Source organism: Coccinella septempunctata, chromosome 1 (assembly GCF_907165205.1).
Source record: "Coccinella septempunctata chromosome 1, icCocSept1.1, whole genome shotgun sequence".
Lineage (NCBI taxonomy): Eukaryota > Metazoa > Arthropoda > Insecta > Coleoptera > Coccinellidae > Coccinella > Coccinella septempunctata.
In genome coordinates, this window is record NC_058189.1 from 9,261,165 (window position 1) to 9,820,862 (window position 559,698).

The 559,698-nt window shown below is 34.6% G+C and overlaps 13 protein-coding genes and 2 long non-coding RNA genes across 18 annotated transcripts; 8 read left to right on the forward strand and 7 right to left on the reverse strand.

Moving 5' to 3' along the window:
* The first annotated feature begins 14,450 nt into the window (after nt 1-14,450).
* On the forward strand, nt 14,451-21,374 carry LOC123314041. Its single transcript, XM_044899157.1, has 3 exons — nt 14,451-14,596; nt 19,113-19,445; nt 21,054-21,374. The coding sequence occupies exons 1-3, from the start codon at nt 14,518-14,520 to the stop codon at nt 21,344-21,346; spliced, it is 705 nt and encodes a 234-aa protein (XP_044755092.1). The 5' UTR covers nt 14,451-14,517; the 3' UTR covers nt 21,347-21,374.
* A 12,128-nt stretch (nt 21,375-33,502) lies between these two features.
* Nucleotides 33,503-34,197, forward strand: LOC123320582. Its single transcript, XR_006538779.1, has 2 exons — nt 33,503-33,866; nt 33,974-34,197. It is a non-coding gene; the product is annotated as an uncharacterized LOC123320582 (long non-coding RNA).
* A 7,581-nt stretch (nt 34,198-41,778) lies between these two features.
* Nucleotides 41,779-42,749, reverse strand: LOC123322627. Its single transcript, XM_044910584.1, has one exon. It carries the CDS (start codon nt 42,747-42,749, stop codon nt 41,919-41,921), a length of 831 nt encoding a protein of 276 aa, XP_044766519.1. The 3' UTR covers nt 41,779-41,918.
* Nucleotides 42,750-62,540: 19,791 nt separating this feature from the next.
* LOC123320016 lies at nt 62,541-63,907 on the forward strand. Its single transcript, XM_044907156.1, has 2 exons — nt 62,541-63,133; nt 63,263-63,907. Exons 1-2 carry the CDS (start codon nt 62,861-62,863, stop codon nt 63,680-63,682), a joined length of 693 nt encoding a protein of 230 aa, XP_044763091.1. The 5' UTR covers nt 62,541-62,860; the 3' UTR covers nt 63,683-63,907.
* Nucleotides 63,908-142,491: 78,584 nt separating this feature from the next.
* Nucleotides 142,492-256,861, reverse strand: LOC123312735 (ribosomal protein S6 kinase alpha-5-like). The gene is made up of 11 exons (XM_044897199.1): nt 256,259-256,861; nt 216,486-216,554; nt 206,772-206,990; nt 184,183-184,298; nt 171,161-171,349; nt 147,942-148,080; nt 147,708-147,885; nt 146,983-147,275; nt 146,166-146,804; nt 143,650-143,932; nt 142,492-143,552 (listed from the first exon to the last, which is right to left on the reverse strand). The coding sequence occupies exons 1-11, from the start codon at nt 256,410-256,412 to the stop codon at nt 143,147-143,149; spliced, it is 2,685 nt and encodes an 894-aa protein (XP_044753134.1). The 5' UTR covers nt 256,413-256,861; the 3' UTR covers nt 142,492-143,146.
* A 13,894-nt stretch (nt 256,862-270,755) lies between these two features.
* LOC123311308 (neural cell adhesion molecule 1-like) lies at nt 270,756-462,160 on the reverse strand. 2 transcript variants are annotated; one of them, XM_044895202.1, is made up of 9 exons: nt 461,873-462,160; nt 281,150-281,401; nt 278,962-279,212; nt 277,250-277,487; nt 274,226-274,620; nt 273,517-273,685; nt 273,371-273,424; nt 272,473-272,541; nt 270,756-272,163 (listed from the first exon to the last, which is right to left on the reverse strand). In XM_044895202.1, exons 1-9 carry the CDS (start codon nt 461,919-461,921, stop codon nt 272,072-272,074), a joined length of 1,569 nt encoding a protein of 522 aa, XP_044751137.1. In that variant the 5' UTR covers nt 461,922-462,160; the 3' UTR covers nt 270,756-272,071. The 2 variants fall into 2 exon arrangements, with proteins under 2 accessions (XP_044751137.1, XP_044751145.1); XM_044895210.1 differs by lacking the exon at nt 273,371-273,424.
* On the reverse strand, nt 401,236-402,326 carry LOC123311323 (thymidylate synthase-like). The gene has a single exon (XM_044895223.1). It carries the CDS (start codon nt 402,252-402,254, stop codon nt 401,280-401,282), a length of 975 nt encoding a protein of 324 aa, XP_044751158.1. The 5' UTR covers nt 402,255-402,326; the 3' UTR covers nt 401,236-401,279.
* A 12,548-nt stretch (nt 462,161-474,708) lies between the features above and the next one.
* Nucleotides 474,709-496,038, forward strand: LOC123309670 (E3 ubiquitin-protein ligase LRSAM1-like). Of its 2 annotated transcripts, XM_044892886.1 has the most exons (13): nt 474,710-475,012; nt 475,063-475,305; nt 479,828-480,125; nt 480,182-480,282; nt 489,094-489,123; nt 489,261-489,362; nt 490,837-490,945; nt 491,004-491,247; nt 492,594-492,837; nt 493,057-493,226; nt 493,282-493,400; nt 493,451-493,698; nt 495,624-496,038. In XM_044892886.1, the coding sequence occupies exons 1-13, from the start codon at nt 474,950-474,952 to the stop codon at nt 495,741-495,743; spliced, it is 2,091 nt and encodes a 696-aa protein (XP_044748821.1). In that variant the 5' UTR covers nt 474,710-474,949; the 3' UTR covers nt 495,744-496,038. The 2 variants fall into 2 exon arrangements, with proteins under 2 accessions (XP_044748828.1, XP_044748821.1); XM_044892893.1 differs by lacking the exon at nt 489,094-489,123 and having other exon boundaries at nt 474,709-475,012.
* On the forward strand, nt 482,581-484,397 carry LOC123309680 (V-type proton ATPase subunit S1). Its single transcript, XM_044892904.1, has one exon. It carries the CDS (start codon nt 482,697-482,699, stop codon nt 483,942-483,944), a length of 1,248 nt encoding a protein of 415 aa, XP_044748839.1. The 5' UTR covers nt 482,581-482,696; the 3' UTR covers nt 483,945-484,397.
* A 1,678-nt stretch (nt 496,039-497,716) lies between the features above and the next one.
* LOC123314412 lies at nt 497,717-498,621 on the forward strand. The gene is made up of 2 exons (XR_006537816.1): nt 497,717-498,007; nt 498,263-498,621. It is a non-coding gene; the product is annotated as an uncharacterized LOC123314412 (long non-coding RNA).
* Nucleotides 498,622-498,977: 356 nt separating this feature from the next.
* On the forward strand, nt 498,978-501,214 carry LOC123314403 (protein sneaky). The gene has a single exon (XM_044899692.1). It carries the CDS (start codon nt 499,014-499,016, stop codon nt 501,099-501,101), a length of 2,088 nt encoding a protein of 695 aa, XP_044755627.1. The 5' UTR covers nt 498,978-499,013; the 3' UTR covers nt 501,102-501,214.
* A 3,563-nt stretch (nt 501,215-504,777) lies between these two features.
* On the forward strand, nt 504,778-512,113 carry LOC123321380 (peroxisome biogenesis protein 6-like). Of its 2 annotated transcripts, XM_044908940.1 has the most exons (9): nt 504,778-505,875; nt 508,439-508,659; nt 508,760-509,147; nt 509,203-509,370; nt 509,487-509,633; nt 509,688-509,861; nt 510,543-510,672; nt 510,728-510,867; nt 511,941-512,113. In XM_044908940.1, the coding sequence occupies exons 1-9, from the start codon at nt 504,927-504,929 to the stop codon at nt 512,090-512,092; spliced, it is 2,469 nt and encodes an 822-aa protein (XP_044764875.1). In that variant the 5' UTR covers nt 504,778-504,926; the 3' UTR covers nt 512,093-512,113. The 2 variants fall into 2 exon arrangements, with proteins under 2 accessions (XP_044764875.1, XP_044764883.1); XM_044908948.1 differs by lacking the exon at nt 504,778-505,875 and having other exon boundaries at nt 508,520-508,692.
* A 3,679-nt stretch (nt 512,114-515,792) lies between these two features.
* Nucleotides 515,793-524,598, reverse strand: LOC123322758. The gene is made up of 3 exons (XM_044910771.1): nt 524,453-524,598; nt 520,410-520,520; nt 515,793-516,446 (listed from the first exon to the last, which is right to left on the reverse strand). The coding sequence occupies exons 1-3, from the start codon at nt 524,468-524,470 to the stop codon at nt 516,306-516,308; spliced, it is 270 nt and encodes an 89-aa protein (XP_044766706.1). The 5' UTR covers nt 524,471-524,598; the 3' UTR covers nt 515,793-516,305.
* Nucleotides 524,599-526,765: 2,167 nt separating this feature from the next.
* On the reverse strand, nt 526,766-530,418 carry LOC123317621 (transcription factor Adf-1-like). Its single transcript, XM_044904228.1, has 2 exons — nt 530,110-530,418; nt 526,766-527,512 (listed from the first exon to the last, which is right to left on the reverse strand). Exons 1-2 carry the CDS (start codon nt 530,252-530,254, stop codon nt 526,893-526,895), a joined length of 765 nt encoding a protein of 254 aa, XP_044760163.1. The 5' UTR covers nt 530,255-530,418; the 3' UTR covers nt 526,766-526,892.
* Nucleotides 530,419-555,228: 24,810 nt separating this feature from the next.
* Nucleotides 555,229-559,431, reverse strand: LOC123322597 (thioredoxin-related transmembrane protein 1-like). The gene is made up of 6 exons (XM_044910546.1): nt 559,039-559,431; nt 558,664-558,825; nt 558,186-558,360; nt 558,020-558,121; nt 556,847-556,951; nt 555,229-556,192 (listed from the first exon to the last, which is right to left on the reverse strand). The coding sequence occupies exons 1-6, from the start codon at nt 559,182-559,184 to the stop codon at nt 556,049-556,051; spliced, it is 834 nt and encodes a 277-aa protein (XP_044766481.1). The 5' UTR covers nt 559,185-559,431; the 3' UTR covers nt 555,229-556,048.
* Nucleotides 559,432-559,698: the final 267 nt, after the last annotated feature.

Below are 559,698 nucleotides of genomic sequence, written 5' to 3' on the forward strand. Positions count from 1 at the left end.
CATTTGAACAACTTTGGATTATCTCTGCTTTTAGTTGAGCAATGTCTCTCTGAGTCTATAGATGTTGTTAATATTTTTTTTTTTATGTATTAGCTTCATGCAGATGACTTAATCATTTCATGATTGTGAACGATATACAATAAATGTTTTTACAATACCATATCCAACTCAATTATCTGGTAATACCGACCACTACTCTTTTTTCGCAAAATCATAACACCCCCGATTTAAACACTATACAGCGAAGGCTAACGATGAGTAACCGAACTCTGCTTTGCATCGTTTGGGCAACAGTTTTGAGCGAGCAAGTGCCACTTTCCGTACTTGTTAAGAAAATAACATAGTTTGAAAAGCGTAGTTTTTAGAACAAACGAATAAAGGTGCGGTCAACATTTTCATAGCTATATTATGGATATAAATTATAATTGGTACAATTCAGGAAATTTCTGAGCTACAATAAGGATCCGTTCAGGCGGAATAATTACTCTACTCATATGCATATAAAATTTCTCTACCGACTAACCATCATCCTAATCCATCTAATGTTCTCTACAAGATTTGATATAATATCCGAAATGTGGAGCTGTCAGTGTAAACTGCTTCTTATGCAAATAGATTGTTTCGCAAGAGGGGTATCAATTGCTAGTATTCTCCAGAGTGCCTTACATTCGTCAAATGCGGAATTTGGATACAGAGAAACTAGGTGCATATAACGTACACACCTACTAATAGCGTACTATAGTGGGATCTTCGAGATATTTATAAATATAATAATTGGACAGATGCCTGGCACCATGCCATTCCTGAGCCATTGCTAAAAGAAATAGAATAAAACGAATAAGATATTTAACGGATCCTTGATGGGAAAATTCTAATTTCTGCAACGATGTCGTTAAATAGTCTACCCGAAAGGAAAGAAATAGTTATATTAGAAATAATCAGGTTAGGTTTAGGGTCCGAATATGCCGACTATGAGCAAAGTCTGCTTGTTGGTTTAGGAGTTATAGGCATTTTAGTCCAAGATCCCAGAGCGACCAGACATAACTTATTTTCACACAGATGAAACTTTAGGATCTCAGTAGATTCTCATGTGCTTTGAATACCTGCGAACTTGTGTAGCTTGCGTAGTGACACCTGGGCAGATACCAGGTGGCAAAGGTGACTAAAAATAAGTGCTACTTTACTTATTTTCACATGGCTGATTTTTATATATGTTTTAAAGAATATCATTCTGAAGTTATATTATAAGTGCCAGACACTTCCCATGGGCCAAAACTCTTGCCAGACACTTTGAAGATGTACAAAAAATATATGAACTTTACTTATTTTCACATGGCTGATTTTTATATATGTTTTAAAGAATATTATCCTGAAGTTATATTATAAGTGCCAGACACTTCCCATGGGCCAAAACTCTTGCCAGACGCTTTGAAGATGCACAAAAAATAAATGAACTTTACTTATTTCCACATGTATGATGTTATAAAATATGCCATTGAAGTATAGGTGAATCCCTCCACTCCATCCACTTCAACTGCTGAGCTTTTCTTTGTTAAACAATCTTCAAGTGGTAATAGTAGAAGTGAATAAAATGAGAGTTGTAGTACAATTATTTTTGTGTCAAAATTCTTAGTGTACTGAATTGATCCTACTCCTCGTCCTCCTACCTCGGCTGAAATGTATGTTGAACACAAATTTCGCAAAATTTTCAATGTCCATCGAGAATATAATACTTGATTATTGTAGGCCTTCAGGGAAAACGAACATGTATTTTATAAAATTTTAATGAAACCAATTTTATATAGGGAATAGTTTGATTTCGGATTCTCTAAACGTCTCTTCTTCCCTATAAAATCTGCCAAAAATCAAATAATCGAAAGAAAATTCTTTCAATCCGAATATTACAACCCAACTATGGAGCTATACTTCAATGGCATATTTTATAACATCATACATGTGAAAATAAGTAAAGTTCATCTACACCATGGAAAGTGTCTGGCACTTATAATATAACTTCAGAACAATATTCTTTAAAACATATAAAAATCAGCCATGTGAAAATAAGTAAAGTTCATATATTTTTTGTGCATCTTCAAAGTGTCCGGCAAGAGTTTTGGCCCATGGGAAGTGTCTGGCACTTATAATATAACTTCAGAATGATATTCTTTAAAACATATATAAAAATCAGCCATGTGAAAATAAGTAAAGTAACACTTATTTTTAGTCACCTTTGCCACCTGGTATCTGCCCAGGTATCACTAGGCAAGTTACACAAGTTCGCAGGTATTCAAAGCACATGAGAATCTACTGAGATCCTAAAGTTTCATTTGTGTGAAAATAAGTTATGTCTGGTCGCTCTGGGATCTTACTCTATTTGAAAACTTTATTTGACATTAGAGAAATACGGATTCAATAAAATTAAGATTAGGTTACTAATTGTGATGTACCGATGCAGAATCTTTTGCAGAATTTCATGGGGATCGCAATACTAACAAATAACGAAAACACGAGCTTTGAAATATTTTTCTACAGTTACCGGAAATACTGGAAAATAATTTTTTTTTGAGATTCAAGAGAGTTCATTTCCTGGATCGAGAACGATTTGGTTATGAATTTGAACAAGCGAGAAAAAACCCTTGATTCAGCGAGACATTTTATGTCTTCGAATTCACTTCCTATCAGTTATTATTTCTCTGAGATCATCGTTCATGAAAATAGAACGAAACTGGATCTGAAAATGCCGCCTTTCGTATTTCAGAAACGGGTTATATATTACAATATGCGATAAAAACTTCGGGTAGTTAGGGACATTTTGTATCCACGAAAGTCCTGCGCAAAAACAACACTCAGGGCAGTGAAATGGTACGAATGAATCATTCCTTAATTAAACTTTCGTTACATGTTGAACTTATGCAAATCAGGAAAGCGTTCAGAAGAAAATTCCATTTAAGTTTTTATAATTGAAAGAGAAGTCGTAATTTCAACCTTCGGAAGCAATCTAAAGGGATAATTCCAGATGGTATAAGTTAGACGCGTGACGTGGAAATGCGGTTGCAGAAGGGGGAGCTATGCAGCGTTAATTGAAAAAACTCTATAAAATGTATGGGCTATTTGAGAGAAATATTGTTTTTCTTAAACTTCCTTCGATGACAAAAACATTTAAATAAGCAAGACCAAAAAACACGTAATATTCTGTATCTGTAGTTCAGGAATGCTTAGCAATTATTGCTTCTAATGACGATGGCAATTCTTCTCCAACCACATTGAACACTGTTCCTCAGAAACTGTCAGAAATTGAAACCTTCTGCAGAGTTTCATAGGTAGATAGCTGAATTTCATGACTAAAATTATTTTGTTTGCATTCGTCAATATAGAATTAAAGTGAATAATTTACACATTATAGTCAATATAAACCGAAGTCAAAACATATTGTGAATACACAAGAACAAAATTCTAGAATTTTTCAATAGAGTACACATGCATGGATAGTAGTTTATCCTCAAATCTATATTTATTATGATTATTTTCACTTAACTTATGGTGGTATTCTGCTTTCATCTGTATGCCAATCTGTAACTTTTCATAAGCTCACAGGAAAATTGCAATTCTGGACGTTTTTTGTGATCTGTATCTTACAGGAATCCGTAACTATTTACGATAAGTAGTTCATACGTAACACTGTAAAGAAGATAGTTATACCCCATTCACTTTTATATAAGCACTCGGTTGGCCATGAAAATTTGACACTTTTCACTCTGTATGAGTAGTACAAAAATGTGGGGTTATGACGCTTCACAAAAAATTTTTGGGATTTAAATCAGCGCTATGTTGACCGATCTACGATGTTGAATCAATTCGGAAAATATGAAGTCGAAAATATCAGCTATAGATAGATTTCAAAAAAATCAAACCGAAGATGAAATGCTTATGATGCAGTAGTAATGAATGGGTATCTCTCGAAGGAATTAACAGATAATTACAAGAATGTTAAATTCTTCATCAAAAAAGCATCTTGCATCAATGGAAGTTGAAATGATTGAAGGAAGTTTCAAGGCAAGAGGAACTTCACCTTTAAACAAAAATTTTACATGAATAAACAATCAACAGGACAACTGGCTCGTATTTATGGCTGTTTATTTTTAATACTCTGATATCTAATATATAAAATTCTCGTGTCATAGTTTTCGTTACCATACTCCTCCGAAACGGCTTGACCGATTTTGATGAAATTTTTTGTGCTTATCCGGTATCTATGAGAATCGGCCAACATCTATTTTTCATCCCCCTAAATGTAAGGGGTAGTCCACCCCTAAATTTTGTTTTGTATTTTTTAGACAAAATTTTTAATTTCTATTTTTTTATGATACAACATACAAAAATACATACAATCCTCAATTTTCACCCTTCTACGATCAACCCTTATTTTTTAATAGCCATTTTAGTGATTTAATCATTAGGAAATTATTTATATGGCAAAACAACGTTTGCCGGGTCAGCTATCTATGAGAATCGGCCAACATCTATTTTTCATCCCCCTAAATGTTAGGGGTAGTCCACCCCTAAATTTTTTTTTTATTTTTTAGACAAAATTTTTAATTTCTATTTTTTTATGATACAACATGGAAATTATTTATATGGCAAAACAACGTTTGCCGGGTCAGCTAGAAATAATAATAATTATGTATTTATTGATTCCTTGAGATACTTACAATGTATAGGACAAGTCAAATGAGAAATAGAAAAATTAGTTTTTTCGAACTCATTCTACGATGAAATTCATCGAAAATACTGTAGTAACTTTTCGCATTCGTTCAATCTAAAATAAGATTCTTAAATTCCACCAATTTTTTGGTTCTCCCAATAGAAGATAATTCTTTGTCATCCTGTTCATTCACATTCTGTTCATTCAGCTTACATATAAGTCGCTTAGATTCAGATGAAACATTATATGAATTATATTTGAATGAGCGGACCTGAATTCTAAGTAGCATTTCCAGAAACCCTGTCTTCTCTCTTTTTCAATCAATTTTGGCAATTTTGTAATATTAATAATAGTTGTGGTAACGGCGTTAAAACATTAACGACATTTCATGATTTCAACCTTTCTTTGTTCTATAGTTAGCAAATCTTGGGAAAATTATTTCATGGCCAACCGTGTGCTAAAATAAAACTGAATGGAGTATACACGAACATTTCCAGAATTGCATTATTTACGAATCTGTCAATCGGACACTGACAGATCAAACCTTCGCTACAGGTTTGTAACTCACACATGAAAAGCAGAATACAACCATTAGTTTGTATAATGTTCGGATTACCAATATATTTTCGCACAAACTAGTGGCTGGAACTCCTTATTTCTTCATTATTATTAAGGAGAACATTATTCAACTATATCTTTAGGGGATCCAGATGACCGATTTATATTTTCGATTTATTCTCATTAATACAATATTTGGGATCATCAATTCTTGTACGCAAAGCACCCAAATATTGCATAATAATAGTAATCTTAATTACAAACATTCATCTTGCAATAACCTCTTATATCTCGAAATAATAACAACTAAATACCACCCAGAGGAACACTTAAAATGACAAATACCTATTTATACAGAAGTAATCGCTACTAGCACAAAATGAAATTTCTTGCCCCTTTTGTGATTAAAGAATGACTGACCCACACATTCGGCCTTATCTTTTGATTTATACAAGTAAGTTGGTCATTTATTCTCACTCGAGGTGAGGATAGATGAGCGATAAGATCGCTCGGTGATTTAATGACGAAGTAATTTCGGACCTGCTGTAATACAACGTGAGAAGTTTGGGAATGTCGGCACCTCTACGCCACTAATGGGTCTTCACTTAGAAAGCATACGATTCATAGCATGCGCCTTGTTATAGATTTAGAAAGATTATTGGAATAATATTGCTCCAATTGCCAACCTATGTGGATTTTAGCTAATTTTCTACTACTCTGGTTGGATAGAACAGCTGCAGCTTCTGCCAGCCAGATCAGTTCAGCTCCCCAACAATACAGGGTGAGTCGTTCTCCTATGATCGCCAATGCCTCTATTAGCTAAAACATGAACTACCTATTGGTACAGGGTGTCCGAGTTTCAAAGTGTCCCTATACCTTATTGTGGAAACTGAAGGAGCTAGAAGAAAAAGTTGAATACAAAACTTGTCTGTTATCGATTGAACTTCTACTTTTTATCACCCACCTTAATACAGGGTGCTCCGTTTTTTCCTTGTCGGTATCAACTTTTTTAGGGTGACCAGACGTCCGTCATTGTGACGGACAGTCCGTCAATCGTCCAAGAAGTCCGTCACTGGAAAATGTCCGTCAAAATCTTGAATTTAATTCAGTATTTTTCTCAAGAAAATTTGAAATGGATAATAAAAAAAGAAAGTGCAAATTTACGGAAGATCTTTCAAGAGAATTTCCATTCCATAAAAAAACAAAACTTGATTTTTCAATGTACGAAGGGTCAATTCAGCATTTTATTTGGCGAAAGAAGGTATATTATACGGCATGTTTCAAGTAACAAACATAAAAAATAGTTAATGCAGCAGCGTCTTCTTCTCTTTTTCTCTGACCAAATATTTCAGACATTCAAAAAAGGAAACACTTTTTTCCCCTACCAATTTTTCCAAATCGGCTCGGTTTAAAAGATAGAGGTTGCTGAAAAACATAAATAAATGTTATTTTCAGTTCTCCCAAACGGTTTTATCGAATGAAATGAATTTCGGAATACAGTTTTCGAGTAAGTTGGCGTTCATAAATAAAAATATCTATGAAATTTGAAAAATTGGTTACTTTGATCGCATGTGATTCTTTTAAAATCTATATCTTTTTATCTTTATCTTTTTTTCTTTTGACCTCAATAATTTACTGTAAAATATTTTTACGAAGCAAAGACTCGCCCTGTATATAAATATATACACATTCACCAGGTCCGTCCGTCATTGAACTGGGGATAGTCTGGTCAGCCTAAACTTTCTTATTTTAAATGTAACACCCTATATATTATTGCATTTTGAATTCCTTGACAAATTTAAAGGTATGACAACCATATATAGCATATAGCACCGATTATGATATATTCGATTTTTTTCTGAAATTTTGACATCTGTAGGTGCTCACTAAAATAGCTGATTTTGTTTTGTAATGAATGTATCAACACCAAATTTTGCCCAACTCTTGTCAACATATTAGGTCATAGGTTAACTCTCTATATTTAAAAATCTGATATACAGGGTCTTCAAGAATTGAAGTTAAATATTCAAATAGAAGTTCAATCAAAATTTAATTTTTTCAAAGAGCAACCTACAATTTTTCTCGTTCATCATGTAGAGCAGGTAGAAATGAGCAAAAAATTTATTTGAATTTTCCTGTAAAGTGAACAGTTTCAGAAATAGGAGAGAAAAAGTCATTTTCCCGTAAGAACCAACGATAATGAATTAATTAAGCTGATAGAATATGGTAACTATGGAAACTAGCACTTATCTAATTGTGTTTTTTGGAGTTTTCTTTTGTGTTGTCTGTTGTCAGACAACTACTTGATTATTTCGAGAAAAATGTATCTGTTAGTTAAGTCTCCCTTCAAAATTGAAATAATTAATTTTATTGGGTGCGAGTACTAATTATGAGTAAAAGAGTCTTTTTGTTTTTCATAAGTCAATCTAGTTGATTAAATTCATCAAAAAAATCAAAGCTAACTATATAGCAGCAACACTAATTAATAATTATTGTTGGTTCTCACGTTAGAATGCACTTTTCCGTCCATATTTCTGAAACTATTCACTATTCGCTGAAAAAGTTTAATGAATACTTTTTTTGCTCATTTCAACTAGCTTCACACGATGAACAAGAAAAGAATATAGGTTGATATCTGAAAATAATTAATTTTTGATTGAACATCCAATTGAATTTTGAACTTCAATTTTTGAAGACCCTATATATGACATTGCTAAGAATAGAGATGCAACTTATGATCCTATGTTGAAAAGAGCTTGGCAAAATTTGGTTTCGATACATTAATAAGAAAACTAGTATCAGCTATTCTAGTGAGCACCTACAGCTGTCAAAATTTTAGAAAAAAGTCGAATATCTCAGAATCGGTGCCATATAGGACCATGGTTGTGATACCAAAGTTACCTTAAAATTTGACAAAGAATTTAAAAATGCAATAGTATACAGGGTGTTTCATTTAAAATAAGAAAGTTGATACCAACAGGGAAAAAACGGAGCACCCTGTATTAATGTGGGTTATAAAAATAAAAGTTCAATCGACTACTGACAAGTTTTGAATTCAACTCTTTCTTCTAGCTCCTTTAGTTTCCACAATTAGGTATAGGGGCACTTTAACTAGGAAACCCTGTACATATTTTAGGAGCCAAATAATCTGTGGTCTGCAAGCACCGATCATTCTCCTTCTCTCTACTCTCCATAGTCTAATTTTACTCAATACTTTTTTACAGCTGGCTATTTTCTATAAGAAATATATGAAATATCAAAAGCTGTGAAATTTTCACTAGAAAACCTCTTATAACATTTTGATTTGCAGAAAAAAAATCCATATTTTATACGAAACTCTATAATTCTTCCAAAATTATGGAAATAGTAACTGTGCCCGCTTGCTTTGAGGGACGAATTTTTTTTGCCCAATTTAACTTATTTCATTTCAATTTATTCAGTTTTATTTGCTTCGAGTGATGGTAGTTCGTTAGTTCGATTTAAATCGATTCAATTATGGGCTGGTATTCACCTGCTTCTCCCTTGAAGGCGTTAACAATTCATGATTCATTTACTTTATTTCACTCCACTTTTCTACTGTAGTCGTTTGGTTTTATTCTTTTTGACTCCACTCCACTCCATTAAAAAAAATCAATAATCCCGCCCAGGTTTCATGGGACACCCTGTGTAAATGAAAAAAGGTTTTATTGAATATTCGTTTCGACTCATGAAACTATTCACGAAACTTTTTTCTACACAGTGGAACAAAAAGGAAAGGGGGCCGTAACATAAGGTCCCTGCTAAGTGGTTTAATTCTACTTTGGTATTGTTTTAGAAGCAGTAGGTGTATTACGCACCAAAGTAATTGACAAAGAAGGCGAGATACTCAGAATAGCATAATGCTGAATAAAGCAGCGAAAAATATGAAAGACCGTTTTGAAATCTACTTCTGTAATCACAAAATCTAGAACTAATTTTCAGAAGAATACAACCTTTCCCGGATTAGAAAAACATGAATTCCTCATGTTATATGATTAAAAAATGATCTTCTTCGCGAAATATCAAACTTTGCTTATTTTTAATTATCATTTCGATAAGCTGTCGTGTGAAGATTAGTAAACATAATTATATAAATAGTTCTAGAGTCCTGGGTGCAATTTACGAGATGAAAGAGTTGACATGATGAATATGACGAAGAGTCCATTCAGTCTGCCGATCTATTTCCCTCAGGTATTGATATTTTTGGTAAGGGAATTTCATAAAAGCGTTTACAAAGTGATGCGAGTAATTAACTGCGAACTTGTGTATTGATCATTCACGGAATGATTTATTGGAACTAATTCTCCGTAAACTAGGCTTTATAAATCAAGATAGACATGCTGGTGGTGCTTGTGAATTTCTGTACTCGTAGAAGTGAAAGCAATTTCACTCGATTGTGTTAGTATAATGGATCCATCAATAAATCAAGCCATTATATATTTGCTTTATTCATTATTCAGGTTATCCATTTTGGAGTATACGAAATTACGGAATATTTTAACACTCATAGGAGTCACAAATGAAATTCTCAATATTTTGACATTATGAGGGGACAAATTTATCAAGTAGCTACCGAAATATTTGAACAATCCCATTTGGCAAGACAAGGGCCTAGATTCGAAGGACCGAGAAAGGAAATAATGAAAATAATAGAAAAGTCAACGGTTGATGGAGTGATGATTTCTACCTACCTGAAGCTCCACACGAATCTGACTTGGTTTGAATCTCTTATGGGTGTCAACAATCAGTCGCAAGAAAGTTCTTTCCAAGATAAAAAGCAAAAGGTGAAAAGGCGACAACTATGCAACTATAATACCCATGCAAAAGACTGCTCTTCCCGACAGACGTCAAACTCTTCAGCATGTGTTCTCGCTACAAAAAATTGAGATAAACATGCTACTTAAATTAACTGATTTCCTTCAAATAAAGGAATTCGGATTCTAATACAAGAATGAAATGATACTAGAGCTCCAGTAATCAAAATAGATTGTTGAAAATTGGGCGAACCCCCATCCAACCTTGCTCTTGTCAACGCTACTGAGGTGCAACTCTATGGTGCCTCAAACAACGTTCCTTGACAGTTGATCAACGCAACCCCCTCTCTAGAAGATGTCAAATATTCCCGTTTTCTCTTTGTTCACTTCTTTAAATTAACTTCTCATTGTGTTAATCAAGATTATTGTAAAACTTTTCTTACTGTTCATATCATCAAGCAATTCTGGTGCTAAATTGTTTTACGTCCACGTGCAAGAATATTGCAAAATCTCCAAACAGATTTATAATCTTTACTAACACTGCTCAATTGATATGTTCACACGAGTCAACATAATTAAATGCCAACTCCTGAATATATTTTTTATGATATTTTATAAATTAGATAGATTTTCAGGACTCTTAAGATTTTTTCACATGGCAATGGGTATGTAGCAACAGAATTGAACTTTCTCATGTCTTTCTCATTGATAATGAATGCTGACTTATTGTTTCCTCATGATCATCTCTATTTGAATCATTTTATTTTATTTCTCAAGTCAACTCTGTTGTTAACCTCTTACTCACATATAACTAATTACTGTTGTCGAGTTTCAGATTAATCCTCACACTCTACAGGGTGGACACTCGAATTAGTTGTTTTTCTTCAGAACACAATGTGAACTCCTCAAATATGTTTTGTATGAAACTTTTTAGGGTTTTCACTCCCAATCTCTGGAACAAAATCAATTAAAAAATTGAAATAAACGATTTGCTCCTGCGTAAATTCTTGCACTAATTTGTCAGGAGTAAATCGAGTAGAAAAAATTATTCAATGAATTGAAAATAAGAACTTTGAAATTATAATTATATATAAAATTTACGCAGGAGCAAATGGTTTATTTCAATTTTTTAATTGATTTTGTTCCAGAGATTGAGAGTGACAACCCTCAAAAATTTCAGAAAATGCAGAATCCTCCCAGATTGAATTTCACTGGATTTCTCAAATATGGTTCAACGGTCAGTGCTAAGCTATGATAGTGGTTGACAGTCTCTCGTTCTGTTTCCACCCTGGAAAGTCTGCTCTGGTAATCGTGTTGACAACAATACTTGAACGTTATTATTATTATTATTTGAACACGGCTCGATTAGCTTTTCAGGAACTACGACCTTGTAGATCTTTTGTTCTCTACCCTGCTCATTCATAGGAATCCAAGGAGGTCGTCAATGGTGTTGATAAAGTCGACAACATCCTTAGGGGCCTTGGCTGTTACCTCGTGAGTATCCAGGACCGGTTTCCCCATATAAATGGATCTTAGGCGAGCCAGCTCTGGACACTTGCATACCATGTGTTTAGCTGTTTCTGCTTCTGATCCACAGAGCCTACAAATTTCATCTGCTGAGTTCCCATACGGTATAAATGATATTTGTTCCGACAGTGCCCTGTCAGCAGACCCACCATCGTTAAATACGATACCCAGATCATCGCCATCATGAAATTCAGACGAATAAGTCGAACTTGAACGAGACAATCGGATCTCAAAAGTCATAACAACGCAACTACCTACTCCATTAATTTCCGTTTGGTAGAGAAACTCCGCTGTTATTCCTAAACATGCCATTTTCCAATAATCGATTCTAGAGTTAAATGAAATTTAAGGACTGGGGCGTAGGACATAAAAGTTTTTAGGGTTAATGGAAACAATTAAATGACCCCGACTAACCGGCCTGTTCCATTGCCAACTTCAGTGGCAGCAGTTCCCAATATAAATTAACCCGAATTTATCCCAGCATTTCGTACCAAACAGAGGTTTATGATCTATAAGTTATACTGGAACCGATTTTATTAGAAAACTGCGGAATGGCGAGGAAAACCTCTCCACTGTTTTTTTTTTGAGCTTTAGCCTTTCAGCATCACACTTTCGGTCATTTTGATCCGTTGAATTCAATTCCTTTTCCGAATAAATTTATGACAGTTCGTATTCCGCTGGTTTATCATTTGCTTCCCTATGGATCCATTACACTCTATAGGTATAGTATATTTTCAGCAGGAAAATTGTATTTGTGTACAGATTTTCGGGAAATCTCAAAAATTTGCAATTGCAACACTTCGTTTTTAATTTTCAGCTTATATTTTCAATTTCTCTTCTCAGTGACCTGGTTCAGTTAATTTCATCCGAAAATATCGATAAAGTCATACTTTAAAAAGTCTAATGTATAGATTTGGATATATAACTTTAAAAAATCATCGAACACGCTTTGTGTTGAAGTTAGGCAATAGGTACGATGAGATAATAATAATGTTATTTTAATATACCTTTTAATTTTACTTTACTATTTTTTTCTAAGAACTTCATCAGGAAGAGAGAAATAGCCGAGAAAACTAAGATGATGGTGTACAAGACATTTATTAGACCAGTGCTAACATATGGATGCGAACCCTGAGAGAGAAGAGTCGATTACAGGCTATGGAGATGAAAATTTTGAGGGGAATAAAGGGGGTGACCAGGAGAGACAGGTGGAGGAATGAAGAAGTCAGAAGTCAGTTGAGGGTGGAATCACTGAATGATTATATCGGGGAGAGACAGTTGGGTTGGTGGGGGCATTTACAACGAATGGGAATAAATAGACAAGTAAGACGCATTTGGGAGGCAAAAGTGGAGACGAAACCTAGAAGAGGAAGACCACATCTAACATGGATGGATAGCGTTAAAAAAGAGGTGAACCGGAGAAGAAAAAGTGTGGAAGAGGCCAAAGTGCTAACAGTAGACAGAAAACAATGGAAGGAATTCATTAAAAGTGTTTATTCAATTAATAATTGAAAAATTGAATTACATATACCGATTGTGAAATTGTAATGCAAGGATAACCCATACACCGAAAGGTAATTTGGGTTAATGATTATATATATATATATATTTTTTTTTTTCTACCAACATCTTCGAATCCTGATACTTTTATAGGTACGGTATTTGTGTTTTTAACCATAGACAATGTTTTAACATTCCTCACTCTTTACTCACAAAAAGTCTATTTTATTTCCAAACTGTGACTTTAGCGCGACTGAATAAAATGTCCTTTCTAGTCCCAACGTCCAACTATCTCATTGAGGAGAAAGAAGGAGAGTTCTGTTCTAGTTAAACGCTAGATTATTCATTAACATTATGCGCAAAACTTTTTGACACGACTTGAAGTTTCTTTCTCTTACATAATTGAATTTGCTAATTTTTTGTAAACCGTTAGATATAAGAATTTCGAATGAATATTCATAATTGAATGACATTTTAATTTGAGAACTACATTTCCTCATATTGGGCACATGTTCAAGTCCGTTGAATCACATATTTCATTTCTAGCAGAATGCGAAAATATGAGGTGCATCCTAGTGGAATATTCCATGTCATATATGTATGAATGTACGATTGAACTGAAACCGTGGTGACATGATTTCATTTGATCTATTCATTATTCATGAATTTTATATTCGAATACGGAGTCAAATGGGCATGATAATTTATCAGCGAAAAATATCAATATTTGTCCCCAATATGTCCGTTTTTTCATTTCATCATTTTCATTCAACCATTTATAGTTGAATTCCGAAACCCCCCCATTTGGAAGTAACAAATGGGGATGAAAATGTACTTACCTTTGAAATTGGAGATATTTTTGTTAGCGTATCATTGCGATGATTCAAAATTTTGCTTTCGTCTTCCGAAGAATCATTCCTGAAATTGTATTATCCTCACTCGCAAAAAGAATTTTCCAATTTGAAAGTTCACCTTTCACGATTTTCTATGATTTTTTAAAATTCGATATCGAATTTTTATTATGTTATTATCATAATTCCATTCATATTTATGGAATTCTTCCACCACGAAAGCAGAACTATAATTGAAATTCCGTAGATAAATTGATGGAACGAGAAAGAAATTCTTTTTTCAATAAAAGTCGATTTACAAATCATATGCCAAATTATATATGTTTTTCTGCTCGAGGATTTGAAAAATGAATATAAGCTACTTTGATCATAAGTCATTTTCGAAGGTCCAGTTTATGTCATTATCCACTTCAGTTACATATATGGAGAATGAAAAATTAACATCGAGTAGATTGATTGATTTGGCCACTTAAGCACAGTGACGGTTGATAACGATAATGGAAAATTTGATTCCTTTCTAACCTATCTTCGTAGGGAGGACATTGAAAGTATAAATATCGGTTGCAAAAAAATCCACCATAGCAGTTCACTACCTGGAATCATCAAAATGTATGTGCTCACTTGGCTTTCAATCTTTGTCGCCATCTTCAGTTTCGGTAACACTCTTCTTGGAATTGGAGGAGGGGGTGAGTTACGATAATTTTGAGAGTAAGTTATTCTCATTTATGCAATAATCTTTTGCAATGAGGATTGAGGATCTCCATATTCACAATATTGTCTAGTATACGGGGTGACTGGTGATGCAAGGGACAACGGCCGAGTCTAAATGAGGAATGGGGAATTAAATGTACCTTAAGGAAATTAGTTTCAGAAGCATATAGGGTGATTTTTGAAGAAATGATAAAATTATGAACTCATCTTCATTAATTTTGCCAATTTCTCGTTGATATTTCACAGGATTGTTACTGTAAGCATTCTCCATAAGCTCACAAAAGAATTCAAACAAATGGCAGACCTCGTATTCCAAAATTTCCATTAACGTGTCAGGTGAAATATATCACTCGGTATATAATATGAAAAACATTCGAACAAGAATTGAGGGGAGATTTTGTTTGAACGGTTAAAATTTTGTATGGTTTTCATGATATGTTGAATGCGAAAGATTATAAAATTTTCATATCCACTTGGTGAAATGATATTCTTTAGAGAACGATAATATTGAATTCGAAATAACTCTGACTCATTTGAATGACCCTTCCATTGTACTCGAAATCGAATATTCTGTGTATATACGACACTATTTACACTTTGAAGTTCTTTCACTTGAACTTTAAATTATCTGATCTACAGAAAGTTCGTCTTGAGAAGGTTGTAAAAAATTATTTTATCTTTTGTATTCCATGATACTTTGTTGTTCTGGTAAAGGCAACAATTTATTTTATTCTCATCATGATGTCTCTTCCAATATACACTGCGCAAAAAAATTAACGCCACATTATGGAAATCTAAAATTTATTCTACAACTGAAGGTGTTCTCAATGATAATTATTTTTATCAGAATTATGCATGCATATGTTATCCACTTTCAACGGTTTTCTTCAATACAGATGTTTTTTCCTAGCAGGAATAAAAAAAAGATGGTATTATCAGATTTTGAATGTATTGGCTTCATTCTAAAATCAGTTGTTCTCGATCAATTCTAGTGATCAATAGTTTTTCTTTCGTTTGATTTTCTACACTCGATCGCTATGCAACGCGAAACACGCAATTTGACCCAAGAGGAATGTGCCCAAGCGGTAGTTTTGCGAGAAGAAGGGTGGACATACACAAGAATTGCAGAAAGGTTTGGAGTTTCCCATACAAGTGTGTCCAGAATGTTGCAGCGATTCAGGGAGACAGGTATGAATGTCCGAAGACCAGGACAAGGTAGACCACGGGTAACAACAGCCATTCAAGAACGTTGAGAGTTTCTTCGTTGAGACAACGGTTTGCAACCGCTCGCCTCCCTCAAATTCAGCGTGAGCAAACTCATGATGTGCAAATTAGCACTCAGACAATAAGAAATCGCCTCAGAGAATATGATTTAAGGCCTCGTGTACCGGCAAGAGGCCCAGCTCTTACCCCAGCCCATCGAAGGGCGCGTTTGGATTTTGCGAGAGAGCATATCCATTGGGAAGAGGCCGATTGGGAAAGAGTTCTCTTCACAGATGAGTCTAGATTCTGTCTCTACCAATATGATCGACGTTCCCTTGTATACAGACGTCCACATGAAAGATATGCTCAGTGCAATTTCCTGAATACTACTGGTTTCGGGGGAGGATCGATTATGGTATGGGGGAGGATCGATTATGGTATGGGGTGAATTATCTTCTGCTCGCACAGACCTAGTGGTCGTTGATAATGGAGCTATGAATGCTGATAAGTATATAAGGAACATTCTTGAAGAGCATGTAGTGCCATTTGCCCCATACATTGGTGAAAATTTCATTTTTATGGACGATAATGCCAGACCCCAGACCTTGAAGAGGTTGAAGACTCTCGAATGGAATGGCCAGCAAGAAGTCCAGATCTCAATCCGATTGAGCAGGTTTGGGACAACCTCAATAGAAGGCTGAGAAGTTCCATCTACTCTTAATGACTTAGGAATCCAACTCGGAGAAATCTGGGAAGGATTAGATCAGAACATTTTAAGATCACTCATTTTGAGTATGAACCGTCGTTACCGAGCTGTAATTAACGCAAGGGGTGGAAATACCAAATATTAAATCACTTATCAGCATTTCAGTATTTTGAAAATTGTTCATTTCTCTTCTTTCTTATAAGATTCGGTGAAATCCTGAATTTTTCTTCCATTTAATGTGTCTTGTTTCGTTCAAAACCTTCCCGAGAGAACATAAAAAATAAGTTATAAAGTCAATGTAGAGTTAACTTTCATTAAAATTGAGATTTTCAGAATGTGCATTAATTTTTTTGCGCAGTGCATTTCAATTCAGTAACTTAGCAGAACAATATTGGAAAATATTTTTTCTTATTTTGACATGATAAGTGACACATTTCAAAACACATTGACGTTTTGAAACGATTTACTTTTCGCAACCAGTTACACAAAGTAAAATATTTCGCAACTGATGATGATACGATACTTGTTTTCATGGCAACGAAGTGAAAAATTGAATAATTTCTGTCACTAGACGATTTTAAATGAATATCCGAGAGAAGGTTTTAAAGACGTTTATGGTACTTTTAATTCGAATTCATAGCAACATCCTACTCAAAATTAGAAAAATGTTGTGTGAAACACGTTGGGAAACACTATTTTTCGTATTTCACGCTCATTACTAAAAATAATGCTTTTCCCAACTGGTTACACAAATAACTATTGCAATATTGTTCTCTCGCAAGCTACCGATCCATTATTTCTGAAACTTTGTGTTGTGCTCTTGGTAAATGTTTATTTTGTTGGAAATAATTATATGAATCGAGTTGAAACAGCCTCTGTTTTTGCCTTTTGTGGAAAAAGTTTGATCACATCAATTCAGATATTCTGAATGTAATTTTCAATTCAGTTGGAATAGTTAAATGGGAATATCAAACAATTGGGAACATACGAGTATTAGGCAGGAGTGTTCATCATTTAGATCGCTGTTGTGATATATGCACCTTTTGTGAGAATATTCGAAATCTTTCTATTTACTATTTATGACTTTAGCCTTGCGGCTTTCACACTCCTCTCCAGAGGAACATTCACTTATCCCAGATATCTTCAGCTTCCACTGTCGGAATCACCTGGTCCTGGATGGCGAAGATGAAGCCCTCTGTCTCGGGAAACAACCTTCCGGAAGTCAACCAGTAGTTAGACGCAGATATTTTGGGGCCTTCCATGCAAAGGTTTGCCAATCAGTTTCTGCATTTTGCTTTCTGCAGAGTGTTCGACGGTTTCCAAGTGGTCCTGCTGTAGCTTTAACAGAGTAGAACTATCAGCAGCACAAACTACTCGATGGAGTTCTAACGAAGCAGCTTTGTTTAGGTCCTTCAATTTCCTGGTACATGCGGTTGGACAAGTCAACAATTCCTCTACCCCCGAGGTGTCGTGGAAGCTCTATCCGTTCTATTGAACTTTTGGGGTGATGTTAATTATGTTTTGTCGGCATCGTCCTTATTTTTCTGCTTAGGGCTGCTAAGCCCGTGGTGGTCCAATAGATGATACCGAATGAGTAGCTCGGTGCTGAGCAAGCGTAGGTATAAATCGCTTTTATCATATTCTGGCTGTTGAGACCAGTTCTCATTATCCAACTCAATCTTCGGGTGAACTCCTCCGTTAAATCTTTCTTCATATGGCTCTGATTGATTTTTCTTACCTATTTTATGCCGAGATACTTGTATTTGTCTCCTTCCTTTAATGCTTGAATTTCTGCACCATCCTTGAGTTTGAACGTACCATCTTCTATTTTCCCTCTCGCTATGTTCAGCAGTCGACATTTTTCTAGTCCAAACTTCATTTTGATGTCTTCCGAGAATCCTTCCACCATTTTCAGCATCTGTTGCATTTATTATTTATTTATTATTATTATATTCTTGTAATAAAACCATCAGTTGCCAAAAAAATGAGAATCAGTGAAAATCAAGACGGTGTCGTGGTAATATTTTATCTAATTAATACAACATGCTACAGTTGCTTCATTGCTCAATATTATTTTTACGTTTTTTTTTAGCCTGAAGGAGAGGAGAATTGTCCCTCGGAACTGTAGCATGTTGTATTAATTAGATAATGAAAATATTGTCACGACATCGACTTGATTTTCACTGAATATTATTTTATCTTGATTCTCCGTAGGTAGTGAGGTACAGCTCAGCTCAGTGAGATTGTACGATTTCGGAGAACCAGTTGTGTTCTGTGTAGGCTTTGTTACTGATAATAAACAAGAATTATCTCTGATGATAGACAATGCATCAGAAGATATAAGAATTTATCCCAAATTTGAATTCGCGGAGTTGAAATAATCCATTCTAAGAATTTATTGTCTACCATTTACATTATAATTAGGGAAAGCTTCTGCTCTTCTTCGATGGAGCGTACTCCATTTAGTGGCCCTGACGATGGCAAATTGGCTAGTTCAATTCAGATCGTGAAGCTTGTTGATATTCATATCAGCGGGTGATATGCATCTAAATTAATTCTTATTATTATTCTTCTTCAAATAGGAGCTGCACTGAAGGGTGGTATGAAAGCAGGAGGCCGTATTGGTCTCGGAGGCATCGGAAATCTAGGAGCAGCAGCCGGAGGTCTGATAGGCGGAGCTGAAGGAACGTTAGGGGGCGCAGGTGCTAAACTTGGTGGTTTGTTTCATGGAAAGAAAGATAAGAAAATTGATCTATTCGGTTCCTCAGAAGATTCGTCATCATCATCTTCTAGTAGTGAAGAAGATGTAAAACGTGGGAAGAACAGTAAACGAAGGAAAACTGGACGAGGAATTGATAAACATTCAGGTATTGGATCTCGAGATGGAATAGCCACTCCCATTCTAAACTTACTAGGTGAGTAGATACTAAATAGTATCAAATATTAGGCGAACTATGTTGTAAGGATATATTCCATTTTGTTTGGTGCGTTTTGTCAAATTTGGATGCGCCAGTACCAAGTCACAGAATTTGTTGCAATTTGGTACAAAATCGCCTTGTTTGTGGTCGTAGAAACGACGATGCTTTGGAACAGCTTCAACACAAACTTTGGATACATATATGCGAATTTACAGATAGAAGGGACAGAAGGTTAATTAGTATGATCTCTTTCGGAAAAATTAGAAATCTTATGCCGTTTTTAAGGTTGAATTTCTCCCTCCCCCCCAAAATGATCACATGATATATCGAACGATATGGATATCGAACATAGTGCCATTATTATTGACATCTCTAAAACCCATCTTACTGAACTGTATAATTCGAAACAGTGTTCTCAAAACTTCAATTTAAAGGCTCAACAAATTTATTCACAAGACATGTCTCGGCAAAAATGCCATCATCAGGTTGTGTACTGTAAAATTGTGAAAGTAAAGTTGTTAACTTAAGTTAAGTTGAGTTGCTGACTTCCTCTTCGACGAATGTTTTCCCACCCCTGTTCAACCTCATCACTGCGGTCCGTTGATACTTTGACTTTTCCTCCATTTTGTTGTTGTTTTGGTGGATTATTTTGTATGTGCATATTTCTTGGCTGGCTTTCTTTCTTTGATTCGTTTTTTTCGTGATTTCGTAGATTCTCATGTTTTCCATGTTTATTGTTCATTCTACTTGTTTTTACTCCGTATTCTGTGTTCTCGATGTAGGTTATCTTGACAGCCTTGACATTCTCATCGTTTTTATCTGGGTGACAGACCAATTTTTGGCGCCCAGGCAGGGAGTCTTTTATATGGATCATCTTTGGTGAGTTCCATGGGGTATTGTCATTTCATAAGGATGAAATCTGTATGATTTAAGAATTCTCCTCACTGAAGACTGGCTTATTTCGAGTTCCGCGACTATCTCCTTGTATGAAGACTTGAAGATTTTCGTGAACAGAGAGGAGTTCATTCATATTGACATTTTTAGTGAGGACACTCTGACGATACGGTACTTTGTGAGATGGGCGCTAAATCAGAATACTTCTCTGTGAATGAAAAAAAAACTTCAGTTTGTGTTCTTGTCCAGCTCCGTAGTCAATCATTAAATTTTTTGTTTGACGAAAAATGACAAACAGAGTGAAATCAGATTCCTTTATTTTCGAATTACTTGATGCTTAAATATCTCGTAAAGACAAGGATGGCATTATGTACACATGTGTGAATTGATATAGAGGAAATGCGGACAAAATGACATACAGTTTTGGTTTTCAATTATTGCAAAAACGATCATATTACGGTATTCAAAAACATTACATGAGGTTCAGTTTGGTATTTGTTTCTTCCTCTTGAATTGGACGCAGTATCTTCAGCTTGGTTTCTTCGAACTTTGAAATTTATGTTATTCTTCAACTTCGATCTTTTCGCTTTCTTATGCCTTGTCTTTGTGGGAGGAAACATATTATCATTATGAGAAGATTTTACTATGAATATTAAAGTCTACATTCTTGTGGAAAATTATTTACTATTATTTTCTTATCTTCTTTTCCAGGATTGACTAAGACTGTTTGTCGCGTTAGCTATGCAGGAGAGGCTGTCATCGAGAAGTTAGGCGATTTCGCAATTGGAATGAATCACGAAGTTAGGAAAATAGACCATGCAATTGCTAACTATGTAACTGATAATATAATACTTAAGGCTGTTGATGCGATCAGGAGAGGTCATAATGATGTGGTAAAATTCATTGTTGCTACCCAAGTTGGTTTCACTAAATTTGCAACGAACACAATAATAGAAGTATATAGAACCACCAAAGCTCCAATAAGGGAGTTACTTGCATGTTAGGTTAGAAAAATAAATCAAATGAATTGTGGTCGATTTTTTTCTACTCATTCCCATAAACCAAGTTTGAAAAAATTTCAAGGAGTGGGTAATGAACATTCGAATGTCCCAAAAAATGAAGGAAAAAGAGGAAAACAATAACAAATGAACAAATATATTGGTAGTTCAGCAAGCATTGCGACAAATGCGCACTCATGCCAAAAATTTCATTCATTCACTGAAAGTTTCAAAGTTATTCTACAAGACAATGTTTGAATCTGGAAACCTTGTTTTTCATTTTGACACTTGAATATATATGAAAAGTATCTTCAGGGATTAGAGTAAGTGCACACTAATCGTATATTTTCGTGAATAACATTTCAGATATGCTTTTTAACATTTTCTGGGGATTATATAGTAGTTTATGGATTCTTTCTCAAAGAGGATCAAAATAATTGGCCCTTTTCGAATGTTAGTGATATTTTGTTCCTATTGTCGAACATTTGTTCTCGATAACACTGAAACCTTACGAAATAGAGGCACCAATTCAAAGAGCCGAAAAATGAAGAAGCTAGTTGATCAAGACCGAGAGATCAACTAAGAACGCAAATCTGAAATATTAATTCAGTCTCACCAAACCAAAGAGGAGAAAGATATAGGGAGCACACAATTATCTCACATGGGGTGAGAGTCCAGAAACCAGAAACCAAAGAGTCCACTGGTTTATAGGCAAAATGCCCGGTACTTATGAAGAAACAGTTAAAGGTTTTTAGTGGGAGTCGTCATAGAGTCATAGAGTAAGCCTTGTGAGCAACCCTATGTACCGGAAGATAGCCATCATCCCTTTGTGGAATTCTTACTGAGCATAGATCCCCTTCGGACTTTGAAGAATAATTAAACTACGTTCAATAATTCTGAAGACGAAAAATATTTAGAAGTAAATAATTATCTGATAAATACACCAAGGAAGGAATTATTTGTGGATCGTAACATAAATGATGATTTGTCTCTGTTTTATAATATTCTAAGTGGTGGCCTTATCAACACTCTTGTACCTAAATTTGAAAAAAGTAATCTAGGCTTTCCTAGTTATTTTTCAAAGCTCAAAAAGAAAAGAACAGATATCATTTGAAATGGAAAATCTATAAGCACGTTGACGATTATACGATGTTTCAATCCTTACGGTCTAAATCTAAGCGACAGAAAAAATCTGATTTCAAAAAAATTTTATGTTCCGTACAGTCTGAGATAGCAGATAGTCCATGTTGATCATATTGAAATCAAAAATAAGGACCTAAATATCCCTAATTCTCTCTCATATTATAACGACAGCTGTGTAACCCCAGGTGAGGATTTATGTAATATGTTTGCTGATTACTTTGGGGATGTTTACATGAAGCCTGACTCCAGGAATCGTACTCAATATAATGGCTCTCTCCCTCATAACTGTTTGAGTGGAATTCATATACATATCTGTTTAAAGTGTTCGTGATCGATCGTGAGGCGCTTTCTAAGATAAATATAGAAAAAAGCTGATTCTATCCCCGCCAGAGCTTGCTGCATCTCGCTTGATCTTCCCCTGATTTTCAATAAATCTGTGGGTGATTTTAGTAAAGCCTTCGATAAGGTCAATATAGAACTCCTGACTTTTGAGCTTACCATGTTGGATGTAAGCTGCACGTTGCTGAAATGGTTTGAATCCTATATCATAGATCGAGAACAATATGTCTCCATTGAGGGGTTTTTGTCATGAATGATTTGTTCTTTGTCTGGGATTCCCCAAGACCCCCATCTTGGTTTTTTCCTATTTCTCGCTTACCTCAATAAATTTTCATATTTTCTCTTCACTGATGAGCTCAAGTTCTTACAGATCTGTTGTATTCAGGATTGCATTCTTCTCCAGCAGCAAGTACTGAGATTTGCTGATTTTTGTGCTGCAAATGATCTATTCCTCAATCTCTAAGAATGCCATGCAATATCTTTCACACGCGATAGGAATGGTTCCTTCCACCCATATGCGATTGATTCATTTCACTCTTATCAGAACTAGTAGTATAAAAAAGATTCGTGGTATTTTTTTAACTCATTTTACCACCTATATTAAGAGAATGGAGAAGGTACAGAAGAGATTTCTCAGAATCCTGGGTTTCAAAACAGAATTTCATTTGACATCCCGAAATCCATGCAACTATATGCTCCGATTGTGTCACTTCAATCTACTGACTCTCGGAGTTGGTAGGAAGATGGCGACATTATGTTCAACTATAAACTCATGAAGGGTCTCTCAGAGGCTCCAGATATCATTTGGCGAATAAATTCCCATATACCTTCACGACAACATAGACATGTTGAGAGATTTTATCTGCACTTAAGGCGTACCATCAGTGCTAAATATTCCCCTTTGGGAAGAATGCTCCACTCGTGCACTGGTCTTGATAATACAGTAGAGTTGCCTTGGACTCAGAAGAAAGTTGGGGGTGATTTTTAGAGTGCCTGTTCCCTGATCTCAAAAACGAAAAAAAAGGAAGAAACAGGTGAAAAAAAACGGAAATAAAAGAAAAGAGCGTTTTCTTTGTTTTGTTAAGATAATATGAATGAAGCGATGATAATATTATAATATTGATGAGATACTGTGTACTTTGACATCCTTATTGAACGGTGTTCATCTGGTATTTGTTGTGAACTCTTTTATTTTTCATTTACTTTTCTGGGTACATAATTTTTTTATTTGTAGTGAATACTGCAGTGAGCGTTAGACTGTTTCTTTTCTAATTATTAAATAAATGAAAATAAACACAAAAATTTAAATATTTCGCAACGGATAATCAAAAGATACTTGCTTCCATAGCAACGGAGTGAGAAATTAAAAAAATTTCGTCAGATGACTTAAAAGGAATTTGCAAGGGACGCTTTTATGCAGGGTGTTTTCAAAGGTGAGGCTTTTTTTGACAGATGTTGGAACTCATCAAAATAAGTCTTTCAACCACAAATTGTCTATATACAATATCCAAGATGGCTGAGATACAACCCCTAGAATTTCGACAAAATTTCATTGAATTTCAAGTACGGGACTGTACAAGGTGACTCCGGCATAGCAAAAACGAAACAAAACATTAACATATGGCTGGATAATGAATGGTTCAGTACCAAGTTCATCGGATTAGATGCCCCAGGTCACTTTTCAGAGAATCGTAATTTTTGTTTAGTGCAGGGTGAAAAAAAAGTAGAAAATCGAGGCAGTTTCTTGAAAGTAATTAGGTTAGTTATGTTGAAAAAGTGCAATGGTATTTCCTCATTTCATCCCATTTTTACGACGATTGTTGGAATGTTCGAACAAGAAGATTGTGATGCCCATTGTGAAAAAATTCGTGAATTTAGAATAATTTTATTGGTCAGATTTTTAAGTATTATTCTATTTTTTACACTTGTGTCCTAAGTCTCTTCTGGAAGTTGGTATCGAAATGAGCCTTTTCATAAAATCGTGTTAGTTACTAAAAAATAATGAGAACAACTCGGCAATCCTAAGTTTCCATTTTCATTACCACGTAAATATCAAACGAACCAATATCCTACACGAAACCACATGGTCGAATCAGGTGATAAGTTTCTTCCCATTGATTTGCTATAATTCAGTTAACAAACGGTCTAGGGTCGTATAAGGATCAATTTACATTAATCATTTTAAATTTTTTTCTTAACTTTGTCATTTTGAAAGTTTTGTATAAGTAATTTTTGGTGAAACGCTTAATTTTGACTAGTTCCAAATTCTGTTGAAAAAAGCCTCACCTTCAAATACATCCTGTATACTATTTTGGTACTTCTAATTTGAATTCATAGCCACATTCTAATCAAAATTAGAAAAAAATTTTGTGCGAAACACATTGAGAAACATTATTTCTCGTATTTCGCGTTTTTTTAAATGCGCTCATTACGAAAAATTCTGCTTTTTCCCAACTGGTTTCATAAAGAAATTATTTTTCTTCATAAATACACGTTAAATGAAGAAAGAGAATGATTGTGGAATCTTATCCTGCGAATTCCTGGCGCTGTAGCCATTATAATCCATACTCAACCACAATTTGGACGCAGTTCATTTATAATTCACACTTGCCTTTCAGGAAATTAGGGGCTTATTTATTCTGAAAAGTGTTCCGATAGGTATCAGCTATTCGCGGAACTTGCCGCTTTGGGTCTATATGTATAGCATGCACAAATAACCAGATCTTGGGAAGCCGTCAATTATTTCTTATATCAAAAATGGAATTCTGAGCAGCACAATATTCTTGATATGACAATGATAACTTTTCAAATAATAGTTATTAGGGTGTTAAAGTAGTTTTAATAAGATACACAAGCACGGCATCATGCGAGCTGTTTATGGGGGTAGTCCATGCAATCCGCGCCCTTTTCACTCTAACATGAAAATCTTGGAGTTGTTGAACATTCAAATTAGCCAACACAGAGATCGCAGAATTATTCACAGTTAACATACGAGTATACATAGTTTTTCATCGATTCATTTAATATCATCAGTGATGTCCTAAAAAATTTTTCAATTTTTTTTTAAATCTTGGGTTATTACTTTTTCATTCTATATGTAATTGTGACTAAGTGAAAGAATTTTCTAAATTTTGTATTTTTTTTTGCTTTATGTATGTATATTCATGTTAGTTTACTTCCAATGAAATCGTTTTGGGACTATCATTGCCATTTTTTCAAGTAGAGTGATTCGGGGTAACTGAGCGGAGAGTAAGTGTGCGGAGTCCGTATATTTCGACTATGAAATATATTGAAGAGGGGTTCATTTTTGGATTAATCAAAGACGCAGAATCACCATATTAGTTTTTTCCTAGGACTGCACCGTGCGACGATTCGTTAACTTTTTATTTGCAATCAATAAAATTTACTATTGAACAACACCTGAAAATTTTGGAGGTAACGCCCCTGGAACTATCGTTAAAATTATCATTAAATCAACAAAGGCTACGATATAAATCGGACTAACAAACTTCCATCACTCAAATTATGAACACTCATGTTGCTCTGATGAGGTCAAATGAGACCTAAACCATGGTCAGCATCTACTATTTGTCGACGAAATTGAATTCCTGTTGATATTCTGAGTGATGGTAGTTTGCTAGTTCGATTTGGATCGTAGCATTTGTTGATTTAATTATCGGAGGATATTATGCATCTGAAATAATTCCGTTTATTATTCATCTGTCTTACTTTTGAAGGCGTGATCCATTTATGATTTATATGTCCGGGGCAATTACGTTACTGCCATGAATTCGAACCGTTGCGTTGTGTTAATTGGACACAAAAGAATCTACTTTTCAAGAGACTGTCAATTCGGACGTGACGCAAGGTCACAGCGAAACTTTGAATATCCAAAAAAATCATTACTTGTACATATTCGAGTCAAATTTGATACAGATCGTTGATCTCGGTGTTGCAGATGTGTTGACATATTAATCGGACATTAATCATGGGGGGGGTTCTAATCTAAAGATGATAAAAATGAATTTTTTCCAAATATCTCTCTTCCTGTACCTCAAATCGTTTCTGTATTCATTATGAAAGTTGTAGATAACAAAATTTAATACAACTTTTGTCTGAAGCAATTTTTCATACACCGTTTTCGAGATAGACGGGGATAGGGGCGAGGAGCTTAGCCACACATGCGAAAGGGCAAGGTCAATGTAGAAATCCAGTCCAATGTACATGTATCTCCATATATCTCAAAAACTTTCAAACGTAGAAAAAATTGCTTCGGACAAAATTTGTAGAAAATGTTATGCCATACAATTTTCATAATGAATGCGAAAACAATTTGAAGCCAAAGAGAGCAGATAATTCAAAAAAACTGATTCTTCTGACTGCTGAAAGTGTCAGATTATATTTTTTCCGTTATTCCTGAATCATTAGCTACAAATAAGGAGAAAAGGCCATCACGCTCGAGAATGTACACGTGACGTTTTTTTTTTGCAAGTTTGGCGGCCTCCCACACATTTTCGTCTCGCTCAAATTGTAAGATTAAGAGAATATACTTTTCAACATGTATTTAACCACATATATCTTAATCTGATACGCTCGAGTATGTACATTGATCGTTTTTTTTCACTATTCTGACAGGCTGTCCTAAATAATTTCCCCTATATACAGGTCCAATTTTTTGTAGAGGTACTGTGACGAGGCAGATTTTCGCTCCGCCACAAAAGGAAATTTCTTCATCGATACTTTCATAATAGGACATAACAATCGAATTATTTTGGAGGAAAACCGTTGTATTGTCATAGGGAGGATTTACCGATTGATATTTTGACATTGTTTTCCACCGACCAGGCCCATGTTTGTAGCGGAAACCATTTATATCTTTTGTTTTCAGAATACATATATTTTATAATTCTGATTCGGTTGATTGACCGAACAATTTGAGTATATCCAATGGTGAAATTAGTTAGTCATAGTGGGGACAGTTTTCCGCGGAGACTGCGAAGGGGGTACTTCTTCGAGGCCCGGCGCTGAAGGTCAAGAGTTGAGATCGAGGTGCCGAGAAAAGTGTGTAAGAAATTTACCGTGCGGTACAGTTAGAAATACGACAAGTTTGAAAGTTCAGGGCAAGTAACTTGTAACATTTTATTCCTTCCGTAGTGCACCTTGGGGAATATCTTCACTATTTTCTGCTTTCTTTAGTCCGTTGGACTAGCTGAAAATACCTATCTATCGTTTTAACTTGATCTAGTCATTGTAGGCTGTGTATGTAGATTGCCGGCTTCCGCGACCGTTCGACCGCCGCTGGGTCCCAAGAGGACTTGGGGTTCCTACCGTATTTTTTGGTGTGTTAATATTTTGCCGACTTCCGACCGATCAAGTTACAGGTTGACAGCTTCTTCCGACCTGCTGTCTGACTGGCAGCCATTTTGAGGGTCACAGAAAGAGAGAGAGAGAGAGACTGGGTGCACTGCAATTGGACTGGGACCAGCCACCGTACCGATTTACGCCGACAGAGGGAGTGACTTGCCAGGGTTTCAAAATTTAATCGTATTTACCGTCTATTTCCACTGTAATCCTCTGGAGTGACCGTACAAAATTTAACCGTATTTACCGTCTATTTCCACCGTACTCCTCTGGAGTGACCGTACAAAATTTAATAGTATTTACTGTCTATTTCAACCATATTTTCCTGGAGAGACCGTATTTCATCAACCGCCCCACACCGAACAGGCCGCCGATTGACCTGCTGATTTGTCATTACTTGTACATTTCAATATATAATTTGATCCAGTAGGAATAAAGAACTGAACGTTTATTTTGTTGTCACTAATTTTTGACACTGAGAGTCCCTAAATCAGTTAGAGCTATATTTTCGTGAGAAGAGGTAGGTACTCTTTTTGAACGATTAAAAACCGTCAGAAGGCACAGACCAAGAAGACGCTACCACCCTAGTTTTCACTGCTACCCTTCTCCACTGATCATTTAAGTCTACCCGGGCTCTCTAAGTCTTTGGAGATTCTGTGAGAGACGTGGGTTTTCACTGATTGCCCCACTGGCGCCCGAGCAAAGGTAAGGAGCGGCCAGTGTGAGAAAAAAAGCCCATCACAGTACTCTACAGGGTCCAAATTATCATTCCTTATATTAATCTGACACGCTCGAGTAAATACTGAATTTCCCTCTTGGGCTCCCCAACTACAACCCAGATGTAGTCATTTCATAGGCAGATTCATCTGATCATGACATGTTGAACACAATCTCGAACAAAATTATAATTATTTAATACAAATTATGAATGAATAGAAACCGACTCATGAAAATGCGGAAAAACGTTAATTTCACTCCATTCCTCCAGGATTAATGAGAAAAATCTGAAAGAAAACCCGAAGAAATTTAAGAGCGAAAACAAGCTCTACTTCCATAATGGAATGCAAACATCCCTACAAATTGGCTATTTCTCAGTCGATTCACTGCTTAACTTTTCATTGTATTTGTTGATACAAATGGAGTGTCCTGAATTCAAACATCCTGCGGCGCAACAACTATCATCTTCATTTCAGCGCCTGTTGAAACTCGGAAAACAGAGCCGGCTTTCGGAAACTCTATGGAAATTTTAATTTCGCAATGTTTATTCATTGCTTCGGACAGTTCGATGTAATCCAAACCATTGGAGTTGAAACAGGGTCGATCGAAAAATGAAAAAATTTGTAGTTATTTTATGCTTTGAAGCACGTTGAGTATTCAATGCCTATAGCTTTACTTTCATATACTTCACCTCCTTGAAGATGCTAATGCCAAACACGTGTAGTGGTTAAGTAACTTCCTCCTGCGAAAATTGTGTACATAATTCGACTGTTATAAAAAACAATTGTATATTCCAGACAGTCAAAACCAACTATTCAGATCACGTTGGCAGAAAGTAGAAATTCTGGATAAGGTGCTGATAAAATACCTCGCCATTACTGGCCGACGTAAAGTGCTTCGGACGATAAACTTGTAGAAGTGAGGAAGTCAATCTCCTTGAAGCCATCTCAAATACTGGAGCTCATTACAAACTCTAGAACTGGAGGTCTAATCTAGCTGCAAAAGTAGTGCATCCCTTTCATCATCTACAATCTGTAGGATTTATTTGAATTTCTAATTGTAACATTGGGTTTAGTGAACGATCTTCATCAGTATGGATTATTCTCCCCAAAATTATGAAAAAAGCCCTACTATACATTTTCTTTCATCTGTTATAGTATGTCTTCATGATATTGAATGGATCTTCACGAAACTTTATTTCACCTATCGAAGTTAAAAACTAGGAATAATATCCTTCATAAACTAGATGGTATTTCATGGGGTGCTGATTTAGCTACTGTTCGGTTTTTTCGGCTGCTGAATATTGTTACCCCGTTTGGGTTAATAGTGCTCATGTTCAAAAAACATGATGCACAGCTTAATCTTTCTATGAGAACTATTAGATCTTCACCCATTCAATATGATTACCAGTTCTTTCAAACATTGTATCGCCTCATATTCGTAGGCAGACTGCGGTTATGAATTTCTGGAATAAATTCCAATCCTATCCCGAATCGTTTCCAATTCTATCCTACATTCCAGAAAATACGATTCCAAGACGTAAACCTTTATGGCCCAACTCTTTTCTTAATTCGAATATAGGGGACCAAGACCTTTCGCAGTCTGAATGGAATACGTGCACTATTTTCAACAAAAAATTAGTTAGGAATTCAGTTGAAAGCCCCAGATGTGAGTGAGGGTAACCAGAAGAAACCATAAATAATCTGGTTAATCATTGTCCAATTTATAAATTCAGTATGGTTTTAGGGCTATACATGCAGTTTCGTAATATTTTTTGAATTGGGTTGTCAATTTTCGGTCAACCTGTCATATTGAATCTAATTTTATTATTTTACTTTTTTCTGCTTTTGTTTCCTCTCTATTTCAGATAAAATTTTCTGGTATCTTGGAGAAGACTTTCTGGATTTTTCTTTTTGTTGAAGAAAGGATTAATTTTTGCAGTGCGAGATGCCCTTCAATATAAAATATTTCAGCTTATTTCGAGAACAATTTCTTCTTACAATCCACTTCAGTCACGGGGAGAAAGGGTTTTTTACCGAGTTTTTCCCTAAGCTCTTGTATACACCAAATTGTATGGTACCACGTTTACGCTAACCTCTGATTAAACTGTATGTCATACACATGCTATAATTATTGTGGAAGAACTGTCGTTCCGTTTATGCGTGCTAGTTATGAATCAGCGAAGGAATTCCTAGAGGAGCTGAAATATATATACACAAACTGTAGACCGATTTCGGGATTATTGTCCCTCATCAGTACAGTGCAGTGTAACACATCTTACCCAAAGGATGGTGTCTTTGAGGGAGAAAGGAGGCCCGCCAGGTCTTGATTTCCTGACCGAATGCGGTCTGAGTGCGATCTCTTATACCCTCCTGCAGTCTCTCGACGAATAGTTGTAATTTCGTTGACTCTATACATATATTATACATGTTTCAGAAAGAGGTTCCGTGAATTCGGGATCGATTCCTCAGAGACCTCAGATGATTTTATGATGCGAAGATTCTATGACCTATTGGTTTCTAAAGCATTGTTCTTGAGATATAGTCTTTTCGAAAATATTTTTGAAACCGCACCGGTTTTTTAGTTTTGTTAGGTTATGAGTACTCAATGAATCACATTTTATTTTCACCAGTAGCGGCCGTACATTTTTCGGTCCGAATAAATTTGGTAAAAAAATGGTACGCCCATGCTTTTTTCAAATTTCAAATTTGAGAGATACGAAATTCTAAGTTTTCTTCATATTTGACGTTTACTTATACAATTACTTCGTTTACTACGGCATTGAGTTAACAGCTGATGATACAAAATATATTTTTTTAAAATTTTAACACCCTGTATCTCAGAAACAATATTTCAGAGACCCATAATCCATAGAATCTTTGTATCATAAAATTATCTGAGGAATAAAATCCGGAATTTACTGAACCTTATTCTGAAACACCCCGTATAAAATTATTTTTCTTTCTCACCCTTTGCGAAAGGCAGCATCAAGAAGCGCGATGGATTCTAAACGAGTATTCTCGACCAGATGAAGAACGCTTTCTCCCCTGTTTTTCATTATTTCCAGATGAATAGTCGTCCGAGCATTTCTCAAAGCGGTTTTGGTGCTTGTCGTGTTTCGATAATTTCATTTGTATAGAACCAAGTTGTCGAGAAAGAAAATTTCTGCGTTTCTGTGTTCCGCTTTTAATTAGCAGAAAAACACGCTTCAAAACGATGAGATTAAATTTTTTCTCATGTTGTTTGTCCTCAGATGTATTTCATTCCTTTCATTCTTCGTGTTTCAGAAGAAATTTCCATTCTATCCTGTCACCGCAGGGATTAATATTCGAGATTTGTCATTCCGCAGAGGCTTGTTTTGAGATGAAGCCTTTCATGAATGTTATCATTCAGCAAGTATAGTAATCTTCTGGTAAGGGGGTTGACATACGACATGTTTGGAGAAATGCTTCAAATTCAGGTCACCTGTTACCTGTTAGTCCTTTTATTCTGACATAAATATTACCTACATGCCTCATGTACATGTGTGGATGTACACATCCACTAGATAGAGGGTCACAATTAACGTATACAATCTATTTGGTTGCCAGTGGACAAAAAAATATATAGTGTTGAAATTGATTGGAATTTGCCTCATATTGAACGATTTGTATTAACAAATCGTTGTCTATTAAGGCCACACCAACCTTCTAACCTCACAAAAATTGTGGAGGACAAACAAACGTGTGTACATGTAGGGAAGGGAAAAATGATCAAACTATGATAAAATGCTGCTATGAGGATTGTGGAATACATTGGTTCTGTATAGAACATGTTGTGCTGACCATTGTTCCTGACCTTTCGTTCTGCAGCTTTTGTACGAGTAATTAAGATGGAGTTTAGAGATGGAACGAATATTTTTCCAAAATGTTTTATTAAATATTGTCGAAAAAGTACACTATTTTATTCAAAAGGTGTATTTACAGTATAAAAATATCTTTGGTACAAAATATAACACGTGAGAAAACAAACAGCATAAATAAAATGAGTATAAAAATATTACCAGTATAAGCAGCTCTCCTAATAATAGCATACAAACATTTTTGTCGTCTCCTTGACAAGTCTTTTATATGTGAAGCCAGAGTTGTCTCTTTCTCTCTGTTCTCTGTGTGAAGCTCCTTATGCTAAAATACAGAAAATCCTTCAGAAATACGAAAAATTCTAACACTGTCTCTGTTTCCTCGGCCTCCACATTCAACAACATAACAAGAGAATGGCATAATTACACACTTCCTGCTAAAATACTGTGTGATTCGCCCAAGTTATGGAATACTAGCGACCCAATGCTGATACTGAATATTATACTTCATCTCTTGATGAACATGCTCTTCTGGCATTCACTGAACTACTACCATAGACAACTTATAGATGGGAAACTCTCCTACTAAACGTTTGGAGGTGATTTTAATTTCATCAACACCCACCAGACAGCGCTCGCATCGTGGTTTTCGGTCTTTCGTTACGATTTCCATCATAAAGTAAGTCAAGTGGGTGTGTTCTGTGATTTCCATTTCCTCTGTCTCCAAAGATTATAGAGTTAGGTTTTCTTTGCTCTGTCTCATAGACAACTTAAGTTGTCTATGCTCTGTCTTTCACTGTTGAACTGTCACAGGGGTAACATTGAGTTTTTGGTTAGCCGGGTGAGCGAATATTGGAATATTCTAAATTTCAACATGGAAAGAAATATGAGGTTGAAACCTAAGTGTTGTGTTCCAAATTGTGAGGATAGGACATGCAAGCGTCATCGGTTTCTGAATCCAGAAAAATATCCTACTCTCTTCAAACTTTGGGTGGAAAAAGTGAATAATTCTATCCTAAAAAATAAAACACCACAACAGATACGGAAAACATATCTTGTTTGTGATAGACATTTTCCAGAAAATCAAAAAACAGAGGGCCGAAAAGGACCCGTCCTGGTTTCTTCCTGGTGAGTTGAATGAATTGATATGACATGGATTTGTGGTAACCGAATTGGTTATTACATAACTGTTTCGTTAACTATTTATTTCAAGTAATAAATTAATAAATTTTCAGATGAAAGTGATGATGTTCTGGAAATGCAAGAATGTACGAATGTTCCAGAGATCCATGAAGGCAACAATGATCTGATGATAGGGGAACCTGCTGGCTGTTCAAATTCCATCCACTTATTGAGACGAGGAGCAGTCAAGAAAAGGGTGATGATGAACATTCACGAAAAAATTTTACTGAAAAGACTGACTTATCAGAATAGAAAATATAATGTTTGGTTTTTTCAATTTTCGTTTTTCTTAGTGCCTTTACATGTCCAACCACTCATACTCACTATTATGATAATATATCATTCGAAAAAAATTCGATAAGATCATATTATCATATTTAGATTTAGAATTCAAAATAGGAAATAAATTGAAAGAATCAGAAAGGTGAGGCTATTTTAAATTTTCGCGCCAATTAGTACCATTTATCACCGCCAGTTGGCAGCATTTTTACAAATAACTCTTTCAAGACCCACCAGGGGGCGTATTAAACCCAAACATTAGAGGGAGAGTTTCCCATCTATAAGTTGTCTATGACTACTACCAATGTTGGTATATTAACTAAAAGTAAAATTATATTCTAAATTATGGGTCATGTTTGGGTACACAATACCACAAAAAAATGTGGAGGACAAACAGAAATAAAAATTTGACGTCTATCTGACAGCGGGTTGGAGTGGCCTATTGATAATATATCTGTAATATTTGTTTTGCTATTATGGCTTGCCTTCCTACAAAAAATATAGCAATTCTTATAGATTAACTACTTGGAATAACTTTATTAAGGAGTGATAAAACAATAATCTAGGATTAATATGATTTAAATTAGCTATCTTTTTTCAGAAACTGGCCCTGTGATCGAAAAAAATAGTTCAAAAATCTTCAACTTTAGGTATTTTCATAAAATTCTTCTTATTTTGGAAACGGTACATTTTCGCTGAACTAATATTTGTGTCATTCAATAGTATTTGTTCTACTCCATCGTGGTGTGACGTTTGATTCACTAGTTTTGGGATACCCTGTATGTTGTTAGTTACATGTTGAAAAATGTATATTTTCTTAATCTGACAATTTAAGCGTAACGAAAATGTGTAGGAGGGCGCCAAACTTGCAAAAAAACGTGACGTGTACAGGATGGGCAAAATCCGTTGTCTGCTGAGGGGATCTAGAGAACTATAGCAGCTAGAAGAAAACGGATGACACTTTCTCAAGCTCCTTTTTCATGACTAATCCAAATCTAAAAACAGAATCGGCCTATTATTTTTAGATTTCGAGTTATAAGCAAAAATTGAGATTTTCACGATTCCGAAAAATTCTCATAACTTTTTGGTCTTTGAAGTTACAGATCTGAAACTTAAACCTTTTTAGGCACTTTCATACGTAGAATCTACTGACAATTTTTTTTTCCAATTCAAAAATAACAAATTCGATAACAGTTTGCATTCAAAAAAATGAAAGTTCACCTAATGATTTTGAGCTCATCAGCGTGAAAAAGTGCCTGTAGAAGGTTCAAGTTTCAGATTTGTAACTTCAAAGAAAAAAAGTTATGAGAGCTTTAGGAAATTGTCAAACTCAAAACTCAAAAACGAAGTATCGTAGGAGACTGTGGTTTTCACCATTCTTTGTTTCTCCGAAAATGAGCTCGGAAATGTGTCATCCGTTTTCTTCTAGCTGCTATAGTTTTCGAGATCCTCTCAGTAGACAACGAATTTTGCCCAACTTGTACATTCTCACCGGTGTTTTTTTTCTTACGGGATAAAATGAAATCTGACAGTTTCAGTAAGCCGAAACAATAAAAATTGGACAACAAGACACAAGAATCAGTTTTTTTTTAATAATCTCTTTGGCTTCAAATTGTTTTCGCATTCATTATAAAAGTTGTAGAGCAGAACGTTATTCAGAAATTTTGTCTGAATCAATTTTTTCTACGTTTGAACGTTTTTAAGATGTATGGCGATGAATGTACATTAGACTGGGTTCCTACATTGACCTTGGCCTTTCGCATGTGTGGCTAAGCTCCTCGCCTTTATCGCCCTCTAACAAGAAGACGGTTAAGAGTATGTAAAATTGAAAAATGATTAGAGATACCGAGAGGCAGATATTCTGTGTAAATGCCTTGTAATAATCTTCAAACGTCAGATTAAGACAACCCCCCCTGATTATTGTCAGATTGATGGGTCAACACGTCTGCAACGCCATTAACTATCTGTACGAAAATCTGACACGCTCGAGTATGTACAGGTAAAGATTTTTTTGCATTTTCTGAGGACCGCTGTGACCTTGCCTCAGACCAAATTGTCAATCTCTTGAAAAGTAGCTTTCTTGGGGTCCAATTAACACATCCTCTAAAATTCTGACACGCTCGAAAAAATTTTTTTTTTACATTTTCAACTCTTCATTTTTTTTTACATCTTTGAAAACCTGCAGATGCTTTCCCTTCCGCTGAAAGTGCATACATTATAGAACCTTTTTTCTTTCTACCATCTAATCTTCAAAATCCACTATCGTCGACTCCCCAACTATTATAAAATATGGTATTTCACTATCGTTCGAACTTTGTGTCAAATGTTTGCTTATTTGCCACATAATGAAGGTTATAGGCGCAGCATGTTGATTTTTTAAGAACTCATCAGGCTAAATAGAACCGTTCTGTTTCAGTCACCACTCGCTAATGGAGTAAATAATTTTATCTACAATCAGTAAGTAAAAGTCCGGATAGATCTAGTTGGAATTAAAGCTAAATTCGGATGGGAATTACGCTCAGGGGTTTAGTGCAGAACCATGATCACGCTCCCACAACCACACGCTGATTCATTAGACATTGGTCATCAATTACGTATCTGCGGTCTTACTGTCAGCTTAACCGGACTGACCGCCAAAAGTGAAAAGTCACTTGAAACGATTAATGACAAGTTTAATTGAAGCTTGTGGTCACTGCGCCGTAATCAGCTCGGATTAATTCGGAAGTTAACGACTTTGTCAAGAATTATATTTTCGGGTACCGAAAGGCAATGGTTTATTCGAAGTAGAACATCATTTAAAAAACGAATGAAAACTTTTTTCGTCGACCTGAATAAAAAATGACATTTTACTTAATAATTTTCAAATGAAAAGTCGACTATTTTTGAAGGCGAGTACTTTTCGTACTGATTTACTATTAGTCCGGCTTTCGTCACTGAGCAATATATTAGATCCCAGGGCAATGGACGAGTTCAGTAACGTTTGCCAACCTTGTAAAGAATAGAAAAAACTCTTTTAATGGAAATGTATTTTTTTAAATTATATTTGTGCCTTTCGGTTGCTTTCATCATTTTACGATCCTTGGAATGTCCCCGGCTCTCAAATCCCAGTGATATGAAAGAAAATTTATATTGAATTTGGTTTCATCCATAGACTGAATAATGTCAAAACTCACCTTGAAAATTCAATACAAATTTTTTTTTATATCACTTGGATTTGAGAGCCGGGGACATTCCAAGGATAGTAAAATGATGAAAGCAACCGAAAGGAACAAATATAATTTTTTTAAAATACGTTTCCATTGAAAAAGATTTTTCTAGTATTTAAAAGGCTGGCAAACGTTCCTGAACTCGTCCATTGAATCAATTTTGTGAATACAGAATTTGATGAAAACATAAGTGCTTGTGACAATAACTGTCATTTGATGTTGTCAAATTAATTCTTCACGAAATCGGCTAGATTTCACCAGTGAATTAGGTACGTGGTCTGAATGTTAGTGTTCAGTATAATCAAGAATGGATAGTGATAGCGATATGGATAACAGTAACACTTCACCAGAGCTCAGGGAATTGACCATTATGGACACCTAGATGAGACCATAACTTCTTACTTTCATAAAGGTATGTGAGGTCGACGAAAAAATGTAATATGCGCCTCGGTAAAAACTGTTTATATTGCCTCTGTTGTCTATCCTTGCCTTTACAGGCAACAGACTCCAGACTGGAGTCGTTAGCAGAACATTGCGAAGGGAGAAGAGAAATGTACGCAGATATCTACCTTTGAGTAGCCATGTAGGAGAAAGCTTAGATCGCTCAACGCCAGGTGTCGCATCGATTTATTTAATACTTCGATGCCGCTGCTGGCTTTCAACAAAAGGTCCTCTGCTTCATTCAGTCGGCATCGTTTGGTTGAGTTATGTGGTACTGACTAGCTCAAACAAGAGCGAAACCGGTCTTTTGCTACTTACCATCGTTGTTCGCAAGTTCTCCGTGGTATACTGAAAGTGTAGATTTTTGCCTGTCCGAGTTATGAAAATAAATAAATATATTAGAGCTTGAGAAAACCACTCTATAGGATAGAACAATTATCCAAAATAATCAAAAAATTCATTATACGCATTGCTTGGTGGAGACTGGAATTTTCGGGGTTGATATATCACCCCAGAATTTTCGATTGTGTTATGGGCACGATAAGTATTCACAATTTCACGAATCATCAAAAGTGACCTTCAATATTTTATTCGAAACGAATGAATCATCAATTCATTTTCAACATTAAATATCATTATTAACAACTGAAATTCATCATTAGTTTCGAAAATCAATTTTTTTCTCAGCGAATATTTGTGTTCCATGTGGTAGATAACTAATAGAAAATAGTTTCCATAAATAATTTTCAATTCAATTTTGCAGTTTTAGGAGAACTGCGGCAAGATGTGCGAAAATTCTAATCTTTACATAAATTTTTCAGTTCCATTTCAAATTTGTATGATGTCAGTACCTATCAAAGCTCGTTCGCTCAAGCCGTTTGGTTTGTGCAAGCAACTTGAACGTATGGTCGCAGAGTTTCTGTCGTTCAAACGTCCATTCCAAAAAACCAACCCTATTTTCTACCCGGGCAGACTTCATCTTGAGCGTGTAAACGGGCCTTAATCTATAAAATATGAAAAAGCGTGGCATTTGAAATCGAATATTAAAAATCGTTAAATTGAATAGGTATGAAAGTAAGCCCCGGTTTTAATAGCTACAAACATGCAATAAAAAAAAACAATGATGGCATATCTTCGGTCCTTCAAAAATTTTTTGTTTACAGCTTTCAGAAAGAAGCGACTTTTAAAATGGCTTCGAATAAATTTATGAAAAGAAACAGTCCGTATTTCTGCAAAACCAATTTTGTCAAAGTTTTGTAAAAAGTAAAGAACGTAGAAATGTCCAATACGTGTACCGAAGGCCCATTCTACTACTCGTCCTTTAGAAACTATAGCAAAACGAATCCAATATATCAATGTGCCTTGTCCCCTTGTGATGAAAATATTTATTTCTGCAGCTTTTCATAGTTTCATAAAAAAATATTGTGTATCGAAATAAATGAAAGTGTTTTTCCTATCATATTCTTATTATGCAAAAATTGGTATTTCATGCTTCATATAATAAGTATTTGTTTCCGTGGTTCAAATATGTGGGGGTCAATTCCATTTGTCGCCTACTGATATGTAGCTCTGCTCAGTGACGGCTCGTGCCCATAAGGTGTGGGTCGGCCAGACCCAGGATATACAGGGGAATATCCTGAAATAAAATTAATATCTATTTTTTCAACCAATAACTGAAAATGAAAACGCGGAATCCCACCATAATCTCTGTTTTTCTAAAATTAGATATTGATATATTTTTTGTCGATTAAGTTTCTGAAGATAAGTTGGATAGGGTTGCGGCTAAGGGATGGAAAAAAATATTCAATTTTATTTCCCAAAAATAAATGCAATCAGTAATGACACGTTTTTCAGCATCTTGATGTTAAGTTATTGGTTGAGAAACTACTCATTGATAGAAGAAGAAGGTAATTGAAAAGCAATTGGTGGGTTTCAGTGTCTTCATTTTGAGTGGTTGATTAATATTGAAGAAATATTAATTTTATTCCAAACTTATGCCCCATCCTGTAGATATGGTCTGATTTATTTTTATACAACAGTGTATAAAAGTTTCGTTTTCAATGCGATATAAAGGCTTGTTTTTGGAGAAAGAATGTACTATACTTCTTTGTTTTTGCCCAGCTTTTGAATAATAGTTTTATTCTTCTTCGGTGTCTCTCTGTAAATACCGATAACAAATTTATTACAACACAAAACGTCAATACGAATCAAAATTTTAAGTTCACTGAAACACATCTACAATTTTGATTTTAAGTGAAAATGTACTAATTTTTCCTTTCTTTATTTCACCATTCTTCCTTCTACTGTCACATGATCTTGTGACAGGATGCAAAGTTTGTTTCGATTTGCTACTACTCCAATTATTCAACAATTAAAGAAATTTAGAATCCACTCGAAGAAAACTGATAAACACGTGCACCCCTTTCTCTTATTCTACGACACTGACCTAATTCAATTCATAACATGGGAACAGCGATGCGGATGCGATTCTTATATCCCCACTCCGAGGCTCGGCCGGCCGGCCTACGCGTATTCAAGAAGCTTCGAAATCACCGTGCCCTTATAAATTCACTAGGAATTACGAATTTTTATGGTCAAAAAATCACTAAACTACTCTTATAAGGTCGGAATACCCTTTTTCAAAAATTAACTATTCATTTAATAATAAAAAAATCTAACTATAATTAGGGATATATTATATTTTCATTGACTAAAACTACTCTTAAAAGGTGCGAATACGCTCTTTTCTAAAATAGACATAATATTTAATGATTAACTATTCATTTGATAATATAATATCTTAGAATAGACAATGAGGAAATCTAGAAATATGACAACTAAACGACCAAACCATAGCAAGGTAGGCCCAACTCGTGCTGGCCGACCGTGTATGTATCTAGCAGCGACGTAATACGATGTTCAACTTGGTGATAACTGCGTGCGACGTAGGTGCTGTATAGTACAATAACTTGAAGCGTTTCGCTAGGCTACTGCCGGCTGGCCGACCTAGCGTGTAGCGTGTTTATCGTAAGGTAAGGAAAGAGAACTTCGAAATAAACTAACTCAGGGCGACAGGGGCGTCACGTTGATCGAAATAAGTTGTCGTACGTATTACTAGGGAATTAATCGAGAATTTAATATCGAAATTAATCATTTGGAATAAGTTTTGAAGAATAAAATAATTATAATTATTTTCCATTTCTCGATTATTTTTGGGTCGGCCCGGCCGACCCTGCATACCCGGACGAGCCGTCATTGGCTCTGCTTATATGTAGGTATTTGACGAGGCATCATACAATTATTACCTCACCCTCTCAAATGGCGCCCAACCTGCATATCTGTCTGTCCAGTCACTTCAGATCTCAACATTAACCAGCCAGATCAATTAGATTAATCCACGAATCTCATGAACACCGATGTGCAATTATGGTATTCCATGGGAATAATGAGGTGAACAGACCACATATTTTTATAATTTCTAGGAACTGAGGTTGTAATTATGCATTGTGTTTCCTAACAGGCGAAGATACTATTTTTGCCGATTCGGCTCTGATAAAAGATAAACCCATTTTAAGTTTTCATAATGCGCTGTGCCACCCCTGGAGAAACAAAATTACCTGCAGACTAACAAGTTAAATCTATGACACTACACATCAGTGGATCTTTTAGACAGAGTTGTATTGAGCCAAACTACCCAATTTTTCAAATTTCACAAATATATCAAATAACTCTAAAACGGCGCATTATGCGAGAAAATATAAAGAATACTTTTATTTTACGAAACGTTGAAATATTCATCAGGTAGCGTTCAACTTTGTTCCAAGAGTTGATGGGTTCTTTGAATTCTTGGTATTTTTATGGTACCTACTACGTAATGATCATAATACGAAAACTGGAAGACGTGGATGATATCTTGAGTTCGAAAAAGATTAATCAAATAAATTTTTATTGGATTGAACAATTCACCCAAGTATCATGCTAATCAACATTAAATCTATGTTGTCAGAACGTTCAACATATTTACAGCCTCTTCAAATTTTGCAACACATAACTCGTAACTCATTCACTCAATTTAATTTTGCCTAGCACAATCGGTGAAAATATAATTAGTTCTCACAGCTTTTTTAAACCCCAACTTCTCGAAAAAGCGTATGGAAGGTATATTATCAACGAGAACTGAGCCGATCGGTACACACCCACTTTCTGCAATATGTCTGCTTATGATCTGTAGCATTACTTTACCATAACCTTTGCCACGATGCTCCTCCGCTGTCTGTAGTAGATTGATATGCCCCAGATGGCCTTGAATTGCCCAAGCAAGCAATTCATCATTGTCTTTATTGAAAAGTCCATATCCCCCATTCTGTTCGATGTAAACTGTAATGAATTCATCAGAGTTCTCAAAATTATGCGGCCACAATTCATTAATTTTTTTCGAGTGTTCTCTGGTTAATCCATTCACGTAAGTATTGCCTGGAACAGATACCTCGTGTGATTTCGCTTCCAAAATACTCATCACATACAGAATACTATCCAACTTGAAAAGGATTGTTCTTGGTAGACTGGTAATTGCATCTAAAATCACTTCTTTATAACTCTCACAAATGTTTAAAAAGTAATACTGCTCCGAATGGGAGATCCTTTGTGTCTTCAACAATGCTTCATGTATCTTTTTGTAACTCTTATCTAATGAAAATGGAACTATTGCTTTTGAACGATAGTCTAGGAACACTACAATCGAACCGTCTTCTTTCTTGGAATCTTTTGGCGAAGTAACCGTTATATTTATTCGACTCTGCTTGTTCCACCATCTCAATACCAAATCAATAAGAGTATAAGCGTGGAAGGCTTCCCAAACTTTACTGTACATAATTTTTAGCTCCTCTATCTCTTCCTTAGTCATATCAATTAAAATATCATCACAAATCACTGACATACTGTCGTAAAAAAAACACTGTATTCTACTGTTACGTTTCAACTGTTTTGGAGGTGACTACATTTATGGAAATTACATTGAATGCACGATGAACTCCGATAGATAAAGCCGATTTCATCACACAAATATATCCAATTCAAACTGAGAATCTCCTTAATCGACCGACTGATAATGAAATTCCATAACATATTTTATGGATACTCATGTAATCAAGTGCGACGCTTATAAAAAATCTTACCTGATGAATAAAACTACTATCAGGAATGATTTTATATCATGCATTCTCGGTGTGGGCTACAGGGTAGCACGTACTATTTGCTCAATAAATTACTGGTACACCTACTACTACAATAGAGTATAAATTCCAGTGATAAATGACCATAATCTAGTGAAGTTAATTCAGATTTCAAAGAGTCCTAAATATTTTGAGGAATTAATATAATTTTGTTATCAAGCATCTTCAATTCTTCCTCAAATGAAAACAGTTTCAACATATTTGTATTGAAAGAAAAAAAAATATATACAATATAAGTATTAATTTAGGCAATGTAGAATGCATCATACAATCTTCTGTAAAACTTGAGCAAGTTCTATTAACTCTCTTCACAAACCTTTTAGGGCTTTCACTCCCAATCTCTGAAACAAAATCAATTAAAAATGAAATCAACGATTTGCTCCTGCGTGAATTCTTGCACTAATTTGTCAGGAGCAAATTAACTAGAAAAAATTGTTGCCTGACAATGAACTCAAAATAAATAACGTTGAAACTATAATTCTTCGTAACGTTTCGGAGTCTATATCAGACTCCTTCATCAGACGAAAAAATCTACTTTTGAAAATCTTCTGGAATTGTCGCTTTTTGTCTGACATTAATTGTCAACACACAGAAACAGAGACTGCACAGAAACGTTGATTCATTTAATTTTGAAATTACCGGATGACAGTTCCTTCTTTAATAAATTGATCCAAATATGATCTATTCCTACCGAACAATTTGCAAGAATTCACGCAGGAGCAAATCGTTGATTTCATTTTTAATTGATTTTGTTTCAGAGATTGGGAGTGAAAGCCCTAAAAGGTTTGTGAAGAGATGCAAAATCCTCCCAAAATAAATTTCAATCGATATCTGAAGTTCTATTAAACAAACAAAACAAAATTCGGAATATCTGACTTTCCATTTTCACAACATTCTGTGATGACAATAATTCTTGAAGCGAATATACAGTGTTTACAGTATAGAATAAATTCATTTTCTCGCACTGAGATTGAAAAAAAAATGCTGGAACACGTCGACCTACTTTTTAAGAGGGGCACATCTTAGGTATATTACCTTGCGTCTAGCTTCACCCCCTGAGTGGGGGTGAGTGAAACCCCTAGTTTTTGTAATGGGAAGGGGGGTCAAAATTCCCAATTTTATTAGTACTCACCACCGCTCAGGGGGTGAAGCTAGAGGCAATATAATATGTCTGAAATGTGCCTTTCTTAAAAAGTACATCGACATGTTTGAGCATTTTTTTTTTAATCCCAGTACGAGAAAATGAATTTATTCCATACTTTATGTACATACCTTAGGTTGAAACTAGTGTTTTACTCATTATTATCATATATTATTACAATTATTCTCAAAGAATCAATTAAGATCTCACAATGCAGCAGTCATGTTACAGTTTAACAAACGAGCAGAACAATCGATCAGGAAACATTTCGAAAATCCTTAACAAATGTCGTCAAAAAAAATAAAACAATAGGGTATTTTCCTAATTTTCAAAATAGGTCCTTTCGTTTGCATAAAAAGTGTAGCACTTCTCTACACTCGATTTTAGTATTCGTTTGCTGATTGAATTCACAAGAGTGTAGAGGAGGTGTGGTTTAGTACATCTCCTTTTGACTATGTGTAGATACACTACACTGGTGTAAATCAAATCGAGTGTAGAGAAGTGCTACACTTTTTATGCAAACGAAAGGACCTATTATATGTATGTCATTAAATTCCTTATAACTCAAATATATCGAAATATATTTTTTTCGAATTTTAACATATTGCGTTTTGTCTTTATTTACTTACGAAAATGCTGATTACAAAAGTGCTCTCTTCTTATGAACATTCTACGTCATTTTCACAATCCGGCAAGGCCCAGCGAATCAATTAGTGGTCACGAAAGTTTTCTGATCACCATCCATCATCAAGTCCATGCAGCCTAGTTTTGTGATAAACGACAAAGTTGTTCATCACCAATCAATTCAAAAGTGACTTCCTTAGATTTTAAAAGTTTAGAATGTAAGCATATGCTTACAATAAACAACTTCTAAGTCGTTCATCTCAAAACTAGGCTGCAGGGACTTGGTTCACTTCAGCTCTGAACCCCTCAAATATCAAGTTTGGTGATCACATTTGACAAGGAAAACAAACAATGCAAAATGTCAAAAAATTACACAAAATGTCATCGTTTTTAAGAAGGTATTCGCGAATCCAATTACCGTTGAGGGCGCTGCGAAATGAAAACAAACTTCGACGTTTGTCAGTACTCTTTTCGAGATTTGTACGGCCTAACAGAGTTTTTCTAGTAAATCAAGATTTTTATCGGAAATATTGGAAGTGAATTGATTGATTTAGTTTCGTAAAGAAAGATTAACATTCTATGGAAATACCTACTTTCAAATGAAAGGAATGAAGGCAGAGGGCGTCTAGATTTTTGGATTCGCCAATAGACGCAGATTACAGAAAGAAAATTTTGTAATCTGTGGACATTGAATTCTATATCTTTTTGATCAGTTCCATTGTTGACGAATTAACAAAAATTACTAGACATTAGTAAACATTCTACTTCACAAGCTTTTACATATTCAAATATTTATTAAGTTGCGAAGGATATATTCCTGAAATTTCTGAATTTTGAAGCGAATGCTTTACGTGTTTGATAACTAATGGAAAAGGGTTTCCATAAATAATCTTAAATTAGATTTTAGAGTTTCAGGAAAATTGCCAATTGTGAGCACAAACAAAGTAGACGTCAAAATCTGATCGACAGGAACATACAAATCAAAAATACGCAGGCGGACACACACACGATCAGAAAACAGGAAAACATGACAAAGTCAAAGTCGGAAAATATGAGACCAGTGGCGGCGCGGCAGAGAGTAACATAATTACTCTCAAAAAAACCATCCATGTTGTCAACCACATTTTAACTAAGTTATTTCCCCCTCCTCTGTTGTTTCCATAGACTTATAATACATGGACTCACTGTCACGTAGATCGAGAGGTTGGGTGCATTAAAGAGAGAAGAGCTTATGCGTTCTAATCGAATAAGAAAGAGATGAACTGATTCCGTGTGGGCAATGTCAAAATCATATGATGGATATAAACAAATATGTGACGCAGACGTTGCCAACAAGTTGTTCATACGTTGATTATTATTCACATTATATTTATTCTTGAATGAAACTCACATAATTTTTGTATTTTCCATTTTGAAGGAATGTTAAGGAATTCCTGTTTGCCTTCTCGGAAGCTTGTTGAACATTTATTATGGAAAATTTTCACAATTTTCGCAGACTTTGCCCACAAGGTGTTGATACCTTGATTATTATTCTCATTACATCTATTCTTGAATAAAACTCACATATTTTTGGACATAATTCATTTCGAAGGAATGCTATGGAATTCCTGTGTGTCTTCTCGAAAGCTTGTTGAAAATTTATTAAAGAAAATTTTCGCATAAACTTGTGTTCTCTAACCTTTTGACAGCTTGCCCACAAACTCTCCATCTTATTCAACCTACCGACCTCTCTTTCACAGGTGGAGTCCATGTTATTATAAGTCTATGGTTGTTTCCAACAACAAATCAAAAAGTCTCGGAAAATGGTGGGTCCGGAGTTACACGGCCTACTGGAATGTCAATAATTCTTGAAGGACTGTATCTGAGGAAATGGAACCAATTTTATCTTCACATTGGACAATTATGACATCGCCAACGTTTTGTCCTTTGTTCCTTGAAAAAGCAACAAATTTTTTCTGAAATGTTGTCTTATTTGAAAATAAAATCTGTATAATTCCCTGAGATATTTTATTTTATTTTGTCAACATGAACACGAACACTGATGAATCTGTTGAGTCCCTCTTCATAAAAACAAAAAGGAATTTTTTATGCAGCTGAAGTCACACAATCTCATGGTTTGCTGAAGCACACTGATAGTTCAATACTAACTGCAGGAGCGGTTGCAGTATAATCTATTATTTACTCAAAATTAAATGCGAGTACACTCTGACGATGACGTCGAAGGTACAACGACACATTGATTGAAATTGATCACTCATTTACGTATACAAGATAAACCAGAAATCGAATACAACAAAAATATACTTGTCATGCCTATTCAAGACTGCCGCACTTCGAAATTAAAATACCGAGAACTTGAAGCACTGAAAAAAACAACAGCGATCCTAACGCATTAAACCCGCTTTCTGCATCCTTGAATCGAAGCATACAGAGTTGTTAGCACTACGTGTGTAATATTATCAGAGGAAATTATAATGTAGAACTGCAAGCGGAATCCCGATGAGCAAATTATATCAGATAATTATGTGGAAGAAATAGTATCATTTGGTTAATTCTGATGAATTGAGCCACTTTGGTAGTGTTTCATTGAAAAAAGACCAATAGGACACTGAAAAATCGCCACTTTATGAACCGACGGTTTTAAGGTCCCATAAATCAAAAAAGATATGGTGGTAACCTTCATCAGAATTCTCAGCTCAACTGTGTTATTTGTTACTCAATGAAAATACTGGCAACCGATACATCAGTATCCGGACGAAATATGTTTCCGGCGACTGATTATGTAGTGCAGAAATGAATACCAGCATGATAGTACAAATGACGGGAAGAGGTATTTAATTTACCCGCATTTATTCACTTTCATTTCGGATCCAGGTGATCAGTTATTGTTATTTTATGTTTAATATTTCAACGGAAGTCCAACATTTCCCGAAGTGAGTGTAATTTGATTAGGACTCATTAGAACGTTTTTCTGAAGAAACATATACCTACATCCTGTACATCGCTATTGAATAGCGATATTTGAGGCAGTAAACAAATATTATACAGGGTGTATTTAAAGGTGAGGCTTTTTTTCAACAGAAGGTAAAACTGGTCAAAATGAAGCGTTTCCCCAAAAATCACCTATACAGAACTTTCAAAATGACACAGTTAAAAAAAAATTGAAAATGATTACTGAAATAGATCCTAATACGCCCCTAGACCATTTGTTAGCTGAATTATGGCACAGCAGTGGGAAAAAACTTATCTCCTGATTCGACCATGTGGTTTCGTTTAGGATATTGGCTCGTTAGATATTTACTCGGATATTTACGTGATAATGAAAATGTAAACTTAGGATTGCCGAATTGTTTTTCAGTAACTCACACGATTTTATGAAATGGCTCATTTCTATACCAACTGACAGAAGAGACATAGGATACAAGAGTAAAAATTAGAATAATACTTCAATCTCACCAATAAAATTTGTCTGAATCATTCACGACTTTTTCACAATGGGCATCACAATCTTCTTGTTCGAACATTCCAACAATCGTCCTAAAAATGGGATGAAATGGGGAAACTTCATAGCAATTTTTCAACATAACTAACATAAGCACATTCCAGAAACTGCCTCGATCTTCTAAATTTTTTTTCACCCTCAATTTCACGATACAACAACTATAATTCTCTCAAAAGTGACCTGATGCATCTAATCCGATGAACTTGGTACTGAACCATTCATTGTCCAGCCATATGTTTATGTTTTGTTTCGTTTTTGCGATGGCGGAGTCACCTTCCAGAGTCCCGTACTTGAAATTTAACGAAATTTTGTCGAACTTCTAGGGGTTGTATCTAGCCATCTTGGATATTTTATACAGACAATTTTTGGTTGAACGACTTATTAGTTCTTCCTCCTGTCAAAAAAAGCCTCACCTTTGAAAACACCCTATATAAACCGTGTGGTTCAAAGTAAGAAGGCATAGAAGGAAAAAATATTTTTTTTACATCTCAACTTTCCTGTACCTACACCACTACATCCCGTGATTTAATTTGGGATCCCAAGATCCTTTATACCTAACATATAAAGAGTGAGTCTTTGTCTCATACAAATATTTCAACAGTAGATTCCTTAGGTCAAATGAAACACTTTTTTTCCTAACCATTTTTTCCGAATCAAACGGTTTTATCCGATTTTATGGAATGAAATGAATTTCGGAATATTGTTTTTTTATTTATTTTTGTTTCACGCATAGATGGACTTTTTGTTGCTGAGGATGATTTGGTCATTGATAGTTTTTTATATCGATCCATTTTTATCATAGGGTGAAATGGTTCAACTTATTTAATACCTACGAATTGTTATCGACAACATGTCTCCGTTAGAGAATAAATTGATGAAAAAAGATAGAACGTACCAATAACATGATTTATTTTTGTATTTGTGATTTTTATTTCAGATATTTGATCAATTACAACCATACGAAAAAGGCATGTTTTCGATATCACTTCGGAAACATCAATCACTCCTGATGTGTATGTCATTAACCTCAGAATAAATTCAATAATTTGACCACCAAAAGATTGTTGAAAAACTTCATCAATGACCAAATCTTTCTCAGCAACAAAGGGTTCATCCATTTCTGGCTGAAGCTAGGGTTGCAATGCATTTTTCCACATAGAAGTGAAAAGTAAATAGCTTATATATGGATCTGTTGTGTTACTATTTACTCTCTCCGTCTATCTTTGAAGGACAATAATAAATAATAATTAAAACTTGAAACTAGACAACAAGAGTTCGATGACTTATTCATATCGAGTCCTAACCAGGCACTCATTAAATATTCACAGCTTATGCAATGACTCTGAAATACTCTTGGAGGATGATTAGGAAAAATAAATGTTTACAGCTGAATTTCCCTACAGGTTTTTATTAGTAGCCAATCCAATCAAAACTGAACACATTTCAGCTTGAATCCCGATTCCATCTAGTCAAATAACGAACCCACGATGTGCATCGAAATACGAAATTAGTGTGCAAAGCATGGATCCATTAATTAGCCGATGTCCAAGCGATGGGTGTAAAGGGATAACATTCAGCACTTATCACATATGATGTTTATTGGCTGGTGAATATTGCCCAGAACTAGCTGAGACAAAGTTCGTCCTACAACTTTGCATACAGATGACTGCTTGTTGGAATTGCATATTCGTTGTATTATGTACTTCTGTTACTTGAGCTTTGTTTCACTGAGCATTACAACAAAGTTATTTGCTTCGATAGATTTCATATACTTATTTTTTGAGCAGCCTTGCAAAGACATATCTCATTAAAGATAGCACCTGAAAATCAATATATTAATTTTTTTTCAGAGAAATCAGTAACCTGACAGAAATTGACTTCAACAGATATTCTATGGGAGCAAGAAGGCAATCATAAAAAATTTGGTGGTACTCCCCGATCATTGCAAAGGTTATTGAAAACTACCCCTGAAGTTTTTTCCGCCAGAAACTTTTTTCCTTATTCGTATTATAATATTAAAATTGATTGTTGATAGCTTGATTAATTTTGAATTAATTAGGTTTCTTGTAATTGCTTGCTGAAGGTAACGGTTTTTACGAAAAAATAAGTTATGAATAGGTACTGTTTTCTCCTTTTCAATTAATTTTTTCGTTGTGAATATAAATTTAATAAAAGAACCGAATCCACTCCTTGCTTCCCTCCTGGTTTTCACCAATTTTTTCTCCTTTTCTGCTCCTTAAGTATATCACATTCGTAGTCATTTTAAAATTTTCAATTCATTTATTTCAAATTATTTTAAAACAATGAATCACTTATCTGTCTAAAAAAATTCGAAATGATTGATATTTCAATGCCCCACGTTATTATGGTTCGTTTTCTAAAATTCAAAGAAGATTTTTGCTCTTAAAAAGTTGTGAATTTGTTTCTTTCATCTAATTTACAATAAAAAAAATTGATTCAAATGAAGAAAACTGACTATAACAGTAGGTTGGTAGTGTAATTTGTTTAGGTTGGAATGTTCGTTGAATTTAATTTTACCTAGTAGGCCGATATCATGTCGACGTTATTAATAACGTCGTAATATTTTTTTGATTGCGTGTTCGCCCCCATAGAGTGTCTGCTCGATTTCAATTGTATCAGTTTTCTAGTTTCTGAAAACCGACAACCTTTGATTGAAAATATTTAGAATTACTTTTCAGAGGTGCCATCTAATCAGGAGCTACCCGAAAAAAAATGTATTTTTAAGACTCACACCATTTATAACGCCTTGAATTTTTTCGCAATTAAGTATTCATTCACACCCTGTATGGCCCGTATAATAATCTAGGAATTTTTCTTCTACCTACCTTATCCATTTTCAGAATCAGGTCATAGGAGAAGTTGATTTTTTATTCATTCATTGCTGAATCTCGTTACCGAGAATAAATCTACAAAAAGACTCAAAAACCAGACTATCGGTGCGATCCAACTTATAATTTCTCAGGGCTACTTGCGACTGTGTGCTCTCCTGTGACTCAAGAGACCCAACCGTGACCTACAGATCCTACCACACTCCGGGCATGGATAGTCACCAACCAGATCTGGCCGCCGCTGTATTCTTCTTGAGTCTCCATTATATAGCAGAGGACCAGAGACCTCCACTGTGATCTGTCTAACGCTAGTTTTTTCCAGTTATGATTGGCATTAACTGATTTTAGGGATTGATGCAGTATACCCTTGAACCGCTTATACAGGCCTCCTGATTTCCGAGCTGCCTCTGTGAATTCGCCATACAGGGTCTTGTATCTTGCATCCTCAGAATTTGGCCGCTCCATCTGAGTCGGGCACGCGCAACTTGAGTCTCAATTGTTATACAACTCGCGCGCTGCAAGACTTCAATATTTGAAACTTTGTGAAACCATCTGATATGCATTATTTGTCTTAGATGACTTGCTGCGTTTGTTCAAGTTGTTTAATATGTCGTCTGTAGGGCGTCCAGCTTTCGCTTCCGTAAAGAAGCGTTGGGAGGACCACTGCTTTGTAAACAGCTGTCTTGGACTTCAGATAGAGGTCGTGATTTTGAAACACTCTGACCTTTAGCTTCCAGAATGCCCGTGATGCCGAACTGATACGGTTGTGTATTTCCGTGTCTAGGTTAGCCGTAGTATTTATGAAGTTTCCCAAGTATTCGAACTGCTCGACCTGTTCTAGGGTTTCATTCTCCAGGCTGATATCTATTTGAAGGCTTTCTGACGGACTTACCAGGATTTTGGTTTTGTCGATATTGAGTCTAAGGCCTGAAGATTCGTATTTATGTTTATAGGTGTCCAACATTATCTGTAGATCCTCTGAGCTGCTAGCGATAAGTGCGCAGTCGTTTGCATATTGAAGTTCCGTGATAAACTTTGTACGGGTTTCCGATTTTTTATTCACAGCAATATCGATAAAACCTTTTGAATGACGTTTCATTGAAGAATCTTAAAATGAAGATAATAAGATAAGATACAATGGCATCCATTTCCGAAAAAAATACATCCACTCTAAGGCCACATCTTCATAAAATATGAGGGACAGTGTGAATAACTGAACGGCGAAATTCTACGAATTGCGGTCATGCTAACAGTTTTTTTTAATTACTCAATTCAAGATAAGTAGCTTAAATTCTCAGCAGAGCCTGAAATTTTCAGAACGCCTTTCCGAGCCGCTATGGTTCCTGCATCTTTTAAAATTCATTGGACCGCGAGCACACTCATATTTAATATTTGCGAACTGGAACAATAAGAGAGAGAAAAGATTCCAAATTGGAAAACTTTATAATTCGTACTATGCAAACATTTGTTTCGCGAACCCTCGACCTTTTATCCGAGTAGAAAGGGCTAGCAAATTGAAAACATGTCGTGATAAAACTTTCGGAAATGGATGTTGTTGGAGATCTTCATAATAGGGATTTCGTGGAAAATTATTCCGAATTCGGGACGTGTAAGCTTTTCTGTGCGGTTTTTGCACCTTGTTTCCAGACACTCATTATTCCGTCTGGAGTCAGGGTCATTCTAATTGAATTTTGACTGTAAATTAAGGAATTCCGATTAATACTTTGCATTCTCCGAGTTTGTTCCCCCTTCAGGAAAATAATAACAGCAAAAGGTTTCCCATCAGTTCCATTTTGAGTTTCACGACATTTCTGATCTGATTAAGCGCCTATCTTGATTCCTTGACATTGTACATTAAGCATAACGGATGATAAGACCAGCATTCTGGTTCACAACACACGTAGATTATTTGAATCTGGTATAATCCGAAAAAAATGTGAAGAATGGAATGTGGATTCATGATTTTAGGTTGTTATACATTACATGGCCTTCAGAGGAAAATCAGAAATTGAATGGTTTTAAACAAATTATTTCATATTTGCAGCCGTACAATTGTGAATATTTGTTCTGAATCAGCAAAAACAGGCATCTGTTTGAAAGAGTTGATTAGTTGAACCATCAACATATCTGAAATCAAAAAAACAATAAAACAGAAAGAATAATTAAAATATTGCTGCACATTCAAGTTATCCTAAGAAATAACATATAAAGATTGTTTTACGCGAGTAAACGGAAAACCGAAATATGTGAATAGAGGCCAAAGCACTCAGGAGCTTTTTGCATTATCTTTAAACATTGTTAACCAACTCTGTTTTGATTTAGTGGCCCACTGTCATTTAACGCTACTTGCTTCCCTGAAGGGCATAATTTTTTTCAAGGAATCTCGACTCTGGATACATGTTGAATTCAAAAAGTCAAAGGACTTATTTGATTGTCCATAGACTTCAGCTTCCAAAACCTGGCAGTATGGAACTTTGTATACTCCATTCACTGTTATTTCAGCACTCGGTTCGCCATGAAATAATTTTCTCCAGTTTTTGTAACTAGAACAGAGTAAGGTTGGTACTCATGAAATGTCGTTAATGTCATAACGCCGTTGCCACAACTAATATCAATTTTTATTACGAAAATGCCGAAAGTGATTGAAAAAGAGGAAAGACAGGGTTTCAGGAAGTGCTGAATTCAGGTCCTCTCATTCAAATAGTAAGTACCCCTGATATTTTAATATCTATTATTTATCAGATATCAGACAGTCGGTAGCGAACATATTCAATGTAAGTCAATGTACATATAATATAAGGTTTCATCTGAATCTAAACGAATTATTATATTATTTTATAGCTGCATGTTTCCACAGTGAGAAAGATTGTGAATGAAGAGGATGACAAAGAATTTCCTTCTATTGGGAGACCCAAAAAGTTGTGGCATTTGAAAATTTTATTTTCGGGTGAACGAATGCGAAAAGTTACTACAGGATTTTCGATTAATATCATATTTTCCATTTCACTTGGCCTATACATTGTAAATGTCTTATGGGGTTAATAACTATATAATTGTAATTATTATATTGAAAATGAACAGCCATAAATACGAGCGAGTTGTCCTGTTAATTGTTAATTCATGTTAAATATTTGTTTAGGTGCCTTGAAACTTCCTTATGAAGCTGCTCCACAAGAGTTAGGATTATCGTATTCAATCGTTTTTAAAAGTATGTAGTCTTTGAGAAAATAGCTGTTAAATCATTTAAAACTCAATAACAACTTGAATCGATCCAATAAAAATCAGTATGAGACATTTCGTCAATCTGGTCGCCTTTTTTCTGAAGTTTGGTTCTTTGCATATGCTTCATGAATGTTCTTATTTTGAAATGAAGTCAGTTTATCAACAGCTTCGATTTGAAACGAGCCAAGACGTAAATTAACAAACGCTGAGGCTAATAGGGCATCGGAATGCTACAGGGTGGCCTAACTGAGGTTGTTGTAGCGGAAAGGCTCCAAGTCAGCCAAAGTGTGATATTTCGACTTTGGAATAGGTTCAGGGAGACAGGTTCCGTGTTGGAAAGACCAAGGCTTGGTGGGCGACGAAAAACAACACCTGTTCAAGATCGTTTCATCATCGTTTCGGCGAGAAGAATCCCTACATCTACGTGTAGAATGCTACGGAATACTCTTTAAAATGCAGATGGGGTCCAAGTTTCCATCGAAACCATCAGACGACGTTTGAGAGAGGTGAATCTAGGTTGTAGACGTCCATTAAGAGGAGTGCCATTAACACGTGACCATAAGCGTCAAAGACTGAAATGGGCAAGGCAACATATCAATTGGAACGATCAATGGCGTAGTGTCCTTTTCACTGATGAATCCAAATATGGACTATTTTCAGATTCTCGAAGAATAAGGGTATGGACAATCCCACGCATACCCCGTAATCGTCGCTCTGTCCAAGAAGTCCATCCATTCCGAAGGGGTAGTGTTATGATATGGGCCGGGATATGTTTCAACGGGCACACAGATCTACACATTTGTCCTGGGAATATGACCGCCTTACACTATAGGGAGCATGTCATTGAAAATGTTATGCCAAATTTTCACGCTGCTCTTGGTGAAAATTTTCATTTTCTAGACGATAACGCTAGACCGCTCCGTGCAGCCATAGTTGAGAATGCGTGCGAGGAGCTTGGTATTCCACATTTACCAATACCTCCGACTTGACTTGCATAGAACATGCATGGGATATGCTCCAAAGAAGATTAGATAATCATTAACCTACCCCAGAATCCTTAAATGATCTGAGAGAGCTTCTGCCCCGTTTATGGAACCAAATTCCTCAAGAAATGTTCAACAACCTCGTGTGTACTATGCAAAGAAGATGTCAAGCTCTTATTGATGCCCGTGGAGGCCATACATTGTATTGATAGTCTTAAAATGCTTGAATTCTCTTCGAATAAAGTTTCGTTATTTTACTCGATTTTTCTTAACTACCCTGTATACGCTGCAGACCTACAGGCTAAAATGAATTTGCAACTTGAAATGATATTAATATGAATTTTCATCACAAAAATCTCATTTTAACTATATTGTTTTGCAATTTAAGTCAATATCCTAAACTCATGTGGAGCAGTTTATTTTGTCGAACTTTAGCCGGTCCTCGAATATAAAACTAAGTCTAGCCGTCTAATCTTGAGTTTATTCTCACACCTATGTTAAGCCGTGACAATTACACGATGCACAGTCCGTACTCGAATCCAGTAGCTTGGTCAAACCACACACCGCGACTTCTTTGATGCGCGACTAAAAACCGGACGACGACGATAACGGCTCAGCTCACCCTACGTCTTCTCGAGGGTGAGCCTCCTCATGGAAAGGAGCATGTTTTTACTTTATCATTGTGAGTGATCGGAAGCGCTGCTGATGCGCGAGTTTTTGCACTTCGTCTAAACCCGGCTTAAGAGCTCAGTATGTGTTGAAAAATAATTTTGAAATTAGTGAAATGAGACCAAGGGAATCATTTGTCTATTCGATTATGTTGCATCAATACAATTTCGAGCGTAACCAGCGAAAAGTAACAGGTACAAAGTTGATTGAAAGTAATTAACAAAGTATAATGAACTGCCTGTATACTCCCGGATTATGACATGTTTGAATAGAATTCATTCGGAAGCAGCGTATAATCAATTTTACCCAACTGTGATCGTTTTCTATCAATCAATCAAACTACTCAACTTCTCTCAAAACAATCAGTCTAGCGGTTTTCTCCAGCATGGAAATCCATTAAAAATTAACGACGAAGCACATCAATAGAATAATTAAATGTCGGGTTAAAAGCGTTCATAAAATTTCTAGCATAGAGAGGAAGTGTCTGATGTTTTAATCAACTTTTTAATTGAGTTCAGAGCGAAACAAATTTATTAATATTCAACTAGGTTTCGCTTCATCAGACGAAATATTCGACTGGCATGATGCTAGTCTACCACGTGGATTGATTATGTCATGAATTTACACATATTCATGCACACTTTTCATGGAAGTAAAACAAATTGTGTATACATATTCAAGTTGAACTCGAACAAAATGAAGTATAATTGTTTTCAGGATGAAACTCAATTTTTTATGTATTTATGAGAGCCGAGTAAAAGTAAGCAAAACCCCTTTCATTACCCATACCCGTGCCTTTGAAAATGCAGTTGAAGGGAAGTTTGGCTCTTTTTAGATTCCCTTTACACAATACCATGACGGAAAATAATTGAACTGGTTGATATATTGCCAGAACGTGCAAATTTTCACTGATTGAAGAGGTTTACTACACGCAATACGCAAAAAGATAAAAGAGAATTTCAATTTCGATGATTCGTTCTGCTGGTTTTACTGGTCACTTTTATTTGATTATTCTTGGTGAAAATGTTTGAAATAGATGGGGTATCCGTGCAAAGCCTAATTCAGTTCTGTCTCTGAGAAAATTGAAGAATTATAATTTTCTTTCAGTAATTGATAACTTCTCGGTTTAAGGAACTGGATGAAAACTTTTTGGACTCTTAGAGCGACGTTTCGGCGTTATATTTCGCCTTCCTCAGGCTACAATTATAAAAGAAATCAAAAAAACATCAATACATGGACGACTATGTGGCTAGAACAAACTTATATCGATATCTACATAAACAGATTACAGGAACTATTACAAATTTTTTAAAATTTAGGTTGTTTAATCAACTTTACAAAAAATTCAATGTTTGGAGACTGACTAGATTGTATTGAAATCAAAAACATCATCGCCCATAATCTCTTACCTAAGAAATCCTTTATTCTTCAAGGAAGAACCAGTCAATGGAAAAGTCATAAAAAATAAAACATAATAGCAATAAATGCTTAGAGGGCTCGGTAAATACTTGAGATTTTCTTGGTAATCTATTCATAGTAAATCCAACAATCAACTAAACAGAGAGACCGGCGGGCGAGTTATCACATTGAACATATGAAATTCTTACTACCAAAACACAAATAGGAAACACTACACAGGGGTATTCATCGACTATCTAACGAGGTTTATATATATATTATTAAGGGTGGAAGTATCAGATTGAACATTGACGTTGTCTGTTGTTTTCTTGATGAAGATCATCTCTTTGAAAATTCTCTTGTCCAAATTATTTTCTCTAGATAGAATCTCAGGTTCCTCAAAATCGAAAATATGACCTGTATCTCTATGATGAAATGACAAACCCGTACTAAAATTGCCACTCTTGCAATCGTTTTCATGTTGCTTCATTCTATTTTTGAGATATTGTTTAGTTTGACCCACATATGAAGACTGACAACGTTTGCAGTTAACTTTATAAATTAAATTAGATTGTAACATTTTAGGGGTGAGGTCTTTTAACTTAGAAAAAAAGTTCTTAATTGTTTTCCTGTAATAGCAAACAATACGGACACCGCTGCTAGACAGTGCATGGATAAGTTGCTTCGTCAATATCGGGATAAAAATAAGTTTAAATGTTTTTTTAGATGGTGTAGCTTCATTGTTTTCTGGAGCGTTGACTGGATTATTGACGGATGAGGCGTGAAAAATATTATTGATTAAAGATTTGGGGTAACCGTTCTCACGTAACATTTTTGAGAAAAAATTAAAATTCTTCATGTGGAAACTGGGATGGCTGAGATTCAAGATTTTTTGCCTGATGTTTTTTATTATTGATATTTTATGCTTAAATTCATGAAACGACTTGTAGTGAAGTATTCTTCCAGAAGCTGTTGGTTTTTGATAAATGTCAAAAATAACTTTGTTGATTTCTTTAATAAGTATTAAATCCAAAAAGGGTATGGTACCGTTGTTCTCTACTTCGTATGTAAATCTTAAATCTTGATGAAATGAATTGAACAATTCTAACATTACTTGAATCTTATCACCAGGTATGGCCATGATAATGTCATCTACGTAAATGTATAGAAACGGGATAAGGAAATCTACCTGAGAACAGACATACAAAAGAAGTGCGTTCATGATTATCTCAGCAAAAATCGGCGAGGCAGGGTTACCCATAGCAGATCCTTTATTTTGTGCAAAGAATTGTCCACCGTATTGGAAATAACTGTTGTCGAATATGAAATCAACAATATCAGTTAGCTGATTCCTTGATAACACTGTAAATGTGCTTAATTCACTCCAACTGTTCTCTATGATCTCAAGGAGTTTTTCCCTTGGAAAACTCGTGAATAGGGAAACTACATCAAAGCTTACCAGTATGTACCCACTAGGTATTGTGACGTCTTTCAATTTCGAAACTAAATCTGAAGAGTTTTGTATTATGAACTTAAATGATGGTCGTAGTTTTGCTAAAATATCTGCCACAAACCTACAGATTTTTAGTGTGGGTGAATTAATGCATGAAACTATGGGTCTCAGAGGTCTGCAGTCTTTATGTATCTTGACGAGACCATAAAATTTTGGAGCAACTGAATTGTAAGTGTGAAGGGCTTTAGATTGTACCTCTGTGATAAAGGAGTTGGATTTCATCTTTTTGACGATGTTATTGCATTTCGTCTGTATTGAACTGGTAGGATCATGTCGTAATTTAGTGTAAGTGGATGAATCTGACAACAACTCTTCCATTTTAGTTTTGTACTCGTCTTTATTAATTATTACCACCTTGTTTCCTTTATCTGAATTAGTAACCAACATCCTATCTCTATAAGTGTTAAGGAAATGTTTGGTGTAAGAACTTAACTTTAGAAAATATTTGGTAAAATAATTTATGTTTGTTGTGTGTTGGAGTTTGTTAAGAAAATTGTGGATAATGTTACATGTTCTTGCTCTTAGGCCGTTTTTTTGATCGTTGTTGAGGTGGGATTGAGACTTTATAATATATTCTTGCATAGACCATCTTGATGAACAGACGTGTTTACGGTTGCTCCTGTTATACTTTATTGCTTTAGTGTTTTGGTTTGCATTTTCTCTGTAAAGAGTAGTGTGGCAGAAACGGCAAGTAGAGGAAACTTTTATTTTTGATATTATCCTTATTTTTTACTTGGGTTATTATTTTTACTGGGTTAATTTTGGTTATTTTGATCGAGTTCGCGGGAGGTGATATACGTGGATTATCGGTACACGTGCTGCGTTTCCACATGCGATATCGTTATCGGAGAAGCAGATTTGATTTCTAGGTGTACGGGGTGTATTAGTTTTGAGTTCTGACTAACCCGATTGCTACTTGTTGTTGTACTGGTGAAATCCTATCCAACACTTTTATTTTTGTTTTCCGCGGCCCTCTGTTTGTCTGTTAGTCACCGGCTATAGGCCCGGCCGTTGTGAAAAGTATCCCTGTTTATCATCCTTTATCACCAGTACACGAGCAACCACTTCGGAATACATTCATTGCATCATGTCTTGCATCAGATGCAACACTGCAGTTAACGAAAGTTCTGATAAGTTAATCCGTTGTGATGGTTGCAACAGGTTCGTGCATGTGGCTTGCTCAGACTTGACAGGCGCAGAACTTAAATGTTTTGAACTGCGTCCCAACAGTAAGCGTAGAATTAAATATATATGTATTGAGTGTGAGCAGGGACTTCATCAGATCCCAAAAATTTTGAAGCTGATAAACGATTTGAGAGATGAAATACGCGAACTAAAACAGGCTCGAACCAATGACATCGGTGTTTCTATGTCTGTTGATCCTCCGCCCCAACAGATAATGACTAATGAAGAAGTAATTTGTGAGATGTTCGAAAGGACCAAACGTTCTCAGAATATAATCATTTATGGAAGTGTAGAGGAGGGTGAGAGCAGGCTGGAGCAGGTGAGACAGGACACGTCCTTGGTGAAGGCTGTGCTGGCGGAATGTGAGATTTCGGATGAGGACGTGAGGCCTCTTAGACTCGGGAAGTTTGATCCGACGAAGAACGTACGTTCTCGACCCATACGGATGCGTTTGTCCACCGCCGAGTATGTTCCACTTATTATGCGTAAGTTCAAAAGGATCAAAATCAAGGAAGAATTCGCACATTTGTCGGTTTCCCCCGATAGAACACGTCAGCAGATATCAGTTTTTAAAACTGTTAAATCGGAACTAGATCGCCGCCGGTCCGAGGGCGAGTCGAACTTGAGAATAAAATATGTGGGTGGCGTACCAACAATCGTTGGCTCGGCATCGGAAAACTGAAGCTTACCAACAGGTCTGCCCCAGCTGATCTTGCCTCTGGTCGTGCTCAAGATCAATCTCAGTTTATATCTTTGTATTATCAAAATACTAGGGGACTCAATACCAAAATACCACTGTTCTTCAAATCATTGTGTGAGTGTTCATATGAAGTAGTTTGTGTTAGTGAAACATGGCTTGGTGAGTCTGTCCTTGATGGAGAGGTTTGTCCACCGGGCTACAGCATTGTTCGTGGTGATAGACAATTTTTAAAAGTTAATAGATCTCGTGGTGGTGGTGTCCTGCTTGCATTTGCAGACAGTGTAAAGTTTGAAGAACTCGATAGTAAGTTTCTGAGGGATCTCGTGCCACTTATAGATGTTGTGCTGTGCCGGTGTTCTGTTTCGTCTCCCTTCATTATTTGTGCGGTCTATGTACCACCTGACGTATCGGCTTTTCAGCTCGAAACTTTCACATCAGCTCTGGAACTACGGTTTCTGAGTGAGACTCTTCTAATCGTGGGTGATTTTAACGTTCCAAATTTTAGACAGGGTGGCTGCGGCTGTCCCAAAGATATGATTTTGTGTCATTTCTGTGACATTCTGAGGCTAAGACAAGTAAATGAGGTGCGGAACGGAGATGGCAGGCTGCTGGACTTGGTGCTGGCTTCGGATACTCTCAATGTGTTTGTCGACCGCTGCGATGCTCCCTTTGTCCCTGAGGATCCATATCACCCTGCATTGAATGTTTTATTGAAGCATCCTACTCAGCAGAGTCAAATTAATTTTCAGAAGGAAGATCACATTTCTTATGACTTCAAAAAAGCTAATTTTGAGGGATTGTTATCGTCAATTGGTCAATTTGACTGGAGAGTGTTAGATGAGTTCGATCAGGTCGACAGTGCTTTGGATTGTTTCTATAACCAATTGTACCAATTTTTTGATGAATATGTGCCTCGTAGGAGGGTCACTTCTGGTGGCCGTCGTTATCCTGTGTGGTTTTCTTCGGAAATTAAACGTCATATTCAACTAAAGAGCTTTTATCGTTCGAAATGGCTGTCAACTCGAGACTCGAGATACCGGGATGAGTTCGGACGTCTACGATCATTAGTGAAAACGGAAATATCCTCAGCGTACAATCAATACCTAACCAACATACAGGCTAATCTTAGGTCCAGTCCATCTGACCTCTGGAAGTTCATTAACCAGAAACAGGGAACCACCAGGATTCCAGGAATAATGTATGATAACGGAACCTCCCACGAGCGTCCACAGAATATTGTTAATCTATTTGCAGAACATTTTTCCGGCATGGTACCTACGGCGCCTGTTGAGGAGGAGAGTGAACTTGACGAATTCACTCAGTTACCACCAGTTCCGAAGCCTTTAATTTCTGAGGAAGATATCTACAATGCCATGTCCAAGTTTCCCCACAAGTCAACGGCCGGAGATGATGCTATACCGTCATTTGTAGTGAAGGTTTGTAGTGAGGTGTTGGCCGTACCATTGCATCGTATAATAAACCTGAGTTTGAGGACCTCCACATTTCCTAACCGATGGAAGAGAGCTCGTGTGGTACCTATATTCAAGAAGGGAGACAAATCCCAAGTTAATAATTACAGACCAATTTCCATTTTGTCTAATTTCGCCAAGGTGTACGAGGAGTTACTTCACGGGCATATTTATTTCAATGACAGCTCATATATATCCACTCGACAGCATGGATTTGTAAAGGGAAGATCTACTGTGACCAATTTGGCTACGATTTCTCAATATATCGCGGAATGTTTGGATGTTGGGGGTCAGGTTGATGTGGTATATACTGATTTGTCACGAGCTTTCGATTCGGTTGATCATGGTATTCTCCTGAAGAAGCTGTCATCTTTTGGTCTGAGTCCTGGATATGTGAGACTTCTGAGGTCATATTTGAAGGGAAGAGTCAATTATGTGTTTTACAACGGTTTTAAATCATTTGAGTATATTCTCTCTTGTGGCGTACCGCAGGGATCCAACTTGGGACCACTGTTGTTCATAATCTATATGAATGATCTTCTAACTTCCCTGAAGTGTCCAGTGTTAGCGTTCGCAGATGACTTCAAACTCTACCTAAGAATACTTAATGCTTTGGATCAATTACTCCTTCAATCAAGCCTGGAATATATGCACGAGTGGTGTTTGCGTAACAAGTTGATACTAAATATGGAAAAATGTTTCAGCATCACATTCACGAGGAAATCGCAACCACTTACTTTCGGCTATCATATGGCAGGACAGCTGATAAATGTAAAGGATCAGATTCATGATCTTGGAGTCTTATTCGACTCTACGCTCAGTTTCATTCCCCATATCGAAGAAATATGTACTAGGGCTAGCAGAACATTGGGATTTGTGCTCAGATCAACTGCAGAATTTGAAGATCTATCGATTCTCAGAAGCTTGTACTTTACATACGTGATCAGTAAACTAGAATATGCCAGTTTGATCTGGTTTCCCATCTACAATTGTCACCTTGTACCACTGGAGCGCATACATAGAAAGTTTTTCAAATATGTAACATTTAGGAGTACTGGAAGGTTTCCTGAGCGTGGGGCGGATTTGTCAATTATTATGAGTGAAATGAGGATATCATCCCTTCTTGCGAGGCGTGAGGAGCAATGTGCCAGGTTTGCTCAAAGACTTTTAAATTACAGAATAGACTGCCCATATTTGCTCTCCAAAATGAGTTTGAACGTTCCAAGATTGGTAACGAGATCTAGAGAGGTGTTTTATCTACCTACGGCTCGTACAAATATATTCGAACGGTGCCCTGTTTATAGTATATGTCGAAGTGCTGACAGACTGGAGTTGAATATGTTTAGTTAGTTTGAGGACTTGAGTTTGTGTTGAGTGGAATGTTGGAATTTCATATCGCGTGTATCGGTTTCGGGTCTTTTCCGAGCAAAGGCTGCATATGTTTATATATATTATAATTATAATTCCTTTCTTATATTTTTATGGTGTAAATTTTTGAACTGTAACACGTAACATATATTTCTTTGCCCTATAATTGGGATTTTCCTGTTGGGTAAAATAAAGCTTTATTATTATTATTATTATTATATTCTGTATCGGTAAGAATTTCAACTACTGGAAGGTCTCTTGAACTATATGGAAGGGAAAACTTTGGACCTAGCGATAAGAACCGCTGTATATCATCAGGAATAGTTACATCAGAACAATTGACCAACCAAGATGGTTGTGTTGTTATGTTGAATCCCCTCTGAGTGTTACACATTCTATTGAATTTATTAACATTGTTGTGTTTAATCTGAGTCAATCTCCGCTCATAGAACTGTCTCTGAAAACCTTCAAACTGTAATACATAGTTTTCCGGAACTTTCTCTAATAACTTGCTCTTAATATAATGAATATCTCTTTTAGTTTTATCTATTTGCCAATTAACTATTTTTATCTCTAAATTAAGTATATCCTTTCTCAGTTTGTTAACAATAACCTGAACTCTGTACTGATAGGGATGATCACAATTAAAAACAGAATACAAACATCTAAGTTGATTGACAATATGGTTGGGAAAAATGGAACTCCTTCTACATCTTAATAAGAATATCCTTCGGTTGGTCAAACCTGCTAGACGATTGACATCTCTGGCCCACCGTTTGAATAGTGAGACTATGTTCACACCAAACAAAATCATCACAGTACTGAAGAAACCCATGTTAGCACTAACCTCAGTTTTTAATGTTTGTGGATAGTTCTCGTTCCTTCCAGAATTCAGTAATTGATAACTTCTCGGTTTAAGGAACTGGATGAAAACACTTTGGACTCTTAGAGCGACGTTTCGGCGTTATATTTCGCCTTCCTCAGGCTACAATTATAAAAGAAATCAAAAAAACATCAATACATGGACGACTATGTGGCTAGAACAAACTACATAGTCGTCCATGTATTGATGTTTTTTTGATTTCTTTTATAATTGTAGCCTGAGGAAGGCGAAATATAACGCCGAAACGTCGCTCTAAGAGTCCAAAGTGTTTTCATCCAGTTCCTTAAACCGAGAAGTTATCAATTACTGAATTCTGGAAGGAACGAGAACTATCCACAAACATTAAAAACTGAGGTTAGTGCTAACATGGGTTTCTTCAGTACTGTGATGATTTTGTTTGGTGTGAACATAGTCTCACTATTCAAACGGTGGGCCAGAGATGTCAATCGTCTAGCAGGTTTGACCAACCGAAGGATATTCTTATTAAGATGTAGAAGGAGTTCCATTTTTCCCAACCATATTGTCAATCAACTTAGATGTTTGTATTCTGTTTTTAATTGTGATCATCCCTATCAGTACAGAGTTCAGGTTATTGTTAACAAACTGAGAAAGGATATACTTAATTTAGAGATAAAAATAGTTAATTGGCAAATAGATAAAACTAAAAGAGATATTCATTATATTAAGAGCAAGTTATTAGAGAAAGTTCCGGAAAACTATGTATTACAGTTTGAAGGTTTTCAGAGACAGTTCTATGAGCGGAGATTGACTCAGATTAAACACAACAATGTTAATAAATTCAATAGAATGTGTAACACTCAGAGGGGATTCAACATAACAACACAACCATCTTGGTTGGTCAATTGTTCTGATGTAACTATTCCTGATGATATACAGCGGTTCTTATCGCTAGGTCCAAAGTTTTCCCTTCCATATAGTTCAAGAGACCTTCCAGTAGTTGAAATTCTTACCGATACAGAATATATTATAAAGTCTCAATCCCACCTCAACAACGATCAAAAAAACGGCCTAAGAGCAAGAACATGTAACATTATCCACAATTTTCTTAACAAACTCCAACACACAACAAACATAAATTATTTTACCAAATATTTTCTAAAGTTAAGTTCTTACACCAAACATTTCCTTAACACTTATAGAGATAGGATGTTGGTTACTAATTCAGATAAAGGAAACAAGGTGGTAATAATTAATAAAGACGAGTACAAAACTAAAATGGAAGAGTTGTTGTCAGATTCATCCACTTACACTAAATTACGACATGATCCTACCAGTTCAATACAGACGAAATGCAATAACATCGTCAAAAAGATGAAATCCAACTCCTTTATCACAGAGGTACAATCTAAAGCCCTTCACACTTACAATTCAGTTGCTCCAAAATTTTATGGTCTCGTCAAGATACATAAAGACTGCAGACCTCTGAGACCCATAGTTTCATGCATTAATTCACCCACACTAAAAATCTGTAGGTTTGTGGCAGATATTTTAGCAAAACTACGACCATCATTTAAGTTCATAATACAAAACTCTTCAGATTTAGTTTCGAAATTGAAAGACGTCACAATACCTAGTGGGTACATACTGGTAAGCTTTGATGTAGTTTCCCTATTCACGAGTTTTCCAAGGGAAAAACTCCTTGAGATCATAGAGAACAGTTGGAGTGAATTAAGCACATTTACAGTGTTATCAAGGAATCAGCTAACTGATATTGTTGATTTCATATTCGACAACAGTTATTTCCAATACGGTGGACAATTCTTTGCACAAAATAAAGGATCTGCTATGGGTAACCCTGCCTCGCCGATTTTTGCTGAGATAATCATGAACGCACTTCTTTTGTATGTCTGTTCTCAGGTAGATTTCCTTATCCCGTTTCTATACATTTACGTAGATGACATTATCATGGCCATACCTGGTGATAAGATTCAAGTAATGTTAGAATTGTTCAATTCATTTCATCAAGATTTAAGATTTACATACGAAGTAGAGAACAACGGTACCATACCCTTTTTGGATTTAATACTTATTAAAGAAATCAACAAAGTTATTTTTGACATTTATCAAAAACCAACAGCTTCTGGAAGAATACTTCACTACAAGTCGTTTCATGAATTTAAGCATAAAATATCAATAATAAAAAACATCAGGCAAAAAATCTTGAATCTCAGCCATCCCAGTTTCCACATGAAGAATTTTAATTTTTTCTCAAAAATGTTACGTGAGAACGGTTACCCCAAATCTTTAATCAATAATATTTTTCACGCCTCATCCGTCAATAATCCAGTCAACGCTCCAGAAAACAATGAAGCTACACCATCTAAAAAAACATTTAAACTTATTTTTATCCCGATATTGACGAAGCAACTTATCCATGCACTGTCTAGCAGCGGTGTCCGTATTGTTTGCTATTACAGGAAAACAATTAAGAACTTTTTTTCTAAGTTAAAAGACCTCACCCCTAAAATGTTACAATCTAATTTAATTTATAAAGTTAACTGCAAACGTTGTCAGTCTTCATATGTGGGTCAAACTAAACAATATCTCAAAAATAGAATGAAGCAACATGAAAACGATTGCAAGAGTGGCAATTTTAGTACGGGTTTGTCATTTCATCATAGAGATACAGGTCATATTTTCGATTTTGAGGAACCTGAGATTCTATCTAGAGAAAATAATTTGGACAAGAGAATTTTCAAAGAGATGATCTTCATCAAGAAAACAACAGACAACGTCAATGTTCAATCTGATACTTCCACCCTTAATAATATATATATAAACCTCGTTAGATAGTCGATGAATACCCCTGTGTAGTGTTTCCTATTTGTGTTTTGGTAGTAAGAATTTCATATGTTCAATGTGATAACTCGCCCGCCGGTCTCTCTGTTTAGTTGATTGTTGGATTTACTATGAATAGATTACCAAGAAAATCTCAAGTATTTACCGAGCCCTCTAAGCATTTATTGCTATTATGTTTTATTTTTTATGACTTTTCCATTGACTGGTTCTTCCTTGAAGAATAAAGGATTTCTTAGGTAAGAGATTATGGGCGATGATGTTTTTGATTTCAATACAATCTAGTCAGTCTCCAAACATTGAATTTTTTGTAAAGTTGATTAAACAACCTAAATTTTAAAAAATTTGTAATAGTTCCTGTAATCTGTTTATGTAGATATCGATATAAGTTTCTTCTAGCCACATAGTCGTCCATGTATTGATTTTTTTTTTATTTCTTTTATAATTGTAGCCTGAGGAAGGCGAAATATAACGCCGAAACGTCGCTCTAAGAGTCCAAAGTGTTTTCATCCAGTTCCTTAAACCGAGAAGTTATCAATTACTGAATTCTGGAAGGAACGAGAACTATCCACAAACATTATAATTTTCTTTTTCGGTTCCGAATGTAATATTATTGGCTTTGCCCAATAAACTACATTTTTTATTAAATATCCTTGAAAACCACATATCAATAGGAAGCCTGTAGTGAAAGAAAACATTTTCTGCTTCGTCGAATACGTTGATTGAATGCTATACATTTAAAGTTTACTTATACTATGAGCACATCTTTAAACAGCAACAACAGAAATAAATCAGTATTCGTTACTCATGATTTCTGGTGTAATTTGTCGGCATTCATTGATGATCCGAGTTCGCAAATCATCCAGTGGCTCAGGCTCGGTAGCGTAAATCTTGGATTTCAGGTGACCCCACAGAACAAAGTCCAGTGGAGCCAGATCAGGTGAACTGGGTGGCCACTCAATATGTCCCCTTCTTTCAATCCAGGCGTGAGGTAAATTTTTATCTGAGAACTTACTGACCGGTTGAACGAAATGACGTGGTGCGCCATCTTGTGGGAAAATGATCGTTTGATGGTCTTCTGCATTCTCCAATACTTGCACAAGGGCTGGAAAAAAGCGTTCTCCGATAGATCTGAATAAATTTGGCCGGGTTAATTTTTGGGGAAGCTGAAGCTGAAATAATCTAGGTTTTTAAATGAACACTCGTCCGAAAACAGATATCAAACATATAGTTTTGATTACCGTTATTCATTTCACTGACCACTTCACTCTGAAGTTAGTGATCGGAATCATAATCACTAATTACTTGAACCAATCGTATCTTATAACGATGAAAGGAATTTATATTGTTTAAGGATTCTTATGATTGTTGTACGTGAAACACCAGATGTTTCTTACAATTTCTCAGTACTAAAGGATAGATCCATTGCTACATGACCTAATACAGCCACGTGAAGTTTGAAGTCAAAAAAGTAAACCAGAGGTACGCAATAAATTGATAGAAAGAAGATGTCCGCCGAAATTGAGAGAGAGGTAAATTTTCCATTGAAAATAATGACCGATCGGGAAGGCAAGTTTCTGTGTCAGTCCGCGAAAATATCGATGCAGTTCATGGTTCATGACATGATTTTATCAGACCGTCGAATTGGGCTAAAACGGGTATCTGAAGCACTGAATATTTCATACGAACGCGTTCATCATATAGTTTACGTCAATTAGGACATGAGAAAAATTGCTGCAAAATGGATAGACAAAGGTTTGAATGTTTACCAAAAGCATGCACGGGTAGAAGCATCGCGTTCGATCTGTGCTCGATTTGAAAACGATGTAGGCTTCTTAAACCGAATTGTTACTATGGATGAGACTTGAGTACATTTCTACGATCCAGAAACAAAGCAACAATCGATGGAATGGCGACACTCTGGTTCTCCAAGACCTAAAAATTTCGTGTCAAAAAAACTGCTGGAAAAGTTCTTGCTTCAGTTTTTTGGGATTGCCATGGAGTAATCATGATTGATTTTTTGTATAAGGGTAAAACAATAACCGGAGATTACTATTCGACATTACTGACCACTCTACGGGAAAAAATAAAAGAGAAAAGACTCGGAAAGCTATTCAAAGGTGTTTTGTTCTTGCAGGACAACGCCCCTGCACACAAATCTCATGTTGCTATGTAAAAAATTCGTTATTTCGGGTTTGAATTACTAGAACACCCCCCTTTTTCACCAGATTTGGCTCCATCCGACTATCATCTCTTTCCTCAACTGAAAAAAAGTTTAAAAGGTCGTAAATTTTCTTCCAACGAGGAGGTAATAAAAGCTGTGAAGGTCTGGTTTGCAGAGCAAGAAGAAAAAATTTTTTTGAAAGGTCTAGAGACGTTGCAGGTTCGCTGTAATAAATGTATACAATTAAGAAAATAATACATTGAGTAATAAAATATTTTGACATTGAAATTTTGTTTGGTTCTATAATAGGATAAGAATTTTTCAATATATCCTAGTACTTTCTTCGCTTTTAAAGGATAAAGCGTTGAGGGAAGCCCGATTTCAAGCATCCGCAGCGTGCTCCACAACCATCCTTGCAATTGCAAAGTACATAGTATAGTGTTGAGTGGTTGATCTTTATCCAAAGCGCAGATCCATTTGTCATTCATCCTGATCCTCATTCTCTCTTTCATACATCATTCTAGGTCTTTCTACTCAAAACTAATATATGCACATATGAAATAAGAATTTATTAATACTCTTCTTCATACTCCCAGGTGTTCATGCCGACGCAAGCTAGCGGCTTAATCTAGTGAGACATTTGGTCCTTAGGTATTTACTTGAATGCAAGAGTAGCGATTTTAATTGGAGTGGCTTCCTGCGGTCACATTTTTATTTCGGAATCTCTAGATCATCCTCAGAAGAGAACACGAGCTCTCATACCTAATTATAAATTAATGAATCCCTTATTGAATTCATACGTTGCGTGAGTTGCGCAATGTACTGCTATTTCCTTTATGGATTAGAGTAGGTTGAATATATGTTTTGGAATTCTACATAAATTCCTGCACTTCTCATTGCCTGGAATGTATTAAGATTGTTTTCGTTTAATTATCACAACAACGACGAGTAGGTTCAACAATGCAAATGACGTATTAGGCGCAGCGGCAAATCGGATCCGTTTTTTTCTGAATGACTAAATTAAGTATGATCTGTCAAAAACTCTGTCAAATAACCATCGAAAACTAAAAACAAACCTTATAGCAAACAAATTCAAATCATTCCTAATTCCCAAGAATTAATTTCAAACGTGTTTCACTGCGACCAATCATAAAGTTCAGTTTATTTTCATTCATGCATGATGATTTATGGATCTTCCACAGGTTTAATTCAAAACTAAATAAGGCATCCTCAAATGAACATGAACCAAAGAAGTGAATTCAATTAAAGGAAACATTCAAAGACGCTTTTCGTTCTTTTTATACTTCGTCACTTTCTCATACTATGCAGTGGAACAGGAATAAGTTTATATTTATAATAAAAAATAATGATTAGTGAACGTTAGATAAGGCAACATCACAGAAAAACTTTTGAGAAAAGCTTTAATAGAATGAATGTTGTGATTCAATCAAAGTGTGTCGCATTTTTTCATCAGCATATTATGCAGACAAATTCACAGGATGATTCACTTACCTTGGTAACCCCAATTTTTCGATCAAATATTTTTTCATTCTGTGAACGGCGTTGTGTCAATGTTGTCTTGATGCGAGTAAAAACTATAAACGTAAAGAAGCCAGTCGATCATTTCATTCTAAATTTTTTTAATAACCATTTTTTTTTCATTTCAAATCGTAAGCAATCTGCAACGTGTTGCATGTTAATTCTATTTCATTTATTTTTTCTGTATTGTGACAGTATGGTTTCCTTTGGCACGGATATGATTATAGTTTCAAGAGGAGTTTATACCACGGGACTTTCTCGCCATCCGTAGAAGGGGAAAGACTACCAGAATGTGGGGTGTTGCCGGAACAGTTGAACGAAAAGTAAAAGTTACGTATATTACAATAGATTTCACTTTCGTCGGAAAGATGGCAGCACTTAACGAACGTCTTCTTTCAATTTTTCCGGGATACGAATTGTAGCCAATGGTGAGACTTTTCGAGAAATTTTTCCAGGTAGAAATTCATAGAAAAGATAATTGCACCTCGGAAAGTTAATAACATAAATAAATATTTGTTCTTCAATAAAAAAAAATTATTTTTCTTTCCGTTTGACGAATACAAAAATTTCTGACTTTCCGAACTGATTGAATTGAATCATAATGAAAACCCCTTATTAGTTAGTGGTTTCTGACGTAGGATATTAATTTTCTCTTTTTGAACTGAACACTAAAACTGTGTAGACCCCTCTTAAATTCAAGGAGACTTTGTAACAAACTATTTTTTGGGAGTGACATTTTCGTGTTGTGAGCTTTATAAAACTTTCTTGGTCATCATATAAGAAAACGCATTGAAAAGCATTAAAAAGAAAACTCTTTAATTCATGTAGAAGCCTTCGAAAACGCTGTAGCTCCAAGCCGAATTTACGCAATAAGGGATCCTGAGCGAAACGTCCCAGACTGAGAAAAATTTGCGAAACAACAAAGAAGCATTAGAGCAAAAAAGTAAGTGAGTTGCCACTACGGACAAAGCCTCCTTAATTTTAAGAAACAAAATCATTTCTATATCTCCAAACCAAGGCATACTGTCACAAAATATGAAAAAATAAATGGAATAGAAAAAACATGAAACACGCTGCAGATTGCTTACGGCTCGAAATGGAAAAAGATGATATTCAAAAAAAAAGTTTAGAATGAGATCACTTTTCGTATGACATAATAAGTATGTTCCTGGGAAAAAAAATTTGAGGCTCCTACCGTCTTCATTTTTTTCTCAGATTTTTACGCGTATCTTAAGTAATCATTAAATCTGTTATCAAAGTTCAGAAAAAATTCATCCCTTTTCGAGAAAATTGAGGTTACCATGATAAGTGAATCACTCTGTACCTACCAACCTACTATGTAATGAATTGCTCCTATTCTTTTCCTCTTTCTGTACTCCAGTCTACACTTTTCAAGGAGAATTCTGTTTTAAGTTATTTTGGAAAAATATCAATAATAACATTTAAATAGAATTGTCTCAAAATAAAATCAGTTCACCTGAATAAAATTCCTCTCACAACGTTGTCGATATTCAAATGCTTGTATGTTTTGGTGTAGGAATCTATGGGCACTGGATTAACTTATGCTATTCTTTCTTCAACTTTGCGAAGAGCTATATAGAAACTTCTGATTTTAATACATATATGAAATTTAATTGAGGATATTCTCGGTAAGGATTACGCGCCTGCAATTAGCTGAAGAAATATGGATCCATTTCAGAAAGTTCTCACTGTTTATGAGCAGAACTACAGGAAAAAAAAAACAATAATGCGCCTCCATATCACAACAATATTTCAAAAATGCTATTAAATGCACATGGTTCGCCATTTAAGTACCTCTGGAAATCTATCGTGTTCCATTTAGTGGAAAAGTGCTAATAATTATATTTCATTGTAATTAGAACTGTAGCAAACCCTACCTACATGGAACAGATGACACAAATTGATATCATTCAAGTTCTGTAGAAAGGGACGTCGCAATGGCTGTACATGGGAAAAGTATGAATTGTAGGTCGACAGTTTATGAAGCTGTAAACAAGTGTGAACTTATAAGAGTTACTAACCTACGAAACAGACATTTTCTTCATAACTCTTTAAAAACATCAATCACTACTAAAGTCTTGGAACATTGCAGTGCTAGAATGCTTTTCTTGTCGTCCACACAATCGATACTTCTCTTTTTAGCGAGACACTATGGCAGTGAAGTTACATGAATAAATTTATATATTTTCCTATCTTTTCGCATTGTAAATTGATGTGACAGCAATGTCTTAGTCAACTGTCCCAATTTTGATTGGCGACACTTACCAACTATATCACTCCAGTCTTTGGACAACAACAAATGTTTATTTTACGTTCGAAGACTAAAGAGTATGTATGTCATTGACCTCGAAATAAATTTAAAAAATGAGAATTCGAATTCTATACGTTTAACGTTTAACCCTAATTGATTCGCAAACCCTTTGCGGCCAATTCCAAATGATTATTATTGTGGATATTGAGCGACTGAACAGGTGACAATGCCATTACTTACTCTAACAGGCTAAAGAAGACCCCTAAGCTAATCTGCACTGGTCTGGTACCAGAAAAGGGGTTTCAAATTGAAACAGGGCTATCACCTAGCTGATAGAGAAGATGCACTTCACTCACAGTTACTCAATATCCGGTTAACTATATACGTAATTTCACAATAGTATAGAAGACAAATGGTGCAATAGCTGCGACGATATATTAGAGGATTTCTCTTGAAAACCTTTCGGAGCTTTCGGCGATGAAATTATTATCATTATGATGATTCACAATCGAAGAGTTTATTTCTTGTCCGCATGGCGTCGCTAGCAACTGGGACAATCACATCAATGAACGAAACATCATTAGCATCAGCAGAAGGTTTATCCATTTCTGAAAAGAAATTAGGCTTGTCATTTAAAAACTAAACTACATGCCAGCCCTTGTAGTGAGTGCATGAAAATTTGAGTAATTTAAAATAAATATGTGCCAGTTCGATTATTTCTCTACAAAATAATAAATTTTATATGAATTACTCACTTCTCATTACTCAAAATTCTCCCATAATAATATTGATAACTGTCATTAGGAATCGCATAATATCAGGCAGTTTTCCAAAAGTAGAGAAAGAACTGGTAACCACTCATGTAGAATATACCATGTCACCAATATATTCAACTACAAATACATCTTTTCCAGCTTAAACCAAAAACCATTTTTTATTCTCCTAATTTCTGGATCCCAATCCTTATTGGAAAACGAGGGAGCATGTCCGTGTTTGGGAGAAATTTATTATCATCAATGACTAAGATTGATACTTGTATGCGTAATCTACATTGGGTCACATTTGAAGAAAGATATGAAAATGAGAAAACTGCTCATTTAGAAAAGAAGCATAACTTCATTTTAAACAAATGTAAAGTCGCTACAACAAATCTACATTTCAAAATTTAAGGTTGAATATCTCATCCCTTCTATAGCTAGAATAAGAGCATTATCATTTCTCAATTCTTTTGATGTATTCTTGATTATAAAAATAAAATGAAGCATTGTAAACATACTGTTTGATGTAATTATAAACCTGAAGTTTATTATTTACTAAATTAATCGTATGGATGGCTCATCAGAGGAATCAGAAAATGATCATACTCTTGCTGAAAAAATAATTATAGGTGGATAAAAACAAATCTAGTTTTTCGATTTTTTTTTTATCCTTTGAAATGTAGATTTCTTTTAACGTTATTTTCGTTTAAAATGAATATTTTTCTCATTTTCCATTTTTTTTTGGTATAGTGCAATGAAAAATCGTCTGATAATTTTTTTACGCATACAGGGCGTTTGCGAATCAGGAATTGATAATAATAATTTGTCTCAATAACGGACATGTCCTCTAGTTTGAGTTCCAGTAATTAGGAGAATAAGAAAAGCAGATGATTTCATGGAATAACATTATTTTAGGTGTAGAGAAGGTGGAGAGAAAATAAAATAAAAAAAGTTTTAGGATCATCGTTCAACGAAAATACGAAGTTTGGAGGTGTTATTCTTTCATTGCTTAAAATGGTTAACTATAGAAATTTTAGGGTAAATATGATTTGTTTCCTCTTCCAAGAATGCATTCATATACACACTTATTGTTACCACCCCAAACAATGCTTCTGCATGCGAAATGATTCCATAGTTGTCAACGAGACGAGAAGGCATCAATTAAAATATTGAATACCAGTGATTTTATCTGTCCCTTCATTGACTAGTCTGGTTCAAACGAAATTTCCCTTGGTTTGGATTCTCTTACAGTTTCTCATTTTGGACAATGTTTTCAAATGTGGATCAAATAAACGCAGGAATTTTTCAGTGCGAAGAATGAGAGTGACCTGTAATTATCGAAGTGATTTATATTTCAATTATTCCGCGCATTGTGCTCCTTTGAAATTATACAGTTCAAGAATCAGATAATCTAAATAACGATCGATTCGGCTGATTTGTACCTATCTTTCTTCGTAGTCGATCCGATAGATTATAATTAAAATGTTGCTGCTGGTAAGTCGAATTGAATTTCTTATCTAGCTGGTAGAAGATTCGCATTTAGATTCTATTTTTATCTCAATAATTTGTTTATCTCATAATCATTTCGCTTGCCGGCATATTTAGAATCTACAATCCTCATATTTTACCGAGTATTATAGTTTTCAAGGTTGATCTTATTGGAAAGTTGTTATGTAGGTATAAATAATTATCATTTCGTCAACCCCAACTTTCCTATTTCCAAATTTTGAGTTGTAACTTGAAATACTTCTAGCTGAATGTAGTTTAGTATTTCTGCTGTAATTTAGTTTGATTATGTTCATTTGAATATTTTTCACTTTCAAAATCTGCCTGTGCTTACTCATCAAATTAACGGAAAAATAATCAACACACACAGAACCTGCCATAAAATATGTTTATTTCATTCAGTTTAGAGTATTAGTACTTAGTAGTATGGCCAAAATGGTCCTGGATGATTCTTCTCGACAAGCAACATGGATTTCGGAAAATAAAGATAATAATAGTATCTATTTATTTTAAAAATATTACATGGGTGGTCAAGAAAACTGATATACGTGTATTCAAAACAATATCTATTTATTTGTTTATTTATGCATCGCATAATTTATTAACGGTACAACCCATTTGATACAACATAAAAAAAGTAAAATAAACTTCATACAACAAAATTAAAACTCTACAACAAACTCAAAACTAACCCTTTAAACAACGATAATGATACACCAAAAAACTGAAGAGTAGGTGGCATACTGTTACAGCGTGTTAAACATCTATTAATATAAAATGCTTGTGGTAGTACGTACAGGATAAAAATGCAAGATTACAAGAGACGTCCTCGAAGGTGCACTGAAACTGATCACGCTCAGCAGCTCAGAGCAATCTATATAGCCATCCAAAAGCCTGTAAAGGAAAACAAGATCGAGAAGAGTCCTTCTGTTGCTGAGAGATCGCAGACTTATCAATTCAATTAGCAACTGAAAGTGAACAAGTATCGACTGTATTATTTTATGCAATCCTTTCTTCGAAAAGAAACCTTCATACTCACGATAATATACAGGGTGTCTGTAAACAAATGCGAAGGACTTAGGGAGATGATTCCTCGATGAAAATAACAAGGGGTAGTTTCTATAAATTTTTTTCGAAATCGACCACCCTTCCAAGATACAGCCTTTGGAAGGCGATGACGTGTTGACAGTTTTTAATTTTTTTTACGGGTTCTAAAAAACACTGAGACATAAAGCTATACATAATATGAAGCACTAAATAGATGTTACTCACACAATTCCTTTAGACCTCATAACTTTATTATTAGGAGTTGAAAATAACAACCCCTTATGATTTTTCTTCAGAAATTGTTTTCATGGAATAGATTTTCGAAAAATACAATTCTGGAGAAAAAAGTCTCTTGCAAAATTTCGATACAGTCGATACTATCCTCGGAATAAATAAAAACTTACAAACAATTCTGATCACTGTTCGTTCCATTTCATCGTATAAGTGTTCCATAGAATGACTACATCCCGCTAAAATACATGCATCAACTCTCTGTCTCATGGACCTTCCTATACTGAGGGTAAGTTTTTATTTATTCCGTGAAAAGTATCGACTGTATCGAAATTTTGCAAGAGACTTTTTTTCTCCAGAATTGAATGGAAAACCATAAGAGAATTTTATTTTTCGAAAATCTATCCCACGAAAACAATTTTTGAAGGAAAATCATAATGATTATGTTATGAAATCTAAAAAAATTGTGTGAGTATCATCTACTTAGTGCTTCATATTTTATATAGTTTCATGACTTAGTGTTTTTCAGGAGCCTTAAAAAAAATTAAAAACTGTTAACTCGTCATCGCCTTCCATAGGCTGTATCTTGGAAGGGAGGTCGATTACGAAAAAAATGTATAGGAACTACCCCTGCTTATTTTCATCGAGGAATCATCTCCCTAAGTCCTTCGCATTCGTTTACAGACACCCTGTATAATAGATAATATTGACTATAAGAAGAAAGCATCGAATTGCAAAATATAAAAATGATTGAAGGATGATCTCGGAAGTGCTCGCATTTTTTATGAAAATTCTTATAGGCTTTCTCTCCCAATATATGAAGAAATTGTTTGTAGAGAATGCTTCTGGATCAAAAGCTACACAAGACGTTCTTGAATAACTGACGTAACGAAAAATTATAGATTTCTCGAAAACAAATTCTAATTTGGTCGGTAAAGTGATAAAGAATGTTCTAATTTTCTTCGTGTTAAAATTCTATCTCTTGCTAACTTTCCTTGAAATTGCTTATTGTTATTTCCATTTTCTTGAATTTGGCAAGATTTTCAAAATGTTCAACAGACATTATCTTGACGCATTGTCTCGAAAACACTTGACTTTAGACTCTTTAGAGCAATCAAAAAACATATTTGGAAGGAATCTTTTCTTTTCGTTTGTAACTTCAATTCAGGAACACCCCGTATAAGGCTAAAATAGAGCCTTATGCAGGTTTGTAAATTTTCGGGAATAGTCAATAATCGAAACGGTGAAAGGAAAGAAATATGGCGTCAACGCACTCATTCGTTCATCTACAATATGAAAACGAGGAATAATGTCGTGAGTCTGCTCTGATCCAGTTGCAGTTGCAGTGTCTGGGGACTCTTAACTAACCTACTATACAAAATCAAAATCTCTCCGTCAAGTTATCCGTTAAGTGGACTAATAGCGATAATGCAGCTTCAAAGAATATGAACACTTTGTCATCTCATTTCCATGGGAACCATTTCGATTTAGAACGAGGCAGTCATTCATTCCAAGCATTTTTCCACATGCATTCTCGAATTGTCTTCAAACTCTGTTCAACCGCACTAACCGAAGTCCTATACAAAATACATCCTACCATGAATACGACTTCCCCGGTAATGACAAAACGAAGCTTGGATCTTCCCCAACATCCTGTTCGGAGAGGTAGGTATATCCATGGAAGATCTGTTGGCGGCTCACTCAGAGTAAAGTAATTGAAATGTTTTGTTATGTCGACAATTTCTCAAAATCAGTGGTGCATTGTGAGGGGGACAATTCTCTTGCTGAAATTACGTTGGCGCATGGGAACGGGAAACGCGGTTGGCGACTCCATTCAGGATTGCGACCGATTATTCAGTCTTACTTTCTGCTGTCGCAAGCTATTTTCGGTGCGCTTCTACTCGACAGCCGCAATGGTGCTTTATAATTTTCCTGTTCTGGATTGTTTCATCGCGGACACGGTTCGTTCCTGGATGAAGACGTGTGAATATGTAAATGATCTCGTATCTCTACAGAATGAAGAGCGACAAAGAAGAGCGAACACCCAGTATACGGGTGTCTCAAATGAAAGATTCCACCGTTTAATAGAAAAAAAAGTTCCCTAAATTTTGAAACTAATGGTGTTGAAATTTCTTTTCCAATACTTTTATTATTTTCGATAACCACAGGAATATGTCTGTTTATAAGTGATACAAGATGGTGAGACTTACAAGGATATATTGAAAAATTCTTAGCCTACTATATAACCAAATAAAATTTCAATGTCAAAATATTTTATTTCTCAACATATTCTCCTCTTAAATGGATTCATTTATTTCAGCGAACCTGCATCGTTCGTGTGTCTCTTTAATTTTTTCCCGTAGAGTGGTCAGTAATGCCGAATAGTAATCTTCGGTTATTGTTTTACACTTATCTAAAAAATCAATCAGTATTACTCCATGGCAATCCCAAAAAACTGAAACTTCTTTGGTTTAGATTGTTGCTTTGTTTCTGGATCGTAGAAATGTACCCAAGTCTCATCCATAGTAACAATTCGGTTTAAGAAGTCTACATCGTATTCAAATCGAGCACAGATCGAAAGCGATGCTCTATCCTTGCAAGGTTTTGGTCAGCATTCTAACATTTGGGGATCCATTTTGCAGCAATTTTTCTCATGTCCAAATTGACCTGAACTATATGATGAAGGCGTTCGTATGAAACATTCAGTGCTTCAGATATCCGTTTTAGCCCAATTCGACGGTCTGATAAAATCATGTCATGAACTGCATCGATATTTTCGTGGACTGACACAGAAACTGGCCTTCCCGATCGGTCATCATCTTCAATGGAAAATTTACCTCTTTTGAAGTTGCAGTCGCGGTCGTATACGAAGGACATTGATCACCAAGGGTATTAAGCCTATCTTCGTAAATCTACCCTTTTAAATACAGGTAGTTGATGATGCCTCGATACTCCAAATTTTCGATTTTCACAATTTTGGGTGGACATCTTCTTTCTTTTAATTTATTGCTTAACTTTGGTTTACTTTTTGACCTTAAACTTGACACTGACACTTCTAGTGAGTTATTGTTCGTTGCTATGGTAACGCAATATTTTTTTATGCATGGAACTGGTCTGGGCTAACCAGATATCAACACATCCCCGTATTAGGACGAAAAATAAAGCAACAAAAAAATTGGTTGATATTAAATACTCCCCAAAATGTTCATTCACGAGCCATGTAAAACATCTGAGCTGTACGAAAGCGTAAAAGGAATTTAATCAGAAGATCATGAAATCATAACAATCTCACACTTGTTCATCAGGTAATACACAGAGATTTGGCCTAGAGAAAATTCTCAGGTTACTTACGGAAAGTATGGGGAGTCCGGCAGAGTTGAACCCCTTTTCACTCTGAAGCCACTTAAGTTGTATCTGTAAATGGTACCCACTCATTTTTTTGCTTATTAGCATGAAGCTAATACAGTCCTAAAAACAAATATTAACAATATCCATAGACTCATAGATAATCTAGAGTGAGTCAAATGAGAAGTCACTTGAGGTCAGACTTGGACTTTGAGAAAGTTCGATAAATTCGAAATGATCACAACGTTTACAGCGACAAGGCAATATCAACAATAATTGATTGCGAGAAACTTTTTATCCCATCAAAAAAATAAAAGGTTAGAATTATGAATTATAATGAGAAGGCTGAGTTGTAATAATGAGAAAGGCAAGAGGCGAAAACTAATTTGTCTAAGTCTGGCCATCAATGAGAGATCAATACGTTAAATGTGAGTCGAGCAATAATTATAATTTAAAAGTAAGCAGACCAAGAATATTATTATCAATATAAGAAAAGCAAGAATAATATAATAAATATGAGAAGAACAAGAATAGTATAATGAATATAAATAAGGTTAATCTTGAAGAGTGCAAACATTAATCAATGAATACAAAATTTACAGAGACGGACTGCTTACAAGTAAGCACGATAGAAGAAAAATTGATAAATTATGAGAGGGAATGATGGAAACCACTAATCGTTGGTTTCGAGAGGAGCAGAAGGCTGGAGAACTAACATGTATATCGAGCAAGATGAATGAATATGAGAATATATCAATGAGTGTAAAAAGTATAATGAGTAGATCATACCAACTGACAGATTACACGATTACAGACCTTCCAGGGTGTAACCAGGACGAAAGACTATCAACCAGTGTCATCGCATACCACTTACCATTGAACCATGAACCATTTTTGAAGAGTTCACATCGTGTTCTGAAGGAAAACAATTAATTCCAGGGTCCACCATGGAGAACATGAGGATTCATTCATCTGAAACTAGACAATAGTAAGTAGTTATATGTAAATGAGAGGTTACCATCACAGCTGACTGAGAAATGAAATGAACTGATTCAAACAAAGGGCTGACCATCAGAAAACAATAAGTTGGTTTTCATTATCAATGAGAAAGACATGAGAAGATTCAATTCTGATCCTATATACTCATTTCCATGTGAGAAAATCTGCAGAGTTCTGAAAATCTATGTAAATTGTGAAAATATAATAAAATATTTATTTCTGAGCAGAAAAATGAATGACTCGATTTAATATAGTATTAATTGAGCAGTTCTATTGAGGATTACAAAAGTCTGTTACAAAATTCAATATAATTCACACGTGGGCACATTTCATACATATTGAAAAGGACATGAAAATGGTTAAATTAACAATTTTGAGAAGACTTGAATTCTTTAGAACTTGGATTTGAAAGCCGGCGACATTCCTATCATAATAAATTGATGAAAGCAACCGAAGGGAGCAAATATAATAAAAAAATACGTTTCCTTTGTAATTTCTAAGTCGAATATTAACAATGTTGGCAAACTTTTCTGGACTCGTCCATTGGTAAAATGATTATTATATAATACGTAAAATATAAAACATCCCAGTTCCTTCCGATCATTGTACGAAATGGTAATATGCGCTCTTTGGGTATGTTTCTTATTCGTTCCAGGTATATAAATGCTCTGTTTTGTCTCATATATCGATGTGTTTCATAAGCCACTGCTCCAACTCAAATATTTATGAAATTCTTGGGTGGTCAAATTATTAATCAGTGGGGCAGTGGGGTAAAATTAAGACAGTTCCATGTTCCAGCTGGTTCTTCTAACCGTACAAGGTCTTTGAAGAGCTAATACATAATACATAATAGTTTTTTTCTATAATAATAATATAATGAAAACATCAATTAATTAATGTTTCAAATGTTCCCATTTCAAACAATAATCCATTTTGCAATAATTTTCACACCAAATTCTTCTTCATCGTGAATTTGCGCATTAATATAATTCACCAATTCACCATTTATATTCCACAAAGGTTGAAATAGCTAGGGTATAATTCCATTTCGGTGAATTGTCGGACTATTCGTAAGTACTGGAATTCATTGCATTATGAGAAGATTAAGTAGGATCCAGCCCTCGTTTTGACTTCATATAAAACGTCTGCGAGGCTCAGATAAAAACTACTGCTGAATCGTGAAAACGTTTTGAATCATCATCCTACAGTTAATGTTTAACTCCATCTACGTTTCAGTTCAAAACAGTAGCGAGGATTCAACAATGCGATAACACTTAATTAGGCTCATGTAGTCACAAGAAGTAAGAAGGATTAGAGGCTAGATTCATTTTCGTTGAATTCAGTTAGAATTATTTGGATAGTGCTTAAAATTCATTTGAACGTATGATAAATATGGAAATTCTTTTTATTTTCCTTCCACATGTGATATTCATTCACAGCGTTCTGGGAAGGGTAAATAATACTCAAGTGAACGATTCTACCAGAAAAAATTAAGGGGGGTCAAGAGTAGGTACCAGAACTTTTAATTAACCAAATTCAGTGGTGGTTTTCTCAACGTGCCTTTATATATATATATATAACAGTTCTTTATTGTCTTTAAACAAATGGCCATCGACCTAGGGTCCTTCAGCCTTTTAAATTTACAGTTTTATTTGTCATTTTTTTATATAAAATACAATAAAATATCGTACAAAATATTATTTAGTTGGTATTCAACATTTTCAGAAGAGTCTGTGTGGGATGTTTTCTTTTAGTCCTATTCGTTCCATCGTCGTGGTATTGTATAATTACATCATGCTGTTCTATCAGTTTAGAATGAATCTTCATATTGAGTCTCTTGATTCTTTCATTTATTGGTTCAATTCCTGTCTTTTCGTATAAGAGTTGATTCGGTGGATTATGGAGAACATTGTTTGGGTGTCGCATTCGTGTTATCTTTCTTAGGGCTGTTGTCTCTGCTACTTGCAGATTTTTTATTGCTCTGGGTTTGCAGTTTGCGTATATTGGGTGTGCATATTCAATCAATGGCCTACAAATGGTCTTATATATTTTTGCTGCATTGTAGATGTTGATTCCTTGTTTCTTATATGTCAATTTAGCAAAATATGTGGCTCTGGAGATAGTCTTTTTCTTTATCATCTTTGTGTGGGCATTAAAATTATATCTATTTGAACACCCAAATATTTTATAGTCGGCGAAGGTCTTATGTTAACTCCATTGATATTAATAGATGGTGAATTTGGATTGATTATGTGATCAAATATGATAAACTGAGACTTAGTTGGATTTGGTTTCAACCTCCATTTGTGGAACCATAGTGTGACGGTATTTACTTGTTCTTGCAGGCTTTGTATGCAACTTGGCAATGATTTTTCATGTACTATTAGTGTTGCGTCGTCAGCAAATTGTAGTACATATTGTTTCCTAGATGGGTTGATCGACATATCATAACAGTAAAATTTATATATTGATGTTGATAGTGGAAATCCTTGAGCCGTGCCTTGCTCTGGACTGAAGTGATTAGAAACAGCATTATTTACTTTAACTGTTAGTTTTCTGTTTTCTAGAAATTGCTGACATAGCTCAATTAGGTAGTATGGGCAATTAGTTTCATTCAGCTTATATAAAAGTCCTCTGTGCCACATACTGTCAAAAGCTTTTTTGATATCCAAGCATAACGCAGCAGACTTATCTTTTCCCAACGTTGCATTCTGAACATTAGATATAAGAATTGACAGTGGGTGGTTTGTTGAGTTTTTTTCCGTGAATCCGAACTGAAAATTTGGTATGTATTTGTTTATATGTAGATCAAGCAATTTCTTTATTAATTTTTCATAAAATTTCCCTAGAACTGGAAGCAGGGTGATAGGTCGGTAATTTTCGACTCTTCTACTATCTGTATTTGGTTTATGTATGTTTATTATGGTACCTATTTTCCAAATTTTTGGGAATATGCTGTTATTTATACAATACTCGTATATTTCTATCAGTTTCTTGTGGAAGCTCTCATTCAGGACTTTGACAATGGACCATGGGATGTTGTCTGCTCCAGGTGTGGTGTTTTTAGATTTATGAAGAATTTCATAGTAATCTTCCTCATTAATTACAATTATCTCATTATTTGTGTTTCTAGTCTTGTTGAAATGATTATCATACCATGCATTCACCCTGTCAAAATGATTCTTATCAAAGTTGGCATCTTCATTCAGTTTGAAAGTACTTTGATAATGACTTGCAAATAATTCACATTTTTCCTTATCGGTCTGATATTCTTTCACATTATCTTCTAGTGTGGGAATTTGGCGTGACTGTTTGTATCTGGACAGTTTGTTAACTTCTTGGAAAAATATTTTACCTTTGGAATCATTGATCTCATTACAAACAGTTATCCAGTTATGTTCCTTATATTGTTGTATCATTTTGTGTATGTTTCTGTTGTATTCATTCAGATTTTTTTTGAAAATAGGGTCTCCACTTTTTCGATATTCCCTGTACATTTTTCTTTTATATTTGATCATTCTAATGATATATGGAGGAAGTTCGTGAATGAATGGATGTCTCGAGATCATGGGTGTGTGTTTTTTTATACTTTCAGATAAAGCATTATTGAATTTTTCTATATATTCTTCATTTATAAGATCATTTTTGTTCACTTCGATGAAAGCTTCCATTTCCTTATTTACTTTTTCTGTATTGCATTTGCTGTAATTAGGTATAATCTTCTTCTGTTCTTCAGTTGGTTTCACAGTCAGGTCTACTTCCACAACCATTGCCAGATGATTTGAGCCCAAATCGGGGGTTAATTCAATTTGTTTAATATTCTGTTTTATAGTGTTTGTATAGAATATTAAATCAGGAGTGATATCTTCGTTCTCGTTGCTCAAAAATGTTGGTGGAGTTTCCGCTTTGGTGAACTGTTTGCTTCTCAAAAAGTTGTTGATCTGTCGGTTCTTGACTTTGTTTACGTTGAAGTCTCCTATTATGATAGCATATTTGCAGAGAGACGCTCTTATGAAAATACTTTCTTCTATCTTTGATGCAGGGTGAATGTATACAAGGAAAATATGTAATTTTTCATTTTTGAATGGGACAGAGAAATGGGTTACTTCATTCAAGGGGTTGTTGACTGCTGGTGAATTGGCTTTTCCACATTGTATGCCTGGATGACACTGTACAAGGCTGCCACCTCTCGTGTTCTGTATTTGGTGTCCAAACTTTTGTAGTTGTGTCCAATTTCGGTATTGCGTGTTGTCTGAACTTTTTATTTTCGCCTCAACAAACATTGTACATGATATATTGTTATGTTCTATGAAATGATTGATCAAGTGTTTTTTTGGGATGTAACTGTTTAAATCCATTTTTTGCTCATTTTAATGCTCCACATGATGAACAAGAAAAGAATATAGGTTGCCATTTGAAAAAATTAATTTTTGATTGAACTTCTATATGAATTTTTAATTTTAATTTTTGAAAACTCTGTATATCACATTGCTAAAAATAGAGATTTAACGTATGATCCAATATGTTGACAAGGGCTGGGCAAAATTTAGTTTCGATACATTCATTAGAAAACTAGTATCAGCTATTTTAGTGAGCACCAACGGCTGTCAAAATTTTAGGAAAAAGTCGAATATCTCAGAATCGGTGCTATATAGGACCATGGTTGTCATACCAAAGTTACCCCAAAATTTCACAAGAAATTCAAAAATTCAATATACAGGGTGTTCCATTTAAAATAAGAAAGTTGCTACCATAAGGGAAAAAACGGGGCACCCTGTATTAAGATGGGTTATAAATAATAAAAGTTCTATCGAATACAGACAAGTTTCGTATTCAACTTTTTCTTCTAGCTCCTTCAGTTTGCACAATTAGGTATGGGGACACTTTAACTCGGACACCCTATACCTTCAAATGTTGATTCCATAATTCAGTTTTTTGTGGTAACTCAACCGATTCCGGTGATTTTAGTATTTGAGTCAATAGAACAGCTTTTTTCTTAATTTTTCATAGAAAAAATGCGCCGTTTTCGTGTCACCAGAATTTTTATGATTGAAAACTAAACTTTCAAAATAAAAATAGGGGTCAGGGCAAGCCTGCACATAGCATATGGCACACTTCAATTTCCTGAATGATAATATTCAACTGCCTTCTAGAAGTATTATCGGCGGTTCGGATTTTCAATAACTTGAAATGAAGTTTTTATTATCTCATTCGTTTTCAGCCATATCGTAAATATTAAATGTTATAGGCGAAAATATTATTGCGTTGAAATCCATCATTTTTTTACGATCATAATATTGAACCGTTCCGGATATAATAACAGTCATTGCCTGTTTTTTCACGTCAATTACTGAGCGCAATGAAATACAATATCATATATACCTATTATAATTATTAGTTAAACTATAAAGCAAGCATTCCTATCGAGTGGCCCACACAATACTATACAGCGGAATATTTCCGTAAGTGTGATTTTTTCTAGATAATGATTGACTATACCTACAAGTCAGTTTTTATTTGGTGGGCCAAATATTATGATTGCAACTTCGTGGATGTACGATGTAACGCCTTGGTGTCAGGTCCTCAAGAATGTTTGGTGGAAATAGGGGACGAGTGTTTGTAATCGTATACAGGGTGTCACACGTTAGTCAGAGAGATAACAATAATTTCAATATTCTGGGGCCGGATTCATCAATCCTCATTTGAAATGTTTTAAATTAATATTTTGAAGCGAAATTTTAGGGTCAGATAGTACTCGATGAGATACATGAGGTATCGCAACAGCCCTCATCCCTATTCACCTATTCACAATCGAGGGGTTCTGCTACACCCCGGTAGGGGTTGAAGCTACGAGGATGAAAAAAGTGAAAAAGTTGTTCCCTTCGAATCTGAAATTGACGGGTCCTATGTTCCACATTTTGATTTTAGGTCACAAAATCGAGATGTTAAATTTTCATTGGACCACTATGTATTTAACCATTACGTCTCTGAAGAAAATCCTTCATTCCAGTTTTAAAGAATACAATACACATAGATACATAATATACATACAAATGCTGCTATTGACAAAATGATCAAAAATACAGGGGTTTTTCAGAGGTGAGGCTTTTTTTTTTGACAGAGGGTAGAACTCATCAAAATCAGTCGTTCAACCAAAAATTTTCTATAGAAAATATCCAAGATGGCTGAGATACAAGCCCTAGAAGTTCGACAAAATTTCATGGAATTTCAAGTACGAGACTGTGGAAGGTGACTCCGGCATCGCAAAAACCAAACAAAGCATAAACATATGGCTATACAATGAATGGTACCAAGTTCATCGGATTAGATGCATCAGGTCACTTTTGAAAGAATCATAATTGTTATATCGTGCAATTTAGAGTGAAAAAAATTTAGAAAATTGAGGCAGTTTCTTGAAAGTGCTTATTTTTGTTATGTTGAAAAAGTTCTATGATGTTTTTCCATTTCATCCCAGTTTTACAACGATTGTTGGAATGTTCGAACAAGAAGATTGTGATGCCCATTGTGAAAAAATTCGTGAATAATTCAGACGAATTTTATTGGTGGGATTTTGAAGTATTATTCTATTTTTTACACTTGTGTCCTAAGTATCTTCTGTCAGTTGGTATCAAAAGAGCCAATTCATAAAATTGTGTAAGTTACTAAAAAATAATTCAGAAATCCTAAGTTTTCATTTTCATCATCACGTAAATATCGAACGAGCCAATATCCTAAACGAAACACACATGGTCAAATCAGGAGATGAGTTTTTTCCCACTGCTTTGCGATAATTCAGCTAACAAACACTCTAAGGTCGTATAAGGATCTAGTTTTGTCTGTTTGCAACACCAATTCATTATAGATAAGCTTTATCAGGTTGGAGTCCGCGGGTTATTTCTTGAGTGGATATTGAGTTACCTATCGGATCGTAATATGTTTGTCGATCATAACAGCTGTAATTCAAGAGAATATCGCAACAAGCTTGGTGTCCTTCAGGGCTCAGTTCTAGGTACGTTACTGTTTTTATTATTTATTAACGACTTACCAGACCACCTTAAGGCAGTTATCATTATTTTATTTCCTGATGATACTTCTATAGCTGCACGATCAAGGAACCTAGAAGAACTGAGAAAAATCTGTGAGGAGCTTGTTCAACAGTTCATTACATGGTGTAGACGTAATTCTCTCATGATCAATTGAAATAAGGCCCAAATTATTCGGTTCCAATATCGGGAGACAATTCAATCTCCTCCACTGGTTTTATCCGTTGCTGATCAACAAATCAAATCAGTTGAATATGTTAGGTTTCTGGGACTAAATGTTGATAGGTTCAATAGGCTCGCATATTGAACATTTTTACAAAACATTGAGCATATCGTACTATGCTATACATCAGCTGAAGCGATCACTCCCAAAAGATGCACTTCTGAATGTTTATTACTTTTTAGTTTACAGCCATCCCAACTAAAACATTATTCTTTGGGGTGCTTCGCCCGAAATAAGTAGAGTATTTATGTTACAGAAAAGAATTATACGAATGATATTTAATGTACCACCCAGAAACTCCTGCAGAGAAATTTTCAAAAATTCTAAAATTCTCACTATCATGCGTGTATATTCTAAACTGCCTCCTCTATGTGCAATCGCATTTGCATAACCACTTACCAGATAGATTCAAGAATATGAAATTACAAGAATTCAAGAATAATATAAAAGCACTGTTATACGCTAAAAGTTTCTATAACACAGTTGAATATTTTTCAGATAAGCTTCTTTAAGGGATTATTATATGTAATATTATTTACCTTTTGTGTGATGACATACCCTATGTATCTTTTTGATATCTTTAAGGACGAATAAACATTTATTAAACATTTAGTTAGTAATGATTTTCAACTTTGTCATTTTGAAAGTTTTGTATAGGTAATTTTTAGTGAAACGCTTCATTTTGAGCTGTTCTACCTTCTGTTGAAAAAAAGCCTTACCTTCAAATACACTCGATATAATATGTCCAAATAAAATATTTTTTTTTTAACAGAAATTGTATGCTTCATAATAGAACTCTTCCGTGTTCTAGACGCAAATGCTACTTCTGGAGGTTTGTGTTTAGTCAATTTGAAATATTTTTTTTTAATGACCCCTCGAATTCTTCGGATACTTCTACACTCGTATTCACGGTTCCACAGTGTTTCCTGTTTAAATCAAATACTAGACATATAAGTGTTCAGACTATTCCATAATGCCCTGGTAATTACCAAAATTCACCGTGACTGAAGTATATTTATAGTTGTACCATGAATAAATTACGGAAAAGTTGATCGGAAGCCACCCAAGGAAGCATACATTAAAGAAGAAGAAGCTGTCCTAACACTGAATGCGGGGATTGCTAGTTCACCGCCGACAATCGATCGTCAGTAGGCATAAATGTCCAGCAAGAAGATATTCATTAAAAAAACATGAAATGGATAAATCCTCATTAGTTTTAGTCCATTTCGTAAATTGGTACCCGAACGATTCTCAAAGGTAGAGCGATGAAAAGGTCCTCAGCATAATAATTGATTTTTTGTGATCGAAACTCAAGATTAAGCCAGAGAACCTTCCAATTAATACCAAAAATTGTATAGTAAAATGCATGGTTCTTCGGTAACTACAGAAAACTTAATGAATAGTTCTCAGGTGCGGACTTAATAGAGTCATCTCGATTTACTGCTGGATTTTCACTCAACCATTTTAGATAACATGATTCAATAAAGATTATACACATCATTAAGATAAAGAATTGAGGATACGAGAAAAGTCAATTTTGTCTTTGGACATCTTGATTCCTAACTACTGAATTACTGAGGGATTAGGAAGATTATAAAGATGAACTTTATACTAATGGAACAAGTCCCATAAGTGAGAACAAATTTGAGCCTTTCTCTTCCTTCTATGTGCGTATATCTACAGTAGATGTTTTGGGATGTATTCAATTGAACTATCTAATAACTGATGATACTTGCTACTTATTCTAGCATTTGTAGATTCATCTGCAGCCTATGACACAGTGTGGAAGGATGATTTGATTTTAAAACTTTATAGACATCTGAGGTGTGGAAAGATGGTTCGCTTACTAGAAAACTTGCTGTCAGTTAGAAGGTTTCGTGTTTTTGTTGATGATAACAGTAGTAATTTCAAATCTTTGAATAACGGTCTTCCACAAGAATCAGTTTTAGCACCTCTTCTTTTCAATTTATATCTGTGTGATATCACTACGTCTTCTTCTGAGAAATTTATTTACGCTGATGATATTGCCCTCGCATTCCGTCATTCTGATTTCAGATGCATAGAGAATAATCTATCTCATCAATCAAAAATAAAGAAAATTGAGAGTAGTTTTCGGTAAATCTTTTTTGGAACATAACTTCAATCCTAAATATCTGGGAGTTGAGCTGGATTCCTCGCTGAATTTCAAAGCCCGTTTGGAATATTTGCGTCTGAAGTTGAAAACTAGGAATAATATCTTTCATAAACTAGCTGGTACTTCATGGGGTGTTGATGCAGCTACTCTTCGAACGGCAGCCCTAGCTTTATTGTTTTTTTCGGCTGCTGAATATCGTTGCCTCATTTGGGTTAATAGTGCTTATGTGCAAAAAATTTATGCACAGCTGAATCTTTCCAGGAGAGATATAACTGGAACTATAAGATCTTCACCTATTCAATGGTTACCAGTTCTTTCAAACATTGTACCGCCTCATATTCGTAGACAGACTGCGGTTATGAATTCCTGGAATAAATTCCAATCTCATCCCGACTCGTTTCCTACATTCCAGAAAATACGATTCCAAGACTGAAGTCGCGTAAACCTTTATGGTTCAACTCTTTTCTTAATTCGAATATGAGGGACAAAGACCTTTGGCAGTCTGAATGGAATACGTGGACTATTCCCAACAAAGAATTAGTTAATAATCCCTCGAATTGAGTTCCTGGTTTTGATCTTCCCAGGAAAATATGGTGTATTCTGAATCGTATAAGAACAGGTCACTGACGTTGCAATAGTATGCTTTTCAGGTGGAATTCAGTTGGGAATGCGGGGAACCAGAAGAAACCATAAATCATCTGGTTAATCATTGTCCGATTCATAAATTTCAGGAGTGTTTTAGGGCTATAGATGTATACTTCATTCAATTTTATTTTAGCAGTCGGTTGGCCATGGAAATTTGACACATTTCACTCTGTATAGTAAGAAAATGTAGGGTTATGAAGCTTGTCAAAACATTTTTGGGTTTTAAATCAACGCTATGTTGCCCGTTCGACGTAAAAGTTTCTGTTATTAGGTATTTTATCACAATGTTGAATCTCTTCGGAAAATATGTGACGAACATAATTGAAGTTTATACAAAATGTTTGAAGGCATACCAAATCCAGTTATTTGCATGGAAAATACAAGAGATCAGTATAATATCATAATATGCACTAGCTTGAGGAGAGTTAATGTCCTTATCTTCTTTGGCTTACATCATTTGAAGATTTCAAAAATATTAACCCGAAGATGAAATGCATATGATGCAGTGGTTGGGAATGGGTATCTCCCGAAGGAATTAACAGATAATTACAAGAATTTTAAATTCTTCAACAAAAAGCATCTTGCACCAATGTAAGAAAAAGGAATTGAAGGAAGTTTCAAGTTAAGATGCAACGCCACCGTTGAACAAAAATTTCACATGAATAAACAAGTAACAGGGCAACTTGCGCGTATTTGTGGCTATTCATCTTAATACATTGATGTAATAATAATAATAATTAGGTGTTTATTAGTACCTTAAGACATTTACATTGTATAGGACAAGTCAAAAGAAAAATAGAAAAATCCATTTTTTAGGGAACTTATTCTCCGATGACATTTATCGAAAATCCTGTAGTAAACTTTTCGCATTAATTCACTCAAACATAAAATTCTCAAATGGCACCACTTTTTTGGGTCTCCCAATAGAAGGAAATTCTTTGTCGTCCACTTCATTTACAATCTTCCTGATTGTGGAAATATTCAGCTGAAATATAAGTCTTTTAGATTCAGATGAAACATTATATAAATTCTCTTACATTGGATATGTTCGCTACCGTCTGACGTATTGTGGATTTTAGAATATCAGGGTATAACTATTTGAATGAGCGGACCTGAATTCTGAATAGCACTTCCTGAAACCCTGTCTCTTTTTTCAATCACTTTCGGCATTTTCGAATTTTCGTAATAAAAATTGATATTAGTTGTGGCAACGGCGTTATGACATTAACGACATTTCATGAGTGCCTTACTTCGTTCTAGTTCCAAAAACTTGAGAAAATTATTTCATGGCCAACCGACTGCTAAAATAAATTTGAATGAAGTATAGTTTCCGAATCGTTTTTGAATTGGGTTGTCAATTTTAGGTCAATCTGACATATTGAATCTAATTTTATTATTTTACCTTTTTCTGCTCTTGTTTTCTCTCTATTTCAGATAAAAGTTATCTTGGTATCTTGGAGAAGACGTACTAGATTTTCCTTTTTGTCCAAGAAAGGATCAATTTTTGCAGTGCGAAATGCCCTTCAATATAAAATATTTCAGCTTATTTCGTGAACAATTTCATTTCTTACAATCCAACACACTCACTGGGAGAAGGAGAACAAGTTCAATTATGGATTTTCATCAAACATCGGCCATATCAATTCATGATCTATTCCTACTGAACAATTGACCAAATTATTATTTTGATCCAACCAAATACACGTGGATTCTTTAATTTTTCGCTTATAATGATGATTTGGTTGTGTTATTAAAATTATTGTTTTATTCCAATCCATCATGTGGTCTTCTGTATTTGAACACGTTATTTATATGTTCGCGCTCTCTTATTTTCTAGAGGTCTAGACGTTTCACCTGTGTAAGTTTCACCTCAAATATAGGGAATGTTGTGAACACAATTTTTTTATTCTTGTTTTTTATTCAATTGTTTTGTATTTCTTAGTGTAGATCTTGAATATATGTGTTTTGTTCTTATGTTGAATTGGAACCGATTCTTCTCATTCTTTCTGACTGACCATTGACATAAGGAATGACCTTCAATAAATTTAGTTGATCTGCACAGTTTCTTGGTTGTTCCTGATTATCATTATGATTCAAGTTAGACAGTTTTTTTTTAAATTTAGTATTGTTTTCTCTATAAAATAATGTATTGATTATCCTTAATAAATTCAATTAAGGCAATTTCATTATTTCTGACACATGAGCTCTATCATAAAGTGTTTTAATGATACCTACCTTTTTTGACACTTACTTGGTGATTCGAATAAAAATTCAAATATCTATTAGTGTGTCTTTTTTCGGAATACGCTTGTTTCACAATAATTTGAAAACTTTTTTATTGAAACATTCAAAAATGTAAGTTGATTATTCTGCTTTAATTTTGATTGAATTTTATCGTAGGTTCTTTTTGCCAAAATCACAAAAATGTCATCTACATATCGCCACCAAGTCTTTGGTTTCAGTAAATATTTCATTTTTTTCGAATTGATTCTGTTTCAGAGACTGGGAGTGAATACCCTAAAGAATTTCATTATGTTTTATTTGTGGAAAATTCAGTATAAGGCCGAAAGTTGATAAATGTTAATTTCATATTATGTAACCTTTAAAAGCAAGATATTCAACTACGCTTACTCATGCTCGAAATTTCAATTTTTTTGTCCTACCCTGTGCATCCAGTTCAGAATATCGACAATTTGAATGCACCATGCACCAAGTCACATCAAAAGTGTGATAGTTTAAGCTTCTTGAAACACCTGTGAATATTTAAAAAAAAAATTCTATTATCGTAGATTGTCTCATTAATTAAAATAATTTCAGAACAAGAGCCAGTTAATGTCACATCTTATTTTTCAGGATCCATATATCTTGTGGGATAATTCTCAAACCGCTACCATTTTTCATGATTCGTGGAGTAAGTACACACATAAAAGAGTTCGGACTTCAAAGGCTTAAAATATAGCCGTTCTTCCGTTCGCGCAAGATACAGACAAGGCTGGAGAATAGAAATTAAATAGGCGGTAGTTATCCCACAGATCCAGTTGGCAGGTGTAACCGGACAGGCCAGACTGGAGGTACAAGTACCGAGGTTCAGGATTGAATCCAGTGTGGTATCGAACAATTTCATTAGCACTATTTTGATTATAACAGGATTTGCATAAACACCACTTTTAAGCATTCTTTCAGTAAAGGTATTGTTTTCAACTTTTTTTTATTTTCACTGGATCTGACCTCAGCTAATGCTTGCATTGAGTCTTATTCATAGCAGTATGGAGTAAAAGTTTGTGAATAATATTGAAGAATCATACTATACAGGTTTAGTCTTTGACTCGTACAAATATTTTAACAGTAGATTCTTGAGGTCAAAAGAAGCACATTTTTCTATAACATTTTTTTCGATTCGGCCCTAATGTAAGTACCTAAGTATTGCTTACTTTTACAAATATACTTCGTATTGCAGCGAAAACATGCAAAAATTACCACAAATATCAACACAACAAATATTAACAAGTAAATCAATGAACATCGTCACACATCTCGGATGACCGAAACTCGCCCACACTATAGAATGCCATACGTAAAAGGTAAGACTTAAATAAAACCCCCAGAAGTCTTCACATGTGCATCCCTGAGGGAAAGAGGAGCTTTGTTCCTGAAAGCACAGGAAATTTGTACTAATTTGAAATTTTTGTAGTCTCTTATTTACGGGTCTCAAATCTTCTCTTTTCCTTGTATTGTAGTCATGGAAATCGCTGTTTTTCATAAAGTTTTTTTGATTACCATGAGCAAACATAAGGCACTCGTACACAAAAAACAGGGAAAGGTGAGTATTCTAAGCTTGATATTCCTTACTCCTATGTAATGAAATATATAGCCACTTTAGTTTTCATAATGAGATGTGCCATCCCTGGTAAAACAAAATTACCTTCAGAATGACTAAACCAGTGACAATACACATCTATGGATCTTTTGAACAACAGAGTTGTATTCAGCCAAATTACACAATTTTTCAAATTTCACATACTTTTTAATTTTTGAATCTAAAATTACTCAAAAAAAGGCGCATTATACCAGAAAATACAAATTTTACCAACGATCAAATAATAATTAGATAGAGTCCAACTTAGTTTCATGAATTGGGTTCTTTGAATTTTTGGTATTTTTATGGTACGTAATGGTCATAATGGGAAAACTGGAAGACATGGGCGATTTCTTGTATTTGAAAAAGATTCATTAAATAAATTTAAAACTATATTCCGAAATTCATTGCATTCGATTAAACCATTTTTTTATGGTTTGACACGTATGAATATTTTTGAAGTAGATTTTTTAGGTAAAAAAAACACTTTTTTCCTTCACCATTTTTTTCGAATAAGCTTGGTTTAACAGATACAATCTCTCGAAAAACCATAAAAAAAAAGTTATCTCACAAACGGTTTTTTCGAATGAAATTAATTTCAGAATACAATTTTTTATTTATTGGATGAATCGATGAATCTTTTTCGAACACAAGATATCACCAACGTCCTTCAATTTTCTCATTATGACCATTACGTATTATAAAAATATCGTTCAAAGAACCCAACTGTTGAAACTAAGTTCTATCCAATGAATATTTGAACGTTTTTTAAGAGAAAACTTTACTATATAAAGAGTTGAAAGTAGTGAAAAAAAATTCAAGCGTGTCAGATTTTTAGAGGATATGTTAATTGGACCCAAAGGAAGCTACTTTTCGAGACACTGACAATTCGAACACTAAGCAAGGTCACAGCGGTCCTTTGAAAATGCAAAAAAATCGTTACTTTTACATACTCGTGCGTGTCAGATTTATATACAGATGATTAATTTCGATGCTGCAGAAGTATTGACACATTAATCTGACAATAATCTGATCTGACAGTTTGCAGATGATAACAAGGCATTTTTTTTAATATCTCCCCTCCTGTACCTCTAATAGTTTCTGTATTCATTATGAAAGTTGTAGATAATAAAACCAATTTTGTCTGAAGCAATTTTTCGTACCCTCAACCCTTTTCGAGCTAGAGGGTTATAAGGGCGAGGAGCTTAGCAACAAATGCTAGAGGCCAAGATCAATGTAGAAACCCAGTTTGATGTACATTCATACTTGAATCAAATTTGTAGAAAATTTTATGCTCTATAACTTTTATGATGAATGCAAAAACAATTTGTAGCCCAGAAGAGAAGATAATTTATGGTCAATTTTCATTGTTTCGGCTTGCAAAAACTATCAGATTATATTTTTTCCGTTATTCTCGAATCATTAGCTTCAAACTAAGAAAAGAAGCAACCGCGCTCGAGAATGTACATGTGACTTTTTTCGCAAGTTTAGCACCCTCCCACACATTTTCGTCACGCTTATAAATTGTCAAATTAAGAGAATATATACTTTTCCACATGTAATTAACCTTATATATCTTAATCTGACACGCTCGAGTATGTACAATGATCGTTTTTCTTTACTATTCTGACGGGCTGTCCTAGACAATTCCCCCTATATACAGGTTCAATTTTTGGTACACAACAGGGCCCAAGGTGTCTCCTTTTATATTAATCTGACGCGCTCGAGTAAATCTCGAATTTCCCTCTTGGGCTCCCCAACTACAATTAATTCAATTTTACAATCCCATATCAATTTTCCCATTTTCAGAACATTGGTGTTTCAATCAGAAACAAAGTATTGATTACAACATGGGAAATATGAATACATTTCGCTAGTTGTAATAATAGCTATATTATCTTTCGAAACGAATGCATATAAGGACAAAATAATTGTAGTGGACTTTCATATTAATATTTTGTTGTAGTGAGTTTTCCTGAATCTCTGTATCAATCTCCAACGAAGTCGATTCAACAATACTGAGAGAATACCAACTTGATGGTAATTTGAAATGGGGATCATCCCTCCTGTACGATAAGGGATTTGTATTAGAAATGAACACTGAACTATCTCAAAATGATTCGAAGGTTCAAACGTGAAACCCAACAAAATAGACCAGCAGCATGTGGAACTTGAATTTCTCACGTAAATCCTTTACACGGGTAGAACAGATTAAACGACAAGCACAGTTCTGGAATCCCAAAACTGCTATTAATATTAGGTTTCCCTAGACAAGCAAAACAAGAAAATATTCGTTGTACGTGACCCAATCCACTCCTGGCCTGACACACGTATGTACACGCGTAAACTGCTCTCTTTTCTTGACCTGAAGCGAGCAGGGCAGACGAGGTAAACTGCTGGAGGCATTTCCGGCTCCTCCGCTTCTACGAGTGCAGCAATCTCGATGCATTTTGACGCCATCGGAGCCTCCTGAGATTCACAAGGTATATTGATCAATTCACCATATCTGAAGGTGAGCTAACTAACCCGTTCTCAGCTGGATTAACTCTTTGCAGTTTTTTCATTTACACACTGGTGGAATGTTATCGGGACTACAATAAATCAATTGAAGTAATAAAATCATTGAAGTTTATTTGTTATTATTAGCTTTGTCCACACTCTGAAGTGCTTCTAATATCAGTGGGGGTTATAAATTGTGTAGTCATAATTTTTTCTGAATCTATAGTCTGATTGCCTGTACAGGATGGGCAAAATTGGTGATACCTGAACTACAACTTTTTAACCCAACGAGATAGAGAAAAATGAATGTTCCATTCATGACGTCTTTTTTCGAGAAACTAATAATGCCATCAACTGCATTCCTCTATCTTCTTTTTTTTTGAGTTATAGGCCAAAATTTAAATTTGCGCGATTTCAACTTTGGTCATTATCTCTGTTTCTGTTTGTGCTAGGATGTTGAAATGAAAACATCAAACAGACACTTTTTTGATACCAATCGAGTGGCATACTATGATTTTTTCCAACAGGTATATTTACTGAGCTATAACATAAAGTTGTGTTTTTTCTTATGAAAACAGTAGTTTAAAATTACTTAGAAAAAATCGCCATTTTTTTACCGTTCCAGAAATATATTATACATCACCCTCAGTCTTTCTAAGTCATTTTAAACTACTGTTTCCATAAGAAAAAAGTACATCTTTATGTTATAGCTCAGCAAATATACCTGTTGGAAAAAATCATAGTATGCCACTGGATTGCTATCAAAAAAGTGTCTGTATAAAGTTTTCATTTCAACATCCTAGCTCTAACAGAAACGGAGATAATGACCAAACTTGAAATTTTAATTTTGACCTATAACTCGAAAACAAAAGAAGATAGAGTAATGCTGTTGATTGCATTATTAGGTAAATGTAATGTGCCATGCATTTTCCTCTATCTCCTTGGGTTGAAAAAGTTGTAATTCAGGTATCACCAATTTTGCCCACCCTGTACAGGGTGATACCTGTACTGTAACTTTTTAACCCAACAAGATAGAGAAAAATGAATGTACCATTCATGTCGTCTTTTTTCGAGAAACTAATATTAGGTACCATCAACTGCATTCCTCTATCTTCTTTTGTTTTTGAGTTATAGGCCAAAATTAAATTTGGGTGATTTCAACTTTGGTCATTATCTCCGTTTCTGTTTCTGCTAGGATGTTGAAATGAAAACATTATAAACACTTTTTTGATAGCAATCCAGTGGCATACTATGATTTTTTTCAACAGGTATATTTGCTGAGCTATAACATAAAGATTTGTTTTTTTCTTATGAAAACAGTAGGTACTTTAAAATGACTTAGAAAGACTGAGGGCGATGTATGATATATTTCTGAAACGTTAAAAAAAATGGCGATTCTTTCTGAGTCATTTCAAACTACTGTTTTCATAAGAAGAAACACAATTTTATGTTATGGCTCAGCGAATAAACCTGTAGGAAAAAATCGTAGTACGCCACTGGATTGCTATGAAAAAAGAGTCTGAAAAATGTCTTCATTTCAAACATCCTATAGCACAAACAGAAACGGAGATAATGACCAATGTTGAAATAACCCAAAATTAAATATTGGCATATAACTCAAAAACAAAAGACGATAGAGGAATGCAATTGATGGCATTATCAGTTTCTCGGAGAAAGACGACATGAATGGCACATTAAAAAGTTGTAGTTCAGTTATCACCAATTTTGCCCACCCTGTACATATTAGTTTAATCACATACCTATACTTCGTACTGCATTCGTTGATTTTTGCCAGTTTTCATTACTTAAATGTCTATGATTATTAATTATTGTTTTTTGTTTATTCATTTGTATTTATTGTCTTCATCGGGTGGATATTTGTATAATGTAACAAATTCCCGAAAAGATATCGATTGAAATTCATTCTGGGAGGATTCTGCATTTCCTGAAACTTTTTAGGGTTTTCAGTCCCAACCTCTGAAATAAAATCAATTAAAAAATTGAAATAAACCATTTGCTCCTGAGTAAATTCTTGTACTAATTTGTCAGGAGCAAATCAACTAGAAAAAATTGTTGCTTGACAATGAACTGAAAATAAAGAACTTTGAAATTATAATTTTATATTGTAACGTTTCGGAGTCTATATCAGACTCCTTCATCAGACTAAATTCAATTTTCGAAAATATCCTGAATTGTATCTTTTGTTTGACATTAATTGTTAATACATAGAAACAGAGACTGCATAGAAACGTTGATCCATTTAATTTTTAAATTACCGGATGACAGTTCCTTCTTCAGTAAATTGATCCAAATTTGTTGAAACAATTTTTTCGGTAGAAATAGATCATATTTTAATCAATTTACTGCAGAGGGAAGTGTTACACGGTAATTTCAAAATTAAATGAATCAACGTTTCTATGCAGTCTCTGTTTCTATGTATTAACAATTAATGTCAAACAAAAGATACAATTCAGAAGATTTTCGAAAATTGATTTTCTTCTGATGAAGGAGCCTGATGTAGAATCCGAAACGTTACAATATAAAATTATAATTTCAAAGCTCTTTATTTTCAACAATTCTTTCTAGTTGATTTGCTCCTGTCAAATTAGTGCAAGAATTTACGCAGGAGCAAATCGTTCATTTCAATTTTTTCAATTTATTTATTTCAGAGGTTATGAGTGGAAACCCTTAAAAGTTTCAGGAAATTCCCAAATGATTTTGCTATAGCTATGTACTTTTGATCACAAATTCCAGAACTAGTGAACATATTTACTATATAGGATGAGTCTCGTGACTCGTATAATCAAAATATCTGAGCAGTAGATTCTTGAGGTCAAGAGAAACACTTTTTCACCATACAATTTTTTCCGATTCGGCTTGGTTTAAAAGATAAAGGCTGTTGAAAAACCATAAAGAAATGTCAGTTCTCACAAACGATTTCATCGAATGAAATGAATTTCCGAATATAGTTTTTCATTTATTTGATGAATCTTTTTCGAACACAAGGTACCACCCACTTCTTCCACTTTTCTCATTATGACCATCATGTACCATAAAAATATCAAAAATTCAAAGAACCCAACTCACGAATCCGAGTTGGACGCTATCTAATGATTTTATTTGAACGATTTGTAATATAAAAGTACTCTTCGTATTTTCCCGTATAATGCGCCGTTTTCGAGTAATTTGTTCAAAAATTAAAAAGTATCTGTGAAATTTGAAAATTTGTGATCTTGGCTGAATACAACTCTGTTTAAAAGATCCACAGAGGTGTAGTGTCACAGATTTAGCTAGTTATTCTGATGACAATTTTGTTTTTCCAGGGGTGGGCTCATTATTAAAACTCAAAATGTCCATATCTTTTTATCGGGGCCGAATCAGAATAAATGTTATAGAAAAAAGTGTTTCTTTGGACCCCAAGAATCTAGTGTTAAAATATTTGTACGAGTCAAGGACTCACCCTGATGATCATATGATCATCTGCAACTTCGATACTATCTCACGAAACAAGACAATTTATTTGAAAGTTGATTCAACAAACAACATCTCATTTTACAGTGAACCTCCTGAAAAGATCAAGAAGGTTGTGTTATCGTTGTGTCTTATCGGCACTTAAGAGTGAAAGATGAGATGGCTTATTAAATTCCCGATAAAATAATCACTGCATACGTATAGATACATCTACACACTAATTCACGTCCAACGAATGTATTTTCGTTTGTCCCCTATTATGTTTCACGAAGAGCAATGCTCGGCGTATATGTGATCATTATATTCATCCTGTAGCTAGCAAATCGCAAATTTCCTAGTTGCACAAATTGAATGATGCTATTCCGCATGAATAAATTAGTAATGGCTGCATTAGCATAATTAGCTGAATCACAATTGCAGAATATTACTATAATAAGCAAACGACGCCACCACAATATGAAATATGCGCTGCTATCAGATTCTGTACGGTTGTGATTGGAGTGTTGCTATTATCCAGAATCAACGCCAGTGATTCAATTCGTGGTTTTAAAATTTTTTATTATTTTCGCCCCTTTATAGGTGCAAACGGAAAAAATGAATAAGACTGAATAATTGTTTTTCTTTAATTTTGAAAATTAGTTCAGGTAAGCATGGCAGTTATGTAGTCATATGAAAAAATTTCCTTGGAGCTCAACCCAAATATGAAATTCTTTTTCCTCTATCAGTTCACCTTTTTTTGAATACATCGATATGGGTGTATTTCAAGGTGAGGCTTTTTTCAACAGAAGGTAGAACTGGTCAAAATGAAGCGTTTCACCAAAAATCACCTATACAAATCTTTCAAAATGACAATGTTGAAAAAAAATTGAAAATGATTACTGAAATAGATCCTAATACGATCCTAGACCGTTTGTTAGCTGAATTATAGCAAAGCAATGGGAAAAAACTTATCTCCTGATTCGATCATGTGGTTTCGTTTAGGATATGGGCTCGTTCGTTATTTACGTGGTAATGAATATGAAAATTTAGGTTTGCCGAATTGTTCTCATTATTTTTCAGTAACTTACACGATTTCATAAATTGGCTCATTTTGATACCAACTGACAGAAAAGACTTAGGAGACAAGTGTAAAAAGTAGAATAATACTTCAAAATCTCACCAATGTTCGAACATTCCAACAATCGTCGTAAAAATGGGATGAAATGGGGAAACATCATAGCACTTGTTCAACATAACTAACATAAGCACTTTCAAGAAACTGCCTCGATTTTCTACATTTTTTTCTTCACCCTACATTGCACGATATAACAAAAGATTCTCTCAAAAGTGACCTGATGCATCTAATCCCATGAACTTGGTACTGAACCATTCCTTGTGCAGCCACATGCTTATGTTTTGTTTAATTTTTTCGAAGCCAGAATCACCTTCCACAGTCCCGTACTTGAAATTCAATGAAATATTTTAGACAATTGCTGGTTAAACGGCTTATTTTTATGAGTTCTACTTTCAGTCAAAAAAAAGCCTCACCTTTGAAAACACCCTATATTTATGAATACTATCTCTACGAAGAATGAAGATTAAGGCATTTTAAAATTATTATATAGAGGGTGATTCTTTGACTAGTACAAATATTTCAGCAGTAGATTCTTGAGGTCAAAAAAACACTCTTTTCTTTTATCATTTTTTTTCCGAAATAATGTTATTTTCAGTTCTATCTCACAAACGGTTTTATCGAATGAAATGAATTTAGGCATATAGTTTTTCATTTATCTGATGAATCTTCTTCGAACACAAGATATCACCCACGTCTTCCAGTTTTATCATTATGCTTATAACGTACCATAAAAATACCAAAAATTCAAAGAACCAAATTCTACAACTAAGTTGGAAGTATCTAATGAATATTTGAACGTTTTGTAAAATGAAAATATTCCTTATATTTTCTCGTATGATGCGCTGTTTTTGTAATCTGTTATTCAAAAAGTATCTGATAAATTTCAAATATTGGGCACCTACTTTGGCTGAGCACAACTCTGTTTAAACATCCACAAATGTGCAGTGTGACAGATTTAGCTAGTTATTCTAATGGTAATTCCTTTTTCTTAGGGGTGGCACAGCGAATTATGGAAACTCAAAATGTCTATATCTTTTTATCAGGGCCGAATCAGAAAAAATATTATAGGAAAAAGGTGTTTCGTTTTAAACCAAGAATCTATTGTTAAAATATTTGTACGAGTCAAATACTCACCCTGTATAGTATAATCAAAGCATATTGTTGACTTTGAGGCTGCAGTAAAACCCTAATTATTCTTTTAGCCATCAAATGCCCCAAATGAAACCAAGCTGAATTTTTTGAAAATGAAAGAGATGTCGGGAGTTGTTTAGTTTGAAAGATATTCATGTGCTGTACACATCTGAGACTATCCTTCTGAAAGTGTGGAACTATTCTTAGGGATCTTCTATTGCCAATTCTTTCAATAGACAATTGGTACCTCCTAGTTGATCCTTTCTATTTATCCATTTTCTCAACCATAGCCTCTTATTATTTAACACGTAAATTTCTTCCTCAACTGCCTCTAAAAAAGCCGCCCAAATGAGCTTGAATAGTTTCCTCATTTATTGCAAGTTATTCATTCTGCAGAATACGTTTCGTCGTCGTTTATTTCACACTGAACTCACCATTCGACATTGTTTCAGAATCTTGGGTATACTTGGGTCCTTTTTCTGAATAAACAATCAACAAATGGATGGAGGATAGTACATATTTCCTAAGGTCAAAAAATTTTGATCTATTAGTTTTTGAATAGTGAATAGCTGCAGGATTCCAAAGACTTCTACTTTCCCATTTCTCCTGTTAAGTCTACATGAGTCATTTAATCATCTTCAAAGACAAAAGTGAGGCGAAGTTACCTCATAACAATCATCAACTTTAGGGTTAACGTAGTGACGAAGTTTTGGTGAGGAATTTCAGCTGAACCTTTATTTCCATTACTGCCATGCAAGGTGGTTTTACCTCTTAACACGACAGGGTAAATTTGGGAGCTGTTAGGTCAGGTTTTACGTAATGAGTTTTGATATGGGTTACAATCTGAAGGGATCGAATAGGGTTGTCACACGGGGTTTATTGGATGGGCATAGCCTAATATTCATGGAGTTTAAACTTTCGAACGCTGCAGGTCGATCAGGGAGCAGTGTTTATGCAAATTCAATATAGGATGCATAGCGAACTCTATGGAATAGCGTTGGACATAATTGTCCGATTTTGGCTCCACAATTTCGGGACGATTTAGATTGAAATGCACCTTTCATTTAACATTTGATGGAAGAATCGATTTTTAGTATGTCTCAGAATTAATGAGAATATATTTGGATTCAGTTTCGCAACCTCAAAATGAGACGAAAAGTTCTCATGGAGACATGTTCAGAAACGTTTTGTTCAAAAGTAACGTTGCTTCAAAGATGACTGTTTGAACTAAAATTCTATAGCATCCCATTTTCCAAATGAAATCGTCTTTTCGATGCACATTTTTAATTATAGGTAATATTCAAAACTTGAATGAAAATTTATGCTCTAAAATATAAGATGGTAGTCGATTTCAGTTCTCTGTAGCTATAGGGGATGAGTAAAAAATTGAGTTCTAGGTGCATCTGTATGTGAAAAATACATCGTGATAAAAATATTTTGATGTATTTTTAAAAGCATTATTGTAATTGAATAACTATTGGAGGGTCTTTTTTGGGGCAAGTACCGTTATAACATTCCAAAAACCTCAGTGCTGCGTCATCGATATGCTCTCGTCATAGACATAGAGACATGGACTGAGCAATGTCAGCATGAAATTTTCTTTTTCATAGAAAGAGAGAAATGATCGTCTGGCATTTACCTGTCTCTCTTTTTGTTCGCATAGAGATGAGTGTGGACCAATCAAAATTCTGGAAAAAGACAACTGCAAGCCCGACGTGCGTTTCTCTCTGTCACTTTTTTTGACCTTATTTCATGCATAGATAGAAAGGGAAGGCACAGTCCATATCTCTATGGCTCTCGTTATGTAGGAGTGTACGAGGATATATTGAAAAATTCTTAACCTACTATAGAATCAAACAAAATTTCAATGTCAAAATATTTTATTACTCAACATATTCTCCTCTTAATTTCATACATTTATCACAGCGAACCTGAAACGTCTCTAGACCTTTCAAAAAAAATGTTTATCCTTGCTCTGCAAACCAGACCTCCACAGCATTTCTTACCTCCTCGTTGGAAGAAAATTTACGACCTTTAAAACTTTTTTTCAGTTGAGGTAAGAGACGATAGTCGGATGGAGCCAAATCTGGTGAATAAGGGGGGTATTCTAGTAATTCAAACCCTAAATCGCGAATTTTTTGCATGGCAACATGAGATTCGTGTGCAGGGGCGTTGTCCTGCAAAAACAAAACACTTTTGGATAGTTTTCCGCTTCTTTTATCTTTAATTTTTTTCCGTAGAATGGTCACTGATGTCGAATAGTAATCTCCGGTTATTGTTCTACACTTATCCAAAAAATCAATCATGATTACTTCATGGCAATCCCAAAAAACTGAAGCAAGAACTTTTCCAACAGATTTTTGGACACAAAACTTCTTAGGTCTTGGAGAACCAGGGTGTCGCCATTCAATCGATTGTTGATTTGTTTCTGGATCGTAGAAATGTACCCAAGTATCATCCATAGTGACTATTCGGTTTAAGAAGTCTTCATCGTTTTCAAATCTAGCACAGATCGAACGCGATGCTTCTACCCTTGCACACTTTTGGTCAACATTCAAACATTTGGGGATCCATTTTGCAGCAATTTTTCTCATGTCCAAATTGACGTGAACTATATGATGAACGCGTTCCTATGAAATATTCAGTGCTTCAGATATCCTTTTTAGCCCAATACGACGGTCTGATAGAATCATGTCAGGAACTGCATCGATATTTTCGGGGACTGACACAGAAACTGGCCTTCCTGATCGGTCATCATCTTCAATGGAAAAATCACCTCTTTTGAAGCTTTCAGTCCAATTTTTCACGGTCACATACGAAGAGAATTGATCACCAAGGGTATTAAGCATATCTTCGTAAATCTGCTTACCTCTTAACCCTTTTAAATACAGGTACTTGATAATGGCTCGATACTAAAATTTTTCGATTTTCACTATTTCGGTGGACATCTTCTTTCAATTTATTCATTGCGTAACTCTGGTTTACTTTTTTGATCTCAAACTTCACACTGACACTTCTAATAAGTTGCTATGGTAACGCAATATTTTTTTATGCATGGAACTGGTCTAGGCTAACTAAATATCAATACATCCTCTATGGCCAGTTCTTGCTGTGAAATATTGAATAATTCCATATGTCCAAGCTTGGCTAGGTGATTTTCAATATTTCATTTATTGGCGAATCCAAAAATCTAAACGCCGCCTAGCGGCCAAATCACTAACCTAGAAAGTGAGTAATAACTTGAGTTTAACTTCTTTGGGTCAGATATTTTCATTACATATTCGGTTACCAGTGAACTATATTCACAAAATTTTTTGGATGTCTGACTAGAAAAATAGGTATTAAAATAATTTAGCGAGTATTTATATCAGTGTCATTCAGTTGAGAAACTATTTACCAATTTTCACTATAATTTTAGGTTAGGAGATATCTTTGTTCTAGATGAATTTTCTAGTGTTGGACGATTAAGAAAGGCAATGCGAATTTTCATTTCCATGATTTCAATAGTGCCGAGAAACCTGAGCATAAGAAAGTATATGAGATTAAATTTCTGACATAACTGAAGTTGTACATGCATTACTGGACTTGCAATCTTCAAGAGATGATATGTTGGGAACATTTCAAATGAAAAGTAGTGATTTGACTTGGAATTTTGCAAGCAGTTGAAAGTGATCAATAATTAAACCGTTCGACAAGAATTTCAAATTTCGTTAATGAAATTACAACTGTAGAATCAATTTTCAGGCGGTCTTGTTGAGTTGGTTGTAATTGCTGGAAAATAATTTCTGTGTTGGCATTTTGAACTGCATAATATGTTTTCATCCAAATAAATTATCTCAAATATTTACATTCATTTATTTCCACAAATTACATAATTCATGTGAGTGTGATGATAGAATGAAATCTTCTGGATATAAGTTCTTGTAAAATCTTCATCAAACGACACCAACATGTTCAGGAAAGTTCTGGAGGAACCCGAGCACAATCAATAATCCCATAATTATTCACTGCCTTTACAAATATCAATATAATCGAATAAAATCTACGATAACATTGCTTTCACAATAGAGTTTTCACGATGATTACTCATTTTCCGCCATGTTTGTTGACAAGTCGCAGCGCCCTCATCGGTAGTTGGATTCGCCAATAGTAGGTGGTTCTACTATCACAAACTCCGAACCTGAGGACCAAAACATGGAGAACACGACAGTGGATTTGCTAGTGTAAGTATCGTCTGTCAGATATAATCAGCCTGTTTCCATGATCTGACTAATATGCAAGCGAATTTCCTGCTGATGATAATGGATTTCTCGAATAATCCATTATATCGCACCGACAGATAATTATTTGTAAGGCACGCTGAATGGAAGATTTTTCAGGTGACTTAACAATGATTGATTAATATTGGTTGACGTGTTCCAGTCTTTCGAATTTCTGCTTTCCGTGAAAAAATATGTTAAGGGTGAATTCTTTCATTATACGAATTGGAATATATTTATTCTAGGAGGACTACCTTCGAATTTTCGATAAGCCATCTACAAATGTAGAAGATGCATTCGATCGTTCTCCACAGAAACATACGGTTATATACAGGGTGTTTTCATAGGTAAGGCTTTTTTTGACAGAAGGTATAAGTTATCAAATTAAGTCAACTTACCAAAAATTTTCTATGCGAAATATTCAAGATGGCTGAGCTACAACCCCTAGAAGTTCGACAAAATTTCATCAAATTTCAAGTACGGGACAGTGGAAGGTGACTCCGGCATTGGAAAAACGAAACAAAACATGAACATATGGCTGGACAACTTTTTAGTTGCATAAGGTCACTTGAAAGAATTGTTGTATCGTGCAATTTAGGGTGAAAAAAATGTAGAAAATTGAGACAGTTTATTGATGCTAACAAGGTGCTATTATTGTTACCCTATTCTATCCTATTTTCACGACGATTGTTGAAGTGTTCGAACGAGAAGAATATTGTGATGGCAATTGTGAAAAAATTTGTGTATTATTCAGACGAATTTCATTGGTGAGATTTTGAACTACGTAATATTCTATTTTTTTATCTACTCCTATTCATTTATATATTCATTATTCAAATGCTTTTGAGCAATTAATAGTATTTGTAAACAAACAACGTGAGTTATAATAACTCACTACTATAACTCACTATAATAAATCAGAAAAGATTTACGAACCGGCTCTGTGCTTTTTCTACAAGCCGGTTGGCCGAAAGGGAACAGTCCATTATTGATATTGAGGGGAGGAATGTCACTTGAATAATTTTGACGTTTTCAAATTAAGTTGATAACTAATTATTGTGAATATTTTGCTCGAAAGAATTAATTCAGATAATGAAGATGAAGTATTATGTACACCTCCAGAAGTAAGACGAGCTGCTAATATTACCATACAGAATTTATCGCCCGAAAATTTAAACTAAAATTTTTATAGTACTATTGTAGGTCACTATTGAGACTTGTCAATAAAGTTCTTTCTCTGTACTTGTATCTTAGTATTTATTGTTAAAGTCGTAGATAAAGTATAGTATTCAACTTGCGGTAATGGTCATAACTCACTTGATGAATTACAGCACTCGCCTACGGCTCGCGCTGCAAACTTCATCTGCGTGAGTTATGACTTACATTACCGCTCGTTAAATAATATACTATTATACTTGTATCCTGAGTCTGTTTCTGTCAATTGGTACCGTAATAAACCATTTCATAAAATCGTGTAAGTTACTAAATATGCGGAAAATTCGGCAATCCGAAGTTTCTATTTCCATTCCCACGTAAAAATCGAACAGTTCATTATCCTAACTAAACGAAACCATATAGTTGAGTGAGACATCAGGAGATAAGTTTTTTCGATTCTTTTGCAATACTTCAGATAACAAATATCTAGGGTCGTATTAGGATGTACTATTTCAGTAATCATTAGGCCTGTTTTGGTTCGCTTTTAGGATGGTTCCAGAACGGTTCAAAACAGTCGCACATTTATTTATTCAGCGTAGGCTCGCGCCTAGCATGCGTGTAGCTTCCCACACCATTGCTGCTCCACTACTTTGAACCGATTCGGAACCGCCTCAAGTGCGAACCAAAACAAAGCTATTTTCAATTTTTTTTCAACTTTGTCATTTTGTATATGTAATATTTTGACCAGTTCTACCTTGTGTATCGCATAATTCAACCAAGCGATTCCGAAAGAAAGAAGCAGAAGACCTTTTGTTGAGGACCAACGGCGGCAACGAAGTAGTAACTAAATCGATGCGACACCTGGCGTTCAGCAACCTAAGCTTTCACATACATGGCTACTCAAAAGCAGGTATCTGCGTACATTTCTTTTCGTCCTTCGAAGTGTTCCTCAAACGACTTCAGTCTAGAGTTCGTGTTGAGGAGGTTGAAATACGTCCGATTCAAGCCGAGCCCTTATCATTATTTCATACAGCAGATCTATCGACTTACTTTGCCGAACAACTAATTTCCATAAGAAGCGTTATCAGGGATGATTTGAGTGCAACAACCTCTGTATTGTATGTAATAGAAAACGAATTCGGATTCTTATAAATCTGAAAACAGGATGTATGTCAGATTTGTGCAAATCGGAGAAGATTTTTGAAAAATTGGTTGCGAGTAAATATGCCTCTAGAAAAAAACATTTCTAAAATTTATAATCAATTCTATAAGTAAAAGAAGTTGAATTCAAATCAGAATATTCTATCGGCTTTCAAAAAAATTTTAATTTTCCTCCGCTTTTCTCAAGGAAATGTTTTTTGCGAGTTCCAAGGTGCGTAACCTTAGAACTTCTATGCCTTTGAAAAGGGCTTCGCAAATCTGCCATCCGGAGTATTATTGCAATGAATAAGGCCGTCGCTGAGTGCGAAGTTTTTCTTGAAGAGATTATTATTATTTCTCTTGCGTAATATGTCACGTTCAAAATTGTTTACCTTTTCTTCAAGAAAGAAAATGTCTTCAAGAGGAAATATCCAAGTGGTTTAGAAAAACGAAAAAAATGACAACAAAACGAGCAGCATGAAATCTTGAAGAAAACACACAACCTGTTCCAACTCGGATTTAGTAGGCAATCAACGGAGAATCAACCCTCTCCATGTACGGCTAACAGCCAAACTATGGCAGCAGAGTCAGTAGAAATCCTTTGCAGGCATTTTGAAAAATGTCAATTATGTCTACAGGGAATATCCCAAAAAATATTTCGTCAAATATTTCCATCAGTGAAAACTTAAAACTAAATGTGAGAATAATTGTGAATAAATATGTATTCAAAATAATTGACAATTACAGTTTTATAACGCTACAATGTTAAGGTCATCTTGCCTCCCCTTCCTTCGTATTGCCCAGCTCTGAACACAGGAATTTATTATAGCTTTTAAAGGGAGTATCCAAATAACATCTTGGTAGACTCACACTCCTGAATTTGCATTCAAAAGGTTTTCTCCCTCTAACGCACAAAAAAATATTATATTTGATTGGATTCCCGTAGCAGTCTATTAAGTAGTCTATTAATAGTAGTTGGGGAGCCCAAGAGGGAAATTCGGGATTTACTCGGGGGTTTCAGATTAATATAAGGAGAGATACCTTGGATTGGGTTAGTTACATGTTGAAAAGTATATATTCTCTTAATATGACAATTTAAGCGCGACGAAAATGTGTGGGAGGGCAAAAAAATGACATGTGTACATACATTCTCGAGCGCGGTGGATTTTTTTCTTATTTTGAAGCTAATGATTCAAGAATAATGGAAAAATATAATCTGACGGTTTCAGCAAGCCGAATCAATAACAATTGGCCATAAAGGTCACTAAAATCAGTTTTTTTGAATTATAGTATCTATTTCTCTCCTGGACTGGAATTGTTTTCGCATTCATTATAGAAGTTGTAGGGCTAGGGCATAACATTCTCTGAAAATTTTGTCCGAAGTAATTTTTTCAACGTTTGAACGTTTTTGGGATATATGGCGATGAATGGGTTCTACATTGACCTTGGCCTTTCGCATGTGTGGCTAAGCTCCTTGCCCTTATCGCCCGCTAACTCGAAAACGGTTAAGGGTATGTGAAATTGCTTCAGACAAAAGTTGTATAGGGTTTTATTATCTACAACTTTCATAATGAATATAGAAACGATTAGAGGTACAGGAAGGGAAATATTAAAAAAAATGCTTTGTCATTAAACTGTCAGAATAAGAAAACCCCCTTGATTAGTGTCAGGTTAATGGGTCAACACGTCTTCAACAGCGAGATTAACCATCTGTATGAAAATTTTACACGATCGAGTACAAGTAACGATTTTTTTCTGCATTTTCAAAGGTCCGCTGTTACCTTGCGTCACTTCCGAATTGTCAGTCCCTTGAAAAGTACCTTCTTTTGGGTCCAATTAACATATCCTCTCAAAATATGACACGCTCGAAATTTTTTTTCACCATTTTCAACTCTTCTGTAGGGTTGGTACTGTCAGATTAAAATTAATTTGTTATTGAGCCACGTAAGGCATACACAGTATCTTAATCCGATACACTCTAGTATGTACACCTGACGTACATCTTTGAGAACCTGCAGGCACTTCCCCCACCATCTAATTTAGCATCGTCGGCTCCCCAACTAATAGGGATGGGAGACTCTGAGACCTGATTTTCAGCAATGTAACGAAATAATCGTAATGTCCAGCTCTAAATCTCTAATTACTCCCTAAACCCGTGTTGACAAAAAAAAACAATGAAATAACTGATATCCATTACTTAAATCATTTCAAATATATTCAGATGTAATTCAAACATCCTCGATCGAGAAATATAACGGTAAATTCGAATGCAGGTAGGCGTAATAAAATCAACATAAATTTCTCTTTGACGAACACATCGATGTACAATTGGCAATTTTTCAATGAAACTGCCTGACCATTGTACTTCAGAGGCCTGCGAATATGTTAATTGAAATAATTACTATCATTCGGTTACCAATTATGCATCTGTCTGTTGTTCCATCAATTTCTACATGATTAATTGAATTTCGGATTTCAATTTGTTGGTGCAACCACACAGTGAATCCACAAATTTAAACTTCATTATATCAATACATTTCACGTTGGCTCTGTAAAATTCAAATGAATAAAATTCCATAAAAATGGTCTAGTCCAAATTCCTGGTATATGCTTAATAAAATTAAATTTTTTTATTGGTACCTCTATTATGGATGTTATGAGATCAAATGGTAAGTCAACAATCCCATTTGCTAATAACAGTGAGCCACCGTTTATCTCAATATGTAAATACCTACTAACATTTTGGTAAAAAGATGAAAATCGATTTTTATTCGAAAAAATACTCGAGTAGAGCAATCGAACATCAAAAAGCTTTCCAAATTACCAGAATTGTTGAAAATGGCCGCCTCCAGCTAGGATGCTTTTCTGTGAATGGAAGTTTTTGTTAGCATTCTTCTGTTATTGGTTTTCCGGTTGTTTTGTTATTCATGATGATAGAAAAGCAGCTCGAAACAATTATATTTATCTGGAAATTTCCATAGTTTACTTTCTGTATGCAAATTGAATGTTAACCGCCCAATTACATATGATTAATTTCCGTTGTGAGTTTCAGATGAATGAATCCTCATGTTCTCCAGGGTGGAACCTGGATTTAGTATGTAGTTTTCCTTCAGAACACAATGTGAACTTCTCAACTATGGTCCAACGATCAATGGTAAACCATGATACAGGTTGATACACTCTCGTCCTTGGCCCCACCCTGGAAGGCCTGCTCTGGTGATTGTGCACACTCAATTGGTATGATCTACCCATTGTAACTTGTATTCTCCTTATACATTCTCACTTCCATTCATCTGGCTCGATATACATGTTAGTTCTCAGCCTTCTGCACTTCTCGAAACCAACGATTAGTAGTTTCCCTCATTAGTACTCTCGATTTGTACCTCTCATAATTTATCATTTGTATCTTCTGTTTATCTGATGGACGTTCTAATCGTGCTTACTTGTAAGCAGTCCGTCTCTGTAAATGTTTTATTGATTGATGAATTTTGGCACTCTTCAAGACCAACGTGATGTATATTGATTATACTATTCTTGCTCTTCTCAGATTAATTATGATTGTATTGTACATTTAATGTATTTATCTCTACTTGATGATCAGACAATGTAGTTTCACCTCTTGGCCAATTTCACTGCTACAACTCGGTCTACTCATTAAAATTCATTATTCTAACCTTCTGTTTTTCTGATGGAATAAAGAGGCTCTCGCAATTAATTTTCATTGTTTGCTCTGTCACTGTAAACACTATGTTTATTTTGAATTTATTAAACTTTTCAAGGTCTATGTCTGACCTCAAGTGACTTCTCATTTGAACTGCTCTCGATTATCTCTGCTTTCAGTTGAATAATATCTCTCTGAGTCTATAGTTGTTAATATTTGATTTTTTATTACTGTGTTAGCTTTATGCACGTGACTTGTTCATTTTATGATTGTGAACGATGTACAATAAATGTTTTCATACCATCTCCAACTCAATTATCTTGTTATACAGTCCACCACTCTTCTTTTACAAAATAATAACGCCCCGATCGTCATCAACTCTGTTTTTCTGAGATTTTTGTTTAGGTGTTTTTTTGTGAAACGTTTTATTTTTTATTATTATTATATTACAGTTAAGAGTTTAGGCATAGCCTATAAACTCATACAATCAAAAACAACAATCATGAATGAAGTTATCAGGAAATAAAGAAAAAACAACAAATGTAGAAAATAGAACATAGTCACGAGCGACACTATTCCACGCAACGACGCCAGCCGTCGTAACCGCACTTAAAAGCGTTCACCGATACCGAGTTCACAATAGATGAAGGCAAGCTATTCCAAACTCCAAACACGCGATTTGTCAAAAAGTTCTGTCTCTGTGATGTTTTGAAGTTCTCCTTCGCCAGCTTGAAGGCATGACCCCGGAGTCGGCAGTCGGAGTTCAGGCGGAAAAGGCATCCAAGATCGACCCCAAACAAATTGTGGAGGGCTCGATAGGTGATGATGAGATCACCGCGAATCCTTCTGTCTTCAAATGTGGACATACCCATGAGGGAAAGCCTTTCCACATAGTTAGGTCGCGTAATACCATACGGAAGCCTGGTTGCACGACGTTGGATGTTCTCAAGCATTTCAGAATCTCTGCTCAACACTGGACACCACACAGGGCCAGCGAATTCCAAGATGGGGCGGATGTATGTCTTGTACAGGGCTGCGCATGTAGATGGATCACATCTTCCGAAAGCTTTCTGAACTAGAAAAAGAGATCGCTTGGCCTTGTTAACGACATGGAGAATATGTTCGGACCAGCTCAGATTTTCAGTAACAACCACACCAATTTGGGCCAGTTCTGTTAAAAAAAGCCCCACCTTTAAATGCACCCTGTATTTCCTATTAACGATTGTCCTAAAATTTATTCTTTCTGAGATTCAAGAAGTTGAAAGAACGAAAGAATAAAATGTTTTGGACGAAATTCTCACTTTTGCTATAATGAAACCCATATTTGGTTACAGAATGGAGAACCCGAGGATTACACCTTCCAAAACCAACGTACTTGATGAAACTTTCTCAGTGCTTATTCTGTTGTCGAATAATCCGATCTGGTTTTCGGAGTTCGATACCATTCACGAATCGGTTATTGCATCATAGAAGCTAATTCAAAGATATATACTCATAATGCGGATTGAAATTTTATTAGAAAATAATTCTCACCAATGATGAGATGTTCGGGAGTCTGCTAGAGTGCTAGAGCGCATAGAACAGGGTCTAGATAATTGGTCGTTGAATGTTGAGATCAAAAGGGGCAATGTTAAATCGCCTTTACTGAAATTTTCACTGGTCATCCTACTAGAAAACTCTTCTGATGAAAAGCAGTTGTTAATTTTTTGTCCTAAAAAGTAGACGGAAAATGTAAAATCGTGTCTATCGTGAATTTTTAAGAACGTTACAAATGTGTCAAAACGATTGTAAATTTGTAGTGCAACTAAAATGGTGTATTCCGTAGGGGAAATGGTGGAAATGATAAAATCGTTATAAGAAATAAGGACTTTGCACGAACAACAGCGGCTTCATTTAACGAACGACGTCTTGGGCAAAATGTATCCGCTGCTTACGTTATGCAACTGGTTGCCAAATTTGACGCTACTGGTTAAACAAATAGACGGTGAAAGAGAAGAAGCGAGGGACGTAGCTGTTTTAGGTCATGTAGCTATGGATCCGACTGTACTAAGAAATTGTCCGATGTATCTGATGTTTCACGCACAACAATTATGAAAATCCTTAAACAACATATATTCAATCCTTATAAGGGTAGAGGGGTTGTCAGGTGAGGGTTAAGAGGGTAAGGGGTGAAGGGTGAGTGGTGAGATTTTGAGGCGGTGGGAGGAGGGGTGACGTGGCACTTTTCCAAATTCTTTGATGGGATTCAAACCTGAGTCTTTTGTATTATGATTCCACTACCTTAAGCGCTAAGCTATTCGAGGTCTCGGGTAGAGAGAAAGTTACCCTCTCACCTCGAACCTCAGAATTACTTATGGAAATTGACATATAAAGTCTACCCTTATTGCGTCAGGGAATGTTCTCCATGTTTACTTAGGTTCTACAGCTGAAGTCATAAAATACTGCCTTGGATATCATTTAAAATATCCATAGTACAACTTATGTTAGCTGAATCTATATTAATTATAAGTTGAGTGAGATTATACTTATTCAGAGCAACTGTTTACACTATGGCAAACTTCTGCGCACTTTGATACTGGTACAAACCAGATTAGATCGGCTGCAGTATTGCAATTTGAGGCATTTCACTGTTACTGTACCAAAGGTGACATGGAGATAGAAACTTTGATAAGTTTTCAAACAGTCAACTGATGTGAAAGGAGCTATATTGGCGTCATTATTTCATTTCAGTTATTAAACAGCTGAGCCTGTATGTATTTCAAATAAAAATGGTTAAAATACTGATATAATCGATAATAGGTATGTGACTGAATTTACTGCTAGTTTTGACTGAGGTGATAGCCAAAATGGCAACTTATAAGTCAAGTTTGAAGATAAACTAATTCCGGGGTCCTTCTACTCCTTTGTAAATTCCTCTTCGTTTGGAATAATGATTATACAGGGTGTCTGTAAACAAATGCGAAGGGGAGATAAGTCCCCGATAAAAATAACAAGGGGTAGTTTCTATAAATCGAAATCGACCTCCCTTCCAAGATACACCTTTGGAAGGCGATGACAGTTTTCAATTTTATTTACGGGTTCTAAAAACTGAGTCATAAAATTATACATAAAATGAAGCACTAAGTAGATGTTACTCACACAATTTCTTTAGATCTCATAACTTTATTATTAGGATAATAAGGATAAATTCAGATGCATACCACCCGACGATAAGAATATCGACAAGATATACGATCTAAATTGAACTAGCCAATTTGCCATCGTCAAGGCCCCAAATGGAGTACGCTCCACAGAAGAAAAGCAGATGCTGACCATGGTTTCGGCCTCATTTGGCCTCATCAGAGCAACATAGCATTTTTCCACGGTGGAGAACGTTTGGATTTGGAATTGATGGAACTTTATTCAATATTGTCGTGTTCTACTGGGTACTATACATTTACCCAGAGCGCTACCCATATGAAACGGTGTCCGATTCAATCCCCTCCAGATAGAAACCAAGACGAAGACAATAGCATATGTCCCATATTTTCCCTAATTCATATCATCGGGTGGTATGCATCTGAATTTATCCTTATTATTGTATTCATTGCCTCCCCGTTTAGGCGTGATCATTCTTCTTTATTATTAGGGGTTGAAAATAACAACTCCTTATAATTTTCCTTCAAAAATTGTGTTCGTGTGGATAGATTTTCGACAAATAGAATTCTCTTATGGTATCCCATTCAATTCTGGAGAAAAAAAGTCTGTTTCAAAATTTCGATACAGTCAATACTTTTCTCGGAATAAATATGAACTTACAAGCAGTTTTGATCACTGTTCATTCCATTTCATCGTACCTATAAATGTTCCATAGAATTACTACATCCCGCTAAAATACATGCATCAACTCTCTGCCTCATAGACCTTCGTATACTGCTTGTCAGTTTATATTTATTCCGAGAAAAGTATCGACTGTATCGACATTTTGCAGGAGGCTTTTTTTTCTCCAGAATTGAATGGGAAACCATGAGATAATTTTATTTTTCGAAAATCTATCCCACGAAAACAATTTTTGAAGGAAAATTATAAAGGGTTGTTATTTTCAACCCATAATAATAAAGTTATGAAATCTAAAAAAATTGTGTGAGTAACATCTACTTAGTGCTTCGTATTATGTATAGTTTTAGGATTTAGTGTTCTTTAGAACCAGTAGGAAAAATTAAAAACTGTCAACTCGTCATCGCCTTCCAAAAGCTGTATCTTGGAATGGAGGTCGATATCGAAAAAAATTTATTGGAACTACCCCAGCTTATTTTCATCAAGGAATCATCTTCCTAAGTCTTTCGCATTTGTTTACAGACACCCTGTATATTGATCATTCTATCTGTTAATTATGGTTCACAAGAAGATTGATTCTTATATTAATACCAAAGATGAAGTAGATCTCGAATGCGTTCATAAAATCTCGCAAAGGAGCAGGTGCATGAAAAGGATATTGAAAAATGCTCTACGATCTCCACGGTTCAGCGGAAGACATTACTCTTTGAAGTCTTTGTACGGCTGCATTGTTGACCAGATTCAAAATTTTCTCAGAGCTGCGCTTCGAGAAATATTTTCATATGGGGCTTTTCCTCTGCTTTTGTTACATCCTTCCAGCTTCCAGCCTGAGAGGAAAAGAATATTTCAATGTATATACATTCCAAGCTGCAGAAGAGCAGATTCGAATATTGTGTACAGTTTTCTGAAGATATAGATGGCTGAGATTATTCCTCGATCTATTCGTTCGAACTATTGAAATGATTTTTCGGTATGGACTGATGTCCATACAATGGGAATTCATTTGTTATTGAAGGAAGGCTGCGATAAGTGAATGACATTAGGATCAAAATTATTATTCCCTGAATTGCTATAAGTGAATGTGGAATTTCTAGATTCAACCAAGTTTTAGATACGCATTACTAGTATTACCACAATATCATAATCATTGAATGAGACAGTATTCTTGAAATCTGGGAAATGCGGTACAAAAGACCTCACATTTTGAAATGAAATTCGAATCGACACCCTACCATTGTAGGATGTGGTTCATTAACCACGACCGAGTTATACAGTACATAAAGATAAAGTATGGAATAAATCATTTTCTCGCACAGGGATTGAAAAAAAAGGCTGTGACTAGAGTCCCGACTCGGGATCTGAGTCCAGACCCGACTGACGAAATCAAATGACCAAACAAGTCTCTTGAACTTACTCGGGATGCTTGTCCAGTCCCGACATTGTAAAAGGATTTTGAGGTTATGTTCGCGAATCGTTTAATATTATTTATGAATAGTTGCGACGGAATTCAAGGAGTGATTCCTTATCAAAAAATAGTATGGGCTTCTTCTAAATCGAGGTAGAAAAGATAGGAGAAAATACTATCTTGGAATTTGAGAATGAAAGGAGCAGCAAAGTATGCAATTCTAACTGGTGAGAAAGTTGAGAATTGCTTAGTGTAAATTGATCCAGAGGAACTTGCAGACGTAATTTTTGATTCAGAAGTGAACCTCTTAACTACAGCCATTCTTGACTAAAAAGGCGATAAGGGCGAGGAGCTTGGCCACACATGCGAAAGGGCAAGGTCAATGTAGAATCCCAGTCTAATCTACATTCATCCAATTGTCAAGATGACAAGGTATTTCTATGATGACAATTTCGAAATCAGTCTCTGACTGAACCAACCAGTGAATTTTCGCTTCAGCATGTATCGCCATATATCTCAAAAACGATTGAACGTAGAAAAAATTTGATTCAGAAGTGAACCTCTTCCCTACAGTCATTCTGGACTAAAAAAATGTGATCGAGAAAGGAAGCTGCCAAATATATTTGTAAAATGTGTGATATTTTATACGAAATAATGACACAATGCTGCGGCACCTCAATAAAATGTATTTTTATTTGTGTATGAAAATTTTGCTCAAAAGGTAAAGGTAGTGTTAGTGTTTACAATGTTCACCTTAGATGTTTCATTTCAAGATTGCTCTTTTTTCTCTTTATAAATGTGATGATTTGAAAATAACATATACTTTAACAACATATGCATCTTTAACAACTCATATCTACATTCACGATTGAAATATGAATCATTGTTTCTATTTGACTATGTATAGGCTTATGATTTGTACTGAAAATTTGGTTTTTTGCCACTCCTTTCACTGCTTAATAATTTGAAACCATCATTGCAGTGCGTCATTGAATTCGGGACCGAATATCAGTCCCGAATTTAATGACATCACTCGGGATTCTAGTCACAGCCAAAAAAACTGCTGGAATACGTCGATCTACTTTTTAAGAGGGGCGCATTCAAGGCATATTGCCTTTAGCTTCACCTCCTGAGCGGTGGTGAGTGCCACCCCTAGTTTTTGTAATGGGACGGGGGGTCGAGTGATACCTCATTTTGAAGGTCTCTCGCTCCAGATTATAGTAATAGAGTTTGAAGCTGCTAGTGATATCTTTGTCAACATGACAGTTTGTCTAAATTCCGTATTTTTTCTCAAACTGTCATATTAACAGAAATTGAAAAATGTTTGTAAAACAAAACCTGAACGTCACTCCCTCTCACCATCTAACTCCCACCCTTTTCACCATAGAATTGCTTATGGGAATATACATGTAAACATTACCCTCATTGCGCCAAAAACTGTTCTTCATATCTACTGAGGTTCTACGGCTGAAGTCATAATGTCTTGGACAGTTAAAATTTCCCTGTACCACAAAATATAACTCCATAGTGCAACTTATGAGAACTAAATCTAAATTAATTAACGGACGATACGTCATTTCTTGTGTCAGCACAAAATATCTCAGAACTTAGGAGAATTTGCGAAATCCTTGTTGGTTCTCTCCTGGAGTGGTGCCACCAAAATTCAATAATATTGAATGTCAACAAGACCGATTTGATCTTTTTTCAAAATAGGAGCTCGGTGTGTGAATTTGAACTAACTCTTCCTACTGGTAACATCAAAGCATCAGATCACGTGAGGTTTTTGGGCATTTTAATCGATAAACAATTGAATTGGCAGAAACAAGCAAATTCTGTCTGTAAGAAACTAAGCAGCGCATTTTATGCACTAAAAAAACTGAAAAATATTCTACCTAGACAATCACTGTTAGTTGTTTATTATTCACTGGCGTATTCCCATATGAGCTATAATTCAGTTTTATGGGGAAGTTCATCATTAGCGGAAGATGTTTTCATTGCGCAGAAGAAACTGATACGCCTTATATTTGATTTGGACCCCCGGGAGTCCTGTAGACCCAAGTTCATACAATACAAAATATTGAGTTTTCCCTGTATCTTTATGTTGAATATTCTATTATTTGTTAAGAAGAACTCTGACAATCTAAAAAAATGCTGTGAGTTCCATAAACATGACACAAGACACAAGAACACTCTTGAATATCCAATTCACAGGACTTCAAAATTCCAAAAATCGCCACTGTATAACGGCATTAAACTTTTTAATCACTTGCCTGACAGATTCAAGACCTTACCTTATAATGTTTTCAAAAAGGAAGTTAAGAAGTTTCTGTTGATCAACTGCTTTTATAGTCTTACGGAATTTTTCGATTGTAAACGTAATCAATTTTCTAATTTTACATAAGGTCAAATTGCTATTCTAATTTTATATGTCTATATTGTTATTGTAAAACTGTATGACCTGTCCCATACAATGGTTGTTTGTCTGAGGGGATGTAATAAACTTATTCTTATTCTTATTCTTATTTGATAAGTTGATTGAGATTATACTTATTCAGAACAACTGTTGACACTATGGCAAACGTCTCCCTACTTTGATGTCTGTTTTGAGACTGTTGAAATGAACCAATATCGGTGAATTTTTGGAATTTTTAGTTGATCCAATCATGCTACAGAATACTGGTATTATCCGTGTTATTTCATGTTTCTGTTAAAATATATCAATAACCTGTTTTTTCAGCCATATTTCCCCCATAATTTTGATCATTCTGTTCCATAAATTATTCGGAGTTGATTCTGATTTTATTCATTCCGCTGCTCTTATTCGTCTATTTTCAATTTGTGATGCTCGTTTTGCTTCCTCAAAAGATCAATTTCGGAATCCAAATAATTTAGGGAGACTTGCTCAGGTAAGAAACTCGAACCACCTCGAATATTTCCAGTCAAATTTCGCGTTACCGGTTCGTAAATAGCTTGCGACATACTCGTAACAAAGCACAACTAGTGGGTGCTCCATTTTGGCCGCCATCATAACAGTTCGGCAGTGAGAGGGTTGAACGTGATTTTGTTGTTAGGAAGTAAGAAATTGAATAATTTTTGTTTGTTACACTGTCTGAAAAGTAAATAGGTGCGTGGTGTTATTTAGTTTTAATTGCTTTCATTGATTAATATTGTTCTACAAACAATGGGCCTTTTTAATACTAGTTGTGAAAGTTTCAAGAAAACATCTGTTAAATAGACTAAAAGGGAGTGCGGGAGACTTGACCCATGCTATGGTCTGAAGACATAATCAGTGGTCTAAGCTAATAGTTTGCTTCAAAAAACAATAATTGAATAACAGAAATAAATATAAAAAAATATACAAAGGTTCAAGAACGCAGAAAAGATATCGGAAATAAGTGGGAGTCAATCTGAAATAGAAAATATGTATTTCATACGCTGATATATCTGATGATGAAGACCTTGACAAAAAAAATCGTTGGTCATTAGAAATTATTTTCTTTCATTGTTTTTCCTGATAAACAAACTTATAGTGAAGTCTCTCAGCCCCCTATTCAACTCTCCCTGGGTAAGGAAGACATATGAGACAATTTTCGATTCCTAAAAAAAGAATTGCTGTACTCAGAATGTTCATTTCACCATCACTCTATTATTATCGATCTTTCATATTTAGGCATGACATCTCACGCAAAAAAAAAAATGAGTTGCTACTATTTACAGATACAACTTAAGTAAGTGGCTTCAGAGTGAAAAGGGTTCAACTCTCCCGGAATCCCTATATAGCTTTGTTGTCAGCTGTTCAAATTTTACATTTATTCCATATAATATCTTATTCACACTTATATCAATTAACATATATTCATAAACATCTCATCTACTGATAGTTGGGGAGCCGAAGAGGGAAATTCGGGATTTACTCGAGCGTGTCAGATTATTATAAGGTGACATACCTTGGACACTGTAGTACCTCTACCAAAAATTAGACCTGTATATAGAAGGAATTGTCTAGGACAGCCTGTCAGAATGTAAAAAAAAAACGATCATTGTACATACTCGAGCGTGTCAGATTAAGATATATGTGGTTAATTAATTAAATGTTGAAAAGTATATATTCTCTTAATCTGACAATTTAGGCGTGTAGAAAATGTGTGGGAGGGCGCCAAAGTTGCAATAAAAAAAGTCACGTGTATATTCTCGAGCTCAGTGGCATTTTTGCTTATTTTGATGCTAATGATTCAAGAATGAGAGAAAAAATATAATATATATGGCGATCAATGGGAGGTGTTTAGCGATACATGCTGAAGCGAAATTTCACTCGTTGAAAAATAGTACATTCTAGAAGGTTAGTTAGAAACTAATTTCGAAATTGTCATCATAGAAATACCTTGTCATTTTGACAATTGGATGAATGAAGATTAGACTGGGATTCTACATTGACCTTGCCCTTTCGCATGTGTGGCTAAGCTCCTCGCTCTTATCGCCCTCTAACTCGAAAACGGTTAGAAGTATGTAAAATTGTTTCAGACAAAAGTTGTGTAGAATTTTATTATCTACATTTTTCATAATGTAGATATTAGATTAGAGGTACAGGCAGAGGAATATTCGAAAAAAAAAGAATTTTTATCATCTTCAAATTGTCAGATTAAGAAAACCCCCCTGATTAGTGTCAGATTAATGGTTCAACACGTCAACAACACCGAGATTAACCATCTGTATGAAAATCTGACACGCTCGATTATGTACAAGGAATTTTTTTTTACATTTTCAAAGGACCGCTGTGACCTTGCGTCACGTCCAAATTGTCAGTCCCTTGAAAAGTAGCTTCCTTTGAGTCCAATTAACATATCCTCCAAAAATCTGACACGCTGGAAAAAATGTTTTTTACCATTTTCAACTCTTCCGTACGGCCAGTCCCACTGCGCAAACTGTTAGATAAACAAACAAAACAGATGCTTGGGAATTATCTTCGGAATGAGACAACATGAAACATGCAAAAATGTATTCAGGAATTACAAAATTATGACATTGTACAGTCTGTATATCTACGAGTCAGTGATGTTCATTATAAACAACTATCAAGAGTTCAAAGATCTAAAACTTCAACATCATTATGATACAAGAGGGAAAAATTATCTACAAGAGGATAAACTAAACTACAGCTATTTACAGAAAAATGTAACTTACAGCTTACTAACTGTGTGGAATAAGTTGCCAAAAAATTCTAAATCAATTCGTAGTAGATTACAAAAACATAAACTCAAACATTTTCATATAAATAAAAGTTTTTATGAAATAGGTGAATTCCTTCAGGAAAATGATTTTGAAGGATTAATTTGAGATATGTTAATTTTATAGATCTCTTATTGTGACTGGATCAACACCTGTATGGTTTTTTGATTTAATAAATACATTACTTACTTACTTACATGAATTTATTATCAGAGACACGTAGGGCATATACAGTATCTTAATCTGACACGCTCGAGTATGTACACCTGACGATTTTTTTTTACATCTTTGAGACCCTGCAGACGGTTTCCCCACCGCTGAAAGTGCATACATAATATAATCTCTTTTTATTTCTACCATATAATATTCAAAATCCACTAGGTCTCCACGACGCTCGAGTAAATCCCAATTTAGCATCGTCGGCTCCCCAACTATAATGCGTTTTTCACGATATCCCAGGTAATTTCATTTGCCTTGAGCTCTGTCTTTTGTCTTTCAGTGAATACGGAATAGTAGAATATTTGAAACAAATATTCCCTGATAATGAAAAGGAAACGAAAATATCTGCTATATAACGTTACCAAAGGAAATGAAAAGCAGTATAATCCGATCGAATAAGATCAGCGAATAATTTATATAATTGTGAAAATGAAAAGGGTCCGACCTAGGAGCTTGAGCAGATTGCAGGTAACCTCCAATTATTTTGAGGAAACTTTGTTGAATACATATTCAACGGAATTATGAAAGATCTGTTCGTTCATTAACAGTATTAATTATTTCAACAATGGCGAGTATCCTTTCGCATCGTTATCAGAACTATTAATATGTATCAAATAACGAGGTCGTTTCTATGCAAACGAAGAATTTCTAATTCGGGAAATTGATTGCTGCGAACGGACTTTATTATGGAAAATCCAGGACTTAGTGTACGACCGATTTATGTAAAATGGAATCTGCAATTTAGCATTTTATTCAAAACGTATAATTTCCTGACTTTTAGAACAGGGTAGGAGAAGGTAAATATTTATTGTGCCTTCCTCCTTACGGAGGTTCATTCTCAATTTGAAATGCTGGGGAGTATTCTCTCCGACGGAAACACATCAACTGGAACCAATTCATTTTGTCATCTTAATATACAGGGTGGGCAAAATTCGTTGTCTACTGAGGGTATATCGAGAACTATAGCAGCTAGAAGAAAACATGATGACATACTTCCGAGCTCTTTTTCAGTGAAACAAAGAATGGTGGTCCTACGATTCTTCGTTTTTGAGTTATTAGCAGAAAATTAGATTTTGGCGATTTCGAAAAGATTTCATAACTTTTTTGTATTTGAAGTAACAAATCTGAAACTTGAACCTTTCACGGGCATTTTTTTGCGTAGAATCGACTGACGAGCTCGAAATATTTTTTTTACTTCGAATCATTACGCAAACTTTTTTGAAATGCAAAATTTTATGGAATTTGTAATTTTTGAATTGGAAATGAATGAGAATCAGTAGATTCTATGTATAAAAGTGCCTAAAAGGGTTCAAGTTTCAGATCTGTAACTTCAAAGACAAGAAAATTATGAGAATCTTTCGAAATCGTCAAAATCCCAATTTTATTCAAAACTGGAAATCTAGAAATGATAGGCCTAGGCCTGTTCTGTTTTCAGAATGTATCATCCGATTTCTTCTAGCTACTATATTTCTCGAGACGCACTCAGTAGACAACGATTGGTGATACCTGAACTACAACTTTTTTCCCCAACGAGATAGAGGAAAACGAATGTGTTTTTCGTGTCGTCTTTTTTCGAACTAATGATGTCATCAACTGTATTCCTCTATCTTCTTTTGTTTTTGAGATATAGGACAAAATTGAAATTTGGGCGATTTCAACATTGGTCATTTTCTCCATTTCTATTTGAGCTAGACTGTTGAAATGAAAACATTATAGAGACAATTTTTCAATAGCAGTCCAGTTGCGTACTATGATTTTTTCCTACAGGTTTATTTGCTGAGCTATAACATAAAGTTGTGTTTTTTCTTATGAAAACAGTAGTTTAAAATGACTTAGAAAGAATCCCCATTGTTTTACCGTTTCAGAAATATATTATACATCACCCTCAGTCTTTCTAAGTCATTTTAAAGTACCTACTGTTTTCATAAGAAAAAAACAAATCTTTATGTTATAGCTCAGCAAATATACCTGTTGAAAAAAATCATAGTATGCCACTGGATTGCTATCAAAAAAGTGTCTGTATAAAGTTTTCATTTCAACATCCTAGCTCTAACAGAAACGGAGATAATGACCAAACTTGAAATTTAAACTCGAAAACAAAAGAAGATAGAGTAATGCTGTTGATTGCATTATTAGTTTCTCGAAAAAGGACGACCGTAATGTGCCATGCATTTTCCTCTATCTCCTTGGGTTGAAAAAGTTGTAATTCAGGTATCACCAATTTTGCCCACCCTGTACAGGGTGATACCTGTACTATAACATTTTAACCCAACAAGATAGAGAAAAATGAATGTACCATTCATGTCGTCTTTTTTCGAGAAACTAATAATGCCATCAACTGCATTCCTCTATCTTCTTTTGTTTTCGAGTTATAGGCTAAAATTTAAATTTGGGCGATTTCAACTTTGGTCATTATCTCCGTTTCTGTTCGTGCAGGGATGTTGAAATGAAGACATTATACAGACACTTTTTTGATAGCAATCCAGTGGCGTACTATGATTTTTTCCTACAGGTTTATTTGCTGAGCTATAACATAAAGTTGTGTTTTTTCTTATGAAAACAGTAGTTCAAAATGACTTAAAAAGAATCGCCATTTCTTAACCGTTTCAGAAATATATCATACATCGCCCTCAGTCTTTCTAAGTCATTTTAAACTACTGTTTTGATAAGACAAAACACATCTATATGTTATAGCTCAGCAAATGTACCTGTTGAAAAAAATCATAGTACGCAACTGGACTGCTATTAAAAAATTGTCTCTATAATGTTTTCATTTCAACATCCTAGCTTCAACAGAAACGGAGATGATGACCAAAGTTGAAATTTTAATTTTGACCTATAACTCGAAAACAAAAGAAGATAGAGGAATGCAGTTGATGCCATTATCAGTTTCTCGAAAAAAGACGACCGTAATGTCCCATGCATTTTCCTCTATCTCGTTGGGTTGAAAAAGTTGTAGTTCAAGTTGTAATGAATCCCAGTTTTCTGAGGAAAAATTGGAGTTCATTTTAGTCCATTCCTTTCATTTCATATTTCCGCCTTTGAAAATATTTAATTCTCAAATATTCAGTACATTCATTCCGATAGGCAGAGTAAATGTAAAAAACCCTTTATCTGTGTTTAACGTTGTTTTTCTTGCACGCCGTTGAAGATTTTGACGTTTTTCATTCTTGTCGCATTCTGGAATTTTCAGATTTTTAACGTGTGGGGGGATTTGCCTATAAAAGCAGATTTTCCCCCGCGACGGTCTCTTTTACTTTTTGATTTCTGCTCTTTTACTTCAGTCTCTTTAGTTAGTTACGCTCCGTACTTTTCTGCGATTCGACTTTAATTATGTGCACGACAAGCCGTTCAACAAATTTATAAATGGTTTCGTGTTGCAAGTATTAGTGCTCTTAGGAATTATTTTTTTAGTTTTCGTTTGTTTTCCGCGAGTGCCTGAAATAAAGGAGGTAGGTCCCCGTCTTTACCGTTCAGTTTCTTAATTAGACCTACACCGGTTACTTCTTTGACACTGCTGTACTGTATCGCTTTCTGTTATATTTTATCATACTTTACCCTGTTTCGCGAGTCTGGCTTTTCCCTTCGCTATAAGTCATGGCGCGTAAGCCCTTGGGTACTGAAGGATAAGTCCCGTCAACCCCCCTGTCCGCGTTCCGCGTCATAAGTGTTGAATCCGAAATCTCTTCTTTTCTATCAGTCATGGCGCGTAAGCCCTTGGAGTAGAGAATAAGAGATACCGCTCGTCGTCAATGAAATCCCGTAGTTGCGCTAAAAATAGACCTTGGGGTAGCGAGTAAAAGTCTCGAGTAGATCCGCCCTGGTTGTGTTTCTTTCATTTATGGAGAAATACAATTAATTACATCCCGATACCGTATATCAAGTCATTTCACCTCGCGAGGTCATCCTTAGTATCCATTTCGTCAGTTCTGGTTGGCGCATTTTGTTGAACAACCTTTGAATTTTCACTATACCCGGTATAAACTTTATAAAGTGCTCGTGACCGGATAGCATTTCTCGAATGTATGTTTGCTGATAGATTCGCTCATATTTCATACCTACACATATCTCCGTTGTACATATAATCAGTTTCCGAAGGTGTGAATAAACTAGTACATAATTTGATTTTGACTACTTCGTTATCTCTACCACCCTAGATAACAGCGAACTCTGTCTCCGACTAGCAGCTACTCTGGTAGGTTTGCTATTCTTCCTAGTGAAAAGAATAGCTGGCGATCGAGATAAGTTTTCTCCGAGGTTACAAAGTATCACCAATTTTGCCCAACCTGTACAGTGCGTGGTCCAACCAAAACTTGACAGCTCGACTTTCCGGCTTAGAAATGAAAATCTGCTTGTAAATCGCTTGATTTTGAAACGGATGAGTGGTGTTGCGATACTTCATGTTGAAGATCTTTTCGTTTACTATCTGAACCTAAAATTTCGTTTCGAAATTCCATTGATATTCACTTCCAGACAGTAATATAAGTTTTGCTGAAAACGTTCACGTACATAACTCAAGATTTCTGGTGTACCTAATTTGACGGCATTCATTAATGATCCGAGTTAGCAAAACATCCAGTGACTCAGGCTGGGTAGCGTAAAATCTTGGAATTCAGGTGATCCCATAGAAAACAGGCCAGTGGTGCCAGATCAGGTGATCTGGGTGGCCACTCAATATGTCCCCCTCTAAAAACTGGCGCACCGGTTGAACGAAATAAGTTGGTGCGCCACCTGTTGTTGGAAAATGATCGTTTGATGGTCTTCTTCATTCTCCAATACTTGCACGAGGTCTGGATAACTAACGTTCTGGATTCTTGTTCTCTTGACGTTGCTAGCTCTCGTACTATGAAGAGAGCTACTTGAAGAGCTTACCTTCAAGAAGATATGGAGTACCAACCTCTCTCTCACATAGATTGGAGTGAGATAATGATATACGAAGGTTTCATTTTGTTTTTTGTATGGAAAATTGCTTCTTCTCAGAATCACAACGTTTCCCCTCAGACTGCTCATAAATTCCTAATTCCCTGCGTTTACATGATTGGTCTTACCTGGATCTCAACTTGGGAGGTTAGAAAAAATATATTATATCAATTACTCTCAATGTGCATTGTTCCTGATTATTAGGCGAAGCAATAAAATTAATTATCTCTTTACTTTATCGATAATATCTTGTCCACTTATCTCGGCGCTTCATCTGCGACCGTTTCTCAGCCTCGCCCCGTTTATTGCAGCATAATCGAGTTCTACGAAAATGAACAAATAAAATAAACTATGGGCGGATTAATTCGCTCATTCATCATCAAACGCGCTTTCATCTGGGACTTGGAGAGCACAACGTGAACATATACACACCGCCCCCCTGGCAGTAGCTCCGGAGTCTGCCTACTCATTTATGGCTTGTAATCTGGTTTCTGGGATGTAATTGTATCACAAACGAATCCCAGGTGCCTTGCGAATGCAGAATGCATGGCCGCTACTACCGGCAAAAACGTTGACAGAACGGTCCGTGGTCCGTCCAGCGAACTAAATACTTATTAGATTTCTCAAAGCAGAAGTAGCCATGTTTCGTTGCTAGCTTGGGCAATCATGAAGATTAGGCATGGCTTATAGCTCGTTTGGACTTTTTTATTGAAACAACGTAATTGGAATTAGTTCAGCGGAGACTCCAGCTAATGAGTAATATAAACAAAATAGTCAACTACATTTCGGTTTATGTGTACTCTTAGAAAACACCTGCTGAACGATTTGTTTTTTGATTTGTTCATACCTTGAGGCGAATGATTTCGAAATTGAAAACATGTAACCCGAGTTTTCTCCAAGGATTTTATTCTCTACCACTAGCCATTCTTTTAAGAATAGCAAACTCACCCAATAGTTCTACTGGACGGAATAGGGAATACTCCTTCTGACGAAAATGATGTATTTTTTATGAAAGATCTTTGAAACGTCATATTTTGAAATAACCATTTCAACCGTTTCCCAAAAAAAAATTATTTTAAGCACTTAAAAATGAAAATAAAAATGTTTTAAAGTTTACAGTGTTTTGTGAGAATTCCACAAGCTGGCAACATCGACTGAAATATGCCTTGATAATAAAGGACAACAAATGCATTATCTTGATGAGATAGACAAAGATGGCTGTCTATGAGGTCTGCGACGAACAAGGAAGGTCGTAAAATTTTACGGGATTTTTATGGCCGGTTGCAGTTGAAGCTCGCCAGTAAGTACGCGCCTGTAGATCAACAGCTGTTATTTTATAAACAAGCTGATCGGACATTGTTCTTTTCATTTTGTATGCGCCGTTGCCAAATCGTAAACTCCGCACAAAACGATTTAAATTTTAAAACCCCATATTTGAAGGATGATTTTGAATAGTTTCCGCGGTGAATTTGAAAAAAATCATGAATGAAACTCATAATTATTCAGTTTAAACTTGCATATGCAGTGATAACCCAAATTGAGGAGAATTCCCCATTCGAGATTAGTAGGGAAACAAGTCATAAAAGCAGAGTGTTCATCAATTCAATCACAAGAAAATCAAACAACATACAGGAGCCGACTGTTTAAATTTCCAAGAAAACAATACAGTTAATGCAGTAAGTTAATCAATAACAACATATCTCAGCCGCTTAACTCTCAAGAAAATAGTACTTCAGCATTATAGTAAATGCAATAAAATTAATCAGACTTGAACGTTGGCAATTCGGTGCACTAGCCAACCAGAAACGACAAGATCAATAAGGGAGTTTATCTTCGGGGAAAAATAATGCAGATAAACACGGACCAAAATTGTGGGTCGGTTTTATCAGGAATATATTGGTATTGTTTCCTCTCCTTGCTAGCCGAGGGTTTACTCTGAGCTTCCTAGTAATATTGAGTACCTATTAAATGGTAATAATACTTTCTTAGACGAATAAATCAATGTGAACAACGCAACGATCCAAATACACAGTTCATATGTATGAACAACTAAGAGATTTTCGGCAAATAAACACTAATCTTCAGAAATGTTAAAAAGCGAAATTTAGCTATTTACAGAATATTTCGAATTAGATCTAGACGGTTTTTTATCCAAACAAAACACTTTAAAACTTGGAACATAGATATGAAAAAAAAATGAAAAATAAACATTTGTTGTTGTCCAACGACTGGAGTGACATAGTTGCTTAGTGTCGCCAATAACAATTGAGATAGTTGAATTTGACATCATTGTCACGTCAATTTTCCGTAAAAAAAGGTAGAAGCTATACTTCATTCACTTTTATTTTAGCACTCGGTTGGCCATGGAAATTTGACACATTTCACTCTCTATAGTTCGAAATTGTGGGCTTGTCAAAACATTTTTGGATTTTAAATCAACGCTGTGTTGCCCGTTCTATGTAAAAGTTTCTGTTATTACGTATTTTATCACAATGTCGAATCTCTTCGGAAAATATGTGACGAACATAATTGAAGTTTATACAAACTGATTGAAGGCATACCGTATCCAGTTATTTGCATGGGAAATACAAGAAGATCAGTATAATATCATAATATGCACTAGCTTGAGGAGAGTTAATGTTCGTTATCTTCTTTGGCTAAAGTTTGAATACGTTACATCGGTTGTAGATTTCAAAAATATTAACCCGAAGATGAAATGCATATGCTGCAGTGGTTGGGAATAGGTACCTCCCGAACGAATTAACAGATAATTACAAAAATGTTAAATTCTTTAACTAAAATTATCTTGCATCAATATAAATAAAAGGAATTAAAGGAAGTTTCGAGTCAAGATGAACTTCACCTTTGAACAAAAAATTCACATGAATGAACAATTAACAGGACAACTGGCGCGTATTTGTGGCTATATATTGATATAATAATAATAATTAGGTTTTTATTGGTACCCTAAGACATTTACAATGTATAGGACAAGTCAAATGAAAAATAGAAAAATCAATTTTCGGGAACTTATTCTATGATGACATTCATCGAAAATAATATTCAATATGTTCACAATATAAAAAACATATTTCTACTGGATGAATATTCATATATTTTGATTTTGTTTTGTATTCTAGCGAATAATGATAAAGATAAATTGACTTATTTTTGTTCATAGCATCCTAAAAACAATAATAACAATAATTTTAGAATAAAGAATGAACGATGTATCACAAGCTCGTTCATTTCACATTTTGGTGAAAATGGGGTTATAACTGTCACTCGAATTTTCTATAAATATGTATCTACAAACTCTACAGTAATCGGTAGAAACTAATGAATTTGGCTTTTCGACACATAAATTCAAAAAATATGTCCCCTTTTATGACAGCAACGAAGACATTTTTATCGGTTTGTAAACATAATTTCGAAAGGGGCTGGCATGTTGTTTTTTATCACTAAGAACGAAAATCCATTTTTTTTCGTGTGTGCCTACCGAACTACTCAATAAAACAATAACTTCCTTGTAGCATTCCTTAAATTGCTTATGAAAATAAAATATTTATTACTATTATGAATATTACATCATTATATAAAATCATTATGCGTTTTGTCAGCTCAATGCTTGAATCCACCATTTCCCAGAAATACAAGTTTCCATTATTCTTCGACTGATAGAAATCGGTAAAACCATGCAATAAGGAAATGAAAATGCTAGATTGGACACGTGATGCCAAATTGAAGCCGGATCTTTTGATTGAATGTGATCATGATAACTGAAATTGAAGAGATGAAATCTAAGGGATGTTAATGTTTTTGTTTCATGTCTTGTCATTCTTGAGTTAATGCTGTGCTCGACAAGCAAATTTATAAATCACTTTCTAATTATTGATAATATATATATGGAGGAACCTTAATTCAGCTAATCAGGTGTGACCAATTCCTTCGACACTCTATGAGAACTTGGTAATTCTTCCACTTCGGCATGTCCTTCCGCAATCTATAACAAATGATGAATTTTCACCACAGAAGTTTCAGACTGACAAGTCAATTTCTAAAACAATTCCTATCAATATAACTAGTTGACACCAATGATGTGGAAAAAAGACGGTTATCTGGTTTACAGATGACATAATTTTTCGCTATCAACAGCAATATGATAAATATGAAAACACCTCACAGTCAACAAAGTTGAGATAAAACTGTAGTACCGCTATGAGTACAAAAGTATATATAGGGCAAGATTATAGAGGAGAAAGATAGGAAACGCCCTCATATCTCTAATATATGGAGGGTAGAGAGAATTGGAATAAACTTCGAGGCTTTTTGGACCTAAAACTAAAACAGAAAAATAGAATATTTATTAAACATCAATTTAGTGGAAAATGTCCACAATTTTGGTGAGACTGCATATGGTATTTCAATTTCATTCAATTGTACTCTACGTACAACCTTTGAGTATTCAACTTAATTACTACCTAGACATGGGTTCGACATAAATTCAGAAAATATTAAATACCTAACTCAGGAATTATTCATTTTAGGAGCATTAACATGTAAGAACACTATCATTTTTTTTTATTCGTAGAATTCAACGCAATCATAAAATGATACGGTTCTCATTTGAAAAACGAAAGTTATGGGCAAATATTGATCCCAATTTTTGACAAGTTTTTCAAAATTCACGAAATGTATAGGGTGGGCAAAATTCGTTGTCTACTATGGGCATCTCGAGAACTATATAAGAGCTAGAAGAAAACGGATGACATATTTCCGAGCTTTTTTTTTAGAGAAACAAAGAATGGTGAAAACCGTATTTTGAGTTAGTCAGTGGATTCTACGTAAGAAAGTGCCTGTAGAAGCTTCAAGTTTCAGATCTATAACTAACTGCAAGAGGAGGCCCGTGAACAGCAATCAAGGATCTATACAGCCTATATCGAATTAAGTAAGGCCTTCGACTCGGTGAATCGGAAAGCGCTGTGGAAAATCATGGGACGCCTTGGAGTACACGAAAGATTCAGTATTTTTGCCATAGCCGTCTCGATAATTGCTGACATGAGTATGCCTGTAAGAGGTGTTGGATTAAGATTCAGATTTGATGGAGGCCTGTTTAACCCGAAGCGCCTCACAGCAAAAACCCGTTCAAAGTTTATTACGGAACTTCAATATGCAGACGACTGCGCACTTATCGCTAGCAGCCCACAGGATCTACAGATAATGCTGGACACCTATAAACATACAGGGTGGCCATTTGAAAACGAAACAGACGATATTACAGACGAAATAAATTTTTTCGATAGAAATGCTCGGACAGGTCGATTTCTGTTTCGAGGGGGACAACTTAAGATGTAGGTTACGGACGCATAGCGCTTCAACCCTTGCTACTACAACCCTCACCCCCAATTTTTGAATAGGGAAGATGGGGTGAGTGATACCTCATTTGAAAGGTATTTTTATATTGATTTCAGCACAGTAATTGTTTTTTCATTTTATGCATTAGTTCTCGAAATATTCTTAACTAAGTATTTGAAAATGAAGTGGTGTTTTCATGGCACTTATAGTGTTTTTTTGTGAAAAATCGACATTTTGAGCTTCAAAACAACCATGACTGTGGCTTCCTTCCTCCAATCCACTGACATAGTAGTAATGGGCATTACTACCTTAACTACCTTAAGAGTCATAGTTACTTTCAGGGCGTATATCTACGTCAGAATGTTATAGTTGAAAGAATTAAAAGTAACTATGACTCTTAAGGTACTTAAGGTAGTAATGCCCATTACTACTATGTCAGTGGATTGGAGGAAGGAAGCCACAGTCATGGTTGTTTTGAAGCTCAAAATGTCGATTTTTCACAAAAAAACACTACAAGTGCCATGAAAACCCCACTTCATGTTCAAATACTAAGTTAAGAATATTTCGAGAACTAATGCATAAAATGAAAAAACAATTACTGTGCTGAAATCAGTATAAAAATACCTTTCAAATGAGGTATCACTCACCCCATCTTCCCTATTCAAAAATTGGGGGTGAGGGTTGTAGTAGCAAGTGTTGAACCGCTATGCGTCCGTAACCTACATCTTAAGTTCCATAGTTATAATGGAGACTCGAGAAGAATACAGCGGCGGCCAGATCTGATTGGTGACTATCCATGCTCGGAGTGTGGAAGGATCTGTAGATGGCGGCTGGGTCTCTTCAGTCACAGGAGGGCACACAGTCGCAAGTAGCCCTAGAAAATTAGGGTTTGAAAGCACCGGTTTTTTTCAATCTTTTTGTAGGTTTATTCTCGGTAACGGGATAGAGCAATGAATGAATGAATGCTATTTCAGGCAGGTTAACCGGCAACCCTATGTAGATACCTAACTCAATGTATCAGTACATATAAAAAAAAATTATTTCCCTTCATGCTTACATGAGGTATACATATATAAGCAAATTATCCCCTTCAAATGTATCACTTTATGATGAACCACGTCTGAAAGCACTCTTAGGCAATATTCCAGCACCCCTTGTATGAAATATTATGTTTTTGGAATAGTTTTTAGGCATGACGCCTAAAAAACAAAGCTGAGGCAGCTATTCCCCCTAAATTGTTGAAATTTAAAAGACCATTATCTTGAAAATAGGTAGTAACTTTTTTAGATAAAATTATAAGCGGTCATGTCCTGATCCATCACCCCTTAAAATTTTTTCCACACGCCCTCCATATAAGGGTCAGTTCAATTCATGTAATTTGATAACAATCGAACTATCGATTCTGTCTATCAAGTTCCAATCAATGATATTTCAATCCTTTCAACTCTTGAGTTTACAGTCGATTTGATTCCGCTGATTGCAAAGCCTGAAATAATTTCGTTGCCGGCATCGAATTGGAATTCCAATCGACAAGAATATTTTCCACCTCAAATGAATGCTCGTGTTATTTTCCGCTACAAAGAATGCGAAATCAATGTGGCGTTAAAATAAAATGATAGAAACGAGAAAATTCAAGGAACGATAATGACTTATCGAATCGAACCCAAACACGGCTATTAAATTGTGGGAATGGGACAATTCCGAATTAATTTTTATTCGACATTATCGTCAAATCTATCGGAGCTTCCGAATTCGTTGAATTCTATTATAATAAAATGGAAATGGGATTTCGAAATTACTGCCATTTCATTCGATACACATCTAATGCCACTGACCAAAGTTGCAGTTTCATTCTGGTAAATAGAACACGATTGGGAAATAAAATACAGTCCCTCACGGTTTCTCGACATGAATTTGTTATTGCTTCATTTGATGGAGATTGCTGGAAATTATATCACGTCAACGTCCACATTTGTCCACCTTTTCGTGAATATTGGGGGCGTATACCAAGTTTTAGTTAAAAAAATATGACGATGAAAATACAGTGTCCTTACAGATGATTTAAACATGGCAGAGAACGTCGAAACATTCTCGAGAAAATTAAAATGAAATTGAGAATTGAGTTTGCCATTTGACCCCAACCTGTTCATAATATAGGGTGTCTGTAAACAAATGCGAAGGACTTAGGGAGATGATTCCTCGATGAAAATAAGCAGGGGTAGTTTTTTTTTCGAAATCGACCTCCTATCGCCTTTGGATGGCGATGACGAGTTGACAGTTTTCAATTTGTTTTACGGGTTCTAGAAAACACTGTGTCCCATTACAAAACATAATATGAGGCACAAATTCGATGTTAGTCACACAATTTTTTTTTAATTTCATAACTTAAATTAGAGATTGAAAATGACAACCCCTTATGATTTTCCTCCAGAAATTATTTTCGTGGGATAGATTTTCAAAAAATGAAATTCTCTTATGGTTTCCCATTCATTTCTGGAAAAAAAATCTCTTGCCAAATTTCGATAAAGTCCATACTTTTCTCGGAATAAATTAAAACTTAAAAGCAGTATACGAAAATTTATGAGGCAGAAAGTTGATGCATATATTTTAGCGGGAGGTAGTCATTCTATGGAACTTATACGATGAAATGGAATGAACATGAAATGGAATGAACAGTGATCAGAACTGCTAGTAAGTTTTCATTTTTTCCGAGAAAAGTATCGACTGTATCGAAATTTTGCAAGATACCTTTTTTCTCCATGGGAAACCATAACAATTTTTGAAAGAATCATAAGAGGTTGTTATTTTCAACTCCTAAGTTATGAGATCTGAAAAAATTGTGTGAGTAACATCTACTTAGTGCTTCATATTATGTATAGTTTTATGACTAAGTGGTTTTTAGAACCCGTAAAAAAAAATTAAAAACTGTCAACTCGTCATCGCCTTCCAAAGGCTGTATCTTGGAAGGGAGGTCGATTTCGAAAAAAATTTATAGGAACTACCCCTGCTTATTTCCATCGAGAAATCATCTCCCTAAGTTCATCGCATTTGTTTACAGACACCCTGTATAATCTCTACTGATTCTTCAACTGAGTTCAAACTTTCTCTGTAAACAAACTCTATCGAAGTAAAACCCAAATATTGAATTCGATAGGTGTCAGTTCTAATCTGATCGAGACTTTTAACCAGGTCAGATCTACCGATCCACCTCTCTGGAAATGGTCATCCACGGAGACCCGTCTGCTCTATTGATAAAATAAATACTGCCTTGTTTCTGGTAAAATATCATGTACAATTCTCTTCAAATTTTCCTTTCAATATTTCTGCCTTCGGGTTTCAAAGTGTAGGAAAAATGAAACCTATCGAGAACTCAAGGTCAGCAGTTTCATCCACTCTACTGTTTGACAACGTGAGTAAGTCGGCGAGAAACTAATTTCGAGTAAAAGGGGGTAGGGTTGTAGGGTAGGAAGTCGATCAGTACTGAGATTATAGACAGAACAATTAAGGTATACAAGAAAGGAAACTTCTAGTCATTATACGCCTATACGGAATCATCGTATGATGTACAGGGTTATTCACTTATCTTGATAACCTCAATTTTCTCGAAAAGGGATGAATATTTTTTCATTCTGTTAACGGTGTTTTGTATAAGTCAATGTCGACTTGAGATGCGCGTAAAAATCTGAGAAAAAATTAAGACGGCAGGCGTTCCTTCATGTTAGTGCTGTCAATTCATATAATAATTTGCACTACTAATCGAAAGTTATTATGTGAATGGTTATCATATACAGGTTGTTTTATTGGGAAACGGAAATACTTAACAGGCGGATACGTGGCACCAAGCTATTTCTGGAGATACCACATTTAGTGGCTCTAACTGATGTCTTCGTAGCCGAGATACAGGATGTTTAATGGCTTTTGCTCGTTTTCTTCCTGAGGCCCTATCAGACGAACCACCCGGTATATCTTCTTCAGATTTGGCAAACGTGTTTCTTAATCAAAGATTAAATATGTATCATGCATTAACCGCAAGGAGAATCCAGGTCCGGGTTAACAAAAAAAAAGAATCGTCTGAATCTTCGAAACATCTTCTAAAATTTGAAAATGCGTTTCAATATTTGAAAAGACAACAAAAAACTACTGAGACGTGTGGTTTAAATTTTCGCACAGACAGTTTAACTGCACAAATTTTTAAGGTAAAATTGAAGTTTTTAAGAACTTGGATTCTTGGAAGTGGTTTGAAGTGACTTTCAATGATAAATTATCAAAACTATTGAATCCATAATCATTTTAATATTACTTAGTAATTACTTATGACCGTGGTTTTGAATTTAATAGCTGCAGACCATTTCAATTTTCATTTTCGAGTAACTCTGTCGTCATTTCCAGAAGAAAATTAACTCCTTGTAAGTGGCAGTGGCAACATGTGTTCCAAGCAGCCATAAGAATAATATGACAAGACGGCGTTCCAACGGAGATATTCAATAAAGCCCTGGATGAAGACATTGTCAATAGTCTCCTAACACTAGTCAGCAAGATCTGGGAACAAAGAGATGTGCCACAAGACTTCAGAGACGCTTTAGTTATCAACCTCTATAAGAACAAAAGCGATGCGTCAAATAACAACAATTACAGAGGCATATCGTTGCTTAGTGTGGCCGGTAAAATTCTCTCGAAGATTATGGCTTATCGTCTGATTCCACTCTTAGAAGAGCTATTTCCTGAATCCTAGTGCGGCTTTCGACCCAATCGAGGTACGGTGGAACTAATTTTTACGCTACGAGCTGCAAGATAAGGCCCGTGAACAACAATCAAGGATCCATACAACCTACATCGATTTAAGTAAGGCCTTCGCCTCGGTGAATCGAAGAGCGCTTTGCAAAATCATGGGACGCCTTGGAGTACCCGGAAAATTCTTAGCAGTGTGTAAAAGCCTCCATACCAACAACACCGCTAGAATACAACATAATGGCTTTACAACCAATTCTGGTTGCCTTTATTACTGTTCAATATTTTCGCCATAGCTGTCTACATAATTGCTGACATGAGAATGCCTGTAAGAAGTGTTGGATTAAGATTCATATTTGATGGAGGCCTGTTTAAAATGAAGCGCCTCAGAGCAAAAACCCGTACAAAGTTTATCAAGGAACTTCAATATGCAGACGACTGCGGACTGCGCACTTATCGCTAGCAGCTCAGAGGATCTGCAGATAATGTTGGACAGCTATAAATATATATTCGAAGCTTTAGACCTTAGACTCCATATCGACAAAACCAAAAAGGTATCCAAACAGATATCAGCCTGAAGGATGAAACTCTAGAACAGGTCGAGCAGTTCAAATACTTAGGAAGCTTCATAAAACACAACTGTATCAATTCAGCATCACGGGCATTCTGGAAGCTAAAGGACAGACTGTTTCAAAATCACGATCTCAATTGAAGACCAAGACAGCTGTTTACAAAGCAGTCGTCCTCCCAAAGCTTCTTTACGGAAGCGAAAGCTGGACGCCTTACAAGCGACATATTAAACAGCTTGAACAAACGCAACAACGTCATCTAAGACAAATAATGCACATCAGATGGTTCCACAAAGTTTCAAATGCAGAAGTCTTGCAACGCGCGAGTTGTAAGTAACGAGGGCCCGACTCAGATGGAGCGGCCACATTCTGAGGATGCAAGACACAAGACTTCCCAAAATAGCTCTGTATGGCGAATTGACAGACGGAGCCCGGAAACCAGGAGTCCAGTATAAGCGGTTTAAGGATACACTACATCAATCCCTAAAATCAGTTAATGCCAATCATAACTGGGAACAGATCACAGTGGAGGTCTTTGGTCCAGAGCTATAATGGAGACTCGAGAAGAATATAGCGGCGGTCAGATCTAGTTGGTGACTATCCATGCCCGGGTGTAGAAGGATCTGTAGGTCACGGTGGGGTATCTTCAGTCACAGGAGGGCAAGTAGCCCTAAGAAATTTTAAGTTTGATCGCATCGATAGTTTTGTTTTTGAGTCTTTTTGTAGATTTATTCTCGGTAACGGGATACAGCAATGAAGGAATGAATGAATGATGACAACAGCGGAATTATGAATTTGAACTGATAAGTTTTCAATTTGAAGGGGAGAATGTGAAAACAATACACTCAAAGAAAATTAATTATTCATTTAATACTAACATAAGGCATATTACAATGTTTTGTTTGCCCTACAAGTACGACAGCCTTTATTGTTCACACCCAAAGGCACTGTCAACACTTGGTCTTTCGAAGTACTACTCATACTTAATTTTTCTTAGGCATACAAATATATTAAAGAAACTCTGATTCTATAAATAAGAAGTAAATACAAAAAATACCAGTTAAGATAAAGGTAATTATGCAAAATGTACCTGAGTGCACAAAAATTAAATACAATAAAAAAATATGAGACTGCACAAAATTGACTAACAAAAATTATTTTGGTATATAAAATAAGAAAGGAATTGGAAATTGATTTCATATTATTCAAGATTGGATTTCTTTCAGCGTTGGCCTTGTTGAGACTGAGTGTCTCAGGATGGGAACCAAGGTAACTATAATTTTGTATTTGGATATTCATCCAACATAGGGAATTTGAACAAATTTATCTACAATATCAATAAAAATGTTAAACATTCTTAAAATTACCAAAAATGACAACTACTTCAAAATTCTGAGAATCCCAACCAATTTGCTAAAACATGATAACACTTAAGAAACATAATCGAACCATTTAACTATTCAATAACATCATTATTTTTCTTGATGCATATATCAAGGTACGCATCATATTGTGTTTCCTTGCATAAGAAAATCGCTCCTTTTGATATATGTTCAATATACAAATATGAAATATATAAATATTTACAGTATTTGGTATTTTTTATTTCAGTTTTTCCTTTCATTTCATTCTATGAAGTGCACTTAACGATAACAATAATAGGGATAATAAATCCCCGAAGAAAATCAATTGACAAGAATACACCAAAAGTAACAAACATGCAGAATATGAAAACCAATTTTCACATGTCGAAATTAGTCAAAGTCTTGTAGCATTTTTTAGATTTTGTGAAACAAATTACATTATCCAAGTGAAGAAGAGACTAGATTGACTAGAACAGTTTTCATTTTTGAATTTATTACTTTTGGTTATCAAATATTGAGAACAGGAGACTTCCATGTAGGAATATAAACTTTCGATAAGCTTTGTGGTTGTAGAATAAATTATTGAAAAATTACTGCTCAACTTAACGATTCGAACTAAAATATGGGTCTTGTTTGAATAGGATTAATTAACAATTAAAATTAGTTTGAAAATTTTGAAAAATTAATTTAGAAGCAATGCTTTCAAATATTGCCAGCTGAAAAAGAAATATGAATAAAAATTTTACACTTACATGACCCAATTGTTGATTCATCCTGTACAATAGCCTATCCCAAGGAATATATGTGTGAAATTGGCACTTTTTGATTTTCGATTTTTTTTTGTGATAGATTTGTGTTCTAATTCCTGCCATTGGAAGAAAAAGTTGGCTGTTTAAATACAACTATGCCAACTACTCCAAAAATTTTCGACAAGGAAAAACGAATATGACGGGGTAACTTTTTTCAGAAAGCTTTATTTTTCGGAAAATTAGCCGGACTTTTGACCTAGTTTACACATTTTGTGAAAGGAAAATTTAAACAGCGCAAATGATCACAATCCTAGCACAATTCAGCACAATTTTTTTTTTCGAAAATCGAAAATTGCTGGGCCAACACACACATCAATCATATCTCATCTTGCAATTTCTCCTTGCAAGTTCGAATAATTCCATTTAATCCCTGAATTAAACCGTAAGATAGGGAACAATGTTAACACAGTCCAATTCCAGTACTGAACCACAAAATATTCAAGACAATGTTAAAACATTCCAATCCCAGGAGTCTGGTCCCTTTTTGATTTACAGAACCATAAGTAAGGAACAGGAAAACATTCAACTCATAAATATTTAGCTATAAAATGTCTTGTTTGATAGTAATTCTCAATAGTCAACTCTCACTTGATCACTATCACAATTCATTTATGGACAATCACATTCTTTTGTACAAATATTATTTAAGTGAAGGGGAAGCAAGTTCTGATTGATCAATGGTGAATTTCAATATCAATATCAGTCAAAAATGTCTGGAAGTAGTTAAGAGTGGAATAAGTTAAATGTTCTTAAAATTCATGAAGACATGGTGCTATTGCCATTCAAATTTTTTTCTGATTGAATGAAAAAAAAAAAACAACTCAACTTGCATAAATAGTAGAAGGTAATGATTTCGAAATGAAATACTTCAACAGTTTTCAAGTCATGAATACTGAAATAAAAGGTAACATTTTACCTTTTTAGGTAGGTACTTCCTGTAAATTCATTTGTAGTAAAGGCAGTTGCAAAATATGGTATATTGATATATAGATATAATCATATAATCTATAAAGACACCTCTTCATAACACCATCAATTTAGAAAAACTTAAAAAAATAAGAGAGAGGTCCACTATACCCTTTAACACTCACAGACCGATGCACAACTTGAGGTATCTGATTTGGGAAGTTTACATTTCATTTATTATCGACCTACTTTCTTATTAGTTTTTCTTTTAGCTACTGCAACAGTCCTGGTTTTCTTAACACTTGGTGAACCAAAATCAAAGTCATCTGATTGATCACCCAACTTTCTTTTTCTTTTTATTGGAGCAAATTCGAGATCTATCTCCATTCGTTGAGCCCTCATACGATTCCTAATTCTTTCACTACGTCTGGTAGGTTCAGGGATGACCTTTGGTCGTCTTTTCCTAGCCGGAGGTGTGGGATTATCTAAGGAACTTTTGGCTGATACAACAATTCCACTGGAAGCTGTCGAATCTCTTGCTAATTCTTCAGCATTTCTGGAGGAAATTTCTTGATCAATGATGTCATCAGTCTTTCTCTCAAGTGAAGCTTGGTTACTTCTAGGCGAGCCCTCACTATTGAAGCTGGAACAAAATTTTAATTATTATTTCAGAGCCCCACAGTTTAGGTTATTATCTCCCTATATAATAATTAAAAATTATAAAATGGTTTAACACCCACCTTCTAGATGAAGATGCACTATCCTTGTCAGAGGAACTCTTCTTTTGTCTACGTCTTTGTGCCAGCTTAGCACTGAGAACATCTTGCAGTCTAAAACCTTCTCTTTGAGCCTTGTGGAAAGCATTGAAGGTATCGGTTACTTTTCTTTCGGCTGAATCACCAGTAGCCAGGAGTTCTGGTGTCATCAGTGGTGTTTGTGGTATGCGTTGTGTTCCTTGTATCCAGGCGTTTCGTTGAAGATCAGACATTTGCAAACGTTGGCTTGAGTCTACTGTCAGTAAACCTACATGAAAATAAAAATATATTTTTAAACGACCTATTTCTGAATGTTATGATTAAAATAATTGATAAAACAAAAATAACCATCAAGTAGGATAAGATGAGCCGATCATTTGAAGAACCTTTTGAAAGAACTGAAAGATACGATGCCTCAGAATATTCTAATAATTTCTATACATAAAAACAAAAAATGTGGTTGGTTCTAATTGCGCCGAAACAGTTTCATTGGCTTTATGTCAGGTAAGTTATGGCAGCTTTGCCTGGTGCCTATACAGAATGTTAACAACCCCAAAACAAACTCGCAAAACTCCAAAGTACAGCATGCCTCATTATATCGAGGGCATTCCTATTTGGGGCATGGAGATGCTATAAGACCCCGTTCCCCTCCATATATAACTCCATTCACTATTATTTTAGCACTCAGTTGGCCATGGGAATTTGACACATTCCACTCTGTATAGTACGAAAATATGGGGTTATGACGCTTGTCAAAATATTTTTTTGTTTTAAATCAGCGCTATGTTGTCCGTTCTACGTGAAAGTCTCACTAATTACTTAGTTTATCACAATGTCTAATCACTTCGTAAAATATGAAGTCGAAAATATGTGGCGAACATAATTTGACGTTTATACAAACTAATTGAAGGCATACCTAATCTAGTTATTTGCAAGGAAAATACAAGAGATCAGTTTTTAAATATATTAATTTTTGCTATGGACGAAAATTGAATTATTGATACATAATATGCACTAGCTTGAGGAGAGTTAATGTTGGTTATCTTTTTTGGCTCAAGGTTTAATAAGTTACATCGGTTGAAGATTTCAAAAAAATCAACCTGAAGATGAAATGCATATGGTGCAGTGGTTGGAAATGGGTATCTCTCAAAGGAATTAACAGATAATTACAAGAATGTTAAATTTTCAAACAAAAATCGTCTTGCATGAATGGAAGTCAAGTTTGAAGGCAAGAGATACTTCACCTTTAATCAAAAATTTGACATGAATTAACAATTAACAGGACAACTGGCTCGTATTTATGGCTGTTTATTTTTAATACTTTGATATTATGATAATAACTATATATTTATGAAAATGAAATGAAAATTCTCGAATGCCACAACTTTTTTGGGACTCCCAATAGAATACTCTTCATTCACAATCTTTCTGATTGTGGAAACATTCAGCTGAAATATAAGTCGTTTAGATTCAGATGAAACATTATATAAATTCACTTACATTGAATATATTTGCTACCGTCTGGTATACTGTAGATATTAGAATGTCAGGGTTACCTACTATTTGAATGAGCGGACCTGAATTCTAAATAGCACTTCCTGAAACCCTGTCTTCTTTCTTTTTCAATCACTTTTGGCATTTTTGTGATATTAGTTGTGGCAACGGCGGTTTGACATTCGACATCTCATGAGTACCAACCTTACTCTGTTTTAATAACAAAAACTTGAGAATATTATTTCATGGCCAACCGCGTGCTGAACTAAAAGTGAGTGGAGTATACTTGTGTGGGGAGATCTTAGACTAGCAACTCTAGTTCTAAACGAACCAGAGAGACTAGTTTTAATGCCTAACGAGCTCATGGTGAGTTTCTGGGCAAGCGGACTGATCTGGTTATAACAAAGAACAAACCGAACTTATAACTTCATAAGCTTCCTTCTTATAAGCAGAGATTACTGAATCTGCTACAAAAATCTCTATCTTTCGGAGAACCTGCTGATTTACGGAGGGCTCCAGAACTAAACAGGGCTAGCGACTGACAGAGCTTGGTGTTAGCAGGTTGATTAAGTGTGTGTCAGACAACTTCCTTACTAGTCCTGCCTGATAGTCAAGTTGCCATAAGATCTTTTGCAGCGGAAAAATGCAATTTTGGACAAGGTATGCTGCAAGGTATACCTTGCAGTATACCTTGTACCCGTACAAAATAAGTCGATAACACTCAACCTCAATTTTGCACAAGTATTTCAGTGCAGTTCTACCCTCTCTCAATTAGGAGGGTGAAACATTTCCAATTCGTTTGGGTACCTGGACTTTCAGGCTTCAGAGGTAACGAAATATCGGACGTACTGAAAAAGATGGGACTTGAGGGACAATTACTGCCCAATGAACTTCCTTTTGTACCATATACCATATACCCCAGGGGTCGCAGTGGCTGGTCATATGCCACCCCAAAACGCCTTATAATATATAACCGGTAATATATTTATCCTATATTTCGAACTTACCTTTTACCACCACTTTAGCTTCTGTTGATACATTGCTCCACGCAGGATGCGAAAAAGAGAAATCTCCCGCTTTGATCCTATCTTCGATAACCTTATTGGTTTCATCATTCGACTTCTTGTGGAATGGATCTCTGCCACAAAGCATCATATACAGGATGACACCTAAACTCCACAGATCACAATTTTCATCATAGCCATCTGAATCGCCTTGAAGAACTTCTGGTGCTGCGTACTGGAGGGTGTAGCAAGGAGTATGAAGTGACTCCTTTTCCTCCTTCAATCTAGCAAATCCAAAATCGACAATTTTGATTTCGGCATCTTCATCGAGTGAGGTGAAGACTAAATTTTCCGGTTTCAGGTCCCTGTGTACTACGCCTCTAGAATGTATGAAACTGACAGCATCTACTAATTTTTTCATGATCATGGCAGCTTCTCCCTCCGTGAATTGTTTTCTTTGTCTAATCCTTTCAAAGAGTTCTCCACCCTTAAGATATTCCATTATGAGGTAGTTGTAGCGTTGATCTTGATGGAAATCATTTAAAGTAACAATATTTTGGTGACCTTGGCAGGCTCGTAACATATTCAGTTCTCGAGTACAATCGTGCCTTTTGTCAACTATCTTCACAGCAAATTCTCGTCCTGGAATGAATTCATATTTAGAAAGGAATTTTTCCATTAATTTACCATCAAAACTTTATCTATCTTGCCCTCAATTAGAGCTCGAAGAAGTTGGACATAAAATAAAATAGTTGATTCAGGCTAGACCTTCGCATCGAAGTTGTAAATTACGAGAAAAAATACATGCATTCAAACTTACCAGTCATTTTGTGGATGCACTTTCTGCATACAGAGAAAGAACCATCGCCAAGCATTTCGTTATCCAAGATGTAGTTTTGGAAGAAAGAAGATTTTTCGGCTTTGCTTTTTTCGATGCCGCTAGGATCGAAGGAATAGGGATATGGCTGTGGCGACTTGTTGTTCGATTTAGGGGGAGCAACAAATGAATATCCTTTGAATAGGTCCTCTTCGCATTCGGGAGCAACACAAGGTGAGTCGGTGGGTATCATTGTTGTAAATTCTTCCGCGAAATTTGAGACATCAAGTTCATCCCTGAATTATTAAAAAATGGATCGTTAGCTCGTCGAATATAAGCTCAATTTAATGGAAGATATATCACATGAAATAAAAATATTTTTAGCTGCTACAGTACTCGAGATCCCCTAAGCAGATGATGAATTTTGCCCACCCTCTACATAATATTATCTATATTATTGATGAAATTGAAATAAAACATTGGACAGCTGTTTCTTCACATAATTTCAGCATGTGCAATCAATGTGGGAAAACCCAAATAATTAGAAGCGAAAAGAAAGCTATTTTTCAGATAACAATGTAATAACTGAGCTTCAACTGATACTACGTATCATGGAAGAATTTGATCTAAATTCACAATTTTTCTGTAGGATGCAAACTGTTAATTTTGATATTATGGTACTGAAATCTTCATATAGAATGTTGAATAAGAATAAGACGATCACAAACCTTATGACTGGTCGAAAAGGTGCAGGGATTTCTTTTCTGTAAAGTTTGTCCCAGTCTAACGTTTTGAAGAAAGGATGCCGTTTCAGTTCTCTGGCATCATCTTTGCCACCACCCAGTCTCTTACGAGGGTCCCTCTCAAGCAGCCCAGAAAGGAAACTTGCAACATCTTTCCCGAGATCTATAAGAAGTGATCGTTAATATACATCACCATCACACATACGCTTGTGCACTTACAATCTGGAATTGGCGGGGTTGTTTTCAGGATTCGCCTGGTTATTTCTTGTTGGCTGTTTCTCTCTCCTTCGACGGTGAACGGGGAAGAGCCTGTGAGAAGTTCGTAGGCTAAAACTCCTATACTCCACCAATCCACAGCCTGAAACGAACAAAAAACTACTTAAAATAATTGAAAAGATTGAAAAACCACATACTGTCACATTTATCTTTTTTCACCTTCACTCAATTCGAATGAGAAGTTACTACCTAGAGGTATAGTATAGTATAGTATAGTATAGTATAATTTATTGATCCTTCCAGACATAACAATTTTATGTATAGGACACGTCATAGATGAAATAATCAATTTTACAATGAATTTTCTAAACTATCATACATGTACTCATTTATCGTGTAATACCCTTTTTTTAATAACAATGTCTTGACAACTTTCTTATATTTACTAAGAGTTAAGGTTTGTACACTAAGTGGAAGATGATTGAAGAGCTTAATACTTTGATACATCGGGGACGTCTCAAACTTAGAAGTTTTGTGTTTCGGATAGGATATTATTTCCTTGTTTCTAGTGTTATGAGAGTGAAAACTAGAAAGTTTGTTATACAACTCTCATTCTCCTTTATGTATATGAGACATTTCAAAATGAAAATGGAGGCCAAGGTGAGGATACCCTTCTCAACAAAAAGAAGTCTACAAGAGGACCGCGGAGCAGCACCGAACATCATTCGTAGTATTCTCTTCTGAATTATGAAGGCCCTGTTAACTTCCGAGGAATTTCCCCATAACATTATATTATAGCACAAATGACTGTACACCAAGCTATAATAGGCACTTATAAGGTGTCTCACAGGAAGCGTATCCTTAATTCTTGCTATTGCATAGTAGGAGCTATTAATTTTTTTGCACACTGCATCAACATGTGTGTTCCATTTCAGATGTTGATCAATATGAACACCGAGGAACTTGATGCTATCGTTCGAAGGAATACTGGTGTCTACAACACGTATTACAAATTTTTTAGAACCAACATTTGTCAGTGAGAAATGAACCAATTCAGTCTTGCTGACATTCAGCATAATAGCATTCAATTGGCACCATTCCACAAAGCTCTGGACCAGAAGTTCACACAAACGCTGTAACTCCTCCAATGTGTTCGCAGAAACAGCTATAGATGCATCGTCAGCGAACAAAATTATTCTTATCATCCTCAGCAAAGCCCGGTTTCCACGAGAATGTCTTAAAATTCTCCTTCTTAGATAAGTTGGTAGGTCATTGATAAATAACAGAAAGAGGAGTGGTCCCAGGACCGATCCCTGTGGTACACCCAACGCTAGTCCTTATAAAAGTAGTTAATTAATAATTTGAATCATAGACGCTTGAAATTTTTAAATTCCAAAATTTCGTGTTTTATCTGCAACAATACAATTTCTCGTAAATTACAATTATAAATTAGATTCCTGAATAGCGACCTAGACAAACTGGTTTTTTACTTCACAATACAGAAAATTCGCGCTCAAGGGTAAGACCCGATAATAACACAATCAAGCTGCTAAATCTTCCTGTTTAACTCTATTGCACGACAACTTCATATCAATGTCAACATTTATATGGATATCCGGAAAGGATATCATACATGACAGTATACAAATAGAAATTCGCAACAAATTGGGAAAAATCCTAGTTCCGACCTTCAATCCGAAGTAGGTCGAAGACGAAACTTCATAGTGTTTTATTCACATTCTTGTAAAACATAATTATACCTAGTTATATAGTTTGTTTTCCCTTGAATTTATTTAAAAAATTCAATGTCCTTCCAATTCGAACAACGATTTCGCCTAGTAACACTGACGACTGGTTTAATACAATTTTATGTTGCTTTCAACAGTTTCATTTGTCAAATTTGCCTAGTTTTTTTTAGATACACATCGATTATATAATATAAGATAATTGAGAATCAAAAAATTGGTGTTTATCGATCATAATGTGACATAATAAAGAATGATTTTACATTTTACATTCTTTGCATTCCGATATTCCTTCAAACCGAGGTTCAAAGCAACACTTAGGTACTAGAAAAAATTTACATGCATTTCACGCAATTAAAAAAATAGGTATTATATTCAACTTTCAACAGAATAGGTTGCAGAAGATCAAATTTTTGAAGAAAATTATAGAGTTGGGTTTCTACATGGATAATTTTATTTTGGTTATAATGTGTCGAGTGTTTAATTTTCTACCAGTAAACTTTTTATTATTATTTATTGTTTTATTTAATTAATTATATTTTTGATTGAAATAATATTTCTTCAATCATGTTTCAAAGTTAGTATCCGAGATATTCATAGTTTGATCAAATTGAAATGAATGAAAGATGAATAGAGGTTAACGAGCATTGAATTAGAAAAAAAAATTAAAGCTGTCGAAGAAAATCTTCAACATATCTGAACGGTTATTTTTAAGGTTATCAGTATATTAGACACATTATGCCAATTTCTGTTATTATCAATCGATTAATTTTTACAGACTTTGCCAGCCTCAACATATACTATATCTGGGAAAAGTTTCAATTTATACAACATATGTAAATTATATTTGCGAATTACTGAATTCAAGGAGCAATAAAATAATTGATGTTTTATCCCGTCTATAAGGAAGCTTCAATGATGGGTATAAATAGTAGAATAAAAACAACACAGGTTTTTCTGTTTTCATATAGGGCATTCCCGATGTACTAAAGAGGACGAAACTTCCTGTTCAAGGCATTGTTTTCTATGTTAATAAATTCGATGGAGCTAAGAGCCAGTAAATTTCCTGATAACAAAGTTCTATTTCCAGATATTCCCACGAGTCATGAATACTCTCTTGTATTCATGTAGTTCAGTATGCCAACAACTATTCAACAGTTCTCAAGAAAAATGCGAAGAATTGTGACATGAAAATAATTCTATAACGAGAGGAAAATTTTCAAGGAAACAAAATTTCAAACTTAGTACAACTATTTCGTTTTAATGAGTGTGTACACGAAAAATTCATCCGCATATAGCATACTATTCAACACAGAAACCTCCTGACAATGTCGATTATTATATATGTTACCGTAACTTACGGAAAAGTAGCGATACAGATATCGATAAGGAAATGTAACGGCGATATCGATATTGATGCGGGCAATGGATAAAAAAACGACTTGAACAAAAAGTTAATTGGTAAGCCATATTTTATGACTAAAAACCGAATTACACTAATTTCACTAGGATAAGGGATTTAACAACTAGGTACACGTGTTTCGTTATCACAAAAGCATCTTCAGGTGGGTAAAGGTATACATAAAGATCAAGGTATATATCTCAATAAGATGGGTCGGAGGAATCTCTGGCAATTGAATGAATCAAAGAAAATTTTGATGCAGAATCAGGTGTTTCAGCCATGATAGTCTATATGCATCTTGTACCGTTTTCGAGCTAGAGAGTGAGGAGCTTATCCATACACGCGAAAGAGCAAGGTCAGTGTAGAATCCCAGTCTGAAGTACATTCGTCGCCATATATCTCAAAAACGTGTGAACGTAGAAAAAATTGCTGCAGACCAAATTTGTAGAGAATGTTATGCTCTACAACTTTTACAATGAACGCGAAAACGATTTGAAGCTCAGGAGGGGAGATAATTAAAAAAATATATTTTTGTGACTTTTATGGCCAATTTTTATTTTTTTGGTTTGCTGAATCTGTCAGATTATATTGTTTTTCGTTATTCTTGAATCCTTAGCTTCAAAATAAGAAAAAAAGCCACCACGCTCGCGAATGCAGACGTGACGTTTTTTTTTTCAAATTTGGCGCCCTCCCACACATTTTCGTCAGCCTTAAATTGTCAGATTAAGAGGATGTATAGTTTACAACATGTAATTAACCAAATATATATTATTCTGACAGGCTCGAGTATGTACAATAATCGTTTTTTTTTTCACTATTCTGACAGGATGTCCTAGACAATCCCCCCCTATATGCAGGTAAAAGGTGTCTTCCCTTATATTAATCTGACACGCTGGAGTAAATCCAGAATTTCCCTCTTGGGCTCCCCTATTAGCAGAAAATGCAGGCAATGTTATGCAAGTAAAAAATTAAGGAACAGGCTTCCAGCTGAGTTGCTTTCGTTGGACTATGAACACCAGCAGTTTAAAAGAAGAGTAAACAGGCTGTCACTTATCGTTCAGGGCACTAACAAAGGTGACATAGGTTTTTAGGTTCATCTTCTTCCGAAAGAACCACCCTAAAAAATATCAATGCGTGTCTGTGACTATGCTTGGAAGATCATCAAACACTTATTGAGTTCTCCTAATGGAAAAAAAATTACTTTATCTTGTCAGAGTGTATATTGACTGCTAGACTGTTAGCTAATTGAGCAATTTCAGGAATTTCATCGTCGATAACAAGAGGTTGGTTACAACAGAAATCCACGTGCAATATCATTAGCTCGCTCCTCCCTATCTGGGTCACAGAAGTGTGTCACGAATTGATCGAGACCCGCGTGCCGCCTCGTCTTGTTCAATACGCAATATGGCACAACAACGTGTGCCCGATTTCTGTATGAAAAGAGCAAATACAAAGTTATTGTTTCAATTATTATCGGGAAAAATGAGCCGATTGCGAGGGAGGTCAGAGAGAACCGTTAGTGCGATTCATTAGTCATAGAAATGAGTAAACGGTTCATTGCGCATAAGTCCCAAAGCAACTTCGTCAGAAAAAAGGCGAAATACAATGGTTAAACTGAACCAATAATTCTGCAACAAGATTTGAAGGACAAAACAACCCAGTTAATTTTTTGAAGCTCATTGCATATCTTTCTCCTGTAGGTTTTGAAACGCAAAAAGTCTACCACACGCATGTGTCTATCTATGCTTAAGGAAATAGATGGAAATGAACAAAAATTTATAATAAGGCCCTTGTTTCTAGTGTTATGGTCATGAGTGTCTGACTGAAGAATATATGAATGCCTATTACTATGGGCATAGGTAAAAGATTCGAGGATGAACAATGCTGGAACCTTAGGACTCTCAATTCCACAATCTTGTCTCTACAACGTTCCCTATACCCTAGGCCCGCAATGAACCGAATTGCTTTTCTCTGAATTCTGAAGATACTTTCTCTCAAAGAGCAATGGGCAAGTTTCCTAAAACTCCAAAACCGAATTTGAGATTATTTATGGAAAGCCTTTTCTACTAGTTATTCAACACGTAAAAGATTCGCTTCAAAATTCAGACATTTCAGAAATACACCTTCGAAACTTCGACTATGTGAAAGCTTGTGACGTAGAATGCCTTTATTAAAGTATAGTAATTTTTGTTAATTCGACAACACTGGAACCGATCAAGAAGATATCCACAGATTACAAAAAATTGTTTCTGTAATCTGTGTCTTTACCTTCTTAAAACCGATGACACTTTGTGTCATTGTGTGTTTTTCTTGTCAAATGTGAATAATGTGATCATCAAACTTGATATTTATTACATCTATGGTGATCAGAAAACTTTCATGACCATTACTGACCAAAGATATTATTATTAGTGTAATATCTTTGTTACTGACACAAATGGGCGTTGCCGGATTGTAAAAATGACGTAGAATGTTCACAAGAGCACTTCTGAAATCAGAATTTTCGTAATCGGATACAGACAAAATGCAATATGTTAAAATTCGAAAAAAATATATTTTGAGATATTTGAGTTATAAGGATTTTTATGACATATATTTTGAAATTTAGGAAAATACCCCATTACCCCAGAAAATGACGCAGTATCTCAAGTGGGACTCGACCAAGGCAAAGTAAACCATCCGCAAAGCTTCAACAGACAAAGTCGATGACAGAGCTCGAAGGGCAAAGGCATTTTTGCTGACAGCCCGAGAGACGACAGTGGTCTGAGCAGTCCATGTTAGCCTATCATCTAACAGAACACCCAGAAATCTAACGCACCCCAGCTTCCGCTCCGGCACAGATCTCGAACTGCAAACCAAACTCTGCGATTTGGACTCATTTATGGACAATATGTTCGCAGAAAACCATTCAAAAGCCCTCAACTCTGCTTCCCCCGATGCCCGAATCAGACTTGCCAACTCCGAAGACTTAACGAGGACAGTGGTATCATCAGCAAAGAGAGTGGCCAGAGCAACCGTTACATACTCTGGGAAGTCATTTATAAATATCAAAAATAATTTGGTCCCAAAACTGAACCTTGCGAGACTCCAATGACCAAGGATCTTAAACCAGAGCACGACTCGCCCACAGAAACCATCTGCCAACGATCGGTCAAAAAAGAACGGATCAGTTGTATGACCCAGTCGTCGAGCCCATAATTCTTGAGCTTACCCAGAAGTGTCTCGTGGGAGACACAGTCAAAAGCTCTCGAAAGGCCAAGAAACAATGGCATTGAGTGCAAACCAAGCTCAAAGCCCTCCAGTATTGACCCAACCAAATCTAGAACAGCTGCACCAGTATTGTGATCTCTCCTGAAACCAAATTGCAGATCAACCTCTCCAGAATCTTCGTTAAGACTGGCACCAGGGATATAGGTCGGTAGTTATCCATATCGTGATATTATAATATGATACACCTACGAATGAAAATAAGAAAAAACTTGTAAATGACATGGTTCTTTACTCCTTTCATTTCAAAGACACTGTGGTCTTAATGAACCTCTACTTAAACCAGCTTTCTGTCTCAACTTCCTAGACTTTTCAATGAAAATTCTAGCAGAATGTAATGTCAAGAGCTTTCCAATGTATCTTGTGAGAAGTTTAAGAGGGAATACTATTGGATTCAATGAACCAAAATATTCATAGCCCCTAATTTCCAAACAAAAGTGTTAAAAATGTTGGTATCATCAAATCGTGCGTTTATACAACTTTTTTAGAAATTCGAGTTTCGTTTTTTACAAACTAAAGAAATTGTAGTTTAATTTCAATATGTTTTATTTAGAATTTTATCATTTACACCTTTTTTTCCTGTCATAATGAAGTACCGATTCAAGCAGATTATGAATGTTTTCAATGATTTTCTGCCAAATATTCAAGATCACTCTCGTTCGTAAAACAGCAATTAATATCGGTAACATTCCACACAAAGTATAGATATTCGTCCAAACATGCAGCGAGGAAGTTGAACTCAAGCAAATAATGAGCAATGGAATTTCTCAATGGCAGGAGGAAATCTGAACACAGATTGTTATAACTTATTACTGTTCGGAAGTGGGTCACAGTACAGTGCACTCACAATCCGGAGTGCATAATTACTTCAGAGAAAACGATAGCATTGGGAAGACGCGCAGATTTGAAAAAATCAAGAGGCGAATACATGAACCATTTCTAGCTCAGTACTAATGATTTGAAGAAAAAACTAATGTTTTGGCAGACTGACCGTGGGTTTCATAAAACTTTTATTGTCCGATCAACGACGTAACAGTCACTCGATTTCAAAAACGAAATCACTGAGACCTCTGTATTTCTGAATATTTTGAAGGAGAATCAATTGAGTATCATTGAATACACGTATGTAGATCATAATTTGATGCGAAAATGATATTCTGAATATTCATGATTGAATAATCTATTGAAAACAAATTGACGTTTATTCGTCAATCAAGCGTTGATTCCCCGATCAAGCTTTATGAAACCGGGGGTGAGGAACTATGTTTTTGATTTACCTTAGTCTATCGTGAATTTTTAAGAATGTTACAAGTGTGTCAAAGCCATTGTAAACTTGTAGTATTATTAAAATAGAAGAAAGGATGGGTATGATGAAAAATGACTCTGGTCGAACCACAGCGGATTTATTTGAGCGACATCCCAGAAAAAATGTATCCGTTGCTTACGTTGTGCCAAATTTGACCAGAGGGTGCATGTAAGGGACGAAGCGAGAGACGTGGCTGTCTAAGGTCAAGTAGCAATGGATCTGACCTTTAGTACCAGGAAATTGTCCGAAAAATCGAGGTGTTTTCTTTGGACCACACTGTATATCCTGTAATTTTCCAGTTACTAGATATCGATCGAAAGCATTCCAGAATGTCGTTAATGACTGAAGCGACGACGCATACAAATCCATTTAAACTACTGTTACTTCAAGAAACAGTTACCAAATCCGCAATCCCCGAGAAGTGGGTCGACTTACAATAGCTGAACGAACAAATAGGACAGCGTGGCTCGTGGCCAACAAGAGAAAGAGTGAATGATTTTACATAACGTAACGATATGGCGACTTTCAGTGAAAGTTTACGACATCACTTAAAGAACGATATGTTATTAGCGCTTGATTACAATGAAGACTCGTTTTTTATTACGCATAGAATTGATAGTTACCGTCAACAATTTGAACGCACTAAATGATTGAATGTAATGTAATATAATTTCACATCTGGTGTATCAAAAGACTTTGCAGAACTTCTCAGATATATGTATTTGTTTTCAATGACGAAAAATATAGTGATAATTTTCAGTTTACTTTCGAAACGGACATACCATACCATACTATACTATACCATGCTTACATTATTATGACAAAATGATTGTTGAAGTTGTGGATTCACTCAAACAAAAAAATCAATCCCACTCTACAGCTGATTTTTAGGTATGGATAAATCACTTTAAAAGCTTTGTAGTGACCATTTTAGATATAGGTAGTTTCTAACGCCACATTCGGAAATTTTTTGCTAATCTATTCAAATTTAAGTTTGGGGTAACCTAAAATCCTCTGGCTCTAGAAGTAATTTGAAATTGATGAGTAGGATTTTTGCCTGGAAAATTGCCAATGAAAAGTCTAAATTCGACCTTGGCGAACAACTATTTCGGCATTCAATTCAAAGATATGGAAAATGCAAGCAAACCAGAGATTATGAAACAGCCCAACTAATTATATAACAAATACTCATTCTTCATCTTCATTAAGAAAGAAATTAAAAATTCGACCTCTCTCAGTATCCTTCTCTTTTAAATATCCTTATGAAGTTATATACAGGGTGTCCCACGGTGGATGGCCTATTAGACGTTTATGAATCACAATTTTGTGATGAAAATTTGCATGTTGTATTTTCTTATTTCAAAGGGCACACCCAGTATATCTTTGCATTGTTGGAATGCAATTTCAACTGTATGCCAAGACTGGGTAAAATGTCTAGGTATGGAATATTTATTGGGATTCTTATGAACAAAATGGAGACAACAGGAGGTCACACTTTTTTGAATATTTCTGCTGGGGAGGTCTTTTTCGAAAAAATAATAAATAACTTATGAATTCCAAATTAAAACGTAGATTTTTTATAAGTATGTAGCTGATGCGAATCTATTAAGTTTATGATGAGTTTGAAGGCTTGAAGGGTTAAAGAAAACCAAAATTTATTAAATTGGTTTTCTTTAACCCTTCAAGACTTTTAAACCCATCATCAACTTTGATATATTTTTCATAATTTCAATCCCTTTTACGTAAAAAAAAAGAGGGTGGGTTTACTAAATAAATCCTATAAGTACTAAAATTGAAAACGTTCAGAGTTAACAAGGAAAAACTTGAAATAAGAGAAAACTATAATTTCGGAACCGATTGATTCTCCTGTGACTTCCTCAGAAGGTTACTGAAATTCTCCCAGTTATTATATCACCGCCAGCTGATATAGATTAGAAAGTACCGCTATATTCAACAGTAAATTCACCAAAATTCTTACCGAATTTTTGAACGAATATCAGTCATGCTCTGACGAGCGAAACATAAAAGCTTGAAGTCAATCTTGAATTAACAATACTTAACTGTACGATTCAAGCGCAGCGAGGAACATTTTTTTTCGGTGTTTGTATGCTAATAAATCCGAAAATTGTACGCTGCATAGTATGGAGAAAGTACCGCAAAGCAATGATTATCTCCGGAAAAAATGTCAAATTGATTTGTTTCGCGGTGCTCCGTGAATAGGATGGGAGTGAACAGCAACATATTCGTAATTAAATTCAACTTGTTATTCCTATTTTATAATATTCTCCTAGCAACTGAAATCCGGTATTAAAATTACATGAAACGAATATTTCTACCATACGCACCACGCATGCGTACCAAATGTCAAATTCTTATTCCTTGTCATTAAAAAGATATTCAGCAAACATCAACTAATTCGAAAATGAAGGAACCTGATTAATTTAAACAGATAATTCTAGCGAAAATAGCTAAATTTACTTTTTTGCTTGGGAAACATGATGAGCAAATACCTCTTGACTTTGTTTTTTTTTAAGCTGCCTGAATTATTTTATTGAGTTGAATAAGATTTGACAATTTTCGAATTAGTTTATGTTTGTTAAATATCTTTTTCATAACACGGAATAAGGATTTGATAATTGATACACATTGATATATAAAGGGTGACTCGTACAAATATTTTAACAGAAGATTCTTGAAGTCAAAAGAAACACTTCACTCATACCATTTTTACCGATTCGATCCTGATAAAAAGATACAGCCATTTCTAGTTTTTATAATAAGTCTGTTCGATTTTTTTTTTTTCTTCTTCTTCTTTTTGTAGATTCATTCCCGGTAACGGGATACAGCAATGAATGAATGAATTATAGTGAGCTGTGTCACCTCAGGAAAAACACAATTACCTCAGAATAACTAACTAAATCTGTGACACTACACATCTGTGGATCTTTTGAAAATAGTTGCATTCGGTCAAAGTACCCAATTTTTCGAATTTCACAAATATTTTTTGTTTTTGAACAAGGAGAGAGAATAAGAAGAATACTTTTATTTTACAAAATGTTCAAATATTCATTAGAAAATCCAACTTAGTTTCAAGAGTTGGGTTCTCTGAATTTTTGGTATTTTATGGTACGTAATGGTCATAATGAGAAAACTGGAAGACGTGATATCTTGTGTTCGAAAAAGATTCAGCAAGATACATGAAAAACTATATTCCGAAATTCATTTAATTCGATAAAACCCTTTTTGAGATAAAACAGCCTGTATCTTTTAAACCGGACCGATTCGAAAAAATGGTATAGGAAAAAAGTGTTTTTTTTTGAATCTACTATTAAAATATTTGTACGAGTCATCGACTCACCTTGTAAAGCCTATAGTTGTTTTTTTTCAATTGCATATTTGATGTTTGAAAATAAATTATTAAATTAATTAATTAACGGATAAATCCCAAGATATTTGGATAGTTTGGAGGGTATACATAATATTACCTATTGAATACTTAGGGAGTGCGCCCACCAAAGTAGCGTAACACTGACATGTGACATGGCAAATACATGACAAAGACGATGCAAAAGAATAATTGAAACTCCAATCAGATGTGCGATATCTGAAAATTATGCATCGCCTTTGTCATGTATGTGCCATGTCAGGGCTACGCTACTTTGGTGAGCGCTCCCACTTACAGGGATAATCACCCTCAATAATTTTTGGGGGATTTATTATGTTTACTTTCAGTTATTATGTTCAATTCAGTTCATATTGCTAGAAATGAGTAAGTTTTTTCAAACTGACGAGGTCATTTTTCAAGTAAACAATTCAATTGACAATGATACTAGTCTTGAAACTGATTTAATCGATAAGATTATCCTGTCAGTGTTATAGTATATATGTATATAAAAACATGTTGATACTGATTCGGCGCAGTGGTCTTGTTTTCACAAGAGAATAAGTATGAATGATAAAAATGGCGCACATCTACTGAATTAGCTAATTGCAACAACAAAAACAAATTACAATGAAAGGTTTTGAGGCATACATGAATAATTAAATATCATTTCGTTTCAAACGAATACTGAATGATCAGAACTGATGACATTTAGAATAGTCGCGGCAATCAATAATCGATTTACAAACTTTGAGATTAATATCACGTAAACAAACGTACTGAAACTTCCGAGATTCTTGATTAGAAAGTTCTCCGATAAATTGCCAAATTCAGTTATGCTTTTCACGCCTCAGTCGGATACCGATTTCGGCAATATTATTAATCATGTTCTCGCCTTGACACCTTTTAATATATGTCAAAGTCATATAAACATTCGAAAACAATTGTTTGTGTGCGAATTGTTACTTGTGTTGATATTATTGATCTCCTAATATTACTCAATGATGATCACATATAATATCATCAATGGATACTACTACACTAGTCTCGATGATTTTAATTATCGTTGTCTGGCTTTCGCCATAATTTCAGGTGCTTTTCTATAAAGGTGGATATGGCAGTATCACTAATAGATAGCATTTGTCGAGTATATCCGTTGCAATTATCCAATGAAAGAGTGATAAGTGTGGTAATCAAAGGAATAAATGGAATAAGGTGAATGTTCTTGAAAGAGTCATCACCACATAAGGGACTTTTCCAGAATTTACAATTTTCAAATTTTTCTTCGTCAAACTACGTGAAGTTCTCTTTGAAATTCAAAATCCACGAGTGTGAAATGGAGATAACAAAATGTGATCAAAACATAAGATTTTGGGGTAATATCAAAGCAAGTTCGAGATTGAAATGTTTGTTATTACTCCACTGATAAAGACCTAGTTTCTATCTTGAACCTGAACGAGCAGATACCGAATTATCTTCTCACTGAAAAACAAACATTATAGTTATCGACGAAAGACGATTTCTATGCGGCAAGAATAAAAGAACAAGTTAACTTTCGATTTCGGACAACACTTTAGGTATATTAGTAACTATTTACAATATACAGGTTGATCTATGACCTAGAGGTAAAAATTTACCGTATGATTCATACCACTGATCTAAACACATTCAGACTAAGTGTTCGAAGTGACCTCCTTCAGCTGACAGATGACAAAGATAGACGAGTGATGCTTTGATTCGAGCCAGGTTATCTCGTATATTATCCTTTGCGGCGTCAGGATGTGTTCCAGGAACTACCCCGGATTATTATTGACACCCTGTACACAAGTTGCTTCACATTTCCCCACAAATAAAAATCTTGCTGGTTCAAATCTAGACACCTGGGTTTCCTTCGTGAACAATCAGTCCGAACTATCACTCTGCTCTAAGGACGCCTAGGCCACCAGATTTAACACCTATGAACTATTTCTTATAGGATTACTTGAAAAACAAAGTATTCAAAAACAAAAAGAGCAGTTACGAGAACGAATAACACAGGAATGGGAAATTCCAAAACGGGTTTCAGTTTAGTATAATATATTTTTAGTTAGTTCAATGGAAAAACATTCTTAGCATTTACTGAAGATGATATTTGAGTCGATATGTTCATGTGTATGTTTCTGCCTTAAGTGGTATGAATCAGTCGGCCAAGTTTCACCCTGTATAGTTAGAGAGCGAGGAAGGAGGTAGCAGAAAGAGCCATACAACATCCCAACAAGTCGCCTGATAGTTTCATCTGTAATTCAGATAAAAAAATGAAGCCAGGAACCGTTTTTTCATATATGAGAAAACACTTTGCTCAAAATCTCCTCCAATACTCCCCAACTTGAGTTTTTCGTTCAGTTTGGCAGGTTAATTATCCTTCCTAATACACCGAATTTCGAGAAAACACGATAAACTACCGAGTTGCAGTAATTCACTGAGAACTAATCATTCAACCTTGACTGAACGTTCAATAACGCTCCAACCTCAAAACCTTATTAAATAAATAGGAACACCTTGGAACAATCGTAGTAGTGATTGATGTGATGAAATTGCGAATGATTTCGAACAAAGTTCGTTCATTTCCTGGTTCAACGAAATATACCAGTAGTCCTACATAAGAAGAAATTATTGTTGTTAATTTTCGTCTTATTGCTTGAATGAGGATAATCTAGAAGTCTGATAATTTTCAGTTAAAACCTCGGTTGAAACTCTAACCCTTGTTGTTAAGAATATTAAATAGTTTCTTCAGTATCTTTCGCAAAAAATGTAAAACCGACAAAAAATAAGAAAAATCAAGTAATCATTGATCTGTAAGTAATTGAATTTGCTGGCAATGGTTAATTTTAAGGAAGAAAATCATTTCGATCGGTTTTAATTCGGAGAATGGAAACACCAAATCGATGCTGTAATTCTGTTAAAACATGTTCCGGCAGATTGAACAAACCAATGACGTCTCGATTATAACACAATGTGATATTAAAATTTTATAGCTAATAAATCACACGGTAACGAATGATACGATCGTGTACTCTGCATCGGTCCTAAAAAAAAAACTATGAAAATTGTGCAAGATATAGATTTAAATGATATTCAATTAAATTCGCTCTTTGAACTCTCGATCAAATGTCAGCTGTTGCTCCGATATGATATAATTTTAAACTGAAAAACATTGGAAAAATTGGAATGTGCACACTGGGAAAACCTACACCGGATTTTAGTGCAGAAAATTTGTGAGAAAAAATATATCAACTAAGTTTTGACCAGAGGATATTTCAAATATGGAAATAAAGAATAACACGATAGCTATAAAAAATTAACCACTGCTTCAAATCACAGTGAAAAAAATATCAACCACGAACTTAATGGCAAACTACCACTGTTGGCTCAAATACTCAATGTATTCCTCTGCGTTCAAATCCCATTCCTTCTTGAGCCTTGGTCGCTGCCAATTGAGTTTTCTGTGTATGTAACCATAGACGTCTTTATGTATGTGGTTATGACTATGAAGTTTGACCAGTGAATAAGGGTTCAGTAATAACAAGTGATTAATGAATATTCAACAGAACAACAGTGATTTATGATGCCATTAAACTCAAGGAAACAGATAGATAGACAGTTAAAAGGGGTAACTACACCGTGACCTAAAGGTCTACTGTGCCCCCCTCGCATCAGAGGAATACAACAGATAGAATATTATCACTTAATTCAATGGTTGTGGAGAAGAAGGGTGTTTTATTCAATGAGATGAACCAAGTGTTGTAATATGTGTAAAAATCAGAAACTAGTTCTATAAATATAGCCTTTAGTTGGGAAGCCCAAGAGGGAAATTCGGGATTGCTCGAGCTTGTCAGATTAATATAAGATGAGATACCTTGAACCCTGTAAAGTACCTCTACCAAAAATTAGACCTGTATATTGATGGAATTGTTTAGTACAGCCTGTCAGAATAGTGAAAAAAAAAACGATCATTGTACATACTCGAGCGTGTCAGATTAAAATATATGTGGTTACTTACATGTTGAAAAGTATACATTCTCTTAATCTGACAATTAAGCGTGACGAAAATGTGTGGGAGGGCACCAAAGTTGCAGAAAAAAAAACGTCACGTGTAAATTCTCGAGCGCGGTGGCTTTTTTCCTTATTTTGAAGCTAATGATTCAAGAGTAACGGAAAATATATAATCTGATAGTTTCAGCAAGCCGAAACAATAAAAATTAGCCATAAAGGTAACAAAAATCAGTTTCTTTCAATTATCTCCTCTCCTGGGCTTCAAATTGTTTTCGCATTCATTATAAAAGTTGTAGAGCATAACATTTTCTACAAATTTTGTCCGAAGCAATTTTTTCTACGTTTCAAAGTTTTTGAGATATATGGCGATGAATGTACAGTAGACTGGGTTTCTACATTGACCTTGGCTTCTCGCATGTGTGGCTAAGCTCCTCGCCCTTATCGCCCTTTAACTATAAAACGGTCAAGAGTATGTAAAATTGCTTCAGGCAAAATTTGTATAGAATTTTATTATCTACAACTTTCATAATGAATGCAGAAATGATTAGAGGTACAGGAAAGGAGATATTATGATAAAGTAATTCCTATAAGAAGCTATTCATTTGAACTACTCTCTGAAATCAGCGAGAATACTCATTTACTTGGAGAACTTCTCGGATGAATGAATCAAGTACTATAATGCAGTACCATGTTCAAACTCCACAGTTACACAACATTCTTCATGGCAGAACGGATAGGATTCCACCTTGGTAAACTCATAACCAAAATACGAATCTCCACATCCGGCTACGGGGATCATTAATCCTTCGACCTTTGAACAGAAACCTGCTCCGAGGCGTGGTACTAACGAGACTTCAGACTATGGCCAAAAAGTGTTACGACAGTTATCTGGCGCACCGAATGAGTGCCGCTAGTGCAGATTCATTTGCGTGTGCTCCTCGAACCTCGTGCAACAGGTACACACACACACACACCGCCAACGAATCGGCGACCAGGAAGTACCACCGTGTAACGGTGTACCAGTCCACGAATGGCGCTGCCGCTGGACCGGGGGATCGCTTCTGAGCAACCCATAACCACATTTCGTTGAAAACGAAACGGTACCACAAGATCACGGCACCGGGACGACTGGCACTAGTGACGGCCTTGTGGTCATCAGCTTCGGACGATAATTCCTTGCATATTGGAGGAGAAGCGAAGTAATCGACATTGTTTTTCTTTGCATAAGGTCTTCCAACATGTGGTACTGACATCTCAGATTCGATATGACGAGATTAATATTTAAACTAGAAGGATTATAGCATACACCTCTTGTAGAGCCTCTGACTGGTATCACCTTGGTATCTGGTAGAGTGAGGATAATAATGCATTATATATATTACAGCAACCCCAGAAACAATAGGGAATACTCCTTCTGACGGAAATGATGTATTTTTTATGAAATATCTTTGAAACGTCACATTTTGAAATAACCATTTCAACCGTTTCCCAAAAAAATTATTTTAAGCACTTGAAAATGAAAAATAAAAATGGGCATTTAAAATTTAAAGCGTTTCATTTCAATTGCACAAATTGGCAACATCGACTGAAATATGCCTTGATAATAAAGGACAACAAATACATTATCTTGCTGAGATAGACAAAGATGGCTGTCTATGAAGTCTGCGACGAACGTATTCCTGCAAAAGTTAAATGCCCTAAAAACGTAGGCAGGTAGACGGATCAAGATTTTACCAATAAGAAAAGACTCACGAATTTAAAAGGAGAAACTCTATCGCAGTTAATATTACCGCGATTTTGACGCAAACGAACCAAACAATTATTTCCGGTCCTTCATTAGCAGTAAATGAACGTCTAGACATCCATAATCGAAATGATAAGCATGAAAAAAAGGAACATTCGTTTTTTCGTTGAATATATAATGGAAAATTGTGAAGGTTGAATGTTCATTATTGGAGAGGGCATCAAGTAGTACATTCGATCGTTATAATAATTATTGATAATGTATAAGAGAAATTTCTTCATATATAGGAATGACATAATGAAGTGAATGAAGCTAAAAGTATGTGTATGTTGTATCTTTGTTTTGCTATATTAATACCAGTCGTTCTTGAGTAATTCTATTGAAGTTGCAAGTTACAACCTTGATGGGAAAAAATTTTGGATTGTGGAGATTTTGCAATTCACTATTCACTGAATCCTTAAGAATCGTTAAAATATAGGGTTGGGTATTAGTCTAAAATGAAATATTAGTGACTTTGGGGTTATCAAAAGAAACACATAAGTGTCCTAAGAAAAAATCAAATTCATACTTGATCAAAAAAACAACACTATTCAGGGATTCCATTTACCGTGAGCTTTCCAACACATGGTATATATATGTTTCCATTTAAAAAAACTCAATTTGGATGAGTTTGCTGCCAAGAGGTTGGAGAAAAATATTAAATTTTATTTCCAAATATAATTACAATCGGAACTTAATTAACGTGTTAATTTCGAATTACTGGTTGAGTAACTATCAATTTTATTTTTTTATCAGATTTTTGTGTTTCTTCTGATAACCACGAAATTTAAGCAAATTAGGTAATTAAAAGCCAATTGGGTTCCAATGTTTCATTTCATTTATGCTAAATTTCGTGTAATACGTTCACGACAACCTGTTTCTATTTGGGGGAACAATATCTAACGCATTCAAAACGAAAAATAGATTAGTTACTCAAATTTCAGTCATTGAGTATGTGAAAATCACGAGAAATTTGGACCATTAGAAGCAACGATAAATCTTCCAGTCATCGTTTAAATGAAGGAAATTTCAAAAGTTATTTTTCGGCTTCTCTTATAACTTCTATTATATTTTTTATCTTTATGTTTTACTTTAGTCTTGTTGATGTTGCTTCCGCATTTGAATTTAATATGTTATTATATCTTGTGTTATTTTAATTATTAGCAGGCTTCTGACTTTTTTGTATTCCTTTTGTTTTCACAGTGAATTTTATGGACTTTATAGAGAACTATTTAGTCCGAAACGTTGGCAAGATCTTGGTTTGCTATTTGAACTTACCGGATAATTTCGTTCTATTATAAATTCATTCCATACGGAGGACAAAGACAACTACTGACATGCAGAACTTCAAAGTTCAACCTCAAGGGATGATGATTTCCTCATTTTGAAAGTTTAATACGAGGACATATTGAAAAATTCTTAGCCTACTATAGAACCAAACAAAATTTCAAGGTCAATATATTTTATTACTCAACATATTATCCTCTTAATTGGATACATTTATTACACCGAACCGGCAACGTCTTTTAGACCTTTCAAAAAAAAAATTTCTTCCTGCTTTGCAAACCAGACCTCCACAGCTTTTATTACCTCCTCGTTGGAAGAAAATTTAAGACCTTTTAAACTTTTTTCAGTTGAGAAAAGAGATGATAGTCAGATGGAGCCAAATTTGGTGAATAAGGAGGGTGTTCTAGTAATTCAAACCCCAAATCGCGAATTTTTTGCACGGCAATATGAGATTTGTGTGCAGGGGCGTTGTCCTGCAAAAACAAAACATCTTTGTATAGCTTTCCGCGTCTTTTCTCTTTAAATTTTTTCTGTAGAGTGGTCAGTAATGTCGAATAGTAATCTCTGGTTATTGTTCTACCCTTATCTAAGAAATCAATCATGTACTCCATGGCAATCCCAAAAAACTGAAGCAAGAACTTTTCCAGCAGATTTTTGGACACGAAACTTCTTAGGTCTTGGAGAAGCAGAATGTCGCCATTCCATCAATTGTTGCTTTGTTTCTGGATCGTAGAAATGTACCCAAGTCTCATCCATAGTAACAATTCGGTTTAAGAAGTCTACATCGCTTTCAAATCGAGCACAGATCGAAAGCGATGCTTCTACCCTTGCACGCTTTTGGTCGACATTCAAACATTTGGGGATCTATTTTGCAGCAATTTTTTTCATGTCCAAATTGACGTGAACTATTTGATGAACGCGTTCGTATGAAATATTCAGTGCTTCAGATATCCGTTTCAGCCCAATTCGACGGTCTGATATCATGTCATGAACTGCATCGATATTTTCGGGGACTGACACAGTCCTTCAATGGAAAATTTACCTCTTCTGAAGCTTGCAGTCCAATTTTTCACGGTCGCATACGAAGGACATTGATCTCCAAGGCTATTAAGCATATCTTCGTAAATCTGCTTACCTCTCAACCCTTTTAAATATAGGTACTTGATGATGGCTCGATACTCCAATTTTTCGATTTTCACAATGTCGGTGGACATCTACTTTCTTTTAATTTATTACGTAACTCTGGTTTACTTCTTTGACCTCAAACTTCACACTGACACTTCTAATGAGTTGTTGTTCGTTGATTTTTTTTTTATGCATGGAACTGGTCAAGGCTAACTAGATATCAATACATCCTCGTATAAGCAATTTATGGGGAAATTGTTTAATTTTGATGGGTTGTACCTACTGTCCGATAACACCCTTTATATCACCCAAACTTCATCGTTGAAATTTCTGAGATATATCAAAGCGCTTGACCTTCACTTCTCCCTTCCAGAAGAAATACACATGATTGTATCAGAATCTCTACTGCATACATCTCGTTCTACCGTTGGGGATAGGCTGTAACAATTTTGCAGACCGATGTGTCGATTCCGGCAAGTCCCCCTCGCGAAATCCACCACGTGCATCCTCTATCCCTAACCTAGGTCAATACCATGTGCCGTTACGAGGCCCTCGCTGACAGCAAACCGATTACGCAACGCCAAATGCCGAAGATGAAAGAGGAAGAAGACGCACGTGGAGGACGGCCACCACCTGCGGCGCAGGAGCGGCGGGTGGTTAACCTCGATACGAAAACTAACGCGAGACGTCGACTTGGAGGTCTCGTGGACGTCGCAGAGAAGTAGGTTAGCGAAAAGTGGGCCGGGGTTCTCTCGCCGGCCAGAGAGTTTGTTTTGCACGGGTAAAAGGAGCGCGATAACAGCTGTATTCGGGTTCGGCTTTTGGACGGTCCGAGGATGGTTCTAGAACTGCGCAGAGGATTTAATACTAGGGCGCAAGAGTTTTGCGCAGTCCTAGAACAATTCTCGGACTGTCAGAAAGCCGAACCCGAATACGACTTAGGATAAAACACTTTCACCTTCGCACGAACGAAGTTACGCGCGCTTCGCATTCGTGGATCGTATCTCTCTCACTATACAGGGTTCTGATCTAGTTTCGGCCGGAATTCGATCGTTGCGTCTGGTATTAATTGAGAATTGTTATGCCGAAGAGGATGGGAATTTTTCGAACATACTTAGAAGATACGTTCAATTACTTGAACGGGGATTTTAGGCAGGGAGATCCACGATGGACAAGTTATTCAGCCTAGGAAAAGCGAACTCAACGAAACAGAGATACATATAGCTTTTATGCACCTAAAAAAAGCGTTATACGGTCAAGAAAACTGAACGAAGAGGTCTTTCATTGAAACTTAGTAAATGTGAACATTAAACAGTAGCCAGCCATGACACTATGGTTATAGTTTGGTAAGGGGGTTACATTCCGTAGCGACTTTAAGGTCCATTGTGCTCCCCATCAGAGCTGTTCTCACAACAGTGACATCTAGCTTCTCGTCCAAGACATTATTTGCGCAGGCTTGCAATGGCGAGGCATTCTATTACCAGGTGAATAGGAGTTACCTCCTCCTGCCAACATAATCTACACTCGTCAGTTTCTGATAAGCCCATTCTCATTACATGCTTCCTAAGGCGAAAATATCCAGTATTGAAGCCAGTGAGGAGGCGTTAGTTATTATTACTGAGATCTAAATACTTCTTGGATGATCTTACAGTTTCAAAAGCCCGAAGGAACTTTTTGAAATCAACTCTTTCTTATAGGTGCATTTTTCTATACCACAAAAAGGTTCTGGGCCAGTAACTGACGTTTGTACTACCTTTCTGCCGAGTGTCTGGGTGCACAAACACCACCTACTGGCCCAGAATCTTTCTGTAGTATTATAGCAAAATGACAGTGACAACACGACTCTGGAAGATGGAAAGATGAAAAAAGTCAACATGGGGAGTACCAGGGAGTCATCTTCAATAAAGAAGAAAAAAGTAGAGACGAAATTGAGAAAGAATAACGAAAGGAAAAAAGATATTAGGGAACTAAATGCTGTTAAAATTGTTAAAATTGACCAAAATGTTCATCAAATAAATCGTTTGTTCGTTTGATAAGGACTAGTAAAAAAAACATACAAACATATGAACATTTTGAAGGAGCTGTATAAGATCAATATTAGAAAGGATAAAGGTATGGTTTCGGTTGTCACTTTACATGGTTCGGACACGTCATGAGAATGGAGGAAACGAGATTGCCAAGAAGAGTGTAAGAGTGGACCTCCACAGCAAAAGAAACAGAGACAAGAGATGACGACGAAGACGCCATGAAAACATGAAATTCAGATATTATATGTTTTGACAAACGGAATTGGAAAATTTGAATTGAGAGTCGGCGAAAATAGTAGACAATCCAGAGAGGAAGAAAAAAATGAAAATATAGTTATAAATAATGTTTTGATCAAGCCAAGATCAAGGGTGGGCAAAATTGGTGGCACCTGAACTACAACTTTTTAACCCAACGAGATAGAGGAAAATGAATACAACATTACGGCCGTATTTTTTTGAGAAACTAATAATGCCATTAACTGCATTCCTCTATCTTCTTTTGTTTTTGAGTTATAGGCCAAAAATTAAATTTGGCCGATTTCAACTTCGGTCATTATCTTCGTTTCTGTTTGTGCTAGGATGTTGAAATGAAAACATTATACAGACACAGTTTTTATACAATCCAGTGGCGTACTATGATATTTTTCCACGGGTTTATTTGCTGAGCTGTAACATAAATTTCTATTTTTTCTTATGAAAACAGTAGTTTAAAATGACTTAGAAAGAATCGCCATTTTTTCCCGTTTCAGAAATATATCATACACGCCCTCAGTCTTTCTAAGTCTTTCTCTAATTTTAAACTACTGTTTTCATAAGAAAAAACACAGCTTTAGGTGTTTATATCTCAGCAAATAATCGGAGAAAATCATAGTAAACCACTGGATTGCTATAAAAAAGTGTATGTATAATGTTTTATTTCAACATCCTAGCACAAACAGAAACGGAGATAATGGCCAAAGTTGAAATTTTAATTTTGACCTAATACATACTCGAAAACAAAAGAAGATAGAGGAATGCAGTTGATGGCATTATTATTTTCTCGAAAAATGAGGACCGTAATGTGCTATTCATTTTCCTCTATATCGTTGGGTTGAAAAAGTTGTAATTCAGGTATCACCAATTTTGCCCACCCTGTACAGTTGCAGAAACTGCAGAAGTAGACGCAACCTTCTCCCAAAATAAAGCAGAACATAATCCATAGAAAATTTGACTGCCTGATCAACCATCTGACAGTAACTCGGTTTTCAGAATGAAGTCACTGAAACTTTTCCATTCCTGAATATATCGGAAAAATAGCAATATTGAGAGCATAATTGGATGCAAGAATGCTATTAAGAAAGCTCATAACTGAATAATCGATTGAAAACAAATGGAAAAAAAATCGATATATTATGTACATATATGTAAATCAAACTTGTAGAACCGGGCATAAGACATGGAAAAGAATGAGGATTTTCAGGAACATTTTCATTTGCGTAAAGCTTCCACTTGAATCTATATGGGAGTATTCAATTTCGTCTATGCAGTTTGTGATATTCACTTCGATGCTATAACATTATTTATTCGTCGTAGTATGAAAGTGTTCTTAACAAAGCTCCACAAATGTTTAGGTATTCAATTTGGACGTTGCTCGTCCATCTTCAGCGAGTTGAGAATTAACGACAATATCGTAAATGTTTATGAAGCATGATTCAGATATGTATATTCGGGATTTTGCCAGAGCAGGACTTCCGGATTTTTTTTGAAGCAGCCAAAACTATCTAGGTTCAAAAATTTCGAAGTTCGTCATTGATTTAGGTACTATTTTAGTCTTCATAAATTAAGTAGGTAATTCTTATTGAACAATTCATTATTTGAAATACTCACGATATCGTGCCCCTCCTCGCTTCCTCGAATTACTTCCGGTGCCATATATTCGATGGTGCCACAGAAGGAATACGACTTTTCCTCGTCCCTAGGTAGCTCCTTGCTGAGTCCAAAATCGGTCAAAACTATATGACCTTGAGCGTCTATCAGTATGTTCTCCAATTTGATATCTCTATAAATAATACCCAACTGAAAAGAAAACAAATTCCATTAGAACATAGGTAACTCACTATCTCTAATTATTATACTTGATATATTTACGTTTAGTGTCTAATAATTCGGTTCGATAGACAAATATTCGACGAGATAATATCTGTTACGAGAATAAATTTAATTCTACTGTATTAAAAAATGATAATAATCTCACTTTATAAAGAGAAAACATCACAAGAAAACGGGGTAAAAGAAATTGACAAGCAATTGCATTAGATACATGAAGTTAAAATTTCGATCTAACCCAACTAATAATAATACATTAATAATAATTTATTGATGAATATACATACACAATTAAACTCACGTACATCATAAATATTCACCTTCAATAAATTCCACGGTTTGTCAACAAGAAATACCTAATTATAAAAAAATTTTAGACAGATAGACAAATATTTTGTTGTTTGTTGATAGTGTTCTGCAGTAACATTTCTTTAACTTTCATGTTGAAGTTTTGTTCACTTGACATTTTGATAGTGTCAACCAGTATACTATATAATTTTAGACAAATAAAATTTGAATAAAAGGCCGAGCTTCAAACACCAATTGGTATTATTAGAAAATATATGAAAAAATCTAAATTCTGTTCAAGGCGGTCTCTTGCTATACATAAATATTCTTCATTTCCAATAGACATAAAGAAGACATCTTAAGCTGAATATACACTATGCATCATTTGCATGGGCGTGAACGCGCAGATTGGCTGATTAACACATTCACCCTAATCGGCGCTAAAACCTAGGCCCCTAGTATAGGGTAAAACGGTACAAAACCCCTCTTTCAGCCAAAACGCCCCACTACAGGGGTTATGTTAACTGACGGTCGGTTACACTAATAAGCTTTATATTCGGCAGACGACAACATGACTATAAAAACTGTAGGAAGAATTGGGAGCTTTCGAACTCTTGAAAATGGTCCAATGCCTTTTAGTTCGTGCATGGGTGCACCCTTATATTTTTTTCGTTCAGAACGACTGTGACAAAGCCAAACAATGATCTACGCATAGACTAAAACTGACCTAGAGGGGTAGTTATTAGTTAGCCATCCAGCAACTGAATTTGGGAACTCTGTCATAATCTTATGACCACAATAAAAGAATATCAATACAATGAAATAAAAACAATGAGTGAAACAACTAAATATGAACAAAACCAGGCGCGAAATAAAGAAACAAATATTTCTCTTCAACGAATTGCAACAAATCACGTGACTGAATATGAAACGTTCTCTCCTTCATGAGTGCAAGTGTAACTGCACTCTTTAATTTTAATTCTCTCTTTTCCCCTCGTGGGATATGTTCTATCCCTAGACCATCTTTTACCCTAGACTTATTTCCAGACCTATTTCTAGAATTTCATCAACATTCTGATTTTGTGCGTGATTTTTCGCATTTTTTAATAACTTATTTCATACATGGGCTATAACATAGACGATTATCTCACCATGTGCCGAAATTCTTGAAACAATTTTTTTTAATTTACATAGTGATATACTCCACAAGAAATTCGGCACTAGTCTTCGCAGCGGTAAATATTAAGAGACATTTGGGCAGTTTCCATCACGATTTATTTGAGTGCGTTTCTCCTAACGTTTCGGCACGTCTTCGAAGAGCCCTCTTCAGGGTATGCATCGTTATTTCTGCGTACCTGAAGTTTCTAAAATTATGTAGTGAAAAATTCTTGACGACGAAGATTGTTTCTTGGATTTTCAATTCCATGGGATCGCTTTTCTTTCAATTATTGCGAAGAAAATTCTGATAACTGGAGCTATCGTCTTTCGAAGGATAAATATAGGGGCAAAATGTTCCTACAAAAAAGAACGCAAAAACTGCACCAAGATTTTCATTTTAGATTTAAACAAAAGTTGTACGTATGTAGACAACAGATGTGCAGAAAATAAACAGCGTAGCTATAGCGGTAAGGTCCAGCATCTGCTCTCATTTCACTTGGGTCACATTATGTACAGAGATTTGTTGAGGTATCTCGTCTTCGAGAACACCTTGCCATGAAAAGATATTCGAACCCAGACACGGATAGACCAGGTGTCGGTCGGGTCAGGTATATGATAAATTTTATACGGGAACTGCTCTCAAAATCTGCAGTGCGGAATGACTGAAACACTCAGATTCAAGTTATTCTTAATAAATGTTGTCATTACCGCCATTTTGGAAATAGACCATAGCTAAAATTGAAAAAGTATCCTTTCAGAGTAAACAAGGAAAAACTTGAAATGAAGGAAAAGTGCCATTTCAAGCTACTTGATAATTCTGTGATTATTGGAAACCACAGAAATAGTTTCTTTCTATTTTGCGATAATAATTTTGATATTTCGTTAATTCTGTCTGATAAATTGTTTGAATCGTTCATCAACAATTCATGACATGTCCAAATACAAACAATGTTAGATTTTGTGAGGTTTCCAAAAATCACAGAATGAGTAAGTAGACACACGAAATGGCTTACTCCAGGTGTGGTATAATGTTGAAATTGCTATCAAATCATCTATCTGACGATGCAATGATATACTGGGTGTTCCATTTGAAAAAAAGAAAGTTGTAGGATGTTTCCGGTATAACCGAAAGTCGCAGAGGCCTGAAAATATTTTAGAGAGAAAGTTCGAAAACCCAAACATGCAAATTTTCGTTTTGCATAACTCTGCGTAAAAAAGTCACAATTAGATGGTGATAGCATATCGCGTGCAATCTTTTTCATCCTTGACTGCTCACTAATTGATAATAAAATTAACCGGTAAGCTCCAGACAACCAACTGGAATTCGTTAGGGACCTCCCGTATAATTTTTGAGGGCGTTGAATGAACAGTAGATGCGAAATAGCCATAGACCAGCTGCTGCTGTAATGCACCACCGAAAAACAGCTGGCGAATCTTTTTCTCCTGAAGAAAACAAAAGCAAAGAATGTTTTGAGTGAGCCGAGTCCTTCTTTAAACGGAAATTAGCTATTGAATCATTTGCATATATTTGAATAGGTGTGGATTCATTCCTTCAATATATTTCCAGACAATTCAGACCTCATGAAGATATACTGAATTTCCTGTTGAAACTCAGTAGAGGTTATGCGATTTTTTTCTGGGTGATATCGCTTGTACACCAATTAAGTCATGCCCGAAGAGGCGTTTGATCATTTTTTCGAATGGAATATGAAAGTGTGCTCAAATCAGAACTGATTTGTTATTGCTGCTTCTCGAATATTCAAACCAACAGAGAAGAAAACAACATTCCTCTCGTGCACCAGATGTCGATGGACTCAATGATGACTATAACCACAAATCAAAAGCTTTTTGGCTTCTTGAATGCGTCGTCGACAACAGATGAGAGTGACGCAGATCACCGAATAACAAATTGAGATTAGGGGGCAGAAATTTCACAAAGTGTGAACGATACTACTCACCATTCTACATACAGGGTGTATGTATAGGTGAGGCTTTTTTTGAACAGAAGGTAGAACTGAAGCATTTCATCAAAAATCACCTATACAAAAATTTCAAAATGACAAAGTTGAAAAAAAAATTATTACTGAAATAGATCCTAATACGACCCTAGACCGTTTGTTAGCTGACTTATCGCAAAGCAATGGAAAAAACTTATCGATTCGACCATGTGGTTTCGTTTAGGATACTGGCACGTTCGATATTTACGTTGTAATAAAAATGGAAACTTAGGATTGCCGAATTTTTCTCATTATTTTTTAGTAACTTACACGATTTTATGAATTGGCTCATTTCGATACCAACTGACAGAAGAGACACACAAGTGTGAAAAGTAGAATAATACTCTAAAATCTCACCAACAAAATTCATCTAAATTATTCACGAATTTTTTCACAATGGACATCACAATCTTCTTGTTCGAACATTCCAACAATCGCCGTAAAAATGGGATGTAATAGGTCAACATCATAGCACTTTTTCAACACAAGTAACATAAGCACTTCATAGAAACTGCCTCGATTTTCTACATTTTTTTTTTCACCCCAAATTGCACGATACAAAAATCACAAAAGTGACCTGATGCATCTAATCCGGTGAACTTGGCACTGAACCATTCATTTTCCAGCTATATGGTTATGTTTCGTTTAGTTTTTGAGATGCCGGAGTCACCTTCCACAGTCCCGTACTTGAAATTCAATTAAATTTTGTCGAGCTTCTAGGGGTTGTATCTCAGCCATCTTGGATATTTTATATGGACAATTTTTGGTGAAACGACTTATTTTGATGAGTTCTACCTTCCGTCAAAAAAAGCCTCACCTTCGAAAACATGTATAGTAGGCTTGGTATTGGCATCGAGTATTGGTTCAATGGTGATCCGTTATACGGAAGACAGTTTTACCTGACCTTCTATAATACAAAATATACTCTATTTCACAATCTCAATAAAAAAAAACAACAAAGATGATGAAAATTTGGTCGGTTAAGTGTTCGATTCATCTGATCTCAATAGTTCAAATGATAAATAATCTTAATAAGAATGCGTCCCTCGTCAAGAAACCTTGACGCAATGTATATCTGAATCGAAATCTAGTATTACGAATCATATTTTCATGTTCATGATTAAATTTTACTCGAAAAAAATCATACCAAACCGATAACATATCCTACTAATGAGCCTATTCCTAAAATGGCAGCTATAAAATTGAAATATGATCCCATTCCACTGGGACTCATTTCAGTTGAAGGGCAAATTTTGTCAGTTTCCACCGGCAACAACGCCTCTTCAAGCCATGCATGTCCCCAGCACCAACTGCTGGTACGCGAGCATTAATACCCTGTTGGGTCCGTCAAATAACATGAGGGGTTAAAGACCTTATCGCTGCACCCCATGTGTGTAGGTAAAACTGGAATTTAGTAACAACGATGGGGGTCTGGAACAACAAAATCTCTTGGAGGAGCGTTCGAAATAATACGCCAGTATTGATATACATGGGATGGTGTTCAATTTCTTTAGTCGAAGTTATGAATTTCGACAGTCACCAGAATACAGAGATTTTACTCAATCAAGATAAATCGGTTGTGTCATGAGTATATTTCATTCCTTCACTGCACCTTCCGTAAAAAGATACAATTTAAAAACACTCAACTTGACTCTGTTCAACGAAATGAATCATGATCATTTCAGATCTTAATGAAACCGAAATTTAACAAGAAGGAGAAGAAAAGTAAAAATTTAGAACTCCTAGAAATTTCTGGGAATATCTTCTGCTCACAATCGAAAAGATCCAATCGTGAATAATACAGGGTGTTTTCAAAGATGAAGTTTTTTTTAAAGAAAGTAGAACTCATCGAAATACGTCGTTTCACCAAGAATTGTCTATATAAAATATCCAAGATGGCTGAGATACAACCCCTAGAAATTCGACAATGTTAATCAATTCAAGGTGATGTTTGATAGCTGGTGTAGAACTTTCCAAAATTGATTCAATTCTTTTTTTCATCTTATTATGTCTTATTGTTTCGTTTTTTTTTTTCTGTATATTTAGGAATTTTCAGCTTTTTTTTGTACATTTTGGCCATTCTGTGTCTCTTCTTTTGTTCTATTTGTTTTGAGCCATATAGGTTATACCTCGGCTTTTGTATACTAAATAAATAAAAATAAAAATAAAATAAAAATTTCATTGAATTGATATGGCTGGACAATGAATGGTTCAGTACCAAGTTCATCGGATTAGATGCATCAGGTCACTTTCGAGAGAATCATAATTGCTGTATCGTGCAATTTAGGGTGAAAAAAAAGTAGAAAATTGAGGCCGTTCTTGAAAGCGCTTATTATATGTTTGTTATGTTGAAAAAGTGCTACGATGTTCCCCCATTTCATCCCATTTTACGTCGATTGTTGGAATGTTCGAACAAGAAGATTTTGATGCCCATTGTGAAAAAATTCGTGGATAATTTAGTCGAATTCTATTGGTGAGATTTTGAAGTATTATTCTATTTTTTACACTTGTGTCGTAAGTCTCTTCTGTCAGTTGGTATCGAAATGAGCTATTTCAAAAAATCGTGTAATGACTAAGATATAATGAGAACAATTCGGCAATCATTTTCAATTGTTTTTCAACTTTGTCTTTTTAAAAGTTTTGTATAGGTGATTTTTGGTGAAACGCTTCATTTTGACCAGTTCTGCCTTTGTTAAAAAAAGCCTCACCTTTAAATACACCCCCTGTATATCATCATTTCCAACTTCTGTCGTTTGAGGTATTTGCATGTGGTCTTGTGAATTTATGTTTGATTTTTTATGTCAAAGGTTCATGTCAACTTTCAAAGGAAATTCAAATAAAATCAAGAACAAAGTGTCCTTCAACTGTTTATTTTATTAGAACGACGAGCGAAGAATCAGTTTCAACAATTATTACCAGATCCATGGTCTGCAGAGATCAGTGGCCTGAATTCCGCAAGTGCCGATAAGTTAGCATGGTGGGTAGACTGCATCACATTTTTCGTACAAATAAATCTGTACAAACAATCAAGAAGACTACACAATCATCTTGTTTTCACCTTCTAACTTTGTAACTGGAATTCTTCCAAAAATTCAAAAGTGCACGAATCTACTCGATTTCATTCGGCCTTGCAAGTTCCAAGAATAATTACAATTGTTTTTTTGGCATTCTTAGTATATTCGATAGCAGTAGTCCTGGTTCTCTATAATTATGATGGCAATCTCTTGAAACCGCTCCTGTCAGAAAGAACATGAAAAAACGAGTGGATTCCATACAAACAATTTTTTCAGTGAAACAATAAATTTGTAAATTATCAATTATACTTCTCCTACAAGTCATTTCTTTTTATAATAGACATAGTTCACTTCATTTATTCTGTTCGTTCCTATCTGTGGTTCGTATAAAATTATAAAGTATAAAGAAACTTGCTGTATGTCCTAACTAAAAAGAAATTTGAGAATAACGAACACCTAGCCTCCAAAATATCTCTCTCCCGCATATCCAGATAAACGAAGCTAATCGAGTCCTGAGTGCTCGTGCCAGGTCATCAGGCCCGGATCTAGGGGGGGGCAAGCGGGGCGCTTGCCCCGGGCGCCAGCTCAAGGGGGCGCCAAAATCAACCAGAGGTTAAAATTTTTTTACTTTTGATTTTCTCGGAAAAAATTAATTTCCTAGTGCTAAAATGGAAAGTGTACAATGGAAACATGATAAACCATCACTATGCCTAAAATCTTTCAAATCAATGAGGGATCAATTAACTGCATATTATTCAGTCATCTACGAATGACCGCCACACTTGGGTGAAATAGGTTGAAAGATCTGATATGTTCACACTGCGTCCAGCAGTAATTTCTTTGCCTGTCGACTCATCGCCTTCTCATCTGGAACTAAGGGCCAAAATTTCCGATTTTCTATAGACCATAATTTGAGCCCCCCCTTTAACTTTGTTACTAAGAGAGGTACAAAAAAATGTTTCATACAAAAGTTTCACGAAATTGAGTGTTTTAAAATGTTTTCAATATATACAGAGTGGGCGATTCTTTGAAGAATATTTTTGGTCTCCGATCAAAACCAAATTCATTCTGTACACTAATTCGAGGACGTAGAACACGAATATGCAAACAGATATTTAAAAAAAAATCATTTTTCAAGTTATGGTCTATGGAAAATCTGAAATTTTGGACCTTCGCGGAAAAATTCATAAAATCTGAACTGTTCGTGATAGATGAATGAAGTGTGGTTTTTTATATTCGCAAAGAACCAATTCATCACAAAAAAACAGCATATGACTAGTGCCTTTTTTCTAGCTGATACAGCTCTTCAAAGTTGACCAATATTTCCGAAATTTTGCACTAAAAGTGATTTATTCCTCAAAATACTGATCCTCCAAAAATCTAATTGCATATTCGTGATCTACGACCTTGAATTAATATGTAAAATGATCCGGGTCGACATATGTAGCTAAAAAAATAAATTTTAGTTCGGAATAATTCCGTTCATGAAGCGCGGGTAAAAACGATAGACGAGGGCGGGTTGTAAACGACATTCTTGCAAATACAAACTTTTTTATTTTTCGAACGATTGCAACCCGAGTCATTTTTTTTACTAATTCGAGGTCGTAGATTACGAATATGCAATTTTTGGGAGTATTTTGGGAAAAGAATAACATTTAAAGGAATAATGAGAAAAAATATCTTTTGATGGAACAATGGGAAAATAATAAGAGTGATTTTTTTCCCAAAGTACCCATCTTAGGAAAAATCTAATTGCATAATCTATACGACCTCGAACTAGTGAAAAAAATAACTCGGGTTGAAAGCGATGACGAATATGCAATTAGATTTTTCCTACGAACCTTAGAAGGGGGGGGGCGCCATCATGAATTTTTGCCCCGGTCAGAAAAAATCGTAGATCCGGGCCTGCAGGTCATGCACGTGATATCTATTTACACTGCGTTATTGACTGAAATCGTGGGCCGTATTATTTAGAGCAGTTGAAAAGAATAAACCTTCTCCAAGATAGCAGAAATGATGCTACCGGATCAGGAGGTTAAACCGGATAATAGCTTCCTCGTAAAGTTAAAACGACATCTGCCTGACATATACACTGACGATCAAGATTTGATGTATAAAGAATAAAGAGTTTGTAATGATCGAACTGTGTCTTTGAGATCAATACACTGGATGAATAGGGGAAGTCAGGTTTTCACCAATGCGCTTAAAAAGGCTTAAACGTGTGCGTTTATGAGCAACGACCTGTATAAGCACATGTCCAAGGTTAAGTCACAGCAGGTGCCGCATTGCCAAATCGCGGTGGCAAAAATAACCAGCTTGTTTATCTCCTGTCCGATGCGCTTCTCTGATACGGCAATAGCGGGACAAAGTTATCTCAGGACTGTGAAAAGATGCAACTCAATGTCAAACGAGATCGGAACAATGACCTATTTCGCCGAGTGTTTTGCAGTCTAATCCTGGACAACAGTACTTTGTTTATTCATTGCCAAGCTGATGTACGATTCCATACGTATTTATACCGATTGCGACAAACATAATGCGAAAAAAGGTCAGGTTGCATTAACGTTCAAATCTCAAATTCAGCCTTAAGGAAATATACTCCATTCACTTTTTTAAAAGCACTCGGTTGACCATCGCTACTGTTTGGTACGAAAATGTGAGGTTATGGCGCTTATCAAAACATTTTTTAGTTTTAAATCAGCGCTATGTTATCCGTTCTACGTAAAACTCTCCGCCATTAGGTACGTATTTCTCACAATGTGGATTTACTTCAGAAAATAAATGAATTCGAAAACCTGTGATGAACATAATTAATGTTTATACAGGGTGAGTCTTATACTCGTGCAAATATTTTAAAGTAGATTCTTGGGGTCAAAAGAAACACTTTTTTCCGATTCGGCCATGATAAAGAGATATAGCCAAGTTTCCATAATGAGATATGCCATCCCTTGAATAACAAAATTCCGTTCAGGATAACAAGCTAAATCTATGACATCACACATCTGTGGATCTTTTTAAAACAGTTGCATTCAGTCAAAGTACCCAACTTTTCGAATTTCACAGACACTTTTTGATTTTTGAACCTCAAATTACTCGATAACGGCGCATTATACGAGAAAATATTAGAAATACTTTTATTTTAGAAAAAGTTCAAATATTCATTAGATAGTCTCCAACTTAGTTTCAAGAGTTGGGTTCTTTAAATTTTTGGTATTTTATGGTACGTTATGGTCATAATGAGAAAACTGTTTATGGTTTTTCAACAGCCTATATCTTTTAAATCGAGCCGAAAAAAGTGTTTCTTTTGACCGTAAGAATCTACTGCTGAAATATTTGTATGAGTCAAAGACTCATCCTGTATAAACTGATTGAAGGGATTCCTAATCTAGTTATTTGCATGGAAAGGACAAAGACCAGTTTTTAAATATATAGTATTTCTGCCATGGAAGAAAATTGAATTATTTAATATGCAGTTGCTTGAGGAGAGTTTATGTTCGTTATCCTTGGTTGAAGACGTATATCAGTTGTTGAATTAGAAAAAAATCAACCCGAAGATTAAATGCATCTGATGCGGTGTTAGGGAATGGGTATCTCTCAAAAGAAATAATGGATAATTACAAGAATATTGAATTGTTCAACAAAAATCTTCTTTCATTAAGTTAGCAAGTTAAAATAGAGTTAAAGGGAGTCCTAAGGGCCTTTAAACAAAAATTTCACATAAACTGAAAAATGACAGGACCACTAACTCATATTTTTTAATGGCTGTTTATTTTAAATATTTTGATTTAATGATAATAATACACCACACAGTTTTCTAGTCAGTATTTACATGTTCACTCAAGGGTATTGATTCCCTCAGAGTGGTTTTGACGCTATAAAAACCTCCTAATATGGGGTAACAGGGATATAATGAAATTTGTTTCTTCTGCAACCATAATATTAAACTCTCCATGTGTAATGTAATGATTCCATTACCATATCTGATACAGTTAGCAGAGCATCAATGCCGTTTGACAATAATAACCGTTATGAATATGAATAACGAACTTTGATGTGTTTTGACTTAATTCTATTTGTATATATATATATATATATAGATATTTACTATGAAAGGCAGTACGAAACCAGTTAATTGAAAAAGGATAGGATAGCGAAGAGTACACTATGTATCTATGTAATTTATTTTATTCTGTTTTTTTTTCAAACAACAAAAGGTTTTTCTCCAGACCTTCTAGTCCTTTTTCTATTAAATTAATTATAAAAATTAAGAACATCATCGGGGGGTCACATGTGATTTGTTATATTATAATGAAACCATTCGAATCCTTTCAATTTAAACACGAATTTAATAATGGCCATTGAAAATCAAGTAATGATAGTTAACAGATCGTAAATGCCACAATCGAATCTTCAAGAAAGAATTTTCTTTACACAAAAAATATGAGCTGAATTTAAAGGCTGCAGATCCTGAGTTTCGAATTTAATTCTGACCTTGACATGTCCCTGAACCCTAAACCTGACTCCTTGATCCTCGAATTGGCATTCAAGTAACTCCTAATCAAAATGCCCTAATTATTTGGCGAGTTATGTGTAAATACTCAATCTAACTTATTCCATCGGTATAACGATGTGAAAGAATTCGAGAAATTCAGAATATGAAATTATAATATTTATAGAACAATTGCTGCACAATAATAATACACATCGCATTATTCCAAGAACGGACTCGCTATTTCTATTGAAAAACAGTTTATGCTGACAAAATCACTGATTAACTAATTCCGACAACTCGAAAACCTTCAAGTCATCACGAAGGATTTTAAAGTTGAGTGAGGTTATTCGCTAAACGTGAGTTGGGTCGATACTTTGCTGTTTGAATTATGATAATTAATACCCGATGGAGATGTTTATTTTAAAATTTTCCGCGTATTCCCGACAGTGTTGTTGGCGTTAGGATCGATTCCTGAAATTCGTGACCGAAGCAAGGAATATCAAAATAGTAATATTATCATGTGAAGAACGACAATTGGACACTTCTTGTCGTCGACTCCATGGATGTGCGTGGGAAAATTTTGTGATTTTGTGATGGAATTTCTTCCCATTTGGAAAATAGTTGAATTAACTAGTAGCCTCATCTAAAATAATGTCAAAAAGTCACAAAAACAAAATTTTTTTCCGAAACACTTCCGACCCGTCAAATTTAGATTGCGGGAGGATTTCATTTTAAAATATTCCCCTCTCTAGGGCACTAAGTTATCCATTTCGAAACTCTTTTAATCTCCCGCCAAACAAAAATTTTTGATAGAAATATTCGAACAATAATTTTAACTGAATAACGAAAACCGAATTGATTGTGCCCTGTTTGAGCTCAACATCAGAACAATTCATTTAATATTTTCTATTGCCCTTCCTTACAGAATAAGTATGGGAAGGCCTATAGAGTTGAACCCCTTTTCACTCTGAAGATACTTAAGTTGTATCTGTAAATGATAGCAACTCGATTTTTTGTGTGAAGGTATCATGCCCAAATAGGTAACGATAAATAATCGTAGAGTGATGGTGAGAATAACATTTTGAGTACAACAATTCTTTTTTTAGCAATCGAAAACTGGCTCATGTCTCCCTAACCCATGGGGCAGTTGAACAGGGGGCGAGAGAGACTTGACCATAAGTTTGTTTATCAAGAAAAACATCGAAAGAAAACAATTTCCAATGACTAACGATTGTCTATGTCAATATTGCCAATGTCTTCTTTATCAGATGTATCAGCGTATGAAATACATATTTTCTATTTCAGAGTCAATCTCCCTTATTTCCGAGATGTTTTTTACTTTTTTGAACTTTGGTATAATTCATTATATTTATTTCTATGATATTACTTAATATCTTTTTTGAAGCTAACTATTATCTAAGCTCAGAGCGGAAAACTTGGACCACTGATTTTCCCACACTCCCTATTAGTCTATTCAACAGATGTTTTCTGGAAACTTTTACAACTATTATTAAAAAAGCTCAACATTTGCAAAACAATATTAATCAATGAAGGAAATCAAACTAAATAACACCAAGCATCTATTCAACTTTTCAGACAGTCTAACAAACAAAAATTATTCAATTTCTTACTTCCTAACAACAAATTCACGTTCAACCCTCTCAATCCCGAATTATTCTGATGGCGGCCAACATGAAGCCGCCACTAGTTGTGCCTTGTTACGAGTATGTCGTAAGTTGTTTACGATACCGGTAGCGCGAAATTTGAATTGAAATATTTGAGGTGGTTCAAGTCTCCTAAATGAGCAAGTCTCCCAGACTCCCTCTACCTATAGGAAATAACAAAAGTACTTACACTATGTAGGCGTTCTAGAGCTAAAGTCAATTCTGCCATATAAATACGAACTTCATCTTCTGTGAAACGTTCCTTCATGTATAAATGTGTGAACAATTCTCCTCCGGCAATATAATCTGAAAAAAAAAACAAAATCTGTTAAATTATATGCTCCTGAAATTATTGTTTCAATCAGAAATATTTCCATCAATGTTCAATCTAAGGGGTTTTCAGAAAAACCTTCCAAATGTCCTTAACAATATATATGAGTTAAGAGGAGTTTATAGCACGAGACTTTCTCGCCATCCGTATAAGCCATAAGGGGTGTAGGACTACCAAAATGTGGGGTGTTACCAGAACACTCGAACGATCAGTAGAAGTTACGAACATTACAATTGTGTCCACTTTCGTCAAAAAGATGGCAGCACTTTTCGAACGTCTTCTCTCAATATCAGAAGGTTTCGAATTGTAACGAATAGGCAGACTTTTCGAAAAAAAATTTTATGTCGAAATTCATTGAAAAAATCGTTTCACGTCGGAAAGTGAATGCCTAACATGAATGATCATTTGTTCTTTACTGAAAAAATTTTTTTGAAAATCTTCTCAACACGAAAATTAGACATCAAGTTTTTCAGTCAAGAGAAAACAATCAACTACGCAACACCCTTAGCGCTATTCCATGTTATTTAATAAGTGTTCGGTAAACTTCTGCATTCAATACGTATACGTACATGTTCATTTGAACCCATTAAAGTTTTTTTCAGTTAGGCCAACAAAAAGTTATTTCCTGAAATAATTACGAATTACGGTCCATATGACGTTTTAATTATTTTGTTCGATATAATAAACCTCAATTATTGGGCATTACCATCAATCGGTTATAATAAAGAATACCAGTTTTAATGATTAGTGTTATACCGTTACCAAATCGGATTATAAACGTGTTATCGAAAAACTCTGCAGAGATTTCACTTTTGCATACAAATAGTACTCGATGTGATTCATACTAAATTTGAGTATTTGTAAACATAAAAATTAGCCTGTATCTTTTGAATCGAGTCGATTCGTGAAAAATGGTAAAGGAAAGAAGTGTTTCTTTCGACCTCAAGAATATACTGTTAAAATATTTGTACTTGTCGAAGACTCACCCTGTATAACATACGACTCTATGTTGTCACTTTAACCGCCTGATAAAATTGAGACACCTTTATCACTTTTGGTGTTCCCCATTCCAGTCAATCAATGCAAGATTGATGAACGACCAATACAGGAAATTCTATACTAATTATATCAATGATCTGGGGAATATCCCAAATTCATTAACCAAAATTGTGAACACATCTCGAGTGGTATTAATACGTCTACGCCCACGCATTTCGTACAGCGGTATCGGAATAGTTGATTGAGTGGACGAGATTATGACTGTAGTCTAAATTTAACCGTTCGATTTAACAATAATTCACCTTGATTCAGATCTTAACGTGTAGTTAACGAAAAATTAATGTTTGTACTTGAATTTCCAAAAGGCCGAAAATTGCAACTAACAATTGTTGTGCAACTATCAGAAAAACACCTTGATATTGAAATATCTGTGTCATTCCCATCCATTTTGAAATTCGATTCTGAAACTTTGAAGCTTTCTCCGCAGATGTATATTTTTGAAATTAGACATAATTAAGAAAATGAGACTTCCATTTCCATATTAATTAGAAAACTAATTAGCAGATATTGTAGAAGAAACTACGTTTTTGGAAATCCAACTTTACGAAAAAAGGTGACTCCAGCATAGCAGAAACGAAACAAAACTTAAACATATGGCTGGACAATGAATGGTTCAGTACCAAGTTCATCGCATTAGATGCATCAGGTCACTTTTGAGAGAATCATAATTGTTGTATCGTGCAATTTAGGGTGAAAAAATAATGTAGAAAATCGAGGCAGTTTCTTGAAAGTGCTTATGTTGGTTATGCTGAAAAAGTGCTATGATGTTTCCCCATTTCATCCCATTTTTACGACGATTGTTGGAATGTTCGAACAAGTAGATTGTTATGCCCATTGTGAACCGATTCGTGAATAATTTAGACTAATTTTATTGGTGAGATTTTGAAGTAATATTCTTTTTTTTCACACTTGTGTCCTAAGTCTCTTTTGTCAGTTGTTATCGAAATAAGCCATTTCATAAAATCGTTTAAGTTACTAAAAAATAATGACAACAATTCGGCAATCTTAAGTTTCCATTATCATTAACACATAAATATCGAACGAGCCAATATCCTCAACGAAACCAAAACCACATGTTCGAATCGGGAGATTTATTACCACTGCTTTGCGATAATTCAGCAAACAAACGGTCTAGGGTCGTATTAGGATCTATTTCAGTAATCATTTTAATTTTTTTTTCAACTTTTTTTTCATTTTGAAAGTTTTGTATAGGTGATTTTTGGTGAAATGCTTCATTTTGACCATTTCTACCTTTTGTTGAAAAAAACGCCTCACCTTCAAATACCTATACATTTCCAAATGTTTGTCATTCGGAACTGAAATTGTGTTAAATTCAAATTTATAGGTGTGAACTATGAACTTAATGAGTAGAATGTAGAATTTCGAAAGGTTATTCATGTTCAGGCTGATTCGAATATCGTAAAGTGGAACGATAATCATATTTGCGATATAATGAAGTAATAAGTGAAATATAAAAATTTTACAAAATTTTTAGTGTAAATTTTATATTTCTACATGTTCTAAAACGTAAACCAAGTTGAACAACCGAGAATTCAATGGAAATGAACCTTAATTCATCAACAACAATTTTCAATCAATCTGAAATGAGGAAAATAACTTTTTACTTTCAAAAATATATCCAGTTATTCCTAACATATCCATTATCATCAAGACTAAAAAACTGATGTAACAAGGATTTTATCGAAATCAATCTGTTTATAACTATTTCGAATGAACAATCAACAATTCTGTGATAAAAAATAAATAATCGGATTCGAGAATAAGGATATCTACGTTATTTCCCAAGTCGACGTTGCTAGTCACATCTGAAATAATGATGTAACAAATACTCATTAACATTCATATAAAATTCAAATTTTTCATTCAGTTAAAGTCATAATAAGAATGAAAAGGACTCAAGGTCTCATTACAAAGAGATCAGAGAAAAAAAATCAAAACGAATCGAATTCTCTGGAAAATTAATTTAAATATTTACCGGAATGAGGTAATATTACAATCTATATTGTTGTTCAATTAGTTCAAGTGAAAGTGAAGCGGGTTTGCGTTCTCTTCCATGTCACTTTCTCCGCACTAACCAGAGCCAACTGTCTTTCACCAAGAGATATCACTGTAATGTATATATTTTTGGAAAAGACTTCAGCTGAGTTTCTGCAGCACACAATTCCTGGTGGTATCCAGAAAATACAATGATTTAAAAGTAAGAGTTATGAGAACGAGTGCAACGGATTTCTTGAATTTAATTCAATAATTCCGTCAAACTGCAAATGGATATTTGATATGCAACAAAAATAACTTTTTTGATACATTAAACTTTGTGACATTACTTATGTTTCTCTCAATGTTACGGTGTATTCCATTGGAAATTAACAATTACAAATCCATTCTCATCGAACCTAATATTACATGGATTACAAGGACGTATTGATATCTATATATGTAGTTAGCCTAGACCAATACCATGCATAAAAAAAATATTGCGTTACCATAACAACGAACAATAACTCATTAGAAGTGTCAATATGAAGTTTGAGGTCAAAAAAGTAAACCAGAGTTACGCAATAAATTAAAAGAAAGAAGATGTCCATCGAAATTGTGAAAATCGAAAAATTGGAGTATCGAGCCATCATCAAGTACCTGTATTTAAAAGGGTTAAGAGGTAAGCAGATTCACGAAGAATATGCGTAATATCCTTGGTGATCAATGTCCTTCGTATGCGACCGTGAAAAATTGGACTGCAAGCTTCAAAAGCGGCAAATTTTCCATTGAAGATGATGACCGATCGGGAAGGCAAGTTTCTGTGTCAGTTCCCGAAAATATCGCTGCAGTTCATGACATGATTTTATCAGATCGTCGAGCTAAGAATATATAGTACACGTCAATTTGTACCTACATGAGAAAAATTGCTGCAAAATGGATCCCCAAATGTTTGAATGTTGACCAAAAGCGTACAAGGGTAGAAGCATCGCGTTCGATCTGTGCTCGATTTGAAAACGATGTAGACTTCTTAAACCGAATTGATACTATGGATCAGGCTTGGGTACTTTTCTACGATCCAGAAACAAAGCAACAATCGATGAAATGGTGATACTCTGGTTCTCCAAGACCTAAGAAGTTTTGTGTCCAAAAATCTGCTTGAAAAGTTCTTGCTTCAGTTTTTTAGGATTGCCATGGAGTAATCATGATTGATTTTTTGGATTAGGGTAGAACAATAACCGAAGATTATTATTCGACATTACTGAACACTCTACATGAAAAAAATTGAAGGGAAAAAACGCGGAAAGCTACCCAAAGGTGTTTTGTTTTTGCAGGACAACGCCCCTGCACACAAATCTCATGTTGCCATGCAAAAATTCGCGATTTAGGGTTTTTGAATTACTAGAACACCCCTCTTATTCACCAGATTTGGCTCCATCCGACTATCATCTCTTTCCTCAACTGAAAAAAAGTTTAAAAGGTCGTAATTTTTCTTTCAAAGAGGAGGTATTAAAAGCTGTTTGGCAGATGTCTGGTTTGCAGAGCAAGAAGAAACATTTTTGGAAAGGTCTAGAGACGTTGCAGGTTCGCTATAATGAATGTATCCAATTAAGAGGAGAATATGTTGAGTAATAAAATATTTTGACATTGAAATTTTGTTTGGTTCTATAGTAGGCTAAGAATTTTTCAATATATCCTCGTATGTTGCTTACCAGAATACTAATTATTGATAACAAATATCCTTGTTTACGGGTTTTCCCATTTGACAGATATTAATCGGTACGTCGTAATATGAAGAAATAGCCATTAAGTTGCCTGTCCTCGTTCAGAAAACTGAATCAATTTCAGGCGAAACGTTCAAAAGAATAAAAATATAACAACCTGTCAGATATGTTGTAGGCGGTTTACAAACTGTTTCTTGAAAGCGTTCACTTCTACAGATACATTCGGTCATCTTGAAAATTTGTCTGAACGGTCCTTTGCAGACGTGGATAGCTAAAACAACGCCCTATCAGTGGTCAATTAGACAAAGATCAGAAAAGTCTGCTGGAAAATGGCGGCTAACTTCGCACCGGTAAAATTTTCACGAACCACTACGATAAAATTGAATTGACGTATAAACCTTAGGCGAACTGTTATACGACATTTAAAATAACTTTCAAAACTTTTAAAGTTGTCCCCTACACGATAATGGTACATACAACCATTAATTCCTAATTATTTTTCGGTCGGATATAAGACTACTTTGTGATTCTGATGACATTTATAAAACTATACGATTTTATACATGTGCCCCTCTAGTAGACAAACTAAAATGAAGTATCACTTATCGAATCTTTCTTATTCGAGATTTAGCAATTGGGTTTGTAACACCAGGTAGAAATTCCATGTAATAAACGTCGTTTGAGAATTTAATCATTGTTTAATTACAGCTTCAAACATAAGGGTTAAAGCGATATGGATGTTAAGTGAAATTTTTCTTTAATTAATGCGTTTAATGTAGTCGGGTTCTTTTCAAAAGCCCAGCTGTATAGGTGTTGAAAGCACGACAATTCAAGGACATTGACAGATTTTCCCATTTTATAGCCATAACACCTACAAACGCTTATCCGTAAAGATGAAGCTTAGGATTCCATAGAAACCGCATTATAGGCAGTGTTTTCCCGAGATGTTTTTCCACGTTCGAAACGCCCACTGGCGTTAAAGGAACCGTTGAACCAGTCGTACAATTCCGACTCCTTTGTCTCCGATCTTTCCAAAACAAAATAGGTAGAGCCAATAACTTTTACGCATCTTGACCTTCGGTGTGTTGAACCGCAGTTGAATCAACTCAGGTTCGAAAAATTCAGTGATAATCGAGATTTTAACTTGAGGATCATGAGAATTTCGCAATCACACAGATCTAAAAAGGAAATAATTTTTCTCTCCTCCAATCGAAAACTGAGGGAGAAAACTAATACAATTGGGAAGACAAGGAATGTTTTTTTTTTTAAACATTACTTCAAACTATTCCCTTCCATGGTTCACGATTATAATTAGGTATTATTATTATTTTGTAATCAGTACAGTGAAAAACAGACTTGGATATCAAACCAAGAAATTTGCGCAAAAGTACCTACAAAAGTGTAAAAATGGAAATTACAGCCATAGAACGTAGAAATTTGGTTGAAAATAACAGGACAGGCTTGAGGATTTTACTATACCAAAACATTTTCCAGTTGAAGAGGTTTATATTTAAACATAACAATCAGAGCGAACGGTGCTTCTCGTTAATGACCATGTACTACTCTTGACATCCGCATAATTCCCGCTGTACAAACGTCTTCAATCAAAAATAATAATTATGATCGACAGAAGCGTCACTTTGACGTAAACGGAACACCGATAGAATCCTAATAAACAATTCGCGAAAACGTGCCGTTTACGGTCCAATTTCAAGTCCAAACTGTACTGGATCTTGTGAACTGCATCGAACGACCTTGAACGGGAGATGACGAGGAAATGATATTGGTCTCTGGATAGTGCAACGTGACGGCAGTGGACAGAGGTCGGGATCAACAACACTGTTTGAGGACCATTTCGGTCATACCGAAAAATAAACAATTTCGAAGAAAAATCGAGTTACAGCTTACGTCGATTCGCAGACTTGAAAATTTGGGAACAATATGAAAATTGTTTTATTAATTGATTGTTGCCTTGATACTAGTTACAATAGACTCATCGGGGTCTTTATGGATGATTGTAACATAGTAGTGGCCTTTGAATTTTTCTCAATTTAAATCGGTTATTCGAAATCCAAATTTTTTTAATGGGTAGATACCGGATGTCTTACTTCTGAGCTTTACCATTTGTTAACGGCCTCTCCTCTAGCCTTATTGATAGATTTGGCATCATTTATCTTCAAGAAAGATAAAGCATGCAAATTATCATGACTGTTTCCTACCAGTATATCTATCATATACACAATACAGAAAAAATATATATTTCTGTTTGTAATTTTTCTCCCGATTATAAACAACCAGGCCTTAGTATCACTACCAGTTAAATAATCTCTAATTAGTTCAGGATTATAATCACGAGTAAGAAATGCTTAATGATGGTTAATTATGATTATAACTTCAACCAAATGAAAGGGGTTAGCAACAGGAACTTGCTGTCTTCGCATTTCTCTCTAATAAAACCAGTAAAATGCATTTTGACAGTGACTCATGACGATGCAGTTAATCTTTGATACCGAAATGTAAGCGACTAGGGTAAATCCCTCGGTAAATCCCCTGCGTGAGTGTAATGTAACCATGCGGTAAGGTGAGTGATTTACGACAGCCGGTGTGTGCAACTGCAGCGTGCAGCTGAAAGTGGGAGAGAACGCCTTTTTTCGATCCTTCCTGGAATGCAGACCCCAGACACCCCTCTTCGAAAAAAGAACTTATGGGGTTCGAGCCAAACAACTCCGGTAAAGGGAGAATGACTATGGGGACTCACATTTACCTAATAAACTATACTATATGAATACAGGGTGTTTTCAAAGGTCAGGCTTTTTTTGAAAGAAGGTAGAACTCAGCAAAATATGTCGTTTAACCAAGTCTATATAAAATATCCAAGATGGCTGAGATACAACCCATAGAAATTCGACAAAATTCCATTGAATTTCAAGTACGGGACTGGGGAAGGTGACTCGGGCATCGCAAAAACGAAACAAAACATAACCATATGGCTGGACAATGAATGGTTCAGTACAAAGTTCATCAGATTAGATGCATCAGGTCACTTTTGAGAGAATCATAAATGTTGTATCGTGCAATTTATTGTGAAAAAGAAATGTAGAAAATCGAGGCAATTCTTGAAAGTGCTTAGGTTAGTTGTGTTGCAAAAGATGTTTCCCCATTTCATCCCATTTTCACGACGATTGTTGGAATGCTGGAACCAGAAGATTGTGATGCACATTGTGAAAAAATTCGTGAATAATTTAGAGGAATTTTATTGGTGAGATTATTATATTTCTTGCACTAGTGTCCTAAGTCTCTTCTGTCAGTTGGTATCGGAATGAGCCATTTCATAAAATCGTGTAATTTACTAAAAAATAATTACAACAATTCGGCAATCCCAAGTTTCCATTTTCATTACAACGTAAATACCGTACGAGCCAATATCTTTAACGAAACCACATGGTCGAATCGATAATTTTTTTCCATTGCTTTGCTATAATTCAGCTAACAAACGGTTTAGGGCCGTATTAGGATTTATTTCAGTAATCATTTTCAATTTTGTTTTCAACTTTGACATTTTGAAAGTTTTGTATAGATGATTTTTGGTGAAACGCTTCATTTTGACCAGTTCTACCTTTCGTTAAAAAAAAACCTCTCCTTCAAATATACCCAGGATATTATGGTATACAAGGTGAGTCTTTGACTCGTACAAATATTTTAACAGTAAATTCTTGAGGTCAAAATAAACACTTTTACCTATACCTTTTTTTCTGATTCGGCCCTGATAAAAAGATATAGCCATTTTAATTTTTCATAATGAGTTGTGCCACACCTGGGAAAACAAAATAACCTTCAGGATAATTAGCTATAATAAATCTGTGACTCTACACATCTGTGGATTTTTTGAAAAGACTTCCATTAGGTCAAAGTGGCCAATTTTTCAAATTTCACAGATACTTTTTAATTTTAGAACATCAAATTACTCGAAAACGGCGCATTATACGAGAAAATATGAAGAATACTCTTATTTTACGAAACAAATATTCATTACATAGCGTCCAATTTAATTTCGGATGTTGGATTCTTTGAAATATTGGTATTTTCGTAGTGCGTAATGGTCAAAATGAGAAAACTAGAAGACGTGGTTGGTATTGTTAGAAAAAGATTCATCAAATGAATGAAAAACTGTATTCCGAAATTCATTTCATTGGATAGAACCGTTTGTGAGGTAGAACTAGAACATTTTTTTAAGGTTTTACAACAGCCTGTATCTTTTAAACCGAGCCGATTCGGAAAAAATGGTTAAAAAAAAATGTTTCTTGAAGGTACAAACGTGCCTAAAAAGGTTCAAATTTCAGATCTGTAACGAAGACAAAATAGTTGTGAGAACTTTTCGAAATCGTCAAAAATCTATTTTTTATATATAAATCTAAAACGAAGAATCTAGGAGGCTACGGTTTCCACCATTCTATGTAGCTCTGAAACAGAGCTCGGAAATGTGTCATCCGTTTTCTTCTAGCTCTTATAGTTCTCGAGATCCCCTCAGTAGACAACGAATTTTGTCCACCCTGTACATTGCTTCAAGTGGATAGAGATTAAAAAAAAATCATTTCGGAGTTTAACAATTATTTTGAGGTCTTTACTTGTAACATTCCATTATCTGCTATGCCAATGTTTTATTGAGTTTTTCCTATTTCCGATGCTAAGAATTCAATGCGCTATCCATGTCCATTTCTCACATAAATAAAATCGATAAACGTAATTAACAATCAGTTTCATGGTTTGGTGGTGCATTGATGCACCAAGTGGAAAAAGTGTGCACATTGCAAGTCAATTAATCTCTTTAATTCTTGCGTTCACTGAAATGAATTTGATTTGTGGAGGTTGGAATTCGAATTTTGGATTGTTCTGTGTGACCTTTAAGACATCGAACAGATAAAAAACGTTCTTCGCCAAGTAGCAGATCTCGAAAACATTCCCATTCATTGCACATTGAAAATTTCGACACCAACTGGATATAAGTGGTATAATAACACTCACGCTGTTTTAATATTTATGTATGACCTGTACGGAGGACTCGCTCTCCATCGTACTCCACGAAATTAAATCCGTATGTCAGCCACGTTCGCACGAGGAGATGGCACGCTCGACCTACTTCACCGACTGGCGGCCATTTTGTCATCCCAATTTATGTGAATGGAAACTTGATTCGTAATATGAAGAAAGTGAAGGAAAAAAAATTCAAAGAGAACATGGACTGATGCACTTGGAAACTTCCGGAAAGGAAAACATTTAAAAAAAATGCTGCACACGTTTTCTTTGCCAAGAAGATGTTGGAATGTCTGAGAATCTCGACGTAAAAATGCAGTTGATGTTGAATGTAGCAGATGTATTGAAAAAAGGCAAGGAACGGAAGCAGAATGATATTTCCTAGGATATGCAATAAATACGAGAAGTAGCTGAAAATAGAAAACAGTTATAAAAGTGTATTTTGTTGAAAAAATTTTGGCCAGAACGATGTTGAAAATTACTTGACAATAGGGAATACTCCTTCTGACAAAATACAAAAATGATGTATTTTTTATGAAATACCTTTGAAACGTCACAATTTGAAATAACCATTTCAACCGTTTCCCAAAATAAACTTATTTTAAGAACTTAAAAATGAAAACTTAAAATGGGTATTTAAAATTCAAAGCGTTTTGTGTCAATTGCAAGAGCTGGCAACGTCGACTGAAATATGCGTTGATAATAAAGGACAACAAATACATTATCATGATAAGATAGACAAAGATGACTGTCTATGAAGTCTGCGACGAACGAGAAATGGCTGTTGCCAAATCGTAAACTTGAAACAAAGCGATTTAAATTTTAAAACCCCATATTTGAAGATAGATTTTGAATAGTTTCCGTGGTGAATTTGAAAAAATCATGAATGAAACTCATAATTATTCAGTTCAAACTTCCATATGCATTGATAACCCAAATTGGGGAGAATTCCCAATTCATCTCATTATGTAGTAACTTAAACAATTATATGAAATGGCTCATTTCGATACCAACTGAAAGAGAAATACCCAGGACCAAGTGTCAAAAAAAAAAGATAATAGTTCAAAATCTCACCAATAAAATTCGTCTGAATTATTCACAAATTTTTTCACAATGGTCATCACAATCTTCTTCTTTTGGGAAGCCTTCAATGATCGACGTAAAAGTTGGATGAAATAGGGTAACAATAATAGCACTTTGTCAACATAAGCACTTTCAATAAACTGTCTCAATTTTCTACACTTTTTTCTGCCTATTGAACGATAGAACTATTTTTTCAAGTGACCTGATACAACTAAGATAGACCTGATACAACCGATAGACTCGGAAATACTAAACCATTCATTGTCCAGCCACATGTTTATGTTTTGTTTCGTTTTTGCGATGCTGGAGTCGCCTTCCACAGTACCTACCGCACTTGAAATTTAACGAAATTTTGTCGAACTTCTAGGGTTTTTAGCTCAGCCATCTTGAATATTTTATATAGACAATTTTTGGTGAAATCACTTTTTTTGATGGCTTCTACCTTGTGTTGAAAAACAAGTTTCATCTTTGAAACACCCTTTATAGTAAATATTTGAAGGTATACTCCATTCACTTTTTTTCAACACTTGGTTGGCCATGCAAAAGTTTTTGTAACAACGGAGTAAGGTTGGCACTCATGAAATGTCGTTAATGTCATAACGTCGTTGCCACAACTAATATCAATTAATATTACAAAAATGCCGAAAGTGATTGAAAAAAAGAGATGACAGGGTTTCACGAAGTGCTATTTAGAATTCAGGTCCGCTCATTCAAATAGTAGTTTACCCTGATATTCTAATATCTACAATATATCAGACGGTGGCTAACATATTCAATGTAAGTGAATTTATATAATGTTTCATCTGAATCTAAACGACTCATATTTTAACTTAATGTTTCCACAATCAGAAAGATTGTGAATGAAGAGGATGACAAAGAATTTCCTTCTATTGGGAGACCAAAAAAAGTGGTGGCATTTGAGAATTTTATTTTAAGCCCGTTTGTAACAGCCGAGAATTCTCTGGAGAATTATCTTCCAAATTTTGGTAAGAAAACGGCAGAGATTATTTTGAATGCAACTGAACAGTGAATTCTACCGAAAGGGCGTATGTATCGGTAAAGAATTCACGGCGCATGAATTCCAGAGTTAATTTTCTAGAGAATTCTCGGCTGTTGCAAAAGGGCTTTAGGATGAACGAATACGAAAAGCTACTACAGGATTTTCGATTAATGTCATCGAAGAATGAGTTACAGAAAATTAATTCTTCTATTTTTCATTTGACTTGTCCTATACATTGTAGATAAATGTCTTAAGGGATCAATGAATGTATAATAATTATTATTATATCAAAGTTTTAAAAATAAACAGTCATGAATACGAGCCAGTTGTCCTGTTAATTGTTAATTCATGTGAAATTTTTTTAAAGGTGAAGTTCCCCTGGCCTTGAAACTTCCTTGAATTATTTTGACTTCCATTGATGCACAATGATTTTTGTCGGAGAATTTAACTTTCTTTTGACTAAACGTTAATTCCTTCGTGAGATACCCATTTCCCATCAGATGCATTTCATCTTCGGGTTGTTTTTTTAATCTACAACTGATATAAAGTCTTCAACCTTTAGCCAAAGAAGATAACCAACATTAACTCTGCTCAAGCTACTGCTATGTGTCAATAATTCAATTTGCTTCCATAGCTAAAATAAATATGTATATTTAAAAACTGATCTCTTGTACTTTCCATGCAAATGACTAGATTTGGTATGCTTTCAATCAGTTTGTATAAACGTAAATTATGTTCGTCACATTTTTCGACTTCATATTTTCCAAAGTGATTCGACATTTTGATAAAATACGTAATAACAGAAACTTTTACGTAGAACGGGCAAAACAGGGCTGATTTAAAACCAAAAATTTTTTTGGCAAGCGTCATAACCCCACATTTTCGTACTATACAGAGCGGAATGTGTCAAATTTCCATGGCCAACCTAGAGCTGAAATAAAAGTGAATGGAGTATAGGTGATTATATTATTACATGCAAACTGGTTCCTTGTTTTCGAGTAGAAAATGAAAATAGTCAAATGAACACAGTCTGACAAGGACTCTTTCTTAAAAAACAGTATATTATACAAGGAGGAACTTTTCCGCAGTTTCACAATATCGTCAGAGAACCGTTCAATTCATCCGCTCGCCGTGAAGACCGATTCGGAAAGTAACAGTTATCTGTTCCACTTAAACGAGCTTGGGAAAATACCTTCAGTCCGTGACTAAGCAGCAGTGTCGCTAACAAACGAATTAATTAATATGAATGAACCATTGCCCACTTGAATGGGACGATCGAATCATTGTGTAATCTCTCAAATTCCGAAGACCTGTATAATATGAGAAAGTGAAAAAATTTCACATTGCTTATGTTTATTTTCGGGTACGCTCTGCAAACGAATTAGGTTAATTGATGCATTGAAACTGAGAACCTTTATTGGATCAAATAAAGTTGGGAGGTGTGATGTATGACCTTACGAAAATGGAGTGGTAGACGATGAAACAGAGCATTCGAAATGTGTACTATTTCATGAAAATATGGGTAAGCTGAAAAACGGTTCCAGGAATGAACGTGAATTTCCTGATTTACATAATCGCCCGTGTGAAAGCGCTATTGGTCGAACCGTTCGAAAATTCTTGAAGACTGGTTCGGTGAAATGTGAAAAAAAGAGAATTATAGTCGTTTCGCATATTAATTCGTTTCGTGCTATTGAAGAACATGAAATCTACATTAATCGACGTTTACAACGTGTAGGATAGGATTTGACCCGGAAGACATTTTTGGGTTCAATAATATACAGGGGTGTATTTGAAGGTGAGGCTTTTTTTTCAACAGAAGGTAGAACTGGTCAAAATGAAGCGTTTCGCGAAAAATCACCTATACAAAACTTTCAAAATGACAAAGTTGAAAAAAAAAATTGAAAATTATTACTGATATAGATCCTAATACGACCCTAGACCGTTTGTTAGCTGAATTATCGCAAAGCAGTGGGAAAAAACTTATCTCCTGATTCGACCATGTGGTTTTGTTTAGGATATTGGCACGTTCGATATTTACGAGGTAATGATAAAATGGAAACTTAGGATTGCCGAATTGTTGTCAATATTTTTTAGTAACTTACACGATTTTATGAAATGGCTCATTTCGATACCAACTGACAGAAGAGACTTAAGACACAAGTGTAAAAAATAGAATAATACTTCAAAGTCCCACCAATAAGATTCGTTTAAATTATTCACGAATTTCTTCACAATGAGAATCACAATCTTCTTGTTTGAACATACCAACAATCGTCGTTAAAATGGGATGAAATGGGGAAACATCGTAGCACTTTTTCAACATAACTAACATAAGCACTTGCAAGAAACTGCCTCGATTTTCTACATTTTTTTCACCCTGAATTGCACGATACAACAATTATGATTCTCTCAAAAGTGATCTGATGCATCTAATCCGATGAACTTGGTACTGAACCACTGTCCAGCCATATGTTTATGTTTTGTTTCGTTTTTGCGATGTCGGAGTCACCTTTCACAGTCCCGTACTTGAAATTCAATGAAATTTTTTCGTACTTGTAGGCGTTTTATCTCATTTTGGATATTTATATAGACAATTTTTGGTTAAACGACCCATTTTGATAAGTTCTACCTTCTGTCAAAAAAGGCTCATTTTTGAAAACACCCTGTATATATGTGATGCAACATGAGATTTTTTTTTGCATTAGATACAAATCCCAAAATGTGAAGTTGGATTTCCAAAAAAGGACCGAGTAAAAACCTAATAGTTTCTTCTACAATAACTTCCACTAATTTTGTGGAACTTGTGTTGTGTTGTGTTGTATCTCAGCCATCTTGGATATTTTATATGAACAATTTGTTCAAAAATTAGCGAAATTTAGCAAATAGCTTTGATATGCAGAATCTTTTTTCCAGAATTTTTCATACAATAATAATAATATTACTTATTTATATAATAATATTTCGTAAATGAGTAATATTATTATTATAAAATATAAAAAAATATAAAAAATATAAAATAATAATAATATTACTCATTTACGAAATATTATAAATAAGTAATATTATTATTATTGTATTTCGTTGGTATTGTATTACTAATAATATGTAAATTTTGCATAAATCTCTGTACCTCATAACGACTGGCTGAGGTTCCATTTCATCGAATCGACATTTTTTAGAGGGGAAGTAAAACGTTGTGAATTTGGATTCAAAAACTGCATTCTCCAATTGATTCACTCTTGTGATTTTTCATGTCGAAAATGATACCTTTTTTCAATTGTGGGATATGTACAAAAATTAAGCCGAAAATCATGAATTACAATAGGAAATTCAATTTGCATTCAGCTTAGTTTCAAACCTATATTGTTAAAAGTTAAAACATGGCATATTTCTTCAATTGAAATAGCATCTTTCAATTACTTCCCCGTAACTATTGGGGTTGTAACTTTAAAACCATAAAGCGGATTTTGCTCATTAACACAAATTTAACCGACGCATTCGAACCCCTAACCTACCCTGAAAATAATAAGGCTCTCTTCGCCAGGAACAAGATTATTTAGTAGATCTACCCTCGTAGATCAAAAGTTCCGAAAATTTAAAACCCAGAGGATTTACAAGCACCGAAACCATGAAACCTATTAAAATACAAAAAAGTTTACAAACTTTAGTTACAAAAATTGACACGAGGTGGCGCACCGTAGAGTAATCTAAATAAGAGAAAGTTACCTATTTGGGCATTTTCTGCAATGAAGAAATCTACTGAAGAAATGTCCAGTTCTTCGTCGAGGATTAACTAAAAAATTAAAGCTTTTTTTTGCGATGTGGCATCATCGCCTTCTTTGTGAAAAGGATATTTCCTCTTTCATAACCTGAAATGTAATCCGGGCAAAAATTGCTGGAAAGGGACCCGAAATCTCGATAATTTGAAGAAAACTCGAAAACGGTTGGATGAATTCATTGGATTTTAGCCAAAATCAATAGGCTTCTTCATATGGGCACCAAAGTGTGAAATTTCACATTTGGAAAAAAATTTGTAGGAACTACCCCTGCTTATTTTCATCGAGGATTCATCTCCCTAAGTCCTTCGCATTGTTTTACAGGCACCCTGTATAACCGTGGCAGTGAGAACTACCAACGTAGGTACTTTCATTACATATTCAGACTGTTCCAACATAATAAGAAACATTTCCGCGATAAACACAGCAGTTGAATATAAAAAAAAATAGAGGGAAAGATTTCATGGCCGTATTTACCATCAAATGATAATAACAACTATTTCACGGAATATTTCTAGTGCGTCAAATTGTCAACGCGAGCTTCGGACGTAATGTCATAATCACGTTGCATTTGGCGTTAAAAACAACCTGACTCATTTTCGTTTACCGAAATATTTCTTCGGTCGGATATAGGCCACAGGCCGCTGTCGCAACAGCTATAGAAGAGCAGCGCGTGTGTGCCCATTTGATCGGTGAATCACCGCAATGAAATGCGTGGGCCTTCCGGCCCTCGAATGGTAAAACAAAAGAGGGACAAGTAGAGGTGCATTTCGCCTTGGACGTTGGACTTTGAGAACGAGTGAGCTTGATAAGAATTGTGACAGAGCTCGAAGTTTTGGACTTCCAGCTACTTTTTCAGCGATTCTAAAAGGCAAAGGTTGTGCAATAAAGTCAATAAGGCCCGTTTGCACCAATACCCCTTAAAACGAGTACTTGTGTCGTTTAAAGTTAATGGACGCTTAATTTTATTCCCAGTTGCACGACTTTGGCTTAACTGAATCTTAAGTAAGGGGCCCTTAAGTTTTTATAGCTAGTGATATTTCTGTTTTTCATTTTGGTGCAACTTCATCCTAATCCAATTATAATGTCATTGGTTGGCCGGTTGCCGATGATCGTTGTCATTTCATTAACTTAACTTAATTGTCCTGTCAGTCAGTTTCAAGTAAATTATTATATTATTATCAAAGAGTAATAACTCTTTGCTGTTGAATTAGCATTAATATTGATAATGAATGTCAAATAAAAGGTACAACACTTTCTTTGTAAGTTTTGTGTGAATTTGTTTTAATAATGTTGAAGAGGAACGTGAAGAAAATGTCCTTATTGTACTTGTTAGTACGAATACGGTGAATGATTGCCAATCAAGTGGTGGTAATCTACAAAGGGCAATCAACTTCCCAACAGAAGAAAAGAGTTAAGCGGTCATTACAGGAGCACTTTAATTTAAGGTTTGCTTTAGTTATTTAAATGTCAGTTAACAGTTGGTGCAACGTAATTTAAGCTAAGGGTTCATTTTAAGGGACACTTAACACTAATTGTGTTTGGTGCAAACGGATCTAAGGAAAGTAAGTTTAGGGTTCACTTCGCAAGGTGAATATTTGGGAGAGTGGAATGAATCTTGAACGCCAAATGAAACATTTTTGGCGTTCACTAGCTAACCAAATCGATTTCAACATCACTTGGAGAGCTTCCCAAGATGGATAATGTAAGAGAGACTGTCTAACCACCTTCAACCTTTCATTTATGAAATTTCAGCTGTATATGGCATTCAAACTGGACGGTTGCATTTGCACAACACTTTCAGGATATAACTATATGAACTATTTTCATGCAATATCTTGAAAACTTCTTCATTTCTGCATCTGCATAACATATTAATATCGATGACTCAAAAAAAAAATGAATATGGGAATTTTTAATTTGAAATGCTTATGGAGCTAAAAAGAAGCAGGCTGTTGAAAAAACATAAAAAAATGCTATTTTAGGTTCTGTCTCCCAAACGGTTTTATCGAATGGAATGAATTTCGGAATAGTTTTTCATGAATCTTTTTGAACACAAGTTATCACCCACGTCTTCCAGTTTTCTCATGATGGCCATAACGTATCATAAAAATATCAAAAATTCAAAGAACCCAACTCTTGAAACCAAGTTGGACGCTATCTAATGAATATTTGAACGTTTTGTAAAACAAAAGTATTATTCATATTTTCTCGTATAATGCGTCATTTTCGAGTTATGTATTTGATGTTCAAAAATAAAAAAGTATATGTGAAATTTGAAAAATTGGGTACTTTGACCGAATGCAATTGTTTTTGAAAGATCCACAGATGTGTAGTGTCACAGATTTAGCTAGTTATTCTGAAGGAAATTTTGTTTCTCAGGGGTGGCAGAAATAAATAAAGGACAACTAATTCTTAACGATCGTGAGATAAACAAAACTTGCTACTAGAGAACATCTTATGAACAACACATGACAGATGACGAAAGTTGCAGGTTCACCAAGCTTCATTTTATTCCAAAGCCAAGCATATCTGTATTATAAACTGTTTATATCTGTGATTATAATCTCAATTTCTATTGTTATTTCATATACAATCTGTATATGACTCGCAGAGGATGTTTTCAACCGACCATAAGGGAAATAAATTATATTTGTTTAGCGGAGAAAAACAACAATTGAATAGACTAGACATCGAAAAGTGAAACTAAATGGGCTAATTATGTTATCAGAATCCGAATCCATCAGTGTGGTGTTATTCTGTTTGTGGAAAAATTCCAGAATAAGTTCTAAAAATGAGTTAAATCAAAAAGAAGGTCTGATTATCGAAGAATACATATAAATAAATATAATATAAATATAAATAAATAAATAAATAACTAGCGGAAATGACATCCGGGACCAAAAAGGCTAGTTTTATTGCCGGACAATGAAGCTGATAGTAATTTTTATCAGCATTACCCATACGAAAGAGAAGATGGAAGATTTCTGGAGGTCAGAAATAAAGGAGTTACCGTCTGTTCTATTGAAGTAAGTTCAATAGTAGGATATAATATTCTGAATAACGTAATCGAAATGAGACATTGTTAAGAAGGAATGAATATTCAATAAATTCCACTTTTTCTCGTTGGAACTACCTGAATTATCGAAGTAACTAAACGAGGAATTGAGAATCGTTTGTACAGAGTGGAGTTCTAATTAGCGAGTTTCATATAAAGCTGCATTCTGAAAGTTTTATAATTGAAATGATAATTTTTTTTTCGATGTTTATGACTCGTTGACTGCCTAAAGACATTTCGATATTTTTGTATGGCTCATTCAGGTAAACAATCCTCGAAATCAATTCAATTCAAATTCTGCTAGAACAGTATGAAAATTGTGATGTTAATTATAAGTGGTGAGACAGTTTCAAAAGTTTAAAATGTAGTGATGATCCTCAAAAATAAAAAAAAAATTATATAAAAATATTCTTTCAAGATATGAACGAAACGATGATAGTATCTACACTTCACAAGATACTCAACTGAAATTCGACATTAATATTATAATTGATAGTTCACACCATGTGACATGCCAATTTCGATGGCAAATCTACAGGGTGATATTTTTTCTGGAACACTGTCCCCTGTTTTCCCCCTGAACTTTTTTTGGTGAGCCACTGTTTGGAAAAAATGTAAATGTATCTCGAAAACAAAATGTTTTGATTTATGGACTTTTTTTCTTCAAAAACTCAAATTTAGGAACACCCTGCATAGAAGGAAATCTGAATTACTATTCTAGGATTCGTGAATCTTCGAAGAAATGGAGTCTATATTCCAACGAGACATTTCCACCAGGTTCGTGTTCGAATATAATTGAATTAGCGAACGGATAGGATATAAAGCGACCGAGGAAAATTGAAAAGTAAACTTTCTCCTGACACGCATTCGATTTGTCAAAGTTATAGTTATTTCCTCTTCGCGAGCCAATTGGCGTATCGAATTCAACAATGATCATGGAAACTCGTCCTAGTGTAACAAGCGTGCGAGCTTTGCAGTTGTTTTTGTAAACATCACCCATATTGACCACAATTCGAGGACATCGCAGATATAGATAGAAAAATATTATGTAAACAAGAAGAATGGGTAAAAAGCGAGGTGAAAAGTAACCTTCAGAATAACCAGCTAAATCTGCGACACTATACACATCTGTGGATCTTTCAAAAAGAGTAGAATTTGGTCAAGGTACCCAATTTTTCGAATTTCTCGGAAAATATGAAGAATACTTCTATTTTACAAAAGTTCAAAAACAAGGATGTGTTGATATCTAGTTATCCTAGACCAGTTCCATGCATATAAAAAAAATATTGGGTTACCATAGCAACGAACTCATTAGTTATGTGTGAAGTTTGAGGTCCAAAAAGTAAACCAGAGTAACGCAATAAATTGAAAGAAAGAAGATGTCCACCGAAATTGTGAAAATCGAAAAATTGGAGTATCGAGCCATCATCAAGTACCTGTATTTAAAAGGGTTAAGAGGTAAGCAGATTAACGAAGATATGCTTAATACCCTTGGTGATCAATGTCCTTCGTATGCGACCGTGAAAAATTGGACTGCAAGCTTCAGAAGAGGTGAATTTTCCATTGAAGATGATGACCGATCGGGAAGGCCAGTTTTTGTGTCAGTCCCCGAAAATATCCATGCAGAGTTCATGACATGATTTTATCAAACCGTCGAATTGGGTTGAAACCGATATTTGAAGCACTGAATATTTCATACGAACGCGTTCATCATATAGTTCACGTCAATTTGGACATGAGAAAAATTGCTGCAAAATGGATCCCCAAATGTTTGATTTGAATGTTGACCAAAAGCGTGCAAGGGTAGAAGCATCGCGTTCGATTTGTGCTCGATTTGAAAACGATGTAGACTTCTTAAACCGAATTGTTATTATGGATGAGGCTTGGGTACATTTCTACGATCACAAACAAAGCAACAATCGATGAAATGGTGATACTCTGGTTCTCCAAGACCTAAGAAGTTTCGTGTCCAAAAATCTGCTGGAAAAGTTCTTGCTTCAGTTTTTTGGAAGTAATCATGATTGATTTTTTAGATTAGGGTAGAACAATAACCGGAGATTACTATTCGACATTACTGAACATTCTACAGGAAAAAAATTGAAGGGAAAAAACGCGGAAACCTATCCAAAGGTGTTTTGTTTTTGCAGGACAACGACCCTGCACACAAATCTCATGTTACCTGCAAAAAATTCGTGATTTAGGGTTTAAATTACTAGAACACCACCATTATTCACCAGATTTGGCTCCATCCGATTATCATCTCTTTCCTCAACTGAAAAAAGTTTAAAAGGTCGTAAATTTTCTTCCAACGAGAAGGTAAAAGAGTTGTGGAGGCCTGGTTTGCAGAGCAAGAAGAAATATTTTTTTTGAAAGGACTAAAGACGTTGCAGGTTCGCTGTAATAAAATATGTGTCCAAAAGAAGAGAATATGTTGAGTAATAAAATATTTTGACATTGAAATTTTGTTTGGTTCTATAGTATAGAATTTTTCAATATATCCTCGTATTCTTTAGATCTTGGAACATATATACAAGGAATGAAAAATAAACATTTGTTGTTGTCCAAAGACTGGAGTGAGATAGTTGCTTAGCGTCGCCAATCACAATTGAGATAGTTGAATCTGACATCATTGTCACGTCAATTTTCCGTACAAAAAGGTAGAAGCTATATAAATTTATTTATTTTACGCCACTGCCTTAGTGTCGCGCTAGACAAGAGAAGCATCGAATGTTTGTACCAGAACAAATAAATTCATAGCACGTCAATGTCCATTCCATGTATTTATGTTCTAAGCATTAGATAGCGTACAACTTGGTTTCAAAAGTTGAGTTCTTTGAATTTCTGTATTTTCATGGTACGTAATGGTCATAATGAAAAAATTGGAATACGTGGGTGATATCTTGTGCTCGAAAAAGATTCATCAAATAAATGAAAAACTATATTACGAAATTCATTTAATTCGATAAAACCGTTTGTGGGACAGAACCTAAAATAACACTTTTTATGTATTTTCACGGCCTGTTTTTTTTACCTCAATAAGCATTTCAAACCAAAAAATTTCATATTCATTTTTCTTTTTTCATTCAATGAAATTAATATGTTATGTAGATGCAGAAACGAAGAAGTTTTCAAGATATTGCATGAAAATAGTTCATATCCTGAAAGTGTTGTGCAAATGCAACCGTCCAGTTTGAATGCCATATACAGCTGAAATTTAATAAATGAAAGGTTGAAGGTGGTTAGACAGTCTCTCTTACATTATTCATCTTGGGAAGCTCTCCATGTGATGTTGAAATCGATTTGGTTAGGTAGTGAACGGCAAAAATGTTTATGGTTTTTCAACAGCCTGTATCTTTTAAACCGAGCCGATACGGAAAAAATGGAAAACGAAAAAAGTGTTTCTTTTGACCTCAAGCATCTACTTACTGTTGAAAAATACGAATTCAATTAATCAAACCATTTCATCCCTACAATGAAAAAGCGAGAAAAAAAGGTTTGGTGAAAAACCCATGAATAACCAAATCGTCCTCAGCAGCAAAAGGTCTAACCATTTTTGGCAGAAAAAGTAAAGTTGCCAGTTGAAAAAACCCAACTACCTTGTGGAAAGATCAAATTGTGGAAATAGCGACTTCATTTCTCGCAACTTAACGGTTTCTTGAGGTCATTCAGCCCTTTCCGTGCAAACTACGGAAAAACACATTTAAATATTTCATCCTACTCACCGATGATCAGATGAAGCTTAGCATCAGTCTGGAAAGCGTAATGGAGGGTAACAAGGAAGGGATTATCCCGGACGGCTTCCAACACCTGACGTTCTGTCATGGTGTGTTCTGCTGTTTTCTTCTTCTGTACAATTGTTGCTTTCTTCAGCACCTTCATAGCATAGAGGCGGCCGTGGTCGGCGCCTCCCTTTTTCCTTACAAGGAATACTTTGCCGTAAGCTGAAACACATAAAATAAGGAATTAATCTTCTTCATGGTTCTACCATCAGAGTATTTGAGAAAAATCTATCTTAAAAAGGATATCTGGCAGGAGGGGGTGTCATATTTTTTATTGTCTGATTATGAGTTTGAATTTTTTTTTTTAGGATGTAATCGAACAAGCTTGTTTCAGTACGGTGATGATTGCCCTGAAAAACCCCCAATATGTCCTCAATGTTTATACCATGCACCGTCAATGGCCAGCTTCAGAATATAAAGATGATCGAGTAATCTTTCTCCTTCGCTCCATACAGAAATAACTCAGTCGCATTCTATAAATTCATCGAATTTCGTATTAAATATTCATCGAATTCACCATTCAATACTTAAAACTAAAAAAACAAGTTTAGTTAATTCAAAACAACGAGAAATCCCTAATAATGTTCAGCGAAAACAATTACATTATTCATGAAAGGCGTAAATGATTACCTTCAATGAAGATTTCAATTATCATATACATATTATACGTGTTGTAATTCTTAGCTTTCACCTTGTTTTTAATTGAAATTTTCATTGAACATTGAACATAAGATAATTCATATATTCGGTTATCGGAAATAGACAAAAAATTGTTTTCCAACGTGCAAATTATACCAGTCAAAACGTAAAAATTGTGCCAGTTTAGCTCAATTCATAGACATGCATAAAGGCATATTCAAATTACTTATTTTGACCTCAGACCTCAGAAATCTTCATTTGCTAAGGATTTGAAGTAACTGTAATGTCGCAAAAAGTTGAAAATTTTCAACATTCAACAGCGACAGAGCTTGAAATTCGCCCTCATATCAGAAAATGCGCTGAAACTGAAAAAAAAATAGTCGAGTTCGTTGATTGGTTCTGAATACATCTACAAATTTTTCTGTGGGTCTATTTTGACATATAAATTTGCATAAGTCAAACACTAAGGCCGTTTGCACCCTTAAAACGAGTACTTAACTAAGTGCAGTTTAAAGATAAGGGACGCTTAATTTTATTCCCAGTTGCACGACTGTGGCTTAACAGAATCTTAAGTAAGGGGCCCTTAAGTTTTTATATCTAGTGATATTTCAGTTTTTTATTTTGGTGCAACTTCATCCTAGTTCAATAAAGCCATTTAATTGGTTGGCCGGTTGCCGATGATAGTTGTCATTTCATTAACCTTACTTTATTGTCCTGTCAGTCAGTGTCAAGGATATTATTATCAAAGAGTAAAAACTTTTTGTTGTTGAATTAGCATTAATATTGATAATGATAATGATTGTCAAATAAAAGGTACCTAAGTTTATATGAGTACAACACTTTCTTTGTAAGGTCTTGTGTGAATTTGTTTTACTAATGTTGAAGAAGAACGTGAAGAAAATGTCCTTATTGCCCTTGTTAGTACGAATACGGTGAATGATTGCCAAGCAAGTGGTGTTAATTTACGAAGGGCACTCAACTTCTCAACAGAAGAAAAGAGTTTGTTGCTAACTATAGTATGATTTGTGACACCAAATTGAAAATTAAAAAAGACTGATGGCATTACAAAAAAGGCAAAAGAAAAGACTTGGTATTTAGTAATGAATTCATTCAATTTTCAAATCCATCAAAAATGCGAAGTGCTGCAGCCAGTTCAACAAATTTTGTTTTAGGTTAGAATCCCGCCCTTAAATACCTAAGTAGTCATTACAGGAGCGCTTAAACTTAAGGCACTTAGCACTAAGTGCGTTTGGTGCAAACGGGTCTAAAACGGATAAGTCTACGAAACCGAAGTGCGTTATGTCCATAGAAAACATGTCGACAATTAGTGGTTGCCATTTGAAAATAAAAATGTGTATTTTATTTTAGGACACCTTTAAGTACATATGAAAATATTTTTAAGATATTCCCATTGCCTACTGTTTGAAAAAAAAATAAAGACGGTAGCTCGGATAGAAACAAAGTTATGGACTATGTACGCACACCTGGGTCACACTATATACAAGCCGAATCTTTGACTTGTAAAAATATTTTAACAGTATATTCTTGAGGGCAAAAGAAACACTCTTTTCCTTTGCTATTTTTTCCGAATCGGCTCGGTTTAAAAGATACAAGCTGTTGAAAAACCATAAAAATATGTCATTTTTAGTTCTTTCTAACAAACGGTTTTATCGAATGAAATTAATTTCGGAATCTAGTTTTACATTTATTTGATGAATCTTTTTCGAACATAAGATATCACCCACGTCTTCCAATTTTTTCATTATGACCATCACGTACCATAATAATAACAAAAATTCAAAGAACCCAACTCTTGAATGTAAGTTGGACGCTCGGTTGGACGCTCTCTAATGAATATATGAACGTTTTGTACAATTAAAGTATTCTCCATATTTTTTCATATAATGCGCCGAGTAATTTCATGTTCAAAAATTAAAAAATATCTGTGAAATTTGAAAAATTGGGTACTTTGGCTGAATACAACTCTGTTAAAAATATCCACAGATGTGTAATGTCACAGATTTTACTAGTTACTCTGAAGGTAATTTTGTTTTTCATGGGGTGGCATAGCTCATTATGAAAACTTAAAATGGCTATATCTTATTATCAGGGCCGAATCGGACAAAATGGTAACTATAGGAATTAAGTGTTTCTTTTGATTCAAGAACCTACTGTTGAAATATTCAGCGTATCTTAGGGAAATCTCCTACGTGATGAATGTCACGACCATATCCTCTTGATAACGTGTCTTTTTGAGCACGCACGGAATGTACCTCTATATTCGAGAAACAACAGAAATTTGTAATACAGTTCGGTAGATTTGAGGTGTCGATGACCCCCCTTTACCTGTGGCTCAGAAATAATCGGAAATTCGGCAGCGATAACCACTGAACGACTGACTGTTTACGGTCTTTTAACTGTGTATATCGCAGCTAGTTTGGTTCGAACGATTTGGTTTTATCAGGTCTCATGTTCGGCATAGCAACCAATTCAATATTGTTTTTTTTTTCTCAAGAATATAAATCTTTTCGGTCCATATATGAGTCTTCAGTTGATGGGAAACTAGAGTACAGTAACAAAAATCAGAACAGCTGGAAGAGCTTCTTACCTATATCGTAAATCCGAATTCAAGTCAAGGTCGACCTAAAGCAAGGAATGCTTTCGACACAACGATTCAGAGTATTCAAACTTCGTCAAAACTGAAAAATATATTAAGACAACATTTCTGGAATAGCGACATGTTGACTGTACAGGATGGGCAAAATTGGTGATACCTGAACTACAACTTTTTAATCCAACAAGAAAGAGAAAAATGAATGTACCATTCATTGTCGTCTTTTTTCGAGAAACTAATAATGCCATCAACTGCATTAATGTATCTTTTGTTTTCGAGTTATAGGCCAAAATTTAAATTTGGGCGATTTCAACTTTGGTCATTTTCTCCGTTTCTCTTTGTGCTAGGATGTTGAAATGAAAACATTATGGAAACACTTTTTTGATGGCAATCCAGTGGTGTACTATGATTTTTTCCTACAGGTTTATTCGCTGAGCTATAACATAAAGTTGTGTTTTTTCTTATAAAAACAGTAGTTTAAAATGACACAGAAAGAATCGCCATTTTTTTTCACCGTTTCAGAAATATATATGTCGCCTCACTCTTTCCAAGTCATTTTAAACTACTGTTTCCATAAGAAAAAACACACTTTATGTTAGGCTCAGCAACTATAACTGTTGGAAAAAATCATAGTACGCCACTGGATTGCTATCAAAAAAATGTTTTCATTTCAACATCCTAGCTTAAACAGAAACGGAGATAATGACCAAAGTTGAAATTTCAATTTTGGCCTATAACTCGAAAACAAAAGAAGATAGAGGAATGCAGTTGATGGCATTATTAGTTTCTTGAAAAAAGGCGACCGTAATATGCCATGCATTTTCCTCTATCTCGTTGGGTTGAAAAAATTTGCCACTTGCCACCCTATACAGGGTGGGCAAAATTCGTTGTCTACTAAGGGGATCTCGAGAACTATAGCAGCTAGAAGAAAACGAATGACACATTTTCAACAAAGAACATTTTCCAGCTTTTTATTAGATAAACAAAGAATGGTGGAAACCGTAGCCTCCTATGATTCTTCGTTTTTGAGTTATTAGCAAAAAATGAGATTTTGACGACTTCGAAAAGTTCTCATAACTTTTTCGTCTTTGAAGTTGCAGATCTGAAGCTTGAACGTAGAATCTACTGCCGAGCTCAAAATATTTTTTCATTTAGAATCATTAGGCGAACTTTCGTTTTTTTTTTAAATGCAAACTTTTATTGAATTTGTTATTTTTAATTGGAACAAAATTTTTTGTTAGTGGATTAAACGTATAAAAGTGTCTAAAAAGGTTCAAGTTTCAGATCTGTAACGTCAAAGACAAAAAGTTTCGAGAACTTTTCGAAATTGTCAAAAACTCATTTTTTCTAATAACTCAAAAACGAAGAATCGTAGTAGGCTACGGTTTTCACCATTCTTTGTTTATCTGAAAAAAAGCTGGAAAATGTGTCATCCGTTTTCTTTTAGCTGCTATAGTTCTCGAGATACCCTCAGTTGACAACGAATTTAGAACACCCTGTACACAACAACCCTGCAAACAAATTCACTATTTTTTACGAATTTCTAATGTGAACATACGCACCCTGAAAAGGAGTTCAGGACACTAATTGAATATCATTATTTCAAAATCAATAAAAAACTGAAAATTCGAATTCAATATTTTAAACTATATCCTGTCGAAAAAATAAGAGTTGATGGGAAATCAACGACCAAATCATCAGCACAAAAGGCCTACCCATTTCTGGCACAAAAGTGATGATTGCTATTTAAAAGACCATTACAAACTCCTCAATTACACATGAAAATTGTCGTAATTTAAAATAAACATTGACATGTTTCAACAACATAGGAAATACCGAAGATATGAATTTTCTGAGTCATTTTCCACTCACTCTGTATACAGAGTGTCTTCAAAGGTTTTCTTTGACAGAAGGTAGAACTCATCAAAATAAGTCGTTTAACCAAAAATTGTCTATATAAAATATCCAAGATGGCTGAGATACAACCCCTAGAAGTTCGACAAAATTTCATTGAATTTAAAGTACGGGACTATGGAAGGTGACTCTGGCATCGCAAAAACGAAACAAAACATAAACATATGGCTGGACAATGGATGGTTCAGTATCAAGTTCATCGGATTAGATGCATCAGGTCACTTTTGACAGAACCATAATTGTTGTATCGTGCAATTTAGGGTGAAAAAAAATGTAGAAAATCGAGGCAGTTTCTTGAAAGTGCATATGTTAGTTATCTTCAATTGTTCCTTAAATTGTTTCAAGAAAACTTTGAAGAAATACTACAAATAGATAGATCACTGTACATATATTTCTGTCATATGTACATATATGTAAATAAAAAAATAAATAAATAAATAAAAAATGATGAAAAAGACAATTCGGCAATTCTAAGTTCCCATTTTCATTATCAGGTAATTATCGAACGAGCCAATATCCTAGACGAAACCACATGGTCGAATCAGGAGATCAGTTTTTTCCCACTGCTTTGCGATAATTCAGCTTACAGACGGTTTAGAGTCGTATTAGGATTTCAGTTATCATTTTCAATTTTTTTTTTTTTTAACTTTGTCATTTTGAAAGTTTTGTATAGGTGATTATTGGTGAAACGCTTCATTTTGACCAGTTCTACCTGTTGAAAAAAAAGCTTCACCTTCGAATACACCCTGTATTTCGCTGTGGTCGACGACAGCATCTTGGGATCAACGATCATCAGCTTTCAGGCGGTAGCGAAGTGAATGAACTTCCCACCCGAAAGCGCCAGGTCTAGGACCCACACCGAAACGGCCCGTGGAAGCGTTGTTGTGGTCATCAACACGGAGAAATTGCGGGTCTTTGAACGATCTGCCCCAAGGTACAAGAAACGCAGCAAACGCACAATGACCGGCAAGGTCGCGAAGGGGAAAAAAGAAACTGCGAACGTTGAATGTGTCTAGCCTCATCGATCGCCGGATTCTGGGGGACGTGAGACGTGACGCTCCGCACGAGAGGATGGTTGAAGATGACGGTTCGTTGGAATATGGACTATTTAGCCATATCGGTTGGAAAACGAAGAAATCACCAATACAATGTGTGCTAAGTTAAATTACTAGAAAGAATATCGAGCCTCATCCAAATATGATGGGTGGATTCGCATTCCAAGTATGGTTGCATTCGAGCAGAAAAAAGGGAATTGCATATCCAGAAAAACCGAGGGAGCTTCTGCGTTGACATTTTTTTTCATAAATCAATATGTTACCTTATATTCGTAAGTGTTAATAAATTTTAACAAAATGAGTCTGCAGCGTAGTAGAAACATTCCCTTTTTGGAATGCATGCAGAAAAAAAAATTAATACAGGGCGTCGGCGCCATGGGACAGCGGTCGATTTCTCTAATTCTATCAACTATAAAAAAAGAGTTTCAAATAAAGCTTCTCTCCTAAAATTATTTAGAACTATACAAAGTGTTTCGTTTTTTTCTGTACAGCTATCAACTTCGTTATTTTACATGGAACACCCTATATATTTTCACATTTTTAATTCCTTGTTAAATTTGAATATTAGTTTGATAACACAACTATGTCTGAATTCTGACGGTTTTCGAGAAATTGGACTTTTTATTAATATGTTGACAGTTTGAGGTACTTACATAAAGGACTATAGCTCCGTCCCTATTCTATGTAATTTATTGAAATTTGGACTGTGTCTAGTCAATAAATGAAACACTAAAAATTTTCTTTGTAAATAACCATATTAAATACAGGGTCCACGAAAACGTATATCCATTATCAAAACAGAAATTCATCAAGATCATCATTTTTTTAAATAGCAACCTCTTTTTTTCTGTTCATTATTTAAACATTTTGTGTTCGCTTTTAGTTGTTTTAAATAGTGAACAGAAAAAAAATTCTGAGCTGCCAATTAAGAAAATTAAGATTTTGATGAATTTCTGTTCTGATAATGGATCTAGATTTTCGCGAACCCTGTAAATAATATGGTTATTTACGAAGAAAATTTTTAGTGTTTCATTTATTAACTAGACACAGTCCAAATTAGAATCATTTACAAAGAATAGGAACGGAGCTATACTCCTTAATGTAAAAAAACGTCAAATTTCTGGAAGACCCTTGATAATTCAGGCATAGTTGTGACATCAAACTTATAGTCAAATTTAACAAGGAATTCAAAAATGTAAAAATATATAAGGTGTTCCATTTAAAATAAAAGTTGATAGCTGTGCAGAAGAAACGAAATACTTTGTATAGTTCTAAAAAATTTTAGGAGATGCTCTACTTAAAAAGAGGAAAGTTTTATTTCAAACTCTTTTTTGTAAAGTTAATAAAATTAGAGTAATCGACCGCTGCCCCATGGCGCGGACACCCTATATGTCTGGCCTCTTTACTCTAAATTCACCTGAGAGGGCACATTTAGAAGCTCAGTAGAGAGTTTTTCACCAGAAACAGGGAGAATTTCCTGAACAATAGGTTCTTTCGCATAAGTAATATGTTACCCAGCAATGTAGTCAACGCCCCGAGAGTAAATACATAGTTTCAAAAATAGATGGGACTCATGGGGAGCTGGTGGTCTATTGAGACATGTGCTTCTGACTTTTTCCCTGTTGTGATGAAAGAAATATTTTGTTATATTGAGTTTTTCTTTAATGATTGTTGGGTGTATTTCTTCTCACTGAAATAATTCATTATATTACTTATATAGGTTATCCTCAACTCTTATATCCTATATAATAATAATAATTTCTGAACAGGAAAAATTGTGTCACTAACATGCGAGCTAACATGTTTCATTCCGTGTGGCATACACAAGGTGTGACATCACTATTTGAATTTTCCACTTATTTGAATCCTGAGCTCAAAATATGGAAATTTAACCAGAATCTCCTAGAGGAAGTGATACTCCTAACCTAACCTAAAGCACCTAGATGAGTTGTGTCTCGTGCCGTCCTGTCTGTGTTACAGATACTTAACAGGAGTTTCATTTGGAATTTTCAAAATTATTTTTGCTCAGTACTCCCAAAATTTTGCCGTTTTCAGCAGAAAATGTGAATACTATAGAGGCTCTACCATACAGTAGTCCTTGCACATTGACAAAACGGACCAAATGGTACCGGAAATGGAAAATGAAAATAAATGAAAGCAAAAGTCAAAGCATAATGTTCCAATATAAAGACAAGAAACAATCCAAAGATGAAGATAAAAATTAATAACGAAGAAATAAAATGGCAAAATAAAGTCAAATATCTAGGAATAATGATGGATGAAAACTTAAATATGAAAACGCACAGCTTTGATGCTGCGTGAGAATCTGCTGGCATCACTTCCCTCTATAAAATAAGCTATACATGAGAAAAACTAATTTGGCATAGAAATACACAAAGCAGTTTACAACAAGTGAAAAACAGTATTTTTAGCGACTCTAGAAGGGGGACTAAAGCAGTAATGATCAAGGATTACTTCACTTTGCCAAATCGAAAGCGACGAATGAGAAGCTAAAGTGATTTCTATGAAATTATGTGGAATGCAAGAACAGCGGTATTCATTGCAACCCTTCATAATAGAAATGAATCGAATCATATCAACTCCTAATCGTAGACTACCTGGAAACGTGACTTATCAAAACATGTATGCATATTTTGTATCCAAGTGATAAAAATTAATCATAGTTGAATAACGTATGGAAACTTGTGATATTAAAAGAAACTGATTGAGAATGACCTTGAATTTATTCGAAAATATTGGGGAATTCCCTAAATCACTCGAGACCTTGCAATAAAATTCTGATTGATCGATATTTTGATTAGCTTTATTTCAATCAGTGGCTTGCAGGCAAGATGATCGCTTGCTCTGTAAGAATATGAAATATCAAGATTTCAAAAATTCTTCTCATTTTGCTTAATTCCAAATAAGCTATTTTTTACCCGTGATACATGGAGAAGTATTTTATCATCAAAGTTTGATTAAACGCTCATCAAACATACTTTTTAAACTCCAAACCGTTCTGATGATAAATTGATCTCCTTTTCCCTATTATGGTCATAACGCCTGAAGAGTGAAGATTAGATTAGTTCCTCATATAGACAGCTCACTCTTCAGAAGGTTCATGAACTGTCCCACACCACCATTGGTGGGTGGAATAGCCGTCGAAACGATTAAAGCCGAGATATACGAGTGATGGATCTTTCCAGCTGCAGAACCATAAGAGCGATTGATTACTCTTGATGTCACATCATCGTGAGGGCCATGGCACACATTATCTTTTTGCTACGTTGCATGGCTGCCTTTCAATTGGATAGAATCGCACCACACAGGGGCGACTAAATCGAGATAGATAGCTGAGTTCACCTATTTTCAATCCATCAACCCTCGTAATCAAACAAGAAAAAAAATTATAAATGAAATTTCGTTGGTACTTACCACCAGTTCCCAAGACTTTGAGCATCTCAAAGTGAGACATATCCACTTTTCCAGTACCGCTGAGGTTGACTGAAATAAAAAAACAGGCATTAAGAAAATGATCGAACCAATGTAAATGTGCGTGAATAAAAATGCCACAATATGCTTTTCTTCTTATCTGAACCATTCGGTTCCAGAATAGATAAATTCAGACTTATTTCACAAAGAATAGCATCACACAGTGCCAATTTATGATAGTCATACATATAATACAAAAATAAAAAATGCCTAATAAAAACAGTTGAAAATGAACACAGAAAAAAGCTCGATACTTAAATCATAATATGAACCATAGACTAAATTTAGACTCCTTTTGATTATTAAACATTCCACATGGAAGGTATCAGACTACTCCAATGACTGTATGGTACACCAATACCGATCTGCAATAGTCCAATGATTTTCTTGAAAAAAGAGGCGATTTCCCTAGGTAACACTTTCAAAGGGTATTTTGAATATGGAATATGACCATACAAAAATAATTCGTCATCCACTCACAGGGCTTTACTGATCGAAATTTCCATGAGTCAATGGCTTATGATCTTATAGTTGTACGTACGATAGGAGTATTATCATATTCATCATTATCTGCACAATGCAGTATGTGATTACCCTCCCTGGCAATGCAATCGATAAAGGACAACTTTATCGGTTCGTTGAATTTTGGTTACCAACTGATAACAGTTTATCACCTACGGGTATAACGATCTATAGGGAATGTCGTGAAAATAACATTTTGAAATCAACAATGGCTGCGGTCATTTAAGTTCAATTCAAATGAATAGTTCAGAAATAACTGTCGAAAAATGTTTTTGGAGAAAACAAACAATGAAATCCTCGTCATTCTCGAAAAAAAATATGTCTTTCCAGAAAGTGTAATGCACTGATAAGATTTATCTAATGCAGCATCTGTTTATGTTGGTAAATGCTGACCAGGATCGGGAAAAAATAAACAACACGATAATTCCCATTCAAGTCGATAACATTGGAATATTTTAATAGAAATAAGCATTTGTGGATTTATCTGCAGCATATGACACAGTATGGAAGGATGGTTTGATTTTCAAACTTAATAGACATCTGAGGTGTGGAAAGATGGTTCGCTTACTAGAAAACATGCTGTCAGAGAGAAGGTTTCGTGTTTTTGTTGATGATAATAGTGGTAATTTCAAAACTTTGAATAACGGTCTTCCACAAGGATCAGTTTTAGCACCTCTTCTTTTCAATGGGGAATTCTCTTCAGTTTGGGTTATCACTGCATATGCAAGTTCAAACAGAATCATTTCGAGTTTCATTCATGTTTTTTTCAAATGCTCCGCGGAAACTATTCAAACTTGTGCAATTGAAATGAAACGCTTTAAATTTTAAATAACCATTTGTATTTTTCATTTTTAAGTGCTTAAAATATTTTTTTTTTGGAAAACGGTTGAAATGGTCATTTCAAAATGTGACGTTTCAAAGATATTTCATAAAAATACATCATTTTCGTCAGAAGGAGTATTCCCTATTTATATATGTGTGATATCCTTACTACTTGTTCTAAGAAATTCATATACCCTGATGAGCCCTAGCTTTCGGTCATTCGGATTTAAGATGTGTATAGAATAGTCTTCCCACAGATTCTCAAATTTTGAGGAATTACTTTTTCGAGCGGCTTTTGAGTCCTAACCCAAATAAAACCGAAATTTCATGTTTCCATTTGAATAATCATCGAAAATATATAAAATTGAGTGTAGTTTTCGGTAATTCTTTTCTGGAACATAACCTCGATCCAAAATACATAGGAGTTGCTGGATTCCTCGCTGAATTTCAAAGCGCATTTAAAAAATTTGCGTCTGAAGTTGAAAATTGGTAATGATATCCTGCATAAACCAGCTGGCACTTCATGGAGTGCTGCTGCAGCTACTCTTCGAACGGCTTGGTGTTTTCGGCTGCTGAATATTGTTTTGGTTAATAGTGCTCATGTGCAAAAAATTGATGCAGAGCTAAATCTTTCTATGAAAATTATTACTGGAAATATTAGAGCTTCACCTATTCAAAGGTTACCAGTTCTTTAAAACATTGTACCTCCCCCCATATACGTAGACAGAGTGCAGTTATAAATTCCACTCCTTTCCCGACTCATTTCCAATTCTGTTCTATATTCCACAAAATATGATTCCCATACTGAAGTATGGTAAACCCTTATGGTCCAACTCTTTCCTTAATTCGAATGTAAGGGACAAGGACATTTGGAAGTATGAAGGGAATACGTGCACTATTTTCAACCAAGAATTAGTTATTGATCTCTCTAATGAAGTTCCTGGTTTTGATGACTTGAGAAACTCAGGAACCATATCGATATGATTTCCAGCATGGCTCAAGTCCCATATGAAGTCAATTTCAATATTCTTAGCCAATGCCAATGATGAAAATAAATTATAAAGAGAAACCTCAGAAGCCGTTGAACCATTACATTTGCTACCATCTAAATGTCATTCTGAAAACTCGTTGAGCAAGTGGCAGATAAGAATTGATCCTTAATCATTAACTTTAAAGGTGGGATATTATTCGTATTCAAGGGTATCAACAAAGCAGAATATTCATAGTTTCTATTTCAGACTTCAAGGGTCGAAACTAGTTTAACACTATAATATTGTTATAAACAGGAAGTTGCACAAAACGCGGATTATTTTGTTGTTGTCAAAAAATTGATTTCCATGTATGATTTTTCACGATTCACAAGAAGCTTGAAATTACGAAAATTAGTGGTTAATGGGGTGGGCGGCACTTTATTCAAAAAGAACTGTATTCATTTTGAGAGGGACAACTGTACATACAAAGCGCCATAGCATATCAACGCGGAAAATATCGTACTTATTGATAACCCACTGAATATATTGTTGTAATCATGTTATACGAGTACGTGGATCTCCAACAAAAATAAATACATACATATATTTTTAAATATAAATTAAATTTTTCGTTGGAAAAACTGTGCTAGAGCGGCGAAATTCCTCCATTCATGTATTTCATCATTAATTCTGCAGAAAAAAAGCTATGCCTGTGCAAAATCGGAAAAATGTATTACTGACAGTTCGCCTGAAGTTTTTCAGCATGAGCATGGAAACTTTGCTTAAAAAACTAGCCTAAGAATAGTTCTGCACCCGAAGGGTCTCTCACCGATTAAAATTTGTACAATTATGTATTGCCTCTTCTTGAAAGAATTTCCCTAACTTCCCCAAAATTTCTCTAATTTGCTTCTATTTCCACTCATTTTTCCTTCATATTCACATAACTTTCCATGAATTAATTGGGAATGCTCGAGAATCTAGTAGAATTTTTTTTCAAATTTTCCTATCGGAAAACACGCTTTAAATCTAGTGGATCAGTGTGTAACCAATATAAGTATATTCATATTCTGTCTTTTTTTTTATGAAACTTCTATCACTGGAACATTTGGGATTTCAATGTTTCCGGCAAGTGTGATGAAACAAATTATTTTATAATAATCAAACGCCTTTAAATCAGTGAAGAATTATGATCAGATCAGCCACTTTCACTGCTAAAATTTTCGCGTGTTAAAATTCGAGCAGTTTGCGACGGGGAAGATGAAACGGCCAAAGAGCAATATCAACTTTCATTTCATATATAACACGCAGAGGTAAGGCGACGGTTTTTGCAGCAAAATCCCACCGAAAAAGGGGGTCAAGAGCGAGCATAGGATGCGAGGAAGACGATAGAGGGTTACATCAGTATCAGAGATCACGCAACCTTACTTGGATGTTACAATAGCCTTCAATCGTATCATTACCATTTCTCAAACAACGCCATATGATTCCCATTGTTGTCAGGGTTTCGGCATGGAAAACAGCAGGTTCTTTTTCTACGTTTCTAGTGTAGACTGTAAAGAACAGAGAAATAACAACTATGACACGAAGAAACAACCATCACATGTCACTTAACTCTACGAAATGAAGTTTCTGAAGGATGCATGGTCTCTATGAACAATTCACAGAAGCATTACGACACCGTTCGCTGTCTTATACGACTTGCATAGATTCGTTTTAAAATTTGTTTTGTGAGTAGATCTCTTGTGTTCATAGTGGCGTTTGGTGATAGGAAAATCTTCGTTATGAATGTTCTGAAACCTCTTTTCACGTGACGATAAAATGCCCATGACTTAAAACAATTTATGAGAGAAAGAGTTTTCTTTGGGGTATTGAGAGACATTCTGAGTGGATAAAAAGGATACAAGATACTTTTTTCCTGGCAATGATCACTTCAAATCGGACATTCCACCATAAAATTATCTTTTAGAAAACAAACACATTGTACAATGGGGATGTAAATCTTATAAACTTTCACTTTTTTACGCGTTATCCACATTCCAAATTTGGTAAATCGCACACGGTTCCATGCTAGAAAGAAAAATTTAGGCCAAGGTCAAACAATATGACCCCACATAATTACATATTTCTATGCATTTGTAGTATTACACAACTATAACCTCGGGTCAAACAATATGACCCCACATAATTACATATTTCTATGCATTTATAGTATTACACAACTATAACCTCGGGTCAAACAATATGACCCCACATAATTACATATTTCTATGCATTTATAGCATTACACAACTATAACCTCGGGTCAAACAATATGACCTCACATAATTACATATTTCTATGCATTTATAGCATTACACAACTATAACCTCGGGTCAAACAATATGACCTCACATAATTACATATTTCTATGCTTTTATAGCATTACACAACTATAACCTCGGGTCAAACAATATGACCTCACATAATTACATATTTCTATGCATTTATAGCATTACACAACTATAACCTCGGGTCAAACAATATGACCCCACATAATTACATATTTCTATGCATTTATAGCATTACACAACTATAACCTCGGGTCAAACAATATGACCTCACATAATTACATATTTCTATGCATTTATAGCATTACACAACTATAACCTCGGGTCAAACAATATGACCTCACATAATTACATATTTCTATGCTTTTATAGCATTACACAACTATAACCTCGGGTCAAACAATATGACCTCACATAATTACATATTTCTATGCATTTATAGCATTACACAACTATAACCTCGGGTCAAACAAAATGACCCCACATAATTACATATTTCTATGCATTTATAGTATTACACAACCATAACAAATCAAAAGTGTTTGAAAGTCAATGAAAATCGTGCGTTTTACCCGAGTTTACCCAATTAAAAAACACCCTCTCAATTTGAGACACCCTTCATCACGCCCTTCATACTCGCCCGAGTACTCGCCTTTATACGAAGGATTCTCAAGTACAGGGTGTCCGAGTTAAAGTGTGCCTATACCTTATTGTGGAAACTAAAGGAGCTAGAAGAAAAAGTTGAATACAAAACTTGTCTGTAATCGATTGAACTTTTATTTTTTATAACCCACCTTAATACAGGGTACTCCGTTTTTTCTTTCTCATTTTAAATGAAACGCCCTGTATACTATTGCATTTTTCAATTCCTTGTCAAATTTCAAGATAACTTTGGTATGACAACCATGGTCCTATATACCACCGATCCTGAGATATTCGACTTTTTCCTAAAATTTTGACAGCTGTAGGTGCTCACTAAAATAGCTGATACTAGTTTTCTGATGTATGTATCGAAACCAAATTTTGCATAGTTCTTGTCAACATATTGGATCATACGTTACATTTCTATTTTTAGCAATCTGATGTACAGGGTCTTCAAAAATTAAAATTAAAAAAGAAATTCAATCAAAGCTAAATTTTTTCAAATAGAAACCTATATTTTTTCTTGTTCATCTTGTAGAGCAGTTTAAAATGCGCAAAAATATATTTAAACTTTTTCTGTAAAGTGAATAGTTTCAGAAATATGGACGAAAAAGTGCATTTTCCCGTAAGAATATGGTAACTATGGAAAATAGCACTTATCTAATTGTGTATTTTTGGGTTTTCTTTTGTGTTGCCAGTAAACTACTTGATTGTTTCGAGAAAAATGTATCTGTTAGTTGAGTCTCCCTTTAAAATTGAAATAATTTAATTTTATTGGGAGCGAGTACTGATTATGATTACAATAGACTTTTTGTCTTTCATTAGTCAATCTAGTTAAATAAATTTATCAAAAAATCAAAGCGAAGTATATAGCAGCAACCTCGGCAGCAACACTAATTAATAATTATGGTTCTCACGGGAAAATGCACTTTTTCCTCCATATTTCTAAAACTATTCACTTTACAGAAAAATTTAAATACATTTTTTGCTCACTTTAACCTGCTCTACATGATGCACAAGAAAAAAATATAGGTTGCCATTTGAAAAATCAAGTTTTGATTGAACTTCTATTTGAATTTTTAACTTTAATTTTTGAAGACCCTGTATATCAGATTGCTAAAAATAGAGATGTAACATATAATCCAAGATGTTGACAGGAGCTGGGCAAAATTTGGTTTTGATACATTCATTAGAAAACTAGTATCAGCTATTTTAGTGAGCACCTTCAGTTGTCAAAATTTTAGGAAAAAGTCGAATATCTCAGAATCGGTGCTATATAGGACCATGGTTGTCATACCAAAGTTACCTCAAAATTTGACAAGCAATTAAAAAATGCAGTAATATACAAGGTGTTCCATTTGAAATAAGAAAGTTGATACCAACAGGGAAAAAACGGAGCACCCTGTATTAAGGAAGGTTATAAAAAATAAAAGTTCAATCTATTACAGACAAGTTTTGTATTCAACTTTTTCTTTAAGCTCCTTTAGTTTCCACAATAACGTATAGGGACACTTTAACTCGGACACCTTATACTTCGCCAAACTTTTCATTATCAATCTACATTCATACATTTTTAGGATTGATTTTTTGGGCGTCAAAGCTGTACCAACCTCGGTGCCAACAAACTCATCGAAGACCTCTCCACTCGCCTCTCCATAAACTCACAGACAGCTCAACCGACCCTTTATGCGGTATTTTAGCTGAGACCCACAAAGACGCAGTGCGGATGTCCCCAATTTCCGACATTTTCAATCTGAGGAATTCCCTGAAGAATTTCCGCTTACTTCAACAAATACGATTAACCCAAAAGTCATTTCAGCAACGACTGATTCCACGTGAATCCTTGAACTCAACTTGGATGTTCTGTCCACGTGTAAGAGCATTATTCAGTTTTGAACATAAAAATTATATAGCTTTCTCAATGTCATTCATAATATAGGAATGACCGAAATTACAGAGCATCGCGAGGCAGTGGGCGAAAATCATCCGTTAAGTATGGAGAAATTTTTTATTATTTGGAAAGTAGATAAATTTTACTTATCTCGCGTTTTGGGGTCCAATATTAACAGCAAAAGGTTTTAATATTTCCTTAATCTTTCTCCAAACATGTTTCCACTCAAATCAAGTTACATAAAGAGATTTACGAGGAGATTTATGATCAGTGGGAGTTTTTAACCCGAGTCCTGAGAGCAACATGAGATGTATCTAAAACCAACCCCTCGACCAACCCTTAAACTGTCATCTATGGTGGACAAACATATTATAGCCCTCGTAATAGCCTATCATTACCAGTACTCCAAAAACTAGAATTTCGATTGCTGGGTTCAGTTGCAAAGGTTGCTGTAAAGGAAAGTGGGGTCCCCAGTGCATCAATAATTATGCACATGGTAGATGCAAGAAGGAGCTATACCATGTCGTTACAGTCCGTTATATAAGGAAATAAGCTTGTTCGGTGTCAAGACTGTCAAGTTAGAAGCTAATCCGGTACAAAATAATATGCCTCCTTCAATTATATTCAATAGAAACTATAGGGGTAATCGCTGCACAAGAAGAACAGAAAGATTATTGACCCAAGATTCATAGGGCATCTTAAATTCAAATTGAAACATTGGTATGTTGAGATTTAAATGGATCATGAATCCAATCTTGTCTTTTAGACTTGATAATGGTTGCAATAAAAAAACTACAAAACTAGTCATCATTCGAGTCATATTTGTAATGGAGACTATGAATCTCCCACATTTACTAATTCCTCAATAAATATACCAAATAAGTGTGAGACCAGAGGTTAGACCACCCTAGGGATTTCATTTTCTTTTTCTCAATTTCAACAGTTTGAAGAAGCTATGGTCAATATTTTTGAGAGACACAATAGTGAACTGAGTCATGAACATTGGTCTGCAGTTCGGTGTGGAGAAACATACTACTCACAATATTTTCCAAACATTTCTATAAAAAATTATTGTTTTGAGAACATTACTCAAAACCAAGACAAACAGCCTGCTTAAAACCTCAATTCAAATAAATATCAATGATATCAAACCTAAAATAACAATTCGACAAATATTTCACAGATGGGACTGTGTTTAGCCAAGGTTAAGCCTTTCTATCAATAATTCTGCAGTCTACAACTTAATCGGCTGGGGTTCATGTCGACAGAGCCCTATCTATGTCCATCACTGCAAAAGCACTCATTACAATCAACAAGAGTTAAATATGTAAAAATGTAAAATTTCTACAACCCCTCAAATATGTGTTCTATTCTATATTCACTTCGAATTTACAATAAAATCAGTCTGGGGATAAGTAGTGAATTCCAAACAATGCTTGGAGAGAAAATTATATTGTAACCTTCGGATATGCATACAGACCGAAGCTTTCTTTGAAGCACACAAATTATAAATTGGACCAATGATCCTTATATTCAAATTCAATATTGCAGAAAGTCGAGCAGAAAGTAAAAATCTTGCATTGAAAATAAGGGTTGATAGGGCTCGGGATAGAGTGAAATTGTTTTATCCTCGGTTTTATCATTGACATAAAAATACAATTCTACTGGTAATTGAGAATTTCTGAAGAAGTGTAGCTAATGTATATAATGTGAAATAAATGGACCTATTTTTGCATCGATGTAGCATTTTTCCCTCATCACCTCCTTAAATGCAAAAAGTAGTGGGTGAAAGCTTAGGTACTAGGATTTGTTTGAAAATGTATGACTTTCACATGTGTCAAACAATTCTTAATATGTTGTCCTTTTCATATCAGTACAACAGAGTCTTTATCAATAATTCCTCAATACTGTCATTATTTTTATCAGAATAGAGCTTTTCCATAATTTCCTCAGATATTGCATTCTCGATTGCATTACAATCAATTTGTAGTAGAAGTTAAGTGAAATGTATTCAGAATAATGTGTTCAAAACAAAAGGGTATAAAGATTCATTCCTGTTCTTTAACACATTTATTACTACAATATCTGAATTAGGATATAATGCAGCCTTCCTTAAAATTTGACCTTGGAGTTAAAAGGAGCCTAGTGGTAGTTGTAAGAAAGAGAGGTGCTTGAACATCTGTTGGCATCCCTTAAGAAGAGGTAGCTATCCACACTATGGAATTTTGGAAGGTGAAGGTATTGAATTATTGAAAAGAATTATCTGTTTTAAGGAGGGGGGAAGAATTATTGAGCAGAGCCCTCCCTCAAACAAGGTAGGAAATGTGTAACATAAGAATTATGTTACAAGTTACAAATTGAATTTTCACATATGTGGCAATGCCTCAGGGTATGCTTGTTTGGCTGGTTTAAAAACAGCAATGAATTATGTATGTAATTCGAATATGACTAGTTCCTTTGGTTCAATTGTACATGGTGGAAACCAATGTCATTTCATGGAATTCAAAACGGATTATACTCCATTAATGATCTTGAGTCAATTCAAGGTTTCATGTTTGGAACTATACCTTTTGCTTGGGTATTTTTGGCAGGCGTCTCATTTAGCATTGGCCTTTGGGGTGGAGGCTTTAATTCCTGTACTTGTTTTCTGAGATCTCCTGCGGTGGGCTCACGAACGTCATCAGAGACAGTATATATCCTTGTTCTTTGTAAATTTGGCTTGCCCATCTTCAAAATATCTGAATCAGAAGAGCCTTCAAAAAAACCGCTCTCCTTAGTTTTTTTGTGAGGGCGCATTTTGTAAGTCAATTTTCAATTAAACACATTCACTAGAAAATCTCATACTTCTTCAAATTAATTGCACTTTTTCAATTTAACCGTTTATTTGTATAAAAGTTTGAGCGTATTTACAGTTCCAACTTTGAATGTAGGTCGTAACTACAATCGATTTCAATCAGTTTTTCACTTAATTAATTTCAATACACCTAAATTCTCCAGCCTGTAGCGGAACGTCTTTATCACATGAATTTCTGACAACCTTGTTGATCTGATTATCACAACTTTTAACTCCAGTCTTACTTTGTCAAAGTAAGGTTAGGTCACTTCACCATGCACTTTGAACAACAAACTGTAACGGTTGAATTTCATTCGATGGAATATAAAGTTGTATATGTTCTATAATCGAGTCTGTTTATAAAATGTGATAGTCCTTAACTTCAAAATAAAAACAAAATAATAAACTAATAAACAAACAACATAGCCCGACGAGCAACTGATTACTGAAGTGCGTTCGACAATCTTCGTTCCGTATCCATGTTGATTTCCCCTCCACTAACGCGCAGCGCTGAAACTTTCTACATATTCTACAAGCAAATGCTTCATTTGAGAATCTGAGATTATTTTAATTATTCAGAGAATATTCACTCAATTTATTTTTGTCTATTAAAGAAGATTAACCTCACTTTCAAATGAAAATACAGGTGGTTTGAATTAACGAAAACAGATTCATATCTCGCCCTCAGAATTCACCAGTACATATAAACAAATATCAGCTGATCTTTCAAGTGGGAATTCGAATTTCACATGGTGGCTATAAATGAACGGCATTGACTTATACTTTTAGAGATGAGTATAATAGGTGAATTATATGGATTCGGTTTTATCGATACTTATCAGTAAAATAAGAGATCTTTCAAATTATAAGTGTTAGCATAGGCAACCCTTATTACAATTGCTCGTTTGGTTGTTTGCCTAATGCAATCCTTCAAGTCTGTCAACAATATACAGGCTGTCCCACTAGTGCCGCAGCGGACGATATAAGAGTAACCGTCAAAGTTAAGCAAAATTTTTTCATGCAAACTTGAATTACTCCATGAATAGCACAACCTAAAAATATTTTTTAATATATCGGGTGTCCCACAAAAAAAAATAACAAATATTTCAAAAACTATTGAAGAAAAATATGTACTTATACAAAAGCATGCGTAGGAAGTTCCAGAGCATTGAAAAACGCTACTGAATATAGTGTGTCCCATTTGAAAATTTGAAGTCAACCTCCATTCCTTTTGACTGTGCTATATTCTTGGAGTAATTTAAGTTTGCATCGAAAAATTTTGCCAAACTATGACCTCTACAGCTATGTCGTCCGCTGCGGCACTAGTGGGACACCCTATATTATGAGCAGAGTAGCAGAGATACGACAATTTTGTGGAATTAATTTTTGTTACGACACTCATTTTAATATTCTTTATATATAATGATCAAAAATTATTTTTCGTACCTAATATACAGGATGTTTCTAAATTGGGGAGATAATTTTAAAGGGTTATTTTTTAGGCAAAACCAAGGGGGGTCTGTCATATAACTTTTTGATCAAACCAAGCCCTCCATGTTGCAGCCCTTTGAGGTCAGGGCAAAATAATCGACTTTATTGAAAATCATAATAATTAGTTTATTTATCATCATTTATTACAATTATTATTGTTCAATTTCTTATTGTGATATTTGGAAAACTGGAAAAATAAAACAAAATGTCATTTGTCATTATGAAGCAGCCTGCTTGACTTTTTAACGCATTTGTACCTAATCGAAGTTTCTAAATACCATTTTATTTTTGTTGGTATCAAGGAAACAATCAAAGGCTGTAGGGAAAGCTGTTTTGAACAAAAAAAATCATATGAAAAACCCCTCTACTTTTGTCTAACAAATTTTACCCCTTAAAATTTTTCGCATCAATTTAGAAATACCCAATGGGGTAAAGCAAAATATTTTTTTGGTACTTGTGACCTTAGGTAATTCTTTTTATATATTTCCGATCAGTCGGCTCACCTTTCTATTTTATGAGAACTGTGATCTTACCCTTTTTGAATAACGATGTCAGCGGAACCAAATGGCGAATAGCCTCCCCTAATATGCAACACATGTTGCAGTTGCAGTATAGCGTTATGCAGCAGCTAGATTTTCACGAGTATGAATAGGAGAATTTTCATTTGGATATCTAGTTCAGGCGTTCTAAAATATTTTGTTTGAATTTATTTAGGAAAATTATGAAAGGTTAGTTATTTATTATGAATTTTGTAGCTCATTTGTAAGAGGAAGCTTTTCCTTGTCTCCTCTGACGAGCCGTCCTCGATGAATAGGTGCACGAAAAAGAATATAGGTATTTAAGTCAAAACAGAAAGAATTTAAAAAAATGAAGAGAATAGATGACATCATTTTCGTTTGCGGTGATTCAAATATTCCTGAATATTAAAAAATGATAAGCTTCAGAAAGACAGTTAGTGAAATCCTAACAGTGTGGAAGAGGTACTTCTCGCATGAGTAACATGAGTTGGGAACATTGTTTTTTCTAAGAGTTCTACGACGATTTGTTTTCTACATTTGCCTTCACACATTTTAGTTTCTAAAGTTTCATTTTACCGCACTTGTTGGGAAAAATCGCTTTTCACCAATAGCCGAAGAGAAACTCCCTCACTAGTGCGGGAAGGTGACACTTTCGGAACTGAATTGAGAGCGGTAAAGTAGGTAAAAATGCACGGGAGTATAAAAATAATTTTCGATATATTGTAAAATATCAGTTTATTGCGATACCAACATTATATTCAGATTAAGTATAAAATTGGAAGAAGAACTCGAGAATAAAAAAGAAATTTACACACGAGGTGTTCAATTAAAAAAAATTTATTGTTCTAATACGAAGATTTTGATGAGAATATTAGCGGTATCAATTCAAGTCATTCAGTATCTGAGAATTATGAGCTTTTTAGATTTTTTTGACTAACCGAAAAATATCCAGGAAGTGAATTCTTATTTGAAAAAAACATGAAAATACTTGAGCGAGTTGGTGATAAAATGATTAGTAAGTATAATAAAATAAAATTAGATTTAAAAATAGACAGTGTGAAAAGAGTAATGTTGATTGAGTTCTTTGAAGGAAAACATTAAATCGATATTTATTCTGTTATAAAAGAGACTAATTACTACAAGAATGTAATTATTCAGCCATGTAATTAATCAGCTATTTAAAAAATATAATTGTCATGGTGAGAAAATGAGAATGGATAACGTAACCTACTAAAAGGGATGCAACTAACCTCTCTCTTTATCAAGAAGAAATTCAAATGGTCCTTTCATGATGGAAGAAATCTGAATCTACCACAAAAATTTTCGATCACTAAGTATACTCGGTCACTTCTAAATAATAAAATTTCACCACTTTCGTGTTGCTTCACCGTCAACTACCTATCTGCTACTGAATAGATACAAAAATTTTTCTGAGTAATGTATTAACATTTAAACCCCCACCCTTAGCAGGTACCCGCAATTTTTGTACAACCATTACCTAAATATATTTTGAAGGCAGATAACTGATTCTTGTGAAAGACTGAAAAATATTCTATTTCTGAGAATGAAAAATGTGTCATTTGTAAGTTATAGAAATAAATTTAAGGAAATGCAAAAGGATAAAATAATGGAGCCAACAAGTTTTCAATTTGGGATTTGTTCTGAAATTTCTAAGTTGTTTCTTATATTGCGAAACAATATGCATTTTTCAGCGCAACTCGAACATTTTTTGAAAAAGAAGAGATATTTTATACGTCTGAAAAAGTTGAACCTGGAAGATTAATGACCAAAAGTCCTCGAAGAACAGCCGAAAAAAGATAATTCTAATTGATCAATGTAAACTACAAAAATAACCTCGATAAAATTCATTCGAAGTGTACAACAGTTGTATTGTCAACACTTCAGATCTTCAGTTTTACATTGTTGTATGAAAATTTCGAAAGAAAAAGGTTCTTCTATAACATCGCTTATGGTAAAATTGAATAAAATAAAATATATTCGATCAAGCAGCTGGAATTATCAAATATTTGCAAAAAGAGGTTGAACAAGGGAGTATATAAAAGCATCTTTTGGTCATTTAAGAGAAATACATGTCAACTGTACTGTTGTAACCTGTTAATTTATAGTGATTTTGTAATCTGTTAATTTCTAGTGATTTTGTAACTTGTTAATTTCTAGTGATTTTGTAACCTGTTAATTTCTAGTGATTTTATAACCTGTTAATTTCTAGTGATTTTAAAAGAGTAAGCCATAAGCACTTGCTATCTGAATGAATAATATGACAGTTGAAACAATTGATTCTTTCAAATGTTATTCTGTTCTTATACAGGGAGTCTTTGACTCGTACGAATATTTTAACAGTGGATTCTTGAGGTCAAAAGAAACATTGTTTTTCTTTACCATTTTTTTCCGAATCGGCTCGGTTTAAAAGATACATGCAGGCTGTTGAATAACAATAAAAAAAATATTAATTTTAGTTTTATCTCACAAACGGTTTTATCGAATAAAATGAATTTCGGAGTATAGTTTTTCGTTTATTTGATGAATCTTTTTCGAACACAACCACGTCTTTCAGTTTTCTCATTATGGCCATTATTATGTACCATAAATATACTAAAAATTCAAAGAACCCAACTCTTGAAAATAAGTTGGACGTTATCTTATGAATATTTGAAGGTTTTGTAGAATAAAACTACTCCCCATAATCTCTCGTATGATGCGCCGTTTTCGAGTAATTTGAAAATTAATCTGTGAAATTTGAAAAATTGGGCTGAATACAACTCTGTTTAAAAAATTCACAGATGTGTAGTGTCACAGATTTAGCTAGTTATTCTGAAGGATTTTCAACCATTTTCCTTCAAATATCAATTCAATGTCACCTAGATGTCGAATATGTAACAACATATATGAATAAATGATTGCGAAACAAATTTTGGGCGTCTCTTTTACCCCTTGCAATTATGGAATACCCCCGATTTTTTTTATTGCCTTATTCTCATCCGCACTAAATTTTATTTCTGTCAGTTTTTTGGTTTCCTAGAAAAAAATTAAGATTTGCTTTTCTGATACAATCTTCAAGGAACTATAGCTCCTACTTAAAAAGAAATTAGGTATATGCAGGAGCCACACATTATTTTTTACAAAGAATCATCAGGTATCTCGTATCTCTGTTTGAAAAAGAAGCGAAAACCCAATATCTAGAAGGGCACATCAGGCATATTCAGCATTTGAAGAAATCAGGTCATAATTTCAATAGTACCTAACTATCCGATTCTTCAAACGAATAAGGAAAGATTAAGAATTTAGAATTAGCAGGTACAAATTACATGGAAGTCTTTCAAACGATCAAACAGATATTGATGGATCTTCATTATCGAACCTCTTTGTTACTCTGTTGAAAGTGTTTGCTAATTTCAGCGACTTGAACATACTTTATTATATGACGATGGAAATTGGCTAGTTCAATTCAGATCGTAGCACTTGTTGATATTCCTATCAGCGGATGGTATGCATCTGAGTTTATTCTTAAAACTTTGTTATATTTCATATAGGCCAAACAATCTCACTTTCATATTCGGCTCATACCATCAAAAATGTGAACCTGCATACGTAGTTACACTTTGAGCAAATATTTTGGTTTAGTTGACAAATAACCTTTGTTTCTTCCTTACAACCTTCCAAATGAGATTTTAAAAGCTTTATTATTCTTTTGTGCCGAAAGGGATATCTTAATAATAGTTTCCTTCCAAGAATTTTTCGAGAATCTTATCTGAATGTCTGGTTAAGAATAATTTTTCAGGTAGAATAGTTTATGAAGTTTACATTCACATATTTAGTAAATATTTTTTTCAATTATACCTCAGTTAAAGAAAGATTATTTTCTACATCAATCAATTCATGAATATTTGTTGGACGTTTATCGACACATGAAATAGAAATATGAAGTTACTGAAATAAATATGAATCTTATCAGTGAAAAACAAATTGATTGACGCCTAATGCGTTCTAAGGTTGTTCGTTGAGTCGTTTAGGAATCCTTTCATATTGATAGTAGGTAAAACCCAATAAATTTGTTATACAGCCCCTAATGACCTTTAAATGAGGTTTTTGAAGCTTTTATTGTCCTCTTGTTCAAAGAGGTATGGAAATTTTAATAGTTTTCTTCGAAGAGTTGTTTGAAGAATCTAACTTGTCTGAATAGAAATTACCTCGGAAATTACTATTTCAGGTAGTTTGAGTAGAAAGGATTCAACCTATATCTGAAATAAACGAGTGGATTTGCTTGTCTTCATGAGCCAAATATTGAACTATTATACATATGAGAGAATTCATTCATAGTGAAATATTTTTTCAGTTACCCCTCAAATATAGAAGGATTTTTTCAACGTCAATAAATCCCTAAATCTTTATCGGATGTTTGTAGGGAAGATTAAACAGTGTAAGGAAAAATTACCAGAACAGTCGATTATATCAAAATATACAGAAGTAATCGAAAAATTTCTCATATTTTATAAAAGTTGTAGTGCTGTTAGAATCTACACATCTGTCATACATTTAAATCCCGCATATAGTTGTGGATAGTGATGGTTAAAAGACTCGACTAAATGAACGTATTTCAGTCCATAGGTACTCCCGCTGAAAACTATCCAATTTTATATAAGAGAATGGAATCTGAAGCCCGTTTGCAACGGCTGAGAATACTCTAGAGAATTTACTCGTGAATTCATGCGTCGTGAATTCCCTGCAGTTACATACGCACTTTCGGTAGAATTCACTGTTCAGTTGCATACAAAATAATCTCTGCCGTATTCTCGCCAAAATTTCGTGGAGAATTCTAGGTTGTTACAAGCGGGTTTAAAAAACAAATCATACAATACATTCGATAGCGCATATAACCAAGAATAATATACAAAAAAACAGATTAAAAAAATTATTTCATTTGGCTTCTTACCACCAAAACGATTGGCAAGGTGTGTAATATTTTTGAATTTTCGAAAATGTCTAATATCTCGGAAACTGAGGGACTTTTACTGAAGTACCATATTATGCATTCATCACGCCACACCCTGTATAACCGCATTATACTCAATGCTAATGCGCAGATGACAACACGGGTATAATTTCAGAAAAACTTGGTAGTGTTCTTGTGGAAAAAAGTAAAATTGTCAAAAACTTTCTTTTTATCGATTTGCTACTCTAGTGAATTTTTTATATGCATTCTACTATACAGTGTGTCCCAGAATGAATGGCCAATAATTCACCACCGTATTCTGCGATCAAAAATATTGGGTGAAGATCAAATAATTTTTCATGAATTTCATTAAATGTTTCTCAACGACGCTTCAGTGGATTTCCAAAGGTACGACCCTTAATAAGGATTAAATTTGCTTATTCTCTCCTGAACTAATTGAACGAAGAATTCAAAAATGATTTTTAGTTTGAAATATCTTGCCGTAGGTACCATTTTTTTCTTTAAATAAATTGACAAAATGACTCACATGCCCGCCACTAATCAATATAAAATTCCAAACTGCTTGTCATGAGTCATGAAATAATACACAATAATTTCAAACCCACCAAATTTAATTTGCACATTATTATCTCGACTGGTTTCAGAGCAATAAATAAATAGCCACTTTTTAAGAAAACCTTCCCGTAACTCGGAAACCAAGTATTTGCGGACCCTCTGTACTCTATGTAAATTATACAGTTAGAAATAGAACTGTTACATAAATGTGAACTTTGAATGCGTTTTTCAAGGAGGAATATTGTTGGTTAGCATTGAAGAAATACTATATATATTTACGTTTTATTTAAAGGAAAGAATTCCCACAAAATAGCAATTTGAGGAAAATCTCTTCGTAAAATTGAATTTTTCAAAAATATGTATAACATACCTTTCTCATAATTATGAGGAAACTCGAATATCTCTTTCATGATGCAAAAACTGGATTCTGCACAACAACACTTGTTTTCACTGTTTAGATGAAATTTCTAAAGCACGAACTAAAATTTCGGAAATTTAAAGTTGGTTCACCGTAGGCTACCGGTCAGCTACTGAGGACCAAAATTTTTCAAAGTAGGCATAATATTTCTATTTCAACCCCACTCTTCCCTTCAGGTAACAAATTTATTTTTCCAGGAATTTCTGATATGAATTTAATCTCTGTGATCCTGGGGACGAAAAATGTTTAATTTGAAAGTTCAGGACTTGAATTTTAGTCTTAACAATTCTTAACTAAGGAAATGTTTTCATATACTAAAACAATTCATATATCTTCGGAAATTAGATTTTTCTGCATATGTCTCTCCCTTTTTGTTCCTTGGAATAATAGCTGTTGAAGGGTGCGTAATTTTTGTACCGTTTCATAAAAAAATTGCATTTCGAGAAAAAGCTGAAATATGCTGCAATAAACCATTTTATGAGGTTCAATTTTTTTTTTCAGTTCTTGACTTCCATAGAGGGATGAATATTTCGGATAAAGACCAATTATGATTAATTCAAGATTGAATGAAACTCTTAATTACATATTACCACAGTTTCATATGTATAGTGGGGCACGTTTTCTAGCATTCTAGCTAGATTAGTTTTCTGAGAACTGAAATAAGTATATGTTAATATTGTATTATATTTTGAATATTATGTTGACTCAACAGTTCAGATTCGAAACAAGTTCATAGGACGTTTTCTATCAATATACAAAAAGTCTAATCTCTATGATAGTAGGATGCAGAAGAAATATTAGTTTTCATATTTCACTTGACGTTTCGCATACATCTGCAGTATACATCTTTAGATGAATCTCGGTCTAAGATTACATATCACTTGGTTATTACTCCGAACTGTAACAGTTTCTACATAATAATCTCAATCGCTGTTTCAAAAAAAACGATATACTTATACTCCATTCGTTTTTATAAAAGCAGTCGTTGGGTCACCGAAATTTGACACCTTCCACTATGTATCGTACGCTCTGTAATCACGTATTTTATCACAATGTAAAATTACTTCGGAACTTATTAATTCTAAAATATGTGATGAACATAATTAATAATTAAGGTATTCCTCATCTATTTATTTGCATGGAAAGTACGAGAGCAGTGTTTAAGTGTATTTATTTAGTTATTGTCGCTCATCCTTGGACTTTGGACTAATAGTTGAAGACGTTACTCATATTCATCTTGTATCACAAAAATCTAATATTTACATCTAAACATTTATATTGTAAGAATTTTCGCAAGAAAATAATTCTGGATGCTTTAGTTCACATAAAATTTAGTGTTTCTTTTTTAATTTTCTATATAATTTATTGATTTTAAAATTTTGAAAAGTTATGTCCGTCCAACTTTATATTCCAAATTATCTTCCGCATAATTGCGAGTACTGTGTCTATACAGAAGTTATAATTCCGAATTTGTCGCCAATTTGAAACGACATTCTGCCACCAAATGAACTTCAAGAAGCAATTCAAGAGTTTGGATGGTTTTATTAGGCCTATTAGACCTATTGAGAAGAGACTTTCAATACATTTGCCGACGTTTCAAAATCCGATATATTTTCTTCATCAAGGCTGCAAGGAAGTTTTTTTCTAATACTTCACAATGAAGAGTCATTCATACATCTTGTACTAGAACGACTTGACGTTCATATAATTTGACAATTAAGAAATGGTGTTCAGTCGAACATTGTATAATATGATGAAAAAAATTCCTCACAGCCCTGATAAAAAATCAACTGGATTCCAAAACATCGGCGGATGTAAATGAACGTCTTTCAGTCCATATTCCCGATAAAAATTATCCAATTTTAAGTAAATGGATGCTAACGACAACAACCAATTTAATAAATTAACTTCAAACAAAAACGTAAAAGATTTCATGGCAAAGTGGCTTTTTTTTTCAATAAGTATCGGTAATGACCCCCATTTACTAACTGACAATAATACGAATCGTCGCAAAAATATCTTCGGGTATTCAAAACCATTTCCCTTGTTATTGTCGCACTTTTGAAACTCCGATTTCTAGGAAACTAATGAATTCCGATAGAACATATTGTAAAAATGTTTCAAATTGAGTCGACAATCGAAATAAGCAATACAACGATTGTTCTTCACTTGTGGGTGACCCTGTATATTTCAATTTATCCCAGATATATATGTATATTTTTAACAGCCCTACAACTTTCATAAAAGGCATTTTCTGATAACCCCTATACAGGGTGTTAGTGAATAAGTGCGACAAACGTCAGGAGGTGATTCTGCATGTAAAAGTAATGGCATCATGCTATATAACTTATGTCACGAATTGAACGAAGGATTTAAAAGTAATTGTTAGTTTGAAATATCTCAGTGACGTACCATTTTTTTCTCAAAAAAATTGAGAGCATTACCCGTATACGCACCAATGAGGAACATATCCTAATTGAATGTCAGAAAATGCGTAATAACTACCTTCTTGAAATCTACCTCATACCTATACCTACCGGTTTCAGAGTACATAATAAATAAATAGGTAATCAGTTTTTAAGTAAAATTTCAACACCCCGTATCAGCATAATGTCATTATTTTTTCATGCAGAATCACCGCCTGAAGTTTGACGCACTTATTCACTAACACTAACACACTGTATAGGTATTTCGAAATAATCGACTGTTCTGTTAATTTTTCCTAACCTTACATGTATGTCGCGATCATTTGCTACAAAAGTCGCCACTATAAATATACCATTCTTGAATTATCTTCGTTATTATGATTATAGATGTTTTTTCATCTCGCGAATCGACACATCTAAACTTTTCCAAATAAATTCAGATACAGGGTGTTTGACGAGTGGTTGGCCATAGGCCAAAAATATTTTTTACCTGTTGTACCCACAGGCCATTAATTTCGAGGAAACAGGGTGATCTATGGATTTCGGCCTAAATTTTCGATATCTATAACTTGAGAATGAGTGGTCCGATTTTAATGAAATTGTGTGGGCTTCTTGACTTGACAATTACTCTTCAAGATGGCATATGCAATTTCAAGATTATCAGGACCACCATGAGCTTTTATATATGCTCTACACATTCTAATGAATGATTGCTTTATTTTGGTTGCATGTCTCATTTCAGCCGCTAAAAATTTTAAAAACAAGGTTTACATTGAACGAGGCTTTGACGCATTGTAGGTGATAGAAATTCATTTCGTATACCATTCTGGAAATAAAATGATTTATATCATTTCGGAATCTCAATGAAACAGGCATATTTTTCTCACTTTAGGACTCAGGTAACCATACTTCTTTTCACACCACATTGAATTAAACTCAGGAAAAAATAAGGAAATTTGAATTAGATCTTTGTTTAAGAAAATTATGCATGCGTCCCAAAAATCATGAGTTACATTCGATAGCGCATCTATCCAAGAATACTATCCAAAAAACAGATTGAAAAAATTTCTTCGTTTGGATTCTTGCCACCAAAAAGATCGGTAAAGAATTGAATCGGACACTGGGGGACTTTTACTGAACATAAAACATATTCTTCTGAACCGCCACAACTTCCTTCATCCGCAAGTACCATATTATGCATTACGCCACACCCTGTATATAACCCCATTACACTAAATGCTAATGCGCAGATGACAACACGAGTATAATTTCAGAAAAACTTGGCAGCGTTCAAAGTGTTTTTGTGGAAAAAAGTAAAATTGTCAAAAAAAAATTTTTTATCGATTTCTGAACCGCCACAACTTTCTCCATCCGCAGTTATCATCCAATCATTACGCCATACCCTGTATATCCCCATAATACCCAATGCTAATGAGCAGATGACAACACGAGCTTGGCAGCGTTCAAAGTGTACTTGTGGAAAAATGTAAAATTATTAAAAAATGTCTTGTATCGATTTTTTTCTTGAAATATGTATAACCTACCTTTCTCATCATTATGAGGAAACTCGAGTATCTCTTTCATGATGCAAAAATTGGATCTGCACAACAACACTTGTTTTCACAGTTTAGATGAAATTTCTAAAGCACGAACTAAAATTTCAGAAATTTAAAGTTGGTTCACCGTAGGCTACCGGTCAGCTACTGAGGACCAAAATTTTTCAAAGTAGGGATAATATTTCCATTTCATCCCCACTCTACCCTTCAGGTAACAAATTTATTTTTCCAAGAAAGGACATATAATTTGAATTCTAGATGGGTTTGAATATAGGTAATCTGGGGGATTTTGGGGATGCAAAATGTATCATTTGAAAGTTAAGGACTTGAATTTTGTCTTAACAATTTTTAACGAAGGCAACATGGGCACCTGCAGAATTTTTTCTCAGGGGGAGCAAAATAAAAACTATTGATGTTTATCATTTCAACATTTATTTTTAGAATGTCAGCAACATGAGGTGATATAAAATAAAACGGTTACTCTTTTTAAACAAATTGAACAAAACTAGTTAAGTTCTCCATGATACGAGATTCACAAAATAATAAACTATAAGAAATATGGAGAACCGATTACAATGAATATTCTAATTGCTAATAGATAAAGAAAAATCAACGAAAAATAACTGAATGAAAAGAAATTAACATAAACCTTATGCCCGATAAAATGATATTGATAAAAAAATAATAGGTCAAAAATAGTGAATCCTTGAATATACGTTGAATGGAGCATGCAGTAATGTTATTACTGGATACTAAAATATTCAAAATAACACAGATATGCCCCACAAAATAACATTTAAAAAACAGAAAATATTGTGAATGATAAAAATAAAAATACTATAGAAAGTGAAATGAAAAGAACTCGGCGAAAGATCCGGAACAGGGGCAGGTGGTTGTTATGAGATGTAGAAAATGATTTTTACGATTTGCGGCTGAACTATACCTCGTATTAGAAAACTTTGTAGGTGACAGTTGTGGATGGCAATAACTACAACTACAAAACACCGATATTTCTGTTTTTATTTTGTCTGCAGCAAAAATGTATCGATTTAGATGACAGCCACTGAAAATATTGATTTCCATGTGTTGAATGACCAGTAATTTTTTTGAAGCTAAATATCCATTTCTGTATTTTTTACTAGTCACAATTGGAACAAAGGCAAATTTTTGAACCAATAATTAGTTCAACGGAATTTTGAATTCTCAACTTTTTTGAATAATTTTTTTTATAAAAAAATATCGTTGAAAACAGGAAAAATAAAAAAAAATTCTTCAAAATCAATTTTTCAATGAAATTCTCATTTTTCATCGAATATGATGGATTTATCTAATTCAAAAAAATAAACTTTATGTGGTACAAAACACACTTTGAAAAATACTATTGCCGAAAACATTCAGCAAATGAACGCATCAACAAGTGAAGGTGAAAAAAAATTTCGACATTTGTAATGAAATGATTCTATTGAAATATAATTTTCTTCATTAACTGGGTTTGTCATGACTAGTAATCACGCCAGGTTGCAGATTATATTAAAATTCTATTGAAATCCAGAAAGTTTTTGTGAATTCGATACTTTCCATTTTAAGTGTTGGTAATGTTCTGAAAAATGACGGAAGGATCAGAATATCAGGGGAGGCCGTATAGTAGTAGCCTTAACTGGCTATTCTAAAACAAGTCATATATTTTCAGAAATTAGATTTTTCTGCATTTGTCTCTTCTTCTTTTTCCTTGGAATAATCATTGTGAAATGGTACGTGATTTTTAAGAAAAAAATCGAGGGAAAGCTAAACAGATGCTGTAATAAACCATTTCATAAGGTTTGATTTTTTTTCTCCCAGTTCTTGACTTCCATGGATGAATATTGCGGATAAAGGCCATGAAATAATAATTATGATTAATACAACATTGAATGAAACTCGTAATTATCCCTACATATCATCACAATTTCATACAATGGATCACTTTTCCTAGCTTGATTAGTTTTCTGAAAACTGAAATAAGCATAATAATGTGTTAATATTGAATTATATTTTGGATATTATGTTAATTCAACTGTTCAGATTTGAAATTAGCACAGTTCAGATTCGAAACTAGCACAGTTCATAAAACTTTTCTTTCTGACAAGAGGTTGTCTCATAAGAGACAATAGTTATTTTCCTATCAAGTGCGGAAAGTGATATGTACTTGCCCGGGCAAGACACTTTCCGCAAGAGTTAGGAACAATATTTTTTCTATAAGCGCTTGAAATATATAAATATATCCATTTCATGAAACAGTTCATATCTCATTTGAGCCATATTTTCGCGATTAAGACGCGTGAAGCGTCTTTAAGCGGTGCTATTCGAGCGAATAAGTCATGACGTCAGTCTTTAAGACGCTTTAAGCGGAACCTGGCGGTCTGTGGAGAGCGCCTGTGTCATAGAGTCATCTTGTCTCTGGTCTGTGTCTTCTTAAGCGGAATATAAAGAAGAAGGGAGAATATGTTGTTTATATCGAATTTGATTTGAATTCCTACTAGGGAAGAGTGCTTTTATTGCCAATAATGCAGTTTCTGCATTATCATTTAGAATAAATAAATATTTTTCAAATAATAGCCAAAGAACAGAAATTGAAAAATTCACAATTCGATTCGCTGTCTAATGACAACGACAGATGACTCAACCATCAGCGATATTCTATTTTTGCGACAACAAAATTAATGACGTCACGCTTAAAGACGCTTTAAGACGCCGATTAAGACGCTTATGCCCGTTTGCACCGTTTCGCTGGTAACCATGATTAAACTAATCGATGTTTAATATTTAAACGTTGCTTAGCATTTGACGGTTTGCACCGTGGAATCATAATCGCTGTTTAATTTAATCATCGATAGATTTGGCAACACCACTCACAGCATAAAAAATTCAAAATTTCAGCCAAGAACATCATAGAAGATAAATTAAAAAGAAAAAGAAGTCAAGGTTTTGTGACAAAACTTCTGTTGTCAAGGTGGGAAATTTAAACATTTTTTTTTGGAGATTCGGTGTTGTGTTTTGAATTTGAAGTGCGAACATGGGTAACATCAACACATCCTATTACTCTAGAAAAAGAAGCCTTCTTGTGGAAGGACTGTTGAATTTGCACTATATCCTCATCTTTGGTCATTTTAAGGAATTCGGAATATAATTTACCAATTGCTAATGAAACTGCGGGAATAATTCTTGATCCTTTCGATACATCTACATTTATGAAATCAACAGAAGCCAACTGACCAGCACTAGCATAAAACCGCAATGTAGCTAGCAATTGATTTATTGGGTCAACACTATTATTCCTGAAATATCTATATTTGTATAATATAACTAATTATTTATTGAATTCCAAATCATTCTTCATATATGGCAAACAAATAACACGGTTTCTTTCGTTAAACAAAATCTTCTGAAAAAAGTGAGGTCCATTCCTTCGAAATAATTTCTTCTACAGGGAAAACATCTGGGAAATTCCAAATCATTCTCCATATATGGCAAAAAAAAAACACGGTTTCTTTCGTCAAACGAAATCTTCTGAAAAAAGTGAGGTCCATTCTTTCGAAATAATTTCTTCTACAGGGAAAACATCTGGGAAATTCCAAATCATTCTCCATATATGGCAAAAAAAAACACTATTTCTTTCGTTAAACGAAATCTTCTGAAAAAAGTGAGGTCCATTCTTTCGAAATAATTCCTTCTACAGGGAAAACATCTGGGAAATTCCAAATCATTCTCCATATATGGCAAAAAAAACGGTTTCTTTCGTTAAACGAAATCTTCTGAAAAAAGTGAGGTCCATTCTTTCGAAATAATTTCTTCTACGGGGAAAACATCTAGGAAATCCAAATTCGATATTGCCAAAGTGCATCAAGATCATCATCAAGTAATATCTCATCTTCCAAATCATCCATTATTAATTCGAATTTTATATCAACACAAATAGAAAACACAGTTGTCAATCGAATTTGAAGTATTACTTCAATCAACGTTTTAATCGAGCAAATTTCTGCGTTTAGTTTAAACAACGTTTGAGGGCCTTATAATCAACGTTTAGTAACGGTGCAACCCGGTTAAGGAATTAAACGTTGTTTAAGAATATAATCGTTGTTTAGACAAACGGTGCAAACGGGCATTAATCGCCAAAATATGGCTCTAATTAATTCATATATAATGACAGACGTAATTCTGCATGTCATTACTATGGGTTTCTCATCGTTGACGTTCTGTGCATAGAAACATGATAGAATTTAATATACTCTATAATATTTGCGTGCGGGAAAAACCCCTGCTAATCCATTCCCGCACGCAAATGCCTGCGGGAAAGAAATAGCAGGCGTTTTTCCCGCACCCTTTGGGAAAGTGACTCTTTGCAACTTGGAATGCGTGCGGGAAAAAGGTTGAACGCGCACGCTTGTAGAAAAAAGAAATATTCATTTTCATATTTCACTTGACGTTTCGCATACATCTGCAGTATCGCAGTATGCATCTCTAAAGGAATCTCGGTTTAAAATCACATATCACTGATTTATAACTCCGAACATTTTGGTTGAACATAATAATCTCAATAAATGAGGAGTTCCAGAGGAAAATTAGGGATTTACTCGAGCGTGTAAGATTAATGTAAAGGGAGATACCCTGTAGAGTATCTCAACCAGAAATTAGACCTGTATATTGGGGGAATTATCTAGGACAGCCTCAATTCAACAGTAATCTTAGATACACTTGACTCAATTCTCACGAGTTTATTGATAAATAATAATTATGTGGAAAATCGAAATAAAAAAATCATTTCTGAGCAACTCGAAATGATCCTGAGAAATTGGATGTAGAATTGAGAACCATCCTTTAGTAAACACAGAAAATTCTAGACTTTGATATGAAGGAAATAGTGTCAAAATTTTCATTCGTTAGTTCTATTTTTTGTTATCGTTGGAAATAATTTTTTGTTTGAGAATGTTATATCATTATTTAAGAACAATGTTATGTTTGAGTATTTGTTGTTATTTGCTCATTCAAAGAAGTTTATTGAGTTTATTATAAAAAATGTGTAAGTGAACTTGTTCACTCGCTAGTTCAAGAAGGTATTATATATGATCGGATATAACTTCATTTATGGCATTTATGGCATTATGGCAAGTGATACCCATACCTACATCTTCATGTGGTGATTGCTGAACAATAATTTGAAAAAAATATCATTTGCCTATAGTTAAATAAAGATTCTTCCATTTGAACATTATTTCAGGAATATTTTCAGAACTGGATTCTTTTGAACTATGATATTCGATTTATTGGCTACGTAGGGCATTATATTATATTCTTTCAGTACATACTCGAGCGTGTCAGAAAAGATACCGTATATGCCCTACGTGCCTCTGATAATAAATTCATATTAATCTGACAGTTTGCGTGGTAGGGCTGGCCGTACGGAAGAGTTGAAAATGGTAAAAAAAAATTCGAGCTTGTCAGATTTTTAGGGAATTACACCTCTTGCAGGTCTGCGGTGTTGCAGATGTGTTGGCCCATTAATTTTACAATAAGCAGGGGGGGTTTCTTAATCTGACTGTTTGAAGATGATAACAAGTCATTTTTTTTAAGTATTTCCCTTCTTGTACCTCTGACCGTTTCTGTATTGATTATGAAAGTTGTAGATAATAAAATTCTGTACAACTTTTTTCTGAAGCAATTTTTCATACCCTTAACCGTTTTTGAGATAGAGGTTGATAAGGGCGAGGAGCTTACCCACACATGCGAAAGGCCAAGGTCAATGCAGAAACCCAGTCTAAGGTACTTTCATCGCCATGAATTTCAGAAACGTTCAAACGTAGAAAAAATTGCTTCGGACAAAATTTGTACAGAATGTTATGCTCTACAACTTCTATAATGAATGCGAAAACAATTGAAGCCGAGGAGAGGAGATGTTTCAAAAAAACTTATTTTTGTGACTTTTTTGGCCAATTTTTATTGTTTCAGTTTGCTGATACTGTCAGTTTATATTTTTTTCTACAAGCGTGCGCGTTCAACCTTTTTCCCGCACGCATTCCAAGTTGCAAAGAGTCACTTTCCCGCACGCAAATATTATAGAGTAAATTAAATTTTATCATGTTTCTATACATAGAACGTCAACGATGAGAAACCCATAGTAATGACATGCAGAATTACGTCATTATATATGAATTAATCAAATGAGATATGATCTGTTTCGTGAAATGGATATATTTATATATTTCAAGCGCTTGTCGAAAAATAGTTATTTTCCTATCAAGTGCGGAAAGTGATACTTGCCCGCACGAAACTGCCGTTGCCCGAACGATGCGAAGCAGAGTTCGGGTAAGCAGTTGAGTGCGGGCAACACACTTTCCGCAAGAGTTAGGGACAATATTTTTTCTACAAGCGCTTGAAATACATAAATGTATCCATTTCACGAAACAGATCATATCTCATTTGATTAATTCATATATAATGACAGACGTAATTCTGTAGAATTACGCACGCTTGTAGAAAAAATATTGTTCCTAACTCTTGCGTAAAGTGTCTTGCCCGCACTCAACTGCTTACCCGAAACGGCAGTTTCGTGCGGGCAAGTATCACTTTCCGCACTTGATAGGAAAATAACTATTTCCGTTTTTCTTGAATCATTAGCTTCAAAATAAGAGAAAAAGACACCTCGGTCGAGAATGTATACGTGACTTTTTTTTTGCAAGTTTGGCGCTCTTCTACACATTTTCGTCACGCTTGAATGGTCAGATTAAGATAATATATACTTTTCAACATGTTATTAACCACATATGACTATGTACAATGATCGTTTTTTTTTACTTTTCTGACAGGCTGTCCTAGATAATTCGCCCTATATACAGATCTAATTTTTTGTAGAGGTACTCTACAGGTTCAAAGGTATCTCCCCTTATATCGGACACGCTCGAGTAAATCCCGAATTTCCCTCTTGGGCTCCCCAATTATTTTGGTCGTATTCTGCTTTTCATCTTTAAAGCCCGTTTGCAACAGCCGAGAATTCTCTACGAAGTTCTCGCAAGAAAACGGCAGAGATTATTTTGTATGCAACTGAACAGAGAATTCTACCGAAAGTGCGTATGCAACGGTATATAATTCACGGCGCATGAATTTTCGAGAACAGAACACACCCATGACTTGAATTACTTTATGTTTTCGAGTAAATTCTCTAGAGAATTCTCGGCTGTTGCAAACGGGCTTGAGTTACAAATTTGTAGCGAACGATCGATCTGTCAGTGTCCGATTGACAGATACGTAAATAATGCAATTCTGGAAATGTTCATGTTTCTACCTTCTGTTACTTTTGAATTACTTATCGTAAATAGTTACGGATTCCTGTAAGCTACGGACCACTAAAAACGTCCAGAATTGCCATTTTCCTGTAAGATTATGGAAAGTTTTAGATTGACTTACAGGTTAAAGCAGAATACCACCTTAAGGCATACAGCGCTACGTACAGAACTAAAGTCGAACCTCGAACCACCAATTTGGCCAAGCTGTTGCGTTGTCATATTGTCTATAGACGGCTATGTTCGGACCTGCACGACAGGAAATATTGGTAAAATAATATTTTTCTTGGAGGAGCCGAACAGATATTGGAAAGTTCAGTACCTACCTGAATAGCTGACCGGTCTGTTTTTGAATTTAGTCTTAGTCTTAGTTTATGAATAGTGTCCAAACGCTACTGACTTACGTTAGCCAGTGCTTTTCCCAATTTTTTTTAATTGAAATCCGTAATTTGTTGGACTTATCCAATATTTATTAAAGAATCCTATCATATACCCCAAACTTCAAAAAATTGTGTTATGAAAAAAGTCCGTGCCAACCAATCTCTATAAATAGAAAGGGGCGATGAATATCAGTTGAAGATATTCGGTTTTTCATTGAAAGATTTCCCGTTCTTATCAATATTCTCGTTAATATTGTAACATTTTCAGCTGCAATGAAATATTTGCAAAAAATTTTTATAATTGGATATCACTCACCGGGTTCATCCCCAACTGGAAAATTAAATGGAGCTACCATGATTAAAAACCTAAATCTGCGCGAAAAAGCTTGGGGGATTTACACAGATATTTAATATCAGTTAACCATAGGAATTATACACCGAAAGCTCAAATTGCACATTTATGGAATGTCTTCATACCGTCAGTTACGGAGCACTAACTAGTATCTTCACCTTCAGGTACAAGATTTGCATTCACACCCCTACTCCCCCCCTCATAGTGCAATATAATCATTCTTTTACCCGTAAGTTGAAAATATCTTCGAGCTCCGAATTCGAAAGTGGGCTCACTACTGAGAAATAAGGAGAGAATATAATCTCAAAACATGATAAGCAACCGAGTAAGCAACTGTGAATAAGTCTTTAACGTCCGAATTCTGTTCTGTAGCTACCATTAGGTTGTAATGAATTTTTAAGTATTTGAACTTAAGGGGACATAATACCTCAGGAATCTTCAATTTTAAAAACAGCATTCAGTAGTTTTTAATTGACGCTTTTAATTTTTCACGTAAGGCATTGATGTTTTTTTTAAAATTGAAGTTAAAAAAGTCTTGATGTCACCCAGCCTCTTTTTTCCCAATTTAATTGGTTTTTTTTGCTAAAAACAAAGTTGAACTTTAATGTCTATAAAACTTGTTTTCACAATCATTTTTCGACGGTTTTTCAACATTTTTCGATAAAATTAGTGGCGTGTTGACATCGGCGATTCAATTTGTTATATATTGCAAAAATTTTCATAGTGATATATGCCAAAATTGCGCAGAAATTCAGGATAAACTGAAAATTATTCAATATTCCTGATATTACCTCTCGCGTGGTAGTTACCTAATTTCTACTTTTCAACTGACTCAGTTCGTAATTCAGGCCATTGCTCGAATAGTTAATACTTTTTCCCCTTAAGGGGCGGAATGTGAAGAATATTGATATAATATGTTTGCTTTCCATATTACAGAAAAAATTTTTAATCTGATTTTTAAAAAATTAAAAATCTTATAAATTAAGAAAACACAAATGTGGGTGAGAAGCTTTTGCGATTGTGGAAATTAATAATCACAGTGGTTAACAATCCAGTTATAGACATTACCCACCGCTGATTCTCTCTCCTGAGAGAAAAATCATTTTTCCAATATATCCAAATATACAGAGTCGATATAGGTACATGGCTTGTAAGCAATATAAGCTTTTACAGTCCTTGACTCGTACAAATATTTTAACAGTACATTCTTGAGGTCAAAAGAAACAATTTTTTCCTTTAACATTTTTTCCGAATCGACTCGGTTTAGGCTCACAAACGGTTTTATTGAATGAAATAAATTTCGCAATATAGTTTTTAATTCATTTGATGAATCTTTTTCGAACACAAGATATCACCCATGTCCTTCAGTTTTCTTGTTATGATCATTACGTACCATAAAAATACCAAAAATTAATATATTATAATGCGCCATTTTCTAGTAATTTGATATTCAAAAATAAAAAATATATTTGAAATTCAAAAAATTGGTTACTTTGACCGAATTCAATTCTTTTCAAAAGATCCTCGGATTATTATTAGTTATTTTGAAGGTAATTTTGTTTTCCCAGCTCATTATGAAAACTTAAAATGGCTGTATATCTTTTTATCAGGGCCGAACCGAAAAAAATGTAATGGATAAAAAAGTGTTTCTTTGGACCTCAACAATCTACTGTTAAATAGTTGTACGAGTCTAAGACTCGCCCTGTATGCACTATTCTGTGGTGGTAGGTAAGGTAAATGTCCATTGACGTTACCTTAGGTTTCTTCCAAATCAGTTGGCTAACATCTTCTTAGTCTTCTTGAGTTTGTCGGTTGTATAAGTGTTTGAAGTGGAGGGTTTTGGTGTGCTTTTATCTTATTGAGGTGTTAATCTTTTCTTTAATTACTTTATTTACGAAAGATATTTTGAGTTCTTTGTGAATTATGTTGTTAGATACATACCAAGGTGCATTAACTTTTGTTCTAAGTATTTCAGATTTTGCTCTTTGTATTATTACCGTGATCGATCTACTTGCGCATCCTTTCGTCTCGAAAACGAGACGAGACTTCTCATCGAAAACTTCAAAACAATGATCGGGAGAAGAAATTCTACGTGCCATCTATCCATAGCTAAGATTTTTCCTAGAGTATAACAATTCGCTCCTATAGATTTATTTGTGCCCTTGCAAAAATATACCTGGTGTCACAGGCATCTGGCTTACCCCCAAAAGAAATCTTGATTTGTCGAAACATCGGATTGAAATTTTGGACATGGACACTACATATTATTTTCCATGAACTGAGGTTACAAAGAGTGTTTCTACGACATCCGGTTCAATTGGAAATGGCTGTAACTATATATGAGGACTCTAATATCAAAGGCGGCAATCTCCACCGTGTTCCTATTTGAGTAAAGCGCAAAAAACGGCTACGTCCATATTGTTTCATATTTAACTGCGTGCGTAGTTCCTAACGGAATAAAATACTAAACTCTATTGAATAATGAAGTTATTATGCCTAATTTCTTTTTCGTGTTCGAAAAAATGAGAAAAAATGAATGGAGAATGCCGTGTTTGATACTGACTATTGGATTTTGCCGGATTTGATACCAAAGTTTCTACTTAAGTCAGTTGGGATCTGAATATCAAGTGTTTTGAAAAAGATTCACGAATAGAATAATAACAATATTGAAATAATTCCAAGAAAATATGTAATCAAAAATATTTTTATTATCATAACATATTTATTATACATATACAGAGGGTATTTCTTCGATAAATTCACAGGTTTCTCCTTCTGCTGCTGATTCTTCCATGTCTGGCAATGCGTTTTCTTCTTTCTGGCCTGCTTGCCCTGACTCGAAAGTTCCATTAGAAAAGATTTTTGCATAAAAATCTAGTTCTTCAATTGATCTCCAGGTAGCCCCAAAGTGTGTTGCAAGAAGTTTGTCAACATCTTTAAGTTTCAACATATTATTGACTTGTTTCAGACCACTTTTTATGATGACTGGTTCAATCATGTGAAGGGTTTTTCCTTTTCTAACGTCACGACACACATGTGCTGATTGGCCAGAACGGACATTGCCGGCTTTGATTCTAAGCGGGTCTTGGAGATTGCCAGGTTTGATTCTCAGACGAAGTTTCAAAGTGGTTTTTTAATGGGATATAGCCTTTCTTGACACACGCGAACCATATGTTCAGATGTAGCGCGAAAAATTGAGAAATATTATGTATTCAACTCAATTTCGACCAAAAGTGGAGATTGCCGACTTTGATACCAGGGTCCTCATATGTGACTTATATTTGTGCATATTCGAATTCTACGTTGAGATTTAAGTGAAATATCCAAAGAAAAATAGAATGAAAAAAAATTATTATTATTATTATTATTATTAACAGGGATAAGAGTTTAGGCAATGCCTATAAACTCACAGAAAAAAAAGAAACAAAATAATCCAGAATAAATCAAAACCAGAACATGAAAAAAAAAACTACAAATTAAGGTTCCTATCACTTAAATGCCAACTGTCAAAATTGTTTTTAAATGAGTTCACTGACACTGACTCGACCACAACAGGAGGTAACGCGTTCCACACATCGAATATCCGGTTTGACAAAAAGTTTTGCCTCTGCACTGTCTTGAAGTTTTCTTTGCGGAGCTTGAAAGCATGGCCCCGCAAACGGCCATCCGTGTTCAACGTGAAGAGGTTGCGCAGAGTAACACCAAAAAGATCGTTTACCGCTCGATAAGTAGTGATGAGGTCACCACGAGTCCTCCGCTCCATAAAAGTTGGTAAGTTCATTATAGAGAGTCTTTCACTATATGACGGGCGCGAGATTCCGTATGGGAGACGCGTTGCACGACGCTGGAGACCCTCGAGCAGTGATGAATCGTGGCACAACGTCGGACTCCAAACAGGCCCGGCGAACTCCATAATAGGTCGCACATAAGTTCGGTATATAGCCGCGCACGTTAAGGGATCACACCTGCCAAATGCTTTTTGGATCAGAAATAAGGATTTTTTGGCTTTGCTGACAGCATGGAGGATGTGATCCGACCAACTCAGGTTATCCGTCACAATTACACCCAAATCACAATGGCTGTTGGAAACAGGTATAACAACTCCATTGAGATGGTACATCCGACGCGGATTGCGGGCACCCATATGGAGAACGACGCATTTCCCACCGTTGAGTGGTAGCTGCCAGTCTTCGCACCACCGTGAGATCGTGAGATGGAGTCGAGGTCGTCTTGTATAGTAGAGGAGCTACTGGAGGGGCCAAATATTTTGGTGTCATCGGCGAACTGAGAACAGTGAGAGGTGACATGGCGTGGCAAATCAGAAACATAAAGCAGAAAAAGAACTGGGCCCAAGACGGAGCCCTGGGGCACTCCACTCATGACAACTCTGGGTGAAGAGACAGATTCGCCAACACGAACCTGGAAGGTGCGGTCAGAAAGAAAAGCCTCGATCCAAGAGAGGAGGCGGCCACGAACTCCGATATGATCGAGCTTGCTCAGGAGACGTCTATGAGGCACGCGATCGAAGGCTCGAGCAAAATCAAGATTTCATCCAATATAACCCTCTCACAAATTTTTGCTATGACTGGGACCAGGCTGATAGGGCGGTAGTTGTCAGCACAATGCTTATCTCCCTTTTTGAAAATTGGCGTAACACGTGCACTCCGCCAAGAAGAAGGGAGGGAGGAAGTCTCAAATGACCGGGTGAAGATCAAAGAAAGGGGGAGCGCTAGAGAATTGGCACATTCCTTGAGCAGTCTTGCCGAAAATCCGTCAGCTCCAGGTGCAGACTGGACATCTAGGGTGGAGAGTTTGGCCCTTACGATGGACGGAGAAAAAGTTATGTCCTTGAGCTCAGCGGACGCGCGAGGGGTGATTAATGCGGGAGGCGAACCAGTTTCTTGAGTGAAAGATGACAAAAAAGAGTCAGCCAAAAGGTTTGCAGAAGAAGAATTCCAAGAGACTTTTGAGCCCACCAGATAATTTATTGTAAAAACTGACAGACTTTAATGAGGAACCCTCTCTGTGATTCGCTCAGCCTTATCAATGTCATGGTCATACTCGTATATGTCAGATTGGAGGCTATAGATAGGTATTTCTATTTTTCTGAAGAAATTCAACAACTCCAATACAAATAAAGAGTGGAATGTATAAGAATTTATATTAGCACATATCACTAGCCACTCTATGAAAAGGGTGTTTTTTTTAGTGGCAAAAATATGCCGAAAAAATTCGAGGAGCTTTGTTTTTCAGACTGACGCGCTTTCCAAGGAGTCTTCTGATCGTGATTGATTTCATTTTTCCAGTGAAAATTCAGACCACCGCATTCACCATTTTGCAACACCAAGTATAGCTTACAAGATTTCATCATCGAATATTTTTTTTGTATTTCTCAAATGAACTGAAAAATTTTCGTTAAATGAGACATCATTAAAAAGCTCCTGAAATTTCATTGATATTATAAGTTTCATTTTTACAGGCGACGAATTTGAATGATCATCGAAAATGAAGACTCAAGACTGTTCTAATTTTGTTATAGTTACTAGAGAACGAATAAACGTTATGATTTCATGATATGATGTTTATCGTATATTGTTATTCAAAACTCAGATGCTCATTAATATAATAATAACGGGTAGCAGACCAATATTCCGTAATTTTGGGGAATGAACTTATACCCAAAGCCAGGATCTAGGCAATTAAACAAGAGCTTTTCACAATTTAATTGAAACCGCCATTTCGAAAAGGGCACGAGTCACACTTTTAAAAAAATCATTAGTCTTAGTTTTTTTATGTTTTTGTAACCCTTTTCAAAATGACGGTTGCAATTATTCTCATATTCTCCAAATCATAAATTTGGAATGACATTAAGCTTTGAATTCAGAGTAACGGGTAGGGACCATTACTACCACAAGAAACTAGAAGTAAATAATATTATTTTCAAACATGACATCGATAGCAACTGTCAAGAGTCTTAGGAGCACCTGCTGAAATAAGCCCGTTTGTTAACGATAAGTTTGAATATTTGAATATCGTACAAGAAATGTTTATTTATTGTTTGTCGTAGTTTTTAAAAGGTTTGAAACTTAGTTCCTTTAATTTATTTATTAACAATGATGAAAACCTCATTTGATTCTGAAAATTTTACCTGTTCTTTATAGGCTACAGGATGATTTATAATAGATGCCCCCTACCCCCTTCAACATTTTTTTGGTACAGTGTAGTTAAAAAAGTTTCGGAATTTATAACGAATTTTCGAATAAACCTAATTTCATATATATAGGGTGTTTCAGAAAGTCTGTGCATGATCCTTCTTTCTTATTTCGAAAGGGTAGCCTGTTTTTTTATTTTATCATTCTCCTGAAAATGCTAAATAGTTTTTTCCTGGCATACTTTATGATTTAGGCGTATAACAAGATATTATCAAATGAAATCATAATTGAATGAAAAATGTATTGAAAATAGGTATAAGAATTATTGACCGAAGAAGTAGATCTATAATCTATTGAACCATCACAATCATGGAATACGTATATGCGTAATATTGTATGAGCAAAATGAAGAACTTTTTGCTACTTCTTACCTCAATATCTTCTTACAAAAATTTTCAGAAGAAGAAAGAAGTTAAAAAAATAGGGTAATCTTATGAAATAAGAAAATAGGATCGCGCACACACTTTCTGAAAAACCTTCTATTTTTGAAAAAAGGTTTTGTCAAAATTTTTTGTGGATTATGAAACTTTTGTACAAAACTTTTTTCCACATACTGACAGGAAAAATTTAAAGGGGGAACATTTATAATGAATTAATAATCAAAACATAATTTTAGGCCAAACATGTGTTATTCTTTCAGATGGCTCTCTTCATTCATTGCGACACTTTGGGAGACATTATCTAGGCTATTCCTATGGCTCATTAATTAAAAAAACTGAGGGTATCATTGAATTTCCGAATCTCGTTTGCATTCGAAAATTTCGTCAGAATATGAATAGAAAAGTTTGCTCTTTTTTACGTATGATCTTTCTAGTCTTTTTAATTTGAACTGACAGCTTCATGAATTAAGAGGATTAAAACAAAAATATTGGAATATTTTTGAATGGAAAGATGGAAGCCATGTGAGTGTGAGATGAGAAATCTTGAACTCTACGAATGGTTATTAATAATCAAAATATTATGCTGAAATAACATAAATATGTATATGTATAAATATGTATTTCGAAACCTTTCAAGTATGTTCATTTATATATTTATTTATACATTCATGAATTCAAACGATCAATATAATGTTTGCTCAAAAATTTACAGAAAACAAAACATAAAATGTATTTACAGAACATAAAAACATAGAAATAATCATTGTGAGAGAAAAAACAGTCTTGAACTTCAACTAAACATAAAAACATAAGAATTACTAATAAAATAGAAAATTAACGAAACAACTATTCTGTATTTTAATTTTCTAGCTCTTTTAAAAATGTTTCTCACTGATTTTTAAAGCACACAGACCACACTAAAATCTCTGCATGCTTCTCCAATTCCCATTAGTGATAATTCTATAAAATTTGAGTTGAGATATTGAGAACCCGATGCAAGTCGATATTTAATACAATCTAAGTAATTTTCTAATAGTTATTTTAAACAGCAGTAGAATTCTTAGATACTTCAAGGAACGTCTTTCAGTATAGGTACTTTGTACGCTCATCATCCTTGATACCTAACATGAATTTCCTACATGAATTCTATTCAAATGTGTACACTAGGAACATTCGTCAGAAAGTCATCAAATTAACAATGATTCTTTCATTTTCTATAATGTTTCGAATATATCAGAATATACTAGTTAGGAATAAAGAAAAGGACACTTCTAACAACTACTATAATTGTAGTGGACACTACTATAATTGTAGTGGACACTGAAACTCATTCTTATGAATATCATGTAGTTTAGTTGTGGATTTGAAAATCCACTTTATTGACCACATCAATTCAATATTTATAAAGAATTAAACATTGAAATTCTTAGGTGACTTATTCATATCAGTGAAACAGGTAGAACCTTTCTACAAATCTAATTGTAAGCACGTATGAAAAAATATGAACTTCGGTTAAAATTTTTACCAAGATTGTTTGGATTCTTGTGATATGACTCAATGAAAGAAATTCTTTCCGACATTGGGAGAAATCTGCTAGTAAAGTTTTCCTCCTAAAAAGTTCCTTTCCACTTTCCAAACAAAATTACGATATTAAGTTAACGTATCATTGTTTACATTTTGGTAAGATGGAGTAATTCAAGCAATGACGTTCAGTCACAGGACATCAACCAACCGAAATTCCATAGCCTAATTCACGATGAATTTTTTTGAATGACTTGATTGCAATATCTCCTTAGGAAAATGAAAGAAATTCAAATTTTTTATCGTTGAATGAGTAACATAAATTCCGTTGAAGCTCATTAGAACATAACATACAATCTCATTTAATTTTGAATTAACTTGTATTGATTTTGTGGATTTCATTTGAAATTACGATGCTTTTATCACAGCAGCATAATCAAATAAGAAAAATCTTCATGTGAATATAAAGAAAAACAATTATACACATCATACCGCTGAAACCTATGAGTTCCTTCGGCTTCTTATTGGGTTTAAGATTAAATCGATTCATTTAATATTGGATTCAACTTTTATTTTTTGAGGAACTTAGCGTTTTTATTTTTGTCTTATTTTTCTATGTTTTGATTGCTTGTTGAATTAAAATGTGTCCATTTTTTTACATAGTTCCATTTTCCGGCACAACATATGCTGAAGAATTTGACGGCAGTAGGTTATTCATAAAGTTTCATCCAGTGAAATACATTATCATCAAATCCATAATTTCAACTTGTTTGTAATTTCCCTGAAGAAGAGCTGATTTCTTCAAAATTCAATTCATTTGTGAGTGAGTGTGAAGACAAGATATCAGTCAGAGCCAAAACCACTGTGAAGGGGCATTTCTTTTTTTACACAGTTCAACTTTAATATTAAGGCAGTGAAGATATTAAAGAAACAATAAAATCCAAATTTTTGAGTCATTTTCAACAGGCTGTGCCCCGAAGAAAAAATATCGTACAGCAAACTTGAAGAAACTGAACTCTAGTTCCAAGTATCTATTTTGTGATCTGAACTTTTCGTAATTTTGTTGGTTTTTTATCGGCACACGGACGTGGAAAAAACTTTCTTTTTTCATTTTATTATTTATGTCAAACTGACGACTGACTTGATTTGTTTACATTTGCGTTTGGTAAAAGTCAAAGATCCCGAACTCCTGAAGCTCTTTTTCTTATCTCCGATCTGACTTCTGGATCGAGAGTATTCGCTGGGCACGCTCCGGTTATTCGTCTTTCGTTTGCCATTTTTAGCGGCCCTCAAGATGCAGCGGTTTGATCACAGATAGCGATTTCCCAACCCTTTAAATCAGCTAATTCATTGAGTATAAATCATAAAAACATATCTATTTTACTACACTTACAAGAGATAAATCAGCTCTTAAATAATTGTAGTTTATAGAAAATCAGTAAAAAACTTAGTTCTTGTTACTCGTGCATTTCCTTTGATTCGCTGAAGTGAATTTATTATCAATAATTAATCGTATATGGAAGTTTCAAGGTCCAATATATGATAGGAATAATCTACACATTCTATCAAGCTCTGTGGGTACGGAAAAGAATAAGAAAATAGTTGACTCACCATAAGTGATGTTATGCGTGACAGTTCCATCCAACGACACTATGACAGTTTTTGTCATACTACGAATAGCAGGTGACAAGCTCGATCTCGATAGCGGTACCGGTGTTTTAACAAAAGGATCTTTCGATTCACTTTCCCTGTTTATTTGAGACATAATGATCTATTTTCTCGCACTGATAGTATTAATTCGTATCGAAATTATTGTTTACAGTTTATTTCTCATGATAGCCGTCGGTCTACATTGAATAAAATTAGAATTTTGTGTTAATTTAGGTAAAATAAGAGATGAATCTTTCATGTTTTGGAAGGTATGTCAAATATTAGCAGAGTGTGGGCTGGTCGCGGTGATCAACTCGCTTCGCACTTCATTCGGTGTATCTTGATCTAGACTAGAGGAAGGTCACTTGGTCAAACAAATACCGCAACAGAATGATTATCTCTGATTGATAAATATAGCCATTCAAATGAGTCTTCGCACACACCAAGTTTTATATTTTACGGAAATCTTCGATTTATCATAAAATATCACTTGAATCCGTGATTAGCTTTCTTCATTCCAACCTAGGTTACCTGTGCGATGTAGAGAGAAACCGACTGGTTGAATAAATAAGACAACCGACATGACCCTGATTTCATTGCCAAGTTCAACCAATGTATATTATTTTATTCATCGAGATAATTGATTGAGAGACGAAATATTGTGATACGAGAAAAAATGACGAATTGCACGAATTGACTAAGGCGCAAGCCCGAAGCGTTTCTAAATTTAATGGCTCGTTTTTCCTCGTGCGAATTGTGGATTCCTAGGATATACTGTCTCACTCGTACAATCGATATCAACTTGTTGCGCGTTCAATTAACGTGCGTTCAAAAAAATTCGTCGTCAAGTAGGCTATGGAATTTTGAACGTCGATATTTCGTGCCTAAACGTAATTCTTAGCTCGTGCTATACTAATAATTTTCCAGGTGAACTGTCATTTTAGCATTTTGGATTGTTGTTGAATTAAAATTATCAGCAAATTATAAAAATGGTTTTTACGGACGTGTGAAAGGCTTTTACTATTGAATCCTACTTCAAAATTGGAAAGAAAATTGAAGGAGAATGGAAATATTCTGTTCCGGCGACTTCATAGAAGCCTATGTTGCTGTAGATTATTAAGTATGAATTTTTCCATTGTACTGTTTTGCGATGTGTTGACGAAACAGGTTTGTTCAAACAAAAAAGGAAGTGGTCGACCAAAGAAGAAAACTCCAGAGTTCAGCAATAATGAAAACATCATGACAGAAGCTTGACAAACCTCTGTTTAGGTTTTATCTCAAGTGGCTGGAGTATCCGTTGGCATATGCCACCCGATTTAAAAAAAAAATATCCATTTGTTTCCATAAAGATCAGAAAACTGAAAAGGTTGTGATTACCTAACCTTGTAGCATCCAAGAAAAATTGGAGTTCAGTATGCATCAGTCAAAGGCAAAATGTGGACCTACTTTCTTTTATGGAACTTTAATAGCAGAACGTGATGAAGGAGATCATGCCTTTTTATATCTGCATTGAATTTTAATAAATTGTCCAATAGCTATTTTTATGTAATTCAGTTCTTTTAGTTTAGTCATGGATTTTCAGTAATGACTGAATCAATTCAATACCTATTTATAGAGAATTAATAAACATATTATTGAGAATCTTACTGTGATTTATTCATTTGACTGAAGTTAGCTAGAACCTTCTTACAAAAAAAAAACATAATATCACGATCAATTCAAGATTCATGTCTCTTACGTATGAAAATAGTGGACGGATAAAATTTTTACGAAGAATTTTTCTAACTGCCTCAGATTGTTCGGATTCTTGTCATCTTACTCAATGAAAGAAATGCTTTTCGAAAGTTGGGTGAAATCTACAGATAACTTTTCCTAAAAAGTGAATTTCCGTACAAAATTACGATATATAGGTTAATGTCATCATTGTTTACATTTTGGGAAGATGAAGTAATTCAAGGAAAGACATACGTTCAGCCACCGAACATCAGCCTTCAAAATTTCATAGCCTACTTGACGACGAATATTTTTGAACGCACGTTACATATGATCACAATTTTACCAGATAAGCTTTGAGAGCAATCGGAAATCGGATTTAATATTCATGGGAATACGGTACTATACTGCTCCACAAGAGTTAGGGATATCGTATTCAACCGTTTTTAAAAGTATGTAATCTTCGAGAAAATGGCTGCAAAGTTATTTAAAACTCAATAACAATTTGAATCGATCCAATAAAAATCAGTATGAGACATTTGGTTAATCTGGTCGCCATTTTTCTGAAGTTTGGTTCTTTGCATATGCTTCATGAATGTTCTTATTTTGAAATGAAGTCAGTTTATCAGCGGCTTCGATTTGAAACGAGTTTTCTGAAAATGCCAAGACGTAAATTAACAAACGCTGGGGCTAATAGGGCTATCGGAATGCTACAGGGTGACCTAACTCAGGTTGTTGTAGCGGAAAGGCTCCAAGTCAGCCAAAGTGTGATATCTCGACTTTGGAATAGGTTCAGGGAGACAGGTTCCGTGTTGGAAAGACCACGGCTTGGTGGGCGACGAAAAACAACACCTGCTCAGGATCGTTTCATCACCGTTTCGGCGAGAAGAATCCCTGCATCTACGTGTAGAATGCTACGGAATACTCTTCAAAATGCAGATGGGGTCAAAGTTTCCATCGAAACCATCAGACCAAGTTTGAGAGAGGTGAATCTAGGTTCTACACCTTTTCCAGTTGTAATTCAGAAAATCAAAGTTCAATTTCAGAAAAGCAAACATGTATTTCAGATTAGCAACATTTAATTCAGAAAAGAGAAATTGAATTTCAGAATAGTTAATTTAATTTCAGAATATAGAAATTGAATTTCAGATTAGGAAGTCGAAATTCAGAAAAACAAAGTTGTAATTCAGAATAGTGAATTGAAATTCAGAAATAGCATATTGTAATTCAGAAAACGAAAATTGTATTTCAGAAAACATCAATTCAATTTCAGAAAATGTAATATGTAATTCAGAAAAGTATCAAGTGATATGTATGACAATATGTCATCAAACTTCTCATGAAACTTAAGTCATTATCGAGAAAAAAATCAAAAATGGAATTGAAAGATAATTGTGCAATATGCAGAATATCCATGAGTAGAAACAAAGTAGTTAAATTATTGCCATGCAGCCATCTTTTACATGACAAATGTGCGGAGCCTTTGAGGGATCAGACTTGTCCTATTTGCAGAACTGTATTTGTGGAAAAAATAGAAGTTACCAGGACCATATATAAAAAAAACACAAGTCAAGACAGGCAGCGTATAACAGCATGCGCAAATAAAGGGGACGATTGGGTGTCTTTATCAGAAACTTTGGGTGTGAAATACAAAACTGCCTATCAGTGGGTAAGATCAGGAAGGGACAGTATGTTTGGAAAGGGTGGGAAAAAACCAAAAATTTTGAACAGTGAACAAATAGATATAATGATCTCATGGGTTGAGGAAACTTGCGACCTAACTATTAAACAGTTAAAAGCCAAGGTGTTAGCAGAGTTTGGAAAATCAATATCGAGCACAACGATAACAAACTATTTGGAAGGAAGAATATTCACATTAAAAAAGGTTCATACAGCACCAGCTACTATGAACACCGAAGAAAATAAATTGAAACGTGCCGATTATGTAAGGTCCCTTAACAATTTCATCCGTCAAGGAAAACAAATCGTTTGGATAGACGAGACAAATTTCAATTTATTTTGCCGAAGATCTCGAGGGCGTTCCAAAGCCGGTACTCGTGCAATTCAACAGCTCCCGGCAGCAAGAGGTCCGAATATACATGTGATTGGTGCTATTTCTGCCGCTGGTGTGATTGCAATGGAAAATAGAAGAGGATCTTACACGGCGCTTCTAGCTAACGAGTGGATTCAAAGACTTATGAATACATGGGAAGACTTGGGCAATCGATTGTCAGATTTGGTTATTGTGTGTGATAACGCTCCCTGTCACTCTAGGCTAGAAGAAGTTGTCAATGCAACGGAAGCTAATTTGTTGAGATTAGCTCCGTATTCCCCGATGCTAAACCCGATCGAATCAATTTGGGCTAAATTGAAAATGGGGGTGAAAACAAGACTTAGAGTCCCTGAGGTGACGGCCCCAGGGGTTCAAGAGCAAAGGTTGCAATATTTGGAGCAAATTATAGATAGAAGTAAAGACACAATTATGGGAGGCGACTGTGCTCGTGCCGCTCAGCACACAACAACATTTCACGACGCAGTGCTAGATTTAGAATATTTACCAGTTGGTTGTTAGTTTTGTTATGTTAGCTTTATAATCTTATGTTAATTTTGTTAATTGTGTTACTTTTGATATTACTATTAATACTCTTCCTGAAGACCAGGATATCCCAATATAAGCTTCCATCAATTATTCATTCACGATCAAGAAATACCTCACCTGTACTCATTGTTATTATTTCTATGTAGAGTACATTCTGAATTACAATTTCCTATTTCTGAATTACAATTTCCATTTTCTGAATTTCAAATCACGAAATCTGAATTCCAATTTACACTTTCTGAAATGCATATTACTATTCTGAAATTCAAATTACCGTTTCTGAATTTAAAGTTCTTATTCTGAAATTCAAATTCCCTTTTCTGAATATAAACTTACTATTCTGAATTACAATTTTCATTTTCTGAAATTCAATTGTCTTTTCTGAATTACATTTTACGTTTTCTGAATTACAATTGGAAAAGGTGTAGACGTCCATTTAGAGGAGTTCCATAAGCGTCAAAGACTGGAATGCGCAAGGCAACATATCAATTGGAACGATCAATGGCGTAGTGTCCTTTTCAATGATGAATTCAGATATGGACGATTTTCAGATTCTCGAAGAATAAGGGTATGGACAATCCCACCCATACCCCGTTATCGTCGCTATGTCGAAGAAGTCCATCCATTCCGAGGGGGTAGTGTTATGGTATGTGCCGGGATATGTTTCAACGAGCGCACAGATCTACACATTTGTCCTGGGAATATGACCGCCTCACACTATAGGGAGCATGTCATTGACAATGTTGTGCCAAATTTTCACGCTGCTATTGGTGAAAGTTTTCAATTTCTAGATTCTAGACGATAACGCTAGACCGCACCGTGCAGCCATAGTTCAGAATACGCGCGAGGAGCTTGGTATTCCACATTTACCAATACCTCCACACTCACCAGATTTGAATTGCATAGAACATGCATGGGATATGCTCCAAAGAAGATTAGATAATCATCAACCTACTCCAGAATACTCAAATGATCTGAGAGCGCTTCTGCCCCGTTTATGGAAACAAATTGCTCAAGAAATGTTCAACAAACTCCTGTGTAAGAAAAGAACATGTCAAGCTGTTATTGATGCCCGTGGAGGCCATACATTGTATTGATAGTCTTAAAATGCTTAAATTCTCTGGGAATAAAATTTCGTTATTTTACTCGATTTTTCTTAACCACCCTGTATACGCTGCAGACCTACAGGCTTAAATCAATTTGCAACTTGAAATCATATCAATATGAATTTTCATCACAAAAATCTTATTTTAACTATATTTTTTGCAATTTAAGTCAATATCCCTAAGTCATGTGGAGCAGTTTATATAAATAATGTTGTGAAAGCTTTCTTGGATCAGTTGTTCACTCGGACAGTGAAGTTATGCTTCAACTATTTTCTTTAAGAGATTATCCATTTCATTAGGCAAGACTTAGTTTTTATACACACCACCTGAAATACAGGCAAAATTCGATAGGATTGAATGACAGTTCTGTCACCATAAGAGCTAGAGAAAAAGTTTCGGACCTTGATTTTCAGAAGATGGATAATGGCTAAAACCACATTCCATTCAATTCCATTAAGTAACTTTAATTTTTTTAAATATGAACCCCATGTTTACTTTACAAATTCCAGTCCCATTTTTTTAATTCAAAATATACAGGGTGATTATTTGACTCGTACAAATATTTAGAAAGTAGATTCTTGAGGACAAACGAAACACTTTTTTCTTTACCATTTTTTCCTAATCTGCTCGGTTCAAAAGAGAGGGGCTGTTGAAAACTCATCAATTTATTTTCAGTTCTATCTCACAAACAGTTTTATAGAATGAAATTAATTTCGAAATGTAGTTTTTGATTTATTTGATTAATATTTTTCGAACACAAGATATCACCCACGTCTTAAAGTTTTCTCATTATTCATTCATTCTTTGCCATTCATAAATAAATAAACAAAATCTACAAAAAGACAAACAGACTTATAATTTCTTAGGGCTAATTGCAACTGTGTGCCCTCCTGTGACTGAAGAGACCCAACCGTGACCTACAAATCCTACCACACTCCAGGCATCGATAGTCACCAACCAGATCTGGCCGCCGCTGTATTCCTCTCGAGTCTCCATTAAAACTGTGCACCTCCACTGTGACCTGCCTAACGCTAGTTGTTCCCAGTTATGATTGGCATTAACTGATTTTAGGGATTGATGTAGTATATCCTTAAACCACTTATACTGGCCTCTTGGTTTCCGAGCTCCCTCTGTCAATTCGACATACAGAGCTATTTTGGGGAGTCTTGTGTCTTACATCCTCAGAATGTGGCCGCTCCATCTGAGTCGGGCCTCGTTACTTGAGTCACAATTGTTGTACAACTCGCGCGTTGCAAGACTTCTGCATCCAAGACTTTGTGGAACCATCTGATGTGCATTATCTGTCTTAGATGACGTTGTTGCGTTTGTTCAAGCTGTTTAATATGTCGCCTGTAGGGCGTCCAGATTTCGCTTCCGTAAAGAAGCGTTGGGAGGACCACTGCTTTGTAAACAGCTGTCTTGGTCTTCAGATTGAGGTCGTGATTTTGAAACACTCTGACCTTTAGCTCCCAGAATGCCCGTGATGCCGAATTGCTACGGTTGTGTATTTCCGTGTCTAGGTTAGCCCTACTATTTATGAAGCTTTCCAAGTATTGGAACTGCCCGACCTGTTCTAGAGTTTTATTCTCCAGGCTGATATCTATTTGAAGGCTTTCTGGCGGACTTACCAGGATTTTGTTTTTGTCGATATTGAGTCTAAGGCCTAAAGCTTCGTATATACATATGTTTATAGGTGTCCAGCATTATCTGTAGATCCTCTGGGCCGCTAGCGATAAGTGCGCAGTCGTACCATCACGTACCATGATAATGCCAAAAATTCAAAGAACCCAACTCTTGAAACTGAGTTGGACGCTATTTAATGAATACTTGAACGTTTTGTAAAATTAAATTATTCTTCATATTATTTTCTCATATAATGCTCCGTTTTCCAGTCATTTGATTTTCAAAAATTAAAAAGTATCGGTGAAATTTAATAAATTTAGTACTTTAGCTGGGTACAACTTTGTTGAAAAGATCCACAGATATGTAGTGTTACAGATTTAGCAAGTTATTCTGAAGATAATTTCGTTTTTCCAGGGGTGGCACAGCTTATTATGAAAACTCAAATTGGCTATATCTTTTTATCAGGGCCGCATCCGAAAAAATGGTATTAAAAAAAAGTGTTTCCGTTGACCTCAAGAATCTACTGCTAAAAAACCTATTTGTACGAGTCAAGGACAATGTCCTATGCTCATTAAAAGTAGAAACCATAGAAATATTGAGAAAAAAGGTTTTTGACCATTTTCTATTATTTATATTGGTACAAATCATATGATGTTATATTTTCGAAATCAGTAAACATTAAGCTTTCAAAAAATTGCACAGAAATCTAGTGTTCCCATTTGAGAAAACCTCACTTTTGGTCATAGCTTTGTAATTAAAAATCCTGCTAAAAGGGCAAGCACTCCACTGGATTCTATTTAAACAGTGCCTGTATAATGTTTTAATTTTAGAGCTCTATCATCAGTATTAGCAGAGATATAAATTTATTTCGATATCGCCATTTTTCCAATTTCCGCTTATTACTCGAAAAATAAGAAGGCGCATACTATTATAGAAAATAAAAAGAACAATGGGTTGTTGATAAAATAACAGCTGCTGATTTACAGCCATCATAAGGCGCCTTAACAGCAACCGTCCATAAAAATCCCATAAAATTTTACCTTCCTCGTTCGTCGCAGACTTCATAGAAAGCCATCTCATCTAGATAGTGTATTTGTTGTCCTTTATTATCAATGCATATTTCGGTCGATATCAACTTGTGCAATAGAAACGAAACGCTTTAAATTTCAATTACCCATTTTTACTTTTCATTTTTAAGTAATTAAAATAATTTTTTGATGGTTATTTCAAAATGTGACGTTTCAAAGATATTTCATAAAAAATACATTATTTTCGTCACAAGGAGTATTCCCTACTGTGATGTATCTCCAAAGAGTTGGTTACTCTTTGGTATCTCCATCTCCTATCTCCGCTTATGTGACCGTTAATGTACAAATGTCAATTCTAACAACCTCTTGCTCATACAGTGAATAAAGGAAATACGATATTATTAATTTTAACAGATATATGTACATTCCAAAACAAACTTGTATGTAGGAAAAGTTCACATGCCGACATGCCCGAATATCATTATCTGGTTCGTGTACGGTCAGAAAGCTTAATAGATCGATAGTGAGTCCACAAAGAGGAAGTTAGTTTAGTGCCACTTGCCAGTTCCTGTATATCTGTTCGACTAAAGCATAGTAAAGAATTACGCGCCAGCGAATTGGGTTGCTTTTATGAAAGTAACATTTCTTCCTGGTTAATCACGAGTGTCGAAATGACGGGTATATTAGATGTTTTCAGAGAAATCAAGTGGCCTTATTATGTGGTAGGATTGATACTGTATTTCATAGTCAGAACCTCATTTGTAGTTTTGAGAGAAAAAAAGAGGCGTGATGCTATACGTGCTCAACAATCAGCAGGTAAATTTATTCAATTGCTTACATTCTTCGAACTTTCTTCCTTCCTATATTGGAAAAATATAGATAATTTAAGACAAAAGTAGAGAATTAACTGCTTTAATTTGTTGATTTCATCAGCGTATGCATTCCTTTTAAGTCATGATTACATTTAATTCTAAATTGCTTAGAAAACGTGAAAACTATTATAATAATCATTAACGCCTCACATGGCCTGTTGAGAATTTATATACAACTTCTATTTTTGAATCAGTATGATATGTTGCCTACATCAGCATTCCAGGGGCGAGAAAGTACAGCGCGGGACATAGTTTTTTCCAATCGAAAAATGAAAGTTTAAACTATCACCAAATTACTTTTAGACTGCTTGACTGTTTTTCTACCTCGTTTCGGGTTTTTATTCCTTTGAAAACCAGATTTTTGGTTCGACTTCAACTGTTTCCAAGAAAAGGCGAACGAAGGTTCATTCTTCGGAAGCTACAATCTAGGTACATACACAGCCTTCTAAAGGACGTCTATAGACGGCTGTGGTACATAACAACTATGGATACTCCATAATACCTACTTACTTGCCGTAGGTACCTAAGTATTCAAAATTTCGAGGGAGTTGTAGGTAATTTTGTCAGGTTACTTACACCTACTAATTTCATGTACCTGATAATAATATGACTTGAAATTTAGGAAAGGAAACTATTTTGAAAATTATTGATTCGATGTTACTTTGTAGAATACTTTTTATTGAAGAAGATTAAATTATTGTAACCCAGGGGTCTAATGCTCAATTGTTTTATGAACAAATTATTACTGATGAAAATTGTGTCCAACCTTAAGTACAAAAACTAATTTTCTCAATAGAACATTTCTATTGAAAAGAAGAAAATCTATGATATCCGAAAATCGCTGGACGCATATGTTTAAAAACAGTGCCCATTTAAAATATATTGGAACAAAGAATGGATATTAGTTTCCTTCAATTATGTACCTACCTCTGTTGCCTTTCAGGTATTTTTTATGTTTCCATAAATACCCTGGAGGTGCCCTCGAAGGAAACAACGACATATACCTACAGGGTATCTGTAAACAAATGCGAAGGACTTAGGGAGATGATTCCCCGATGAAAATAAGCAGGGGTAGTTCCTAAAATTTTTTTTCGAAATCAGCCTCCCTTCCAAGATACAGCCTTTGGATGGCGATGACGAGTTGACAGTTTTTAATTTTTTTTACGGGTTCTAAAAAACACTGAGTCATAAAACTATTCATAATATGAAGCACTAAGTAGATGTTACTGACACAATTTTTTTAGATATCATAACTTTATTATTAGAACCCGTAAAAAAAATTAAAAATTGTATCTTGGAAGGGAGGTCGATTTCGAAAAAAATTTATAGGAACTACACCTGCTTATTTTCATCGAGGAATCATCTCCCTAAATCCCTTACATTTGTTTACAGACACCCTGTATATTTTTGTGAAACGAGGCTATATAATATAATTTTCAAGAATTATTATAAATAATAAAATGTATATTATAGACATATGAAGGGTATCTTAGGTGATACACCATAATTGCAATTCATGCAAATATTTATTCTCGAGAACGAGAATATCTAAAGAATATTCGCATTATAGTATCATATATTGAACAAAAATCTTTTATTTATTATTTCCAGGAACAGACCAGAAAGAACCAGAAAACAAAAAAGAAGTGGAGGATAAGAAAACTGATTAGACTTTCAACACCAAGGAACTGAAGCCAAGATAAGACTGCAAGTTCTAGAACTCCATTTGGTTGCAATGCAGCTTTTCTAGTCCATTAATGAATTTATATTGTTGCAATTTATCTGAAATTTAAATAAAGCTATGCCCTATTCTTTTTATTCATCCTTCTACACCCAACATTCATTTCTGAATGGGGCTTTTAAACAATAAAAAATAAGCCATTGTGAAATTATTTTTATAGTCAGAATTTACACAAATACCTAATAAAGAAAAATAATAAAAAGTCTTTTCATATTTCAATGTCCAAGCGTTCTTAGTGGTATTGACAAGAATTCGAAGTGTTGAAAAAAAATAGGTACCTATGCAAAAAGTATTTATTAATTCTTAAAGGCAGTTTCACAAAGGGGCTATAGGATTGATGATAAAATAAGCTGGATCCTAGATCCATATATAATTTTAATCACAAAACACTAATATACATTTTAATGTTATCAACCAACAGAAATGATTGTCAATACTTATATTTTAAAAAAATGTATAAAATGGACTAGTGCTGCACAAAAAAGTGGGTTTCAACATATGAGGTGTATTATGCTAGTGCCTTTCGAATTTTTGCTAAAGTCTGATTTCACCGAAAATAAAAGGTCGAAAAAATGGTAGCCTAGCACTTTTGTATTTTCTTTCCCAAAATATGTGAAAAAATGTGATTATTTTCACGAAAGTCCTTTGATTTTCGCTGTACGTGTTTTGAAGTTCACTACACAGTACAACTACATCATACTAGATTTGTTTCGTGTATCCACTCATTATGACCATATCATAAAAATACCAAAAATTCAATGAACCTATCTTTTGGAACTAAGTTGGATGCCATATTTGACCATATTTGAGTCGTAAAATGCGCCGTTTTCGATTAATATGATATGTGATATTCAAAAAAGTATCTATGAAACTTGAAAAATTGGGTACTTTGGCCGAATACAACTTTTTTTTATTTGAAAGATCCACAGAGTGTAGTGTAGTGTTACAGATTTATCTAGTTATCCTGAAGGTAATTCTGTTTTTTCCAGGGGTGGCACAGCTCATTATGAAAACATAAAATGGCTAAATCTTATCAGGTCCGAATCAGAAAAAATGGTATAGGGAAAAAGTGTTTCTTTTCACCGCAAGAATATACTGTTAAATTATTGGTAGGTACTAGTCAAATGCTCACCCTGTATATATGTACGAAAAATTGTGCTAACTTGTGCCTTTCAAATTTCAAATTACTGGTGCTGCCCAAGAGTAACTCTGAATGGAGTCACCTTACCGACAAAGACTGAGGTCAAATACCTAGGTATGCATCTGGATCAACGGCTCACATGGGAGAAACATGTGCAAGCAAAGAGGAAACAACTAGACATGAAGCTCCGACAGATGTATTGGCTCTTGCAAAGAAAGTCGAAGATGACCATGCAGAACAAACTGACAGTGTACAAGGCGACTCTTAAACCAATCTGGTCCTACGGCATACAACTGTGGGGATGCGCGAAGCCATCTAGAAGAAAGATCATACAAAGGTTCCAATCCAAAACTCTCCGCTTAATAGCGGATGCACCATGGTACGTCACTAACCAACGACTGCATGAAGACTTACAGATCCCTTACATCAATGACGTCATAGAATCTGCATCTGCCAGATATCGAGATCGATTACAAGGTCACTCCAATGACCTGATACAAAACCTCTACCTGAAAGGACCCCACATCAGAAGACTGAAGAAGACATGGCCCGAAGATCTTCCACAACACTAAACTAAAATAGTGCTAAACGAGTAGAAATGTCACTGGACATTTCACTCTCATGTAGTCTCTTTTATCACAATTACTTAATACCTATAAGAGTAGATTGTATATTGTGCAATAAACGTTAAAAAAAAAAAAAAAAAAAAAATTACTGGTGGGTTAACTTTTCATGGAAATTAGAGGTACTTTCGCAAAAAGTACACAACTCAGTACCTAAACATGTCTATTTCAGACGTTGCTTGGGAATCACTTTTCGTAACGTGCTTAGTTGGCCCATTTTATGCGATACATAAAGAGAACTATATTTCAATTGCGCAAAGCATAACAGCCTAGTACTCCGAAAGCTGGCAGCAAAAACAACTACCTCATAAGTTACCAAAGGTTTGGTTTGGCACTTTGGTTCAACTTTATTACGAAAACTTGAAACCGCCCGTCTGCCGGGCGTGAGTGGTCGCCTTATGGGATAAAAAAAATTGAAAATTGGCGATTTTGGGGTTAGATTGAACAGTACACTTGAACAGTGTTCTGGATCTCGCCTTTTCAATTTTTTTTTAGTGTTGTAGAGTTTGTATTTAGTTACCATGAAATTGATTGAATAAAGACCTTTATTATTATTATTATTATTATTTCTTTATGCATCAGAATGTGTTTTATTTTTTTAACCGGAAACCGTGCCTCGTACAGCAAAAAGTCATGAGACCGAATTTGCTTCAAATTAAATAAGGATTTGAAAAGTAATTTTTATTGTCGGAAAAACCAGTGGCGTATCATTTTTTCATCTGAAAATATTCAGTCTCGCTGCAGTACGGACGCCACTGGTAGAATAGAAAAGAAATGATATTATGCAAAAAGTGCTCCTTGACGCTCAAAAACTGTGTCTCAAAATTCATAAAAATATTTCAATCAGTGTGAAAGTTATTAATAAAAAACATTTTTTTTTCTATAATTTTAACACCCCGTATCTCGGAGAGGAAACATTTCTCGACATATGTTTATATGACAAACTAGGGCTTATTTTTGATGTAGAATACGTCGTTAAAATTTCTTGGTTATGATCTGGACCACCCTGTATTTGACAGCGTCTGTTTCGAAATAGCGACCACCTCTGTTGGCAGACGCTTACGATTTCAATTCAGTTAAGATCCTAGACCATTTTGACACAACATCCATCTTGGTAACTATTAGAAAGGTCCAATCGATTTTTTCTCATCTTTTCAATTTTTTTTATCCCATAAGGCGACCACTCCCGCCCGGCAGACGGGCGGTTTCGAGTTTTCATAATAAAGTTGAACCAAAGTGCCAAACCAAACCTTTGGTAACTTATGAGGTACTAGTTGTTTTTGCTGCCAGCTCTCGGACTATAGCATCGTTCAGCACAAAAAAAAACTAAAATTTAAAAGGATAAATTCACATACATTATTTGTCAATTAAGATTTATGGAAAATATAAAGAAGATATTTTTATATTTTAGGATGTAATTTAGATGATGATTATCTTCTTCGCGAAATTTCGGATTTCTTTTTAAATATGCGTAAACATTTCTAGTACTTTCACGATCTTCCTGGATAAATAATTTTTTAAATCTTGCGTTCATTAAGGATTGACTAAAAAGTAACGCACAAAATTCATATCTTCGGTATTCACTGTTTTGTAGCAAAATGCACGAATAGTTTGTATTTCAAATTGGTCAACATTTAATGTTTATATAAAGAATTAGTTCATCGCGTACTCACACTGGTGGAGGAGGGTCGTCGGCAGGTGCTTGAGTTTTTTTAAATGGCAACCCTAACTTTTTGTGCTAGAAACGGATAGACCTTTAGTTGCTGAGGATGATTTGGTCATTGGTCATTGATGGTTTTTTTTTATCATAAGGATAAAATTGTTGAACTAAACTAGGGCACGCTCCAGATATTGGTCTTATTTATATATAATATTATATATATTTTTGGGGGACCTCAATATGCAGAAATTTCCAAACCCTCTAGGTCAGCTGATTTTCCCTTCTTGCCTCACTCACTTGGTGCTTACCAAATTTGTATGTAGGAAAAGGTCTGGTGAATGAATGAACGACGTAATATCTGGATCTTTATTTCAGCTAGTTTTTACATACATACAATTAGCAGCATGCAACGTATAATAAAATAGTGGAACTCTTTTATATATCGATGATATGCAACACCTGGTCCACTTCTCATTATACAGTACACATTGCATGAAGCGTTTCATGTAGAGTTTAAGGCATATGCTCAGTTCCTTTATAAAATATCTGAATGATTCCACGAAAAGCTAAACATCCATATATTGGAATAATATAATGATAATTTGAACAAATTTTGAAGATCACCTTTTTCATTAAATAATACTTCGATTTGATGAAAAAAATTCAATAACATATGAGAATCATCACTATTAAATTTCTACCAAAAATCTTCTAACTGGTGTACTTGATTCTATGTTAACTAAGAAAAAAAAAGTTACATAAAAAATTATCGGTATTACAATCGAAATAAGAGAAATATTAAAATATAAATATGTCACATCACACGAATAAACAAAATTATTTACATTTAAAAACTAACTATAACTGTTATCAATAATAAATATCAATACAATCTTGGAACATCATCTAAATATGTTTAAAAAAATATTTCTTCGTTTTAAAATGTTCCTAGGTCATATAGATTTCAATTCGAATTACAATTTTGGATTCATCAACTGAAGAAGTAGGTACATACATCCTATACCTGTATTTTTTTTATCAATTTTTAAAGACTAGAAATGAAATATTCTGAAAATCCGAAAGAAATTATAACATGATTAGAGGAAGAATATTTCAAACGGTTCTGGGTAACTTACAAATAATATTAAATATTAATAAGATAATGAAGAGAAAATTGGGACATTTGTAAATCTATTCTTTACAATAAAATAATGGTTTTACTGGAAATATGTATGGTCGACATGAAAACTTAAACAAAAAGAAGGCATGATAATAAGATTTTATGTAATTCACTCTTAACTATTAAGTTTATAAGTTGCCTATAAGGATATACATACATTTTTACATAATATGTCAAGTCCATGGCATTTCAGATTGTCTAAAACCGGAAAATCTTAAAATGTTCTAAACCTAACAATTGTATAACTTCCAATTTTAACAATTAATTCAAATTTTGATCACAGAAAGAATACGCTGAATATTACGACGTATTACGATCGTTTCCATGATAAACAAATGAACACAAAATAACATCCTTTTTTGTAAAGGTAGAACTTTCAATTTTTCATCACTCTGTTCCTAAGGTAGTGTTAAATACTTTGGTTTCGAAGATGTGTTGTTTCAAAGAACAAGGAAGATTAAATTTTCAAGAAAACACATAATAGTTTTTCAATGCCTGGTGAAATATAAATGAAGTAGGGAGATACTGCAGACAAGGAGAGAAGCTGTAGTACTGCTAGCCGAATTTGGATTTGTGGACTCTGTAAAATAATATTAAGTTCAGTGATCGATTAATTATCACGTGGATATTTTTCTGACTGTACAATTAATCACTCTTGAATTAACCATCAAATACAACTTTTCTAAATGGAAAAAAAAATAAATTTTACCTACAAAAAACCCCTGCTTGTATGCCATTTTTTATCTTTGAAATTAGCGAAAAATTGCATGGAAATAAGAAAAATTAGTTTCGTTTCAACAGCGATTAATAGTGCATTCAGTTGGAGCTTGTTGCTTTCAATAAGGATGAAAGTTTCAAAGTGGTGGTGAAAAAAAAAATAAAAAATTACCGCCAATATCAGATTCCTTTTCTGGTTGCTGTGCTAACGCTACATCCAAGGGTAGTGGAGTGGATTTTTCTGTATAAAAATCATAGGCTTGTGAATAATAACAAACAAAATTAACTCATAATTTAAAGAAGCTCAATCATGCAGTTGAATTCGTGAAAACCGTTTCATTTTCGTACGAGATGAAAAAAAAAACTTATTAAAATCGTGGTTTATGCCATGCTGCACAATTTGTTAGTACGTATGCATTTATTATCATCAATGCCACGTTGAGATTTGAAAGCTCCATGATTTTATTTAGTAAATGATTTATTGACCATCTAAAGCTGGGCTTGGTTATGTTTGAAGTGCTCAAGGACTACTTCGGCCACTCAAAACGCACACAATATTAAGAATTTTTCACACTAAACATGGGAATTACGTTATTTAGTTTTTGTAGAGAATTTTATTTTATTTTATTCAAACGTTTCCGTTGAAAAATACGAATCAATTAGGTTGCAACTCTTATGTTGTATGAAATTTGTTGAAGTGGTGAATTCAAATGCATGAAAGGTTAATATCGAACAATTTGATCAAATCTTTGATATAACTTAAAATGGTATAATTCAGTTCATTTATTTTTGAGGGAAACAACCAGCTGCAACACATCGATATAATTATTCGAAATCGGCGGAGTTAAAAAAGAAAGAATGAAGTTAGATTTGATCAAAATGCTGCATTAATGTTGACTGTACTGTAGTGTAGTTGTCTATTATTGAAAAAATAAAATAAAAGATAGGTATCAAATTCCTGTTGAATTTTCCACGAATATATTATTCCATCAATAACTTATTTTGTTCAAAGGTAAATATTTATTTTTTCAATAATTGACTGTCACTGTAGCAATTTGATGTTTGTATACCTTTGTTGTGTTTATGCGATTTTTTGTTACCATGCTTGCCATGATGTGCCTTGTCTATAAAATTAAAAGCAAAACAAATCAGTGTGAGTTTAAAACATAAACAGCAAAAAATCAAGCTTGACGTGTTTGAATCATCATTCACTTACCAACATCGAGGACGGTAACATCAGTGTAATCAGACCATCCATGTAAGTTCTGAGATCTGCATCTGGTTTCATAAGTTCCTTCACCCAAGTCCTTCAAGGTATACTTTATAACATAAACGCCATCTTCTGCTCCATGTACGTTCGGTTTGACTGTGTGCCATTCAGACTCCTAGAAAATTTTAGTTATAATATATAAAAATATAAGTACAAGATATACTGCCCCATAAAAGTGACCGATTCTTGTCCACCAAGTAGTTTCACAAAGCTTTTACCACGATTGAAACATTCAGTTGACGTATCCATATAATTATTCTTGCATCGAAGTATGATCGGATATTCGATTATTAAAAGTGATATTTCCAAAATTTATTCTCAATAAAAAATTTTCGATAAGTTGTAATGTGGAAATTGAATAACAATCAGCAATAAATCTACTTGTTTTGTGAAACCCGCCGAGAAAAACAAGTAAAAGTTTCAGGACTTTTGGGTTATCCAATTTTTCTGAAACTACTGGAAATAAATAGATGAAACTTCACTCAAAAAATTTCGAGGACCCAATAGACCGAAGAAATTGAGCAGCAAGATGATTCCCCTTGTTAACTATTCAAACTGTATTAGTAATACCGAAAAAGTGACTGTTTATTATATCAAATTACTGTAGTTTGTTTCATGAACATGTTCATTTAGGAATACTATTTTGTAAACATACCCCCTTTTTCCTGTATTGCAATTCATGTTCAGTTATAGGTGTCTTTGATTCGACTTTCCAAGTCAACACTAAATCTCTGGTCGGTTTCTCGGGTTTGATGAATTCTAGAACAGCTGGTGTCTTGACCAAATTGATGGACTTTTCTACGGTGCCTAAGCGGTTCTTGGCCAAGCATACGTATTTTCCGAAATCAGTCTCTTGTAATCCTTTAAGGACGAGGATGTGGTCGTTTTCTTGGTTACGTAAGTGAATGTGTTCAGAAGAGTGGAGACTGTGTCCATTTCTGAGCCACACCACGCTAGCAGTTGGTTTAGCTTTCACTGTACATTTCAGTTCGGTGTCCATGTCCTTGTCGGAGTTGACAATGAATTTTTCGATACTAACGATTGGAAGATCTGAAAGGTAAATGTAAGAATTAAAATTCAGTAGCATACGATGGATATAGTCAACCTCTTAATGATACAGAGAAGGGGAAAAGATATGGGCGAGAATTGAAAGTTCAGACTCATTTGAAAAAAGTTAAGGATGCAAATGTTTCATATGCTGTATTAGGGGTTTTTTTGTAATACTATTATATTATAGGGGATGAAGGTGCACGAGTTGATCCCTTTGGGTTAGATGATCCCTTTCGATTACAGACTCATGAAAAATGCCACTACCACACTTCTACCTCATTCAATTTTTTAGTACAGTGCAAGCGAACAGTCGATATTCACAGTGAAAAATATAAATTGTGACCGCTTAATATAAGGTTAGGTCAACTTTAAGATTATTCTACTTTCTTTGTGAATGGTTGATAACAATGTTTTTCATATTTGTTGCTTCCTTGTATGCTTATTTTTGATTTTTCCTCGACTTGAAGATAATGACGTTCGTATAGGTTATAATAGCTATTGCTGAATGAAAAAGTTGAAATTGGGGCAAGATGATCCCCCAACTTTTGTGTACAAGATGTAGAAGGCCTATTCAACCTGAAGCGCCTCAGAGCAGAAACCCGTACAAAGTTTATCACGGAACTTCAATATGCAGACAACTGCGCACTTATCGCTAGCAGCTCAGAGGATCCACAGATAATGCTGGACACCTATATACATATTTACGAAGTTTTAGGCCTTAGACTCAGTATCGACAAAACCAAAAACCTGGTAAGTCCGCCAGAAAGCCTTCAAACAGATATCAGCCTGGAGGATGAAACTCTAGAACAGGTCGAGCAGTTCAGATACTTGGGAAGCTTCATAAACACTAGGGCTAACCTAGACACGGAAATACACAACCGTATCAATTCGGCATCACGGGCATTCTGGAAGCCAAAGGACAGAGTGTTTCAAAATCACGACCTCAATCTGAAGACCAAGACAGCTGTTTACAAAGCAGTGGTCCTCCCAACGCTTCTTTAGGAAAGCGAAAGCTGGACGCCCCACAGGCGACATATTAAACAGCTTGAACAAACGCAACAATGTCATCTAAGACAAATAATGCACATCAGATGGTTCCATAAAGTTTCGAATGTAGAAGTCTTGAAACGCGCGAGTTGTACAACAATTGAGATTCAAGTCGAGGGCCTGACTCAGATGGAGCGGCCACATTCTGAGGATGCAAGACACAAGACTCCACAAAATAGCTCTGTATGGCGAATTCACAGAGGGAGCCCGGAAACCATGAGGCCAGTATAAGCGGTTTAAGGATATACTGCATCAATCCCTAAAATCAGTTAATGCCAATCATAACTGGGAACAACATCACAGTGGAGATCTTCAATTATAATGGAGACTCGAGAAGGATACAGCGGCGGCCAGCTCTGGTTGGTGACTATCCATGCCCGGAGTGTGGAAGGATCTGTAGGTCACGGTTGGGTCTCTTCAGTCACAGGAGGGCACAGAGTCGCAATTAGCCATAAGAGATTAAGTCTGTTCGTACTGTTTGTGTTTTTTTTCCTTTTCGTCTTTCCCGATAACGGCATGCAGCAATGAATGAATGAATACTGTTCTGGGGTCTAATAATCGTCAAAAGGGTACCTATACCCATAAACTTTTACAGGTTTTTCAGTTAGGAATTATGCCGTGTAAATATAAATATCATAAAGAAAAACCATTCTAGGCGGATGGCACAAAGAATCAATGGCCAGTGCTATTTTGATGCTATTAAAAATGGAATGGTAGCGAGTAGGGAGTTTTTAGTGTCGCTAATGTCATTGAAACGAAGGACAAAAGAAATTAAAAGAAAATAGCTCGTGGTGGAGTGAAATATCTGGGATTGAGAAAAACTGTTTTCATTAATGAATTAAGAAATCGAGCTCGAGAGAAATATGAAGAACATGGAGCTTAGAATGTATGGATCAATAAGAAGAGAAATTTCGTACTTTATTTTGTTATTTTAGAAGATGTTGAATATTTTAATGGATCTCAAATTAGCTATTTTCGATGGTGCATTGAAACCACCACTTAGAATACATGTTCGTTTAAAATTTTTGTGATATTATACCTTATATGTTGATTTTTAGTTGTTTATTCAGTTGTTAATTTATAATGTTTTATGCCCGATAAAATTATTTTACAATCTCCACAGATATTTGTTTTACATACTTCATTCTTGAAAATATGGGAGCTAATTGAAAAAATGGGATCAAGATGATCCCATGTGGCATATTTACCATGCCACAGGGATCATCTTAAACACCAGGGTCTATAAGATGATCCTTTTGTAACGTTTTGGAAAATCGAAAATATTTCAAAACACCCTTTGTGACCGACTATTTCGAGTAGGACAATAGAATGATGGATACTTCTAAGAGGAGTACACGTTTTTATTTTTGTGCTACCCGAAGAAACTAAGGAATTACGTAAATTCTTGCTTAAGGGGTTCGTCTTGGGCACCTTTCCCCTAGTGACTTCTACAGCTGTTACTCGAACTGATTCAGCATCTGGTTATTAATAAAATTTATGAGAGATTACCTTTAATACTCGCCCCAATTAAATTTTCCAAAATAACCAAAATATGAAAAACCCAAATGAATTTTATACTTACGTGTGAGTGTGATGCTGATGTATTTCAAGGCAGGGTTTCCTATCTTATTATCAGCAAAACAGAGGTAGCGACCCTCGTCTCTTCGGGAAACATTAGGGATTGTCAGTCTGTTTCCAGTAGCATCGAATCGTTCGTTAACAGCTTGTCCATCTTTCATGGTTTCCTTGTGCCAAGAGATTACAGGTTCGGGGTAGCCTTTAGCGTGACACGTCAGAACAAGTTCATCTCCAACTTCCAGCTGAAAGATAAGGTACATAATTGATTAAATAATAGAAATAAACCCGTATTCTATGTTTCGTGAATTCACAGAATACATCATTGTGGCGTACAGGAGCTTGATGTCAGTGTAACTTCAAGACCTGATGCTGTAGAAGGCCTTGTTTGAATGAACACTTTGTTTTAAATGGGAGTAAGATAGAGGATTCTAGAGCCTCATCAAACTTCCTGGAACTCATTTGGACGTACGTCACAGTATGGTTCGGGAAAGTAATTCCATTGAATTTCAGGTCTCATGGTCATAAGTTCGAGAAGAAAAGCTTATTGATATTTTATGAGGATCCAAGCTGATATTGCCACCGAATTATCTCATCTTGCTCATTTTGTAAATAAATGTCTTAACCCAGAGACCATTCACGTAAAGTCACTGAGCAAGATCGTCCAGACGGAATTCAACTTCACTTGTTCACTAGTTGTGCGGAACAGACAATCACCAATTGGAAATGTCAAGAATCAGATGATAGCATTTGGTATGGCGGCTAAAAAGTTAAAAATTTCGAGATTCGGCATCGCAGGAGACTAGCGATGGACCAGTTTCGCTCTTATCTGAGCTCATCAGTTCAACATAACTCAACTAACGATCAAGAGCTTTTGTATGCTCGATATCCTTGTAGTTGGCCAGAGGGAGTCCACTGGCCAGAGGGCAGTGGCATTTTGCCGGCTCTGCCATTTCATTGTTACACCATTGGGTAGAGGATCCTTTGTTGAGAGACAATGATCACATCGAAGTACCAAATAAATCTATGCGATACCTGGCGTACAACCACTCAATCTTTCTCTCCTACGGCCACCCGACAAGTAAATGTCTGCATGAATAGTTTTCTCCCATTACAGTGTTTCCAAAGGACTCATTTAGAATCAAATGCAGTCCATTGGCACGAGAGTCAATACAATTCCTTTCATGCGAAGATTGCAAACATGAGTTGAGAAGGTTAGTTGATATATGGCTATGAACGAAGGAAATGGACTAGCAGAGATTTAGGTTACTAAGACCATAAAGTAATAATTAGAATATGGGTTCTGTGTAGAGGACATGCAGCCATCGAAAGAGAGCATAGATAGACTGGTTTCACCCTTTTGCATGGATTCATTTAGTACTTTGAAGAGTACTGCCTTTCAACAGATTCTCTGCTTCATTTTGTTGTCATCATTGGTCGATTCATGCAGTAGTGATGAACTCAATAAGAGAGAAACCTGTCATTCGCTACTCAAACCTTTATCAATAGCTTTGTTGGGATTCAATTTCTCAGACGATATCGCTTTATCTTTAAAGCTACACGCCATAGGTCACAAATACTCTAACACTGGAGTATGCTTCCAGCAGTTATCCCCAAATGGTATGTTCCCAAAAAACAACACGACGATCACATTTTACCCATAAAAAACAGGTAGCTTGGCAATGGAAGTCGAAATTTTCAAGAGATATGCATACTTACAGTGGTTTCATTGTTCTTAACCGACAGTTCTGTGATGTTTGGTTGATATCTAACTTTGAGGTGGTGGGTTATCTCAGCCTTGTTGTTGATGCTCACCATCGAGATGCACTTGTACTGACCTGCATCTTCCTTCGTTATGTTGGCGATGACCAGTGAATTGTTCTCACGTTTGTGATTGGGTTTAGCATGCATCAGAACTGTGTCTTGGAAGAGGATGTCATCATTTTTGTACCAAATAATGACACTGTCGTCTGAAAACGAAGGGGGGTTATCTTAGATTTATTGATGAAAAAATTCAGACTTGACAAAAATCTTGTACGTTAAATTTACCTCACATAAATGAATAGTTGCTAAAAAAATACAAGGGATGATTCCCTGATGTCGAAAAAAAGAGTGAGTGTTGCATAATTTTTTTTTTCATTCAAACAGCCCCTGCTTAGATACAGCTCCTGCTGTATTTTCCAAAAAAAAATTGCTTTTCAGGAGCCATCTTTAGGGATGTATCTAAGCAGAGGCAATTCCTATGATAGACCCACACTATTTTTTGACAAGGAATCACCACTTGAGTTTTTTCGCAACGATTGATTTACACCCTTATTATCAATAAATTCGAAACTTATATGTAATTCAAATTTGAAAGTAGAAAAAAGATATTTAACAATTTTGATTTATCGAAAAAAAGATTATCAAATACGATTAAATTATTGTGCCCTTTCATTTCTCACTATAATGATTTTATTTTAGGAGATAATTAATTGGCCGTTTTACTACATATCAGAAACACTATACAGCGTGCCAAAAAAAAGTAATGTAACACGTCAATAATTCTTGCACGAAGAATTATTAAGAAAAATCCTGACACCCTTCTTTCAAAAGCAATTCATCGTATGCTTTTTTTAATTTGATATTTCTCACCCCCTACGCCCCGCACCTCTCTACTTTATTTTTTCAAATGGAACATATGGATTGTGATACATCAAATGAAAGGTAATTTGATTACCGATTCAGCGAATTGGTTAAAAGTAGAATTGGTTGTGGCGCTTTTTTTATTAAAAATTACGAAATAATTTACAATTTGTGATTGGAGATTACTGCAATCAGACCATTATTCTTTTACTGATTATTATTAAGGGAAATTAATGAATCCATGGATTTGTAATTTCGAAAGCAGATCTCCCTATGGTTTTTTTAATTTGAAATCTCTCACCCTTCACGCTCCACACCGTTCTACTCTTTTTCAAAGATGAATATGTTAATTTTTTGGCCCGCTGTATATCATAATCCATATATTCCTATTTGAAAAAAAAAGTAGAGCGGTGTGGAGCGTAAAGGGTGAGAGATTTCAAATTCAAAAAAGCATAGGGAAATTGCTTTCGAAATTACACATCCATTGATTCGTGGATTTCCCTTAATAATAATTAGTAAAAGAACAATGGTCTGATTGCGGTACTCTCCAATCACAAATTGTGAATTATTTGGTTATTTTTTTATAAAAAAAACTGTACAATAAATTCTACTTTTAGCCTTGTATCATAGATACAAGGAATGGAAAATAAACATTGGTTGTTGTCCAAAGACTGGAGTGAGATAGTTTCTCAGTTTCGCCAATCACAATTGAGATAGTTGAATCTGACATCATTGTCACGTCAATTTTCCGTACACAAAAGTAGGAGCTATATAAATTTATTTTATATTTTACGCCAGTGCCTTAGTGTCGCCCTAGACAGAGAAGCATCGAATGTTTATACACAAACAAATACATTCATAGCACGTCAATGTCCATTCTCTATTTTCAGTTCATTGTCAGGCAACAATTTTTTCTAGTTGATTTGCTCCTGACAAATTAGTGCAAGAATTTACGCAGGAGCAAATCGTTTATTTCATTTTTTTAATTGATTTTGTTTCAGAGATTGGGAGTGAAAACCCTTAAAAGTTTCAGGAAGTCCATTCCATGTATTTATGTTCTAAGATACATACATTGCCATTTGAAAAAATAAAGTGGAGAGGTGTGGGGCGTAGGGGGGTGAGAAATATCACATTCAAAAAAGTATAGAATAAATTGCTCCTGAAATTAAAAATTGACGGATGCCAAGATTTTCCTTAATAATTCTTCGTACAAGAATTGTGCGTAGGTGGACGTGGCTGTAAAATTTCGTTTTTGCCGTAGCGATAAATACGATATACTTACTTCCTTGGGTATCGCATGGTAGTGTAACACTATTTCCACTATCTGCTTCGAAAACTGCAGGCTGTGTCAGAATACGTGCAGGTTCTTCTACACGATCCCTGTTTTTCTCAGTACTCCCTTCTGGGAACTCCTTTTCTTCTCCAACATCGTAGTAATTTCCAATGTCTGTATCCCCCTGCATGTCTTCGTCTCCTTCACTGTCTGCCGGATAGTCTAAATCATCGGGTCTACTCATTGGTATAGCAGCGTGCACTGAAAAAAAATAAAAAAATATCAAAATTTGTACACTCCACAAGGTGTTTCCAGCATTTCATATCCAAATCATTCCAAATAAATATTTTAATCCATTGTATGATATTCGTGATAGAATTGAGGGTTTATGGCACGTAAGTTTCAGTGGGAATAGAGGGAAAACTCAGTTTTCCTCAACTGTTGAAATTCTACAGCTAACGTCGGTGAAGTGGGCAGTTTTTGCAGTTTTTGAGATGCACTTCTTTGTTCTACATATACTTATCGAAAAGTGGCAATTGAGTTTATTGAATGGACGTAAGTTGACAATTATTTGATGCGGGAATAATATTCTGAATGCGCATAATATGCGCAAAAAATTTAACGCACATTCTGAAAAATCTCAATTTGAATGAAAGTTAACTTTACATTGACTTTATAACTTATTTTTTATGTTCTCTCGGGAAGGTTTTGAACGAAACAAGACACATTAAATGGAAGAAAAATTCAGGATTTAACCGAATCTTATGTGAAAGAAGAGAAATGAACAATTTTCAAAATACTGAAATGCTGATAAGTGATTTAATACTTAATATTTCCACCCCTTGCGTTAATTACAGCTCGGCAACGTTGGTTCATACTCAAAATGAGTGATCTTAAAATGTTCTGATCTAATCCTTCCCAGATTTCTCCGAGTTGTATTCCTAAGTCATTAAGAGTAGCTGGATGATTTTCTGAACTTCTCAGCCTTCTATTGAGGTTGTCCCAAACCTGCTCAATCGGATTGAGATCTGGATTTCTTGCTGGCCATTCCATTCGAGAGACTTCAACCCCTTCAAGGTACTCCTGAACGACGCGCGCACGATGGGGTCTGGCATTATCGTCCATAAAAATGAAATTTTCACCAAATGTATGGGGCAAATATCAATACATGCTCTTCAAGAATGTTCCTTATATACTTATCAGCATTCATAGCTCCAGTATCAACGACCACTAGGTCTGTTCGAGCAGTCAAAGATATTCCACCCCACACCATAATCGATCCTCCCCCGAAACCAGTAGTATTCAGGAAATTGCACTGAGCATATCTTTCATGTGGACGTCTGTATACAAGGGAACGTCGATCACAATGGTAGAGGCAGAATCTAGGTAGAAGAGAACTCTTTCCCAATCGGCCTCTTCTCAATGGATATGCTCTCTCGCAAAATCCAAACGCGCCCTTCGATGGGCTGGGGTAAGAGATTGGCCTCTTGCCGCGACACGAGGCCTTAAATCATATTCTCTGAGGCGATTTCTTATTGTCTGAGTGCTAATTTGCACCTCATGAGTTTGCTCAAGCTGAATTTGAAGGAGGCGAGCGGTTGCAAACCGTTGTCTCAACGAAGAAACTCTCAAGTAACGTTCGTGAATGGCAGTTGTTACCCGTGGTCTACCCTGTCCTGGTCTTCGGACATTTATGCCAGTCTCCCTGAATCGCTGCAACATTCTGGACACACTTGTATGGGAAACTCCAAACCTTTCTGCAATTCTTGTGTATGTCCACCCTTCTTCTCGCAAAACTACCGCTTGGGCACATTCCTCTTGGGTCAAATTGCGTGTTTCGCGTTGCATAGCGATCGAGTGTAGAAAATCAAACGAAAGAAAAACTATTGATCACTAGAATTGATCGAGAACAACTGATTTTAGAATGGAGCCAATACATTCAAAATCTGATAATATCATCTTTTTTTATTCCTGCTGGGAAAAAGCATCTGTATTGAAGAAAACCGTTGAAAGTGGATAACATATGCATGCATAATTATGATAAAAATAATTATCATTGAGAACACCTTCAGTTGTAGAATAAATTTGGGATTTCCATAATGTGCGTTAATTTTTTTGCGCAGTGTATTATAGAGAGTGTCCCAAGTTCGAGTGCTTGTTAGACGTTTCTGAAGAACTGGACATATTTGAAATCTGAAAATTGGGATTATGATATTTCACTATGAGTATTCGACACCTGCCGACATTTCTCAAGTAGGCAATTTCAGTTTTTTTCTGTGAGTATTTTATTCAACGTTATGAGCTTGATGGTTCAATGAAATCTAAAAAAATTTAGATTGAGTAACTGTAGCGATTTTTTCCACTGGCTCCTAAATGTTTATCGTCATGGATGAGATGATTAATAATGACTTTTACCCTAACACACAAAGTCAAGATGTACCCCTATAATAATCTGCAATTCAACCCAACTAGATGGGACAATTAGGAGGTGAAGCCACGGATCAGTCAACAATAAATAATATGAGGGTTATTTTTTCAGCTGGTTTAAATCCTTCTAATGCCAACTGTATCGTTAGGGAATGACTTGGATTCAAGTACAGTGGCGTATCCCTTTTATACTTTATTGGTTGAAGATTCCGATTAATCGAGTGACAGGAATCTACATCAGAAATGTCACAAAATAGTATACTCCATTTACATTTATTTTAGCAGTCGGTTGGCCATGAAATAATTTTCTCAAGTTTTTGTAACTAGAAAGGAGTAAAGTTGGCACTCATGAAATGTCGTTAATGTCATAACGCCGTTGCCACAACTAATATCAATTTTTATTGCGAAAATGCTGAAAGTGATTGAAAAAAAAAAAAACTGTGCTATTTAGAATTCAGGTCCGCTAATTCAAATAGTTATACCCTGATATTCTACAATCCACAATACGTCAGACGGTAGCGAACATATTCATTGTAAGAGAATGTATATAGGTAATGTTTCATCTGAATCTAAACGACTTATATTTCAGCTGAATATTCACAATCAGAAAGATTGTGAATGAAGAGGATGACAAAGAATTTCCTTCTATTGGGAAACCCAAAAAAGTGGTAGCATTTGAGAATTTTATGTTTGAGTGAATTAATACGAAAAGTTTACTACAGGATTTTCGATTAATGTCATCGTAGAATAATTTCCCGAAAAATGATTTTTCTATTTTTCATTTGACTTGTCCTATACATTGTAAATGTCTTAAGGTACCAATAAATGCCTAATTATTATTATTATATCAATGTATTAAGATGAACAGCCACAAATACGAGCCAGTTGTCCTGTAAATTGTTTATTCATGTGAAATTTTTGTTCAACGGTGAAGTTCATCTTGACTTGAAACTTCCTTTAATTCCTTTTACTTATATTGATGCAAGATGAATTTTGTTGAAGAATTTAACATTCTTGTTAATTGGTAATGTTAATTCCCAACCACTGCATCATATGCATTCCATCTTCGGGTTAATATTTTTGAAATCTACAACTGCTGTAACGTATTCAAACTTTAGCCAAAGAAGATAACGAACATTAACTCTCCTCAAGCTAGTGCATATTATGATATTATACTGATCTCTTGTATTTTCCATGAAAATAACTGGATTTGGTATGCCTTCAATCAGGTTGTATAAACTTCAATTATGTTCGTCACATATTTTCCGAAGAGATTCGACATTGTGATAAAATACGTAATAACAGAAACTTTTACGTAGAACGGGCAACATATCGTTGATTTAAAACCCAAAAATGTTTTGGCAAGCTTCATAACCCTACATTTTCGTACTACACAGAGTGAAATGTGTTAAATTTCCATGGCCAACCGAGTGCTAAAATAAAAGCGAATGGAGTATAGTAGAAGAATCTTTTATGTTCTTATCTCCCAATTTTTAGGTTCAGTGTTCTTCATGATTTTAAAATTTTTAAAGAGGTACCTATTCCCTAATAAAAACGGTTATGAAGAGTGATATCAGGACATAATCTGTATACGTGGTGAAAAATGTAAGGTAATTATTCGGAGAATTATTGGGCACGACAAATTCTTCTCTTTTCTCCGTTTTCTCCCTATACGAACGCCGATGAGCACTCAAGTGCAGTGGAGATAAAAGTTTTACGGCTGCTCCACCACTGATGGAATTTTCGATGACGACAGCTCAGCTGGAATCGAAAAGAATGTAGAATGGAAAATGCCAGCTCATCCTCATTCACAATAGGATTATTTGGACAACCCCATCGTTTTATACGGTCCCCTTTATATATAGGTATGAAAGCACTTTCACATCTTTTGTGGGAATTCATATCTAATTGGGATTATTGATATTTGTAGGCAATGAGACTATTAAAAATACTGCACTATCATTTGATCAACAGAGTGGATTTCAAAAATATAAACATTGTAAACATAATTGGAAGTATGTGGAAGTATGAAGAGGGGATATTCAGTTGTTTATGGAATTTTTTTCCTTACATACGAGGATGTATTGAAAAATTATTAGCCTACTATAGAACCAAACGAAATTTCAATGCCAAATATTTTATTTCGCAACATATTCTCCTTTAATTGGATACATTTATTACAGCGAACCTGCAGCGTCTCTAGACCTTTCAAAAATAATGTTTCTTCTTGCCCTGAAAACCAGACCTCCACAGCTTTTATAACCTCCTTGTTGGAAGAAAATTTACTACCCTTTAAATTTTTTTTTCAGTTGAGGAAAGAGATGATAGTCGGATGGAGCCAAATCTGGTGAATAAGGGGGATGTTCTAGTAATTCAAACCCTAAATCGCGAATTTTTTGCATGGCAACATGAGATTTGTATGCAGGGGCGTTGTCCTGCAAAAACAAAACACCTTTGGATTTTTTCCCGTAGAGTGGTCAGTAATGTCGAATAGTAATCTCCGGTTATTGTTCAACCCTCATCCAAAAAAATAAATCATGATCACTCTATGGCAGTCCCAAAAAACTGCAGCAAGAAATTTTCCATCGATTGTTGCTTTGTTTCTGGATCGTAGAAATGTACTCAAGTCTCATCCATAGTAACAATTCGGTTTAAGCGGTCTACATCGTTTTCAAATCGAGCACAGATCGAACGCGATGCTTCTACCCTTGCACGCTTTTGGTCAACATTCAAACATTTGGGGATCCATTTTGCAGCAATTTTTCTCATGTCCAAATTGACGATATATAGATATGATGAACGAGTTCGTATGAAATATTCAGTGCTTCAGATATCCGTTTTAGCCCAATTCGACGGTCTGATAAAATCATGTCATGAACTGCATCGATATTTTCGGACACTGACACAGAAACTGGCCTTCCCGATCGGTCATCATCTTCAATGGAGAATTTACCTCTTTGAAGCTTGCAGTCCAATTTCTTACGGTCGCATACGAAGGACATTGATGACCAAGGGTATTGAGCATATCTTCGTAAATCTGCTTACCTCTTAACCCTTTTAAATACAGGTACTTTATGATGGTCGATACTCCAATTTATCGATTTTCACAATTTCGGTGGACATCCTCTTTCTTTTAATTTATTGCGTAACTCTGGTTTACTTTTTTGACCTCAAACTTCACACTGACACTACAAATGAGTTATTTATCGTTGCTATGGTAACGCATTATCGTATCAAAGTATTAAAAATAAATAACCATAAGTATAAGGCAGTTGTCCTCTCAATTGTTAATTTATGTGAAATTTTTATTTAAAGGTGAAGTTTCCCTTGTCTTAGAGCTCCCTTCAATTATTTTGACTTGACCATTAATGCAAGATGATTTTTGTTGGAGAATTCAACGTTCTTTTTTGAATTCTTCAACTGATGTAACTTCTTCAACCTCCAGCCAAAGAATATAACCAATATTAACTCTTCTCAAGCAACTGCATATTATGTGTTAATAATTTAACTTTCTACTATATCAAAAATGAATATTTGAAAAATTGACCTGTTGTCTTTTCCTAGCAAATTACTAGATTAAGAATCCCTTCAATTAGTTTGTATAAACGTTAATTAACCACATATTTCCGAATCCATATTTTCCAAAGTAAATTCACATTGTGATAAAATTATCACTCATTTTATTACTGAGACCTTTACGTAGAACGGGACAACACAGCGCTGATTTAAAACCCAAAAATGTTTTGACAAGCGTAATAACCCTCACATTTTCATACTATACAGTGTGAAATATGTCAAATTGGACCAACCGAGAGCTTTTATATACACGATACAACAAAATTCAGACTCCACATCGGTCAGTTTTTAATGGATACTTCTGTCGAAGGGTTATTCGAGTTTTTCTTCAATTCGATCAATACTTAGTGGATTAATGAAGTTGTAATATCTTGACGTTTGCATAAGACTACGGAGGAGATTGTCCCTCCACACCAGGAAAATCCAACATTGTCGGCTCGATGAATAACCTTTTGTTTAATTTCACTTCAACCAATAAAAGATACCCGCAATCATAATAATGGGCCTGGTAGAACTAAAATCAACACACCAAGTTTGAATTAGCGACCATGTGTTAAATTCGTAGAGTCTACCGCTATCGCTTCACTGATCTCATTTCCTGGTCCTCTCCTTTCATTTTCATTGCCGCGATTTTATTCCAGTCGGACGTCTCATATGACAACAATTTTAGCGATATCGTCTGCCCCAAATTCCTGTGAACCAGCATTCGAAGAAACTCGAGACGAATGGGAAATTAAATAATTCTCAATGGAGCAAAAGCTTCGTGAAAATGCTTGCATGCCGAATTGCTTGGTGGACAATAAGACATACCTACTTATTCCGTTCTCTTGATTTTGAGTTCCAAAAGATCCCTTCTAACAATTTAATGGAGCTAATGGAGCCTTATCTACATAAGGCGTAGCTCATTAATTTTTGAAAAGTTATGCAATAATTTATGGCGAGGGCTGTTAGTTTCAATCCAATGTAAATATGGTAATTGGTTGAAAAAACATTGGTATTTGTTACTTGTGACATTCATGGAATATTACGATGTTTTTTAACTCTATACAGGGTGAGAAACACTTTTTTTCTTTACCATTTTTTCCAAATCGGCTCCGTTTAAAAGATACAGGCTGCTAAAAAACCATGAAAATGTTATTTTTACTTCTATCTCACAAACGGTTTCGAATGAAATGGAATTTCGGAATATAGTTTTTTATTTATTTGATGAATCTTTTTTAAACACAAGATGTTACCCACATCTTGCAGTTTTTTCATTATGACCATTAAGTACCATAAGAGTAACAAAAATTCAAAGAACCCAACTTTTGAAACTAAGTTGGGCGTTATCTAATGAATATTGGAACGTGTTGTAAAATGAAAGTATTCCTTATATTTTCTCGTTTTCGAATGATTTGATGTTGAAAAATTAAAAAGTATCTGTGAAATTTGAAAAATTGGGTACTTTGGCTGAATAGAACACTGTTTAAAAGAATCAAAGATGTGCAGTGTCACAGATTCAGCTTGTTCTTCTGAAGATAATTCGTTTTTCCAGGGATGGCACAGCTCGTTATGAAAACTTGAAATGGCTATATATTTTTATCAGGGCCGAATCGGAAAAAATGGTATGAGAAAAAAGTATTTCCTCTGACCTTAAGAATCTACTGTTAAAATATTTGTACAAGTCAAAGGCTCACCCTGTATGTTTGAGTATTTTGTTTGGGTAGATGAAAATTCAAGAATGAAAAATTTCTTCATCATTTCAATTGTTATAACCCACCTAGGAGTGAGAATTCGAAAAAGTCTCATATAACAAAGGAATTATATTTTTGTCCAATTTATCATTTCCTTAAAAATCTTTCGGGGTATACACCCTGTATATTTGAGTAAAGCCCTTAATTGATAAATGAACTTTTGAATGAAGAGACTTAATAAAAAAATACAAAATTTTTTCAATTGTGAAACACGATATGAGTTGACGACTTTAGGGAATTTCTCTTATTTGATGTGGGTGCTAAAACTAGCAAACCCCGTTTGTCTCCTCGAAATATTAACCCTTTCAGATGAGAAATTAGTTCTTGCCTTCTTCACCAATCTTTAGTAAACACTCTGTATAAATGTCCTGCACTGCTAGAATGCAGAGAGTACACTCGCAGTCATCTGAGTTACCAAATCCAAAGATCATAGACCACTTTGTATGTGTGCCATAAGTATTATAATGATCACACATAAAAGTTTACCCCAAGCCTGGAGTCTTAGGACTCTTAGGAGGAGTGCTTATTTGACCCCATGTTTCCTCAGGGAATATTTTTGTTTTTGGGATCAAAAAACCCGCCTTTTTGGCGCATAATAAGTCAATACCCTGTATGACCATGCTTTGCACGAATGATATAAGTAAGCTATTTAACTTATCGTTGTCTTGAAAATTATTTTAGTACAATAGATTTTGTACTGAAATTCATTGGGTTTTTCCTAACATTTGTTTTGTCCCACGTTTCGGCAAGTATTCACCAGCAGTCTTTAGGGATTCTCTTGTATTTAGCCGAAAAAGTTATCTTTTCAGTCATGCATTATAATTCATAAAAGAATTTGTGACACCGATTAATGAAATCTCTGGTCAACAAATTGTAAGATAATTTTTTTTTTTATTTTAAGAGCTCTAAACTACGCATCATATTTACTGTATAAAACGCTTGAAAATTTTCGTGTAGATAGATTGATAGCAATTTGCAGTGAAACGAACAAACCATTTCCGATCAAAAGTTAGACAGATATCAGCAAATGTTGGTAATAAAAATCTGTATTTGAATAAAAGGAGTTCCAACCCAGATCCCACAAGACTTTTTAACGGAAACGAATTGAAATGTCGAATATTTGCAATTAATCATCATTAATGCAGGATGTTAAGGTTGGTTACTCGAATTGAAACAGTTCATCCATTATTTCTGACAAAACAACAGATTAAAGATTATAACCCAAACAAATCGATTTTTTCCGGTATTTCTGCAGAGTAACCCATTTAATTCTCAAATTATGAACAAGTAAGCCTGAGAAACTGAATTGAATGATTTTCATTATGTTTAGTCAATTTTAACGTTGAGGCAATCGGCATCTACTCTTCTTCAATGGAATGGTCTTTCCGTGTTTTGAACGATATCAAGTTGGTTAGTTTGATTCAACCAATGAGTAGTGCATTAGTAATTTTGTATGTATATGTTGATGCCATGGTAATTTCTGCTGAAAGGGTCTATTTTCTGCAATTTTGATATTAATAGTAGAAGTTGAAAGATTACGTAAACAATAAAACAATAATAATAATAATTAAACAATAAAAGATTGTGTGAATTTTTTTACATTTCTCCTAATTTTTTTATCCTTCAGATTGATCGTTTGGTAAAAGATAGAAGGAACTTTTCCGCATGACATATCTTTCTATTTTTTATTACTTGATCTGCATTAGTTCACGCGAAAAAGCATGGCTGGGAAACGGCAAAGAGATACGCATTTTTTTTTCTTTTCTCCCTTCAATCAACAAACCTTGAACCGTAAATTTATAATAAACTGTAAATAGATGGGGTGGTTTATAATTTCCTCTATGCTTTAAAACGAATAATAAACCAAATTAAAAACAACAATCTATCCTACTTCGCAAAGTTCAATCAACTAGGTATTTTCAATTGTGTACGCACAATTACACATTCTTGAATTCATCCACACAATTAATCGCCTCTAACATGTACAATTGAGACATAAAGCCATATTAGAGCGACAGCTGGGAAGATAGGAATGACATTAAAAATCGTTTTGAAATCAATTGAACCCGATACTTCGTCACCGACCACTAATTCAATTAGCGATTAGGTTGCAGTTAATTAAGCCTGTTGAGAGCGAAAAATTTGTGGTCTATAGGATGAATGAACGCGCATTGTAGAAAGGAACGTTTGTCGGATCATATTCTGCGACATTTTATTCTTGTAATGAGCGCAAAAGGCCACCCAGTTGGAATTATGTACACATAAATTGATAGGACTGATAATCCTTCCCAGGAAATTGTTTCCATATATCATATTGTGAAGGAACCATTTTGTTTTCAAGAATTTCACGCAATGAATTGGTATAGTAGTAGTACATATATTCAAAATGCTGTTAAGATTTTCACAAAGATGGAACGAAGGCTAACGAGTTAGGTTTGAAAAAAATAGGTTAAATGTAAAGGACGTAAGACGTTACCCTCAAAGGCCCAGCATCGCAATATATGGTTAACCTAAAGTTATGTAGTGGCAACTGGTTAAATCAAAAATTCTGGTTTATCATTTGACCTAAAGCTAACTTGTGGTTGACTTAACCCCGAAAATTTCATGAGTTAACTAAAATTTCTTCATAAACTTTTTAGGGTTTTCACTCCCAATCTCTGAAACAAAATCAATTAAAAATGAAATCAACGATTTGCTCCTGCGTAAATTCTTGCATTAATTTGTCAGGAGCAAATTAACTAGAAAAAATTGTTGCCTGACAATGAACTGAAAATGAATAACGTTGAAATTATAATTCTAAGTTGTAACGTTTCGGAGTCTATATCAGACTCCTTCATCAGACGAAAAATCTATTTTCGAAAATCTTCTGAATTGTTGACAATTAATGTCAAACAAGAATTTACGTAGGAGCAAATCGTTGATTTCATTTTTAATTGATTTTGTTTCAGAGATTGGGAGTGAAAACCCTAAAAAGTTTATGAAGAAATGCAGAATCTTCCCAGAATAAATTTCAATCGATACCAGTTAACTAAAAGTTAATACTTAGACATAGAATTTTCGTTTATCGATTGAAATTTATTTTGGGAGGATTTTGCATCTCTTCACAAACCTTTTAGGGCTTTCACTCCCAATCTCTGAAACAAAGGTTTGTGAATAGAATTTTCGTGGCGTATGCATTTCTGGATAGATAACATATTTTGAGTTCTGTCAGAGAAAATTCAGCATTTCTTCGAGATTACTGGTTAGGAAGCGTTTCACATGTATTGGGTGTTTATTAAGTATTATTTATGATGAACATCGTGGACGATTATGATGTGAATACTCATAGTAGTGATGAGGAAACAATGAGGCCCAGAAGATTTGCAGCTAGGAGGTACGCATACGTTTTATTCGTTTGCTGTAATATTCATAACAATTTCTATAGTCCATTCAAGAATGATTGACATCTCGGGTGGCTATGGAAAATCGAATTTAAGTTGGTAATAGCCCATAAGTTCAGATTTTGTGTTGCGGAATTCAGGTTAATATTGTGAATAAACGGCGATCCACAGACCATTTATTGTGAATCTATGCATCGACCGAAGGTAATTTGAGTTTTGTAGTGCTGTTTACATTCTTAATTTAATCCAACAAATTGGAAACATAATTATATCAATTTTGATTGCTGATTAATATGCTCTGAATTTGAATATTTCTTCTTTTCAAATACTCTTCTAAGTTATATTTAAATATTCCACTTCTGTGATTGAAAGTACAGAAATTATTGAAGATTTTTCATGGCCAGATTTAAGCTGCGTCTGGACTTTCAAGTCCTACAGGGATGTCAATCATTCTTCAATGAACTATATATTCTGAAGTTCTTGTTCTACAGAAATACGAAATGTCACTCATAAATAACCCAAAAGTATACTTCATTCAAATTTATTTTAGCAGTCGGTTGGCCATGAAATAATTTTCTCAAGTTTTTGTAACTAGAACGAAGTTAAGTTGGCACTCATGAAATGTCGTTAATGTCATAACGCCGTTGCCACAACTAATATCAATTTTTATTACGAAAATGACGAAAGTGATTGAAAAAAGCGACAGGGTTTCAGGAAGTGCTATTTAGAATTCAGGTTCGCTCATTCAAATAGTTATACACTGATATTCTGAAATCCACAATACGTCAGACGGTAGTGAACATATTCAATGTAAGAGAATTTATATAATGTTTCATCTGAATCTAAACGACATATATTTCAGCTGAATATTTCCACAATCAGAAAGATTGTGAATGAAGAGGATGGCAAAGAATTTCCTTCTATTGGGAGACCCAAAAAAGTGGTGGCATTTGAGAATTTTATGTTTGAGTGAATTAATGCGAAAAGTTTACTACAGGATTTTCGATAAATGTCATCGGAGAATAAAGCCATATTTTCGCGATTAAGACGCGTGAAGCGTCTTTAAGCGGTGCTATTCGAGCGAATAAGTCATGACGTCAGTCTTTAAGACGCTTTAAGCGGAACCTGGCGGTCTGTGGAGAGCGCCTGTGTCATAGAGTCATCTTGTCTCTGGTCTGTGTCGTCTTAAGCGGAAAGAGGTAATATAAAGAAGAAGGCAGTATATGTTGTTTATATCGAATTTGATTTGACTTCCTACTAGGAAAGAGTGCTTTTATTGCCAATAATGCAGTTTCTGCATTATCATTCAGAATAAATAAATATTTTTCAAATAATAGCCAAAGAACAGAAATTGAAAAATTCACAATTCGATTCGCTGTCTAATGACAACGACAGATGACTCATCCATCAGCGATATTCTATTTTTGCGACAACAAAATTAATGACGTCACGCTTAAAGACGCTTTAAGACATCGATTAAGACGCTTAATCGCCAAAATATGGCTTAAGTTCCCTAAAATGGATTTTTCTATTTTTCATTTGACTTGTCCTATACAATGTAAATGTCTTAAGGTACTAATAAAATAAATACCTATAATTATTATTATTACATCAATGTATTCAGATAAATAGCCACAAATACGCGCAAGTTACCCTGTTACTTGTTTATTCATGTGAAATTTTTGTTCAAAGGTGAAGTTCATCTTAACTTGAAACTTCCTTCAATTCCTTTCACTCATATTGATGCAAGATGATTTTCATTGAAGAATTTAACATTCTTGTAATTATCTGTGAATTCCTTCGGGCGGGAGATACCCATTCCCAACCACTGCATCATATGCATTTTATCTTCGAGTTAATATTTTTGAAATCTACAAATGATGTAAGCCAAAGAAGATAACGAACATCAACTCTCCTCAAGCTAGTGCATATTATGATATTATACTGATCTCTTGTATTTTCCATGCAAATAACTGTATTTGGTATGACTTCAATCAGTTTGTATAAACTTCAATTATATTCGTCACAAATTTTCCGAAGAAATTCGACATTGTGATAAAATACGTAATAACAGAAACTTTTACGTAGAACGGGCAACATAGCGTTGATTTAAAACCCAAAAATGTTTTGACAAGCCTCATAACCCCACATTTTCGTACTATACAGAGTGAAATGTGTCAAATTTCCATGGCCAACCGACTGCTAAAATAAAAGTGAATGAAGTATAGATCTATCGTACACGAAAAATATCATAGATTAATAGAAATATTCATAACAATTTCTATATTCTGAAGTTCTTATTCCACAGAAATACGAAATGTCACTCATAAATAACCCAAAAGTAGATCTATCACAGATACACAGATAGTGGTTAACAAACCACCACAAGTTACCAATGATTGTGAAACTGGGCCTAAAAGTCTAAAACATATAAACCGTAAAAAAGAAATTTGGAAGCTTTTCAAATCATTTACTGAATTTCATAATATTATATAGACACAACTTGGGAAACATACGAGAAAAGAGTTCTATTTTGTTCAGGGGAAACACAACTATTACAGCTATTAAATATGATAGATAGTTTTACTAATAATAAAGTATGTTTATGCTCATTCAGTTATTTTGGTTGTCCGGGAGATTTAAACCCCTTTTCCCTCTGAAGCCACTTAAGTTGTATCTGTAAATGGTAGCAAATCATTTTTTTGCGTGAAGAAATCATGCCCAAATAGGTAACGATAGATAATAGTGGAGTGATGGTGAAATGAGTACAGCAATTCTTTTAGGAATCGAAAATTGGCTCACGTCTCACTAACCCATGGGAGAGTTGAACAGGGGGCGAGAGATACTTGACCATAAGTTTGTTTATCGGGAAATACATTGAAAGAAAACAATTTCAAATGAACAATGATTGTCTATGTCAATGTTTTCATCATCAGATGTATCAGTGTATGAAATACATATTATCTATTTCAGAGTCACATCCCTTATTTCCGAGATGTATTTTACTTTCTTGAACCTTTGTATATTTTTTATATTTATTTCTATTATTTAATTTTCTTTTCTTGAAGCAAACTATTATATAAGTTCAGTGCGGGAAACTTGTATCACGGATTATGCCTCCCGACCATAGCATGGGTCAAGCACCCTGCACTCCCTTTCAGTCTATTCAACAGATGTTTATTGAAACTTATACAACTATCATTAAATAGACTCATCGTTTGTAAAACAATATTAATCAATGAAAGTAATAAAACTAAATAACACCACGCACCTATCAAACTTTTCAGACAGTGTAACAAACAAAAATTATTCAATTTCTTACATCCTAACAACAAAATCACGTTCAACCAAAATAGAGCCGCCACTAGTTGTGCCTTGTTACGAGTATGTCGCAAGCTATTTACGATACCGGTAGCGCGAAATTTGAATTGAAATATTTGAGGTGGTTCAAGTCTCCTACCTGAACAAGTCTCCCGGACTCTCCCTACTCGACTGCCTTTTGATATATTGTTTCGTATTTTGATTTCTGGATATTGTTCAAGTAAAAAATTGGTAAATAAGATGGATGGGTGAAAACAAACTTTGATGTACCGTAGGATTTCCGAAAAATCAATAGTGTGACGCTTGAACTAGTTGGGCAATCTTTTATGAAGAGAAGTGGATGTATGATTGACGTTCGTAATCCATTTTTAGCGACTCATATTTCATAATGAGTATTACTGGCGTGAATGGAAGATAAATATTGCGCGGCGACCTGTTGATTGATTGTAATGTCAACAGACATAAGGGTGTATTTGGAGACGAATTGGATCAAGGTGAAGTAAGTTTCACGATAAATATATTATGACATTTCGCCATTCTCACGATTCTCTCCGAAGTATGCCCATTTTTATGGATCATAAATTGTTATAGGTGTTCAATGAATAATAAAATTTTATGACGCTTTTGATCTCGTTTTGTTTGAAGTATGGCTTTATCGAATGTGCGTTGGCGTGTTCCTGTCCATGGAATTCATTTCTGATATGATATTTCTTATTGCAAGAATGAAGTCATTAACTTAACTTGCGCAACTTTATCCTTTGAGAACTATTTCTATAATAATTGAAGCGAAGCCTACAAGCAGAAGAATTTTCTGCAAACCGCACACGCCTTGAAAACGTTCGCAAAATGGGAAATTTCTTGAGTTTCTGTTGTCCACACTTTACCACGTTGCCGATGCCCTTATTCTGATTGTTCATATTTATTTAATTCAATCTTCTTCATAAAAAAAAACGTCTTAACGATGTGAAGAATAAAAATGAGAGAACAGAAGAGGTTGAAAACGAATAACTAACAGGTGAAAAGCATAGCTGTACATTTTAGAAACCCAAAAAGCCAGTAAATAAAAGCAATTTACCTGCCCATCTCCAATCATCAGATAACACGTAATTATTCTCATTTCCATTAAACAAAGTTGCAACTCATAAAGGAAGCAGCGATAATCCTATTACTATTCAATTGTCCAACCTAATGTTTTAATTGCAGATGCCCCATGTGGAAAGCCAATTGAATTGCGTTCAGAAAATGGCCTCATGCTGTTCGTACGCGTTGAAACACAGGAACTTCCTGTCTTTGAAGGGTTATGGACGTAATTCGGCCACTTCCGCTTGGGAGTGCCGCACGTGCTTTGATTGATCGTACACACCTTCGAAAAAAATGCGTTTTCCATTAATGTGCCTAGGGTCTCTATAAATTTACTACTAATAAAATAATAAGGGCGAAACCTTAGCTTCTACAGGTTGGGTCTTTGAATCGTACGAATATTTTAACAGTGGATTCCTGGGGTCAAAAGAAACACTTCTTTCATATTCAACTTTTTCTGATTCGGCCCTGATAAAAAGATACAGCCATTTTATAATTTTTTTTTCATAATGAGCTATGCCATCCCTGAAGAAACAAAATTACCTCCAGAATAACTAGCTAAATCTGTGACACTACACATCTGTGGACCCTTTAAACAGAGTTGTATTCAGCCGAAGTACCCAATTTTTAAAATTTCATAAATTCTTTTTGATTTTTGAACATCAAATTATAGAAAATATGAAGAATACTATTATTTTACACCATATTCAAATATTGTAATTTTGGTATGACAACCATGGTCCTATATATCATCGATTTTCAGATATTCTACTTTTTCCGAAAATTTTGACAGCTATTGGTGCTCACTAAAATAGCTGATAATAGTTTTCTAATGAATGTATCGAAACCAAATTTTGTCCAGCTCTTGTCAACATATTGGATAATACGTTACATCTCTATTTTCAGCAATCTGATACACATGGTCTTCAAAAATTGAAAATTCAAATAGAAGTTCAATCAAAAATTAATTTTTTCAAATGGCAACCTATATTTTTTTAATGTTCATCATGTAGATCGGGTTGAAGTGCGCAAAAAATTAATTCAAACTTTTTCTGTAAAGTGAATAGTTACAGAAATATGGACGAAAAAGTGCATTTTCCCTTAAGAACCAACGATAATAATTAATCAATTGAGCTGATAGAATATGGTAACTATGGAAACTTGCACTCATCTAATTGTGTAGTTTTGAGTTTTCTTTCGTGTTTTAAAATGTATCTGTTAGTTTAGTCTCCCTTAAAAATTGAAATAATTTAATTTTATTGGGAGCGAGTACTGATTATGAATAAAAGGGTATTTTTGTCTTTCATTAGTCAGTCTAGTTAATTAAATTCATCAAAAAAATCAAAGCCAACTATATAGCAGCAACACTAATTAATAATTATCGTGGGTTCTTACGGGAAAAGGCACTTTTCGTTCATATTGCTGAAACTATTCACTCTACAGAAAAAGTTCGAATAAGTTTTTTGCTCATTTCAATCTGCTCTATATGATACATAAGAAAAAAATATAGGTTGCCATTTGAAAAATTTTATTTTTGATTGAACCTCTATTTGAATTTTCAACTTCAATTTTTGAAGGCCCTGTATATCAAATTGCTAAAAATAGAGATGTAACGTATGATACAAGATAATGACAAGAGCTAGACGAAATTTGGTTTCGATACATTCATTAAAAAACTAGTATCAGCTATTTCAGTGAGCACCAACAGCTGTCAAAATTCTAGGAAAAAGTCGAATATCTCAGAATCGATGCTATATAGGACCATGGTTGTCATACCAAAGTTACCTTAAAATTTGACAAGGAATTCAAAAATGCAGTAATGATACCAACTGGGAAGAAACGGAGCAGCCCTGTATTAAGATGGGTTATAAAAAATAAAAGTTCAATCGATTACGGACATGTTTTGTATTAAACTTTTTCTTCTAGCTACTTTAGTTTCCACAACAAGGTATAGGGGCACTTTAAATCGGACACCCTGTACAAGATCTCGCAATCTTAAAACGTTTCTATACAGGTCTTAGAGTTGCATGCACCGTGCAAAATCACCAATGACTTCAAGCATCATAAATCTTGTGGGGTCGTTTACCGTTGCTCGCTATATTCGTAGGACACTCATAAACCAACCTCTAGAAAATACGAAATAAAATTTAATTAATGAATTTGTTATCGGAACGTTTTGCTATTTATTCGTTGTCACGTATCTTCCTTTTAAATCACCCAACTATTTCGAAAACTTCAGATAAGAAAAGTCATTAAAAAAACCACGTCAAATTTCAATTTTAAATTGCCATCTTTTCCTATACTCCATTCAAATTTATTATAGCAGTCGGTTGGCCATGAAATAATTTTCTCAAGTTTTTGTAACTAGGACGGAGTAAGAAATGTCGTTAATGTCATAACGCCGATGCCACAACTAATATCAATTTTTATTACGCAAACACCAAAAGTGATTGAAAAAAGAGACAGGGTTTCAGGAAGTGCTATTTAGAATTCAGGCCCGCTCGTTCAAATAGTTATACCCTGATATTCTAAAATTCACAATACGTCAGACGGTAGCAAACATATTCAATGTAAGAGAATTTATATAATGTTTCATCCGAATTTAAACGACTTATATTTCAGCTGAATATTTCCACAATCAGAAAGATTTGGAATGAAGAGGATGACAAAGAATTTCCTTCTATTGGGAGACCCAAAAATGTGGTGGCATTTGAGAATTTTATGTTTGAGTGAATTAATGCGAAAAGTTTACTACAGGATTTTCGATGAATGTAGAATAAGTTCCCGAAAATTGATTTTTCTATTTTTCATTTGACTTGTCCTATACATTGTGAATGTCTTAAGGTACCAATAAATACCTAATTATTATTATATCAATGTATTAAGATAAACCGCCACAAATACGCGCCAGTTGTCCTGTTGATTGTTTATTCATGTGAAATTTTTGTTCAAAGGTGTAGTTCATCTTGACTTGAAACTTCCTTTAATTTATCTTTTTATTTAATTTACTTATATTGACACAAGATGATTTTTGTTGAAGAATTTAACATTCTTGTAATTATCTGTTAATTCCTTCGGGAGATGCCCATTCCCAACCACTGCATCATATGCATTTCATCTTCGGGTTAATATTTTTGAAATCTACAACTTATGTAACGTATTCAAACTTCAGGCAAAGAAGATAACGAACATTAACTCTCCTCAAACTAGTGCATATTATGATATTATACTGATCTCTTGTATTTTCCATGCAAATAACTGGATTTGGTATGCCTTCAATCAGTTTGTATAAACTTCAATTATGTTCGTCACATATTTTCCGAAGAAATTCGACATTGTGATAAAATACGTAATAACAGAAACTTTTAGGTAGATCGGGCAACATAGCGTTGATTTAAAACGCAAAAATGTTTTGACAAGCTTCATAACCCCACATTTTCGTACTGTACAGAGTGAAATATGTCAAACTTCCATGGTCAACCGAGTGCTAAAATAAAAGTGAATGAAGTAAAGATGTCAATCTGTTTGAGAATATTCTAGTGAGTATTACTTATTGATATATTATCTCAGATTCATAATGAGCCATTTCAATCGTTTCTTATTTCAACTGTTATGATGGTTTAAGAAAACTTTGTAAATCTCTCCATAGAAAGAAATTCTCTCAAGGAATTGAGAAGAGAAACAGCTACCTATGAATATAGAAATACCTCTGCCAACTCCTGCATAAGATACCTATGCATCGAAGCATTATCAGCAAGTCTGCTTATATGACATAGATGACTCTGTTCCAAAGCACAAAAGGACTCACGTGTACCTGATGAATGAATGAAGCAATTTCACGAAAATAGTTCAATTTCAGCATTCACTTACTCATCAAACGGATATGTTATGCAGTGTGCAGTGGGATTACTGTTTGATTAATCAACAACGGAAATGTATTTCATCCAGCTGTTGAGCGATCAAATATTCATTCCATCAAACGATTTCATTTGTCCGCTATTCCGATGAGAGCTTCATGTGTGGTCTAGGAACTTTCGAGTACAAAATAGGCACTTAATATGTACCTATGCGTTATTAGTACCTTAATGCATTATAATGAAACACGAGCGTGTAAATTATGCATGGATATAGGATAGCGATTTTCAGACGACCGGGTAGTTCGCAAGAAGTTAGTTAGATGTTTGCATTTCTGCAGAGATGTGCTTCAAGCCTCAGGCACTCGCATCAATGAGTGTGAGGGTGTATCTTCTGCGATGAGCTCATTCACAATGGACATATGGGAAGTTTCCTGGTTACATGGGATATATTTCGAAGGAAGACAGAAAGAAAAAGGAATCTGATCAGGTTAGATCAGCAAGAAGAGATAGTAAACGAATATAATCCCAGTTTTAGATCAGAATAACTATAGATGTATTCACAGTTAGCATAAAAGTCTATCAACATCCAATCGGCATATTCAACCCAGATAATTTATAATATTAAGTCTACCCCTCCCCATTTAGAGTGGCATTTGTTGGATTGCGGATGTCCAATCTTGTTTTTTATACAAATTTAAAGTTCAGGATAACCTTCAAGATAAGGTTAAGTTCAGACATTTCAATGTAACTGTAGGTGGGGATGTCTGATTTGCAGGAATGTGAGAATGTCTCAAACTGCATAATTATTTATAGTTATCATAGTATTTATACTGTTAGCGTCAAATCGGTATCATTTCCAAAGTGTTTCTATTTTGCGCCAGGAACAAGAATTGTATCCAATAATGAATACCTTTGCAGTTTCCAGTTTGAATTTCTGAACTTCAATTTGAATGACGCCTTGAAAAAAAGCAAGACTACAACAAAACGCACTGTAAAAAATTGGATAAAGGTAATTCAACAGGTACAATACTAAATGGAGAGACCAAAACTGTATGGACGCACGGTATGGAAAATTTTGTTTCCTTGGTGACCAAGGGTTCGACACTCTCGATTTATACAGGGTGAGTCTACGACTCGTACAAATATTTTAACAGTAGATTCTTGAAGTCGAAAGAAACACTTTTTCCAATTCCATTTTTTTCGATTCTGACCTGATAAAAAGATATAGCCATTTTGAGTTTTCATAATGATCTGTGCCACCCCTGAAAAAAAAGATACCTTCAGAATAACTACCCAAATCTGTGACACTACACATCTGTGGATGTGTAGGTTGGATTTGTATTCAGCCAAAGTACCCAATTTTTCAAATTTCATAGATACTTTTTTATATTTGAACATCAAATTACTCGAAAACGACGCATTATAAGAGAAAATATTAAGAATACTCTTATTTTACAAAACGTTTAAATATCAATTAGATAGCGACCACCTTAGTTTTAAGAGTTGGGTTGTTTGAATTTTTGGTATTTTAATGGTACGTAATGCTCATAATGAGAAAACTGGAAGAGGTGGGTGATATCTTGTGTTCAAAAAAGATCGAATAGATGAAAAACTATATTCCGAAATTCATTTCATTCGATAAAACCGTTTGTGAAACCTACACAAGGAATAAAAATGAAAATTCTTCTGATATTAATAAATTTCTTCTGATGTTGCGAAACAACAAGTTATAATAAGTTTCAAACAAAATACAAGCTTCTCCAAAAAATATCCTTCAATCAATTTTGAGACATCTTCCATCACAGAAATATCCAACGTATGAGACGGAACGACAGTTCAATTTTCCATCTCCGAAGAGAAGATGCGAGAGAAAAAGTTTTCGGGAAAATTAGTTTGTTTCTTGGTGGTTATTTCATTGTAATGAGGCTTTAGCCGTTGAGTAAGGGCCCTGGAGAGTTGTAGCAGCAATTTTTTCTAGATATTTCATACTTCAATCTTTTTTGAACTGTTAATAATCATTTTTATGTTATGTTGCCTATGTACTTATTGTGAGAAAAATGGATCTGGAAATCGATCTGTACAGAGATTCTACATGCAATAAACAATCTGAGCACATTTTCTTATAACACCTAGACCTAGAGTCTTTTTGAACGATTGTTACATCGCAGTTGGCATTGGATTATTCTGTGCTGCTTGAAATGTTACAATCATTTATAAGGACCTTGTATACTATTCGTTTGTCATCAAATTGATGCAGGTGCCTTCTTGATAGCAACAAAGCTCATACCTGGTGGATTCTTTCGTGGAAGAGGGTTTATTGGCAGCTATAAAACGAAGGACAATCGTGGAATCGATAAAATGAAGAAATAAAACTATTAAATGAAGTTACGACTTGCCTGGAGGACATACAAGATTCATTTCATTCAGTGGAATGTTGGGGTAAGATGAAGGAGATTGTAGTAATCATCAAGATTAGCGAGCTCAAATACTCACTGTTCACATTTCGAAAAGCAAACTCTATCAATATCAGAGTAAGTATCTATTCGAAATAGGGAGATATAAATAAGATATATTTATACGGATTTGGTTGTTTCCATCACATTGGATTATTCTATCCTATCCATTGATTCGACAAATATTGGCCAGCCACCTACAAGTAGTACAATTTTTTCTAAATTAAAGTTAACTAAATAGAAAACTTCGTATGTTCAATACGAGATATTCCGTGAATCGGTTGGAGAATGTTGAATCAATGATGCAAAATGAGGGAAACACCCGTATATAAGTCCCACAATAAATGAAATCTTTATAGATTGATCGGCATGGAACTGAGTTTCAGAAGAAGACTTTTCGTCTAAGAATGAAAGGATCTTGAGGGGAAGTTAAACCCTGGTAATCTCCATTCAAACACAGCATTCATGATTCCCTTTTGTTAGGTACTTTTCGCGTGAAACGTGACATCACAAAACTCATTGGCGATTTATAGTTTTCTGTTTTTTAGATACCGAAAAAAATTTGTGATATGTAGAAAAGTAAAGATGAAAATCATTAAATACTGAAAAATATTCAATTGTATTCAGCTCAGTTTGAAACCTCTTGCGCGATAATTTCTACTTTGAATTAGTTCCTTACAAATTTATTGCTAAAAGACGGAATATTTCTGAATCAGAAGTAGCATTCGTTGTTGCTTCCATTATTTTCAAAACCCAGCGAAAGTATTCCTTCGTCCTTACACACGACGTGAAATTCAAACATTTCTTCGTATTCTTCGATTGCTGCAATTTTTTATGAATCAAATATTTTCCTTGACCTTTCACTATATCATTCTTCGCCATAGAACGAGTTCCTTTCATTAAATACCCGCAAAACGAGAAATTTATGGTCATCCATGGCGTCGAATGGCAATTTCCTCTCAACACTGAAAGAATGAAAGCAATGATTGTACAATTATTATAGAAATGGGATGTGTTGACGTAGTCACTTTGATTCGCTCGAGTAGTGTAGAAATGAAAATTTCAAGTAGGTACGCTTGACTAAATTATTTTATAATACTTCGGAATAATTCAATTATTAAACATAATATAAAAAATATTGTTTCGTTCTAGCATCATTATAAAACTAATAAAAAACTAAAAAGATCAAAAATGTCGTTTTTTGAATTCAAAATTTGATATTTTCAACAAAATCCTTAAAAAAATGGGTTTACTAAAGAAGAGGGCATATTAGGCGCAAATGAATTCTATACTTGTAGCATTGAGTCGAATCGTTGAGTAGGTAGAATCCAATCTATGGAATACTCAGTACTAGTGGTAGAAAAATGAGTACACACAATTATATAATAGTATTCAGGAAAATGTTGTTTATTTCAAGGAAAATGTTTCATATCCTAAGATAAGTAAAGAACCAAATATCATGTCATCGGTATATTGTTTATTTGCCATCCTAAAATAGGTTATTATTTTGTATATACTCATACTGCAATACTCATTAGTGTTATTGGAAGTGATCGGTGACTGCGCGTTATTATAAATGATGAAGGTCGTTATTCTGAATTCAAATATTGATTTCCAACTCAATTGGATCGGTATTTCTCGAAATATTGTGAAAAGATACTTTTTATACACTGAGTCGAGCAGCTATGTGCAAGTTCAGTACCTGGATGGGTGACCATTCCAATTATGAATTTGAGCAAGCACATTAAAGCTCCCGATTCACGTGGTTTCGAGTCGGATAAAACTCAATGGATATTCATTTTGTGAACTTTCTTGTGATAAAGTTTAATTCAGTTCAAGACTGCCTTCATTCCCGCTGAAAATAATGAATCTCATAAATAATGATGTTTAATTAGCGTCTAATGGAGGAAACTTAAATTCACATTAAGCCATTATTGTTTCATAGTGTTATGAATTATTAGGACCCAGATTAATTTTCTTTTAGTAGGAAGTATTGCGTTTCCTTCAAATTCAAATTATACTTCAAACCTTGGAATATGTCGAAGGTTCATCCAGTCCTTTTCCATTTTGTGTCTTTTACCTGAAAAAAAAAGAACAATATGAGGCCTATGGAATTATTCATATTGCAAGTAGTTTTTACTTGAAATCGGTACGTATAGAGTTAAACCGTGGGTAGTAAAATGATTTAATACAATTGGGTTATTCTGAAGAAGAGGAATGATACCTACGAAACGGTGAAAGCGCAAAGCCATAAGCTTTTATTAGTTGAAATTCAATTTGCTTCGAGAGCATTATATATAATATAATGCGAGAATAAAAAATTTCTCGATGGTAAAATGAAACGTCCAGACCTCTAGAAATAAGAAAACGCGAACATAAAAATAATATTAAAAATAGAGAAATTAATCGATCGCAAATCGCAGATCACATTTGTTCTAATACGGGAGACCACATGATGGATTGGGACAACACAAAAATTTTAATGACAGAACCAGACCATTATAAACGAAAAATTAAAGAGTCTACGTGTATTCTATTAGATCAGGATAATAATTTGGCAAATTGTTCGGTAGGAATAGATCATATTTGGATCAATTTATTAAAGAAGGAACTGTCATCCGGTAATTTCAAAATTAAATGAATCAACGTTTCTATGCAGTCTCTGTTTCTGTGTGTTGACAATTAATGTCAGACAAAAAGCGACAATTCCAGAAGATTTTCAAAAGTAGATTTTTTCGTCTGATGAAGGAGTCTGATATAGACTCCGAAACGTTACGAAGAATTATAGTTTCAACGTTATTTATTTTGAGTTCATTGTCAGGCAACAATTTTTTCTAGTTAATTTGCTCCTGACAAATTAGTGCAAGAATTCACGCAGGAGCAAATCGTTGATTCATTTTTAATTGATTTTGTTTCAGAGATTGGGAGTGAAAGCCCTAAAAGGTTTGTGAAGAGATGCAAAATCCTCCCAAAATAAATTTCAATCGATATCTAAAATAATCAGCAATCGAAGTTTTGGAAAGTAAAATGTGTGAAATGTATAATGGAATAATTTTCGCAAATACTGAATGCTTTCAAATCTTTGCTACACAATAATCGCTGTATTGTGCGTGTTATTTAAACATCAAACCTACGCCACATGAAATAACATCCTCACTTTTATACACATACGCTGACCATATGATGATGAATGAATCATATTCAGTACTATTTATTTCCTGGAAGCTTTTAAAATCTTTTTATTTTTAGTCCTAATCTATCGGACTTCGTCTGCTGGCTTGAAAGCTTATTTGCTCATAAACGTTATGGCTGAAGCATCACATACAAACGCATTGATAGTATTCAATATAAACAGGAATATTATTTTCACCGGATTCATGCTTTAGTATGGCAATTGATAAGCCCACCCACGTCAAAACAAATTTTGAATGTTTACATAGGGGATCTTGATTTCATATTTAATAATCGAACGTTATGGTAGAATCGGCATAGTTCGTGATCGATTGGTAGGAACTTTATGCTGAAGGGATTAGAGCTTCACGCATTGATGCCGAAGATTTTAACATCGTATTATACAGGGTGTATTTGAAGGTGAGGCTTTTTTTTCAACAGAAGGTAGAATTGGTCAAAATGAAGCATTTCACCTATACAAAATTTTCAAAATGACAAAGTTGAGAAAAAATTGAAAATGATTACTGAATAGATCCTTATACGACCCTAGACCGATTGTTAGCTGAATTATCGAAAAGAAGTGGGATAAAACTTATCTCCTGATTCGACCATGTGGTTGCGTTTAGGATATTGGCTCGTGCGATATTTATGTGGTGATGAAAATGGAAACTTAGGACTGCCGAATTGTTCTCATTAGTTTTTAGTAACTCACATGACTGAAATGGCTCATTTCGATACCAACTGACAGAAGAAACTTAGGACACAAGTGTTAAAATAGAATAACACTTCAAAATCTCACCAATAAAATTCGTGTAAATTATTCACGAATTTTTTCACAATGAGCATCAAAATCTTCTTGTTCGAACTTTCCAACAATCGTCGTAAAAATGGGATGAAATGGGGAAACATCATAGCACTTTTTCAACATAACTAACATGAGCACTTTCAAGTAACTGCCCCGATTTTCTACATTTTTTTCACTCAAAATTGCACGATACAACAATTATGATTCTCTCAAAAGTGACCTGATGCATCTTATCCGATGAACTTGGTACTGAACCACTGTCCAGCCATATTTTTATGTTTTGTTTCGTTTTTGCGATGTCGGAGTCATCTTCCACAGTCCCGCACTTGAAATTCAATGAAATTTTGTCGAACTTCTAGGGGTTGTATCTCAGCCATCTTGGATATTTTATATAGAAATTTGTGGTCCAACGACTTATTTTGATGAGTTCTACCTTCTGTCAAAAAATAGCCTCTCCTTTGGAAACACCCTGTATACATTGTTTGAATAAAACAAGTTTCTCAATAATGTTTTATTTTCAGTTTCGATATCGCTACCATATTGACTCAATTCAGGAAAATTAAAAACCTTTAGGACACTTTTATCCGGTTAAATGGTTATGGTATTCATTCATAAGTAACCTTGACCTCCGAGAGACATTTTTTTTGTCTGGCTTACCTACTATTGTATTGATAATCATATATTTAAGTATAAGGTTATGTAGGTGTGGTAATACAGCATGACTATTGTTAGTACACAATTACTTTAAGATTGAATTTTATCGACTAACCTCATGTAATTACAAGTAACCTGGGCATTCAGAAACGATTAAAAAACCAATAGACAGAATATCTGTTATGAACCCCGCTGATATAGAGAGTGTTTTCAGATATGAGTCTTTATATTCCACAGGTGGTAGAGCTCATCAAAATAAACCATTTCACCAACAACTGTCGGTATAAAAATTCTGAAATGACGAAGTTGAAAAAGTCATCGATCAGGTATATCGTGATACATCCCTTGATTTCTTGTCATCGAGTACTAACCACATTCTCTCTCTGACATTGAGAGATACATTTTCTAGTAATTGAGATTAAAGAAAATGAAGGAAATCTTCACCTGACAATAGTGATGGTGGGAAAAATGGCCAGTAAGCATTCCACAGAAAAGCCCAATCCAAACATTTATGCAGAATTATTGCTGGAAATTTGTTTTCACAGAGTCAGTGTTTTCTGTTGCCAAACATGGGGGTTTTTAAAATTCTTCTCAATGTGGCTTCTTCGGATGGTAGAATTGATATTGACAAGAGCCGCAGATAAAAATCTCGTCTCGAAGAATAGTCTTCCAATTACAATGCCTGTACTCTTTGACAATGGTAGATGTAAAACTGTTCTTGACTCAGTGTCTTCTATACTTCAGTGTGGCTAACTACCCCTGCTATGGATCATGTGCTTCATGTTGGTTTATCGGATATCCGGATATGTTTTGCACCAAATGGACATGGACGAATTCTCAGCGAATATGTTCCTGCGTACAATCAACTGCTGTAGCATTTTGCTTTAACAAATCATATGACCACACCGTTCAAATCAACGTACCTATGCCATGCGCCCGAATACATTCCTATTGTTTCTTCAAATTCTTCAACGTCTTTTTTGACTTGGTTACTGTGTTCACAAGCTGAGACTCTTTGATACTCAATGAAAGCATGCAACATGCTGTCCATACTTGTTTTGCGACAGTGTTACGTTTCGAAGTTACATGTAGGGCGTCAGATGCAATGCGAGCGTAGCGATAAACGACAAAGATAAAATGGTACTTTAGTTTCTGATGGGACCTCGTAGAGATAAACGATTATGATATGTTTGTTTTGATCATCGTGTCTCTGCTTGTTGTCTCTGTGTACCCAACTGTGAATTGTGACAGAAATAACTGCCAACTAGTGGAATAAAGAATCATTTTTTGTAAAAACCTAAATATAGTTGTCTGCTAATGATTTCCATCTCTGGAAATCAGTAGAGTGTAAATATACGAGAGAGTTATCATGTGGCCCGAGTGTCCGTAATTTTTTAATTTTGAGCTAAAAACTAAAAACAAGTCTTGAACGTTTGGGTTGGACTCACTGATGAAGAACCTGTGGTCAAATCAATGAAATTTATCAGTTCTCAAGAGAAACACCAAGACTGATACTGATTTTTGCGGCCTTGTTCTCTTAGAAAGAGGAAACCGAAACTGATTGTGAAGAAAAAAAATGGTGACAGCCAAATGAATTAATTTTTTTATACAGGGGAGTCTTTGACTCATACAAATATTTGAACCGCAGCTTCTTGAGGTCAAAAGAAACACTCTCTTCCTATACCATTTTTTCTGATTCGGCCCTGATGAAAAGATACAGCAATTTTAAGTTTTCATAATGAGCTGTGCCAGCCCAGTACAAATAAAACTACCTTCAGAATAAATAGCTAAATCTGTGACATTTCACATCTGTGGATCATGTAAACTGAGTTGCATTCAGGCAAAGTACCAAATTTTTTCGAATTTCACAGATATTTTTTATTTTTGTGAATATGAGGGATACTTTCATTCTACCAAAGGTTCAAATATTCATTAAATAGCGTCCAACTTAATTTTAAGAATTGGGTTCTTTGAATTTTTGGTGTTTTTATGGTACGTCGAGGTTATAATGAAAAAACTGGAAGACGTGCTTGAGATTCATCTAATAAATGAAAAACTGTATTCCGAAATTCATTTCATTCGTTAAAACCGTTTGTGAAATACTAAAAATAGCATTTTTTTATGGTTTTTCAACAGCCTGTATCTTTTGAACCAAGCCGATACGGAAAAAATGGTGAGGGAAAAAACTGTTTCTTTTGACCTCAATATTTGTACCCACCCTATATGTATTTGAAAAAATTTCGATTTAATTGAAATAAGATCGGCTACTGTTTAGTTCTGAATTACCGAAATGTAGTCTTAGGCAAAATTTCGTGAGTAGAAAATTAAAGAAAACTTCTATATATCAGGAGCTGTTCGCCAGGTTATGCTTCAATTCTGCAAGAATATTTATGAATTTGAATGACTGAACACCAGTTAATTTTTCATTGATTTTTCTGAATCTGCACGTCTCAGAATTTCATGAATTTACAAGATTTCAGGCTTTTTTCGTGTTATCATCAAGTATGCTATCAAGCACAATATCCAATAAACCCCAATCATTCTCAACCCCTAAACCGAAAACATATAGATATGGAAATTTCCCCCTTAACAAGATAATGAAAGGACTAATTTCATATCAGAAAATTTTATCCGGTACAACATGCTCGTTCCGGATTAACCGACAGATCCGACGAACGTGTTGAAATTGCCTAATTTCACGGCCGACATTTCCCGAACTACTACAGCGAGCAGGAGGAATAAAAATTAATTGGCGTGAAGAAACACGGAATATTTGAGTCCCAAATGGCCGCGGAAACGTGACATCGTCCCAATTTAATTTTATTGTTAACATTTTACCTTACAATGTTCTAGTAGCGTCGCCGAAATATGAGAAAACGAATGGAACGGAATGGCGAAATGGTTCGAGTGCGGATAGAAATGCTGGCAATGTCTCTACAGGATGAGTCTTTGACTCGTACAAATATTTTAACAGTACTTGAGGTCAAAAGAAACACTTCTTTCCTTCACCATTTTTTCCGAATCGGCTCGTATTAAAAGATACAAGCTGTTGAAAAACAATAAAAAAATGTTATTTTTAGTTCTATCTCGCAAACGCTTTAATCGAATGAAATGAATTTCGGAATATAGTTCTTCATTTATTTGATTAATCTTTTTAGAACACAAGATATCACCCACATCTTCCAGTTTTCTCATTATGACCATTACGTACCATGAAAATACCAAAACCCAACTCTTGAAACTGGGTTGGGCGCTACCTAATGATTATTTGAACGTTTGGTAAAATAAAAGTACGCTTCGTATTTTCTCGTATAAAGAACAGTTTTCGAGTAATCTGATGTTCAAAAATTAAAAAGTATCTGTAAAATTTGAAAAATTGGGTACTTTGGCTGGATACAACTTTGTTTGAAAGATCCACAGATGTGTAGTGTCACAGATTTAGCTAGTTATTCTGAAGGTAATTTTGTTTTTCCAGGAGTGGCACAGTTCATTATGAAAACTTAAAATGACTCTTTTTATCAGGGCCGAATCGGAAAAAATGGTATCGGAAAAAAGTGTTTCTTTTGACTTCAAGAATCTAATGTTAAATTATTTGTACAGTCAAAGCTTCACCCTGTATAGCTTTAATTTCATTGAAATATTCTCTACTTAGTTATAATAAAACGAGATATGCGAGAAAAATACGAGGACCTACATTATATGTTTCTCGAATTAATGAAAGAAATATTCATTTTAAAGAATCCTTTTACACATCTTCGAAATAGTTTGATGAAATCAGTTTTTTGTTGTTTCTTTAGTCCTTCTTTATTACTGGGAAAATCTCATAATGTCATAAAAGAAATATTGTTTGGGTTAGGCATAAATCTAGAATAAAATTTCTTCAACTAATGAACAAATAACTCAAGATGAAAATGCCGAAACCTGTCAATTAATTTTCAATTAACCACATTTTCTGTTATTCTTCAACCCTTTAGCCCCAACCCCATCCAACTTTGTTTTTATGGAACCATACACACGATGTTGGATAGTTGGAAAGCTCACGGAAAATGGAATCCCCTCATAATCATTTTTCTAATTAATTCATTCATTTATTTATTTTTTTTCAAGAGACTTTTGTGTTTGTTTGTGTTTGTTCTGATATATACGAATTTTAGGAAAAACAGATATTAGGGCTGCAGAGGGTTGCGGCAATGGGGTTGAAGAAAAACTCTTCATTCATTTTATTGCCAGAAAATGGAGGCGATTTAAAATCAATTGACGGTTTTCTGCGTTTACATTTTGAATTATTGGTTGGAGAAGTATTGTGATTACCATCACTTTGGTATTAAGAGAAATACTATTTCGACGAGAAAGAGAAGACGCTGACCATGCAACTGAAAGTTTGGGAAAATCGATACATGCTGTCATCTTCACTCCGAGAGAAATGTGAATTGAGATGGTTCTGGTTTCATGTCAGATAGAGCTAGCGTGTATCTATTTACTATCGACTACGGACATCGAAAAAATCTCGTTGCATTTTCGTCGAGGTATGAGTTGTGTTGTTCTGACGAGGTCAAATGAGGCAGAAAGCATTCTCATCATCTACTGTTTCTCGACGAAATGGTATTTCTATGGACACTTTGAGTGATGGCGGTTTAATAATTCGATACATACATTTGTTCGTTTTATATCAGCGGGTGTCATGTGTCTGAATTAATTTCATAAAACATATTATATCTTTCTATCAAAACTTTCAACTTGATTCGGTTCTCATTTGAGTGAACCCTTAAGGTTTATTAAGGTATGGTTGGATCTACAGCAAATAAAATGAGGAATAAAATAAAACAAAATAATAAAGCCCTATTTGCAATTGGCGATCACCACATAGGACTTCTTTATCTTAGATATCGATTGAAATTTATTTTGGGAGGATTCTGCATCTCTTCATAAACTTTTTAGGGTTTTCACTCCCAATCTCTGAAACAAAATCAATTAAAAATGAAATCAACGATTTGCTCCTGCGTAAATTCTTGCACTAATTTGTCAGGAGCAAATTAACTTGAAAAAATTGTTGCCTGACAATGAACTCAAAATAAATAACGTTGAAATTATAATTCTTTGTAACGTTTCGGAGTCTATATCAGACTCCTTCATCAGACGAAAAAATCTACTTTTGAAAATCTTCTGAATTGTGGCTTTTTGTCTGACATTAATTGTCAACACACAGAAACAGAGAATGCACAGAAACGTTGATTCATTTAATTTTGAAATTACCGGATGACAGTTCCTTCTTTAGCAAATTGATCCAAATACGATCCACTCCTACCGAACAATTTGCCAAATTATTATCTTGATCTAATAGAATACACGTAGACTCTTTAATTTTTCGTTTAAAATGGGACAACACTAAAATTTTAATGACAGAACCAGACCATTTTAAACGAAAAATTAAAGAGTCTACGTGTATTCTATTAGATCAAGATAATAATTTGGCAAATTGTTCGGTAGGAGTGGATCGTATTTGGATCAATTTGCTAAAGAAGGAACTGTCATCCGGTAATTTCAAAATTAAATGAATCAACGTTTCTGTGCAGTCTCTGTTTCTGTGTGTTGACAATTAATGTCAGACAAAAAGCGACAATTCAGAAGATTTTCAAAAGTAGATTTTTTCGTCTGATGAAGGAGTCTGATATAGACTCCGAAACGTTACAAAGAATTATAATTTCAACGTTATTTATTTTGAGTTCATTGTCAGGCAACAATTTTTTCTAGTTAATTTGCTCCTGACAAATTAGTGCAAGAATTTACGCAGGAGCAAATCGTTGATTTCATTTTTAATTGATTTTGTTTCAGAGATTGGGAGTGAATACCCTAAAAAGTTTATGAAGAGATACTTCTTTATCTTGTTTTATTTTCATTCCAATTTTATTTTATTTGCTCTATGAACTCACCTCTTCATGATTTTGAATGCCTACCAAAAGGAGCGATAATTCTTGGATTATTTATTCATAGGAACATAGGTTTGTCCCCGCACCAATGCACCATTTCTGAGATACGAGCTTTTGTAGGAATTCAACAAAAATATCAGTTTTTCATCAATTTTGGTACCTAGGTGCAAGGATTTCGAAAAAATCAGTGGCGTCCGCCTGTTAACACGCCCTGCAATATTTCCAATTATAATAATGATACGCCACTTATGGTTATTTCAATAAGTAATATTTCTTTAATTTTCTTCTAGTTTTCTATGAAAATTGTTCCTTGATTTATCCAGCTCGATGTGTATTATTCAAAAACAAATATAAAATGCGTTCTCGAGATTGTTTGTGTGCCACTTTGATTTTCTCTCAAGGTGTATAAAGAACAGAATAGATGACGATCACGCGATCACCATCTGCCAACATGGTATTTTGTCCCATTTGCTATATAAACTCATGTTGAGACTACGTTTCCATTATTGCACGATTGTTGTTGGTAACAACGATGAAACGATGTAAGATGTTCATAATTTCGTTGTAAATATTTGCATGAAAAATATTTAAAAAAAAAGAACAAAGCAGTTTTGAAGGTATTGGAAAGAATTGATTTGCCGTTAAATTCCAAAAACATATGCAACATAGATGGAACTGTTGAGAACAGTAACATATTTTGAAAAATTTTCCCGAAATAAACTGGCTTTAAATTATGGAACACTCCGTGTAATAATATCAAAAGTTCTTGTTTAACTTCGAATTGATGAACTTATTGTTAACTTCTATTGACTTTTATTTTATATCTAAAGGTACCTACACTATTATTACATTTCTTATCTGACTACAATCAGTAAGGAGTGCTTTTTCACATAATGAAATATCTGTATGTTTAACTTCTACTAATCCCTTGTTAGAATCAATGTGCGAATCGTGACATATCATTCGACAACATCTACTTAAATTAGCTTACAGCCGAAAATTTATCACCGATAGAAAATTCATGAATATTCAAAGCAGCTAAATATAGACCTTGTCGGATATTATTGGAAGGAGAAGTGAGATAAGAAGCATTTTTTCTAATATTGTATGTAAGAAATGGAATAATTGACAGAAAAGATAAAATTAACGTTCCACAATATGAATAGCCACTAACCAATTTTATTTTTTCTTATCTCCTGGCTGAATGAAATTCGACTCAATAACGACATACTTAAGTGCCATGGAGTCTTTAGGTCTATAATAATGAATATGTTTTTTCACTTAAAGATTACTGAGTGAGACACATATTTGATTATATTCGGAATCATAAGCTTTTATTCGGCTCATTTCCATATTCACCTCAAGCTGGATACATACAGGGTGCTACATTGAAAGAGGATCAAATGGAAAAAACACTTTAGGATATATCTTTTAAAATGAATAAATTATTTTACTATTTAAACAAAATACAGCCTTGAAATATCAACAGTGAACGGATTTCTCTAATATAAAAAAGCTCATTCATTTCTGAAATATGTATAACAAAAGGGAAATCCTCTTCATTGATAAGGAATAAATAGACTTACAGCGGGTTCCATAAAACTTTGATTGTCCGATCAACGATTTGACAGTCACTCGATTTCTCAAACGAAATCAATGAAACCTTTTCATTTCTGAATATATTGAAGAAGTCGCGATTGAGAATAATAGAATGGACGTATAAACATCATAATTAATGCGTTAATGATATTCTGAATGATCATAACTGAATTATCGATTGAAAACAAATTGACGTCTATTCGTCTATCAAGCATTGATTCCCCGATCAAGCTTTATGAAACCCGGAGTTAGTCTATTTTGAATGACACAAAATGAGAAAAAATTATAACAGTGAAGAGAAGGGCGAAGTATAATTAAAATTCCTCTAAATATCAACTACAATAATGAAACATCATATTCATTTCAATAATCAATATAGGAGAACTTTCAAAACGATCCAGAAGGTGAGGCAAACGTTTCATAATTTTTCATACATAAGAAAAATGGGTGCAGAATGAACTGAAACCTTTTTTCCATTGAAAAATATTTTTAAGTTTATTCTGACTTGTTCGATTTCGATAAAGATGTATTTCATTCAAAAAGTTTATTATTTCGAGAAAGATTAGATGAAGATAGAGATTTTTCTTCTCATCCTTATATGAATGGTTGGGGTTGGTACGCAGAAGATTGTAATGATATTATTGTTTGTTTCTATTCCAAAGTTAAAGATTTCTTTTTTCAAAATGAAATGGACCTGTCAGAACAATAATCCAAAAATCTACTTCAGCAAATGCTTGAATTACAATTATTATAATATCGATATATACACTGAACCTATATAATAATGAAAACAGTATTGAATCTTCAACCTGCGTATTGAGAAATAACCGAAAAGTGTTAGGTGCTATAAACCAACAAGTATAGTCATTATGAAACAGAAGAAAAAAGTAATAATAGAGTACAACTCCCAAATGAGTGGTGGTCAAACTATGCAATTAACATTGATATTTTTCACAGATGGAGGTTGAGATATAATTGACATTAAGGTTGTATTATACGTTTTCGTGTCGGACATAATTTATAAAAAGTTGAGCATTATATTTTCACTGTCGTAAAAACTCAAATCAACTCTCCAATACGAGATTTCCATGTTTGGCATTTATGACTCTGGACAACCTTCTGTAACATGCGAAACAAAAATCATTTTGTAATATACTGCGTCATCAATTATAATCATCTTATTTGCATACGACCGACAGTAGAGAAAAACTCGTGATATCAGGCGCTTATACACAGTTTGCCCATAATTCCAGATGCCCATGTATGGAAATCAATCGTGAGGACACACTAGAACGAATGATCTGAACACTTATGACCCAAATAAGTACCTAAGCAAGTGTGAAATATATCAAAGCACTCCTCAAGAAGTTTTCAAACGTCAATAAACAAATAAATATTAATGAGCTCCGAAAGTGTTTGGAGAAATCACTTCGAATTTTCCCACAACATCGAGCGTATTTGATTACATTAGATTTCCTGTTGAAAGAAGTGAAGATGAGAAGTTTTATCGAATATCCTCAAGTTTTCCTGTATGGCTTCTTTGAATTTAAGGAATACCTTACGTGGTTTTGAATTTTTTCACTTCGATACTCTGTACTTGTAGGTAGAGGGTCATGCATTGGGGAAAACTAATTAGAGAAGGGATGACAAATTTTGAAAAAATTCACCTATACAAAACTTTCAAAATGACAAAGTTGAAAAAAAAAATTGAAAATGATTACTGAAATAGATCCTAATACGACCCTAGACCGTTTGTTAGCTGAATATAGCAAAGCAGTGGGAAAAAACTTATCTCCTGATTCGACCATTTGGTTTCGTTCAGGATGTTGGCTCGTTCGATATTTACGTGATGATGAAAATGGAAACTTGGGATTGCTGGATTTTTCTCATTATTTTTTAGTAACTTAGACGAGTTTATGAAATGACTCATTTCGACGCCAACTGACAGAAGATAATTAGGACACAAGTGGAAAAAATAGAATAATATTTCAAAATCTCACCAATAAATTTCTCCTAAATTATTCACGATTTTTTTACAATAGGCATCACAATCTTCTTGTTCGAACATTCCAACAAACGTCGTAAAAATAGGATGAAATGGGGAAACATTATAGCACTTCATAAACATAACTAAAATTTTTTTCACCCTAAATTGCACGATACAATTATGATTCTTTCAAAAGTGACTTGATGCATCTAATCTGATGAACTTTGTACTAAACCATTCATTGTCCAGCCATGTTTATGTTTTGTTTCGCTTTTGCTACGCCGGAGTCACCTTCCACAGTCCCGTACTTGCAATTCAATGAAATTTTGTCGAAATTTTAGGGTTTATATCTCAGGAATCTTGGATATTTTATATAGACAATTTTTAGTTAAACGACTTGTTCTGATGAGTTCTACCTTCTGTCAAAAAAATCCTCACCTGTGAAAACACCCTGTATATCTAATGAATAACGATACTGGTACCCGAAATATTGAATCTATTATTGCAGCTGTCAACCTTCAAATTTACACAAAACATTTGAATAACGAAAATTGAGGTGATAAAATTCAGAATATATTAAACCAAAAATGGTTGATAAGGATTTGTAATCAATATTTAAAGAGCAGTCTCAAAAATTCATGGAAGTCACTTTACCTGCTTCGTTTCGTAAATTGGCTCCATTAAAAAAACTAAACTCAATTAAAGGAAAATGATATGCATTGATGATGTGGCAAAAAGTTTTCAGCAACACTCTTAAAATCATCACAAATTTGAATTTCTGTAATGAAGGTTTGGTCTATGCATGGTGTCTCGGAAGGTAAACCACTTGGACATATTAACTTGATCTTAAGAAACCGATTCTGAAAAGTTGCAATTCGATAATTAGACAGATTAAATCCACAGATGATTCAGCATGGATGCTGAATATTGTCAAGGATAGAATTTGATATTTTATAACAATAATAAAACTGTATCATGATCCAAGGTATAAAGACTGATGTACAAATTAATGGTATTGATTATACAGCAACAGTGACGACAAAATCAAGACAATAAGAGTGAGAGTGCTATGTCTGAATCTCTGTGCACATGGCGTCTAAAAATGTTTCAACAATGTAAAAGACTCCCTAAAATTAACATGCTCTCAACATTCACCAACGAGGGATTGGAGTCGTTGAAAACAAAACACGCACACGTCGAACATGCGTGACAAAGTTATGGAATTCGATTCTGAAAAAATGTGGCTTCTGAGAAACTCGACTGGTCCGAAGTAGGCAGTCGAAGTTGAAATCAGCTGGCGATTGATCCACTTATCCAGAAAGGCAAAACAACGATTTTATGACTGAAACCAGTTCGCCAATGCATTTTGCATGTTGCTGTAAAAATATGTAGGTGGACATAATGGGTATGACCTTAGTCTAATAATATTATATGTCTGGCCAACGACCCTTTGAAAGATGCCGCCAGTTTATGTAAGAGGGAATTCGATGAATGATTATTATTTATAGTTTCCCATTTTGTGTGAAATTCACCGTAGGTATAAAATGCAACTCTCAGAATAACATGAACTGGATAAATTTTCTTTCAGAATAAAAATAACAGACACCTAATGGAGTAGGTACTCCAGATACACAAATCATGAATTAAGTTGAGAAATTTTATTTCCAATTGTAGAATTTTAGAGTCATTCGGGGTAACTGAGCGCAGTAGGTTAGTGTGCGCAGTGCGTATATCTCGACTATGCAATGTATGAAAGAGGGGTTCATTTGGGTGAAGCAAGGGCGCAGAATCGCCTTATTAGTTTTTCATAGGAGTGCGCCGTGCCACGTTTCTTTAACTTTTCATTTGCAATCAATCAAATTCACTAGTTTTCTTGTTAATTTTTAGCATCTCTGCACATTCTGCCAGGTCCAAGTTCTGAGTCCCTCAGTGTTAAACAATATTTTATTCGATCATGGGCATATTAATCTAAATATATAATAAAAAATTTAAGGTTCTCTTAGCTGCTCAACTCTATAAGAACGTCAATTCAAATTTTGGCTTACTGGGGAAAGTGTGCGCGGGTAAGTGTGCGCATAGATTCATTATATGGGCATTAGTTCAGTGAGGAATAAATTATGACATTGATGATTTTCTTGGTTAAGACTCGATCAATATTGTCCTATTTGTTCAGAAAAATATGAAGAGCCACCAACAGGGGAATGTATCAAGTGTTGTGTTCACCAAGAATTGTGGCACGAACAATAATGCACTGCTTGTAAAAAGGCGCTTCTGTATTGACAATAAACAGCATTTCTCTAATATTGTAACATTTTGATGACATTATTTTGTAATTTGTTTTGATTGTGTGGTCCACTAAGCACTGCGTTCACTTACCCCGTGAGGGTGCGCACACCTACCCGCAATACGGGGCATGTGAACGCACTCCGACTTTCTCTATTAAATTCTTTTTTGCGGAAAGAAAACGTTTTTGTTTGTTTGCTTTTTGATGTTTTCTTATAGATTAGAAAATTCTCTATCTTATGAATATGTTTTAATTTTCCTAGCTTCAACATTTGAAACAGGGTATAGCTTGAAAGGAAAAAATGCGCACAGTTGCCCCGAATGACTCAAATCTTTTTGGTCATACAGGGCGAATCTTCGACTGGTACGAATACTTTAACAGTAGATTCTTGAGGTCAAAAGAAACACTTTTTTCGTTTACCATTTTTTCCGAATCGGCTCGGTTTGAAAGATATATGCTGTTGAAGAACGATAAAAAAATGTTATTTTAAGTACTATCTCACAAACGGTTTTATCGAATGAATGTCGGAATATAGTTTTACATTTATTTTATTTTCGAACATAATATATTACCCACGGCTTTCAGTTTTCTTATTATGATCATTACGTACCATGAAAATATTAACAATTAAAAAAAAATCGAACTTAACAGATATTTATTATTTTTGGACATCAAATTACTCGAAAACGGCGTATTATATGTAAAAATATAAAGAATACTTTTATTTTACAAAACGCTCCAATATTCATTAGATAACGTCCAACTTGGTTACAAGAGTTGGGATTTGGCATTTTTATGGTACCTAATGGTCATAATGAGAAAACTGGAAGACGTGGATGATATCTTATGATTGAAAAAGATTATTCAAAAAAATGGAAAACCAGATTCTGGAATTCATTTCATTCGATAAAACCGTTTATGAGATGTAACTGAAAATAAATTTTTTTTATGGTTATTCAACAGCCTATATCTTTCAAAACGAGCCGATTCGGAAAAAATGGTATAGGAAAAATGGTTTCTTCTGAACTCAAGAATCTACTTTTGAAATATTTGTACGAGTCAAAGACTCTTCCTGTATATGTTTATGTTTTATAATGTACCTACATATATTCAAAAGAACAAAAATACTTCAAATACACCCCTTGAAATTTAACCGACTTCTCTGTTAAAAAAATACATGTACAAGACAAATTCATGTGGGTGAATTGACTCTGCGTCATTAACCGAATGCATATGGCCGAAAATGCAGCTGAATCATTATCGCCGAATTATGCATTTCCTCCCCCATGTCCAGGGTTTTATGTCGCATCAATCGAGCAGTCCGTTACAATCGAACATACAATTCAAATTCGCATTAGGGGCTCGATCTTCTGGAGAAACCTTGTTATGCAACAAAGGATATCTAATTTTGTGTAACGGAAACGGAAAACGTCGTTGTCCATGGCATGTTTGGAAGGCTGGAAACTGCAGGGAACAGTATTATTTGTGTCAGATTCCTTTCGGATAGAATGACGGTGTACATGATACACACATTCGAGATGAGTAGAGTTTTTTCATGAACGTTGAATTACCACTACTTGGGTACAGTTAGGCTAAACCTTCAGACTGGCTGAAAACAATTTTCGACAATAAATTAAGTATTAATATCGATTACAACCAATGGTGAAACTTAAAGAGTATTTGGTGTAGTAATCAGATTGGTTTAGTTCTATCTCTTTATTGGTTCTTTGTTCTTTTTCATTCATCATCTATGACGGTTGCTATTTTCCATCTCACATTGTTGTAAGTTTTCTTTTTGATTGAATGGAATTCATCATTTACGTCAGTATTTTTGTCAAAAGAGAAATATTATGAAGATTAATTAACAGTAGGTACTCGTATTATTTTAAAAGGAGAAGAATTGTCACTTTTCATATGATGAGCCTGTGTTTGTAATTGAAGGCGACCATGAAAAGTTTCTACTGCTCAGGATCAAATAAACTCCTCCACAAGAGTTAGGGATATCGTATTCAATCGTTTTGAAAAAGTATGTAATCTTCGAGGAAATCGCTCTAAAATCATTTAAAACTCAGTAACAACTTGAATCGATCCAATAAAAATCAGTATGAGACATTTCGTCAATCTGGTCGCCTTTTTTCTGAAGTTTGGTTCTTTGCATATGCTTCATGAATGTTCTTATTTTGAAATGAAGTCAGTTTATCAACGGCTTCGATTTGAAACGAGTTTTCTGAAAATGCCAAGACGTAAATTAACAAACGCTGAGGCTAATGGGGCTATCGGAATGCTACAGGATGGCCTAACTCAGGTTGTTGCAGCGGAAAGGCTCCAAGTCAGCCAAAGTGTGATATCTCGACTTTGGAATAGGTTCAGGGAGACATCAGGTTTCGTGTTGGAAAGACCAAGGCTTGGTGGGCGACGAAAAACAACACCTGCTCAGGATCGTTTCATCACCGTTTCGGCGAGAAGAAACCCTACATCTATGTGTAGAATGCTTTGGAATACTTTTCAAAATGCAGATGGGTTCCAAGTTTCCATCGAAACCATCAAACGACGTTCGAGAGAGGTGAATCTAGGTTCTAGACGTCCATTAGGAGGAGTTCTATCAACACGTGACCATAAGCGTCAAAGACTGGAATGGGCAAGGCAACATCTCAATTGGAACGATCAATGGCGTAGTGTCCTTTTCACTGATGAATCCAGATATGGCCGATCTTCAGATTCTCGAAGAATAAGGGTATGGACAATCCCACGCATACCCCGTAATCGTCGCTATGTCCAAGAAGTCCATCTATTCCGAGGGGGTAGTTTTATGGTATAGGCCGGACCGGGATATGTTTCAACGGGCGCACAGATCTATACATTTGTCCTGGGAATATGACCGCCTTACACTATAGGGAGCATGTCATTGACAATGTTGTGCCAAATTGGTGCTATTGGTGAAACTTTTCAATTTCTAGACGATAACGCTAATCAGCACCGTGCAGCCATAGTTGAGAATGCGCGCGAGGAGCTTGGTATTCCACATTTACCAATACCTCCGCACTCACCAGATTTGAGTTGCATAGAACATGCATGTGATATGCCCCAAAGAAGATTAGATAATCATCAACCTACCCCAGAATCCTTAAATGATCTGAGAGAGCTTCTGCCCCGTTTATGGAAACAATTTCCTCAAGAAATGTTCAACAACCTCTTGTGTAGTATGCAAAGAAGATGTCAAGCGGTTATTGATGCCCGTGGAGGCCATACATTCTATTGATAGTCTGAAAATGCTTGAATTCTCTGGGAATAAAATTTCGTTATTTTACTCGATTTTTCTTAACCATCCTGTATACGCTGCAGACCTAAAGGCTAAAATTAATTTGCAACTTGAAATCATATTAATATGAATTTTCATCACAAAACTCTTATTTTAACTATATATTTTTGCAATTTAAGTCAATATCCCTAACACATGTGGAGCAGTTATGTTATTTTTTTCTAAAGTTTTTAAATTCAAAATTATCTTTATATTAACCTTTGGATTAGATTCATTGTTACAATCGTTATAAGCGAGTGATTATTGGAAAATGTGGCTAGTTACGGTTGTCACTTTTCTCATAGCATTAGAAAATATAACGTAACAGTGAATGGATCAAACCTTCAGACTAAGGCAGGTCAATAATAAACGAATTAATTCAGATGCATAAATTGCGCAGATAATTAAATCAACAAATGTTACGATCTGTATCATTTCGTCGACAAAGAGTAGATACTAACCGTGGTTTCGGTCTTATGTGACCTCGTCAGAACCACAAACTCCTTCGTCAACGAAATACTATGAATTGCCAGCTCCTTTCATTCCATGTCAGTAGCGGATATAATGTATAAATATATCGTAGCGACATCTGACAGAGAAACGGGAACCAACCCAATTCAATTTATTAACACTCAGAGCAAAGATAACAGTATGCATCCATATAATAAACGAATTAATTCAGACGCATAACATCCGCAGAAAATTAAATCAACAAATGTTACTATCTAAATCGAACTAACAATCTACCATTTAATTATCTGCGGATGTAATGCATCTGAATTAATTCGTTTATAACGTAAAATATTCATTGATTCATACTCTGGATTACAAAAAAAGCTATTCAATACTCTGGAAAATGTGATCACAAATTAATATTAAAAGGATTTTGCGTAGAATAGTTAGATTATTTTCATATAGAGAAACATCGAAATCAATATCAACACAAATTAAAGCATGGAAAAAACTAACGAAATATGTAATTCAATGAAAAGAGCTATACAGGCCATTGAATAAATTAATTTTTTTTTTATTTCATTGAATCCAGTGAGCATTATTTGAACCGATTGGTGCATAGTAGGCGTAAATGGTAAATTTCCCAATACTTGATGCATTTTGGTGGTGACAAATATGCATTGTACGACGCGGGCTGCAAGAGTGCAACTTGCATGGTCAGGTTTAGTGCACCGGGAGTCATTTAATATTCTTGCAGCGCGTTACATACATTGTCTTCAACGAGAAAATATCTTGACATGATCAGGTGGAGCGTGTATTACGAATTCCGGTAACTTCATATATTTTTAATATCAGGACGATGAAGACGAAAACTGTATGCTCACAAAGAACCCTTTATCAGCCTGAATATTAAGATGAATATCACTTTTATATGTCGGCGCGGTGAATTTATGAAACTAAATTACAAACTTCAAAGGGACCGACTGTTCACGTTTCATTAACCTCCGTTCACTGATCCGCTGAAATGAGAGAATGAAGAGAATAACAGAAAGGAGTAAGGTTGCTGCAGGCAGGAAAAGCGATGATTGCAAATGCTGCACTTCAGGAGAAAAAGGATTCATCAGGTGAATGAAAAACTACATTCCGAAATTCAATTCATTCGATAAAACCATTTGAAAGATAGAAAAATATTATGGTTTTTCAACAGTCTGTATCTTTCAAACCGAGCCAATTCGGAAAAAATAATGAAGAAAAAATTTGTTTTTTTAAATCTCAAAAGTCTACTTTAAAATATTTGAACGAGTCAAAGACTCACCCTATATACAAGGTGTTTGGAGGTTGAGTAGCCGTGTGGAAATAATTTATAGGTAATGCTTCTTGTTGAATAACGTTTTGCCCGAAATTCAACGAGGAGTGAGATTTTTGCTGGCAATATTGTTTTATTCGAAAAAAAGACATTTTCTTAACGAAAAAAATGGGGATTTTCTATCAAAACAGCCCAAATCGTTAAATTTAGGGAAAAAATGTTATTTTAGGCGTATAAGAAGAAGTCAACAGCATCACCTATTAATCACTTCCATAAGCTTACTCACCCACTAAACACCCTGTTTATTCCATTTTTTATATTAAATTTTCGCTAATAACTCAATAACGAAGGACTGCAGGAGTGCATGGTTTCCAACATTTTTCTTCCTCGGAAATATGCCGTCCATTTTGCTCTAGCTCTTCTTGTATCTGAAATCCTATCATGGGACATCGAATTTGGAACACGCTGTACATTGACAAATAACGCATCTGTACTCTTTATTTTCTAAAAAAAGCCTGATACTTGGAGAAATGTTGGACAATGAGAACTTTAACTGAGCGTTCACAGGAATGCTTTTTTCAGAAAAGCTGGTATTTATTCAATATTAGTTTCGATAATTACTGTTTGATAAAACTGTCCCAAATTAACTCCAGCTAGTGCGTGTTTACAACTAAATCTGGAGAAAATTAAAAATTGGTCCTGATACCAAATGCGGTCAACCAATCTCCACTATTCTGTAACAAATTTCTGTGAATTCAACTTTCAATGGACTTATTTCCGTTTCCCTTTGAATTATTCATATAAAATTACATACCCGCTCACCATTATGCTTGCCCCATTACATCATCGGATATCAATGTGTAGTTTAGGCAGGGCCTTGTTCCTAATAGGTGGTTCGAATTGAATATGTCCGCCTTGTATTTAGTCCCTAAATTATCCTTCAGCTTTGTGTTTACCGACTTGTCACCGTGCATGCTTGAGTGGGTTGAAAGAAGACAACATACCTGAAACAAAAAGATACGGATGAGTTACAAAGGTCATACTGATTTCAATTTTATTACTTGACATTTTTATGTTTTTTTTTTCAGATAAAAGTTTCTGTAACTTGGAGAAGACTCTCTGGATTTTTATCTTTTTCGAGGAAAGGATCAATTTAGCATTGCGAGATGCCCTTTAACATCAAATATTTCGGCTTATTTCGTGGACAGTTTAATCTCTTATACATTCCGCTGCAACCAAGGAGAGAAATGATTGTTTTGATGGGGTTCTTCCATAAGCTTTCACGCCAAATTGTATGGTACCCCGTTACGCCTAACCTCTGCTAAAACTGTATATTGACATAGCAACATTGCAAAGAAAAATAAGATCAGTTCCAAGGCTCACAAACATCACCCAGAAAGGGGAGTTTGAAAGCCAACAGGAAAGTCGGTAATATTATATTAGTGAGCTACTAACTGTCAGTAAGACCCGTTTGCACCAAACGCACTTAGTGTTAAGTGTCCCTTAAAATGAACCCTTAACTTAAATATCGTTGCACCAACTGTTAAGTAACATTGGAATGGCTAAAGCTAGCCTTAAATTTAAGCGCTCCTGTAATGGCCACTTAGGTATTTAAGGGCGGGATTCTAACCTAAAATAATTTGTTGAACTGGCTGCAGAACTTCCCACTTTTGATGGATTTTGAAAATTGAATAAATTCATTACTGAACCAAACCTTTTCTTTTGCCTTTATTGTATTGCCATCAGTCATTTTATTTTCAATTTTGTGTCACAAATCATACTATAGTTAGCAACAAACTCTTTTCTTCTATTGAGAAGTTGAGTACCCTTCGTAAATTAACACCACTTGCTTGGCAATCATTCACCGTATTACAAGACCTTACAAAGAAAGTGTTGTACTCATATCAACTTAGGTACCTTTTATTTGACAATCATTATCTTTATCAATATTAATGCTAACAAACAAAAAGTTGTTACTCTTTGATAATATTATAATAATATCCTTGACACTGAGTAAAAGGACAAAAAAGTTAGGATAACGAAATGACAACGATCATCGGCAACCGGCCATCCAATGAAATGGCTTTATTGAACTAGGATGAAGTTGCACCAAAATGAAAAACTGAAATATCACTAGATATAAAAACTTAAGGGCCCCTTACTTAAGATTCTGTTGAGCCACAGTCGTCCAACTGGGAATAAAATTAAGCGTCCATTAACTTTAAACGACACTTAGTTAAGTACTCGTTTTAAGGGGTATTGGTGCAAACGGGCCTAAGTCCCTTCAATTTTGAAGCTTCCTTTCGTCCTACTGAAAATGGTACTACAGGAAGCTTTCAGGTAAAAAGAAGCTTTAAGGTTAAAGGAACTTCAAATTTGGTTATAAAACTGGCCGTCACTTGAATGTAACTTTGAGATTCATCATGAAAAATTGGGGGCAATATCTAGATATTTTTCTACATATCAACTGAATACCCCCATCATATTTTTCGGTCTCGAAAGGATACAATAACAGATAGGACTCCATTTTCATATTCGGGCATTATTCTCGCTAACACACTTTTTCAGGATTATTTACATAAGGACGAAGTCCCTGCATAATTTTCGCATGAAATCCGTATCCACCCCTGCAAATACGCGATAAAACCTTGGTAAATAGTGAAATAGAGATATTTCCATTCTCTTTCAACGAATCCGTTACAGATAGCCACATATGGGCACTTTTCACGTTATATACGGTATGTAAATAGCCGATCCCATGTGGCCAGGCTTAATGAATCAATGTTATGTAACCAGCGTAAGTTACTACAGTAGGCTGTTTTAGTAGATATATACATAGATTAAAGTGGTCGCATTTGCATTTTCGGTGAATGCGAATCGTAGGTGCGACTAAAATATTGGTCTAATTGGGGGAATGTTTCAGTTTTGCAGTGACCGACATGCGTTTGTCAAAGAGAAAAGATGTTTTATTAGTTATATGCAGAATAGTATACGTATACAGGGTGAGTCTTTGGATCGTAAAAATATTTCAACAGTAGATTCTTGAGGTCATAAGAAACACCTTTTTCGTTTATCATTTCTTCAGAATAGGCTCGGTTTAAAAAATACAGGCTCTAGAAAAACCATAGAAAAATGTTATTTTTAGTTCTTCCTCACAAACGGTTTAATCAAATGAAATGAATTCAGAAATATAGTTTTTCATTTATTTTATGAATCTTTTTCGAACACAAGATATCACCCACGTCTTCCAGTTTTCTCGGTATGATCATAACTTTCCATAAAAATATCAAAAATTCAAAGAACCCAACCGTTGAAACTGAGTTGGAAGCTATCCGATGAATATTTGAACGTTTTATAAAATGAAAGTATTCCTCATATTTTCTCGTACAATAGGAGTAATTCGTTCAAAAATAACAAATTTCTATGAAATTCAAAAATTGGGTACTTTGGCTGAATACAATTCTGTTTAAAAGATCCACAGATGTGTAATGTCACAGATTTAGCTAGATATTCTAAATGTAATTTTGTTTTTCCAGGGATGGCACAGCTCATTATGAAAACTATATCTTTTAATTTGGGCCGAATCAGAAAAATGGTACAAGAAAAAGTGTTTCTTTTGACCTCAAGAATCTACTGTTAAAATATTTGTACGAGTCAAAGACACACCCCGTACATGCAAGTTCATAACTATTTAGTGAAAAATGCTGGAGCAGGTCAGTTCAAACACTTTTTTTGAAGTGTTATCGAAAACACTCGTATGCCTTTTTTTAGTATAGTTATTGTTGAAAGATAGAAGGACGTATCAATCACATTCAATTCATTTATGTATAATTTTTATTTCAGATGATTCATAAATTAGTACCCTACGAAAAAGACATACTTTCGAAATGAATTGAAAAACATCAATCACTCCCAAAGTGTATGTCATTGAGTTACAAAGATGCCATCCACTGCTGGTACAAGTTAGCGTTGCATTTCAAAGAAACTCAAGTACCCTTCATCCCTTATGAAGGGTGCATGACAAACTAACAACTCCTCGACTATACATGAAAAAATTGACATTTTTTTCACGATAATCAAGATAAATTTTGTGTTACATTTCACTTAATCTATTTAAGTGAGATGAAACCTAATTTATATACGAGTAAAATTTTCCATTTTCCATTACAACATGAAGCAGCTTCCATTCTGGAATAAACTGCGATTCGTCCTTTTCAAAGAGAATCATTTACTAGGACGATTATTTTTATGAATACTTGATGTATTTCGGCATCGTCTTGTTGAATTTAGAATTGTCCCTGTATAAATCCATAAGAGAAATGAAAAAGAAAAGCATGATCTGGGATGAGGTGATTCGATAAAAGTTTTCTCATGGAGTTTCAGCTCTTTGAAGCTGACATTTCGACATTTGTTATGTTAAGAACGCTATGGGTTTCAGTATTCGAAAGAATTATCCACTCACCTTCTTACAAAATACTATACCTAATGGAAAATAAATAACCTCAAATGGAAGATAATCATGTTTACCTTAAGGCTAGAAGTCCACTTGTAAAAATCTCATGAACAAAAGATATAGCTATGAACTCAAAATAACAGTTCCAAGTTTTATTTATTACTAGCTGACCCGGCAAACCTAGTTTTGCCATTTAAATTATTTCTAGGGTAGATAATAATAACTAACTCATCGTGATTGCTCGATTGGTCGTAAGAAAAAGGAATGCCTTTTTTCTGTTCTGTACAATTTTTTTTGGGAATATTTTGTTATATAAACCTTGCCCTAACAATAATGAACACAACAAAAAAAGAATTGTCCAATTTGGTGCGATCGTTTGAACAATAAAGCATTTTGAAGTAAACCATAGATCCTCTTTTATTAATATAGTTGTCGTTGAAAATTATTGTTCAATAAAATCAAAATTATGAAGTACAATGCTAAAGATTTTTTCTAAGTCCTTGTTGTGGTTAACTCAACACAAAACGTCTTATAATTTTCCAAAGTAAATTTATTACATGAGTAGCTAACAAATGATAACCAGACTCTACAATCATTTCGAAGCAAACAAATTCGTCTGGCAGATACTCCAAATTTGTTCTCTTTCCCATGACTACCTGCATAATAAAATTCTATGACTCACTGTTAAATTAACGTATAAATATCAAATAGAGAAAATCAAACGATTTTGAAGTTTAACCACCCCGGACCATGTTGAACTTACCCGCATGATAATTCGAATTATTGAAAGTGTTGGTGATAATTTATGTCGTGCGTGTAATTCCATAAAGTTTTTTGAGTAGTGAACCGACAAATTGCAGTTCCTATGTTGGTTAATATGTTAATAGGAACAAACAAAGAAGCAGCTTAGTTTGCGTTTTCTAGAATGGAGAAGTTTTCATTTTCTAATGGATTAATTATAAAAATTGAAGATAGATAGTACATTATACCGGGTGGCCCACCCCCGAGGAGGCGCTCATTTTGAGGGAGTAAACAAAGATATTTTGAAAATCTTTTCTTGTGGTGTGTGTAGGGTGTTCGGAAGCACAATTTAAAATGATTGTCGTATATACAGGTTGTTCCAAAAAAAATATATAGACCAAAGTTACACTTTCTTAAATGTAACACCCTGTATTTGACCTCAAAAATGGAATGAAAAGCTCAAATTATGATGAGTTTCTTCAGATCACTTTATACCTTACAAGCACCTTTTACGAGATAATGGCGAAAAATTGAAAATATGGAGTTTTTATATATGTAGGAATTAATGAAGAAACTAGTTACGCCAGGATAATAATAATAAAGGTCTTTATTCAATCAATTTCATGGAAACTAAATACAAACTCTTACAACACTAAAAAAAAAATTGAAAAGGCGAGATCCAGAACACTGTTCAAGTGTACTGTTCAATCTAACCCCATGATTCATTGACAAGAATAAAAAAAAATAATAGTAATTACTCATGCTCATAACAATGACAGAATAAATATAGAAGATGCATCACTACCCAAAAAAGAAATAATGGTTATAGGAAGTTATGCTCTATATCAGAGAATGAATAAAAAAGAGAAAAAAAAAAATTTTCACTTGCAGAGTTGCCACTTGCTCATTCATAAGTTTGCTGAAGATCATAGCTCTTAAAAGTTTTATGTTTCTAACCTCCCTGATCTCGACAGATAAATTATTTGTACAAAGCGTAACATTATATGAAAATGATCGTCGGAATAGCTCAGTTGTAAATACAGGAGGAGTAAGGGTTCCTTTGAATCGGATAAAGACAGTATTTTTTCTTCTTCTTCAACTTGTCTAAGTTGGCCACTCCTACACATAAAAAAAATCAACTCTGGAATATACAGAGCGATCATAATTAATTCTCAAACATCAACTACAAATAATCGTCAAAAAATTTCTTATTTCTAAGGCACACTCGGTACTTCTATATCTCGTTGAACGTAAAAATTAATTTCGAAACTATCTTCATAAGGTTTTCCTACACCTCAACCTGTTTTTGACGATTATTTGTAGTTGATATTTGAGAATTAATTATGATCACTGTATATTCTAGAGTTGAAATTTTTTGTAGGAGTAGCCAACTATTCAAAAAAAATACTGTATTGAAACCAAGTTCGACACTATTTAATGAATATTTGATGGTTTTGTAAAATAAAATTATTCTTCATATTTTCTCGTATAATGCGCCGTTTTCGAGTACATAATTTGAAAATAAAAAATATTTGTAATATTCAGAAAATGGGGCATTTTGGACGAATACAACACTGTTTGAAATATCCACATGTGTGTAGTGCCTCAGATTCAGCTAGTAATTCTGAAGGTTATTTTGTTTTTCCAGGGGTGGCACAACTCATTGGGAAAACATAAAATGCCTATATCTCTTTACCAGGGCCGAATCGGAAAAAATGGTAAAAGAGAAAAGTGTTTCTTTTGACCTTAAGAATCTACTGTTAAAATATTTGTACGAGTCAAAGACTCACCCTGTATAATCAGGCCAAGAAGAATGAAACCAAGAATATCTGTAGAAATGAAAAAGTTATAGAATTAAGTAATTTAGTGTATTAATAGATGTATCTGTAATGAAATAAAATTATATAGTGTCAAATAGATACAAAAATTGCGAAAGCTTTGGGTGGTAAAATACGTAATCCTAAATAAACTATTCGTCAGCCATTTATTGATGCATTTCAACGAAATTTTTCAGTGCATTATTAGTTTTGATCTATATTTTAATCTTATAAAGTTTTTAAAACTTTCATCATGAAAATTTTACATTATAACGAAGTTGTTGGGCAGAGCTGAAATATCAAAAAAAAAGTTGCGTGATGCAGGTGTGAAACGTTATCGATTGTGCTGTCAACAAACTTTTCTCATTCTGAATGTGCGCTTGGGAGTTAATTGCGAACTCCAAACTCGATGAATATAAACAACGAGAAGGCCGACCTCATAAGCAGACCAATCAATCTCTTGATAATTCAAGTAGTTCGAAACTGAGAGTGAACCTGAGTATGAAGTTACAAGGATGATTTAGAATCAATGATGAAACTGAATACCATCTTTTAATTCAATATGTTGCGATTCGGAAAAATTGTACAGGATTGATTTTGGCTGTTTCTTGTAGGTACTTCTAGACTAGATAGGGAAAAGAGTTCAGAGGAATCCTGGGCTCGATTTTCGTGAAAAGACCATTAGAGGAAACCGTTTCACGATATCTTCATTCGTCTTGAATATATAACAAAAGATTTTGATACTTTGTTGATTTCGAAAATGTGCCATGTTTCCTTCATTTTCGAAAATATCTAAAAACGATAAAAACTTTCTACGACACTATATTAATTTTTTTTTAACATTTGTACGTTATTTAAAATGCGAATGCATTCTTTTCCAATCTCATATCAAACAATAAAAATAGCTTTTCAAAAAAATATATAGTATGTACGAGGATGTATTGATATCTAGTTAGCCTAGACCAGTTCCATGCATAAAAAAATATTGCGTTACCATAGCAACTCACATAGCACTCTTCAGAAGTGTCAGTGTGAAATTTGAGGTCAAAAAAGTAAACCAGAGTAACGCAATGAATTAAAAGAAAGAAGATGTCCACCGAAATTGTGAAAATCGAAAAATTGGAGTATCGAGCCATCATCAAGTACCAGGATTTAAAAGGGTCAAGAGGTAAGCAGATTTACGAAGATATGCTTAATATACCCTTGGTGATCAATGCCCTTCGTATGCGACCGTGAAAAATTGGACTGAAAGCTTCAAAATAGGTAAATTTTCCACTGAAGAGGATGACCGATCGGGAAGGCCAGTTTCTGTGTCAGTTCCCGAAAATATCGATGCAGTTCATGACATGATTTTATCAGACCGTCGAAATGGTCTAAAACGAATATCTGAAGCACTGAATATTTCATACGAACGCGTTCATCATATAGTTCAAGTCAATTTGGACATGAGAAAAATTGCTGCAAAATGGATACCCAAATGTTTGAATGTTGACCAAAAGCGTGCAAGAGTAGAAGCATCGCGTTCGATCTGTGCTGGATTTTAAACCATGTAGACATCTTGAACTGAATTGTTACTATGGATGACACTTGGGTACATTTCTACGATCCAGAAATAAAGCAACTATCAATGGAATGGCGACACACTACTTCTCCAAGACCTAAGAAGTTTCGTGTCCAAAAATCTGCTGGAAAAGTTCTTGCTTCAGTTTTTTGGGATTGCCATGGAGTAATCATGATTGATTTTTTGGATAAGGGTAGAACATTAACTGGAGAATACTATTCGACATTACTGACCACTCTACGGGGAAAAATTAAAGAGAAAGGTAGCAGAAAGCTATCCAAAGGTGTTTTGTTTTTGCAGGACAACGCCCCTGCACACAATTCTCATGTTGCCATGCAAAAAATTCGTGATTTAGGGTTTGAATTACTAGAACACCCCCCATCCCTTATTCACCAGATTTGGCTACATTCGACATATCTTTCCCCAACAGAAAAAAAGGTCGTAAATTTTCTTCCAACGAGGAGGTAATAAAAGCTGTGGAGGTCTGGTTTGCAGAGCAAGAAGAAAAATTTTTTTTGAAAGGGTCTGGAGACGTTGCAGGTTCGCTGTAATAAATGGACCCAATTAAGACGAGAATATGTTGAGTAATAAAATATTTTGACTTTGAAATTTTGTTTGGTTCTCTAGTAGGCTAAGAATTTTTCAATATATCCTCGTGTATGTCCATATATTACTTACATCTCCAAGGCAGCATCAGCATAAAAGTGGAATAAGAACTAACTCACATTTATTATTCTTTGAATGAATTGGACATAGAATACTTCAAAACATTGTAATGGTAAAGGTCATAGAGTTAGATGAATGTTCATAATTTTTTTGCTCTAGATTATTTCCCAAAAAAAGAGTTGCCAATAAAACACAGAAAAAATACTAGGTCTTAATTAAAACCTTCCATTTCAATATCGTTCCATAATCGTTGGAAGGAATCCAATGCTATATTTTTTCCCGAAAAGAAATTATACACTTCACCTACTTTATATTTTTAATTGACGATTATGCAGTAGACTTTACTGGTTACCACTGACTTCTTCAATTTTGTCATTTATCTTGAGCCTTACCTTGCATACAGGCAAATATCAGTATGGAAAATATGATTTTATTTGGGAGATATTGATGAAAATTAACGGCTTCACTCCATCACTCTAGAAACACAACCATTTCCAAATCTCATGAAATGCACAGAATTACAAGAAATGAGTAAAAGATAATATTCTCATACAAAACTATCACACCCATGAATTTATTCAAGAAACTGAATTTCTTGTTTTCTTAAATTGACGACGTCGAAAATCAATCTGTTATGTTATCGAACAAATATTGAATAAAGTATCTACAATAATATTGAATTTATAGAATAGAGAAGTATTTTAGGGTTCCTAAAGAGAAGCAGTTACGGAAATAGATATAATGAGGAAATGGGCTTTGTCAAAATAGAAGAAGCTACACACACCTCAAACGAAAGGATTATGCTGTTACGCTCTTCAATCATTCCTCATATGAGGTCATTAAAATAAAATGAATGACGATTAACTTAACCACATTAGATGTGTTTTCTTCTAGCTCAAGCTCAACCCTCCCTAGTTATCCAGTACAACACAGGAAGTGAGACATATTTTTAATTTCATGAGGCATATTTCTCCACATCGGTATCCATATAAATTTGTTTTTATTCGTAAAATCAGCATTATAAATATTCCCACGAAATTTAGATTAACGGCAATAAACAGTGCTTGAATTTTTCAACCATTAATTTGTTACTCTTTCTTTAATCTCTGTACTAATTTCTTCAATGCCGGTATCTTTCCAGTTGTATTTATTTCATCATTGTAATGAATGAAGTGAATAAATTCATGAAAACTCCTTTTGGAAAACGAATGGAGTTAAACTGAGTTGATTTTGCTCAAAAATACCCTTGATTTTGAATTCATTCGAATTATTTCGAAGATGGAGAGTAAGGGAAAGGTTTTTGGAACATTTTTTGGGTATGGTGTTTATATATGATTATGGTGGTTTTTGTGCTCAATTGTTTAAGATAATTATGTTTCTGTTATTTTTTCATTTTTTCCTATGTCTGCTATGGGTTATTCGCAAGGGTTTTTTCTTCGACTTTCAGAGTCTAAACGAGTCAAAAATTTTAAATTAAATTTTCTTTCCAGAATTCAAAAGTTCATTATTGATAACCATATGACAAGATAACCAACATACTTCACTGAAGGAAAAAATGTTACTAAATATTTGTTTATTCGAGATAATAACAATGAACTATATCTTCACCTCAGACCTACAGCAAAGTCTTACATGTCTACAACATAAGCTCTTTCGAGAGTGAAAGCAGACAACTTGTCCAACCTCATTTACAAGACGTCTGCTGTATCGTATTAATTTGAATAAAATCGTTCGATACACTGGAACCGATAAAACGCCACATTCTCGTAGTATTATGTTAACCAACAACCAACTGACCGACTGCGAACGTTCAATTCCAATAAACTACACCCACAAGATAATTCCTGTTTTGGAGCTTCTGTAGCCGTCATATGACATCAATGAACTTCGGCTGTTTTAGATCAAGAGGCCTATAGGGATTTGAGCCCCGGAGTAGGATACTGTCATCCTTATAAAATGGACTTTATCATAGCTATACAGAAGATATCCGTACGGATTTAGAAAGAATAGGGTGACGTTTATTCGGATTACAAGTTGTAATCTGGTTGGCAACTCATTATTCATGATGTCATTTGATGGATGAAAAAGGAAATTCTTCCAGTTGTTTTTCAGTGAAAAATTGCACGGATTTTCATACAGAATACTGGGAATTCTCGACAGCATAATATCTCAGAAGGAGAGTAGAAATATGTAACTACGAAAAGAAATAGCTGGGGAGCCCAAAGGGGAAATTTGGGATTTACTCGAGCGTGTCAGATTTATATAAGGGGAGATACCTTGGACCCTGTAGAGTACCTTTAACAAAAATTGGATCTGTATATAGGGGGAATAGTCTAGGATAGCCTGCCAGAATAGTGAAAAAACGAACACTGTACATACTCGAGTGTGTCAGATTGAGATTATGGTTAATCATGTTGAAAAGTTTACATTCTTTTCATCTGACAATTTAAGCGTGACGAAAATGTATGGGAGAGCGCCAAAATTGAAAAAAAAAAACTAGTCCCGTGTACGCCTTTTTCTCTTATTTTGAAGCTAATGATTCAAGAATATCGGAAAAATATAATAGACAGTTTCAGCAAACCGTAACAATAAAAATTGACCAAAAAAATAGGTTTTTTTGAAACTTCTCCTCTCCTGGGCTTCCAATCGTTTTCATATTCATTGTAAAAGTTGTACATCATAACATTCTCTACATATTTCGTTCGAAGCAATTTTCTTTAAGTTCAAACGTTTTTGAGTTATACGACGATGAATGTACTAGTTGGGGAGCCGACGATGCTATATCGGGATTTACTCGAGCATCGTGGAGACCTAGTGGATTTTGAAGATTACATGGTAGAAATAAAAAATGGTTCTATGATGTATGCACTTTCAGCGGTGGGGAAAGCGTCTGCAGGGTCTCAAAGATGTAAAAAAAAATCGTCAGGTGTTACACGAGCGTGTCATTTTAAGATACTGTATATGCTCTACGTGGCTCTGATAATGAATTCATGCTTATCTGACAGTTTGCGCGGTGGGACTGGCCGTACGGAAGAGTTGAAAATGGCAGCAAAAAAAAATTTTCCAGCGGGACAGATTTTTGGACGATATGATATTTGGACCCAAAGGAAGCTACTTTTCAAGCTGACAATTTGGACGTGACGCAAGGTCACAGCGGAAAATGTAAAAAAAATCGTAACTTGTACATACTCGAGCGTGACAGATTTTCATACAGTTGGTTAATCTGAGTGTTGTAGAAGTGTTGACCCATTAATCTGACACTAATCAGGTGGGGTTTTCTTAATCTGACACTTTGAAGATGATAAAAATCTCTTTTTTTCGAATATTTCCCTCCCTGTACCTCTAAATCGTTTTTGTATTCATTATTTAAGTTGTAAATAATAAAATTCTACACAACTTTTGTCTGAAGCAATTTTACATACTCTTAACCGTTCTCGAGTTAGAGGGCGATAAGAGCGAGAAGCTTAGCCACACATGCGAAAGAGCAAGGTCAATGTAGAATCTCAGTCTAATCTACAATCGTCAAAATGACAAGATATTTCCATGATGACAATTTCGAAATTAGTCACGAAGATTTTAGTGTTGTCTGTGACTGAACCTTAGAATGTACTATTTTCCAACGAGTGAATTTTCGCTTCAGCATGTATCGCTGAACACCTCGCATTAATCGTCATATATCTCAAAAATGTTTGAACGTAGAAAAAATTGCTTGGGACAAAATTTATAGAAAATGTTATTCTCTACAACTTTTATAATGAATTCGAAAAAGATTTGAAGCCCAGGGAAGGAAATAATTTTAAAAAAACGGATTTTTGTGACCTTTATGGCCAATTTTTATTGTTTCGGCTTGCTAAAACTGTCAGATTATATTTTTACCGTTATTCTTGAATCAGTAACTTCAAAATAAGAAAAAACGCCACCGCGCTCGAGAATGTACACGTGACTTTTTTTTTGCATCTTTGGCGCCCTCCCACACATTTTCGACAAGCTTAAATTTTCAGATTAAGAGAATATATACTTTTCAAGATGTAATTAACCACATATATCTTAATCTGACACGCTCGAGTATGTACAATGATCGTTTTTTTTTCACTATGATGACAGGCTGTCCTAGACAATTCCGCCTATCTACAGGTCTAATTTTTGGTAGAGTTACTCTACAGGGTCCAAGGTATGTCCCCTTATATTAATCTGACACGCTCCAGTAAATCCCGAATTTCCCTCTTCGGCTCCCCAACTATACATTATACTAGGATTCTACATTGACCTTGCCCTTTTCGTATGACCAAGAGTGTGGAAAGTTGCTTCTGACAAAAGTTGTAGATATAGAATTTTATTATCTAGGAAGTATGACATTTGACAAAAATGCATTGTTATCATCTTCAAACTGTCAGATTGAGAACACCTTCCCTAGAACCCCCCTGATTAGCGTCAAATCAATGAGTCAACACGTCTTCAATACCAAGTTTAACCATCTGTATGAAAAGATGACACGCTCGAGTTTGTTCACTTGACGAATTTTTTTTCATCTTTGAAAACCTGAAGCCTTCCCTCTGCGAATAATTGCTCTGATAAAGTTTTTTTAACATTTCTTCAGAATTACCAGTTAATAATACTGTGTACCCTCTGTTTTCGTTGAAACGACACATAACAAATGTTATGCAATGTTCAAGGTAGAAACCTAATAAAATATTATATAATGAGATAATAATAAGGTGGAGTCACTAATATTGCCTCTATTCATCTTAATTCTAGTTGAAGAAATCATCTTATGAATAAATTTAAATGCGTAGTTATCCTAATGCTGACAAGAAAATAACATTAGATCCACTTCAAATATCCCAAAATATATGTCTGGTTTTCAACGGTGTCATGGTTGAGCTCATGATTATTTCATTCATGAAAATGTTATATAAGCATTTCAGTCTCATTAAAAATGATAACTCATTGAGGAGCATCATTCTGAATATAACTGGCATATGGGTTTAATTAAAAGCGTGAAAATTCTCCATTACATAATAATTTCTGTATAATCCAGGCGCACACATGTGTTCGCTAATTCAGAAGTACAGAGTACAGCTTAATGACTCTATGCTTCTCGCATCTTAACACTTTTTTACATTTATTTTTCAACATTGACGACAAGAATATCATTTGAAATGAATCAAGAATATGTACCTATAAAACAATTAATGGAAAATAAAGCTACATAAAATAATGTCCACTTCATGAAATTATTCCAACTGTTATTCAGTCATTGAAATGAAATCCATCTTGATAAATACGGTGAAAGGTGAGGAAGCTGAAATAATTGTTCAATACTTTTTCTACATAAAAAAACAAATTTGACTTTACAAGAAATTTTTTATATCAAAACCGTTGTGAGAACTTTGGTTAAAAACTTCATGGAAAAAACAGGTTTACCCAGTTTTAGTGTCAAAACGAGCATGTTAATTCTTCACTTTCTGCTCAATCTTTGGAAGGAATGGAGAAATAATGGTAATATTGATTATGGAATATTTTGGAAGATGCATTTATTATTTTATATAAATTGTAATTTATTTTTTTATAAGACTCCTTCCTTTATGGTGACCTTGAGTTTTATCATTTCGCTTTGTATTAATTGATGGGTTTTTTATCCCAACATCTGGGAATGTATAAATTTAAATCAAAATAATCAAAATACATAATAGTGCGTAACTTCCGCAATGCTTCAGATATTGGGAGAGAAAACCCATAGCAAGTTTCAAGAAATATGCAATATTTCTTTGTTTCCCTTACCTGATCAAATTCGTAATCCACTATTTTTGAACCAACTTCTTAAGAAAAATATTTATGGATACTTTTATATAAATATTTAAACGATTATAAATCCTTGCAGCATTACCAGTATCACGCCTTGCAAAGCGCTTGTTAAAAAAATAAAGAGAAATTTATGGAATTTCATCAGTAGCACTAATTAAAAATAACCATTGGAAAAGTTGTAAAGTATAAATCACGATGAAGAGAAATGATAACAATCAATGTCACCATAAGAGGAGTCTTATCAAAGAAATAAATTTTATTTCATTCCAAAAACTAGTCTGAAGATCCAGAATCCATTCTGGTGAAATCCATTGTTGTGAGTGAATGGGAGCCTAATATTTCTTCAGAGGCTTCCATTTATGTTGACGCCTCATTGAAGAAACTTGACCTGGTGTCATGTTTGCTGCCAAAATATAATTGAGACCTTTCGACGTTTCGTTTCGACAGACGGCATACACAAACGACCCACTTGTTAAAAAGTATGTCACCACAACTCAGCCGTAGTCTTTTCAGAGAAAACAGTCAGGGACACTGATGAGTTATCGACACTGGCCATTCTGCTAATTAGTTTATTAGCCTTGAACCGAATACTGAAATAGCTTCAAGTTTTTTTCTGCATATCCTTGAATGTCTTTTGGGACATCCGCTGTTCAATGCATAATTATGAAAATAAAGAACGTACAGATAACAGTATTTCAAATTAATTTTTGGTGAACTTGAATAAAGGATTTGATGTAGTCATCATTTCTTACATGTAGTTATTTCCAGTTATGTCCATCATTTTAAGAACCAGTACAATTTTCATCAGTTACCACTTTAACTGAGAACATTATTTTGTTCCTCTAATACTGTATGTTCTTAAAGTTTAGAAATTAAAAATAAGTAGATGATAAATTTCGTATAATAATATGTAAATGAAAAAAGAATAGTCTTAATTGATATCAGGATGTGAGGTTTGAAATCAGGAAAACGAGCTTTTCATCAATTCCTCACCTAGCTTAACTAGGCGATTTGTCATTCAATATTAAAAGGAGAGACTATGAAACGATACCTCTTCTGAAATCATTTGTTTCATTACTCCAAGTAATGTCAATAGACAATGATGACAAGAAAAATTATGTCATGCCTTTATTTCACAATACAAGGTGCTTCCAAAGGTAAGGCTTTTTATGACAGATGGTAGAACCCATCAAAATAGGTCGTTTAATCAAAAATTGTCTATACACAATATCCAAGATGGCTGAGATACAACCCCTAGAAGTTCGACAAAATTTCATTGAATTTCAAATACGGGACTGTGGAAGGTGACTCCGACTTCGCAAAAACGAAACAAAACATAAACATATAGCTGGACATGAATGGTTCAGTACCAAGCTCATCGGATTAGAAGCAGCAGGTCACTTTTGAGAGAATTATAATTGTTGTATCGTGCAATTTAGGGCCAAAAAAAATGTTGAAAATCGAGGCAGTTTCTTGAAAGTGCTTATGTTAATTAAGTTGAAAAAGGGCTATGATATTTCCCCATTTCATCCCATTTTTACGATTATTGTTGGAATGTTCGAATGAGAAGATTGTGATGCCCATTGTGAAAAACTTCGTAAATAATTTCGACGAATTTTATCGATTTTGAAGTATTATTCTATTTTTTACACTTGTGTCCTAAATCTATTTTGTCAGTTGGTGTCGAAATGAGCCATTTCATAAAATCGGGTAAGTTACTAAAAAATAATGAGAACAATTCGACAATCCTAAGTTTCCATTTTCACTACCACGTAAATATCGAACGAGCCAATATCCTAAAAGAAACCACTACCTACCACCACCTACTACCAGTTCCATCTTCTGTTGAAAAAAATGCCTCACTTACAAATACACTCTGTATACGGGGTCAGTTTTTGACTCGTACAAATATTTTAACAGTAGATTTTTGAGGTCAAAAGAAACACTTTTTTCCCCTTACTATTTTTTGCGGAACGGCTCGGTTTAAAAGATACAGGCTGTTGAAAAACCATGAAAAATGTTATATTTAAGTTCTCACAAACGGTCTTATCCAATGAAATGAATTTCAGAATTTAGTTTTTCATTTATTTGATTAATCTTTTTCGAATACAAGAAATTACCCACTTCTTAGAGTTTTCTCATTATGATCGTACCATAAAAATACGAAAAATTCAAAAACCCAACTCTCAAAACTAAGTTGGATGCTGTCTGATGAATTTTTCAACTTTTTATGAAATAAAAGTATTCTTCATATTTTCTCGTATAATGACCCGTTTTCGAGTAATTCGATGTTAAAAATAGAAAAATATCTAAACATCTGTTTGAAAGATCCACAAATGTTTAGTGACACCATTGAGGATTAATCGAGGGTTTAATACTCAATGGTGTCACAAATTTAGCTAATTATTCTCAAGGAAATCTTGTTTTTCCAGGGGTGGCACAGCTCATTATGAAAACTTAAAATGGCTATATCTTTTTAACAGTCCCAAATCGGAAAAAATGGCATAGGAAAAAAGTGTTTCTTTTGACATCAAGAATCTACTGTTGACATATTTGTATAAGTCGAAGGCTCACCCTGTATACATATATTACTTTTAGGATTGAACAAGATTTTTCCGAGGATTTTTCGACCTATGTAATTTTCATATCTGAGATTTTTCCAACTATCCTGATGCAGGTTCCAGACAAGGAATTCACTGCAATGATATATAAAATGTTGAAAATGTATGAGTAGGCCAGCTATTTAACATCATCAGTGGAAATAAAATTGAGTAATCAACGAGATTCAATTGACAAAACATTTATTCACGTCAATACCTCAAATGGGATTACGATCAATAGTAATTCGCATTCATCAAATCTCCTCAAACGTGAAGCCATATCTGATGGAATTGTTCATCGTATTCAATAAATCCTTGATGGTGTTATATTGACCGTACAAATCGGAAATAGGGTCTCTACCAAGGATTGAATCATCTAATTGCCTTCAAATTGTATAAACAGCGCAAGTTCCATTGATACGAATGGCTAAGATATTTCAAAGGATCACTGGAGCACCCTTGATGTCATCATCAGATGAAAGATGAAATCTGGGGAGAGCTAGATCAATAGCAAATAGGCTATTTCCAACCCCAGCATTTCGGTATACCCACTGGAAGTAAATTAATGATATTGTTTGCGGGGTTCTCATAAATATTTGTGGAGATAAATATGACCGTCAGGTAGGCATTTTTCAAATATTTCCATTTCTGGAGGGTTTGATAAACAAAGGAGTTCCCGAGCATCTGAGGTTCGAAAGAATTCCAAGTGCTTTCTTCACATTCAATATGCAGGTCTTCTGCAGACGGGAATTGTTTGAGATTCAGGAATCGACCTTCGCAGCTATCTACCTTCGGAAACGAAATTTGGGGACAATTGAATTTCATATGAGGCCCCCTGATTTATTGAGTTCCGAAAGGTCGAAGTAATCGAATAAATTTTTATATTTGGTTGGGAACTAGCAGCGAGTTTTTGAAGGGACAATTCGTACTTTGTTGGTATGGAAATATTGTAAAGAACGTTGAAGGGTATTTTAGATTTCAAATATTTTTACCTGTGCGGCTTATGAGTTGAATATTCTTTTGAAATAATATTATGCCTGTTTTGGTTTGATTTTCTATGGTTCCAGATCGCTTCAAAACAGTATGGAGTAGAGAAAAGGAGAACGATCGCTGCTTGCAAACCACAGATTCTTTGTCCCCCAAATCATGTACTAGTATACTCCATTACTTATATTTTAGCACTCGGTTGGCCATGAAATAATTTTCTCAAGTTTTTGTAACTAGAACGGAGTAAGGTTGGCACTCATGAAATGTCGTTAATGTCATAACACCGTTGCCGCAACTAATATCAATTAATATTAAGTGATTGAAAAGACAAGAGTATCAGGAAGTGCTATTTAGAATGCAGGTCCGCTCATTCAAATAGTAGGTTACCCTGTTATTCTAACATCTGCAATATATCAGACGGTAGTGAACATATTCAATGTAAGTGAATTTATAGAATGTTTTATCTGAATCTAAACAACGTATATTTCAGCTGAATGATTCCACAATCATAATGATTGTGAATGAAGAGTATGACAAAGAATTTCCTTCTATTGAGAGACCCAAAAAAAGTGGTGGCATTTGAGAATTTTATTCTAGGGCACACAAATGCGAAAAGTTACTACAGGATTTTCGATGAATGTCATCGTAGAATAGATTCCAGAAAATTAATTTTTCTATTATCCATTGGACTTCTCCTACACATTGTAAATGTCTTAAAGGATCAATAAATATAGTATTATTATTACATCAAAGTATTAAAAATGAACAGCCATAAATACAAGCTAGTTGTCCTTTTAATTGTTAATTCATGTGAACTTTTTGCTTAATGGTAAAGTTCCTTTTGTCTAAAAACTTCCTTTAATTATTTTGACTTCCATTGATGCAAGATGATCTTTAGTTGAAGAATTTAACATTCTTGTGATTATCCCTTAATTCCTTCGAAAGATACCCATTCTCTACCACTGCATCAGATGCATTTCATCTTTGGGTTGATTTTTTTGAAATCTACAACTGATGTAACGTACACAACCTTTAGCCAAAGAAGATAACCAACATTAACTCCCCTCAAGCTACTCCATATTATATGTCAATAATTCAATTTTCTTCCATAGCAAAAATAAATATATTTGAAAAATGATCTCTAGTATTTCCCACTGCAAATAACCATAGCAAATAACGGCATAACTAGTTATGCCGTCAATAAAGTTCGACACATATTTTCGACTTCATATTTTCCGAAGTGATTCGACATTGTGTGTGATAAAATACGTAATTACTGAGACTTTTCGTAGAACGGACAACATAGCGATGATTCAAAATCCAAAAATGTTTTGGCAAACGTCATAACCCCAAATTTTCGAAATATAAAGAGTGAAATGTGTCAAATTTCCAAGGTCAACCGAATACTAAAATAAAAGTGAATGTAGTATACATATGGTGAACACAAGGAGCATAAAAATACAGCTAACGTTAAGCAGTACCATACGATAATAAAACAATATTGCTATTATGTAGTAGTAGTAGTAGAAAACTTTATTGAAACAATGTTTCAAAGGGCTAACGACCTAGGTCCTCCTGCTATTATGAACTTCTGTGTTTTAATCAATGTCAGAGCTTAGGGGGGAGCGGTAATGGAAGTAAATAACCCCCCAAAGGTAAATAATACTGACCTACAAAACTTCAATTTTTTTTTCTCCTACTTTTTTTCAATTCTGCATGCTTTATTGGCAAGGAAAAAAATTTCTATCTGAAAGATTTCAGGGGTGGCTTTTCTACACTTTGCGATTTATTATAGGATAACACCACCTACAATTGTAGGTGGTTTTTATTGTCTTCTTGCTTCTGCCATTTTCAGAGGACTATCTAAGTTAGGGTTGCTAAAAAATATATGAAAACCTACATTCTTTTTTGACAAGGAATCCCTCCTCAAATTTTTTCACAACTGATTCGTCTATAAATTTCCATAATCTACTTCAGAAAAAACATTGAGCGACGACCTTGATTTTTATGATAAGCATATCAGCAATTCAGTAACCTATTTAATCAATTATTCAATCTTTTAATTGTAAATTTATTTCTATATATTTTTCTTTTAGGCCCGGTACTTTCACGTGCGAATAACTAAATTTATTCGATAAATAAGTCCTATTCTTAGGATAAGTAAAAATGCAGTCTTTTCACTTTCAGATAGTGATGTTCATCGAATAAATCTGTCATTGAAACTCGTTAATAAGATTTTATTTGTCATAGATCGAATGTCGGTACGTCATTATTGATTGAATTTTTAAGATTCTGGATGTATGGTTATTTTTTGTGTGATTTTCACGAAATATTTGCTTTCTAGTTGGAATTATGACAATTTCTACAATGCGGTCTCTTATTTTACATTAATCAGTGAAAAGTAGTATACCGTGTTTTCACAGAATTGTTATTCGTCAAATAATTCCATCTGAAAGCACCAAAATAAGGTATCCTTCAGATAGGAAATTATTCGACAGATACTTATTGACAGTGAATAAAATTTATTCGAAGGTGAAAGTACTGGGCCTTAATCAAATAACGCCAACCAAACAAGCTTTCAAATTTTATGGTACTCGTCCATTTCAAATATGGACTTCAATTGTTTATCACTAAAATTATCAGAATATGTAGACGCAACTTTTTCATATATATGTATCATTATTTTGCATCTAAGAATTGACGGTAGAGCGAAAATTTATACGAAAAAGAGAATATGAAACATTCCTTCGCCACCGTCTGTTCGTTTTATCAGAAACGAAATGGGATATAATAGAACGAGAGAACTGGAATTTTTATAGCATGCCTTCCATACTGTATCAGAAGAACATGTGCATTTGGAATATTTTACCCCATTCGGAACATATGGGTCGACAGAGTTAAATTTTTTCCACCACTTCAGAATAGTAAGCAGTTAAATTTTCTTTTATCGCACCATTCCATAGCCACATTACACTTTTCCTTTTACTCAAACCGGCAAACTTTTAACTTTCACGCAGCAGAAAGGGCGCTTTCATGGTTTCATATCTTTGAGGGGCATTAAAAGTTATCTTCAGATTGTTAACACATATTCCATCTGTGTAAAACATCCAAAAACAAATAAATCATCACGGATGGGCATGGAGACATAGACAGAATGTCTCGTTTTCTTACCCACCCTAACAGTTCCGCTAGAGTAGCTCGGTGTCAACGTCCAACCCTCTTCATAGGATTCGGAAGGGGGTTTGTTGACTGATGGACATGCTTCTTGGCTCAAGACATTTCAAATATGATGTCATTGATGTCTCTGGCTGGCTGATTGCCCCGCATAATAACGAAATGCGTGAAAAGATTACGAACCGATTGATGAAGATGAAAAAACGCTACAGATTTCACACAAAATGAATAATTGAAAGAAAATGCTAAAATTATGACCAGAGCAGTTACCCATTCAGGTACTGGGCTCTTATGGGCGCTCAACAACAATATAAAATAAATTTGTCCAATATTTCCCAAAAAAAGTTCTGTTCAAGTTATAAACTACACTCATGAAATTTTGCACACATCTTTTTATCCTATACAACTGAGTATACTTGCTTCAAGAATTAGTGGCAGGTCCAAACCTCAATATTGGGTTACAAAATATAACAACTCAGTTTCTGTGATTTCACTCATAGAAATAAAAAATATATAACTATAACCTAGACAAGCATTTGAGTGAAGAAATACTCAAATTCTGTCAATATATAAACATTCGAAATTAATAGAAATATTTAGCAATTTGTTCTTTTTGATGAAGAGCATAAATAAAAAGAACAAAGATTGAAGATAAGCGAGTGTACTTTTTGTTTGTCGTTTTGGCGAGTTATAACGTTTGTCGGAAAGTCGGACAAAATGCGAATGAAACATATCTTTTTAACTGAAGAGAATTTGATTCTTGGTACGCATGTGTATACTCCATTCACTTTTATTTTAGCTCTCGGTTGGCCATGGAAATTTGGCACATTCCACTCTGAATAGTCGAAAATGTGAGATTATGGCGCTTGTCAAAACATTTTTGGGTTTTGAATCAGCGCTATGTTGTAGTTTCAACGTAAAAGTCTCAGTAATTAGGTATTTTATCACAATGTTGAATCACTTCAAGAAAATTTGAAGTAGAAAATATCTGACGAGCATAATTGACGTTTATACAAATTGATTGAAGGCATACCAAATTTGGTTATTTGCATGGAAAAATCAAGAGATCAATTTTTAAATATATTTCTTTTTGGTATGGAATTAATTGAATTATTGACACATATTGTGCAGTAGCTTGAGGAGAATTAATGTTGAACATCTTTTTTTGGCTAAAGGTTGAATACGTTACATCGGTTGTAGATTTCAAAATCAACCCGAAGATGAAATGCATCTGATGCAATGGTAAGGAATGGGTATCTCTCGCAGATAATTACAAGAATGTTAAATTCCTCAACAAAAATCATCTTGCTTCAATGGGAGTCAAAATAATTGAAGGAAGTTTCAAAACAAGAGAAATTCCACCTGTATTAACAATAATTGCAATATAAGAAATGGATCGCGCCTTCACAGTAAGGCAGGTAAATAATAAACGAATTAATTCAGATGCATAACATCCGCAGATAATTAAATCAACGAATGTTACGATCTAAATCGAACTAACAAACTACCATCGCTCGAAGTATTACCAGAATTTTTCATTTCGTCGACAAGAGTAGATGCTGACCATGGTTTCGGTCTTATTTGACCTCGTCAGAGCAACAAAACTCAATTGTCAACGAAATGCTATGAATTGCCGGCTTGATATGGAATAAAAGGAGCCGGCAATTCATAGCATTTCGTTGACAATTGAGTTTTGTTGCTCTGACGAGGTCAAATAAGACCGAAACCATGGTCAGCATCTACTCTTGTCGACGAAATGAAAAATTCTGGTAATACTTCGAGCGATGGTAGTTTGTTAGTTCGAGTTAGATCGTAACATTCGTTGATTTAATTATCTGCGGATGTTATGCATCTGAATTAATTCGTTTAATAATTGCAATTATCAGGACAACTGGCTCGTATTTATGGCTGTTTATTTTTAATACTTTGATATAATAATAATAATTATATTATTCATATATTTGAATTAAAAAAATAAAAATATCAACTATACATACTCTGGTGTCTGATCAAAAAAAAGACATCTTGAAACGAATATTAATGAAATAATTTGATGGAAGATCAGTGATCTCCATCACATTGTATATTTCTATTTTCAGTCCTGCTATGAGAGCTTTGACTCTATGTTTTATTTTTCAATTCACAGAATCAATCGATGGCACTCGTTTTGCATAGTGAATTTCAATGATTCATTCGGAAAAGAACCTGAACGGATTTTGACGGTATTAAAATTTCATTTGGAAATATGCAAAGCGGAAAGCTTCCGAGAGTGAGAGACGGAAATTACCGGAAGGTGTATAATTCAATATCTGGGGGGATTATATAAAGCTTCATTTTTGTGATTTTCTCTATTTGTGGCATCATCAATCCAGAAGGACGAAAAAGTCCGATCATTAGATATACAGTGTGTTTCATGAGTAAACGGACATATGAAATAGGGGGCATTGAGCTGAGTTCAAAAACACCTCATAGTTGTGTCTAAGGTACTCCGTTTCTGATATATAGGGAATTTTCTGTAATTTATTAAATTTTCGTTTAGCTATAACTCCTGAATTTCTCAATCGATTCGACAGAAAATTTATATTTAGGTCAAGGTTGCTAGTTTCAATGAAACAGAACATTAAAATTCGACATAAAACATTACCGGACTCAGTTAAGCTTCATTTAACTTCAAACTCATGAAAAACACCCTGTATGTAGTTTTTCATCATAATTTCAACATATTTTCATCTTCATGTATGATTATCACAAAATAATTGAATCCTTGGGTTGCTCCATCTGTGAATCAAGATTTATAAATAGTTGTTTTGTGGTCAGACGCCTCTAAGGAATAGGGCACTCCATGAAAATGGATTTAGAAATTTTTTTGATTGTAATTTTATCTTTAACAAATATTCTGTTGAATTTATGGGACAATTATAACATATTCGGTCATTCAAAATTATCATTCACAATGATAATATGTTGTGTAATAATTGATAATACAAAAATATGAATTAAGAATAAATCGTCTATCTGTGGATAACTAGTTCTGCTCAAAATGATTTACTCCACATTCTATACACTTTTTGGCCTTATTTATGATGGTCATATCTGCTCGTTTTATTACATTACATTCATTACGAATTTCGTCGTAAGCAGCATTATTCGATCTAACAATTGTTCCTTCGTTGGGATATCTGTTCATAGAATATGGTCTTCAAATAATCTTGAAGAAATAAATCGAGGGACGTCAGATCAGGGGAACCAGCAGGCCAATGTTGGGGGTCCTCCCCTTCCAATTCACCTATTTGTGTATTCTCTATTACCTAGTAACATTATGAGGCATTCTGGAAATGTTCAACTGCGAAACAAAAATTCGAGTTGTTTCCTAAATGGAAATATGGAACACAACGAAAATATTGGAGCACCCCTGATAATGTCTGTAATCATTCAGAATTGCTAATCTTTCCAGAATTATTTTTAATTTTGGGATTTGTTTCATGAGTCATTTCTTTTTTTAATAGTGATTTTACTTTAATCATCGTCTGCTGGAAAATACATATAAGAGCGAAAAATAGAATATTTTTCTTTTGAAATTTATTCTGACGAGATTAGTTTTCTTCAATTTGATATGAAATTTTCAATGCTTTGTCTGGAAATTAAAAATAACTTCTTTTCATTGTTTCTAAACACGATCATTTAAAATTTGATTTGAAGAAACTTTTGAATTATTGTTCTCTCCCATTTTATTATATTTTCATCAATAACTGATATTGATTAGGAGCAATGTTTCAAACAAATTAATCATAATTGCAATTCTGATGCAGTGATAGGATATGGAGGATATATTCCTAAAATTTTGTTTTGTAATACAAATCCTTCGGACACGCAACCTTTCCTAGCTAGTTACAAAATTGATGATTCCATAACCTTTTAGACCTATCAATTTTCTTGAGGTAAAAGGAATTTCGAGTTCCTAACTCTGTAACTCTTTTTCCATAACAATCATATACTATATGCTCTAAAAGGAACTTGACATAGTTGCAACGGTTGCTTGGAAATTAAGATAGTTTGTTTTGATTTCTTGGAAATAGTACCCCCTCCCTGCCTATGAAAGATTGATAGCGAGTTTCATAAAACTTTGTGCGATCAACGATTTGACAATCACTGGATTTCTAAAAGGAGCAATTGAGAATAATTTAATGGACGTACGACCATCATAATTTGATAAGAGAATGATATTCTGAATTATCATGACTGAATTATCGATTAAAAACAAATTGACTTCTATTCATCACTCAAGCGTTGATACCCCGATCAAGCTTTATGAAACCCGGGGTTAATGCTTCAGCTTTGAAATCTAACATAAAACCCTAGATCTATAAATGCATCAATTGGCATTACAGTGTATGTTTTGAACATGACTTATTTTCATGACTCATTACAATTTCATTCAAGGATCATATGAGCATACTCCAATGCCAATTAGATCTGCCAATTCGTTCGTTCATTCGAACCTATCCTCTTATTATTCTAATTGAATGGACAATTAATAGATCTCATTGAGATAAGCCGATCATCTATTACGCAATTAAGAGAAAATAAGGTCATTGTAACAATGTAATGGGTAACTACTCTTCCTTTGTTAGTTATTTTCGTCATACGATCCTTATGTAGACAGTCGCTTCCTGTAAATGAACGTCTAAAAATAAAAATACGTTCGGGTTATTTTTCAAATGCTTCAAGGGTGATTTTCATGGTGCGAGATAAGGATCAACCGGACGCAGATTAGAAATAGAAAAATTGGATCGTTTCGATGTGCATGAACGCCACCGGTGTAAAAGATTTCAAGAGCGTGGAGGAATGCTGCCTCGAGAGTATTGTTACAAACTGGTCTATTAAATGAACTTTTTTTTATATCACTATGAGTACATTCATTTGAACTGATTTTTTCAGAACGAATTGACATAATGTAACTTATACATCGACATGTCTGTAGTTTGTAGACCTTATTGTAATATGTGTTATGTTGTATTTACGTAAAATTGTGAAATTTACCTCTTGAAACCTCACAGCATCATTCTCATCTGTTGCATATCAATACTGACCTGAAAAAAAAAAAGAAATAATGAGAGCGAGTTAATTCTCGAAACTTTATCAAGATCAAACAATAAGGCATATAAACGATTGCGAAAATTGCTCATCTATTTGTCACTATCGCCAACAATGACTTGGTCTTTGGGAGAGCATATATTTTTCTCATGCAAATATTGATTTTAGAGAACTGACAGCTGTTCATATTTGATCTATCGTATATAGTGCCATGTGGCTGAATCTATACTCAAAAATGTGCAAATTTCACGAGCGGTTTTTTTTTAACAAATCATGGGAGTGAAAATAATGTTTTAACTGTTGTTCAAGCGTGCCCATGTTTTGTAGAATGAAGATCTTAGTACAGTCCTATTAGGTGAGTATCCAAAGTTTTATTTTTACAAGAATTTCGTTATTTGATAAAGCATGAACGTTATGGTATTTATTTTAATCAATTCTACTTGGTGAGTCTTTGAGTCGTGTATTTTAACAGTAGATTCTTGAGGTCAAGAGAAACACTTCTTCCTTTGACCATTCTTTCCGAATCAGCTCAGTATAAAAGAAATAGGGTGTTGAAAATCCATAAAAAAAATTATTTTTAGTTTTATCTCACAAATAGTTTTATCGAATGAAATGGATTGTGGAATATGGTTTTTCATTTATTCGATTAACCTTTTTCGAACACAAGATATCACCCACGTCTTCCAGTTTTCTCTTTATGACCATTAAATACCATAAAAATACCAGGAATTCAAAGAATCCAACTCTTGAAACTAAGTTGGACGCTAAATAATGAATATTTAAACGTTCTGTAAAATAAAAGTTTTCCTTATATTTTCTCGTATAATGCTATATCTTTTCATCAGGGCCGAATCTACTGTTGAAATATTTATACTAGTCAAAGACTCACCCTGTATATATTACTTAAATAATTTGTCCTCAAGTATTGGATCAACTTATTTTCAGTTTGCAAATCACTTATTATGTTTTATCATTAATGTGTTCGATTTACTATAGATCTTTGAAATAATTTCAATTGCATCTTTGATTGAAAATAGAATAATGTGGGTAGAGATAAATCAACAATTCTGTCAGTATTCAAGATAGAGTAGGTACGTAGGTTGCAGGATTCTTATTTCGAACTCCATAATATTTATATTTCGCTAGATCATGACATATTTATATAACAGCAATAAAATATTAGGAATGATGTTTATGTTTCTACTTTTGAAACATCAGATTCATATTTTCTATTGGTACCTATCTACATTCATTGTCGATCATGTTACGAATATTTAACAATAATGGAAAACAATGGATAATTTTTATCTACGAAACCGTTTCACTATAAATCTACTGAAATCTTATTCAGAGGGCGTGACGTTATATAGACGAAAATCAATATGAAAGAAACGATAAATGAATCCTTAACGAGATACGGAAACATTTATTCTATCTAAATTAACACTCTTCAAATATAAGGGGTGAAATACTAATCAACAAATTTATATCTTCTCCCCCCATAAAATGCGATCTCACTGTATAAAAGGGCTAGTGAAAAACATTAATTTGATATATGAGGAGATATGACTTAATTGCCACTAAGTCCGACATTTTACCAGCCCTTCCCAAATTCAAACCAGTAACACACATTTCGGATATTCGAGCCCTTTTGTTCGGCCACAAGCTGGTCAGCGATTTGTTTAGAATGGCATCTGTTGTCGGTGTACTTTACCGTATATTGTGCAATTTACAATCACCAACAGAAATTCAGTTTATAATGTTATCAAAGATATCCTTTCAAAAACTCAATAGGAATTCTCATATGTGGATTGTCCTGGTCAGAATTAATTTATTCAATGAATTAATTCGCCAGCAAAGTTCATAAATATTCATAATACATAGTATGTTGACAATTCAATGAATTATTTATCCACCCTCGCAATAAATTCACCACATAATCAAGAGAAAACCAATATATTTGATGAGGAATACCATTGAGTATTAACTCAATGGAAATACATACTATATTTCAAATTAAGATGTGTTGTATGAAAACATAATAGTTGCTGTAGGTTATCGATCGTTTTACGAATAGAAATCAACAAATCGTCTCTTAAAAAATTGACCAGAGATTGTCTAATTCCTTTATTGTCAATGTGTCGACGTTTCGTCCTACATACGGGGCATTTTCAAGACAATATTTTCCTCTTACAAAATTCCAAAATGCTAAAAAACCAACTGAAACATGACAAACATTTGAAATTTTCCTACCTTGTATTCAGGTGAAAAAACATTCCAAAATTGGATCAAAAAACAAAATGAATACAGAAGCAGAAAAACTTACGTATTCGATCTCAATGAAGGCATGTACCAGAATCTACTCATATGAAGAAAATTTGAATATTTGTCATGTTTCCATTGGTCTTACCTCTATTTGTATTTTTTTGCAATTTTAAAAGTTTCATAAAAGGAAAATATTTTCTTGAGAATTCCTCTACCTTTACCATTTTTTCCGATTCGGCTAGGTTTACAAGATACAGTCGGTTGAAAAACTATAATATAAAAAATGTTATTTTTAGTTCCATCTCACAAACGATTCAATCGAATGAAATTAATTTAAATATAGTTTCTCATTTCTTTGATTAATCTTTTTCGAATAAGAGATATCACCTACGTCTTCCAGTTTTCTCATTATGACCATTACATACCATGAAAATGAAAAAAAAAAAACAAAAAATCCAACTCTTGAAACTGAGTTGGGCGCTATAATGAACAATTTCGTTTTGTAAAATAAAATTATTCCTCATATTTTCTCGTTTTCGAGTAATTTGATGTTATAAAAACATCAAAAATGAAAAATATCTGTGAAATTCGAAAAATTGGGTACTGAATGCAACTGTTTTTTGTTTCACAAATGTGTAGCCTCACAGATTTAGCTAGTTATTCTGAGGGTAATTTTGTTTTTCTAGGGGTGGCACAGCTCATTAGGAAAACTTAAAATGGCTATATTTTTTATCGGGGCCGAATAGGATAAAATGGTATAGGAAAAAAGTGTTTTTTTGACGTCAAGAATTGACTGTTAAAATATGTGTACAAGTCAAAGACCCACCCTGTATACTATACTTGTCGCATATTTCTTTAGTTTTCTTAAAATATGAAGATATATTTGTAATTTTGTTTGTTTTGTTAAATCTCCTATGTGAGAAAAAAGACGATTCTCATCATAAGGTATATTTATCAGCACTTTACCACGAGTTTCAATTAAAATTGGACTATGAGTCAAATAATTCAAAGATTGTGTTGTATGCAAAGCTCAGAAAATAGTACAGTTGGATATTTTTTTCTTGAATTTCTTGAATCATATTCCAGAATAGAAAATAACTATATTGGTAGAAACGAAAAATAAAATTGCACTTTTCATCACAAATAAGTAAAAAAAATTAAATTTGTTTCCTGGCTGTTGTACAAGAACGGAAATAATTTCTAAATTAATACCACCTACCCGGTCAACCCAAGGATCTATGGGTAGCTTACAAAATACAATGTGCCTATTTTAACGGTACATCACAGTTGGCCCTGTTGCTGACTGACCACAAATAGAATTTAATTGTTGAGCAGCTGATGCGCTGAACCTACGACCATGAATTTCGAACATATGTCTCTCGATGGAACATTTCATGGGCGATATGAACCTAATCCAGGTAGAAATACCTGGCGATTCCAGGAAAGCCGAAAACTATAAATCCCTGTTAGCTTTGTAGTTACTGTTGCGCCTCTCAGCGGATAAATGGCCGGTAGAATCGGTAGATGAGATAAAACCTGATGTTCGTTGCTAAAATTGCAACTATCATCATCGGTCACATGATTAGAGGCTACAGTTTTTCACGTAGCTGTGGTAATTTTATGCGAAATTTTCTCAAGAGGTACGTATTCCTTCACGGTTCCTTCAACCAAAAATGAATCAGAATCAGAAGATACATACATTTTCTCTTTTTATTTTATTGTGAGGGTGTAGCAAATACAACAAATTAATATAATTTCAAATTATGTTGTGGAATAAAAGAAAGATCACAGAAAAAAATTAAAAAAAAAACTGAATAAATTTCAATTTGAAAGGTAGCTTCAAGAAAATTGTTGGAACATTGATTTGTTTTTACATTTGATTAGGAAGATTGAAAATATTATAGAATTTGATTTTTTTCTTGATTTTAAACGATATCTTGATTCACTGATTTCCATTGATTAGAATATTTATAATCATCGCAACATTTTTCATTCAATGTCTTTACGGGTGCATAAATAGTAGAATCGGTTTTTACTCAATAAGATTCAAATCTGTTTAACGTTTAGAAAACAAAAATCTATAACGAAAAGCACTAATGGCTATTGAAAGTACCCAACAAGAATATAATATGTGCTGCTGATATGATAAAAAGTCATAGGACTACTAATTTTCAGAAATGCATTTTTCATAGGATGGACCGTTAATTCTTCAAAATTTTCTAAAATTAAAATCAACAATTGATAGATAGATAGAAGGGTTATTTCGATTTGTAACGTTGGATCATGAACTATTTTATGGTAATTGGGTTTTTGATAATACATAAAACTATATAAAATGTATGTAAACAATAAAGAATTCGAATACATTTAAAATATCAATATGCTATACGATACTAAGGCTGAATACTGAAATTCGAGGACAATTCAGTTACAGCTGCTTTTTCACAAAAGCCACGCATAACACGAGCCAGCTGAATGTTGTAGATCAGATAAAAAACATTGAGAGTGTTTCTGCGCATTCTAAATAGAATTTCCCAATTTTAACCTCCTATCAATTCATCTGATGGTTTTATGATTCTATATCGAAAATGAAATACTACCTAGCAGAGAAGTGATTGCACTTTTATCTAAACTGACCTACATACTAGCAATATTGAATTGTACTAATAACACAGATCCCAGCAAGGATTTATAGCGATGTGCACTTCATCGGAGCACATGGAGATGATTGAAATGTGCATCGAATTATACATGCACTTATGTATTAGATGAGTAGTGCCATACACTAATCGATGTTTCTGTTTCCATTAACCAACCAATATACTTTTATTTTATACGCCTACGTTGTTGATTGTGATTAGCCTTGGATGAAGAAATGAGAATCACATTGATTTCTGTTTTTTGCATAAAACTATGAATAGTAATTCACGTGAAACTTTAATAAAAGTACTAAGAAATAGACCTAGTTGGCGATTGTTAAACAATTATATTCGAGCAAACATAAAGAGTGAAGTAATTGTAATGTTATTTTTAATAACATTAATAATGTTTTATCTGGAAGAAATGCGATACACATTTCTGTTATTTGGTGTTTCTTAGAGTCAATTAATTAAAAATTTTTGAGCGCACAGGACGAAATAGTTCAACTGGGTTACATTTTGCTTCAGTTGATCTGAAAAAAGGTACTATTTTCATAAAACAAAAGAATTTGAATGAAATAAAAAGAAACACATTGCCGACGCGGCTTAATTGACATAATTTTTCAGCCGAATACAGCAGATACCTACTCCTACAGCAAGGCTCCATATAAGACTTTCAGAAAAAAACAGCTTGACCCTACTTCGATGGCCTTCTCACTCCTGGGACTTGTCGACACTCGAACATGTGTTATTATCTAAAATCGACTATATAATTAACCATAAATATTACCTACTTGATATTCGCTACTGAATTCGAGACAAGGTTAAAATACATCATAATTGACTTATTAGAGTTGTAGAAAGGATAAGATATCGCATATGGCAGTCATACTTGAATACTTTTGCTCCTAAATGTTCCAGTTTGGGTAATAAATGATTTTTGTGAATTTAATCAAACCCATATTCTGAATTTTGTCTCCCATGATTATAACTGAGCGTTATTGAAAGTCGGTAGCAGAAATCCACTATACAGGTTGAGTCTTTGACTCGTACGAATATTTTAACCCTACATTCTTCAGATCAAGAGATCATCCACGCCTTCCAATTTTTTCATTAGGACCATTAAGCACCACAAGAAACCCAAAAATTCAAAGAACCCAACTCTTGAAACTAAGTTGGACTAGCGTCCAATTACATATAATAGCTCTAATGAAAAATTAAAGAGTCTACGTGTATTCTATTAGATCAAGATACCTAATAATTTGGCAAATTGTTCGGTAGGAATAGATCATATTTGGATCAATTTACTAAAGAAGGAACTGTCATCCGGTAATTTCAATATTTCAAAATTAAATGAATCAACGTTTCTATGCAGTCTCTGTTTCTGTGTGTTGACAATTAATGTCAAACAAAAGCCACAATTCAGAAGATTTTCAAAAATAGATTTTTCGTCTGATGAAGGAGTCTGATATAGACTCCGAAACGTTACAACTTAGAATTATAATTTCAACGTTATTTATTTTCAGTTCATTGTCAGGCAACAATTTTTTCTAGTTAATTTGCTCCTAACAAATTAGTGCAAGAATTTACGCAGGAGCAAATCGTTGATTTCATTTTTAATTGATTTTGTTTCAGAGATTGGAAGTGAAAACCCTAAAAAGTTTATGAAGAAATATTTTTCACGTTTTGTGAAATAAAAGTATTTCTCATATTTACCTACTCGTATAATGCGCCATTTTCGAGCAATTTGATGTTCAAAAATTGAAAAATATCTGTGAAATTTGAAAAATGCTTTGACTGAATACAACTCTGTTTAAAAGATCTACAGATGTGTAGTGTCACAGATTTCACCTAGTTATTCTGAAGGAAATATCGTTTACCCGGGGTTGGTACAGCTCATTATGGAAACTTAAAATGGCTAGATTATTTATCAGGGCGGAATCGTCAAAAATGGTACAGGAAAAAGTGTTTCTTTTGACCTCAAAAAAACCTACTGTTAAAATATTTGTAAAAGTCAAAGACTCACTCAAAGGCTGTATAAAATACTCCGTCCTGATAATCAAAGGATATTTTCATTCACCTGACTGTTTATCTACAATTGCGATGCTATCTAACCGATGGTACTTTTCCCGCGTATTCATTCTCTATCATAGATCCGGCAGCCGTTTGTTTGTTCACGAACTCAAACTAGCACAACTTTGATACCAGGAAAAACGGAATAAAACTTTATTGCTCCGGAAGAAACAACAAATACACACACATTCTGAGAGTTTTATGACCGGTGAACAGCGCAATAATTGAAATAATTGCAGCAGCTGGACAATTGCTACTGTTCACTTCGTTGGGTCAGTTCAAAGGAAATTCAACGGATCCAAATGACACAGAAACAATAAATGTCAACTGTTTGAAATTGTAATTTCAGGAGGATCGGTTGATGGAAGGATTCCAGAGTTACTTCGATGCCAAACAAAAGCTGTTTGAAATGATAAGACCCCGCTTCTGAAGGTAATAGCAGTTACCGCCACAATTAAGTGTATTTGTATTCCTGGGAAGGATATACCCAGACCCAGAGACAAAGATCTCTATGGATATACCTGAATAATATTAAATCTCGGTTAGACCCTATTGCAATACAACTAATGAAAGTAAATTTAGACTGTAAAGGTTTTGAAAAAGAAGTTCTTCTCAACATTATTGAAAAAATATACAGGATGTAAGGCTTTTTTTTTGACAGAAGGTAGAACTCATCAAAATAAGTCGTTTTACCACAAATTGTCTATATAAAATATCCAAGATGGCTGAGATACAACCTCAAGAAGTTCGACAAAATTTCTTTGAATTTCAAGTACGGGACTGTGGAAGGTGACTCCGGCATCGCAAAAACGAAACAAAACATAATCATATGGCTGGACAATGGGTTCAGTACCAAGTTCATCGGATAAGATGCATCAGGTCACTTTTGAGAGAATCATAATTGTTTTATCGTGCAATTTAGGGTGAAAAAAAAGTAAAAAATCGAGGCAGTTTCTTGAAAGTGCTTATGTTAGTTAAGTTGAAAAAGTGCTATGATGTTTCCCCATTTCATCCCATTTTTACGACGATTGTTGGAATGTTCGAACAAGAAGATTGTGATGGCCATTGTGAAAAAATTCGTGAAAAATTTAGACGAATTTAATTGGTGAGATTCTGAAGTATTATTCTATTTTTTACACTGGTTCCCTAAGTCTCTTCTGTCAGTTGGTGTCGAAATGAGCCATTTCATAAAATCGGGTAAGTTACTAAAAAATAATGAGAAAAATTCGGCAATCCTAAGTTTCCATTTTCATTACCACGTAAATATCGAACGAGCCAATATCCTAAACGAATCAGGAGATAATTTTTTTTTCCACTGCTTTGCGATTATTCAGATAACAAATAGTCTGCGGTGGTATTAGGATCTATTTCAGACATCATTTTGAATTTTATTCCAACTGTCATTTTGAATTTTATTCCAACTGTCATTTTGAAAGTATTGCATATACTGCATTCACATTTATTTTAGCAGTCGGTTGGCCATGAAATAATTTTCTCAAGTTTTTGTTACTAGAACGGAGTAAGGTTGGCACTCATGAAATGTCGTTAATGTCATAACGCCGTTGCCACAACTAATATCAATTTTTATTACGAAAATGCCGAAAGTGACTGAAAAAAGAGACAGGGTTTCAGGAAATGCTATTTCGAATTCAAATAGTTATACCCTGATATTCTAAAATCCACAATACGTCAGACGGTAGCGAACATATTCAATATGAGAGAATTTATATAATGTTTCATCTGAATCTAAACGACTTATATTTCAGATGAATATTTCCAAAATCAGAAAGATTTTGAATGAAGAGGATGACAAAGAATTTTCTCCTATTAGGAGACCCAAAAAAATGGTGGCATTTGAGAATTTTTTGTTTGAGTGAATTAATGCGAAAAGTTTACTAAAGGATTTTTCATTTGACTTGTCCTATACATTGTGAATGTCTTAAGGTACCAATAAATACCTAATTATCATTATATCAATGTATTACCTAAGATGAACAGCCACAAATACGCGCCAGTTGTCCTATTAATTGTTCATTCATGTGAAATTTTTGTTCAAAGGTGAAGTTCATCTTGACTGGAAACTTCCTTTAATTCCTTTTACTTATATTGATGCCAGATGATTTTTGTTAAAGAATTTAACATTCTTGTAAGTATCTGTTAATTCCTTCGGGATATACCCATTCCCAACCACTGCATCATATGCATTTCATCTTCGGGTTATATTTTTGAAATCTACAACTGATGTAACGTATTCAAACTTTAGCCAAAGAAGATAACGAACATTAACTCATAATACCCCACATTTTCGTACTATACAGAGTGAAAAGTGTCAAATTTCCATGGCCAACCGCCTGCTAAAATAAAAGTGAATGGAGTATAGGTGATTTTTGGTGAGACGCTTCATTTTGACCAGCTCTACCTTCTATTGAAAAAAAAGCCTCTACTTTAAATACACCGAGAAGTACCCCCTGTATAAAGGAAGAAGAAAAGTATTCCGAAAGGACACAAAATTTGAAAAAAATATCTAAAGAGTCAACTTGAAGTGTTAATACTTCGTATCAGTTGAATATGTTCAACATATGTTTACTGTATTACTTCTTTGAAATGGATTTTCTATTTACGCTTGTGTAATGACACCTTAGCAGGCCTGGTAGTTCTCATTCATAAAAGACTGATATACAAGTAGGTACTCACTGGGTTGCGTAACGGCTGTAAGTGTATTTCATGACAGAAAAGATGTTATCAATATCAAACAATGTAACTTACGTAACTACGTAATGAAAAGAATTTATGATAGGCGTATATTCATATCACACAACAACCACAATAATTCACGTGTTACGGGTTGGTCTCGTACTAATTATGAACCCATTGTAATTAATTCCGCCTCAATGAAATCTAAGCTCAGTACGCACCGAAGAATTATTGTTCCTAATTAGTATCGAACAGAGCGGGCCCTTAAGAGCAGTTTAGTTGTTGTTCGCTGATTAGAATTTATTTCCTTATCTCTTTAATCCTTCTAATGACCGTCAACGTCAGATATATCTCATTTTCATGGGAGGTCCTCAGAATGAAAGGCTTTAGAAAGGACTAAACGAATTAGGCAGAGAACCGAGATCCTTCGGGAACCTTTGCTGAATGTCAGTGTTTGACGGTTCCGATGAAAATGTTTTTGGCTCAAGGGAAATCTTCATAGAGTGGAATGTCCAATTTTCATTATGTGACTGCTGGCAATTGAATGTTTTCAAGAACAATCCTTTTGGATCATCAGTTTTCTATTTGAATCCATTATTAATGTAGGTAATGAAGGCCATGAAGGGTAATTAATATTGACGCTTCATTACAATCGATTCAGATCAATTACCCTGCATCTTTTGAAACTCTTTAGGGTTTCCACCCCCAGTCTCTGAAACAAAATCAATTGAAAAATTGAAATAATTGATTTTCTCCTGCGTAAATTCTTGCACCGATTTGTCAGGAGCAAATCAGATAAAAAAAAATTGTTAATGAACGATAAATGGAAGTTTGAATTGATAACTTCGTAACATTTCGGAGTCTATAACAGATTCCTTCATCAGACGAGTTCGTGTATTGAAAAATTAACGTCAATTGCGAAACTATTACAACTAATACAATTCTGAAAATTTTTAAGAATGCGTCTGTAAAGTCCCAAAAGTTACGAAGTTATCATTTTAAAGTTCCATTTTTCGTTCATTGTCCGGCAACAATTTTTTTTATCTGATTTGCTCCTGACAAAGCAGTGCAAGAAATTACGCAGGAGGAAATCAATTATTCAAATTTTTTAATTGATTTTGTTTCAAACTGGGAGTGAAAACCCTTTAGAGTTTCAGATCAATTTAATGATTTTAAGTTATAACCACTACAAGTGTATCCCTATCACAACTATCTACTCCAGGTGTAAATATACAGGGTGTTTCTGAATTGATGCGAAAGATTTCAAAGGGTGATTCTTTAGCAAGAATTAACTTTTGTGCAACACCCCTTTTCTCCCAAGTTACAGCCATTTGAGGTTAAGTAAAAAAAAATAATTTTTCATTTAATATATCCACTTTGTAAATTAGAAGAAAATCAGGACAATAAAACTATTTGTCATATGACTTCATTTGACAGCAGCTTACTTGATTTTTCTTCAATACATGATAACCTCTCAGTGAATTAATGGGAAGAGAGTCTGAGCAGTATTTTATTTTTTTGTGATCAAACTTACAACTTTATGATAAGAAGTCACGAGATGAAAAAGTTTTAGATTGAGATGATGCAAAATACTATAGGGGTTGTTTTTTTTCCAGCCCCTTCTGATTACATTCTAAGTAAAACACTCAATAACTGCCATTTTATTAGCATCAGTTATCTGCCATATTTCATTCTTCTAAATGATTCCAAAGTGGATATATTGAATAAAAACAATTTTTTCACCTAATTTTAAAGGGCTGTAACTTGGAAGGAAAATAGTGTTGAGCAAAAAGTTACATGAAAGACCCCCTTTAATTTTTGAATCACCCATTGAAACCTTTCGCATCAATTCAGAAACACCCTGTACACATACATAAATAGACGTTTATGTACGGATGTATAACTCACCAACCTGAAGGTGCTAACAACGTGTAGTTGTTGAATGACATCCTAGTGAATAACATTTACTCAATTCAGTTCCTATAGTTTAATTATGGATGTTTATGTACCAGTGGCACTGCCAGTAAATTTAATATAATTAATTCTCTGTTTGGCCATGCAATTATTACTTTTGGAAAACGTGTAGCACGGCTGCAACGAAAGCTGTTCAACTAAATTGAATTTGCTGTAAAAACGCGGCTTTCTTTATCTTCCAAATGGACTTTTAAACATGTGGTTGTGAATATTAGTCCATCTAGACTAGCAACCTGCTTCAAGACCCTGAAAAAAGTGTAAAGGTGTGACTTCACACGTTCTTGAAAGCCAACTGACCGTATTGTTAAGCGAAATTTAGCATCAGTTTGTTGTATGAGGACCAAAAGCTTTTATAAGGTCCTAAGATCTTCGGCGAAACAAGCTCTTCCTCGTTGCTTTAGCTGAGAACTATGGGATTCGAATAACATTTTTGGATTGACGTCATACTTTACAAGAATGTGAACTCAGCTCTCATGAGAGAAAAACATAAATGGCAACAAACCCTTTTATCAGCTGAATAGATGCCTTCAACTTTTTTATCATAATATATTATAATATATCGGAAATTATCAGTTATAGAGAGTGAGTCTTTGACTCGTGAAAATATTTTTACACTAGATTCTTGAGGTCAAAAAGAACGCTTATTCCTTTTACCATTTTTTATCGATTCGGCCCTTATAAAAAGATATAGCCATTTTAAGTTTTCATAATGAGCTATGCTCATAATTCTCTATGGAGAAACAAAATTTTCTTCAGAATAACAAACTAAATCTATCTATCCTCTAAAAAGAGTTGCATTTAGTCAAAGTACCTAATTTTCTGATTATCACAGATATTTTTTATTTTTGAGCAGCAAATTACTCGAAAATGCCGCATTATACGAGAAAATACGAAGAATACTGTTATTTCACAAAACGTTCAAATATTCATTAGATAGCGTCACTCTTAGTTTCAAGAGTTTGGCTCTTTGAATTTCTGGTATTTTTATGGTACGTAATGGTCATAATGAGAAAACTGGGAGACGTGGGTGATATCTTGTGTTCGAAAAAGATTCATCAAATAAATGAGAAATTATATTTCGAAATTCATTCCATTCAATAAAAAAAAACTAAAAATAAGTTTTTTATGGTTTCACAAGAGCCTATATCTTTCAAACCGAGCCGATTCGAGAAAAATGGTAAAAAAAATTGTTTCTTTTGACCTCAAGAATCTAGTATCAAAATACTCGTACGACTAATAGATTCACCCTGTATAATGACCATGTTATGTACAACTTGTATGACTATAATTCATTCAAATTTGATTAATTCGGAATTGGTGAAATTCAAAAATCCCAAGAAGAGCCTTATCATCGCCTGGTCCCATTTGCGCCCATGAATCTTCAATAAATCAAACTATCCATTGCTCACAACTTTTCTATAATATAAATCAGATCACTCCAACTGAACGAATTCCAACACAAAGCAATTGGACTGACCTCGGATGGATAACTGTAAACATAGAAGAGATGAACCTGAAAAAGTGTGTTGTGTGGTCATCGTGCAATTCAAATTCACTAATCATACCAACCTTGAATTGGGAATTCAACCGTATCTGATTTCTGTCCCCACTTCAAATATTTATTTTCCGTAGTATTTTCACACTGATTTTGAAAACGTACAATATTCCTTTAAGTGATAACTTTTCTTGAACCCTCCGGTTTCCGGTGATCCCAAAAATCGCAGAGCCAATTTATTTCCGTGGATGAAACTCGACGAACTGTAGTGAAAACATGTTACAAAGAAAGTTTATAGACGGCCGTAGCAGTCGCATACAGAATTTCCCAAAGCTACCCTCGTCAAGTGTGGCTATTAAAGGCGCGTCCAAGGGACGCGCCACTTCAAATTCAGGCCAAGAACATCATTTCTCGTTTCGTTGCTTTTTATCGAACGGACTCGATGCAGACCATCCCTGTTTACCGTCACTTAACAGAGGGGAATTATTAATAATTGCACCAACGACTAATTGATAAATATATTAACTGCGAATTAATGCGCAGAAAAAGGAAATTAATGGGAGAGAGGAGCAGTATGACTATATGGAAACAAAAACTTTACTAAAACACTGAAGAAAGAATTCCTTATAGTTAATGGCTAGATTTCTAGATTTGAAACGCGGTTGCATTGCAGTGCGACCATAAGATCTATTTTGCTCCCATTTAGTATAAGGGAACAACAGAAATCAAAGATTGAGCTGATGTTATACGAGTATCTATTGGAAAATGCTTAGCCTGCTATAGAACAAAACAAACTTTTAATGCCAAAATATTTTATTACCTAACATATTCCCCTTTTGATTGGATACATTTATTATAGCGAACCTGGAACGTCCCTAGACCTTTCAAAAAAATGTTTCTTCTTGCTCTGCAAACCAGACCTCCACAGCTTTTATTACCTCCTCGTTGGAAGAAAATTTACGACCTTTTAAACTTTTTTCCAGTTGAGGAAAGAGATGATAGTCGGATGAAGCCAAATCTGGTGAATAAGGGGGGTATTCTAGTAATTGAAACCCTAAATCACGAATTTTTGCGTGGCAACATGAGATTTGTTTGCAGGGGCATTGTCCTGCAAAAACAAAACACCTTTGGATAGCTTTCCGCGTCTTTTCTCTTAATTTTTTTTTCCCGGGGAGTGGTCACTAACGTTGAATAGTAATCTCCGGTTACTGTTCTACCCTTATCCAAAAAATCAATCATGATTACTCCATGGCAATCCCAAGAAAACAGAAGCAAGAACTTATCCAGCAGATTTTTGGACACGAAATTTCTTAGGTCTTGGAGAACTAGTGTGTCACCATTCCATTGATAGTTGCTTTATTTCTGGATCGTAGAAATGTTCCCAAGTCTTATCCATAGTAACAATTCGGTTCAAGAAGTCTACATAGTTTTCAAATCGAGCACAGATCGAACGCGATGCTTCTACCCTTGCACGCTTTTGGTCAACATTCAAACATTTGGGGATCCATTTTGCAGCAATTTTTCTCATGTCCAAATTGACGTGAACTATATGATGAACGCGTTCGTATGAAATATTCAGTGCTTCAGATATCCGTTTTAGCCCAATTCGTCGGTCTGATAAAATCATGTCATGAACTGCATCGATATTTTCGGGGACTGACACAGAAACTGGCCTTCCCGATCGGTCATCACCTTTAATGGAAAATTTACCTCTTTTGAAGCTTGCGGTCCAAGTTTTCACGGTTGCATACGAAGGACATTGATCACCAAGGGTATTAAGCATATCTTCGTATATCTGCTTACCTCTTAACCCTTTTAAATACAGTACAATATCTACTTGATGATGGCTCGATGCTCCAATTTTTCGCTTTTCATTTCGGTAGACATCTTCTTTCTTTCAATTTATTGAGTAACTCTGGTTTTCTTTTTTGACCTCAAACTTCACACTGACACTTCTAAAGAGTTATTGTTCGTTGTTATGGTAACGCAATATTTTTTTTATGCGTGGAACTGGTCTAGGCTAACTAGATATCAATACATCCTCGTTAGAGACTCAACATTGTAGAAAATCATATGAAGTAACAATGATTAAGGGGAAGTAATACCTAAAGATTCAAGCGAGGATTCAAGAATCCCCATTCAAAAACGGACTTACGCTTCAATTTTGTACGTAAGGCCTTGATTATTTTTTGAATTGAAGTCAAAGGACGTCTTTCTGTCACCCCGTCTTTTTTTTTCCAATTTAGTTGGAATTGGATTGTTTTCACAATCATTTTTCGACGGTTTTTCAACATAGTTCAATAAAAATAGCGGTAGGGTAACATCCGAGATTCAATTCTTTATAAATTGCAAAAAATTTTATAGTGATATATAGGTACAAAAATTGCGCTGAAATTCAGGAATAACTGAAAATTTTTCATTATTCCTAATATTACCCCTCGCGTGGTAATTTATATTTTTCAACTGCACATTTCCGTATTTAGGGTAGCATACGTAAAGCAAACAATGGCAATCGTCTTGATTCCGAATCGTATGTACTACTTCCCCTTAAAAAGAATTCCTAACTCTCTTGGAAGCTACTAATCGTCAATCAAATTTAAGTATTTAAACCTAGAAATGTGTTTCATTGTTGTATTCGTGCTTTGCAGTTAATGTTAAGAGTTCCACGTCGTGAACAAAAAGTTTACACAACGAAATACAATTTCAACGCAACGCAAGTAAGTACATGATTTACTAATTACTTCATTTGTAACCATTCTGACTCGCAGATATTGGCAGCATTTCTACTGCGAAATTACAAAGCGGGTTAATTCTCTCTTACCGTATCTGTACAAATATTTTCTCGAAAAAATAACTGAACGCCTCTTTTTCCTGAACAAACCGCCTTCAGCGAGAACTTAATTGACAGCCGCGGTATTCAAAGAAGATTTACGAGAAACTCAAGACTGGTTAAATTCCCTCGAAGTTCGGCTTGAGTTCCTCTATTAAAAGTTTTCTTTATCAGGAATTTTTTCCAATTTTCCAAGCGGTTGTATGATTTAGGTGGTGATTCATCTTGAAAACGGTCTTATGATAGGGGGAAAGTTTTGATTTTTGCAAATATGGAATTACTCGAGAAAAACTGGGCCTCTGTAAGTTTGTTTTATTACTCGTCGATGGAACTAAATTAATTCTTCCTTCGAAATTTTGTTGAAAATGAAAATCAAGGCCTCACGTAAAAAATTAAAAGCGTAAATTAAGAATTAGAGAATGCCGTTTTTGAATGGAGATTCTTAAGGTATTACTTCCCTTTAAAAACTTCGTGTAGGCAAATGAAATCTTCCATACAAAAAACCCAAGTTGGATTGTGAAATTCACGTGTTTGAAATATAAACACGTCCATATGTTATTCTGGAGCCGAAAGCGGCATAAAACCTCCAATCTCATCGTTATCTATCATCGTGTAGTCTGCATAAGTGAGAAATAGTAACATTTTACGGGTTTTACTACTGAACGTAACCCATTACATTTGTTTCTACGACCCACAGTCGAAGATGTATTATTACAAAAGGCCTGTGTCTTCAGGGTCTCTTCGCTTCCCCCATATTAAGGCCCTAATAAGGGCGTTTCTTACATATCGGTTACATTAACTTCAGATATAAGCTGACATCGTCTTTTTCCCTTTCGGTTTTTTTATCGCACCCGGGGTATTCGGTTGCCACCCTCTCAGACTACAGCGTCTTGTTAGAAGTTTCGTGTAGTTTGGATGGAGACAGGAATGGTTTAAATTGCTTTCGTGTAGGTTATCAATGGGGTCCATCAAAGAAAGGAGTCCGATTGAAATTGATTCTTGTTTCGTAAATGGTGAAATGATGAAAGACATAAATTACTTGGTAATCTGGTGAAACGCATCTCCATTCCTTTCCTAATGTATACAATAAACAACCATTCCAATGAATCTATTTGGTCTGTACACATGATAAACTGAAATAATTATGCGTTGGATATACAATATTCAACTTGCAAATTTTAAAATGCGAGAACTTCTCTGATAGTTAAATTTAATTGATTTCATGCTATCGTGTTCGCTCACAAATTGACGTGTATCCTTTCCTTTGATTCCACGATCAAGCTTTGTGAAACTGGGGGGTTATTCTTCTAACCCTTGGTACCACAAAGCTTGATTGGGGAATCAAAGCTCGATTGACGTTTAAACAAAGAGTTGATACTCTTTAGTATAGATGTCAATTTGTTTTGAGATTTGTTTCCAATCGATAATTCAGTGATGAGCATTCAGAATATAATTCTGAAATTTTTTCAAATATATACAGGCTGAGTCTTCGACTCGTATAAATATTCAAACAGTAGATTCTTGAGGTCGGAAGAAACACTTTTTTCCTTTACCATTTTTTCCGATTCGGCTCGGTTCAAAAAATACAAGCTGTTGAAAAACCATAAAAAAATTATTTTTAGTTTTGATCGAATTAAATGAATTTCGGAATATAGTTTTTTATTATATTATAACCATTACGTACCATAAAAATACATAAAATTCAAAGAACCCAACTCTTGAAACTAAGTTGGACACTATCGAATGAATATTTGAACTTTTTGTTAAATAAAAATATCTTCATATTTTTTCGTACAATGCGCCGTTTTCAAGTGGTTTGATGTTCAAAAATCAAAAAGTATCAGTGAAATTTGATAAATTGAGTACTTTAGCTGACTACAGCTCGGTTAAGAAGATCCGCAGATGTGCAAGTTCTAAAGGTAATTTCTTTTTTCAGGGGTGATACAGCTCATTATGAAAACTTAAAATGGTTATAACATATTTTTATCAGGGCCGAATCGGAAAAAATGGTATGAGAAAAAAGTTTTTCTTTTGACCTCAAGAATCTACTGTTAAAAAATTTGTACGAGTCAAAGACTCACCCTGTATACGTCCACTCAATGATTCTCAATTGCTACTCCTTCAATATACTTCAGAAATGAACAGGTTTCAGTGATTTCGTTCTGGAAATCGATTGCCCATCAAATCGTTGATCGGTCAATCAAATTTTTGTGAAACCCCCTGTAAATAGTCTTAACTTTTGTCAATAAAGAACGGCTGCCATTATTTTTATTACTTAACTCCAATAAGACAATCCCCGAATGCTATTGCTATGAAAAGTGAATAATTTCACAGATATTTTACAGTACCTGAATTAGTAATTCATACAGAAGGTATATTCATTCTTCTTTCTCGGATATCATACCCAAAATTTGGTCTGCTCAGAGAATTCAAACAATAGAAAAACATCATTATTTATTTTTAATGTTATTTATTATTTATAGTTTACTCAGAATTCAAACGGAAATCCAAGTTTTATCTCGAAAACAAAATGTTACAGTTGAATATCTAGAAAAACGTCCAACGAAAAAAATGAAAAATTTCTTTGATTTTTTCAGTTTGTTATCTGAATAGAAACAAATATAATCCTTTATGTTAACGAAGTATGAATCTAATTTGTTCATTGTTCAATCAGTTTGAACCCCAAATTTCTTCAGGAAATAATTTCTCAAGGGTGTAGAAAAAAATTCGAAAGATATCCCCATACACTGATTATTCCAGAATCTATGACCCCCCTCGATTTTATTATTAGCATTTTCTAGATAATAATTATTTAAAACTGACAAGAAGGGCGTCTATTTCATATGAAGAAAAATTATTTTTCATTAATTCAAACTGTTTTTCAATTCAAATTTAGGAGAAATATACAAATTCATATTTTTCATATTTATTTGTCTGCTGGTAATGCAATTATTATTCATACCTGAGGACAAATGTGGGTAGAAATGTGAAATGAAATAGTCGAGCAAACAATTGAATTTGTTTTTCACCTAAGGACATTTTTCTACTATAGGCTGCGTGATGTCATGACAATCAACGTCAGTTCTGGTTAGATAGTTGTGATGTCGAAAGCAGCTTTTGCGTCTGGCTTCCCAATTTCAATCATGTAATATTTTATGACAAGAGGCCATCAAATCAGGCCTAGCGTTTGAATCTATAGCTACTGAAATCCGGTTCACAATATTGAACAGATACATCAGTTTTTGATTACTTTTGACTCATAAATGAGTGGAATTATTTTTCATTTTGTCTTTTCCAACGTCATCCAAACTTATTCTTATACTGAAGATGCCCGTCATAATGTATACGGAGAGAGCAATGCCTCTACTAAACGCCTACTCAGTATCAATGATTAAAAACCCCAATATAAAAATAACTCTACATCGCCACATACCAAACAACACACAACGAACAATTTCCATTAAATCTGAAGTACTTCCACGTTGTCTCAACTTGGTGCCGCGTAATTGACGATGTGTAAGTAGACTCAACCCTCAGCATACCCGAATCTAATCTACGAGCAACAAAGGCCCCCTTTATTTTTATACCGTAGGCCTTACATCACCGGCGCTATAATTTAAATTGGGAGAGAAAAGAGCATTCCCAACGAGATGTTTGAAATTCAGCTGCCACCCGCGTTTGACTTGTAAACAATGAAACAGCTGAAAATGTGATTCGGCTATATGACGTGTGAGGAATTTATTGTGAAATTTGGTTGTCGAAATGGATGAGAGATATCGTTACTATTTTATCGAAGAGTCACATGAATCAGACATACTTTGGAATGGAATTATCACGGATCTGTATGCTGGATTTATCATCAAATTTATGTATAAGCGAATGTATAAGAAATGGTTGTGCATTAAGTCACAAAAATAATCTTTAAAAAAAAAACAAAAATTCATTCTCGGAATCACGCTAAAAAGTTTCGTTTAAATGCTAAAATAGGCCTCTGAAAATATCAGGCCTTAATATTAATGTTTAGGTTGTCCGCATCGCACTTTTCGATTTCTCATAAGAATAACACAGGAATTTTTTTTCTTGTGATTTTTATAACTATATAAACGAAAAATTGCATTGAAATATCCTTTCTATATTTTGTAGAGAATTCAACGCTTTACAAAAAAAGTCTGATGTCATTTTTCGATAACTGAATTCAGTCGAAAGTTATTCAAGGTCAAAGTTCAATTTAGCCTTAATTCAGCCGTTTTATTCATGGTACTCTTAAATTTATAAGTTTACAGGTTTCAAAATGAACTGAAAGTTCATTTCTAAATTCTCAGTTTATCCCAATTGAACAATTGATGCTAATTTTCTAAACCCAAAATTGTCAAAAAAGTTAACAGTAATTGATAATTCCTTTTAAGTACCCTGTCTATCTTTACTATACAGATATAGAATTTGAGTCTTTGACTCGTACAAATATTTTAATAGTAGATTCTCGAGGTTGAAAGAGACACTATTTTCCTATACCATTTTTTCCGATACAGCCCTGATAAAATGATATAGCGATCTTAAGTGGATCTTTCAAAGTACCCAATTCTTCAAATTCCACAGATACTTCTTTATTTTTAATTATCAAATTACTGGAAAACGGCGCATTATATGAGAAAATATAATATAATGAATACTTTTATTTTACAAAACGTTCAAATATTCATCAGATATCGTCCAACTTAGTTTCAAGAGTTGGGTTTTGAACTTTTGTTATTTTGTGGTACGTAATGGTCATAATGAGAAAACTGGTTGACGTGGGTGAAATTTTGTGTTCGAAAAAGATTCATTGTGAAATAGATCTAAAAATAACATTGTCATGGTTTTTCAACAGCCTGTATCTTTTGAACCGAGCAGCCGATTCGGAAAAAATCGAGGAATAAATGGTGAAGAAAAAAAGTGTTTCTTTTGAAGTCAAGAATCTAGTGTTAAAAAATTCGTACGAGTCAAAGACTAACCCTGTGATAGTTAACAGGTCTCATTTTTTCTACAAACATAATATTTTGTCAAATCATTCAGAAAAACGGCTAAATTGAGGTAAATTAAACTTTGACGTAGAATAACTTCATAAGTTAATTTATCGAAAAATGACATCAGACCTTTTTTGTAGAGCGTTAAATTCTCTACGAAACATAGAAAGCATACCTTTCTATAACCCCCTTAGGTCATGAAGGGCGCATATTTGACCCCATGTATTAATATTTTCAGACAAGCAAACAAGCAAACTCCTGCAAATTCTACATAATATTCAGTAAACATTCTATTTACATGGCGCATCCTGAAAGATTTGAAGAGTTGAGCATCTCAATATATCGATCGTTAGACCAAGCTGTGGCATACCCATAAATTTGTTTCATTTCTGAGTTGAAAATCCATTTATCAATCGTAAAATGATAAGGGCCGTCGACAATTTATTACAAAGATATTCCCAACATAAATTCACAGTAAAGCTGAATATCTTCTTTTAATTAAAAAATAGTAACGAGTCCTACACAATATCAAATGTTCAACATCATCTCATTTGAATTTAACCTCTACATTCTTACTAGACAAATAACAAAGCGAAAGATAAGGACGTGTTAATAGAGCAGAATAAATAAAAAATCGACATAGTTGTTAAGATTAGATTATGAGGTGAGATAATAATAATAGCGATGACTTTATTCGTATTCAGCCACTGCTTGTTTGAAATGACAATGAATCCCATCATGTTGATGCTGCCACAAAGATTGTCCTTCACGTGTGAGAGATAAAATTCCAAACTTGGAAGACAAATAGCTTTTATGACACGAAAACTTTCTGAATTAATTCCATCAAGCTTCACCTCCCATGCGTCTCATGTATGTCATACAGAAAGATTAATGTCACTACCTGAAGAAAAGAATTGAGCTGATGATTAATTTCTGAATATTCAGCAGGTAAACTTTTGTAAAATCTATACTTGGAGCATAGTAGAATGAAAATCGTTGCTGAATTTAAGGTTTACCATAATAATTATTATATTTTTTTTAATTTCCTGTAATTTTGGTGTTTTTGTCTCCAGAATAATTCCTTCGAAATTTACCACAAAAAAGCAACATGATAATCATCGCAGTAATGTTTTTATAAGTAAAACCTGTCAAAGATTGAAAGGGTACCAAAGCCACCTATCGATGACACCAGTAACTTGATACCAAACATCGTAAACCAAACTGTGAAAATTGAGTTGTTTTAGAAGATTACAATTATAATTCGATTGGTATATTCGTCTGATTGTCATGTTTATGCAATTATCTATCGTATGATGTCACGATTTGTTATGGTAGTTTGACCTGAGGATATCAAACATCTAGTGTGTTAAGCGGGCATATCTCGTAACTGACATTAAATAAGTGTTACTTCAAACACTGTAGATAAGGACCGTGTACGATACGTCCACAAGGGCTGAAATGGCGATATACTTTATTTATTCTGATTCGAAATTTATCGCTCGATTCACACACTTGTATATCTATGATCGGATGGTGAGAAGTCCCCAGTTGACAAACCTTGAACCCTGATACATTTCCACCCATTGAGCTATTCTCATTCCGGCGACGTTTATCCTGAGACGGGAACAATAATTGATGAGGTATACGATATAAATTGAAAGTTGACATTCTCTACTTATGTTAACTCAGTAATTCAATCGACTTCGAACAGCCAGATACAGGCACTTCGGAAAAAGAACAATACGAGAAAATTGCTGGTCGGTCGTATATCAGACACAACCCGCATGTAAACTGAAATGTGGAAAATTGTATGGTTAACTTTCTAGGAAGCTGATTATTCTCCTAGATTCCAACTGTTTACGGTATCGATTTAACAGGGTATACAAATATTTCAACAGTAGATTTTTGAGGTCAAAAGAAACACTTTTTTTCTCTACCATTTTTCCGAATCGGTTCAGTTTGAAAGATACAGGCTGTTGAAAAATTATTAAAAAAATGTTAATTTTATAGTTGTATCTCACAAACAGTTTTATCGAATGAAATAAATTTCGGAATATAGTTTTTCATTTATTTGATGAATTTTTTTCGAACACAAGATATCACCCACGTCTTACAGTTTTCTCATTATTTATGACCATTATGTACCATAAAAATTACAACAATTCGAATAACCCAACTCTTGAAACTAAGTTGGACGCAATCTTATGAATATCTGAACGTTTTGTGAAATAAAATTCTTCATATTTCTTCATATAATGCGCCCTTTTTGGAGTAATTTGATGTTTCAAAAATCCAAAAGTAAAATGTAAAAAATTGGTAGGTTCTTTGGCTGGATGCCTGAACTCTTTTCAAAAGATCCATAGATGTATAGTTTATATATTATATATATTCAACTAGTTATCTTGAAGGTAATTTTGTTTTTCCAGGGTTAGCACAGATCATTATGAGAACTTGAAATGGCTCTTTTTATCAGGGCCGAATCTGAAAAAATGATATAGGAAAAAAGTGTTCCTTTTGACCTCAAGAATCTAGTGTTGCCTAGTGTGCCTTGTATATCATAATTACTTCGAATCTGTTTTTTTTTGGCGGTCCTTAAGACTATCAGAATACTACAAAATTATTTCGATGGAATATTAAGATTTTTGGTAAAGCGGAAATTGTCACTGTTCAACTATACTTTCTTATCTATTACGATACTTTACTCGATGGACTATAAAAAATAAAAAAATAAATGCTCTGGATATTACTCATTTATATAATGTATTCAAGTGGTATATTAAAGTACTTAGGTATAGGTAAAATTTAAATTTATTCCCAATTTCATATAGCACTGCATATCGTGGTATTTTCAAAACTAAGAAATACTCTATTTGATTATAAATTAAACGTGGTCTTTATAAGTATGATATATCAGTATCGTAGAATTTGAAAATTGACGGTCACTAGGAACCATTTATGAAGACCCTACATAAAAATTAAGTGATTGAAAACTGAGTGGAAGATTTGAATAAATTATTTAGGTTTTTCACAGGATCTTCTGTTGTTCAATAGTTGCAAATTAAGTGTTTTCAACCAGGTCAAATAATCACTCAAAATTCTCAAATTTTATCTCGTAGATCAGTTATATACTGATCTTTTAATGAAGAAAAAAAAATGAATAAGCACAAAATAAAACTTCATTCAATATTTTCACGAAAAAAATTTTAAATTCATATTTTACAAAAAATCTAATCCTCTTCCAAAATTTTGATTTATTTTTTGGAAATGACTAACACTAATAACTATCATCAATCACAGTTTCTCCTCTGAATGGAGAACTTGATGTTGATTGAAGGCAGAAAATTATATGCAATGAGGTTATTTTAAAAAAGCTTTGCGTCTCATTCTTTCTATAATACTGATTTACTGTGGACTTCTTCCGAAATTAGGAGTTTTAAAATAATCTAATCCCTTCCTTTTCATCCAAAAACAAATACAAAATGTTTAATCATTACCGCTCTTACCATTACAAAAATCGACCAAGAAATCAACTTATCAAAAACAATGAAAAATATCCTACATCTGTAGGATCTATTATGAAATTAACTGATATTTGAAATGCAGCCCATTTCATGAATTTTTTTATTTCCGAACTCAAAATTAATGGACTATTGTATTCAAAATTGTAGGAAAAGTCTTTAAAATATCGAAATTTCAAATAGAAATTCAAATAATGAACTAATGTCCAGCCTAATTAGCTGGGACAAGGGAGCATTTGTATATTTCAATAATACGATAAAAGTGTTGAAGTATGAAGAATCATCACAGTAAATGTCTCACTTTCCAGATTACTACTCTCAAAGCGTCTACATCGATCAGAGCGAGAAGCTACGAATATTAGCTTCTCTTCCAATTTCATGGAGTGCTCTCCAGTTTCTTTCAGGGAAAAAGGTAGGTAGTTATATTTGATTCTTCTTGTTCGAATCGAAAGGTTTATTATTGGAAAAAATGAATCAAAAAATAAAACCATCATAAGCCAACGAGTATTGTCGAGAAAATGAGTTTTTATTTGGGCTGTATTTCAAGAAGTTTTGTGTGAACAACAACTACAAGCCTGCAAATCCCCATTTAATTCTTCTGTCTGTAGCATAACTGAATTTCGTACAATCAACCAATAAAATCTTCGTACCTGAACTCAAAACAATTCATTGCTTTCATGATAGATGGGAATAAGGAGAATCTGTCACTTGAAAAAGATCAAATATTTACGATAAAACTACCTGTAATCTCACCTCACAGACCGACTAGGTGGTATCGTGAATGACGGGGATCTTATGAACATACCTGCAACAAAAAAAATCTATTGAGATCTGAGATATAAAATATAACACTATAAATATAATCATAACTGCTGATGAACAAGAGCATTAACACATTAAGTACCATCTCGTATTACCATATCAATAAAACATACAACCAGCTATTTCTTCGTAAGTCATCCCGAATGAAAGGCATAAAGAATACACGTAAGGCATTCCACAGTGGTGGTCCACACGTATAATCGTTAATTTTAATGTAATTCCTCGGACCCAATATTATCAGTAATCGATCAACCTCCACGGCAAGGATCTTCTGTGCTACGGGTCATCTTTCAGGGGATTCAATCCTGGAGGTTGGGAGACTAGATTTATTGCAGTATGAGGCTATATTTCTCCGAGACTAAATAGATCTTACCTACATGTCAGACTTTGGCGATTAGGGTTAAGTGAAAAATATCACAGGTAGGTTAAGACTTTAGAGGGATATGAACCATGGAAAAGAGGAGATTGTGGGGAAGGAATAGCTGGTTGTATTGTTCAATCTGAATGATAGGATAATCAATGAAAGTATTTTATATAATGTATCAATGTCTTTATGGCTACTAAGCTCTCTTTTTATCTTTTATCATTCCAATGTCTCATGGTCTCATTTACTCCTTTCAGATAAAGAATTGATGCTATTGCTTTCCACTGACAGGATCTCTGAATGTTCTAGTCACGTTATACAGGGTGAGTCTTTGACTCATACAAATATTCCAACCGTAGATTCTTAAGATCAAAAGAAACACTTCACTTACCATTTTTTCTAAATTGGCTCGGTTTTAAAGATACAGGCTTAAAGACCATTAAAAATTGTTATTTTTAGTTCTCCCAAACGGTTTATCGAATGAAATGAATCATGAAATATAGCTTTTCATTCATATTCGATGAATTTTTTTTCTAACACAAGATATAAACCACGTCTTCCAGTTTTCTCATTATGACCATTAGGTACCAGAAATTCAAAGAACCCGACTCTTGAAACTTAGTTGGACGCTATCTAATGAATGTTTGAACGTTTTGTAAAATGAAAGTATTCTTCATATTTTCTCATATAATGCGCCGTTTTCGAGTTCAAAAATTAAAAAGATATCTGTGATATTCGAAAAATTGGGTACTTTGGCTGAATGCAGCTCTGTTTAAGAGTTGTGTAGTGTCATAGATTGAGCTTGTTATTTTGAAGGGAATTTTGTTTCTCCAGGGGTGGTACAGCCCATTATGAAAACTTAAAATGGTTATATCTATTTATCAGGGTCGAATCAGACAAAATGTTATAGGAAAGAAGTGTTTCTTTTGACCACAAGAATCTACAGTTAAAATATTTGTACGAGTCACAGACTCTGTGTTCTTCACAGACCCTGCGGAACTAGAAAACGCATTCTTAGCTTATAAATATTTGGAGACAAAATAAAAGGGACATAACCTTGAATTATTTCACATTTCATTTCGATTTTTAACGTTAAATATCAATCAAGTTTGTATGTGTTGCCTTAATAAAACAATTAATAAATACTTGAGGAAATACTAAAAGGGGCATTCCATCGATAATTGAAAAATCTCACGTATACCAAAACAATGCATCTTAATCGATGTCCCCGTGGCAAGTTCATTTCAAATAGTCCATTCATCGAGGTAGATTTCAATACCCCAATTACAGGTTGTATTGTTCAATAAAGAGGCATATTATGTTGCCTGCGTGGTATAACAGAATCACGAGCTATTTCTAGGAATAGGACGTTGACTCCCACAGCTAAATTCACGGTTGTTTCGAAAAGGTTATAGCATGTGTACTGATTATGAAAAAGCGGAATAACAAGAGTAATTGAGTGGTGTTATTATAACGGGCTTTTAGTGGCTTCAAAGGCGTCTGAAATTCGACGATTGAAATTGAAACAGGAGAACCATGGACGACATTTTAGAGATTCGATTAGTATTGTAATATCAATCTTCGGTATTTATTATTTGGTATAAAAATGCCCGAGTAGGTCAATTCTAAACTACGCATTTTTTTACGTATTGAGAAGTTGGCTCGGGAGTTTGTCATGCATCCTCTCAGAGTGATGGAAAGTTGAGTTTTTCAAATTGCAACCCATAACATTTTGTGCCAGAAATGTATAGATCTTTTCTGCTGACCATGATTTGATCATCGATTATTTGTTGTAGAAATGAAATGGTTGAACCTATTGAATTCGAATTTTTAGCTTTTTGTTTATAATCACCATTTTAAGCCTGTAGCTTGTAAAGAGTAGTTAATAATAGAACACTGTAAATATTGACAACAACCCTAATATAGAATGGAATTGTGCTGTTCTGATGATACACTACTTTTATAGCTGAGAATGCTCAGATATGGTACCATAAATACTTCTCCATAAAGTCAAGGTGAAATTTACGACCGTCTACAACAACAACGTACTAATTACAGACCCCAATCATCTAGTCGCAATAATTCACTCATTTTTCGTAGAGTAATCGCACCATGATTTCACGAGCTCGCCTCGTACCATTAATTAGAAGAATACAAGTCTAATAATATTGCGTAATGACTGAGTAGGAGAGGATGTGAAATAACGATGCTAGGTATCCTTTTCATCGTAGGTACATTCAAATACAATGAGTCATTATCAAAGATTGATATTTCCTTAAGATCTATGATTAGCCTGTAATGGACAAAGTAACATGTATTGAATAGCTTATTTGTTGATTGTACATCGCAAAGATATAATATTTCGAGTTGAATATACCCACCAAATGTATCTCAAAAACTTCAGGTATGAGAATACTCAGGTAACAAACATGATACTGGCTGTTCTGGACCTCATATCTACTTATTCTGAACCATTCCCTTGAAAGTCGATGTTACTCTTCTTGAGTAGCGGGGCATAACAGGAAACTACTAAAAAAGAGATTTTGCAAACAAGATTCGCAAACTGCTCGTTTGATACACAACGGCTATTTTATATTGCTAAAGATTTTGTCAGTACAGAGGGAATGTGTATGTGTTGAAACTAAGCTTTGATATTACGGCCCAATTTGTTTACCAGTCATCTTCGATTTGAAAACCGCCTTTGAAACTGCCATAGCTGACCGTCCTAGTACAATATGTTTCGTAAATCGTCTGGACAAAAAGTCATGCATATGATTCACTGATGGATCAAAATCAGAAAGGGGCACCAGCATTGACGTATATGGACCAAAACTGAGTGTATCTAAAGCCCTGGGAAGTTAACCCTCTATTTTACAGACCGAGACACTGTCTGTTTACTTATGCGCTCAGGAGTGTCTTAAAAGATGCATAGGTATCTATATCACCACGGACAGTCAGGTCATGCTAAGGTCCCTAGAATAATAACACTGCCAGCGATGTCTACTGACATGGGAGTGCCGTAATACCATAGAGCAACAGGCCAAACACAATGAAGTGACTCTACTATCGCTACCAGGACAGGAAATGAAGAAGCCGATGAACTTGCAAAAAGAACATCAAGGTTAACACCTGATGGACCTAAGTTTTTATGTGGGCTTGGAAAATACCAACATAAGGCAACTGTCCAACAATGGAAGTTGAACAACAGAATAACCCTCTGGAGAAACACTCCTGGACTTACTCATTCAAAGAAATTCGTGATGATTTCACTGACCTATAGGAGCAAGCTGCTGAAGCTGTCACGAGCTGAGCTTCGGGTGATGGTGGGACTGCTGACGAGGCACTGTCAGTACAAATATAATTTTTACCGTATGGGAAAGTCAGCAGATGAGATTTGTAGGCTTTGTGGATCAGAAGCAGAAACAGCTGAACAAATGGTATTTGTCCAGAGCTGGCTGACCTAAGAAACCATTCATATGAATAAACCGGTCCTGGATTCTCACGAGGTAACGGCTAAGGCCCCTAAGGATGTTGTCGATTTTATCAACACCATTGACGACCTCCTTGGGTTTCCATGAATGAGTAGAGTAGAGAACAAAAGATCTGCATGGTCGCAATTGCCGGAAGGCTAACTGAGCTACAACAACGCCGGTTAAAATAAATAAATAAGATTTGATTTTACGGCCCAATTTTTTTGAGGTTTAGGGGAAACAAGATCAGTCAATGAACCAATAACTAAATTGTCATCTTAAAAAATAATCTCACATCAGGAGTATCTTCAGGAATATTAGGAATATAGTCTCTGTGTTTGATGGACGAAGACATGCTTGTTCTTTTTCTAGATTTGTTTATGGCAATGTGGCAAGTGCGTATCTGTGATAGACGCTAGGCAACAGCAAAGGACTTTCTTTAGTATGGGTTACTGACACTCGGGCCTCAGAGGAAATGAGTAAGCCAATACATTAGCTAGGAAAGGAGTGAAACGAAATCTCCCAGAGATTCCTCCGAAACTCCAATATACTGAAAGCTAGTAGTAAGGAAATACTATAAAGGAGAAATCGTCAGAGGAGGAAGAATTATCTTCTTGAGTCGATATCATTTTTTTGGAGATATCAAAACTGTGAAACCGCATGGGAACTAGTTTGGAAGTGCTTGGTAGCTTAAGGAAAAAGGGGCACCATAATAATTCATATGGTCACAGTGCATTATCACCTGTGCTATTCAATCTTTAACTTTAATCCTCTAGACAGATGGTGGTGAAAAAACGATAGGGATCTTATGAAGAGAATAATTTTGTTAAATTGCTAGGATGGCCATTTCATTGAAATGAACACTACACTCAGTCTTAGAGATTTCGTGGAATTATTTCTTTTCTATCTTGAAAATATCTGTTCCTAATATGACAGAGTGTGAAGTGAAATTGGACGAAGAACAAGATATAACATAGAGATGAATCACAGATCGTATATTTTGTAGATCGTATCACATTCAGCTGATTGAAATCAAAAGTGAGAACAACATCTGGTTTGATATATTGTCTTATCTTTTTTCATCGTACATAACTGATGAGCTACCTAATTAAAAACAATGGGCCAGAGAAGAGAATTGAAAGTTTTGCCTGCAACTAATTGCGCTGAGGAAAGGAGAAGAGATTGCATCAAATACGACTAGTTAGTTAAAAGTGACAACAATATCTGGTTTGATATACTGCCTTATCTTCTCCACACAGAACTGATAAGTTAATTGAACAATGCGCTTATGCATTGGCTGGGGGCGATGAGGAATGGAAAATAAGAAGCATCGAATAATCGATGAAGAGCTATACCAACTATCGATATTTTCTGGAAAACAGAAGGAGAAGAAAAACAGAAATAGTCTCATTGAAGCTCGAAACAGAATTTTACCAGAAGACCCAATTAGAAAAATGAATAGGAGGAACAAATGGCCAGCAGATTGAAAAAAATTGCTCATGAAAACGGTCATACAACTCACATTAGATCCGAGCTTTGAGTTATTGCAATGATACATTGGCAAAAATGACTTTCGATTTAGCTTTCAATGAATGCAATAAATCTGAATCGATGTCGATTATTCAAATAAAAGTTAGAAACTCAATTTGGACGAGAAAATTATAAGAGGAATGAGGCCTTGAAGCTCTCTTAGATACTGGAGTTCATTGCATTGGAACTCTGGAGATGGAGGGCGAGCTGTACATGACGCAGTTTTGAGAACAGCTCTGATGGAGGACACAATAGATCTTAAGGTCCCAGTGGAATGTAACCTCCTTATATTCTTATATCTATATCTCTAACTATATCATCTACAGCCAGTCTATACAACTAGATTGATTAACTGTCTTGTCTTCATCACACAAAGCTGATGAGTTGTGGTGAAAACAAAGAGCAAAGGCAAAAACTAAGTTTGGAACTTAGAAAATCAGAAGAATGATTTCAGAAGAGTCCTTTCCATTTCTTAATGTATGATGTAATGTGGAGTATTCACTCCCTTCTAACTGCTCTACCAGTTCAAATTCGTTATGTATTTTGTGCATATTAGATAAATCTGGATAAAACTGATAACAGCATGCGATCTTGAAGAATTTGTATTCGCAAACGTTTGACCGGAAGTCCTTGCTTGGTTGCCTTTTTGAATTAGCTTCAAAACATCTTCTACGGAACTGACAACCAACTCTGTAAGACCAGTACTTGCTGTTTACCATTTTCTAATATCCTGAGTTTGGCCTTATTGTTGAGTAAGTCAAACACTTTCCTCGAGTATACTTCAAAGAAACACGATGCTACCACAAGGTTTGATTGTCGATACTTAGGTGAACTGGCCAACCTAATTACATCAGCAGCAGCCATGGCATAAGCCGTAACGACCGCTGTAATAATAGCTGTGAGTGTAAGACTTACAGCGGGTTTCATAAAACTTTGATTGTCCGATCAACGATTTGACAGTCACTCGATTTTTAAAACGAAATCACTGAAACCTTTTCATTCCTGTATACAGGGTGATTTCAATGTGAGTCTTTTTTTTGCCAGGAGGTAGAACTGATCAAAATAAGTCGTTTAACCAAAAATTGTTTGAGTAAAATATCCAAGATGGCTGAGATACAACCCCTAGAAGATCGGGACTGTGGAAGGTGACTTCGGCATCGCAAAAACGGATCAAAACATAAACATATAGCTCGACAATGAATGGTTCAGTACTAAGTTCATTGGATTAGATGCATCAAGTCACTTTTGAGAGAATAATGCTTGTTGTATCAGGCAATTTAGGGTGAAAACAAATGTAGAAAATCGAGGCAGTTTCTTCAAAGTGCTTATGTTAGTTAAGTTGAAAAAGTGCTATGATGTTCCCCCATTTCATCCCATTTTTACGACGATTGTTGGAATGTTCCTCGGAATGTTCGAACAAGAAGATTGTGATGCCCATTGTGAAAAAATTCTATTTTTTACACTTGTGTCTTAAGTGTCTTCTGTCAATTGGTATCGAAATGGGCCATTTGATAACATCGTGAAAGCTACTAAAAAATAATGAGAACAATTCGGCAATCCTAAGTTTCCATTTTCATTACCACGTAAATATCGCCAATATCCTAAACGACACCACATGATCGAATTAGGAGATAAATTTTTTCCCAATGCTTTGCGATAATTCAGCTAACAAACGGTCTAGGGTCGTATTAGGATCTATTTCAGTAAAAATTTTTTTCAACTTTGTCTTTTTGAAAGTTCTGTAAAGGTGATTTTTGGTGAAACGCTTCATTTTGACCAGTTCTACCTTCTGTTGGAAAAAATGCCTCACCTTCAAATACACCATGTATTGAAGAAGTTGGAATTGAAAATATGCAAATGAATGGACGTATGACATCATAATTTCATGCGAGAATGATATTCTCAATGATCATGACTGAATTATCGATTGAAAACAAATTGACGTCTATTCGTCAATCAAGCGTTGATTCCCCGATCAAGCTTTATGAAACACGGGGTCAGTCTTTCAGCACTGTAAGTATTCAGAAACTCAGCAAGAAGTTTAGGAAACGATATTAGCACCATTTACTGAATTCTGTCAAACCATACAGTCATAATCAACATTGGAATGCAATATCCTTGTAGATGTAATCACTCTGCGTGATGAAATTCGATCAAATCCGACAATTTCCCACCCGCCATTTCTGGCGGGAGATTCGGTTTCCTGTTTACTAGCTGTGTCAATACACGATATCGAATATAACAAACACATCACGCTTTAATCACGTCTAAAATTCACTCGGCCCACTAAACCAAATGAAACATCTGGTTTCTCATATATTTATGTGGTCCGAACTGGCATTAAAAAGCGTAACTGAAGCCAGACGAAAAAAGGGCGTGCGTTCCAAAGAATGCAGCGAACTGGGTGTAAATGCGTGATGATTCATTCCGTCGTTTAAGGGGCTTCGATCCGATGCCGTAATTAACTTCGATGATGAGAGGAGCAATCGAATCAATTCAACTACACATCTCACATGAGGGACCGGTTCACAGAACGTCAAATTGATATTTATTTATTCGTGCCTGATGGATTTCGTCTGGAACACTGGAGGAAATGGAGTCGCGGCTTCGGATGGTCAACAACACTGATTTAGGGTTGTGGCCTTTTTATTTTGTGCAGATTTTTAGGCTCTGGGTTGTGGAATACCTAAATATTGGGGTGTCGTTTTGAAAATACCACTAGATTTCTTTCACTTCGGTAAGTATGGGGAGTCCGGGAGAGTTGAACCCCTTTTCACTCTAAAGCCACTTAAGTTGTATCTGTAAATGGTAGCAACCCTTTTTTTTGCGTGAAGATTTCATGCCAGAATAGGTAACGATAGATAATAGTAGAGATGATGAGATGAACATTTTGAGTAAAAATAGGTCCTTTCGTTTGCATAAAAAGTGTAGCACTTTTCTACACTCGATTTGATTTACACCAGTGTAGAGGAAGTGTAGTTTATCTACACATAGTCAAAAGGAGTTGTAGATAAACTACACCTCCTCTACACTGGTGTAAATTCAATCAGCAAGCGAATACTTAAATCGAGTGTAGAAAAGTGCTACACTTTTTATGCAAACGAAAGGACCTATTCTTTTTTTAGGAACCGAAAATTGGCTCATGTCTCCCATGAGAACAGAGAGCGAGAGAGACTTGACCATGAGTTTGTTTATCAGGAAAACATTTAAAAAAAAAACAATTTCAATGACCTATGTCAAGGTTTTCATCATCAGATGCATCAGCGTATGAAATACATATTTTCTATGTCAGAGTCACTCTCACTTATTTCCGAGATGCTTTTTCACTTTTTTGAACATTTGTATATTTTTTCATATTTATTTCTATTATTCAATTCTCTTTTTTCGAAGCAAACTATCATATAAGCTCAGTGCGGGAAACTTGGATCACTGATTATGTCTCCCGACCATAGCATAGGTCAAGTCTCTTTTAGTATATTCAACAGATGTTTCCTTGAAACTTTTACAAGTATTATCAAAAAGGCTCATCGTTTGTTAAACAATATATACAATGAAAGCAATAAAAGTAAATAACACCATGCACCTATTAAACTTTACAGAGAGTGTAACAAACAAAAATTATTCAATTTCTTACTTCCTAACAACAAAATCACGTTCAACCCTCTCACTCCCAAACTGTTCTGATGGCGGCCAAATGGAGCCGACACTAATTGTGCCTTGTTACGAGTATGTTGCAAGCTATTTACGATACCGGTAGCGCGAAATTTGAATTGAAATATTTGAGGTGGTTCAAATCTCCAACCTGAGCAAGTCTCCCAGACTCCATTACGACAGCTATCGTCTGCCACTGAGGTGTCCTTGGCGATATATATCACATAGTTCTTTCTTGGAATCAGTTGTTCTTGGATGGCAATGATATGAATCCCTCTCTCTTGGAAAACGACTTTCCGGAAGTCAGCCAGTAGTTCGACGCATATATGTCGCCATGATCATGATTGACCTCGTTCTGGTGTCCCCCATGCAAAGGTTTGTCAATCAGTTTCTGCGTTTTGCTTTCTGCAGAGTGTTCGACGATTTCTATGTGATCCTGTTGCAACGGAGAAGAATTATCAGCATCACACACTAATCGATGAAGTTCTGATGAATCAGCCTTGTTGAGGAAAAATTCTCCTTAAATTTCCTAGTACATACGGTTGGACAAATCAATAATTCCTCGACCCCCAAGGTGTCCTGGCAGCTCTGTTCATTGTATTGAGCTTTCAGGGTGATGTTCATGATGCTTCGTCAGCATTATTCTTATTTTCCTCTGTTTGGATGCTAAATCGGTGCTGGTCCAAGAGATGATACCGAAGGAGTGGCTCAGTGCTGAGAAAGCGTAGGCATCAATCGCTTTGATCAGATTCTTGCTGTTAAGTTCTCATTATCCTGCTCAATCTTCAAGTGAACTCCTCCGTTAATTCTTTCTTCATCTGGCTCTGATTGATCCTTCTAGCTTGTTTGGTACCTAGATGTGTATCTCTCTACGTGTTCCAAAATTACGACCTCAATCTCAAGACCAAGACTCTGTTTACAAAGCAGTGGTCCTCTCAACGCTTCATTATGGAAGCGAAAGCTGGATAGCTTGAACAAACGCAACAACGTAATCTAAGACAAATAATGCACATCAGATGGTTCCACAAAGTTTCAAATGCGGAAGTCTTGCAGCGCGCGAGTTGTATAACAATTGATACTCAAGTAACAGGGGCTCGACTGAGATGAAGCAGCCACGTTCTGAGTATGCAAGTCACAAGGCTTTGCAAAGTAGCTCTGTATGGCGAATTCATATAGGGATCTCGGAAACCAGGAGGCCAGAATAAGCGTTTTAAGGATATACTGCATCAGTCCCTAAAATCAGTTAATGCTTATCATAACTGGGAACAACTAGCGTAAGACAGGTCACAGTGGAGGTCTTTGGTCCACAGTTATAATGGAAACTCGAGAAGAATACAGCGGCGGCCAGATCTGGTTCGTGACTATCCATGCCCGGAGTGTGGAAGGATCTGTAGGTCACGGTTGGGTCTTTTCAGTCACAAAAGGGCACACAGTCGCAAGTAGCCCTAATGAAATTATAAGTTTGTTCACACCGATAGTTTTGTTTTTGATACTTTTAGTAGATTTATTCTCGGTAACGGGATACAGCAATGAATGAATGTATCTCCCCCTTTCAAAGCTTCCATTTCTGCACCTTCCTGGAGTTTGAATGAACCACCTTCTCCTTTTTTGTCTCTCGTTTTATTGAGAATACCACATTTTTTCAGTCCAAAGTTCATTTTTATATCTTCAGAGAAGAAGGGTCTTCACCTTCATTTAGAGAATTTTAGCTGGAAGGTTTTAATCAATGAAAGTCTTATATTGAAATCTAGGATGATTTATCATGACAAAGTTGCGAAAAATATTCATTTTGTCACTGTATTCGAAGATGCTCCACTAAAGCCATTTCCATCTTTGAAGATTGATCAACTAAACAAGGATCGTTCATCAAAGTTGCCCACTTCTCTCCATCTTTTTCTATTTTGGTCATGGCAGGATTGGACGGTTCGGGGTGCCAACTAAGTGACTTAGTCATCAATGCATATTTGTGCAGTTCCTCTGAAACATGTGGGGAAGGGGAAGGATAGAATTGGGTAAGTATAAATAGCGCAATGTTACAAAAATTTACTGGCTCATTAGGTTATACATATAAAAGGTCCAGAATGACCGTATGTATTCCCAGAAATCGTGAACTTCAATCTACAAGTTTTCAAACTGCTTCAGAAGGTCGGAACAAGTTGCCATTTTTTGAGATAAGAGAGGTTGGTTAAGAACGCACTCACTGTCACTTGGAGAAATTTTCCCAATGATAGGAATACACACAATTCATAAGTGTCCTGTTGGAAGTTTATTCTCGTCAAAAAGTTATATATAACAACCCCAGAAGAAACAAAACTGGGACAAAAACTTTCCTTCCTCCTGATTCAATATGAACACATCAATTTTCGCTGACAATATATCGCTGTTCACCTGTTTTATTCAGGATATTGTTTCGGGCCTGTGAATTTTCCCATTGTCGTGATTTCCACACGGGTTCGACATTTTTATATCATGAAACACGGGGTTTCCATTAGACGGTGAAAAGTGGGTTGAAGATTTCACTACCTGCGACACTTTCCCGATACCAGTTCCACTTATTCCGAGTGCATCCGTAACATGACGCCGGCAGTATAAACAATTCATGGTGGCGATGTGCCAAACGCCCGAAAGAAATGGGGCATTACATCAGTACATGACATCATCGGCCTATCCTCGAATAAAATAGAGTCACGTTCAATTTTATGTTTTGAAAATAGAGCCTGACCATCGTACATGCACCGTCATTCTAGGAAATCGAGTATTAGTAGCTAACATTTAAATATTCAGATCGTCAGGGTCATTTGAATATGAATATGTGATCATTTTATGATATGGGGTGGTCGAATACAGTTAACTTGCAGGTCGGATGATTAAGGTTTTTGGCACGTCGTGTAATCGATGAAACCATGGGTGAACTGAAAAGTAACTAGAGAGGTCACTCATCCAGGTATTCAAACCGCCATCGCTGCCTGGCTACACAATAAAAAAAATTATTTTCCTAATATTTAATTGTTTCGTCTATCTACAAAATGAAGAATATGGAACATCGTTTCTTGATGATCACTAATTTTATATGGCATTATCAATGTTCTCTTTAATTTTGACCAACGATTTCATATCTATTATTATTATTATTATAATGTTGTGGCTCACTTGGCCTTTCGAGAACCATTCATTCAACTACTCATTCATAGGAACCCAAGGAGGTCATCAATGGTGTTGATGAAACCGACAACATCCTTAGAGGCCGTTACCTCGTGAGAATCCAGGACTGGTTTCCCCATATGAGTGGTTCTTAGGTCCACCAGCTCTGGACACTTGCATACCATGTGTTCAGCTGTTTCTGCTTCTGATCCACAAAGCCTACAAATCTCATCTGCTGACTTTCCCATAAGATACAAATGATATTTGTACCGACAGTGCCCTGTCAGCAGTTCCACCATCACCCGAAACTCAGCTCGTGACAGCTTTAGCAGTTTTCTGGTGTAGGTCGGTAAAATCACCACGAATTTCTTTGATTGAGTAAGTCCAAGAGTATTTCTACGGAGGGTTATTCTGTTGTTCAACTTCCATTGTTGGACCGCTGCCTTATATTGGTATTGCCAAACCCACAGAAAGGCTCAGGTCCAGCGGGTGTTAACCTTGATGCCCTTTTTGCAAGTTCATCGGCTTTCTCATTTCCTTCAACACCACAGTGCCCCTGTACCCATAGTAGAGCCACTTTGTTGTCTCTGGCCAGTTGCTTTATGGTATTACGGCACTCCCATGTCAGCAGAGATCTCTGGCAGTGTGATTTCAGGGACCTAAGCGTGGCCTGGCTGTCAGTGGTGATATAGATATGCGCCCCTTTGGGGTTCATTTTAAGACACTCCTGAGTGCATACGTGAACAGCCATTATCTCGGTCTGTAAAATAGAGGGCTCACCTCCCAGGGCTCTGGAGGTGATCTCTCAGTTTAGGTCCATATACGCCAATGCCGGTGGCCCTTTCTGATTTTGATCCATCGGTAAACCACGTGGATGACTTTTTGTCCAAACGATTTACGAAACTTATTGCACTAGGACGGTCAGCTATACGGTCAGCTATGACCGTTTCAAAGGGCGTTTCGAAATAGAAAATGATTTGCATGACATCCGATGGTTTTGTCAAGAGGTTTGAGTTCAGTTGGTTCAATATCCTCACATGTCCAACCCAGTTTCCAGATAGGAGATTCCAGTTAAGGGATATTCTTATTGCTTCCAGCAGGCTGCATTTCATGTAAATGTAGGGGAGGCAGATCAAGTATGGCCTCAACGTTGCTGTAGGAGCTGTGTGCATAGCTTTCGTAACTCCAACACAGGCCAGCCTTTGCAGTTTCTGCAGCCGGCTGTGTGTGGTGACCTCTTCGATTTTTGTCCACCATGCTAGAGACGCATAGGTGACAATAGGGCGTACTACCGCTGTAGTTCATATCTATCTTGTAACGTATAGGTATACAGAGAGTGTGAAAAGTAAAGGACGAAATAAGGAAATTCGGTATTTACTATTTTCTAGAAACTTGCTCGAACAGGTAAATTGTTTTTAGAACTTGCGCAAGTTTTCATGTGGAGTTTATGATCTACGAGAGGTGGAGAGTGGTTCACTTGATTTGAATGGAAATCCAAACTTTTTGTTCCAGAAAAAGATATATTTCAACTGGAACAACACCTATACACATCGACAGCGTGTCGTGTGTCGAGTGTGGCTGTATGCTGAATAGGACTCAGTTGAAAATGTAATCCAAAATTGTGGAACTAATAAGGAAGTTTCATGAAGTATAACTGACATTTACAACTCAAACTGTTCTTACTGTTTTATTGGAGATCAAGTGTTTAGGTCTAGACCGTAAAATACCAGGATATAAATAATTTCCAGACAGAGTGACTTGAGTTGTTGGTTTAATATTAGAAATATAAGGGATTGACTTGACTGCTGGCACAGCAGGTGCCCTATTCCATCTTATTCTATGGGTAACGACACGAACCATGAACGAAATGACGAGTTCACACCACGTCAAGCTCATATCAAATCAACGAATGTTTCCACATGAAAGAGATGTCGAAAATTCATTTCTCATCCTAAAGTATATAGACCAAATAAGCCACTTTACCAATAGCAACTGGATGAATAGAGTTAATAATTAATTCATTTTGCTATGAAGTGATTATTGCGGCTTTAAAGTTCCATTATCTTCATTGATTGATACTTATTCATATTTTTCGGATGATCATGACAATATGCATCTTGTTACTGTCCAGGATGGAACTATTCCGCATAGGCTCTTCGAATTTCCCGAATGAAAACCTTTGATCCTCCCGACATTCAAAACTTCTATTCATACAGATTTAATCTAATACTTTCACGGAATAACAAACTCTACGGCGCCAAATTCTCGTGGAAGAATATAAGACACGTTTTGGAGCGTGACAAAACTTTACATTGTTCCGGACTATGAACCTTATGAATTTATCGAATCGTTAGTTGGGAAATTTATGCCTTCATTGGGATCATTTCGTTTTTGTTTGAATATTTCTATTGGGAATTCCAAACAAGCGATATGCCCCTGGTGTCAGTTTTTGTATTGTTTACATAGAGGAACGGAGAATATTTTGATGCTTCAATAAGAGTTTTCATGAAAAATATATCTTAATCTGTTGAAAAAATCTTAATCTATCTCGTGACAATGGGGAAAGCTTAGTGAAGTTTTTATACTTTGCATCCTTTGAGCAAATCTCCGTATACGACTTTCTTGTGAAGAAGTTTTTAGTATTTTCCACGATGAAATGAACGTTTAGTCAATGTTTGAGGATACATATAGCTCGTCCTTATAGCACGGTAAAGTTTTTGTACATTTCAAATTGGTTACGAAGAACAGAAGATAAATTAACTAACCTGTATACAAAACCTCAGAATGAAACGATTTACACAAAAAACAAATCTGTTTCCCCCAGAGAGAACAATTTCCACCTAGTTGATAAATATATGAATTTCGATAACATTCACTCAAAATTCATTTAGAAAATGATATCTGATTTCCAGTTCAACTTGGACAAGTTTCATCAATGTTGCAAATTTAGCCATTGTATATTATGGAGAAGGCAAGGTATCATAGTTGTGGCTATCCATATAATCAATTTCCTTCTATTATCATCGTATAAAGAGCCAAGAAGTTTGGATTCAAAAAATATTGCTTCCTTTTATCAGCTGATTCAGAACATAGTCGTAATTTTTTCATAAATACTAATAGGTACATGACATTTATTGACCTGAAATTGATAATAATAATTAACACACTTGAATCCAGTTCCGACAACCAATCTTCAAAATTGAGAAAAAACAACTTTAAACTGAGAAAAAAGAATTTATTCGATGAAAATTTGAAAATCTCCTTCAAAAATGACAATGACTGCATTAACTTTTTACTTCAAACCATGTCGCTGCAATCTACATTTGAATTCCCAATACTGGCATATCTCCTTATTCTTTAGATTTTAACGTTTGCTGGTATATCATACTTGGTAGCGCTTGAATTTCTGAGTACCCAGAAAATTTATAATGAAAACAAGACAGTACCTTTTACTGATCGTTCAAGTGTTCTAGCAACACCACACATTCATCATATAATTCACTTCAATTTGGACATGAAAAAAATTCCTGCAAAATGGATCCCCAAATGTTTGAATATTGACCAAAAGCGTGCAAGGGTAGAAGCATCGCGTTCGATCTGTGCTCGATTTGAAAATGAGGTAGACTTCTTAAACCGAATTGTTACTATGGATGAGACTTGGGTACATTTCTACGATCCAGAAACAAAGCAACAATCGATGGAATGGGAAATGGCGAGACTCTGGTTCTCCAAGACCTAAGGAATTTCGTGTCCAAAAATCTGCTGGAAAAAGTCTTGCTTCAGTTTTTTGGGATTGCCATGGCGTGATCATGATTGATTTTTTGGATAAGGGTGGAACAATACCCGGGGATTACTATTCGATATTACTGACCACACTACGGGAAAAATGAAAGAGAAAAGACGCGGAAAGCTATCCCAAGGTGTTTTGTTTTCGCAGGACAACGCCCCTGCACACAAATCTCATGTTGCCATGCAAAAAATTCGTGATTTAGTGTTTGAATTTCTAGAACACCCCCCTTATTCACATTTTTCTTGAAAAGTCTAGAGACTTTGCAGGTTTGCTGTGATAAATGTATCCAATTAAGAGGAGAATATGCTGGATAATAAAATATTTTGACATTGTAATTTTGTTTGGTTCTCTAGTAGGCTAAGAATTTTTCAATATATCCTCGTATTATGCCAAAATATAGAACATGATATGAGCACATTCCTATTATGTTTTGGCAGACATCCATCAGAAAGTAACCTATTCACCGAACATGATGGATCTCAAGCCATCGAATTCCATCGAAAAATAAATCCCACCAAATTCCTATCCGCCTACAACCTCACAACGCCCAAGACCGACGTCTAATTAATAATTGACGAGAATCCCAATAAATTCTTTCGAGTTGTTCAGCGTATGAATAGTGATGAACAAAAATAAATGTTCAGTTCAAGTTGAACGTCCGCGAACCGTGCCATCCGAGTGGTGACCACGTCCAAGTGGGCTGTGGAAGCGGCATACAGTCTATGGTGAGCGGCGTCGTCCACTTATTCTCAGTAATGACCTCTCTTAGCATTCAGCACCTGCTAGATCGAAATGCATACTAACAGGACGATGATGAAATTAAAAGTGGAAGAACGCCATATAATACTGTAGACCGTCACCTACGTCGTTGATTGAGCTCGTTATGAATGATGGAGTAGGTGATGGTATTCAGAGGTATCCATTCACTATTGACAGATTTGTTTCATTAGCGTCATAACATGATTTCCATTTGGAAAAACGAACGACATTGATGAGAGGTTAATAGTGAAATGATTGGTGAAGGGTAGTCAAGGATGAAAGAAGCTGAGGATAAGAGAGTCATTAATGTAATTTATAATATTTATGTTTATGATGGGTTGTCAGATATAATCTCAGTGACATCAGAAGTATTACAGAAGGAACAATTTCTGCAATGTGATTAAATAGCAATGGACTAACTATATTTGGAGGATGCTAAGGTACCAATGTCTATATTTCAATTTAAATTTTTTCTTGCGAAAGCTTGGATTTATTCTTTAGTTTTTCGTGAAGAAACCGAGATAGAAATAGAGTTAGGATTCTGTCACTTTGAAGACGTCAAAAAATGTAAGAGAGCTTGTCAGTGGTCGAACATTGGTCCATAGAGATGTTGATTTGTCCTATCGCGAAATTGGCAGCAGTGCTTATTATACGGCAATGAAGTGTCAATTATCTCTTCGGACTCGTCATGACCAACACAGGGGGCAAGAAGGAGCATCCGAGGGTGTAACCAATAGGGCGAATAGGGGTACACCAGTCGTCAATGTTCAATATAAATCGTCTACGCAAAATGGACAAATATGGAACGACAGGTCGTTCTCATTTTCTCCACTGGCATACCCACTGCCCCTAACGTCCACATTCTTGAGCGTTGACCAACTCTTATTGGGACTGAGAATACCTACTATACGAGGATGTATTGATATCTAGTTAGCCTAGACCAGTTCCATGCATAAAAAATATTGCGTTACCATAGCAAAGAACAATAACTCATTAGAAGTGTCAGTGTGAAGTTTGAGGTAAAAAAAGTAAACCAGAGTTACGCAATAAATTGAAATAAAGAAGACGTCCACCAAAATTGTGAAAATCGAAAAATTGGAGTATCGAGCCATCATCAAGTACCTCTATTTAAAAGGGTTAAGAGCTAAGCAGATTTACGAAGATATGCTTAATACCCTTGGTGATAAATGTCCTTCGTATGCGACCTTGAAAAATTGGACTGCAAGCTTCAAAAGAGGTGAATTTTCCATTGAAGATGATGACCAATCGGGAAGGCCAGTTTTTGTGTCAGTCCCCGAAAATATCGATGAAGTTCATAACATGATTTTATCAGACCGTCGAATTGGGCTAAAACGGATATCTGAAGCACTGAATATTTCATGAGAACTCCTTCATCATATAGTTCACGTCAGTTTGGACATGAGGAAAATTGCTGCAAAATGGCGCCCCAAATGTTTGAATGTTGACCAAAAGCGTGGAAGGGTAGAAGCATCGCGTTCGATCTGTGCTCGATGCAGACTTCTTAAACCGAATTGTTACTATGGATGACACTCGAGTACATTTCTACAATCCAGAAACAATGCAACAATCTGTAGAATGGCGACACTCTGGTTCTCCAAGACCTAAAAAGTTTCGTGTCCAGAAATCTGCTGGAAAGGTTCTTGCTTCAGTTTTTTGGGATTCCAATGGAGTTATCATGATTGGTTTTTTTGATAAGGGTAGAACAATAACCGGAGATTACTGACCACTCTACGGGAAAAAATTGAAGAGAAAAGTCGCGGAAAGCGTGTTTTGTTTTTGCAGGACAACGCCCCTGGCACTCAAATCTCATAATGCCATGCAAAAAATTCGTGATTTAGTCTTTGAATTACTAAAAAACCCCCCTTATTCATTAGATTTCGCTCCATCCGACTATCATCTCTTTCCTCAACTGAAAAAAGTTTAAAATGTAGTAAATTTTCTTCCAACGAGGAGGTAATAAAAGCTGTGGAGATCTGGTTCGTAGAGCAAGAAGAATCTTTTTTTTTCAAGGTCTAGGTACGTTGCAGGTTCGCTGTAAATGTTTCCAATTAAGAGGTGAATATGTTGTTGAATAATAAAATAATTTGACATTAAAATTTTGTTTGGTTCTATAGTAGGCTAAGAATTTTTCAATAAATCCTCGTAGTGTTCCATATCCGAGAGGCTAAAGTATACAAAAAATTTACTTCTGTATGACGAGTTTTTTTTCACAATATTTCTGGACGTTTTGGGATAAGTCATAAAGCATCAGTCAAGAACTATTAGTAGGAATTAAGGTTTTCATACAAGCTAACATACTGAATATTTAGTTTCTCGATTGTATACTTCATTTGTTTCTGTTGAAACAATTTTTTGATATTACAAAGAGTTGTCCGGTCAATATTGTAATATATGGATGGACACTATTCTTCAAATTCTGTAATACTTTCATCTAATGAACCGGAATCAACAGAAACTATTTACGACGATTAATAGGGTAACTATTCTTGGCTATATCCTTTCATCCATATGATTTTATGATGAAAATAAAATTATAGATATCTTAACGATCAATTAAAACCAATAATGAGGATGTTTCTCAGAATTTTTATCTGAAGAGAACCGATGAAGTTTTTATTGCATGCGATGACAGAGCAATCAAAACAACGATTCATCATATATTGCAATTCTCCAGATATTGCACCAATAAAGACTTCATTTATTATGATTATTCTTCGAAAATAATTCTTCATCTCCTTCTGCTTCCCCGCATGTTCCACAAATGGAGCAGCAATTCTAGCATGGAATTAAGATTATTAATTCCGTTTATTGGAAAAAACTTAAATGTAGGTACATGCGTTGAAAAAAGAAGAAAAATTTCGTATAATTGAGGCATGTAGTGCTCAATCTTAATTTCTAAAATGTGGAGAGAAATAATTTGAACATTATCCAAAACCTGAAGTTAAAAATTACGGTTGGATTTGTTAATTTTCTCCAGCACTCTGTTCCGAAACGGATACATGTCCAAGGAGCCAAAATGGGCTGAATTTTGAAAGGTGAATTTTCCGGCACGTTATTGGTATTCACGAGGGATCCTTTGAAAATTCCTCCATGAACGTTTTCTGTAGGTATGCATAAATAATTCCTAATATATGATTACTCATGTTCACAGTACATAACCTATACGCCGATGGTGAATAGCTCCACTCATTGAATATTCAGACTCGGGAATACCGATCGTGATAAGGGAATAAAGCCTACATACATCACTGTTCATGAAGGAACGAAGAGGCACATAAAAGTTCAGTGCATTCCTGAGATAAATAAGAGTAGCTATTTCATTGTGGACCATTTACCTGTTCCAATAAGGAAGTGGAGATTACAATGGATTGTGTAATTTACTCATTTTATATCGTTTCTTACTGCCCTTCATCATGTTCGATAAATTGGAGTGAAAGATCCATCTTAAATTTATAAATATATCTTCTGGATTTGCCACTGAAAAGTTGAAAAAATGTTCACGCAGTAAATAACTGCACTGAGACCTTCGTTTTTGAGAATTGTTCAACCACCAAAATATTTTTCAATGATTCATCGGTTTACCTTCACCCACCTGAAAATGCTACTGTCATAGCGAAACACGTGTAGTGGTTAAATAACTCATGTTAGCGACAAACTGTGTCATAAAAACTACTGTCCAATAAGCTTGACTTCTATCACCTCAAAGGTATGTGAAAGTTTTCACAAGAAAGAATATTTTTTCGACATCAGCATTTTTGCTTGTCCGCTCTGTCATTATCAACTTTTTGCAGAGTATAAAAGTGCCTATACATGCACCGGCAAACTGCAGTCCAGGACTGCAGATAACGTAGTTCTTCAGTTCAACTGCACTACAGTTTTTTGGAATTTCAGTTCAAATTGACAGCCCTGGACTGCAGTTCGCCGGTCCGTGTATAGGCACTTTTAATTTGAACTGAAATTCCAAAAAACTGTAGTAGTGCAGGTGAACTGAAGCTGTTCATTACTATCTTACGTAAGACCAGTCCAAGAATTTGATGGTCGTGCTTGGTGCCAATCCTCAGGGATGACATGGATAAATAAGAGGCGAAACAAGGTTAGATTACACGCATTGTAACCATCCTGGGTATGAAGAGAGGCTGCGTATTTTCGGTTAAATCTTCGTCCAAGACTCAGAGATGATCTTGAATTTAGCTTTCGAGTCAACCCTTCATCATTCTTCACCCGCAATACTAATAACTAAGATACTATATAGGAGGATATATTGAAAAATTCTTAGCCTACTATAGAACCAAACAAAATTTCAGTGTCAAAATATTTTATTTCTCAACATATTTTCCTCTTAATTGAAACATTTAGCGTACCTGCAACGTCTCTAGACCTTTCAAAAAAATGTTTCTTCTTGCTCTGCAAACCAGACCTCCACAGCTTTCATTACCTCTACTTTACGACTTTTTAACCTTTTTTTCAGTTGAGGAAAGAAATGATAGTCGGATGGAGCCAAATCTGGTGAATAAGAGGGATATTCTAGTAATTCAAACCCTAAATCACGTTTTTGCATGGCAACATGAGATTTGGGTGCAGGGGCAAAACACCCTTGGATAGCATTCCGCGTATTTTCTCTTTAATTTTTTCCCGTAGAGTGGTCAGTAATAGTAATCTCCGGTTATCGTTTTACCCTTATCCAAAAAATCAATCATGATTAGTCCATGGCAATCCCAAAAAATCCCATGAAGCAAGAACTTTTCCAGCAGATTTTTGGACACGAAACTTCTTAGGTCTAGGAGAACGCCATTCCATCAACTGTTGCTCTGTTTCTGGATCGTAGAAATGTACACATTTGGGGATCCATTTTGCAGCAATTTTTTTCATGTCCAAATTGACATGAACTATATGATGAACGCGTTCGTATGAAATATTCAGTGCCTCAGATATCCGTTTTAGCCCAATTCGACGGTCTGATAAAATCATGTCATGAACTGCATCGATATTTTCGGGGACTGACACAGAAACTGGCCTTCTCGATCGGTCATCATCTTCAATGGAAAACTTACCTCTTTTGAAGCTTGCAGTCCAATTTTCACGGTCGCATACGAAGGCCATTGATCACCAAGGGTATTAAGCATATCTTCGTAAATCTGCTTATCTCTTAACCCTTATACAGGTACTTTATGATGGTTCGATGAACAATTTCGATGGACATCTTCTTTCTTTTAATTTATTGCGTAACTCTGGTTTACTGTTTTGACCTCAAACTTCACACTGACACTTCTAATGAGTTATTGTTCCTTGCTATGTTAACGCAATTTTTTTTTTCATGCATGGAACTGGTCTAGGCTAACTAGATATCAATACATCTTCGTATACAAGTTAAAAAAAAAATTCAGGACTACTCAGCAACAAAGCTTCCTGTCCAACAGGATTATCGACGTGTTTAGTGCTGCCAAAAATTCGATTCACATATATTTCGCTCAGTGTTGAGTGCTTGAATGTATACCTATATAATTTTTGTGCCCCCTTTTTACTCTTTAGTTTACTAACTGTATCTATATTTAGCGTATGAGCTCCAAAAAAGGCGTAGCCGCTGCTCTTGTTATTTGAATAATGATAATACTCTCTATGAAAATTTTCGGCGAAATTACTCGAAGATAATACAGACACGTTTTCCAATAAGCGATAGTGTGATAGTTGGATTGCCTGAATTCGGTTTCCATACGATTCTACCAACATTTCCATGTTGCCTTCAGGTGAAACCTCCCAGTCGGCGAACTTCAAAGCGAGAATTAACCATTATCAGTAAGTTTAGGAGCCCAGTGAGTTGCAGCTATACTAATGGTGCCGCTGGCAAAACTGCGAACTATTATTATTAATGACCACGAATGGAACTGTTCATTAATGGAATTATGAGATCCCTTTGCAGCCGAATATTCATTGGGCGCCATTGGTGGAGATGGATTTTGTTTTAGGACTGTTAATTGAGGAGCTGATTTGTACTAAACATTTGAAATTACCACAGAGAAGAGTTATTACGATTATTTTTACTTAGATGGGACAAAGCTCGATTCTTCTTAATCTCCGAACAAAGAAACTATCACAAAAACTAACAACTAATCAGACGAGTTTCCGCATATATTTTGTTGTATTTCATTAAGAATATCATAGATAGCTAGGAAAAAATAGGGATTCAATTCATTAGTAACAATTGTAGCTGTGTTACCGTAGATTCGGGTGACTTGGGAAGATTGTTGAATTCAACATGTCATATTTTCAGAACGGTGACCTATTTTTATCTGAAGAAGAAGTTCAAATATGCTTAGGATATAGACTATTGATTAGGATATATACCATGCTTCAGAATTCGATATAAATTTTGAAAAAAATAAAATATACTTGTCCCAAGTCACTCAACGAGTTGGGATACTTGGGACACAAGTTAAAATCCTTTGGTTTCTCAACTCTCGAATGGAAGAGGTGACTTGGGACGGTGTATAGTTTTGAAAAATTAGAATTTGTGATTATATAGTTGAATTTCGGTAAGGAAATTAAATGATAAACCCCTATTACAGCGAAAATAAATATATTGCAACTCAAATGTAAAAAAACTGAACAAAACAAGGAAGCTTTGATTTCTTTCATTCTTTGGTGATTTCTTTGTGGAAATAACGTAAATAATAATATCCTGCGAAAAAACGGCATATTTCCTGCTGCCAATGCGCCGCTTGTATCTATTCGGCATTGTCCCAAGTCACCCTATGAAAAAACAAAATAAATTAATGAGATCTGTGTTGCCGTTTGATTTATAAACAACCTTGTTTCATGACATATCTTATATCCCAATATCCCACGTATCCAGAAAAAAAATTACACACGCACAAAGTGAAACACATGTACAGGACACTAGAAAGTATAAGGGCCATAAAAACACGCGCTTTTACTCTCCTGAATTTGTTGATTTTTCCTGTCAATTCAAACGCTCTGGTCACGGAAAACTCAACAGGAATTAATTGTTAAACTAACCGAAAAGACGCTACACAATCTTATAAGTTTATCCCTTCACTCATAAATGCTAAAAAACAAAGAAATCTGCAAGGGGGGTAATTGTCCCAAGTTACAGGACTGTCCCAAGTCACCCGAATCTATTGATATACAGAAAAGCAACTAACAGTACTATAGAATCTTGGGGTCACAAGAAACACTTTTTTCCTATACTCTCTTTTCGCTCTGTTCAAAAGATATAGCCATTTTTAGTTTTCATAATAAGCTGTGCCACCCCTAGAAAAACAAAATTAACTTCAGAATAACTAGCTAAATTTATGACACTACACATCTCTGGATCTTTTAAACAGAGAAAACGACGCATTATACGAGAAAATATGATACTTTTATTTTACAAAACGTTCAAATATTCGTTAGATAGGGTACAACTTCGTTTCAAGAGTTGAGTTCTTTGAACTTTTGGTATTTTTATGGTACGTAATGGTCATAATGAGAAAACGTGGGTGATATCTTGTGTTCGAAAAAGATTCATCAAATAAATGAAAAACTATAATCCGAAATTCATTTCATTCGATAAAACTGTTTGTTAGATAGATCTAGCAATAAAAATTTTATGGTATTTCAACACCCTGTACATTTTAAACCGAGCCGATTCTGAAAAAATGGTAAAGGAAAAAGTGTTTCTTTTGACCTCAAGAATATACTGCTAAAATATTTGTATGAGTCAAAAAGTCACCCTGCTGTATATTTCTTTCTGAGGGAATGGGTTTAGTCCCACACTTTAATTATTCCCATATTGACAAAAGTTTTCTGAAAGTGCAGAACAATGCCGAAATGCTATAATCAATCTAGACTGGTTTACAGAAATATTTATTTGTCTTCAATAACACTCTGGATACTAAGAAGTAATCATACCCTGATTAAACCTAGGATAAGGGTTATAGCCGATCAATTCGAAATCATCGAAGGTGAAATCATCGATGTTCTCCACCTTTTTCTTGATCTTGAGTGTGGGAAAGGGTCTAGGCTCCCTCTGGATTTGCTCTTTCAACGCATCAACATGGTTGAAATAAATGTGACAATCGCCCAAAGTGTGGATGAATTCGCCCGGTTGAAGATCAGTAACATGTGCAATCATGCAAGTCAAAAGTGCATAACTGGCGATGTTGAACGGCACTCCCAGTCCCATATCGGCAGATCTCTGGTACAACATACAAGATAGCTCACCGTTACCCACGAAGAACTGAACCAAGCAATGACAAGGCGGTAAGGCCATCTCCGGTATGTCTACTGGATTCCACGAACACATTATCATCCTTCTATCGCACGGTTTGGTTTTTATCGTTTGTATGAGGTGAGATAATTGGTCAATCCCTTTGTTTGTGTAATCAGCGTTCATTCCTTTATATTCAGCGCCGTAGTGTCTCCACTGAAACCCGTAAATAGGTCCAAGATCACCTTCCTCCCTGTCAGGCAACCCTGCGGCATCTAGGAACTCCCTCGTGCTATTGGCATCCCAGATGTGGACGTTCTTCGAGCTGAGGTGGAAAGAATTCGTACTTCCACTGATGAACCACAGCATCTCCTCGACCACACCTCGCCAGAACACCCTCTTGGTAGTGAGAAGGGGAAAGTGATTCCTCAAATTGAACCTCATTTGAGCCCCGAAGAGGGAATACGTTCCCAAACCCGATCGTTCGGATCTCTTGATACCATCTTGAAGGATTTTGGTGATGAGTTGGAGATATTGATATTCCTCGTGCTGATTCTTATGATCTCCCTGGCAGAGAGAAAGGGTGCCAATTTCTGAATTCAAAAGGTTCGCTTTGTCCAAACTAATCTCGATGGTGAATGGGGTATTTTTGGTGTTCATTTCGAATTTTATTCATAATCGTACAAAAACATTATGTGATCGTATACCTCTCAATGACATCTGAATGACGGAGAACTTTTCACGCATAGAAAAGAATTAGCTCAATTCAAGAAGCTCAATCCAAAACTGAGACAGGTCAGTTTCATCACTCATGTTGTTTTAGTATAATTATTTCATGAATTAGGTATACCAAGCAAATTATTTAATAAATTGCAACCTTTCACTCTTCTCCAACACTTTTGAAATGACATAAATTCATTATGAGTCATGTAGATCGGATTGTCCAATCACTCGAATTCCAATTTGAAAATGATTCAACTCAAAAATTCCAATCAATCAAAACTTCTCCCATGTATTTTAATGTCCACCTCATGCACCTCAGTATGTGAAACACGTTTGATTTATTTATGCGACATTTATGATCGCTTCTCACTGTGAGCTCATCGTGATTCTTGAAGAATTCCTTCATGTTGGAATTTACAGTTACTAAGTTTTCTTTTGTAGGAATGAGCAAATAGATATTGAATATTTCCTTATTTTGCGATTATAACGTGTTCCGACTAATGCTCTTGTTTCGAATATTTGGAGCTTATCAATGACTGAACATTTTTCGTTGATCTATTAATTATTCAAGAAAAAATTGTACTCATTACATCGGCAGTTTTCTTTTCATGGTACATAAAAATTTCACATTATTCCAAAAAGTTTCCACTTTTTTCCAGCCATTAAACTGTACTTGAGCCAGATGATTTACTGAAATTGCTCATTAAATAATTTTCGATTTGCCCATGTCATAATTCACTACGGCTATTTTCAGTGATGACGGTACCACCACTTATCCTGAACATGAAGGCCATATTTGCACAGTATAATAGGTCTCCTTGAGTAACTGAACTCAATACTAAAAAAATATATTCAGGTTTACCATTTTATTTCAAGCATATAAGGCCAGGCGCAAATAGAAACGCAGGTTGGTGAGGTGACGCAGGGCGACGCAGCTTTTTCCTGCGATGCACGTACTGATCTGACAAGTCACTGTCACGCTTTATTTGCGCGGTCTTGGTCTTTTCTATGTTTTACAAAAACTCACGCTGCGTCACCTCACTAACCTGCGTTTCTATTTGCGCCGGGCCTAAAGGTCACTTTTTCATATTTATAGGTCAAAAATTTATTCATACCTCAACAACGTGTCATTGCAGGAATAATTTCAGAGACTTCTAACAACTAAATGTCCATTTAGCAGATGATGAAAAATTAAAGAGAACATTTTTCAATTACAACATTGGTGAAGCAAGATCAATAATTTTCTTATTACAACCAACACTATTTTTTGACAAGTAATCATCTCTCAAATGTTTTCGAAACTATTCATTTACACCTTGAACCGCTAAAAATTCATAAATTTCAATCATGCATCCTCTACGAAGAATGAGGGTAGTTAAGTTTTTTTGTGCCGGAAATAGATAAACATTTTAGTGTTGATGTTGATTTGGTCATAGATGGGGTTTTATATCAGCCCTTTTTCATTATGGGAATCAAATGGTTAAAATTATTAAATTTGAATTCTTTCTTTTTTTATACTTTGAAGTCAATGACTTAAAGAATAATTGATATTTTTGCAGTATTATCGTATTATCATATTAAATATGTATCAATTACATGTTCATTAATTTTTGTAACTGTGATTTTCCTTTCAGATTTTATTTATGAATTACTATGCAACGAAATGTTTATATTATATATTGCAAAATTTTGTCGAAATACATTCAAAAGTAAAATTCGAACTCATTGATTCAAACTATTTCATCCCTATAATAAAAAAATTTTCATGAAAAAGACACCAATGACCATATCCACATCAAAAAATGGTTCATCCAATTCTGGTAAAAAAAAAATTTTGGGTTGTTAACTACGTTTCATAGCTTGAAGAGGGTGAATGACAAACTTCTCAATTATACATGAAAAGTTGTGTCATTTGAAATAAAAGTTGACCTATTCGAGCATTTTTCTATACAAAATAGTGAACACCGAAGAGTTCCATAAAATTCTACTTCCTACAATCGTTCCGTAGATATAATTTATTTATTTTATTTATTTAAGTTAAGTGTCTCGACAAAAAAGGGACATTGTTTTGATCCTTATTCCTGAATTTTCAACCTTTAAAAATGGAAACTGAGGATTGCAGAATTGTTCTCATTATCTTTTAGTAACTTACACGATTTTATGAAATGGCTCGCTTCGATACCAACTGACAGAAGAGGCTGAAGACACAAGTGTAAAAAATAGAATAATACTTCAAAATCTCACCAATAAAATTCGTCTAAATTATTTACGAATTTTTTCGCAATGGGCATTACAATCTTCTTGTTCGAACATTCCAACAATCGTCGTAGAAATGGGATGAAATTGGGAAACATCATAGCACTTTTTCAACATAACTAACATAACCACATTCAAGAAACTGACTCGATTTTTTACATTTTTTTTTCACCCTAAATTGCACGATACAACAATAATGATTCACTCAAAAGTGACCTGATGCTTCTAATCCGCTGAACTTGGTACTGAACCATTCATTATCCAGCCGTATGTTTATATTTTGTTTCGTTTTTGCGATGCCGGAGTCACCTTCCACAGTCCCGTACTCGAAATTCAATGAAATTTTGTCGAACAACAACCCCTAGAGGTTGTATCTCAGCCATCTTGGATATTTTATATAGACAATTTTTGGTTAAACGAGTTATTTTGATGAGTTCTACCTTCTGTCAAAAAAAGCTTCACCTTTGAAAACTCCCTGTATTCTCCAAAAGGATACAAGGCACAAAGTTTCAATTTTATGGAATTAATAAATAAAAACCAAAAATCTGGTGAATATTGAAGCAATAAACTGAAGACATTTTAAAATAATACTCAATAATCTAATCTAAGACAACTTTATGATGGAATTCGAAATCGACCCTTCCTGCATAGGGTTCCGACATTGCCATGAAGAATAAATAACAGGGTTTGCGGAATATAAGAAAGACATAACTTGATATCAACATGCAAACTTGAAAGCAGCCTTAAATCTCAGATGTCGTACGTGATTTCGTTTCATAAATGTCCTATTGTACCTTGTTCGTTAATGTTGTGAGTCACCGCGAATCCTGATTTATTATGCTCTTTTGCCACGACTGGTGACATTGTGGTCTGTTGTGCTTCAGTGCCTTCGTGTGAAAACTTTGGATGCTTTTTCATTTGGCCAGTCTACTGTTTGTTTAATTTCTGGTCTGAATATACAGGCTGGTCCAGATCGTATCCAAGGAATTTTAACCACGTATTCTACATCAAAAATGAGCTCTAGTTTGTCATATAAACATATGTCGAGAAATGTTTCCTCTCTGAGATACAGGGTGTTGAAATTATAGAAAAAAATGTTTTTTATTAATAACTTTCACACTGCTTGAAATATTTTTATAAAATTTGAGACATAGGAGGAGCGTCAAGGATCACTTTTTGCAAAATATCATTTCTTTTTTTTCTACCAGTGGCGTCCCTACTGCAGCGAGACTGAATATTTTCAGATGAAAAAATGATGCGCCTCTGGTTTTTCCGACAATAAAAATTACTATTACTAGCGATAGACAGATCACATTGCAGGTCTTTGGTCCACAGTTAGAATGGAGACTCGAGAAGAATACAGCGGCGGCCAGATCTGGTTGGTGACTATCCATGCCCGGAGTGTGGAAGGATCTGTAGATCACGGTTGGGTCTTTTCAGTCACAAAAGGGACAACAGTCGCAAGTAGCCCTAATGAAATTATAAGTTTGATAGCACCGATAGTTTTGTTTTGTTACTTTTTGAAGATTTATTCTCAACGGGATACAGCAATGAATGAATGTAATTAAATGTTTCTGCCCAGTTTGATCTTGAAGTTGTGATTTACATTCTACTGATTTCATATGGATGTATAGGAATTTTCAATCTGTAGCATGTGAAATCGAAAATTTGACCTTTATATTCTTCAATTAGTTTGGATAAACAATCTTTGGATTTATAAGAATGCACTTTGAGATTGATTGATGAGTGTTTTCCCCGATATAAACACCAAATTAAGAATCTTATTATCTGCCCTGTTCTATATATGAACAAAAGCAATCTTGTATGAAATTAAGACAAGAACTCTGATTGCAGTAGATATTATATTCGGTAATCTTGAATAATGAATTTATGAATAACATACTCATTTACACATTTCGAAATGGATATTTGTTCCGGAAGATAACTTCGACACTTATGAACCCTTCAATGTTATATTTAGTCGCTGGAGGTCAAACTCTTCACAGAGACTGGTCTGTTGTCTGACTCTGAATGAATTTCCAGTGGCCGTTCGAGTTGCATACGAAATTGGAAAAGGAAGTAATAAAAGAGGATGCATTCTGGACCGATAAATGAGATTTTCACACAAATACATGAAGATATACCAGATACGCGATGAATGAGGTGACATCATTTCAACGATACGAATAAAAAGGAACATTAGAGGTCACTTTCCGAGAAACTTCAAAATATTGTGCTGATATATACATATTGACAAAAACGTATATAAAATAGCAAAAAAAAATCTGTCTAGATTTTGCATTGCAAATTTCCAACTACGCTCAAAATGTCACCTATATCATAGTTATAAAAGAGTGCACCGCGACCTTGAGGTCTATATTGTAATACCCCTTCAGAGCTCTTTTCACCACTGGTCTAAATAATACCCAAGGATTACTCATATATTTCTGCTATATTAAAACACGTGCGTTTGAGTTGTAAAGTGGCACTCGAGGGAATGAATTTCCAACTGTTGTAAGTTGTAAGTGTTTTGAGGTCATTTGAACCCAAAGCCAATTTTCCTCAACCCTTTTTTCATAAATGGGTTTTGCTGGCTTCAATATCAAGCTAGCACAACGAAACCGCTAATAGAAAACTCTCATCCCACCACATTATTCAATTTCATTTTCAGAAAATGAGAAAAACTGAAAATCAACTGACAGGTTTCAACGTTCTCATCTTGAGTTCTTGGTTGAAGGAATATTGATTTTATTCCAAGCTTACGCTCAACCTTGTATAATGAGTGCGAAAACATTTTACAGCAGTCTATATCTATACATGGTGTTTTCAAAGGTGAGGCTTTTTTTTGCCAGAAAGTAGAACTCATCAAAATAAGTCGATTAACCATAAATTGTCTACATAAAATATCCAAGATGGCTGAGATACAACCCCTAGAAGTTCGAAAAAAATTCATTGAATTTCAAGTACGGGACTGTGGAGGGTGACTCCGGCATAGCAAAAACGAAACAAAACATATGGCTGGACAATGTATGGTTCAGTAACAAGTTCATCGGATTAGATGCATCAGGTCACTTTTGAGAGAATCATAATTGTTGTATCGTGCAATTTGGAGTGAAAAAAAATGTAGGAAATCGAGGCAGTTTCTTAAAAGGACTTATGTTAGTTTAGTTGATAAAGTGCTATGATGTTTCCCATTTCATCTCATTTTTACGACGTTTGTTGGAATGCTCGAACAATGAATAATTCAGACGAACTTTATGAAGTATGTAATATTCTATTTTTTACACTTGTGTCCTGAGTCTTCTGTCAGTTGATTTCAGTGGGTATCTAAATGAGCTATTTCATAAAATCGTGAAAGTCCTAAAAAATAAGAGAACAATTCGGCAATCCTAAATTTCTATATTCATTACCATGTAAATATCGAACGATCCAATATCCTAAACGAAACCACATGGTCGAATCAGGAGATTTTTCCCACTGCTTTGCGACAATTGAGCTAACAAACGGTCTAAGGTCGTATTAGGATCTATTTCAGTAATAATTTTCAATTTTTTTTTCAACTTTGTCATTTTGAAAGTTTTGTATAGGTTATTTTTGGTGAAACGCTTCACTTTGACTAGTTCTACCTTCTGTTGGAAAAAAAGCCTCACCTTCAAATATACAGGGTGTAGGTATATTTGAAGGTGAGGATAGTTTACCTTTCATGTTAAGACAGAGAGTGCGCACGCACGTACATATAGTCCATTCGAGAATGATTGACATCCCAGTAGGACTTGAACACAGAACACACCCATGACATGAACCCATGACATGAACACACCCTTGACTTACTTTATGGACTTGAAAGTCCAGACGCAGCTTCATATCTGATCATAAAAGAGCTTCAATACTTTCTGTAGTTTTAATCACTGAACTGGAATAAATAAATATAACCTAGAAAAGCATTTGAAAAGAAGAAATATTCGAATTCAGATTATATTAATCTGCATTCAGAATTGATAGAATAATGTTTCGAATTTGTACGAATGAATTAAGGTCATAAACACCAGTATAAAATTCGAATTATCGTCAGTCGGTGGTTCTGTGCATAGATTCACTTATAATAGATCACTGTTTATTTACAATACCAACCTGAATTCCGCAAAACTAAATCTCAACTTATTAGCTATTACAAACTTAAATTCAATTTTCCATAGCCACCCAAGATGTCAATCATTCCTGAATGGACTATCTACATATACACTTACCGACTGAAGTGTGTTCGGTCGCATTCAATTATTACCTAGAAAGAAAAAAATTATTAGCAAATATATCAGTATATCAACGCTCAAGACAATGGATTGAATATTCTAAACATGTTGCAGTCCCATATAGTCGCATATGAGGAAGAGAAAATAAATTGAATAAACGAATATTTTCTTTATCGTCGTAGGTTCTCAAGATCTTAATAAAAAACGGCCAGTGTTATATTTTTGTTAATCAGCATTTCCACTCAAAAATATATCAACGTTTTTGACGAAATAAACTGTAATTATTATTACAGATTTTAATTCTCTTCAAAAAATATTTCATTAAATACATCGATAATTTTTTTTGCTAATTTAATTCTGAAACTGTCCCTCAATTCAGTAGATATTCAGTAGCTAGCTTTTCAGCTGTCGGTAGATTAACCTACAAAAGAAATATTTGGACTCTCCGGAGCTTTAATCTGTCGGCCTTATCTACACAGTAATTTGTCACACCTGAAAAAATTCAGAAGTTCTAACCCGAAGCGAGAGCGACTTCATTCCCTTTGAAGGCGGCAACTGACGAACGGGTCCGAAGAAACCGAAAATTAAAGCTCGCCACAAAGCCCCACGTTTTGCATCTTACATTTCGGAGCTTCGCATAAATAATATCTTCGGGAAACATTCGGAATTCATGAATAAAACATGGAATTCGGCAACTAGTCTGTTGAAGACGAGGCGATTTCAGATTTATAGGGTTCTTTTTGTTCTCCCTGAAGAGGCTTTGGGTATTTGTGTTTCAGTCGATGGAAATATACGTCCTGGATTGTATCGATATTGTACCAATTACTTTTCATGACAAACAAAAATACGAGAAAAGAAAGATAAAAAAAACATATTATGCTCTTATTATTCAGGGTCTTTGACTCGTACAAATATTTTAACGGTGGATTCTTGAGTACAAAAGAAACACTTTTTTATACCATTTTTTCCGAGTCGGCCCTGATAAAAAGATATATAGCCATTTTAAATTTTCATAATGACCTGTGCCACCTCTGGAAAAAAATTACCTTCAGAATAACTAGCTAAATCTGTGACACTACACATCTGTGGATATTTTGAACAGAGTTGTATTCAGCCAAAGTACCCAACTTTCCAAATTTCACATATACTTTCATCAAAACCAAAGCACATTAAGAAATTTTGAATATTTCAAATGAAGGAAATTGTATCTAAAACATGTAATGTTTTGACTAACTCGATTCATTAACAAGACAACAAGTATAATCTGAAGGTGTATACAGGATGAGTCTTTGACTTCTACGAATACAGTAGATTCTTGAGGTCAAAATAAACGCATTTTTTCTGATTCGGCTGTGATGAAAAGATATAGCCATTTTGAGTTTTCATAATGTGCTGTGCCACCCCTGGAAAAACAAAATTACCTTTAGAATGACTAGCTAATTCTGTGACACTACACATCTGTGGATCTTTTAAACAGAGTTGTATTTAGCCAAAGTACCCAATTTTTCAAATTTCACAGATACTTTTTAATTTTTGAACATCAAATTACTGGAAAACGACGCATTATACGTGAAAATATGAAGGTATTTTTATGGTACGTAGTGGTCATAATGAAAAAACTGGAGGACGTGTTCGAAGAAGATTCATCAAATAAATGAAAAACTATATTCCGAAATTAATTTCATTCGATAAAACTGTTTATGAGAAAGAAGTAAAAATAATTTTTTATGGTTTCTCAATAGCCTGTATCTTTTAAACCGAGCCGATTCGGAAAAAATGGTAATGGAAAAAAGTGTTTCTTTTCGCCTCAAGAATCTACTGTTAAAATATTTGTACGAGTCAGAGACTCACACTGCATAAAAAATTATTTCAGCACCTCAGTAGGATGAAGTCCAAAACATAAAATTCAGTAGAGTGCACAACTTAACAAAAGATTCATGAATGAAATTCAGCTGGAAAAAGATAAATGTTCTTCAAATTCACGAATTATTCGAGATTTGAGATAGAGTCCCATGTTTAGCATAATTTTATCAGTGACTAATTCACGGCTCCAAGTATAATGTACATTTTGGAGTAAACATCAAAGAATGATATGGTTACATTGATTTGACCTCTTATCGAATAACTAGAACCGAATAACATACATCATAGATTAATAATCCGAAATATTATTGTATCAATAAGGATTTATCTGAACTAGCTGATAGAAACCCATTAAGTTCCATTATACTAGAAGAGTGGGCTATGAAATTACGAAATCTGGTGGGTATAATGGACGGAAGATAGTTGGAACCAGGCTGCAAGTAACCTGAATGTTACTAAATAAATATATTTCATGGATCGACTACACCCACAGCCTTCCATCTTTATATTATGACAAATCACAATGGAGTTATGCAAAAATATGAATGACATAACAATAATAGCTGCAACATTATCTACCCTTCGTAGACCTTTTTAGTAAAAAAATTATATTATCTTGCAATCACAACATTGCAACTTCTGCTAAAATTTTCAACCTTTTTATATAGAATTATATAGAACGAATATAAGGTTAGAATCGATCCTATACATGACATCGATCTATTTCTATGGATTAACATTGGATTTTTGGAAGTTTTCTTGCTTTGTCATTAGAATTGATAATCCAGGAATTATTGAAATATCGAGACTTCTCAAATAAATGGCACTAAATTTAGGGTTGGAATGTAATCGATATTTCTTCAACCATTCACTCAAATGAAAACGCTGAAAACCATTAATTGATTATAAATTAAATTGCCCTCATTTTTTGACCATAAAATTGAGCTTTTTTCTTGAACTTGGAGTTGTTGAAAAGCTCAAAGAAAAGGGAAACCCACCATAATCCTTTTTTTTTATTTATATATTTTTTTTATTTTTTTTAGAGACTTCTACTGATGCTTCTACTAATTATTACAAAATTGAAAAAACAAAGATTATGGTGTAATTCCATTTTCCGTGAGCCTTCTATCGACCCCACACAAGGTATATGTTTCCAAACTGAAGGTTAATGTCAGAAAGAGAGGTTAATCAAAAATGAACTGACGGTTTTCAGCATTTTCATTTCAAGATATTGGTTGACGAAATATCAATTTCATTCCAGACTTATGCTCAAACCTGTATAGTTGAGAATATCGAACTCAATTTTCAGATTTTCACCGATCTTCCCCTTTTAGTTTTATGAAAATATTGGTGAGAAAGAAATATTCATCGTTATTTCACTCTGTTCAAGTCCATTTCTTATCCATAATCTCACTGCCTCATCGCGTATCATTATAATGCAGCACTCGACAAATTACTGCTTTATATTCAGGCATAAAAACTTCCCCATATTGTACCACGTTATATTTAGATCCACTGGCTCCAGCATCTTCATTTTCCAGACGGAAATAAACAAAGGAATAGCATCTCGTAGCCTACTAGCTCGAAAACTAAGAGGAAACAATAAAAGTTAGTGTTTATTAGAGATATATCCAATTAGGAAATCGAATAGAGTGTAATATGGAATACTCATGGCATAGGTACAGGGTGTCACATTATTGTGTAAACTAAAGGAGCTAGAAGAAAAAGTAGAATACAAAACTTGTCTGTAATCGATTGAACTTTTATTTTTTATAACCCACCTTAATACAGGGTGCTCCGTTTTTTCCCTGTTGGTATCAACTTTCTTATTTTAAATGAAACACCCTGTATATTATTGCATTTTTGAATTCCTTGTCAAATTTTAAAGAAACTTTGGTTTGACAACCATGGTCCTATATAGCACCGATTTTGAGATATTCGACATTTTCCTAAAATTTTGACAGCTGTAGGCGCTCACGAAAATAGCTAGTGATAGCTGATACTAGTTTTCTAATTAATGTATCAAAACCAAATTTTGCCCAGCTCTTGTCAACATATTGGGTCATACGCTATATCTCTTTTTAGCAATCTGATATACAGGGTTTTCAAAAATTAAAGTTAAAAATTCAGATAGAATTTCAATCGAAACATAATTTTTTCAAATGGAAACCTATTGTTTTTTCTTGTTCATCATGTGGAGCAGATTGAAATGAGCAAAAAATGTATTTAAACTTAAATAAATTAAATATTTCTGAAAATTGAGAAATATTTAATTTATTTATTTTACTGGGAGGGAGTGAATTATGAGTAAAAGATTCTTTTTGTCTTTCATTAGACAATCTAGTAAATCAAATTTATCAAAAAAATCAAAGCCAACTATATAGTAGCAACACTAATTAATAATTATCGTTGGTTCTTGCGGGAAAATGCACTTCATCGTCCATATTTTTGAAACTATTCACATTACAGGCAAAGTTTAACTTTATTTTTGAAGACCCTATATATCAGATTTCTGAAAATAAATATGTAGCCTATAATTCAATATGTTGACAAGAGCTGGGCAAAATTTGGTTTCGATAGATTCATTAGAAGACTAGTATCAGCTATTTTAGTGAGCTGAGGAAAAAGTCGAATATCTCAGAATCGGTGCTATATAGGACCATGGTTATCAAACCAAAGTTACCTTAAAATTTGACAAGGAATTCAAAAATGCAATATTATACAGGGTGTTTCATTTAAAATAAGAAAGTTGATAACAGAAGGGAAAAAACGGAGCACCCTGTATTAAGGTGTGTTATAAAAAATAAAAGTTCAATCGATTACAGGCAAGTTCTGTATTCAACTTTTTCTTCTAGCTCCTTTATTTTCCACAATAAGGTATACTTTAACTCGGACACCCTGTACTTAAGATATATTGAGAAATTGGAATAGAATCAACTTCCATCGTTCCTGTAAGATACGTGGAAGGAACTTACATTATTAGTATCTGCATTTCAATAGGTACTGTAAATTTAAAAAAAGTTTTCGAACTTTGTGTATCGTGAAAGGGAAGAAAACAGTGTAAGAATATTGAGTATAGTGTCGAACGTGGTCGTGTTTAGAGTGATATTATGCCACAGTCTTTTTATTCTACTTTCAAATCGAGCGACACTATACAGAAAATCAAATTTTGTGAATAAATTAGACCAATAAGAATATTTTCATTTTTTATACTGATATCAGTCTCTTTCTAGCAGATGCCTTCCATAGAAAATCGTCCTAGTTACACGTTTTGAACAAAACTATCACTCTATGTTGGCATTATTTGTCATTAGCAGTAAGAAACCGAACGGATCAATTCTGATGTAGGTACTTTCATTTTAAATGAACATTTGTTCCAATTCGACTGAGTTGAAACAAAAATTTATAATTTTAATTCGGGTTGAAAAGACAATCTATATGAAGCACTAATTTCGCGAGCAACCTAATGATTCAATGCCCGTTTAAAACTTGGAATGGTTCCATATGAGCTTTCACGTGTTCATGTTAAAACGGAATATAAAATCAATCATCGGCGACCAATGAAAACAACGTGTCCGTGCTCGTCCAAGCCGCAGGGATGGAAAATTTCAGAAAGCATCGAAGTAGTGACAGCGATGAAGCTGGAAATGACAGAAATCAATGTGTTTCGTTTAATATATGTATCTAATTCCAACTATCGATATGTCAACGTCAAATGCGGCTAGTCCGTACTGGCATTTTGAAGGCATGGAAATTAGGCTTCGAAAGGAAAAATTTTTGCAGAACATTCAATGTATTACTATTGAAAATATAAATTTTACAACGAAATGATTTTTAAACTAGTAATTGTTTCAATTTCAGTAGTTTTCATTAAGTAAACTCCTCAGCCATCTCGGATGGCTATGGAAAATCGAATTTGAATTGGTAATAGTTGATAAATTAAGGTTGGTATTGAAATGACCACTGACCCATACACCAATTACATATAAGACTATACACTGACTGGAGATATTTTGAACAAATTGAGAAAATAATTGTATCAATTTTGAATACTGCTCTGAATTTTACTATGTATTTCTTCAGTTCGAATATTTTCTAGGTTATATTTATATATTTTAGTTCTGTGATTGAAACTAAAGAAATTCGAGATTTTTTATGGACCTTTTCATTGACCATTCATTAGAAAGTATAGGTATATATGAACTAATAAGAATCAATTCAGATGCATACCACCCCCTCATATGAATATCAACAAATGTTACGATCTGAATCAAACTAGCCAATTTGTCATCGTCACGACAACGAAAAGAAAAATGTTCCATTGAATAACAGTAGATGCTGACGAGGTCAAATAAGACCGAAACCATTGTCAGCATTTACTCTTCTTCGGTGGAACGTCCTTAATCTCGTTGTCCTGACGATGACAAATTGGCTAGTTCGATTCAGATCGTAACACTTGTTGATATCTACTCATATCATCGGGTGATGCATCTGAAATCTGAATACATTCTCATTATGGTATTCATTGTCTGTTAAGGCGTTATTTGTTCCATTATATGTACTAATGTCACCCAGGAATTTTTGTTTTGACTTTCTAATGATTAATTCTCCCATAATCGGATAAAAAATAGATTCATGGAGTCACGTTCGTGGAAATTAGCTTCGGCATAGTTCTATGACTTGTGCAGAACGTTGAGTCGGCTGTGATAAAACTATAGAGAGTTTTGTTCTTGCAAACATTCATGATCTGACAGTTGACACCTTATGAGCGTGGTGTTGCCAATGATCGCTTTTCATAAAAACGAAAGCACATTCAGAATTTTTGAATATTTTAAATGAAGGAAATTCTGTCTGAGACATGAATTGTTTTGACAAACTCGATTCATTAGCAAGACTACAACTATAGTCTAAAAGTCTGAAGGTGCATACAGGGTGATTCTTTGACTCGTACAAATACAGTAAATTCTTGAGGCCAAAAGAAAAGCCTTTTATCCTGTATTATTTTTCTGATTCGGCCCTGATAAAAAGATATAGCCATTTCAAGTTTCCATAATAAGCTGAGCGCCCTGGAAAAACAAAATTCCCTTCAAAATAACTAGCTGAATCTGTGACACTACACATCTGTGGATCTTTTAAACGCAAAGTTGTATTCAGCCAAAGTACCCAATTTTTAGAATTTCACAGATACTATTCAATTTTCGAACATCAAATTACTCGAAAATGGCCCATTATACGAGAAAATATGAAGAATACTTTCATTTTACAAAACGTTCAAATATTCATTATATAGCCTCCATCGTAGTTTCAAGAGTTGGGTTCCTTGAATTTTCCGTATATTCGTGGTGAGTAATAGTCATAATGAAGAAGAAGATTCATCAAATAGAGGAAAAACTATGTTTCGAAATTCATTTAATTCGATAAAACCGTTTGTTAGATAATAATAACAGTTTTTTATGATTTTTTCAACAGCCTGTATCTTTTAAACCCAGCCGATTCGGAAGAAATGGTAAGGAAAAGAAGTGTTTCTTCTGTCCTAAAGAATATACTGTTGAAATATTTGACGAGTCAAGACTCTCCTTATATAAGTTATCAGTGAGCTATATTTTGCGGAAAAAGAGTTATGCTTGTTTCTGAGCATGGATTATTGACGGGTTGATTTCGATGAAAGAGACGCCATTGGTACATTTTCGAAAGCGATATTTTTTTTTAAATGAGAACTATGAAAAGCTACTTCAAATATTATTGGTCGTTTTTTATGACACAGGATCATTTCATTTAAGTTATTAATTTGTTTTTCGCAAAAAAAAAATCCCCAATACAATAACTGGATTCTCACAGCACTGTGTAGATCGACATGAAAAGAAGAAAGAAGGAAGAGACCTATGTCCAGGAGTGGATTCAGAAGAAGAAAGAAGAAGATAAAAGATTCTCATTGTTGTTATTTACGTTTGAATTACATTTAATGCTAAGCACCGATATGGATTCTCTAGAGTTTAATTAACTGTTGTAATGAGAAACATCGTGAAAAAAATTCACCAAAATGTTAGATGAAAAGATGTGTAGCTCTGTAGTTGATATTATCGGCTCTTTAAATATATCGATGTCTTCTACATATCGCCGTTTCTTTGCCATCCCTGCAAACGACGTGAACTCGTGTTCTCAAACTGAAATTAACCTAGTCGCAGACTGGCAAAAGAAACAAAAAATTTCAACCGGCATTTCAATGTCGCAGTCACCAGGACTCGCCCAGTACGTTCGAGGTTGCAACATTGCCAAAACAGCAACAACCCATCTGGCCCTCGTAATTCGCCATGTCGATTACAAAACGTTCTCACGAAATGGAATAAATTCCATTCTGCATTATACGGTAACGCAGGTTTTCGGTTGAGTCGTCTGTCTTTTTCAGGAATCCGAAAGAATGTATTCCGTATGGCACAGTTCCTCCAATAGTCTGGGAAATTGAGTACAGGGTGAGCACAATTCGATGGGATTGAAGAAAACTCATTTCTCGGCTCTTCGTACAGGTGCTTCTATTTCGTAAAGTATCAGTGATATCGAAAAACAAATGTTACATTCTACGGATATAGTGATAACTTTTATTTTTTTAAATATAAACCCTGTATTGTTTTTACATATTCCAGTTCTATATTTTTTTCTGATTCAGAATATATAACATACGTCGTCTCTGATTGTTCTTCCAATAAAAAAACTCAAAAACTAGATCGGTCTAGTTGGCAGGTCATTTCATTGATAATATGATAATGAACTTTATGCTCCTAAATTGTGTCAGGTTATTAAATGACACATGCTTTGCCTTCAGTGGATTTCCTAAGGTTTATTATTCAGATTTTAAAATTGTAACAACCTTGTAGATTCCAAAGAAAAAACCCAATTATTATTACTGATATGACAGATTTTGGAAATCACTTTCATTCCGGATATTTGAAAGGATGAGAAATTTCCCAATATGGAATGAGTCATAGCAATTCTCATAATTTCCTCATTTCCGAACATCTTCTCGAATATCCGCAATGAAAGTTATCTCCAAAATCTCTCATAACCTGACACAACATAGGAGCATAAAGTTATCAAATCAATGAAATGACCTGCCAACTAGACCGATCTACTTTTTGAGTTTCTCATTGGAAAAACAAATAGAGATACGACTTATATTATAGTTTCTGAATCAGAAAAAATTATGGGTCTGGCATTCGTAAATTTAACATGGAGTTTATATTTAAAAAAATGAAAGTTACCACTATATCTCTGAAGTGGCAGACTGAAAAAAATTTTTGACTATGCCACTCCTTTCTACAGGAAAAAGTGTCCCTAGAATGTAACATTTGTTTTTCGGTATCACTTATACTTTACGAAATAGAGACACTACTAGTACGAAGAGTCAAAAAATGAGTTTTCCCTCATAACTTGAAAACAAAAGAAGATGGGATGCGGTTTTGCCCATTAACAATCTTTTGAAAATCGAGGTCGAAACATGGCATCCATTTTTCCCTATCTCTTTACCTTTATCAGTTACAGAGCTATCATTCAATCCCATCGAATTTGACCCACCCTGTACATACGAGGGTTTCACTTGCGACTAGTGAAGTTAAGCACAGTTTATCCACAAAAATAATTATTTATAATTTTCAAAGTAGGTACTTTCCTGCAATCCATTATTGAAAATCTTACAGGCTACCAACGTGAGGAAAAGTTCAATTAAAATATTCAATGGAATAATTTATCGCACCATAAATAAGTAGTAAACCGCTGAGGAGATATTGAGAAATAGAATTAAAATGTCTGCATGTGTATATGAATTACGAGTAATTTCAATTATTAATTTCTGCCTTAATATATGGGCCCTTATTATCATTATTTCAATTGATGGATTTATTGGGTTTATCGGTTTGTGCCGCCCAAACTAAATTGTGCTATCGCACAAAATTTGTTGGGAAATTATGATTGCCTAAGCAGAAATAATACAGTAGGTACCTACTGAATTTTGGCTTTCCTTTTGATAATAAATCTGTACGATATTTTTAGTCGCATTTGTAGAGAAAGTTTCCCAATTGTCACTAGGTCTGACTTGGTATTTATAAATCAATTAAAAAATTCCCCATATTGACAAATCTAATTATTCCTTAAATAGCGAGTACTGCAGCTACTTCATTCATATATATTACGTCGATTAAGTCCACGATAAAATGCCTATGAATAATTTCATTACATTACTGCTTGTGTAGCGATTGAGGTAATACGAGTGAAGTGGTTTTCTCCTTGTAGTACATAATAACCTGACCATAAAAGTGAAGTACACAAATTGTGGTATGCTAGAATAAATCTAGTCGATTCTATGTGGGCTATATTTATTTATGGTAACAAGGATAGCCTCAGATAGAAATTCAAAGTAGCATAAGAATGAACATACAGAACGAATTATTCAAAAGAAATTGATATAATATTTGGGGTTGTTCTGATCTACACAGATAAGTCCAATAAATTGAACTAAGTTGTGAAGAGTCAACAGAGAGAATGTCGAGGGCAATCTAAATTTTTCAATCACTTTGGGAATGATAGAACCATTGCAACAGTTCACATATTTTAATGTCTAAGTTAATTTACTCACAGCAATCATATCTGTTAACAATTCAAAGTGAATGGAAAATTATAAGTCATAAAAGGACCACACAATTAAATGTCCAGTTAGAGGAAACTAAAAGGAAAATATAAATTTAATTTGGAACGAGTGAACCCAGTTTTTCCGAGTTCAAACTATATTTGAATTGTAAGCAAAGAGCAGAATTGAGTTTTTGTGAAAGCTGCAGTCTATTCAATAATTCTCACCTTCATACTTAACCTAATTTGTACACACATTGAATACTACTTATTACATAACATTTCTTCTAGGGTGTGTATCGCACCATATCGGGAATTAATGAATCGATTCTTCGAAGAAACGACCTCCCACTCCTTCCAAGATGATTCCATCTCTACCCACCCAAAAATACGTCCTTTCAAATTTTATTGCATATTGATCCCTTTGTTTATTCGCCAAATGAACCATATTCAACAAACACGCGCTTTTCAATTAGGCTGATGGAAATTTTATAGAGATTTGTGATAAACATGTCCTTGAATAATTTTATAATAATTTCCACTTCTTCTTGCCTGAAAAAATTCTGCTTTTGTATGGTGGTCTGCGATGAAAAAAATTCCTTGAAAAAGTGTATCTTTCCATATTCAGCACTGGTTCGTTTACAGAAATTAAAGTGACATTCTGAAGAAAAAATGGAACAGCAGAACTTATTCAAAATATAATTTATTAAAACCACTAGTAATCACAAAAACGTGAACCAAAACTTGTGTGCCCCTCATCGGCTCTGTCAAAGTCAGTTGTTCCGTAACATTTGTACTGTAACATTTTGTTGAAAGAGTAAGTATAGTTATACTCCGTTCAAAAATGATTGACATCCAAGTACTACTTGAAAGTCCAGACACAGATTAATATCTGGTCACAGAAATCTTCAATAATTTCTGTAGTTTCAAACACAGAACTAGAATATATAAATATAACCTAGAAAAATATTTGAGAAGCAGAAATATTCAAATTCAGAGCATATTAATAGGCTCACAAAATTGATACAATTAAGTTTCCGATTTGTTCGAATAAATTAAGAACGTAAACAGAAGTGTCGTATGTGGCCAATTCGCCCATAAATGGCTCTGTTTCCTTTTAAATGGCCACCCTGTAAATGTATGTCGTTTGTGATATACATTGCCGGGGTCAGGAAGTACTCTGCTCTAAAAAAGATGAAACTCAGTATAATCTGTGGAAAAATTATCAGTTCGTTCAGGGGTATCTAAAGGAACAAAAAGAGAATAAATAGCAGGGTTCTCCAATTAGAAGAAAATAATGATTGAACGAATAATACGTACTCTTCATTAAAAAGATGTACATATTTTACTGTAATACCAGCACTTGGTTCAACATCATTAAATTCAGGAAACGATTGCAAAACTCCGCATTTTATTCCAATTAGTTTTGCGAAAGGGTCATCTTCCCAATCTCCTCAAATTCCAGGATAATGTCGATACGGTATTGAAATAATTGGAACACAAATCACGGTTTAGAGTGTTTAGAGTATAAAGAAGTAATTGAAGTAATGAATGGTCCATATATTTCTTATCAAAGGAGAACTTATGAATCCCATCTTTACACAATTATTTACCATTATGTATTGACAGAATTCAATCAACAATAAAACAGGACATAAACTACAATACCTTATTTCTTTTCGTTAGGTAACGATGAGTAGAAGCACTAATTACTGATTGATGTTCGAATAAAATTAATAGAGAAAGTTTGTGACCTGCTGGAAGGTAGCAGACAACTTTCCCTCAAATATTAGCATCAACATCTCATCAGCTCGAGACTGAAGTTTTTTCTCGTTAAAATCAACTTCAAAATGTACAGGGTGGGCAAAATTCGTTGTCTACTGAGGGGATCTCGAGAACTATAGCAGCTAGAAGAAAACGGACGACACATTCTCGAGCTCTTTTTTCTTGACTAATCCAAAACTGAAAACAGATCCAGCCTAACGTTCATAGATTTTGAGTTATGAACGAAAATTGAGAAATTGTCATTTTCAATGAAGCTGAATAACTCTTTTATTTGAACTCGTATTCGAAATCCGTTGTTACATTCTACAGGCACTTTTTTATGAGAAATTCGAATATGGTATCATAAAATTTTTTCATCCAGTCATTTTCGAGATACGACAGGGATTTCCGATTTTTCAAATGTAAACTATAGTTGAAAATTCTCTCATTCTGCTGCAATTTTTTTGCTGATTTCAAAAATGTATCATATGTTGCTATTCACATTAATATAACATAAGAAAAAAAATTCAATACTTTTTCCTGCTTTTCGATTCACTGTTGAATTTTTAGTAGGCTGGCGTAATAATAGCAACCGTTGAATATGCATTATATTTTGTGAACCTGAGCCTCTATGATTGAAATCACGGATTGCTGAATAAATATTTCGATGATTAATTTGCCATCGTTTGTTCTCGCGATGTTTGGCATGCTTATCTTACGATGCCGATGGTTCTCAATTCGAATACTACCGTGGACAGACGTACCTATTTTTCATTATCTTACTTTTGTAAAAATCATAATTATAGGTAGCTTTAGTATTTTATTTATTTTACTGACTCTTTAAGTTTCTTTCATGAATCGAAAAACGATAATTGAATAAATTTTCTTCTTTAATAATCAGACGAAAGTCTTTTACTCTCTTTTAAAGGATATCGATCTCGATATATAAAAGAAATAATTATTCGACAGTCTGTGATTCCTACCACACAAGGTTGAATTCACATAGGATTATGTGGAGTTCACAAACCATAATGCATTTTCAACGGTCGCTATGGTTACGCTAGCCTACTAAAAATTCAACAGTGAATAGAAAAGCAGGAAAAAGTATTGAATTTTTTTCTTATGTTATATTCGTGTGAATAGCGACATATGATACATTTTTGAAATCAGCAAAAAAATTGCTGCAGAATGAAAGGACTTTCAACTATAGTTTACATTTGAAAAATCAGAAATCCCTGTCGTATCATGAAAATGACTGGATCAAAAAATTTTACAATATCATATTTGAATTCCTCATAAAAAAGTGCCTGTAGGATGTAACAACGGATTTTGAATACGAGTTCGAATTAAAGAGTTATTCAGCTTCATTGAAAATGACAATTTTTCAATTTTCGTTCATACCTCAAAATCTATGAACGTTAGGCTGGATCTGTTTTCAGTTTTGGATTAGTTAAGAAAAAAGAGCTCGAGAATGTGTCGTCTGTTTTCTTCTAGCTGCTATAGTTCTCGAGATCCCTTCAGTAGACAACGAATTTTGCCCACCCTGTACAGTATAGATTTGAAATTCCTTCCTTATTCGCTGTTAAATAAATAAATAAAAGTATACTGTATTCACATTTATTTTAGCAGTCGGTTGGCCATGAAATAATTTTCTCAAGTTTTTGTAACTAGAACGAAGTAAGGTTGTCACTCATGAAATGTCGTTTATGTCATAACGCCGATGCCACAACTAATATCAATTTTTATTACGAAAGTGCCGAAAGTGATTGAAAAAAAGAGACAGGGTTTCAGGAAGTGCTATTTAGAATTCAGGTCCGCTCATTCAAACAGTTATACCCTGATATTCTAAAATCCACAATACGTCAGCGAACATATTCAATGTAAAAGAATTTATATAATGTTTCATCTGAATCTAAACGACTTATATTTCAGCTGAATATTTCCACAATCAGAGAAATTGTGAATGAAGAGGATGACAAAGAATTTCCTTCTATTGGGAGACCCAAAAAAGTGGTGGCATTTGAGAATTTTATGTTTGAGTGAATTTATGCGAAAAGTTTACTACAGGATTTTCGATGAATGTCATCGTAGAATAAGTTGCCGAAAATTGATTTTTCTATTTTTCATTTGACTTGTCCTATACATTGTAAATGCCTTAAGGTACCAATAAATACCTAATTATTATAAATTATTATCAATGCATTAACATGAAGAGCCACAAATACGCGCCAGTTGTCCTGCTAATTTTTTTATTCATGTGAAATTTTTGTTCAAAGGTGAAGTTCATCTTGATTGAAACTTCCTTTAATTCACTGTACTTATATTGATGCAAGATGATTTTTGTTGAAGAATTTAACATTCTTGTAATTATCTGTTAATTCCTTCGGGAGATACCTATTCCCAACCACTGCATCATATGCATTTCATCTTCGGGTTAATATTTTTGAAATCTACAACTGATGTAACGTATTCAAACTTTAGCCAAAGAAGATAACGAACATTAACTCTCCTCAAGCTAGTGCATATTATGATATTATACTGATTTATTGCATGTTCCATGCAAATAACTGGATTTGGTCTGCCTTCAATCAGTTTGTATAAACTTCAATTATGTTCGTCACATATTGTCCGAAGAGATTCGACATTGTGATAAAATACGTAATAACAGAAACTTTTACGTAGAACGGGCAACATAGCGTTGATTTAAAACCCGAAAATGTTTTGGCAAGCGTCATAACCCCACTTTTTCGTACTATACAGAGTGAAATGTGTCAAATTTCCATGGCCAACCGACTGCTAAAATAAAAGTGAATGGAGTATATGTACCAGAATTTGAAAAAATTATATAACCAACATCAGCAATCCCATCAAGATATTCTCATTATCGGATTTTCTGAGAAACCGGAAGTGACAGCAGCTTTCATTTAAAATAAAAAACTGAACGAATCGTCTTCGCTCAAATTGCAATTCAAACTACTGTATGCAATATCACCAAAACGAATACCATGAAAATAATTGGATCCGATAAATTGAAAAATTGTGCCATTAAAATGCGCAATAACAATGCCATTATTGTCGATAGCTGCGTATATAGCCTGACCTTGACAGAGTCTCGGGGTCACTCAATTAGTAGGATTGAATCGGCAAAACACTACAATTGGAATCAATAGGGCTATCAAAGGCCCGGTTCAACGGAATAGTGTCTCAGCTGACCAGTCTGACCATTTTTGGTTATTCTATGTGGGGTCCAGTTCTTTCAATGGAGAAAGCATCTGAATGAACCATCAACAACGGGATTCTGTCTGCATTTTCTTCTGGTATCCTTACGATACAGAATCTTTTGTACTTATATTCGTTCCAACTGTGGAGGTTACCCTCCATAGTTCTAACCAAAAGCGCGCACACTTAAAAACAATTTTTATTTACAGTCGAAGTTTTACCAATTCAAAGAGCTGTTATTTCTTCGATTTGAAATATTTTTATTTTAAGTTTAGATGTAGATATAGATATGTTATAAAAAAACACGAAGAAAACGATGATAAATACAAGTAGAAGAAGTAGTAAGATATTTTCATAGCAACAAATTTTATTTAATGAAATAACTGCCAATATTAGTTGTTGAGGAACAAATTAGTACTTTAGTATAGTGTACTAACTAATTTGATCGTACAGCAATGTGCCATCCTCCAGCTAGTATAGGTAATTCAATACCATTCAACTTCACTTGATATTTAGAAGAAAAAATAAGCAATGAATTATAAATAATATTCAAGTTTATCGATTTATTGTGATTTTTATTATTCTATGGCTATGAAAAGCCTCTTCATTTCAGATCAGGGTGTATTTGAAAGTGAGTGAGGCTTTTTTTTTTCAACAGAAGATGGAACTGGTCAAAATGGAGCGTTACACCAAAAATCAACTATAAAAAACTTTCAAAATGACAAAGTTGAAAAAAAAATTAAAAGGATTACTGAAATAGATTCTTATATTACCCTAGACCGTATTAGCTGAATTATACTGGGAAAAAACTTATCTCCTGATTCGACCATGTGGTTTCGTTTAGGATATTGTTTCGTTCGATATTTAGGTGGTAATGAAAATGGTAACTTAGGATTGCCGAATTGTTCTCATAATTTTTTAGTAACTTACACGATTTTACGAAATGGCTCATATTGATACATACTGACAGAAGAGACTGAGGATACAAGTATTAAAAATATAATAACTCTTCAAAATCTCAATAATAAAATTCGTCTAAATTATTCACAAATTTTTTTACAATGGGCATCACAATCTTCGTGTTCGAAAATTCTGACATTCGTCGTAAAAATTGGATGAAATGGGGAAACATCATAGCAGTTTTTCAACAAAACTATAACATAAGCTCTTTCAAGAAACTGCCTCGATTTTCAACATTTTTTCCACCCTAAATTGCGCGATACAACAATTATGATTCTCTCAAAAGTGACCTGATGCATCGAATCCGATGAACTTGGTACTGAACCATTCATTGTCCAGTCAAATGCTTATGTTTTGTTTCGTTTTTGCGATGCCGGAGTCACCTTCCACAGTCCCGTACTTGAAATTCAAAGAAATTTTTTCGAACTTGTAAGGGTTGTATCTCAGCCATCTTGGATATTTTATACAGACAATTTTTCGTTAAATGACTTATTTTGATGAGTTCTACCTTCTGCCAAAAAAAAAAAACGTAACCTTTGGAAACACTCTGTATAGTAGAGTTACATCGAAAATGTGCGACACACAGGAACAAAAAGTATTTCTATAAAACAGAACAATAAAACAAAGAATTAGGTGTGCGAGTTTTGTCACAGCCGTCTATAGAAGGCTGTGGTTTTCTCCTATAGTTTATAGCTGTACTTCTTGGTGCAATTCTGAAGGTTACTGAGATTGAATTCTGGTTATGTTTTTTAGTTTGTATTTAAAATAATCATTTTGTGTTTCACTTCTAGACATTATTGATTTTTTGAATTGATTTGGCCGATACTTGATGAAAATCCATAATTGATCTTATAACAGATTATATGATTATCACAAAATGAGTTTTTTAACCACGACACGTGTTTCGCTATCACAATAGCATCTTCAGGTGAGTTTACCTTCACCCACCCACGTGTCGTGGTCTGAAGACTCATTTTGTGAAAATCGTATAATCTGTTTTAAGTGTTGATTTTTTGGTGCGGCAGTTCGTTGGTGGTGAGGGATGTACAGTATGTTTGCTTGGTCAGGTTTGTACAATTAATCAGGGCAGGGTGTGCGTGTTCTGAAATAATGGCTCTGCATATCATATTGTAGGTAATATATTAGATGCAATTCTATGGATTTTTCCCTCATTTCCTTTGATCACTTTTTGAATTTATTTTGAGAATTTCTCAATTCTTTTCCTGTAGTTGTGTTCCAACAACTTTTGGATAAATATTTCCTACTCCAATCTTAATCCCCTCCTTGACGAAAACAACTAAGCACTACAACCTCCTGATAAAATGGCATAATAAATTTACCCCAGATTCCATTGTTAGGGGTGTTATTGAAATAAACTGCTTTCTGGTGAACTAGGATAAAATCTGAATTGATACTCCCGAGAAGCGTGTAATCTCGCCTTGTTGGCAACATTTCCTGCTTGAACTCTGAGTTGACTCTGCCAATTCAAACGCAAGAACTGTTTGCGATCCTACCCGGAGTTATTTTAAGAATTTATGTCATTGTTTAAATGTTCAGAGAGAAGCGGTTGAAGTATACTGCAGAATTATTCTCTTCATTCGAGAAACTGCTACGTCCTTGAGAAAAGAAGTGACAAATCACGAAAGTTATACTGACTCGGTATCCCTGTTTAGAATAATATTTTTGTAGTTCTGCATTTTTGAAAATTCAGAGGGGACTTATATCCATGTTTCTAACGTTGCGTTGGATTCATTGTAGAAGTTGTAGAAGGTCAGTCGAAACGTGTTGTGGAATTTCTTGCGAAGCCGCAATCCTCAATGAAGATCTTCCAGTTCCGAAGTTGCTCGATGACGACATGCAACGTTGCATTAATACAGGGTGTCAAGAAAGTAACTCAAAATAACATAATTTTTGTACGAAGAATTATGTTGTCTCTTAGATGTATTGTTATTCATCTTGGAATTTACTTCTGGAATATAACAAAAGATGATGATAGCAGTAATTTCAAAACTTTGAATAATGGTCTTCCACAAGGATCAGTTTTAGAACCTCTTCTCTTCAATTTATATCTATGTGACATCCCTACTACTTGTTGTGAGAAATTTATATACGCTGATGATATTTTCTTCGTATTCCGTCATTCTGATTTCAAATGTATAGAGAATAATTCCTCGCTGAATTTCAAAAGCCCATTTGGAAAATTTGCGTCTGATGTTGAAAATTACATAGGAATAATATCCTACATGAACTAGCTGGTACTTCATGGGGTGCTGATGCAACTACTCTTCAAACGGCAGCCCTAGCTTTGTTTTTTTTTGGATGCTGAATATTGTTGCCCCGTTTAGGTTAATAGTGCTCATGTGCAAAAAATTGATGCACAGCTAAATCCTTTAATGAGAATTATAACTGGAACTATTAGATTTTCACCTATTCAATGGTTACCAGTTCTTTCAAACATTGAACCGCTCCATATTCGTAGACAGAGTGGCGTTATAAATATTTGAAATAAATTCCACTCCTTTCAAGACTTAATTCCAATTCTGTCTTAAATTTCAAAAAATACGATTCCCAGCCTAAAGTCTCGTAAACCCCCATGGTCCAACTATTTCATTAAGTCTTAAGTCGAATATAAAAGGGACAGAGACATTTGGCAGTCTGAATGGAATACGTGCACTATTTTCAGCCAAAAATTAGTTAGTGATCCCTCGAATAGAATTCCTGGTTTTAATCTTCCCAGGTTATGGTGTATTCTGAATCGTATGAGAACAGGTCACGTACGTTGCAATAGTATGCTTTCCAGGTGGAATTCAGTTGAAAGCCCTAGTTGTGAATGAGGGATACGGGGAACCAGAAGAAGCCATAAATCATCTGGTTAATTATTGTCCGATTAATAAATTTCAGGATGATTTTAAAGCTATTCATGCATTTTCCGAATCTTTATTGAATTGGGTTGTGAATTTTAGGTCAATCTGACATAGAAAACTTAATTTTATTATCTCACATTTTCTTGCTTCTGTTTTTTATTATTTCAGATAAAATTATCTGGCAACTTGAAAAAGACTCTCTGGATTTCAAACCATACCATCTTCATTCATAAAATAATGTCTCCTGTCTCCAATAGTTGGTTTAAACATAGAATTTCTATGAACTAAACGTGTTTTAATAATTTAATCAGTGTTTACCGTTACGGTGCAAAGTACCAATGGCTAATACCTTTCGAGTGTTCAACCCTGGGGGTTAATACTCAATGCTAACACCTCATTTCATTGGATATCTACTCAAGGCTAATTTTTTTTCGAATCATTAACAATATTCCAATACCGTAGATTCGGGGGACGACTGTTGAATTCAACTTGTCATATTTTCAACACGGTGACCTATTTTTATCTAAAAAAGAGGTTCGAATATGCTCAATGACCCAGACTATTGATTAGGATATATACCATGCTTCAGAATTCGGATATAAATTTCGAAAAAAATAAAATATATCTACTTGTCCCAAGTCACCCACCCATTTGTGAGGCTTGGGGCACAAGTTAAAATCTATTGATTTCTCAACTCTCAAATGATATAGGTGACATTGTGTCGGTGTATAGTTTTGAAAAATAAGAATTTGTGATTATATAGTTGAAATTCGGTAAGGAAATTAAATTATAAACCCTTATTACAGCGAAAGTGAATATATTGCAACTCGAATGTAAACAAACTAAACAAAACAAGGGAACTTTGATTTCTTTCATTCTTTGGTGATTTCTTCGTGGAAATATCGTAAATAATAATATCCTGCGAAAAATCGGCATATTTCCTGCTGCCAATGCGCCGCTTGTATCTATTCGGCATTGTCCCAAGTCCCAAGTCCTCCTATGAAACAACAAAATAAATGAAATGAGATCCGTGTTGTCGTTTGATTTGTTAACAACCTTGTTTCATGATATATCTAATATCCCAATATCCCACGTATCCAAAAAAAAAATTACACATGCACAAAGTGAAACACATGTACAGGACACTAGAAAGATAAGGGCCATAAAAAACGCGCTTTTACTCTCCTGAATTTGTTAATTTTTCCTTTCAATTCAAACGCTCTGGTCACGGCAAACTCAACAGTAATTAATTGTTAAACTAAGCGAAAAGACGCTACACAATCTTATAAGTTTATCCCTTCACTCATAAATGGTAAGAAACAAAGAAATCTGCAAGGGGGGTCTAATTTTGCAGACTTCTTTCGTATGAACACTATAATACGTCCATTAATATACTAACACTCATCATCATGTAATGATCTCATGATATAAAAAAACATTTATCCGGTCAATATGTACATGTACAAGTACATTTCTAAAGGACATCGACATCCAGCTAAATTGAACAAAATATACATGTATAAGTATATATTATTTCGACATGTTGCCCACACATGACATCACATTCCTCCTTTCAACACTCATTCAATCATCTAACGAAATGTTTCATTCAAAGTTCAGGAATTCCAAAAGTAATAAACACTGTGGCAATTCGCATTGAAAACACGTAACGTATTATTTCTCCATTTCATAAGCTGCGAACAGTTCCCCCCTTGCCGATAAAAAACGACTTGAACGTTTGTTGGTTGCAGAATGCAAATGCAGAAGCCGGGATTATGGTTCGAGGCGAAAGATGAGAAGAAATGATGTTGCTCTTGGCATTGAACCTTGTGAACGTTAAGGAATCTCGACTGAGTCAGCCTTTCGACGCTGGCTGATGGTGTTGGTGGAAGATGTGTTTTACTGTTATTAAGGGGGATGACGGGGATTATTTTGGGGTTCACTTCCTTGAACAAACAGGCGGGATCAAACGAACGCCTGAAATATGATGAAGACCCCAAGATACCTGGCGAACTGAAACCGCATATCAGATTTCCTTTCTTCGCAGCTAGCCTTTATGCTTACAGCAACGAGAACCTGAGAATATAATTTAACAGAGAATATAACAGGCTTTCTTTAGGTGAGGTTTAATATTGGCTGATCCACAGATGAATTCGAATATGCACAAATCATTTTCGAACAAGAGAGAGATTTTTTCTAATAATATTCAATCGAAACACAAAAATATCAAGATGTTAATGAAACTCAAAAACTGAACACGTATAGATAATAATTATCACCTCCCTAATTTTTACAGTTATCCAAAACGTCGGTCAGGTTTTATTCCAAAAATTCGAAGGAAAAATTCAAATAGATCGTTGTAAAATTATATTTCTGAATATTTTAAAACTGAACTTGACTTTATCACATCAGTTTCATCACGTTTAAAACCCCTCAGCCAAACATATTTGTCTTAAAAGTACAATTTATATGAGGATGTATTGATATCTAGTTAGCCTAGACCAGTTCCATGCATAAAAAAAATATTGCGTTACCATAGAAACGAACAAAGGTCAAAAAAGTAAGCCACAGTTACGCAATAAATTAAAATAAAGAAGATGTCCACCGAAATTGTGAAAATCGAAAAATTTGAGTATCGAGCCATCATCAAGTACCTGTATAAGGGTTAAGAGGTAAGCAGATTTAAGAAGCTTAATACCCTTGGTTATCAATGTCCTTCGTATGCGACCGTGAAAAATTGGACTGCAAGCTTCAAAAGAGGTAAATTTTCCATTGAAGATGATGACCGATCGGGAAGGCCAGTTTCTGTGTCAGTCCCCGAAAATATCGATGCAGTTCATGACATGATTTTATCAGAACGTCGAATTGGGCTGAAACGGATATCTGAAGCACAAAATATTTCATGCGAACGCGTTCATTATATAATTCACGTCAATTTGACCATGAGAAAAATTGCTGCAAAATGGATCCCCAAATGTGCAAGGGTAGAAGCATCGCGTTCCATCTTTGCTCGAGTTGAAAACGATGTAGACTTCTTCAAGCGAATTGTTACTATGGATGAGACTTGGGTACATTTCTACGATCCAGAAACAAAGCAATGATCGATGGAATGGCGAAACTCTGGCTCTTCTAGACCTAAGAAGTTTCGTGTCCAAAAATCTGCTGGAATAATTCTTGTTTCAGTTTTTTGGGATTGCCATGGAGTAATGATGATTGATTTTTTGGATAAGGGTAGAACAATAACCAGAGATCACTATTAGACATTACTGACCACTCTACGGGAAAAAAATCAAAAAGAAAAGACGCGAAAAGCTATCCGAAAGTGTTTTGTTTTTGCAGGACAACGCCCCTGCACACAAATCTCATGTTGCCATGCAAAACATTCGTGATTTAGGGGTTTGAATTACTGGAACACCCCCCTTATTCACCAGATTTGGCTCCATCCGACTATCTCTGACCTCAACTGAAAAACAGTTTAAAAGGTCGCAAATTTTTTTCCAACGAGGAGGTAATAAAAGTTTTGGAGGTCTGTTTTGCAGAGCAAGAAGAAACGTTTTTTTTAAGGTCAAGAGACGTTGCAGGTTCGCTGTAATAAATGTATCCAATTAAGAGGAGAATATGTTGAGTAATAAAATATTTTGACATTGAAATTTTGTTTGGTTCTATAGTAGGCTAAGAATTATTCAATATATCCTCGTAGATTCTTTTATTTTGATTTCGAATGTTTCGATCACTTTGAAATTGATGAACCTTTCTGTGGAACTTAGAGCGTGTTTTTTCGCTAGATGAGATGAGGATGAGAAATCAGTTCAATTTCATCATACCACTAAAAATTGTTCTACTTTGGTTCTACTATTGGTCCTGTTGTTCTGAGATTCTAACAACCTAGTTCTTCAGTTCCATTATGTTCTACCAAAAATGGAAAAAGCACTAGCTTGAAGTACGGAGCTTTTGCCTTTTTGTTCAAATTCAGATCCAGGGCGATTAGCAATCCAGGTACTGAACTCGCTCAACGATGCTTAGCCCGAAATTCTCTACTGAGCTAAAATATTTTTTTCCACTCAGTGGAAATAAATTTGTTGAAAAAAATTTTGTTTCCATTTTTCTTTTCTGATATGAATAAATTTCTGTTAAAACCATTATATTCATTCAAATAGTTTCCAAAATATCGAAAAAAAACTACCTATTTATACTAGTTATCGATTAACCGTAATGATTTTTGAATAGATGGAAAAAAATATATTATTTCATAAGTAAAAATCGAGAAAAATAAAACTACTTATATTTTCTGTTCAACAAGCAGACCAAGTCGTTCATAAATGTACCTAACTCTATCGAACTATCAAAAAAACTTGAACTTCTAACTGATAATCTTGTGGATACATCCAGATCTTATCTTATAATGGTTTTCGCTTCTGTTGAAGAAGACTTCAAGATCACCCATATTAATCGAGATATTCTGAAATGAGTAGGCGGAAGCATATCTGTAAAATGAATAGTTCATTATGGAAAACGTCTAGCAGAAGTTTTAGGCAATCTATAGAACACTTATGTGATATCAAAAGATTTTAATCTTATTACACCAATGAAATTAATAGAAGAGAATGATGGGATAATCTCATAATAACGTATATCTTATACATAAAAACCGGATAACCCGGAAGCACTGTTTTTATTTCCAGACAGCCGACCACTTAATTTCAGAATATTCTTCAGACAAATTGGTTCTTATAATTCCTTAACCGCTAAGGTGCAATGGCCCAATATCTTCAGCTCATTTCGTCCAAAATTTATTTATTTATTTACATAAAATTGGAATGCAACAGGCCGCAGCCCAAATAGCATCCTCAGATTACAATAACACCTACATGATCAGAATATCACAATTTTGTAATGCTGAAAAGTCATAAAGCAGGTCCAATTCAATATTTACAGTAAAATAAATGTACTACATAGAAAGAGCAAGGATTATAATACAGAAAATAATATAAACTATCAGAATTTTCCTAAACAAGTAATAAAAGAATTAAACTAACTCAACAAATGCACCTTCAAATGTTTTTTTACTGACATTAAGGAAAAATAAAAATATCAATATTTTCACCAAGCAAAAATAAATAATGATAATAAATAAAAAAAATGAATAATAAATAAAATAATTTTTTTTGCATCCTGAAAGTTAATGAATTTATTGGACGTCTAACATAAGAAATAATAATATATATTGATAACTAGTACAAAGAGAATATCATGGACAACTGAATTTTCTTCCTCAAATTTTCGATCAATTTTTAATTCCAAGTACTTTTTGCCTCCTTGTTCATTCAAAACATCTTTCATCTAGTACTAATGGAAAATATAAACATAGAGCGTATCCAAAGGAGTTTTTTGCGTACATTAAACATTTAAAATGGCGGAGCTATCATCCTCCAAAGTCGGGAGTCCATTTCTTTTGTGTGTACGGATTTGACTTCTGAGATAAGGTATTGAAGGTGCTTGTGATGTTGGTGGTCAAACTACCAACTGCTATAACCTAATTCTATCTCATCCTTACGTTGAGCAAGAGCGTGAATAATTTGTATCAATGGTGTTTTTTAATTCATTCTGAATTTTATTTCACCCTGGTGTCTTTAAGTTGAATTTTTTTATAAAATACCATTAATTATTCTCCTCTATGTATAGTCTTGGCTTGAAGGGTTTATTTTAACCAGTTCTTTCTTCTGTTGAAAAACTCACACTTAAAAACACCCTTTACGGTCCGGAATTTCAAAGCATGAATGTAATCTATCATACTTACCTTTGTATTTCATTCGCAGCTTAATTCTCAACATTCGGTTCGAGCCTTACCTGTAAAAAATTCAATTGTTTGAATGAAGCAAAAAATCAATTGTTAAGTTTAATAATTTTTGGTATATTTTTTCCCAATTTGCTTTTCGTCACCTTCTTGCAGAAGAAATATTATGAATTTTACTGTATATTCAATTCATAAACCATCAAGAATTCAATGGGTTACAGTCACATGGTTGAAAATGAATTATAACCCACATCAACTAACAATAGAACTAATTGAGATTGACAACAGCTGAAGGCAGGATAATAAGCTGGATTTAGGGGTGATAAGCATTAATAAACTTTCTGTATTCTAGTAATAGAATAATAATTGTTCCACGATTTCTTTGGAGATCTATTTCATGGTGGAAAATAACGATTGATACTAATCGATTTGATCAAAAATCAAAGCACAAGTATGGATGCAGTAGCTGAAATGATATTGATTTGTTTCTTACATTGCTGAATGACTAATTGCAAAAAGATACATATGTCGTAGTCTTATTGTAAAATCAGTCATATTATAATACGCCTAGGCTTTTTCAATACGACTAGGCATATTGCAATATCACAGCAATAATCTAGGATCTCACAGTTTGACTGACAATTTGAGGCGTATTATAATACGCCTGCTGCTCATTAGGCTTATTATTGTCAAAATTCAAAAACGCGCGAATACTTTGGATTCTGATTGATTATACTCGTCATATAGTAAAAGGACTGACGGCTTGTCATGCTAATTTTGCAATTTATGCAAAAATGAAGAAATAGTGATAATGACCAAAAAAGAGTAGTAATACATAGTGTATTGCAATGGGCCAAAAAAGAAAGCAGAAAAAATGCTGAACGTAAGTAAAAGAAATTGAAACTTCTTGAGACAGGTCAAACCGTAGCAATCGAAGTTCCTAGATAGAGGACCTCTGGATACCAAAAATATCTTAGGAACCATAGTAAAAATCTCCAAAGATGTTCAGCAAATTGGTACCATCCATGGACTGTTAAACCGATGGTTTCGAGGGATGAGATTGCCACAGTAATGAAGTGATTAATATTCCAGAGAATAGGGTAACTTTCACAAGGGAAGCTTTAGGATTATTTCCAAAATTCGAAGGACAGGGATTCAAAGAGTGTTCTCGCAAACCAAATCAAATCCCATATGAAATATACAAGCAAATGTGATAAGGGTGGAACATGTTGTAATAAATAATCAAAACCTATAATTATTTATTTTTTTGTCTTATAAGGGATTTCTATGATTTGCCTGGTACACTGCCAGTCGTATTATAATACGACGTATTTTATACAGGCAAATTCTAAAAACATCACGTACAATAACAATAAGACGAAGAAGCGTCAGGCGTATTACTTTGTTAGTTTTACAATTCGCCTAGTCATATTGAAAAAGCCTAGGCGTATTATAATAAGACTGATATTATGATAAGTCTGCGACATATATAATATGAATAATTAAAGCCAAAAATTCAAAGAACCCAACCCAATTAAGTTGGATGCTATCTAATGAATATTTTAACCTTTTGTAGAATAAAAGTATTCATCATATTTTCTTCTATAATGCGCCGTTATCGAGTAATTTGATGTTCAAAAAAAATTTGAAAAATTGGGTGCTTTGGCTGAATGCAACTCTGTTCAAAAGATCCACAAATGTGTAGTGTCACAGATATAGATGGTTATTCTGATGATTATTTTGTTTTTCCGGGGTTGGCACAACTTATTATGAAAATTTAAAATGGTTTTATCTTTTTATCAGGGCCGATTCGGAAAAAATGGTAAAAGAAAAAAGTGTTTCTTTGAACCTCAAGCATCGACTGTTAAGATATTTGTACGAGTAAAAGACTCACCCTGTAAAACAATAACATATTTTCTATATTTCATTTCACCATTGGAAATTAGGAAGGAAAATTTATGCAAATCGCTATCTTTTTGGATTATTTAAAAATGAGGCTATTGGCATTTACATATTGTATAAAAAAATGGGAACTCCTTTGAACAACATGAACTGTACCTTTTCAGAGATACTAGTCATTTAAATGAGATTTGTTTCTGTAGAATTTGGAAGCACAAATATTTCCATCTGAAGTTTATTTATCCGGATCACGCCTATTTCTGGTGATGATTCAATCTTTTCCCCTTCATCTTTCCGATGTCTGTACAAATTCCGAAAATAAATCAGTGTGTTTTGACGAATGTAATTCTTCCGATTTCCTCAAACGTGATTATGAAACGTATTTTATTCAGACCGTCCATCATTGCGTAACAATCGTTGATTTGTGCGTCTATTATTACGAAAGAGATATAGGGAGCAATGACAAGTTAACGCACTATTCTGTATGTACGAGCAAGTCGAAAAACCATTTCCGGTATGAGGATATATGTCAGGGATACAGCAATTTCACGGACTGTTTTATTTAACGATGTTTTTTTTTCGTAATGTAACATGAAGCGTTGTTCAGTAATTAACTGTTGGAATGTTTTGAGACATAAAAATTTTCTGGAATTATAGGAAATAAATAATAAATTATAAAAGAAATAATTGAAGGCTACATCAGATGGGTCTGAAACTGTGACAAACTTTCAAACTGTTCGATTTTTTTTTTTAATTTTTGTCGAAAACGACGCCAATGTTTTTTGAGGACCAAACATTTCTTTTATATTTTTCGAAATGTTACCCCAAAGTTGTAGAATATTGAGGTAACATCAAATACAATTCAGAGTCATTATTTTATTTAAAATTCAAAGGCGAGGTCAAAGCTTTCTTTCATCAGACCACTAATTAAAAAGAAGTTCATTCACTGAACCGATAGACTGAAGAAACTTTGGCTACACCACTGACTCCTACATAAAAAAGTGAGTTTTGAATGCTAAATTTGTTTTTCGACATTACAAACTTTTCTCTTATAACTTGAGAAAAGAATAAGATATAGGGATGATAATTTGGCTATTGTATACCTTTTGAAAATCTAGGTCGAAAATATGCCATCCATTTTTTCCTAACTGTTACGGTTACAGAGCTGCCATTCAATCCCATCGAATTTTGCCTTCCCTGTACATTTAGAGGGCTATAGCCCCGTCGAGAATTTGAAACTCCCCCAATATTTTCATCATAGAATACGGTGGTGAATCTGGGACATTCTATATAGGTGAGGTGAGAAGTCGGTTTTTTTTTACTGATTATAGAAAGAATTGTTTCGTTCAGTTTGTCTTTGCAGTTTATTTACTTGCAGCACTATTAGTAATATTAAATTGGTAATGAGATACTAGTCCGATTAAATGATGTTTCATGAGACTTCTGTGAAAAATAAAAAACTCTATTTTTTTCTTATTTCAAATTGTCACTTCTCTAAAAAAAGCTTTTAACTTTTGAAAGGATTGTATTTGTTTATGGAGGGTCACGTGTTTTTGTGAGAACTTCACTTGCTTCCTCAAAAATATATTTCAATTACGTCAATTATGAACAGAGACCAACAATCAAAATAAATTTCCTTAAAAAAAATTATCTAGATGTTTCCGAAACGAAAACGAATAGAAGTTCCGGTCCATATTGACTAAAGTTTCAAACGTGAAGTAAGCTTTGAAGAAAATATACCCAACTGATCATTCCCTGTCGGTCTAACAGACTCGTCTATTTAATGGAATTCCTAGAAGAAGTACAAACATATATTCACTCCAGTAGCGTTGAAACGAACTATGCATTCACAGTCTGTTTATTTTCGGTGAACGTAAAGACCAGTGAAAAAAATCGAAGGCCAGGTAACAGAATCTCGGTCAGTCGGCAATGATAATGAAAAGGTGCATAGGGTAACCGAAAAGAAAAGATGCCATTTGGACGGGGTGAATAGTAAGAAGATACTTGCCGAGACTGCTTTGAAATCATTGCTTTTTCACACATAATAGATTTCCGACCTACCCTGAAGCTAAATCAAAGGGAAGGATCATTCATGCGCACGTTTTTCATGAATTAGGTTCAGGTAAGTGAGAGGAAATTTATGGCAAGGTATAAGTTACTTTTTTACATTCATGACTGCTCGTTATTGAAACTTTATTTCACTACTTATCTCAATAATTTGTAGAGAGGGGTAAAACAATATAACACCAGGAAAAATTGAAGCTTTAACTTGGATAATTATAATTTTTTTTTTTAGATAGCAACAATTACACAGAAATTAAAAAGAGATTACATAAAATTTGATGAAAGTATGTGTGTAAAACAAGAAATCAATGCAAACAAAAATCATGTACATAAAGTTAAAAATACAGCGATCAGCGAAGGAAAATAAAAAATAAAATTGACAAGATTCAACACGAAAAAAGAAGCCACAAGTAAGACAACCAGAAAAATGCAACAAAACTCAATGAAACGCTTACCGTCAGAATAATAAAACTTTCATACGATGAAAGTTCTCCAAAATAAAATCAAATGATACGCTTGGCGATGAAAAAGATTTCTTTAGTTTCAATTACATACAATCAACATTATGTGTCGGCGTCAAGAATGTTTATATAAAGATATATTTTATGCTTAAGATACGGGAATATTATTATCAAAAATGCACCTAATTGGCAAAAATTCTCAAGTTTCAGGTTACCTTACACATTCTAGAATTATAAGCAGAATTTTCAGCGATATGGGTGACTTAACATCTTATCTGGTATAGCGCAAGGGTTCTCGAATATGTTGATATCAGCAACATTGCAAAATATCAGACATTCTCACCATCTCTATAACATGACAAAAAATTTATTTTGGAAATCATATAACGTCAGGAAAAGACCATAAGCAGGCTAGAAAAACTATTTTCGCTATTAGATATCATTTATACATAGTGAGTAACGCACAGAATTCATATCTTTGGTATCTACTATTTTTTAGAAAAAAACTGGAAAAGGTCAATTTTCATATTCAATTGATGCAGCCGATTCTTGATGAAAATACAACTTAAAACGGATTGAACGATTTTTACCAAATTTAAAAAAAAAATTTCTTCGCGAAAATCGTATAATCTGTTTTAGGGGAAATTTTTATTTTGAACTTCGCAAATTTTCATGTATAATTGAGAAGTTTGTCTTGCACCCTCATGAGGGTTAGGGGGCAGTTATTTTTTGCACAAACATGGTAATTGTTAGGGATGATTAGGTCATTGTTGGGTTTTATCAAGTTATCGTATAAATTCCATGTCTATTTATTTTTGTGATTGTGATTTTATTTCAGATATTCATCAATTAGGAACTAAAGTTCAAAAATAATCAATCACCTAAGTCTATATCACAACCTCAAAATATATAAAAAAGTAAAAATTCGAGTTCAATAAGATAACTATTTCATCCCTATAATGAAAAAGTGGTTGATAAAAAACTCATCCATAACCAAATAATCCTCAGCAACAAAAATATCTATACTTTTCTGACAAGTAAATGAAAAGTTAGGATTTCCAAAAAGTTTATCACTATCGAAACTATTGAAGGCCATTCCTTCAAATCCCTTTTATGAAATAACGTGGCTTAAAAATTTTAATCATTGTTTAATACAACGGTGAGAAAGTTCCATATTTTTTCAAACATATTAATAAGTAAATCCATTGTTTACAGTAATTTTTTTTATATATAGGTAACTGATGAAAATTGAATTAATCAAAACGCATACTCCAATTCTTATTAAAAATGAAAGAAACAAACACGCACACTCAAAGTAAGCACAACGGCAATCTATAGCAAAATGTTGACCACAAAAACTTGAGAAATTTACAGATCTTTTGAATGTTTTCAATGCGGATACGGTTTTCAATATTGATCTGCCAGCAGAGACGTAATGTCATTGCTAAAATAAATAGACTATAGGTACCCAATATTTTGCTTGAATGTACAATTGATCCAATAGCGTATGGTCATCCATATCGATCAAATATTTCAGTACAAAATAAATTTTTTTTTAGCTACGAATTTTTTATTAGATGAGTTATCAACGGGTTTCACAAAACGTTGATTGCCCAATCAACCATTGGACAGCCACTCGATTTCCAAAACGAAATCACTGAAACTTTTTGATTTCTGAATATATTGAAAAAGTAGCAATTGGGAAACATTGAATGGACGTATATAGATCATAATTTGATGCGAGCATGATATTCTGAATGCTCATAAATGAATTATCGATTGAAAACAAATTGACGTTCATCAGTCAATCAAGCTTCGATTCTCCGATCAGGCTTTATGAAATATAAATATTCGGAATTTGCATGTAACTACATTCATTTATTTAGCTATTAATTCCTTTCATCTTTTAATTCGCTTCACAATAAAGGCCATTCCAAAATTTACACAGCATTCTAACAAAGTGCAGAACTTTCGTCTGAAACCTTTATTTTTAGAGTGACATTAAATATATGAACAGCAAAATACCACTGAAATGAGAGCATCCCTGCCAACATTCTAGTTTCAGGATGACATTCCAATTCAGAATTTCTAACAGGGAGGTATGTGAAATTTGTATTCAAATAGACCTTTCATTCATTCCAATTCATTTGAATATTTCCGTTTATGCTAATGCATCAAAAAGTATTGTGTGAGCAGCCGCCAACAATTTCACTCGAAAAAATCGATGATGTGTAGAAGAGTAAAGAGGAGGAATGTAGAAAATATTGCGTCATGTTAATTGATGTAGGTACATTTAGTCGTGAAAACTTATGACCTAATTTCACTTTTTTTTAACGCTGATACGCATACCTTATGCTAATGCCTGGATATCTCTTTAGAATTGATAACACTTCGAGTTTGAAGGTATGGAGGTTTCAGTTAGATATTCGAAAAATAGATATAATGTGCTTGTGGTAATATCTGCGTTTGTTTTTTTGAATTTATGTTTGTATTGTTAGTATACTCCAATCGCTTTTATTTCAGCTTCCGGTTGGCCATGGAAATTTGACACATTCCACTCTGTATAGTAAGAAAATGTGTTGTCGAAACATTTTTGGGTTTTAAATCAGCGCTATGTTGTCCGTTCTACGTGAAAGTTTCAGTAATTACGTATTTTATCACAATGAAATTTACTTCGGAACATATGAATTCGAAAATATGTGACGAACATAATTGACGTTTATACAAATTGATTGAAGGCATACCAAATCTACTTATTTGCATGGAAAATTAATTAAACACAACGGATCAGTTTTTGAATATATTTATTTTTGCTATGGAAGAACATTGAATTATTGACATATATAATACGCAGTAGCTTTTTGGTAATCTTCCTTGGCTAAAGGTTGAATACGTTACATCAGTTGTTGATTTCGAAAAATCACCCCGAAGATGAAATGCAAATGATGCAGTGGTTAGGAATGGTTAATTACAAGAATGTTAAATTCATCATGAATTAACGATTAACTGGCTCGTATTTATGGCTGTTTATTTTTAATACTTTGATTTAATTAAAATAATTATATATTTATATTTGTTGATTTATTAAGACATTTGAAATGTATAGGACAAGTGATGTGAAAAATAGAAAAATCTATTTTCTGGAATTCATTCTACGATGACATTCATCGGAAATCCTGTAGATAAACTCCATTCACATTTATTTTAGAAGTCGGTTGGCCATGAAATAATTTTCTCATATTTTTGTAACTATGTAGAATGGAGTAAGGTTGGCACTCATGAAATGTCGTTAATGTCATAACGCCGTTGCCTCAACTAACATCAATTAATATTACGAAAATGCCGAAAGTGATTGAAAAAAGAGACAGGGTTTCAGGAAGTGCTATTTAGAATTCAGGTCCTCTCATTCAAATAGTTATACCCTGATATTCTAAAACCCACAATACGTCAGACGGTAGCGAACATATTCAATGTAAGATAATTTATATAATGTTTCATCTTAATCTAAACGACTTATATTTCAATTGAATATTTCCACAATCAGAAAGATTGTGAATGAAGAGGATGACAAAGAATTTCCTTCTATTGGAAGACCCAAAAAAAGTGGTGGCATTTGAGAATTTTATGTTTGAGTGAATTAATGCGAAAAGTTTACTACAGGATTTTCGATGAATGTCATCGTAGAATAAGTTCCCGAAAATTGATTTTTTTATTTTTCATTTGACTTGTCCTATACATTGTGAATGTATACCAATAAATACCTAATAATTATTATTATTATATCAATGTATTAAGATGAACAGCCACAAATACGCGCCAGTTGTCCTCTTAATGGTTTATATTCATGTGAAATTTTTGTTCAAAGGTGAAGTTCATCTTGACTTGAAACCTCCTCTAATTCCTTTTACTTATATTGATGCAAGATGATTTTTGTTGAAGAATTTAACATTCTTGTAATTATCTGTTAATTCCTTCGGGAGATACCCATTACCAACCACTGCATAATATGCATTTCAATTTCGGGTTAATATTTTTGAAATCTACAACTGATGTAACCTATTCAAACTTTAGCCAAAGAAGATAACGAACATTAACTCTCCTCAAGCTAGTGCATATTATGATATTATACTGATCTCTAGTAATTGAATTTGGTATGCCTTCAATCAGTTTGTATAAACGTCAATTATGTTCATCACATATTTTCCGAAGAGATTCGACATTGTAATAAAATACGTAATAACAGAAATTTTTACGAAGAACGGGAAACATAGCGTTGATTTAAAACCCAAAAATGTTTTGACAAGCTTCATAACCGCACATTTGCATGCTATACAGAGTGAAATGTGTCAAATTTCCATGGCCACACCAGTGCTAAAATAAAAGTGAATGGAGTATAGTAACTTCTCGCATTTGTTCACCATTGTCTCCAAATAGAAGAAAATTCTTTGTCATCCTCTCCATTCACAATCTTTCTGATTGTGGAAACATTGAGCTAAAATATAAGTCGTAGCGAATATGTTCGCTAGCGTTTGATATATTGTAGGTAAATATTATAATTGCCTACTATTTGAATGAGCGGACCTGAATTCTAAACAGCACTTCCTGAAACCCTGTCTTTTCTTTTTTTCAATCACTTTCGGCATTTTTGTAATATTAATTGATATTTTAGTTGTGGCAACGGCGTTATGACATTAACGACATTTCACCTTCCAGTTACAAAAACTTGAGAAAATTATTTAATTTCACCTGTAATGTAGTAGTACAGCTGGAGCACTATGACAATAATCGAAATAACATAAATTTCCGAATATTTCATAATGAGAATCAGAAGTGGCAATAACACCTTCCATGTGGATGATAAAAGCCCTTCCCCTTCCACGTGGATACTTTTCATTTAATTGTATTCTTCCAATATTATCAGTAAACCAAGTGCTTCAGGATTTTTGAGGAATGCAGCTTATTTTCCAATTTTCTCAGTATACTTCTAATTGGGACACCCTTTATATTGAATTTGTGTATTCACTTCAACTTGTTTAAAGGCAATGACATAGTTTATTCATGTATCTAATATTAAATTCAATTAAGGGACATGTTGAAACTTGTAAGCATCATTTAAATTAACAACAAGCCAACAAACGTGAAAGGATCGTTACTTGCTCTTAGTAGAGTGGAAAACGTGGAGACAAAGAGCAAGCGTTCACCTTTTATAACGTTCCTCACAAAAGCGTTCATTTCAACTATAGAGACCAGAGAGACGAAACTACTCGACTGAACCGCTCGGGGATGATATTAAGGATGTAATTGCTGCATGATTGAGATGCAGTGGTAGTTCGCATATGAGCCTCTTATTGAATCACTTTTATACTTGCAACTTCTGAATGGACTGGAAATACTAATAGAAAAAGAGGTTTTGTACGAGGATGTATTAATATCTAGTTAGCCCAGACCAGTACCATGCATAAACAAAAGATTGCGTTACCATAGCAACGAACAATAACTCATTAGAAGTGTCAGTGTGAAGTTTGAGGTCAAAAAAGTAAACCAGAGTTACGCAATAAATTAAAAGAAAGAAGATGTCCAATGAAATTGTGAGAATCGAAAAATTGGTGTATCGAGCCATCATCAAGTACCTGTATAAGGGTTAAGAGATAAGCAGATTTACGAAGATATGCTTAATACCCTTAGTGATGAATGTCCTTCGTATGCGACCGTGGAAAATTGGACTGCAAGCTTCAAAAGAGGCAAATTTTCCATTGAAGATGATCGGGAAGGCCAGTTTCTGTGTCAGTCCCCAAAAATATCGATGCAGTTCATGACATGATTTTATCAGACCATCGAATTGGGCTGAAACGGATATCTGGAGCACCGAATATTTCTTACGAACGCGTTCATCATACAGTCCACGACAATTTGGACATGAGAAAAATTGCTGCAAAATGGATCCCCAAATGTTTGAATGTTGACTAAAAGCGTGCAAGGGTAGAAGCATTGCGTTCGATCTGTGCTCAATTTGAGAACTATGTAGACTTCTTGAACTGAATTGTTACTATGGATGAGACTTGGGTACATTTCTACGAGCCAGAAACAAAGCAAAAATCGATGGAATGGCGATACTCTGGTTCTCCAAGACCTAAGAAGTTTCGTGTCCAAAAATCTGCTAGAAAAGTTCTTGCTTCAGTTTTTTGGGATTGCCATGGAGTAATCATGATTGATTTTTTGGATAAGGGTAGAACAATAACCGGAGATTACTATTCGACATTACTGACCACTCTGCGGGAAAAAATTAAAGAGAAATGATGCAGAAAGCTAGTTTTGTTTTTGCAGGACAACGCCTCTGCACATAAATCTCATGTTGCCATGCAAAAAAATCGTGATTTAGGGTTCGAATGACTAGAACACCCCCCTTATTCACCAGATTTGGCTCCATCAGACTATCATCTCTTTCCTCAACTGAAAAAAAGTTTAAAAAGTCGTAAATTTTCTTCCAACGAGGAGGTAATAAAAGCTGTCGAGGTCTGGTTTGCAGAACGAGAAGAAACAGTTTTTTTGAAAAGTCTAGAGACGTTGCAGGTTCGCTGTAATAAATGTATCCAATTAAGAGGAGAATATGTTGAGTAATACAATATTTTGACATTGAAATTTTGTTTGGTTCTATAGTAGGCTAAGAATTTTTCAATATAACCTCGTATGTCTACTTGATATTTTTAGATGAGTTATTGGTTAACACAAAACTGTTCTTTCACAAAACGGCCCTAAAAAAAACAGGGAGTCAGAGCATGTATGGCTTCGTGTGAGAATGAGGTCTGGAGTAGTACGTGATTCCTGATAATTCATTTGAGGCACGTACAAGATGTGGGTATTATGGTTTCAGAACAATTGCTTGGGTAGTAGGTCATTTTAATAGGGCATTCCAAGAAAGCCGGTAATCATCAGTTGGCCTACTACAAGAAGTGAAAAAACACCCAGAATGCCAATGAAATATTACTCTCCCAAACAAACTTCATTTGAAAATATTATCAATCTAGTTATAATGTATATACAAGGTGTTTCTGAATAAGGTTCATTCCTGGGTTGCAATTTTAGCCATTGTATATATAATGGAGATGGCAAGATATGATAGTTGTGGCTCTCCATATAATCAATTGCCTTTTATTATGATCGTGTAAAGAGCCAAGAAGTTCGTATTAAAGAAATGTTGCTATCTTTCATCAGCTGATTCAGAATTTTTTTTGTTAATACTAACTTCATGACATTCACTGACCTTGAATTGATAATAATTAATAAACTTGAATCCAGTTTCGACAACCAATATTGAGAATTGGGAAAAAATAACTATAAACTGAGAAAAAAGGATTTATTTGACGAAAATCTCAAACTCCTCTTCAAAAATGGCAATGATAGCATTAATTTTTTAGTTCCAATTGCCATCACCAAGTCGCTGCAATCAACATTTGAATTCCCATGAAAGAATTCGAATATACATGTAATATTTCAGAAATTACTTTTTCTTTCGTAGTTCACCTCACGTCACTGAGAATATGTCAAATGAATCTTCAATTTCTACTCACTTTACCATTTTATGTTCGGAAGCGTACAAAGAAGACGAATTATCAGTTCAAAAAAATTATGATGACTTTTTTCAACATTGACCTCGTGCTCATTCGTGCACTGATCCGATTGTGAAACCGACAAAAGTTTTTTTCTGCCATTAATTGAGCTATTTTAATGAGTTATATTATTGTGCATTCTGTGAGATCAATCAAAAGTCCCATTCAACTTCCCAGATACCCCACTGAGTCCATGAAAACCTGTTATCTCTATCTCCGTCTTCGTGTCGTGTATTGCATCGATTCATAATCATCCACATTGGTGTAGATAGGTGAAAATAGTGTCAGGGGTAGATATCACCAAAAATAAACTGATAGAGCGGGTTGATGATAAAGTGTTGTTATATTATCAGTTATGTGAAAAGCAACTCAGGTGGAATGACCATTTTTGATTAATCTCAACTGTTTAAGAAGAGATTCAAAAGCGATGTTTTCATATTTATAATTACAATGTAAAAAATTTTTGATTGGCCTAATAATGATTCATTTGAAAATCGTACAATTCTTACGTCTCTTCTACTATAGATAAATAAAAAAAAACATTTTGAATTTGGCATACAAAAACACTTTTTGAAATCTTCTATTTTACAAAACACTCTTCAGATTATACAAAAAAAGTTGTAACCTCACGGCCGGTTTCATAATCAAACCTAAAGTCCCTTTAATTTTAAAGCCTCCTTTAACCCTACTAAAAATGACAGTAAAGGAAGCTTTAAGCTTAAAGTGACGTTTAATTCGATTATGAAACTGGACGTCAGCATATTACGGCAATACCTTTAAATTTTCAAATAATTCGTAATCGTAGATTTCTCAAATTATTCGTTTGAAATCGACAGCTTAGAGTGCCTAAATGTCGATGAATTTATCATCATAGGTTTCTGATGAAAAGTTAGTATACTGCATTCACATTTATTTTAGCAGTCGGTTGGCCATGAAATAATTTTCTCAAGTTTTTGTAACTAGAACGGAGTAAAGTTGGCACTCATGAAATGTCGTTAATGTCATAATGCCGTTGCCACAACTAATATCAATTTTTATTACGAAAATGCCGAAAGTGATTGAAAAAAGGAACAGGGTTAAAGAATGTGCCGTTTAGAATTCAAGTACGCTCATTCAAATAGTTATACCCTGATATTTTAAAATCCACAATACGTCAGACTGTAGCGAACATATTCAATGTAAGTGAATTTATATAATGTTTCATCTGAATCTAAACGACTTATATTTCAGCTGAATATTTCCACAATCAGAAAGATTGTGAATGAAGAGGATGACAAAGTAGTTCCTTTTATTGGGAGGCCCAAAAAAGTGGTGGCATTTGAGAATTTTATGTTTGATTGAATTAATGCTAAAAGTTTACTATAGGATTTTCGATTAATGTCATCGTAGAATAAGTTCCCGAAAATTGAGTTTTCTATTTTTCATTTGACTTGTCCAATACATTGTAAATGTCTTAAGGTATCAATAAATACCTAATTATTATTATTATCTCAATGCATTGAGATGAACAGCCACAAATACGCGCCAATTGCTTGCTAATTGTTGTGAATGTGAATGTGAAATTTTTGTTCAAAGGTGAAGTTCATCTTGATTGAAACTTCCTTTAATTCCTTTTACTTATATTGATGCAAGATGATTTTTGTTGAAGAATTTAACAGTCTTGTAATTATCTGTTAATTCCTTCGGGAGATACCCATTCCCAACCACTGCATCGTACGCATTTCATCTTCAGGTTAATATTTTTGAAATCTGCAACTGATGTAACGTATTCAAACTTTAGCCAAAGAAGATTACGAACATTAACTCTCTTCAAGCTAGTGCATATTATGATATTATACTGATCTCTTGTATTTTCCATGCAAATAACTGGATTTGGTATGGCTTCAATCAGTTTGTATAAACTTCAATTATGTTCATATTTTTCCGAAGAGATTCGACATTGTGATAAAATACGTAATAACAGAAACTTTTACGTAGAACGGGCAACATAGCGTTGATTTAAAACTCAAAAATGTTTTGACAAGCTTCATAACCCTACATTTTCGTACTATACAGAGTGGAATGTGTCAAATAAAAGTGGATGGAGTATACATAGAACAATTTTTTATTCGTTTTCTAAATGTTCATTCCCAAAACATAGGCGAACTGAAAATTTCATTCTTCTTATTGGAAATAATACAAAATACAAATACATACACCTTTAATTTTGGTATTGATTTAATATATAATTTTCGTAAAACAGATGGATCTATGCATATTCGTTTTTGTTGCAGAATCACCTTATATACTCAATTGTATTTGGTGCCTCCGATTCAACTACGCCAATGCTCTGCATCCGCCACATCGGTTTTATATTTATTCGTCTGGTCATCCTTCCATGCAACTTTCATGGCCTCTGCAGAGATGAGATCATAAACCAATTACAATAATAATAAAATGCTCTCAATTTTTAGTGTTATATCTCCTTGAAGGTCCATTCCCATTGCAGTTAGGGAGAATTTACATCGGCATAATCCATAAACTAGCCGGTTCGTGTTGCTCATGAAAACATATCCGATATATATCAGATTCAGATTGTAATGTGGAAAAGGTATCTATGAAATGCCTAATGGCAATAGGGTAGGGTCTCTGTCACTATTCATTACCTTGAAAAGTATTATGGCAGAATGAGACGCGGGCAGAATTGAACATTTCATTTCCCGAAAAACTGGCCATTGCATGGTGGAAATATGGAATTGTCATACAGACAAAAGACCCTAGTCTTTTGATATGATCTTGAATAGAATTATATGAGAATTCATTGTGAATTTCAAAATGGGACGGTCCTGTAACTTGGGACAATTACTCCCCTTGCAGATTTCTTTGTTTCTTACCATTGATGAGTGAAGGGACAAACTTATAAGATTGTGTAGCGTCTTTTCGGTTAGTTTAACAATTAATTCCTGTTGAGTTTGCCGTGACCAGAGCGTTTGAATTGACAGGAAAAATTAACGAATTCAGGAGAGTAAAAGCACGTTTTTTAATGGCCCTCATACTTTCTAGTGTCCTGTACATGTGTTTCACTTTGTGCATGTGTAATTTTTTTTGTGGATACGTGGGATATTAGGATATTAGATATGTCATGAAACAAGGTTGTTTAAAAATCAAACGGCAACACGGATCTCATTCATTTATTTTGTTGTTTCATAGGGTGACTTGGGACAATGCCGAATAGATACAAGCGGCGCATTGAGCAGGAAATATGCCGATTTTTCGCTGGATATTATTATTTACGTTATTTCCACAAAGAAATCACTAAAGAATGAAAGAAATCAAATTTCCCTTGTTTTGTTTAGTTGTTTTACAGCTGAGTTGCAATATATTTACTTTCGCTGTAATAGGGGTTTATAATTTAATTTCCTCACCGAATTTCAACTATATAATCACAAATTTTAATTTTTCGAAACTACACACCGTCCCAAGTCACCTATTTCATTTGAGAGTTGTGAAATCAATAGATTTAGACTTGAGTACCAAGCCTCCCAAATCGGTGGGTGACTTGGGACAAGTATATTTTATTTTTTTCGAAATTTATATCCGAATGCTGATGCATAGTATATATCCTAATCAATAGTCTGGGTCATTGAGCATATTCGAACTTCTTTTTCAGATAAAAATAGGTCACCGTTTTGAAAATATGACAAGTTGAATTCAACAATTGTCCCAAGTCACCCGAATCTACAGTAATATAAAGAATTCACAAAGTTATGCTACAATTCCGTTATAAATGGAAGTTGCAGAGAACTGAAAATATTTCAGATGAAAAGAGCTTATTGAAGAATCATTCATTTTTACCCAACTTGTCCAACGAGTTGTCCAAGTAGTCAGTAGTTGCATATATGCAGATATCAGCTGATCTCGAATTCTAGAAATACCCTGTAGTCATCAGCATTTTCTACTTCCTTGGAGATTTAGTGCAATGAATTCAATACAAATTTAGTTTCCGTATTAGTAGTATTATAAGTATTTATGCTGGTAATTGCAAAACAGCTCTGTATATGCATAAGAAATATTTCTGTGAGTTTTTGGTTTAATATAGCTTAGATCCTTACATCGTCAATTAATAATTATCAAATACAATGAGAGAATAAACAAAAGTTTCAAGGATATTTCAATGATAATATCGATTTGTGAAATCCCTATTCTGTAAGTGGTTTACTTTAGAAAAATTATCAAGGTAAGCAAAACTGAAGAAAACAAATGCTGAATGTGCAATAAATCAAACAGGTACGACCTACTATTCACTTATAGGCAATTATGTAACTTCACGTTCTCGGTCAGTAGTACCTAATGATTGAACATTATAGTTGTCCATAGCCTGATTAGCAATAGAGATATATGTATCTATATTATGGCTTTATATACGATGGTTCCAACTTCCAACCAAAACCAGGGTGGAAATTATGGGATTAAAACATTCGAAAATTATTTCAATATCGTTAGATAGCTCATTGTACGAATAGTAGAAAGTAAAAGTCCTTTGAGCCTCAATGCTTTACTAACGCGTAAAGCCTATGATATAATATGTAGTTCAATCTCTTCCATGATCAAATCAAGACACTTTGTTCTAAAAGAAACGATTTGAAAAAGAACTATACCAATCCCCAAATATACAATGGTGGAAAACTGTGATGAATGTTGCGGCTTGCCAGCAGTCCTGATTTGCGCCTGCAGGCTCTGGACTCATAGTGTGTGTTATCATCAGGCAAGGATCTGCAGTTGCTTATGTCCGCCAGCAGGAGATTGACTGGTAGTATATGTTGCTATGGGATACCTATTGGTCATCTGTTATCCTAATGAGGCGAATCAACTAGCACTTCAAAGTAACCAGTCTCTATAATCAGTCCTCTTCATGTGGAATTATTTTAATGAATACTATCAGTAATTAATTTGAATCCATATAGACTAATTTTATCTCCGAATTTAAAGTTTCAGTAGGATGCCAATGGACCGTTCTTCGTTAAAAACCAGTTAATCAATATTTAAAGGGGACCATGGAGAAGTCAAGGACATTGACGCTCACCTGATGAGTGCTAGAATTAGAAACTGTGATTTGCTCGATAATTTGTAACTTCTATTCGTATGAAGGAGCTATTTGGATATTTGAAGTTTGAATCGAAATTAGAAAAAAAATCGCTCAAATTCGGCGAAAGCGATATGATATGATTATATGTCGCAAAAAATTACCCTCGGCAACCAAAGATATATCCCTTTCTGGCACAAAAATTTAGGGTCTTCATTTAACTACCCTCCACCCCTTAATTGTAAAGGGTCCATTATTTACATATATATATATTAGACTGATTCAAAAAAATCGACTTTCTTTTTTTTCGAGAAACACACCCCTTATTATCTTCAGGGCACTGAAAAATGACGTCTGTGAAAATATTAGTCAAAAATCTTATTATTTAGAGGTCGCTCATCGAGGATTTCTATTTTCCCTACTAATAGCAGGGGAAAAAAATTTATTTCTAGTTAAAAAATTCCAGTTCGCAAACCAGTGGACGGATTCCATTGAGCGATATATTTTTATGTAGGGAGTTAGGTGCTCTACAAAAACTGCCACTTACAATTTTTCCATAAAACGGCTTTTCGAAAAGTTATTAGAGCTTGAAATTAAATTTTTGTCGAAGTAGCTCTTTTTACTCGGATATCGGGGAGAAATTATTGGAATTTACTTTGAAAATCAGGAAATCGTTCTCGAAAGTTACAATTGATATGATTTTATTTAGATTTAAATCATTTATGACATCCCCAAATTGTCAACCTCAACAATTGTTAGGGTGTTAGTGTTTCATACTCTTCAGAATCAAATTATTTAGCATCTCTTATTTCTCATTCACTTGGGTCAGAAAGAATGATTGGTTTTGTGCCCTCTTTCAGATTAGTGTTTGATCTTAAACTCGGTACTTGTCTTCAGTTTCATCCATAATACAATTTTGTGTATTCATCATTTTTGCAAACCCAAAATGGCCGCATTCACAAAATTCTCGCTATATGATTTCATTGGAGAAGACATTATGTAGTGAAAGTAACATATAGATGATAGGATCTTTCTGTTGTTTACAATTCAGCGGAGCGAGTTATTGGTTTAATTGAAGAATGCAATAATTACTAAAAGAAGAATGAAGAATAAACAGTTACAGTTTCTTTTACAATTGATAAACGAACATCGTCATCGTTTTCCGGATTGCAACAAAAAAATTGAAATTATCTGTTTAGAACATATTATGTATTATAGATGTTGAATATACCAACACCAATATTATTTTTCACAACCGAATAAATGCTTTCTATATGCGACTTATTTCTAATATCATTAAACCTACCAATCCCACAAATATCGAGACATTTGTTGAAAAATTGATAGTTCACTACCTATTTTGTGACAGCGGCTATTTTGGATTTATAAAAACAATGAATACACAAAATTGTATTATGACTGAAACTGAAGACAAGTACTGGGTTTAAGAACAAACACTAATCTGAAAGAGGGCACAAAACCAATCATTCTTTCTGACCCAAGTGAATGAGAAATAATAGATGCTGAATAATTCGATTCTGAAGAGTATAAATTTCTAACTCTCTAACAATTGTTGATGTTGACTATTTTAGGATGTCATAAATTATTTGAATCTACATAGAATCATATTAATTGTATCTTTCCAGAACTATATTCTGATTTTCAAAGTAAATTCCAATAATTTCTCCCCAATATCCGAGTAAAAACAGCTACTTCGACAAAAATTTCATTTCAAGCTCTAATAACTTTTCGAAAAGCCGTTTTATGGAAAAATTATATGAGACAGTTTTTGTAGAGCACCTAACTCCCTACATAAAAATATATCGCTCAATGGAATCCGTCCATTGGTTTGCGAACTGGAATTTTTCAACTAGAAATACATTTTTTTTCCCTGCTATTAGTAGGGAAAATAGAAATCCTCGATGAGCGACCTCTAAATAATAAGATTTTTGACTAATATTTCCACAGACGTCATTTTTCAGTGCCCTGAAGATAATAAGGGGTGTGTTCCTCGAAAAAAAAGAAAGTCGATTTTTTTGAATCAGTCTAATATATATATATATATTCTTTTGAATGTCAGCAATACATTTTTAGTTATCAAACAATATAGCATATGTATAAGTTTTAGCAAAGGTTAGTGTAACGGGGTACCATACAATTTAGAGTATGATACAAGAGCTTAGGGAAAAACCTCAGTAAAAAAACCCTGTCTCCCCGTGAGAAGTGTAGTGATGACAAATTTGTTTACAGAATAAGCTTTAAATACTGAAGGGCTTCCTTTCCATTGACATAAAAATTTCTTTATCCTCTTTCCATTTCGAAATAATATCTGAAACAAAGAAACAGAGCAGAAAACGAGAAAAAAGGCGAATAATAAAGCCTTCATCCAAACTTATTTCAAGACTTGATGATGACTGAAGAAAAAAATAAATAATCATAGGTACATAACTTGTTTTTCAATTGCATTGGGAGGAATATCATCTCTGCGTCAAAAATCTTCTGCTGATCTTGGTGGAGGATCACCCTCGTCGTTAGAAATGCCTTCAGTACTAAAATTAATAATAGCCAAATCTTGCTTTTGACTGGGAGGGCCTTTCGACCCAGTCTTCCAAGTGATGATTCTTCTATTCTTCAGTTGTTCGAGGAACGCTACAGGACCCTTATATTGGGGAATCATCTCCCATAGATATACTGACTTGTCGAGCATTTTTTTTACAGAAAAGTAAATACCGAAGATATGAATTTTGTGTCCCACTTTTAACCGAGCTTTTAACTCACTCTCTGTTTTCTTATTGTCGTTTAATATTTTCAATACGAACGACAAAATTATGAGTTCAAATTAGAAGCGCCAACGATTCTATTGTGGGTAAGGGTTATAAAACTCCTTAATCCACATATTCTTTCCAAGGTTTTACCCTAGCCACACCTATGCGATGTATGTTTGCTCTTCCTATTTCCTATTCGAGGTCACATAGTGTGTCGACCGACGTTATAGCAATCGTAAATTTGTTTTTAATTAGTAATATGTTGTGAAGAAAAACCCTTATTTACTAGGTGTGTAATATCTCGCTTGAATGGCTGATTTGGAGGCGTATGAATGATCTTAAGTACATTTGAAACTGCGCTCGATCAACATGCAATATTATATTGCTACATGATGACTATCACTTGATGATTACGAAGCTTTTGATATACTACCCACCAAGAGAAGAACAAACAACATGTTCTCAAAGAAAATCCATAAATACATATACAGGGTGAGTCTTTGACTCGCATAACTATTTCAACAGAAGATTCTTGAGGTAAAATGAAACATTTTTTCCTATACCGTGATAAAAAGATATAGCTATTTTAAGCTTTCATAATGAGCTAGGCCACCCTTGGAAAAACAAAATTACCTTCCGAATAACTAGCTATGTGACACTACACATCTGTGGATCTTTCAAATAGAGTTGTATTCAGCCAAAATACCCAATTTTTCAAATTTCACAGATACTTTTTAATTTTTGAACATCAATTTACTCGAAAACGTTCAAATATTCATTATATAGCGTCCAACTTAATTTCAAGAGTTGGGTTCTTTGAATTTTTGGTATCTTTATGGTACGTAATGGTCCTAATGAGAAAACTGGGAGACGTGAGTGATATCTTGTGTTCGAAAAAGATTAATCAAATAAATGAAAAACTATATTCCGAATTCATTTCATTCGATAAAACCGTTTGTGAGATAGAACTAAAAATAACATTTTTGCATGGTCTTTCAGCAGTGAAAAAAAAAAGTGTTTCTTTTGACCTGAAGAATATACTGTTAAAATATTTGAACGAGTCAAAGACTCATCCTGTATACTTATACATATACAGCATTAGAACTACTTAGAGGGGAACTAAGGACTACTGCAATATCGAAAACCGTTAGAAATACACGGTGGCTTGAAGTACAAAAAAGTTGCGTTATTTAAAGATGAGTATGTTGGTGTAAACAGTTCCAAAATATCTCTGATGGTTCCTGAGATATCTAAAAAAAACTGAAAATCAAGATTACCTTCTTTTCTTTATAACTCATTTGTTTTTGGAGATAACCAAACGAAATTCGGTTTGTCGTCATAACCCTATATAGCGATTATACTGCATGGTGTACTACTTTTTTGTAATTTGAGCCATCCTGTATATTTAACGGTTTTCGATATTCATCTGAATAGTTCTAACCCGAGTTCTAAACAAAATATTTATGTATATGTTATTTACTAATCATGGTTCAAGGTGGGGTGGATGATAATTTGAAATACATATATAGGTACTTTGAAAATAATATACCTACTGTTTTTTCTTTTGAAAAAAAAATGAAATAAAGTCCTCAGCCTTTCTTCGAATGAATCGAAGAGGCCTCAGATTAAATTTTACACAATGAACTTGGTCCAATGAAATTAAAAAGAACGTCCAAATAAATACGAAACAGACTATCAATTATTATTCAAAATCATTCTTAATCGAAAACAAACAACTCGTAGGTGTTAAAATACCGTAATATCCACTTCCATTCGAACGGTGTAGACCGAGGTGTAGACGGTAGTAGTAGAAATCTGAACGATTTCTTGTAACCAACCATACTAACGCGTTGTGATTAAAAGAAACTCTCACAACATGAGCGAACAAGAATAACATCAAAATTCAACTTCTGTATGTCGGGCAAGTTCCTCTGAAGTAACATTGGATGATAAATTCATTGGATTTTTCAAGTTCAACTAAATATTGGCCCCATTACAAATGCCGGGAGTCCTTTAGGGATTCGCATTAATCTACTCCTGAGATCTAGTTTTTGGTGAGAGTTAATTGCGTCTTTGGGCATTCCAAGAAGGAGGCCTCCAATTAGACCCCCTTCAAACAGATATTAATGAACCTTATTCCTCTGCGATTCCCAAATATTAAATGGTTAGAATCCGAAAATGTTTGCATTATCAATATTCGAGAATGAACACAATGAAATCATTGAACTGATGTGGCTGATACTTGATGAAAATCCATAAACAGATTTTATGATTTTCACAAAAATGAGTTGTTAAATCACGACACGTGTTTCGCTATCACAAAAGCATCTTCAGGTGGGTGAAGGTAAACTTCTCGTGTCGGGGTTTAACAACTCATTTTCGTGAAAATCATATAATCTGTTTTTATAATTTGACGTAAAAATAATCGATATACATACTGAATTTTTATGATTCAAAATTTTATCGTCTTTTCATTATTCTTCCGGTAGGGTTACCCCAGGAATTAAAAATGTTGTTAATTTGCATATATCAGTTTTCATCGAATCTCACAGCTTCCATGCCTACTTGATTTGTTTTGCATATTCATCATTTTTTTTAATTTACTTTTCCTATTTCTTATCCCAATATCTCTTTATGCGTTAAAATTATGTTTGCAGTAAATCAGATAAAATACTCAGAATTTTTGAAAGAATGAAAAAATAGATTTAAAAAAATTCATTTTCGATAACTGAAACATTCGTTTATACAGAGCGATTCATAACTAATCCAAAATTACCTTGTACAGGCTGGCAAAAATTGATGATACAACTTTTTATCCCGACCAGATAGAGGAAAATGAATGGCACATTACGTTCGCCTTTTCGAGAAACTAATAATGCCATCAACTGCATTACTCTATCTTCTTTTGTTTTGGAGTTATTGGCCAAAATTGAAATTTTGGCGACTTCAACTTTGGTTACTTTGGTCATTATCACCGTTTCTGTTTGTGCTAGGATGCTGATATCAAAACATTACACTTTTTTAATAGCAATTCAATGGCTTACTATGATTTTTTCCAACAGGTTCATTTGCTGTACTATAACATAAACTTGTATTTTTTCGTATGAAAAAAGTAGTTTAAAATGACTTAGAAAGAATCGCCTTTTTTTTCCCGTTTCAGAAATATATCATACATCGCCCTCAGTCATTCTAAGTCATTTTAAACTACTCTTTTCATAAGAAAAAACACATCTTTATGTTATAGCTCAGTAAATATAACTATTGGAAAAAATCACAGTACGCCACTGGATTGCCGTAAAAAAGTGTCTCAATAATGTTTTCGTTTCAACATCTTAGCACATAAAGAAACGGAGATAATGACCAAAATTGAAATTTAAGTTTTGGCCTATAACTCGAAAACAAAAGAAGATAGAGAAATGCAGTTGATGGCATTATTAATTTCTCGAAAAAAGACGACCGTAGTTTGCCATGCATTTTCCTCTATCGTTGGGTTGAAAAAGTTGTAGTTCAGGTATCACCAATTTTGCTTACCCTGTACAAATGTTGCCAGTTCACAAGATACACATTGTGACAGTGAAGAAAAATTTAGAGAATGATATTAAAATCAGGCAAATACCATTATCTTCCGAAAGATATACCTAATATTGCAATTTCAATAAACGCAATCGCAAATATCTAAAAACTAAAATATTCAGCAAAAATACATTTTCCTCCACATTTCCTGACAAAAATAGGTATTTTTTTCTTCGTTATAAGGAGTTGTTTTATTTTTACAGGTAAAAATGGTAATGCTCCTAGCGCCCCCTATGAAATACATTGAAACGAGTTGAATAACCAATTTCTCTCAAAAAATCCTAATTGTCAATTTTCATATTGCTACTGCGAATGCTTCTGCCTGGGCTTCTACCCAAATTATCATAATCACAGCAGTTTATCAGTAAAAAAAATTTTTTTCGACACCCAGTATCTTCTACACTAGCAACATTTTCATAAGGCTTGTTTACCTCAATCGTCATATAATTAGATACTTGTAGTCTCTCCAGTTTCTGGATCTCCCTCGAGATCTCCCGTTCGTTTTGAATCACCCTGTAGGTATCGCAATGCATTATTCCAAAATAGCCCCATGGCTTGAATAACCAATTTCTCTCAAAAAATCCTAATTGTCAATTTTCATATTGCTACTTCGAATGCTTCTGCCTCGGCTTCTACCAAAATTATCATAATCACAGCAGTTTATCAGTAAAAAAAATTTTTTCGACACCCAGTATCTTCTAGACTAGCAACATTTTCATAAGGCTTGTTTACCTCAATCGTCATATAATTAGATACTTGTAGTCTCTCCAGAATCTGGATCTCCCTCGAGATCTCCCGTTCGTTTGAATCACCCTGTAGGTATCGCAATGCATTATTCCAAAATAGCCCCATGGCTCTGCTTCACGTTACAATGTATTGTTTAGGCTCATATTCAATTCGCCATCGAGAACGATCAGCAATATTCACTGTGCATAATTCATAAAGCGTTTGCCGCGAAACTCAAATGTATGCATGGCTTCGCGAATAATATCATATATTTGTTTGTCGCCAATGACATGATCGGCACGACATCCGACATATCCCATTATCGGGTTCAAATCCCGCTCTCAGTTCGAGGGATAATGGATTTGCCCCATCTCATGAATAAATAATCGAATGGATTCGTTCTGAACTTGATGGCAATTCGTTTCGTCAGTGCTCTATCGGCCGGTAATGAGGATCTCGCTTGTTTTTTAATTCAATCCGCTGCTTGATGGAAACATTCTTGCCGTGTTTGATTATCTAATTTCTATTCGTAGTTCGGCCTTGTATTCGCTTGTTTCTATGCTTTGGCATCAGATTAGCATGTTCTAGAAGCGAAGTCGGTTTCGGAATCTAGATATTCGATGTTCCTTCGTACAGGATGTTTTCAAAAATGAATCTTTTGTTCATCCTAAGGTAAAACTCCACGAAAAAACCTTGATAACATAGATAGATATAATATAATCCAAAATTCGCCACTCTGTAGAAAGCTGTCAACATTTAATTCAGTTTCTTGTGGTGTTGATATTTTGAATGTTCAACTCCATCAATCGAAAAGAATTCTAAAATTAAAGTTGCCCTTTGTTTTTTCAGCGATCGATTACTGTAATTCTGTTAACTTCACAAAAAAGAGTTTCAAATAAAACTTTCCTCTTTTTAAGTAGAGCATCTCCTGAAATTACATATGTATTTAGAACTATACAAAGTGTTTTGTTTCTTCCGCACAGCTATCTTCACTTCACTTCGTTATTTTAAATGGAACAACTTATATATTTTAACATTTTTGAATTCCTTGTTAAATATTAATATAAGTTTGATAACACAACTATGTACGAATTCTCAACGGTTTTCGAGAAATTGGACTTTTTATTTTTATAGAAGGTACTTACATAAAGGACTATAGCTCCGTACCTATTCTGTGTAATTGATTCGAATTTGGACTGTGTCTAGTCAATAAATGAAACACTAAATTTTGTTTTTGTGAATAGCCATATACAGGATCCACGAAAACGTAGATCCATTATCAAAACAGAAATTCATCAAAATCTTCCTTTTTTCGAACAAAAAATTTTCAAATAATGAACAGAAAAAAATATGGGTTGCCATTTAAAAAGAAAAAGAATATTTTGATGAATTTCTGTTTTGTGATTGATCTACGTTTTCGTGGACCCTGTATATAATATGGTTATTTACAAAAAAAAATTTCAGTGTATCATTTATTGCCCTGTCACAGTCAATTACATAGAATAGGGACAGAGCTGTAGTCCCGAGTATAGTCCTTTATGTAAGTACATCAAACTGTCAGAATATAAATAAAAAGTCAAATTTCTCGAAAACCGTGGAGAATTCAGATATAGTTGTGCCATCAAACTTATATTCAAAATTAGCAAGAAAATCAAAAATGTAAAAATATATTTATAGGGTGTTCCATTTAAAATAACGAAGTTGATAGCTGTGCAGACGAAACGAAACACTTTGTGTAGTTGTAAAAATTTTTAGGAGATGCTCTACTTAAAAAGGGGAAAGTTTTATCCGAGGTTTTATCTGAAACTCTTTTTTGTAAAGTTAATAGAATTAGACGGAATTAGAGTAATTGATTTGAAAGAGTTCTGGCGCTCACTTTCACATAAATGAGTTCTGATCTCGGTTCTGATGGAATGTCTCGATGAAGAAGGAAATTTAGAGTTCTTGATCGTTTTCAGAAAAAGTTCCGCGAAAAAAAAATGAAGACAAACTTTTCACTCTCGAAAACAATAATCTACTCGACAAGTTCCACAAAACATGTCAAGCCAATCAATTTTTCAGCTATAATAAGGTCAGAAATTCGAAAAACTAACATTTCGTATTTTGCAGAAATTTATCTCAGATGAGGATAGCTTGTACAAATCACGTTGAGTCCAACTAACTTCCATACAATAGTTAATTATGTTTGAATTGTTCTATAATGATATATCCTCGGATATATTGCACAATTTATACATATGTACATATTTCCTTTTCAAATCAAGGTGACGGTTGTTCTGTTTAACACGGAGGACTTTTCTATAAAATACGTTGTTTGGTTTAATCTGGTTAAAAGTGTTGAAAAAATTCTTCATAAAAATTTTTTTTTTGTCAGAATTCATTTCTTACTAAGAAGTTCCCTTTTCAGTAAAGAGCATTAAAAATGTAATTACATCTAAATAGATAGTGTAGCGCAAAAATTAGATGTGGTGCATTTGAAAATATTTTTCAGTAGATTATTGAGGTGAAAAGAAACACTTTTTTCCTATACCATTTTTACGATTCGGCCCTGATAAAAAGATATAGCTATTTTAAATTTTCATAATGAGCCATGAGATACCTTCAAATTATTAAGCTAAAATTATGACACTACACATCAGTGGATCCTTCAAAATGAATTGCATTCGGTCGAAGTACCCAATTTTGAACATCAAATTACTCGAAAACGGCGCATTATATGAGAAAATATCTCGGAAAATATGAAAAATACATTTATTTTACAAAACGTCCAAATATTCATCAGATAGCGTCCAACTTAGTTTCAAGAGTTGGGTTCTTTGAATTTTCGGTATTTTTATGATAACCGAGATGATAACTAATGGCCATAATGAGAAAACTGGAAGACATGGGTGATGGGTGATATTTGTGAAAAAAATTCATCAAATAATTGAAAAATTATATTCCGAAATTTATTTTATTCGGTGAAACCGTTTGTGAGATAGAACTAAAATTAACATATTTTTATGGTTTTTCAACAGCTTGTATCCCTTAAACCGAGCCGATTCTGAAAAAATGGTAAAGGAAAAAAGTGTTTCTTTCGACCTCAAGAATCTACTATTAAATCACAACTTAAGTTGTGCTTGGCAATACCGGAAAAATGCGATTCAGCTGAAACTAAACTTGGCGACCATTTTAATGAAATAGAAAATGTAAGTAATAAATTTTCAAAAAAAAAAAATTAAGATATGCCTTCAATGAATTCATAGTTACAGGCAAAGTTAAATGAGTGTCCAATGTGTATTTCAGTTGAATAATAAATAATAAATTCATTCTATGTGGAATGAATAAACGAAAACTCATGAATATGCATGATCGTCAGTTTTGAAATGTTTATTCATCGTTCTAATAATATTTTATTTCTAATTGGAGTTATCGTCAGCAACAACTCCAGAGTGCTTTGTTGTAACGTAACAAACCAAAGTTCAGTCGAATATACACAGTTTACGTGTAGGTAAATTGTTGAAGTTCCGTGCAGTAGACAAGGTTAATTATTGAAAAAAAACTGTTGCACTGGAAGAATGATACGAGTTTTTCCACATCAGAATTAGAAATCAACTGGAAAGTATTCTATTTTAGTCGGGCTCATTATGTACTCACTACTATATAAATATTGAGTGATTTTTTTTCTATATGCGGTTTACTATACGACTCCTTTGCGATGAATTTCTATAACAACCTTCAGGAATTTTTTGATGCTCTGTCGGCTAATTCTCACAAATCAACGATCAAATTTACACCGGTAAAATTACCGGCATTTTCACCTGGTGGCTCACCTGTACAAAAAACTGCCAAAAACACCGTCGCCAACATAAAGATCCTCATCGTGGAGATTCAGAAGTATCACAATCCAGTCACAAAAAACAACAGATTTCGAAAAAATCACAAAACCACACGGTAAAAGCGCACGGAGAATCCTATCGCACCCGCGGAGAACTAGTTGAGCGCAGAAATCCGGAAGACTGTTGTTGGCGCTAGAATACGAAGTGGAATTATTTTTGAACTTGGCGCAAGCGTGATCCGGGACGAAGGACCAAAGCAGAAGTGGAAGTTCGCGAAACGTTCGAAGTTCGGACTGTTCGGAGCCGGATGAAAGCTCAAGATTTAAGCTAGTAGCTTATCCTTATCGGATCAAACCGCAATTTTCAGGAGTCATATGGATAGAAAAATTAAAATTGTCCGAACAGTTTATTTCTGTACCCAATTGAATGTATTAGGTACATTATAACATTCTTCAACAAGTCAGAGTATTAGTTCCACTGATTCGGTACTTATTTGAAACTCATTGTTAATTATAATAAGTAAAATACAAAAATAACTTCCCTAAAATGTATCAAAAATTTAGGTTAAGGAATTGTTTCGCTGACATTGCAGCTTCCTCAGTGTGTACCTTAATGTAGGTTTAATCCTCAAGGAAAAACTTCTCCAATAAAATTGGATATAGCAAAATGACATTATAAAAAAATAGATTTTAGCAAGCCGCAAGCCGCTGAAATTACCAAGAACTTACACAAAAAATTCAACCGTATGGATCCATCCACATCTATTTACCCGGATATTTAGCTCATTCACAAGAGTGTTATGTGAATTTTGCAGAGGTGTTTCGAGAGATGTTTTTTGTCAGTTTGTCCAATAGACACTGCACTCACCGCAGGTCGACTTATAGACTACAGTGCCTCTGACACTCTCAATCATAAAACATAAACATTTCTACAACAATATCCTAGAAATGATTTCCGAAAATTTTTTGAGAAAAAGACTATACAACTATGATAACGCATTAATGAAAGAGAAAAACAAAAAAAACATAAATATATGGCAGTTGCGTCAGTTTGTCTCTCGATGATTGTAGAGCCAAATATAATTTTGTGACTTTATTTTTATGGTATAATGAAAGTGGCTGAAGTGGGTATCGACTAAAAGTAATCCTTCTCCATCAGTGGACGTTTTGCTAGGTTGGCAACTTGAAGAGGACTTCTCCATTAGTTAGGTGCCTGCACACGTTGGTACAATTTTAACTACATTCAATAACTTCACCTTGTCAGCGTCAATTACGAATATCTTCCAGTTTCTTCATTTCTTAATTCAGTAGTTTATCATGGGCCCTCTAAGAGGAGTGGAGGGTAGTTTTTTTTTTTAATGGAACCCCTACTTTTCTGCCAAATTAGTATAGAACCTTTGTTGCTGAGGATACTTTTTTCGATTTTTTACCACTCATATATATTTTTAGGTCAATCACATACACTTCAGGAGCGATTTATGTTTTTGAAGTTTTATCGACAACATTACTTTTCCATAATGTATAATGGTGATGAAAGATGACAGAATGGTTACAATGGTACAAATATTTTTATTTCAAATGAGTCATCAAATACTACCCTTCGAAAATACAATATACATAGGTAATAATAAAATTTAATCTTTTCTCCGTATAATAAAAAGAGGTTGATAAGAAATCCCATCCTTAGCAACAAGTGGTTTATCCATTTCTGGAGCAAAAACTATGGTTGCCATTTAAAATAACCTCCACCTCTTTTAAAGGAAATATGATAGTCTTACAATTATTCATGAAAAGTTGCGATATTAAAATTAATCAAAAATTGAAATGCATTTTTCTACAAACTTCTTCTCCGTGTTGGGTGGATTGTTAAGTGAATACCTTGGGATGTTACGGTCTTTTCTCGACACATTGTTTTGTCTCAATTCAAGAAATTCGGGTTTTCTAGTGATATTTTCCTTTTTTTGTAAAAAAATTGCAGATACCGTCTGAACGGCATCGAGAATTCAGGGTGTCTGTAAAAAAATGCGAAGGACATAGGGAGATGATTCCTCGATGAAAATAAGCAGGGGTAGTTCCTTTGAACTTTTTTCCAAAATGACCTCCCTTCCAAGATACAGCCTTTTGAAGGCGATGGAGAGTTGACAGTTTTTAATTTTTTTTACGGGTTCTAAAAAACACTGAGTCATAAAACTATACATAATATGAAGTACTATGAGTAGATGTTACTCACACAATTTGTTTAGATCTCATAACATTATTATTAGGGGTTGAAAATAACATGTATTTTAGCGGGAGGTCATTCTATGGAACACTTATACGATGAAATGGAATAAACAGTGATCAGAACTGCTTGTAAGTATTTATTTATTCCGAGAAAAGTATCGACTGTATCGAAATTTTGCAAGAAACTTTTTTTCTCCAGAATTAAATGGGAAACCAAAAGAGAATTTTATTTTTCGAAAATCTATCCCATGAAAACAATTTTTCAAGGAAAATCATAAGAGGTTGTTATTTTCAACCCCTAATTATTATTAGGGATCTTATAACATTATTATGTTATAAGATCTGAACAAATTGTGTGAGTAACATCTACTTAGTGCTTCATATTATGTATAGTATTATGACTAAGGGTTTTTTAAAACCCGTAAAAAAATTAAAAACTGTCAACTCGTCATCGCCTTCCAAAGTCTGTCTTGGAAGAGAGGTCGATTTCGAAAAAAAATTTATAGGAACTACCGCTGCTTATTTTCATCGAGAAATCATCTCCCGAAGTCCTTCGCATTTGTTTACAGCCACCCTCTATATCTTATAATGAAAAGGTGGAATGAGTCAGCATCGTCATCCCGAGTTCCACCTTTGTCGCCTATTACTAATACGGACTTACTGTTGCTCATAATTCATGGTAATAAATTTTTGTTTGCGGTTCTTTTCGGTAAACATAAAAATAGCGTTGGAGGGAATTTCAGCCGCAAACGTGCCATTTAAAGGGTAGAACTGGAAATTAGTGCACGCCGGATATCTGGGCGAAGTTCGTGATTTGGAAACGAATCTGGTGACTAAAAGATTGACCTAATGGCACAGATTCTTCGTTGAGTGTGCTGCAAAAATAGATTGACTGAAAAAATAATTTGTCAGTTTTATCTATATGTTGCGGCATTTCAGGGAAAACGTTATCTGGTGTGTGTGTGTGGTTCATATGAATAATTAATTGACATTCTTACTTGATGGTTTTCAATTCGGGAAGAAAAAATTTGATCAATAGATACTTTGGGAGGAGTATGAACGTTACATTCATCCATATTCATTTCATTTTTCACTATTTCAGTGGCTGTAGATTATATAGGTAATGTGAGAAACCACGTTACACCTTCAATTCGTTATTTCGATAATTTTTATTCCAGATGGAAACAAAAAAAATGTTTGGACTATGAATGATCACCTATTTTTCAAGCTTGTACTTCGATTAGAAGTGGAATAAGAACATAAGTTTCCCCAAACCTGAAGCAAAAATACCTGGTTGCGTTGTATAGGCATAGGTTGCATTGGGTGGGCAGCTGTTCCCCCCCCCTAGATTTTCGACCCTTCTTTTATCTTACACTACCTCTAATTCATTGTTTCTATCATATAAAGAAAGAGAGTATTCTGATTTTGTTTTGCCCCCCTAGCCCAAAGGTTGGAGACGCTGGTGGTTACGGAGCAACTTTCTGGGGATAAAGGGTTTTATGTTGTAATGCAGTTAACAAAAGCCTCCGAATTTCTATTTCAAAAAATTAAATACACTCCTGTTACTTCAAAATACTGAATTTCATTCGTGAAGGTATTATGGCATCGGAATAAGCTCTTTTGAAGAAAATAATATTTCATGAGAATACAAGAATAATAAGCTATTGTGTGTGAAGTGGAATGAGTTTATGACACTAGGGCACTAGGTATAATTTATACAGGGTGAGTCTTTGACTCGTACAAACGATAGATTCTTGAGGTCCAAAGAACCACTTTTTTCCTTCACCATTTTTTCCGAATCGGCTTAAAAGATACAGGCTGTTGAAAATCCATAAAAAAATGGTATTTTTAGTTCTCACAAAGAGTTTTATCGAATGAAATGAATTTCGGAATATAGTTTTTCATTTATTCGATTATTCTTTTTCGAACACAAGATATCACCTACGTCTTCCAGTTTTCTGATTATGATCATTACCTACCATAAAAATAACAAAAATTCAAAGAACCCAACTCTTGAAACTAAGTTGGGCGATATCTGATGAATATTTGAATGATGAATAAAATAAATTCTTTCGTTTTCGAGTAATATGACGTCCAAAAATTAATAAGTATCTGTGAAATTTGAATAATTGGGAACTTTGGCTGAATACAACTCTATTAAAAAAAAACAGATGTGTATTGTCACAGATTTAGCTAGTTATTCTGAAGGTAATTCTGTTTTTGCAGGGATGGCACAGCTCATTATGAAAACTTAAAATGGCTATATCTTTTTATCAGGGCCGGATCGAAAAAAATGTTACAGTAAAAAAGGATTTCTTTTGACCTCAAAAATCTATTGTTAAAATATTTGTACGTGTCACAGACTCACCCTGTATATCTATAATTCGAGTAATTATTTGATCTTCCTACAGCTTTATAGTGATTTTTTGCTTTCATCTGTAAGCCTATCTATAACTTTTCATGAGCTCACAGGAAAAATGCAATTCTAGACGTTTCCAGTCCTCTGATCTGTGGCTTACAGGAATCCGTAACTTTTTACGATAAGTAATTCAAACGTAACTTACCTAACACTCTAAAGAAGATAGTTACAGGAACATTTCCAGAATTGCATTATTTATACGAATCTGTCAATCGGATACTAACAGATCGATCGTACGATACAGATTTGTAACTTACAGATGAAAAGCAGAATACAACCATTAGTTTTATATACCTTATGGTGGATGCGCGTGAAACATTTTTCAAGCTATTATCTAATATTCATTTAACAAGGTTTGTCGCCAATTAGGCTAACAAATTTGAAACATGATCAGAAATTCTTAGAATTCCACTACTAATCTCGATAGAGAAAGAGGCCTAAGGCAGTATGCAATTTTTAGTTGTGCGAAAGTGAGTGATTAATTTATACGAGGATGTATTGATATCTAGTTAGCCTAGACCAGTTCCATGCATAAAAAAATATTGCGTTACCATAGCAACGAACAATAACTCATTAGAATTGTCAGCATAGATAAACACTCAGTGTAAAGTGTCAGTGTGAAGTTTGAGGTCAAAAAAGTAAACCAGAGTTAAGCAATAAATTAAAAGAGAGAAGATGTCCACCGAAATTGTGAAAATCGAAAAATTGGAGTATCGAGTCAACATCAAGTACCTGTATTTAAAAGGGTTAAAAGGAAAGCAGATTTACGAAGATATGCTTAATACCCTTGGTGATCAATATCCTTCGTATGTGACTGTGAAAAATTAGACTGCAAGCTTCAAAAGAGGTAAATTTTCCATTGAAGATGATGACCGATCGAGAAGGCCAGTTTCTGTGTCAGTCCCCGAAAATATCGATGCAGTTTATGACATGATTCAATCAGACCGTCGAATTGGGCTAAAACGGATATCTGAAGCACTGAATATTTTATACGAACGCGTTCATCATATATTTCACGTCAATTTGGACATGGGAGAAATTGCTGCAAAATCGATCCCCAAATGTTTGAATGTTGACCAAAAGCGTACAAGGGTAGAAGCATCGCGTTCGATCTGTGCTGGATTTGAAAACGATGTAGACTTCTTAAACCGAATTGTTACTATGGATAAGACTTTGGTACATTTCTACGATCCTGAAACAAAGCAACAAATCGATGAAATGGCGACACTCTGGTTCTCCAAGACCTAAGAAGTTTCCTGTCCAAAAATCTGCTGGAAAATTTCTTGCTTCAGTTTTTTTGGGATTGCCATGGAGTAATCATGATTGATTTTTTGGATAAGGGTGGAAAAATTACCGGAGATTACTATTCGACATTACTGACCACTCTACGGAAAAAAATCAGAGAGAAAAGACGCGGAAAGCTATCCAAAGGTGGTTTGTTTTTGCAGGATAACGCCCCTGCACACAAATCCCATGTTGCCATGCATTTCATGTTTGAACTACTAGAACATCCCCCTTATTCACCAGATTTGGCTTCATCCGACTATCATCTCTTTCCTCAACTGAAAAAAAGTTTAAAAGGTCGTAAATTTCCTTCCAACGAGGAGGTATTGAAAGCTGTGGAGGTCTGGTTCTGGTTTGTAGAGCAAGAAGAAACATTATTTTTGAAAGGTATAGAGACGTTGCAGGTTCGCTGAAATAATTGTATGCAATTAAGAGGAAAATATGTTGAGTAATAAAATACTTTGACATTTAAATTTTGTTTGACTCTATAGTAGGCTAAGAATGTCCTCGTATTACGCCGACATGCAACTGGAAAGTTGTGCGATCAAATAGATTGTTTGTTCCTTGTACTCTTAAGTCAAATCTATGCAGAATCAGATATTATTAACGATGAATTGATATTTTATGTACAGTTTCTGAGATGCAAAATTTGGAAATGATTGTTTGAAGAGAAGAGACTGCACTGATACGGCTGGTACTCTTTCAACATAAATCTGGCTAAAGTGTAAGTTCCTGGTAGACGTTTGACCACCTCAATTCCTGAAAGCACTAATAGGTAATCATAACACTTTTTGGTTATTCTTGAATTATGATCATACTTTCTGATTAATTTTACGCTTGCACCTAATTATACAAGTGACTTCACCCTCATAATGACTCAGATGAAGCGTTACACTCACGTTAAAGCCACAATGATTTCAATGTAAGGAAACTTTACTACGCTATTCATTTTGTCATATTATGATGTCATCTTAATCCTAAAGCATACTCAAATAATTAATGTGAGTCACACAATGAACCTTATCAGATACAATAACATTAAAGAATTGTGTAATTCCTCTCTATTTTATTCTTAGACGCAGAAGTGATGATTGATACGCGGTTTAACCTAATACACCACATTGGTGAATCGATTTATCAAAAGTTTGGCTAAAGGATGTTGAAATTGTAAAAATTGATATGAAAGCATTTGTAGCTACATTGGTGGGCTTTGGAAAACCTAATATACTACGCACATTGATCGATTTATCAAGTATTTGCCGAAAAGATGTTGAAACTGCAAAAAATGATATGAAGCTTTTGGAGACAATTCCAAAAACTTCAGACGGTTGTATTGAAAAGAATATTTTATTCTACAGTAACAGTCATTGCAGATTATAGTGCTATACAGAGTGAGTCTTTAACTCGTACAAACATTTTAACAGTAGAACCTTGAGGTCAAAAGAAACACTTTTTTCATTTACCATTTTTTCCGAACCGAGTTGGTTTAAAAGATAGGGGCTGCTGAAAAACCATACAAAATGTAATTTTTAATTCTATCTCACAGACGGTTTTATCGAATGAAATGAATTTCGGAATATAGAGTAATTTGATGTTCTAAAATAAAAAGTACCTAGGAAATTCGAAAAATTAGGTACTTTGACCTAATGCAACTCTTTTTAAAAGACCCACAGATGTGTAGTGTCGTCACAGATTTAGCTAGTTATTCTGAAGGATATTTTGTTTTTCCAGAGGTGGCACAGCTCATTATAAAAACTTAAAATGTCTACATATTTTTATCAGGGCCGAATCGGAAAAAATGGTATACGAAAAAAATGTTTCTTTTGACCTCAAGATATACTGTTAAAATATTTGTACGAGTCACAGACTAACATTGTAGAAATCATCCCTTGTTTATATTTTTCAGTATTGAATACTGAATAACCAACTTGGGAGAAAAACATTAGCAGTTAACACCGGATTTTCACAATTGTTTATAAGAATTTTAGAATTCTTATTTCACTTTTTGATGAGACACCACAAAAGTAGTCGAGTGAAACTAATATATACGTAAATCGGTGCCTACCTAATAATTTCCAAATTTCTTTCTTGTGAAGCAACTATGCAGGATTGTGCTTGAGTAATATTTCCTCAACCAATAACTCAAAATGAAAATGATTTTTATATCCTGTAGAAGTGGCTGAAGCCTTCAAAAAACATGTTTTGAGCTTAGATCTTCCGACTGAAAAATGTGCTTTGAATGTTGGCTCTATCACGAATAAGTAGTGGGATGAGTGAATTGGATTCACATGATTTTGGAGAAATTGGTGGCTTTCAATAATAGAACAATTATTTAATTACCATGTATCATATAAAAGTATTCGGCGTTTTTTTTTCTCATCTTAAAATTTTTTCAAATATCATTTTGCCTAATTCGAACTACATATATAGATAGCTAGCATGTTTTCAAAAATATCAGGAATTCTCTTCTTGTTAGATCCGGATAGGATTCTTTATTACAAAAGAAGACATACTGTCTATTTTGGTGAACTAGTCCGTATTCGATATCAACTTCTTCATGGCGTGAACAATGAATGTTATCATATTCTAATGGGACTCCCAAGTTCATACACCTTAAGAGTAAATAAGTGATATGAAGAGTAAACTTGAACGCTGGGATTTTATCGAATCTTCAACATTAGGTAACCGCATATTTTATTAACTCAAGATTTTGAAAAGCACAATGTCTGTTTTATGATATCTTATGATTCATAAATCTCAATCAGAAATTTAGGCACATACCAGGAGAACGTAAAAAATCGGTGTGACAAGGAATAAAGCATTACGTTTGGAATATCAACAACTATGAGACTTCCGATATGAAACAGGAAGTTGGACTATTTTGCATACATGAATTATTTTTGGTTAGCGTATTTTTTTTTAATATGCAAAGATGGTTCTGCTATTTGGAATAATGTTCAAGAAAATCCTGTTATGTCGTAAAATCCACCTTTGGCGCGTGCATCAGAAATGTTTTTCCTACTATACATTATGTCGAAAAATCATAAACGGATATTAAAAATACATAGTATTATTTTATATTATAAGAGTATATATAGGAATCACTTCCTATATAATTTCTAAAAAGCTGTGCCTTTTCTGTAACACAGTTCTGATCCGAAATCGCAAAATATTATTATTTTGGCATCGTTAGCGACCTAGGATAGGATTTCTTCGATGCCACCTATATTTTTCTAAAACATGAACAGGCTATAGAACAAGTAGGGAAAGTGTGCCTATGATGGCATCCTGCCTATGATGGCACACTATGGAAAAGTATGTTATTATCAAGTGAATAAGCTTATGTTCGCTAAGGTTGTTAGCCAGATGGGAGATGGAATTATTGGAAGGTATACGTAGGTACACAAGAATATGTGCTTTTTACTGTATTTTATGGCAGTTTATTCTTTCAGGTAAGTGTTGATGTATGAAATTTATAGCTAATATTTCCATTAAGCGCCTGTATCCGTTATTTTCTATTTTCATATATCTATGATATGATTTTCGCTATTTTTCTAAAATAACAGTATTTCAGGAAAATTTTGAACAAGATCGGAAGCTGCGTGGGTACTACAGATATCAGAAAAAAGATTAATAACAAAACAATAACAATTTATATATGCAGCATCAATAATTTACATTCTTCGTCAATAGAAGTTTACATTCAATGGTTTAGGAATACTTTCTCTCAGAATGTTTCTAGCTTCTGAGCAATTTACGTTTTTATATTATCAGTGATATTTGAAAATTAGTAACTACAGGGTCTTCCAATAATTTATAATATTTTTCGAAAAGAAAAATTCTGCATGCTGATCTCTCTTCAGGTGGAGTAATTTGTGAAAAGTTAATCTTGAATCTTTTTGTTTTCGTTACAGAATTTTATTTAAATCAATTTTTCTTCATTGTCCGTCTTCGAAAAACTTCAAGCTACGCCACTGATTTTAGCAGTAGATTATTGAGGTTACAAAAAACACTTTTTTCCTATACCATTCTTTCCGATTCGGCCCTGATAAAAAGATATGGCAATTTTAAGTTTTCATATAATAACCTGTGCCACCCCTGGAAAAAATTATTTTCAGAAGAACTAGCTATGTAAATCTGTAGCACTACACATCTGTGGATCTTCAAAGAGTTGCATTCGATCAAAGTACCCAATTTTTCGATTTTCCCAGATATCACAGACATCAAATTACTCAAAAACTGCGCATTATACGAGAAAACATGAAGAATACTTTTATTTTACAAAACGTTCGAATATTCATTAGATAGCGTCCAACTTAGTTTCAAGAGTTAGTTTCTTTGAATTGGTATTTTTATGGTACGTAGGTAAAATAGTCATAATGGGAAAACTGGAAGACGTGAGTGATATCTTGTGTTCGAAAAAGATTGATCAAATAAATGAAAAACCATATTCCGAAATTCATTTCATTCGATAAAACTAAAAATAATTATGGGTTTTCAACATCTGTATCTGCATCTTTTTTAAACGGAGTCGATTCGAAAAAAAAATGGTAAAGGAAAAAAGTGTTTGTTTCGACCTCACGAATCTATTTGTACGAGTCAAAGACCAAATACTCACCCTGTATAGTTACCATGTTATCTGAACAACTTTGATTAAAAGTAGGGAAACTTTAATCAATGGTTTTAGGAGAAATCAATTGTATATTTGGATTTTCTTCTTTGTTTATCGATAAGAAATCATTTCATTCAAAAGATTTTTCGACAATTCATCTATGAACATTGATTGGATGTAAGGCTGCTACTAAGATGTCTAAAACTCTGGTGTATTCACTGATTCGATTTTGTTTTTAATTTCTTGGGGATATGGGATCAGTTTCGTTTTTTCCACTGTAGGTAGCGCTGTTTAGAATTTGACAGAGCATTCTCATTTGATATTTGAAAATAATTTCCTACGACGTACGAATATGTTGTATTTATAAGCGATTATTGGTGTGTGAAAATGTATTAGTTTCGAGAAAGGGGTGTAGAACATTCATTTATTCAACATGTCGTTCAGTAGGTTCAGTTTTCCATATGGACAATCAAGAGCTACAGCTAAGAATTCGGTGTTGTTGGAATTTGAAGCAGAACCAAATCAGATGAACGAACATTCGGAACCGATATAGCTATAATAAGTTTTATGGAAACTTCAGCAATATTTCAAAGAAACTGTATTGGAAATATGTAAAGTGAATTGTGAGCATGTATTGAGAATCAGAAATACATAAATCTATTCGAGTCTGTTACTTCAAATATTCTTCCAGAGTAGATATAGTGAAAATTTCCTTTCCGTCAACTGAATATACTGGATATTTGACCAATTAACTGTGTTTTATTAAAATCATATTGAATTACACCCCTCACGAATTCAAGTTGTCAAACGGAAATTATCTTGAAGAACAGTAAATCCTCATTCGAACCCTTATTCGATAGTGTTGAAATATTGACAAATTTGTTTTTACAACGAAAATTGAACTGCAAAGCACAAATATTCATAACAGCTGACAAAATGCACCAGTTCAAGTTTATATTTTGAACTCGTTGGAAGTTGATCGACATTCGATATCAACGCAAAACAAAATAAAACGAGAGAGTATCATTGGACTTCCTTTGGTAGAACAAGGATAGAACGAAGCAATTGACATGGTGGCGCCGCCACGAAACTGATCCCATATCCCCGATTTTCTGGAATGTTGATGCTTGCAAAAAGTGACAAGTGCACACACCAGTGTTTTAGACATCTTAGCTGCTACTATGGATAGTTCTCTGTTCTCTCCATTACTGCGTAACGGAAATCACATACCCACATTTATATTTGATATTCCTTAATTATGATGTTTATGTGTATAAATCTACATTTTTCAGTATCACTCCAAGAAAAAAAGTTTTGAAAGAGGGACAAACTAACAAAGGACTCATTTTTCATTTTTGATCTAGGTAATCCGAAATAAGTCCCTGTGCAATACATTAATTAATATTTTCTACACGTGCAGATCAGGAGAATAGATGTTGATAAATGAATAGGGTAGAATGAGTTAGATGTCATGCATTAGAAATGTTTAGATGACATCATGTTATTACCCAGAATTCTTATATTGATTAGTATTCCATCAATAAAGAACAGAAACGGTATTGGAACCGTAGTCTGTATATATGTATTTATAAAAATAGATAATTCTTTCAGCAAGCAGTGTTAATACACCATCGTTCGATCCAATCATTTTCGGAGTAATGATTTATTAGGGAAAAGGGGTTTAAATGAAATTCCCCCTCTACACAAAATTTTTCGAACGAAACGAAAAGCAATACACGTACATATATGAATAAGGGTAATCTGTCGCCCTAGTTGATATATCTTCAGCCCCGTAGACTCTTCGTATCAGTACTTTACAACCAGTTACTGAGTCGTTAATTCAATTGGACCTATGTTTTCAAATAATAAAAAAAATTCATATACCATATCACAAACCACCGAACGGATTTAGCCCTTTAAAAAAATCAAAATAAACAGTATGTACCTATATACCTATCTCCAACATTTCAAGTCTCTGAATTTTTCCTTTAACCCATAAATCGAATCATTTGTTGAGAATATATTCGGCTCAAATTTTGAAAATTAAAGTTCCTTGGCGGACAAAAATTATAAAAAGTGAACTTCATCTGATCTCCACTAGGAGCGCTAGTTTTCCTGATGGATTGGATACGTAAAGGTATGTAGCAATTCTGAGTTGACAAATAAAGTGATTTGCATTTTCTTTTTCAGTTTTGATATAGTTTCCAGTCCATTTAACTTTTTTATATCCAAAGAGGAAATATCTGAATTAGTTCATTACACTCTTTTTTTGTGGTGAATCGTAGTCAATTCGCCCTCTTAGATTGTCAGTGTCAGATTTGACGTTTCATTATGAATCATTGGGATTTAAAAGATAAATAATTTTAAATACATTTAATCATAATTGAATGTTGAAATGATTCCAATTCATGGGAATTAACTCTTCTGTAAATAATAGAAAACATAAAACAAATATGATGACGTGTCAATTTCTCGTATAACATCTAGTAGAATATGCAATAGTGCCTTTGAAATTTTGTGATAAAATATTACTGATGATGTTTTCCCGAAAATCTAGACGAGAAAGTAAAGCAAAACTGGAGCATAAACTCTACTTGGTAGGAGGCTCATATTTTATATTGCATTGAGAATAAAAATTTGTTTTTAGGCTAAAGAAACACCAGAACCGATATTTGATTTATCCGAATGTGATATCAAGGATGTTCCTCAAGGTATCTATTCTCTTTGTCGTGTATTCTTGAAGGAACGTTTATTATTGGATTCCAATAGCCTGTCTTCTCTTTCTGGCGGAGGGAATTTAGCTGAGCTGAAATTCCTGAAAATACTCAATATAAGTCATAATAATTTCGTTAACTTACCAGATAGCATAGGATCTCTGATAAGTCTACAAGTAAGCAAATGAATACACTCTTTTAATCATAGAAAAACTAGTTTGCCATCATTGAAAACCATTGTGAATTGCATATGCTCACTTATTTTGCATTAAAAAAAAAATTGAATTACTACATAATTACCCTTTTGACCTTCCCATAAAAATAGTCAGTATGGGTATGGGTAGTTCACATTCACCAAAACAAAAATACATATTTTGCGCTACCCCTCAATGAATGAATCTAATACTTCATTTGATGTTGATACATGTTTGTTGATATTTTATGAATTATAATCTTATAAGCACATTTTGTTGTAAACTGCCGGCAGCAGTGCTTTGTTTTCTTGACTTTATTTCCCAGAGCATAGTTTTGGTGTGAATCTTCTGTCCTTGTTATATAAACAAGGCTTCTGTCTAGACAGCTATCGAAGATTTTAGTTAATATCTTTCAAATTTCAGCTTTGCATTTGTATGTATGTATGTTTCAAAAAATTTCCCCATCTATTTGTTCTTATCATTATTCCTCATTATTGAGTAAGGTACCTCTTTTACTGCTTTGGCTTTGTTGCCAAGATCTTACTCCTTATCGAGTCAACAATATGCCTCCTCGTGTCCTTTGATTCCTGTGTGACAAAGAACCCATAATGAATACTAGTATCAGAATGCATAGCTTAGCCACATTATTTCTGATAGTTTCTTTTTAGGTTAATTTCTGCATATCTTCCAAATGCAAGTACTTATTTCTACCGTTGTTCAGTCAACGATAAGGCCGATTTCAACCTTAATCCCAGTTCATACTGACAAATTTGAATTTTCAAAATTTATCTAGGATCAACTAAAAACTCGGCTTAAACCTGAAATGTGCAACCAGACCTTTATGCATTTCTTTTGAATGTTTTAATTGTGGATTCACTTTTCCACTCTCCTATTTAGCATGGTAGTGAAGGATTTTTCAATTCTTCTTTTCTTGATCATATACTCACTGGAAGATTCGCTGATAATGTACTTTGTTAGAGAGGGAAAACATTCTGATTATCAATTCCATTATTAACGTCCAGATATCTTTAGAATGGCACTCACAGGTTAGACCTTAATGCTGGAAGTACCGTGGACTAGTCTTGGACTAATCAAAATGTTGGTTGAAATGTCTAAGACACATTTTTAGACATCTAAGTTGGTGTTATGTCTACACTCTAAAACCATAATTACTGGAATGGCAAAACTCCTCTATTTTTGTTTTGTGTTATCTTCAAGCTCCCGAAGTGGGGCTTGGAGTCGAAAACACCGTAAACACATAAGTATTTCCCTACTTTGCATCAGATATTAATCGGTAAAATCATGAAAATATCATCTTGAAGACGGGAAGCGCCGGCCACCACACTTTCTGAAATAAGGATTCAAATAAAAGTCTTGAGGAACTTAGTTCCTGACGTCCACCGATTGCATACCTCGTTTTCCTCAATTTCCAAAAAAATTACCGCTCAAAATTTGCAGTATTCTTGGAAATATTGGGACAATATTTTTTCTGGGAGCCAAGCAGTCTTTGTTTTAAATTTTGTTGTTATCAGAAGAAACACAAAAGTCTCTTGAAAAAGAATAAAATTAATAATTATTTGAGAAAAAAAACACAAAGACTGTAATGGGATTTCATTGCCCAACCCAGTATAGGAAGTAATTCCATTGAATCACTTTATAGATCATCTATGTAAAGTTTTACACTAATATTGTGCAGAATCCTTCACAGAGAGATATGGCGACCAATCAGAGTATTATTCAGTTCTTATCGAAATTAATCCAGATACATTACATACAGGGTGTCCCAAATCAAACGTCACACCACGATACATTAGACCAAATACTATCTAGTGACATCAACGTTAGTTAAGCGAAAATGTACCTCTTCCAAAATAATTAGAATATTAAGAAAATACCTAAAATTGCTGATTTTCGAACTATTTTTTTGAATCACAGGGTCAGTTTGTGATTAAGGACAGCGATTTTAGCTCATAATAATAATAGATTATTGTATTATCACCCATAATTAAAATTATTCAAAGTTCTTAATCGAAAACCTCAGTAAATGTAAATTAAAACAATTTTTTTTATATAATTTTCATTACTCAGAATAACTCCCCTCTAGTTCAATAAACTCATTAAAAAAAAAATTTATTCTGAATAATAAAAATTATTTATGAAAAAATTGTTTTAGTTTACTTTTACTGAGGTTTTCGATTAATTGCTTAAAAAAATTTAAATTAGGGGTGATAATACAATAATCTAGGCTTAATATGGGCGAAAAACGCTATCCTTTAAGGCAAATTAGCCCCGTGATTGAAAGAAATGGTTCGAAAATCGGCTATTTTAGGTATTTTCATAAAATTCTATTCATTTTGGAAACATTTTCATTTTCGCTGAACTAATTTTGGTGGCATTCGATAGTATATGTCGGATACGACAGACTTGACCCTTGGGCTGCCACAGGGATCAAATTTGGGACCTGTACTTTTTATAATATACATTAACGATCTGCCCGAATATGTGCCTGAAGTAAAGACAACCCAATTTGTGGATGATACAACATTTGAGGTTAGAGCACGTGACCTCGAAGACTTGGCTGAGAGTGCGCGGGGGGCTCTGTCGGGAGCTCTGGAGTGGTTTACAGCAAATGGCCTCAGTATGAATGAGGATAAGACACAATCTCTGACCCTGAGTTTGAGAAAGAGATGTGATGTAGACAATGACAGCACGGTTCGGTTCCTGGGAGTGTATCTGGACGCTTCACTAACCTGGAGTACCAATGTTGATGAGCTGACATCCAGTCTGAGCAAAAATATATTTGCCCTGAGGGTTCTTTCCTGTTCGCTGTCCGAGAAAACACTTATAGCGTTTTCTATTGGTAAAACTAGTGTTGCACTGGATCACAGAACATCAAATGTGAATAAGGATATCTTGAAGTTATTGCACTGTTTTTATAATATGCTCTCAATACGCACCAGTTTTACAAATGAAATTTGCTATTATAGCGAATTGCGGAGGTAAAACTAGCTTCAGATGCATTGGAATGATTGTAGTGACATCAAAATATGCACTAGCACTGCACTAGTTTTACCAATAGAAAACGCTATTAGATTGGTCTATTTTGCTCTCGTGGAGAGAAAACTGAGGTATGCTGTCATACTTTGGGGCAACTGTGATCGACGCGAATCAGTCTTCAGGTTGCAGAGACGTGCGATAAGGATTTTGGGAGGATTGAGTTATAGGGAGAACTGCAAGCAAGTTTTCGAAAAGTTGAGAATTTTAACCTTTCCAGCAATCTTTATTCTAGAAATCTTACTTTACATCCACGGCAGCGACAAGCATTATCCTTTGCAATCCGACGTACACGAATATGACAGAAGAAATAAATCCCTAATCAGAAAAAATTTCTTGAGACTGAAAAAATCCCAAAGTAACCCGGAGTACTGTGCAGCGTCGTTATATAATAGACTGCCTGCCGAGTTGAGAAACCTTTCATATGTAAAATTTAAAAAGCAAATTAAGGAAATATTGTTGGACAATGTTTTTTATTCGATTGATGAGTTCGTTCTGGAAGTCATGAGATTGTAACTTTGTTTATCTTATTTGTTAAGTTTCAATTTGTAAGTATATGGTCACATCTTGTCGTTTTTACAATAAGTGTGTATACTCTATATAAACGTGTGTTGATGTTGATGTTTACCTGACTTGTGGAAACAATTTTTACAATTGTAGATACACCAATAAACCATTCATTCATTCATTTGCTCTACTCTATCGTAGTGTGACGTTTGATTCACTAGTTTTGGGACAGCCTATATTGATATAAAAATAAAAAAATGGAACTATTTGAATCGATCTAGCTAACCAACACGCCAACACCACTCGGAGCATCAACAGAAAAACGATATCATTTGTTAATATTTATATAAATTGATCTGAATTAATTTCGATTCAATAATCGAGGGGCCAATCCCCCCTTTAATTGGAAGGCTTATTCATTTGATTATTAAGTTATTCAGTTAATTTTTTCGATATCAACCGAGTGATATATTCCTCTGAAGAAATTGCAAATTGCTAGAACAAAAAAGTAAAAACCATTGACGATGTTAAATACTCAAGTATTATCTTGGTGCATATTCTGAATTTAATGCGTACAGCGATCTGGTTGGAGTGATCCAAATGAACAATATATTGTGAAAAATTATACACAACAGTTGAAAATTGAATCCTAAATAACGTACTCCAAATTTTTATTTCAAATAAAATAAATACGCACAAGCACATTGAGCTTATCGGCAACCTAGCAAAATCTTGATTGCTCAAACTTTAAAAATTTCCTAGTTCAGTGAGAACGTTGCCGAATCGGAAACTGGATGCAACTTGCTTACACTGATCTGCATTCGTGACATCATACCATTACTAAAATAAATAAACTATAGCTTTAACGCCTCTGTCATGGATTTGCATTGAATATCCGCGACATCTATTCAATTCTGTATATTTGAGTCTATTTTACTTTCAGGAGTTTTATGTGAGTTATAATTCATTGAAAGTGTTACCAAATTCAATTTGTGAGTTGAAAAACTTGCAAATTTTGGATATCTCCCACAATAAGCTGAAACAATTACCTGAAGATATAGGTAATTTACAATCCTTGAAGAAATTAGACTTGCTTGGTAATAATTTAAAACGACTACCCACAAGTATTTGTCAGGCTCAGAGATTGGTCAATCTGAGTATAGATCCAGAACATTTTGAATATCCACCTGAAGAAGTTGTGAAAAGAGGTCGTGAAGCTATACTACGATATATCTGCGACGGTAAGCAGTGAAGAGTTTTATTTGGCGGAAATAACATTTCTTTGTTTCATTTGAAGACATTGGAGTTGAGTACAAGAAAGTAGAAGATTTATCAGATGTTTTGTGTAATTTGGAAAAATCCGTTTCTGATTTTGAAGATGACGATAAACTGTGGCAGGTAAGTTTTTTGGAGGTACTGCAAAAATTCTAGGCGTAAAAAATTACCAATAGACTGATACTAATAAGATTTGGTTTCCATTCAGAATATTATTACATAACATCTTGATAATTTGATAAATTAAATGGGTGTGAAAGACTTCCAATTGATTGTAAAAAATGTAAAAATATTCAATCTGCATCGATTTTAAATAAATAGTACAGGCATTTGTTGCCGATATGGAAGAAGTTACCTGGAAAGTTTCGAAGATAGGCAGTTGAATAGATTTCTCTTTCCAAATTTCAACCTTGCCACCTCCGATTGGATTGTTTTGGCAATCTCCTGTCATAAACCCCACGCTTTTTCCCTATAGAGAGGGTTTTAAGCCATGTACAAACCCTATACCGGCGAGTCAGTAACATACGAGGTGGCCCCTCGCTCTTTTTACCGTAAAATCTACTTGAATAAAGAGAAATAATACATATTGGTTGGAATTTGAAAATTTTCCTTTTTGATAATTCGATTCATCCAGTCCAACTTAATGATACTTTCATAAACACCATGCATATTTTCGGTCAAAACAGCCAACTGTGTTATAATATTAACAAATTTAAAAATGGTACAATTTTTTTTAAAAAGAAGAAGCGCTAATAGATACATCTGTTAAGTGACTTCGGAAAGAATATACTTCAACATGCGTTTTTACTAAAAACCTCATTTCCACACCACCTTGACCTTGAGGTGGAACGTGGGAACACAAAAAAAAATCTGCATATCATCAGCTATTGCTATTGGTTTCATTAAGGAGGACCTCTGTAATACTTTAATTCTATGAAATGTTCTCTAGTTTCACTCTGTATACGATTTTATCGTAAAAACGTAAAATGAAAAGGAAACATTGCCAAAAAACTGCTTTCAGGCGCTATGTTTCCAAGATGGCGGCGCGAACTCCAATATTTACTACGAGGTAGCAGTTTGAAATTTGGGAAGTTCACATGATGTCGATAAAATTGTGTCCATTTTCGAAAGTCCCGGAAAATATTCGAAGTAAACCGAAAATTATCAAATGACTGTACTGAAATGCTTATCATTAACAAGGCTTGAAAAATTACCATTTTTTTAAGTCAGCTTCCACTTAGCATAAGCATAAAAGTGTTAAATTGAAGAACAAAAACATGGTTTGCTACGTATTTGATTTATTAATTTCTTAATTGACTATATTTTCATGCATTTTGACCAAATTAGAGGAATATTGATTTGATTTAGAATTATTTTTCAGATTATTTTAGAAAAATAGGTGAATCCACATTTGAATTAGGAGAACAGTTTGTTAAATAGAGAAATTAGTAGAGAACAACTGAAAATAGTTGAACCTGTAATTAAAGTAGTTGTGAGAATATTCGATTGATTCAGTCTCTAATTGATGAAAGTTCATTTTGAATTAGTGGGAACGCCCACCAAAGTAGCGTAGCACTGACGTGGCAATGCATAATTTTCAGATTTGAACTGAGAATGACTTATTTCACGCAACTGACTGCAGTCAGATGTAGTATATCTGAAAATAATTATGCATCGCCTTTGTCCTGTATCTGCCATGTCAGTGCTACGGTACTTTGGTGGGCGCTCCCCCTCAGATAAAAATTAAACGACAACTTCCACAAAATATTTTAATATGTAATTTTACAACAATTGTTTCGCTAACACTGTAGCTTTATCAGGTTATTACAAAATAAACAATTGTTGTATTATTTAAATATTTTGTGGATGTTGTCGTTCAATTTTTATCTAGTTTTGAGAAATTTGAAACAAACGACTCCTTTGAATATTTCGATCATGCGAGTAATAAAAGTAAAATGAGGCTAGATCTAATAAAGGGACTTCAATAGTTAGATTAGATATGCAGCCGGTTTCACAAAGCTTTCATTGACCGATCAACAAATTGGTAGCCATTCTGTTTCCAGAATGAACTCGATGCCTGACAATATATTGAAAAAGGTAGCAATCCAGAATCGTAATATCGATCGTTATTGGATTCAAGAATGATTTATGCGTGCTATATAACTCGATTATCTGTTGAAAACAAATCTGTATGGATCTTTCAATCAAGTGTAGATTACTGTAGATTTCTAGACCAAACTTTGTGAAACCGGTCTTTAGACTTATCGCTATTTTTAAAAGCCTTTTATTTCTCATTTAATTAATTTGATAGGTAAGCATTGGTTTTCACCCTATATTACATCTTATCTACGCCACTGCTAGTTCCACTATTCAGGCGTGATATTCTGTGATCGCTGCTTTAAGGTTGACATATGGTTTTGACATTGGCAAGAATCATATGAGCGTTGACGCCTAGATCGTATACATTTCTCCTTGTCCTACCTTTCAGTGCTTCACGTGATTAGTTTTGTCGGGTTCGTGTGTGAATATCAAAAATCATGTTTCTCGAGAATAGAAAGCTATTTTTTCTCTTAGTTTTTATAGCTTTGAATACAAATATGTGTGCTTCAAAAGAACATGTTCCTGTTTTTATGTGGGCAACAAAAACAACTTTTCATCAAGGCCCTGCTCTACATAGGATAAGTGAAGAATCTTTCAAGCACAAACTGTCTGAAAAACTTGAAAGCAATCCTCTCATTGTTGTATTTGCTGAACGAACATTGAGTCCTGAAGATTTCGCTCATCATGATACCAAGGGGATAACCCCTTTTGAAAACTTACATGATTTTTTGAAAACATCTAGTGTTGATTACCTGCCTTATGTTCAAAACCCAATAGGTGCTACCAAAGAGTTGGGTAAGGAGGTAACTGAAGTACCCCTTGCATCCCTCTTACATAATTCTGAAGTACCAAATGGTGAGGTTTTAATTGTGGATTTGAATGATGCTAAAGATAATGAACCACGAATCCAAATGCTCAAACGGCATGATTCTGCTATTGCTGATATATTCAGTGAGCTTCTGCAGAAAAATGACAATATTATAGCTGTTTACACATCACATCACAAGTCATGGCTTGTCCCAGATGTTGTTAAACACCGTAATGTTAGAAGTTTGCTCCAAAGTCAGAATGAAACAGCTGAGAATTCTGAAACCCAGGAAGCTTCACCAGCTGAATTGACAAAGGGTGACGAAGGACTAATTGGAGATAATAAAAATCTTCTACTTTACGTTTCCTCGACTCCTTTGATTAGTCACGATAATGGGAAAACCTTTTCAGCTGTTCCTTTGGAAGTTACAAATTGTGAGAAAAAAGATAATGTTATTACATTTCAGTTATCAGGCAAGGATGTGAACTTAAATTTTGAAATAATTCTTCAAAGTGATGGATATTGGGTTCTTAAAAATGTTAGTTCATCCAGTGAAAGTTATACTTTCCCAGAAATAACTGCTCCAATTGGTTTTTCATACCACTGTTTCAATGTTTCATTCAAAGCTGGAAGTGAAATTTTAATATTACCAGGTCTTCAAATTGAGCCCTTTAGTACAGAAGAAGATCATCCTAACTTCAATGATGCTTATGATTGTGTAGGATTCACCAGCATTCCAATTTGGACAGGAATATTTGTTACCGTTATTATGTTACTAATTCTTACATTTGGTATAACATTCATGATGGATATTAAAACTATGGACAAATTTGATGATGCTAAAGGAAAGACTATCACAATAAACGCCTCAGAGTAACATCGATAAATGTGTATTATGAAATAAGAAAACCTGTATTAGAAAATCTAGCATTAGACAATACTACCAACTATTTTCATCTTTTGATGGATAGATTTGTGATATTCATTTGGAAACATAATTGTTAAGTATATTAACAAGTATTGATACTTTGTTGTTAGATATGCCAAAATATAAATTGCCTTTTCTAGAATTATACAAGTATTTCACACTCGGCACAATATGGCAATTTGATACATGTATATATATTTCCATACTCATGATGTAATTTACAAAAGTTGTTATTGAACAGGTTTTTTTTTTAATTTTATCTGTAAAACATGTTTTCCTGATTTTATTAGTATTGGATTAACTTCAAAACCAAAATGTAAAAAATATAGAAAACATATTTGTTATTGTTGAGCTGTAATCTAAAAATAGTTTACTTATGAGAAATAGAGTGAAAAGATCAAACTGTGTTTCTTTCCACTTTAAATTCGTATTTGGATGAAAGCTTAATCTTCAGGTTGTTTTCAAAATATTACCCCCCTGCAGAAAACAAAATGAGGTTTATGTGATAACACTTAATTTTATGGTATTCATGCCTAATTGCACTGACTTATTTAAGTCAGGTATAACATTAAAAATTATACTTATTTCAGTGATGGCTATGGTAACTGCTATAGAAATCAGATAAATTAGTAAACTGTAACGTTAAGTCTACCTTATAAGTCGTTGCAAACAAGTATCAGTCATTCAAGTTCTCAAATTTTTACTGGGGCTTACCAGCAATATACAGGGTGTGGCAGAATGAATCGATGATCTTGAAACATCTTTCAGTGAAGCTATTGGGCGCTCTGAAAAAACTGTACAATATGACAAATAAACAATAAACTACAATTAAGGACTTGATCAGGCAGTCAAGCTTGTTTCCAATTTATACTGGACTGATAGTCCGGGGTGCGGGCGCGGGAGGTGGCGCAACTTGGGAAAAAATGCAAAATTTTAAGTGATTTTATCCCGGCTGAAATTTTCTATATGTAATATTGATGTTAATTAGAAACAAAATAGTGAAGTCAGCCGATCGGCGGAGGGTGGAAAATACGTCAGTCGAGCTCGTGAACTTGGGAAAAAAATTTGAAAATCAACTGATTTCATCCCGAATGAAAACACCTCCATATGATTTCTTACATATATGGAAATATAAAAATGACCGTCAGCTGCGTGTCTAGCGGGGGAAAGACCGTCGGTCAGGGACTATGGGACAGATATGGGTGGTTTTGTTCCAGCAACCGAGGAACTGTCAAATGGCTGTCAATCAGAGTTTTGTGAAACTTACCATAATACCAGTATAACTGAACATATATTGACGAGATATCTTTGATAATGGACCATTTGATAGATTGTTATTTGGGCTGTTGTCTCTGTGGTAAGATGCTTCCGACGTTTCGACCCGGATTTCATGCCGTCTTCAGTGATGTGGTTTTTGAGAGGAACTGCCTAAAAAAACATTTTTTCCTCCAAACAGTCATCTACCTGGAAGTATTGATGAATGTTGAGAGCGTTCCCATTATTGCCTTTCCGCCAATGTTTAGTCATCCTGTAGTTTCCTTTTCACAATCTCGGATTTTATACGTACTTCATATCGAAATTGATTTTCTGAGACTTTGACATAGATGTCTTGATTACAAATACCCTCTAAGAAGTTTTCCGTATTTTTGACCGTTGATGATGTGCGGCCTCTTAGAATTGATATTTTCTCTTGTGGATCTTGTAACGGGTTTTCCTCGGTGTACTCGAGCGCCAGCTATTCTTTAAGGGGGAATAGCAAACCTACCCTGGCAGTTACTAGCCGGAGACAGGGTTCCTTGGTGTCTAGGGTGTTAGCGACGCCCAATGATAGTCAGGATCAACGTATACAACTTTTATTTGTCGACTCGTAAAAGGGGAACACAAATAGCACTATTACAAAATTCTTGCAGTGACTCGAAATCAGTGAGATTTACAGGGCAAAACAGACGGAATAACACGGGATTCGATCTCAAAAGTTATACGGGGGTTAACGGACTTGTTCGCCAGCCAGAACCTGAGACGTACACTTGACGGACAGATATTGGACTTCAGCCAGGTTAGGGGATGAAAGACGGCACAGAATTACGACGGCTCACCCTTAGGCTCGTTCGGCACTCCCCGGGTATCCACACCAGCAGAATGCCTCCCTAACCGTAGGGGTGAACACAGGAACGTGTTAAAAGACGGGACCTGAGGAAAGGGTGCGCCACCCCAAAGTGTCCTCGGTACCCCCCGGGTATCCACACCAGCAAGGTACTTTAACGACAGTAGGGGTGGAACTAGGTAAGACGGGAAATTTCCGGAAAGGGTGAGCCACCCCAAAGTGCCTTCGGTACCCCCCGGGTATCCACACCAGCAGGGTACGTTAATGACAGTAGGGGTGGAACTCAGACTCGGGTATAAGAGGGATGTAGACGGAAACTGAAGTTCCAATATTATATAGAAAAAAAATAACGGAGTGTCGTCTTACCTCTGGTTTGGCCACTTGCACTCGCAAATCGGAACGGTGAATAGTAATAAAAGAAGAAAAAAAAAACTGGAGTTCTATCCGTAAGACAAAAAAAACTGAAAGAAATATTCTAATTATTGTCGGCCGGCACCAGTCGCAGGTAAAAACACTAGTTGACAGCAATTCGGTGAATCAAAGTCGAAATCGTAAGTAAGTGGCCTGCGGGGGAACATCTGATTTTATACCCACAGGGGGGGTGCGGAAATCAGATGTGCCCGACAGTCGAAATTCGGTAAATTTGCGTCGACGAAGACGTTTTAATTTCGACTTATCTGTGCTAGCGAACAAAAAAACTCGGTTATCTTCCAATTCAGGATGTTTTATACGGTGCGACATCGTTTTTAGGAAATAAAAACGGAATAAAAACGGTACGGTATGTTTACAATTCCGAACGATGTCGGAATCCTGAATTGGAAATTGAAAATATTTCTCGGAAAATTAATTCAAAACAAAATTATTCAAAAATGAAAACTAAAATAATTATTCTAAAATGAGGGGGTAGGTTTGAAAACTACCCTCTCGTTACAATCTAAAAGGTTGAAAGAGAAACTTCCGTGAACTAACGATGGATCTCAAGCGAGCATTCTCCTTATTTCCTTAGAACAAATAATAATTCAGGACCGCCTGCTGGTGGAGGGTCACAATCTCTATTATGTAGTATTTGTGATGACCAACCAATCGGCTCAATGTTTCTGTCATAAAATGATTTCAATTACATATCACAAAAGATGCGGCTTCCTTTGATGGAGACCGACAGTTCAGCGATTTTTCAGCGGCAGTCAACACAAGCCGACGATGCATCCACACCAGAGCTGCCTTGCCGCTTGGCACACTGCGGCATAATGTAGATGCAGCTTTAGAAAGATCAAAATTGGGATCAATTGTAAAAAATTCTAGTCCAAATCCCATTTCGCTATCACAATTACTTCAGAAGTTAAAAGTGGGTGGTGTAGCTTCAGATCGAACCTACACCAAACAGGCATAATAACTCGGGTAAAAAATTGTAATGAAAATGTACCAAATTGTAATATGCTCCCGGTTTTGGAAGGCAGTGATTCGACTGGTGTAGGTTCACGTCACTGCTATTTTTGTGCGGAAAATACTGCCAACTATGGGCTTGATAAAAATGGTAATTGTTTCAACTATCAAAAACGAAGAGAATAAGTCCATCATTAAAAAGTGATAAAATAGCTGCTAGATCTGTAGAATACACTTCCTTCAGAAATTTTATCAACTGAAGACCTTCCTTCTCTGAACTGTAGATGTAGACATATATCTTCTATATTTCGTAATTAATTTTTTCTTCGGCTATAATTGAAAACTGTTCTTGCTGAATCATTGTTTATGCTACAACGATCAGTATATTCTATGCTTCTGATTTCATTACCGCATCCGAAGTCAACATAAACCAAATGTAAGGTTTTACAAGCTAAGAGTAATAAATAATAGAAAAATGAGTAATGATGAAGCTTGAATTTAAGTAGGCTACGCCGCATCGGATTCGGTATTGTTGACCTGAAAAAGGCATCCTACGCAGAAAAATATAAGGATTGAGGTAGATGAGTAATAATAGTTACAAATTCAACAATTACGATAAGTGATATGAAATTGATATGTTGCAAATTTCATACTCGTGGGAAATAAATAAGTATCACTTTATTATTTTCTGTTTTAAAGACTGTCACTGTTTGGCCAGTTCAGATTCGATTTAGTTGTACTGTTTAAAGTACACGAAATTACCCATTAATGATCCCTTTTATTGGTATATTTTTTATTAATGCGTGGGCAACCGAACATAGAACTATGCAGCAGTTATCATTTTATTTTATGTCTTTTTTTTGGATGATTTTCGGAAAAATGATGATCGTTCGAGAGCACCCAATATACTACAACTTCATCAGCTTCCACCAGCTCCACACATCGTAAGGAACGATATCAATATAATTTATTCAAAATTTCACATGTCGAATATGCCCTACTATGAATTTCTTGTGCAATCGGCTGTATGAATATCAACATTCCGTTATAAACATGGAAAATTTATAACGTGTCAAATTTGTCTATATAGGCCCAGCCCTCTTAACCTGTGTTTGAGAGGGCTATGATATAGGTATTGATGAAAATTTTTTTGCATTCAAAATTCCATATTTCAATTCAAAATGAGGTCGACGGAAAAATCTTGTGATCCACTCGTTTATTAATTAAGCGATTAATAAATTCGTTGATTAAATAACTATTATTCCATTTTGACCAGCAAGGGTCAGTTGGCGTTTATTCATTCAGTGAAATAATTTTTTTATTCACTAGTGAAATAAAAATAACATGAGCATAAGTGGATAAACTTCATCTTGCTCTTGTTGTTATGGAGTTATAAATGTTTATTCATTTAACTTGTTGTATAAATGAAAATTATCTTGTTCAAATCTTTTCATTCAACTATAATCAAATTTTATGGTACTCTTCCTCAATCCTAATATAAAAATGATTCTTGCCGGAAATAAAATGAAAACAGTAATTAATTTTATTTCATTCGACAATATTGCATTAACAGTTCTTTCTCTTAATCTAATATTCATTTTATTTTTTTAGGCGAAAATGTGGGAGCTAGACACCATTAAGGCATGTTTTATTTTGCTAAATCTCCTTTATTTTTTTGGCTTTTGTATTAGAAGCTGTATGTGCTTGTCATTCTCTATAACTGTTCCTCAATGTGAAACTATCCAAAATGTCATATTCATTGTCATATACCTCTACAGCAAAACAAAGTACGCCAATTCTTGGAGATTGAAAAACTCAACGAACTTCTTCAAAGGCAAGAACTTGAATTAGCTAGCGCACAGAAACTGAATAGAGAAAAGGTAAGTTCACTGTTGATGGCTTCTGATGAAGGTTTGAATTGAATATATCGTAGTCTTATTGTAAAATCAGTCATATTATAATACGCCTAGGCTTTTTCAATACGACTAGGCATATTGCAATATCACAGCAATAATCCAGGATCTCACAGTTTGACGAACAATTTGAGGCGTATTATAATACGCCTGCTGCTCATTAGGCTTATTATTGTCAAAATTCAAAAACGCGCGAATACTTTGGATTCTGATTGATTATACTCGTCGTATGGTAAAAGGACTGACGCTTGTCGTGCTAATTGTGCAATTTATGCAAAAATGAAGAAATAGTGATAATGACCAAAAAGAGAGTAGTAATAGTGTAATGTAATGGGCCAAAAAAGAATTCAGAAATACTGCAGAACGTGAGTAATAAGAAATTGAAACTTCTTGAGATAGGTCAAACCGTAGCAATCGAAGTTCCTAGATAGAGGACCTCTGGATTCCAAAAATATCTTAGGAACCATAGTAAAAATCTCCAAAGATGTTCACCAAATTGGTACCATCCAAGGACTGTTAAACCGATGGTTTCGAGGGATGAGATTGCCACAGTAATGAAGTGATTAATATTCCAGAGAATAGGGTAATTTCCTCAAGGGAAGCTTTAAGATTATTTCCAAAATTCGAAGGACAGGGACTCAAAGAGTGTTCTCGCAAAGCAAATCAAATCCCATATGAAATATACAAGCAGATGTGATAAGGGTGGACCATGTTGTAATAAATAATCAAAACCTATAATTATTTATTTTTTTGTCTTATAAGGGATTTCTATGATTTGCCTGGTACACTGCCAGTCGTATTATAATACGACGTATTTTATACAGTCAAATTCTAAAAACATCACGTACAATAACAATAAGACTAAGAAGCGTCAGGCGTATTATAACACGTCTTAAATAATCAGTCATATTGTCCGATTTTCGTTTACTTTGTTAGTTTTACAATTCGCCTAGTCATATTGAAAAAGTCTAGGCGTATTATAATGAGACTGATATTATGATAAGCCTGCGACAGATATACATGCATTGCTAACTTGTATAATTCTGATTCAGAACTACTAAATATTAGTTATAGGCCGAAATTAAAATTTCAACTTTGGTCACTATCGAAGATAACATAATTCTGTATTTTTCAATCCCTAAATCAAAATTGATTGGTTTGGATGTGGAAGATATTATTTACTTTTCCTTCATGATCGCCAAATGATTTTCATTTTCTTCTTGTAGAAATTAAATTAATATTGGGAAACAAGCCATTTTGAAAAATACCTCGAAGTGTTTAAAATTGAATTGATATAATCCAAAAACTAGAACTATAGACCTACGTGATAAAAGAATACTTGTCATTTTTACAATTTTCCGTCTAGTATTCAGATAGATTCGATCATGAATCTCTAATTATAGATTAAATCGAATTTCGCTGACATTAGGTTATGTTCTAGCTGCTACTGGACATAGCTAAAGAACAGGACGAGTTTGATAGTAGATTGTCTAAAATACAACAAGTGAAGGAACAAGAAAAATTCAGATTAATAGAACAACTACACGAAGGTAACATGAAATTAACAGAACAATTTGTCAACGTTTTCGTTTTATTTTATGTTTGAAGCTGAGCAGAATGCCTATGCTGCGATTGAGCAACTACTTGCTATCAATAGAGAACCACTGGCTACTCTCCTAGATTATGAAAAGCAGGAGGAAGAAAGACTTATAGATGCTGCTAACGCACATAATGAGAATTTAAAAAAGCATGAGATTCTAGAAGCAATGAGGAATATCCTCGAGCAGGAAGGAAGACAATTCGAAAATATTTATCAACAAAGGGTGGAAATGTCTAAAAGTATTTTACAAAGGTAACTATTTTGGAAGTATATTTTTTCTTTTCAGATGAACTTTTGGATCCTTTATGTGCAAGAATTGAATCTGCACCTCGGAAAGAAATATTCTACTTATAAAGTTGATCAAAAAGGTTTTAATGCTTCTCTGCATTCAGTCGTTCTATACCATTTCATATTTTTGCACGAGTGTGAAGCTGAAGCAAGGCTCACACTTGAACAAAGTCAATGTTGTTGATACATCGCACCTGCTGATGGAACACATACTGAATAGATATTCCGCTTTGATCTGCTAGACACAGTTTCTTCGCATAGATTTATCAACTATTATTGTATTATTTCATAGTTTTGGTCAATACCACGCTTTTCAACAACAATCTTGAAAAAGAAAATCCTTCAGACTGAGGAAGAGATTCTGATGTTTGGCATTCAACGCAATTATGTAGCGGATAGTATTGGTGACAAATGAATATGCCAACATATAGCATTTGGTTGGCATTTTTTGTCACTCCTGGGCCGCACTTTTTTTTTCAACTTGAAAATGGCTGGACCCCATGCGCCTAATTAAGGGTTAAATAAATCTAACGGTTTGATACAAATGTCGTTCGCCATGCAACTAACTTTCATATTAGTGGAGCGCCCGAATCCGAGATATTTCGCCGAGTTCTCCAGGGACAACTGAATAGAGAATCTAAGGGAAGCTTGAGAACAACCATCGTGGATTCAAACTGGCTGCCACCATCTCTAAAGCGAGATCAAGAAGGTGACCCAGAACTGAAGATGTTGCTGGGTGGAAGGGAAAAAGGATGGAGACCAAAATTTGTCTCGATAAGTATTTTTATATGTAAAGTCTATTTAAGGGAGTATTTTAACAAAAAAGAGGAGGTGTCGGAGGTAGCAGTCATGTTAGGGCAATAGCATTGGAAAAGGAAGTTTTGAATAGAATAAAGCTTGCAATATTGATGAAAAAATATTTCGATATTCAACCGGAAAAATGCTTGTAACTCGAAAACGATGCATTTTTCGTTGTTGGAGAACATCTTCATCCAAAAAGATGTTTCCGATCGTTTCTGGCGATCCCGATGAATTATGGAGAAGCAGAGGCGTTGGAAACAAATTATTACTGATATGTATATTGACTCAAATTCAAAAAATTAACAAAATCGGTTGAGTCGTTCGGAAGTTATCACAAAAAAAACTAAATTATGGGAGTACCATTTGGACGCAAATATCTTCGAAGAGGGTATGAGAGGAAAACAATTAAAGCATTCTTGACTCGTCTTTATATACTTTATTCACACCTGAGAAACAATCACACTGCATATGTTATGTTGCTTCAAAAATTATCAGAGTAACATTTGTAGGGAAACTGAATGGACTAATAAGATATCAGAATTAATGAATGTGCATGATTCGTCCAAGAGAGACATAGCAACAAAAATAATGTCTGATATGGAATTGCAAAAGGCAGCCCTAAGTACCTTACTGGAAAGAAACGATTGTAGGAGTTGGGGTTTGCTACAACAGGTTTCTTTAGTTGAATCTCAATTAGCTGCCTTAACACAAATCGAGTTAGATAGGAGGAAACTGAATTTGGATGAACAAGTGGTAAAAATCTATTTATTTTTGAATATTATATTCAGATTTGCTTCACGTTCTTTTCGAGTCACTTGTCCTTATGCTAAATTGAGTACTGAATTCAGTAACTACTGAAATTCATTTCTTAATGCTACTCATAGTCAACATGTTAGCATTGTATTTCATATATATACAATATATTATGTGTATTCATTCCGCTGACATTCAAAAGACTATATTCTTTCATAGAAAGATTTTGCTGAGAAGAGGATTGAACTGTCAATTCTGTTGATGGATCTTTTAGAACAACAAGATCTAAGGAGAAGTGAACTGTTAGCTACTTTAAAAACCCTGGAGGATAATTGGGATAGAAAGTCTCAAGATTATTGGTTGAAACAATATCAAGCCTTGCTGAACAGGTAAAATGATTGCGAACTATTTGAACTCAGACTGAAATATTGATTTCATTTCAAGGATACCTGAAGGATTAGTTGAATGTCAGAAAAATATAGATCCACTTCTTGCCGAAGCTCTGCTCATGAATGGAGTTATTCACTGTCTACCTCATTTGGCGAAAATAATGCAGAGTGATTGTGGGTAACGATTTCTTTAAAATGATTTTCATTTAATTTTGAAATTTCAGACAAACTGGAATTCGTCGACGAAAAGGCATTGAGTGAAGCTGGAATATCAAGTAGACAGGACAGGCTCAACATTCTAGACGCTTTCACTTTTTATAATAAACAGAAGCATCAATATGAGAAAAAGAAAATGTCAGAAACACGAGAAGTTCCAGAAGTTACTGAACAAGGTCCGAGTGCACCACCATTGGATCATCTGGACTTTGTTGGTGGATCTATAACAGAATGCGTCGTTTGTATGGATAAAGAGGTAATTCTCGATCGAGTTCGATTATACATATATGAAAAAAATATGGAAATGTCGTTTTCCTATGAGCTCAGAATATTTATCACATGAGGAAAATTCTAAACATTAAACATTTCTCATGTTCATAGTTAGCGGTTAAGGATATTCATAAATATTACGTCACACGAATTTTCTGATGTTCAGAAACGTCACATATTTTGCAAATTTACATCTACAAATGGTGTAATTGAAACTATGCAAAAACAACAAAACAAAACAATGAATTAATCAATGAAATAAAATATCCCCTATAGGCTGGAATTAATAATCGAAATTAATTCAGACAGATTGTAATGAGGTTTTGTTTTTTATGTGTTAATTTTCGAAGGGAATATTTTCAGTTTTCAAATCAGGATTCCAACATCTTTCGGAGCTGTATAAACATTCCGCATTTTCAGTTCTGAAAAACGATGTCGCACCGTATAAAACATTCTAAATTGGAAGATATCCGAGTTTTTGTTCGCCAGTACCGATAAGCAGAAATTGAGACGTCTTCATCGACGCAAAATTGACCGATTTTTGATGTGCCCCCGCAGGTCATTAATCTTGATTGAATCCGTTGTGACCGAACCACGCTGTCAAAAATTTTACGCCTTTTCATCTTATTTGCGGTATCTATTAAAAGGGTTTTTCGTTTGTTTTACTTCGGGGAATTTTCTTCTTCGAGCGAAATATTTTGTTTAGTTTACTTTTTGTTGCCGTTTAGATGCGAGTGAACCACCGATCAGAATCCACTCCGTTTCATATCTTTGGAACTTCAGCCTCCATTTTTACCCGTCTTATGCCACATTTTGAGTTTCACCCCTACTGTTATAGTACGATACCCTGCCGGCGTGGATACCAGGGGGTACAGAACGCACTTCGGGGTGGCTACCCTTCCTTAATTTTCCCCTTACTTTCCAGTGTTCACCCCTACTGCTGGTGTGGATACCCGGGGAGTGCAGAACGCACCTAGGGTCCGTTTCACTCCGTAAATTTACCACTGTATATTTTAACTTGTGTTTGATTCCGAGAGAAACCTTTTCAAGTGTGTAAAGTAGACTGTTTCTGTTCAGCCTATTATACCGAACTTTTGTAAAGTGCCTTTTGTGTTTCCTTTTCGACAAATAAAAGTTGTGTTGATTGTGACTTTCACTGGTTGTCGCTAACACCCCAGACACCGCGGAACCTTGTCTTCGACTCGAAGCTACCAGGGTAGGTTTGCTATTTTCCCTCTAAAGAATAGCTGGCGCTCGAGTACCTCGAGAAAAAAGGTCGTTACAAGATACCATCGGCTGATATAGATAACAACTAATGTTATCATCCAAGTCAAACATATCACAAACCATCATTCAGAGTGCCACCGGTAAGACTATTCTATCGAGGAAGAGTATATGCAGACTTTGGTTTTGGTCTTATTTGACCTCGTCAGAGCAACATAATTCCCACCAATTCCGAGACATTTTCTATCGAGGTGGGTGTTGTGTTACACTAACGAGGTCAAATAAGACCGAAACCGTATTCAGTATTTACCTTTCCTCGGCAGAATAGTCTTACCGGTGGCACTCTGAATGGTGGTATGTTGGATTCCGGAAGTGACATTGGGTTTAATTTATAGCATTCGGTGGTACCTACTCTTTGAATTAATTTCGATAAATTAAGTAATCATGCACATGAAAGTCACATATCCTTCAATAAAGATAATGTCATATAAGATGGAGAAATTAACTGAAAGTTTTAATTCTATGGAGAATACAAATAAATTTTACAAACCAAGATATTTACAATCTAATTTATGATATCTAATCATTTCGAAAAAGAGATGGGGGTTCTTGAAGATTGTTTTGGTCATCGTTTGAGCTGCTTCACCGTGTTTTGATCACCATGGTTGAATATTTTTTTTTTTTCAGTGCCAAGTGATATTTGTACCTTGTGGACATATCGTTTGTTGTTTGGCCTGTTCAGGAAACTTGAGTCAATGTCCATTTTGCAGAGTGAATATCGAACGAAAGATTCGAATTTTATTATAGGCACAACAAAATTTTTATATTGCCACAAAAGTTGCTCTTTCTATTTATATTGTTAGATTTTATATAATTTTACTCAATCATATAAGATAATATTAAAATCTCTGTCAATAAGTTCACCAAGTGAGTTGTGACGCAAATTGCAAATGAGTGCCATTGTTACAATAAAAGCTGCTTAACATTTTTGATCACAACAGTGTTTCATCTATGATATTTTTACCAATCAATGTAATATTTGTCATCTTTTGATATGAGAATTTGAAAGGATAATAGAAATAAATAAGCACAATCAATCTAATAAGCTTTGTTTCATTTGCCAAACAAGTTGATTATATCGAGTGCTCCAACACTAAACAAATGCTTCTTATTCAGTTTACTTATATCGCAACGAGACAACTGTCCAGGAAGATACTAAAAAACAACAAGCGTCCTACGCGTACCGGACTACACTCTCACACACACACACGCACAGTTACAATGTACGATGTCACTAGAAAAAATCAATTTTTGATCTTGCGCTGGTCGCCTGCGCAGGTTCAAATAACTGCACAGATTCCCATATACTTTCCGGAATACCTGCGCAGATAGGACTTCTGGTGGACGGTACTGAGTATGGTTGGCATTGGCTTGGCATTATATTAGTTGTTATCACAGAACGCAGGTTATGTCGGATCCATACCAGATAACAGTATATAGGATCCACACTTACACGCAACGTTGCGCTCACAGCTCTAACTATGTAGGCTGTAATTTGTCGGCCCTTCGAAAACATCATTGCCAGTAGCTTGAAAACCTGTACTACCGCCATAAAAACAACGATGTCCAGATCAACAAACCACACCACATATACTCCATTCCAGAATTATTATTGGCATCTCGGGCGGCTGTGGAAAATTGAATTCAAGTTTACTTTATGGACCATATATTAGGAATAAACACATTAATAGACTAACTATATACAGCGTGTCCTACGGTTGGTGGCCTATTAGATGTTCACAGAGATCGGATAATAGGATTGTACTAAAAATTTGGAAACTAGGGTTTACGCTTTTGAGCTATGTGACTAAAATATTTTTAATGTTGCGACGTTGCCACTCACACGAAAAAATACTACAAACTTTTATTATAACTATTTTCGCTTCTCTATCCGCATCTGAATATTTTTGTTTTATGCTTTCCTATCCCTATTCGTGACACTTTCGTTGATTTTTACGGTTTTCCACGATAAATTGCCAAAAACATGGATCCAATGAAATAGGCATAGAGAAGACATTTCATATTTTACGAAGCTGCAGTTTGTGATATACATGATGTTCTAAAATTCTTCGTCTTGTTACTCAATGCAAAACGGTGAGAAGTTGATTTTTTCAAACGAAACAACCTACTTTTTATCGGAAATATTCAGAGATAATCAAAATACGCACCTTATGAAAAAATCAACTTTTTGCCGTTTTTGTATCGAGTGAAGAGGCGAAGAATTTTGGGACACCTGTATAGCACAAACCAAATATTTTTCACACGAAACTCATCTCAATAACCTATTTTCAAAATAACAGCTTCCTAAAAGTTGACGAAAAATTTGTCGTAATATTTATTCAGCTATTTTCATTTTGGCTTATTCTCTCCAACGTTTCGGCAAGCACTCCTCAAACGTTTCATTCGGCAATTTTTTGATATGCTTCCGAAAAGCCAGCTTTTAACCTCTATTTAATTTTGTCACTCTTTTTTCGCACATACTCATTTATTTACTCCAATTTTTTATGTTCTATTCTTCGTCAGTTCTTCAGGAATTATAAGATGGGCAGCTATATGCATGGACAGAACTGATATTAATTTTGCTCACTCTCTTTGTTTTTTCACCGTCTATTCAAATACCACAAGACAATCAGTACGTTACCGTTTCCTTCCTATCAGAAAACTCAGCATATAAAAATTATATACAAAATATTGCAGTTTTTTCTTCAAAGTTATATATAGTTAATGCTCAAATATGTATCATATATATAATAATAATATAACATATCACTCCACTATTTCATCAAATTATTTCTTCCCTGAAATACAATTCATTTGATTACTCGATAATGTTGGCTATATTTTACGCCATAATTCTATACTCATTATGATTCCTACTGAGAGTGGACCTGATTAGTAGATCTGATTATAGAGCAATAATCATAATTATGATTTTTATTCCCAACCAATTATTAATCGATTCATAAAATTTTCTTTTCGGAATGAAGATAAGTACTTAGTTGGATTTCAATGTAAGTATTACTTTTGTTAGATGATAAACTTTGGTTTTCTCAATAACATATGTATAGTGGGTCCAAAATGTTTTCATTACAATTTTGGTAATCACATATACAATTAACTCATATCTAATATATCCTCTGTTTCAATCAGCGACATTTGATATTTGGTTGTGAGTCCATCCACGAATTCTATAACATTCACTCGAATACACATATCATCAGAATGCCATTATGATTTCATTAGATCTAGTTGTTATTTTATTGCAGATGATGCTCAATGTCTCGTTTTCAATTTTTATGGTTGTTTTGTCAGTAAATGCTCGTAGCAATAGATTGGAAAATAATTTCGCAGTAGATCCTTCAGAAGCCCTAGAAGAAGAGGACGAAGGTTGGCAAATTATTCCGAAAGTGAATAAAGATAGTCGGGGCAATGTTTATGGTTCTCTTGCAGCTATAAAAAAAATTGGAAAAATAGTTTTTGAGGTAAAATGGACCAAAGTTATCTATGGCCCGGATACATATGGATCGTTAAATGTTACAAGCTCGCTCAATCTATGAGTACTCATTACTGATAAGCATAATGTGACTCATTAATAAAGGCTACATCATTTTCGTATTACAAGTCAGACATTTTTTATTGCCTCCCGATTACACGATTAAGTACTCAGCTACATTTTGTAACCAAATGGTCGTAGACAAGTAGGACAAGCCCCACCCCTCAAAAAAAAATTCGGTGCCCCTCATCCAGATAGTTAAATCGACATAATAAGCAAACGAACATAAAACTAAACAGATCTACGCCAATGAAGATACTCATGAGCAGGTACTTTAGTGTGTTAACCGATTGTTTTCATTGATATTAGGTATTTCTAGACCAAATCCGGCAGATCTCTCCTTCCCTCGTCATTCAAACATAATCATGAATGTTTCAAATTTCTATGAAAATCCTTTTTGAATGAGTGTCATGGAAGACAGCTGCTGACATATGATGAGAACTAATTGAGTTGAATCCTGAGCCATGAAGTTATTCAAAATATTATTCCAGACCAGAACGCATAAATATAGAAAAACCAAAGCATTGTTTGGTTTCCTGTACGGTCTCCTTTTAGGATTGGGCTTTTACGGTCTCATCCTCACCGACTTAAATTTTCTACCCTGGAGTGCAATTATTTGTGGGATTTTGATCAGTCTGATGCTAGCCTTTGGAATTGCATTGTCATCTCAGATTCGTTGCATTGCCTTCATATCGCTTCCTGTATTCGCTGGAGAAAGTGGAAAAGGTGTACAATATGCTTTGATACTCTTCATGGTGATTGCGGGTCCTTTGGAGAACTTAGCAACCAACGGTAAAGAGGTAGTAAGAGTTTTTGCATGTTCCGCATCATTAACCTTCAATTTGACGAAGACCAGATTTGAATTAATGTTTAAACCATTCACACAAGCCTTATTCGGGATGAAAACAGAAGTGAATGAAGTAAAAGACACGTTGAGAACTATCAAAGATTTATCTGCTCCTATAACCGGAGAAATCGAAGACGAAAAAGAAATGAAGAAGCTCCGAGAAGAAAATGACTACTTGGATAATTTACAAGGAGATACGAAGAGAAGTGCAGAAATAGATGATAAATATCTTACTAAAGGGGAGCAAATTGAAGCAGCCAGATATGAAGAAAAATATCTCGAGAAGGTGGAATTGAGATGCAACAAACAGTTCTCGACTGCTGCTCTTAGGTGCAGAAATATGTTTCAATCAACTTACGATAAGTGTTATGACGCTGTAACATGGGCGGCTGCCTGGCTCCTCTGCTGGCCAATGAAACTGGATTTTGTTTGCAATATTGCACAGGCATTGGGAGGAACCAATCGCTGTGACCCAACCAGCGAAATAGACCCTGGTCTGGGTGAAGGCTATGAATATTTAAAAAAGTCCAGAGTATCTCTCACGAAAAATTTTAAGAACGTCAAATTGCAATACAAATTATCAAAAGTACGTCACCTCATTAATCTTCAAGATACTGCCGATACTGCGAAAGCTATCGAACATGATGTAAATGAAAAAAAGAAAATGTTAGATATGATATTCATCTCTCTTAAAAGAATGTTGGCTTTTGTTCTTCTTTATATCATTGTGAAAAGCCAGAATTACCACGACCAATTTTTGCGCAACATTGAATACGATAACGTTTACATAACGAAATATTTTAGAAAAATCGACGCTAGAAGAAAAGGTTTAGGTAAGACTGTTTTGTTCCCTTTAAAAAAGTTTGAGAAAACGAAGCTCGTTGATTTGTGGAGTAGAAGATACTTGAAGAGCGAGAGGAAGCATCTGCTCATGCAAGGTTTCATTTTGATTCTAGAAATAATTTTTATTTCAACATTTATCCTGATTGATCGTCTATTTTATGAAGCCTTAGACTTAGTCAGAAGACACGCCAAAATTCAATACACACAAGTTGGCCATCATGACCTGCTCCTTGAGATCAAAGGAACTGGTATGATAGCTTCTTTATTAAGGTCAATTGTAAAGGGCTTCAACGTGAAAAAAAGAATCAAAATGACAAGAAGCAACGAAATTTGTCTTCCACATCCTACACCGATGCCTAACATATATTTCTTAGAAATATATGGAATGTTCTTCCTGATTGCCGTGATGATGTTCATCGAAGTGTACACCAATAGGCTCAAGTCTGTCATATGTGGATATATTTATAGGAAACGTCAAAAGCGTAGGATACTTTATCTTTACAATGAGACTACCAGAAGAAGGATCGGATTTCTTCGATACATGAAAACTCAGATCATTAAAAAAGTACGGGAGAGGAGATTGAATGAATCCATTAATGTTTGCATCGTTGCTAGAATTCGCTACCCGAAATGTTGTGGATTCTTGAAGATTTTCGGAATAGCCAGAAGAAATTGTATAATTTGCGAAGAACCCGAGGCAGTTTTCGATTCACTAGGAAAGTTTTACATCTGTAAAAATTTTGATTGTCATCTTTTGTATTGTGCAGAATGTTGGTTGGATATTGGCGAAGAGTGTTTAGCATGTAGCACAATAGAAGCTGAGAGTAGCAATCCTGAAGATGAGTCTGGCTATGAAGATTGAAGAACTCATTCTTATAGTTTTCGGTAATGTACTTGCATTGGGTATATGTACTCAATAATGACACTAGTCTAGTATAGATATTACGATTTCAAAAAATAATTGGTAATGACTTTACAGAGTTTTCGAAATACATATATAAATTGTAAAATAATTCTCGTGCGAGATTTTTATTGATGTAGTCAGATGAATAATCTAGGCAGCACTGTCTGACGACAGCAAACCTTATAATTTTTTAAATGATCAGTCACTTTAGCCGACTTTAGCCTAATGTACTCTATAGACGGCTGTGCTTTAGCGTAGACGCCGTAGACCTTATCCAAGCATGGAGAGAAGAACTTTGCTTCCTTCCTTTTCTAGTTAATTAATCAACCCTCAACTAGCACTGCCTCCAGAGGCGAAGTTTGCTGTAGCAGAGTCTTGTCTCTGGCTGCTGGTCGCCGTTATGGACAGGCATTTTCAAACTCAAATTAAACTGTCTCCAAAAAACTGTTTAACAGGGGTCTACACCGTTTGAGTGATCAGTTCAAAACGGAAAAAGGTATATCCTACGTCAGAAACCACTAATTTTAATGAGGTTCTCATTATAATTCAATTCAAACAGTTCGTCGTCTCGGAAAGTCAGATTTTTTCATTGGTCAAACGAAAAAAAATTTTTTTTTTAAGAACAATATTCATTCATGTTAGTCACTTTCCGAAGTGAAATGATTTCTTCCATGAATTTTGACATAAAAAATTTCTCGACAAGTCTCCATTGGCTTCAATTCGAAATAGTACGATATCCCGCTGCAGAATCACTACGTTCATTACGTATTGAGTCCAACACACATTTTTACATACGTTCATGGATAGGGGAATACACTGATAACACCGCAGCCTGTCAAAAGTGGCCACAAGTATTTTTTATTAAATTAATGTTAATCAATATTCCAAGAAAAATTTTATTCACTCTGTTTTGAAATAAAATATCATCCACATTATAACAATGCATGTAAAGAATCCTAAAATCCATAGCTGCCGTTGCGCACTCGGTCGCAACTACCTCGCAGCCAGGTGTAAGCAGGTAATATTTTGATCTATTTTTACGTTCATGACGTACACTGATGTTTGTGATATCAATTTATAGCTAATTTTTTTTGGAATATGATGATATATGGTTGCCTGTGAAAAAATAGCCGCAAATTAGGTCTGCCATCTATTAAAAACGCGAGATATCCGAGATAAAGTAAGAGAGAGTTAGCGCGCAACGTCACTTGTTAAGGCGGCTACAAACGGCGCGGCATAGCAGGCCTTGACAAACGTTTGCTCGTTCCAACGCTTGCGCATCGTGTGTATGCAAAATATATGGCAAGGCAAAGCAAACGTCAGGGTTCGACTAGAAGGCCGTATTTTAAACACACATCAAAGGGACTTGTCGAGCCTCGACAGTGGACTTGATCACCGTACGCACGACACTCCAGACATAAATATTTGAAATTATAAGGTGTTTTAACGATTGAATAGGCTGCTATATCCAATGAAATGTCCGTTACATGTACAATTGAAACTTTAAAGAAGCACGCTTGTTCAACATTCGCCTTCTCACTTGCCTCTAAAAGATTGGTAAGATTAGCATGTAGTGTGTATGGTCGTCGGTGCACGAATATTGAGAATATGCCGTTTCCATAAACGTTCATTCAAAAGCTGGCCAGGGCTTGCCATGCCGTCTGTAGCCGCCTTAACTTAACAAGTGGCGTTGCGCGCTAACTCTCTCTTACTTTACCTCGAATATCTCGCGTTTTCAAGAGCTGGCAGACCTAATTTGTGGCTATTTTTTTCAGGCAACCATATATCATCATATTCGAAAAAAAATTAGCTATAAATTGATATCACAAACATTCGTGTACGTATAAATAGACCAAAATATTACCTGCTTGCACCAGGCTGCGAGGTAGTTGCAGCCGAGTGTGCAACGGCACCTATGGATTTTAGGATACTTTACATGCATTGTTATGATGTTAATGATATTTTATTTCAAAACGATATGAACAGAGTTTTCTTGGAGTATTGATTAACATTAATTCAATAAAAATTACTTGCGGCCACTTTTGACAGAATGTGGTGTTACCAGCGTATTCTCCTATCCATAAACGTAAGTAAAAATGTGAGTTTGACTCAATACGTAATGAACGTAGTTATTCTGCAGTGGGATCTTAGACTAAAACCTGCTGAAATTGAAAAAAGACGTTCGTAAAGTGTTTTGGTAGTCTTTCCCCCCTTACGGCTTATACGGATACGGCGACAAAGTCCCGTGGTATAAACTCCTCTTAATGACCTCAGGGATGTTTGCGACAATAGAGATAAGCATAATAATCTCTCTCTTATTCCCATAGTGACACTGGTTAAAGCTTTAATAGGTGACTAGATGGGCAATATACTGATTATATAACCTAGCTCTCAAGAAGTTTCGCATAATCAACATAGTATATTTGTACCAAATCTTTCAACTGGCTGAGACAGAGGCCGGTCAGATGATGAGCATGAGTTAGTTAGAAAGAAGGATTAATCTATGTAGTAGTCTATCTAGAAACTTAATATTCAGTCCCCTTGTTCTCAATCTAATATATGAGTCTTCGTTATCAACAAGGATAGCCCAGCTAGTTTACACAAGGCTCCACCCAGCATTACCTGACTCTAGGCAAATTGACGACTGTTAATGGATAGATTATTGCCATCGACTTGTTTTGGACTTTAAAAAAGCTGGTCAAGAATATTGAATAAAATTCTTAATTATAATAAACAAGGGTTATAAACATGCTTCAATCAAATTGCTTACAGAAGATAGCGAAGATAGTAACAATTCAGTGAACAAGTGCGTTTACAATTTTCAAGAAAAAAAAAATACCACAATCTGGGAGCCGTTCACTCTGGCAACGAAATAACGGAAGCTTTGGTCAACTGCGGTATAAGAAAAGCAGCTATCATATAGAGAAACGTAACTACTGTCCTCTTTGTCCCTTTTTTTGGGTAAAGGAGTCAATTTTGAGAGGCCAAGGTTCTGTAAATTCTCCTGAGTCTGTGGCCTCAAAACGACTGCGAGTCGAAGTTCAGGTGAAGCGGTTTTTTGTTTGTATGGTTATTGCGGAATCACTAGAATCGTGTCACATATAACTATCAAAGAGAACCTTGTTCAACCGTGTAACTGTCAAGAATGATACATATAGCAAAGGAAGTGCAATTCAGTTCAAAGCCGATTGGAATGACGTAGAGGGTGGCAATGATAAACTCGGTTCGTTAGCAGTGGCCAGAGACCTTCCCTTTCTCTATGGTGAGTAAAGTGTTAGAAAACAAATTTTTAAATACACTTCAACTTTGGTCCGGAAATGTTGTTTATCTAATGATTAAGTCCACAGTAAATGCTTCAGGTGCTTTCGTGAGTTAGACGAGTGAGTGTATAAAAATTAAATTATTCAAATTTATTGCACGGCGCAGTCTAATTTTGTGAGCTAGTATGACGAAGCATGTGGTGATTCCGAAGTTGTTATTATACATCGTGAGCAGTGATCGAACATGTAAGCTGCTACTGCCCCAGAGATATTCATATCTCTGTACTGCCCTGAGCGGCCTAACTTGAAGGCCACATCGTAAAGGAAAGAATAAGCAAATCAAAGTGTCAGTTCTGTGCGACAGCTCCGTGTTGTCCCGTCTAGGTTAGATTTGAAATTTGAAGTGTCAGATTCAAAATTTTTATGAACTTGGAACTGTAGAACTACTATTGAGATATTATCCCATTTGATATGATTTGAACAAGTTTCCTACCTTGCTGCAACTCACGAATTAAAAAAAAATATGTTGGATATGAATAAGAAACTTGATTATAAAGAGTTGCTCCAAAAAAGGGATGTGAAATTGCTCTTTTACATTTCAAGGATTCTATTCCGGAATTCCCTTTTTTACTTATACCCAGTGTACATGTTTCTTCAATTTTGTAAAGTACTCAATCAGAAAAAGAAATATTCATTACAAACGATTAATGAAGATATTATATATCAAGTTGTTGAACCGTCAGACAAACATCAAATTGATGAAAATTACACTGTGATAATCAACAATCCATTTTTGACTGGAAAAGCAAATGCTGTACTCAAAGTTGAACATGAAGGCAAAATTATACAAGTATATGTGAAGCCACTATGTTCGGAGAGTGTTGAAAAATATGTGATATTTGCCTCGAAAACTCTACTTTTCAATATTTCCAATACCACTGATTTAATGTTGAATCAGAGAATTGAACATTCACTAACTGGTACCATAAGAGGAACATCTACTGGAAAAATTGGATTTGCAAAGGAAATTCATTTAGCTGTAATAAACAGCCCTTTGGAGTTAGATAATATAGTTCTGGATTCATTAGTGAAAAATTATTTTCAAAAACCTAAATTAATATGTGAAAATAGTGTAATTGAAATCAACATGAAAATATATCTAATGGATATTCCCTCTAGTATGACCAAAGTTTTCAATGCAAATGATAAAGTTTACTTTAAATGCACCAAGGTATTAAGTAATGTTGAGAGCAATTCTAAAATCAGTGGTAAATATGCAGTTTTGGGCGAGACAACAATCAAACAAGTGGCAAATATCCAGAGCTTCCTACCCCCATGTATAAAAATGAAACCCCTATTATTTGATGTACGTAAAGTAGAAAAGAATCATATTCAATCTTCAAAGTGTCCAAGTGGATTAGAACATTATGCATATGAATTGGAAGCAGCTGTTAAACCATTCCTAACAAAAAGTAAGTGAGATAAATCTGATGTTATAAGCTTTGTTTCCAGTGCAGTTATGAAAGTGTTCTGATATTGAGAATTTTGCATTTCCACCAATGCCAAAACAATCCAGTATCACCTGCTAACAGTGCTGTGCCTAAGGTGGCATAAAGACACAGTAACAAAGCCTACACAGAACACAACTGATTCTCGGAACTAGTACAAGCTACAAAGCTTCTGAGGGGTACATCGGTACCTATATGGAGAATCAGGATAATATGAATAATAATTGAGGGAAATGTGGATTGTTTGACTGACAATCTGGCAGATATGTCATTGATCAAAAGAGCACATTAGCCTGAATACTGAATTCTCGGTCTCCAGCATTATAGTGGGGGCTATTATGAGAATTGATTTACATGTGATTAAATGTTTACTGTCTGGGATTCCACATTTCCCCCAATGTAATCCTATGTTGGCATGGAATATTACTGAATTATTTTTTTGTTATTTGTCATTTTTGATTTGATGGTTATTTGAAATTCCCACTATTAGAAACAGTTCAGAAGTTAACTGCTGACACTATTAATTATATTTCAGATCGAATGAGTGTTTTCAATTTTTTTCTAAGGCAATTCATTGAAATATCCCTGTTGGTTTTGGACTAGGTATCCATAACAGATATACAGGGTGTCCGCGCCATGAGGCAGCGGTCGATTACTCTAATTCTATTAACTTCACAAAAAAAATTTCAAATAAAACATTCCTATTTTTAAGTAGAGCATCTCCTAAAATTATTTAGAACTATACAAAGTGTTTCGTTTCTTCTGCACAGCCATCAACTTAGTTATTTTAAATGGAACACCCTAAGTATATATTTTTACATTTTTGAATTCCTTGTTAAATTTAAATATGAGTTTGATAACACAACTATAGCTGCATTCACAATCAATTCGCGGGCCGAAGTGCACTTCGGCACGAAATTTACCATTCGCAATAATTTTGGTACCAAATACTCAAATGAATCAAAAATGTAACTTATCAAAACATAAGCATCAGCATCATCTATAGCCGGCACGAAATTCCTTGCCGAAGTGATAGTTTGCAACTTGCAAGAAATTTTGTCTTGAATTTCATTGTGAATGGTAACGGAGAACGCCATCTGCTAAGCTTCCGTGCCGAAGTGCACTTCGGCCCGTGAATTGATTGTGAATGTAGCTTATGTCTGAATTCTCAAGGGTTTTCGAGAAATTTGACTTTTTATTAATATTTTGACAGTTTGAGGTACTTACTTAAAGGACTCTAGCTCTGTCCCTATTCTATGTATTTGATTCGAATTTGGACTGTGTTTAGTCAATAAATGAAACACTAAAATTTTTTTTGTAAATATCCATATTATGTACAGGGTCTACGAAAACGTAGATCCATTATCAAAACAGAAATTCAACAAAATCTTATTTTTTTTTAAATGGCAACCCATATTTTTTTCTGTTCATTATTTGAAACAACTAAAAGCGAACAAAACATGTTCGAATAATGAACAGAAAAAAATATGGGTGGCCATTTAAAAAAATGAAGATTTTGATAAATTTCTGTTTTGATGATGGATCTACGTTTTCGTGGACCCTGTATATAACATGGTTATTTACAAAGAAAATTTTTAGTGTATCATTTATTGACTAGACACAGTCCAAATTAGAATCAATTACATAGAATACGGACGGAGCTAAAGTCCTGTATGTAATTACTATGGAGGGTACCCTCCATAGTAAGTACATACCTCGAAGTGTCAAAATATTAATATAAAGTCAAATTTCTCGAAAACCGTTGAGAATTCAGACATAGTTGTGTTATCAAACTCATATTCAAATTTAACAAGCAATTTAAAAATGTAACATATATATATAGGGTGTTCCATTTAAAATAACGAAGTTGATAGCTGTGCAGAAGAAACGAAATACTTTTTATAGTTCTAAATAATTTTAGCAGATTCTTTACTTAAAAAGAGGAAAGTTTTATTTGAAACTCTTTTTTGTAGAGATTAATGGAATTAGAGTGATCGACCCCTGACCCATGGCGCGGACACCCTGTAATAGTAATAGTACTCGTAGTAGTATACTATAATATCAAAATATCAATGCAGCTTTCATTTCATCTCAATGAAATAAATTTTTACCATTTGAAGGAGAAGTTGAAATTTGTTTTCTTAAAATCTGAACGGTGCTGGTCTAACTTTTTTCATAAATCTTGGGTTTCTTGGAGATCCGCGTACGAGAAGTCAGTAAAAAAACATTTTTCTTATTTTCGATATTGTGTGAAACTCAGGACATGTATAGCACAATCTATTTCTACCGTTAAAACCCAAATTTTCGAAAACTGCTGGGTTGGCCATTTTACACTTCTTGTAAAAAATCTCTTGGGAACTGGGAAAAAATGTCAACAGCACGAAACATCACAAATCTACCACAAATCAGCATAAAAAATTGTTTTTCGAAAATCGAAAAGTGCTGGATATCTTGTGAACCAGGCCTAAATTTAGACCTGAACCATTAATATGTTGTTTCATAATTCTGAAGAAACCCTTTTTTTCAGAATTGGTTATGAACCCTGCATTTTTGATAACTGGAAAGAAAGGGTCTGGGAAAGAAATAATTATATCAAGCCTTGCTGCAAAGTTTGGCATGCATTTCTATAAAATAACAAATTTTGATGTAACTGCTCATGTGTATGCCCAAAATGAAGTCAAACTTAAGAATGTTTTCTTTAATGCCAAACTCTATGCCCCTTGTATATTATACATGAAGAATTTTGAGGTAATCTTCAAATGGGATATATAAGTTATGAAGGTGATACGATCTTTTACATTCATGTGATGGTTTCATTTCCAGCATCATTATGAATCCTTTTTTTCAGAACTATGAAAAGAATAATGAAGGTTTAACAGATGAAAGAATAATTTCTCACTTCACCAGTGGACTTAAGACTTTATTTGCAAATAACAAATTCCCTGTTATATTGTTCTGCTCAAGTAATGACGACAAAATATCTGCCAGACTAAAGAGAGAATTCCTCGAGATATTCAAAATCAATCCACCCACCGAAGAGGAAAGAACTAAAATAATTGAATGGTTGTTTCAATACCATCATCTTACATACCACGAAGACTTAACCGAAGTTGTCAAAAAAACTAACACTTTTCTTTTTGAAGATATGAACACACTTGTAAAATTAGCAAAAAGTCAACAAACATGTTCCAAAAAAATGAATACCTTGACCAGTGAAAATTTGTTATCAGCATTAGGTCTGTACTGATTATAACTGAAGATTCTGAATTTTTACTCATTTAAGTTTTGTAGATTACATGCATCTTCATCATAATCAAAATATTGGTGCACCAAAAGTTCCAAAAGTGCAATGGGACGATATTGGGGGGTTAAAGGATGTTAAGGAAGAAATAATAAAAACAATCAATTTTCCTTTGAAACATCCAGAATTTGTGAATTCAACAGGTCTCAGAAGGTTTGGTAAGTGCGGAATTAGAGCTTGTACATTTTGAGTGAATGGAAGATTAGCTGAAGACTCTGAAGAGCATAGCTGTCAATGGTAGCTCAAATATAAATACTGAATAATTTTTTTACAGGTATTCTATTATTTGGGCCACCAGGAACTGGTAAAACTCTGTTAGCTAAAGCTGTTGCTACTGAATGCAATTTATGTTTCTTATCCGTCAAAGGCCCTGAATTGCTGAATATGTATATTGGACAATCTGAAGAGAATATAAGAGAAGGTAAAGTGAACATAACCAAACAAGGTATAACTTATGATCAGTGTTTAATTTCAGTATTTGAACGTGCAAGAGCTGCATCTCCTTGTATAATATTTTTTGATGAACTTGATTCACTTGCCCCAAACAGAGGAGTTTCGGGAGATTCAGGAGGGGTTATGGACAGGGTTGTTTCTCAACTGTTGGCTGAAATGGATGGCCTTAACGAAAAAGCCACAGTGTTCATCATAGGTATAGTACAAATTTCAGAAATATGTAATACTGCGCTGCGCTCAGCCTTTACGTCATCTCTATTCACTGCGCCGATAATAAGTACAAACTCACATCTTCAAAATTCAATTCAATAGTGCACTTCTTAAGCATGAACCTAAATATACAGGGTGATTCGCGCAAGTCATGTGTGGTGTGTTATGAACAATACTCAACAATACATTTATTTTAATAAATGCTCTAATTGTTCTCGTTCTTGGCAATAACGCAGTCTCCTATAAAACTCGTTACAAACTTTGTTTAAAGTTTCAGTTGTAATGTTTCGCATTTTTATAGTTTTTTCACCGGATATTTTACATATTAAACTATGCATAGTTTGTTGAAATCAGGTTGTTAAAAAATATTAAAATATTAGTCCGGGCTTCTAGCTCATGAACTTTTCCAAAAAAAAACGCTTATTAGTGTGTATATTACGGGCTTCACGCACTTGACGTGCATCAGCCTTTGGGTTGGTGCAAGAGGTGGCAGGGTAAGGTAACGCGAGCTGCTCGGGCTTCATGCCCTGACGCGTCGGTGCTCGAGCGAGATGCACCGGAGCAGCCCAGGAGCTGCTCAAACGGTCAAAAAGAAAGTACTAAGAAGAAGAATAGAACAGGCATCTTACATTTGTATCATATATAATGATTCCTGCTATATCTTCAGGTGCTACAAATAGACCAGACTTAATAGATCCAGCTCTCTTAAGGCCAGGAAGGTTTGACAAACTGTTGTATGTTGGACCAGCTATGGATTTCGCCTCTAGATTATCAGTTTTGAAAGCTTTGACAAGAAAGTAAGCCGTAAGTGTGCGTTGTTTTTGGAAACAGTCTAAATATTTCAAATTTCAGCTTCAATCTCAATGACGAAGTAAGGCTAGAAGATATTGTTAAGTTATGTCCAAGTAATATATCCGGTGCAGATTTTTATGGAATTTGTGCTGAAAGTTGGATGCATGCTGTAAGAAGAACGATTCAGCAATGTGAGAATGGTTAGTGAATTGAGTTTTTAATAGTTTTAATGCCAAGAGAGTATTTGTCCATGCAGTTTTTCAATGATATGAACGAATAAGAAGAAATTATTGGCGCGTAGTTGGAACTGTGAGACAGATGACCCTTCAATTCGACGCTTTGATTCTCGAGAGTCACATGACCGGTTTTCCTGAAAAGCATGCCACCATTTGCTTTTTAACGCTTCGAGAACAAGTAACTTTTGTTAGCTTCTCTTCATATTGAAACATCTAAACTGCGCATTCGTCTTTTCTGTCTGGCTCATATAGATAAATGACCTGTCAGGATGGCGTATATGACTTTGGATGCCTCACAGTTATACATTTTTTGAGCATCTGTCTACAAATTAGAATACAACGTACAGTTCAATAGATCGAAATAGAAATCATTCTCTTAATATTATATATAGATAGCAATGAGAAGTGATTACTCTACAAAGTGAATTAAAAGGACAGGGGCTTGCGCACCACCTGTCAAGCTACTGCCGTTGGGGTGATAACTCGGACAGGACGGAGTTGGTTCTGTACTTCTTTCAGTCTTTTCGCACAATTGAAAATAACGTCTCGGTCATAGGCTCTAATTACACTCGCAATTAATGTCTCCCATGTTCTTAAAATGGTAAAATTTTTGCGCCGGTGAAAATTTCTCAGCTCCGGCTTATCAGCACTGACAAACAAAAACGCGGTTATCTCCAAATTCATTATGTTTTTACACGGTGCTGCATCGTTTTTAGAAATATTCAAAAACTGATCTATTGTTCTTTTCATGCAAATAACTAGATAAGAAATCCCTTCAATCAGTTCGTATAAACATCACATAATTCACATTCTGAGAAATACGTAATTACTCAGACTTTTAGGTAGAACGGACAACTTAGCGCTAATTCAAAACAATACATGTTTCGACAAACGTCACAACCTCACATTTTCGTGCTATACAGTGTGAAATGTGTCAAATTTCCATGGCCAACCGAGTGCTTTTATAAAAGTGAATGGAGTATATATGTATTCAAGGTATTTTATGTTTAGAGTCGTTGATCATGGAAATTTTTTAGGTCCAAAAGATGTCAGGAATTTCACAGAAAAAGATGTTGAAGTTGGGACTGATGATTTCATATATGCTCTAAGGTCAGTGAAGCCTTCAATTACATCAAAGGATCTAATGTATTTCGAGAAACTGAAGAGGGAAATAAGTTCTAATCAATGACATTAAATTGGATGGAGAACAGTGGTCTTTCATTTCTTTATCTCGGGGTTTTTATTTAAAATATATTTTCGCAATTTAATCAGTTCCTATAGGCTACTTATCAGGTCCAATCAGCAAAAAACTTCAAGGAAAAGAAGGCCCGATTCTTCGATAAAAGTTTGATTCAGATCGAAAGCATGTGTTTCTTCAATAGAAATATAAAGACTTTTCCGTACAATTGTCTCTCAGTCGCTCCAATAATGCGAGCTAGTCATCAACAAGCGCAGGAAAATCAATTTCGGGATCATTTTCCCTCATCAGTACAGTGTAGTGATATATATTTCAACCGGAGAATGGGGACATAATAACACTTGTTTGTTTGTTTTTTTTACTGGAATGAAGTTCAGATGAATAAATCTAAGAACCTGAAAGATATATTTTCAATTTACTGCGAATAGTAATAAAAACGCATCTGATATTCCGTGGGGAAATGAACATTGACCTACAAAACCGAAAAGCTACAGGAGAAATTTGCCAAAGTGACATCGGGGCCGGAATATAAAAATTCGGATTGATAAGTGATAACAGATTCGTGTTCTTTAGGTTTTCACTTTGTTCGGTTGCTTTTTTAGTGTAAGTGGCTTCAAAAACGCACTAGAGAAACCATATATTGTATGCAGTTGCTCACTCAAAAATGTTATGGCCAATGGAAGGACGTCTTTTTAGCCTTTATAAGGTCATGAAAAAGCTCTGAATAGCATTAAACACCGAACAATGTTGGCTTTACTGTAGAAAATTGGACTGGATGCAAAGGATCTCCAAATTATCCATAAATAATTTATGCTGGAACCAATCAGCAAAGCTTCGAATCAACCACTCACTCTCAACTCAAGAATCTAATAACGACAGGAGTACGACAGGGCTATGTCTTATAGCCTCTTTTATTCAGTGATTATATAGACATATCACTAGAAGATAGAAGGAAAGAGAGGTGTAGGAAAAAAGCAACAATCGTGGCTGCAGGACATAAGAGTTTGAAACGGAATTCAAAGTGCAGGGAGATTTTTGTACAACTTTGAATAGATGCTGATAAAAGCTATTTCGCTGGTAGGGTACAGCACTTGAAGAAGAAGGGAAATAAGACATGTGTTAAAATTACGAGAAAAGTTTTTGTACAATATGCGTGAGTGAAAAATTAAACTTGGTATTGATATCTGAGAAATCGAACAGGTGGGTTTATTGAACATTTGGAAATCTTCGATTTGAGTACTATTCCTCCTACTTGTGCAGCCCTTGGTTGTTGAATAGCCCAAGACAATGCATAGAAAAAGTAATTTCAATATTAACGAAGACACTGGACGAGAAATCTTTTCCAACCGCTGAGAGTTCCGTTATTCTAATCAAAATTTGTACTTGAATTAACTGATGCATTTCCTAAATTTTTTCCAAACCAATCTAGTTACATGTCATTAATGTCATAATTTCTCCCGAAAGAACTGTTCCAGAGGAACGAAGATAAAATTAAGTTTCATTATGACAATGTTCACAGCAACTTGGACAACCAATCAGATTGAAAGTGAAAATGAAATGTAGGTAAAACCACATAGGAACCCGTGCAACGTCTAACCTTCCGAACTGTTTTGTTGTTGTAGGTTGCGTTAAGCCTAGTTAAACTAAGGGTCGGTTCATACAGCGTTACTAAGAACAAGGAAAGGTACCAGTCTAATTGGCAGATGGCGTTCACATGTTTGCTACATGCCCGTTAGATTAGTCCCTTATTCATTTTTTATTTATTTATTGAAAGAAATGGGAAACAAACAAGTTACACCCAAAAAGCATCCACGTAAAAATAAAATCATTTGAAATAATAAGATGTCTACAAAAATAAACAGCTATTTCCGAGATCATCTACACGAGTACCAATAAAAAAGAATGTATCACGAACAACGTATATTTTTTCTTGAAGAAAGATAAGGACTAAACAAAAAAATCCATGTTAGAAAAGTATTTTTCAAAGTATTCACACATTCTGGCCCCAAGGGAGTTCCTGCCTATGTAACCCTGAAACCTCTCTCATGCAGAAGCTGCCTGTTTCTTGTATGTCTTTGTGGTACATGATAATGCACGAATGATACTAACCGGCGAATCATAGTAGTTCATAACGACCCTGAAAATAAAAATCAAGTCGGAAGTCATCCTCCGTTGTTGTAAAAGCTGTATTTCGAATCTATTTCGGATCACACTGATGGCCAACGTAACGTATTCCCTGTTAATGTTGAAAGGAAGGAATTTAATAAATATATTTTGTAGTCTCCCAAAACTCAGCCTATGAACACTGTAGAGCTATAATACTACAATACTACCATAATTAAGTTTACTGAGAACGAAGGAATAATATTAATACTTCATATTTCTGCCTCAACCTGAAAGTCCTTGTATAGTTGGAAGTTGACATGACAAAATCAAAATGAGCATTCAAGGTCAATTTTGAGTGAGTATACCAAAGTCTCTAATTTGTTCTACGTTGACAACAATATTTTCACCCCGGTGGTATTGAAAATTGACCACATTATTTTTCCTAGTAAAAGAATTGAAGGCGCACTTGTCATAGTTGAGCGTGAGTTCTATCTTTGGAAATCCTCCTGTATCCTCAACTGAAAATATCCCCCTAAACAGATCATCGGCATATAAGAGTATTACACAGTGATTGAAGCATTCTTTTATGCCATTGATGAAAATTAAAAACAATATTGGTTCAAGATGTGAACCCAGAGGGACTCTCGATGTGTCCACGAAAGCCGAAGACAAATAATCATTTATACTAACAAGCTGACTACGGCAGTGAATATACGAAGACAGCCACCTCAAAAGATCACCCGCCTAAACGTAAATCGCTGTCAACTTCATCATTAGAATATTATGGTCAACCTTATCGAATGCTTTGCTGAAATCTGAATACAGTGAGTCCACCTGAACTCCCCCATCCAAAGCACAACAAATGTATTCCGTGTAATTAGTTTAGAACGCTTCAAGAAAAATCCATGTTGACATTCTATAATTGCAAGGATCTCTTCCACAAAGCAGGGAACACCCCGGATCGCATTGATTTGTTGAATAAAATACTGCATAAACCGACCTATGCAGAGTTACTGAGAACTAAGACCTAAGAATGACACTGACCAAATCGTAAGCGTCTACACTACACTCGTACACTCTGCAGCGGGCGTAATCTTGTGTGTCTCTTCTTGTATCCACTGATCCGATAGTTATAGAGGAGAGGTAGAGCCCCTCCATAGCTATAGTAACAAATGGCTAAGGATTAACATTGAAACATTCGAATATTAACACTTTGTAAATGAAGGAGGAGGAACTTATCAGATTCAATGAAACAATTTGAAATTTGTATTGAAGAATGTCATTATCTTTCTACATATTCACACAAACGTTCATGATATGTAATATAATAATAATAATACATACATAAATCTGAGTAGAACATTCTATCCTCACAGCCACAAATACAAGCGGAGAGTCCTATCCAGAAGAAGAGAACAGAATTCAAATCTAAACTGAAAAAAACTGAAGCAAAATTTTGACTCTCCGTCTTATGTAAATTTCATCACTCACCAATTATTCCAGAACGAATTCAATATTATATCACAATGAATCATAGCAATACCTAAAAACCCTTCCATTTTATATATAGAAATTACGAATAGGGTAGTATATAAATGTATATAATATAAATAAGACTGAACTAATTGCATTGATACACATAAAAATTTCAGAATATCCATTGAAAGTCAAGAAAGCAATATTTATTCAGTTACTGGAGAAAATAAGAGGCTTATATTTTCTTATATCAATTACAATGGGTTTCACTTCGCTCTAAAGTGATACAGCTCAATTCATTTCTCAGCATATCAATGTGAAACAATCATGCTTTTGACTATAGATACAACATAAATATTATTTACTATTCAGGAATAATTACTATATAAAATTAAATAAATAAATATATGCACAAAAGGAATGTATTATTCCATAATATCTTCAAACATTTCCGTCCACAACAAAATCAAGCAATTTTTTTCCACGATGTCAGGATTTTCTTCGTTCACCAATCGTTTTTCATTTGGATGTGAGAATCATGCTTCAATGTACCTACAGAATGCATTCCAAAAATTATCACGAACTTTTTGAATATAGATGTAACTATTTTCTTCTTTTTCGTTCATTGCTGTAAATGTTGACCAAAGTTGATGAATCTTGAGCACCAATTGTAGACATCTTCTTCATTTACACAGCACATAGGATATACGATGGGTGATTTAGTTTGTTTAGCGCATATCTGGCACGTTTCTATAACCTCGTCCTGGAAAAAAAAATTTCAGTACCATTTATAGTTCTTCGATTGAATTGGAATAATTGGTTTGTGGCTTGAAGGCACATCAAACAAATCATTTTTGAATTATCGACGTTTCGATCACAGGTTTGGACCTTTTTTAAGACTTATCGAATGAATATCTTATAGTACTATTTATTATATAAATTCTACGGGAACAAAAATATGTAATTGCAACCAGAATTACTTTCTTGCAAAAATTTTTACAATTTGAATGTTTAGATGCAAGTATCAGATTTGTGTTCCTAGATGAAACCCTAGTCTTCAGCCATAAGTCCAAGAGGGTCACCGACAAAAACTCTTCTCAAGCATATGCATGTTATGTGTTATGTGTCCATAATTTAATGTTCTTTGATAGCAAAATGAATATCCTTCAGCACTGATTGTAACGCCTCATTCCGTAGGTTACTCGAGCGCCAGCTATTCTTAAGGAAAAATAGCAAACCTACCCTGGTAGCTACGAGTCGAAGACAAGGTTCCGTGGTGTCTGGGGTGTTAGCGACAATCAGTGAAAGCCAAAATTAGCGTATACAAATTTTATTTGTCGACTCGTAAAAGGAAACACAAAAGGCACTTTACAAAATCCGTACAGTGAAAAATTCGATGAAATAGGTTGAACAGAAACAGTCTTCTTTACAAGGTTTTTCCTCGGAATCAGATACAAGTGACAATTAAGTGGTACAATTACTGCGTGAAACGGACGGAATTAAACAGGGATCCGATCTCAAACGTGGTACGGTGTTTACGGACGTGTGCCCCAGCCAGAACCTAAGACTCACACTTAACGGACAAGTTAGGGGATGAAGTAAGACGGCACAAATTACGGCGGTTCACCTATAGGTGCGTTCTGCATCCCCTGTGTATCCACGCCAGCGGGGTATCGTACTAGCAGCAGAGGTGAACGTTGGAAAGTAAGGAAGGGTCGCCACCTCAAAGTGTGTTCGGTACCCCCTGAGTATCCACGCCAGCGGGGTATCCTATTAACAGTAGGGGTGGAACTCAAACTGTGGTTTGGGACGGGTGCAGTTGGACGCTGAGGTTCCAAGACAATAATTACGGAGTGTTGTCTTACGGACGGGTTCGCAGGGGTCTCACTTCGTGCACTTGCACTCGAAAAGTAAGAAGAGAAAAAAAGAAACAAATTTAAAAGTAAAATTCTATCCCGGATAGCAAAAATAAAAGAAAAGAAACTCAAACTTGTTCAACGGCAGATTCTCGGCGGCTTACGGCTCGTTAACGCACTAGGCAATTAATCATAAGTGACTGACCTGCGGGGGACATCTGATTTTATACCCACAGGGGTGGTGCGGAAACTAGATGTGCCCCGGCTGTCGAAAATCGGTGAAATTTGCGTCGATGAAGACGTCTTAATTTCGACTTATCTGTACTGGCCAACAAAAACTCGGTTATCTTCCAATGGGGTATTTTCCTAAATTTCAAAATATATATCAACGAAATCCTCATATCTCAAATATATGGAAAAGTATTTTTTTTCTATTTTAACAGTTGTATTTTGCCTGTTTTTAATTACGGAAATTCACATCGCGGAGGCATTCTCCCAGAAACATTCTACGTCACTTTTACAATCCGGCATCGTTGGAACACTCATCAATGTTTCTCATCAAATTTTCTGATCTCCATATATTATTGCGTCTATGGTTGTGTATTGCCATCAATGACTCTCATCAATGTTTTCTGATCTCCATAGACTTGATAATATATTATTGAGTCTATGGTTGTTTATTGTCAGTTAATATTCGATCTTCCTTGGGCTGTTATTGTTGATGAAAGAAGGCATTGCTGATATATTTTATAGGTTCCTAAAGTCATCAATATGAAAAAGTTTACAGGTGGTAAATTTTCACTGCTTGCTTTTGAAAAATTCGACTCCATTTCCACAAGTTATAACAATCTGACAAGAACGTTTAAAACAATGTCAGAAACTGTCATCGGTTTCAGGAAGATATAATTCTGTATCTTGGAACATAAATACATAAATGCATTTATACTTCATTCAAATTTATTTTAGCAGTCGGTTGGCCATGAAATAATTTTCTCAAGTTTTTGTAACTAGAACGAAGTTAGGTTGGCACTCATGAAATGTCGTTAATGTCATAACGCCGTTGCCACAACTAATATCAATATTTATTACGAAAATGCCGAAAGTGATTGAAAAAAAAAAACAGGGTTTCAGGAAGTGCTATTTAGAATTCAGGTCCGGTCATTCAAATAGTTATACCCTGATATTCTAAAATCCACAATAGGTCAGACGGTAGCGAACATATTCAATTTAGGAGGATTCATATAATGTTTCATCTGAATCTAAACGACATATATTTCAGCTGGATATTTCCACAATCAGAAAGATTGTGAATGAAAAGGATGACAAAGAATTTCCTTCTATTGGGAGACCCAAAAAAAGGTTGGCATTTGAGAATTTTATGTTTGAGTGAATTAATGCGAAAAGTTTACTACAGGATTTTCGATAAATGTCACCGGAGAATAAGTTGCCTAAAATGGATTTTTCATTTGACTTGTCCTATACAATGTAAATGTCTTAAGGTACTAATAAATACCTATAATTATTATTATTACATCAATGTATTAAGATGAATAGCCACAAATACGCGCAAGTTGCCCTGTTACTTGTTTATCCATGTGAAATTTTTGTTCAAAGGTGAAGTTCATCTTAACTTGAAACTTCCTTCAATTCCTTTTACTTATATTGATGCAAGATGATTTTTGTTGGAGAATTTAACATTCTTGTAATTATCTGTTAATTCCTTCGGGAGATACCCATTCCCAACCACTCCATCATATGCATTTCATCTTCGGGTTAATATTTTTGAAATCTACAAATGATGAAGCCAAAGAAGATAAGGAACATTAACTCTCCTCAAGCTAGTGCATATTATGATATTATACTGATCTGTTGTATTTTCCATGCAAATAACTGGATTTGGTATGCCTTCAATCAGTTTGTATAAACTTCAATTATGTTCGTCACATATTTCTCGAAGATATTCGACATTGTGATAAAATACGTAATAACAGAAACTTTTACGTAGAACGGGCAACATAGCGTTGATTTAAAACCCAAAAATGTTTTGACAAGCTTCATAACCCCACATTTTCGTACTATACAGAGTGAAATGTGTCAAATTTCCATGGCCAACCGACTGCTAAAATAAAAGTGAATGAAGTATATGTTCCAAGTTCTATATAATATCCTCTTGATCAGTTCCGATGTTGTCGAATTCACAAAAATTACTAGACTCTAGTAAAGGCATTCTACGTCACAAGCTCTCACATATTTTTTTTCAAAGGCTATATTTTTTTTCCTACTGAATTTTGAGTGGAACCTTTCATGTGGTGACTAACCAATGGAAAATGGTTTCCAAAAATAATTTTTAATTCTTTTTTTGAGTTTTAGGAAAATACCCCATTCAGGATGATTTATACGATGCGACATCGTTTTTCAGAACTGAAAAATGGAATAAAAACGGTGCGAAATGTTTACAATTCCGAACGATGTCGGAATCTTGAATTGAAAACTGAAAATATTCCTCTCAAAGTTAAGTCGAAATAAAATTACTTAAAATGAAACAAAAAGATTATTCTAAAATGAGGCTGAATTTTTGCCAGAAAAATACATCCTCATTATATGATCTCTTGTACTTTCCATGCAAATAACTATATAAGGAACCCCTTCAATCAGTTTATAAAAACGTTAATTATGTTCATCACATATTTTCGAATTCATATTTTCCGAAGTAAATTCACATTGTGATAAAATACGTAATTACTGGGAGTTAACAGTGAATGGAAGTATACCTATACGTATAGAAGAACATAATATTTCGAATTAAATAAACTAATTGGAAACTCCCCAGTAAAAGAGAAATATACTTAGAAATTTTTAGCAAAACTCACCACTCCAGTTTTACACTTGTCTTCTGAGTTCCAGTATTCTTCCAGTATTCCTGGCCTCGCTACCGCTTCGTAGATGGCAACAAGGATTAAGAAAACGACGATAAGTACAAGCTGCAATAAAATAAACTTTGTTACTAAAAAAAATTATAATTTTTTTTTTTGGATTTCCAACGAAAAGAATTCTGAAAAACTAAGACAAAACAAGTAACATTCAACAATGATTCCGAAAGACGTGAACTTTATATTAGGGTGTGTTATAACACTTATTGCATCGCATTTTTTTAGAAAGGGTGGTAAATGATTAGGAGTGAGTCTTTGATTCGTACAAATATTTTAACAGTAAATTATTTAGGTCAAAAGGAACACTCTTTTTTCCGTACCATTTTTTCCGATTTGGCCCTGATAAAAAGTTATAACCATTTTAAGTTTCCATAATGAACTGTGAAAAATCAGAACTACCTTCAGAATAACCAGCTTAATTTCCAAAAAAAAAATTATTTTTAGGAAATGGTTTCTAGTATTCTGAACAACGCGTCGTTCAGAGTCTAGATTGCCTGCTGCGTCCCGTGGATGCGTCAGATAGTTTGTGCGAGCTAAACTCAACATTTTGTTTTTGGTTATTTAATAATTGATACATGCAAATACTCCTGAAAATAATCTCAAACACAATAAGGTTGTAAGTAACAGCGTAGCGTTACTCTGAGGCATTAGGCAATTGGTTGAAGCCTCATTCTTTAAGCTCTTAAAGTTAGAAATGAATAGTTTTTTGGGCTTGCTTTCCACAATTTCAAACTAACTGTGTAACTATTCATAACAACGAAACTCTTGGTCCCCCCACATATCAAATGATTCGATTAAATCCCTTTATTTTCTTACTGTGGTACAAAATTACATGTACATAATAAGCGAACAAAGTAATTATATTTTAAGTGCGGAAATACATGTTTTTTAGAAAAATAACTAAAATAAATCGAATTATTTAATATGTAGAAGGTGTAATTTTTATCCAGATATATTTCATATTTCTTCGCTTGAATTGAACATTATATGATGCCTCAATATAGCACCCTAACAACACCAAGAATGATTCCTGCTTTCGTGCAGAATTTCGAAAAATCTCTAATTTCACTGTTAGTAGAATTCCATATAAATATTTTTCGCATGAATTGTTTCTCTATCATTAATTCCCTCCAGTATCTTCTTAATGGTATCCTCCTCCAACTGATCTTCGAACTTGTTTATTGAATATGTCTAGTATAATTATCAGGTTAATGCTCAATAAATTATCTCACTTATTCCGCATATCACTTCAATTTACAATTAATTAAGTTCAATTAAGATATTCTTTGAATGATTTCAAAAGTGCGAAGTTATATCATCAATAAACATTTTCATTTCTATTGATTTCATTGTATTTATATTCTGTGTATTTATACGCAGCTGTGGATAATATGAGCGATCTACTTTCTATTTATTTCTGAAATGTTTTGAAAGCATCTATAGATTCATTGTTATTTATGGAAATTAATTCTACGCCTTTTCTTACAATCTGGAACTTATAAATTAAGTTTTTTATATTTAGGAAAGAACTGGTTAGTCCATAGTTCTATCTTTCTGGTAGATTTACCTTTTGGGTAGATTTACCTTTTGGGTAGATCCACCTTTACTGGCTCATTCCTTCACTGACCTTTCCAAGGCCTTCGACTGTATAGACCATACACTTTTGTTGTCAAGTTTGGAAGCGTGTGGAGTACGAGATAAACTGTTGTTACTAATGGTGAGTAGTTGAGGAAGAAAAAAAAGATGGTTGTAATAATGGTAAATGGCTACTCCTATGAGTCTGATGAGAGGGAGATTATGATGGGAGTACTACAAGGAAGTGTCTTGGGTCCCCTGCTCTTTATTATATACCCGAATTCTCTAATTTTGACCTTTTATGGAGATGGGGTACTGCCAATAATGTATGCAGATGATACAAACTTCTTGGTCAAGTCAGTGGATATGCCATCTGCCTGAAAATTTTAGTTGCGTGCTGAAATTGGTGGGACAATGGTGTAGAGATAATGGGCTCATAATGAATACCCAGAAGACAGAATGTATGTTTTAAGGGTTTGGTCGATCTGAGATTAAGTATCCTGAATTCATTGATGAACTAGATAATGCTATCAAAGTACATGACTCAGTAAAGTTTCTGGGGACCAATTTGGATACTCAGCTAAAATGGGGTATACATAGAGAACTACTTCAAAAAAGATTTCTATTGCCTATAGCCTATTTATGTTGAGAGATAATGTCAACTTCGATATCCTAAAGATTCTTTATTATGCAAACTTTCAGTCAAGATTGTCCGATGGTATAATTTTTAGGAGGGGCTCACTTGTTCAGTCTGTCTTCGTCATACAAAAACGAGCCATAAGATCTATATTAGCACTTGGACATAAAGAATCCTGTCGGGATGATTTTAGAAGGAGTAACATCTCTCTCTCTCTCTCTCTCTCTCTCTCTCTCTCTCGCGTTTTTTGTTCAAAAATCCAGGGGCGTTCATTCAGATCAGGATGCAAAAATTCATATTTTTGATACTGAGGTCCTTAGTAATTTTTCTCGGTCAATCGATTGAACCCATCAGATTTTGAGTCGGCAGTTTCGTGCGAGCAAGTAGGTCTTTATTTCAGATGACACTTGTTGAAGTTGTATCCTTCTTGATTTTTTTTTACCAATTTCCAGCGGACTAATAGAACACTTAATCTTTCGAGGTACTCTTCGAGATAAAGCTTTTATAAGGTCGAAAACGATCTTTCTATGCTATCCGTAGGAACGGGCTATTTTTTGAACTATTGCCGAAAATGTACGCCGGTTGATTCGAATAGTCCATCAAAACACGAATCTGGAGCCTTTTCTAAATACGACTATTTTGTTTAATATTTTCGTATTACTATTTCTGTTATTGTTATTGACCTTGAAATGGAGAAATCATTCACTTCCTCAAAATAAAAAAGGTTTTCTCCAACGGAACCTTCATTTTTATCTCTATTTCTAATAAGTTTTGACGAAGAGTTGCTGGATTTGAACACATATGCAATATATACAGTATACAGTACAATAGTATTGGCATTGTCGGATGACATACTTATCCTTATACAATGCTATTGTATTACACAACAAGCACCTGAATTGACTATCCCTTCCCTTCAACACGCACTAGCACATTTTCATTTTTTAAAATTGATATAATAAAAGGATATTTCACATCCATTTCTACTATACTGGGCGAGTCTTTGACTGGTACAAATATTTTAACAGTAGATTCTTGAGGGCCCAAAGAAACACTTTTTTCTCCTACCATTTTTTTTCGAATCGGCTCGGTTCAAAAGATACAGGCTGTTGAACAACCATAAAAAATGTTCTCACAAACGGTTTTATCAAATGAAATGAATTTCGGAATATAGTTTTTCATTTATTTGATGAATCTTTTCCTAATACAAGATATCACTCATGTCTTCCAGTTTTTTCATTATGACCATTACCTTCCATAAAAATACATACTAAAAATTCAGAAAACCCAACTCTTGAAACTATGTTGAACGCTATCTAATAAATATTTGAATGTTCTGTAAAATAAAAGTATAATAGTATATTATTTTCTCGTATAATGCGCCGTTTTCGAGTAATATGATATTCAAAAATAAAAAATATCTGGGAAATTCGGAAAATTGGGTACTTTGGCTGAATGCAACTCTGTTTACATGATCCACAGATGTGCATTGCATATATTTAGATGGTTATTCTGAAGGTAATTTTGTTTTTCCAGGATTGGCACACCTGATTAGGAAAACTTAAAATGGCTATATCTTTTTATCAGGGCCGAATCGGAAAAAATGGTATAGGAAAAAAGTGTTACTTTTGATCTCAAGAATGCTGTCAAAGTCAGAGAGTGGCCCTGTGTATTCGATTTTTGAATTCTTGTAATTTTCTGCATTACTTTCTTCCATCGTACAATAACAAAATATATCTGTACTCTGAAGGCTCTTTCATTATACACTTACCTTGATTAAACAAGGCATTCTTCTTGTGCAATTCAAAACAGCAAAACTGAACAAATTACACGTATCAACACTATAACAACCGTATCATCGGAGTTCGCAAACGAAATCAAAATACTACTGAAGCCTGGAAATCCTTCTGATTTATACTAAATTTCTGCTAGGTCCCAAAGTCCATCAAATTCGATAACTTCGATCACGCTCCCTATTGAAGGAAGTACCGAAAGTATTCAACATTCCATCTAATCTTAAAAATACATGTTCATAATAATTAACTCAACGGTTTTTTCCAACAAAGGTGGGTCTAATGAATATCGATCATAGATTGGATTTACGTAATTTCTGTTGCCATCCTGACTCTTTCTCTACTCCAGTTATTCATTTCGTATTTTTAATCATTTTTATCTGGAATTAGAGGACATGTTACTTTGATGCTACTTTTAGTATGTTTTGTCTCCTTGGATATTTATCTCAGTCGGTATCATCTTCCGTATTTACTTGTCTGTAGTTCACGTGGTAGTTGCCCAAGCGTTATCCTGAATTTATTTCCGAATTTGATAGCCTTGGATATTTGAAGGCGGGAATATATGTCACGAAATTACTCTTGTCTCGACCCAGTTGTGAAAGAGGTCAAAAGGACATTTATCCTGTTGCACGTTTAGGCTAATAAACTTGGTGTTAATCCCAGTTCAAATTATATTTGGATAGTTCAGGTAGCCATCAAATGGAAAAATAACTATTCGTCTTTTAGTACTCACTTTTCTGTACAAACAGAAATAAAAAATAAATCTAACCACGGATATATCCCTATTCTTATTTCTGAAGAGATTGTCACTTTTGCTTTTACTGATAAAAATCGAAAGATTTTGCAGAGAATTTGCAGAAATTCGAAATTGAAGATTTGAAAATCTTCAATATTTGAGACGAAGTTAGGTATAACCGTTCCCGTATCTCTTCCAACCCTAAATCCACTCTAGCTGCTCGTAAATAGTTCATTTCTCTCGAAATAATCACCGATTCTTGTAGCCATACACTTATTAATGCATTTCGAGGACCCAATCAGCGAAGCTACTGCTGATGATCGACCGGCTTGTGTTCTTGTGTTAACTGAAATTTAAAAGCTACAAGACCTAAGTGTTTATGTGATGTCGTTTGTGGAATGCCTTATTCCTTGTCCCAACAGCTCAAATTGATTGATCAGTCAGATGGAGGTAAGAGTTTGAATTTATTTTCTATGCAAGTCAAAAACAGGTCGAGTAACATTGTTTGAAATTAAAATGAAGGTGGCACCTACTTCTATAATATTGAAGAAAAATATCCGGAAGATTAAGGTCATGTCGCATCATTAAGATATTCAGGTACATAACTCATAAGGGTAATCTCGATAAATTTCTCAAACAACCCAAGCTATAGAAGAGGAAGACCAATAAGAATGAACGATAATGATTTTAATAAAGATATTTATTTCGAACAAAACAGTACCTACTATATTTTATCACATAACGATGAAAAAACAAATATATTAAATGAATATTCACAGATTAACTAAAAGAAATACCTAAGTGAGAAAAACTCAACCAGGGTTCAAATAATGTAGGATAGGATGGGCATTTGACAGACGAGAACAGACGGAATTAACTCATTTCTAAAAAATGCTTGGACATTTCGATTTTTGATTCGAAGGGGACAACTTTTGAGAACAAATTCACATCCATATCGTTTCAGTCCTTTGTGTTACAACCCCATCCCCTAAATTTAGGATAAGATGGATTAAGAGACATCTCATTTGAGGTCTTTCTATCCTGAAATCACTAAATATATTGAATTTTTTTCACAACACTGGTTTTCATGCTGTGTAAATCAATCGAGTTTGTACTCATTTATTTTGTTTTGGTGTCTTAGTGTATGACAGTTAACGATTATAGTCGAAACCTCAGAATCAATCGGTGAAAGTTCAATTGATTCAGAGAATTGGAATATCAAGAAAACGAGTGTATTGAAGGAAAAAAATTATTATGCATCTATTAAATGTTCTAACACACAGGCCTCAAGCGATATGGTTGTGAATTTGATCTTAAAAGTTGTGTGGGTATTTTTTTGAAATAAATTCATTGAGTCTGTTATCTCTTCTGTTTCATTTTCAAAAAGTTAAACGGGCAATAATAAAATATTCTTCAGTGACACATACTTACTCAATGATTTAATCACTCTCATTTATGAGAAGTACAACAAAATTCTTTTTATTTTCATATGACGTAAACTGAATTCACAGTGTCCTACAGGTAGGAAATTTTTTGAATGTTGATCGTGATTATTACGAAACGTTTCTCATTATTTGAAATAATCCTGACGATGGCGAGTCTGCTCGTATTTTTATTATTCAAAGAAAATCCCTTCGTTGATTTTCCATCAGGGTTCATATGAAATAGGCGAATCCACATATTCAGAGGGATGCATCTCTATTTAGAATATCAATTTCCATTTCAGATATAACGTCGAATACTTTAGCCTTTGCTATTGCTCTATCTCGTGGTGGAAATGATCGAACCGTGGTAGCAATGCTTTCAAAAAATTGCTGAATATCGTCGTTTTTCGCTTTATTCTCTAAAATAAATTTCATTAGCGAGTTTGAGAGGGTTTCATTGGTTGACTGGAATCTCGTTTTTTGACGAACTCTAGCTCGTTTCAATAATGGTCTATTGTTTTCAGAAGGTTCAGAAAATGTTTGTCTCTCTGTAGAAAGGGATGGTTCAGCCACCGTTTCATCGCAAATTTGTTCTTGCTTCGGGAGGACAGTTCCTTGTGATGACACATCAAGGGAAGCCGATTTTCCTTCATTATCTTCGCAGGAACTGTTTTCTCCATCACCACTATCATTGTTTTCATGGAAAATTTCGGTATTGGTTGTTGATCTTTCCCTGAGAAAAGGAAGAAGAAAAGACATTTCCACCTCATATCTCCATTTTCTTCTTTTTTCCTCTGGTTGTCCACATTCTTTTCGCTTCTTTAAGGCACGTCGGTAAGAATCACGTAATAAGGCCCACGATTTCCTGCAGTATTTTTCTGTAACAATAGTCATAGGAAATTATGTGAAAGGTACAATTTTGGAAATATAACCTGAACCTTCTTGAAAATACGGTGAAAAATAGGTTTAATAATAAATTAACAATAAAGAAAACAAATTGAAATGGTAGGTTTACATAAGATTTTGTAAAAATTAAGACCTAAGAAGAGAACAATCTCATTGGTACATGGCATTGACGTGATCTTCATCCTGCAGCAGTCTCTCAGTAGAGTAATGAAAATGGAGCGTACATTTGTAATCCAGACAATTCTTCTAGAACAGTGTTTTTCTACCTTTTTCATGCGACCCCCATAACATTCGCCAAGTTTATATTTTTATATTTGTGCAAATTGACATTTTCATCAATTGCACAAATAGAGAGTGAGCAAAGAAATTGCTGAAATTTGGAAAACTAAATAATTCTCACAGTAGCGAAAACCAATCCCTCTTTTTTAGTGAGATGATTCTCTCGACCTCTCATGACCCCACTACAGAAGCTTCGGGACCCACATGTCGAAAAACACTGCTCTAGAATAAGTCATAGCCTACTAGAAGTTCTAACTCTAGTACCTCAACCATGTGTACACTTCATGTACACTTCACTTTTATTTTGGCACTAGGTTGGCTATGGAAATTTGACACATTCCACACTGTATGCTACCAAAATGTGGGTTTATGACGCTTGTCAAAAAATTTTTTGGTTTCAAATCAGCGCTACGTTCTACGTAAAAGTCTCAATAATTACGTATTTTATCAAAATGTGAATTTACTTCGCAAAATATGAAGTGGAGTATGAAGTCGAATAATTGACGTTTACACAAACTGATTGAAGGCATACCAATAAAAAAAGATGATATTATCAGATTTTGAATGTATTGGCTCCATTCTAAAATCAGTTGTTCTCGATCAATTCTAGTGATCAATAGTTTTTCTTTCGTTTGATTTTCTACACTCGATCGCTATGCAACGCGAAACACGCAATTTGACCCAAGAGGAATGTGCCCAAGCGGTAGTTTCGCGAGAAGAAGTGTGTCCAGAATGTTGCAGCGATTCAGGGAAACAGGTATGAATGTCCGAAGACCAGGACAGGGTAGACCACGGGTAACAACTGCCATTCAAGAACGTTACTTGAGAGTTTCTTCGTTGAGACAACGGTTTTGCCTCCTTCAAATTCAGCTTGAGCAAACTCATGAGGTGCAAATTAGCACTCAGACATTAAGAAATCGCCTCAGAGAATATGATTCTCTTGCCGCGACACGAGGCCCAGCTCTTACCCCAGCCCATCGAAGGGCGCGTTTGGATTTTGCGAGAGAGCATATCCATTGGGAAGAGGCCGATTGGGAAAGAGTTCTCTTCACAGATGAGTCTAGATTCTGCCTCTACCATTGTGATCGACGTTCCCTTGTATACAGACGTCCACATGAAAGATATGCTCTGTGCAACTTCCTGAATACTACTGGTTTCGGGGGAGGATCGATTATGGTATGTGGTGGAATATCTTTGACTGCTCGCACAGACCTAGTGGTCGTTGATAATGGAGCTATGAATGCTGATAAGTATATAAGGAACATTCTTGAAGAGCATGTAGTGCCATTTGCCCCATACATTGGTGAAAATTTAATTTTTATGGACGATAATGCCAGACCCCATCGTGCGCGCATCGTTCAGGAGTACCTTGAAAAGGTTGAAGTCTCTCGAATGGAATGGCCAGCAAGAAGTCCAGATCTCAATCCGATTGAGCAGGTTTGGGACAACCTCAATAGAAGGCTGAGAAGTTCAGAAAATCATCCAGCTACTCTTAATGACTTAGGAATCCAACTCGGAGAAATCTGGGAAGGATTAGATCAGAACATTTTAAGATCACTCATTTTGAGTATGAACCGTCGTTGCCGAGCTGTAATTAACGCAAGGGGTGGAAATACCAAGTATTAAATCACTTATCAGCATTTCAGTATTTTGAAAATTGTTCATTTCTCTTCTTTCACATAAGATTCGGTGAAATCCTGAATTTTTCTTCCATTTAATGTGTCTTGTTTCTTTCAAAACCTTCCCGAGAGAACATAAAAAATAAGTTATAAAGTCAATGTAATTTTTTTCAGAATTTTCAGAATGTGCGTTAATTGTTTTGCGCAGTGTATTTGAAAACTGATCTCTTGCATTTTCCATGCAAATAACTAGATTTGGTATGCCTTCAATCAGTTTGTATAAACGTTAATTATCTTGTTCATAGAATTTCGAATTCATCTACTTTCTGACGTAAATTCACATTGCGACAAAAACGTAATTATTAACTGAGACTTTTACATAGAACGGACAACATAGCGCTGATTTAAAACCCAAAAATGTTTTGACAAGCGTCATAACCCCACTTTTTCGTACTATACAGAGTGGAATGTGTCAAATTTCCATGGCCAACCGAGTGCTTTTATAAAAGTAAATGGAGTATACGTAATTATATGTAAACGTGAGTTGTTTGTCAAAGTGCCTTCGTTTAAAACAAAATCGACGTGTCAGATGATTTTGAACTCTCAGTTTCAGAAATAATGAATTTTTCGTTACTTTTCGAAAACACTGTGTTTATTGCCTCTTTACTTACCCGGTAAATGGAGTTGGTCCGCTATTTCCTTCCACGCAACGTTTTTGCGTTCGCTATCACCGTATCTTCGATCAGCCAGATCATAAAGAAAAGGATAACTTTTAACTAATTCTATTAGTTTTTCGTTATCGATTCTTCTCGCCATTATTCTTACAGAATATCAATTTGCATCACGTTTTACAACTGCATTCTTACGTATGGAGTGTACCGACCCCACAGACAATTGCCCGCGCCAGACAGACAAAGACCCCAAATTCCAAGTTTTGCGCCGATTCCGGTCTGGTCTGTACTGACACGTTTCCCCTTCTAAAACTCAGGTCAGGATATAGATTTGTATTTTTGGTTGCTACGCTGTGCTGGACACGCTACGTGTTGGAAGATATGGATCGAAAATCGAACGTTTTCACTTTTCACAGCCTAAATAAACAAAGATGACTATGGTACTGTAAAAAATGTAAATAATTTGAATATCTTGAAAACAGAGGGATTAAATGAAAAGAAAATTGAATATGCTTTTCAAATGAGATACCACTCACTCCTCCTTTCCTTTTCAAAACTTCTGGGTTGAGGTTGCGACGGGGTTGAAGCAATATGGTTGTAATTTAAATCTTAAGTTGTCCCTCTCGAATCAAAAATTGACTTGTCGAAGCGTTTTTTGGAATTCAGCCTGGAATCTAGCGAGATTGGGGCTCTCGCCAATTTCGAGATCTCCGCAGATAAATCAGGAAGAAATAATACTTTCATTTTTTCAATGAACCTTCAAGTAGAAAACTTTAACGTACCTAATCGAATAATAATTGAAACAACGAGCAGTTTTCTCTTCTTATATACAACGAAGGTCTTTTCCATTTCCAGTTGTAATTCAGAAACGAAAACATTTGATGTTTTCTGAAATAAATGCGATGAAACTGAATTTCAAATGACTATTTCTGAAATTAAATTGACTAATCTGAAATTAATACCTACAACTGACAGTTTCTGAAATTAATGTTATTAAACTGAATTTCAACTGACCATTTCTGAAATTACATTAATTACCTATGTGAAATTAATACAATGGAAGATTTCTGAAATCAATTAGATTAAACTGAATTTCAATTGACTATTTCTGAAATTAAATTGACTAATTTGAATACAACTTGACGGTTTCTGAAATAAATATTCGACCAAACTGAATACCAAATGACTATTTCTGAAATTAAATTGACTAATCTGAAATTTTAATACCTACAACTGACAGTTTCTGAAATCAATGTTATCAAACTGAATTTCAACTGACCATTTCTGAAATTACATTAACTTACCTATGTGAAATTAATACAATGGAAGGTTTCTGAAATCAAATTGACTAATCTGAAATTAATACAACTGACGGTTTCTGAAATAAATATGCCACCAAACTGAATTTCAAATGACTATTTCTGAAATTAAATTGACTAATATGAAATTAATACCTACAACTGACAGTTTCTGAAATCAATGTTATTAATCTGAATTTCAACCAATTTCAATTAGATTAAACTGAATTTCAGTTGACCATTTCTGAAATTAAATTGTCTAATTTGAATACACATTGACGGTTTCAAAAATGAATATGCGACCAAACTAAATTTCACATGACTATTTCTGAAATTAAATTGACTAATCTGAAATTAATACCTACAACTGACAGTTTCTGAAATCAGTGCTATTAAACTGAATTTCAACTGACCATTTCTGAAATTAAATTAATTTACCTATGTGAAATTAATACAATGGAAGGTTTCTGAAATCAATTAAATTAAACTGAATTTCAACTGACCATTTCTGAAATTAAATTGACTAATCTGAAATTAATACAACTGACGGTTTCTGAAATGAATATGTGACGAAACTGAATTTCAAATGACGATTTCTGAAATTAAATTGACTAATCTGAAATTAATACCTACAACTGTCAGTTTTTGAAATCAATGTTATTAATCTGAATTTCAACCGACCATTTCTGAAATTAAATTGATTTACCTATGTGAGATTAATACAATGGAAGGTTTCTGAAATCAATTAGATTAAACTGAATTTCAACTGACCATTTCTGAAATTAAATTGACCAATCTGAAATTAATACAACTGACGGTTTCTGAAATAAATATGCCACCAAACTGAATTTCAAATGACTATTTCTGAAATTTAATTGACTAATATGAAATTAATACCTACAACTGACAGTTTCCGAAATCAATGTTATCAAACTTAATTTCAACTGACCATTTCTGAAATTGAATTAACTTACCTATGTGAAATTAATACAATGGAAGATTTCTGAAATCAATTAGATTAAACTGAATTTCAATTGACCGTTCCTGAAATTGAATTAACTTACCTATGTGAAATTAATACAATGGAAGGTTTCTGAAATCAATTAGATTAAACTGAATTTCAAATGACCATTTCTGAAATTAAATTGACTAATCTGAAATTAATACAACTGACGGTTTCTGAAATGAATATGTGACGAAACTGAATTTCAAATGACGATTTCTGAAATTAAATTGACTAATCTGAAATTAATACCTACAACTGACAGTTTTTGAAATCAGTGTTATTAAACTGAATTTCAACTGACCATTTCTGAAATTAAATTGATTTACCTATGTGAGATTAATACAATGGAAGGTTTCTGAAATCAATTAGATTAAACTGAATTTCAACTGACCATTTCTGAAATTAAATTGACCAATCTGAAATTAATACAACTGACGGTTTCCGAAATAAATATGCCACCAAACTGAATTTCAAATGACTATTTCTGAAATTTAATTGACTAATATGAAATTAATACCTACAACTGACAGTTTCCGAAATCAATGTTATCAAACTTAATTTCAACTGACCATTTCTGAAATTGAATTAACTTACCTATGTGAAGTTAATACAATGGAAGGTTTCTGAAATCAATTAGATTAAACTGAATTTCAGTTGACCATTTCTGAAATTAAATTGACTAATTTGAATACACATTGACGGTTTCAAAAATAAATATGCGACCAAACTAAATTTCACATGACTATTTCTGAAATTAAATTGACTAATCTGAAATTAATACCTACAACTGACAGTTTCTGAAATCAGTGCTATTAAACTGAATTTCAACTGAACATTTCTGAAATTAAATTGATTTACCTATGTGAAATTAATACAATGGAAGGTTTCTGAAATCAATTAGATTAAACTGAATTTCAGTTGACCATTTCTGAAATTAAATTGACTAATTTGAATACACATTGACGGTTTCAAAAATAAATATGCGACCAAACTAAATTTCACATGACGATTTCTGAAATTAAATTGACTAATCTGAAATTAATACCTACAACTGACAGTTTTTGAAATCAGTGTTATTAAACTGAATTTCAACTGAACATTTCTGAAATTAAATTGATTTACCTATGTGAAATTAATACAATGGAAGGTTTCTGAAATCAATTAGATTAAACTGAATTTCAATTGACCATTTCTGAAATTGAATTGACTAATTTGAATACAAATTGACGGTTTCTGAAAGAAATATGAGACCAAACTGAATTTCAAATGACCATTTCTGAAATTAAATTGACTAATCTGAAATTAATACCTACAACTGACAGTTTCTGAAATCAGTGTTATTAAACTGAATTTCAACTGACCATTTCTGAAATTACACTAATAACTTACCTATGTGAAGTTAATACAATGGAAGGTTTCTGAAATCAATTAGATTAAACTGAATTTCAGTTGACCATTTCTGAAATTAAATTGACTAATTTGAATACACATTGACGGTTTCAAAAATAAATATGCGACGAAACTAAATTTCACATGACTATTTCTGAAATTAAATTGACTAATCTGAAATTAATACCTACAACTGACAGTTTTTGAAATCAGTGTTATTAAACTGAATTTCAACTGACCATTTCTGAAATTACATCAATAACTTACCTATGTGAAGTTAATACAATGGAAGGTTTCTGAAATCAATTAGATTAAACTGAATTTCAGTTGACCATTTCTGAAATTAAATTGTCTAATTTGAATACACATTGACGGTTTCAAAAATGAATATGCGACCAAACTAAATTTCACATGACTATTTCTGAAATTAAATTGACTAATCTGAAATTAATACCTACAACTGACAGTTTCTGAAATCAGTGCTATTAAACTGAATTTCAACTGACCATTTCTGAAATTAAATTAATTTACCTATGTGAAATTAATACAATGGAAGGTTTCTGAAATCAATTAGATTAAACTGAATATCAATTGACCATTTCTGAAATTATATTGACTAATTTGAATACAAATTGACGGTTTCTGAACTAAATATGTGACCAAACTGAATTTCAACTGACCATTTCTGAAATTAAATTAAATACATAACAATGAATGGTTTTCGGATCACGTTTACTCTCCATAATCCCAATGATAATGTGCATCCAGTGAGACGCAGAACAGTGCACAATGGATAAGCTGTAGCCGCTGTACAGAAAAGCATTGAAGAAGATCCGAATCAGAGACAACCTTGTCTCTGATCCAAATCAATCAATTCTTCGCGGTTCTCAGCAACTGCGGTGATGTCCTTCCACTTTGTGGAAGTTTTCAAGAAAGGATCTTGGCTTGAAAGCTTTCAAGATTCCACTAATGCAGAAATTAAAGCTAAACGGAAACGATCATCGACTACGCCGCCAATTCGGGGAATGGGCTGAAGCGCAGATTGATATTGATGTTGATTGAGATTATTTTCTTTGGGGTTATGAAAAGTCGCTTCTCTACGTAGATAAACCAGAATCAATTAAACACCTAGAAATCATCATTCGGAGAGTTATTATGGGCAAAAATGTTGTCAAAATTGGTGAAGATTGCACTTGTAGGATTGTCATTGACATTAATGTCATAAAATTTTCTATCCGATAAAGCCTGTTTTATTAATATTAAAATCATATTTCTTTGTTTTATTACAATTTAAACTTGTGCAACTCTATAAAAACACCCATTATTATTTGTACTGACAATTAATATATTCTCTATAAATCGAACGTGATCGGGAATCCATTAGCGTAAATAAATAATTAATCATTTTCAATCAATCTGTCCCAGACATGAATCAGACTATATTTTTGAAAGTATTTTGCTTCAAGTTCATTGACTCGTTATTGATGATATTTTATAGTTCATTAAAAAAAAATCGAACCAATTTATGATTGGATTTGGATAATCGAACACGCAAACATATTGAGATATAGGAAAAATTATGAGCAATAAGAAATTCTTGGGCACTTCTTTTGAGATATGTTACATATAGATTTTATTAAAAGATCCAGATATTTACGAAACATACATCTTTGATATTCACTATTTTGTAGAAAAATGATATGATTGAGTAGTTTGCTATGTCCTCTTTAGGAGTGGTGAACCGTAGTTGAATTTTTTCAGATTTAAAGTTTTAACACTTTGTCCTAGAAATGGACAGACCTTTTGTGGCTGAGGATGAATTGGTCATTGATGGGGTTTTTATCTACATTTTTTTGTTGAACTCATTGAATTAGGATTTTCATTTTTCAAATTCTCAGCATCAGAGGGTATATCCATTTCTGGCACAAAAAATTAGGGTTTCCATTTAAAAAAAACTCACTTATAAAACTTGTAAACAACTAGGTTGAAATATCAGACATGCCATAATATCACCGCCAACTATTAATTGGGGAACCGACGATGCTAAATCGAGATTTACTCGAAAGTCGTGGAGACCTAGTGGATTTTGAAGATTAGATGGTAGAAAGAAAAAAGGTTCTATAATGTATGCACTTTCAGCTGTGGGGAAAGCGTCAGCAGGGTCTCAAAGATGTTAAAAAAATCGTAAGGTGTACATACTCGACCATGTCAGATTGAGCGTGTCAGATTAAGATACTGTATATGCCCTACGTGTCTCTGATAATGAATTCATGCTTACCTGACAGTTTGCGCGGTGGGACTGGCCGTACGGAAGAGTTGAAAATGGTAAAAAAAAATTTTTTCCAGAGTGTCAGATTTTTCAAGGGTATGTTAATTGGACCCAAAGGAAGCTTCTTTTCAAGGGACTGACAAATTGGACGTGACGCAAGGTCACAGCGGTCTTTTGAAAATGTAAAAACAAATCAGATTTTCATACAGATGGTTAATCTGGGTCTGTAGACGTGTTGAACCATTAATCTGACACTAATCAGGGGGGTTTTCTTAATTTGACACTTTGAAGATGATAAAAATGCTTTTTTTTCGAATATTCCCCTACCTGTATCTCTAATCGTTTTTGTATTCATTATGAAAGTTACACAACTTTTATCTGAAGCAATTTTAAATACTCTTAACCGTTCTCGAGTTGGAGGGCGATAAGGGCGAGGAGCTTAGCCACACATGCGAAAGGGCAAGGTCAATGTAGAATCCCAGTCTAATCTACATTCATCCAATTGTAAAAATGACAAGGTATATCTATGATGACAATTTCGAAATTATTCTCTGACTGAACCTTAGAATATACTATTTTCCAACAAGTAAATTTTCGCTTCAGCACGTATCGCTAAACACCTCGCATTAATCGCCATATATCTCAAAAACGTTTGAACGTAGAAAAAATTGCTTAGGACAAAATTTGTAGAAAATGTTATGCTCTACAACTTTTATAATGAATGCGAAAACAATTTGAAGCTCAGGAGAGGAGATACTTGAAAAACAATTATTTTTGTGACCGTTATGGCCAATTTTTATTGTTTCGGCTTGCTAAAACTGTCAGATTATATTTTTTCCTCTTGAACCATTAGCTTCAAAATAAGAAAAAACGCCACCGCGCTCGAGAATGTACACGTGACGTTTTTTTTTTGCAACTTTGGCGCCCTACCACACATTTTCGACACGCCTAAATTGTCATATTAAGACAATATATACTTTTCGACATGTGATTAACCACATATATCTTGATCTGACACGTTCGAATATGTACAATGATTTTTTTTTTACTATTCTGACAGGCTGTCCTAGACAATTCTTCCTATATACAGGTCTAAATTTTGGTAGAGGTACTCTACAGGGTCCAAGGTATGTCCCCTTATATTAATCTGACACTCTCTTCGGCTCCCCAACTATATAGATAGGATCAGTGGAAATCGCACAGCTTTCGTAAATTCAGCTTTAATGAATCTGGGGAAATTTTTTTTTTCAAACACCTATTCTATTAATGAGGTTCCTATTTAATTAATGTCAGTTTGCCTAACTCGGAAGTACCTATATATGTAATACATTCAGTGTATAGCATCAGCTTTCATTCAATTCTTGCATGAAAGACAGAATGATTGACAATCAATAATTTTTGCACGATATTAATCACGTGAACATTAAATGTTCCGGGATATTTTGTTTCCAATAATAAAAATGAGTAACGATAAAATATAACGGCAATCAAAAATATTTATGGACTGTTCTAGGAAATGAGAACGGACCTTGAAGATATTGAAACGGACTTCGGAATTTTATTTCATTTTCAACACTTCATCCGTCTGTCTTTCATTCCATTTATCCCTGTCAAACCTTAACTCTTGTAAGTCTTGTATATTACACCGTTCACGAATAAATTTATCGTTAACCATAACAATGAGTATAAATCTACTCAATGCAAAGGAGATATATCTCCTTGCTCAATGCGTTCGCTTCTCTGTAACTCTAAAACAGCTGATGATATACCGAATAAATTTGGTATAAAACCAGATGACTTCTCGAAATGACAGATCACAAATAAATTATACAGTTGATTGAATTATTAGTATGTACTTCTAATACTTCAATGAACGATTGTACGTAGTCCATCACTATCAAAGATGCACTTGAGGAAACTGGAATATTTGTTTCCCCTTTCAACGTTTATAATGGAACACTTTTACAGTTTCTACTTCATATGGAAAGGAAATGAATTGGTCTATTAGCTATAAGTTCGCATAAGGTCAACTTTATGTCAAGTTCCAGGTTTGAATAACTCCGATCTTTTTCGGCTTGTGAACCTGTTAATAAGTTATCTGAATTTATATGCCGCATCAGATATACTGCTTCATACAGATCTTAACATATATCACCTTGAAGCAGCAATCCGTTCGAGAATGGCAAACACGATGTATGCACGCAGACACACGCAGTCCAAAATTGCACAATATTGGAACCTAAAGTAGACAGTCCTCCAACAATAAATTGACAATATGAAAACCCACTTAGTTGACCTATGGATATCTAATGTTATCTGGCGATCCCCCAGTTGTGACAAATGTTGTATTAATATTAAAGAGAAAATTAATATTTGGTGGTACACAACATTGTGTTAAGCCGGCCACAGACACAGAGAGAAGACGGTTGCAACATACCTACAAAGAATGACATCATTCATTCATTCATTGCTTTATCCCGATACCGAGAATAAATCTACAAAAAGACTCAAAAACAAAACTATCGGTGCCATCAATCTTATAATTTCTTAGGTCTACTTACGACTGTGTGCTCTCCTGTGACTGAAGAGACCCAACCGTGACCTACAGATCCTTCCACACTCCGGGCATGGATAGTCACCAACTAGATCTGGCCGCCGCTGTATTTTTCTCGAGTATCCATTATAACTGTGGACCAAAGACCTCCACTGTGATCTATCTAACGCTAGTTGTTCCCAGTTATGATTTGCATTAACTGATTTCAGGGATTTATGTAGTATATCCTTAAACCGCTTATACTGGCCTCCTGGTTTCCGAGCTCCCTCTGTGAACTCGCCATACAGAGCTATTTTGGGGAGTCTTGTGTCTTGCATCCTCGTTACTTGAGTCCCAATTGTTGTACAACTCGCGCGCTGCAAGACTTCTGCGTTTGAATCTTTGTGGAACCATCAGATGTACATTATTTGTCTTAGATGACGTTGTTGCGTTTGTTCAATCTGTTAAATATGTCTGCCTGTAGGGCGTCCAGCTTTCGCTTCCGTAAAGAAGCGTTGGGAGGACCACTGCTTTGTAAACAGCTGTCTTGGTCTTCAGATTGAGTTCGTGATTTTGAAACACTCTGTCCTTTAGCTTCCAGGATGTCCGGATGCCGAATTGATACGCTTGTGTATTTCCGTGTCCAGGTTAGCCCTAGTATTTATGGAGCTTCCCAGGTATTTGAACTGCTCGACCTGTTTCATCCTCCAGGCTGATATCTGTTTGAAGGCTTTCTGGTGGACTTACCAGGATTTTGGTTTTGTCAATATTGAGTCTAAGGCCTTGTTTTATTCTAGAGTTGGTAAAGATTCAGAAATGGTCGGTTGTAGAGCCATTATGCTGTATTCTAGCGGTGTTGTTGGTATGGAGGCTTTTTCGGGTGCTCTTCTTAAATCGATGTAGGCTGTATAGATAGATCCTTGATTGTTGTTCACGGTTGTTCTCTTGCAGCTGTCGCAGTGTAAAAATTTGGTCCACCGTACATCGATTAGGTCGAAAGCCGTAGTGGGATTCAGTGGAGTATTACCTCCACTCTTTCTGAGTGGAATCAGACGATTAGACATAATCTTCGGACAATTTAACCGGCCACACTAAGCATCGATATGCCCCTGTAATTGTTGCAATTTGATGTATCGCCTTTGTTCTTATAGAGGATGATAACTAAAGCGTCTTGTGGCACATCTCCTTGTCCCCAGATCTTGCGGAATAGTGTTAGGAGACTATTGACAATGTCTTCAACCAGGACTTTGAATATCTCCGCTGGAACGCCGTCTAGACCAGGTGACTTATCATTTTTCATATTTTTTATCACACTTATGATTTCCGACATTGAGATTTCGTCATCAAGCGATGTCATCGGACTATACATGGGGAGCCGATCTAAAATGGATAAATCCGAGTCGTTATTTTGATTCAAGACCTGAGAGTAATGCTCCTTGCATCTTTCGAGAATTTTTCTATCATCTATCATGTTCTCCGTCATTCATCTCTTCCGAATTATCCTGAAAAGTTGCATGATGCGCGTAGGATGAACGTCCGTGTGTGGCCGATTTCATGCAGGAATGGACTTCTACACTAATGCAGTAGACATATTGGCATATTTCAAATCTGTAATTAGTTATTGGTAACTGGGTAACTTACCGTTACCGAGGTATAGATAATTAAAAGTGTCCTAGGCTCAGATCGTTTTTGACGTTTATGTAGATCAGAAAAAGCATTAGGGGCCTAGAATACTACCCTGTGGAATGCCTAACATCAATTCAACAACCGAAAAATTAAACTTCTGCCTGGTTTGTTTATCGATACATATGGGATATGGGAATGTAATAGAATGCATGAATTTCGTCTTACTCAATTATTTTGTTGTATAATCGGAACAATGAACTCATATGTACCGGAAAAAATCTTTTTGCAGGATGTAACAATATTATCACATGTCTCCATGTGTGTTTGGCTCAATTTTATACAAATAAGCGACTAAAGTTATGATTAAAAACTCATAAGCGCCCCAGTTTCTAAATTAAGATGTTATTTGTGCGTTTCAAATGATAATAAATATGTATTTTCGAAATCAGTATTCTAGTTTCCGCTACCAATCATTACGCATCAATATTTCGCATAACATACGTCCTTCTTTTCACTATCATTCAATTAAATAGGGCGTGTGTTATTTTAAGGCTGTTATAGTTTCAATCTAACTCAGTGATCGGAGCATATCCTTATTCATTAAGTTTTACTGATTGCTTTCAAAAATAGTACCACTTTTTATTTCCCCTTTACCAAAAAAAACTACAGTTGGCTCCCTCTTCAATCTTCGTAAAGCTGACGTTCACTCAATGTTTCAAAGGATACGCTCCAATATTCCTTCTTCAGTCAAGAATACTTAGATTACCTAATTACAAATTAGATTAAGAAAGAGTGTATCAAATTGAGAGCTTTTCTAGTACTTATTTTTCTATCTCATTAAATGGAGGTATTATTGAATGGAAGCCCGAAAAGAAATATCTCGAAATAACGTTAGATAATAACCATATTATGTGAAATAAGCATGTCAATATTGCTACCAGTAAAGTTATAAGAGTTCTTATGGCGTGCAGGAATCTGTCCGGTGAAACTTGGGCTGTAAACCTCAAATTCTGCGTTGGATGAATGTCATTGTTGTAAGACCAATAATCACCCATGGGTCAGTGGTCTGGTTTGCAGTCCAGAAAGCCTAATGAGCAAGTGAGAACATGTTCAACAAGGGCACTTGAGATCAGTACAGATCTTACTCCTCTACATCAAGGGCGGTCCTACGGGGGGGGGGGGGGGGGAAAGGGGGGGAGTACCCCCCCAGAGCCCATAGCGAATTAGATTTTTCGAATTTTTCATTTGGAAAACTAAAATAAACCATATTATAATAAAATGAAAAGGGAAGATTCCTTGTACAGTTTTTTTTGGGTAAGACAGCCAGGTTTCTCGCTTGTTATTTGAAATAGATTGCAGTTTTCACGTTCCTGTTCTACTTTTTTGTGAAACTCAAGTTATCTTAATCAGATTTTTCATAATAGTTTCCGTTTATCAGATACAGGGCGATGTTGGAAATTGATACTTTTCGGATCCCTCCTTTTATCTCCGGAGTTATGAGAAATAATGCTGAGCTGAAACCTACGACTAATACAAAATTCTGGGTAGAATCCAGTGGCGTACTCATTTTTTTTTCGGGGTATGATTTTGAAGATACGACATAAACCTATATTTTTTTCAATGGGATACCCTGTACTTTATTACTTCGTTGAATTCGTCATTTTTTTTTCCTTTAAAATGATTCGTAATATCATATGAGTAGGATGTTCAGAAATACTAAAAAACACTAAAACATCACATAATGATGATTTTTGGTTAGTGGGCCATGTATCGCCCATATAAAAGAAGAATCAATTGGATGGCGAAGAGAGATTATACACTCATCACTAAGACGAAAAACAAAACGTAGGTACCTACCTAATAGCAGCACATAAATAATACAAAAATTCATATTACAAATTAGATACAGAAGAAATACTAATAAAATATTCATCATTGATACAAATTTTCAACATTGCATAATATTTTACTGATGATTAAACTATTCAAATTGCTGTCCATTTTCCCTAATACATAATTGACAAACCTTTTCAATACGCCTGAGTTTATTCAATATTATAAAAGGGCGGTTTTGTAATTTCTCTGTTGATGCACGAAGTTCTTCGGGACTGCTAGAACAGATTTGCTTTTTTCTCTCCAATGCCTACTTGATTGAAGAAAGCTTCCAAACGCATAGTAACAATAATAACAACAAGGATGTTTGTATCATCCATGAATTACTACTTTTAATAATCAAAAGTAATAATCCTCTTATTGAAACTTGGGAAATTTAGGCTCACTAACAAAAAATCATCATTATGTGATGTTTTAGTGTTTTTTAGCATCCTACCTATATACATAATGTTTTACATCTTTTCGAAAGGAAAAAATAAGGAATTCAACGAAGTAATGAAATACAGAGTGTTCCATTGAAAAAAATATAGGTTTGTGTAGTATCTTCAAAACCATACCCCGAAAAAAAAAATTGAGTACGCCACTGGATTTTACGCATAATTTTGTATCAGACGCAGTTTTTAGCTCAGCATTATTTCTTATAACTTCGGAGATGAAGGAGGAGTCCGAAAAGTATCAATTTCCAAAATCGCCCTGTATCTCATAAACGGAAACAGTTATGCAAAATCTGATTAGAATAACTTGAGTTTCACAAAAAAGTAGGGCAGGAACGTGAAAACCGCAAGGCTCTATCTTAAATGACAAGCGAGAAACCTGGCTGTCTCACCCAAAATGGGATGCACTGTGTACAATTTTAAGAAGAAAACATGGGACTGCAAATGCTAACTAGAGACACCTACAGGGTTCTATTTGAAGTCTTAATTTGAAATTTCAATTGTTCTTTCAATTACTACCCCCCCCCCAGAAAATCAGTCTAGGACCGTCCTTGCTCTACATCTAGTGATTGATAAGGTAGCCCATGAGGGAACCCTCAGAATATACAGCGAAGGTTCGCGTAAGGAGGGAGCCACAGAGCCTGGACCTCTCCAAACAATTATGTATGCATCATCAACAAACCTAGCCAGCGATGTAAGGATAAAAAAGTATGCATTGAGAAGAACTCAATACGATGCTATGTAAAAGGGAATAATGAAAATGCAGACGACTGCGCACTTATCGCTAGCAGCCCAGAGGATCTACAGATAATGTTGGACACCTATAAACATAATTACGAAATACAAGTTGAAAAATAATTACGAAGCTTGAGCCTTAGACTCAATATTGACAAAACCAAAATCCTGGTAAGTCCGCCAGAAAACCTTCAAACAGATATCAGCCTGGAGGATGAAACTCTAGAACAGGTCGAGCAGTTCAAATACTTAGGAAGCTTCATAAATACTAGGGCTAATCTGGACACGGAAATACACAACCGTATCAATTCGGCCTCACGGGCATTCTGGAAGCTAAAGGACAGAGTGTTTCAAAATCACTACCTCAATCTGAAGACCAAGAGAGCTGTTTGAAAAGCAGTGGTCCTGCCAACGCTTCTTTACGGAAGCGAAAGCTGGATGCCCTACAGGCGACCTATGAACCGCTTGAACAAACGCAAAAACGTCATCTAAGACAAATAATGGACATCAGATGGTTCCACAAAGTTTCAAATGCAGAAGTCTTACATCGCGCGAGTTGTATAACAATTGAGACTCAAGTAACGAGAGCCCGACTCAGATGGAGCGGCCACATTCTGACTCTGAGGATGCAAGACACAAGACTCCCCAAAATAGTTCTATGCGGCGAATTCACAGAGGGAGCTTGGAAACCAGAAGTATAAGCGGTTTAAGGATATCCTGTATCAATCCCTAAAATCAGTTGATGCCAATCATTACTGGGAACAACTAGCGTTAGACAGATCACAGTGGAGGTCTTTGGTCCACAGCTATAATAGAGACTCGAGAAGAATACAGCGGCTGCCAGATCTGGTTGGTGATTATCCATGCCCAGAGTGTGGAAGGATCTATAGGTCACGGTTGGGTCATTTAAGCCACAGGAGGGCACACAGTTGCAAGTACCCCTAAGAAATTATAAGTTTGATCGCACCGACGGTCTTTCTGTAGATTTATTCTCGGTAACGAGAGTCAGCAATGAAAAATGAATGAATTAATGAAAAAGGGCTATGTAAACATTGAGCATGTGTTCGAGTCAAAGCTGATATGAGAGTGCCGAAGAATACTCAACGTAATGTGTAAAACCAACAAGGTCTCTCTAGTCTGGGTTCCCAGGAACCTAAAAGAAATATAGTTCAGGCAAAAGTGTCTACATTTCAGTAGAGGCAAGTAACAATCCTCACTAGCTTCGAAGAATGCTCCGAACAAGGAAAGGCAGGGATGAAGCCCTCCCAGATTCTGGAGCTTGAAGTCGAGTTCTAGATGATGCAGTGGTGAGAACAGCTCCGATGTGGGATACAATAGATCTTAACACGTTGGCTGTCCCCATTCTAATTTTTTTTTTACCCCCCACGTCCAACACATTTAGCGAAAGAGAAGGGTTACTTTTGAGTGATAAAATATATATTCTATGAAAAATTAATTCTGCAGCCATTTAAGGAAGTGTTCTTGTTCAAAATCTTCAAGTCCAATGGAAGGCTTGATGCTGCCGTTTCTTGAATCACGTATGATTAATTATGATTGAGGTTATCAATACATATTTCTACAAAACGTTAAGCCCATATGAACCGATCAAACTGCAGCGTTCATGAAAAGTAAGCATATTTATCTTGAACGTGAAATGAATCAATGAATCACATACGACTCATGGACTCCTGGCGAAAATTTTCATGTATCATATGTGATTCATGGGACAGTCAACGTGTTAAGTAGACTGGGCACTGTAACCCCCTTTTGAACTATAAATAATATTACCTATTTACTTATTTGACCATCGGCATACAAAAGGTTGATTTATCACCTAATACTGTGAATTAACAACAACAACTAGCAACTTAGGAAAATAATTCAACTATCCACACACATAACACATAAGCTAGGCGACATCAAGTTCTAGGTGAAAAGGGCGAGGAGAATCCTTCAGTCGCTCAATACCAATAAAGTCTCCGAACTTGACAGGATACCGGCTCCACTATTCAAGAAAGCAGGTGTGGGATGCTGATCGCCTCAATAAACTTCCTTTCCACAGATTCCCTGATAGACTCCTGCAGGTGAATTTCAAACTTCCTTTCCGGACCAAGTAGGAATACAGGTTGCTGTTCATGGAAACTAGATTTTTACAGAATTGTGTGCCCCTGGGCACGGCTCTCAGCATGATCGAAAAGTGGTGCGAGGAGTAGAGGCTAACTGTCAATCCCTCGAAGACAACACTCATTCCGTTCACAAGAAAAAGGAATCTCGACTTCAGAGCGCTGCATGATCCTGAATGGCCAGTCTCTGAAGCCACGGCGGCCATGTGGGCTTGCAAAAGACTCTTTGGAAAGACTTGGGGCATGAAACCGAAAATGGTACTGTGGCTGTACACAGCGGTGGTACGACCTATTGTCACCTATGCGTCTCTAGCATGGTGGACAAAAACCGAAGAGGTCACCACACGCAGCCGGCTGCAGAAACTGCAAAGGCTGGCCCGTGTTGGTGTTACGGAAGCTATGCACACAGCTCCTACATCAGCGCTTGAGGCCATACTTGATATGCCTCCCTTACACTTACATGTGAGGAAATGTAGCCTACCAGAAGCAATAAGAATATCCCTTAACGGGAATCTCCTACCCGGAAACTGGGTTGAACATATGAGGATATTGAATCAACTGGACTCAAACCTCTTGTCAAAACCATCGGATGTTATGCCAATCATTTTCGATTTCGAAACACCCTTTGAAACCGTCATAGCTGACCGTCCTAGTGCAATAAGTTTCGTAAATCGTTTGGACAAGAGGTCATCCTCGTGGTTCACTGATTGATCAAAATCAGAAAGGAGCACCGGCATTGGCGTATGTGGGCCTTAACTGAGGATCTCTAAAGCCCTGGGAAGTGAACCCTCTATTATTTTACAGACCGAGACACTGGCTGTTTACATATGCGCTCAGGAGTGTCTTAAAACGAACCTCAAAGGAGCGCATATCTATATCACCTCGGACACGCCAGGCCACGCTGAGGTCCCTGGAATCAAACTGGCAGAGATCTCTGCTGACATGGGAGTGCCGTAATACCATAAAGCAACTGGCCAGAGACAATAAAGTGACTCTACTATGGGTACCAAGGCATTGTGTGTTCAAGGAAATGAAAAAGCCGATGAACTTGCAACAAGAGCATCAAGGTTAACACCTGCTGGACCTGAGCCTTTCTGATGGCTTGGAAAATACCAATATAGGGCAGCGGTCTAACAATGGGAGTTGAACAACACAATAACCCTCTGGAGAAACACTCCTGGAATTACTCAGTCAAAGAAATTCGTGATGATTTCACCGAGCTACACAAGAAAACTGCTAAAGCTGTCACAGCTGAGCTTCGGGTGATGGTGGGACTGCTGACAGGGCACTGTCGGTACAAACTGTCGTACAAATGATATTTGTACCGCATGGGAAAGTCAGCAGATGAGATTTGTATGCTCTGTGGATCAGAAGCAGAACAGCTGAACACATGGTATGCAAGTGTCCAGAGCTGGCCGGCCTATATAAGAACCACTTATATGGGGAAACCGGTCCTGGATACTCACGAGGTAACGGCTAAGGCCCCTTAGGATGTTATCAGTTTTATCAACACCATTGACGGCCTCCTTGGGTTCCTATGAATGAGTAGGGTAGAGAACAGAAGATCTGCATGGTAGCAGTTAGAGCCACGACGACCCCGGTTCAAATAATATAAATAATAATAAAAAGGCCCATATACTACCGAGTTCCCATGTTTGGGGTGTTGTAGCACCAAATTCGTTCGCTCTGCTTGACTCTTTCAGAGGAAGGCTATTCGACTGATAGATGACCATTACAGAGCGTTTGGTTTCTGTTTCACAGCTGCAGCCTCACAGCTGCGCCAGTGCTTTCCATCAACTTTGTGTGTTCTGTGTTCATATCAAAAAGTATCAGAGTTGATACTCTTTGTTCACACTATACTTTCCGTCTAGTATCTGTCGTATCCGTAAGAATAATGCATGGGTAGAAGAAGGCCAGTTGAATGGCCACCACGGTCCCCAGTCTTGACACCTTCGGATTTTTTCTTCTGGGGACATTTAAAGTCGGTTTTGTTCAAAGCACAGCCCTGAGATGTAAAAGAATTGAAAGTAAGAATCCGCACAGCATGCCGACAAAGTGCGTAAGAGCAAAATTTGAAAGTAGGGTAAATGTTTTTCAACAAAATAATGGACAACACTTTGAAAATATCTCTAAATCGAAACTAAGTGAACGCTTATTGTTTTCAGGAGTGAAGAACATTTCCTACAATAAGAGGAGTTTTACAGATCCCAAAATTGCTGAAAAGATAGTATTCATACATAAGAATTTTTAATTACATTGACTGATCTAAAATTAGAAATATTTTTTATTTTTTACTCTCTTAATATTATGACAGATGTTCTTTTTCTAGAAGAATTCTTCATTGTTTTTATTCACTTTATTATAGTGCCTAGACCGGAATAGTTATACCTATATCGGTTCGGTTTCAGTTGCTTCCCTACCTTCAATTCCATAAATTGATATTCGTAAATGTTGAGCTCGATATTGGCATTGAGTATTAAACTGTTACATTGAGTTTATTGGTTAATACAATGTATTTTCTAGGAAAAGCGTAATTCTGTGTTTCTGTTGATTCTCGATTGAAATAGACCGTAACAAAAGAATCCAGAAGATATGTACATTCCTACATGGGTAAATATTTATCGAGAAACTGCTAAGTTGGTCAACACTTCATTAACGCTTTTTAAATGAAAACTTATTATTTATATGTCGTTCATTAAAAGACCTATTATCCATATCATTGGTAAATGAGTTGTTAGGGTACAGACGTTGCGATAAACAACTGATGTGAGCGCATACGTGTAATTCCGGGCCAAATATTTTTTCATGTCTGCGAAATGATAAACGAAATAGTTTGATAATGAGTCATGTTCTCCTTATTGATCTATGATGCCAAAGTTGCCAACCGGAATGCATTTTAGTTAGTTCACATGGATATAAAAATAATGTTTCACTTATCAAGTGATTTTCCGAAAAACCGGCTGTGATAGTGAAATGCAACGAATCGAATATGTATGTATATCTATCATGTGGGTGTCAGTTGGTATTGATATGAATGATATATTATAACACGTGTCTTCCAGAATTAAAAAAAAAATTCGTCTGGTTCTGATGTCTGATATTCCGACATCGTCGCTTTATCTAAATGGAATCCCTTTCAGAGAAAACAACTCTTGTCTCTGCGCTCTCTGCCCTCACTCAACGATCTCCCTATTATTATTGCGAGGTATGCAAGTAAACATTTATTTATACACTGTCCGATGGTATTTATGATAAGTGAACTATTTTCATTGCAAAACGATTCCCCCAATTAAAAATTTATCAAATATTAGATATCTACTAAAAATATCTATCAAGTTACACAAGCTGCTATAAAAATAAGAACATATTAGTGTAGATAACACAAAAATCGAAGTTTTAACTTGAAAACTTCTTGAGTTAGAATTATATACTACTTATAAAAAGTGTAACAAAAGATATCCTTCAATATATACTTCGAACTTAGATATACTGTCATCAACATTTTGGCCAAAATGATTTTTTTTCAAGTTTCGCTTCAATTTTCTAGCGTAAAGCTGGTAGGACTATTCTCGGAAGATATTTGATTTTGAACTAAATTTCGTAGAGTGATATCCAGTGGTAAAGTGACCTCATCCCGCAATTGAAAAGTAAAGCATTCATTCAGATAGTGTTTTTTTTCTCTATATAAAAAAAGGAATTTTCATAGTGATACCCGAATCTAGTGGATAACATTATTTCTGGATTCAGATTTCAAAAAACATAAACATATAACAGCGCTCGATCGGTCAATTAGAAATGTTTTGCTGGGCTAGGAAAATTATTTAAACTTCAACTCTATACTTAGCGCATAAGCTAAAATTCTTTTTTACTTTGAAGAATGGTCCGAAAATGGTGAAACACGATACCATGGCACCCTGCTTTTTCAAATGAGAATAGCCAATTATCGTATCATATTCTGAATCTACTTGATTTTCCGATTTCTAAATGTACCACTTGTGATAATTTATCTGTAGGCTTCTTTTTCAGAAAAATTTCAGGGTTATGTTATGATGCTTTCAACTATACCAGAAATTTAGAAGTGTAATACAAAAATATATTTCAACAATAACATACATTTACAGGCGAAATTTCAATCTGGTGGCATTCACCGTTTAGAAGTTATGCGGAGAAATTTGTTTAATTTTATCAACTTTGGAAGGATATATCTCCCTTAATACGCATTTTGGGCCATCAGTTTATTTATCAAACTACACTTATTTCACTCCACTTATATCACTCCCAACAAGCTCGATACACAATTTTGACTCACCCTGTATAAAAATGGAATTCACACGTAACAGTGTGATCGCCTTAGGTTTGACCGGAAAATGGAAACCAGCTTTTCACACTATTTTTTCAGAATCGGCTCGGTTTAAAAGATACAGGCTGTTGATCTCAAACGGTTGCATCGAAAGGAATGAATTTCGGAATATAGTTTTTCATTTATTTGATTAATATTTTTCGAACACAAGATATCACCCACGTCATCCAATCTTCTCATTATGACCATTACGTACCATAAAAATACCAAAAATTCAAAGAACCCAAATCTTGAAACTAGGTTAGACGCTATTTAATGAATATCTGAACGTTTTGTAAAATAAAAGTATTCTTCATATTTTGTCGTATAATGCGGCGTTTTCAAGTAATTTGATATTCAAAAATTAAAACGTATCTGTGAAATTCGAAAAATTGGGTACTTTGGCTGAATACAACTCTGTTTAAAAGATTTTATTTATTTATTTTATTTTATTTATTTAGTATACAAAAGCCGAGGTATAACCTATGTGGCTCAAAACAAATAGAACAAAAGAAGAGACACAGAATGTGCAAAATGTAGAAAAAAAAAGCTGAAAATTCCTAAATATACAGAAAAAAAAACGAAACAATAAGACATAATAAATTTGGAAAATTTGGATACTTTGGCTGAATACAACTCTGTTTGAAAGATCCACAGATCTGTAGTGTCATAGATTCAGCTTGTTATTCTGAAGGTAATTTTGTTTTTCAAGGGGTGGCAAAACTCATTATGTAAACTTAAAATGGCTATATCTTTATATCAGGGCCGAATCGGAAAAAATGCTTTATGAAAAAAGTGTTTTTTTTTCACCTCAAGAATCTACTGTTGAAATATTTGTACGAGTCAAAGACTCACCCTGTATACAATAAAAACGTTAATGGACTAGTGGAAATATAAATTGAGAAGTATGAACTGCAGGGAACGAAAACTCTTTCGATTGATGACAGCACGTTCACTCAATTATCGTATTAATTATTACGTGTCCTTTTTTCAGGACTCTTCATTAATCTATACAATAACTTCAATTTTGAACTTTTTCATAGCCAGATACTTTCATGAAACTTTTTGGAAATAAACGAAGTCCAAAAATCCCAATATATTCCTTTCATTCTAACCATAATGGACGATAACTCAAGAACATTTTTGGAAATAGATTTATATTTTTACGCAAATGTAATGAAGTTTTTTCTCAGTGAGTGTCAATGCGAATAACTCGAAAAATGGTGACATCTACATGATTCACGATATTTCAACCCCAGTATTGGTCTTAAGGCGTATTTTTGCAGTACCAACATTCTATTCAAATCGGTTCATCCAGCACATATAACAACCTGTAGGTGCATACTTTGGAACTGGAACAACATTGTCTTCGAGACAATACCCTGATAATGTATAAAACGTTATGTAGTTTTTTGCTCAGATTAAATACATTGTCATGTTCTTTCCATTTGACGTGTCAGAGGAAACTCCCAAAAATTTTATAGATGTTAAAAATTGGATTGAGGATGAAGATATACTTCTTTTAGACTTATTTTTCTAAAAATCATGCAATCAGTTACACAGACATTGAGGTGCAATTCATTCTGCGTACACCATCGCTGTATGTATGTGTGTACAATATGCTGAATTTAGTACTTGAACAAATACGCAATTTAGCACAGTGACAGGCGGCTTTGAGAGTCGTCAGTGAACAGGTCTAGACAGGTGCACTGTGACTTATGGTGGGTTTACGCAAAGTTCCTAAGAGCTTAGACATAATAAAGAAACAATCTCATTGGCAGAAGGCGTTCACGTGATAGCCATCTGCCGGTTAGATTTAGTTCTTAGTTCTTAGGAACTCAGCATCTAAAGATATGGCTAGGCTAGGGTACTGTACTATGTCACATAAAAGATAATCCAGCAGGACAGGGCTCCTCATATCTATGACTCTTAGCATTTGGTTCTATTTGAAAAAGTTCTTGTTGTCGGTTCAGCTGCGACAGCTTCTCACTTCAGAAATTGGGGGAGAAGCAAATCTGAGCTTCTAGTAAACAGATAAGTTGTCGCATATTCCATGTCAACACTTTTGAAGGAGCGATCATTCCTTCTACAAGAAGGAGTTTGTGTTGTGTAAAATTTTCGTTTATGTTCGGCTATTTTTTTGTTGGAATATTCCGTATACTCCTAATATGGATTAAACTTTTTAACTATAAAACGTGATATAATAATGCGGCGACTCTGATCTACCTACCATTCATTCAATATGAAGGATTAGCATTTTCCTCCATTCATATTCAATTTTTAATTACTCAACTTATACTTCTCATTGTATATGTATTAACATTTCGCCAAACTCATACTCTGAACTTCAATCTCGTATGGTTGCAAATATTCCAGAAACTCGACTCGTTAATAATTTTAATTGCCAATTTTTAAAATATTGGTTATTTATCGAAGTGATTCTAATCTCAAATGGCATATTGAAGAAGGATTCGTTCGATTATTCGAAAAGAATTTCTATCGTCTCAACATACGCCATGTTTGAATCGAAAATTTGTTATTTGCGTGACCTTCCTGGTAACGATTTCGATTGGATGATAAATTTAATTATAAAATGAATATAAAATGGATCCACATGATTGGCTCTTATTAAAATCTTGTTGGAGGAGGGAGTATCCCTGTTATTGTTTCGAATGTTCATTTGTCGGTTCTTGTTCTTGCTCAAACTCGAAATTTTACTCTATATATGAAACAGCTACCAATGTATTATCCTTCTTCAGTCACCATCAAGGATTTTGCTAGATCAACATATTCGTTAACAAACAAGTACTTACCTACTTGACGCAATAGGGAAGATAGAAAGAACGCAAAAGTTTCAAAGCTTGATTCAGTGCCTACTGATTCTTTCTGTTGAAGAATCAGCTAATATGGTTCACAGGTGGGCTCATAAAAGAAGAGGAAAGACTGGTTTGATGAAATATAGGATATAGGAAATAAATATGCATCTTCGAAAACTTCCAACTGAAATACTGACAACGGAGCTTTGTGCCTAAAGTCTGTATCTAGATAGTAGATACAGGAAAGTAAGAATTGTCACAGGTACTCGAGAGGCTTTAATCACTTGGAGCCCTTGGAGGCCAAGAATATGGTACCTACTGTAAAAAATCACTGTTAGAAATGGCAGAGAACAACCACTTAGTTCAGATCAGTACCTCTCCATGCATTGAAGTAAATTTTTGTCTGTCTTACACTCACACCCTGTAAAAAAGAAGGGGTTGAAAAAAATACCGTGAGGCAGTGACGTACAGACAGATGAAGACAATGCTTTGCATCCCGGTGTGAAAATCCAATATCACCAAAGTAAAGTCGAAGTTACAGCTAGTCAAACTTAGGCGATTTTTTGTTGTCCCAGTTGCTTCTTAGTTTAGTTGGTGCCAAATACTGCCAAAGCAGTTTTGTAATATCCATCATCAGTTTATTCCCTTTTTGCAAACTTTGAAGTTTTTCTTCGCATCAGATGGAAGTGGGTCCCACTATAATCCCACAATTTTTCAAGCAGTAGAAGAAATAAACTGCTCCACATGAGTTAGGGATATTGACTTAAATTGCAAAAATATAGTTAAAATAAGATTTTTGTGATGAAAATTCATATTAATATGATTTCAAGTGGCAAATTAATTTTAGCCTGTAGATCTCCAGCGTATACAGGGTGGTTAAGAAAAATCGAGTAAAATAACGAAATTTTATTTCCCAGAGAATTCAAGCAGTTTAAGACTATCAATAGAATGTATGGCCTCCACAGGCATCAATAACAGCTTGACATCTTCTTTGGATACTACACACGAGGTTGTTGAACATTTCTTGAGGAATTTGGTTCCATAAACGGAGCAGAAGCTCTCTCAGATCATTCAAGGATTCTGGGGTAGGTTAATGATTATCTAATCTTCTTTAGAGCATATCCTATGCATGTTCTATGCAATTCAAATCTTGTGAGTGCGGACGTATTGGTAAATGTGGAATACCAAGCTCCTCGCGCGCATTCTCAACTATGGCTGCACGAAGCGGTCTAGCGTTATCGTCTAGAAATTGAAAAGTTTCACCAATAGCAGCGTGAAAATTTGGCATAACATTGTCAAGGACATGTTCCCTATAGTGTGAGGCGGTCATATTCCCAGGACAAATGTGTAGATCTGTGTGCCCGTTGAAACATATCCCGGCCCATACCATAACACTACCCCCTCGGAATGGATGGACTTCTTGGACATAGCGATGATTACGGGGTATGCGTGGGATTGTCCATACCCTTATTCTTCGAAAATCTGAAAATCGTCCATATCTGGATTCATCAGTGAAAAGGACACTACGCCATTGATCGTTTCGATTGATATGTTGACTTGCCCATTCCAGTCTTTGACGCTTATGGTCACGTGTTAATGGCACTCCTCTTAATGGACGTCTAGAACCTAGATTCACCTCTCTCAAACGTCGTCTGATGGTTTCGATGGAAACTTGGACCCCATCTGCATTTTTAAGAGTATTCCGTACCATTCTACACGTAGATGTAGGGTTTCTTCTCGCCGAAACGGTGATGGAACGATCCTGAGCAAGTGTTGTTTTTCGTCGCCCACCAAGCCTTGATCTTTCCAACACAGAACCTGTCTCCCTGAACTTATTCCAAAGTCGAGATATCACACTTTGGCTGACTCGGAGCCTTTCCGCTACAACAACCTGAGTTAGGCCATCCTGTAGCATTCCGATAGCCCTATTAGCCTCATCGTTTGTTAATTCACGTCTTGGCATTTTGAGAAAACTCGTTTCAAATCGAAGCCGTTGATATACTGACTTCATTTTAAAATAAGAACATTCATGGAGCATATAATGAGCTGTTCCACCCCTATAAAAATAAAATTACCTTTAGAACAACTAGCCGAATCTGTGACAAGACACATCTGTGGATCTTTTAAACAGAGTTGTATTCAGCCAAAGTACCCAATTTTTCGAATTTCACAGATACGTTTTAATTTTTGAATATCAAATTACTCGAAAACGGAGCACTATACAACAAAATATGGAAAATACTTTCATTTTACAAAACGTTCAAATATTCATCAAATAGCGTCCAATTAGTTCTTTCAACTTTTGGTATTTTATGGTACGTAATGGTCATATTGAGAATACTGGAAGACGTGGGTCTTTCGTTCGAAAAAGATTAATCAAATAAATGAAAAACTATATTCCGAAATTCATTTCATTCGATGGAACCGTTTGTGAGATAACATTTTTTTATGGTTTTTCAACAGCCTGTATCCTTTGAACCGAGCCGATTCGGAAAAATTGGTAAAGAAAAAATGTGTTTCTTTTGATCTCAAGAATCTACTGTTAAAATATTTGTACAAGTCAAAGACTCACCCTGTATAAGGATAATAACTTATCCATATTCAGTTGTTTTCAACATTTTGTTGGGAATTTCAAACGGAAGAAAACTAGATAAAACATACTTCTTAATCTCATTTATTGAAAATATGAAAAATATTTAAATATACAAAATTTACAACTTTAGAATATTGTTTATACACAACCATTTGGAATGAATATACCTACAAATAATTTCATATTAATAAGTTTGGACTTCAGATTAACAAGATCTTTTCGGAATACTTTTTTTAAATTTGTTAGGATACTAAGAATAAATTAATCCTGAACTATTTATGAATGAAGTAAATTCTGTAGGAATTCAAATAATTATCTGGTCTTGAACAATATTTTTCTCTTATAATTGTCGCACTTCAAACTTATGAATTTTCATCATTTTTTTGGTAACATATTGCAACAAGCATGAATTGAAAAGCTTTCAGATTATTTGCAGTCTGAGAAATTTAATATTTCATGTGGACTCCTAGAACGTAACTCAACACTGTATGTCCAGAAAATTGGAAAGTTTAAGATATTTTTTATTGTTACTAATGTTACTTGTGTTGACTCAAGTTACAATATTTTCATCATTTAAGTATGATTCAATACGCCACAATCGAATTCAAAGAAATAAAATATTTTCTTTGAAAAATGTTGAAAAATAGAAAACCAAAACAATAAGAATTAAGAAATTGAATTATACAGTTCTCTTAAAACTTTATGTGTTATCAAAAGAGTAATATATTAACAAATATGCAGCATAAACATCACTAGTTTCAATAAGAAAACGTTAATAAATTATTTATTTTATGACTATTACAAAAAATGAAGGAGCAAAAATGAAATCACTATCAAACTTGTCAAGTCAAGTTCATGTATATTTGTGCATGAACTACTTATACTTTAATCTGCCCTCCTTGGTCTCCTCTTCTTCATTTTATTAGGTGATTGAGTTTTATAGTCCTGATCAGATTCAGAATCTGTTTGTTTCTCTCCTTCCGACTGACTAGCATCATCAACAAGATCATCTCTGATGTCTTCATCAGCCTGTCCAAAAAAAACAAGATTAAAACTAGATCTACCTTAGAATTGGATCAGAAGGTCGCTGGTTTCGACGCAGAGGATTTACAGGAGCCTCTTATAAAAACACCAAAAATCTTCAATAACCAAGTATGTACTAACACTTGTTGAAAAAATTTAAACCAGATAACGCATCATAGAGTAATATAAATAAATGAAATCAACTAAACTAAAGAAATGTCCCTCAGATTACCGCTTTTGTACAATTATAATCTTAGATAAAATTCGTTCGAAAAAACCCATACCAGCAAAAACGTTCCAAAACACTAAATTTAAAAAAAACTCAAAAACGACTGGATCGATTTTGACCACATCACAAGGACGTTAGCATTGCGGGACCTCTGAAACAGATCAAATTCGCTGCAAAAACTGTCCAAATAAGAGGTTTTAACTTTGTTTCTCAAGAACATATTGAGTTCTCTAGATAATAAACAGGCCCTAAGAAGATTGACTCCTGAACGAGATGAAACGACTTTGGGCACAGTCACGGTCAAAGAATGAGGTTATGATTTGTTCCCTAAATATCAGTTGGTGATTTTCATGAAGACATCTTTGTTGGTTTAATCAACGTAAACTAATCTGTAGTCGCCATTCAATATTTAAACTCAAACTAAAACTTACCAGTTCATCATCAGAATCCTTTTTTTTCTGTGTTTTTGTAGGAACACTAGACTGAACACTTGTGTGTTTTGGGGGATAGATCAGATCAAGTAAACAGACAAGAACCTGGAATAAAGCATATTTCAAAATATACACTGATAATTTCTCATCTTGTGGGGCTCCAAAAACATTTTGTTCCAAGAAATAAAACAACTAAATCTTGCCCCACAGGGTTTGTAGGAATATTTATGAATCAAGACCATTAATTTGAGTGGTAATATGAGAAATTTCCATCAACTATGTTCAGTAAAAAGTCCATCAAATATAAAACAAATGCTTTCGATTTATTCAAGAAAATTTATTGATTTCTCTGAAGTTCAACTCAGCTTTTTATGTATTTTTAGAATGAATAAAGACACTTTGAAGATTCATAGATAGACATTTGTTTCTCAGAAAAATCACTGAAACTGTTTCAATTTTTAATACATTGGAAAAACAGCAATTGGGAATCAGTTAATGGAAGTATAGAGGGTGTTTCACGCAAAGTGTCCACTGGAAGTACCAAGACTACCAAATCAGATTTTCTTGTGAAAATTTGTGGATTATAATGAACAGGCTGGATCTATTCAACTAATGACTAATGAGAGTATTCAAGTGTTTTCTACTTGAGATTTCATAGTGTGAAAAGGGGTCACTTTAATGATTATTTTTAATGAGTTAAATTTGAATAAATAAGTGATAAAAGTTGAATAGCTCCTCACAACCTCATAATAAAATTCTTCTCTCTAGCAGTTCATAAATCCTTGTATGAATGAAAGAAACTATAGAATGTGGGAGTATTGAGAACGAAGGTCCACAAAATCAACATAAAAATAATTGTGCAATTCAGTCATGAATTATTTTCAATCGAGTTTGACGGCGATGTTTTGGAATTAATTTGATTTCGGTGTACTACAGAGTGATAAATTATTCATTGTTTGAGTCGTATCTTATTGTAACAGAAAACTCAAATATTGAATAACAAAAAATAAAAATAGCACAGAGTAAAATTACACAGCCAACTGTCATATCATAATTTCTCAAGACCATGTATTATGAACTTCAATTGCTGAACACTTTCCGAAATGAATGGATTTTTTTAAAGATAAATGATTGAAGACAATAATCAAAAAATTTTATAAAGACGAAACTTACCAATCCCAAAAGAGCACCCATCAAAATAGTTGCAATTGCAAATATTAAATATGAACCCCAAGTTGGAAGTCCAAAGTCTTCTGTCATTTTATTATGGAGATCCTGCAAGAAAAGTAATATAGACTAAAAATAGAGAAGTGTAAAATTCCATTTTATGAAAACATACTCTCAAATTTTGGGACAATTTGAAGAACGAAGAAACAACAGACATTTGAAGAGAGTTTGGCGATTTCCATCCTGGTACAGGATCAACTTGTTGCCATTTTCTTTCTTCAATAAAAGTCATTAAAGATTCCCTATCCCTAGAACCTTTGTATTGTCTAAATTCCCCATTCAATACACTGAAAATGAAGAGGTAGATTAATCCATACAAAAAATAGACAAGCACCAGACTAACTGGATATATTTAAATAGGTGCTCTTCCTATCAAGTGCTCGTTTGGAATAAACGTTAGTTGTAGAAGTAATGTTGTCATAATTTGTGAAGTGTTCACAATGCAAACATAACTTCAACTTAACTTCTACTTACAAATTTATGACAATATTTGAGATATTACTATAACGCTAAGGAAAGAATGTTAATTGTAATCTCAATTCCGACAGCCAGTTCTGACTGTCTTAAATTTATGAATTAAAAATACTCACTGGAAAATAGTCGGAAGTGCAGTTACCATAAAACGACCACTCAGTCCAGGACTTGTTATAACATCTACCTTTCCTACTTTAATGCCCAAACCAGAAGAATGTTGAGCAAATTCTTTCCAAATCCCCTCTAATGCTTTGCAAGCAGGGCACCATGGAGCATAGCTTTAATAAACAAGGTATAAACGTTCGATTATACACTGATAAGATTTTCCGTTATATGGTTTAATAATATACTTCATGAATGAGAAATTCAACAAAATCTGATGTGAATTTAAATTGTGTTTTGAGTATTAAATTATTACCGTATTTTTTATTGATAAATACAGATACATGATGATCACTTTGTATCGTAGGTATGCCTATAGAAATACTTACAATTCGACCATCCACTCCCGCTTCAACATATCAGTCCAGTTATCCTCATTCAATTCTACAACTGAGTTTTGTCCTTCTACGTAACTCGAAAAGGTACAGAAACCAAAAACGATAATAAATGAAAATATCCAATTATTACTCGCCATGTTGAAATTTCAAGTGTGAATTTAACCGGCGTTTCCTTGACAATAATTTAAAAACAATCTGATTTTCAAGTGCGGAATGTTACATCTCCATTAATTTACAACTGTTTCATAAAAAGAATGCGAGTTGAAAATATTGCATTGCTTAAAATAACAATTGCCTTAACTTCACTTAATTATATCACTGTTTTTAATGCTTTTTACTAAAAAAACGAGCAATAAATTAAAAATGAAAATTTGATTTGGCAAATTGGAACGTCATCAATGACAATGACAAGACCCCATTCATAGAGATAAACTACATTTCATTTTGTGATTTATGCCCATTGAACCAAAGAGAAATCTTTCTGGTTTTTTTTTTGAGTTCAATCAAAAATTAACTCTTTGCAACCTACTCTTGAATCACAAACGCGGGATTTAAGCCCGTTTGCAACAGCCGAGAATTCTCTAGAAAATTTACTCGAGATTTCATGCGCCGTGAATTATGTACCGTTACATACGCACTTTCGGTAGAATT

Excerpts from the sequence above, each read along its gene's own strand:
- LOC123314041 (XM_044899157.1), top strand. The coding sequence starts at position 14,518 with ATGTATGTGCTCACTTGGCTTTCAATCTTTGTCGCCATCTTCAGTTTC. Across the intron at positions 14,597-19,112 it reads TCTTGGAATTGGAGGAGGGG|GAGCTGCACTGAAGGGTGGT; the intron begins GTGAGTTACGAT and ends TTCTTCAAATAG. Across the intron at positions 19,446-21,053 it reads TCCCATTCTAAACTTACTAG|GATTGACTAAGACTGTTTGT; the intron begins GTGAGTAGATAC and ends CTTCTTTTCCAG.
- LOC123322627 (XM_044910584.1), bottom strand. The coding sequence starts at position 42,749 with ATGACTAAGGAAGAGATAGAGGAGCTAAAAATTATGTACAGTAAAGTT.
- LOC123320016 (XM_044907156.1), top strand. The coding sequence starts at position 62,861 with ATGAATGATCTTCTAACTTCCCTGAAGTGTCCAGTGTTAGCGTTCGCA. Across the intron at positions 63,134-63,262 it reads AGATTCATGATCTTGGAGTC|TTTACATACGTGATCAGTAA; the intron begins TTATTCGACTCT and ends AGAAGCTTGTAC.
- LOC123312735 (XM_044897199.1), bottom strand. The coding sequence starts at position 256,412 with ATGTCTCAAATAAACAGGGAAAGTGAATCGAAAGATCCTTTTGTTAAA. Across the intron at positions 184,299-206,771 it reads TAAGCTTCATCTGATCATCG|ATTATATTGCCGGAGGAGAA; the intron begins GTGAGTAGGATG and ends TTTTTTTTTCAG. Across the intron at positions 143,933-146,165 it reads AGCTAAAGTGGTGGTAAAAG|GTTTACTGACAGTAGACTCA; the intron begins GTAAGTTCGAAA and ends ATTTTCATGTAG.
- LOC123311323 (XM_044895223.1), bottom strand. The coding sequence starts at position 402,254 with ATGAACACCAAAAATACCCCATTCACCATCGAGATTAGTTTGGACAAA.
- LOC123311308 (XM_044895202.1), bottom strand. The coding sequence starts at position 461,921 with ATGAGGATCTTTATGTTGGCGACGGTGTTTTTGGCAGTTTTTTGTACA. Across the intron at positions 274,621-277,249 it reads CATCAGCATCACACTCACAC|ATCTTCCAATCGTTAGTATC; the intron begins GTAAGTATAAAA and ends TTTACCTTTCAG. Across the intron at positions 272,542-273,370 it reads ATCGCATAAACACAACAAAG|AAAAATCCACTCCACTACCC; the intron begins GTATACAAACAT and ends ATTTTTATACAG.
- LOC123309670 (XM_044892886.1), top strand. The coding sequence starts at position 474,950 with ATGATGTTTTCCCGAAAATCTAGACGAGAAAGTAAAGCAAAACTGGAG. Across the intron at positions 475,306-479,827 it reads GATCTCTGATAAGTCTACAA|GAGTTTTATGTGAGTTATAA; the intron begins GTAAGCAAATGA and ends TTTTACTTTCAG. Across the intron at positions 493,699-495,623 it reads TCGTTTGTATGGATAAAGAG|TGCCAAGTGATATTTGTACC; the intron begins GTAATTCTCGAT and ends TTTTTTTTTCAG.
- LOC123309680 (XM_044892904.1), top strand. The coding sequence starts at position 482,697 with ATGTTTCTCGAGAATAGAAAGCTATTTTTTCTCTTAGTTTTTATAGCT.
- LOC123314403 (XM_044899692.1), top strand. The coding sequence starts at position 499,014 with ATGAAGTTATTCAAAATATTATTCCAGACCAGAACGCATAAATATAGA.
- LOC123321380 (XM_044908940.1), top strand. The coding sequence starts at position 504,927 with ATGTTGGATATGAATAAGAAACTTGATTATAAAGAGTTGCTCCAAAAA. Across the intron at positions 509,148-509,202 it reads AAATTTGTTATCAGCATTAG|ATTACATGCATCTTCATCAT; the intron begins GTCTGTACTGAT and ends TAAGTTTTGTAG. Across the intron at positions 509,371-509,486 it reads AACAGGTCTCAGAAGGTTTG|GTATTCTATTATTTGGGCCA; the intron begins GTAAGTGCGGAA and ends ATTTTTTTACAG.
- LOC123322758 (XM_044910771.1), bottom strand. Across the intron at positions 516,447-520,409 it reads ACAAGTGTAAAACTGGAGTG|GACGAGGTTATAGAAACGTG; the intron begins GTGAGTTTTGCT and ends TTTTTTTTCCAG.
- LOC123317621 (XM_044904228.1), bottom strand. The coding sequence starts at position 530,254 with ATGGCGAGAAGAATCGATAACGAAAAACTAATAGAATTAGTTAAAAGT. Across the intron at positions 527,513-530,109 it reads GGACCAACTCCATTTACCGG|AAAAATACTGCAGGAAATCG; the intron begins GTAAGTAAAGAG and ends CTATTGTTACAG.
- LOC123322597 (XM_044910546.1), bottom strand. The coding sequence starts at position 559,184 with ATGGCGAGTAATAATTGGATATTTTCATTTATTATCGTTTTTGGTTTC. Across the intron at positions 558,361-558,663 it reads GCACTTCCGACTATTTTCCA|TGTATTGAATGGGGAATTTA; the intron begins GTGAGTATTTTT and ends CTTCATTTTCAG. Across the intron at positions 556,193-556,846 it reads AGGATTCTGATGATGAACTG|GCTGATGAAGACATCAGAGA; the intron begins GTAAGTTTTAGT and ends TTTTTTGGACAG.